This window comes from Triturus cristatus, chromosome 3_1 (genome assembly GCF_964204655.1).
Source record: "Triturus cristatus chromosome 3_1, aTriCri1.1, whole genome shotgun sequence".
In the NCBI taxonomy this organism is placed as follows: Eukaryota; Metazoa; Chordata; class Amphibia; order Caudata; family Salamandridae; genus Triturus; species Triturus cristatus.
The window spans coordinates 644,884,079-645,460,794 of record NC_140583.1 but is presented as its reverse complement, the minus strand read 5'-3'; the positions used below and the strand labels follow the sequence as shown (position 1 = coordinate 645,460,794).

The 576,716-nt window shown below is 46.1% G+C and overlaps 1 protein-coding gene across 5 annotated transcripts; it reads right to left on the bottom strand.

Moving 5' to 3' along the window:
• Positions 1-99,488: 99,488 nt before the first annotated feature.
• On the bottom strand, positions 99,489-428,345 carry CORO2B (coronin 2B). Of its 5 annotated transcripts, none has more exons than XM_085644639.1 (13): positions 427,286-427,601; positions 417,239-417,313; positions 245,246-245,446; positions 217,441-217,557; positions 161,088-161,237; positions 144,831-144,995; positions 144,407-144,523; positions 143,710-143,814; positions 137,232-137,328; positions 113,451-113,563; positions 109,942-110,032; positions 102,927-103,066; positions 99,489-101,022 (listed from the first exon to the last, which is right to left on the bottom strand). In XM_085644639.1, the coding sequence occupies exons 1-13, from the start codon at positions 427,313-427,315 to the stop codon at positions 100,891-100,893; spliced, it is 1,533 nt and encodes a 510-aa protein (XP_085500765.1). In that variant the 5' UTR covers positions 427,316-427,601; the 3' UTR covers positions 99,489-100,890. The 5 variants fall into 5 exon arrangements, with proteins under 5 accessions (XP_085500765.1, XP_085500764.1, XP_085500769.1 ...); XM_085644638.1 differs by having other exon boundaries at positions 113,451-113,567; positions 137,236-137,328; positions 427,286-427,599; XM_085644643.1 differs by lacking the exons at positions 417,239-417,313; positions 427,286-427,601 and adding an exon at positions 428,279-428,345 and having other exon boundaries at positions 113,451-113,567; positions 137,236-137,328.
• Between the last annotated feature and the right edge of the window lie 148,371 nt (positions 428,346-576,716).

Genomic DNA, 576,716 nt, shown 5'->3' with positions numbered 1-576,716 from the left:
CACCCCAAAGGCCACCAGGAGAGAAACCAAACAAAGTCTGTGGTTCTGCCCGCTACCGAGTCTCTTGAAGGTGATGGAAGCGCCCAACATGAAGATGATGGAAGCAACCGGACGTCCGAAGATCCACTACAGAAACCCAAAGACTGACCGAATGCACAGCTTAAAGACTATTGCACTTTTCATTACCCTTCTCTTTTGCCTTCTCCTCATGGTCGCCTTCTGGATCATGGAGGAGAGCACACCCGCTCATAAGACATTACTGGCCACCGTTCAACCTACCACCACGAAAGAACATCATCTGATCTCGCTTTCACCCCAACTCCGAGAAAGGCGTAAGGAGTTCTGGAATAACTCCTTTGTACAGTTGCTCCACCAACACAATCTTGCTACCAACGCCACTAATTGCTGGATCTGTGGACTGCTACCACATGCCACTGGACACTCTATCCCTTTCATCCCTTCACCTTTTTCTGTCCATGGCTCCTGCCTCGCCTGGCTAATCCTCCTGCAAGAAAGCTACAAGGACAATGCCACTTCCGGCAGAACCATGTCACACTTCTACCATGGGTTCTGGCTGAACAAAACTGGAAGAACTTCTGCCCTCTTCTGCCCTCTGAGATCGAACACTTCCTTTCACATGGACATCCCTGCCAAAGAACGAGTTGAAATGCAAGTGTTCAACAATCCAGCCAGACCCACCTTCTCTTACCTCCGGAAACGAACGGCCGCCACCCTAACAGTGGCCCTGTCCGTCATCAACATCACTGGGTCTGTATGCCTCGAAGGCCTGGGGGCACAGCTGGTGGGCCACAGCTCCTGCCTCATCACCCGAACATTGGACTCAGTTGACCCACCCTCCTTTGTTGCCTCCCCGAATATGTACTTCATCTGCGGTACTAAGGCCTACACCTGGCTTCCGAAAGGTTGGGGAGGCACCTGCTACATCGCCTTTGTCCTTCCTCCGACGTATGCGGCTCCAGCAAACCATCACCGACAGAAACGGGCCAAAGACATTGTTCAGGCCGACTCCACCGGAGCACAGTTCATGGACGCAGTCAAAGGCCTTGTTCCTCTCTGGGGTCCAATGGCAAACAGCCGTGCCATCCGCCACTTAACCCAGGCAGTCAAAACGGCAATGAACATTACAGCTGGCGCCCTCGCCAACAACACCGCTGAGCTTCAGGCCGTCCGCCTGGTGGCTCTCCAGAACCGCCTTGTTCTAGACGTGGTTCTAGCAGATCGTGGAGGAGCATGCCGCATCATTGGGTCCAGCTGTTGTACCTACGTACCGGATAACTCACCCTCAGTCTACAAAGCAATTGAACACCTCCACAGACTGTCCGCAGAGGTCCATCAAGAACAAGAAGAATGGTCGCTGGGGAGTTGGTTTTGGGACACTATTAAAGGTTGGGGATGGAGGCTGTTTTCATTTATCCTGATACCAATTGTGACACTATGTGGATGTTGCTTGGGGATTCAGTGTCTGCCACCTTTATGTTCGTTTTTTATGAACTGCATCTGCCCTAAGACTTTGGACTTTGAAACCGAGCGGATGAAAGCTCTGAACGAGGTGGAGGTACGGGGTATTATGGGGATAGATCCAAACTAGGCAAGCTGGCGAGATATGTTAAAAGGGAGGACTGTGGAAATTTAGCGTGCAAACTGAACATCATCTGCGCCATCTTGCCTCTCCCCAGCGCCACGCACAGCGAATGCACGGCCGCCATTTTAGGCACCCCACTCTCTCTCCCCGCTCACCCTCGACCGCCAGCGCTTTCCCCTGGCGCTGCAAGCATCCCCCGCGCGCCGGCCACCCCCGCTCTCTCATACAGGCCATAAACCCTCTCCCTCTGCGCGACCCTGCTACGGAACCACTTCCAACCGACAACCCATACATGGTCATGCCTCTCCTTTGATAAACCCCCTTCCTCTGCGCCCCATTGTCTGAACTGGTCCCAGGCCATCACCTAGCCCTGCGGATGCAGTTTACTGCCCCTACTGTAAGGGAAACACCCCACATCAAAGGGATTACAGTAGATCAAAGCCCCTACCCCCTGAGACCCGGCCAGTTGCACACACCCCGGGAATTAGCGGAATTCCCTGCTGCGCGATAGCCATCTCCCACTGCGGGTAGGGTGGGAACTTCTACTGTATCTATGTGTGGGATCGGATCTGAACCGGGGCTCCAGGGGATATTCCCCCGTACTTCAAAAGAATCTCAAGAATGTACTATGTGTAATAAAGCAATAAACCAGTGTATAAGAGACCAGGTCTCAGAGATGCAGTTAGAGCACCTCGTGACGATACCTTGCTGTCTGATCTGATGTGTTCTGCTCCGACGGAATAAAACCTTGTTTCCTGCCTTCCAGTCTCCGGCGCCTGCCTCTTTTATTGGTAAATTATCGAGTGGTATGAGAGGCGATTATCGCCGGGCAAATACTTGGAAGGTTATCGACTGAAACTGCCGCTACCATTTAACACTCAGACCTACCTCTAACCTTTTGTTCCTTGCCAAAACTATGGAAAAGTGCGCCTTACAACAACTTAATAATCATATAGATAAATTCAACCTCCATGACACCTTCCAATCAGGGTTTCAGGAAGGCTGTAGCACGGAAACTGCTGTGCTCAATATCTCAGATGACATCCACAGATCCTTAAATAAAAGGGAGGCATGCCTACTTATCCTACTTGACTTATCAGCAGCTTTTGATACCGTTAATCACCCTGCCGTACTTGAGTCACTTAAGATCCGCTCTGGTATCAATGGCACAGTATTAAATGGCTCACATCTTACCTGCAACACCGATCGCAACAAATTAAAATCAACTCTTGTCTCTCCACACCAGCTACTATTGGTGTGACCCAGGGCTTAATTCTCTCCCCTTCCCTTTTCAGTCTCTTCATGGAACCCCTTACAATCATCCTGAAGCAAGCAGGGATCAGATGTTAAGCGACTTTATTGTGTTTCGGTCACGGTCATGTAAAGCACTCTGATACCTTCGGGTCTAGCTAGCGCTATATAAAACCTATGAATAAATAAGAAGCGTTATAAAGAGAGAGAGTCAACTCCATCAAGGAAAAGGCATCTACTCTGTACTTCTGCTCCCCAAAAAGGATGCCTCCATCAGGCCTACCTTGGAACTAAAGCCTCCCCACAAGTATATCCTTTCAAAGCATGTCCACATGACAAACTGTTGTAATGATTCAAAGGTATATGAATGCGCTTGCCTGTTCTATTTCCATGGTAGCGTCTCAAGAGAGACAGTTGTACCAGGAGAGAGCTGGCAGCAGGAGTTGGTGGTTGAGCATTACTTCCAATAAAAGACTTGAAACATACCAGAGTGTCACTTCGTAACACTGGCGATGACAGAAGCTTGCGGGGGGCAAGCTTACCACCAACTTCCCCCTTTCTGCAGAACCCACGTATTGCCATCTTCTGCTCCACTTCTTGTACCGTCGAGTGACTGATGAGAAGGCGTCTGCCCATGGTTTCCGATGCACTGTCCTGCTTTTCCCAATTTTCTGTGAGTTTTGGGGCCAATTTGGAGCAATTTGGAAGACTTTGCCTTTCTCAACGTTTTTCAGCTCCTTGTGACGTTGCTCCTTCGCGCTCGTTCACACGCACCAAGCTTTTGCCAGTCACGTCATCACGTTACACGATCACCGCGTAACCTATCGTGACGTGCCGCCATTTTGGATGGTTGTCGCATATGTATGGCAACAATAACATCACCACGGAGCTCGATTTACTGCGGATTGCACCTTCTTCAACTCTTCCGATCTGCGATCCTCCGTCAGTTTCACAGGTCTTTGTTTTCCTGCAACTAACCAAGCGCTACAACTTTCCCTGTGCTTATAGACTTTCAAGACTGTGCCTACCAGTTTACAGTTTACTGTTGTGCTGCCTTGCTTGGAAATAATTGAGTAATTCCTTTTAGCCGTTTTGCCTTTTAGTACTTTGCCTTGAAGGAACTTTATTGAGACATATTCTGTCTTCCTTTCTCAATTTACCAAATAGCCTTTAAAATTACACTTAAGTTTCACCATGGCTGCCACTTCAATGAACCAGCTACCTCCATTTCTTTATGAAAAAGGTCAACCTCTGTTACCTTGGAAGAGAGGGAAATTATTATTCGACTCATATATGATTTCTATTGATAGCGAAAAACTTTCTGCTCATAGAAGATACGCGATTTTGCTTCACAACCTCGGAATAGAGGGATGCAACATTTATGAAAGCATTGACATAATCCCTGTTGGGGAAGGTGATGGCGAACCATCTGATGTTTTTGAAATGTCCATAAAAATGTTGGAAATGCATTTTGGGCCATGCATTAATGTCATTTTGGAGAGGCTCAAGTTTTTCATGAGAGTACAATAACCTAATGGTAAGGTTGGTAACTACATGACGTCCCTAAAGACACTTGCACACACCTGTGAGTTTTGTGACCTCACTGACTTGTTGATACGCGATCAACTGGTCAGGTGTACAAACAGCACTAGGGTGCAAGAAAAACTCTTATCTAGAAACCTGTCACTCAAGGAAGCTGTAGCCATTGTTGAAGGGATGGAAAACACCTCTGGTTGGGTCAAAGAGATGAAGGCTCACAAAACACCAACTGATGATGTTCCTACACCCAGTAGTATTCATGAATTGACCCAAAGAGAGGCACCCATCGACAATGTCTCCAAAGTTGTGCGTGGAACCAAGCCCAAGCCCTCCAGTGACTCTTCAAGGATAAAGTGTTACAGATGCAGTAGTAACAATCACTCTTCTAACTACCCTCAATGCTATGCAAGAATCAATACCTGCCACAAGTGTGGAATCAAGGGCCACTATGCTAGGGTATGCAAGTCTGGTGGCAGGGTACGCACAGTGGAGAATGTCTGCGAGAATGGTGAGACAAATGTCTCCCCTAGAACCACCATGTTGAGTGTGAGGGGTGACGGCATGGTGCAGACCTCATCAGTATGCCGGAATGCGAAGTGCTGATCGGAGATAAGTTGTTTGTGGTTCTACCTGACTCTGGTTCTCCTTTTAAAATGCTGGGCAATGAACTTTGGGACAAGACTTTACCTGAGATGCAGCTTTTTGCGCCAGATATCAACTCAGTCAGTTATGGTGGCTCACACATCGATGTACTAGGATATGCCATCATGAAGATTCATTTCAAAGGAAGAGAAACCATTGGAAAAATGTATGTTGCCAAGAGTGGTGACAACCTCCGTGGTTGGAGACATCAGAGAGACTTAGTGATAATTCTCAATCCTAATGCTCGTTATCTTTCTGAGCAAGTTATGTTGATTGATCACTGTACTACCTCTAACAAGTTCTTTGAGGAGTTTCCTCAAGTTTTTTCTGATAACTTGGGGCTGCTTAAAGATTTTGAACATCGCATTGTACTTAAGCAGAAGGCTGTAACGGTGGTGCACAAATTTAGGAAAGTTCCTAACATGATGTTAGAACCCCCGAGGAGTGAACTTAAGAGGCTATTAACTCTGGGTATAATTGAGGAAATGTAATCCTCCGAATGGTTGGCCCCAGTGGTTTTGGCCCCCAAGGATGGAGGAAAGAATATTAGGATGTGTGTGGACTTGAGAAGTTTAAACAAGTGAATATGGGTAGATGGCCGACCACTTCCTAATATCTCTGAGTCGATTAATATGCTTGGTGGTGCGAAGGTCTTCAGCGTATTATATTTATCTTCAGCCTATCATCCGGTCCCCCTCCACCCACATTCCAAACACCTTACATCTTTTGTGACACCACTGGGGGCTTTCTGCTTCATCAGAATGCCATTTGGGCTAGCCTCCGCAGCTGCCTGTTTTCAGCGCATTATGAAAGTGATCCTGGGAGATATCTCCAACATCATGTTCTTCCAGGATGATGTTTTAGTCTATGGCAAAGATGATTCGGGACATGACAATGTTTTGGGATTCACACTACACAGATTAGCTGAGAAAGGTTTAACTGTGAATCGTTTAAAATGCAGGAACAGTGTGTCCTCTGTTACTTATTTGGGACACGTTATATCTGGAGAGAGCATCCGACCAAAACTGGACCTAGCGAAAAGTATTGTTGATGCTCCTGCTCCAACTGACAAAGAGTAAGTGAGGTCTTTCCTAGCTGAGTTTTACTCCCAATTTATTCAAGGTTTTACCTCCACGGTTGAACCTATCAGAGCTCTTCTTAGGAAAGGAACACATTTTGTCTTGTCACCTGTGTGTGCTGCCGCTTTCAGTGCTATTAAGCAAGCTATAGGGAAGATGCCAACCTTGGGCCACTTTGACTCTAAGAAGAAAACTTTCCTAACAACTGATGCTAGCTTGTGTGGTCTTGGGGCTGTACTCTCTCAAGTGGATGGTGGTGAAGAACGAGTTGTTGCGTTCGCCTCCAGAGCGTTGAAGAAGCCTGAGCAACAGTACTCATGCATTGAGAGGGAGGCTTTGGCCATTGTGTGGGCAGTAAAGCATTTTAAGTTTTACTTATGGGGCATTCTTTTCTTGGTAAGGTTGGATCACCGCCCTTTAGTTCAAGTGTTTTCCTGTGCAGAATGTGAAAGACTTACTCCAAGACTCAAACGATGGAGCGAAGGGCTTGAAGAGTACAATTTTTGTGTTGGGTATCTTCCTGATTCTGCCAACAAGGCGGCAGATTGCCTATCAAGACTACCTTATGAATGTTGTGCAGATACACCAGACTTTGATACTGTAAATGTTTGTTGGGTCAAGGAACCTGCCATTCATGAGTGTGAGTGGAAACATGCTTTGGTAGAAGACTTGTTGCTTCCTGTTGTAACACGTTTTGTCATTGAAGGTTGGCCTGGCAACAAGATGACGGACCCTGACTTATTGCCCTTTTGGTCCATCAGAAATTAGCTTACCCATTGTGATGGTCAACTTATGCGGGGTGAAAGAGTGGTTCCACCTGATGCCCTTAAGTCGAAGCTTAGAAACTTGGCTCATGAAGGGCACCTAGGAAGAAACATCACTATGTCACGTCTCCGTGAAAGGTATTGGTGGCCAAAAATGGATGGCCAGGTTGAAAAAGTGGTTAAAGAGTGTTGCCAGTGTGCGTCCTGTGACAAGTCCCGAGTTATCAACACTCCTCCACTATCACCTGTAGAAGTCCCACGAGAACCTTGGGTAAAACTTGGGTTGGACCTCATGGGCCCTTTTAATCTATTAAATCCTGAATAGAGGTTTGTCATTCTTTTGGTGGATTATTCATCCAAGTGGGTCTCCACCAAATGTGTGAGTTCCGTCAGTACCAGAGTGGTTATTGACTTTCTTAAGGATGAATTTGCTAGTGAGGGCATTCCCAAATTCCTTGTCACAGATAATGGGGTGCAATTAGTTTCTCAGGAGAAGCATGAGTTTTTGACAGATTATGGCATTATTCATCAAAGGACTGCTCTTTATGCACCACAGGCCAATGGGCTTGCGGAGCGCATTAACAGGGTAGTCAAAGCATGTGTGCAGAGAGCAATTGAGATGGGAGTTTCCCTCAAAGGTGTTCCAAGGGACACTTGGTGGGCTCATCGCACTGCTGTCAATACTGTTCTGCAGAGATCTCCTTTTCAAGTGTTGCGAGGGAGGGTTGCGTTATCTAAACTCAATCCTGGGTGGTTACCCCTCATTGAAGGTCCTATCTTGCATGAGGAGGAGGTGAGTAGTAAAATTAGGTCCTACCAGAATAAGTACAAGGGAAGGTTTGATTTTAAGAAATCAACCAAGGTCATGACATGGAAGGTTGATGAATGGGTACTTATCAAGAAACCGCGGTGGCATAAAAAAGGTATCACTGAGTTTATGGGGCCGTTTGTCATTACTTCTGTATATAAGAATGTGGTTACAGTTCATAATGGTGGTAAGTGTAGTATGTCTCGTCTGGTGAGGTTCCATGGTGACAAGTCTAAATTTCCCTCATGCCCGGATGTCTCACCAGATTCAAGTTTACCCACCAAGTCTGGTTCTTTGCCTCTTCCTCCAAGGTCTCGCTGTCTTCCCAAGAGGTATGAAGACTATGAAATGTTTTGACTGTTCATGAGTTGTTTTCAACTATCTTAGTACATTGTTTTGTTTTGGCTTTATGAAGACTATGATATATATTGATACCTTTTGAGTTGTTTTTTAACTGTTTTTGTACCTTGTTCTGACTCTACTAATTTTCTTCTCTTCTTGCTTAGTCTCTTCTTTTCTACTATTCTCCTTTTCTTCTGTTTTCTTCTTTTTTCCCTGCAAGGGGGATGTGTTGTAATGATTCAAAGTTATATGCACGCGCCTGCCTGTTCTATCTCCATGGTAGTGTCTCAAGAGAGACAGTTGTACCAGGAGAGCTGGTTCGAGAGGAGGCTGCTCTTCACCCTACGGCCTGGAGAAATTTTACTAGGGGCATATCACAGCCCAAAATTTGGGACCCATTTAGTTTTGGATATCCCCATCACAATTATTATAAATTTTTTTGACATTTTGAGGAGTGGGCTCATCCAGACGCGAGATTTCTTGGGGACGAAGTCTGTTTTCGAAATAACCACGACATAGCCAGGAAAATGATGAATGAAAGTCTCCATGCATTTATCTAGACCTTGGGTAATATGGACATGGATCCGAATTTCTAACCTTTGAGAATCTGGTGATGAACATTTGATATTTAAGCTTGGCATCTCGTATTTGAATAAAAGCCTTGAGAAAGTCACTGTCGTGACGAAACACGTGTCGGCTGTAGTGCGCTTGAGATCAAGATTACGGAACCAATGTCACCAACCACAAACGAATTCCAAGATAACAATGTTTTGAATATGTAAAGGTGTTCCATTGGTTTCTGTCTTAGGAATATTATCTTAACGTCTTGTTCAGAATCACATACTAAACTTTTTTGATGAAATTAAAAATATCTATACTTTCGCATAAAAACCTCTCTGTGTTGAATTAGTACGAGATGAGAATGAAATTCTGTGCATAATACTGTTTTCTCACCATTTAAGAATATCACATATGAGTGCCGGGGTACGTGTATTGTTCATAGTACCAGGAGAGCTGTCAGGCTGGCAGCAGGAGTTGGTGGTTGAGCATTACTTCCAATAAAAGATTTGAAACATACCAGAGTGTCACTTCGTAACACAACCCTATAGGATGGTATCCCTCCAACAAGGCATGATGGTGCTCAAACTCAATGACTCCTACCTTCACATACCCATCCACCCTGCCCACTGCCTGAACCTTTGCTTTGTGGTAAGTGGACGTCACTTCCCAATTTAAAGTATTTCCTTTTAGGGTCACAACTTCTCCAAGGATGTTCACAAAGTGCCTTGCTGTGTTGGCTGCACATCTGCGAAGGGATGGGCGCAATCACATCAAACCCCTTGCCTCGACAATTAGCTGATCAAGAGTATCTTCAGGCAAGAATGCCTAACCCAAACTCAACATACAATATGCAACAATTTACCCACATTCAATAGTTTCCCTGCACCACAGTATGGGATTTATCACAAATTCCACCAAGTCCCACCTCCAACCTCAGCAGATCCAGTCCTTTCTAGGATCCCTGTTGAATGCAGTTACAGGGCAAGCATAACTCTACCAAGAGAGAACATTTGCATTCCAGGAGCTGATGCGCCTTTGTGGTGGATATTTCTAACAGCAGACTCAATAGCTTTAGAATATCTCCAGATACCAGACTGTATCCAGAAGATTTAAACAGCATTGCTCCTACATGCCAGTAGATGGCATTTTACGGCTCCGCGCTGACCTTGTTCCACTTCTGAAGTGATGAACACAGCAGCATATAAGAGTCACACCCACGCACAGATTTCAGTTCCTTTCTTTTTGCAACTTCATATTCGGATCCGCAGCTCACTCACAACTTTTTTCTTGTCAGTTGATAAACTTTTTCTTCAAAATTACTTTTTTCAGTGTGTGAGGGAACTATGTGCCCTCCTAAAACTGCAGGGCTTAGGCCTTGCAGGACTGTCACACATAGATGTCTGTCACAGATCTCCAGAGGTCTATCTCTAGTGTTTTAGTTCAGAGTACAGATCCAAGTCCTGCAAGGAGAGCACCAATCTGAACCCAAAGACGATCTGGGAAATGCGAGGCAAAGTTATACGTCGTCAAGCTCCACAAGAAGGCTCTCAAGTCTCGCTTCTTCTCCAAATCAAGGGTGCCAGTCTGTTCCTCCTCTTGAGGACATTCCAGCAACAGGTCTTTATCATGGCCCAAACCTTCCATTAAGTCGAATTCTAAGCAGAATCATAAGAAAACCAAGCAATATATGTCCCAGTCCCACCGCTCTCAGCCTGAGAAATCCCAAGGACGTCAGAGTGTCTGTGCAGCCTTGCTCTTGGCTCCCCTCAGAAGAGCCATTTCCGTAACTGACCCTAATGTACCCTGAGTATCTGGGTCCATCAACGATGTCACAACAGACTGAGGCCTTTAGAGAAGTCACGTTGCAAATTTTCTGCACTCTTTCGGCTCCCTATGGCATGCCTTTGGGCCCCAAAGATCCAGTGAGACCTCCAGTTAGGATACTGCCTGCAGGTCCGCCTTCGGCACCTGCTGTAGCTCTAGAACCCACTTAGGGTTCTGCTCTGATGTTGAAGTTGTCTTCCATTACAACGCGTAAATCCATGCAAAGACCTGCGACATTGACACAAGTGTGGGAGGTTGGCTCAGTTTCAATAGCCCTCTCCAACTTCAAGTAGAACAAGTCCTGCCACTACCAGGCGACAACATGTATTGCCCACAGAAATGGTGAGGAGCACTATCCCTGGCTTTCAGCACAAGCACAGGGGATCTGACATTGGATGATCTGCCAAAGCATTCAACCCTTAGCAGAAAATCTCCAGAGGCTTGACAATGAATTTGCAAACCTGCTCAGCAGGACACATTAACAAGTCCACATGTGGGAACTTCATGCTCAAGTCCAACACAGATACTTACAGTATTGGGCCAACCGCAAATCGACCTGTTTGCCATCCTTGAAAATGCAACATACCCAGACATTGTATCCAGGTACCCACAGTTCCTTAGGCAATATGCTCTTGATGAATTGGTCAGCGATAATTTAACAAACTTTTATTCCTCTTTTTCGCCCCCTCCCATATGTGGTGAGGAAGATGAGACACAAACCTCTGACACTGGTGGCTCCCACCTGGGCGAGGCAGCTCTGGTAAACCATGCTCCTGCAGATGTCTGTCAGCCCCCTTAAGAAGTTCCCCATTGCACACAGAGCCGAGGCCAGATCAGACCCCAGATCACAAACAGCTCAACCTAGCAATCTAGCGTCTGCCGCCCTAGGAATGCATGATCGTTCTGATGGAAGCGTCTTGGGCAACTACATGGGCACACTAGTGTATAAGGTTTATCTACTGTTACTTTCTTTAAAGACCTGGACCCCTTAAAGCCTAGAGTCCAGGACATCATCTGCTATGTTTTTTTACAGTTGCAGAATTCAGGCCTCACCTACACATCAATGTTTACAACTAGTTGCCTTGGCAGCTGTAGTGAAGATCGTTATCTATATATGTACAATGCTAAGTTGGCACAACCGCCTTAGATGTTAGAAAGCCATCTTGCCGCTTTTGCTGCTTTTGCACACGACACTGTAGTCACATGTTATTAAATTGAGAAATGCTTACTCGACTTTGCTTCACATGAGAACTGTCTGTTGTTCACATCCCAAACAGTGAGCTGCGACCTTGGTCTGTACACAGTGTAAAGAAACAGTCTGGGTCGCTAGACGGTGCATGTTGTTGAGTTCAGGTTGATCGGCCCACTAGTTTAGCCATAACACGCAAGCAGCTGCAAATACCTGAAAGTCGGGTGCTTTTAATATTGCAGTGTTACATGCTTTCATTACATTCGGAAGAAGAGCTTTCCCAGGAGCAGAGCATAGCTGATCCTGTGATGTGATCTCACTGAGCTGATCTTTACGGTATGGGGTTCCCCATTCAAGCCTAGAGACCTTTTACTAGTCTAATAATAATACTATTAGTTTGCTAGAGAAAGGAAGGTGGCTTAGATCCACTGTCATTTTAGTATGATTACTCCTTTCATTTTCTATGGTATTGTAACTATGCTGATGGTTTTGATTTTAATCGTTTGTCTGCTTATGTTAGCCAAACTGCTGCATCTTAGGACACGAGGTTTATAAAATAAATTCTTTAAACTTTTACCGTGTCTCTGTTTATTCTGTTGTGGACTGGTATGAGAATAATTACGAAAAGGTATTTCTGATTCCCACCATTTCTGAGAAATATACTAAGTCGCTTGTTCTGGGTTGTCTATACATTGGGACCGCCGAGCTATACCTCGGATAACGAATGGGACGCTGATGCTGGCCGGATAAGGGGTTCTGGGTTCTGAGGTGAGTTTTTGGTACACCACAATTCACTGAGGGCCTGGGTTCCTGCGCATAGTTCTGTGCATAAGCAGAATCCCTGCAACATGGCGCACCTAACGTTTGGTCTATTGATTTGAAACGCCTTAGTAGTGCTTGTATTAGTCCACAACACCCTCACTCTGGTTTCCGGATAACGGGAGTGACGGTTTAACCTCCCTGTGTTTCGACTAATAGGTTCTTTCAAGCTTGATCATTAAAAAGGTTATTTTTTTCTGAACCCCAGTGCTACTGTTGATATCGTTGATACTCTTTAGTGTGTCCCGATGGGGGTTGACATAGCCGCGCATAGCCGTGCACCTCTGCGCCGTCATTTGACGACGTATGGGGTGCCGGATGATGGGATGGCTGTAATTTTTGTGGTACCCGTATGAGTTGTTTTACTCATGGGTGACTTTACCGGCGTTAGATGACGATGATACGTTTCATACCTATACTGCCACACAGCTCCCTGCGGTCTATACCACATATAGGACACAAGAAATTCCAATCTCTGCCTGGCAGCATACTATTTGGTTTAATGGCGCCCTTCCCCATGCGGTTGCACCGGCGAGAATGGGCCCATTGTCTATTGCAGGGGCCACATGGCCGGTGCTGGCCGGCTTTACGCCTCATCCCCGCTATCTCACGGTGGCGGTGGCTGAGTTGCGTGTACTACACACAGCCCTGATTACGGTACATAGGGCTTTGGTGCAGTACGTGTCACGCAACGTGCAGGTGGGGGCACCTGCTGTTGCGGGACAACCTACGGACCACCACGCGGTGGTTATTAGTCCTGTTATGGTTAATTCGGTGGTCGGCAAGCGCCCCCAAAGTGAGGATGAATTTCCTTATTGGCTTGCTGAGAAATTTGACCAGTTGGAAGCGGTTTTTCCAAATACATCTCCTGTGGAGAAACACAGGATCCTCACCATTACTTTGCCTAAAGACCTGGTCCCGGATATGGCCGATTGTGACAACTGGGGTAAGGTCTTTGCCGCGACCTATTCGAAGTGCTATGGCACTCCGTCTATGTCTGTGCTACCATCCGTCATCAAAAAGGTTCCGGAGAATCATGGTGCGGAGGCTGCTATTGAATTGGGAATGAGGCTTGTCGACAGCTTCGATGTGGTATGCTCCATGGTAATGGGCAACCTCAAAGGAGATGCCATGCAGTTCCAAGTTGCAAATATGATGGACCGCTTGGATGACCTCGACAAACCCAAAGAGTTCGCTAAAGTAATTGCGAAGGCATATAGGACCGTGGGTCGTAGTGCCTTGGGTGTAAAACCGACTGTGATCATTCCTGATATAGTACAGCAAACTAAGGTGAGCTCGTCTCCAAAAGACGAACGCCCCAACTTTCCTAAGCAAAGTTGGAGAGCTAAGAAACAGGGGAAACAGCAACAGAAACAGGGGTCACGTCCTGCCTCACCAGTACAGTCGTCTACCGAACGCACATATGATCTGCGCGATCGATCTCGTATTAAGTCGCCTGATATATTTCAGGTTTCTGAACAACGCTCTCCTCATTCTTCACAGGACCCATCGGCTTCACAATCCGGTGGCGGAGACTGTGGGAAAGGAAGGGGTGCTCAAAGTCGTGAGCAACCCCGCCAGTCGGACGGCAAAGGCAAGCAGGATGAATCTGCGCGTCAAAGACCCCCGTTTCAAAAGAAGAAAGTTGCAGCGCTGACAGCGAGGTATGCCTCAGATGGTACGGACGCAGCTTCAGAACCTGACATGGGCGCTAACGCTGCTAGACAGCGCGGCGGAAGTTACAGTAGTGCGACAAGCACTGCGTCCATATCTGGTGGCGACAGCAACTGATATATTCGTGAATATTGAAACTGCTGATACTCGGGTGTCTCCCCCTGATAGACTGTATAATATAGTCATTCAAATTGAAGGTGACATACAACGTACAATTCGAGGTTTTTTGGGGGATAATCTGACCACTTCCTATGATATTCTGTTGGCGGAGGCAGATTGCCCCCCGGCTTTCATTTTAGATGCTCCTAGAGGGGAGGAAGTAATCCTTCCGTCTATTGCGCACACAGTGCCGAAGGTCCAAGCTAAAAAGTACGCCGAGGAATGGGCTCAGGTGCTAGCACCTGCGTTATATCGAAATCAGGTTGGCTGGGATAAAATGTCTCCCGGCCATGAGATTCCGTTACGGACTACGCCCCAACATCAACCCTAATACCCCATGCGTCGCGAAGCTAGACCTCACGTCGCGTCGATCCTTGAACAATTGGAATATCAAGGAGTACTCGAAACATGTGCGTCACCTAAGAATAATCCTTTGTTCACTGTGACGAAGCCTGACGGGTCGTACCGCCTAGTTTTGGATTACCGGCACCTAAACTCTCATTGCCGGACATGTGCAGTACAAAACACCCACAGTTCGGCTCTCGTCGATAGTCTCGTGAGAAAAAGGTTTAAAACCACACTTGACATTTCCAATGGCTTTTACAGCCATAACCTGTCCTCTCTTAGTAGTGAGTGGACGGCGTTCACCTCGGGTGGCAAACAAAAACAATTCAAAAGATTACCAATGGGCTATAAGAACAGCCCTGGAGTCTTTGCCGCTCGCGTGGTCTCTCTCTTAGAGGGTGTAGACCCTGATGCGTACTCGTATGTGGATGACATTTATCTCACAGATGACGAGTTGGACCCGCATCTCCGTCGCGTTGATCGCATTATTGTTTTGTTTGCAGACTTCGGTTACAAATTCAACTTTGCGAAGTCACACATTGCAGAATATACAGTGTTGTTTTTGGGGTACGAACTCAACAATGAAGGTCGAGGGTTGGCTCCGCACTTCCTAGAGAAATACGCATGCCTACGTGCTCCCACGACACTGAAGAAATTACAATCTCTGCTGGGTTTTCTGAATTTCGGTCGAACTTACATCCCGGATTATGCCCAGCGTATCAAGCCGCTTAATGCCTTGGTAAAACCTACTTTTTCCAAATCTTGTTGGCTGCCAGAGCATTCAGCTATATTGCAGTCATTGCAAGCTGATCTTCTTGCTTCTAAATACTTACTGACACATGATAACCACACTAACCTAGTCATAAGAATTGTGCCTGGCGCGGTGGGTTTCACATACTTAACGTTCAATGAGGGCGACACCGTCCCCATTGCTTACAAATCTCACTTGTACACTTCGGCTGAACTGCGATTTTCCGCTGTCGAGAAAGTTCTAACGGCAGTGCAGATGGCGATTCTGAAAGAACAAACGCTATCACAAGGTAAACGCATGTTGGTGGTAACACCATATCCTGCCCTTAAGGCGGTGACGAAAGCAAGTGTACCACATTCTAAGGCTTTGCATCCAAGGTGGATACAATGGGCCACTTCCTTGACATCGCCGGACGTCACATATATCTTTGACGCGGCACTTCAAACTCAGGAGTTTTTGCAGTATGAATTCGTTCATCCGGCTCCTCTGTCCTTGCGCCCGCTCGACGATTACCATTGTGTCATTTACACTGACGGTTCTGCGCAACCGGCAACTGGACCAAAGCACGCCTATTCAGCGGCTTGCGCAATTGTGGTCGGTACTTTTGTAAATGGGGACTTCCAGTCCGATGTTGTGCATACGCAGTCATTGGGTGATTGTACCGTGCAGTTGGCGGAGCTTCGTGCTCTAGTGCTAGCACTAGAGTTTGCTGATCCCCGAGTCACTACCCTTATAGTTAGTGACTCCTTTTATTGTGTTCAATCTTACAACGACAATCTACATTTTTGGTCTCAGAATGACTACCATGATTCCAAAGGTAGCACGATTAAGCATAAACTGCTTTGGGTTCGAGTGGCAGATCTTAAAGAACGTCTGCCTCTCGTGAATGTAATTCACACTCTTGGTCACCAACGAGTTGGTGTCCTTGCTGTCGGCAACAGCCTGGCTGACGAGGCAGCTAAAACAGCAGTGGCATCATACTTAGTAGCAGCAGTTACAAGATTCAAAAGTAAGATCGATGATGACATCATGGCAGCTATTGCTGCTACAGAGCTGGGAACAAAATTTCCGAGAGGGTTCCCTGCTTGTTACCATTATCGCTTAAGTACTGATAAAGTCCCATTAGTGAGGATTAATGACGTTGGTGACAGATTGATTCCCAACGCGGACTGCAGACCTTCTTTGATATTAGCGGCTCATGAGGGCATGGCATCCGCACATGCCGGCGTTGCAGCTACTGTATCTCTGCTACAACAACGTTACTGGTGGTGCGGTTTGTATAAACAAGCCAGAGCTTATGTTCTTAATTGTGACATTTGCCAGCAGATTAAACCTTCAACTGCGGCGCGCCCACCACAAACTCAGTTGTACATATCTAATAAGCCAATGGGTTGTGTTTATTTAGATCATTGCGGTCTGTTTACCTTTGATACTGCGTACAAATACATCTTGGTTGCAGTTGATTCGTGCACACGTTTTCTGTGGGTGTGGCCACAAAGGAGTGCTGATTCTCGCACTGTCATAAAAGATTTGCGTGTCTTTGTTGGAAGTTTTGCATGTGGTACCTTTCATTCTGATCAGGGCCCTGCGTTCGCCTCTAAGGCGTACAAAGAAGCCATGAGAAATTTGTGGGTCCAAGTCAAATTTTCCTCTCCATACCGGCCTGAGGGTAATAGTGTAGTGGAGCGAATGAAGCGTGACTTAAAGCAATCTTTGACAGCCAGAGTTTTAGGTACTGGCCGGAACTGGCTAGCCCACTTGTATGACGTGCAACGTGCACTAAATAATCTCCCTAGAAGGTCTCTGGGTGGGCGGACCCCATACATGATGCTCTTTGGTGTACGAATGTTTGTCCCAGATCTTGATGGTCTAGACATGGCGGCGTCAGCCGCACCCTTTGACGTAGATGAACACTGTGCTGTACTGCAGAATCTTCAAGAAGCCAGAGACAGTCTAGCGAAGGAACACATACCCTCTTCATCTGATGCTGCGCTTCAGGTTCCGGTAGTCGGCTGGCTACCTCGAGTTGGTGATCTGGTCCGTGAGAAGGTGGAGAACAAGAAGGAGTTCGGCCCCTCTTATCGTGCACCGGTTCCAGTGCTTGAAGTACAGGGTACTAGAACAGTCATTTTACCTCCACTTCCTGGTCGAAAGGATAACAGGTACATCTCAATTGACAATGTCAAGCTACAGCGAGTGGCCGATTCTTCTTAGTATGACTCCGGCAGTTTCTTGCCCTTCGATGCTGAGAAATTCTGTTGTGGCCCAAGCTTCTAACACAGTGAATGATGTTGCCATCGAGATGCATACCGTTACTGGTCCCTTATTGCCACCAACACCTAGTGGTCCGCCTGAAGATGTTGAGTATGCTTATCCTGCGGCTGTTACCTTGCCTGTTTTACAATCCACCACAGTTGCCCACTCACAAGACTCTTTTGTCTCTAATTCAATGACTTCCAGTGCCCCATCCAAAGTTTCGATTTTTGTGGCCTGGTTCTAAAGACATTTTTTAATTCCCCCTTGGACTTACGTTTGGCTGGTGCTCATATGTATTTTTTTGTTTATGTCCATTGGCTTTGTGGTAGTGTTTTTTAGGATTAAATCTGTTTTTATTAAAGAAAACACAGTATCGGACCGGCAGCAGCAGCTGGCGCCTACAACCCTGCGGGCCGGCGGATCACAGCTCCTGTAAGTCAACCCCCCGGAACCTAACCCGAACCCCATAGGCGGATCCCCTTTAAACACAGCATGTCGCCTACAACCCCATGGGGCCGGCCGCGTCTCAACTGCAAGGTTCAAGCGGGTCCCCGAATCCTCTGCGGGGCGTCTCTGACTGTTCACCCCCCCGTGCTATCCAATGGATCCCACCCGTGGGGAACCTCCCCGCCATATGCTCATCCGGGAGGGATAGGCCCCTGGGAGGCTAACATGCAGTCCAGGGCGTAGGCTTCGTGACCCTGATCCGTCCTAAGGGGGAGCCCCTGCTTCGATACTTCCTGAACCAAAACTACCGAATAACTAAAAACCTTCCCCCAAACTCCCCCCCTATCCAGCCCCCCCACCCCGAACTACCCCGTCCCTCTACCCCCCCCCCCCCCTGTTCGTCGTCCAGTGCGCGCCACCAGGCCCACCGTGAAATCACACGCAGTCCCTCTCAGGGGGCCATGCCAGTTGCCGTCAAGCGGCCTTCTCCTCCGGCGCGGCGAGCCGCAGAAGCCGAAGATAGCGTGGGCAGGTCAGTTCTCTAAATTCCGTGGCCAGTAACGACTGGAACGGCTGCCATATGTCCGCGAACCGTTCCGCCTCGCCCGCTGCCGCCAGCGACATCTTCTCCATGCCCAATACGTACCACAGTCTGTGGAGCTAGCCCGTGACCGTGGGAGGCGTAGCCGTGCGCCAATGTATCAGGATATTCTGAACCGCCGACCCCAATGCGATGGCCATCTGCCTCCCTCTGCGGGACTTCAAGGGGTACATCAGCTGATTCGGGAGGCCTAGTAAAACATAGACCGGCAGGCGCGGCAGCTCGACTTCAAAGTGGGAGTCCACGTCGTCCAGTACCTCCTGCCAGTAGGAGCCCAAGCGAGGGCAATCCCATAGGACATGCGTGAGCGTCCCCACCTGTCCGCATCCCCACCAGCACGTATCCTCTTTACTATGATCCATAGCGTGTATACGTTCTGTGGTATAATACCAGTAAATCGAGACCTTAGTGAGGGTCTCTGTGAGGCCTGTGTGGTACGCCGAGTGCCGAGCCCTGTAGGCTATCTGTCCCCATTCCTCATGGCTCAGGGCTCTGCCTAATTCCTTTTCCCAACGCTCCCTCCCTGGGCTATAAAAATGTGACGGGGCGGTTGAAGAAACCGGTAGAGGTCGCTTATGAGCTTCGAATCCGAGGTCCGCGACAGGAGCCAGCGCTCATAAGGAAGGAGTCGTCTGTCCGCCGACTCTCGGACCTGGGGGTGCATTGCCCAGTGACGCGCCTGCGTGTAGCGCATCCGCTCGGTCTCTCGGAATGCATATGTTTGTCGGAAGCTCCGAAAGGGAATCACCCCTTCCGCATCGTACAAATGGCATAAAGCCCTGCAGCCCGCTTCACGCCAATGAGCGAATGCACCCCGTTGCATCCCCGGGGTAAAATCAGGATTATCCACCAGGGGTGTCAGCGGCGAAGGAAAGGTCGTGAGGCCGTGTATGATGTTGGTGGCGTCCCAGATCCATAGCGGAACTCGGGTGATGAAGGAGGCGTAGAGGTTAGCGGGGCGGTGCGCCCTACGCAGGAACGGCACCTCCTGTAAAGGCCTGCCCGCCATCGCCTGGTCCTGGAAGAGCCAGTGCTTGTCGGACTCCCACTTGCTCCACTCTACTAAATAGCGCAACTGCGTCGCTTGAAAATATTTGCGGAGGTCCGGAATACCTAGACCTCCCGCCTCCGGTGCCAGCATCGAGAGCGCTCTCCTCAGTCGAGGTTTCTTGCCCTGCCATATAAAGCGGATGAGGTCAGTCTGCATTTTCTGTATCCATCCGGCCGGAGGTTGGAGCGGTAGCGCTCTGAACAGATACAAAATCTGGGGCAAAATCATCATCTTGATCGCTGCCACCCTGCCTAGTAGCGAGAGGGTGCCGCGGTCCCATCGGGTTAGTTCCCCCTGTATTTTCTTGCCCAAGGCGGCGTAGTTCGCCGTGACCATAGCGGGTAACGTGGGGGCCAACATAATTCCCAGATAGGGTACAGTGTCCGACGACCAGACTATCGGCACCCAATGCTGTAAAAGGGTTCTAGTTGTCCATGAGAGGGAAAGGTCTAGGGCAAGCGATTTCCCCATATTCATTTTGAATCCCGCGACCTGCGCAAAAACATTTAGCTCCGTTATGCACTCTGGTAAGGCCCGCAGCGGGTCTTCGAGGGACAGTATGACGTCATCAGCGTATAGGCTGATTGTGTGGCAAAAGCCGCCAAATTTCACCCCTCTCACTGCCGCATTATCCCGGATCCGCTGCGCAAAGGGTTCCATGTAGATAGCAAAGAGCAGGGGCGACAGTGGGCATCCCTGCCTCGTGCCTCTCTCGATGGCAAAGCTCTTGGAACTATGCCCGTTTACTCGCACCACGGCCGTCGGGGATCGGTAGCAATTGAAGATCATGCGGCGAAACCTGTCCCCCATCCCAATTCTCACCAGTACCTGCTCTAGATAAGGCCAGTGAACGCGGTCGAACGCTTTCTCAGCGTCTACCGCTAGTAACATCCTCTCCCCCGGGATCCGAGATGCCTTTTCAATGAGGTGGGTAATCCTCTTGGTATTGTCCACCGTCTGTCTTCCGGGAAAGAAACCCGCCTGATCCGGGTCGAGGAGGCCCGGCAGATGTGGAGCCAGGCGTGCCGCCAATATGCCGGTGTACAACTTGAGGTCAATGTTTAAGAGAGATATCGGCCTATATGACCCACACTGAATTCTGTCTTTCCCCGGCTTGGGGAGGACTACCAGGGACGCCTGCAGCAAATCCGCCGGGATGGCCCCCGGTTCCACGAAGGTGTTGAAAAGACGCGTTAGGACCGGTGCTAGCGCCGTACAAAATGTTTTGTAGAATAGGGACGAGTAGCCATCCGGTCCCGGGGACTTACCATGCTTGAGACGTGCGATGGCCGAAACCACCTCCTCTATCCTTATTTCTTTGTCTAGGGTCTCCGCTTGAGAGGGTGTCAGGGACGTCAAAGAGACCGAGTCCAAATATTCGTGTGTCGCGTGAGCGTCTGGGGCCTCCCCGGCGTAGAGGTCGGCATAGTACCGGCGAAAGAGTTCCGCTATTTCGGCCTCCTCCGTGACAGGCGAGCCCGTCGGGCTGGTGATCTCTTTCACCATCTGCCTCTGTCGCACCTCCCGGAGTTTACTCGCTAGTAGCCTGCCGCATTTGTCTCCCCCCGTGTAGTAGGCATGCTTTAAGCGTAGCGCCACATACTCCGCGCGATCCATGTCAAGCGCCGTCAGTGTCTTTCTCGCCTCTTTGAGCTACCGCCAAACCCGGGGGGCCCCCGTCCTGCAGTGCATTTGCTCCAGCTCGCGGACCCTCTGGGTGAGTTCCTCCCGCTTCTGCCGCCTGGCCTTATTTTCCGCCGCGGAGATCGCAATAAATTCCCCTCGCAGGACTGCTTTCAAAGCTGCCCATTGGGTCGCGCTAGATGTGTCGGAACCTCCGTTGTGTGAGAGGTAGTCCCGGATCGCTGCTGTGACTTGCGAGACCACCTCCTTCCTATAGAGTAAGGAGTCTCGGAGCCGCCAGATCCGTGGGGTGCTGAACACCGGTGGCAAGGCAAACGTCGCCATGACCGGAGCGTGGTCCGACATTGAGATCACCCCCATCTCCGCCGATGTGGCCAAGGAGTACATCGGTCTCGTGACCAAAAAGTGGTCAAGCCGCGCATACGTTTTGTGTGCGTGTGAGTAGTAGGAGTAGTCCCTAGCGGTGGGGTGCAATCGGCGCCATAGGTCTTGCAGATCCATCTCCGCTAACTGGGCCTTGAAGCCAGCCGAGAACTCCCCCGTCTGCGGGGAACGGTGTGCCGACCTGTCAAGGGTCGTGTCAAAGACCATATTATAATCCCCTCCGACAATGATATGCCTGTCAGGCGTCGCCATGACCTCCTCCAAGGCAGATCTAAGGAAGGGTTCCTGCCGGTCATTCGGGCCGTAGAGGGACCCTATCGTAACAGAGAGGCCTGCTATTCTGAACCTGTAGGCCAATAGCCTGCCCTTTTGTTCCGCCTGTTTATTGAGAACCTCTCCCCTAAAGCGTCGGGCCACCAGAATCGCCACCCCCGCCGTTTTCGTGCCGTTTGATGAGAAGAACTGCGAAGGGAATGCGCGGGACCGGAGTCTGAGGCAGTCGCGGGGCAGGAGGTGTGTCTCCTGAAGCAGACAGATATCTGCCTGGGTGTTCTCCAAGAGGGACAGAACCGCCCTCCGCTTGACTGGATTATTGAGGCCCCTAACGTTAAGCGTCACGATGTTAATAGTCGTGGCCATCTGAGGACGAGATTGCTGCCGCTATGTAGCCGTGCCTCCCTGCTGTAGTTCCTGGACTCGGGCCCCGACTGCGGCCGCCCGAAGCGGGACTGTGTGCGCGCACTGGACGACCCCCCCTCCTGTCGGTATCTCCCTCCCTCTCGCCCCACGAACCCCCTGTCCCCCCCTGCTCTACGCCTTCCTCCCCAACTACCCCCCGCCCGCCCTCCAGCCCCTTCCCCTGGCAACGTGCCATTAACGTAGGGCTGCCCCTCCCCAATCTCCCCCTGCCCGTCCCCCAACTCCAACTCCTCATTGTCCAAGTCCGGTTCCCCTGGGTACCAAACTGCGGTAAGTTATTCTAGTGGACGTCCAGCCACCCGCCCCTCCCCGTCCACCCCCCTCCCCCCGGGCCCCAAACCTGCAAATTGAAGATGGCGAAAGTTTCTCCCCCCGGAGTGATTCAGGCAGTTAGTGCCACGTCGGTAGCGCCGGTGCTCTCCGCTACCTCCATCACCGCGCTGTCCATGCTAGCTCTGATGGTGGGCGAGTCCGGTCTCTCGAGGCGTTCACGGGTCCGCCTCCTTGACACTCGCTGCCAGCCATCCCCCCCGGAGCGCCCCCTTCGCTGAGGCGTTGTGTCGTCTTCGTCCGTTGCGGTGATGCCCAGGACTCTGCACGTTTCCTGCAAGGAGCGAAGGTGATGCATAGTACCATTCCACCTGAAGATTATTCGAAAGGGATGACCCCAAGCATACGGCATTCCGTGTTCTCTGAGAAAGTCCGTAGCAATTTTAAAGGATTTCCGTTTTTGAAGAGTGATGGCCGATAGGTCTTGGTAAAGGGCCACCGGGTGCCCTCGGAAGGTCAGTGACTGCCGCTTCCATGCCTCTGCCAGAATGCGTTCCTTGAGCGGGAAGTCCGGGAGAAAGGTGAGAATGTCCGGGGGCGGCGCCGATGCTCTCCGTGGGGGCCCCACCCTGTGCGCCCTGTCGATGCGAATGGGGAAGGTCTCCTCTTCACCCAGAACCTCCCGGAACAGGTCCCGTAAATATCCCGCTACGTCTGCCCCTTCTTCTTTGGACGGCACTCCTCGGACCCGGACGTTGTTCCTCCGCGATCTGTTTTCGAGATCCTCCGCGTGTGCCTGGAGGTCAATTTGCTGGTCCCGGAGGTGCAACACTTCCTGCTGCAGGGAGTCAAACTCTTCGTACCGTCTCTGGCCCGCGTCTTCCACCGTTGCCACTCTTTCTCCCAAGCCATCCATCTCCCGGCGTAGCTCTCGCACCTCCCCTGCCACTTCGGTCTTTAGGGTTTGGAAGTCCTCCCTGAGGGAGCTAAAAAGGGACTCCATAAAGGACCTGGTGACTGGGGGTTCTCCGTCAGCAGCCCCCCCTAGGCCTCCGGAGGATCCAGGCGATGGCAGTCCTCTGTCGGTTCTGTGCTGTGTTCTGCCGAGGAGTTCGGGGAGTGTGCGCTCCCCCTTCCGTCCACCTCTACTGCCCGCCATTCCGAGGAGGAGGCAAGGCCCCCCGACCGTGCGGTCCCGCTGTCTCCTGCGATGGCCCCCTGTATTCCGCGGCTCCGCAAGGTTACCTCGGACCAATCCACACACCAGTCCCCTCAGCGGCTACTGCGCCCTGCTCCAGTGAACGGGAATGCCGGGCTCCTCCGCTCCTCCGGGCCGGGCCCCTGTCCCTTCCGCCGTCCAGGGCTCTGCGCACTGCCTGCTTCTTGCCTGTGTGAGCTTGGGACCTCTCCGTTGTCCACGACCCCGCAATTACCGAATCAGGCCCTTCAGCAGGTGCGGGTCCCGCCGCGTCTGTGCCGGCCGAGAGATCACGGCCTGGTCCCCTCCTCTGGGAACCTCACCTTCCTTCTGAGCCTGACTGGGGTCTCATTCGCTGCGCGCGATGCATCCCGGGGCCCGCAGCCCCGCGTGTAGTGGTCCCGGGCCGGTCACCTCCTCCAGTCCCAGGACGGCCTTTCCTCTCCCCGCCGCGTGCTGCCGCCGCCGCTCTCCACGCTCTTCCCTCTAGCGGCTTCCTCCTTACCGCTTTGCTCTGGTCCTGCGTGTCCGAGCTTCTTTCTGTCGTCCCTGTGTCCCCGTGGTCGCAGCTCTCGCCGGGGGGGGCCCCGTCCGCGTGGCCACTCGTATGTCGTCTCAGGGAGCCGGCCTCAGCTGTGCCCCTCTGCTCTGAGTCTGTCCTCCAGTCACCACCGCTGCTCCAGCGCCACGTGCACTCCCCAGGGCCTGCCTTAAGACAGGGCGCGCACCTTCCGGGGCCCGGTCACCCCCTCGCCCTCTGCCGCCTGTATCTTCGTTCTCCCTGGGCCTCTTCCGAGTCCCGCGATCAGGCGCCGAGTCTCGACTGCGCCGGGCGGCAGGCCTCGTCCCCCTGTTCGGCCCTTCCGAGGGAGCACGCCCGGGCACGATCTCTCTGCATCCGGCCCGTAGCTGCTGGTCCTCACCGGGAGTCCTCCTGCACGAACCGGCGGGCGCCTTCAGCGCGTCCGCGCGCCTCCGCTCCTGGCACACCCACCCCCCCGGTGCACCGCTGCCGCCACCGCTGCGGCCCGCACGTGGCCTCGTTGGGAGAGGGGGGGGGGGAAGAGGGGGGAAGCCCGCACCGGCTCCAAGTTCGGTGTCCCCGGGGCCCGACTACCGGTCGAGGGGGCGTCCCCCGTCCGGACCGCCGCCAGCCACCAGTCTGACCTTTCGCTTGTGTCGCCTCAGCTCCTCATGTCTGCCACCGCCGGTAGAGGCTCTCCGGCCTTCGTGGTGCAACGGCCCCTGTTCACCGGTCCGCACAGCCCGCAGGGCGGGTCCTTCCCTCTGCGGCCGCCGGTTTGCTGCTCCCCCATCGGAGAAGGCTCGTGGTCGCTGCTGCGGCCGTACCCTTCTCACCGCTGCCTTCTGCGAGGCCCTGCCAGCATGACCGGGCTCTCGTCACGACTCCTGGCCGTGGGCGCTCTCGCCCGTCCCAGCTCTAGTCTCCACTTCCTCCCGGCGCCGCAGCTTCGGCGGCGCCCTGCCTGCTGCCCCGGTTTCCTGGGGGCTCCGAGCTGCCTCACTGCTCCCGCCGAGGCTCCGCTATCTCCGCCGCCGCTTTTCAGCGCTGCTTAGGGGGAGATACAGCCTTTAAATCGGGGTCTGGGGCCCAGCAGAGCGGGAGCCGACAGGGAAAGCGTCCGTTCACGCCGCCATCTTGGCCACGCCCCCGGTAGTGTTTTTTAGACTAATCTGGACACTACCCGAAAGAAAGATCTACAATTCGACTTATTGATGGAACTTTGGCCCCACACTCCTCATCACATATTATGAAAAGGGACCAGACTTTTGTGAACATTACTGCCTGGCCTGTACGTGATGGGATCGCTTGGGATGCTGTAAAATTTCAAATTCATGGCTCCACTGAAGTGATTAATGTGCCAAATGTATTTCGTGTATCTATGGGTGATGTCGTTAAGCAGAACATTCGCTCGGACGACTGGGATGTTCAAGCCATAGAAGCACTGTTTTCTGATTTGAAATATTATGCTGCATTTGATGCTGAGGATTTGTATGTAGATACTGCTAATTATGATGAGAAATTTTGCTATCAACATTATGGCACGCATTTCCTACACAAAGCAAATGCGTTTAGAAATTTTGTAAATTATACACAATGGGAACACTGCCCCGCCCCTAGGATGGGCAGCTCTGCCACGTTAGTGGATAAATTCACCTATTTTTCTGATTTTAGTCTGTCGAATCCGGCCTCCTTTTATTTTAAGGTTGCGCCTGAGTCTGCTTCTAAAGTTAGACTGACACACACCAAATTGTTGTATTCCAAGTCCTTTATGGACGAGTTGGCAATTGGCGGGTTTGATCTGTGGAAAGCCACTGTTGATCTTAAATTGGTTTGGGGCTCCAAACCATGGCAAGTACAGGGAACAGAAGCTTTGCATTGTGCCTGTCTTATCCCGAATCACATGTTATTTTTAAATTCGTCCATTTTTCAGACCACCTGTTTTGGATTGGCTACTTCTAAAAGATTAAATTCTCCCTCCGTTCCGGGTCTGGGTGCTTATCCCAATTGGGGTAATCATACGGATCTATCCCTTGCTATGTTGCAGACGTATGTTTCCAACATATCCTTCAATATTTCTGAACTGAATCCGGAAGGGTGGTTGGTGTGGCAAACGAGTTCGGATTCCTGTCAACATCGGTTTCTGGATTTAAAGCAGGGGTATACACAGGTTCGTGTAGACCCCCGTTTTGAATCTTCTCACACTGTAACTACCTACTCGGTAGGGAAGTTATGCCAGTCTTGGCTGAAACATTCCACCTTAGCATCTGTTAAACTTCATTTAGCACGATTAAATGACAAAATAGATTTGAATGATTTTGTTAAGGGTCCTGCTGTTGGCAGGTCCAAAAGATGGTTTTATGCTGTTTACAACGAAGTTTGGAAGTTATCACAAATTGAGGCTGCATCCAGATTACATGCTATTGATCAAGCCAATATGGAAAAGGTGTTGGGTGTTATAGATAATAGTATTAACACCCTATCTTCTAGAATTTATACCTTAGATAATATTGTATCATCTGTGGTAGACATTGTGCAGGATGATTTGTCTGTATTGTATCATGGTCAAAATAAATTGCGTTCTATTATGCAGTTTGCATGGACGTTGAAAACGTTAAAGGCAGGGAAAGTCCCTTGGGATTACATGAACACTTCATCTTTGTTCCTTCCTTTTAATTTAACTGTGAAACAACAGTTCATGTCCATGAAAGATGCTGCATATTCATTACTACACATTGAAAAGTTAGAACCTTTGCCTTTCTCTGTTGCCGAATTGAATTCTGCTGTGTGGCTTATACATGGGTTAATCACGTTACCGTTCCCTCTGTTTAAGTTTAGTTCGTGCATGAAACATTATGCTCTAGGCAGGTATGAACAACTTGGTACTGCCTTCTTGCACGAAGTTTGGTCACTCTCATTCACGTATAGATGTGTGAGAGACGGCAAGGAGGTATACTTGAAAGGTGAAGAGTGCACTTCCGCTCCGGATCACTCTGTTGTGTGTAGGCACATTCAATTGCATGGTGCATGTAATGTGCACGCCCCTAATTTAGCTTGTGTCCTGAAAGGGATTTCTGTGCTAGTTATAACGCCGTCTTTTACGCTGCTAGCTAACAGTAGTTATTTGTTATTAAATAATGAGGCTTGCTGTGGGATGTTAGTGGGAATTCCCTACATAGTGACTGTAGCACGGAGAGTAGTTTGCTGTAATAACGTCCTTTACCCACCCCCGCATGGCCGGCTCGATGTATCCATCTGGCCTTCCATTCCAACCTTGAAAGCAGAGTTCAACAAGATGAGCAGAATAAGGGGTTTATTGTCTCAAAAAGAAGTCGCGTTGACTTCCTCCCGGGAAACATTTGTCCTTCACATAGCAAACACCCGCACTGAGGTGCAAGCGCTTTTGAATACTGATCTCCCACTTCATTTTGGGACCCTGATTCAAACTATCTTTAATGCCTCGTCAACAAGTGGCATAGCTCATTTTTTTAAAATTGTGGGCTCCGGCCTCGTGACCTCTTTTCAAACTATTTTTGGTTTGATCCCGGCCTTTTTTCATTCTATTTTTTCCAGCGTCTTCGGAGGTCTCCCTTTACTATTCGCCCTCATAGCTGGAATACTTTTGTTGGTCTGTGCCCTGCGCTATGGATGCACAACTTGCGTCACACGACAACATGTCCCGGCTGCTCCATCTTCGTAACCGGATGCTTGAATACTATGGCACTTTACCACTGGCAACTCTAAGCATAGCCTATGGATTGTCCTTCCGGTTTCCCTACTTTACTTGTGTGCAGCCCGTCTTTCATTGCCTAGATTGTCCGTTCCAATGGGCTCTGGATTTGTGTCTGTCGAACTCGGTGTCTCCTGCCCTGGATTATGATCGACTGATGAGCCCCTTAGTGGCTCATGAGTTGGACTGTTCTGGCGTCGGGATTATGGCCTGTGGAGCAGCACATAGAGTCCTTGGGAATTCGGACATCGGAACGGCCGCGATTGACTTCTTAGCGAGAAGTTATCTTGAAGAACACGCCAGTTGTCCTCGTCTGGTGCTGGAGGCTCCGGTGGTTGAGGAGCATGTATGTTCCTTCCCCGTCCTGAACTGAATGGCAGATAATTTTGCGGAACGTTCCAATTATTTCCTCTTGGAAGCTGTTGCAACTTATTGTGCTTATATATTGATGGATTGACTTTTGTACTTTCAGTTCGTCCTATGTCCTTCAATGATGTTTTTTTTATCCTTAACATGGTTTGTTTTTCACTCCTTTAAAATTATTTTCTTTATTTTTTCTTCGAAAATTTTCACTTACCTTATATGGACTTACAGTTCATGCCCTTGGTTCCGTTCTATCAAACTTGAACTCTGCGTTCTTGCAAGTGCGCCCCCACTGGTTAGTGATCCGATCAAGGGGGGGTATAGTGAAGATCGTTATCTATATATGTACAATGCTAAGTTGGCACAACCGCCTTAGATGTTAGAAAGCCATCTTGCCGCTTTTGCTGCTTTTGCACACGACACTGTAGTCACATGTTATTAAATTGAGAAATGCTTACTCGACTTTGCTTCACATGAGAACTGTCTGTTGTTCACATCCCAAACAGTGAGCTGCGACCTTGGTCTGTACACAGTGTAAAGAAACAGTCTGGGTCGCTAGACGGTGCATGTTGTTGAGTTCAGGTTGATCGGCCCACTAGTTTAGCCATAACACGCACGCAGCTGCAAATACCTGAAAGTCGGTGCTTTTAATATTGCATTGTTACATGTTTTCATTACATTCGGAAGAAGAGCTTTCCCAGGAGCAGAGCATAGCTGATCCTGTGATGTGATCTCACTGAGCTGATCTTTACGGTATGGGGTTCCCCATTCAAGCCTAGAGACCTTTTACTAGTCTAATAATAATACTATTAGTTTGCTAGAGAAAGGAAGGTGGCTTAGATCCACTGTCATTTTAGTATGATTACTCCTTTCATTTTCTATGGTATTGTAACTATGCTGATGGTTTTGATTTTAATCGTTTGTCTGCTTATGTTAGCCAAACTGCTGAATCTTAGGACACGAGGTTTATAAAATAAACTCTTTAAACTTTTACCGTGTCTCAGTTTATTCTGTTTTGGACTGGTATGAGAATAATTACGAAGAGAATAATTACGAAAAGGTATTTCTGATTCCCACCATTCCTGAGAAATATACTAAGTCGCTTGTTCTGGGTTGTCTATACATTGGGACCGCCGAGCTAAACCTCGGATAACGAATGGGACACTGATGCTGGCCAGATAAGGGGTTCTGGGTTCTGAGGTGAGTGTTTGGTACACCACAATTCACTGAGGGCCTGGGTTCCTGCGCATAGTTCTGTGCATAAGCAGAATCCCTGCAACACAGCCTTCATGCAAAAGAGGGATCATTCTTGCCCCAGTGTGTAATCTCAATGTAATCATACTAAGGCTCATAGGGTCAACGTTTGAACCTTCACCAGGAAGGTGGCCTTTACTTCCCTCAGATGCAGGAGTGGATTGCTACCACTCACCATCCAAGAACCTTACATCCAGGTTTGTGAAGATATGATTGTTCTCAGAAAGAAACCTAAATTCATCCACAAGGTGGTTCACCCTTCTACCTTAACCTGACCATAGAGCTTTCAATTTTCCACAGCCAGATGCCGTAGCAGAAAGAGCTCTACACATGTTAGATGTCAAAAGAACTCTTTTTCTGACAGGACCAAGCTCTTTGAAAGTCTGACCAGCTTGTTGCAACTTTTGGAGCCTAACAAGGGCCAACTTCATCTCTAAAGCCGTCATAGTGAGACAGATAGTAAAGTGCATCCAAACCTGCTGCCACAAAGCTAAGAGAGTCCTGCCTGTTTGGTCTAGGTGCACTCCACCTGTAAGAAATGGGCAACTACGTCTTTGTTAGGTAACATCCCACTAGCTGACATCTGCAAATTGACCATCTGGTCAACCCCACACACCTTTGCCAAGCACTACCGAGGACATTCTCATCTGCTAACAGGGTTTGGTAGACCAGGCAGGCTTGAGGACTTTGTTCCAGACATCTGCATCAGCCACACGCTAGCCATTGCTTAAGAAGGGTACCGCTTTACAGTCTATACAGAGCATGTGCATCTACAGCCACACATATTACAAACAGAAAATGTTACCCTGTAAGCATGTATTCATAGTATGTAGTGCTGTAGATTCACATGCACCCACCCTCCTCCACAGAAGCTTGTGTTGTTTGCAGATCTCCTCTTCTTTCATTACCGAGTTGACACTACACAATAACCATAGCGCATCATGCTTTGTTGAATCAACTCTATGTATTCTCACTCGCAGTGCTATATGCGATCTAAAATAGACGGGGGGCTCATGTGCATTGGCTACTAAGGGAGGAGTCACAGCACATCTTGAACTCAAAATACTTCTTTGAAGAAAAGCAGCTTGCAAACATCAACGCCCAACAGGAGACAGCAGGAATTTGCAGATCATGTGACTCTACAGCACTACATGCTACAAACCGGGTAAGTAATATTTTCCATACTTACGCTCCCAGAACACATCTGAGAGAGAGTCCTGCTTCAGGTACAGAAGATGCTGAATAGCCTGAAAATTGTCATCACCTCTGGAGCACCACCATAACCTCATGGCTGATTATGGTAAGAAGAAATCCTCCTTCACTCGTTTGAAAAGGCCAAGAGGTTTCTCTTGCATGTATTTAATGGGAGAACATGGGATATTTCAGACACTGCAGTATTGGTGTGATTCTGAGTTCACAGGGTTGTGGGATAACAACTGTTGTCCATGCAATAACGGTTTCTTGCTGGGGAAGGATGAGGAATGTGGAGATATGGGATGGCTCCCTTAGCAATGATGTGCTCGATTTACATAATCTTGTGTCACTCCTGCTGTCCCTCTGCTCCTGCATGGACCGCTTGCAATCTACAAAGGTTTCTTTCTCTATAGGCAGAGGTGTGAAAGGGGTAAATATAGTTCTCTGGGATTTTCCCGTTTACTGTTACGTGAAGAAGTGGTTTGTTTTACCCGTTTTGGCATGAGAACCTTCAATAAAACGTGTTTACAAAAACAGTGAATCTTGGAATGTGGATACGCTCTAAATTATAACTATTATAAATTTCCATGTTGAAAATCATGATTGGTGCATCTGTGATATTATTGTCTCATTGCCCTGGAACGAAAGAGAAGTCAGAAAAGGACTCGCTGGTAGAATAACCTGCTGATTTGTGTCCTCTTTCTCTGGGTGTTCTCCACCATCCCCATCTGCAGCTGGGCGTATAAAACCAGTTCTTACTCCGAAGTTGGCAAAGTTTAATAAACTTGATCCTACCTTCCAGCTTCTGACATATTATTGAGGCTTAAGTTTATAAGAATGAATCTTTGTGAGGCCTCCCCCTTGGAGGACAGAGTATTGGACGGTCATCTGCCGGTAAAAACCATCTCTCTTATATACAAGAAACTTATCAACCACATGGCAGATCCATTGCAAACCCTTAAGGGGAAATGGTGCAGCGACGGGCTGGAACTAGACGAAGCGGACTGGCAAGCGGCGGTTACATCCCCGCGAGAGGTCGCAATTCAGGCGAGGCTGCGTTTAGTGCAACTTAAAATACTTCACAGGACATATATAACGGGGCCCTGCCTGGTCCGGATGGGAAAGGCGGAGAGCGACGCGTGTAGATGAGGGTGCGGGGAGGTAGGAACATTTTTCCATATCCTGTGGGAATGTCCCCATATGCAATCGTACTGGAGAGACATACATCCGACGCTGCGGGAGGTATTAGGGGTAAACTTACAGCCGGAGGCCCGTCGATGTCTCCTGAATGTCTGGGAGCCCACAGACCTTAACACATATACAGCACAGTGGGCAACCCTCGCTTATATGATTGCTAAGCAGAACATAGCGCAGCTGTGGGGTGCAGTCCAACCGCCCCGGCTGAGGGGATGGGAAGAGGACCTGGACTTGTGCATGGTCAGGGAAAAATCAGTTTATGTGGCCAGAGGGTGTGGGGAGCTTGGAATCATTATAGAGGAGACATCTATACCCCGCCGGGTAGCCCGAGCGAAACTGGAACTTTTGACATCCCTTAACCTAGTCTGTTTAATAATCATGTGGTCTATTGATAGTCACTGTTTTTAATGTGTAAAAATATGGTCGCTCACCTGTATTGGATGGATGTGTTGTCATTGAAATGTTTAATAAAAAGAAATGAATCTTTGTCAGAAAGTCCCAACCGCAATCCTGCCCTTGCCAAACCCCGAACCAAAATCTTTTTGTAGACATTTCAGCCTTTACCAATGTGGGATAACAAGTGCAAAATAGGAAGACAACACGGAAAATCAAATGCAACACCAATAAAAGTTCACTACCAGAAACCTCAAGAAATACTCAAAAAGCAGTAATTGCCAAAAAACCCTTCCACCCGACATTCCAGGCAGAATCAGGAGGAACTAATAAATGGTCCTTTGCCAGAAAGGTAGATGGACTGGTTCTGGAGGCAGCCCTAAAAGCAACCAAGGTAGGAAGCCTAGAACCCAACACCAGGATGCCATTACCTCCTTGTGGACTGATCTTGAACAACAGTAGGGAGACCTATGGAAGTCACAGCATAAGCCAGAACTAAGAGTATAAACCAAATTGTTAAGAGTACCAAACGGTAAAACAGAATATCACAGAGCTTCAAACCTCTGTCTGCTGTAAATAGATCAGTACAGCCTTTGCAACAACCAAAACTTTGTGCAATTCCTGCTCGCCATCAGGAGCACCAGGCAACATACTATCCTGGTCCATATGAAAAGAAGAAAATACTTTCTATGTGAACCCTTAATGGTGAAATGAGTCGAAGATAAACCGAAAGCAATGGTATGAAACAAATAGTCTAAATCATCCAGACGCCACAGGGATGTTACTATCATTAAAACACCACTTTGTAAGATAACAGGTACAAAAGTATGTCTTGCTATGGTTCGATTGCATAATCCGGTGGAACCATTAACACTAATGGAAGATCCCCAATTCTTAATCCATTATGGCACTCACCAGCCTGCACGCAGCAGTGGCGAAGGGGAGCACCTGAATTCAATTTCCAGCAATAATGTTGGAACAAGGACCTTCCTGGTCATCAGATCTGCTCCTCAAGAAGGCTCGCCTACGCGCAAAGAAATGTTCTGCAGTCCTATTGAAAGGCATTCTTATGTCTAAATGGGTGCAAGTAGGATGAGCTACTTACAGCGATCTAACTGAAAATGAGAAGCTCTTAAGAATTCAAGATTTTCCACAAAGATACGATCTGCATTGGGTTAACTTTTTGACTTTTGTTCACTTGTTACCAGGAATTTGAACATCAGCACAGCTGCACACGTTGATAGGACTGGACAAAGGGGGTAGGCCAAATTCTGTTCTGTATCAGGCATTATTTCCACAACCTAAAGGAGAGACATGTATGTATGAATGAAATAGCGCACATTTTAATTTAAGGAGGGAAACCAACGTAAATAAATAAAGGCAGAAAGTAAAACAGAAGCAGTTGACCCAGGCGAGGAAAATGAAACTCTGTTGTCACCAAGCAGGAGGATTAGATTGTAGGACTACACTAATAAGAAATATTTCTCAAGTAGGAGGCCTTTCAGGTCTTTTATTGACTGGCACATGAAAAGTGGGTACCCGAAGCTCAGGTAAAAGTGTCAAATTCTAGAGGTACACCTTGGGTAAGATGCTTGGAGGATGTAGTACTTCTTAAAAGCTGATGCTAATTGTGGGTGGGGTCTCTCTGCAGATTCATGAGGCTTTTTCAACAATTGCAAACAAACAAATCAAACAATTTCAGTTCCTTTTCGAGGGTTTTAGGGCAATGGTGCTCTTTGAGATAACGTTTGGCTGCCTTCTTCTGGTAGTAAAGAAAAATAAGCATTAAAATAAAGATTAAAACATTAATACACGAGGAATAGTCAGTAGTCTTTTTTTAACATACATATATATATAAAGAGGGGAACAAAACTAATATCATAATAAAAAAGAGAAGAAAACAAGGAAGAATCAAAATAAACTTATACTCCCCGCAAAGGCCCCAAAAGTCCGTAAGCAAATTAATTCTAGACCCATTTCTCCTTCCACCTGTAAATTGGTGCCCAAATAAAAATACACCTGCCGAGCTTTCTTCCATTTCTACCCTTTCTCTCATATATTCCTTTTTCTAAGTTAAAGATAGAGAGAAGCCTATCAAGCCATTGTTGAAATGATGGGGCCATCTTGTCAAGCCAAGCAGAGGCAATACATATTCTCATTACTGCCATAGCCAAAAACATAAAGTAACAGGATCGGTCATGCAAATTCTCCTTATTAACCCACAAAAGAACAAGTTCCGGCGTTAATACTATTTTCAAATTTAAGTTTTGGTTCAAGAATTTCTCAATTGCCTTAACCAATGTATCTAGCTGTGGGCAGGTTGAAAACATATGAATTATGTCAGCTTCAACACTGTTACAGCGAGGGCATCTAATCCCTCTGTGCTATCTTAGCCGGCGTGTAGTACAATGAGAATATTGTTTTAAAATGTTGGGCTTGAAGTCCTGCAGAGCACAAAATAATCTGCCCTAGAGACAGCGATTCTACAAATATCTCATGATTTACGTCAAGTTTATCCGCCCATTTTTCCCCATGCTTCCCTAAATCATCTTGCTTTAAAAGAGCTAATTCTGAATAAATTCCGCTAATGGTGCATTTCTCCATATCTCTAACATCCTCATTCATTTTAACTTCGTTGAAGCCAACCAATCCCCCTTTTTTGCTTTCCAAAAAGCTCCGTACTTGAAGATATTTAAAGAAGTATCTAGTTTTCAACCCAAATTCCACCTGAATACCACCAAATGTTCGAATTCCATCAGTCCTAATAAAATCTCCTACTTTCTGTAGCCCATGCCTCTCCCATCCTAGCATTACACCATCTGACAAAATTCCAGGAAACATAGGGTTTCTAGACATTGGAGTATAAAAATGTATCCTGCCTTGGGCAATTTTCCTTTTAAATGTCGTCCAAATTTTAAACACTGCGTTTAGAGTCTTAAATCTTGTTTTTTTATAGTAACTTGGTTCACTATATTTCAATAAGCAGTTTTGTGCTTCCTCCCCTAATAATAGTTTATAAACATCTGGAGAACCTGTTTTAATCCAAGGGTCTTCAATAGTCCCACCCAGTAACCCATGCATATATTGAAAAGCAGCTGCCCAGTAATACATTCTAAAATCTGGCACTGCCCAGCCACCCCTTTCCCTTGGTAAAGTCATGTACCTTAAAGCTCTCCTTGTTTTTCCATGTGCCCAGATAAACCTATTCGTGAAATTCTCCAGAGTTAAAAACCACTGTTTCTCAAATTCCAACGGAATGGACCTGAATAAATAGAGCACTTTGGGTAAGAAAACCATCTTTATCATATTGCATCGCCCTACAATAGACAAATGGAGGTTGTGTATCCTATCAACATCTTTTTTAGCCTTCTGAGTCACAGGACTCATATTTATTTCTACAAGCTGTTTCAGGTTAGATGTAATAGAAATACCCAAATATGTTGCAGCATCAGTAACCCGGGAATCCTCAAATTCCACCTTCCCATTCTTTACTACCTGAGTCTTCTATTGATTCAATGCGTAACCCGAAATTAATCCGAATACCTGAGCTTCGTCCTCTATTGCAGCTAATGCAGTGTAGGGCTCGGGGGTGACCACCGCAACATCAACCGGGTAAGCCAGGATTTTTGTTTCTAACCCATGGAATTTCAGTGATTTAATTGCATTATTATCCTCTATTTTCCGAATCAGAGGGACAATATACAATGCAAATAGCAGAGGTGAGCATGGACAGCCCTGCCTAGTCCCCCGTATAATTGTTATCGGAGCAGTTAACCCCCCATTGAGTCTTAATTGGGCTATAGGTGTTTTATAAAGAGCCTGCATTGCCTGGAGAAAGGAGTTCCCGAAGCCGTACCACTTAAGAACCGTCCATAGATAGCCCCAGGAGACCCTATCAAAAACTTTTTCCGCGTCTAGCAATATTAAAGCCATAGAATCTCCTGAGGCCTCTGCAGCATCAAACAATGTTATGACCCTGCGTATATGATCAGTAGTTCCCCTCCCAGAAATGAGCCCAAGTTGTCACGGATGAACCACCTTTCCAATTACATAGTTTAAACGAGTCGCCAAGGCCTTAGATAATATTTTAGTATCACTATTCATTAATGTGATTGGCCTGTAAGAGCCCGGCTCTCTAGGTGGTTTCCCCCTTTTTTTTTAAAATGGTAATAACCGCCCCAGCCCAGGACTTAGGAATCGAGTTCCCTTTCTGAGCTTGTTGAACAGTATTTACTAAATCTGGCCTGATTACATTAAAAAAAGTTTTGTAAAATTCCAGTGGAATCAAGTCTGGGCCAACTGCCTTACCAGAGGGTTGGCTGCTAATTGCGCCATAAACCTCCTCCATAGTCAATAGGGTTTCAAGCATTTCCTTATCTTCAGATGGTATGCATTGTATAGGTATGTTTCCCAATTCGTTTAAAATCAGACTCTCCTCATCTTGCTGTTCCTTACAGTATAGTCTTTCATAATATTGTCAAAATACTTCATGTGTATCTGGTATATCCCTAGCTAGATTTCCACTAGCATCTAAAACTTAGAGGATCTCTCCTGCAGTACTTTTTTGTCTCAATCGCGCTGCCAAGACTGATCCAACTCGTTCACTATATTCGTAACTTACCTCCTTCTTGCTAAGAAATCTTTCAGCTGCCCTAGCTGCAGTGATTTCTCCAACCTCCGCCTTAGTGTTTGCTAGTTTTAGCTGTATATTGTCTGTGATGACGCCTAGTGTCAAAGCTGCTGCTAGCTCCTCTTCCACTTCGATTACATTTTGATAAAGTAGTCTTTCTCGCTGCGCCTCTTTCTTCTGCCGGTATAGACTAAACTCAGCATCTCCCCTCTCACCCCGGCCTTAAACGCATCCCATAAAAATCCCCAAACTTGTGCTCCCTCTATTAATATCCGAAAACTCCTTTATCCAATTACTCATATATACCACATATTCTTGTTCCTTTAAAAGTTTTCTTTCAAATGTCCACGTCCGTTCTGCTCTCTCTATCCGAGTAAAAGTTACTGTTAATATTAATGTGTAATGGTTATTATTGTGTTGCAAAGGTAAAATAAAAATAAAAAAATTTAAAAAACGAGGGCAACATTAAATGCTTGTGCTGGCCAGAAGGCAAAGTGCTAACTTGCTGAGCCATCAGAAGTCCTTACATCAGCCACAGACTGCAGTATCTCATCAGATGGTCTTCCGAAGAACTAAGAGTGCTTGCAACCCTGAAGAGACATTATAACAGAGTGACTGTATCCTTCAATACGTTGGGAAGTGTTAGCTACTGAATAGACTGATGTACTTCTGGCACATTTGTCCAACATTAATAAGGTAATAGTAGTTCCTAGTAATATTTATTTGGTCCCACTGGCTTATTGTTACCTGCCTACCTGGATGACAATTTAAAATGGAAGAGATCTCCGAGGCTAATAAGAGCATACCAAATAATAAAGCCCTGGGAGATGACGGTTTCCCGATCTATTTTAAAAGATAAATATAGAGTTGATGTTTCCGGTTCTGCATAGGCTTTAAAAGGGGCTAGAGGGTGATGCTGTTATTCAGCCAGAGTATGGAAGTGCAACCATCAGTCTAACCTTGACAATAGATTCTACAAATTGTGGGAGTTATATCGTATTTCTCTTATTAAGGCAGACATTACTTGAAAAGGTCTTTGCAAACTCGCCTCATGAATGTTATACCTAGCCTGATACATAGCACTCAAGTGAGTTTTTTTCTAGGTCATTCTTCTCAAAATCACATGCGTCGCATGTCCAATGTAATATGGTAAGTTTGGAATGACCCAGATGACACGCTGCTGCTTTCCATGGATGCCGAAAACGCTTTTGACCGTATTGCGTGGGTGTGTCTTTATCGTACCTTAAGCACGGTGGGGATAGGTCCTGGTTTTTTGTCCAAAATTCAGTGGCTATGTTCTGCCCCTTCAGCGCAGATGGATTATGGGGGTCATTTATCAAAGCCCTTTCAAATTATACGAGGCACGCATCAGGGCTGCCTGCTGTCACCTTTGTTGTTCCTTCTAGCACTTGAGCCATTGGCTGTGGCAATATGTCATTTTCCCCTTGGTCAGAGAGCGAAAACAACTGTTGATGCCTGCAAGATCTTATTATATGCGGAGGATATCTTGTTGACTTTGAGTGATCCTGCCTCTGTTCCCCAACTCATGGCTTGAATCAGAGACTTTTTCAATCTTTTAAGGATATAAGATAAATTGGTGTGAAGAAATGTCACTAACCTGTATGAATCCGAGAACCTTACAAGATGATATATGTCTCACATGGAAGGCCTCTGGTTTGAAGTATCTGGGTCTGCAGATCAACAGAGGATTGGATAATATGATGGTTGATAATTTCCAGCCATTTATGAATAAGATGGAACAGGACTTTTGTGAGATGGTCCGCCTGACAGCTCCCTTTCTGGGGTAGGGTACAGATGATTAAGATGGTGACGGCTCCTAGATACAACTATGTTTTTAGTATGTTGCCTTCGATTATTCCTTCTCATACCCTTCATGCAATAAATCGGAGTATTATGAGATTTATCTGGGCAGGCAGGAAACTGCAACTTAAATCATTATGGTTACATGCAGATTCCAGGTCAGGTGGTCTTCGGCTCCCTGACATGTGTCTTTACTATTCTGCTTAACATCTAATGCAACCGGATCTCTGTCCCCACTCTGTCTTCCGACCATAAGGATTATGTGGGCTGCTTGAAGGGATTTGCACCGACTTTTGAGAGTGGGTAGTACAGTTCATAAGGATGTACCACTTTGGAACAATGGGGGAATCTTTGTGGATTTGTATCACATACTTCCATCATGCCCCGCGTTACATACATCTTGGCGTGGTATATGGGAAACGCAAAGTTAAACTACTTTTATTACTGTTGAGGAGTCTGACAAAATGGCTCTGTTACATGACTTTGTTGATTTGGATAATACAATTTTCCCTTGGCATAGATAGATGTCAACCGCTCTTATGGTGGCCAAGATCTGCATTTTGAATCATTGACAAACTACACTGGGGCCCACATATCATGAGAGTATAGCTGAGCTTTGTATGTTGGCTATGGATGAATGCCGAATATACAGGGTTCAAAATCAAATACATATTTTGATGCAGGTATTGCTTAAACTATGCTGGTTAAACGTGGTGACTCTTCTGTTCCTTATTTTTTATTTTTCTCTCACTCTTCTTTCTTTCTTATCATCTTATTATTCCTTATTGGGTCCTTATTTCATTTAGTGTTTATGAGGTACGTTGTGTGGTAGTTTATACGTTGTTAATGTTGTTTTCGTGTATTATAAAAATCACAATAAAGAAATGTTTTTAAAAAAAAGACAATTTACCTTGTACATTTATGTATTTTTTGCATCTAGAGATAATGTGTAAGGTATTTGCAATCTTTCATAATAATGAGGTCCTCTCTGCAGATGAATGGGGCTTTGGGATTGAGTGTTAATTGCTGGTGTGTGTGATGTTTCTCTATTGTAACTGTTGAATAACTTTATAACAACTTTTTTTTTAGTAAACATGCCAATATCACACTACACCCTAAAAAATATTAAGAGATCACGTTTGGACTGTAGTGAGCCTCACTCTTCACAGCCTCCATGAAATTTGCCTGACGCTCAAACTTATTCAAAACAGACCACAAGTACACTCACTACATGGTCAAAGGCCTTCTATGCACCATTAAATACTACAGAGTGCAGAATATGCAGATGATTCCTGGTTTAAATGCGATATGACACAACTGATGTGACTTTCATCCTCCCATGTTATTTCACTGGCCAAGGGATGCAGGCCAAGTGGAGGGGCAGAGGGTAGGATCTGTGATTTGCTGTCCTAAGGACGCAGATGTTGGCCTGTTGCTATGCTTGGTATATCGTTATTTCAGCAAACACAGGCTGCATGATAAATACATCAAATGGAATTGTAAATATATTGAAACCTTGAAACCTGTAGAAAATTCATTTGGGATTCCATCATCTGCTTTATTATCAACAAATTTCAAATTGGGTTGCAATACTTCTAAATTCTTATTTAGAGCACCATTAGACTCTTATCTGACTGGGAGATGCATGGCTTTCAAATTCTTGAAGATCAATCTCTGAATCTTTTCCTTCCTCTTTGAAGAATAATTATCTAGTAAACAAGCTTTCAGGCAGTCCTTACTAGCCCTGACTGCCATACAAAAGGCATTTTGTTTAAGGTAGTGCAATGCTCCTTTCTTCAGTCAATAGTACTAGATTAGTTGGAAAGTGGATTATTAGTAGATGGTGGTATTGATCTTCAGCTAATAATAATGCCATAATCACTAATAGGACCAGTGAAGTCAGAATAAATTAATCTTTGCTCAACCCCAGGTAGCTTAGCACATGAGCAGTCAGGCTTAACTTAGGAGACAGGTATGTGTAAAGCATTTCATATCACCAAAAGCACAATAAAAATCCAACACAAATGTATAAAGATTAGAGAATACTTTTATCTTTAAAACAACACCAGAATGACACATATCTAATGTAGGGAACTGGAAATATGAATTTTTAAAGATTGATTAAAAAATTGTGTATTCTAGTGCAAAAAAGCTTAAAGTGCCACTCGCAGCTTTTTGGTTACGTTGGACCAAGGCAAAGTCAAAGTTTTAGGCCGACCAAGATGGCGCACAGGTTGAACAGGCTGAGAGCTAGGTCCCTGTCAAAGATTACCTTCGGACTTAGAGGCATATGTACAAGCCCCTATCGCTTATAACGACGTTGTGGTGGCGATAGGGGCTTAGACTTATTTACAAGGCAACGTTAAGCCACTTAATGTGACTTAGCGCTGCCTTGTAAATAAGGCCTCCTTTCACGCTATGCTAGGCGTGAAAGGGGTGGGAAGTGGGTGTTGTGGTTGGCGTTTCACCGCAACGCCCATAGATTTTGACGCTGCCCCCCATGTACAAGGGCAGCGTACACAGGAGGTAGCTCCCAAATTAGGACCAGGTAAAACCTGGTCTTAAGTTGGCGAAATGAGGAGAAATGCATTATTTCTCCTCGTTTTTGCTTTTTCCATGTGTGCTGCCTTGTGCAGCACACATGGAAAAAAGCAAAGTGCCTAAAAAAATTCCATTTTGTGACTTTCATGTGTGCTGCATTAAGTAGCACACGTAGAAGTGACAAAATGGCATTGAAAGATTGTTTATGTACAGGAAGGGGGACCTTCCAATATATAAACAATCTTTCCCCTGCACGCAGACACCCTTGCACTATGGTGTAAGGGTGCCTGCATTGGCGCTACACTGCTAAGTGTAGCACCAGCGCAGGAGAAAACACAGGGCTGCACCATATCCTTGTAAATATGGTACAGCTTGCGTTTCTGAAGTGGCAGAGTAAGGCATTAAGCCATGAGGGCTAACGCCTCACTCTGCCACTACTTTATACATTTGCCCCTTAGTCTTTTTCTTGGACCTTTTCTCTCGCCAACAGGTTCATCAGTGGGTCCTGGGTCTTCTCGGATTTGAAGTTCGATTTGCCGACAGAAGCCTGCTGCAGCACGATGCCTTGATGAGCCCCTGGAAGTTTTTGACCTTGATGGCGAGGAGCACCTGAGCTTTCAGAGGGACAAACCAGCGTGGTCAGGTCAATTCACGGGTCGACGAAGGCGGCTTGACTCTCGACGTCAAGCCGGTCTCCTCCTGGAGCTTTTCTGCAAAACTTTGCAGACAGTTTCTTGCTTTTCTGCAAACCTTTGCAGTTTCTTTTTCCACAGATCTTCCTTGTGGAGTGTTCTTGGGGGAATTTAAAGGTACACTAGCTCTGGCCAAGGGTTCAGAGACTCTGGATTGCCCCAATTTGCCACAGTGCACAAGCTCAGTCCAGGAAAAAACCAGTTGCAACTGGTCAGCTGGGGTAATCTCTTTGGCTTTGCAGGTGATTTGTTCCAGCTCTGTTTTACCTGTTGCTGATCAGTGATTCCACTCCTTTTTATTATTTTAGAAAGGCACAGTCATTTCTTTGTGGAGCCTTGTGAGTGCAGCAGGTGCAGCTCTGAGTGCAAATGTTCTGTGGTGCAGTCCGATGGTTCAGCAGGGCAGTCCTTCGTCTGTTGTTCAAGGCAGTGTTCTGAGGAGCTCCTGCAGCTCTCCAATATTTATCGTCCATTCTGGACTAGAAATAGTGGGAGACACCCCTATCACTAGGGAAAAAGTTACCTCCCTCTGCTATGACAGCTTCCTGCGAACTGTGACATATTTTTAACCCAGAATGCACTGTTCTCCAAAACTCAAAATGGCCAAAATCTGTCTTTAGTGTGTGTGTGTCTGTGTAACCCAGCCCAAAGGTGTGGCTAACATCTGCCTACACCTCCCTTCCAGGCCCTCTCATAATCTAATTAGGGTGGCTCCCATCTGGCTTGGAATCAAGGAAGTGGGGGCTGGCCTGTGTCCTATGACATCTGTTCTCCTGACTTCGAAGTCCAGCTTATCTCCCCAGACCCTTTCCTCTCACAGACTTCTCCAGAAAGCAAATCTCTCCCCACCAAATGGCCGTATGTTTCAGCCCTCAACCCTTTCACACCCACTCAGGGAGCAGCTTGGCTCATGCTGTCAAAGGCTAGCCAATCGGAAGAGGCTGCTACAGGGCTGCTTTAGGGAACTTTGCGAGAGTATGTTCTAAAACAACTTTCCTGTAATAGTTACAGTAAATCTAACCATGGAAAGTTGTTGGATTTAATGTGACCAGTAATATGATACTTTGAATGATATTGCAAGCTAGCTCCAAAGCAAAGATAGACATTATTACGTTTAATAAAGCCTTCCCTATTTTAGCCTTTGGGACTAGCAGCACTACAATAGGGAATAAGCATTGGCAATGCCAATAGGTCTCGCCTATATGAGAGCTATTGGATTTGGCAATGTGCTTAGCCATTATGTACACCAGTGTGCCTCCTGTTCAACATGACCAAATTGGGGTGGGGCGGGGTGGGTGGTGTGTATTAGATTGGTGTAGAGTGGAATGGGTTGGATTGGATTGCAGTAGCGTTGCATGGGGTAGAGTGGAGTGGGGCAGATTGGAGTGCTGTAGGGGCAGGGTGGGTGGTGTGTATTAGATTGGTGTAGAGTGGAATGGGTTGGATTGGATTGCAGTAGCGTTGCATGGGGTAGAGTGGAGTGGGGCAGATTGGAGTGCTGTAGCTTGCCGTAGAGGGGAGTGGGAATAGAGTAGGGTAGCTTGGAGCGGGTGGATTGAGGTAGATTGGAGTGGGGAGTTGGGTAGATCAGCATGGTAGCTTGGAGTGGGGTGGATTGGATTGGGCAAGATATGGGTAGAGTGGGGTAGATTGGAGTGGAGTAGATTGAGGTAGATTTGAGTGGGGTAGATAGGAGTAGGGTAGCTTGAATTAGATTGGGGAAGAGTGGTGTGGGATTAATTGGGGTGGATTGGAATGGAGTTGGGGTAGAGTGGAGTGGGCTGGATTGGGGGTAGAGTTGAGTGGGGTCGGGTAGAGTAGAGCGGGGTAGATTGGCTGGATTATTGTAGAGTAGAATAGAATGGAGTGGGGTAGATTGGGGTAGTTTAGAGTGGGGTAGATTGGAGAGTGGGGTAGATTGGAGTGGTGTGGGGTAGATTAGAGTGGAGTAGATTGTAGAGGGTCGATTGAATTGGGGTAGATTGGGGATGTAGAGTAGATTGGGATTGAGAGGGGCAGATTGGGGAAGGGTGGAGTGTAGTGAATTGGGGTAGGGCAGAGTGGGGTATATTAGAGTGGAGTGGGATATATTGGGGTAGATTGGAGTGGAATGGGTAGATTGGGGAGGAGTGGAGTGCAGTTGTTTGGAGTGGGGTAGATTGGAGTGGAGAGGAGTAGATTGGAGTGAAGTGAGGTAGATTAGGGTGGAGTGGGGGCAGAGTGGAGTGGTATATATTGGGTGTAATATGGTAGGGTAGATTACAGTGAAGTGGGATAGACTGGAGTGAGAGAGATAGGAGTGGAGTAGGTTAAGGTAGAGTGGAGTGGGGTAGGGTAGATTGGAGTGGAGCAGATTGAAGTGGAGTTGGATAGAGTGGTTTGGGCTAGACTGGAATATGGTGGGGTAGATTGGTTTACAGTTGGGTAGATTGGAGTGGGGTAGATTGCATGTGGTAGCTTGGAGTAGGGTAGTTAGAGGTGGAGTTGATTGGGGTAGATTGGAGTGGGGTGGAGTGGAGTGGGTTAGATTGGGCTGGAGTAGGTTAGATTTGGGTGTCATGTGGTAGGCTGAAATGAAGTTGAGTGGGGAAGATTGGGTAGAGTAGAATGGAGTGTGGTAGATTGAGGTACAGTGGAGTGGGTTGGATTGGGTAGATATAAATGTGTAGATTGGAGTGGGGTAGATTGAAGTGGAGTGGAGTTGGACAGATAGGAATGGAATCAAGATTGGAGTGGAGTGAGATAGATTGGGGAAGATTAGTGGGAACAGATTGGAGTGGGGTAAATTAGGGTGGAGTAGAATTAGATAGAATGGGTGGATTAGAGATTGGAGAGAGATGATTGGAATGAGGAAGTTTGTTGTGGGATAGTTTAGAGTGAGGTGGCGCATACTGGAGTGTAGTGGGGTAGGTTAGAGTGGGGTGGGGTAGATTGCAATAGGGTGGAGTGGGGTAGACAGGGGTATATCGGAGTGGAGAAGATTTGAGTGGAGTAGATTGGGGTGGGATAGATTGGAGTATGGTAGATTGGGGTGGGGTTGCATAAATGGAGTAGGGTGGATAGACTGGATTGGGTGGAGTTGGTTGGATTGGGGTGGAGTGGGTTAGATTGGAGTGGGGTAGATGTGAGTGGAATATGGTAGATTGGATGAAGTGGAGTGTGGTGTGGTAGAGTGCAGTGGGGTAGATTAAAGTGGAGTGGGGAAGATTGGGTGGGTTGGAATGTGGTAGATTGAAGTAGAGTGGAGTAGATTGTTGTATATTTGAGTGGGATAGATTGTGGTAGGTTGGAGTGGGGGTAGACTGCAGTAGAGTGGGGTAGATTGGAGTGGAGAGGAGTTGGATAGTTTGCAGTGGAGTTTGGAGTGGAGTGGGGTAAATTGGACTGGGGTAGAGTAGGCTAGATTGAGTGGAGTGGGGTAGATTGGGGTGGGTTGGATTGGGGTAAACTGGAGTGGGGTCGATTTCAGTTGGGTAGATTGGAGCAGAGTGGGGTAGATTTGAGTGAAGTGCAGTAGATTGGGGTGGAGTGGGGTATGATTGGTTGGGTTGGATAGGAGTGGGTAGATTGGATTGGAGTGGGTAGATTATAGTTGGAGTGGGGTAGATTAGATCCTAGCGGGGTAGATTGGGTAAGAGTGGGGTACACTGAAGTGAGGTAGATTAGAGTGGAGTGGGGTCGAGCTGAGTGTGGTACATTGGAGTGGAGTGGGATAGACTGAGTGTAATGGTTTAGATTGGAGTGGAGTAGATTGGGGTAGATTGTAGTGGAGTTGGGTGGGGTAGATAGGGGTACATTGGTGGAGTGGGATAGATTGGAGTGGAGTGGTGTCGTGTGTAGTTGAAGGGTGTAGAGTAGATTACTACGTCGTGGAGCGAGTGGTATAGATTGGAGTGGTGTGGAGTTGTGTGGCATGTCTTAGAGAGCCTTAGAGTGAAGGGGAGGGGAGGGGAGTGGCATGTCATAGAGTGGAGTGGAGTGTTGTAGAATGTAATGACGTGTCATGGAGTGAAGGGCATAGACTGGAATGGCCTAGTGTGGTGTATGCATGGCGTGGTAGCACACTACCATTACAGACATCACATTTTCAACTAAAATGACCTCTACATTTGACCTGAAATACGGTTTTACTGCACTCAAACGATATTGTGTACAAATGTCATCACCTAGTGTAGTGATGTGTTTTGATCATATTCAAATATTTGTTTCCACCACACTACAGAATTACAAAAAAAGTGCTTCATTTGTACTAATTCTGATATATTCTGAAACATCAGCACAGTTCATCTTTTTGCAGGAAATCTCATGGAAAGGGGATACCCCCCTTCGAAAACCAGGTGATCCGGATATTCCCAGACTACACATGAACAGTTAAACAACAACAGCAAACTTTTAATGGGTTCAAACCGTTGTTGAGGGTGATGGGCCTTCAGTATGTGCTGCTTTATCCAGCTAAACTCAAAGTACTGCACGGGGGCCGCTTACACTTCTTCATGCGACCAGAGGAGGTACGGGAGTGGTTAGAGGTCCAAGGTGATGACCGAATCCAGAAGCAGGACCACAAGGGTCCTCGAGAGGGGGTGGTTGCAGATGGGCCGCCGGGCAGGCTTGATGGCAAGGAAGAAGACTATGGCAGGGACCACTTCCGGCGCCAGGGTGCAGTTATGCGAGACGGCACTCTGGACTTGGAGCAGCAGGAACGGGAAAGGGCCAAGGCTCTGGGGGAGTTGGTCACTTCAGCGTCCTCTGCCGGGAGCAGTTCAGACTTAGTAGAAGAATCGCAGACCCCAGAAAGTAAGTCCACTCTGATTTGATGCCTCACCCTGCCAGGCGCACTTCACCTTTTGAGGGCCCACGGAGGAGCCCTTAATGTTGGCATATCCTTCCCTTGAGACAATCACCAGATGTCATTGTATCATATGAGACTTAAACATTCCCTTCTATTTTGTGGGTGAAAGTCTAACTCCTGCACCTGAGTAAGACATTTATGTATAGAGACATTCTTTTCGCAGTGGTTGTGAGCCCTACAGGGTAGGACCAATGGGTGGGCCAGAACCAGGTCAGGAGCTCATATCTCCACCCTCCCCACCTCTCCCACTCCCGTTTCTCTACTTGTATGTAGATTGCGACTGAGTGGTAGATAGTGAGTGAGTGAATTTCTGTATAGATGTTATAGGGACACCATAGAGGTTGGATTGTGACTCTGGTTGTTGACAGCCAGCCTTAGGACACACCCTACCCTTGGGATGCCTTACACGTTTGAGTAGTGTGTGGTAGATTTGTTACACATGTTACGAGTTATAGTGGATTCATATATTAGTGGGTGGGTTCACTGACAATGGGAAGACACATGTTTAGTTTAAGTGTGTTTACCCGGGGAGGTGGATGGGTTTGTGTTTGTTTTTGTATGGTTTTTAATGGGACAGTATCCAGAGTTTCACTTTGGGCGGGGGGGAGGTCACTGTGGGGGTGGGGAGGATTTAGCAGGGGAGTACCATATTCCTGGATGATTGTTAATGGTTGGCTCCACTTCTTTTCTCTCGTGAAATGTGAGGGGCCTGAACTCATTTGTGAAGCGCTACAGGACACACACTTATTTGAAGCAGAAGGGGATCAATATAGCGATGTTACAGTAGATGCACTTGATTGACAGATAAGCGCAAAAACTGCAGAAAAAGTGGAGAGGCCAACTTTACTCATAGACGTTCATACACAGGAGGGGGTGGCGCTCCATTTGGGTGGCTCCCGGATTCCCATTTCAACAGCGCAGTCATGTAGCAGATATAGAGGGGAGATATGTATTAGTGCACAGCCTGTTAGATGGTGTGGAGATGTGCCTTCTTAATGTCTACACCCCCAACACTGATGATGATGACTTTTTTGAATCCCTGGAAGCTGAACTTTTACCCTATTTTGGCATGCCCATAATTTGGGCCGAAGATTTCAGTTGTGTTCTCGATGGAACTTTGGAAAGATACCCCCCCCCCCCCACCCCCTGCCCCAAGGTAGGACCCATACCCAAATGACATTTAAGCTGTGTGAAACGATGAATAGACTGCAGTGTGTGGATATATGGCAAGAGCTCCACCCATCCGGTTGTGAATTTTCTTGCTATACCCCCACACACCATGCATATAGCTGGTTGGACCGGTTTCTAGTGTCCACTGATGGCCACTGAACGTTCAGGGAGGGGCCACTCAGGTGCACTCCCTATTGATCACGCTCCCCCCTGTTGAAGTACGGGCTGGGGAGCCACAGACCTAGTGTTCCACTGTAGAGGCTCCACCCGGAGTCACTAGGAGACCCAGAATCTAGGGTTGATATGCAGCTAGTGCAGCAGGGCTACTTTGACACTAATTGGAACTCGGTTGAGATGCAGAGTGGAGTGCTCTCAAGGTGGTCATGAGAGGGATAAACTTGGTAATAAATATGGCACCTGGAGTAAGCTGGAGCAGGAATAGCAGGAGAGGGAGGCCCACCTGACTTGGCTTCAGGGGTGAATGGTGGGACAGGCGTTGGGAGCGCTGGATCTCTCTGAAGCACAAAGATGTGTAGCCGGCATTTGTGACTGGTTGGACTGCCATGAGAGGCACGATTATCGTCCGAGATTACACAGAGAGTGTGATCATTCGGGCCGCATGTTGGCTTGGGTCTTAAAACGCAAAAGATCCACCTTGAACCTCTCCTTGACTAGAATAGATGGGACAATAGTAATGGGTCAAGCAGCCATCAATTTGACTCTGTGAACATCGCTATATTGATCCCCATCCACTTCAAATAAGTGTGTGTCCTGTAGCGCTTCACAAATGAGTTCAGGCCCCTCATATTCCACGTGAGAAAAGAAGTGGAGCCAACCATTAACAATCATCCAGGAATATGGTACTCCCCTGGTAAATCCTCCCCACCCTCACAGTGACCCCCCCTCCCGCCCGAAGTGAAACTCTGGATACTGCCCATTAAAAACCATACACAAACGAACACAAACCCATCCACCTCCCCGAGTAAACACACTTAAACTAAACCTGTGTCTTTCCATTGTCAGTGAACCCACCAACTGTGTGCATGTGTAACAAATCTACCACATTCTACTCAAACGTGGAATACATCCCAAGGGTTGGGTGTGTCCCAAGGCTGGCTGTCAGCGACCAGAGTCACAATCCAACCTCTATGGTGCCCCTATAACATCTATACAGACATTCACTCACTCACTATCTACCACTCAGTCGCAATCTACATACAAGTAGAGAAACGGGAGTGGGAGAGGTGGGAAGGGGGAGATATGAGCTCCTGACCTGGTTCTGGCCCACCCATTGGCCCTACCCTGTAGGGCTCACAACCACTGTGAAGACAATGTCTCTATACATACATTTCTTACTCAGGTGCAGGAGTTAGACTTTCACCCACAAAATAGAAGGGAATGTGTAAGTCTCATATGATACCATGACATCTGGTGATTGTCTCAAGGGAAGGATATGCCAACAGTCATGACTCCTCCGTGGGCCCTCAACAGGTGAAGAGCGCCTGGCAGGGTGAGGCATCAAATCAGAGTGGACTTACTTTCTGGGATCTGCGATTCTTCTACCAAGTCTGAACTGCTCCCGGCAGAGGAAGCTGAAGTGACCAACTCCCCCAGGGCCTTGGCCCTTTCCCGTTCCTGCTGCTCCAAGTCCAGAGTGCCGTCTCCCATACCATCACCATGGCGCCGGAAGTGGTCCCTGCCATAATCTTCTTCCTTGCCATCAAGCCTGCCCGGCGGCCCCTCCGCAACCACCCCCTCATGAGGACCCTTCTGGTCCTGCTTCTGGATTCGGTCATCACCTCGGACCTCTAACCACTCCCATACCTCCTCTGGTCGCATGAAGAAGTATAGGCGGCCCTCGTGCAGTACTTCCACATTCCATCCCACCTAATCTACCCCACTCCACTTTAATCTACACCAGTGCACTCTACCACACCCCACTCCACTTCATCCAATCGACCATATTCCACTCAAATCTACCCCACTCCACTCCAATCTAACCCACTCCACCCCAATCCAACCCACTCCACCCAATCCAGTCTATCCACCCTACTCCATTTATGCAACCCCACCCCAATCTACCATACTCCAATCTATCCCACCCAATCTACTCCACTCAAATCTTCTCCACTCCAATATACCCGTCTACCCCACTCCACCCCACTGCAATCTACCCCACCCCACTTTACCCTACCCCACTACACTCCAGTATGCACCACTTCACTCTAAACTATCCCACAACAAACTTCTCACTCCAATCATCGTTCTCCAATCTCTAATCCACCCAATCTACCTCATTCTACTCCACCCTACTTTACCCCACTCAAATCTGTTCCCACTAATCTTCCACAATTTATCTCCACTCCAATCTTGATTCTATTCCTATCTGTCCAACTCCACTCCACTTCAATCTACCACACTTCATTCCACTCTACCCAATCTTCCCCACTCAACTTCACTTCAGCCTAACACGACACCCAAATCTACCCTACTCCAGCCCAATCTAACCCACTCCACCCCACTCCAATCTACCCCAATCAACTCCACCTCCAACTACCCTACTCCAAGTTACCACATCCAATCTACCCCACTCCAATCTATCCAACTGTAACCCAATCTACCGACCCTATTCCAGTCTACCCCAAACCACTCTATCCAACTCCACTCCAATCTGATCCACTCCACTCTAATATACCCTACCCCACTCCACTCTACCTTAACCTACTCCACTCCTATCTCTCTCACTCCAGTCTATCCCACTTCACTACAATCTACCCTACCATAATACACCCAATATATACCACTCCACTCTACCCCCACTCCACCCTAATCTACCCCACTCCACTACAATCTACTCCTCTCCACTCCAATCAACTGCACTCCACTCCTCCCCAATCTACCCAGTCCACTCCAATCTACCCCAATATATCCCACTCCACTCTAATATACCCCACTCCGCCCTACCCCAATTCACTGCACTCCACTCTTTCCCAATCTACCCCACTCAAATCTACCCCCTCCAATCTACTCCACTCCAATCTACCCCACACCACTCCAATCTACCCCACTCTCCAATCTACCCCACTCTCCAATCTACCCCATTCTACCCCACTCCATTCTAGTCTACTCTATAATAATACAGCCAATCTATCATACTCCAATCTACTTGGCTCTACTCTACCCGACCCCACTCCACTCCACTCTACCCCAATCTAGCCCGCTCCACTCTACCCCAATCTACCCAATTCCATTCCAATCCACCCCAATAATCCCACACCACTCTTCCCCAATCTACCTCGAACTACCCTACTCCTATCTACCCCACTCAAATCTACCTCAATCTACTCCACTCCAGTCTATCCCACTCCACCCAAAACTAGCCCAATCTAATCCACCCCACTCCAATCTACCATGCTGATCTACCCAACTCCCCACTCCAATCTGCCTCAATCCACCTGCTCCAATCTACCCTACTCTATTCCCACTCCCCTCTACGGCAAGCTACAGCACTCCAATCTACCCCACTCCACTCTACCCCATCCACCCCATGCCACGCTACTCCAATCATTCATTCATGTCAGCTTTATTTCGGTCAGTAGAACCATAAAAGAGTAAAACAGATAAACATACAGAAAAGTACATACACTCTAAGTGAAAAATAAAATAAATCAAGTAAAATTAAACCGTAATTGTCAAAAAGAATGTTCAGTTACAGTGTTCAATTTTATACAACGGTTGCGGCTGAACCACATTGCTGTTAAAAATTTCGCAACTCCGAATACTGTAGAAGCTGATAAATCTGTTTTTAAAATTCTATAAGCTGGAAGGTGCTGCCTAAAACCCAGATTTTTTAATAGTGGAACCAGCCAATATTTCCTTGGTCTTTGGTAGGCTCGGCAAAAAAATATGATGTGCAGGTCAGACTCAGATGGATGACCACATGCCGGGCATTGTGCTGAAGGCTGCAATTCTGACCAACTGACCATATATGCCCTGAGGGGAAGGGTGCCATAGCGCCATTGCAAGTAAAGTTTCCTTGTTAATGGTGGTCCTATATCATCGAAGACGAGCTCTCGATGGTATGTGTCTTTACACCTCAGGAAGTAGTCGGTAAGAGACCCACCCGAACATTCATGAGTGAGACACGTAAGTTATGCTCGTAATAGGCCAATGAAATAGATTTGCGTGGGGTTCTGCGGCATGCATTGGCCGGATCTGACCACAAATCAGGTCTTCCTAGTGACTCACAGGTTTGTTTCACATACTTTAGCCATGGAACTTGGACAACTTTTACAAGCTCCATTCTATAATTCTGGAGCTCTGGTGTACACCAAATTTTGCGCCAAAAAATTATGGGTTTAAGTCCAAGCTCCTCAATAAAGGGTCTTAAACCCAGGTCCAATCTTAATGGAAGTAATGGCGTACTAGGCGGTAAGGCTGTCAAGAGTCTTAGGAGATTGTTTTCAATAACCTGTAGTTTCTGGTTAGCTGTATGACCCCAGATTTCACCCCCATATAGCCCTGCCGCCCTCGCCTGGGTTTTGTAGATGTGAAGACGTGGGCCTAGTGGCTTGTAAGTCAATCCTTGCATCATCCTACAAATGGCACCCGTCATCTGGGTCAACTTCAGTTTTACCTTAGTATGGTGTGAATCCCACATCATAAACTGATTGAATATAACCTCCAAATATTCAAACGTGTATACCCTCTCAAGTCTAGATGCCCCTATCCGCGGACTCAGTCGTGTTGAGGAGGGCGGGTTGAAGATTATATACTTAGTTTTTGAAGTGTTGATCTCCAAACCGTGTGTCTTACAAAAGTCCACGAATCATTCTAGGACTTTTTGTATGCCCATAGGAGATTTGGAGAGCAGCAGGGTGTCGTCTGCAAACATGATTGCTGGTACCCTGCTGCCAACCAACTTAGGGGCATCAATGTTGCTTAGGTCGTTTAGGTGGCTAAAAACCCCGTTGACAAAGAGGCAGAAAAGGGTCGGTGCAAGCACACAGCCCTGTCTAACCCCCCTGTCAACGGGAAAACCATCTGAGAGGTATCCTCCTCTACCACACCTTACCCTTGCGAAGTTGCCCTGGTGTAGTTTCCTCAAGATTATCAAAAGATCAGCGGGGACCCCTAGATCCGTCAAAACGGCCCATAGTTTGTCCCTAGGGACTAAATCAAAGGCCGCTCGCAGATCAACGAACACCGTGTATAGGCTACCCCCCTCAATTAGTACAGACTTCCAGTAGAGGAGGTTCAGGCGGAAAATTTGGTCCACCGTTGACACACCTCTCCTAAACCCTGCTTGAAAAGGGCTCAAAATTTGACAATCATCAAGCCAGACCTGAAGGCGATTCAATATCAGTCTACCGAAGATTTTTTGTGAAACATCGATGAGACTGATAGGTCTATAGTTGGCTGGGAGCAGAGGCGAACCCTTTTTATAGATGGGGATGATCTCTGCGCCCAGCCAAGTATCCGGGACCTCCATTCCCTCCAGGATAGAATTAAATAGTAGAGCTAAATAGGGTGCCCATACATCCGGTTCCTGTTTAAAAAGATCGCCCGCGAGGCCATCCAGGCCAGGAGCCTTGCCTGATGCCAACCCGGCGATGGCTGCTCTGACCTCCTTTATTGTAAGATGCACCACTTTCACAGTGTTATCAGCCGTCGATAGAGGAGAAACCACCAATTCCCCGTCGGGTAGGTGATATAACGATTGGAAGTGGTCTGACCAAACCCTAGCTGAAATATTTGGCTCCACTGCTGGGGCCAAATCCGCGGAGCCAGTATTCATGGTGCGCCAGAATCTGCGTGAGTCCCCCCTAGCAAGAGAAATGGAGAGAGTTTCCCATTTGGACAGTTCCCATTCGCTTTTTGCGTTGCTAGTTAAGGTTTTATAGGCAGATCTCTTAGCCCTAATTTCCTCGCTTCCCATACCCGCCTTGATGGAAGTCAATAAGTTTGTTTTTGCGTTGCGGCAAGCCTTGTTATACCAAACTGGTCCTGCAACACTTCCGTTGGTCCTTTTTGGTAAGCAGGTAAGGATTACAGATACTGATTTAGAGAGGTCTTTGTGAAACTGCCCTAATTGTTTTTGTGCACTCAGAGTTGTACCATGGGCCATGAGTGCCTGTATCCTTTCAAATATGGGAATGACCATCGCATAAAGCATGGGTAACTTCTCTGGGCTGGACACTAATCTCTCCCATTTTACTCTGCGTCTGTTGTGTGTAAGGCCAAGCCCCGCCTCAGATGTCACCCTCTGTCTCACCTTGGGGTCAAGACCAGGATGGTTGTATTCCAGTTCCAACGCATTGTGGTCGCTGTCTGCCCTAGGTGTCACCCGGAAGTCAGTAATGCGTGGCCACAAAGCTAGTGGGACGAGAATATAATCCAGTCTTGACTCCCTACCCACTCTATTGTAGGTATGTCTAGCTGGTATATCTGAGTTTGTCCTGCCATTACAGGCCCGAAGACCATATTTCAGAATTAGAGAGGTAATTTGTGTGGCTAGAGGTGTCCAGGCTCTTGGTGCCGATGCTCGCACGGGAGGTATAGACCACTCCAGGTCCTCCTCCTGAGCCAAGTCCACCAATAGGCCCGGGAGGGGCTCAAAATGGCAGTTAAAATCTCCTCCGATTACGATGGGAGTGCCCTGGGGAATTTCATCTAGAATGAGTGCCAACTCCTCTATCGTGCGTGAAACCTGCGAAATATTAGTTGGCCTGGAGTATACATTAATCAGCTGGAGACTATTTGCGTTTGGCCACTCGAGCCGAACAGCAAGAATGTCCTCCGATTTTTGTCGGTGAACGACAGCCCTACATCCCAGGTCATTAGCCACCCATATAGCCAAACCTCCCGAGGGGCGTCCTATACCTCCCCATTTTGCTTGCACGACGAATGTTGCAAAGCCTAAGTGGGAAAGTTGTTCTCTCGCCCAAGTTTCTTGAAACAGGCAAATGTCTTGGGCCTGGATGTAGGCACACCAGTCCGGGCAATTTACTTTATTTCCCAAGCCTGCCACATTCCAAGATAAAAACTTAAGGGAGGGGCAGTTACTTCTCTCCATTGCTAAATTTAAAGATGCATCCTCTCCTAGGGCATGCCCTGTAGATGGAATATTGACTAGACTGGCTATTTGAGGTGCAGTTTCCTCTTGTAAGCTGGGCATAGGTAGAAAGGTCCCCACACCTTTCTCCATATCTAAATAATCCCAGCTGGCTTTAACCTTCTCTGCTGGAACTATTTTCCGAGCTTGGGTTTCCTTGATCTTTTTGGGCACTGTAACCTCCTCGCCCGCTATCTTATTATGTCAATCCACCATGTCAAGGCTACTAAATCTATTGTGGGTAGGTACGCAGTCAAATCTTGATGGTCTGAGATGAGGGTTTATACTTGTGACCATTGGAGCCCGGGTACCTCCCCTCCTGGTTACTAGTTCCCATCGCTCTTCTTCCTGTGCTCGATTGACAAGTGGATAAAAAAAGGATAGGGGGAGTGGGTGTATTGATGTCCTGATGTGTCCAGCTACATATATGAGAGACGGTGAGGGGGTCCCTAAAATCAATCAGGACGCAGTCACCTTGGATTGACTCTCTGGTGTTTCCTATCCATGGGACTCGCCTCACCATTAGCACCTCGCTATGTATTCCAGCCGGAAGAGGCCTATAGGCGGAGAGCCAGTGAATTACCTTATTCTTCAAGGCCCCCTGAGGTTCTCGAGTGGAGGGGTTTAATTCTGGGATACCAGTTAAGATAACTGTATAAGGTATAGCCTCCGGTGGCAAGTCAATGGATCTGTAATTTGCATCTTTATCATAAGTGCCCGTTAAGGGTTCAGCTCTCTTCGCTTGCTGACCTATGCCTTGTGCATTCTTTGGGAGGTTAGAATTTAAAGACTCTAGGATAACGGGCAATGGCTGTTGCAAATGTGTGGCCTTTGATGTCCTACAGCCTTCCTCGGTTAGAGGCACAGATGTGGGGATCTCGTCAGTGTCGGTCAATCCACCACCTTGGGTCTGGTTATTTATGTTTGGTCCCTCTACTAATTGGGTGATGCCCTTCTGGAGGTGCGCTAAGCATGTTTCTATCTTTATTAAGCAGTTTTCAAGGGGATTAAGTAAGTCCCTCAAGAGAGCACCAATATTCAGCAGGGTAAGGCCCTCCTCCCTCAATGCGACATTGGACTAGGGTTTTTCTGGGGCAGAACATTAGAAGGTGATAACCCTTGTTCTTGGGATTTGCTCTGGCCCGTTTTAGCCGAACCCTCTAGGTTGTTCTCGCGGTTAGAGTTATGTTTAGGATTCTTGGGTTTTCGCCCTCCTGTTGTTTGAGCCCTTCTTTTACTTTTCGGGATGGCTCCTTCCCGCGCGTATTGAGGTGTTTGGTCGGGCTGGGTAACCCTAGTAGTGGATTGCTCTCTAATTGGTGTACTAGGTTTGGCATTTGTGGCAGGTGTGGGTAAAGTAGGTAGCGGATGGGGTAATGTGCTGAACTCTGTAGAGGCAGAGATGTCACAATCAGTTAATGGGACACTAAAATTGCTAAGTACAGAATGATCAGTTGTTACATTCGGTATTGCGTTTGGTCCCTCCCCTGCTACCAATATGCAACCAAGCAAAGAGTCTGGAGTTGTGGCATGTCGAAGAGGGCCCAAGGATGACCTTCTGACCCATTCTATTTCTTGCGATATACGCCTTTCAAGTGTAGTGATTTCGTCTATAAGGAGAGACCCCGCCTTGGCAAAATACGTGTCCAAAGTACCTTTAGGGGCCCCCAAGGCCGATGATGTTTTGCTCCTCGTTTCTCTAGCAGACATCTTCACCAGCTCGATTTCACAATTCGTGGCGCAATCCGGAGCCAAGGATACTGGCCCTAGCCCTTCCTCGACCGTTCTCGGACGGCCTCAAACGTCCCGCTCTTTGCCCGGTCTTCGCCCCGGGCTTTGTCCCGCTCGCGTTCCGCTACGCGAAAGGAGCGTACGTCTCTTAAATACAAAGTGTTGCACTGCTGGAAGAGGTGGGAGGAAAGAGGCACCAGCTGCGCTGAAGATCATCAATGCGCTAAGCAGGCTGGTCCTCGCAGTCCCGCCCGTCAATGGCAATGTCTGTAGTCTCCCCCTGCGGGATTCAATCCGGAGTAGAAGCGAAGCACCAGTGTTACAGCCGCAGATGAGCTATTTAAGGCGGCGAGCGGCACCCGCTACTCCAATCAAATCCAAACCATTTCACTCTACACCAATCTAATACACACCACCCCACCCCAAATAACTGACTTCAAAGTCAGGAGAACAGATGTCATAGGACACAGGCCAGCCCCCACTTCCTTGATTCCAAGCCAGATGGGAGCCACCCTAATTAGATTATGAGAGGGCCTGGAAGGGAAGTGTAGGCAGATGTTAGCCACACCTTTGGGCTGGGTTACAGAGACACACACACATACTAAAGACAGATTTTGGCCATTTTGATTTTTGGAGAACAGTGCATTCTGTCTTAAAAATATGTCACACTTCGCAGGAAGCTGTCATAGCAGAGGGAGGTAACTTTACCCCTAGTGATAAGGGTTTCTCCCACTCTTACCAGTCCAGAATGGACGATAAATATTGGAGAGCTGCAGGAGCTCTTCAGAACACTGCCTTGAACAACAGAAGGAGGACTGCCCTGTTGAACCATGGGACTGCACCACTGTACCTTTGCACTCAGAGCTGCACCTTCTGCACTCACAAAGCTCCACAAAGAAATGACTGTGCCTTTCTAAAATAATAAAAAGGAGTGGAATCCCTGATCAGCAACAGGTAAAACAGAGCTAGAACAAATCACCTGCAAAGCCAGAGAGGATTACCCCAGCTGACCAGTTGCAACTGGATTTTTCCTGGACTGTGCTTGTGCATTGTGGCAAATTGAGGCAATCCAGAGTCTCTGAACCCTCGGCCAGAGCTAGTGTACCTTTAAATTTCCCCAAGAACACTCCACTAGGAAGATCTGTGGAAAAGGAAACTGCAAAGGTTTACAGAAAAGCAAGACACTGTCTGCAAAGTTTTGCAGAAAAGCTCCAGGAGGAGACCGGCTTGATGTCGAGAGTCAAGCCGCCGTCGTCGACCCGTGAATTGACCTGACCATGCTGGTTTGTCCCTCTGAAAGCTCTGGTGCTCCTCGCCATCAAGGTCAAAAACTTCCAGGGACTCATCAAGGCATCGTGCTGCGGCAGGCTTCCGACGGCAAATCGAACTTCGAATCCGAGAAGCCTGAGGACCCACCGATGAGCCTGTTGGCGAGAGGAAAGGTCCAAGAAAAAGACTAAGGGGCAAATGTATGAATTAGTGGGGGGGGTAAGGTTTTAGCCCTCATGGCTTAATGCCTTCCTCCGCCACTTCAGAAACGCAAGCTGTACCATATTTACAAGGAAATGGTGCAGCTCTGTGTTTCCTCCTGCACTGGTGCAACACTTAGCAGTGTAGCGCCAATGCAGACACCCTTACACCATAGTGCAAGGGTGTCTGCGTGCAGGGGAATGATGGTTTATGTATAGGAAGGTCCCCCTTCCTGTACATAAACAATCTTTCAATGCCATTTTGTCATTTCTATGTGTGCTGCTTAATGCAGCACACATGAAAGTCACAAAATGGCATTTTTTTAAGGCACTTTTTTTTAGACACTTTGCTTTTTTCCATTTGTGCTGCACAAGGCAGCACACATGGAAAAAGCAAAAATGAGGAGAAATAATGCATTTCTCCTCGTTTCGCCAACTTAAGACCAGGTTTTACCTGGTCCTAATTTGGGCTCTGCCTCCTATGTACGATGCCCTTGTACATAGGGGGCAGCGTCAAAATCTATGGGTGTTGCCGTGAAATGCCAACCACAACACCCACTTCCGACCCCTTTTACGCTAAGCATAGCATGAAAGAGGGCCTTATTTACAAGGCGCGCTAAGTCACATTAAGTGGCTTAATGCTGCCTTGTAAATAAGGCTAAGCCCCTATCGCCACCACAACGTCGTTATAAGCGATAGGGGCTTGTACATATGCCCCTAAATCCGAAGGTAATCTTTGACTGGGACCTAGCTCTTAGCCTGTTCAACCTGTGCGCCATCTTGGTCGGCCTAAAACTTTGACTTTGCCTCGGTCCAACGTAACCAGAAAGCCACGAGTGGCACTTTCAGCTTTTTCTGCACTAGGATGCCCAGTGATCTTTAAAAATTCATATTTCCAGTTCCCTACCTTAGATATGTGTCATTCTGGTGTTGTTTTAAAGATAAAAGTATTCTCTCATCTTTATAAATTTGTGTTGGATTTTTATTGTGCTTTTGGTGATATTAAATGCTTTACACATACCTGTCTCCTAAGTTAAGCCTGACTGCTCATGTGCTAAGCTACCTGGGGTTGAGCAAAGATTAATTTATTCTGACTTCACTGGTCCTATTAGTGATTATGGTATTATTATTAGCTGAAGATCAATATCGCCATCTACTAATAATCCACTTTCCAACAAATCTAGTACTATTGACTGAAGAAAGGAGCATTGCACTACCTTAAAGCAAAATGCCTTTTGTATGGCAGTCAGGGCTAGTAAGGACTGCCTGAAAGCTAGTTTACTAGATAATTATTCTTCAAGGAGGAAGGAAAAGATTCAGAGATTGATCTTCAAGAATTTGAAAGCCTATCCATCTCCCAGTCAGATAATAGTCTTATGGTGCTCTAAATAAGAATTTAGAATTATTGCAAGCCAACTCGAAATTTGTTGATAATAAAGCAGATGATGGAATCCCAAATGAATTTTCTACAGGTTTGAATATATTTACAATTCCATTTGATGTATTTATCATGCAGCCTGTGTTTACTGAGATAAAGATATACCAAGCATAGCAACAGGTTAACATCTGCGTCCTTAGGACAGCAAATCACAGATCCTACCCTCTGCCCCTCCTCTTGGCCTACATCCCTTGGACAGTGAAATAACATGGGAGGATGGAAGTCACATCAGTTGTGTCCTATCGCATTTAAACCAGGAATCATCTGCATATTCTGCACTCTGTAGTATTTAATGGTGCATAGAAGGCCTTTGACCATGTAGTGAGAGTACTTGTGATCTGTTCTGAATTAGTTTGAGATTCAGGTAAATTTCATGGAGGCTGTGAAGAGTGAGGCTCACTACAGTCCAAACGTGATCTCTTAATATTTTTTAGTGTGTAGTGTGATATTGGCATGTTTACTAAAATAAAATCGTTATAGAGTTATTCAACAGTTACAATAGAGACACATCACACACACCAGCAATTAACACTCAATCCCAAAGCCCCATTCATCTGCAGAAAGGACCTCATTATTATGAAAGATTGCAATTACCTTACACATTATCTCTGGATGCCAAAATACATAACTGTACAAGGTAAATTGTCTTTTTTTTTAAAACATTTCTTTATTGTGATTTTTATAATACACGAAAACAACATTAACAATGTACAAACTACCACACAACGCACCTCATAAACACTAAATGAAATAAGGACCCAATAAGGAATAATAAGATCAGAAGAAAGAAAGAAGAGTGAGAGAAATTTAAAAAAATAAGGAACAGAAGAGTCACCACGTTTAACCAGCATAATTTAAGCAATACCTACATCAAAAGATGTATTTGATTTTGAACCATGTATAGTCGGCATTCATACATAGCCAACATACAAAGCTCAGCTATACTCTCATGATATGTGGGCACCAGCGTAGTTTATCAATGACTCAAAATGCAGACCTTGGTCACCATAAGAGCGGTTGACATCTATATATGCCAAGGGGAAATTGTATTTATTCAAATCAACAAAGTCATGTAACAGAGCCATTTTGTCAGACTCCTCAACAGTAATAAAAGTAGTTTAACTTTGCGTTTCCCATATACAACGCCAAGATGTATGTAATGCGGGGCATGACAGAAGTATGTGATACAAATCTACAATGATTCCCCCATTGTTCCAAAGTCCTGACCTGGAATCTGCATGTAACCATGATGATTTAGGTTGCAGTTTCCTGCCTGTCCAGATAAATCTCTTAATACTCTGATCTATAGCATGAAGGGTAGGAGAAGGAATATCCGGGGGCAGCATACTAAACACATAGTTGTATCTAGGAGCCGTCACCATCTTAATCATCTGTACCCTACCCCAGAAAGAGAGCTGTCAGGCGGACCATCTCACAAAGTCCTGTTCCATCTTATTCATCAATTGCTGGAAATTATCAACCACCATATTATCCAATCCTCTGTTTATCAGCAGACCCGGATACTTCAAACCAGAGGCCTTCCATGTGAGACATATATCATCTTGTAAGGTTCTCTGATTAATACAGGTGAGTGACATTGCTTCACACTTAGACCAATTTATCTTATATCCTTAAAAGATTGAAAAAGTCTCTGATTGAAGCCATGAGTTGGGGAACAGAGGAGGCAGGTTCATTCAAAGTCAACAAGATATCCACCACGTATAATAAGATCTTGCAGGCACCAACAGGTGTTTCCACTTCCTGACCAAGGGGAGGATGACATATTGCCACAGCCAATGGCTCAGTGCTAGAAGGAACAACAAAGGTGACAGCAGGCATCCCTGATGCGTGCCTCATATAATTTGAAAGGGCTTTGATAAATGACTCCCATAACCAATCTGCACTGAAGGGGCAGAACATAGCCACTGAATTTTGGACAAAAAACCAGGACCTATCCCCACCGTGCTTAAAGTACGATAAAGAAACACCCACGCAATCCGGTCCAAAGTGTGTTCAGCATCCAAAGAAAGCAGCAGCGTGTCATCTGGGTCATTCCAAACTTGCCATATTACATTGGACAAGAGACGCATGTGATTTTGAGAAGAATGACCTAGAAAAAAACTCACTTGAGTGCTATGTATCAGGCTAGGTGTAGCTTTCATGAGGCGAGTTTGCAAAGACCTTTGCAAGTAATGTCTGCATTAATAAGAGAAATAAGACGATAACTCCCACAATTTGTAGAATCTTAGTCAGGCTTCAAGGTTAGACTGATGGTTGCACTTCCATACTCTAGCTGAATGACCGCATCACCATCTAGCTCCTTGTAAAGCCTATGCAGAACCGGAAACATCAACTCTATATTTATCTTTTAAAATAGATCGGGAAACCGTCATCTCCCAGGGCTTTATTATTTGGTATGCTCTTATTAGCCTCGGAGATCTCTTCCATTTTAAATTGTCATCCAGGTAGGCAGGTAACAATAAGCCAGTGGGACCAAATAAATATTACTAAGAACTGCTATTACCTTATTAATGGTGAACAAATGTGCCAGGAGTACATCAGTCTATTCAGTAACAACACTTCCCAACGTATTGAAGGATACAGTCACTCTGTTATGTCTCTTCAGGGTTGCAAACACTCTTAGTTCTTCGGAAGACCATCTGATGAGATGCTGCAGTCTGTGACTGATGTAAGGGCTTCTGATGGCTCAGCAAGTTAGCATTTTGCCTTTTGGCCAGCACAAGCATTTAATGTTGCCCTCGTTTTTTAATCTTTATTTTAATGCTTCTTTTTCTTTACTACCAGAAGAAGGCAGCCAAATGTTATCTCACACCATTTCCCTAAAACCCTCGAGAAATAACTGAAATTCCAAAGACCAAAAAAGAATCATTATAGTCTACAAGTTCATATTTCAGTCACAATCTGGCTTTTGTCTTAACCAGCACATCTCCTTACCTGAGAATTGACCTATAGATACCCCTTGTCTACATGTGATTTGCCATTTTTCATTTATTACCACCAAACTGGACTAGTAAACATGTCTGGAGTGTATGTTTGATTTGTTTGTTTGTAATTGTTGAAAAAGCCTCATGAATCTGCCGAGAGACCCCACCCACAATTAGCATCAGCTTTTAAGAAGTACTACATCCTCCTAGCATCTTACCCAAAGTGTACCTCTAGAATTTAACACTCTTACCTGAGCTTCGGGTACCCACTTCTCATGCGCCAGTCAATAAGAGACCTGAAAGGCCTCCTATTTGAGAAATCTTTCTTATTAGTGTAGTCCTACAATCTAATCCTCCTGTTTGGTGACGACAGAGTTTCATTTCATTGCCTGGGTCATCAGCTTCTTTTTACTTTCTGCCTTTATTTATTTATATTGGTTTCCCGCCTTAAATTAAAATGTGTGCTACTTCATTCATACATACATGTCTCTCCTATCTTTAAATCTGCCTTTAGGTTGTGGAAATAATGCCTGATACAGAACAGAATTTGGCCTACCCCCTTTGTCCAGTCCGATCAACGTGTGCAGCTGTGCTGATGTTGAAATTCCTGGTAACAAGTGAACATAAGTCAAAAAGTTAACCCAATGCAGATCGCTGTAAGTAGCTCATCCTACCTGCACCCATTTAGACACAAGAAAGCCTTTCAATAGGACTGCAGAACTTTTCTTTGCCCGTAGGCGAGCCTTCTTGGGGAGCAGATCTGATGGCAGGAAGGTCATTTTTCCAACATTATTGCTGGAAATTGAATTCAGGTGCTCCCCTTCGCCACTGCTGCGTGCAGGCTGGTGAGTGCCATAATGGATTAAGAATTGGGGATCTTCCATTAGTGTTAATGGTTCCACCGGATTATGCAATCGAACCATAGCAAGACATACTTTTGTACCTGTTATCTTACAAAGTGGTGTTTTAATGATAGTAACATCCCTGTGGTGTCTGGATGATTTAGACTATTTGTTTCATACCATTGCTTTCGGTTTATCTTAGACTCATTTCACCACTAAGGGTTCACATAGAAAGTATTTTCTTCTTTTCATCTGGACCAAGATATTATGTTGCCTGGTGCTCCTGATGGCGAGCAGGAATTGCACAAAGGCTTGGTTGTTCCAAAGGCTGTACTGATCTATTTACAGCAGACAGAGGTTTGAAGCACTGTGATATTCTGTTTTACCGTTTGGTACTCTTAACAATTTCGTTTATACTCATAGTTCTGGCTTATGCTGTGACTTCCATAGGTCTCCCTACTGTTGTTCAAGATCAGTCCACAAGGAGGTAATGGCATCCTGGTGTTGGGTGCTAGGCTTCCTGCCTTGGTTTCTTTTAGGGCTGCCTCCAGAACCAGTCCATCTACCTTTCTGGCAAAGGACCATTTATTAGTTCCTCCTGATTCTGCCTGGAATGTCGGGTGGAAGGGTGGTTTGGCAATTACTGCTTTTTGAGTATTTCTTGAGGTTTCTGGTAGTGAACTTGTATTGGTGTTGCATTTGATTTTCCATGTTGTCTTCCTATTTTGCACTTGTTCTCCCGCATTGGTAAAGGCTGAAATGTCTACAAAAAGATTTTGGTTCGGGGTTTTGGCAAGGGCAGGATTGCGGTTGGGTCTTTCTGACAAAGATTCATTCTTAAGCCTCAATAATATGTCAGAATCTGGAAAGTAGGATCAAGTTTATTAAACTTTGCCAACTTCGGTGTAACAACTGTTTTTATACTCCCTGCAGCAGCTGGGGATGGTGGAGAACACCTAGAGAAAGAGGACACAAATCAGCTGGTAATCCTACCAGGGAGTCCTTTTCTGACTTCCCTTTCGTTCCAGAGCATGCAGGGGGCAGGAAAAGAAAGGATTTTTGTCGATTGGAAGATAATGAGTTTGGACAGAAAATGTCCACGGATTTCCAATAGAGCTTGTTTCTGTCCAGACGTGGAGAAAACCCTTCAGTAGCTATGTTTTCTAAAGATGAAATAGTTTGATTAAACAAGAACTTAACCAAAATATTACCACAAAGGTTGATGGAGGGTGTGTATACAAATACTCCAGGTGAAGAAAAAAAGGTTTTCAGGTAAAATGGCAATATCTCAACAGATTGGCATTTTATTATCGGTACAGTTTGGAGAGTATCGCCCTTTTGATACTCCTGTTGTGCCCCCGCCTCCCCGTATCAGGTGGTCAGACTAAATTTCAAACATGCTTAATTCTCAGTTCTCCTTTCATTTGACCCATTATAGGTATGTCTTATTTTTTTTTACCATAGAAGGCGATAACTTACCTACCTTTCTTGTCCGTTGCGTCATGTTACAAAGTCATTAACGCTTCTCGTTTCTATTTGAGTTTGCATGGAGTGTACATCCTTGTACTGAATCCAGGGTATTGGATGATATCTTGATAATGTTGCAGTAACTGAATTTATTACTGGATCATTTCAAAGTCTAGGTTTATTTAAAAAGTGTTTTTTTTTTGTTAATAAGTAAAAATGTGTGATTTTAACAACATCTGTAGACTTTTCAGATTGCCAGATATATACATTGACTTCTTTGCAAGTCTATGAGTGGAGATAATTATCTCAGGTAAAGAAGAAAATAAAAGGTTTATCCCAAATGCTTCTTGTTCCCTGAGTGAGTTAGAAAGATGTTTTACAGGTAATGGGTAATGTTAGGAATGAGGGGAGTCGTGGGTGGGACGGGGGGGGGGGGGAGCACTCTGTGTACAACTGTTCACGCTGCCACTGTTCTGAGTTTTTCTTTCGACTTGTTTGTGACTCATCTGTTCTCAATGCCTAAGTTGCCTGAGCGACATACATTTGCATGTACGGCTAAGTGGCTGGTATATGGTGGCTGCTGCCCCTCTTTAAGAGACAACACCAGAACTGATGAGGTAAATGCAGCCGGCTCCCGGGCGGGTGGCGGTAGGCACATTACTTGACTGCAGGGGATATTCAGCTGGCTAGGCCGGGCACGGATCAGCATCCTGCATATGTTCATGTACTTCTGTGTGTAATGTATCCTGCCGAACCATGTATTTTTCTTTACTATACCTAAAAACAGATTTGTAAAAAAAAAAAAATGGGTAATGTTAGGAATTCCGGCACTCACATACTATCCACTACATTTTCAAAATATTCACTTGATGCAGTGCTGAAAAGGGAGGATGCCCACCCAACACCCCCAAATAAACCCCAGGGTTTCAAAACAGTCATAAAGCCTTAAGCACGCGCCAATTATAAACACAATTATGAAAGAGTTCTGAAAAGAATCTTCGGATGTTGATTCTCCTTCTTAATCAATCTTCAATCTCTATTGGTCTTCTACCAACACGCGTTTCATCATTTTTGTGCATCTTGCCCTATGACTTCATCAGGGTTAAAATAAAACAAAAGCCTATATTTTATATAAGCCAAACATGTTTTAGCGTGAAACAATCACCCTGTGACATAATGGGCATGCTACTCATTTAGTGGAAACCCATGCACAAGTCTGATATATCACATACCATTACAACCGGATACATGTAATATGTCTATTATATACAATCAATAATACGTATACATCCATAGCCCCTTGTGCCACATAACGATTGCCCCTCCATCAGATCAATTGGCAAGTGCTTAAGGCTGTATGACTAGTTAGAAAGATTGGTCTTCTTTCTTTCAGCCGCCATTGAAGCCTTTTTTCTAGACCCACTTCATTCTCTGACAGAGTGCAGTCATTTTGTGACTGCAGATTATATAGGCCTGGAGGTGATATGCAACTTGTGGAACAAAACAAGAAATGTATTATGGAATCATATGCAAGCCTGAAATAGGGAGGGGCCTGGAATGGCAACTTGTCTCTCAGCTGCAAGTGGTACTTGGCAGCTACACATAAATGGCCTAGATTTCTCAGAAGTTTTGCTGTGAAGAATCTTCACATGCTGTGATATCTGCTGAATCCAGGTTGTATGTGCCACATCTTGTGGTCCAACTGAAAGATTTTTTCTTTTGGGTACTGATCCGAAGGTCCTTGCAATGGATTTTTTTCTCCAGGAGTAACCTCATTTTAAAAAAAAATATCTTTATTGCATTTTTTCATTTTGATTTCTTTGGTTGCTTTACAATGATACCTGGGTCATTTGGAATCACAAAATTACACACACTTTCCGGTAATATGTTAGAAATCACATGCTGTGGGTTTCCGGTACAATCATTGACAAAGCATGTTAGGGTTGTTGCTCATACATCATAGAAAGGTACATAGTTTTACATAACGACCATTATGTCTCCTTTCACTTTGTATGTCCTGAATGTGGGTGCCCCTGCAACTCGTGTTTGTACAAAGCATACTTGTAATCCAGGTAGCTATATGCAACGCTGGGTTCCTTATCCTGTAAAAAAAAGAAAATAAAGGGCCGGCGAGGGGTCACTCCCATGTTCAATCATGTGGACAATTAGAAATCCAAGCAAGATATATCTGTTTGTGTTTTTAATTTAAATGAACTAGTGAAAAGTGCAGTCATTAACTTATTACAGCTGGGTCAGGGTGTCTGTGACATGTGCATGGGTAACGGATAGCTCGTTGGGATGAGCCGTAAGCTCGCCTTCGCAACTAGGGACATAGTACAGCAGGTATTAGGTAACTGTCTAAGGTATGGTATTCATTCATGAGTGCAGATAGTGTGCCAGCAGGGACTTAAAAATTGGTTCTAGCTTTGGAGGTGTTTTGCGCCTATGCGTGTGCGGCCTCGTCACTCTCATGAACGTCCTGTGAGGAGGTGTCACTATCCCCCTCATTGCCATGATTGAATTTGGTGAGGATCGTGTCCCAGTATTGTGCTATTGGGTATTTGCGTAGCCCACCTGTTTCTTCCTTGTGTAATGTTGTGCGCTCTGCTTGTGCCCACATCAAGAGAGACTTTTTCCAACTGTCCGCTACAGGGGGCGGTGTATGCTTCCATCTTTTAGTTATAAGGCGCGTCGCGACAATCAGCCTTAGGTCTCTGAATCTAGAGGTGACTTTGTTTTTTTTCATTCTGGGATAAAGGCCTAGAAAACAGACTTCCCACGTACATGACAGCGACTCATCAGTGCAAGTTGTGAGTGTTGTGTGGACTGTGTGCCAGTAAGCGTGGAGAGAAGTGCAGGACCATAGCATATGCAGGAGGTCTGCGTCCACTTGTTGGCATCGCGGACATGCTGAAGTGGCAATGTTGAAGTATCTGTTTATTTTGTCAGGTGAGTGGTATGCGCTCTGTGTTATGTAGGTTTGTATAAGTTCGAATTTTGAGCTTCTCGGTATGTTTGTGGAGCTGCCTATTATCGCATCCGATTCTTTCTCCGTCCATGGATGTCCTCTGTCATGGGTGTTAACGTATGGGTGAGTAGTGCCTCTACTAACCAATGCACTATGTGTGATCCTCGCCCCATTATGTGTAGGTATTGCAGTAGAAGGTGTGTTTTTGGTTCCGTCGTTAGGTCACCCCATGCCGATGTTAGTGACCTCATAATGAAATTGTGGAGGAGAAATTTTCCTGCTGGTAGGTCGTATCCTGCTGTTAGTGACTCGAAAGATAGCAGGGCACCATCAGTGTATAGGTCACTTAGTGTATCTAATCCTGCCTCGTGCCAGCATCTAAGCGCCCTGTCTGAAGTGCCTGTTCCTCCTCTAGGCATCCAGGAGTAACCTCATAAGGGAGGTTATGTCATTCATACTCTTTTGATGATTCCCAGAGTGCATCTATAAGCGAGGAGGTGTCGAACCCTTCTTGCTGTCATTATATCATGTTGGATGGCAAAAACAATGGTACCCTTTGTTACTGGAGCTAACAAAAGAGAATCATATTTTTTTACTGGGTTTGTTTAATCTTTTTACCTGGAGCATTTCTGGCTAGCTTTTTAGTTTCTTTGATATAAGGATCAGCTTGAAGCTTCTCAGGAAAATTTATCTCCAGGCAAAGGAAGAAAAATAAATCAGACTGGAAAGGCTCGAATGCTGCATGATAGGATGTGTAGATCTCTTTCAAGGACCTTTGGTAAGTATTGTGGGCCCTGCGATGCTTGGTGAATCTGGAGTAGCGTAAAGCAGCACAAGTTGCTGCCTTGTGTAACTTGTTGTTGCCTTGTGTCACTTGTGTCCCCAGGGAGGTGTTCCCATGAATCCCCCCATGGATTCTGACACATTTCACAGATTTACCTTGAGTGGTTGACCTGGGAATTTGTCAAAATGCTACACCTTCCCAGGTGATGGTTAACAAGGAGAAATATCTGTATTCTCCTCGTTTTTTCTCTTTCTACATGTGCTGCATACTCAGCACACGTAGAAAGAGGAAAAAGCCTCAAAGGATTATTTTTGCGCAGAAAGGTGTCCGTTCTTGCACAAAAACAATCCTGACTGCAACACAGGTTTTCTTGCACCATAATGCAAGGGTGCCTGGGTTGGTGCTAAACAGCCAAAGGTGCACAGCACAACGAGAAAGCAGGAATGTGCCATATCTTTAAAGATGTGGCGCATTCCTGTCCTCTCCCTTTCACGCAGCGCAGTGCGTTTTGCTGCGTTGCATGAAAAAATTATAAATATGGCGCTGCATTCTTAACTTGCCTTTTCAGGACAGAAATGAGTTGTAGAACTGTTAATCTTTTCATACGAGCATTCGTAGCAGGACGCATAAAGGTCTTGTAGAGGCACTAGGGTCTGCGGGTTGTTGAAAAGCATCCGGTTCAAGCATCTTCTCAGTCAGATATTAACTCCTTTGCCACGGCGCTAATTCCACCGCGGCGCTGGGGGGGGGTGCGGGGTGAGCGCGGCGCCGCCATGCTCGTGACGGAACCACGCCATCATGAGTCACGAGCGAGCTGTGCTCATGACGGCGTGGTTCCGTCACGACTCCGCCCACTCGTTATTTCGCCTGCACAGGCGGGGGAATCAGTGCCGCGTGGGCGGAGCAGCCACAGTAGGACGGAACCACGCCGTCATGAGCACATGCCGCCCGTGGCACATGACGGCGTGGTTCCGTCATGCGCATGGAAGGGGTTAATAGAATAGGACTTTAATATTGTATTGAAGTATTAGTCCCCTGATCTGATAAAACAGCACATTGCCTGTAAGAGGGGCCGGTTACCCGATTGGATCTCGGACTGGGGGGTTTGTATTTTTCTGGTAATATTTACTCCAGATGTGTTGTTGCATATTTACTGAAGAACAAATAATTAACAGCATCTGTTGTTTATCTTTTATTTAAAGATCAGCCTAAATTGTGTGTTGATATTTTCCTGAACAAACTTGAGTCTTAAAAGTCGGATGTTAGGTCGCAGGAGATAATCAGTAACTGACTTCATATGTTAAGCTTTTCATTCCAGATTTGTAGGATAGAGCCAAGGAGAGCGATGCTTTTTGTGCAATATAAAAGCTGGGTCTTTATATCAGAGTAGCTTACGTCTAGAAGATTGAAGGTTTTATTGCCCAGTATCCATGTTTCCTTCCCTCTTATGCTGCTACATTGTAATGGTCCAAAGTCTCCTGCAGACCGCAGAAATATGTGCTCTGCTCCGGATTACCACTTACATACCTGGCGTAAAGCCATGCAGCGGATCCATGCAGTTCTTACATAGTGAAAGGCAGAATCTGAGTCTGTATAGAGTTGCGCCTAAGCACTCCAGTCCTTATTGTACGGTCTATGATGCCATGTTCTTGAGGTCTTCAGTGCTGCGTTTCATTCAGTTTCTAATGGCTTTGGAGCCAAGAAGATTTTATCACAAAAAAGTAAAAACTGAAGATTAGCATTCTTCTCCACCTCATAGATTTGTTATTTTCCATTCAAGTTGGGGGGTGTTACACCTCCCTAATAAATGTATTATCTAGTAAATAGTTTGGTACAGGTATGGTGAGGTGTCTGTCGGATTTCACCTAGAATGTTCACAAGCACACAGATTAAAACACACACTCTCTGTTTTGAATTTCTTGAAAATGTTGGTTATTTTACACAATATTTGATTTTAAGTACTGCTAACAATCCACACTGCTCTCCCTTTCCATTGCCCCTTAAGCTCCCCTCATGTCCTGTTTCTCAGATAATTTATTTTACCATGATGTGGCAGCGTTATTGAAATCCGAAGCTCACCCCCAAACTTACTGACCAAGCTACAAGCCTGGGGAAGATCTGAGTCGTGGTTGTTGATGCTGGGTCCTATTACACACCGCAAACCCTTGAAGTACTTCGAACGACCAACTATCTTTGGAGCTTGCTTAAGATCACAAAATGGTCCTACTGTATGCACATTTACTGGTCTAAGCCAGAGCTGCTTTGGCATGCATAAACTTCTAAACACTGCAATCGACCCTGGGGTGCCAGCCATGTCTGTTCCATCATGACGCTGTGGCCTAACACTGGGCACGGTCCAGGTTTATACCTGGCAGATGTTCAAAACAAGATTCTGAACCTCACCACCACTTGTACAGCAACATCTTTAAATCTCTTCATGCACACTGAATGTGCTCCTCAAGTTGAATTACCAACGAGAACCCAAGACGCCCCCTACTGACTTGCTGTTTTGTACCCTAATGTGTTTGGATCGCCCAGCCTTCCACAATGAGAGTCGAAGGCCAGAGCTGTGGCCTAGCAAAACATGTCCTTTGGTACCTCCCTAGTCTCAGATCTCAAATTCTGACAAACAGGGTATCGAGCAAGGAGGGAGGGAGTACACTGCCAGCAAATCAGTACCAGTCCCTTTGCATTATTGTCAATACCGTTCTTAGTGTTTTTTTAAATTACGGACAAGTAGAAAAGTGTTTGCCACCAGTGTGGGCGCAGCCAGTGCTTGCACTTCCAGACTGGTGTTTCTGGGTTCTTTTCCATCTTCAGCAGAAAATTAGCAGGTAGGGAATGGGGATGCGTGAAATGCTGCTTCTAGTATATCTGGTAAAATGCCACTCAAATGCATGCAGCTACATCCCATGGCTCCTCAACCAAATGACTCCTAGAAAAGCCTAACAATTAAGGGGGGACGGAGCAGCGGGTCCATCTTAAGGAACTATACTTTGTTTCTCCTATGATACTACCATTAAGCAAACACTGAGAGGTACAACTCCAACCTCCATTTCAGCTCACCCTCATTCTCACACTACTTCCACAATTGGTTAATTCCAATATGGTTCTGCACTTTAGCACTAACCTGTCAAATGCTGGAGGAGATGGCGGTCTCTGTCAAGAATACATACTTTGTCCCCGTCCTGTAAGACATCGTTGTCTGGATACGGGTTAAAACAAGAGAGCCTTCACCCTGAGATAGATGATTGGCTCTGGTCCTTTGTTTCAATGCTCAGAAAGGCCAAGCATTGAGATTCAGCATACTGAGCCTAAAATCTCCTTCAGAAATGTGGACAAAATCTCATTCAGCCATGCTCAATCGATAACAAGATAGACACAATTTACAAGATACAGGTCTCATGCTCCAAACAATAGTTTCTTCAGAGTTTCTTTCTCAGATCTAGATTCTGCAGCTTTTGTCGGAGGCAAAAATCCTTTTCCAGTGCATCACATGAAACTAGGCTGCAAAATTCCTTCAGCCTTTTAGCGAAAAGAGTTATGAGAGTAGTTCACAGCGCCATTGATCTGGCTAGTACAGGTATCATGTAGGCAGTCAAGTCAGGAATATGATTTTATTCAGCCGTGCTCATCTAAGTAAAGCAGACTTCCCTCTTCTCTTCAGCATTTAATTGTATCGACACAGCTACATATGAGTGCCTATACGAGCCTGGCTCTCAACCGAATATGGATCTGAGTTTCAAACAAGGTTTCTAGATTTCGTGGCTAATGGGAAAGGTGATTTTTTTTAGGATTTACTAACTACAGAAGCAGGTATGGCAGGTCGCCCACCAATCAATCAATAAGCTTTAGTAAAGCGCAACTACTCACCTGTGAGGGTCTTAAGGCGCTGGGTGGGAGGGGAGCAGCTCCTCTGAGTGCTGGTGTCTCCTAAAATGCCAGGTCTTGAGGTCCTTCTTGAACTGGGGCAATGTGGGACATTGTCAGAGGTGGAGGAGGAGCAGTGTTCAAAACAAAAGCAAGAGAAGGTAAAAAAAAAGCCTTGGCGGCTGGGCTATTTATTCTCCAAGCAAAAGTAAAATGAATGGATTATCACCTGATCAGGCAATTCCATTATGGGACACTGAGGATGGAAGCTATTTGTGCAAATGTCCTGTAGAAACAGTAAACATCAACATTGTGTGCCATTGATGAGAGGCAGAATCAGGACTGGAGTGGTGCTCACTTCCTTGCAATTCTCAATTAAAATTTCAGCACATTGTTCATTAGTAAATCCTTTAAGGTCGTCTTTATGGTCCATGTTCTTCTGACTTTCCAGAAGGGTGATTTGCTTAGCAATGTCAACATAAGCAATGCCTACATTAATATCCTCTTTGGTAACCTCTTAGGAAGTTCTTTCGGTTTGTGTCCAGGAAACACAGTATCAATACAGCTGTATCCCTCTTGACCTGTGCATGGCTCACTGAGTTTGTACCAGTGGTATGAAGCAATCAGTTAAATTACACATCCTTGAGGTGTGTACATGTAACCTTGTCTAAACTCTTTACATTGGATGTCCTAACTTGGCTATTCAGGGAATGAACCAAAGACCTCACTGAATTGAGTACAAATCAGATGTTTCGACTGAAGGACGGTCTTCTCCCCACTCAATTGCAGAGGAAGCATGGACCCAAGGATCCCTCGTGTCCATCAAGGACACCCAACAAGATGGATTTACAGTTGCTGATAGACCAAAGAACTCAGTTCTTCAGGAAACAATTGAGGAATGCCACACACAGGTTCTTCCTCGGCATCCGACTGGACTCTAACTACACTATTCCTATCACATTCTTTAGTCTTTCTCTTTCTGTTCTGGCCCTCTGAAATAGGAGTGGGGTGAAGTGCAGGATTTTACAAACTTCTCAATAAAAAAACAACTAAATAAATACCGCAAATCCAATTTCTGGCTGAAATTTGGACCGGTATTTGTAACATGGTTGTCCCTTCCAATGCCACTCAGGTGCTATTCTGCTTTTATTATGTTTTCGTTAGGGGAGAGCATAATTCACTAACCACCTACAACACAATCTCCCTACTGGGTTCATTTTTAGAATTGTGCAGAAATTGCTCCTGAGAAGATTGTAGGCGTGGGTCACCAAAAGCAACATCACCATCAACTTTGAAACAGACTTTAAGCTGGATCAGAGACCAACGTCTGATAATGGCCTGTAGCCCATACTGCCTTGACACGAAAATGGATTCTTTATGGATCTGAAAACAGATTTTGTTACAGTTAATCGTTTTGTGTTAGAGCAGTTCCATGTCTGAATAACTTTCTGGTAACAGAGCACATGTTTATTTTGGTCATAATGGAACTTAAGTTCCGTTACGTGTGATCCGACTTACTGTCTTAAGATCATGCTTGGGAGATTCCCTAGCTAGGGTCTGAAATCTGGAGGGGTTAACATTGGTGCATATTTCGCACATTCATAGTTCGGAAATAATAAGGCAGGGCTAATGATGAAGGAAATAAAAAATAAATAAAGGATTCTATGGGCATTGACTCAGCTTGATTGCACTGTTGCAGCATACGAGCTCCTTCTAGTAAGGTTCTGTTTCACTGTTCTTCCCAGTGGCTTCCTATGGCGATTAATAAGGTCTTGATGAGCAATGTCGATCACTGCACGATCTACTTCAGGGCCACGGTGGCACATATGTTATTGACTTGCCCCAGGTGTCTATAACTCACTCAGAATAGGTAAAACTATTATTATGGAAACTAAATGGTACTAGCCTCCGGGTGGGGTCTAAAACCTGCCTACATTGGAATTAATGCAGGAGTCTCAGACGTTATGTTTTCTGAATTCAGTAACAAGAAGCAACTAAGGGGACTTTTTTTAAACTAATGCTTCTTGAAATTAACATCAGAGCAATTGTTTTATTTACAACTGTTTTCTGATCGAACCACTGCTTACTGTTTGGACCCTGTGGTTGGTTCTAAGTGCAGGTTAGGCTTTATACCTGTGATTTCAGGCTGGTCTACATCACCTTATTGCTATGCACATTGTGTCATACCTATGCATGTATTTGTGCTGCTGCATAAGTGAGGGATTGGATTGTATGCAAATGACCCTTTAGACAGCAGATTCATTTTACACGCTTAGTAAGCTTGCATCTGATAGAGACTTCTAGACGCAGATTCCTTACTTTAGAATTCTCCCTAGGTGTCAGACTGGATCTGGACATTTTTCATGAGCAGTACCCCTGCGCGCTGGTAGGTGGCGTCGTTTGGCTCAATGTTTCTTTGTCTGCACCGTCCGTGCCAGAAGTAACATGCACGGTGCTTATATATGCTCCTCCCCATAACGCTGACGTCAGTTCTTTGCTTTCCATGCTAGTCAGGGCAGATCAAGAGAGAGCTGCCCTTAGTCAAATTTTGACTGGCTTGTTTGATTTTTTTGTCCAAGCCTTTTTGAGATTTCTCTCCTGGTGTGGCAGAATGTCACCTAGGAAGGCCGGCTGCAAGCACTGCGGCGCCTGTCACTGGCAGATGTCGGTGACGGACCTGTACCTGCGTCCAACGCTGCACCAGGCATCCCAAGGCCTAGAGGAAGATTCCTCAAGCTTTTTGCTGCCCATCGTGCAAAGCAGCAAAGGTCTTGATCCCAGTCAAGAGGAAGGGCCTGGGATCAGTCGTGGAGCCCAAGATCGTTATCGCACTCCAAGTTGTCATTGGGTACGTACCACAAGGCGAAGTCTTCGAAGAGGTCTTCTACTTCGCCCCATCAGTTGAAGTCATTGATGAGATGGTTGAGCCTGGGCGTCGACTGGCTCCACACCTCCCTGAGTTTCTGGGAGACGGAGCGATTCCAGCCAAACTTTGCAAGTTCCAAGAAGCCAAACACCTCCTATTTGGGCTGCCAATTCCGGCTGGCGGGCCTATAGGCCCGTGGGTTCGGGAGGACTGGACAGCTCTCCAGATGCTGCCATGCTCTCTCCTACCATGGCTAAGGAGGAAGGGGCTTCTTTTGCTATTGTGGTAAGGGAAAGAACTCGGGCATTACAAGAAGCGTGGCCGAAAAACACCAGTTAGGCCAGCAAAAAATACATTAAAGCACCCTAGCACATACTAATGAGAAGTATAAGGTTGTGTCAGATAGCAAGAAGTCAACATTTCGATCCCTTTTACACAGTACTGGGATCATCTTCAGGAGAAGACAATTAGTGCCTGAGACAGATGCCTGTTAGAGTATATACCTGCCTCTTTCCCCAGCACTCACAATGTCCTCACTATTAAACGTATTTTCCCCAGCACTCGTTAATTTGTTTAACTTCTCTCTACAGCGCTATTAATTTTCAATCTCTTTGTGAGCACTGCTCGTACCGGTAACGCGGATCTCTTCCTGAATGGATCCGCTCCAGACTGCTTCTAGTATTCCTTCTCCATTGAAGTTGAGCCACAGCCTTCATCATTTATACAGGCCCTCGGTAAATAAATCTACCACTGTATCTTAGTCACTAATTGCTAAGTCATGAATTCCCGCTATTCCACAAAAGTAGTGCATGTGTTCCTCAACTTAAGAGACAATTGCCGGTGGATACGATCATCACAAATGCCATTGCATGTTGGTGCCAACTCGACTCACAATATTCTGAATACACAACCGTCAATGAAATGCGCTTCCCATTTTTCAAGCATGCCTCACATTTCAATGTATGCTGAAGAATGAATATTGCTAAATTCATCGAGCTTTACTCTCACTATTAGCTAGCAAACACACATATTCCTTCCTCTAATAAATATATTCCCATTTTTACCCCCTTTTCTCCTTCCCTCCCCCTTCTTCCCACCCTTTCTTCTTTCAGACTCTAACAGGCATCTGTCTCAGGCACTAATTTTCTTGTCCTGAAAATAATCCCAGTACTGTGTTAAAGGGATCGAAATGCTGTCGATTTGTTCCCTATACTTCTCATTAGTATGTGCAAGGGTGCTTTAATGTATTTTTTAATGTTTTGTTTGCTGGCCTAACAGATGTATTGTTTTTTGGCCACGTTTCTTGTAATGCCAGAGTTCTTCCCCTTTTTAATGCTGTACATGTTCCCACTTGTATATTGTTATTTAATTCCTTATATTAAACAATCATGTCCAGTTGGACAGTAAATATAGACATCATTGTATTTCTATATAAAATATTTTCTGAAATTGTTTCCTTGTAAGGGACCGCTGTTCCTGTAAAACATTCTACACCTAAGGTCCCTGACCACAAATTGGGTTCCCTTGTCTTTGTAAAACATTGTGGTGAGAAGGGCAGCCCAGTTCCTGTACCTTAGCCTGCCCTCAGTGGCGGTCAAGAGTAACACCTTGGTCAACCAGAAGTGACCTCATCAGAACTGCTTCTACCATTTAATGAAGCCCTCACGGACTTCCTGCTTGGGACTTGGTCCAAACCCTGCAAAGGGGCTCCTGTGAACACGACAATTGTCTTCCACCACTGTCCCGCCGTAGGGGACCACAACTTCCTCATGCAGCACCCTACCCCGGAGAGCTTGGTGGTCCAAGCCTCCACCTCATGTGTAAACCCTGATGGATTCCCTACCCCTCCACTGGAGAGGGACTCCAAGAGGCTGGACACCTTAGGAAAGAAAAAGTTTTTTTCCACCAGCCTGGCACTTGGGTCCGTAAACTCAGATTGCCTTTTAGGCTGTTACTCCCATGCCCTGTGGGATTCGGTTGTGCGGTTGCCCCTCATGGCCCCAGAGGAGACCCGGGCCATACTCTTCCAAGCTATGTCTGATGGGAGAGATGCAGCAAAGTTCACAATTCGTGGTCTGGACACGACTGACTCGCCGGGCAGAGCGGTTTCTTCGTCAGCAGACTTACGTGCCACACTTTGCTGAGAACAACTGGCTTTTATGGGGATGCCCAAGCATCACTTATGGGTATGCCCTTTGATGGCTCCCGTCTCTTCAGAGACAAGGAGAACTCAGTGCTGGAGCGCTATAAAAATAGAAGAGCTACGACCAAGTCCTTTCGTCGTCCTTTGCCATCCCAGCCCCCTTCAGCTCTTTTCGTAGCCACAGAAGGAGTTTCCAGCCCCTTCTTTACCCCCCTCAGCCACCATAGTGCACAAGCTTCCCTGCCTCTGCATGGATGATAACGCAGCACCCACAGAACCCGTGGGTTGGACAGACAGAGGTTGAGCCAATCCACCACTCCCCCGGGAGCTGTAGCCTCCAAACTCCTTTAGTTTCTTTCTCAAAAAGTAGAAGTTTAAGATGCTCACGCTCATTCAAGTCCTGTCTGCCCTTGACCCAGGAAACTGGATGGCAGCATTGGACTTGCAGGACGCATACTTCTACAGTCCCTTCCAGCCTGCCCACAGGAGTTAACTGCGGCTCATGGTAGGCCACAAGCACTTTCAGTTCACCATGTTCCCTTTTTGGCCTTACCAGTACCCTTCAGGTGATCACAAAAGTGATAGCGGTGGTTGCAGCTTATCTGCGGAAATCAGGGGTGCCAGTCTTTCCCCTATCTAGACGACTGGTTGTTGCTATCGGACTCGCCCCAGGCTGTCGTCTCCCATCTCCAGACTACGGCGGACCTCCTGCACTCGCTGGGATTCATTATCAATGTGCCTGGAATCACACCCAACCCCCTCTCAGCAATCCCTTTCATCTGAGCACTTCTGGATACAGTGCAGTTTCGGGCCTATGCCCCTGAACGGTAAGCCCAGGATATTCAGGTTAAGATACTGATGTTTTAGCCTCTATCCTGTATTTCAGTAAGACTGACTCTGAGAGTGCTGGGCCTCATGGTCTCCTACATCCTGCTTGTGACACATGCCTGCTCACATATGCAGGCTCTGCAGTGGGACCTGAAGTTCCAGTGGGTATAGCATCATTGGAACCTCTCTGATATGGTCCAGACCTTGGAGGGAACTGCAAAAGATCTGCAGTGGTGGTTTAAAAAACACACGATTGGTTCAGTAGCAGAACCCTCTCCCTTCCCCAACCCGATCTGACAGTGCTGACAGATGCTTCACTCCTGAAATAGGGCGGCCATCTGGGAGAGGTGGAGATCAGAGGACTCAGGTCTCTCTGGCGGAATCCACACTCCACATCAACCTGCTGGAGCTCAGGGCTATCCAGCTGGCATTGAAAGCCTTTCTTCCCTCCATCAAGGGAAGGCCAGTGCAGGTGTTCACAGACAACACCCCCACCATGTGGTACTGCAACAAAAGGGGGGGGGGGGTCGTGGACCATTTGCCAAGAGGCCCTGTGTCTCTGGACATGTCTGGACTATCAGGGCATATCCATGGTGGTTCAACTCCTGGTGAGCTCTCTGAACGCCATGGTGGACAAAGTCAGCCGACGATGCCTAGTGGATTGCGAATGGCATCTCCATCCAGAGGTGGTGCAAGGTCTCCATCAGCACTGGAGAGAGCCTTGGTTAGATCTGCTCGCCACCGCCGAGAATGCACAAAGTCAGCAGTTTTGCACGCTGGAGTTTCCAAGGTGGCTCTCGTTCGGAGAAGCTTTTCGCCTCCAGTGGAGCTCAGGCCTCCTCTATGCCTTTCTGCCCATACCACTCCTGCTCAGTGCTCTCAAGAAGATCAGGGACGACTGGGCCCAAGTCATCCTTATGGCTCCGAGTTAGGTATCCCGAGCTGTTGAGCATGGCCATCGGTTCTCCGATTAGAATGCCCCTTTGGGAGGATCTTCTGTCGCAACAGCACAGGAGGGTTCTCCACCCGAACCTGTCAATGCTCTGCCTTCATACGTAGAGATTGAGCGGCGACAGTGGACAACTTTCGACCTTCCGCCTGAAGTCTGAAATGTTATCTTGGCAGCCAGGTATTCCTCTACCAAAATAGTTTACGCCTGCCATTAGGGCAAGATTGTGGCATGGTGTGCAGAGAAACAGGTTGACCCCTCTTTTTGCTCCCCTCTCTCCAGTCCTTCTCTTCATCCTTTCTCTTGCCCAGTAGGGCTCTTGTTTGGGCACCTTAAAGGGCTATCTTTCTGCCACCTCTGCCTTTCTGTGGTTGCCAGATCAGCCATTCGTGTTAAAATCTTCTATTGTAAATATGTTCTTGATGGATCATGATCTGCATTAAGATATGCTACATACTGGCCACAAAGCAACCCCCTGAGAGTTTACGTGCTCATTCCACCAGATGTAAGGCTGCAACCACTGTATTGGAATGTGGCATTCTGGTCCTAGATATCCGCCAGGTAGCAATGAGGGATCCTCTACACATGTTCATGAAGCATTACGGCCTGGACAGTCAGATAGCGGCAGCAGCTCCATTTGGGCAAAGGAGCGTTGCCTCCCCTGTTGTGGGCACAGCAATAGTGAAAAAAAAGTAATAAAGTGACTTTAATACCATTTTATTTTTTGTGCTGCCAGCCGCCGGAGTGGAGTCAAGTGAGGGCATTGAGGGGCAGGGCCATTGCTCCAGTGCAGAGTGGGAGCAGGGGTGCCTGGCTACACCAGTTTAAACTGTGCATGTCACTTTGACTGGCTGCCTTGTGGCGGCCAGCCTGACATGCACAGTTTAAACTTCTCTAGCCTGAGCAGCGTTAAACAGCTGGGTGGATAGACAGCACAGGCCCCTAGTGTCATTATGAGTGTTGAGCCAGAACGCTCCAACCAATCCTGGCGTTGCTTTCATGCTGGTCAACATCATAAAGCAGCATTGCGATTGGTTAGGGTAGTTGGCTCTGGGGACATCACCCAGGCCATGCTGGCGCCACTACAAACTCTAAACCAACCAGAGAATGACTTGGTGATCCACTAGACTTTTTATGTCTGCAGCATTTGTAGCTGGTACATGGCTACCGGGCACCTTTCACCGTCTGCCTCCAGCCCTTTCACCCTGTGCAGTGCTTTGACTGCAGAGCTACAAGGCAGTCATATCTAGCTGTATAGCCGCAGCGCTTACACAGACCAGGCTTGCTGGCCTGACAGATCATCTGAATGGGCATCTTTTTATTAGAACGGGTGGCGAGAAGTGGAAACGGAAGGCTGTCTGGGCAGCAAAGTGAAAAGAGTATGACTTCACCACTGCCAGCACCACTTGGATGCCCCACAGTCCACGACAGTGGCTATAAGCAGGCACGCAATGCCCATTGAGCTCAAAGGGCTTTAGCCCCCCCCCCCCAACCCCTTTGAATCGGCTTCCTGGGTGCACACACAGACAGTTTTTGAGCTGTTGTGGTCTAGTGTCCGTCTTACTGCAGCCGCACCCGAGTACTTCACAGGTCTTCAAAAGACCATTAACATGTTAATGAGGCTTTGTTGATTTTTCACCCCTTCTTAGAGCCCCTGCATCTTCACTCTGCCGATTGCTGGAAGAATTAGCCCCCCCCCCCGAAATGCTTATTAGCCCCATCCTAACCCCCCCAAAATTTGACTCTAGTTGCACCTCTGGCTATAAGGCAGAGTGCAGTTGTGTGTGCTTCTAAGTCCAGCACAGCCGCTGGAAAGTCAGGCTGCAGAAGACTGAAGGCCCGAGTGGCTGACTGCTGCGCCTGCTTGCATAACAGGAGGAGACGGTCTGCGTAGTATGTGGCTGCCCACTGCCCACGCAGAAGGCCCCTATAAGAGGGCGGCCGCCTTAGTGCCACAGGATGGCACATCATTAACCCCAGAGTGTTTGGGACCCTCTAGGGGTCACCACACCTCGTGTCATTTCCGGAGCGACGGTGGGCGGGGGGACCAGGTATATCTACCTCCCCCGCCCACCTGGCGGTCTCTTTGCAATAAGCTTCCACGCCATTAGGGTGCTCGTGGTGTCCATCTCCGGGGTTCGGTGCTATGTCGAGGACAGAGCAGGATTGCCAGGTGAGTGCAGTTACCCACCCCTCATCCCCGGCCCCGTATTCCCTTGTGCGCGTGCCTGTCCCGGGGGCGTCTGTATGGCATCCAAGCCCGGAGTTGGTCCGCAGTTGCAGATGGGCTGGTTTGCGCATGGGGCACCGGTCAGCCCGCCGGGCCTGCTGCGGAGGTTTCAGGGGTGGGGAGGGCCATAGCGACCCAATTGTGACTCCCAACATCTGTGCCGGTCCCGGTTTTTATAGCCAGAGTGTTCCGTACACATGGTGCAAGTCATTGGCAGAGATGATGGCCTGCGGGGCTGTGGTCGCGTACTCTCGCAGCTGCCGTATTAAGCTCAACAGGCCCCTTGAAGTACCCACATGAACATGGGAGCCTGGGGGGGGATCCTTATCGCCTTATGCACCACTACAACTAGCAATCAAACGGTGCTGCAAGCGCCTATTTGCCTCGCCGCTGCTGTGTTTGGATTGCCCAGCACTGCGATTGCGCGCGCACGGTTACAACCACCCTTTGTTCTGCACGTATGGTGCAAGTCATTGGCAGAGATGATGGCCTACGGGGCTGTGGTTGCGTACTCCCGCGGGGATCCTTATCGCCTTAGACACTGCTACAACTAGCAATCAACCGGTGCTGTACACACCTATTTTCCTCGCCGCTGTTGTGCTTGGGAGGATTGCCCAACAATGCGATCGCGCGCGCGCGGTCGAAACCGATCTGAAGTGAGAGAATTGCCCGGGACTGCGTGCAAGTGTACCCGGTCAGAGCCCCTCACATCAACGACAATTGAGTCCCGGCCTGCACTGCGCGCACGGGGACAGGGTTGGTGCCCCTGCCTTCCCGCACGGTGTGCTTCGCCCTTGCGGGTGGTGCCGGGGTCCCGTGCTCGCTCCTCGGGCCTAGCAGCCAGTGGACTAATGCACTGATGGTGACAGGTTCGAATCCCAGCATGTCCATTCGCCCTTCAGAGGCATATAAAATGAGCACTACTAAGTGGGGTTATCAACAAATTTACCGGGGAGTGTGCGCAGGCTGCCAGGTCTGGGCGAGCCCCCCTAAACATGTGGAGTATTAGATTAACCCCTTCGATGCTCATGACGGAACGGTTCCGTCATGAGCATCGGTTGAGCTGTGCTCATGACGGAACCGTTCCGTCATGGCCCCGCCCGCGCTAGAATCCTTCAGCACCGCGGGGGAATCCACGCAGCGCTGAAGGGGTTAAGAAGAATGGACCATTGATACGAACACATACGGGCGGTGGGGGGAGGGGGAAGCATGGTCACCAAAGGTGCTTTCTGGGTTGCTTGCGTGGCGGGTTGGCCTATAATGCTTTGATTTCCATGCATGCACTGCATGATTTAATTGGTTACAGTGGGAATATAGTTAGATCGCAGAATGAAACTACTCAACATAATGTTGGAAGAGACTGATGGGTAAGTGTTTTGTGAGGGGCTGGTTTAAGAGTGAAGCAAACAGTTATTTTTCTAAGTTAGCCTGTTGAAGACAGGCACCAGGGAGGCGGCATAGAGTGCACTGGGGTAAGGGTAGGCAGTTGAGACTAAGATTCGGGGTGCGCATGCAAGGGCACAAACAGCAGCTGCCATGGTTCAGGGATATGTGGTGTTGAACTTGTGATGTAATGCAGTGCTTTGCGCTCCTTGGGACACAATACGGGCACAGCTGGTGTCCGAGCTTGGGAGCACTGCTGGGCTTTTAATTCCTGTTTTGTCAGTTGTGTGTGCACATCGAGCTGAGCACCAGAGCTAACAAATAAAGCTGGTTAACTAGTAAATCAGGTACCGTCTAAAAGAAAGGCCTCTGGCTAGGAGGAGGGCGCGGTACAGGCTTACACCTGGTACATTTGTTGGTATAGTGCATTAACGTTTGCTTTGTGTCTCCAACTAACGGAGCAGAGTATCTCTTCTGGAACGCCAACCTGGTGAGAAGGCACGTGCTGTCCGGCGTGGCCTAGCAGGTACAAGGTATATGGGCACACACCCAGCGTCACCAGTGGCAGCGTAAAGAGGGTCAACAAGGGGTGGGTTGAAAAATCGAGTGAGGTTTGTAACAAATTATCTATTACAGAAGCTACGCCTAATTAAAGAGGAGCAGATAAAGACCAGCGGCAATCACCCAAGAGTGAGACTTACAGTGTAACAGGTTTGACTAATAATGGCGCGTGGGAACAGTGATGGGGCTTGGGTTAGTCAAGGACCTGAACGCCCGGGGAGTGGGAGCCCGTCAAATCCATGCACATTGGGTGGCAGGGGAGCAGGGGCTCTGAGGCTAACGTTTTTCCCTTTTCATCTTCGCACACAGAGTTATGGAACTCGGTAGGGCAAATGCTGGCATCAGGTCGTGGAAAGTCTATTCACTTAAGAAGTAAGTGCAGGGTGGAGGGGTGTGGAGCAAGGACTGGACGAAAGCAATGAGGGCCAGTCAAGGCAGCATGTGGCGACAGAAGGTGAATTCTTATATGCAATTTCTCTCCTCAGATTGAGGTATCCCCGTTTTACAAAAGAACGACATGGATAGCCAGAGCTCCCCCCCAATTTTCGCAGATGTTCCAGGTGGAGGATTCGCTGCCAAACACATCGCAGGATGCGCAATGGGCGACGTTCATACAGTTGGCCAAGACCAAAGGTTTGGCTTGGGCACAAGGGATCTTGAACTCGAACGAGCCAGTTGATTCCGGGGTCGTCACCAACGGTCCTGTCCCTGCCCCTGAGCAGCAACTGGGTTCAGATGCAGGTCCGTCCAGGCTGAAACGGGCTCGCAGGCCAACCCGCAGAGTTAGAGGGCAATCAACCCCCCCGGGAGGTCGCACCCCTGACATCCACCCCCCCTCGGAAGGCACTGGTACCACCTGCCATGACAGACAGTAGTGTGGATGCAGCAGCTAACGCTACCATGGACAAGATGGTTAAGCTTATGGACACAATGATGACTTTCATGGTGGATGTTAAATCCAGTATTGCAGGGAACGGACCCCCACCGATTCACAGTAGTCCAAACACTGGTGGGGAGGTGGGACAAGCATTGACAAAAGTGTGGCCTAACCAGTCAAGCGAGCCACAAATACAGAGTGTGGTCCCGGTAGCAGCAGCGCAGGCAAGTAATATGGTCATAGTCGGGCAAACGGGGACAGGGTTGACAACACGGGCGTTGGGAGGGCAAAGCCGTGCACCAACTCCTGCCACCGCGCCTACCCCCACAACACCCCTGGCACTGTCGGCGGCTACGGCAGTTATGCCAGGACCCCCTCCAGCACCTTCGGCGGCTCCAGCGCTAAGCTCTGCAGCACCTGCCGTCCCTAACCCCCCCGCAGCCCATCTCGATCCCACCTGCGGTGTCAGGTCGGCTACCAGCCAACCTCCAGCCCATCACTGTTGCCCCGCTACTGTCAGGTAGCTGCTCTTTAGTGTGGGAGGTCACCCTGCAGCCAAGGAAGGGATTTGGCGGCGCGACTTCATCGATATCTTTACCCTATTAATGCATGGGCAAGATGGGCTGGACATGAGGAAAATGGGGGGGAAAGACAATCGTAAGAAGGTTAAGTACCAAACCCTGGATGGAAAAAACAATAGAGAACTGGCTTGAGGCATTCTCAATACTGTTGGCAGTCCTATTCGAGAAGAACCCTGAATTGGGCCAGGGTTTGATCCAGTATTCGAGGACCATTCACAAAGAAGCCATTAAGTGGGGAGTACTGGGTTGGTACCACTATGACCGGGAGTTCCGCAAAAAGATGAACATATGCCCTGAGATCGGCTGAGACCAGAAAGAGGTACAATTATGGATGGAACACATGGATAAACATACTCAGCAGAGCAAGGAATATAGCACCAAATACAAGGATGGGAACTCATTTGGAAGAGGTTCATTTCAGGCAGGGAGGCGCAACTTCAAGCAGCCCTTTCGGGGGTGTACAGGGGAGGAAGCCAGAGGGGAGGGTTCAGACACACGCTCCCAGGGACTTGCAGGTTGTTCAATGCCGGCTCCTGCTCCTGGGGCAAAACATGTAAGTTCACACACACCTGCAACAAGTGTGGGGCTTCTCACCCAGCAGCGCCCTGTTATAGCAAGCAGGAGCAGCAACCACCTGGCAAGAACAAGCAGGACAATCGAGGGTTATCCGGTCAGGGAAAACTTACCCGCCCCCCCTGCCACTACACAGCTCTGCCCCTGACCTTCCCTTTCCCTTTAATCTGGCTTGTTCCCAATTCAATTTAGACAGCATCCCAGCAGCCAGGAGTACAGTCAGGGGTCCTTCTCCGGTAGAACTGCAAAACCTCACGCCATTACTCAAGCGGTATCCTAACAGGCGGGATGGTCAGCTGCTGCTGGGTTTCTCTGAAGGTTTTAAAATCCCCTATGTCAGCCCCCTGGTAAGCAGGGAAGCTGGCAACCTCAAATCTGCAAAGGAGCGCCCGGCGGTAGTGCAGGCCAAGGTTGAAAAAAAACGGGCCCTAGGTAGGGTGGCTGGCCCCTTTCCCCTAACCCCTTCTAGACAACTTCGTTGTCTCCTCCCTTGGGGTAGTTCCTAAGAAGGACCCAGGGTCATTCTGGTTGATACACCACCTGTAATACCCGGAAGAGGAATCTGTGAACCATGGGCTAGAGGAGGGCACCTGCTCTGTGACTTGTTGCATCTTGGATGTAGCATTAGATTTGGTCAGGAGGGCGGGGAAGTGGGCATGGCTAGCCAAAGCTGATATCAAATCTGCTTTCCGCTTGTTACCGGTCAAACGGAGCAGTCACCACCTACTATGTTTCAAACTTGAGGGCATGTACTATTATGACAAGTGCATGCTCATGGGTTGTGCAGTCTCCTGTGCATATTTCGAGGCCTTCAGTTGCTTCCTGCAGTGGGCACTCCAGGTGACTTACAATATGAAGGGAGTGACCCACTACGTGGATGATTTTCTTTTTGTTGGGGGTGAGGACACGCAGGACTGAAGGAATGCTCTCAGAGATTTTGAAAAACTATCCTATCACTTGGGGGTTCCACTTGCACCAGGGAAGACTGAGGGTCCGGCACAGGTCCTGACATTCCTAGGGATAGAATTGGATACCATTGCAAGTGAATCCAGGCTGCCAGCAGAAAAGGTCCAGGAGTTAGCTCAGCACATTCGGGCCGCCATGGGACAGGACAAGGTTACACTGGGTTTCATTCAGAGCTTGCGGCTAGAGCAATACCAGCGGGCAGGGTTTTTGCAAGGAGGTTAGCCAAAGTCAGGAAGAAGCATCATATGGTCAAATTGAGCAAAGGCATGAAGAAATATCTCAGCATGTGGGCAGAATTCTTAGACAATTTCAATGGCTCAGTCATTTGGAGGGCCCCCTGGGCGGGCAGTCCTGATCTCTCCCTCTTTACAGATGCAGCAGGGAGGGAGGGCTTTGGTGCAATTCTGGGGAGCGAGTGATGCGGTGAAAGATGGCCGAACTCGTGGCACAAAAGAAGATCACGGCCAATGTAACGGTCCTGGAATTGTTTCCAATGGTGGTCACTTTTCATCTACGGCCCAAGGTACTGTAAGCAAAAAGGGTTCTTTTTTTGGTCAGACAACATGGCGGTGGCGCAGGCCATTAATTCACAAATGGCGATTTGTCCCTGGGTTCTGTGTTTGTTGAGGGAACTGGTGCGGGCTTGTTTATACAACAATGTGGAATGCAGGGCAAGGCATCTCCAAGGGGTTCAGAATGTAGCAGCTGATGCTCTCTCTCGTTTTCAGTGGTGCCGTTTCCAGGAGGCGTCGCCGAGAGCGAGAGAGGAGATGACCCCTTTCCTACCGCACCTCTGGTTCCTTCTCAAGTGGAACAACGACTAAGGAACTTAGGTGAACTTTCCCTAGCACCCAGGACCAGTAAGCATTACGAGGCTTGTGTGGGGAGATTCTGCACGGTGGTGGGTGCCTGGGAGGAAGGGTCGACATCCTTAGAGCACAGGGTACAAATCTTCATTGTGTGGGCTAAAGAACAGGGCAAGAGACACTCTTGGATCTCGGGTGACTTGACTGCGGTGAGCCATTTTGCTAAATTGAGGGGTCAGGCTGATCCGACTAAGTCTTTTTTTATCAGAGCGGCACTTAAAGGCTGGGCAAAGGAAGATCCCCAGCCCCCAGATACCAGGTCCCCCATTGACTTCAAGACACTGCAGAACATGATTGACACTATAAGCAGGGCAACCTCCTCCGCTTTTGAAGCTGCCCTTTTCTCGGCAGCATTCAGCCTGGCATTTTTCGGGGCGATGAGAATTTTGAATTGTTGGCTAGGGACAAAACAGATACATCGGGAGCAGCATAACGGGTACAGGATGCGGTGCTATCAGGTTCAGCTGTCAGAATCCTAGTGAGAAGATCAAAAACGGACCAGGCGGGGAAAGGGAGGATGATCTGGTTACACCAACTGGGGGATGAGAAGTATTGCCCAGTGGGTTTGGTTACTTTCTACCTGGCCTTACGCCCTTCTGGAGAGGGCTATTTACTGATCCATGCTGACAGCACGCCTCTGACTAAATTTCAGTTTGAGCAGGTAATGAAGTCGTGCTTAATAATTTCAGGCAATGCGGTCCCGGGCAAGCGCTTTTGCAGCCACTCTTTTAGTATAGGAGAAGTGATTTCAGCTTTTAAAGCAGGCATGTCAGCTGACAGCATCATGCAGGTGGGGCGATGGGAGTCCCAATGTTTCAAATGGTACATCCGTCCTTAAGCCATCAAAGTGAAGGGCAGATATAATTATTTGGGGTGCAATGAGAACTTTGAGTGCCCCAAAGGGAAACCTTGGAACTCAACAGAGGTTGGTTGGGTACAGTGAGTATTGCTGTGAACTGAGTGCAATCTGGAGTAGTTGTATAGATTTATGTGCAGTGTTTCAATAAATGTGTTTTGCAACCCTGCATTTCTTGTATTTTGCCAGGATCAAAGGTCTGGGTGACTGGCCATTCTTACATCTCGAGACTGTCATGATGGGCGGAAAGCAGGAAATGGAGGCATGGGTTTACCTCCACTGAGATAATTTGGTTGGGTTTCCCAGGCATGCGTTGGCACAGCTTGCTGAATAAGCTGCGCCATAGACTAGGGGGAGGGGATTCCCCTCCTAAAATTTTGGTCATACACTTGGGAGGCAATGACTTGACTTTCCTGGGTAGGAAGGCCCTACTGCAAGAGATGAAATCCTCTATGTGTAAGTTAAGTAACCAACTGGGGACATGCGAATTATGGTAGTCAGAGATTACCCCATGTTTAGTGTGGCAGGGGGCCAGGTCTGGGGAGGCCGTGGAAACCTCACGCAGGAGAGTTAACAGTGGCATGTGGAAATTCACCAAACAGAGGGGTTCTGGTTTCATTTGGCACAGGCTGTTACATGCCAAGCCCACGGGGTGCTAAGAGGAGGATGGGGTCTACCTGTCTAGAGTGGGCATTGACTTGTTCATTTTGGACCTGGGCGATGCCCTGGAATCAGCAGGGTGCAAGTAGGAATGCCTGCCTTGGTGGGGGGCCCTGGGTGTGACAGAGGCCACACCCAGAGCTGTGGTGGAGTTACAGGGCGATTCAGAGGCTGAATGGTGCACTGGGGTAACCTGTTCAGGAGCACAACAAGGGTGCAAATGCCAAATAGCCCCAGGAAGTCCTTACGGCAGGACCCTGGAGGAACGACAGCGCCCCGTTAGTCCTATGGGCAGTTGAAACCTGAGCAACCCGGGGGCTTGCCTGGATACGCTCCGCCCCCTCAAAGGGTGTGAGTAAATAGGTGGACTGGCATTCCACATGTGATATGGGGTAACCCCCCAAAATTGGTGAGCACCGATTGGTTAGGGCCACGGTGCTACTTGGCTCTTCAGGTGGGCAGGGCAGCTTAGGCATGTGTCCGCTGCCTGCCCTTGGATCACCAGTAAGTTGACCCACCATGTTGGCATATTTCAGTATGCAAATAAACCTGCAGCAATGTTTCTCCACAAACAATGTGTCTGGTGTGTTTATTTATTTGGGAGATTGCTGTATGTATGGAGGGAGATTGTTGCCAATATTGGCACAATGTGGCTGCCCGCGGCCCACCCAGGAGGCCCCTATATGAGGGTGGCCGCCTTAGTGCCACAGGATGGCACATCATTACCCCCCTCATCCCCCCGAGTGTTTGGGACCCTCTAGGGGTCGCTGCGCCTCACGTCATTTCCAGGGCGACAGTGGGTGGGGGGACCAGGTATATCTACCTCCCCCGCCCACCTGGCAGTCTCTTTGCGATAAGCTCCCACTCCGTTACCCTCCCTACCGCTTACCCGGCGTGTCGATGGGAGGTGGGTTGCGGGGGGGAAAAGCATTTAAATTGTTATTTTGTGTTGCAGGCGGAGTTACAGGATGAGCCAGAGGCTGAATGGTACACAGGGGTACCCTCTTCAGGAGCACAACAAGGGTGCAAATGCCAAATAGCCCCAGGAAGTCCTTACGGTAGGACCCTGGAGGAACGAGGGAGCCCCGTAAGTCCTACTGGCGGTAGACACCTGAGCAACCGGGGGCTTGCCTGGATAGGCTCCGCCCCCTCAAGGGGCGTGAGTTAATAGGTGGACTGGAGGTTCACAGGTGATGGGGGTAACCCCCCAAAATTGGTGAGCACCGATTGGTTAGGGCCACAATGCAACTTGGCTCTTCAGGTGGGCAGGGCAGCTTAGGTGTGTGTCCGCTACCTGCCCTTGGGTCGCCCGTAAGTTGACCCGCCATGTAAACTTGCAGCAATGTTTCTCCACAAACAATGTGTCTGGTGTGTTTATTTATTTGGGAGATTGCTGTATGTATGGGGGGGGTGTGTTGCCGATATTGATACTAAGCCTCAGGATAAGCAGCTGTACAGATGTGTGGAAGCGGTCTGTGGGGAGAACTGCAAGTTCAGGTCCTGGGTCACTAGTTGCTACCTGTTCGACATAGACAGTTGGTAGAGCTTTCTGGTACTAATTTGGGCGCTAGTGAAGGCACTGGTGTTATGTGGTAGTTGCGTCTGAGAACGATCTACATTGCTGCTCCAGTTATGTAAGATACTCCGCATCTGTTGTCATGCTGAGTTCCACTGTGGTGGAAAGGCCATAAAGCGGTTATGTATTTGTTTTCACTGCTATTAAGCTTTCACCAGAATCTGACTAGGTGAGCCACACTTAAGGGAATTAACTTTCAGGAAACTGAATCAAGGCTTGAAGTGTAGACCGGGTGAAAGGCCTCTTTAGATCCAGCCCAGAGCACCTTTCTCCAGCAGCTGGACTCGTAGCCTGCGTGAGCGTCGTTACACAGTTCACATTACTTTCACTCGGGGTTCTTACAAAGAAAGCAGGGTCCACTTCCGTATACAGCACCAAGCATCAGTGCTGCTCAAGGGCAGAATCCGCCACAACTTTCTGACATACATACGTTGTGTGTGCCAAACTGAGACGATCTGCTCCTGTTTATAGAGTGGTGCCCGGGAGCACCCCGAGTACGTCAGAGCACCTCATTTCTCTCTGGTGCGGTAAAGAGGTTGGCAAATGCAGAATACCTACGGAGAGTTTCACATTAACGCTACTGTTAGAAACCACAGCGATATGAAGCCTCCTTGCCGCATACGCTAGGTGGCCGGCAGCGCCATTTGATGCTTTTAACTTGGTAGCGTGAAACGCAGCGCAGCGCGTGCCACAGATTCTGCCGACGGAAGGCGGGAGGAGAGGGTAACTGGGAACCCTTCTGTCAGCTGACTCCTGAGGCCGAGCCAAGTCATCACTCACACAGCGAGGTAACGTTTAATAATGGAAAGAAGGAGCTGCTTTGTCTAATGTTCGTGCATCTGGTTTATGGTCTGCAGGGCCGGTTTTACTGTTTATTTCTCTACTTGCTGCAGACAGTGTTCGTGGTGCATGCAATCTCCCATACATTGCAATACACCTGTAGGTTCTGGTACTCTGATGTTTATGGGGGGGCAGGGCTAGCCTTGGGTGGCTGTCCAATATGCAGGTAATTCTACTGATAATACATCAGTGATGCACTGGTGTGCATTGTTATGATTTTTAAATATTTTTTCATCAGCTCTTATTATTTTCAACTTAGTTAACATTACTATTTCTTACAACTGTTGGCGTTTATCTTTTTATACAGCAACAGCATTGAAAATTGATGCATATGACTGATGTTTCGTTGTGAGAAATAGGTAAAGAATGTTTTTAAGAGATGATGTATTCCAACTAGTGTCTTTATTTTTAATAAAAGCCACAATTCCGAGGCAGGACAGGACTGTCGTTGTGTATGGCTTATTTATTACATAATAAAGTGCGTTTTCACAGTAAAGCTTTCATGTTGGGGTGTTGGACGTTACACCATCCACTGTTGTTTATGTTAGATTTGTGACAAATAAAAATACAAGTCAAGTTTAGTCCAACGCGATGTTCCTAGAACTGCTTACTGGGGTGCAAGCATACTTAATTAGAAATGTTCAGCCTCCCCAACTTACAATAATACCATCAATGAACTGAGAGGTAACTTAATTGTCATGTGCACCCTATATGTGGCCTTGATTCTTATTGCTTTTTCACATTTTTTTTTTACAAAATTAGCTTAAAATGCACTATTGGCCCCTTTTTTAATTCAAACTTTTCTTAGGGGGAGAACCCCACCCCCCCTCATCCTGACTTATGTTGGTCAGGCTCACTTGTGAAGTTAAACTTGCCCCTAACATTTAAGTCACCAGCCGCCACTGTTCAGCATCCCACCCCCTTCACAATAGTGCCATTAGTGAACTAAGAGGCAACTCGGTTGTCCGGTGCACCCTATATGTGGTCTGGATTGTTATCGTTTTTTCAGTTTTTGGGGGTATAAAATTAGCTTAAAATCCACTATTTGCCCCTTTTTTTTCCAAAATGTTTTCAGAGAAAGAAGCCCCTCACCCGAACCCGACTTATGTCAGTTGGGCTCACTTGTGAAGTCAAACTTGTCCTTAACTTTTACGCTCACCACTTTGACAAAGTCACCAGCCATCACTGCAGTCAGAACCGTCGGGACAGCCACTCTCTGTTCATCTGGTCCTGAAGGACTTTCTAGTGTGAAACAGTTTCGCAGACCCACCTCCAGGGAGGTATTGCTTGGGTATCTATTCTAAGGTAAAGAATCTGCAGCTAGAAGTCTCTATTAGATAAACAAGTTATTTACATTCGGTAACACCTTATCTGGTAGAGATTCTATCAAGCTGCAGATTGCTTATCGGCCCATCCATCCTTTCCGTTCTGCGAACAGATTAATAGGGACAGGGCTGTTTCCCTTTCAGGGCCATAGTTTTCCACACGAGTGGTCAGCATTCTCTGTAGCTCTGCGTTCTTGGTGTGGAAAGTCGCAAAAAGAAACTGACATCAGCGCGATAGTGTGGTGCCTATTTAGGCACCTCATACTTCACTCTGCGCGGATGACACTGATGATGCAACACGGAGCAAAACAATGCCACCTACCGGCGCCAAGTGGTACTGCTCACAAAAGTTTTTTGATCCAGTTTGAAGCCTGCGAAGAATTCTAAAGTAAGAAATCTGCATCTAGATACAGTCTTGTTGAGTTTGGATTCTGGTATCGGAATCAGAATGTGGGGATGAGAATGTTATATTGCGAAAACAGACCAGCAGTTGGAGCTGTTTCCTCTGCATGGTCGGTCGTTTTACCTTTACTTGCTGCAACCCGCATTAAACTTATCTTGGAACTCACCTTCCTGGCTTGTGTGATACACCCTCATATTGGCAACGAGGATGGGATGGTGACAGGGATAGTGAGGGGGGGAAACCGCTGCTACAATGAACCAAGGCATTCCTGGACCTTGAGGACGACACCGGCCGAACAAAACTGACAATTTTGTTTGCTATTGCTGATGGCACAGTGGAGAAAGGATTGTGCCTGAATCTAAGTGATTCCCCCCATCTTCTGGAGGCATTTGAGGCATTTTGAGGCACTTTTGGGGGCACTTCAGCATGGTTGCTCTGCGCGAGCCTTGATCAGCTCTTGCGTCCCATGCTGCAGGCATGTTCACTGCCTATCCAAGCTCTCGCGGGTGCACATGCAGCCATCATGCGATTAGCGAGCTCTGTTTATGATGCCAGGAAATTAGCCTTCCAGTTTCCTCTACGGTGGCCACACCGGTGCTGGTGTGGGGAGGCGAAGCAACGCAGAAACACTTCAGGTATTACATGTAGAGGATCACTGTGATTCGCATAACATATGACTGAGTGTACAAGTAGCGAATGGCTGGTATTTATATGTAAACTGCGGATCGCAGTGGTTCGCACCCCACATGACTGTATATATATGTAATGGATGTTGTGGATCTAGCAATAAGCAGTGATTCGCAAACCCCAAGTAGCGAGATTTCAACCTAGTAAGGTAAATCCAAGCATCATTACAGCAGCAGTGATTCACACACCTATATCCAATAACTAGGGGGGCATATCATTGGCTTTAGTGTGTTCAATAACAGTATGGGTTTTTGTGTTCAATAACAGTGTGTATTATGGTGTTTCATTTTCAGTACCAGTCTGTATATTAAGGGAATAATAAGTGTGTTGTATTAACCTTCAGTACAAAATGCAAGAGAGTATTTTTCCTCCTCCTTCCCCTTTTTGGCAACCCCTGGTTTTCCCCAAATTGAAAAGGAACAGTGGAAGGAGGGCTCTGAGGCCTATTTGGAAGCCATAGAAGGAGAGGTTTTTAAATTTAAAAAACAAATATGCAATTTTAAAGCACTCGTTGGATCCTGAGGGAAGGAAAGTGTTAAAACATCTACTAACTGTAAATGTGATGTGGGAGGGGGATGTTTTAGACAAATATGCCACGGCCATCAAGACTTTGGATACATGTTTCAAGAAAAAGAAAAATATCATCACGGAGAGACAAATTTTATGCCACACAACAACTGTCTGAGGAGTCCATCTAGTCCTATGTTTGAACTTTAAGAATTTTAGCAGCTGTTTGTGGTTACGGGGTGTTTGAGGAGGAGATGATTAGGGATCAGGTTGAGGAGAAAAGGAACAACAAAAAGATTCAAGAAAAGCTGTTGACTATGGAAAAATTAACTTTGGAGAGAGCCACTGAAATCGCTAGTATCATTGAAGCAACAAAGTTTTACATGGAGCAGATGTCTCGTAGCTCTTATGTACATGCTGTCCAAGGGGCGGATCTAATAAAACATAAGGAGGTGAGATTTTGACATGAAAAAAAGTTATGGAATGTTATAGATGTGGGAATAGAAATAATTTGGGCAATTCTCCATGTCCTGCTGTGGATAAGAAGTGTGCATAGTGCACGAAAAAGGGACACTTTGCCAAAGCATGTTAACGTGGTTGACTTTTCTTTTAGCCAAATCGGAGTCTTGTGAGGACAATGTGGTATTCTGTGTAAAAAAACAGAGGAGGATGATGAAGGGGGAATGAACAATGACATGATGCAGATGGAGTCTGAAAAGGTTAAAAGACCATTTTGTCCTATTAATGTGTCAGGTGTTCCCCTCAACATGATGGCTGATTTGGGGTCCGTTTTAACCCTAATTAGCATGAAATAGTGGGAACATTTTAAATATATAAGTTTGAGGGAGTCATGTGTGCGACCAGTTCCCAATGGAGTGAAGTCCATAGATGTAGTCGGGGAGTTTGATACTGTGTTTGACTTCAAATGGAATAAGGTACAGGCTACTGTATCCGTGGCCAAGGATGGATCATGTCTTTTAGGATGGTTGGAAGAAAGGAAGTTGAAAATAATCTTGGACCCCAATAGCAGGTGTTACTGAAGAATAGTGGTGTGCTGAGAGTACCTATTCCGTCATGGAGCATGAACCTCTGGCCTGTTGGTGGGGGGTTAACCATTTTAGCAACTACATGTGGGGTGTGGTATTAACCATTAGAGTAGACCACAGACCCTTAATCAGTCTCTTCACAACTAAGGGAGCTTATAATGTGTCATGGTTGGTACTGTGGATGTAGGTCTGTGCGAGAAAGCATTTCTGGAAATATTCCAGGTGATGTTGGGAAAGCTGAAGGGTTTTTCCCATCAGATTATACTAAAGTCTGGGACTGTTCCCTGTGGTGCATAAAGTGAGACATGTACCTGTGACCATGAGGGAAGAGCTCAGGAGGGAATTAAAAAATCTGTGTGATCAAGGCATTATTAAAACCATTGAAAGTTCCAAGTGGCTGTCCCCGATTGTGTTGGCAAGGAAGGCCAACAGGTCATTGAGGATGTGTATCAATCTGAGGGACCTCAACAAGAGAATTGAGGTGGACAGACATCCCCTACCAACCAATGTTGGCCTCGCTCAAGGATGCTAAACTGTTCACAACCTTAGACATGACAGCTGCATATCATCAGACTGCATTGAAACACGAGTCGAGAAATTTAACATCGGTCATCACCCCTGAAGGACTGTTCAGGTTTAAGTACATCAATGTGATTGGACTCTGCCTCCTCTGTTTTTAAACAGGTTGTGGAGGCATACCAAATGTCAGACGCTTTTAAAACGGCATCCTAGTGTTTGGCCAAAATATGTCATCCCATGATAAATCCCTTGCTAGGGTCCTGACAGCATTGACAGAGAATAGCATGACATTGAGGGCTGATCAGTGCATGTTTGCAGGAGAGTGAAAGCTTACTGAGGGCAATTGCACAGTTTGACTCCTATGAATAAGGATCAAGTAAGGTCATTTTTGGGCATTTTGTCATTTTATTCCTGATTCATTCCTACATGGGCTGAAAGAACTTGTAATCTTAGGACTCTGCTCAAAAACAATGAAAAGTTTGTGTGGGTTAAGTATGTGGACCAAGAGTTTGAGGTGATCAAGAAGGAAGTGCCATTTCTTTGAAACCATATGGCACACATGACCCTACTAACTGATGCCATCCAATATGGATTGTGGGCTGTATTGTTGCAAACTCATGATGGGAAGGATGGGGTGGTGGCTTTCGCATCTCATGCCTTGAGGGGTGCTGAGAGTACATATTCCATCATTGAGCGTGAAGCTCTGGCCTGTTGGTGGGGGGTTAACCATTTTAGCAACTACATGTGGGGTGTGGAATTCACCATTAGAGTAGACCACAAGCCCTTAATCAGTCTCTGCACAACTAAGGGAGCTTATAAGGGGACAAAACGTATCGTCAAACGACAATTTAGACTGCAAGAATTTCAGTATTGAGTGGAATACATTCTGGGTGTGAGGAACAGATTTGAAGACTGTCCGGTTTGCAGTTGAGTGATGGTGAGGGGGCAGTTAATTTAGAAGGAGAAGATTTCAGTATGGTGGGTGCGATTGTCAGTTTTACGAATTAGTGCTTTTCAATGGATGAATGGAGGTCTGCTCTGGGTACAAAAATGTACAGGATGTCAGGAGTCTGATTTACAAAGACTGGCCCAGGAACACGTCTTTTGTGCATGTTGATTTCCACAAGCATGTGTTTTCGGAGTTAAATGTTTCAGATGGAAAAGTTAGAAGGGGAGATACTGTGATCTTACCCAGTAGGATCCGCGGCAAGGTGTTGGAGCTGGCACATGAAGGCCATGTAGGGATGAGGGCTATAAAAAGGAGGATTAGGGATACGTTTTGGTGGCCGGACTTGGAAAAGGTGGTGGAGCATTTATTGAGGGAGTGTGTGACATGTGCCATTAGTGACAAACCGCAAGTGACTGTACCCAGTCCTGTGGAAGCTGTGTCTGTTCTAGACAGAGCTTGGTCCAAATTGGGAATGGATATCATAGGGCCTATCAATGTTGTGAAAGAGAACTGTAGATATGGAGTTGTACTTACTGATTATTTTTCACTGTGGCCTGAGGTGCAATTAGTATGATAATCAAATACCTCAGAAGTCATTGGATTTCTGCAAACGGTTTTTAAGAGAGGAGGGGCTCCGGGTGAGGTGGTGACAGACAATGGGTATCAATTTTTGTCTTTTGAATTTGAAGAAATGTTGTCCCACTGGGGTGTGAAACAAACCAAAACGTCTTTATACCATACTCACAGCAATGGCCTTGTAGAAAGATGTAAGAGGGTCATCAAGGACAACATCCAGTTGTCCATTGCCAGCGAGTTGGATCGGAGCAAAGAAATTAAAGACTTACTATGGGTGATTCACAGCACTCCCAACGCGGTCACAGGGGTATCTCCATTCACCCTTTCTTAAATGCCATAAACCAGTGACCATGTTGGCTTGGCCATGGATGGAAGACTCCATGGTGGAGCGGAATTTATCATCTGTAAAGTTGAAGTGTGAAATGTCACAAAGGAGATATGCTGGCTGGAGGGCGCATACCTTGTTTATTAAACCAGGTGATATGATCAGGATTCGACTGCCTAGTATTTGGATCAAAGGTCGGTCCAGGTTCTCCCAATCAAAGAAAGTCATTAGAATCAAGGACTGAGTAGCCTCGTTGGAGGATAACAGGTAGTGGGACAAGGAGAGGTTGTCTCTTCAGTAGGGTAGTAATGCACATGTGGAATGCAATGGTGTTGGTGCAGCCTGTGCGGAACAGAGTTCAAGCAGTGCGCGTGTATTAAGGCCTCCCTGTGAGAAGAGGAGACACAGGTTTCATGACTATGTGGCTATGTGTAACACACTTTTATTTTTATAGCTAGATGTGGGATATGCGTCACAATGTTTCTGGCATATATCTTTGGGAAATAAAGTTTTAATTTATGCTTTATTTTGTTTATTCTTGGTTAGGGAAAACATTGTAAGAGTGGATATGTGTTGCGTTTGGATTCTGACACCAGGATAAGAAAGTGGGGTTGAGAATGTGTTGTTAAGAAAACGGGCCGACAGTTGGAGCTGTTAAGGCGTTACCAAAGGTAAGTAACTTGTTCATCAAATTGTGCGTTTTCCTATGAATGTTAAACCCTCTAGCCTGTTGGATGAATTGCACTATGGAATATACTGGAAGAGGGGTATTTTGTTAGAAGCGAGTGGTGTTTTTTTTTGTTTTCCAGCGGTCTTCCTGGAGTCCCTTTAGAATCAGGGAAAAGGTCATGATATCTACTGCCAAGTTGGATGAGGAATAGTGTTGAAGAGAGGCTGGATAGTTATGGTAATTAGAAGGCAGTATTAAGCAATTAACAGTGGTCAACATGTATATTTTATCTTCTGGGAGGATTTGGTATTTTACTGTTTGTATCATTATATTTTACTTGTATTTAAAATTATAAAATGGCAATGTATATTAAAATGAAGTAATCTAGAATGAGAAGGTTGTAAAACTGTTTCAATGTTCATATTAATTGAGCTGATTTTTTTTTACAAATTAAGCAAATGTAATAGGATTAAGTCCCAAGCTGAAATCTCTATTTTAGACTGAAAACTATCGTTTAGTTAATTGTTCCCTTATTTTCTTTTGTTTATCCCCAAATAAATGCTTTTAATATTTCAGATGCAAGCTTTTTTTTAGCTTTTGTAAATGTATTTGTAAATGTATTAACTATAATTTTAAACCAACAAATACATTTTTATTTACAATAAAAATGCGCAGTGAATGTTTTTTGAACCCTAAGTCATTTTGGTTAATATTTCATACAAAATATAATTATTTTTTAATCCAAACAACATGTTAAAATGTTAATAATCCTCGGTGCAACTGTTATTTGATGAACCAGACTGGCAGTCATGCAAAACAGAAAATCTTAGCCAATTAGACATTTTTATTTACCATTTTATTCTTTATTTTGTAAAAAAACGAGGTTTTATACGTTCACACTTTTTTTTAGTAAATTTTCTCTGTCAAACACTTTTCACCTTATTGAACAAACTGTTTAGCCTGCTTAGAAGTATGATAGATGGAGCATATTAGTGCATTAAGCCCTTACTTGACGGACATGCAGATAACTGAATTAGAATTCCCAATATTTAGCAGCTAATGACGAGTCTTACTTTGCATAGGACAAGAATCTTACACTCATTGCTCACACGCTGCATCACAACATTTTTAAATATCACTTTATAAAAGAATAAGGTTCTGAACAAGTCAGAAGGTGGGGCATGTGTGGTCAAAGGAAATAGCTCCAAATGTTTGGTGTTTTCAGCATTAGCGACCAGTTCCCCATACAAATTACTAATTCACCACATTTTCAGAGATTACCAAGAAGCAGTGGGGAAGTTGAGAACCAGAATGCATAAAGGTGCTCACACGTGAAAAAGATGGGAGATAGAGAGAAAAATGAAGAGAAAAAAGAGATGATGGGATGCAGGTGAGGGAAGGACGCTGCAGGAATAAAGGAAGTAAATAGAAATAAACAGAATGAAAGAGAAAAGGAGACAGCGAGAGAGAGAGAATGAAGGAGAAAAAGAGAGCTAGGGAGAAAGAGTGAGAAAAAAGAGAGAGTGAGGGAGAGAGACCCTTTTATGGAGGTGCAGTAATGGTGAAAAAGTGGCTAAGGTGTCCCTCAAAGAAGAGAGGGCGAGAGATATGGGGATTGATTCGGTGTAGAAGTTGGCTCGACTGCTGTGAAATCCAAAACGTCTCCAATTGACCTGTGTCCCTGAAATGCCATTAGATCCTAGGCAGAGTCAGACACATGCTGGGCTTTGCCCAGCCCATCAGAACTCGCACAGCTACCAGCTCTTACTTTAGAATTGTTCTCCTAGCCATTGACTTGAAATTCAGTGACACACATTAATTATGAAGCGAAGCACTGCGTTATGATAAATGGGCATTCTAGCTCTTGAGCCCGCTCGTGGCTGTCCAAAACACATCCAGATTCCCTCGTCAGAGGCTATTTCAGGGATTGGCTGGCACATGCCCCATATGGCTTGAATAGGATCCATAGCATCTCGATCCCCAACGCCGCTCCTTTTCCTGTGCTTGGAGCTACGATCCATATTGCCCTTGACACAAATGTATCCATCATACTGCAGGCACAGGCGCTTATCGATGCTTTGGAGTGCTACAGAAGCCCAGTCTGGACTTCGCACCCAACGAGTATCCTGACTCTTGGCCAGGTCGCACAACTTCTGGCTCCTACTCTGGGGTCAGTGCATACAGTTAAATTAATTGGCGAGTAAGAGTGCAGAAGGCTTATTTACAAAAAGACCTATTGAGACTCAGCTACTTTTGGGGCAGTTCCGTAGGTTTTTCATCTCCAACTCCAGTTGTCGAATTCGCACATCTTTCTGGTTGAGGTCTTCTTTTAGCCGTCGGATCTCATCCTGCTGCCGGAAGAACATTCTGAGAAGCTAAAATAGAAAATGGGAACTGTGCGTCAGCGATGCTCAGGGTTTCTTGGACATTATGACATAAATGCATCTTCACTCATTGGCCATGCTTCCAACTGGTATTTAGAGAGGTTTGAGATTCAGTGTTAGTAAATTTAGAGAACAGAACCTTTTGATCATCAAGATATATCTGTTGAAACGTATGTATAAATTTATAGACATGTATAGGGTGAAATTAACAAGAAAAACTGCTCAGTCAAGCTTGTGAAACCAATTGATTTTCTAGTAGTGCTTGGCATGTGTTATTGACTTGCTAATAATGGTCCAACACTAGCTGCGGTGGAACACATTTTGCCATATTGCCATGTTCCTCTTATACCCTGGCCGACTATATATTGGTTACTTTTGTAAACTTTTGACTATCAGGATAAGAAATCTGATACCTTTTCAAGACTAATAATTATCAAGAGGAGGAAGTGGATAATAACACAATAGACCCAAACGATTCCTGTATCCGAGTGTTCTTCATTCACTAATCAAATGAGAGAAAGCCGTGGTGATAGAGGTTATCCAGTTGTCATAAGGGTGTTCGTATTTTTAAGAGAGGTATAAGGTCATATTGGTAACTTTATACCTATTAATGTAATAAAACTATAATGGTACTGGGGTTATCTAGGAGTGTTAATGGTTTAGGTCTGTGCATCCTGAGGTTACCCACTGTGTATTAATCAATGAATTCAATGATCATCTCAGATGATGTGCTTACTGACGCTACTGAGCTCCAGGGGTGGCAAAGTAATTTCACGAGCACGGATACCATAGAGGTCTTAGGATACGGAGGTTGGCAGTGAACACTGATGTCCTGCAGATACTGAGATGATGCATACCCACTGTAGCCACAGAGGTATTTGGGAACTGTTATCCTGCGAGTACTGACGTCACATAGGTTTTTTATTTCTGAGGTTATCAAGTGAGAAGTTAGATTAGGGGTCGCAGAATTCTGCGATGATGGGTACTCCCTGATGCCACAGAGGTCTACAGGTACTGAGGTTAACACGAACAGTAGTCGCAGAGTTTTTTTTTGCATATTAAGGGTATCCACTAACCAATACCATCAGAAGGATAGGTGTACTGAGAAGAGTCAGTGTTCACAATTCTCAAAGACATTTGTGGGGGATGCACGGATCACTAACATCGGTTGGCTATGGTTCCTGGGTCTAGGGACCTTTCAGTTACCCAACAAACTAACAAAAAAAAGAAACCTCTGATGCTGTCAATGTGTTCTTTAACTATTATTCTGAAGTCTAGCCTCCAGCAGCAATATTAATGTTAACATCTGAAGGAGACTAAGTTTTTAGCTTTGTAAGCAAGAGGCCAGACTTCCAATTCAAAATTATGTAACCAAATTGAATTATTTTGTGCTATTTGCTCCATTTCCTTGGGCATTAGTTTCTTTCTCTGATGAAACCGTGAGGGTTTTTAAATGGGCTAAATAGCAGAATTAAGTGCTTTTTTTTTTAAACTACACATCTTCAAACTGACTTCTAAGCACTCTTGACATCAATCTGTGGCCCAGTTCCCCTCTGCATCTTAGCCTCACGCACCCAAAAATTACCGCAAGTGGTTTAATGTTTTTTTTTGTTTTGTTTTTAACTCTGACTACCTTTGCAGCGCATATATTTAGTGCTGATGTTTACATGGGCTAGCTACTTAGTTCTATCTGGTCCTAGCAAATATATTGCTGTTTTAGAAATAATAAAATTGTTTGAAACTGCAGTCGCTTATATCATCTTCATTCGTAATAAATCTATTCCTTTGCATGAGCTATCGATACATCAAAAAATATATGTAAGATGCTTCTAATAAAAACAGTGAATTTGGGAGAGGACTCTCTTGTAGAGTCATCGCCGACATGGAGTGCTCACCTCATTTTCTGTCCTCGGTGGTACATTTTCTAATAGATCAATTCCATTCACCACAACACTCTTCTTGTCTTTAATAGGTGCCTTAAAAATCACTTTCACATCCTTCTTGTAACCTTCTTTTAAAGACATCAGAACGGGATCTGGTGAGTAAAAAGAAACTATTAGAATATGCCTGTTCAGCAGTCCTTCAGGAGAACACCAGGAATGCTGTCGCATGAAGAGCATTGAGTAGTCAAAGATGGTTCAAGAGTACAAGCGGTAGCAATAAAACTTAGCAAATACGTGATGGACATGCAGTCAATGGGCCATTCACTGGTGGGACCCCTCTCTGAACTAAATCTCATCACCATAAAATTCTCAAGGTTTGCAGTTCAATTCCACAGTGATCCTAAGCTGAGTGCAAGTTTCTAGGTGTCAAATGCGTATTATGTAGTCTGCTCAAACGCTTTGTTTGTTGTCTGTCAGCATTGCTCTAGGCCCCTCCATTAGGTTTGTGTCTGATACATTCCCACCCTCTAAGAATGATTCTGACACTCGCTTAGCATTTTAGAAGCTATTTGGAATGAGCCTAACATGTCTTCCCAGGCCGAAAATAGGTAATCAATGCATGTGATGACAGCAATATCCACAATGTAGATCCATCATTAGGCTGATTATGAATTATCATCAACTCCTACAGTCACTGCACTATGTCTAAGGGTTCAGATATAGAATATACATGTCATGCAGCACCCAGCCATCTCAAGGCACTTGAGTTTAATTGTCCATAAACAGTATTGGAAGAGCACATACTACATGTCAGTGCTAACTTCCAACCCAGTTTAAGACTTCACACAGTGTCTGCTGAAAGCGCCCCATACCACCTATTTATGTGCCCTAGATGCCCCACCCTGTCTACTCACTTACCCCAACTACTCACACTCTTCTGTTCATATACCCAGAGTCCCTTGCAGTGCGTGTTTATGGGTTCCAAGCTTCTTAAACTGTTTTCGCACTGAAGCTCCTCACACTGCTCTCTGTGTAACCCATACTGCCTGCTTATGTGAGCCGGGAAACCCATCAGACTGTTTCTTCATGTGTGCCAACTCTGTTCAGGCAGGTGGAGGGCAGTTGAGCTGAAAGCTTAGCAACAAGAGGGTAGGAGACGGAGTAGGTTTTTTCCCCAGGTCTGCAACTGTGGCAAACCACTTTACATGTGAACCTTAACTGTGGAAAACAGAATTCTATTAAATAAAAGACTGTCAGAGTGTGCCATTGTGCTTATGGGTGCTTTGCAGCTCCTGAGTGCTGCTAGAAGCCTTGTGTGAATATCCTAAAGGCTTAGGTGACAAAATAATTTCCATCCCATAAGCCTACCTATGGGACTACATGAAATATATTAATTAATTTGCATGTGCAGGCATATCACAGTTACAGTGTATGTGATATTTTCCGTTCATAGCATGTGTGGCTGTGTATACACATGTTCTGCATAGACAGTAAAACAGTTTGTTTCCAAAGAAGTGGCTTGTGAGGAGACGATGCAGATGTCTGAAACAGATTTATTACCATAGTTTGCACAACTAAAGCCTGCTGATGGGCTTGGATGTGTACACAGTAGTGCTTTATGAACACACACAGAGTTTACCATGTGACAGCTTTGCAAATGTCTGCTAAACAGATGTTTAAAAAGGCCATGTGGCACCCTTTTTGCATATGCAATGCACTCTAGGGGCCCTCTAGTGTGTGTGTGTGTGGTCTTCGCAGTACAGGTGTGTATGCATTTGACAATCCATCTTGTTATGCCTGCTGTCGAGAGGGTTGCCCCTGGTGAGGCTTAGCAAATGCTACCACCAGTTGTTTTGTCTTACTCAAGGACTTGGTCCTGTCGATGTAATACATGAGCGCTCTTTTAACATCTACTGTGTGTAAAGCCCTTTCCACAAATGGGCCAGAGTGTGGAAAGAACAGGGACAGCTCAATGGTTTGAATAATGTGAAAGGGTGACACTACTCTGGATAGGGATTGGTCCTAAAAAACACTATCTTGTGAACCTCAATAAAAGGTTACTTTATTGTTAAAGCTTGAAGTTCACTGGTGCGTCAGAGAGGTGATTGCTATTAAGAAACCCACCTTCCATGGAAAGAAATGGAGAGCACAGGAGTGTAGTGGTTCAAATGGTGGACTACGTGAGAACTATGTTTAAGTTGCAGACATCCGCTGGGGGCATTTTGGGAGGTATAAGTCTTCTAAGGACCTCCATAAAAGCTTTAACCCCAGGGATTTTTAAAAAAGGGACATGCTGTCTATTTTGCATGCATGCTGTGAGTGACATCAAGTGAAGACAGATGAAAGTGCATGGTAGCACAGCCTTTTAAGGATGAAGCAGTTACCAAAAGTTATTCTGAACTGAGACCTTGAGTGGGAGGTCTATGCAATAGCGGAAAAACCTTTTTGACATTGCGAATAACAGGCACGTGTAGTGGGACTACGTAGGTTGCGTGCGAAGAATGAGCATGTATTCCTTTGGGAGATTGAGGCACTGCAATTCTAGTTCCACCGATGCCAGATTGCTAGGTTAGAACTGTTTGGCATCTGGGTAATTTAGTTGGTCCTGATGTTGGACTAGGAGGTCCAGCCTCAGGGGCAACATCTTGTGAAGGCCAACTGACATCTCCAGGACCTTGGGGCCCTAGGGTTGCCTGCCTCAAGTTGGCATCACTCGGATGAGGGTCATGGATAATAGGCAAATTTTCCTGACTACCTACAGAATGGTGGAAAAGCGAAAGCAAATATTCCAGACCAATTTATCCATAGTACATTGCCCAAGAACTGTGGACACTTTGAGGCAAAGCTTTGACATTTGGCATTTTCAGGCGTGGCGAACAGGTTGATGGCACAGTGCCCCACTGGCTGGAGTGCTTGTGAAGTACTTTGGGCTTAGTTCCCATTTGTGCACTTGTTGATGTGTCCTGTTTAGCAGCTCCCTAAAGTCAGTGTTCACACCTGGCAAGTGTTTTCAGCTAACAAATGCATGAAGCTTAGAATTGCTCAATGCTAAATCTCCAGTGCCAGTGAAGATAGCTGGGGAGATTCACCCTCCACTTGTGACCATTGCCTCACAAAGCGTTCTTGGAATGGTCCCTTATGCAATGTGGCATGCAGCCCAGTGGTGATGCATAATACCATCATTCCCTGCAACTTCAGTATTGTTCTTACAGCAGGAGGACATCCTGTCTGAAAGCAACCTTTGGAATGCCATCACCCTCTCTTGGTTGGGGTATGCTTTCCTTGTATCAGAATTGAGGGTTCCAGCATTGGGGGTGGACCCTCGAAAGGGTTGAATCTGCTAGGGTTGGAGATGGGATTTTTATCACAGTGAAGGTGAATACTAGACTGTGGAGTAGGGATACCGCTGTTTAAGTGTGTGCTAGGCACTGTTGTTTGCTGCTGCATTTAATCAGCCAGCCATCTAGATAGGGAAAGACGTGAATGGTGTTCCCGTGCAGCTGCACAGCAAGCAACATTTTTGTGAAAAGCCTTGGGGCAGTAGTGACTTCAGAGGGCAGTACTTTGAGCTGGTTACCACAAAGTGAAGAGATGAGCTGGATGAATGGGGAAGTAGGTGTCTTTCAGGTGCAACGCAGACAAAGTCGCCCTAGCAGAGCAGTGGGAAGCTGTACTGTGGGATAATCATATGGAAATGTTCTGACAGGATGTACTAGTTGAAGGGCCTTAAGTCAAGGATCAGTCTGAAGTAGCCATCCTTTTTTGGGGTCAGGAAGAGTATGAAGTTCACTCCTTTGTCACACTGTTGTGGGGGCACCAGCTCAATGACACATTTGCCTTAGAGCAACACAACCCTTCTTTGAGCAGCTGAAGGTGCTCATCACTGAGTACGCGGTGGTGGGGTGGGTTGTTGTGGCGTGGCATGGAATTTGAGGCCTTTGCCCCCTGTGAATGAAAGAGCACCCACTGGTCTGAGGTACAGCATGCAACATCATAGTCGTAAAATGTTTACATCATGTGGCAAATAATGCACTTCAAAGAAATTCATATTTACAGAATGAGCACAGTGATGGGTGTCCCATTCAACATACCCTCAATCTTTTCCTACAAAACGTGAACATGACACAACAATACATTAACCACACATATACCCTCGTATACAGACCACCAAGACTCCACAACAATTTCACCGGTGACGTCATGGACTTCGTCACACCGCTTATTATCCAGCCAGCACCTTCATCCTCTTCAGAGACCTTGACTTTTACCTGGGCAACAGCACCGATCCAAACTTTGCGGCCCTTATAGAAAACTTCAGAAACCTTGGCCTCATACAGAAAACCCACCCACACCGCCAGACATCTACTGGGCCTGATTGTTTCTCTTTGATCAACAACATCAAAGTCGACAAGCCAGCAACTATGACCTGGACAAACCACACCATCTTTGATTTCAGCATAACCAACCTGCACCACCACAGATCTACCACCACCTGAAACTTCTGCTGTAGCTAGAAAAGCATCACAGAAGAGGAGTGGGCTTCTGCCCTCTCCGCATAGTGGTCCGAGCACACCATTAACTTGACGAAAGCCATTAGGCACCTCAACAGCTGGATCACAGCATGAGGCAACAGCCTGGCTCCCCTAAAGCGCAACCCAAGGGCAAAAGCCAACTGGTACACAGAGGCACTACAAGCAACTGGAGCGCAAATGGAGAGCAAGTCAAGGCATTACAAATAAAGACATCTTCAAATCAGCCCTAAGGTGCTCCTACCAGCAGATTTGGAATACCAAGTTTACAGCTTTTGCAGATCATATTGACGCCAGCGCTAACAGCAGCAAGGAAATATTCGCTATCCTCAAAGATTTCACAGTGCCTCCTGCTGCATCCAGCTACATCACACCCTCACAAGACCTTTGCACAAGCCCTCGTAATTCTTCTGTAATAATATCTGTAGCAAACAACTTCGACCCTCAACCATACGTCGTCACTGTTACAACTCAACTTCCCATCATGGCCAAAGAACAAACCCTGACCTGACCTCTTGGCCATCTGTCACTAGTCGAAATCACAGCTACCACAAAGACACTTCACTTGGGGAGCCATCTGATCCTTGCCACAGTAAAACATCGAAGCACTAAAACCGATCCTCAATGCCCCCATCGACTCAGTCACATTGTCGGACAGCTGGAAACATGCCACAGTCATGCCAAGAAACCATTCTCTGACCCAACCACGCTCCTACAATTCCCAGCAAAGGTGTTAGAGAAAGTAACCAACGATGCCACACTGACCACCTCAGCCACAACCAGCTGACGCCAAGCAGTCCGGATTCAGGGCCAACCACAGTATAGCACTCATTGCCACCACAGACAACATCTGCATGATCCTGGACAGAAGGGACACAGCAACTTCTTTCTGCAGCATTTGACATGGTATCACACCCCATCCTCATAAGGCGCCTCCAGAAGATTGGCATCCAAGGACAAGTTTTCCGCTGGATCTGCTCCTTCTTAATGAATAAAACACAAGCTCTCAGCCTGGCATCTTACTCCTCAGAAGCCCACAAACACAGTTGTGTAGTGCCTCAAGGTTCATCGCTCATCCCAACTCTCTTCAAAGCATACATGGTCCCTCTGGCCAACGTCATCTGCGCACATCAACACCCTCTCCTATACCAATGGCACACAACTCATACTCTCCCTCTCTGACAAGACCCCCAACACAAGAAACAAGTTCAACACCTGCATAACTGAAGTTGCAAACTGGATGTAAGCCAAGTGTCTCAAGGACACTTCACCATGTAACTTTACGCTATATTATGTTATGTGTATTTGTAAAGCGCACTATCACACGCAAGGATATTCTGATAACAAGTAGGTGTAATTACCTAGCCCAACCTATGACAGGCCTTCAGCTTCTTGCAGAATTAGCTGGCTGAACTCGTGTGTGTGTGTTCTCTCTCGTTCGTTCTCTCTCTCTCTCTCTCTCTCTCCCCCTCTCTCCCTCTCCCTCTATCTCTCTCCCTCTCCCTCTCTCCCTCTCTCTCTCTCCCTCTCCCTCTCCATCTCTATCTCTCTCAGAGCTCCACTGGTTCCTGATTCACAAATGCGCTCATTTCAAACTCCTCACACACACACATACAAAGCACAACACAACTTAGGCCCCGCCTATCTGAAAACGTTGCACCTCCTTCCACCAACCACCCAAACACCTCCGCTCCACAGAACTCCTACTGGCACACATCCCATGCATACACAGAACCAGATCAGGATGGGCGTTCTCTTACAACACTACTAAAGCATGGAACGGCCTCCCACTCCACATCAGAGCATCCTCTTCTCTTTTTGAATTTCGCCAGAAGCTGAATACCTGGCTTTTCAATTAACCAATCTACTACAGGCAGGGCTAGGCACACACACCTGCTCAGTGCCAGGGTACTCTCGTGGGTGATAGGGCGCCTAACAAATACACATAATATAACATTATATTACACATGACTCTACCACAAAAGTATGGAAAACTAACTTGATGAATGCTGGAGAAAAACTGACAAATATACTTATTTGGTGTATGACTTAATTCATGAATGATCAATCATTTAAACTTGACGAACAAATCCCAGGGCATGTAGTATTATATAAAAATCCAAAGGGGAAACATGAAAAACGTTATCACAATTTCGCAATACCAGGAATTTGGAAGGGACAGTAGTTTACGTTTTTATTTTAACTAGAACTGTCAACACAAAAATGAAAATAAAAAGTAAAGAGGGTAAGAGATGAGTGGGGAAAATGTTAAAGCAGGTTAGGGCACAACAATAAAGCATTTTTTCCAGAAAGTGCATTAGTAAGTTTGGATCCCCTAAATCTGTCTGAAAATGTAAGGTTATATTGGTCAATATCGGTTTTCATTAAAAGGCATCACACGCACCAACACACACATCACCTCCGACCCCTCCCAATGCTCTGATAGTAGCTGGGCCAATAACGAGCATCACATTTCATAAGCAGAATATCCCCTTTACCTTTGTTGATGCCGCTCAGCCATTCATCAGGATTGAGGGCTGGCTCAAGACCAGGAGTCATGGGGTAGATATCTTCTTGGTAGGTTTCTGACTGAGGGGAAAGAAATTTAATTAGAGTTCTACACACTGACATTAAACCAAAAAAGTATCAAGATATGGGTATTTATGGTGAATGACAGCATGTAACACCATTGAGGGCACCCTTGCCTACCGGCCAACCAGGACCATGCTTCAGCTTCTGCAACGCCATCCCTGACCTCTTCTTCCTGATTGGCATGGACTTCGAACACTACATCTTTCTAGAGGATCTTCACTTCCACATCGATGACCCCAGCGACATCAACACAACCGACCACCTGGAAAGCTTGAGCAACATCGGCCTCAAGCAACTTGTCACCGACCCCACCCACATCGCAGGACACACACTCAACCCCATTTTTATGCCCAGTAACAGAATCAAGTACAACCACGTCTCACAGCTCACTTGGACCGACCACTACAGTGTCCACTTCACCATCTCAGGACCTACTAACATCGGCACCACGACCACCAGCATCACACGTAGAAATTGGAAAAAGATATCAGAAGACCAGTGGAACAACACTCTCAGCTCCCACCTCCCAGACGTAACATCCAACCCAGACCAGGTGGCAAAGAACTTCTGCCAGAGGATCACAGAATGTGCCAACACAATCGCCCCAGTCAAGCAAGCCAAATCCAAAGGATCTTCCAGAAGAACCAGCTGGTTCACTGTGGAGCTGAAATCCACCAAATATTACTGTTGGTAACTTGAAAGGAAATGGCACACCAGCAAAGAGACAGGAAACCATACCACCTTCAAAATGGCACTCAACAATTACCATCGCCTCTTGAAAGAAACAAAAAAGAACGCCCTAGCAGACCACATAGAAGCCAGCACAAACAACAGCAAGGAGATCTTCACCATCGTGAAGGAGTTCTTGAACCCCGCAACAGGCAAGAAGGACATCACCCCTCCCAAGAACTGTGTGACACCTTGGCAGACTTCTTCGACTACAAGATCTCAGTCATCTACAAAAACTCCAACCCCTAACCCCCCACCGCTGACAGCATTAGCCTGCTCACATCCACGAACACTAACCCGAACACCTGCTCACCCATTGGGACCCTCTCACAACTCAAGCCACAATCTCCATCATGAACTCCTTGCACTCAGCAACACCATGTATTTAACCTCAAGAACAAGGCGATTGGTGGCGAGATAAAGAAGGTCGTGAACACCGCCGTCACCTTGGCCTCCTTCCCTGAGGACTGGAAATATGCTGAAGTGATGCCCCATCCTGAAGAAACCATCCGCCGACCCAGCAGAACCAAAGAACTACTGGCTCATGCCCTTGCTCTCCTTTTCAGGGACCAGCAGCTCGCCAACACCTGGAAAATACTAACCTTTTGGACCCCTCCCAATGCGGATTTCGAGCCAACCACAGCACCAAGGCAGCCCTGATCGCAGCCACTGATGACATCAGGACCTTTGTGAACCGCGATGACACAGCAGCCCTCATCACTCTGGACCTCTCAGCCGCCTTCAACACTGTGTCTTATCACCTCTTGACGTCATCACATCGGAATACAGGAAGACATCCTAAAAAAGATCACCTCATACCTCATTGGAAGTACCCAGGTGTCCCCCACCCACTACCCAAGAATCATCGCTCAGCCCCACCCTCTTCAACACGTGCATAACCCAGCTGGCTGACACCATCAGATCACCTACAACACCCAGCTCCTCTTCTCGCGGTCAGAAGACCCTTCCAACACAAGAACCAACTTCCACAGCTGCAAGATGAACATCGCCGACTAGATGAAAGACAACTGCTTCAAGCTCAACTCGGACAAGCCAGAAGTCCTCATCTTTGGGGACAACACCTCGCAAAGGAACAACCGATGGTGGCCCGCTGAACTCGGCCTATCCCCCGCCCTGACAGACCGCACCATCAACCTTGGCATCATCTAGGTACTTTCTCCCCTTTGGTCCCGGCCAGTACGGTCCGTAATTTGGGAGTTCTGTTTGGTGCTAATTTGACCCTGGAGGCACAGGTGAATAAAACGGCGGGGTGTTGTTTTGGGTTGATAAGAGCCTTGAGAAAGATTCTTCCATTGCTGCCAGCCTCGGTCAGAGCATTAGTAGTGCAGGGCGCGATCTTAAGTCGCCTTGACTATTGTAATGCCCTGCTGCTGGGCTCTCCTAAATATCTGATCCAACGTTTGCAATGGGTTCAAAACATGGCGGCAAGATTGGCTCTGGCTAAACCGCGAGACTCTTCTGCCTCAAACTGCTTGGCCGAGCTACACTGGCTGCCAGTGTTGCAGAGAGTACAGTTTAAGTCCTTATGTATAGTGTTCAAGGCCTTGCATGGCTTTGGACCGAAACCTCTGCAAGAAAAATTATCTTGGTACATCCCCACTCGACATCTCCGCTCTTCTTCGGCCTGTTTGGCGAAAGTTCCTAGGTTTTATAGGGTCAGAATGGGTGGATGTGCTTTCAGCATTGCTGCAGCAAGGCTCTGGAACGAGCTGCCACCTGATATCAGACAATGTAATTCCCTGCTGCTGTTCAGAAAAAGGATTAAGACATGGTTATTTCCTAGAATTTGACTCTGTCCTTTGAGTACTGCTCATTCCCTTTGTTGCCTCTCTGATTAAGATTAGTGCTCTAAATTACGTATTGCAGCGCCAGGGTACCCGTGGGGTATTTGTTGCGCTTAATAAATATTATATACATGCATACATACATCTTGGATAGGAAGATATCTATGAAGAAACAGATAAACACAGTATCATCTGCCTGCTTCCACACCCTATGCATACTCTGCAAGATCTTTAGGTGGCTCCCAGTCAACACCAGGACTGCAGGCCCTCATAACCAGCAGGCTGGATTACAGGAATACACTATGTAGGAATCACCGCACGCCTCCTGAGGAGACTACAGACAATGCAAATCTCAGCTGCAAGACTCATTCTCGACCTTTCCAGATGGACCCACATCACAACCCACGTCAAGAAGATACACTGGCTCCCGATCCAGAAGAGGTGTGAGTTCAAGCTGTTGACCCACACATACAAATCCGGGCACAATGAAGGATCAGCATACATCAACAAACACATGACTTTCCACCAACCGACCAGATAATTATGATCCACAGAAGCAACAGTGGAGGACGCTCCTTCTCACACCAGGCGGCCAAAGCATGGAACAACCATCCTAACTGACACGCTCCTTGCTCATAAATGATCCAGCTAAGCTCTTCACGAATCCGCTGCAGTCAACAGACCCCAGAATCACCACAGGCATTACATGTGACAGAGATCAGAATCATCTCGCCAAGCCACCTTTAGATGTAACAAAGGCAGAGGACCTGGCCACTTCATGCTCCTCAATGAATTCAGCACCCCAAGTTCCTAGGTACTCGCTCTCCTTGGCACAATCAATGGCATGTTTATAGGACTTTGAAAGATTACAGGTTACTCACCCTCCTTGGCACGATCATGGAGATAGGCTCGATAATTCCTCGCAAGGTGATGAGCTTGTAGAATCGGAATACCTCACATGCGGATACGTCCAGTCCATGCTTGGGCATGACCCCTAGGTAGATAGAGACACGGAATGCCACAGAACCCATGAGCAACTAAAGGGAAGAGTGTTAATTCTGCAAAAGCAAGGAAGCTTTCCCCAACAATCTCATCTCAACAGCGACTAGATACCAAGACTTATTAAACAATCACTGGATACTCGCAGGAAAGCAACTGAAGGACATCTGGCCTTCTCACACCCCAATGTATTAAACTATATCTTGCTGCTACAAACATACAATTGACTAGAACCTACACCAGTGCTTTAATTGCAAAAAAACCCAAATAAGCAGCAAGTCTCTCGTCAAGAGGCCACTGCAGCTTGCACCATACTTTGCCCCTGCTATGCTGCCAACGATCGCTACTACACTCCTACAATTGTGACAATTTGGACTATTTCATTCCCCAAAAGCTTTACAAATGGCCTGTGTGGCAGGCAATAGCCATTTTTATGTATATTGAATTAATCATTAACTGTTGCTGTGGTCATCTCTAAATTAGCCAGACAGTGCCGCCTTGTGGCAGAATGTCACAAGCGCCGGTGTTGACAATTAAGTGCTTGTGCCAGCACCGGAAACCACCGGCTCAAATTAAGAACTGATCCTACATAAAACAACAAATAACCCCACTTGAATCAAATTGTACACAAATCTGCCCAGTAACAAGAATATGCCAGAACGTGCTCGAAGGTATTTATGGAGCTGCTAAACTAATCGGGGACATGAAAGGTGGAGTGTCCTAAAAGCCAGTGACTTTAAAAGACTAAGGAATGCTATGGACTGCTAGTGACAGGAGTGTCGTGAAAGCTTTCCATTTTCGCATAGGCTGGTCCAATGCAGAGATGGTGTTTTGAGGAAAGAACTTCTGGCTGTTTGGAGGGAAACAATGGCTTTAATAAAACACCTATGTGCCAAGGTTGTATAGCTGACCAATGCTAGAGAATTAAAACGATCCCAGTCAAGAACAGAATACAATCAAAGACGGTGAAATACAACCGACCAGCAATAGAGGACAGATTCAGTCCAAAATAACGAGATACATAGGCTACCAACAGAGCACTGAAACAGTTCACGACTCTTTAGTTTGAAAGCAATTTATGAGCTTTCTGAGAAATAAAATGGAAAAATATCCCGGATGAGGAAAAACCACAGACCTACAGCAGAGAGGAAAAACAAACCAAGATAGGAAGAGGGCCCTTACCCACAGCAAAGCACAGAAATACAAGAAGATAGTGAGGGAATCTGACTCAATAAAGCAAGAACATAAATCCACGATGACAAATGAAACCCATTTGGTTTAAGAAGATTTCAATATTTGCCTAGATCAGACCAAGTGCCACTCAAGCCACTTTATATTCATATCAACATGAACCAGGATATAAATGGCACCACTCACAACTGGATTATAACCACAGGATTAGACTCATAAAAATGAAAATTTAGATCTAAACTGGTGAAGCCATATTTCAATCACAGTTTGGTTTCATTTTAGCGCGTCTGTGGAGATGGAATTACTCCTATTGCCCACTTGTGACCAATGTCAATTTACAGATAGTATTTTACTGCTTAAACTGGGCTTGACATAAAAAACTACAGTCATTTTCCAATGTCTTCAAATGATAGAGTAAACTCTAACATCACATATTGTGGCTGCACAATAGAAATATTTACCTAATGAAAGCGGTTTAAATATATATCACAAGGAATACAAATATCGCCAGTGCTTAGTTTGTAAAAAGTGTAAGTGCCAGGGCCAGAGGTGTTTCTCTTAAGGCTACAGTAGTTGGCACTGCAACATGCCCCTGCCCTTCCTGCACTGCCAAACACTAACCATAACACAATACAGTGGTGACACTTAGGACTATTCCCGTTCACCTCAACGTTGTATTACATTTTTAAAGTATATAAACATCTTGGTGATGAGAACTGCTCAGAGATAGACCAACAGCGCCACCATTTGGTAGACTGCCATAAATTAATGGATGTGTTTAAACAGGCACACATTAAGACAGGATAGAAGTCACTTTGAACGCTTGGTAACAGTATAATTAGTAAGGGTGGGCGTAGTTCGCGAAGTAGCACTTCGCGAAGCTACGCAAAGTGAAGTTCGCACTACGCGAGCTACGCGTAGCACTTCGCGAACTGCGAAGTAACATGTTCGCACTGTGCAAGATGTTGTTTTCAATGATTGCACAGTGCGGACAAGCAACCGGCACTGTGCAATCATTGAAAATGGCATCTTGCACAGTGCGAGCTGTAGTTTTCTGCTGCTCGAGTAGATTTTTACTCGAGCTGCAGCTTTCTCAACGCGAACTGGTAGTTTCTCATCGCGAGCGGTCGCGAGCATACGCGACCCCTCGCAATGAGAAACCTGACCTTCTCGCGTTGGGAATCTCGCCGGGAGGTTTATTTTCCATGCTCGCGATCGCGAACAAGGAAAAAGTCTCGCCAGGATGTCATTTTGCTTGCTCGCGGTCGCCAACTTGACGTTGAGGACCGCGAGCAAGCAAAAAATGACCGCAGCACTACGCAACACTACGCTACGCGTGTTCGCACTGTGCTACGTGCAGTTCGCGTAGCGCGAAGTAGCGCGAACTTCGCAAACTACGCGAGCGTAGCGTAGTGCTTCGCCCAGGCCTAATAATTAGCTGCATCGTTTACATGAATATATCACATTGATCCTGAGCCCTGTTCTGTGACCATATCCGAATATTGTAATGTAAAAGGAGGTGACTGCGAGGGGCCTCAGAGCAAGATCGCCTGGTAATGTCTGGGCCCTTATTTCTACCTCTATATACTCAGTGCATTGGATCGGTCAGTCATGTGCAAGCTGATTATAAAAGGGTGATTATAGTTTCAACAGCATTACACCTTCACAAAGCAAACATGTGAAAGCTCACAGACATCTTAACAACAAAGTAAATAAATTGCCTTACTAAGACCAGAGCTTTGTGATAAGCAGCAGCATTAAGCCCTTAAATCACATGAGGATTTTCGATGCTAAACGAGCGTATAAATTAATATTCAGTGCCATATCGTTTTACTATTACAAGGCGACCAGTGATGCACTATACTTAAAATCTTTCAGACTATAACACATCTATAACAGCTCAGTGAGAAACTAGTTGCTTATCTGTAACAGCAGAATAACAGCTTGAAACTGCAGTAGGTTCACACGCTGTGCATTATTTCGCCACCTAGTGGTTTGGTCTGGAAAATATGCTCAAATAAATTGTGAGTGTTGACCATAAGGAACATGTTGTCCATGTCTTGAATTGACACTTTACCAGCTGAAACTTAACAATGTCCCTTTCTTCTTGTTGAATGTGCTTTACGTTTTCTCAATAAGGTTTCACCGGAAAAGGAGTGACATTACTGCATGGCTTCTACACTCCACCATGCCAAAGTTCGCTACAAAAAATTTAAGGGGGGGGGGGGGGGGTAATTCTTCCAGCAATAGGCAGAGTGTAGATGAAGGGGTGAAAAAACAACAAAGCTTCGTTAGCACGTAAACGGTCTTTTAAAGACCTGTGAAGTACTCGGGTGCGGCTGCGATAAGCTCAAAAACTGTCTGTATGTCAGCCTGGGAAGCTGTCTCAGCCCGGGCTGACACACACGACGTGGGGGGCTGAAGCCCTTCGAGCCCTATGGGCGTTGCGCGCCTGGTGGGTGGTATAGGTGGAATACTGCATTAAAGTATCCGATACCAATGTACATTGTATTCATCTGTGAAGGGGGAGTTGCATACATGGTTCCTAAATTGTGTGTTTGCAGCAAACAAGTCTATTGACGCTTGTTTGGCCTTGCGAAAATTCTACATAATGAGCTATTTATTTTCCATTCAAGTGAAATGACGATTGGTCTGCTTAACGTATCTCCATGTCCATTTTCTTCCCCTAGTAGGCAGTGCTACACCAGACTCGGCTTGTTTTCCCAGTGACAAATCTCCTAAGCTAACTGCGACATTGTGTAGGACTTTGATCCCACAACTGACATTGTGACTATGAAATGGTGGTGTCCATTTAAAAATTTACCATATACTTCTTTACTTTGCATGGGAAGGCCTTCAGTTCTTAGTCATTAATTCTACAAAACGTATGTGTTGACTGAGTGATCCGAGCGCCAGTTTCTTGTATGTTCCCCACCCTGTATGTAAAACATCGAAATAACATCTAATGGCAGAACAACAATTCGAAGATGGCGACAGTGCCTGGTGCTTTGTGGGTTTCAGACGAGGTATTATGGGTAATCTCAAAACCTAAACTACTCCTTTGAAAAAAAACCTGCCTGCAACATTCAAGCTCAACACTAGAGGGCAGGAGTGTGCACAACATGTGATCAACAGCAGTGCATCCTGCGAACAGTGTTTTTTTTGCTATTAATGAATTAGCTCCATGGTTGGTTCCATCATTAGATAAAATATGGTTAAATAAGGAATCAAAAACATAATATGGTTCACATTTTCACGGAGAGACGAGCGACCACTTCTGGAGAGCGCAACTGCTGATGCACAGCAGAGCACCGCCCACCTACAGATACGGAGAGAAGAGTGACCACTTATAGAGAGCACAACAGCTGACACACAGCACAGTACCGGCCACCCGGAGAGAAGAGTGACCACTTCTAGAGAGCACAACAGCAGAGCACCGCAGACATGGAGAGAAGGGTGACCACTTCTAGAGAGCACAACAGCTAAGGCACAGCAGAGCACCGCCCAGCTACAGACACGGAGAGAAGAGTGACCACTTCTAGAGAGCACAACAGCTGAAGCACAGCACCGCCCACCTACAGACACGGAGAGAAGAGTGACCACTTCTAGAGAGCACAACAGCGGACACACAGCACAGCACCGCCCACCCGGAGAGAAGAGTGACCACTTCTAGAGAGCACAACAGCTGACGCACAGCACCGCCCACCTACAGACACGGAGAGAAGAGTGACCACTTCTAGAGAGCACAACAGCTGATGCACAGCAGAGCACCGCCCAGCTACAGACACGGAGAGAAGAGTGACCACTTCTAGAGAGCACAACAGCTGACGCACAGCAGAGCACCGCCCAGCTACAGACACGGAGAGAAGAGTGACCACCTCTAGAGAGCACAATAGCTGAAGCACAGCACCGCCCACCTACAGATATGGAGAGAAGAGTGACCACTTCTGAGAGCACAACAGCTGAAGCACAGCACCGCCCACCTACAGACACAGAGAGAAGAGTGACCACTTCTAGAGAACACAACAGCTGACGCACAGCAGAGCACCGCCCACCTGCAGACACGGAGAGAAGAGAGACCACTTCTAGAGCACACAACAGCTGACACACAGCACCGCCCACTCGGAGAGAAGAGTGACCACTTCTAGAGAGCACAACATCTGACGCACAGCAGAGCACCGCAGACATGGAGAGAAGAGTGACCATTTCTAGAGAGCACAATAGCTGACGCACAGCAGAGCACCGCCCACCTGCAAATACGGAGAGAAGAGTGACCATTTCTAGAGAGCACAACAGCTGACGCACAGCAGAGCACCGCAGACATGGAGAGAAGGGTGACCACTTCTAGAGAGCACAACAGCTGATGCACAGCAGAGCACCGCCCACCTGCAGACACGGGAGAAGAGTGACCACTTCTAGAGAGCACAACAGTTGAAGCACAGCACCGCCCACCTACAGACACAGAGAGAAGAGTGACCTCTCCTAGAGAGCACAACAGCTGATGCACAGCAGAGCACCACCCACCCACAGAGCGCACAACAGCTGACACACAGCACCCCCCACCCGGAGAGAAGAGTGACCACTTCTAGAGAGCACAACAGCACTGCCCACCTACAGATACGGAGAGAAGATTGACCACTTCTAGAGAGCACAACAGCTGACGCACAGCAGAGCACCGCCCACCTACAGACACGGGAGAAGAGGGACCACTTCTAGAGAGCACAACAGTTGAAGCACAGCAGCGCCCACCTACAGACACGGAGAGAAGAGTGACCACTTCTAGAGAGCACAATAGCTGACGCACAGCAGAGCACCGCCCAGCTACAGACACGGAGAGAAGAGTGACCACTTCTAGAGAGCACAATAGCTGACGCACAGCAGAGCACCGCCAAGCTACAGACACGGAGAGAAGAGTGACCACTTCTAGAGAGCACAATAGCTGAAGCACAGCACCGCCCACCTACAGATATGGAGAGAAGAGTGACCACTTCTGAGAGCACAACAGCTGACGCACAGCAGAGCACCGCCCACCTGCAGACACGGAGAGAAGAGAGACCACTTCTAGAGCACACAACAGCTGACACACAGCACCGCCCACTCGGAGAGAAGAGTGACCACTTCTAGAGAGTACAACATCTGACGCACAGCAGAGCACCGCAGACATGGAGAGAAGAGTGACCATTTCTAGAGAGCACAACAGCTGACGCACAGCAGAGCACCGCCCACCTGCAAATACGGAGAGAAGAGTGACCATTTCTAGAGAGCACAACAGCTGATGACCAGCAGAGCACCACCCACCCACAGAGCGCACAACAGCTGACACACAGCACCCCCCACCCGGAGAGAAGAGTGACCACTTCTAGAGAGCACAACAGCACTGCCCACCTACAGATACGGAGAGAAGATTGACCACTTCTAGAGAGCACAACAGCTGACGCACAGCAGAGCACCGCCCACCTACAGACACGGGAGAAGAGTGACCACTTCTAGAGAGCACAACAGTTGAAGCACAGCAGCGCCCACCTACAGACACGGAGAGAAGAGTGACCACTTCTAGAGAGCACAACAGCTGACGCACAGCAGAGCACCGCCCAGCTACAGACACGGAGAGAAGAGAGACCACTTCTAGAGAGCACAATAGCTGAAGCACAGCACCGCCCACCTACAGATATGGAGAGAAGAGTGACCACTTCTAGAGATCACAACAGCTGACGCACAGCAGAGCACAGCCCACCTACAGACACGGAGAGAAGAGTAACCACTTCTGAGAGCACAACAGCTGACGCACAGCAGAGCACCGCCCAGCTACAGACACGGAGAGAAGAGAGACCACTTCTAGAGATCACAACAGCTGACGCACAGCAGAGCACAGCCCACCTACAGACACGGAGAGAAGAGTGACCACTTCTAGAGAACACAACAGCAGACGCACAACAGAGCACCGCCCACCTGCAGACACGGAGAGAAGAGAGACCACTTCTAGAGCACACAACAGCTGACACACAGCACCGCCCACCCGGAGAGAAGAGTGACCACTTCTAGAGAGCACAACATCTGACGCACAGCAGAGCACCGCAGACATGGAGAGAAGAGTGACCATTTCTAGAGAGCACAACAGCGGACGCACAGCAGAGCACGGCAGACATGGAGAGAAGGGTGACCACTTCTAGAGAGCACAACAGCTAAGGCACAGCAGAGCACCGACCACCTACAGATACGGGAGAAGAGTGACCACTTCTAGAGAGCACAACAGTTGAAGCACAGCACCGCCCACCTACAGACACAGAGAGAACAGTGACCTCTCCTAGAGAGCACAACAGCTGATGCACAGCAGAGCACCGCCCACCCACAGAGCGCACAACAGCTGACACACAGCACCCCCCACCCGGAGAGAAGAGTGACCACTTCTAGAGAGCACAACAGCACTGCCCAACTACAGATACGGAGAGACGATTGACCACTTCTAGAGAGCACAAAAGCTGACGCACAGCAGAGCACCGCCCACCTACAGACACGGGAGAAGAGTGACCACTTCTAGAGAGCACAACAGTTGAAGCATAGCACCGCCCACCTACAGACACAGAGAGAAGAGTGACCACTTCTAGAGAGCACAACAGCTGATGCACAGCAGAGCACCGCCCACCCACAGAGCGCACAACAGCTGACACACAGCACCCCCCACCCGGAGAGAAGAGTGACAACTTCTAGAGAGCACAACAGCACTGCACACCTAAAGATAGGGAGAGAAGATTGACCACTTCTAGAGAGCACAACAGCTAACGCACAGCAGAGCACCGCAGACATGGAGAGAAGAGTGACCACTTCTAGAGAGCACAACAGCTGATGCACAGCAGAGCACCGCCCACCTGCAAATACGGAGAGAAGAGTGACCACTTCTTGACGCACAGCAGAGCACCGGCCACCTACAGATACAGGCACACCATTTGTGAACAGGAGAGACCACTGACCCAACAGAGCACAGAAACAATCTCGAATAAGGAGAGACCATTTATGAAAAACGATGTCACATAAGTTCGAGATGAAAAAGTATTTCATATAAGTAGACTTCACTGTTATATGCCGTTGTGCACAGGAAACTCACTAAAAGGGGGAAAAGTGACCCACACAAAGTGCTGAAATAATCCACAATAAAAAGGCAACATATCAGTGGTGGAGCGCTAAAACAATCCTAGATAAGGGGACGCCATTAACCCTTCACATAAACAATGCCAAATAACAAGATACCACAGAGACACAGTTGAGCATGGAAACGATCAACCATAATGAGAAGTCAACAACAGAAAATGAGAACAATCCCAAAAATAGATAAAGAGAGAGCAATAACACACAGAGCACAAAACATGCATCCAGACAGAAAAAAACACTTACAATGAAGAGCAAAAATAACCACTGATAAATAGACCATGCCCACCCATAACAGAGAACAGAAACTATTCAATCAATCAATCGGGGGTTTATATAGCGCACTACTCACCCGTGAGGGTCTCAAGGCGCTGAGGGGGGGCAGCTCCGGATCAGTCTAAGAGCCAGGTCTTGAGGTCCTTCCTGAAAGCGTGCAGGGTTGGGGAGCGTCGGATGTTCACGGGGAGCTTGTTCCAGGTCTTGGCTGCGATGTAGGAGAAGGCTCTCCCACCTGTCCTGTTTCTGCAGATGTCCTCTGCCAGGGCGAGGTCGGCAGAGCAGAGGTTCCTCTTGGGTACGTGGAAGGATACTCTCTCGTTGAGGTATTTGGGTCCGATGTTGTTAAGGGATTTGTAGGCGTGGGTGAGGAGTTTGAAGGTGACCCTCTTCTCGACGGGGAGCCAGTGGATGTCTCGTAGGTGTTGGGTCATGTGTTTGTGATGTGAAGTCCCGAGGACGAGTCTGGCAGCGGCGTTCTGGATGGTCTGGAGCCTGTGTAGTAGAGCTCTGTTGATTCCGGTGTATAGGGCATTGCCGTAGTCCAGTCTGCTGGTTATAAGCGCGTGGTTGACTATCTTTCTGCAGTCGGGGGGATCCATTTGAAGGTCTTGCGGAGGATGTGCAGGCAGTTGAAGCTGGTGGAGGCGACGGCGTTGACCTGGCAGTTCAAGGAGAGGGAGGAGTCGAGGATGATGCCGAGGTTTCTTGCGTGGTCAGTAGGGGTGGGAGTGTGCAGAGGGCAGAGGGCCACCAGGTGTTGTCCCAGGCGGGGTTGCAGGGTCCGAGGATGAGGACCTCGGTCTTCTCGGAGTTGAGCTTCAAACAGCTGTCTTTCATCCAGGCTGCCACGTTCTTCATTCCTTCCTGAAAGCACAGTCAGGTGTCTTCGGGATTCTTTGTGAGTGAGAGGATGAGCTGGGTGACGTCGGCATAGGATACAATGCTGAGCCCATGCTGTCTGACGATGGCAACGAGGGGGGCCATGTAGATGTTGAAGAGCGTGGGGCTGAGCGATGAGCCTTGGGGGACTCCACAGTTGATATCGCTGGGTTCGGAGAGGAAAGAGGGGTGTGTGGGGAGGGAGTCTGATCCTCTGGGTTCTGCCGGAGAGAAAGGATCGGATCCTTGTATCCCTGGGTCATGAAGTCTGGCTGCCAGCGTGCGATGAGAAACGGTGTCGAAGGCAGCGGAGAGGTCTAGAAGGATGAGGGCCGCGGTGTGTCCCGGGTCGAGTAGCATGCGGATGTCATCAGTGGCCGCGAGGAGCGCGATCTCGGTGCTATGGTTGCTGCAGAATCCAGACTGGGAGGCGTCTTGGTTGGAGTTCTCTTCGATGAAGGTGGTCAGCTGGGCGTTCACGAGTCGCTCGGTGACTTTGGCCGCGAAAGGGAGGAGAGAGATGGGTCGGTAGTTTTTCAGGTCCGTTGGGTCGGCCGTAGGTTTCTTGAGGAGGGGTTTTACCTCTGCCCGCTTCCAGTCGTCTGGAAAGATGCCGGACATGAAGGAGGCATTGATGGTCAGTCCCAGTTCAGGTGCAATGGCGGCCCTGTGGAATATGTGCGGAGCGCAGGGGTCCGTTGGGGCTCCTGAGTGGGTTTTCTTCATGGTAGCGGTGATGTGTTAGATGGTAGCGGGATTCCAGGTTATGTTGGTTGGTTTATCGGCAGCGTTGGGGGGGGGTGGTGATGTCCAGCGTCGGTTCGCTGAAATTGTTGCAGAGGGCCTTTATCTTCAGATGGAAGTATGAGCTGAGTTTGTCGCAGAGTTGCTGGGAAGGTGTGACGTCCGTGGCTTCGCTGGCGGGTTTTGTGAACTGTTGAATGACGTTGAACAGTTCCTTGGCGTTGGTCGCATTGGTCTGGACTTTGTCTCTTCTGAAGGTCCGTTTTGTGTCCCAAGATATGGAGAGCCCATAGACCAGCAGCACAACCCAAAGAAAAACACGATAAGGAGAGATCATGGACTGACACAGGGTACTAGCATGCCCTGATAAGGACATCTCACAGATCCACCACAGAGCATTAAAACAAATCATGAAAATGAAAGGTGCTGACTCACAGTGCAGCACAGAAATTGTATCAGACAAGCGAAGACCACAGATCCACAGCAGAGCCCCGGACACTGTGACATAAGGAGAAACAACTGACCAAACAGAGGCAAAAGATCCCATGTAAGATGTCAAAGAGAGGGGGAAAAATCCAGAACAAGGAGAACCCACTGACCCCACAGACCCCACAGAGTACAGGAACAAACCAAGGCAAGGCAAGGAGAGGTGATTAACCCACAGCAGCTGGAGCAACTGGAGCTCAGAAAAAATCCAGAAAGGGCACACAACTGGTCACAACAGATTAGAGAAACCAAAAGGAAAACCAGTGGGTCTAAAGATTTCTCTGTCCCAATCCTTTTGCCCAAACACGCATTCACTGGTCCGCGCCAGAATTGTTAAAAGGGCAGCATTTGAACCAACCACAAACGCCGCACCAATCTATGTGTCTTTCATTTCCTTGCAAACCTTTCTAGGATGGGTGTACATTTTACTACACAGTAATTTTAGATACTGTGAAAGCAGGTGCTAGTGCCAGGATATTTCAGTGGTGTGTACGCGTACACAAACACGTGCACACACACACACATGTACACACACGAGATCCCATAGGCTGTTGTTAAAATGTCTGCAGCTCAAAAACTGATATCAGAAAGACAGGACTGTGGGGCTTTCTGAACCAAAAAAACAACACCTACAGCTTAAGCAGCAACGAAGCAGTCACTATTTAAAGTTGAACAAACATGACCTATAGTAAAAAGACAACTGGCGCAGACTAACTGTAAATACAGCACTGTACTGCATTATTGCATAGTGTTATAGTATTTGAACAGTGCCTACTATCCTATGTGAAGTGCAGAAGTGTTTCTCTACCCTACACTACACTGGGTGTGTGCGTGAAGTTGGTTGTCTTTGCTGTGAGCCTATGTAGGAAGTGCTTGCATGTCACGTGTGATGACTCCACGGTGCAGTTATTGTGCTTCGGGACACAGCGCCAGGAGTGTGGCGGCTGCGGAAGCATTCGCTATAGATGCACATTGATTAACTCTGCAGTCCCCGTATTGTTTTGGTAGGTTATCTTGGATGTTCTTAATCTGATTCCCTGTGCTGGCTGTGACAGGAGCCTCCACGCTGATCTTATGGATCCGGTAGAAGTAACAGGTGTAGATAAGTGGGAGTCGTTTCAGATCAGTGATGTGTCTGCGAGGACACTGGCAGTACAGGGCACTATCCGAAGCAGACCCAGTTATTGTAATGGCCTTTTATTAGCAGAACCAGAATTTCTACTTAAAAGACTGCACGGAGTACAAGAAGGAGCTGCGAAGCTGGCACTGAACAAGCCGAGATTTTCAACATCCTCTGGAGCTCTGAGCTCCGCTGGCTTCCAGTGAAGGAAAGGATTGCATTCAAATCCCTATATGTAGCTTTCAGGGCAATTCATAAAAAAGGCAACATTTTCCTCCAAGAGATCTTAGCTCTTCAACTGCAAACCCTTCAATATATCCCTAGATTTCAGTAAGTTAGATAGGGGACAGGGGAGGGGGGGGGGTGTTTAAGTTGGGAGGATGGGGGTTGGTCGAGCATTCTCAGTTAGGGCCGCTCAACTCAGTACCAATCTACTGGGCTCTTTGAGAGCTTGTCGTGACCTGCCTCCATTTACTCGGCCCCTCGGGTGAGAACCCTATGATGAAGCATATCACCAACTAGGTTGGTGAGTGAGGGTTCTTTTAAAAAGGAATTTTCTTTCCTTTTTTCTCAACAGTATTTTCACAACAGTAATCCCTTTCTGGAAATGCTCCTTTTTTGTTATTAATATAAATTATTGGGGGACCAAGAGCGGTTCCTTCCTCCCTCACTCTCTTCTTGTTTTCTGCTATTATAATTACATGCAATATTTAATTTACTTTTAAAATGTTTCTAGCAAACCTACAGCAACCAGATTTATTGGGGCAGAATGTCTTATTTTTATTTGTGTGCTATGCTTGAAATAAAAAATAAAAAGTAACCTTTACACCAATGGAGCCTGCCAGACCTGTTGGCTTTGGCAATGCTTTTTCTATTGTTCGCTTATCATAAGGGATGGATGGGATCAGTGACAAGATCAGGAAGAAAGTGAAAATGGATTGCAGGCATGGAGATCCTGAAAATTAGAAATTGCCAGAATTCTGGGTTGCCTTATGTGTGTTCAAATATTAAAATATGGGTACGGTTAGGGTCTAATCACAAACGGCATTTTGTAGTACGTTTAGTAGAACTACAATGGTACTACTTAAGAACTACGAAGAGCTATTGAAACACCCAAGACTATAAAGCCCCAGCTCTCTGTTCTTTTCTATGGGGAAACATGTAAGTTTACTACTTAGTGCTAAATGTGGGAAGGACCAGCCAATTGCTGTTCCCAAGCCACACTTCTAAAGTTGCTACAGCCAAAAAGGGAACCAGTGCTGAAGTAAAATACTCCAGCCCAGAACTGGAGTAAGTCCAGCACCATACATGGCCAAACATTGGTACTGCAACACCATCCCACAGGAAATAATGGCTGCGTTAGACTAGAAATGAAACCACTCAGGAAATTATGTTCAATTAAACTATTTAAAATAGTTACAAATATAAATAAATATAATTTAATGTTTACAAAAAATCTAAAAATAATGCATATATATATTAATTAGAAAATATTTTAACAACCTTTTCAGAATTTATAAATTAGTGTAAAACTATTCAAAATATAATTTAACTACTGTTAATTTGGCAGATAGCTTTCAATAATTGATGCACAATAAAAAATAATCTTTTTACTTTAGGTGGGAATTTATTTTTCAATTTAAACTTCAAAAAATATTTAATACAATACAGTTAAGTTAATTAAAGATTAATTATATAAGTTAATAGTCTTCTAGAATTTTTTATTTTGTTCTACATTTAAAATAAACATATAAAATGAATTTACATTAATGTTCAACGTAAAAATATTTTACTAATTGCTTTGAGTTGAATTATCTTTTTTACTTTTCCCTATACTTTACCACGGAGGACCCCACATTCAGGATAGAAATCTCCATAGCGTAAAGTATATGGAAAGGAATATGCTATTTACCAGTATGCATCTGTTCTTGGCATGTAGAGCTGCAGAGTTGTACACTTAGCATAGGTCGCCATCTGGTGTTGGGCCCGGATGTTTGCAGTTTGTTTTTCTTCTTGGACAGTCTTTGGAAGTCACGAGTTTGGTGACTCCTCCTTCGGTCCGTACTGCGCATGGGCTTCGGCTCCATCCTCAGATTGTTTTTCGCCAACAGGGAAATGATGGAGCGTAGTAATAACAGTGAGAAACCCATGTGTTGTATCTAAATAAGATGTACTGGAACGGATACAGGTAGCCGGGGAGGCGGGTGGGCGTGTACAACTCTGCAGCTCTACATGCCAAGAACAGATGCATACTGGTAAGTAGCATATTCCGTTCGAGGCATATGAGCTGCAGATTGTACACTTAGCATAGATTATATAGCAGTACCCCACCTTAGCGGCGACCACCGGTATCCGTTGCAGCTGTTTGAAAAAGTGTCTTTAGTACAGCCTGGCCCACCCTAGCTTGCTGCTTGGAATGCACATCTACACAGTAGTGTTTTGTGAAGGTGTGCGGTGTAGACCATGTGGCTGCCTTGCAGATGTCATCTAAGGGTATATTCCCTAGAAAAGCCATAGAAGCCCCTAACTTTCTTGTAGAGTGGGCTTTAGGGGGAACAGATAATGTTCTCTTTGCCTTTTGATAGCAAATTTGTATGCATTTTACAATCCACCTAGCTATCCCTGATTTTGAAATGGGGTTGCCTTTATGTGGTGGAGAGAAGGAAACGAACAATTGTTTAGTCTTCCTGAAGGGTTGCGTTCTTTGTATGTAGTATAGTAACGCCCTTTTTACATCAAGTGTGTGTAAGGCCCTTTCTGCAACAGATTGGGGTTGCGAGAAGAAGACAGGTAATTCCACTGATTGATTGAGGTGGAAGGGGGAAATGACTTTGGGCAGAAACTTCGGATTTGTGCGAAGTATGACCTTGCTGTGATGCATTTGTATGTAGGGTTCCTGTATGGTGAACGCTTGTATTTCACCAACCCTTCTAAGGGAAGTGATAGCTACAAGGAAAGCTGTTTTCCAGGTGAGAAACTGTAGCTCACATTTGTGCATTGGTTCGAAGGGCGGACCCATTAGTCGTGTAAGAACTAAATTTAGATTCCATACAGGGGAAGGTGGTGCCCTGGGAGGAATTACTCGTTTAAGGCCTTCCATGAAGGCTTTAATAGCGGGCACTCTGAAGAGTGATAAATGCTGCCTGTTTTGTAGATAAGCAGCGATCGCTGCTAGGTGTAGGCGTATGGATGAATATGCCAGGTTACACCTGTGAAGATGGAGCAGATAGCATATGATGTGCTGTATGGATGCATCTAGAGGGTTGATTGTATTGTTACGGCAGTAAATTACAAATCTTTTCCACTTTGCGGCATAGCATGCTCTAGTGGTAGGACGTCTGGCTTCCATGATGATGTTCATACAATCAGGGGGAAGGTTAAGGTATCCAAATTCTAGGATTTCAGGAGCCAGATCGCCAGGTTGAGCTGAGCTGGGTCCGGGTGCCTGATTTCTCCATGGTTCTGGGTTAGGAGGCATGGGGATAGATGCAGTTTTTGATGTGGTACCACTGACAGTTGTAGTAGCGTGGTGTACCACGGCTGCCTGGCCCACGTCGGAGCTACCAGAATGAGTGTGAGGGAGTGCTGTTGTAGCTTCCTGACCACTAATGGAATTAGTGGGAGAGGTGGAAAGGCGTATGCAAATCTGCCTGACCAGTTCATCCATATCGCATTGCCCTTGGACAATGGGTGTGGGTATCTGGCGGCGAAGCTTGGGCATTTTTTGTTTTCGTGGGTGGCGAAGAGGTCTATCTGAGGATGCCCCCACTGTTGGAAGAATGGGTGAAGAACTTGTGGATGCAGTTCCCATTCGTGTATTTGTTGCGTTTGTCTGCTGAGCAGATCTGCCATGGTGTTTTGTACGCCTGGAACGTGCTGTGCCAGGAGAAAGATGTTTTGAGGAATTGCCCATCTCCATATGCTCTGGGCTAAGCGGGAGAGCTGGGGAGAGTGTGTCCCCCCCTGTTTTTGGATATAATACATTGCAGTCATATTGTCTGTGCGAATGAGGACTGCTTTGCCCGAAATCTGTTTTTGGAAAGATTTTAGGGCTAGAAAGATCGCCAAGAGCTCCAGATGGTTGATGTGGAGCGATTTTTGCTGTGGCGTCCATAGACCTTGCATGGTGAGGTGTAGAAGGTGCGCTCCCCAGCCGGAGAGCGATGCGTCCGCTGTTAGAGTCACTTGAGGAACCGGGTCCAGGAACGGCCGCCCTTTGGAAAGGTTTGTGGTGTTCCACCACTGCAGAGAGTGATGTGTGCGGCCGTCCACCAACACCAGATCCGTCAGCTGACCCTGGGCCTGGTTCCACTGTTGTGCTAGGCACTCCTGAAGTGGACGCATGTGGAGTCTTGCATGGGGCACTATGAAAATGCAAGACGCCATCATTCCTATGAGCTTCATAAACACTCTTGCTGGAAGAGAGTGCTGAGGAAGGAATGTTTTGCGTAAGGCTTGAATGCTTGTGATTCTGGCTGAGTTTGGATAGGCAATACCCTTGGAGGTGTCTATAGTGGCCCCGAGGTATTGCTTTGTGTGAGATGGTATGAGGTGGGACTTTTGGTAGTTCACCGTGAAGCCTAGCTGGTGGAGCAGTTGGATGGTGCTGTTTGTATGCTGCACACATTGGTCGTAGGACGCGGCTTTTATCAGCCAGTCGTCTAGGTAAGGGAAGACGTGAATATGTTGACGTCTGAGGTGTGCTGCTACTACTGCTAGGCATTTGGTAAACACCCGTGGTGCGGTGGTGACCCCGAAGGGGAGAACCGTGAATTGGTAATGTTGCCCGTCCACCACGAACCTGAGGTATTTCCTGTGAGAGGGGTGTATTGGAATGTGAAAGTATGCGTCTTTCAGATCCAAGGTTGTGAGAAAGTCTCCCTGGCAGAGGAGTGGGAGGACTTGTTGTAGAGTGACCATGTGAAAATGGTCTGAGTGTATGTAGGCATTTAGAGGCCGGAGGTCCAGAATGGGTCTGAGGGTCTCGTCTCTCTTTGGTATTAAGAAATATAGAGAGTAGACCCCTAGATTTCGTTGGTTGACGGGGACCTGCTCTATAGCATGTTTTTGCAGGAGTGAAAGTACCTCTTGTTTGAGCAGTGTGGAATGTTCTTGAGACATTGGACGGTGCCTTGGTGGGATATTGGGTGGGGTAGATGTTAGCTCTAGACAGTACCCTGACCGAATAATTTGGGTCACCCATTTGTCCGATGTTATGGACTCCCATACGTGGATAAAGTTTTGTAGTCTGCCCCCGACCGGAGTGGAATGGTCTGGGGGGAGCGGAGGGGAGTCATTGTGCGGGGGGGGTGGCAGAACGGGTGTTGTTGGTTTTGCCCCTGCCCTTATTGTTGTTACCCCTGTAACCACCTCTCTGATTGCCCTTTGAAAAGGTATTTTGAGGAGGGGACTTGTAGGAGGTAGAGGCGTTATCGGTGGAGGAGCCTCTACCTGTGCCACGAAAGGACGAGCGTCGAAAGGAACGTTTGGAGGTTTGTGTTTGGAGTGCCCCCATAGACTTTGCTGTGTCTGTGTCTTTCTTCATCTTTTCGAGCGCTTCGTCTACCTTTGGCCCAAAGAGTGTTTCCTGGTCAAAGGGGTGATTGAGTATGGATGCCTGGACTTCAGGTTTGAACCCTGAGATCCTGAGCCAGGCGTGTCGACGAAGCAGGACACTGGTATTTATGGCCCTAGAAGCAGTGTCGGCTGCATCGAGGGCACACTTAATGGAGGTGTTTGTGATTAGTTTACCCTCCTGTATGAGGTCATGAGCCTTGTGCTTGTATTTTTCTGGAAGGTGCTGCATAAGAGCCTCTAGTTCGTCATAGTGTGCTCTATCATATTGCGCAAGCAGTGCTTGTGTGTTTGCAATGCGCCACATGTTTGCAGCTTGGGAGGTGGTGCGTTTACCAGACGCGTCCAGAAGTTTAGATTCTTTGTCTGGCGGTGGGGCATCTCCTGAGGATTGGGAGTTAGCCCGCTTTCTAGCTGTGGAGACAACTAGGGAATCTAGGGGAGCAGGGCCCTTGATGTAAGCAGGGTCTGTGGGTGCCGCCTTGTACTTCTTCTCTATTCTAGGGTTCAGTACTCTGGCTCTGACAGGGTCTTTGAACACCTCTGTAGCGTGCTTGGTGACACCCTTAAGCATGGGTAAAATGGAAGTAGATTTGTCTTGTATATCAAATGTATCCAGTAGGAAGTCTTCTTCTACTGGTTCACTGTGCATGTCCACCCCATGGTAGTGTGCTGCTCTCTGCACTAAATGATGAAACCCTAAGGAGTCCTCTGGAGGAGACGGCCTTGATGGGTATAGGTCGTCCTGAGGTACATTGGGTATATCAGGGTTATTGTAATCCTCCCATGGATCTGGGGTCCCTGGTGGAGTGGGATCCATTGGGGCGTCCGCCGGGTAATTGTCCGGATCCCCATCATCCGGATCTGGGGATGGGGCCGGATCGTAGTGAGGTAAAGGTGGCGGAGACCTGTGAGGTGGAGGCGGTGGAGGAGGTGGAGTGGGTAGGGGAGGCGGTGGTGGGGAGGGCACTCTGAGGGGAGAAGTAGCAGAGTCCTTCCTTTTGGGTGGAGGAGGAGGAGCCGGAGCATCAAGGCGTCTTTTCTTGGTAGTTAAAGTCAAAAGCCCAGTCTTTGGATCTTTGGACAAAGTCTTTTGTAAAGGGTCTGGTGTAAACAGAGCCAACGGTGTCGAGTCGTCTGTCGGCACCGGTGATTTCGGAACCGGGGGTTTCGATGGTTTGTGTGCGCCATGCTTTTTTGAGGTCTCCGGGTGTTTCGGCGTCGAATGATGTTTCGGCGCCGGAGCGTCGGTGCCGACAGATTTGTGTTTGTGTTTGGTCGGCACCGGGTGTCCAGGCTTCGGCACCGGTGGTTTCGGAGTCGAGCTGGATTTTGCAGTCTTCGGTGCCGGATGCTGTTTTTCGGCACCGGGTGTCGGCTGGCTCGATCCCGAGCTGCCATGAGACTTTGGGTGCTTCGACACCGGGCCCGAAGGTGGGGTGATCGAAGTTTTGGTTTTGGTTTTGCCCAGGCCGGCAGGCGAGGGAGTAACCTGAGTCTCTTTGGTTTTCGGCGCGGGGGTGGGAGGGGGCATAGTACTCACGGCCCGCTGCGCTGGTGTAACGTCCTCCACGTCGGAGTCGTCGGCCTCGGAAGCGCTGACGACGTCTTCCTCCTGCTCGGTGTGTGTTTGCCCCGAAGCTTCGGCGTCGTCTCCGAAGATGTCCGGTGGAGCTGCCGAGGATGAGTGCGCCATGGTGCGTCGAGCTCTTCGATCTCGGATGGTCTTCTTCGATCGAAAAGACTTGCAGGCGGGGCAGTCTCTAGCCTCGTGTTCCGGAGAGAGGCAAAGGTTACACACCTGATGGAGGTCGGTGTGGGGAAATTTAGACCCACATTTTGGGCACTTTTTGAACGGAGTCCTTTCCATCGGCCGGGACCGGAGTCGCGGAGGGCCCGAAGGCCGGTGTCGATGTACGGGATGGAGAAAAGTGCCGCTTCGAGAGATGAAGATGATGAAGGAACTCGAAGAATCGAGGATTTTCCGTCGAGGCTGGAACCGTTGAAGTTCGAAGCCGGAGCACGAAGTATCACATCCGAGCCCGATGGCGGAAAAAAACAATCTGAGGATGGAGCCAAAGCCCATGCGCAGTACGGACCGAAGGAGGAGTCACCAAACTCGTGACTTCCAAAGACTGTCCAAGAAGAAAAACAAACTGCAAACATCCGGGCCCAACACCAGATGGCGACCTATGCTAAGTGTACAATCTGCAGCTCATATGCCTCGAACATAAATTTTAAAAAAGCTTATAAAACCATATAATAAATTAGTAAAAAGAAATTATTTTTTCAACATTACATTTATTTCTATTTATAACAATTTCAAATTAGTTAATTTAACATTATTTCCTATGTGGTTTATATTAATCATCTCGATTATTTTCTATGGGAGGGTTTTGCAGTATCAGTGGTTGGTCATCAAAGCTGCCAAGGTTCAGATTGTATATGTGTGACATTTTCATAATTTCAGTGCAATTATGAGTGACATTCCACGACTATGAGTGACACTTTCTGCGAACAGTGTAATGTCACCCACACTTAGTAGTATAACGGCACAGCCCAAAGCCTAGATCGGCCACCTGTTGCCGGGCGGGTGGCAAAGGGAACAATACATTAAACAGAGATTCCCTGCCTTAGCCAGCCTGCACCGACCTCTTGGCTCCTCCATGGCTGGCAATCAATCAAATAAATGGCATACATAGCTGCCATAGTTTCAGCGAGTGACATTCAATGACTAAATGTGTAACATACATTTTCCTGCAACCAAAATCATGCAATGAAGTCCATGAAAACAGACGAACATCATAAATAACACCCATTTGAGCAACAAGAAACTCGAACTCTGCAGCAGGCAGTGCTTTAAATGGGCCGGTACTCACCGGTACGGCGTACCGCCACTTTTAATTTTTCGCCCTTTGAGTACCGGAACTTTTCCGTCGCCAAGGACAGTACCGGTACTCAGGGGAAAGTCAGGCAGTGCAGGCTCCATGGCACTGGAGACTGTGCTGCGCAGAAAGTGCTCTGCTCGGCTGCTGCCGAAAAAGAGAAGGCAGAATGGAGGGAGGGGCAGTGTATGCCTCTGAATGGAGCCGCTGCTGAGCAATCCAGCAGCGGCTCATTAGCATCACTTAAGGGCTGTTTAGGGTTGTGAATGCCCTGCGGCCCTCTGTGAATAAAAGTGAAGGGTCCAATCAGACCCTGCCCAGTCAATCACACTGTAGGTGTGGGACTCTGAGCCTATCCCCTACCCCACAAATCTAATAACAGCGTGACTCCCGAGATGAATGCACCTCTCAGCACGAGTCTGGGGAGGGGGGGAACGGTATTACACGCTACCCAGCATCAGATTGGTAAGGCGGACATTGGGCGATGGGATGGTGCCTAAGGGTCTCTCTGCTTTTCTTCCTTGCTCCCTGTCCAGGCTAGCGCTCTGAGGCTATAATTTGCTGGGAAAGGGGGAGAGTTAGTGAATTGGACTTGCTGTGTGCCTGTTGTTAGCACCTTCGCTCCAGTGTCTTTCAGGCCTTGGTGGGGGGTTTATGTTTGCATAGGCTGTGAGACATCTTTCCCAGATAGGAAAATTGAGAGGATGTAATGTTAGGGCCGGTCAGAGCTGCCTAACAAGGATCTATGAAAATAGGTTTGAGTCCAAGCTTCAGCTCAACATCCTGTGATTCTGAGCAAATGACTTAATTGTCCTAGGCCTAAAACAAAAATTAATGTGACTTTCTGTAATGTAACTGGTGCTCATGTAATCTCTGCCCTTGTGTGTCTGCTATGTTTGTGTGTTTGCCTGCATTTGTATGCCTGTTTTTGTAAGAAAAAAGTGAGAGAGAGAGAGAGAGAGAATCAAGACACTCTCAGGAGGTATTTTAAAGAAAATGGGTGGCACTTTGTGTGTACATGTCTGCTCGGCGACAAAGATTCATAAATAACGAAAAAAAGGTAGGTGGGTGGGTGAGTGAGCAAGGGTGGATGTATGGATGGATGAATAGATGGATGGATGAGTGAAAGCATGAATGAGTGAAAGCGTGAATGGGTGAAAGAGGGTGGATGATTGGCTAAAAGGGCGGATGATGGGTGGATAAGTGAAAGACTGGATGGATGAATGAAAGGGTGGATGATGGATGAGTGAAAGGAGGGACTGAGTGAAAGGGTGGATGATATGAAAAGGTGGATGGAATAAGAGTGAAAGGGTTGATGGATGGATGAGCGAATGGATTGATGGATGAGGGAAAAGGTGGATAAAGTGATGGATGAGTGAAAGGATGAATGGATAGGTTTGGAGATGGATGGATAGGTTTGGATATGAAGGGTGGATAGACGGAATGGTGAAAAGCTGAATGATTGATGAAAGACTGAATAGACAATAGAATGTAAAGGTTAAATGGTGGACATCAGCAGGTAAATGGTAGGATGAAAGGATGAAAGGATAGATCGATGGAAGAGACAAGAGATTTCTTCTGGGGAGGGTCATGATTGTTTGCTTCATTTACTTGGTGCCATAAGATCTTTTGTTCGAAGTGGGGGTATTTTCAGTTTCTTCCTACTCGCATTCTCAAAAATATATAGTATTGTGCCAAACAGAAATTAACAGTATGACATTAAAAAGGTGCAACTATTGCAACAACAAAAAAAAAGGAAATGTTAACATATTTTGGCATTTCTCTTTCATTTTGTGTAATAAGTCAACTTGCTTTGTTTATATAAACACATTTCTCATGTGTTTTGGTATGTGCTGCAACTACTATAGAAGTCGTTAAGTATCATCATGTCTGGCCTTAAGCCCCGCCCCTAGCCCCGCCCCCTCACTACACCTGTAGCTCATTTTAATGAGTACCTGCACTTATTTTTTCCCATTTAAAGCACTGGCAGCAGGTGCTTTTAAACTTATTTCTAGATAATCAGCACCTTATACCCCAACCTCAGCTCCAGGTGCAGCTGAATCACAAGTAGCAAAGGGATCTCTATGACAAAAGCAGCAACCCACTGAGCTATCCACACAAAAGGCAGTTCTGGAATATGCTGGTATTCTTTCTTTGCAACAGCTGTCTTGAGAACAGTGCGTTTTGTAGACAGTAAACGCCTTCTCCCTCCATGACCCGATTATTAGGCTCGCTGACGAGGAAAACTAAGTGCTAGCACAAATCAATATTAATGAATTGTATGGTAGAAAAGGGGTGAGATGTTCTTGGAATGCTTCAACATACATAATGTGCACGACGATGCCACAAATGCTGTGATGTGCGCCTGCTCCTGCGAAGGTACCTTGCTGGTAGATAGTGATTTGAAACAGTGACAGGCAAATGTAAGGGGGTGGGGAGTTTCTGACACACCACAATATGCCCCCAAAGTGACTTGTAGTGACTGCCTAAGACGACGATTGTTAAAGAAAAATTAACAATCGTTGTGTCACGTCGTTGGTGAGACATTACAATGTAATCATAGTTACATTAAACATTATATTATAAAGTCTAACAGTGCCTTCTGGGTATTCTCTGTATACAAGCGAAGGTAACCCTATGCATGGGAGCAACACATCCGAATACCACCAATGCATGGACAACTCAAGACCGGGAAAGTTGTGACCCAGTAATAGGGTGAAGAAAAGCAATATTTCTCACCAATTAAACTATGCAGCAATCCTATTATCCCATCCCTGACGGTCTGTTGAACAATTTACACAAATGTGTATTGTTAATTACTATTCCTGGTTACAAGCAGAGAGAACATCTCTAATCCGCCTAAACTGAGACGGACCAACCATTCTGGGTAGAGAAACAAAGCAATCAACAGTAGAAACCGTGAGACTCCATCCCAAAAAATGAGTTAAACAGAAGCTTGCAATCTTCAGTTCAGGTGAGCAAGCCTCTAGGAAGAAAAAGATTTGTGACAAGCCTGTGTCTCTGAGCCCCCAGTGTGCTTTGTCTGGCAAGTGGGAGATTCTGCCCCAGTTCTACTAGCAATTCAGCGACACAGGCTAGAGGGTAAAATCCATATTGTCAACACGCACTCTCCCATATTATCACATCAGCCTCTTCTCTTTCACCTCCGTGGGATGACGCCTGGAGTAATGGGTGCAGGGGATTCGGTGCCTTAATGTTACTGGCGTGAGTGAAGGTTAAGGTGAATTCATTCAAATAGATGGATAAAAGGTTTGCCAACTACAAAATCTCCCCCGAAAAACATTTGCTTCTATTAATGTTGTAAACAGTAAGAAAAGGGCAAAACCCAGAGGGATCCTTACCTAGTCCTTTCTGAGGTGCAGGTGACCTGAATTCCATGAGGTAATTCAAATATGGCTTTTCACCCATGATCTCATAGTAACGGATGTTCCCGTCGCCCTGAAATATCAGACACAACAAAAAAATTATAATTAGGAATGAGGCAAAGAACTGTCATTTTAGAAAATTCTCAATAAACCTTAAAGTATGCAGCAAACAAATACAGAACTTAGGCAAGAAATGGAATAGCTTCTGAGCTAAGAGATGGAACACACAGACTTAAAGGTCAGAACCCACACCGCGAGCGAAGAATAAGACATGCAGGGCTAAGAGGAGGAACATATGTCGAGCTAAGGCGTGGTACCCATGCTGGGTAAACTGTTAGGACACATACTGAGGCAATAGAAGGCACACACTGAGCTAAAACATGGAGCGTATGCTGAGCTATGCGATGGAGCATGCACTGAGCTAAGAGTTGGAATATATGCTCGGCTAAGAGGTAGAACATGGCGGTGCATACTGTGAACCAAGGGGTGAAGGTATGAACCAGGAGATGGCATACTGAGCTTTGAGACAGACCACACTAAGGTAAGAGATAGTACATAATAAATATTCATGGTTGGAAAACCTTTTGAGCTAAGAAGTGGATCAGACATACGAGCTTAGGGGCTGAACAAGAGCAGAGCTAATTGTCGGAGCATGCACCGAGCAGAAGGTACTATTAGGAACTCTGCCTGCCCATAAGCATGGCATATCTGCGGACATTCCTGCAGGAATGCTGTCACGAACTCAACACTCTGCTAAGACATGACTGTGCTACTGCCCACAATGTCCAAGTTCTTTAAATCTGTATTGTTTAAACCTCCTAGGGACTTGTACCCACTTGTTATCAATTCTTCTTTCTATTCCAGTGGTTTGGTCCTTGTTTGCACCATCAGGAGCCTGGCGAAATATGACAAGCAGCAGGGAAGGGAACGGAAGAACCCAGACCCGGTCATCTGGTCCATTAAGCAGCCTTTGCACAATACCCAGGCACAGCAACCCACATGAACCTGGCACTTGAAGATGTGCCTAACCAAACATGTTCTCATTTGATTGATGTCTTGCCCGTGTACAACTACTATTGGAGGCACGCATGACACAGGGCCAGTGATTGGGCTAGTAGGATGTGGCTCAGGGAACTGTTGATCTTGAGGTACATTTTAATCATCAGTGGTTATTACCCGATGTCTAACGTTTCTCCTGACCTTTCAATAAGTTGGGAAACTGGACTTTAATGGTGTAAAAGTACACACGTAGATTCGCGGTAATGAGTTGTGACATTATATAGGAGGCATGTAGGTATTACTTCTTTGATTGCGTTAGTATCTATTCTATAGATTTATGGTTGCTAACTTCATTAAATGTCCCAGGTTTCATAAAGGCAACTTTGTGCCTCACTTGAAAAAGAAGGGAAAAAAGCATGAAGTAACTCTTTCACATTCCTTGCTTCATAGCATGAGCAGGATGCTCTGATCTCTGTTAAGAATCTTATGTGGCGCTCTACTGCAAAGTGATGACTGCTGAGATATCTTTCACACCTTAGCAAGGTTATCATCCCAGTAGCAAGCACCAGAGGTCTGCATATGACTTTCAAGAGCTGGTCACAGAGACACAAAGGAAAGACACCTTTTCTTTATTGAACTCTAAAGTTCAAATATTATGGCATTGTTTTTAATCTTTTAGAGGAGCAAACAATGTGTAGGATGACTACTATCATAGGGCCCACTTGTTTAGAACAAAATACTCCTTCTAAATGGGGATCCCTCTCAGTGTCTCTTACCAGTCCATTATAGCGCCATAATTATTGAACATATGAATCCAGTACAGAAAAAGGATTGTTACTTACCCTATAAGCATATGTTTGTTGCATGTAGTGCTGTAGATTCACATGCTCTGCATACTCTTGCCATTTCATGTTGGGCTCAAACGATTGCAAATTGTTTTTCCTCAAAGAAGTCTTTTTCGAGTCATGGGGTTTCAGTGGCTCTTCCTTTGGTCGTAGATGCACATAGGCCACAGCTCCAGTGTTAGACTGTTTTTCACCCGGCAGGTGAGAGTAGGTTTGGAGTAGTGAGTATAAAAGAATAGCGACAATTTATGAAGGGCGAGAATCATGTAAAGTGAAATATATCTGTACCAAACACTGGCTTCCGGGGAGGAGCGGGGGGGGGGGGCACATGTGAATCTACAGCACTACTTGAAACGAACAGATGCATACAGGGTAAAGAACATAATCCGTTCATAGCAATAAATAAAATATTCTGTTTGGATGGTACAGAGGATCTGAAATATGGTACGGAGGACAATGTGAACTAAGTTAGCTTGCTGAAAAGGTCTTTATACTGTTGAATATTTGGTTTGCATTGTCAGATGTGGCTATCTGTTTTATACAGAAAAGAATGTCAAAACAATGATTAGTAGATACAGACTGATGTTAGGAATAGGTCCAAACATTAGCATTGAAAATACTCCCGCACTTTTTGGCTGATTGTGGCACCTCTACTCATGTACTTGCCTGCACAATGTGGTCTAGGTAAGGCCTAGTTAGGGGTTAGAACAACTTATACCTGCAGTTGATTTAATCAAACTTTGGCAAGGCGTTCATCATTACGGTCCATTCACTGTATCCTAAACACATGTTTCAAAACATTGTTTTGAATTTCCTTACTTGGTTCCATGCTCACAGTGTGGGAATTGGTCAGGGCCTCTGTGGGGGCAAATGTCAGCATCTTTTTTAAAGACCTTGAAACTTTTATTAGTTTCATTCTGAACCCTGTGGTGTAACAACATTCACTAATTCTGAGTAGTATCACATCTTCATTGGACAGTATAAGAAAGTTGCAGATTGCAACCACCTTTCTCAACCTCATGGCAAAGTTATCCATTAATTCATTGGTGCCTGTCATGTGTGGGTGAAAATGCATCATTCATAATTAATGTTCCTCTGAGGGTCAAACCATTTAGCAGGCCTTTGAAGGCATTACTGATATTGGGATGAAATTTCACCAGCAAACCCTCAAAATCGGCTTTCACCAGTTCAAGTGCAGATCTCTGGTCTGTTATCAGTGGGATCCCTGTATTTGGGTCAAAGGTCCACTTGGATGTTCACCATCTGAAAAGGGTGGGAGTAGGCAAAGCAGTCGCTGGGGGCCTTTCATTTTCAGACATGCTCACCACCAAAGGTATCTAAGACACACTCAGGTGAGTGCACGAAGTCTTGTGGCATACTTCTACTGTTCACTAGCTACCTTAATTGCCCATTAGCCGTCTGCTACAAGATGATAAACCTGCTACAAAATGGCAGCCAACCATGTGCCTTGTTGAGGAGGTCTTTAAATACACATCTACATCAGCCGACGATGTCTCCCTGTACCCAGCCAATACAAGATTAATGGCAGCATGACTTTGGTCTGGCCATCAGGCAAAGAGGTGTAAATATTTTCTTCTAAAGAAGGGGAACAATTATTTAACCCTTATTCAAAGTCCATAAATCCACACAAATTAGATTCCTACTTCTTTTTAGTTCCTTATTATATCTTAAGGACTCAATTTTTCACAAAGTTCGTATAAAAATGAATACCCAGTTCTTGAAGTTACATGAACACATTGTCTACAGCTCCAGTGTTTCATCAAACTACTATTGATGTAGTCATTGTAGCTTCTGTATTTAGTGATGAATCTAATACTGCCAGTATCAGTTTCTTTCTTTCAGGTTTATCTTTCAATAGCTCTAATCTGGATGACCTACTAAAGTTTTAGCATTTAACAGTGTATTTCCATAAAAGTAGGCCTATTTCCTTAAATCTCTTTGTCATGTTCGGTTTCTAAGCTGCAATTCCTTTTGGCCTTTATTAGTTCCCCATAAAGGATATCCTCCCTCTGTTTTCTTGGGTGTCTAGATTGTGCATTGACAACCATATTCACATAGATATGTGTTCAAAAGATCTTTGACAATAACGTCTTACTGTCTACATACAGTTCCACATTTAAAAAGACAATCCTTTTTGTAGTCAAACTCAAAACTCAGTCTCACATTATAGGTGTAACATATTTGTGATATATTTTCAATTCCATAATAGTATCATTCCCTATTATTAGGATATCATCTATATAGTCACCCCAATAGACTACTGTACTGGAGCGGTACGGAGGACCGGCCAAGGAACGTTCCCTCTCATACAAGCCAGTGAAGAGATTAGAATAATTGGGAGCAAACTTGGAACCCGTGGCAGTCCTACATATTTGGTGGTACAAATAATTTTGTCACAGAAATTAATCCAGCACAAACTTAGTCAGATCTAATATCATTGAGTGTTTTAGGTAAGATGCTGCTCTCATAACAGGCCCAATTTAATTGGCTACATACCCTTCTTCTCATGATCAATACTTGTGTACAGACTTGCAACATCCATGGTTACCAACATATAATCATCTTTGACATTTTTTTTATACCAGATGATGCCTCTATCTCTACTCTGATTGATGACTAACCTTAGATATAGTCTCCAAATTGTTTTTAGTTTCATCTTATGAGTATGTCTGCTTTAGTTTCAAGGTCATCCATATGCCTAGAAGGTGTTAAGCTCAATCCCTTGCTAGGCAAGCTAGTGTCTGCCGTAGATAATACCCAGTTGGAAAGATTAGGAATTATAGTATTATTTATCTCATTATTTCCTTCTTGCTTTGAGACAGAATTTTACTCTATTCTTCTGTGTGACATCTTGTTGTGAACAGATTGGCCCCTCCTCTTTTTCCTCTCTGTATCTAATCCTCCAAACCAGTCTCTTTTTCTTTTTCGGTGGTTCTCGATTCCCACAATCCCATCATCCTTAACTCATCTAAAAAATGCACAGGGTTTCTCCCTTTTGCTTGTCTGGTTTTTGTAGTACCTTCTGAATCAAAGACTTTGTTGCATGTTTCAATATTTGAAGCTTTACTGGTGCTATTTGTTACACCCATCTGTGCCAAATTTGCGCTATTGGCACCTATCACTTTCTTGACAGTAGTGTCATAATTTTTAGAATATCTGTAGACCCTCCCTGACTGATGGGTTCTTTTGCACACCCCAGCCCAGCCTCCCAAGAACGTTTGATTTCTTTCTATTACTCATTTCTTGTTGGTATTTATACATTATGCTGTCTAAAGTCTAAATGTTCTCATTAGTTTTCTTGGGTCAATTTAGGTGTTCAATTTCTTTTTTAATCACCTCAATCTCCATATTTAACATGTTTCTTTGAGATGCTGCTAGATGTACTAAAACACTTAGCTTTATTACTCATTCAATTTGTGTTTTTCAGCCCTCTTCTAGTCTAGATCTTCCACATCCAGGAATATGTTAATTCTTATCCCCTTGAAATGCGGTTTACTTCCAGGTATTTTTTAAGTGCCACAGAGGTGTAGTGAATCCCGCATCCCCACAGGCAAAATATTAAGCATTTGTGGGAATCGGCAGACCAGCATTCTTCTTTCATTACTCATCATGCAACTTTACCTCCGTTGAAACATACATTTAGAAACGTGGTAGCAATGGGTCTGTCGCTGTATTAAAAAACACAATTTACCAGTATTTAACTGGCTTTTAAGTAAATTTCCCTTTAAATTCCAAAACTGCCTAATTATAACAGAACTGGTCTCTCAAAATGTATTTTTGTAGGTAGTCAAGCAGAAGCTAAAGTACCTCCCCAGTGCGCCTCCTGTTCCTTCTCTTTCTTTACAACCATTTGTAATCGAATGAGGGGCAACAGGAAACTTAGAGGAAAACGACTAAAGAGGGAGTAAGGTTCAGCATGTGTGCTGTACAATGCGACTGATGCAATCTTTTCAAAGCCCCACCACATAGCTTGCCAATCAATCTGGGAGCCCCAATTGGAAGGTAGCAATCGGCTTGATTTCAAAACTTCTTTTTTATGTCTATCCAACTCCTTACTTTCTGTTGTGATTGTAAATCTTCCGTGATATACAGTCTCCTTTTTGTGTTGTTTGCCACAGACAGGGAAAATTGTTAGGTAGATAGTCGGGGACTTACTTTATGCCCTAGACTCCAGCTCAGTCTTGCATCTTCTGGGATTTCATAACCCAACAAGTAGTCAGTCACTCAGTCAAAATGAGAAACACAACCTTCTTCTTGAATGGGTCTGACACAGGAGAAGAGATTTTCTTATGCACATATGTGGGGATGGAAAGGTCGCTCAGTGGGTTCTGACACCATCACAGAAGTAGTGCATGCACAGTAATTGCTTAAGTAGGACACTGCTGTGAAGCTCATTCCATGATCCAGTCATTTGTTCAATTTTAACTGGTCTATTAGATGGAATCGCAAATATATTTTGTCTCACCCTCCATTCTCTGTTAGAGCTGCTCAGGGAACCAAAGGACATCTTAAAGATTAGGATCCAAACAGCTTCTATAAGCAAAGCTAAAGATGTTTAAACTTCTCAAGTCCAAGTCAGTGCACCTTACCTTTCCAGCGAGGTACAGCATGTGAGTGTCTGCATCATAGAAGGGAAACAGGAGGCCAGACAGCCCATCGATCTCCTCCTCAACCAGTGGCATGGACAGATCTTCCTGCAGATAAAGAGATGGGTCAGCCAGCTAGGCGCACGGACTTGGATTACCAGGTTTAAAAAAAAAAGGTACACTGGAATACAACCTGAGTTAAGAGGTGAAATGGACGGTGAGGTAACACTTCCCTTCTAACAAAAGTACACCGGGTACCATCATAAACTGCTTCTCAATGCACACTGCCTTAACAATGCCCATGGCATCCTAAGCCCCCCACAGCCTCCAGACCTGGAATTCTCTTGTTCAGAATATGAAGATTTGTACACAAGAACTTTTAAAGCTTTACAATTTTACTTCTTACTGTAATTCCTATCCTTGTACACCAGGTGAGCAACCATATTGTTGACCAAATGTGTCATTATGGGGTCCCTAAATGTTACATTGTTGACCTCTATTCTTTATGAAGTGTGATCCTCTTCTCTATACATCATTTCCCAGAGTTTAGCAGAAAAATTGGTTTTCCTAAGAGCATTACTCTACCAACCTCAAACAGAGCTCTTAGGCCCTCTGTCACATATTTTAAATCTATTTCAACCCTACATCCCGGCACATCAGCGATACCAGTAGAAGGTGGTGTATGGTTTATCAAGCTTACCTGATCCCATAATGCAATTTGCCTGGTGTTCCACCTTGAGACACCGGTCGTCAGTAGGCGCTTCATGTTACCTAGGAAAACCACACGGTTCACTTTATGATTCTTGCAGCTGGCTTCCTGTGGAGAAGAGAGAAGACATTATAAACTAGGAAGGACTAGCAGAATATCCTAACGCACTGAGTCAGATTTCCAGGCAGCTGGTGCCCCTATGCCAGGGGAAGGATTAAAGAGGAGGGGCTTGTGTAGAGTTTGCCACAAATCAGACTGGTGTGTGTTCATGCCAAATCTTCAGTCTCAATGGTCTTTCAGAAACACCTGTCTGCTGGGAGATCTACTGAACAACCTGAAAGCCAGTCCCTCTCTGGTCATGGCTGCTAGTCATGGTTGTGCTATGCAATTAGACATTGTCTTGTGCTCTATTCACCTGCAGTACTTTGCCTGAGCGTGGTTCGAAGACTCGCAGTTTCCTATCCTTGCATGTGGTGGTGAGCAGACTGCCATCCGTGTTGAAGGACATGCATAGTATGACATCTGTGTGACAGTCAATCATCTTCACAGGGTCACCTTTCTCCAGGTTCCAGATGAGAATCTGCAGAAATTAGACTAGTGTTACCAAGCATACAGCAGCCGCCCGTGGCAAAGCGTCACAGTCTCCAGCCAAAAGTAGCTAACAGTGGCAGGTAGCAGCCAGCACTCAAACGCCAAGAGCAAGCAGCAAAAGCAACCAACAATGAACAGCTAGCAGTAACAGCAACAAGAGTGAACAGCAGCAGACTGCTGCAGCCAGCAAGTGTCCAGAACACACTGCGAGGAACATCGCTGAGGGACAGAGACAACCACTCGCAGCAGTACATTCTAGTTCAAGGTCTCTGGGTTTGAGAGTTCAGGCACCGGTCTCAAACCAGTCAATCGGGGGGGCCTTCGTACATCAGTCAGCCTTACCAAGTACATTCTGTGACACTGACAGTAAGTGAGGCAGATTGTACATTATAGTGAGCAGTGAAAGTGTGAGGAAAAGCACTAGATAAATATTGCAGTGCAGACTTGCCACTTACACTGCATGCCAGGGCATATTTCCCAGCACTGATTTTCCCTCTTCATCTGTTCAGGTAAATCCCAAAAAACAGAAATTATTACTTCACTCCATAAATTAGAACATCCACTTTCTAAAGTTACTCATATCAAAACGGTGCTTACCATGCTTTCATTCAATAAGTCCCAGTATACCCCTTGTCCAGTTTACAATCAAGTTTATTTTCAAATTCAAAGTTAATGCATTTTCCTTGTGTATAAGGCTTTTAATTTGAACCCTTGCTTGATGTAATCTTTGGAACTCCTAGTTGTAGCAGAGTTATAGGTGCTTGTGTTTTGCTCAGTTCGGTTTCTGGCATGGCCAATAAAGAGAGAACAAGGTTATGTGACCTAGCAGATATGAGGCAAGTGGACTGCGGCTACAGGGGATGCTCCACTTGTCCTTCACACAGAAACAACAAGCATTTGCAATGCAATAGGTCTCGCAATTGCAAAAGTTTCAGCTATTGTCATTGTTCATGACAATGCCTTTTTTATCTATTTTATAAAACAAACACATAAATAAATGGCATCATTTACAATGCCAATAGCTAGTGTTGCATTATGATTAGCAATGCCAACTGCTCACACTTTTATAATGCGAGACCTATTGCATTGCAAATGCTTGTTACTTTATTACTACATGATCAGATATAATTATGTCAACTATAGTGACTGGGACAGATTGTCCATAAGGGTTGTTCAGTATGCAGTATGGTTTGTTTTTCTTGGCCATGTCCTGTCCAGTCACATTTGTTGTTTCACCTTGCTTCCAGGTTGGTGAGTATAATGATTCCAAAAATCCTAACTGCGGCTAGATCTCTGCTACTTAGCAGTGAACAGTCAAACCCGCGTATTGTGGTATGCCACCACACGATCATATTAAAGTGCAAGGGGGGAGAGGCTGTGGAGATGGAGAGATGCAAAGATGGAGCAGGAGATGGGAAAGTTGGGGACAAGATAGGGACTATGAAAGGAGCCAGGTGGTCACTGTGCTCAAGTAAAAACCTACTATCACCCAGGTTACACCGACAGGATGCTGGGAATTACCCCCTCTTTAAGGGCAGTGATGGAGAAAGAACATGAAAGAGACCATATAAATAAACAACTATTTCACTGCATGCTAATAAGTTTACTCACAAAAGTAGGTAATTAGCCATCATCAACGAGAGAGATGCATTTTTTTTATTTGCAAAGTGCTCAAACAAATAAAACAATAGCAATGTTAATCTTTGAAACTATTGATGTTTCTAGGAATTATCATTTAATCCAATAAAAAAACAAAATGGTGTAGGAGACCGGAGTCATTCAATAATAAACCCGCACAGCAATGTTTTATGTCTGGGCTCTCTGATGGAGTGGCTGCTGCCTCTCCCACTCTTTTTATGAAGGTCACTAACGAGGTATTTTAATTTAGTATCCAATTCACAATTTAAATGAGGTTTTTGTTGTGCATGGATGATATATTTCAAGACAATCACAGCAACAACAAATGAGAGGCACCTATGAACTCTTCTGAATTGGAAACTTTAATGTGATCCCAAATGTGATGTGAACAAAATGAGCCGAGCTTATTGCCCACAGCACCATGTAGCATCCATCGTCAAACAAGCACTGCTAGATGTCTGCTCATTACTCGCCTATTTGCATCAGACACAAAGAGGAATGCAAATGGGCTGAATTAGAGAGCAAGGGAGACAAAGTCTAAATGTGAAACAAACCAGCACATATGCAAAGGAATCTACATTTTAATGTGACTGAGCTGACTATTAAATAAGGTATCTTCCAGTTTCATTAAATGGTGGCCAGGTTCCACTCTCTTCTTGGTTCACTGGACGGTGCAACGTTTATTCACCTTTTGATGTATGGCACTTTCCAGCACTTCAGCACTGCCAGACAGTTCTACCACTGCTAAAACCCTGCACGCTATTCAAACGCAGGGATATCATTTATACCAGGTAGTGAGTAGTCTCGAGGGCAGAGGAGTTTTTAATATCCTTAACAAGCCCGCTATATAAACTTCTCCTAAGAAAAAAGACAAAAGTAACAGACAGACCTCTGCCCACGGAGATTAGTGATATCAAAAATCATACTTCAGACCTGAAAATGGACTTTAAGGTGAAAAATATGTATTTTCATTTCCATGAATATTCAGCTACCCAAAATATACATCTGTGTTTTATAATTTGAAACATATATATTTTTTTATCTGCTTAAAAATACTTCCTGAAAAAAAACCTGTTTTTTTTTACTCCTTAAGAAATGACTTCACTACCAACTTCCACAAGCAAGGTCTAAAATACTCACACTTCAAAACATTAGAAGCTATCCTGCGATAGTTTGCACAATCAAAGGGCCATGACTTGTGGGATAAAGTACCCGCTGTCATATATTATAAGGAGAATGAATGCAAGTCACCAAGGAGTTCCGTAACTATATAAAGGGAAAAAGCTGAAGGCGAAGTTCCTTCATAAAGCAATGGATCTCTGAGATGACTTTCAATATCCATAAAGTGTACAGCAAAGGGTATTGTATTCCGTACAACACATAATCACACACTCACCCTTCCTGGAAACCACTTAAATACTTGGTGTCTTGCACTATCATAAGAGACAGACATGAATAATAAAAGCGAAATCTAATGCAAAATTGAACACATCAGAAAGTAGTTAGTAATTTGGTGCAAAAATATGATAGAATCGGTTTAATATAAGCCAGATGACAAAATTGGAAAACTCACACTGTTTAGATAATTGCAGAACGATTCTGTTTTTCTTAGGTGTACAACAAAAATAATCCGGTTGCCTTAAATACCTCCTTACTGCTCATCCCAGATCCTTTTAGAACAAACAAAACAGAAAGCAGCTCCACATACGGGCCGGGGAGGAGGGCGAGGGCTGCCCGCGCATGTGCGGTACCTGTAACTTTTGCGTGCCCAGTGGTGGCGCGTGCGGCCGGTGCAGGCAGCGCCTGTCCCCTTCCGGGGCTCCCGTGGTGAAGAGGGAGCCCCGGCGCCAGAGAGGAAGTGCGGGAGCTGAAGTCCCAGGTCCCAGGAGGAGGCCCGGGTGAAGAGCGGCAGATAGCAGTGCGGGGCTCCCATGCCTAAGGAGAGAGCCCCGCGTCGTGCTGGCAGAAGTATAGTGGAGCTGGAGTGCTTCGGAAGCGCGCCGCAGCCAGCCGCCTCTCAGGAGGATTCCCCCCGCAGATCGGGTGAGTGGGGGATTCTCCATTTGTCCAGTGGTTGTGCCGATGAAGGCACAGTGTCAATGTTTGTTTCCTGAGCGGACCCGCCGTTGCGGGCCGCTCCAACGATGGGGCGAGGTTTAAAAAAAAAAAGGGAAAGTGAAACTGCATGCTGGCTTGCGAGGACGGAAGGGTGACAGGAGATGTGCACGCCGCGTGGCTGTAAGTGCGTACACAGGCTCCAATCCACCAAAAGAAGCCTGCGCGTGCCCATCTCCTGTCCCACTTCCCAGGCAAGTTAGCAACAATAGATCTTGCTGGCGACAGTGCTTCGCGCTGCTTTCGCCAGGCGAGACCAAAAAATGGCTATATCCTAGAATAAAACCAGATCACAGCATCAAGGATCATCGTGGATGGAATGGGTGATAACTGTAGAAATAGTGACCTCAGAGCTATGGGAAATCCCAAGGAGTTTCTCTGATTAAAGAGGGTGGGGAGTATTTGATAGGAGTCACTGGCTAAAATGCAATCTGGCCATATCCCAACTCAAGATAATTAGAATACTAGGGGGTGTAAATGGATGAAAGATCCTCGTCACAATGTAAGAACATCATAAATCTGCTACGGAAACCCTAATCCCTATGTCAGATCTCTTTGAAATTCAGAAGTAGAATGGATTATTAGAACTAAGACAAAGTGACGTATAAGGATGAACTCAAATAAATTAATGTTTACCATCCATACATGTCCAAACAATAGCTGTTTGATAACAGGGACCATACTTAAAATTCTAAAAACTGCACCAAGCTTGACTTATATCCAATCACAAAGTATAAAGAGAGTAGAATTTATTAATGATAAACAAGGTGCCCAGGATGAAAGTATCACAGTTCGATCAATGAGAGTAAAGGTAGAGGTATACCTAAAACTACCATATCCAGATTTTTAAGAGCAAATAATGTAAAGGAGCAGACTATTGAAGAAAAACCTTAAAATGACATCATATAAATAGGGTTTGTTCTCCGGAATACGAACACCGAGGAAGCTACCATTAGAAAGAACGCTCCCCAAGTACACGTGTGATCAGCAGGTAGACTGTTCAGAACAGTTGGGTCTATAACTCAACACAACGATAAACCAAATCATTCACGGGACTGGCTGGTGCCCTTTTTTTTTAAGCCGAAACTCGTTTTCATAAAAAAATATTTAAGCGAGATGAACAATCCACTGGGGAGGGTGCCTCTAAGTGCCTTTTTATGACTTCTTGAACGTAGCAGGCTTGGAAAGATGGATGGAAGACCATGAAGGAGGCTGGTCACCTTTTTACAGCTTTGGAAAGTTTGAAATAAAAACTAAACTGTCTCAAAGAGGGATTTCCAAAGGTGTCTTATAGCATTGTGTAAAGTAGCTAGAGGTTGCATAGGCAAGGTCAAAGTAGGACATAGTGACTTAGCAGTGATGGGCCAAATTAATATAAAAACAAAGTCAGGAGTAAGAAAACTGATTGTTGGATGTAATCTTTCAAAAGGGTAAAAATGGTTGACCTGCTGCCAAATTAGTTGATATGATACACAGTGTAAAGGATGCTTACTAAAGGGAGCCGATAATAATTACAGGAGACATTAATTGTTATTTGTTTGGACAAGCATAAACTGAAGTGGAAACATGTGGGGGATAACCCCAATGCAATATAACAAACAAAAGGAAGTCATAGGGTATAATGGTTCTCATGATCCTGCAGCCTTGCTCTTTAAATGGGAGATGTCCAGCATCACACTTAACCCTCTAGTTGCCAGAATGCAGTCCTTGACTACTCTTGGAGGAATACCTGTTATTGTCTTTAAAATTATCCATGTATTTAGCAGTGACCATTTACCTTTGCAAATGTCTTTAAATACTGAACACGAGGAACCACATAAAGCCTTGCTTGTAGCCTCGCTTCTGGAAATATGATATGGTCATCTTCAAATCTGGAGTTTCTGAATTCATGGTATGAAAGTAGGGAAATTAGATTAATATTTGACACATTGGTGTGACATTTGCAGTATCAATGGCTTTAGACATTAAAGCGCATTTATATCAGGAACAAAAATGGAATGAGTTCCTGTACACATCCAAAAGGAAAGATATACAAACCAGGGAAAATGGGTGGCAGATATCCTCTAAATCCAAGTATGGCAGTGAAATTAATAAACAGTTGTATGGTCTTATCACCGGGCATTATAGTGGAGGGCAGATTCGTATGTTGTTGCAAGTCCCCAGTTTGTTGGTGCCAGGAGGGAGATAACTGCAGCTCAGCTTCTGAAACTAATTTCATCTTTACAAATTTCTCGGGCTCCAGGAACCAATGTCTTACCAATAGCCTTGCTAAAAAATAACCTGATATTTTGAACACACTTATTACACGCAGTATTTAACGGCGTTTGAACAAAGGACAGCTGCCAAAAAGGATTGTAGAATGTCTCCTAAAACGATTTGCTCCTGGCTTAATATAGAGGAAATGTTTTTGCACAATATGTAAATCACCAGTTGGACGGGGATCTTTGCAACTCCTAAATGTTATTAAGGGAACAGAGGAGCCTTAGATCACACCTTTTCCATGTGACAGCCTGATGGCGTAAACAACATAATGGGCTACAAAAGGAAACCCCAAGTTTTGCCATATTCAAGTTGGACACAGTGAAAAAAATGCAGCAATGGAATACAATGAATGACCTTGAATGATATTAATTCCTTTTACACTTCAGACAGCGAGTGAGTTTTTTTTTTAATAATAAGAATTATAATTTCAAATGCTCTAATGCAAGGCTGCGTACTTGCGCGTGCTCGGTTTTATGTTTATGTGGCTGATCTTTTCTCCCTTTCTAAACAATTTCTTTTCTTTCTCCAAAATTGGGGGCGAGGAGGAAATTAGTATTTTTCTGATGGCTTAAGCTATTTGTTAGTGATAGACAAGTCACCCATTGACCTTCAACAGTTATTACGTTTCCTCACTGAACACAGCAAATGGAATGCCTAAAAATAGATTCAAGTAGAAGAAAAATCATGACCTTTGGCAAATCAGTCGGTGCTTATGTGTGGACAGGGAAATGGAATGCTGATAGAGGCTGTACGAGAATAGGACTATTTTATTATGAAAAAATCATTAAACTCATCTTGTGCTCCTCAAATTAGCCATTTAAGTAAAAAATGCCGAGACCAAGTCAAGGCGTGAGACTATTTTATAAAAAATCTGGAGCAATATCGTATTCTTGAGTTCTGAAGGATTTTAACACCAACGCATGTTTGTTTGCATTATTGCTCACTACTTTATAATGGAACAACAATTCCAAGCAAGGCGGGATTGAATGGAATCAAGTGAATAAAATATGTAAATGAAGTTGAAGAATCCCAAAAGAAATTGCGCATTTGGAATTTGGTGCAATGGCAGTTGGAATGTAATGTGACAAAACTGTGTTGTATTTTTTTTAATTTACGTGGTGTTAAAAGCAGTGGTAATACATCGCCTTTGTTTCTATTATAGGATTAGGTACAGATTCCTAACAAAATATAATGTTTTCAACAGAGCACGTGAAGGAATATGGAATGTTGAATATATGGGACGAAAACTCTATCATCACACAATTTGCTGAATACAGTAGTGGGCGAATGCAGTTTTGAGGCCAATTATAGGCATAGAAGGTCCAGAAATTGAGACCAAGTTCTCCTATTTACCTATGCATCACCAGCCCTCAAAGGTATTAGGTAAAATGTATGAATTTAAGATAGAGACTTCACTACAATGAAATATCAAATTGGGGGCTGGAGGGTTACTTTCAGTCATCATATCATTAATTAATATAGTCTTGGCCATGAAACGCAAAGGACTGGGTCAGGGCCATTGTCGGAAAGCACTACCCGTGATCCAATGGGAGCAATGCACTCCCCCCTTTAATCCAGGGTACCGCGTTAGTGCTTTCTGAGATGGCTTAGCCCACGTTACAATCCAACTGAAGTGATGGAGTCTGACACTGCACACTCTCAGATTTTCGATCTCTTAACAAAGCTGCAGTAGGAAGTCAATTTTGTTTATTCAGAATTAATTACAGTTCAAGAAGAGATATGTACCATGAAAAGAACTAAAAGGAAAGATGCTAATCAGGAGCTTTTCCTTTCGGAAACAAAAGACATATCACTAGCCATTAATTACCACCTCTGTTACTAGACACAAAGGCTCTTCCACATTCTTATTCTCTAGTTACTCCCTTCAGACCCTTGGCACCCCTGAAAGATTCTCTAGAGATCCAAAGAAGTTAGTGTACTAACTTTGTACTCTGTAACCAAATGCAGTGATGTACTTTTCATCCCCCACCGAAACCCCTACGCACCACACACAGAATAATATCTGAGACGAGAAGTAGAAGTAGAGGAAGGGGACTGGGATAAGAGAAAACAGAGGGCATGGATGTCTGCAGATTGAAATTATATTTAAAAATACAATAAGAAATACTTAATAATCTGGCATGAGCATTCAGTATCCCACAGTGAAAATGCTATACCTTGAAGTTACCACTGTTTAATCAAAGTTCTCTGTTCTTGATGTGAGGCTGACTTTCCTGAACTGAAATGTAGGGACCTAGACGTGATCACTGAAATGCTCAGCAATCTCCCTCCATATTGACAAGATAACCACCTCCAACTATGCGTATGAGCCTTCATATACTATTGGCCTAGGTTCGGTTTTGCCTTTAACGCCACTGGAAATTAATTAACCTTTTTAACACTCTGTGTTGGGATGCAAATGTCCCTGCATTCCAAAAAGGTGTGCATTCGTGCCCTGAGTTACCTAACTGTATGTGAATCTGGTATTCTGATTTTCACCAGCCCAGTCATTACGCTAATCTAGCATGTGCACTGAAGCCTAGGCCGGTCCCTAGGATTGCCAAGATCGCGAAAAGGTTCTGTGCCCTGGGGCTACTTTCCATGTCCTGGGTTGTTGGCCTGAACTAGAAGCGGCATTTAACCCATTTTCTTTTTTTACTTAGTAGTCCTGATGAGACCTTTTTTTGTGTCAGAATGGATCGTGGCCCACTGGCCCCACTAGATAAAAATGTCCACTTCAGCATAACACCCAGACCCTTGCACACACATACAGTGTGCAGTCAAATGCATGTGTACAGTGTACATGCGAGGGACATATATGACAGTGTGCCATGTGGATATGCTTGCTGGGACCAGTAGTATTCCTTTTGGATGGCCCTGGTGTGTATGACACAAGATTGGGAAGGCTAAAGCTTCCGCCAGACAGTGGAAAGTTATTGTTTGTATCCCTGATGCCAAAGGGTGGAGACCCAGACACTGAAGTGAGGGAGGATGGTGATCTTAGAAATTGTACAAGCATGTTTTACCAGGGGATTGTGGATTAGATTTGCCAAGCAATGCCATTTGGTAGATGGTTTGGGACATGGTGCAAGTGAGACAATTCTGTTGTTTAAGGTGGGGAAGTTCCTAGGCAGGGCCTATCCTTTTGTGTATCCAGGATTGTCACTTCGGGAAGGCTGATGATATTTAGAAGTAGAGTCTTCTCGCAGTCCCCATGTTTTAGATTGTTCTGCTTTGAGTCAGCCTCATCAAAACTCACTGCAAGAGTCATCACCTTGCATAAAGGCTGTGTGGTTGTAGCTGTCTGCAGTGCAGCCGGATGATATTTGAAAGGGAACCACCTCAAACCAGTTCCTGGACCATGAATTGTTTCTGCTCAGCTTTCAAATATATTTCAGACTCATAATCCCCTATTCAATCTGGTGCCCGCCCTGGGAATTCTACAGAAACAGCACTATTAGGGCCTTATCTAGAGTGCAGAGTATAGTATTTAGGCTGTCAGGGCAATGGAGTAAAATACTCCGTTGCCCTGATGGAGTACCCATACTCTGCATTTTTGAAATGTCCGATATCCCAGCGGACATCTCTACTCATTGGGATGAACTGCTATCACAGCGGCTCCTGTCAACATGTTAGAAGTTTGAAGGGTGGCTTCGTCAAACTTTTAATAATGTGAGATTTTGTTTTCGAAAAGCAAAAACAAATGGCACCCCACATCATAGGAGTTGTCTCCTAATGCGAGAGGGTCATTTTTTTAACGGTCTCTCACAGCCAGGTTTTACCTAAAAGTGATGAACAAAAAAAAACCCACAGCACCGTCCACTCCTAATTGGATAGATATTATATGCAAACCCCCGATGGCCATAGTCCGTCGGGCATAGGAGGAGTATGTCAGTGACTGAGCCAGAGTAGGCGCTGTCACTGACAAACTTAAGGTCTGCACGCCTGTAAATCGGGCAGGCGGACCAAGGATTTGGCAGAGAGGGTACTCCGACACAGCTGCACCAGAGTCCACTCAGCAACAAACTCTAAATCGGGCCCCAACTCTCAAATTTTCTTCTTCATTCGCACCATCACAAGAACTTACCTCTCTTTCGGTCTTCTATCTCTTTCTGGGATGTTAAGGGTGCTGTTACTTAGTTTTCTTCCTATGTTTTTGGAATTTCCTTCTCAATCTCTTGCAAAAATTGGTCATCAGTTCAATTTGGACCCAGAACCATGTGGGAATCCAATCCTTTTCTCTCTTTAGGCTATTCCTTTGTTCCCTGTTATCTGTGAATAAAGACACAGATGTGTGGATGGGACAGCAGTCTTTCTTTTTTTAAGGCAACGGGTGTCTATCCACCTTTAAAGCATGCCGTCTGTCTTCTTTAGAGTGCTGTGACCCTTACATTGATTTGGGGAGCCTTGCTATCAATGTTTAGATCCTTAACGTTTTTGAAGTAAGGCTGAGCCCTTCCGGAAGACTGGGTGTCTGTCCAGGAAAACAGGTTAATTAAGAATACTCCCTACAAAGTGAGGATGGCAATAGTACTACAGAAAAGACCACAGAGGCAAGCAAAAAGCCTTATGTATGAAAGCAAAACACTTTACAGGACCTGTCCTTTTGGTGGACTCTTCAAGCTTGCAAACACGCAGTGAAGTTGCAGGGTAAAGTTTGATCTTACAGTTTAAAAATAATGGACTTGAATGATGGCTAGAAGCTTGCAGATATGCAGTTATCCAGACCAGAGCGTTGTCAAAGGGCTAGAAAGTGATATGAAAATAGTAGCACACGTAGACTGGAATAGCAACAAGCATTTGCAATGCAATAGGTCTCGCATTTACACGAGTTTAAGCTATTGGCATTATAAATGACAATGCCTTTTATTTATGTTTTAAAACACAAAACAAATAAAATGCATTGTAAATTACAATGCCAATAGCTCAACTCGCGTAAATGCGCGACCTATTGCATTGCAAATGCTTGTTTAATATGATAGCTGACTTTTTGATCGTTTCTTTTGCGTTAAAAAATGGTAAAGGGGCAATGTTGCAGAAAATAACAGAAAATATATCAAGAGTCAGTGAGATAATATGTGATGAAAGGTATTTTAGTGAAAACACATAAGGCATAGAACTTTAATCATGACTGTTGTAAAAACCATACACTCAGTTGAATAAACATAATGCAAAATAAAAGAAAGGAAGGCGGGAGGGGGGGAGCCAAGAACGGAGGGTGGGAGGGAGTAAGAGAGGGGAAGAGGAAGGGAAAGGAAATGATGGCGGAAGGGAGTGTGGAAAAGGATGGAAGGGCACGTTAGACAGAAAGAATGAAGTGAAGCAAAGAAAAGAAAACAGGAAATTTGAAGGAGGGGGAAGAGAACGAAAGAAAGAGAAGAGACGAAGAAAGCTGCAGGAACAACAAACGGTGAGAAAAAAACCAGCATGAATGGGAGGAAGGAATAAAGGACCGATGGAGGAAATGAAGGGGAGTCAAGGAGTTCCTGGGTATAAAGGGTGGTGATCTAAAAGTATAAAGGAATAAAAGACGGGAAAAGGGAATGTGCAAGTCAACGGGTGGTTAAAACTGTTCCTAGTTACACCTAGCGTGTGGCAGATATAGGTGAGGCACCTTAAGCTTGGATGAACCAGGGCCATAATATGGAAGAGGCACGTTCAGTGTGATTTGCCCAGGGTCATAATGTGGTTAAGTGGTGGAGCTAGGATTAGATTTTTTTTCGGGTTCTATTACAGGTGACTTACCCTTTAAACCAATCGCCTTGAAACTAAATGAGAGGTATGAACGTAAAGAGAGAGAAAGAGAGAGAGAGCGTTAAACAGTGACTATGAGAGAGAAAGAGACACAGGGGGACGAACGATAGAAAAACAAGAAGCAAAGCCTGACACGGACAAGAAAGGATATGTTGTCAGTGTTTTTTTTGCAAGTGAAAGAGTGAAAAGTCAACAGGCGAGACTGCATAACATTGTAAAAAGAGTGACAACCCTTTCCACGAGGTACTGGAAAATGAAAACCACACGAAGTGACTGGCAGATGACTCAGCCAAATTCTATACAAGGAGGAATTACAGCACAAAGAAAACAAGATGAAAGAAAGAAACACAGGAAGCACGCAAGAGATTTATGCACCACTGATCAGAATAGCACGTTTACATACAGGAAGAACAACTCAAGCTCGCTTCCGGATCGTGACCACCCATAGACCAGCTATACAGAAAAACACGCTCTATATTATTTAGAAAGAACGTCAATACTAGGGACAACCTACTCAGCGACAAAACTGAGTTGCAAAATACAACGAACAAACTGCGTACCTAACAAGGAGGGAGATTAGTATTGAAGTGTCGGAGGCACACACGGCAGCGAGCATAAGCTGCGCTCGTGAAAACTCCTCGAAATAAAAGAAGCAGCAACAGGCAGAAAAAGAACACGTGGGTAGAAAGCTACAATTTAAACAAGGGGGGAAATTAGCATTGATGTCTCTGAGGCGTTCACGGCAGCGAGCATGAACAGAACGCACGGGTTGAAAGGTACAATTTTATAAAGTAGTCCCAAAAGGAAAACAGAAGCACGAATGCGGACGGGAACTGTAGTTAGGCGGTGCTGCTTCCGGAATGAACGGAAGTGACGCATCGTATCTACAGCAATTATAAGCCCTTTAAGAAAAACAATGCCAGCGTTTACAAATGGCAAGCGGCAGGAGAAATTCCCCGGCAAAAGGCGGAGTTTCACCGCTTTAACAGATTACTTGATATTTCGGAGAGACAGTGCATGCGCGCTGCCTAGGCGAGACCTAAAAACTGCAACAAGAAAAAGGGTACAGAAGTGAAGAACATGGTGGTTCATGGGAGCAGAATGAAAGTATTGCGATGCAATGTGGCACAACCTGATAACTGCTTATGCAGGTCTGATACAGAAAACAGGAAAGCAACAAAGATGCATTCGTCTAGGCACTATTTGCTGTTAGACAGATTGGCATACTGTGGAAATCGAGAAATGGCTGCTACACCTACTCTCTAAATGAAACCGTCTCCTTGAGGAACAATATGCAGTTCCCCACTGTCCTGACAAAGGGACAGGAACTCTAGTGAGAATCTCTCCTCACCACTCAAAGACCTCTTATGTCAGTAGCTTGTGGCAAGGCACTGGAGTGCGACATGAACGCTTTGACTGTCAGTGAGTGCCCTTTGTATAAACAGATATATGCTCTCAGTAGTATAGTGCTCCGACTTTCAGCCAAGTACTCTGTAAGTGAGAGCTTGCAATACAGGGTTAAAAGGGAAGATGACGGTTGACAACGGAGACCTTGGCTGCACAAAATTAGACACTTTTTAAAGGACAAATCTGTTCTCCAATACAGCTGCACTACCAGAAGGACAAAACCAACCAACAACTGAACCCTAATTGGACATAATCAATGTTGAAGTTCAATAGTTCAATCCCAAAAAATCGAACTTGAATCCCTTAGCTGGTTGCTGGACCAAAGACAGATGGCCTCAGACTCAGCTCACAGGCAAGTGGGCTCATCCTTGGCAGTTGTTCAGGGCGAGCTGGGGATGATGCAGGATGGCGCAGTGAGCATCCGAAATGTATCCTCCGTGCAGAAACCAAGCAGGACTGGTGGGGAGTCAGGGGAAGATTTCAGAAGCAAATGAGCCATAGTCGCCTCCAGCTTCTGTTGGAGCGGTGTGCTTTTCACCCCTCTAGAGACATGGCGAGCTCTACTTTGTGCTTTTAACTTCAACTTGCATCAGAACCAAGCATAGTAAAAGGTCAAGAGCGCCTCAGTGGAATTTGCAAGTCTATCCACAATATCAGGTCAGAGTCCTAAAATGCATTTATTACTGATGAGAGATTAATTGTTGAACATTTCTAAAATAATGTCATTCTTCACCTCATTAGTACGTCTTGATGAGACCAGGCAAGGGGCCTCAAAGTGGAAGGTCAGGTGGGTCGGCCAATTCACTTTTCCAGAACTGGCACAATGGCATCTGTGATGTCTTCTTTCGCTGGCCTACTCTACGACAGCTTGGGCAACAGGCAAACCAGTTGGGTTGCCTCTTTCTCAGGTCCTTCCATTGTGTGCCAGCTTCCTCAGTCCCTCCCTGATGGTTTGTTTTCAGCTCAAACCAACATGCACGCTGGTATCATAAAAGCGCCCACCATCCAAATAGCAACAAGCTTTTTGGGAAATTTTGGAAGTTTCTAACACGGACTTCTTGAGAATCGTATGAACTGGAACATGCAATACAATCACGCCTATCGCCATGGTCTTAGATCTGTGAATGTGGGTGCTTCGCTAATCCGTCCCAAACCTCATATTACTTCCTCAGATAAACACGTCGACGTTATTATGGGATATTCTCTTAACTGCAGGAAACTTATGAGCATGTAGATCTTTCACAGGCAACAGCATGTATGCTTAAGAATGCTACTCACCAATACCCACACAACTGGAACACAGGGGTACATCAGCATAACAAAACCACCTCCTCCCTTCACATATAAGAAGTAGAAGACTTTACCCTGTAAAACACAGACTTGGTAGTCGATAGAACCCAGCAAGAGGGTTAAACCTATAACTGGCATTATATTACACATTTTTCTCATAAAATTGAGTGGGTAGCGACGACAGTAACTTAGTCTGCGATTTCTATTTACAAGCGCACCTCATTTATAAGCGATTATATGTTTACAAATTACTTACAATTCCCACATTCCACTCTTAAATGCCCTATGGTCCACCCAAGACTGCTTTAGAAGTCCCATTTTACATGATTGTCTTTATTACAAGGTCCACTATATTCTTGCCTAGTATGGAACTATATGACTTCCGGTGCCAAAAGTATATCCATCAGTGCAGTTCAGCAGCGGTGCCAGCGCTGCCCGCTTGGTGATGTGCCCTCTACGGTTGTACCCAGCGCTTGCATTTAGCAACAGCCCCGGAGCTTCAGAAGCACCCTGAGCCCGCACATACCAGGAGCACCCTGCCGCCTGCCCTCGCACGTGCTCTCTGGGAAATAGGCGGAGCATGCATTTATCACATGTACCACTGAGGAGCTTTCTCAGATACCGCCTGTGCCTGCGTTTAACGCAAGAGCAGCCGGCTGCTCTTTGATGGCCTCCTTCTGATGTACTCGGAGCCTGTCTGTTCAAGCGGTGTCCCTCTGATTCTGGACGCGCTACACCAGGGCTCGAATTATGTGATGGGCATTTTGTAGCTGTTTGCGCCACCGCACACTTTTAAACAGGCACACTGGGCGCAAACAGGGGCAGTCTGCCCAATTATAATCAATGCGCTGCCCCCGGGAGCTGCAAACTTGTGCTGCCCTGGGGAAGGCGAATTAGTGAAAGACATAGCCGCTGCCTTAGAGCAGCTGCTCTGTCTTTCACTGTGCAGGCAGCAGCGGGCTGCATTTCAAAGGAAGGGTGTACAGACCCCCTCTATGCAGTTGTAGTGAGTGACTGCACAGTCCAGCAGGGGGATGTCAGGGAAGGGGGTCCTTTGGACCCTATTTCCTCCCTCCTGATGGTCACCCTCTGGAGATGCACAGTCATTGCACCACCTGACAGGCTTTATGTCTCTACACCCTCAATCCATTAAATGGCAGATGCAGAAGAGACAAAGTGTTTCCTTCATTTACATGTATTCTTGTCCCCATGCAAATGAGGACTCGCCCCATTCGGTAGAACCAGCGGTGTATGTGCATCAGCGCTATCTGTATTACAGAGGGAGCTGCTCAAGCGTCTGTGGCCGCTTCTGTAAGACTATAATACCTTGGGGATACAAAAATCAGGCGTGCACATCTATTGTGTATTTATACAGCCCTGATATACCCAACACCTGCAATTAAGCAGCACAGTCCCTTGTTGCACATCATGTTCTCCTTCAGATGTAGTAGGAGCCTGCGTTACGTAGCAGTGTCTCTAGTTGCTCCTTGATGCTCTACCTCAAATAGACCCAAACATTCACACTGGTGCTGTTGGTTTTCCATTGATGTGCTCTTTCTCAGATACACCACGGTTGCCCCAAGAGGCCCGCCACAGCCCAGAGTTGCTTGCTCACCTTGTAATCGTAGCCCGCACTAAAGAGGATGTTGTTGGCGGTTGGGTGCCATTCAATAAGGCCAACTCTTCGACTGTGTCCATATAACTCCAGGAGGGCTTCACTCATGTTCCTCCGCAGTCCACCATCCGGAATCTCCCAGATTCTCACCTGTACAGGGCAATAAACAAGAAATCTCACACATTTTCATAAAAGCACAGGCTGGAAAACTGCTTACCAAAGTCCTCACCAAGAGGAGACAAAGTGGTTTGCAAATGAACAGCACTCAACAATCCCTAAGACATCACTGGATCACAGAACCTGGAAAGAACCAAAACACTCAGAAATCAGAGAAGCAGAATTTAGATGAGGGCACTCTGCAGAAGTTGTGCATAATTGAACATAACTCTGGTGCATTTGAGCAGCATCTCTGAAGAGCTGGCACACTGAGTCTCATATTAGCCACACTCAGTGCTTAATTTGTAAACATTTAAATGCCAGGGCCCTTCTGAGAAGGTCACTGCAGCCTGCACCATCAATACCCTGCCAGTGCTGGCAATGGCAGTACCAACTTAACACCTAACCATCACATTCCTACAACTGTGGCAATTCACACTATTTCAGGCCATACAAAGCTATAATAATGGCATGAGAGGCTGGTATTACTAATTTTCAAAGTATATGCACTTAATAAACACATTTGTTGTGCTCATCTCCAAATTAAAAAGACAGCTTTATCATGTGATGCGCTGTCACTAAAGCCGATGCTGACAATTAAGTGCTGGTGCCAAGCACAGGAAACCAATGGCACAAATTAAGCACTGGCCACACCATGGAAGTTTAGCCAAACACAGATATATGAGACCTGCACTGGCATGTGACATTGACAACCAAAACTATAATAGCTGTACTTTCAATCACACCATACCCGTGGTATAGCAGCCATGGCAGGATCATAAACTACTCAGAAGCTGATATTTTCCCCAGTACTGCATGGTAATCCACCTACTGTGAACACCTGACGGCGAGGGACGAGGTGTGTAGAGACCGCATAGCCACAGACAGATCTAGTGGAGGTGGGATGACCAGAGGACTCTCCAGAGTTACACAGAAGGTGCAATCACTGATTATTCACCAGTCCCCAAATTAGTTAATATCCCATTTATATTTTTAATATGAGGTATTAATTCTCCAACGTTCCTTGATGTGATGGTTAATTTTACTGAAATGATTATATATATATATATATATATATATATATATATATATATATATATATATATATATATATATATATATATATCCATTCACAAGGTGCCTGCAGAGGAAGAGGCCCACAGCGGGTGAGTAATGTCCATAATGGTTTATTCAAGGCAGCACAGCAAACGTCAGCAGACAAGCCCACAAAGTTCATTTCAGGCCCAACCCAACGCGTTTCGTGGTCATCACTTCATCAGGGGTGCTGGGCATAGAAGTCAAGCCATGGTGATTTTGGCGGCGACTTAAATATCAAACTACCCGCCTCAGTGGGCGTGGCCACAACTGCGGCCCTCTGGTAGTTGTAGTGCCACCATGTTGCTGCAGTGAGCTGATATATATATATATATAAAAATAAGATTCGGTATCCCGTGTCTCCCCCTCATTTACTTCACCGCTATATCCGAGGAACACAAAGGCAGCACTCCATAGACAGAGAGCTCTTCAGGTTGGAACTTATTCAAATAGTCTTTATAAAGCCGTGAGAAAAAATAATGAAAAAAGAACAATAAAGTGCAAAGTGCAAACAGTGCATTAGGAGAAAAGACGACCAACGTGTTTCGGCCAGAGGTCTTCGCTCGGGTCATAGAGTGTAAAGTGCAGAGTGTATTTAAGGGAGGCTTAAACGGCCCCTCCCTTCACAAGAAAGCATTTTTTGTTTATTAGAGGAACTGTTACCCATTTTTTGAACACCACTCCAATACGTTTAGCATTGAAGGGGTGACTTCCCCAGCACACAGATGAGTTTGTAAAAATGTATGTTGAATCTATCTTGAAGACCAAGTATATTATATAACTCATTTGTAGGATGAATATGTGATAAAGTACCCATTCTTCTTATGGCGTGGATATTATCACATGTCTGCATTTCTCACTATGCACAAACTAGGTAAAGTGATAGTGCCTTTACTCTCCACTCTATCACAGTTTCACTTGTAAAGTAACTATTGTTCTAGCAGAATGCAAGTATTACACATTAACAATACTCACTATACACAGATTTTATAAAATGCAAACCCCTCCTCTCACTGATATATCATAACTTCTCTAATCAGCATTGACAGTAACATGCCAATGTAATCAATAAGAATTTGTGTACCCATATAGACACCTTCGTTGGTTCAAGGTGCCAAACATTTCTTTCACCGCTTTCATGTATAAATCTATATACAGTGCAGGTGATTCTTTTCATCCATATATCCTATTTTCTCTGTCTATCATGGAAGTAAATTGCAAATGCAATAGATGTCATGCACTGATTGCTAAAACCATATAAATCTATCTAAAAGAGATCAAAATAGAAAAGTTCAGATATCAGGAATTACTTAATATTTGAGATCCCTTATAGTTATATTTCCTTATTGTAAAGTATCGATCTAGTGAGGTAAAAATTAACATATCTTTCCTTACTACATCTATCAACTTGCCTTCATCAGAGATAAATAATCCAATATACTCCAGCTTAAAGAGGTGGTGCCTAGTACAGATTCTGAAAACATGATCAAAACCATACTGTGAGCTAAATAGAATTCTAAAATAAACAATACCCTTATCAAGTAAATGTATGTATAACTCAGGAACGGCACATGATTTCGAGATCTTTCTTACTGATACTTCAAAACAGTACAAGTAAGAGCTAAGTGACCAACGTATCGATATTATTAAAAAGTGTGAGACATTCAACTTTACATGATTACACCCTATTGATAAAGATATGGGATACAAAATATGAGTTACAGAAATGTATGTAGTTCAGCATCAGTGTTAAGTCCCCATGGGTTCTCTGTTACCATCATGATAATCCATTTGGACTCAGCCTTTCGTAATACAAGCTCACAATGCCCTCCTCTTTAGTTCCAAGGGATATGTTCAATGCCATAGAAGGTGACTTTCTATAAAATACCCTCGTGATCTTTCGAAAGATGTTTTGATATGGTATAGGAGAACTCTTTAATAGTAATTTCTCTGAGATGCTGTAGAATTCGCAACTTGAGTTTGTTTACAGTGCTTCCATGTAGTGTTTTCCACAATGACACTCTAGAGCATATATAACGTGTGTTGTCTCACATGCTATTCTTCCCTTGATTTTGATTTTTCTCCTGTTAGCGTTACTACTTCTTGATGATTTTGTCAATATTTGCATGCCTTGCATCTAGGACATTTGAAAAATCCATTTGCTCTCAGCCACTGCATTTTGCGGTCTCCTTTGTCTGGTTTTTGGTAATAACTGTGTGTTAGTAAATCCCACAATGACGATGCCTTCCTATAAGTAATACTTAGATGGTCTGAGGATTAGGTCTTTAGATCTTCATCTTTGTGGAGTAATTTCCAATGATCTTGTAGTGCATTTTGAATCGCTTTACTTGAGAAATTGAACTGTGTAATGACTCTCACATTTTCTTCTGAGTTTCTTATGTGATTTTATTCTCAACTTTTAGGGTATAACAAAGATTCCCTTTTCTTCTTCACAGCTCTGGATTTAGCATTTTCTAGGACCACTGTTGGTTATCCGCTTCTCAAGAATCTCACGAACATTTCAACTATCTGTGATAGACATTCATAGTCTTCCGAACAATTTCTATGAGCCCCTAAAAATTCCCCATATGGGACGCTCCATTTGAGAGATTTTGGATGGGTACTGTTAGCTGAAAGATTACTGTTACCTGCTGTTGGTTTATGATAAAGAGTCATACATATTCTTTGGTCCTTTATATAGATGTGTATATCCAAATAATCTATCTCCTGTTGACTCATGGTATGGGTGAATTTTAATTGGAATGTGTTATCATTTAAGGAATTTAAAAAGGAATTCAACTCTTCTGTAGCCGCTTCCCAGATTAGAAACAAGTCATCTATTTAATGCACCCAAAATACCACTGGGTCAGTTAACATCTTATTGTTTTCAGACCAGATATGTTCTGCTTCCCAGAAGCCCATTGTAAGATTAGCATAAGTGGGTGCAAAAGATATACCCATTGCGGTCTCCTTCTCGGTCTGTAGAATTTCTTGTAAAAAACAAAGACATTATTTATGAGACAAAAACGCATCATGTCTAAAATCATGAGTCTGACCAAGTACATTCAAGGATCGTGATCTCAGATAGATTTCACAGGCCCTTATGCCATCATCATGTCTGATCGATGTATAAAGGGAGACCACATCAATGGCCACTATTGTGTAGTCCTCTTCTAAGGGAATCCCTCCAATTCGATGAAAAAATCAATTGTGTCATGAATGTATGAGGGTAAGCTTTCCACATAAGGAAAAAGGAAGCTGTCTAAGAACCAGGAAGTGTTTTCCAAAAGGGAACCACAAGAACTTAGGATCGGACGTCCAGGGGGATTTTCTAAGTTCTTATGAACTTTTGGTAAAATATAGATGGTTGGAGTGGTAGGTCGAGATGTTGAGAGATATTCAAGTTTATCATCATCTAACAGACCTTTCGAATGCCAGTGATGTAACATACTGCGAAATCTTTTCATGTTCGATGGTATTGTGTGTGTATATATATATATATATATATATATATATATATATATATATTTATTATCTACTGGCGATTGCCAGTAGATAGTTATAGTTAGGACCGTGTTTCCATAGGAAATCCGCAACATTCTATTTGGAATAACTTTGGCGCCGGTTGACGATTCCTTGTGAAATTTTCAAAATAGGTGGGGCGCTCCGCTCCGCTCCTACCCTGAAAGTCTCGGGGGGATTCGTCAAGCGGGGGCTGAGAAAAAAGGGGGGTCCCAAAACGCGTTTTCCCCATGCAATTTTCCATAGGGACCTTTAGTCCAAGGTACAGCCCGAACGGCTGAACAGATTTACTTGAAATTTGGCAGAGAGGTAGTCCTCAGGTCAGGGATGTGCCTTTTGCAGGTCTGGTGTCAATCTGTTTAGTAGTTCCTGAGAAAATCAAAAGTAAAATCATATATATATGTGGGCGGAGCCTAACCACACATCTCATCCTGAGATCTGATTGGCTGTCAGCACATTAAAAAGCATTGCAGTTAATAGAAGGTTTTAAGACTTTAGTTACATTATAAATCATTTGTTGATGGTACCATACTCATTTTAGGAATTGTGGTATGTTCTAAGGTGATTTCACCATGTGAAAAAGCCTTCTGCTGGGATATCATGATTGAGAGAAAAATATTTTCTCATGCTTTCCCCACAGAGGTTTGGAAGGTGATCTATAAGCTAAACTGAGAGCTTATTTTCTGTAAATTCACATTATCTTTCTCAGTCATGTGAGAATGAAGTCTGACATTCTCAGTAAAACATGTACATCCAACAAGGGCAGAGACTGTCAGTTGATTCCTTTGTGTTCTACTGCAGCTTCCCAGAGTGTTCCAAAGAACAACTAGAGCGCTAACAGTCCTACTTATGATAAACGTATGGCATACCTGAAGCCATCTTGCTTGGATTAAAGTGGTAACTCTTAAAACATTTAATTTAAAAAGGAACAAAATGAGGGGGTTCATTTTTCCATAAAAAGTATGATTATGTTATGTTATGTTATGTTACATACATTTGTAATGCGCACTGCTGCCCCAGCAAAGGGGCGTCCAGGCGCACGGCAGGTAAAAATGCAACACCACAGAAAACACAACAGAACAGAGGAAAGAAAAATTTATTAAAACAGAAAAGTTTTTAGGGCTTTACGGAAAACTAAAAGATCATCTAGTAGGCGCAACTCTGGGGGAAGGGAGTTCCAGAGCTCAGCTGCTCTGACCCGGAAAGAGCGGCCGCCAACCCGACACAGCCTGTATCTGGGGATCACAGTAAGTGCCTGACCCAAGGATCTCAGGGGCCGAGTGGGCACATACCAGGACAGAAGATCCGCAAGAATAGAAGGGCCTACCCCCCTCAAAATCTTGAACGCCATACACAGCACTTTAAACTGGATTCTGGCCCGAATAGGCAGCCAGTGCAGTGATCTCAATGTGCTGGAGGCAGAACAAGAACGGGGTAGGCCAACAATAGCTCTCGCCGCAGAGTTCTGGACACGTTGGAGGCGGGTGACCTCGGCCACATTGGACCCAACCAGAAGAGAGCTGGCATAGTCCAGGCGCGATAACACTGTCGCCTGGACGATAAGCTGCCTGGTGCGATGGTCGAAGAACTTCAAAACGGGGCGAAGCGACCGTAAGATACCAAAGCAACAGGCCGCAATTTTCTTCGTATGGCCAACGTAGCTGAGGGAGGGATCCATCCATACTCCTAAGTTCTTTAATTCCGTGACCGGAAGGGGGGCCGGCCCCAGCTCCATAGGCCACCACCTGTCCCCCCATAGCTCCGATCTCTTACCCACGATCATGATCTCTGTTTTCTTGGCGTTGAGCTGGAGACAGTTGTTCCTCATCCAGCTCGCCACCGCCCTAAGTCCACTCTGAAACCTGGGGGCATCCCGGTCGGCATCCCCGCTGATCGTAACCGCTAGCTGGGTGTCGTCAGCATATGAGACCATGGTCATGCCCCAATGCTTGACGACCTCAGCCAGCGGTCTCACGTATAGATTAAACAACGTGGGGCTCAGCGAGGATCCTTGCGGCACCCCCTGTTTCAAAGGATGGAATTGGGACTGGAACGGTGGGACGGCAACGCTAAAGAACCGATCGTCAAGAAAAGACCGGAACCACTGGAGGGCAGGTCCACCCAGCCCGATCTCCTCCAGGCGATGCAACAGGATAGGATGCGAAACAGTATCAAACGCGGCGCTCAAGTCCAATAAGACGAGCGCTGCTGTCTGTCCCGCATCCATCACCGTGCGAAGATGTTCAGCCATGGAGAGGAGGGCGGTCTCCGTGCTGTGACCAGCACGGAACCCATTCTGGGTGGGATCCAAGATGTTAGCATGGATAAGGTGGGCAGAAAGAACTTTGTTGACATGGGCCTCCAACACTATAGTCGGCCACGGAAGTAAAGAGATGGGCCTATAGTTTTCAGGTTTATCTGGATCCAGGGACGGCTTCTTCAGGATGGGAGAAAGCACTGCCCGCTTCCAGCTAGCGGGTACCGTGCTCGATTCTAACGAGATGTTAATAAGGGAATGAACCACGGCCCGCCCCACAAACGACTGCTCTCTAAAAAGCGTCGCTGTAAGGGGATCAGCGGGGGACCCTGATTTAACCTGCAGGGCCAGGAGGTCAAACTCCTCTGATGTCAGCGAGGGCAAAACGTGCAAGGTGGTACCGCCATAGATGTTGGTCGGAGGCTCTGCCGGAGGCCCTGTACAGGGGAACGTCCTATAAATGTTTTCGACCTTTCCCAGGAAAAATCGAGCAAGAGCCTCACAGTGATTAGTGCTGCAGAAAGAAAAATGAGGTCACATTTTGAGTGACTTCTCAAATCCTCTTCTATTTCATTAAAAAATTCTGACATGCAGACTGAAACATGCACTTTCAATACCAGCAGCAGTTTTCCCTGGTGAGCAGTAGCTTTACTACAGTGATCTAATGAGCAAAAAGAGTGCGAACATTCTGAATTTATGGCAAATGTGTGACACATCTGAATGCCTTTGGAATCAAAGTAAAAAACTGAAAGTATTTCCTACTGAGGAGACTGCAGTAAATGAGGAAATTAGGAAACTTCATAACAAATAAGTCTGCCAAGATGGCCACCAAAGACAAAAGAGCCCAAATGTAGCCCAAATATCACCCAGATGTAGCCCAAGTATAGCCCAATGACAGAATGTCCCAGAGTCTTCTTAAAAACAACTAGAGCGCTTACTGTCTTCATTATGACAAAAGTATGGCACACCTGAAGCCATCTTGATTGGAATAAACTGGTAACACTTAAAACATTTAATTTAAAAAGGAACACAATGAGGGGGTTCATTTTGCCATAGAAATTATGATTAATGCTGAAGAAAGAAAATGAGGGCACATTTTGAGTGACTTCTCAAATCCTCTTCTATTTCATTAAAACATTCTGACATGCAGACTGAAACATGCACTTTTAATACCAGGAGCAGACTTCCATGGTGAACAGTAGTTTTACTACAGTGATCTCATGAGCAACTAGAGTGCCAACATTCAGAATTTATGGCAAATGTGTGACATATCTGAATACCTTCATGATGGAATCAAAGTAAAAAAATGAAAGCATTTCCTACTGTGGAGACTGCAGTACATGAGGAAATTAGGAAACTTCATAACAAATACATCTCCCAAGATGGCCACCGGAGACAAAAGAGCCCAAATGTAGCCCAAAATCACCCAGATGTAGCCCAAATATAGCCCAATGACAGAAGTGTGCAAAACACTTATTATTTTGTGTTTTTGCAGTGTCATATAGTGCAGACTTGTCAGGTATTGGAGTGCTTTACATTAGCATTGGTTACATCACATAAGAACAAATTCATTTTGGTTGTAGACATGGGGAGACTAAGTGATTTGACCATAATCACAGAATGTCGAGCTGAAGCAGAAACTCCAACCTGGTTCCCCAGTTGCAAAGTCTGCAGTTCTGGAAGTAACACCACATCCTCTCCCCTAAGTGCAACATTTAATCAAGTGGTCAACTGGATAAAAAAACATAAAGGTAACAAATAATTTAAAAGTGCTTTCTCGCTATTTGAAAACTCAGAAAATATGTCCTTATTTTAGTCTATTAGAGCACTAACCATAATTTTGATGCTAATAAGACCCTCTCATATATGTAATTTCTAAAGGAAATGCTCTAGGTATTACAGTTTTGATTACATCACGATGACGTCAGGCGTGCCACACTTTTGTAATAAATATAGAATGTTAGCAATCTAGTTGTTCATTAGGATACTGTTGAGAGGCAGAGGCCAGGGCTACGGACTCTGAAAATTGAAGGCAGGTAGGAGGGTGCAAAGGCAACAATTTAACCACACTGAGCAGGCAGGAAGGGCCGTGGCAGCACAACAGACTATGGAGGGCAGTGGAAAGGGGGGCAGGGGCAACAAACCAACAATACAGGACTTGCAAGAGAGGCTGTGGCAATGTAATAGACCATTGTGGGCAGAAGGAAGAGGCAATGGTAGTACAACCATACATGCCAACAGACCCGATTCAGCCAGGAAACGTCCAATGTTTTTAAGCTCAAATGGGCTTTATTTTATCTGTCTCCTGTCTACAATCTCCTCTTTTTCAATGTAACTCAAAGGGGAAAATCAATACCCCAGTTTTTTTTCAAAATCTCCCTCTTACCAAGTTCAAAATGTTCGCAAGTATGGTACATTGGATCATGGAAGGAAATGGGGTAGGGACATGGACTTGGATAACAGAGGACAGGAGGGACATGGAGAGGTACACCAAACTGACCCTGCAGGGCAGGCATCAGGGTTTGCAGCAGCACAATACACCACACAGGGCATGCGGGATGGGAGTGCAGCACAACAATCCATAGAAAGCAAGAGGGAGGGGACAGAACCATGCACATGGACAACAGAGAACAGAGGGGCAAGAGGCAGGATCATAATGGACAGACAGGAGAGAAAGCTGCAGCATAACAGACCATAAGGGCAGGAGGGATGGATCAGGGGCATTACAATGTAACAGACAAGCCAGGAGGGAGGGAGTAGGGGTCTGCACATGTAAACAGAGGGCTGGAGGCTAGGGGGCAGGGCAGGAGCAGCAAGATAGCCATGGAGGTCAGGCTAGGATGGGCACTAGAAGCAAGACACACCATGAAGAGCAACAGTGAGACTGTGATGGCATACACACAGACCAGGGAGGGAAGGTGGGAGGGGTTCAGGGGCAGCTAACTGACCACACAGGGAAGGTGGGAGGGGCCATGGCAGCACAGAAGACCATGCATGGCAAGTGGGAGGGTTAGTGGTAGCACAATGGCTATGATGGGCAAGAAGGAGGGTGCAGGGGCATGCACAAAGGACGATGGAGGATAGAAGGGAGGGTCAGGACCTGTGCACAGACAAGAAAGTTCAGGGGAAGGGGCCTCACAACAGACCGCACGGGGCAGGCAGGAGGAGCAGTTGCAGCACAACTGACCAGGGAGGGCAGAAGGGTGTGGCAGTACAATGGACCATGTAGACAGGAGGAAGAGGATAGGGGCATGGCATGTGGACAGGCAGGGTGGAGGTGGCAGGGACAGGTTACAGTCATCTGACAATGCTAGGCAGGTGGGAGGGGAGTGGCTGCTCAACAGAACACTCAGAGTAGATAGGAGTGGCAGGTCCATGGAACATGGTGGGCAAAAAGGATGGAGCAGGGGCATACACAAAGACATCGGAGGGCAGGGGGAAGGAGAATAGGGGCAGCAAGCTAAGCACAGAGTTTAAGCAGGAGGTCAATGATGGGGCATAGAATTGGGCAATGGAGGGCAGGAGGAGTGGACTGGTACATCATACTAAATTGAGGGCAGTGGCAGCACATCAGATCATGCATGGCAGGAGGGAGGAGGCTAGTCCATGGATTCAGACAACAGAGGATAGGGAGGAGGGGGCTAACTGTTCAGAGAAGGCGGGTATTAGGAACTTTGTTTTTAAAACGTGTGTCTGTGCGAACTACTTAAAATATGAACAAGTATGCAGCATAATCTCACTTTTATTCAGGAAGAAGAGGACGTTTGTGACTGAGACTCCGGGCTCACTTGGCAGAAACACCCTCTGACCCTCCACCCCCTATCGCAAAATGTAATGCCCGTGAAAAGGGTAGGTGAACACAGTGTTATATAGAACATAGTCCTGAGAGCACGATTGAAAATGAAAACTAGATATAGTGTATGGTATAAACTATGCACCAAAAAGTGTGATGTAAGTTGAACCGGGCGTGAAATATAATATGCAATACATTGTGCGCAATGACAGATTCATTGGAGAGCGCGAGATAGCACAGGCACTAGCGCGTGCTATGCGGTATTCGCCTTGGAGTGTAATATGCACAGGGCAGTGTTGTGTAACCTAACTAGTCTCTAAAGTTGTAATATAAAATATGTGCTGGGGAGTGTAACGTTGCATATGCACTGTGACAAAGATATGGATCCCAGATTGTAATATGTATGGCATAGCACTGTGCGTTATAACATAGGCATCGAGGAAGGCACGTTAGATGGGGCAATATAACCCGTGCGAAGACAAGTGTGGCATGACATATTCACGGGGTGGTGTTACAGTGCACATGGGCTAGAGCGTGTCATAGCATATGCACTAGCTAGTGGAATACAACACAGAGGTGTGTGGCACTCAGCAGGCAATGGTGGGTGTAACACAGCATTGGGCTCTGCCAGGAGCGCGCTGTGACTCTCAAGTGATGTTCGTCCCCTTTCCAGAGAGTAAAATAAAAAGTATTACACATCCGGCAGTGGATGTGTGTTTTATTAACCGTGAGGGGGGTTTCTTGCATAGTTTTGGTCGAATTTTTGTTGAATCCCCTTTGAATGGCTTGGTGTGCATGTGTATTAAATGTGCCCGTCAATAGCTACCCATGTTTGTATAAATAAACGACAAGGGTGTCTACCGGGATTAGGCACGGTAGGGCATCAGAAATGTCAGAGCTTCACTAGTGGTGTAAATACATTCCACGTGGATTCATTGTATGCATAGTCGCCTTTTAATGAATATCACGCAAATCGTCATGGTGATAGGTACGTACGGTTTGTCCAGCATGTCCTAGGTGTGTCTATAAATATATATTTTTTAAAAATAATAAAAAACAGTGGCCGGCCCTGGGGATTGGGGTCAAAAAAATATAATTAGGAGACATGCCCTGGGGGATGGGGTCATCAGGGCCAATAAATTAGAATAAGAAGGGGAACCACACAGCCCCCCTTCTTAAAAAATTAAAATAAATAAAAGACTGGCATCGTGCCGGAGGCCACGCCCCCTCCTTGCAGCACTCTGCAAACGCGCCCCCTGGCGAGTTGTAAGTTGGGGAATTAATTCCTCTTCAATACTGAGGGTCCCTGAGGGCCAACTAGCCCAACAGGCATCTCCAGTATGCACCAGGGAGCTGCGCTGCAGACAGGTGTTCTGAGGCCAAGCCCCTTTTTACACCTCTCTGCAACGCAGCTCTGTGGCCCTTACTGGAGGTACCTAGTGGTCTAGTTTGACCCTAGGGACCCTTAGGATTCAAGGGGACTTAACCTCTCAACTTAGAACAGCCACAGGGCGCGTTTACACAGTGGTGAAGGGAGGGGACGGGGCCTGAGGTGACGTGTGCAAACACGCACTATGGCACGTTTTAAATTGGGGATATAATTTTCCTTTAATACTGAGGGCCCCTGGGGGCTAACTAGCCCACCAAGTGCTTCCAGTAAGCGCCACTGAGCTGCATTGCAGAGAGGTGGTCCAGGCCGTACCACTTTTTACACCTCTCTGCAACGCAGCTCTGTGGCACTTACTGGAGGTACCTAGTGGGCTAGTTGGACCCTAGGGACCCTCAGGATTCAAATGAACTTAATCTCCGAACTAAAAACGGACACAGGGCGTGTTTACACAGTGGTGAAGGGAGGGGACGGGGCCTGAGTTAACGTGTGCAAAAACGCCCTGTGGCCTGTTTTAAGAGGTAGTTTTAATCCCCCTGCCCTATTATATACTAGGGGCTTACAGAGGAGGTCATGCTAATCACAGGGCGACCCCAACGCATAATGTTCCCTAGTGTATGTAGGTGTTTTCACTGTATTCTAAGTGTCTTTTAACATAGCCCTGGCTCTAGGACTGGTTAGTCAGACTCAGTTACCACCAGTATCCGTCTGAAAAAGTTGAGGGTACACAGGATGATTTTGCAACAAGGCTTCTTTCTGCTCTTCTTTTTGTTCTTTCTGCACGTTATCCTTCTTCCTGCACTTTTCTTCGTCTTTGAGGACTTCTGTTGCTTCTTTCTGCACTTCTTTTTTTTCTTTCTGTGCATTTTTCCTTCTTTCTTCACATGTCCTAAATCTCTGTAGGTATAGTTAGAAATTAGCATTTAAAAAACCTTTGAAGTTCACAGAAAAAAACATAGGTTTCAGGCACGTTATAGTTAGGAATTAGCATTTAAAAAACCTCAGAAATGCACTGAAAAAACCATAGGTTTCAAGGGTGTTATAGTTAGCTGGACTTTTCACTTGTACAAAACCATTGAAATTTCCCCGTTATAGTTAGTTCAGCTAACTATAACTCGTGCACCCGCAATGCACTGCTGATGACGTCACATATTACATCACTCATGACCTGGTCAGTGACATCACTCATGACATCACTGATGACATCTCAAATGACATCACTGATGACATCACTGATGACATCATCCTTGTGAGAGAGTGGCAGACCTCCTAATATAACCTTTGATACACACATTCAAAAATAGAGACTAAACTTTTCAAAACAATGGACATACCAATACCAGTTACAACAACCTCTTCAGTAATTCTAAGATCCACATACACATCCACTCATTCACCAACAGTCCTATACAGTCACTCATACATGTATTCACTCATCATATGTACTCATACACCTATACATCCTGTTACACAATGCCACTCATCCATAGAGTTACTCACACACATAGTCACTCATGCTAATAAAGAATCAAACATACATTTATTTGCATATACAGTTATACACACACCACCACACTTACTTCTACGGAAACTTACACATACTTAGTCTTTTAAACAATCACTTATAGAAACACATACTTATTCATACAGGAACTCTTTCAATCTCTCACTCTCACATATACTCACTTATATACGCCAATAGTCACATATACTAGTTTAAAACATATGTAGTTACTCATAAAGACACTATTGAGACAGTCATTCACTCACTAACACACCCATACACACACTCATCCACCCATACAGTCCTGCACACATGCTGTCTTCAACACATACAAAGAGTGAGTCACTCATTCATGCACTTATGCACTACGTAATACCCCCCACCGAACCATGCAGACACTCAGACTGATACTCAAAAAACCAACTAATAACCTATATAGACACCCATGTAGCTACTCACCAACCCATGCAGCCACTTATACACAAAGTGAGAGACTGATACAGATATTTACATATTTAAACATTACTCACTAAGCCATGTATTCACTATGATACACTTAATCAGTCAGTTACACAATCAATTTTTCAAAAACAAATCATCCATTTAGACACTTATATACCCATTTATTCTTCCATCCACCTTGAGATATACATATATAAAACATATTTAATTTTCAGAAAAACACACATTCACTGGATGATGTCATCAGTGATGTCATTTGAGATGTCATCAGTGATGTCATGAGTGATGTAATATGTGACGTCATCAGCAGTGCATTGCGGGCGCGCGAGTTATAGTTAGCTGAACTAACTATAACGGGGGAATTTCAATGGTTTTGTACAAGTGAAAAGTCCAGCTAACTAGAACACCCCTGAAACCTATGGTTTTTTCAGTGAATATATATATACACACACACGCACTTTGGAGCAACATAGGCACTCAAGGCATCATCATACAGGCTTAGATTATACTTGGCTCTACCAGGTTCTGGTTGGCTTCCTTTCCGTCTTCCTGGGTCTGCCATTTGTACAACGTGCCCATTCAGCCCCATGGGCTGGCAAACAAGTCTAGCTTAGCCCCACTCCATTTTGCTCCAATCTATCCCAATCTACACCAATCCATTTCACTACAATCCAATCTAGCCCAATCCACGCCAATCTACTCTACTCAATCTAACTCAATCATCCCCACCCCATTCTACCACACTCCACTCAAATCTACACTGCTCTGCTCTAAATCTACCCCAGTCTACCACACTCCTTTATACCCCAATCCAACACACTTCAATCTACATCAAAACTCTACCTGAATCCAATTTACCCCACTACATTACAATTTACTCGACTTCACTCCAAGCTCTACTGAAATCTATCCAACTCCTCTCCACTCTAATTTACACAAATCCACCCCAATCTACTGCACTCCAATATACCACAATCTACCCTACTCCAATCACCCAAATATACCCCACTCCACTCTAATGTACCCCAATCCAACCAACTCCACTCCAATCTACCCAACTTCACTCTACTCCCATCCACTCCAATCTACCCAGCACCCAATTTACCCCACTCCTTTACAATTTACCCCGCTCCACTCCAAACTACACTGCAATCTATCCAACACCTTTTCATTCTAATCTACATCACTCCACCCCATCTGCTCCTCCCCACCCTACCCTACCCCACTCTACCCCCAATTTACCCCACCCCACTCTACCACACCCTAATCCACCCACTCTTCCCTAATCTACCTCACCGCACTCCATTCTTGACTCTACCCAACTCCACACCAATCTACCCCACTCAACTTTACCCTAATCTTACCCACTCCAATCCGTCCAAACTACCGCACACCACTCTACCCAAATCTACCACACTCCATTCCCCTCTACCCAATATACCTCACTCCACTAAACTCCAATCTACCCTACCCTACCTGAAAATAGCCTGCTCCAATCTACACCATCCAATCTGCCCAACTCCAATCTACCCCAATTCACCCCACCCTAACCCAATCTATCCCACTCAAATCTAGCCCACACCATCCCAATCTACTCAACACAACTCTATCCAACTCCACTATACCCCAGTCTACCCCACATCACTCCAAACTACCTTACCATAATCCACCCAATCTATCCCACTCTAGTCTACCCCACTCCAATTTACCTTGATCTACTCCACTCTAATCCACTCCACCCCAATCTACCCTGCTCCACCCCATTCCAATCTACCCCTTCTATCCCAATCCACCCCACTCCCCCAATCTATCCAACTCCACTCTGCCCCACCCAAACTACCCCTATCTACCTGCGCTCCATTCAATTCTACCCTACAGTAATCCACCCAATCCACCCCACTTGTGCCTAATCTCCCCCACCCACTCCAATCTACTCCAGTATATTCCACTACACCCCGACCTACCCCACCCCACCCACCCCACTCCAATTCAATCTACCCCAGTATTTCCCACTCCACCACAATCTACCCAATGCATCCCACTCCATTCTACCCTACTCTACACCAATCTACCCCATTCCAATATACCCTAATTAACTCTACACACTACTCCACACCACTAACTTTTAGCCATGCTGAAAAGTAGCCACAATGGTGTACATAATGGCTAACACAAATTGGCAATACCTCTTGCATAGGCGAGACCTATTGACTTTGCCAATGCTTGTTGTTTTTATTTCTAACCAACTCACTTCTCGTTCCACCGTGTTGTATAACGGAGGCTGCAACAGACTTTTTGCTGTAATGGCAAGCAAATCATAGCGTGGCGAATTACCCAAATCCACAAATGGCGATGAGAGAAAAAGCTACTTGATGCAACGGCGTGCCTTTATTTTTTATTATAAATTGGATTTGCAAATCCATGAAGAATCCACAAATAAATGTCCCAGACAGGTCTATCTTTTCTAGGTTTAATTGACAGGTTGTTCTAAATTTGAGACCCGCAAATAGAATTTTTCTAAAAATACATTTTCAAACATTATTGAACGGATTAAAACCAAACCAAGCGAAGGAACTTCTCGAAGTAAAGTGCTACCTTCATGCAAAATTTGCTATCATCCTGTTCAGCTGTTTTTATGTGGCTTCACCCAACGTTTCCTATGCCAATGAAAATGCCACTTTTTTTTGCCCCCACTACCCAACACCTTTTCTTGCTCCCTAAATCATGTGGGCATTTTTTTAACCTTTTGTGCAGATTTGTTGAATAGTACCAACGTTATTAGAAAAATATAAAATGCCTTTTCAACCATACCCACAGAGGAGTTTCAACTTCCACTGTGACATATATATATTGGGGAGAGGAGCTGGCCTAACGGCTAGGGCGGTCGACCTTGAATCTGGGTTCGAGTCTCAGCAATGAAGCTGAACATCCTGTGATTCTGGGAAAATCACTTAATCTCCCGTGTTTACCAAAAATGAATGTGTCCTCATGTACTACAACTGGTGCTATGTAAAGCTCTCTGATACCCGATTCGGGTCAAGTTCGCGCTATATAAAACTCAGTAAAAAAAAAAATATATATATATATATATACGTATATGAGAGACACAGGGAGATAGAAAGAGCAAGAGATGGGGAGAAAATAAGAAAGTAAGAGTGAGGGCAAGTGAGAAGGCAGAGGGGCAAACGGAAAGTGAGAGAATAGGGTAGGAGGAAAAGAGAAGAGGGCAGACCAAGGAGAAGAAGGGAACAAGAGGGGGAGAGGCTTTGGATATTGTGGAGGATGGGTCAGGGGAAGAGATGGGTCAGGGGAAGAGAGGGGCAGGAGGAGGGCGCAATTCACAAAACCAATTGGCACATAATTTTTACTTAAGTATACATATGGCAGACAAGTGTATATTTGTGTTTTAAATTCACAAAATGTGCATTTATACTTGAATATTTGTTTACTCACATATAAAAAAAGAATACACCGGCATGCCAGAAATGTATATAAAACGAATTCTACTTCCGTGGGTGGGAGAGAGAGCACACCAAGGTTGTGTGACATAAGATAACAAGCATTTGCAATGCAATAGGTCTCGCATTTGCGAGAGTTTGAGCTATTGGCATTGTAAATGACCATATCTTTTATTTATGTTTTTAAAAAACCTGCAAGCAGTGTGTAAACACACACATTGTACTTATAGTCTTTGCTTACGAGAAGCAAGGCAGGCTGTAAAAAAGGTGCAGTTACTGCCACCCTTGCTTCTTGGAAGCAACGACTGTAAGCAGTGCATGTTTTCTGCACCGCTTGCAGGTTCTAAAAAACATAAATAAAATGCATTGCCATTTACAATGCCAATAGCTCAAACTCTGGCAAATGCTTGTTTTATTTCAAGTTACTTTCGTTGGTATGAGGTGTACCAATGCTTATGCTGCGGTCTTCTAGGCAGTGCTCCGTGCACTAGCCCTTTTTAGGTCTCGCCTGGCGAACGCAGCGCGAAGCGCTGTCGCCAGCGAGATCTATTGTTGCTGACTTGCCTCGGAAGTGGGACACGAGATGGGCACGCGCATGGTCTCGGCGGATTTGAGTTGGTGTACGCGCCTACAGCCACGCGGCGTGCACATTTCCTGTCCCCCTTCCCTCGCAAGCCAGCATGCAGTTTCACTTTCGTTAACACGCACGTCCTAGGCAGCCTCATGCTATTTCATTTTTTTTTTTAAATGCGCACGCGCGCTCCAAGCACTTACCGGCTCTTGTTGGGACTTTGCGCTGCTCCTCTGCTTTTCCTGCCGGTCACTGCAGCAACACCCGGGGCTCCGTTTTGCTCACAGGAGCCCCGCCTGAAATCCTGCTTTGTCCACACCATGCACCATTCACGAAGGCGGGGTGGGCTCCCGCCGGACTTCCTGTACTGTTTGGCGGCCCCCTCCCTGGGCCGCACGAGCTCCGCAGCACTTATTAAAAGTCCAGCGGTGTTGAAGTCCGCACACGCCGACACTGGGCAGGAGCTGCAGAACACGCAAAAGTTACATGTACTGCGCATGCGCGGGCAGCCCTCGCAGGTCTTCTCCCCGGCTTGCATGTGTGGAGCTGCTTTCTCTTTTGCTTGTTCTTCCTGGTACCAGCGCTCGCAGGTTCTTGCTGCTTTCCGAAGAACTGGTTAGTGTCCCTGGCTGCGGCTAAGCCCTCTTTGCATTTTTTATTTTCTTTGCAGCAGTGTGTTCTAGTTTAGCTCTGGTGCCAATTAGTTTTTCGTACTTTGCAACCACCTATGAGAAGTCGATGCCCATATGCCAGCTGTAATCTCTGCAGCAGAGCCGCGCCGGCCATGGTGGAGAACGCGAGCACCGCCCATGGAGCCCTGGTGAGAAGGGGGGGTAAGCAGGTGGGAGAACCCGTACCTAAGGAAGGGTGACTCGGATCCTAGCGGACGGGGCACAGAGCTTTGGGTATAGCATACAGTTTTCGGGGGCAAAGAGATAAATTTAAAAAATGTATTACCCGCCTTTTGCTCCGCGTTTCCTTCTTTTTATATTTATTCATCGCAATTACGCTGGCTGTGAGCACACTCTAACAGATATATAACGTGTTTTTTCCTTTCCGCTTTAGGGAAGTGGTGGCAGCTATAAAATGATCACGTGTCTCCCTTGTCGGTTCTCACGCTAGCACCTATTGTTCACTTCAGTCTGTTTACCAGGAAAGGTGCAGGGTTGAGAGAGGCCAGGGTGTGTGATAACACGCACTGTCCAAAGTCTGCTTTCTGTGTTTTTCTGACACACAGATTACTTCACATAATGCTGACTGACATCTCGGTTCCCTTAACCTACACCTGCTCTCACACCAAGCTACGCTGGACAAAAAAAGCCAGACTGTTGGTGTGCACTGTAGCTCGTCGTTTCTTTTATTACAAGCACAATTTCCCTTTTTTTTCTGATGGACACTGTTTCTGTATCCCAAGGGCTGTGTACATCCCGATGTGCTGAAAAAAGAAGTTTGCATCCAAAACGGAATCCCGGCTGTGGGGCAAATTGTGCACTAAGGGTTTCTACTTGTTGAGTTTGGAATGGATTGTTTCTCGCAGCCTCGCAGACGGAAACATGAATGTATGTGTGTGTGTTTGGGGTGTGCGTGCCTGGGCGTGTGTGCGTATCTGTGTATGCGTGCATGACGGTGTGTGTTTGCCTGTGTATGTGAATGCATCTGTGTGTGTATGTGTGCGTGCCTATGTGTGTGTGCCTGGGCGTGTGTGCGCATCTGTGTGTTTGCCTGTGTAGATGAAAGCATCTGTGTCTGGAGATGTGTGCGTGCGTGCGTGCCTATGTGTGTGCCGGTATATGCATCTGTGTGTGTGTGCGCGTGCGTACCTGGGCCTGTGTGTGCATGCCTGGGCATCTGTGCGCATCTGTGTGTGTGTGCCTGCCTGGGCGTGTGTGCATCTGTGTGTGTGTGCATGCCTGTGTGCATGTGCATGCCTGTGTATGTTTGCCTGTGTATGTGAAAGCATCTGTGTGTGTGTGTGTTTGCCTGTGTATGTCGAAGCATGTGTGTATGTGCATGCCTCTGTTTGTGTGTGTGCGTGCGTGTCCAGGGCAATGCAATCCTGCACTTCTGTCAAGATTAACATAACAATCATTTGCAATGCAATAGGTCTTGCATTATTAAAGTTTGAGCTATTGGTGTTGCATTATTTAGCAATGCCAATATCTCAAACTTTAATAATGCGAGACCTATTGCATTGCAAATGCTTGTTTATTTTTTTTATTACCAAGTTAGCACTGACCCTATCCCTGGTTTTATCCCGAATGTCTCAAGGCATGGATTTCAAAGCCAACTGCAGCGATGACCCTTTCACTCAGATGAGTAGCGATGTCATGGTGTACAAGCACTAGACACAGAGACATCGGTCCAGCACACACCCAGCATGCATCTGGGGTGTGATTCAAGCAGAATAAAATAGTTTTCCTGTGCACGAGCAGGACCTGCCAACTATTGATGAGTGTGTTGGGTGTTTTACTGCTGCGACTGTAAAGCACGCACTCCCTTCGCAAAACACTGGCTTTTTAAGATGTACAGGGCTGATCCACCAGGGGAAGGAAGGAGTAGTTTCTTTTCTGTAACTCCAGTTCTGTAGTAGGGGTATCTCTGTTATAGTCATAATCTAGTGAATAGTCCCGCCCATGTGCGTGGACCCCGGAGCAATAAAAAATAATCTCTAAAAGGTGACAAATCATGCAGACCTGCATACACCTTTAAGAGAGAATTTAATTTAAAGACAGATAATGCAGCCTATACCCACAGGCTACACTGTCCAGTACTTCAACTAGAATTCCACCAACATCCACAAACAGCACTGCCTGTCTAGTTTTTCTCCACATAGGAAAAAACCCTGCCTCTACCAGCAAAAGCCTCTGGAATGATAGAGAGGAAGGAGTGGACAGACAAGCCCCATAGGCTGCCATTATGTGGCTTGGAACAGGATACTGTGCCTTTAAGAAAACTTTCCTGTTTTCCAGAACTTTCCCCAGTATCCCAGAATGCCCAGCAGGTCCCATTTACTTTCAGTTCTTTTTGAAGGCGTAGCACGCCAGACCTGTAGCATTCTACATATGAATAAGTATCTCTCCACCGGGGAGGAGGGCGGGCGCTTATGACTATAACAGAGATACCCCTACTACAGAACTGGAGTTACAGAAAAGAAACTACTCCTTCTGTAGTAGGGGATCTCTGTGTATAGTCATAATCTAGTGAATAGAATGGCAAGCCCATCCCCACACAACAAAAGCGGTGGAGAGCACACAAGACACTACCACTACTGTGCGAACAAATTTTGCAGCGAAGCCTGCCCAAACTGAGCATCTGCCCTGGCATCCGTGTCCAGACAGTAATGCGCAGCAAAGGTATGGACCGACTTCCAAGTGGCCGCCTTACAGATTTCCGCAATCGGAACATTACGCAGCAAAGCCGTCGTGGCAGCTTTGCCCCTGGTGGAATGAGCCTTAGGTTTACCCCCTAAGGTCTTATTAGCCTTTTGATAACACAATTGTATTCAGGACACAATCCACCGAGAAATGGACTGCTTAGAGGTCGCAAGACCAGTCCTGACTGAGCCATAATTAACAAACAATTGGTCAAACCTACGAATATCCTTGGTCTTATCCAGATAAAATTTCAACACCCTCCGAACATCCAGGGAATGGAGAGACCTTTTTGCTGGCGAAGAGGGATTCTGAAAGAACGTAGGTAAAGTTATGGTCTGGTTAACATGAAAATCAGAGATAACCTTAGGAAGAAATTTAGGGTGAGTACGCATCATAACCTTAGCAGCATGAAATACAGTATAAGGTTCTTGACAACATAATGCCTGAAGTTCACTCACCCTGCGGGCCGATGTAATGGCCACTAGGAACGCCGCCTTCCAGGATAGGTGCTGCAATGAAGCCTTGTGAATGGGTTCAAAAGGCTCCTTCATCAGTCTGGACAGCACCACATTCAAGTCCCAGGAAGGCGAGGGAAGTCTGACGGGAGGAAACACTTTCTTCAAGCCTTCCAAAAAATCCTTGACCACAGGGATCTGAAAGAAGGAAGTCTGTGAAGGGCATTTCCTGTAAGCAGTCAAAGCAGCCAGATGAACCTTAATGGAATGGAAATTAAGGCCAGACTGCGCCAGATGTAAAAGGTATGGAAGGATGACCTCTTCCTTACATGTTGTCGGATCAAAGTTCTTAGACTTACACCAGATACAGAACCTCTTCCACTTGTAAGCATAGGATGTTCTAGTGGAAGGTCGCTTAGACTCCTTCAGAATGTCCATACAATCGTCTGGTAGATTCAGATGGCCATATTGCATTATTTCAGGAGCCATGCCGCCAAACTCAAAGACGAGAGGTTGGGGTGCACCATCCGCCCCCCGAACTTCGTGAGAAGGTCCGGCCTGCACGGCAACCGCATGTGAGGAAGGAGAGACCGGTGAAGAAGGTCCGTGAACCACCACTGCCTGGGCCACTCCGGGGCGATCAGGATCATCCGCGCCCTGGACTGGGACAACTTGATGAGCACCGCCGGAATCAGGGAAATGGGTGGAAAAGCGTACAGAAAGCTGTTCGACCAATCGATCCATAGCGCATTCCCCAGCGTCCCCCGCTGGTAGTACCTGGATGCGAAGTCTCGGCATTTGCTGTTTTCGGCGGTGGCGAACAGATCTACGTCTGGAGTCCCCCACCTTGCGAAGACTTCTCCTAGTACTTCGTCGTTTATGACCCATTCGTGGTTTTCCTGAATCAGCCTGCTCAAGGCGTCCGCCTGAGCATTCTGCACTCCTGGCAGATGCGTGGCCGTAATCGTCAGTCCTCTGGCCAGCAGCCAGCGCCAGATCGCCTGCGCCTCCTGCGACAGAGTGCGCGATCTCGACCCCCCCTGCTTGTTGAGATAATACATCGTGGTTGTATTGTCCGTCTGTATCAGCAGCGAGTTGGTCTGGAAGGACGGAAGGAAGGCCTTCAGTGCCAGGAAGACAGATCTGAGTTCCAGGAAATTGATGTGGTACGTCGCTTCCAAAGCAGACCACTTCCCCTGAATCTGCAAGTCCCCGGAATTCGCTCCCCAGCCCTGGAGAGACGCATCCGTCACGACACTCGTCGTGGGAATGTCCTTGTGGAAGGGAACCCCTTTGAGGAGGTTTTCCGCCGAACACCACCACTTCAGAGACTGAAGAGCATGCAGCGACAGGCGTATCTTGTCGTCCCAAGAGCCCGTCCTCTGATCCCACTGATCCTCCAAACACTCCTGCAGTGGTCTCATGTGCAGCCGAGCGTGAGGCGTGAGGAAGATACAGGAGGCCATCGACCCCAGTAGAGACGACACCTTCCGCACTGTTGTCGATGGAGCAGTCCTGAGGTCCCGAGCCTTCCGAAGGAGTGATAACCGTCTCTCCTCCGAAGGAGACACGCTTGCTGACCGCGTATCGATGGAGGCCCCCAGGTACTGTATGCACTGGACCGGAGTCGTGACCGACTTGGACATGTTGACGTGTAACCCCAGCTTGTGCAAGAGCTCGCACGTCCATCGGAAGTGTTCTTGCGCTTCCGCGAAGGATGATGCCTTGATCAGCCAATCGTCCAGATACGGGTAGACAAACACCTTGTTCTTCCGCAGGTGTGCCGCCACCACCGCCATGCACTTTGAAAAAGTCCTGGGCGCAGATTTTAGCCCGAATGGCAGTACTGTGTATTGATAGTGATTGGCGCCGACTTGGAATCGCAGGAACTTCCTGTGCTTCCTCGCTATGGGCACATGGAAGTACGCATCCTGTAGATCTATGGCACAAAGCCAGTCTCCCCGTTGCAGCTGAGGGTAAATCTGGTGCAACGAAAGCATACGGAACTTCTCTCTGCGAATCCATTTGTTTGCCTGCCTCAAATCCAGAATGGGCCTGAACTCGTTCTTGTCCTTCTTGCGAACGAGGAAGAACCGAGAGTACAGACCTCCTCCCCTTTGAGACAGAGGTACCTCTTCTACTGCCTTTTTTCTCAACAAGATGTCTGCCTCCGCCTGGAGCTCTCTCAGCTGGAATCGAGAGCTGACCGGCGGAATCGCTGGAGGCGGGCTGATAAACCGAAGACTGTATCCATTGCAAACAATATTCAGCACCCACTTGTCCTGAGTAATTTTTCTCCACTCTGCCGGAAAAAATTGAATGCTTCCCCCCACTGGAGTGGGTAACGGTTGAGGGGGAAGTAACCGCTCAGGGCCGAGACCCGGCCGGGCCCTTGGTTGTGGTAGTAGCCTGCTGGCCTCCTCTACCCCTCTGGCGTTTCTGGAAGGGCTTGCGGAACTGCTGCTGTTGTGGCTGCTGCTGTCCCGAGCCCTGCCCTCGCCCTCTGCCCGACGATCCGAACCTCCTTTGGAACGGGCGCTTCTTTTTCTCGGCCTTCTCCAACCCGACGGCCGTCAGGGTTTCCGCTTCAGCCTTCATGCGGGCCATCTCATCATCCGCATGTTTCCCGAACAGGGTTTCCCCCGAGAAGGGCAGGTTGGCCACTCTGTGCTGCGCCTCAGGCTTGAGTGACGTCAGGCGCAACCACGAATGACGCCGCTGGTGGACGCCGTGACAGTAGGCGTGGGCGGCCAATAAAGCTACGTCCGCCGCTGCGCTGATCGTTTGATTCGACACGAGCATGCCTTCGCGCACCGTCTCCAAGAAGTCCTCCTTCTTGTCCCGTGGCAGGAGGTCTGCATATTGCTGCAGGGACTCCCACAGGGCCCAGTCGTAACGGCCCAACAAAGCCCCTGCACTCGCCGCCTTCATGGTGGTGGCGGCGGTGCCACACACCTTCCTGCCCGCAGAATCCAGCCAGCGGCTTTCTTTGTCGGGCGGAACAGTGGAGGCCGGGGCGGTCGCATGTTGTTTTCTTGCCGCCGTCACGATCACCGAATCCGGCTTCGGGTCCACTCTCAGAAATGACGGATCCGACTCCGGGGCCCTGTACTTTTTCATGAGCCTGAAAGGAGCGGCCTTCGTCGTCGCGGGAGTAAGGAACAGTTCCAAGGCGGGTTCCACCAGTCCTGGTACCAAAGGCAGTAGGGGGCGAGACAGGTGTTTTTTATGAAGCGTCTCAAATATCACGGACGTCGTGGGTGTTGGAACCGTCACCGTGATACCCAACTTTGCAGCCCCTCGCAACAGCACCTCTTGGAAAGACACCAGGTCGTCCACCGGAGACACCCTCGTCCCCGGGGAGTCCGACAGCGTCGGGGAAAGACCTCTGTCCGAGGAGCGCGTGCGCGACCTGGACCTATACCTCCTACGGCGTCGTCTTGAGTCCGACGAAGACCGTCCACGGCTCCGTGATCTTCTCCTCCTATGAGAGCGGGAGCGCGACCTCTTCGGCTTCGGCCTGTCCACCGGCCTCGGTGGTCCAGGCGACCGTGGGCGTCGTGGTTTCGGGGTCCCCTGCGGCGGAGTCGGGTACCGTGGAAGGGAAACCGACCGCGGAGGAACCACCGGCGGCGGCCCCACAGGGGTGCGTGGCAGCGACAGAGGCTGGGGCGGCGGAGGCAGCGCCCGCGGCCGAGGTGGCGGTGGCGGCGGTGGAGGTGTTTGTGGAGGTGGCGGTGGAGGTGGAGGTGGTGGAGGTGGTGGTGGTGGCAGTGGAGGCGGCGTCGGCGGGAGAGGAGGAGGCGACGGAGGCATCCGCGGCGGCGTATACACCACCGAGTACACCGATCCCGGTGACTCTCTCTTCCTCGACGTCGATCTACTCCTCGACGTCGATCTTCTCCTCGACGTCGATCTGCGCCTCGACGCCGACCTGCGCCTCGACGGCGATCTGCGCCTCGACGGCGACCTGTGCCTCGACGCCGATCTTCTCCTCGGCGTCGATCTTCGCCTCGACGGCGACCTTCGCCTCGACGGCGACCTTCGCCTCGACGGCGACCTTCGCCTCGACGGCGACCTCAAGCGTCTCGACGTCGATCTCCTTCTCCTCTTCATCGACGGCGAGCTGCGATCCCTCGACGGCGAATGCCGACGCCGGGTCCCATCTCGACGACGACCGCTGGACGGGGCCGACGACGGCGTCGTCGCCGACGACGCCGATGTAGTCGACGGCGGCCTATGCACGTCCCTCGACGGCGATCGTCGACGCCGCTTCTCCCCAGAGCCCTGGGGGGACGGCGAACAGACGGTGGTCATCCTCCTCGACGTCGCCGTCGACGCCCTCGACGTCGACGGGGAGTGGAAGCGTTTACTGGTCTTCCTGCCCCCGGGGAGCCCCCCAGAGGCCTCAGTATGGGCCAAATCAGCCCCTCCAGACCCACCTGGTGCCTTCAGTCTTCGTTCCTCCAGAACTTGAAGCCTGATCTTCATTCTGTCCCTCAGGGTCCTTGCAGAGAACGAGTGGCAGATGGTACAGCTTTCAGGCACGTGGGACTGGGGAAGGCAACCTATGCACACCTCGTGTGGATCAGTTTTAGCCTTCTTTCGACCACATTCCGGGCACTTGTCGAACAAGCCAGGCATGTTGACAGTACCAGCTATTAAACACAAGAAAAAATGACTAAAATTGCCAAAATCTCAATTAAACCCTTGAAAGGGGAGAGCTCAATGCTCCAGGGTCCTGCTAGCAGGAGCCGGAAAAAAGAACTGAAAGTAAATGGGACCTGCTGGGCATTCTGGGATACTGGGGAAAGTTCTGGAAAACTGGAAAGTTTTCTTAAAGGCACAGTATCCTGTTCCAAGTCACATAATGGCAGCCTATGGGGCTTGTCTGTCCACTCCTTCCTCTCTATCATTCCAGAGGCTTTTGCTGGTAGAGGCAGGGTTTTTTCCTATGTGGAGAAAAACTAGACAGGCAGTGCTGTTTGTGGATGTTGGTGGAATTCTAGTTGAAGTACTGGACAGTGTAGCCTGTGGGTATAGGCTGCATTATCTGTCTTTAAATTAAATTCTCTCTTAAAGGTGTATGCAGGTCTGCATGATTTGTCACCTTTTAGAGATTATTTTGTATTGCTCCGGGGTCCACGCACATGGGCGGGACTATTCACTAGATTATGACTATACACAGAGATCCCCTACTACAGAAGTGTGTATATTGGACAGCAAGGATTACTGACTAGGTTGTGGTTCACACATGCAATTTGCAAACAATGTAAATTCATCCCAGGAAATGCAGAATTAAGTCAAAAGGAAGTCGCTCACCACAGAAGAATATTTACGATGAACTGGGCTCCAAAACATCTGTAATAAAACACTAGGTTAGGCAGCAGCGATGTTTCTCTGGCTGGTGAAAGATTAAGCAAAATCCTAACTGGGAGTGTTAAAAGGAAAGCCTTTTATTGCAGCTGGATACTCGTGAAACGCTTTATAGGTAAAAGCGAGAAACTGCTTAATAGGATGCTGCTGCGCAAGACACCACTAGTTATTCACACACGGAAGTTAGGAGAATGAGCCGGACAAATAAGAAATCACCTGCCAGAACCAGTCCTGTAGTCATCACACCGGTAAAGAGCAAGCAATGCTAAGCAGCAAGCAAGATTAGGTTCAAGAGACCTCCCACCACACTCTTGCTGATGTCACACAAACATCCTTTAACAAGTTCTCAACTAATCACGGTGCGAGAAGTTCACAGCGCATCTTACACTGCATAGCTGTGGAAGCAGTCTGGACACGCAACTCTTAGGTGACGTACAATCCTATTGGCTGCTGACACGAGGCTCCTTTCTCTGCCAAGATAGCGACTAGTTGAGTAGCGTCCTCTGCACCCAGGATCAGCGCCTGACACTGACCGGCGTAGGCCTGGCCTGGTTTCTGTTCCAAGCCGGGGTGAGATGCAAAGAGGTAACGGCACCGAAGGGCGAAGACACGAGCTTCTGTTCCAAAGGTAAAGGCCAAGATACACTGCTCTGTGATTGCAGCGGCAGAGGGAAGCACTAAATGGTGGGTAAGTGAAGGGGGACGGAAGTCATGGGTTGTCGGGCAGTAGGAATCTACGATGGCCGTGTGGGAGGATCAGAGGTGTTTGTGGATGAGAGGACAGGCACTTTGGAGCAGCAGGTGTATTAAGTAGCTTAGTGGAGGAGTGCGAGTGAAAGAGGAGTAAAAGGTTTGTTGGTCATGTGTTTTGGCAGAATGTGTTGGGGTGGTGTGTGAATATGTATAATTAAGAGCACTGTGGATGAGATGATTGTTGAGGGTAATCTAGAGCTCCGACGACGAGAGGATAGACTGAAATGAAGGTAGAAACGATAAAACAATCTGTGAAAGTGCATGAGGGCGGAAGGGGGACAGGAGATGTGCACGCCGTGTGGCTGTACACATCATTGCAAGCGCGTCTTCACAAGCGCGTACACCGGCTCCAATCCGCCAAAAGCCTGCGCGTGCCCATCTCCTGTCCCACTTCCGAGGCAAGCCAGCAACAATAGATCTCGCTGGCGACAGCGCTTCGCGCTGTGTTCGCCAGGCGAGACCTAAAGACCGACAAACCTTGGAGCCTGTTGGTTTTCACAACCACTTTCATAGCCAATTGTTACCCTGGATGTAGTTGGAGGGTTGCTTTTGCCAAGAGAAGGTCTAAAATACTATCCATACTTGGGACATCCACCCAATAAGATAGGGGTCTGGAGGAAGGAGTTTTTGTACAGGAAAAGAAATATCTTCCTTGTGTAGACAAAATTAGAAAGTGCAAATGCATTTTTGCTAAGCCCTGATACATGTCTAGAGGTACACCTTGTAATATAGGCATGTGTGTGTGATGAATTTGAAAAGAAATACTGATGTGTATTCCAACTATCTATAGGTTACTATCACGGTCAGCTGAATAATAGTGTCTCTAATACCTGCAATAAGTGAGATAGCACATCGTTCTGGAGAATTGTCATAATAGGCTAATAAACATAAATATTGCACCATTGACTGTCACTGGTTTGTGTATGGTGAAGTCTCAGTTGTGTTTAAAAACGCGATTTTAATCTAGCACTGCTTCATAAACCTGCATGAAATGTTGCTCAGCTGTATGTTGGAACAACGAGTTCCTCAACAACGACTACATTAACGTGGTTAAGACGCGGTCTCTACAACGACCGCGTCTTAACCACAGTTTTTTTTACCACGCATTCCTTTACCACAAATTGTCGTGGTAAAGGCATGCATAGTAAGTGGCCTCCCGTGGCTAATGTTACGATCACCCTCCCTCTCCCCCTGAGCCCTAAATACACCCCCCAACCACTTAAAAACTACCCCGATCACCCAAAACCCTAAAAACTATCCCATACCCCCACCACCTTAAAACTACCCCACACACCCTGACCCCCTAAAAACTACCCAGAGCCCCCTACCCCCGAAAAACTAATCCAAACCCATCCCACCCCCTAAAAACTAACCCGAATCCCTCCCACCCCTTAAAAACTATCCGATATCCCCACCACTCCTAAAATTACCCAGAAACTTCCCACCCCCTAAAAACTAACCCAAATCCCTCCCACCCCCCTAAAAACTAACCTGAACCCCTCCCACCCCTAACAAGTACCCCGTACCCCCACCCCCTAAATAACTAACCCTCACCCCTTAAATCTACCCCAAACCCCATCACTTCCTAAAAACTAACCCATATCCCTCCCACCCCCTAAAAACTACCCTGAACCCCCTAAAAACTACCCTGAACCCCTCCCACCCCTAAAAACTACCCCGTACCCCCACCTCCTAATAACTAACCCTCACCCCTTAAAACTACCCCAAACCCCATCACTTCCTAAAAACTATCCCATATCCCTCCCACCCCCTAAAAACTACCCCTCACCCTCTAAAAACTACCCTGAACCCCTCCCACATCTAAAATCTACCCTGAACCCCTCTTACCTGTCCTTTTCCTGTCCTTTGCTCCTCTCTCCCCACCCATCCCGAACACTAGACTGACTTAGCATTCACCACACACATGCATGGTTAAGGCTAAGTCATTGTTTGGCTTGCATGAGTCCGGAACTCGTTGTTCTGGAGTCGTCGTTCCGTATGTTTCCCATGTGGCACTCTCTTTGCGTGTCTGAGTACATTTCAGCGTCTTGCGTTTATGCATAAGTATCCAAGGGGTGGGGGTGTTAGAGGAAGGGGAACAAAGGCTGTGTTCCCCATTCGCATTCAACCACCCATGGGAACCAAAAACTGATTACACAAAACTTGGCATGGAAAAACTTAATACGGAATAGGGCCTTTTTTGGTTTGATTGTTTGATGTAAATTTGTTCAGTATTATTGACGTATTACATACAAAAAAAGTGTTGGGCAGGCTTTGAAGGGTTAATCTGGGTAAGGCTTTTCTTGGCCATTCGTTCACAGATTGTTCGCGGAAGAAGTTTTGAAACATGAATGGGTCACATTGGACAAGGAGTATTTTCTCCAGTTGTCCAATGGAGGTTGGCCAACCCTAGTTGGGGTCGGAGGACTGGCGATCTTTAATCGGCTGAGCGCTACAGGAAAATGTCTGTTGCCACCTGAAAATGAGTCGGGAAGCCGATTTGGTGAGTACATTCATTTATTTTTAAGCCTCTGCAATAAGCAGCAGGTAAGTGACGGCCAGCTCCTCCACTCTTCTCCCAGCCCCCAATCCAACCACCTTCCATGGAGTCTCCAATTCCATGAAAGACGGTGAGACAACATATATTGAACTTTATAATGAATAGCACTGAAAAGCATTACCCTGTAGTAACAGCACAATGGTTAGAAAATCTACGTAACTAAAACAAAAATCACAAAGCTGACAGTAACACAAACAAAAGAGAGAAAATTCTGCACATATATCACATTAATAAAAAATCCATATACCATGTAAGCGTGCGATCATTAACTAGGGATAAAATCATCGAATCGACCAGGCAATCGCTTAGCACCAGAAGAAAATTTAGGACGATTGATTGATGCATCCTCATATTTCTTATCATCAACCTCACCCAAGCATCTATGTACCACATCCACTTTGTCATATGGAATTACAATAAGTCTGTCCTTGTTCCATACACGACCATCACCAGTATGTATAGCATGTCATCATACATGAAACACGTGCACTGGAGGAAAATACCTTGATCCACCTTTGGACACATTACCTGTTTTCTTTACCTGCACCCAACAACCCACTCTCACTTCCACCACCTTGTTGATTGCACCACATTGCCTACCCATTACTTTTTTTTCCTTCAAATTAAATTTTATTTGTGCCTACAGCCACATATGGACCTTTGGGCCTAGTACATGCATATACAGGTCAATGTACATATATACAGCAGTAGTATCTACGTCAATATGTATCAAAAACAAAATAACATTCAATAAAACAACTAAATGTGCTTTGTCTCTGCTGTGCTCCCCAGCTTTCACACGCCCGTGCCGCAATATCCCCAATGCAATGAAATCCTACAGTATTGTACAAGCCAGCATCCCTATCTACCTTCATTCTATAAAACTAATGCCACAGGGGTCGGCGGCTCCAAATGAAGGCCATGGAAATCTGCCCATCTCTGCAAGATCTTAGGGTGTTTCTGTGAGCATCCCCTTGCTTTAAATATAGGCAACTGCATGCCCCTGTCAATGACTTTTTAACTGACCACTGTCTCTAATTTAGAAGAATCAATATTGACATGCCCTATCCATTCTCTGTTCAACTTAGATCCTGGAACATGTCCTCGAAGTGAGACAAAAGGAGAGACATCGCTAGTCTCTTTGGGTGTTGACGTTTACTCCATAACATTTCACTTATGGCACATTTCCAATTTAACTTATTGACCAACGCTAACTGTATTTGATCATTCAGTGTACAATTAAATCGTTCCACTAAACCTTCTAGGAAGATCCAAAGGTGTATGAGTATTAAGTATGCCATACTCAGCCAGAAGTTCCTTCATCTCCTCTTGAGTTCTATTAGCCGTAGCTAACTCAGTTGGATACTCTTCTCTGCTAAAAAAATTTTGCAAAAAGTCAGTAATAGTGCAGGTCCAACATTGCTCACAAATGTGACCTCTGGCCATTTAGACACAAAATCAATAATTACCACTGCATATTTGGGACCTTCCCTAGGAACTTTAAATGGACCAGAAATGTCCAAACCCATCTTGGACCAAGGAGAAATGTCCGCCTGTATTGGAACAAATGGGGACGGTTTGGTAGAATGGCTCATCACTAATTACTTTCAGAATTGCACACAACATTCTCCACTGCTCTATCAATTTCTGGCAACCAAAATTATTCTCTAACTCTACGTTTCATTGCATAGAAGCCCAAATGCCCCTCATGGGCCATCTCAAGTACTCTCTTTCTCATGCTGGCTGGCACCACTACCTGTTCAATCCTTCGTACCAACCCTTCAGCACTTGTCAATTCCGATGCCACATACATACAAGGAATAAATTCCATTCTCAATTTTTTTGTGTTAGGCCAATCCTTTTCACTCAAGATTCTGACTTGGGAAAAAACAGCTTCTTGATCCAAGGCACCCTCCATTCCTGTTCTGAAGTTGCACAATTGGATAAAACCAACATCTTATCTGTAGTACACACAACAATCTCATCACTGATTACTTCATGATCAACACTCAATGGCAACCTGGTTAAAAAGACAGTGACTACATTTTTTCTACCTGTAACATACTCTATCCGGTAACGATATCCCTTAAACCGATACTGCCATTTGGCAATTGTGTGTGTTCCTACCACCCCTCTTTGTACTGATTATGTCTACCAATGGTTTATGGTTAATATGAAAAATGATGGGACTACCCCACACACAAGTTCTAAAATGTTGTGTATCCCACCACAAATTTCCTCCTTCTCGATGGTGGACTATGCCAAATCTGACACTCGCAAAGCTCTAGAAGCAAATGCAGTTGAGTCTTCCCTTCCATCTTTCCTCAACTAAAGTAATACAGCCCCCAAACCATCATTACAGGCATCAGTTTTACTAATGCTGATAGTAGTAGGATCAAAAGATTTCAAAGGCATAGTGATCACTATATCTGCCCTAATCCGTTCTACATCTTCACTCCAAGTAAATGCACATTCTTTCTTCAACAACTCTCTCAAAGGTGCAGTTTTTTTTTTTTTTTTTTTTTAAAACCTTTATTGAGCATGAAGAAATAGTACACAGCTGTACGCCTACATCCTGAGTGATCAGGCCGGCAGCGACAACATGCAGTGGGGGGGGCATCATTGAACACATTTTGAAAAGCAATCTCTGGTTTACACAGCATGTCGCCTACAACCCAGACGGGCCGGCCGCGTAGCATAGGAACTAGAACTGTGTGGGCGTGTAGTAGTGGACAATCAGAGCTGCCTGAGGTGATCCAATAGGAGGAACATGAGGTTTCATTCAACTTTAATAACGGAACCAAACAAGTGCTACTGTGCAAAATGTGGAACAAATTTAGAATAGTATTCTTCTAAACCCAGGTATTTTTTTCAACTGCATCTTGTTATTACAAAATGGTGCATTTTCAATAGCCTTGATCATCTTTTCCTTAGGATCTATGCATTTAACTAATGTGATGGCCTAAATAATCAATACCAGTGGCTTCAAACTTGCATCGGTTTGCATGTAATGTTAAACCTTTTTCTTTCAATACTGACAAAACTTTATACAATCTCTCATCATGCTCAACTTTGTCTTCACCAGACACCAGTATATCATCTTGGAAATATAAAACTCCTGTTTGACCATGAAACATTATTGAAAACTGAGAAAGTCGACGTCTGACCAAAAGGCATATGTTTGTAACGAAAGGCCAGCTCAGGAGTAATGAAAGATGTGGGGTGCTTGGAATGCTCAGTTAAGACCATATGCTGATCTGCTTCAGACATATCAAGGGTAGTGAAAACCTTCCCTACTTTCAATGTGCAGAGCATCTTGTTAATGTTGGGAAGAGTTTCGCAATCAACCCAGATGTTGTGATATAAATCACGCAAACCCACATGTAAGTTTAATGTATGGTCAAGTTTGTGTGCTGGTACAATTGGTGCCAACCACTAGGAGCTTTCAATTGGTTCAAGGATATCAAGCTCACACAAATTAACATGCCTCATTACAACGCGTAAGAATACCACACGTGCCATTACAATACGGGTATTACTACGCGTTGTAAATTACAACGACATGCCATTACAGCGCATACTTTTACCATGCATATAACTTTACAACGCAGGCCATTACAAAGCAAAGGCATGCGTGGTGAAGGTACAAACGCGGTAAAAGTATGAAATGTAAGTGACACTACCCTGCCCTATCATATTCCCTAATGTAGTACCCCTGTAAGACCCTCCCCGAACCTCAGTCCTCTCCCTACATTAACACTACCCAGCATGACCCCCCAACCCTACCCTAAACCCTAAAACACTACACACATACCCCGACACTACCCTAAAACACTACCTTGCACTACACACACACCTCGAGACTACCCTAAATGCTAAAACACTACACACACACCACAACACTAACCTAAACCCTAAAACACTACCCTACACACACACACACACCGACACTACCATAAAACCCCAAAACACTACCCTGCACTACACACACACCACAACACTACCCTAAACCCTAAAACACTACCGTGCACTAGACACACACCCCAACACTACCCTAAACCCTAAAACACTACCCTGCACTACACACACACACCCAACACTACCCTAAACACTACAAAATTAACTCCCACCCCAGGCCCAATCACCCATACCTCTTTCTCCTTGTGGTTCCACACTACTCCTCTCACGTCGGCTGAGGGGCGCTGCACGGTGCAAATTTTCCTCACAATGAGGTGGCTACACTCCTGATACAAGCGCGAGACTGTTGAATTCACATCCCACAAGACCTGATTTTGGATACCAGCAGGCCCCTATCGTTGATTCATTCTCCTATAGCAAGTCCATCTGGTGGGCACTTGTGGAACTTTGGCAGTATCGATTTACCGGTACCCGGGAGCCGGCTGACCCCGATTGCGAGGCCCCCCACCAGTCCTCGACTGGTTTTTCTAGGTTGCTTGTTAATATGTCCTGATGAAGACCCCCCATCAAGGAGTTAATTGGCCTACCTTCCACTTGGGGTCGAAACGTCGACACATGTTTTTCACCTGTATCGGAGTTACGATTCTGGTCTCACTCTTGTTTTAAACACACAGTGTATTAAGGAAGACGGTACGAATCACTAGGATAAGGAAGTTCCCGGACAGGCTGATTTTGTATTAACTTATATATATTGATTGTGTATAAATCCCTTGGCTTTCACTTTTCCACGAGCACTCTTTTCAATCACCTTTCCCTCTTTTGAGCAACTTTACAACAATTATAATCGTAGAAATGTATTCATGATCAAAGGTATGATGTAAAAAGTAAATCTGCATCTATAATCAATTTTAAGTTAAAATTCAAAAAAAAATTCATTTCCTTGAGTGTCTGTGTTCGGAAATTTTGGGTACTATCAATGTTCAATAATTCCATTGGGACCAATTGCTTTTGTACTATTCCATACCCAGGTCCTTCGTGTTTTTTTGTCTGGGTTCCCCCATTGTTTAGTAATGGTGTTCTCAATTAACTGGTCACAAATAATTTCATCACACATATCACAATAATCACGTGAGTGCTCAGGTTTTGAGTGCCGAAAAGAAATAACCCATAGATTCACCTTGCATTTGTGACCTTTGCAAGAACTTGTGCCAATCTAATACTACATTGTTGTTTGGAAAAAGCACTAGTCTAAAGCTTGAATTGTGGCTGCATATTCATCAATTACATCCATTGGACCTTGTTCACTAGCATCACTTAGATGAGCTTGTACTCTCCCCTCAACTAAAGGTAACGTTTTTCAAATAGTCCTCCATTCAGCATCCAAATTGTGTATCAAAAGGGCTTTCTTTTTTTTATTGGTGAACGTATCACCATCCACTGCATCTAGATTAGGGCTGGGCGGACTTTGCGTAGCACCACTACGCAGAATTTTGAAAAAAACTGTGGAAAACGAGAGCACATCCTGAGTAGGGCTGGGAGGACTTTGCCTAGCGCAACTACGCACTATTCTGAAAAAATTGTGGAAAACGAGCGCACAACCTGATGGACCGTGTGCCCGGGACTGGGGTCCCTCGTGCTTGAGCAGGCTCCCCGATCTCCCCGGCCTGGCTGCGTTGAGAAGTAGGGACCGGCCCCGGGCCTCTTGATTTTTGGTCAGGGCCTGGGATCCCACGTCCTGCGGCCTGCCAAGTGTCCATCTGCCCGGGACAAGAGACCCTGGTGCAGAGCCCTGCAAGGGCAGGCGGGAGCCCTACCGCTATGGCTCGGTCTGGGCAGCTGAGAGGCCTTTCGGTCCCGGCCATCTGGTCGCACCTTTCCCTCGGCTATCTGGTCGCACGCAATGCTTTCCAATGGGGCGACCAGATGGCCGGGCCAGCCTGGAAGTCCAGATGAGGGCTCATTTGACTCCTGGATCCCAGTCAGGGCGCCAGGAGGTCGGGCGCATCCGTGCCTAGGATCCCCGTCACTCGTAGCGCGAGGGTTACAAGAAAGGTGGGTAGCCTTCCTCCGGATTAGTAGGGGCAGGGTATGCCGGGACACCCCTCCTGGGGATGGCGGTTCTCAGGCTGGGACCAGATGGGCCAAGCCCAGACGACACTTCCCCGGGGCGTCCGGTGCTCCCTCCTCCAGCCCGCGGCGAGGCAAAGTGCCCAGGACAGGCTCCATGGGGCCCCCGGGCGTCTGGGCACCGGGAGCTCCGCCGGGCCTCCCATGCCTGAGGCCCAGCGTGGGGTCTACGAGCCCTCCCCCCCCCCCCCCCCCGAGGACTGCAGCCCCAAAGCCCTGGAGCTCTTCAGCCCGGAGCCCTGGAGCCCTGCAGGCCCGGAGCCCTGCAGCCCCGGAGCCCTGCAGCCCTGCAGCCCTGGAGCCCTGCAGCCCTGGAGCCCTGCAGCCCCGGAGCCCTGCAGCCCCGGAGCACTGCAGCCCCGGAGCCCTGGAGCCCTGCAGCCCCGGAGCCCTGCAGCCCCGGAGCCCTGCAGCCACGGAGCCCTGCAGCCCTGCAGCCCCGGAGCCCTGCAGCCCCGGAGCCCTGCAGCCCCGGAGCCCTGCAGCCCTGGAGCCCTGCAGCCACGGAGCCCTGCTTGGGCAGGCGGGAACCCTAGCGCGAAGGCTCGGGGTTGGACAGATGGGAGTCCTTTCAGTCCCGGCCATCTGGTCGCACCTTTCCCTCGGCCATCTGGTCGCACGCAATGCTTTCCAATGGGGCGAACAGATGGCCGGGCCAGCCTGGAAGTCCCGATGAGGGCTTATTTGACTCCCGGAACCCAGTCAGGGCTCCAGGAGGTCGGGCGCATCCGTGCCTAGGATCCCCTCCATAACTCGGAGGGCGAGGGTTACAAGAAAGGTGGGTAGCCTTCCTCCGGATTAGTAGGGGCAGAGTATGCCGGGACACCCCTCCTGGGGATGGTGGTTCTCAGGCGGGGACCAGATGGGCCAAGCCCGGAAGACACTTCCCCGGGGCGTCCGGTGCTCCCTCCTCCAGCCCGCGGCGAGGCAAAGTGCCCAGGACGGGCTCCATGGGTCAACCGGGCCCCGGGAGCTCCGCCGGGCCTCCCATGCCTGAGGCCCAGCGTGGGGTCTATGAGCCCCCCCTCCACCCTGAGGCCTGCAGCCCCAAAGCCCTGCAGCCCCAAAGCCCTGCAGGCCCGGAGCCCTGCAGCCCTGGAGCCCTGCAGCCCCAGAGCCCTGCAGCCCCGGAGCCCTGCAGCCCCGGAGCCCTGCAGCCCCGGAGCCCTGCAGCCCCGGAGCCCTGCAGCCCCGGAGCCCTGCAGCCCCGGAGCCCTGCAGCCCTGGAGCCCTGCAGCCAAGGAGCCCTGCAGCCAAGGAGCCCTGCGTGGGCAGACGGGAACCCTAGCGCGAAGGCTCGGGGTTGGACAGATGGGAGTCCTTTCAGTCCCAGCCATCTGGTTGCACCTCTCCCCTCGGCCATCTGGTCGCGCGTGCAATGCTTTCCAATGCGGCGACCAGATGGCCGGGCCAGCCTGGAAGTCCCGATGAGGGCTCATTTGACTCCCGGATCCCAGTCAGGGCTCCAGGAGGTCGGGCGCATCCGCGCCTAGGATCCCCTCCGTCACTCGGAGCGCGAGGGTTACAAGAAAGGTGGGTAGCCTTCCTCCGGATTAGTAGGGGCAGGGTATGCCGGGACACCCCTCCGGGGCTGGTGGTTCTTTGCCGGGGACCAGATGGACTACGCCCGGGCAACATCCTCCCAGGCGTCCGGGGCTCCCTCCTCCGGCCCACGGCGTGGCAAAGTGCCCAGGGACGGGCTCCACGGGTCCTGGGCAGTCCTCCCCCGGTGCGCCCGGGCCGAGAGCTCCGTCGGTCCTCCCCGTGCCTGAGGCCCAGCCGCTGTCCCCGAGCCCCCCCGGGAAGCAGAGCCCACCGAGTCCTTGGATCAGGTGGGAGCCCTACCGCTATGGCCCGGCTCTGGGCGGGTAGATGGGAGTCCTTTCAGTTGCCGGCCATCTGGTCGCTCCTTTCCCCTCGGCCATCTGGTCGCGCGCAATGCTTTCCTATAAGGGGGGCCAGATGGCTGGGCTGGCCTGGAGGTCCCGATGAGGGTCCATTCGCCTACCGTATCCCAACCAGGGCGCCAGGAGGCCGGGTGCGTTCGCCCCAAGGGTCCCCTCCGTCACTCGGAGCGCGCAGGTTTCAAGAAAGGGGGGTAGCCTTCCTCCGGATTACTAGGGACAGGGTACTCTGGGACCCCTCTCGGTCCTCAGCCGGCCGCTGGACGGGCCCGGATGCTGCCCTGGTTCTGTCCCGGGGCCTGCCGCGTGGCAGGGTGCCCGGGACAAGGGGTCCGGAGGGTCCGGGGAGGCTTCCCCTGCGCCTGTGGTCCTGGGAGCCCTGGCTGGGTCCAGGGGCCCGGCTGGGCCCCGGGTCAGGGGCTCCGGCCCCGGGCCCCGTCCCCCAGCCTGCGGCACTCCCAAAGGCCCGGGACAGGGTTCCGTTGTGGCCGGGGAGCCTCCCCTCGCTCAGCTGGGTTCAGGAGCTCCGGCCGGGCCCCTGAGGGCCCCGGGGAGTTGCGGCCTCCCTGCCGCGGGCTCCGTCCTGGGTCCTGCCGCGTGGCAGGGTGCCCGGGACGGGGTCCAGAGAGCCCTGGGAGGCTTCCCCTGCGCCTGCAGACCTGGGGGCCCCGGCTGGGTCCAGGGGCCCCGGCTGGGTCCAGGGGCGGGGTCTCCGGCCCCGGGCCCCGTCTCCCGGCCTGCGGCACTCCCAAAGGCCCGGGACGGGGTTCCATTGTGTCCGGAGAGCCTCCTCTAAGGTGGTGCCCAGGTAAAGGGGTACGTTGACAGTTACGGGAAGATGCCCAAGGTGCCAGTGAGTCCTGGAAGTGGCCCTATGTACATGTGCTGGGCCCTGATGGAATCAGGCCGTGGATGAGGTGTGTACATAAGGCGTGCACCTTATAAATGTGGTACTATGGTGTATTGCTGGGTATGTCTAGTAATTCCCCTAATGAGTGCACTCTGCCAGTGTTAATGTGCAGTAATAATATGGATGCCCAATATGTTCTACATATGCTTAGTGTTGTGATAGGATGGTTATGCCTAAATGCTGATGCCAGTAGTGACTGGTTGTTTTATATTCACTACTTGCATTCTGATAGTTCTAACAGTGGCCCGGTCATGTATATAATCCTCAGTGAAGTATTGTCTAGTGCCAGTTGGCACAGTTCATATTTGTGATTATGATCTAATGTGTTTATGAGTAATACAAAGGTTATTTTTATATAACCTTGTGTGGAGTTTCTTTTGTGGTGTGCCTAGTGTGTCGCTGATGTGTGTGTGTGTTGCACAGACGATTTACACATTTCCTCTGGGAAAAGCCTGACTGCTCGTGCCAAGCTACCAAGGGGCTGAGCAGGGGTTATATTCAGCATGTAACTTCCTTGCCCTGACTAGAGTAGTGGTTTCTGCCTGGCTTAGGCGCATGCCCCAGTCAATCAGAAATCCCATTTCTAACAACTACCATTAGCATAAAAAGTATCAAATACATGTTGCTTCTAGGAAGATTGTGAACTCCCACTCTCGCACCTTCGACCTGCTGTTACTTTACGGTTCTCAGGTGTAGGAAACAGCACAGATGTGGCCGCCTTTTGGTTATCTGTCCCTTGGGCTGTAATAGCACTCGGTCTCTCAACCGTTCTCTTGGTTTGTAATAGGCTTGGACTAGCCTCCTGCGCTCAATTTGTGCTCCGCCTTCACTAAAGCTGAGCCAGCCATGCTAGAGTTACATGGCTACACTGCCTGGATCCGGCAGGCGCAGCCCACATTTAAGTGTCCTGGAGGCAGCTGTGGCATGAGGCTGCCTTAAGCAATCACCCATCTTCCGGGCTTGTCGACAAAAGGTGGGCCTTATGGTGCGCCTCCTTAGAGACAGGTGAGTCTTGATGGTAGTCGCTTGGGCCTTCCTGAGGCAAGGCGATATTGCAGTCATCATTCCAGACACAGGTCCTTGGGTGGTGAATTAGAAGCTTCGAGGTGCTTCAGGCAAACATGATTGAATCTGATTGGGTGCGCTGGTAGTCAGCACGACAGGCAGCAAATCTTTGCTTCAGCACACAATAACAAATTCCTCAAAGCCGCAGATTCCTTTAGCAGGATAGTCTGCATGGCAAACGGTTGGCCACTGCCAGAGCTAGCCACATATTCTGTCTGTTTGAGGTACAATACGGCTGGCACCACTGGTTCACAAAGTTCTTCCTCATGGTACGGACAGTTCGTGCACCTATTGACCAGTGCCAAAGCCACATCGGCAAACAGTAACTTTGGGGAAGACGAACGTGTCTCGCCAGTGAATGTGGATCCACTCGTCAGCAGTGCAGGCTTCTCGGGCACACACAGGCAAGTGCCATGCAGGCCATAACAATAAGGTTTAGTGACTAGCTCTGAATCGGTAGCACACCAGTCACGCCCTTCTCAAGTATTTGGTGGATGGACTTACAGCATTAGGGTCATCTGTTGCTGTCCACCCGGTCAACTTCTCCTGTAGAGTTGACTTGCTGCTTCTGACTTCTTTCAGGCAGGGCGCTTTAGGTATTCCGGGACAAGGAAAGCAGTTCTTCCTCCAGAGGATGTTTGCTCACCTTTAGGAAGCTGACCATCAGGCTGATACTAGCTTTGATTGAGCCACGTCCTGTGGGTACTCTCCAGAGAATCCCCTCTTAGTTCAGAGAATTTGGAACTGGACAAGTGGGACCCACAGCTTCCACTCTCATGCACGGTCAGCAGACAGGGTATGTATATTCTCTGTCTGCGCTTTCAGAACAGATTTGGTTTGCTTTGCCTTTCAAGTGTTTTTGTCAATCTCTCTTCCAGTTTCAGTTTTTGTCTTTAGTGATGCTCCTCAGAGAAGGGTCATCTCCACTCGGCAGCAATCAAAACAGCGGCACAAAGAGGTGTCTGCGCCTGGCTCTCAACAGCAACACCGAACAGTGAAGAGAAACAAAAACCTGATCATCTTCTAAAGATCTTTCATACTCCGATAACAGGAACTGCTGTACCACACTTAACTCCTACCATCTACCAAATGGCACTCTTCAAGGAGAACAGTCAGCAGCCCTCTACATCAAAAGACCTACATGAAATTCTGAGATCGAGCCTGCCTCCTCTTTCCCAACTTCAGTGTCGAGGTTCCCTCCCTCCAATCTCAGGAATGTCAGCAATAGACTTTGACTATCTGGGAAAGCAACCTCACCTTCATCTTCTGTGCATGAGCAGAACAGAACATCCGCAATGGAACCCAAAGGCCTGAGTCGCTTCGGCTCACTCACACAATCACAGTGTGTCACCCACTCAACGCACAGAACACATACTTCCATGAGCTCTGTATCTCAGTGCTAGTATCTCTTAGCAACTGAGCGTTTATGTGAATGGGACAGCAACCCACCACAGATAAGGACTGGTCACGCCATGGTTGCTACAAAACATGGTATTCGGTCACTACCGCACTGCATTCATGGACCTGTCACAGGGACAGACGTCCTCTGCCACAATCCAGGCCACAATTGGGGTGACCTTCCCGGGTCAGGACAAGTCCAGGGTAGGACTCTTGTAAAAGGCATGCCTAGGCCTTCGGGCACCTACTTAACTATTGTGAGGCAGGGGCCAAAAATCCCAAACCGAGATATCAAATTCTTGTAATGTGACACACAGGGCAGGACCTGTACATCATTCTGGGGACATTCCCATCCAAACAAAAATACTGTCTTTAATTTCGACATCTTATACATTCAGGCAATATGAGTGACACAGAAATAGCTTGGGCAATGATGACAATCACTGTGTGCATGGATGCAACTATAATGTGACATTAACGTTGCTATGGTGAGCAATAAGGGACAGTATTCCCAGTAAATGGACAAATGTATTTCCCACAATAAACAGCATTATCTAGGTCTAATGGGCTACACAACATGGTGCTGACGTGCAATGGGCACTGAAGGACCGTATTCCATAGCTCTGACCATCATGAACACGGAATGGCAGCATACAGTAGCACTGATGGGCAACACCACGTCCACAGCAGGGCATATTATATAACACTGATGGGCGTTACTCCATAGCAGCGAATGACAACACCGTTTACACGGAAGGGCAGTGGTCAGTAGAAATGACGAGTCAATGCCATGTGCACTGACGGGCAGTATTCCGTACCACTGATGGGCAGTGCCAAGTGCACGGAGGGGTAGCATGAGCATCCCAATCCAGTGATGGGCAGTGCCACGTGCACTGAGGGGCATTATTCAACAGCACTGATGGGCATTAGCCACTTTGTAAAATGAAACGTGCCGTCTTGGGGCTGGCTGGAGAGGTTGGACTTGTTCTCTGTTCTCAGGTACAAACTTCGAGTACCCCCGGGGCTAGTCCACATTTCTTGTGAGAAAAGGGGGGCGCACGGTAAATTATGCCGAGGGCCCACATCCCCCAATCAGAGAGCATTCTGCGTAATCCCGAATTTATCCGAACGGAGCGCCATCTGGCTATGGGCGGATGACGCGGATAAGAGGCTTTCGTTCTCGGCGCTCAAATCCTGGGCAGAGGCGCGGAGTGGGACGGCCCAGGGCCGCGGCGGGGCTGGGGTCGAGATGTTGCCTGGGGCAAAGGCTGGACGGAGGAGCGAGGCTACGGCACTGGACTGCAGAGATGGGGAGTTCAAGAGTAGGAGAATCATAGAAGAGAATGATCGTGGAAATGAGGGGGGAGATGCAACAAGCAGGAAAGAGGGCTTTACTGTATTTACACGGCCCTAGTACTGTCTCTACAGTGAGGGAAATCAACAGGAGGGATGGGATGGGGATGTGGGGGGGGGGGGGGGGGGGGGGGGAGGGGAAGAGGGGGGGTTGGAAAGGGAGACCAAAAGAAAATAGGAAAGAGACCTGGGGGAGGGTAATGAGTGCTTCAGTGAAGCAATTTAGAAGTTCTAACTCTAACAAAGGGCAAAAACTCCATCAATGTGGGTCATGAAGCCAATAGAACGGATTGTTTTTAAAATATGACTTCTTACTATGAATAAATATACCCGTTCGTTTCTCCCTTTGACATCTCGCCGTGTCCCCGCTTCCTCCATCCATTCTGGTTGAACTGTGACTTTCCTAATCCATCCGCCTTACGTTTTAATCCAAGAACTGGAAAATATAAGGCATGGCGGCTATTCCGCCGGCAGCTCATCTAACCAGTGACGTCTATTATGAACGTCAGTACGTCACGGGACTCATCTACCTCTGAATAGTTAGGCAGTGACACTTCCCAAACAGTGAAATGACTTCCAAATTTTAGGAAGGGAAATTAATTTATGAGGGTGAAGGAGAAAGGGAAGCGGTAGCTGGGTGTCAGAATGGAATGTGACAGGGTCGGACATAAGTGTCTGGATTCAAGAGGGCCCCTTTAATATTAGGGCTTCCACGACTTCTTTTTAGCTGGGGGTCATGAGTAGAGAGAAATGACACCTGCCAGATCCCGTGAGGCTAGGGGTTTACCTTAGAAGGTCTCCGTGGAGCATTTTTTTTTGTTGCGGTTTTATATAGTATGAGAGCGCTTTACATGAGACCTAGTTACGTTACAAACGGATACAATCATTTTTGTTGGACACACGGAGATTAACTTATTTGCCCAGAATCACAGGCACTCGTACCCGGTTTCCCAGCTTGGAGGTCGACCGCTCTAGCGGTTTACCTGTCGCCGTCAGGACCCGTGGTAGGGTGCATGGTTTTCCTCAATGTGGCCTGTAGTAAGGCTGGAAGTGGGTGCTCTTCGGTTTGGGGCCCCTCTCTTTCCTCGGCATAATTTATGGGGTGGTTGAGCGTAATTTACAAAAATTTTATGTGCCCGGGCCCAGAGTATCTCACAGAGGTCCGTTGCACCTGAAACCACCCACAGCTCCTGCCACTGCTGTCGAATACCTGTACCAGCATTACTACTGATGACACTCAAACAAGGGGAGATTTTGGACTTTTACCGGTCACCTCAAACTGTAGGGATGAAATAGCAGAGCTCGTTTTATAATTTTACAAATATATATTAAAGAACAAGTTACTTACCTTCGGTAACGATGTATCTGTAAGAAACATTAGTTAGTTAGATTCCTCACCTTAGAATATCCCCAGGCGTCAGACTGGATCCGGAAGATTTTTCGTCAGCAATACCCCTTGCGCGTCGCTAGGCGTCGTCTGCGGCTCCGCGTCCGTCGTCGGCGTCGTGCGCCGGAATGACGTCGGAGTACTTAGACGCCGCCCTCGCGCGCTGACGTCAGTTCTTGTACATAGCCTTCCGCGCCAGGAACGCAGAGCCATGCAAGATACCAACACTGGTGCCAAAAAATTCTAGGGCCCTGAAAGGGATAGCCTTGACCCTAGATGTCAGTTCGCAGAACGGGTAGGATGGGTGGATCGGTGAGGAATCTAACTAACTAATGTTTCTTACAGATACATCGTTACCGAAGGTAAGTAACTTGTTCATCTGAAAGAAACACGTTAGTTAGATTCCTCACCTTAGAATAGATACCCAAGCAATACCAACCCCGGTGGTGGGACTGCGAACCAAGATCACACCAGAAAGTCCTGGAGGACAGAACGGCCAAAGAAGCCATCCCTCCGGACTTGGCTGTCCAGGCAATAATGCCTGGCAAACGTGTGCAGCGAAGCCCACGTTGCCGCCTGACAGATGTCCTGCAAAGGGACCCCCCGTCCCAAAGCAGTAGTAGCCGCTGTGGCCCGAGTAGAATGGGCGCGCAGCCCAACAGGCGGTTCCTTTTTTGCCAAGGAATAACAGATTTTTATACACAAAACGACCCACCGGGAGATGGTCCGTTTGTGTACAGCTTTTCCCTTCTTTGCACCCACGTAGCCAACGAAAAGCTGGTCGTCCATCCGGAACTGTTTCGTGCGGTCCAAATAAAAGGAGAGCGCACGTTTTGGGTCCAGACGGTGGAGCCGCTCTTCCTCTTTGGAAGGATGCGGAGGCGGAAAGAAGGTGGGCAAGGTGACAGATTGCCCAAGATGAAAGGGGGTCACCACTTTCGGTAGAAAGGAAGGACGAGGCCGAAGGACAACCTTGTCCGGATGAACAGATAGAAAAGGAGGCTTGGACGATAGAGCCTGGAGCTCACTCACCCGTCTAGCCGAGGTGATGGCTACCAGGAAAGCAGTCTTAAGAGTTAGAAGACGAAGAGGACAATTGTGAAGAGGCTCAAAGGGAGCGCACATCAGGAATGTCAAGACAAGATTCAAGTCCCACTGAGGCATTACGAAAGGGACAGGAGGGAACGTGTGAGTAATGCCTTTAAGAAAGCGTGACACTACAGGGGACTTGAAAAGAGAGGGCTGATCTGGAAGCCGTAAGAAGGCAGAGAGAGCAGCAAGATAACCTTTCAAGGTGCCCAGGGCAGAGCCCTGCCGGGCCAAAGAAAGAAGAAAGAGGAGAACCTCAGAAAGAGGGGCGGAAAGGGGATCCACAGCCTTTGCTGTGCACCATGCCACAAATTTGTTCCACCGGCAGGCGTATACCGTCTTTGTGGAGGGACGCCTGGCTGCCAGAATGATATCACAGACTTCAGGAGGCAAGTCAAATGGCATTAACTGCCGCCGCTCAATCTCCACGCATGGAGGTGGAGGCTGTACAGGTTCGGGTGGAGGACCGTCCCCTGCTGCTGCGACAGAAGATCCTCCCAAAGGGGCAGACGTATCGGAGGATCGGTCAACATACTGAGTAGCTCGGGATACCAGTACCTTCGTGCCCAATCCGGAGCCACCGAGATGACTTGGGCCCGGTCGCGCTTGATCTTCTTCAGCACTCTGGGCAGAAGTGGTATAGGGGGAAAGGCGTACAACAGACCGCAACTCCACTCACGACGAAAAGCGTCGCCGAGCGAGTGCCGCCTTGGAAATTCCAACGCGCAGAACTGCTGACATTGCGCGTTCTCGTCGGTGACGAATAGATATAACCAAGGCTCTCCCCACTGCTGAAAGAGACCTTGCGCCACCTCGGAGTTCAGACGTCATTCGTGATCCATCATGCACCGGCGGCTGAGTTAGTCTGCTCTGGCGTTCAGAGAGCCCGCCAGATGTTGAACCACCAGGGTGATGCCCTGGTGTTCCAGCCATGTCCAAAGGCGCAGAGCCTCCTGACAAGGATCCACGACCCCACCCCGCCCTGTTTGTTGCAGTACCACATGGCGGTGGTGTTGTCCGTGAACACCTGCACGACACTTCACCGGACAGAGGGAAGGAAGGCTTTCAGTGCAAGTCGGATCGCTCTCAGCTCCAACAAGTTGATGTGGAGGCGAGACTCCGCCGGAGACCAGAGGCCTCTGATCTCCGCCTCTCCCATATGGCCACCCCATCCCAGGAGGGACGCATCCGTCACTACGACATGCTCCGGTAGGGGTAGGGAGAGGCTCTTGCCTGTGACCCAATCGCGGTCCGTGAGCCACCACTGCAACTGCTGTGCAGTGCCCTCCGAGATCAAGACATGGTTGGACAGGTTGCCGTGATGCTGGGCCCACTGAAACTTCAGGTCCCACTGCAGAGCCCGCATGCGCCGCCTGGCGTGATGCACTAGTAGGATGCAGGAGGCCATCAGCCCCAGAAGCCGCAACACTAGCCTGACCGAAACCCAGGATAGATGCCGAAAGATGGGAATCAGGGCCTGAATATACCGGACCCGCTGTTCCGGTGGATGAACCCGGAACTGCGCAGAATCGAGAACCGCTCCGATGAAAAGGAGCTTCTGAGAGGGGCTCAGGTGTGACTTCGGCACGTTGATGGAAAACCTCAGCAAATGCAGGAGATCCGCCGTAGTCTGGAGGTGGGAGACGACTGTCTGGGGCGAGCCCGCCTTCAACAACCAGTCGTCGAGATAGGGGAAGACTGGAACCCCTGATCTGCGCAGATGAGCTGCGACCACCGCCATCACTTTCGTGAACACCATAGGGGAACTGGTAAGGCCGAAGGGGAGCACGGTGAACTGAAAGTGCTCCTGACCCACCGTGAACCGCAGGTAACGCCGGTGGGCCGGCAGGACGGGGATGTGGAAATATGCGTCCTGCAAGTCCAACGCTACCATCCAGTCTCCAGGGTCGAGGGCAGCTAGAACCTGAGCCAAAGTTAACATTTTGAACCGTTCCTTCCGGAGGAAGGCATTGAAGTTCCGGAGGTCCAAGATAGGGCGTAGGCCCCCTTTGCCCTTCTTGGGAACCAGAAAGTAGTGGGAATAACAACCACGACCTACTTCTGGGCTCGGAACGCGCTCGACGGCCCCCTTGGCCAAGAGGGCCGAAACTTCCTCGTGGAGAAGATTCAAATGATCCCCCGAGATACAGTGGTGCTGCGGTGGTATGGCTGGAGGGGTCGTCTCGAAGGGGAGGGAGTAGCCCCTTCGGACGATTTGCAGCACCCACCTGTCCGATGTGATGGACCGCCAGTGGAGCAGGTGATGGCGAACTCTGCCGCCCACTGGCGTGGAATGGGCCTGAAAGCTCGGACTAGGAAGGCTTTGAGGCGGATGCTGCCGGAGTGGATGTGGACTGACCGCGTCGTCCTTCAGTACCGCCTCGGCGGAAACCACGTCCGCGTGCAGGTTGGTTCTGCGGCGGGTGGCTAGGCGGACGTGAGGAGGAGCCCCTTCCTTGGCCACGAAAGGAGCGAAAAGCGGAAGTTTGTGGCCGCGGGGCCGAGAGGCCCAAGGACGTGGCCGTAGCCCGGGAGTCCTTGAAGCGAGCCAGCGCACAGTCCGCTTTGTCACCAAAAAGGCGAGCGTCATCAAAAGGCATGTCCATGAGGGTGCTCTGGACATCCCCTGAAAAGGACGTGGACGGCAGCCAGGCGTGACGTCGAAGCGCCACCGTGGTAGAAATTGCCCTACCCAGCGAGTCCGTAGTGTCAAGCCCACATCGGATTGCATGGCGCACTGCGTCTCTCCCATCGGCCAGGGCCGAGGAAAGCCGCGCCCGGGCCTCCTCCGGGCACAGTGGCAGCACGTCCTCCACCGCATCCCACAGAGAGTGGGAATAATGGTCCAAGAGACAGGCGGTGTTCAAAGACCGCAGGCCCAAACTGAGCGAAGAGAACAGCTTCTTACTAAACTGTTCCAGTCTCTTGGAATCCCGGTCTGGAGGAGCAGACAGGAAGGAGGATTGGGAGGTAGAGGCCTGGATAACCAGACTCTCGGGGGTGGGGTGTTGGGACAGAAAACTGGGGTTGCCCGGAGCAGGGCGGTGGCGCCTGGCAACGTTCCCATCCACAGGAGGGACTGTGGAGGGCTTAGACCAGGTGCCCTGCAGAACGTCAGTGAGGGCCTCATTGAGTGGCAGCAGAGGCTCAGTGGAGCATGCGGCAGACTGAAGCACCTCAGTGAGGATGTTAGTCCTCACAGCCACGGCAGGCAGCTTGAGCCCAAGGGCTTCGGCCGCCTTGCGCAGCACCACAGAAAAGGCTGCACCCTCCTCCGAAGCCACAGTCGGAGGAGAGATGAATCCAGTGTCTGGTGAGGTATCCAACTCACTGGCCTCCCCCAGTTCATCCGCCCAGTCCTGTGCAAGTTGGCTCTGAAGGGCCATAGGGTCATCAGACCCCTCCCAGTCGCCCACGTCATCCGATTCCTGGTAAACAGGAGGAATGATCGGAACCGGTCGATAGACAATATGTGTCTCTAGCGGCGTGGGATGCGGCGTCGGGCGGCGCCGCATCGGCGTCGGGACCGGACAGGGGCTGAACCGGGGATAGACGTCGACCGGAGCCGGCGTCGGGGGTGGTATCGGCGCCGGCGGAGGAGGCGTAACGAAGTCGACCGGTGTCGACGGGGGACCAGGCTCGGGCCCCTCGGGGACCTGTGGCGTCGGGGCCGGAGCCGCCGGCATGCGAGGTCGCCCAGTCGAGTCCGCGGGGCTCGAAGGCGCGCCAGCGGGCGTCGACGACGGGGCCAGGTTCCTCATGGCCGAGAGGAAGGCACAAACCTCCGCCGGCGTCGCGTCAGTCCCAGGGACGGTCGGGTATGGGGACTTGCGCAGCTCCTGCGGAGCCGCGGGGGTGGAACCACCCGGACCCTCGGCCGAGTCGCGCGACCGGCGAGGGGAGTCCGAAGAGCGGTGTCGCTTCTTGGACGTCTTGGAGTGCCTCGACTTACCCGAAGACTTCGAGCCAGACGAGTGACGATGTCGAGTGCGGCTCCGCGACCGATCCTTGGACCTCCTCCTGGACCGGGATCGAGAGCGACGCGGAGCCGAGTGGCGAAGCTCGAGAAGCTTGCGGGACCGCTCCCGCCTAGCTTTCGAGGTCAGGGCCGTACAGTCGGAGCACGACGCCGCGTCGTGGTCGAGGCCCAAGCAGTACAGGCACTGATGATCGGTCACCGACATCAGTCAGTGACAGTCGTCGCAGGCCTTGAAACCAGGCATCCTACCGGCACCAGAGTCGAGAACAAAAAGAGTCAAAAAAGTTAGTCAAAAATTGAGTGAAGGGGTAGCTCTCCCGGATCTGCGCTTACCGGCGCGGAAAAAAGAAGAACTGACGTCAGCGCGCGAGGGCGGCGTCTAAGTACTCCGACGACGTCATTCCGGCGCACGACGCCGACGACGGACGCGGAGCCGCAGACGACGCCTAGCGACGCGCAAGGGGTATTGCTGACGAAAAATTTTCCGGATCCAGTCTGACGCCTGGGGTATATTATAAGGTGAGGAATCTAACTAACGTGTTTCTTTCCGATAGTTAAATTATACACAGATATGCTCTGCTAAAAATAGAAACACAGTGCACCATGTGGTGGGCTCTTATAAATACGTTCTGGGGCCGTATTACAGAAGGTGTACCGGGGGCGCAACGGGGGTTTGTGCCCACTTTGTGCACCCCTGGGGCACTTTAGAATTATAGACGGGGGCACAGACGCTTGTGCGTCCCCTTCTATAATACTGATAACACTGGTGCACTTAAAGCGCCAGTGCTATCTTCAGAGGGTGTTACCTCATTTGCATAGGGGCGTGCCCTATTCAAATGAGGCAATTCCTTTGACTCTGCACCTGTGCCATATTACAGATGCGGGCGCAAAGTCAAATACGCCCTCAGGAGGCACACTGACAGTGCGCAATTTAAAAGGTGGCGCACTATCAGTGCGCCCCCTGAGAGAAGCCCTCTGCAGAGGGTAAAGGGGGTCCCATGTACCCCCCAGACATCCCCTGGCAGGCGGGTGCAGTCACTGACTGCACCCGTCTGAAAGGGGATCTCTAAATCTAAAAAGTGCGAGTTCGCTGCTGCCCTGGGGGTAGCGCATACATCACAATAGGGCGCATTGTCATTGTTTGCGCCCGGCGCATCTTTTGAAAGGTGTAATATGGCCCCTGGTGTTTAGAAATTAGTGCCAGTGTTGTGCAAACACAGGAACGAATTAAGAACTGTGGTGTGGGATCCTTCACTGGGGTCTGTGCTGTGTGATTCAGGTTCCCTTAGGTATGGCCTAAGGCGAGGATGGCCCAAGTCATGTCCCATTTTGTGAGGAGACCGTCTAGCAGGGCCCGGGTGAGAGGTCCTGTCTGGTGGGTCGTGTGTCGTGAGAGGCCGCCTCCGGCAGGGTCTATACTGAGGGGATGAACCGGAGAGGGCATGTCTTGTGAGTTGCTTCTTCTGTCCGTGTCCGTTTTGACAGGTCCACCAGTAAGTGCTGTCTATGAATGTCTTCTGAGGGAGTGACAGTGGTGTGAAGACCCCAGATGGAAGTGCAAGTGGTATATGGGGTCCCGTTGGCGAACACCTGTGTGGTGTTGCGAGGAGTCCTCCACCTACTTTAGCGCTTTTGTAAATGTTACAATTGCGGACTGTAAAGTGCTAGTCTCAATGGACCTGCAGCCGTGTTAATCTAAGGATTCTGGTGCTCAACACCGGAGACTAGTCAACAAATCAATAAAATTCATTATTATGTGAAGAACATTAGTGTTTACAAAAAGGACAGAGAATGTTTTAGTATCAAACCATAAAGGTTTATTAAAAGTTAATGATTTACAGAAAGCAAAAATCAGATTAGTGGCCATCTATAATCAGAATGTGTATGTTTCAATTAATATGTAAATCAGTTAAATCAAATCCTATAGACCAGAGGACGAACCAGCATGGGGTCTCCTCACAAGGAGGGCAAAGGAACGCCAGTCCTTTCTCTGAGAGAGCGTACTACAAGTTCTCCCGCTCTGCTATGCTCTATTCTTCATCTGCCCTAGAGACACACAAAACTTTAACATTTTACACACCTACACACAGTTCTCATAAGACTATTCAATTAAGTTTAAGTGAATACAACGACATGCTTGGTAGGTTCTCCAGGTTTCTCACAAAACAAGCTCCTCTCCGCCTCCTTCATACTTACACTATCTGTAACTAGAGAAGATAAACGGATTAGACTGTACACTGCAGGTGCTTCGTAAATGTGCTATTCATTAAAACATTCCACGAAAATCACAAAGAAAAGAAACCCTTTCTTCGCATGGGATTCAACAATTAGAACTCCAGTTTGCCTAGAAATAAAAATGTTTATGTGTCACAAAACAAAGATGGCAACCAACGTTTGACATTTTGCAATTCAGGCCTACTTAGCTACAGTAAATCCAAGCATGAATAAACATCATTTTTCTTTACAAATAGCATTAGCTTGTCAATGCATTAATGCAATATTAATGCAACATTGATAATACATAAACAGACTTCTCCACCTGTGACACAGCCTGTGGTGAGAGATGCCACACTTCCTTCCCTGGCATGGTCACTTTTGTGAAGCACCTCCCCTGGCAGTTGTAAGCTCCCCGAACATGCAGTGAGAAGTCTCCATTGGAAGGGCCAGAACTGACAACTCAAACGGAGCCACTGTGCATCACACACTATTGTCTCCCTTCACACTGCTACACAGTGAGGGGCTGAGATCACACTTTGGCAGGGGAAACGGACTGGAAACCACTGCAAAGAGTGAATTTATAGATAGTCATTTAAGGCTTTGAACAGCCAATGTCCTTTAAGGGGTGCGAAAACACCCCAGGATATTGGCACCAGCCTCTGCAAGATTTTTTTTTTTTTTTTTTTTAGGAGGGCGTTTGGTGGAGGGTGGGCCAAAAGTGGCTCTAGGCTAATTTTCAGCACTAGGCCCAGCCCGTCCACGGTCTGGGCTGCCACCTCTGATTTTTTCAGGGCCTAGGTGTCTTACAATCCAATAACCCAATTACCCAGGTGATTCATCGGAGTCTTGCTTACTTATGCCTCCACAGCCAGAACCGAACCATGCATTTTTATTGGATGATTCCCAAATAAATCTCCATGTTTTCCCGACAATTACAGCTCTACACAAAAGGAGGGCATTACCCTAAAAACACGGTTCTTCCACCTTATCACTTTAAATAATTAGGACGCTCCTTCCTTATTTTACTTATTCTTTATGTTACAGCAATGCTGTCCTCAAAGAGGTGTCCCCCCGCCACCCAACTCTGCTGCTTCATTCCTCAGAAACACTCAGCACGAGAATCCAATGACAGAGAGTTCACAAGGGTTAGTAGGAAGGCCACAAGTTCCATATTCAACTAAGCACCAATGTAGGGAAGATCGTGTCACCCACATTTACTTGTGAGGGAACATCGAATGACAACCCTCTCTGGGGCCTCACTGTGCCCCTCCAGAGACCCTTCATTGGAAAATTCACAGATTGCAGGCCTTCGTCTGTCCCAAGAACCTAAAGCACCATGGGCCAGATGTACGACCGTTTTTAGGTCTCGCCTGACCCAGCGCATGCGCTGGTCTGGCGAGACTTATTGAGAGGGCTCCAAAAAGTGCTACCAGGCCAGCCTGGAGCTACAGTGCATGTTGTGGGCGCGCGCGCCGCGCTTTACCGCGGTTACTTTCACTTTAGCGGCCGCATGGCCGCTGTGATGTTTGATCGTGATCACTTTTACTTTCGCGGCCACTTTGGATAGCCAATAGGTCTCGCTTTTGAGACCTTATAAGTATTTAGTTATGCAACTGTTGCATGGCTAAACACTTATAAGGTCCCAAAGGCGAGACCTATTGGCTATGCCAATGCTTGTTTGCAGCTCTTAGAAGCAATCTCTTAGTCTTTATAACAACAGTCCGACCTGCCAGAGCCTATGTAATCTATCTATGCATCACTGATCCTCCACACGTCCATCCCGTTCACACAAACTCTGCCATTCAAATCCTGCATCACTTAACCACGATGCTCCCCTCAGAATATACCTGAAACGCGGGGACGCGTTGCACCTCTACCATCCCGAAGACTCTATAATCTTTTAAATGGTTGCCCTACAAAGTTCAAATTCAGTTACAAATTGCTTTTCTGGCGCACAAAGCCCCTCATTTCAAAACTCCCAGGTATCTAGCGCAAAAGCTTGAATTATCCTGTGGTGGAAGAGCCTCAAGAAGCGCTAACACTTTCCTCTTGAAACCACTCATCCTTAGCAAAAAGAGAACTTGTCACCGAGCCTTCTCCGGCGCTGCCCCAAAGATATGGAACCCTCTTCCAGCGGAAGTACGCTGAATCTCCTCAACGACTGCTTTCAAACTGGAAGCCAAAAGATTCCTAATGAATAAATTATTTCCTTAATTGAGCTAGGTTCACCTGCTCAAAGTCATTGATCCTGCAACCATTGTATCATCATTTGATACTGCTCTTCATTACCGTATGCTCCCCTTCGTAAGCCGCTATATACCTTGTTACTGTATTTCTCTCCTTGACTCAATTGTCCTGTAATTATGCGATCATTCTGGTTTCTTATTCTTACGTGTTGTCAATATTGCATTTATGTCCTTCCTTCCATCCTATTGTAAAGCGCTCTGACATCCCTCAGGATCTTGTTCATGCTATATAAAACTTTATAAATATAAAATAAAATATAAAAATATAAACTATGTCATTATCATTTTATTTTTCCTGCTTGAAGAGCAGTGGGTGACGCTCCTCCGCCTTAGTGGAGGAGCCACCCCTGTGGTTAGCATAATTCATGTAGCTCTGTAGCATCTAGCCTTCAAAAGTCGGTATATGCTACACATGCGAGTAAACTAAAAGGCTCTTCCCAAAATAGGCACACAGTTATCCAGTGCACACAGTAAGATTTGGCTGAAAAAAAAGCAAAGGATTAGAAATTTTGTGCCAGCGGAGTGACTGTGTATCTTGATGGGTATACTTGCTTATTTGTTCTTGGAGCACCAAAGATATATTCTGTGCACAGATTGGCTTCTATAATGAGACCTTACACATATGCACCTACCAGGATCAGCCTTTGAATAATGGTTATGCTAATATGAGTCAGCAATGGCATACTGGGTTTTGTATGGATATCTACTGTTTTGCCTGGTCACGTGGAGAGTTTTCCTGGGCTTTCGAGGCTCTATTTTGGTCTTTGATGCTATGTCTAGGCTTGTTATGGGTGTGTCTAGGCAAATTATGGTTGACATACGATGGCTAAGCCCAGGGTACGAGTCTGTGCCTGTGAGTTTGAGGCTATGTTTAAGAGAATGGTGGCTATAGCTGGTCTTTGGTGGCTGTTCTCCTGGTCTATGATGTCTGGTCTCCTTGGCTACGCTAATGATTTTTTGTGGTTAAGCGTCTTGAACATCATCACAACAGCCTAGTGAAAATTTATGGCTGATAACTTAAGAACACTTTAATCTACTTTAATACATGCTTGCAGTTTTTCAATATCGCCAATTGTAGGTTGTATTTTTATCAATATCAGCAATGTTACTCTTGGTAAAGCCCCAAGGGTCAATGATTGGGTAACATCAATTTCTGGGGAATCACCAGAGTCAAAAAGGCCAAATGATGGCACTTCCTGAAATGTCACTAGGGTCAAGTGGCATGTGATGCCACTTCTGCTACCCCTGTCATTTTAGTGAATTGATGCCCATGCTCTACCCATAGGGATATTTTCCCCTTTTAACAAAAGTTCTCCCTAAAGGTGTCTCATTTCCTTTACCAACAGCGCCTTCTGTGACAATCCCAGCCAGACATAGGTCAGCCCACCTCACACCCTGGTGCCTTAAAGTTAGAGGACTGGCAACCCAAATTCTCAGGCTGCAGTGACACCCACCACTTCTGGTTTTAGGATCCCACCTAGGGCAAGCCATGCCTAGCTTCTGACTTGTTTCCTCAAACTAATAGTCACTGAGAGGTGATGCTCCAGTCCTCTACTCCGAATGATGCTGGCACCACTGGTCTCTGGATCCCGTCCAGTGTCAGGCCTGCAACACTCCTACTCTGGTCTCTCAGTGATAGTCACTCAAAGCTTGGTGCTCCAACCCCCTGCTTGCACAGTCCCCAACACTCTTAGTCTCAGGATCCCACCAATTGCCAGCCATGGTTAGCTCCTACCTCAGGTTCTCATATTGATAGTTACTGAGATGTGGATGCTCCTCTTCATAATGATACTAGAACCCTAGGTCTCACAGTCCTACCAGTGCAAAGCCTGTGCAGCTCTTGCCTTGGCCTCGCACTCTGTTCGCCATGTAGCAGGATGCCCACCCTCTAACACAGAATTCCACCTAGTGCAGCCATGCCCAGCTCCTACCTTGGTCTCTCACATGGTTCAGGGCCAGTCTGGCCTTTGACACAGAGCTGGGTGAAGAGGCCCTCTAGTCCCCCGTTGGTGGAATCAGAGTGGGGTTTAGACTTACCGAGGTGTCTTCAGAGCACGAAGCGATGATGTTCTCCATGAAGGGGCTCCACTTGATGTCCAGCACATTGCCCTGGTGACCGCACACCTTGGGGAAATTGGGTTCAATGCGCCCAGTCTGAGGAAAAAGACACAATAGAGCAGAGTCAATGAGGGGTGCAAAGTGTGTGTCAGAAGTGCCTGAGGCACTGGATCACTGCTCCATCCACACCAGGCATGTGAGGCAGAGGCCAGTGGCCTATGCAGAAGCTCGGACACAGGCTGTGCATCAGAACGGGTCAAAATAAAAGGATATGGGCATCCAGTTAGATGTCGCCCCCCGACAGAATACCCAAAGAACTGGCAAAGGCTTCTGCGGGTGTAATTGTTCCAGGATCGAAAGATGTCTAGAGTGACTGTGAGTGAGTGAGGGCATGGGCTCCTGGTGCTCTGAAAGCAGGGGATGGCCACCAGTATCTACCATCATCCTCACAATTTCAGAGTATCGTCCTATCTGGAGCGGGACCGAATCCGTGCGAGGGTTTCTCAGAGAGGACTTTGTATAAGTTTGAGAAGCCTGAGAGAGCATGGGTGCAAGTTGGTGACAGAGAGTACTACGACTGCAAGGGCTTAACGAGTTGTACTACACATATACTGTGGTGACCAGCCAGCACTTGTAAGAGCTGGCAGGGTAAAACTGAAGACTCACAAGCATAGGCAAAGCCAATAGGTCTTGCCTATGTGAGAGCCATTGGCATTGGCAATTTGTTTTAGCCATGTTGTACACCAGTGTGACTGCTGTTCAGCATGGCAAAAAGTTAGCGGCGTGCGGTGGGGTGGATTGGAGTGGAGTTGATTGGTGAAGAGGTGAGTGGAGTTGGTAAGAGTAGGGTGGATTGGAGTGGGGAAGATTGGAGTAGAGTAATTTAAAGTGGAGTGGGGTATATTGGGGTAGACTATAGTGGGGCTGAGTGGGCTACATTGGAGTGGAGTAGGGTATATTGTATTGGCATAGATTGGAGTGGTGAGTGGGGTAGACCGGCGTGGTAGATTGAATTGAGGTGGATTGAGATGGAGGGGGGTATAGTGGATTGGGGTAGACTGGAGTGGGTAGAGTGTAGTGGGGTAGATTGGAGGTGGATTGGGTTAGATAGACATAGGGTAGATTGGCATAAAATGGGGTACAGTGGAGTTGGGTTTTTTGGGGTGGGTTGGAGATAGTGGGGTAGATTGGGGAAGAGTGGAACGGTGCGTATTAGGGTAGAGTAGATTTGGAGTTGAGTGGGGTAGATTAGGGTGGAGCAGATTGGTGTGGGGTAGAATGGAGTAGGGTGGAGTGGGATAGAGTGGAGTAGACTGGGGTCCATTTGAGTGGGGTGCGGTAGATTGAATTAGAGTAGATTGGGGTAGAGTTTAATTGGAGTGGGGTAGAGCGGTGGAGTGGGATGGACTGGAGAGGGGTGGAGTGGAGTTGGATAGATAGGAATGGATTGGGGTAGAATGGAGTGGGATGGACTGGTGTGGATTGGGGTAGATTGGAGTTGAGTGGGTAGATTGTAGTGCAGTGGGGTAGATTAGGGTGAAGTGAAGTGGGGTAGATTAGCATGGGTAGAATGGGTGAATTTGAGGAGGGTAGATTTGAATGGAGTGGGTTGATTGGGGAAGACTGCAGTGGGGTAGATTGGAATGGGATAGATTGGGATAGAGTGGAGTGGGATAGATTGGAGTGGCAGACTGGAGTAGAATAGATTGGGGTGGGGAAAACTGGAGTGGAGTGGTTTAGATTGGATTGGAGTGGGGGCAGATTTGAGTGGTGTGTGGTAGATTGGAGTGGGGGTAGATTGAGTGTACTGGAGAGGGGTAGACTGGAGTGGAATTAGATAGATTGGATCAGAGTGAAGATTGGAGTAGGGTGGAGTGGAGTGGATAGGGGTAGACTGGAGTAGGGTAGGATGTAGTTGAGTGGAGTAGGATGTGGTGGAGTGGGCTAAATTAGGGTGGAGTAGATTGGGTGATTACAGTAGGGTAGATTTGAACTGAGTGGGATAGATACGGGTGGAGTGGGATAGACTGGTATGGAGTAGATTGGAGTGGGTAGAGTGCAATGGGGCGAGTGGGGTAGAGGGATGTGGGGTGGATTTAGTTGGGCTGGGGTAGATTGGAATGGGGTTGAGTAGGGTAGATTGTAGTAGGGTAGATTGGGGTGGGGAAGATTGACATGGGGTGGGGAAGATTGACATGGGGTGAAGAGGATTGGATTAGAGTGTGGTAGGTTTGAGAGGAGTGGGGTAGATTGGAGTGAAATGGAGTGGGGTAGATTGAGTTAGATTGTATTGGAGTAGAGTGGAATGGGGTAGAGTGGAGTGTGATATACTGGGTTAAAGTGGAGTGTGATAGACTGTGTAGACTGGAGTGCAGTGGGTTTGACTGGAGTGGGGTGGGTTAGTGCAGTAGTTTGGGTAGATTGTAGTGAAGGATGTGGTCTGGGGTAGGTTGTGGAGTGGGATAAATTAGGCTAGATTGAAGTGAGTGAGCTAGATTGGAGTGGAGTGGGGTACATTGGAGTGGGTTAAGTGGTGTGAAGTAGAGGGGCATATAGTATAGTGAAGGGTGTGTCAAAGAGTGGAGGGGCGTAGAGTGGAGTTACATGTTGCAGAGAGGAGAGTTGCAGAATGGAGTGGCGAGGCATAGAGTTGAAGGGCGTGAAGTAGAGTGTAGTAGTTAGGAGTGGGGTGTCGTAGTGTGGAGAATGCATGTTGTGGTAGCGCACCTTTCCATTACAGACAATATATTTTCAATTGAAATGACCATTACATTTTCACCAACATACATACAGTTCTACGGTGCGCAAACGATAATGTGTGGAAATGTCAGCACCTAGTGTATTGATGTGTTTTGGTCGAATTCAAATATTTGTTTCCACCAGACTTCAGAATTACAATAAAAATGTGCTTCATTTGTACTTTCCTAATTCTGAAACATCAGCACAGTTAATTTTTGTGGTGTGCTAGAAAAAATAACATTCTATGCCTTCTCCTTTCACATGGGTACTCAGCAGGGTTGACACATTAATTCTCTCACTTTGAAGTCAGAGAAAGAAAAGTAAACACCAAGCTTCCTGTAAGACACAGCCTGACATTTGACCTCTGTCTTTGAAGGTGACAAGAACAAGATTTAAAGGCCTGTTTACAGAAAGTGAGAACTTGGAAAGATACAGTAAATAAGGGATGTTCATGGGAGGGGCGAACTCAAGCTGGACAGCCAAAAGCCAATAAAGCCAGCAAATAGAAAGGAAGCAACTATGAGTTACAAACCACAAAGCTAATAGTAAGATATAGGTGAAAGCTTTCAGAATTCCTACAAGACGTTGTAGGTGTGATAAAGTAAGACTCCAAATATAGATTTAAGTAGGTTATTTATTGGAGAGAATCCCATCATTAGGTCATGCAACATCCAGGTCCAGCTGCAACTGAACTCTTTGAATCGCATAACCTGTTATGCAGAGCTGAGCATTTTAACCTCCCCTCCTTTGCAAGAAAACATTGTAGGATACCATACACCTCATTATCAGATACCACACACCTCCCTCCTTTACAAATATAACAAAGGAAGAAACAAAAGAAATACTAGACCAAAAAAGCTGAACAGAAACTTAAGTGACAAAAAACATAAGAACAATATAAAAGTAAGAGAAATTATTACTTAACATTTCAGAACACCATACAAAGAAATCTATAACTCACACTAGATCATTTCCTTTGTACGCTAATCTTCTATTAAGGTTCCAGATCCTCCCATCTTCCACCTTTGCATTGTCAAAGAGTTTGACGATTCTCTGAGGACCCATGAATTTGGACCCACCTTCTGACAACACTGGTTTTTTAATCAATATAAGATCACCAACCGACACATTCAATTTCTTCACATCTTTCTACACATCATAATTTATCTTATGATTCTCCACACACATCTTTTTCTTTTCACTAGCATCCTTCATAAATTCCCATGACACGCTTTCAACTATTCCCCAATATAACCAGCCAGGGGACAATTCTGTATTGGCTTTATTTCCCTAAACAATTCAAAGGGAACCTCGCCTGGGGTTGTGACTGGAGCAAATCTATGTTGATACAAAAACCTCTGCAACCCTTCCTTCCAATTCTTTCTTGCACACACTTCCAGTGAATACATTCCTTAATTGCTCTATTAAATTTATCAACAGAGCTATTTCCTACAGGAAGATAAAGTGAACACCTTCTGTGATTAATACCTTTCACGTGCAATAATTCCTCCATTTCAGCTGACACACGTTGAGGACCATTGTCAGTCAAGATGGCATTGGGCAAACTTTTGTGGTTAAAAATCTCTCAAGAATTCAGTAATCCTTTTGGGATCAATACTTTTGACAAATCCAGTCTCTGCCCAACGAAAGAACTGATCAATCAGAACAAGAAAATAGCTAGAAGCTCCCCTAGAGTGCAAAGGTCCAACGGTATCCACAGCCACCATGTCCCATGGCTTGGACGGATCCTTACACTTCATAGGAGGATTCCAGGCTTTATACACTTTATCACTACTTTCCAGACATTCTCTGACCAATCTCTCTATCATTAAATACATTCCTGGCCACCAGTAATCAAAGCACACTCTTGCCTTGGTTTTGCTCATTGTCCAATGCCCTTTATCTCCCAGACTCATTATCTTTTCCCTCAATACTGTGAGCACCACAAGCCTCAAACCACATAAGACTACGCCACCATCAGATGCTAGTTCATCCTTCACTTTCCAGTAACTTATCAGGTACAGTGTTAAATTGGTTTATCTCGTTCCTTCAAGGTAGAACTCAAAGATTCAAAGTCAACAATTACCTTTCCTTTTTTTAAATAGTCTTTATTTGATTTGTTTTTAAATGCATATCAATCCACCCCAGCCCCCCTCACCCACCACCCCCGCCTCACAAAGGTAAAAATTAAATACATCAAACATAATTAATCAAGTGTAGTAGAAAATGTCATCACCGGAAAAAATTACTACTCCCAACCGTGCACTTTTAAAAGCCCAACAATGGCAATCTCACAACCACCTGTTGCTAAATTCACTCAAAACTGAATTCCTCTTGCTCGCCCCCACAATCATACTGCTCCCATTCATTGGCTCAAACAGCTAACAGCCCTCAACTGCACCCCACATGTTGTTAGCTCAACTAGATCACTAGGCCTAATCCTGGACAAATGCCTAAACATACCGGACCATATTAGTGCTACAACTAGACATTACATTAAGGTAAATCAAAAAGCTCCTGCCGCCCTCTGATCTGCAACAAGCTGTCCAATCCCTCATGATCTCCTGTTTAGACTACGGAATTGCGACCATGGCTGGTCTGACCCTCTGAACTCTGCTGCCAGACTCATCACTGGATCAAGAAAGCATGATGACATCACACCTGATCGAATCCAACTTAACTGGCTTTCCATTGATGCAAGGATCAAGTTTAAGATAGCTTGCTTGAACTATCGGGTGGGAATCGGGCACTAAGAATCTCAAACACTCTACTACTGAAACCCCCAAAGTTCAAAAAGAAGAGAACTTACAATTACGCCTTCTTGGGTCTTCCTCCAAGAGTATGGAACCCTCTCCCGCCAGAAATCAGAACAATCCCTTCATCCTCTGCTTTTAAAAAAGAAGTCAAAGGCTTGCTCATGAAAAGCCACTGGAGTCAATACTACAGTAACCTCAAACTAATTGGAATGACCCTACAACCTTGACCTTTCCTACATACGATGCAATCTGCTTAGTGTTCAAGGTGTTTATTTCCATTTTCTTTGGTCCTTATTATGCTTCTACTGTTTTGCGCAGTTTTTGTTTGTGTTTTCCTGCTCAAGATTAACCAGTAGGCGACGCTATACAGTGCTCAGTTACCCTGCCGGGTCAGAAGTCAAAGGCCTGATCATTAGACACTTGAGACAATAGTACTGTAACCTCACATACTACTTGAAATGACCTCACAACTTTGACCTACCCAACCAACACCTTGAGCAATAGGTAGATTGTATCGTAGATGTCTATTTTCGTTTGTCTCTAATATGCTTCTACTGTTTATGCGTAGATATCGATTAGGTTTCCTGCTCAAGCTTAAACCAGCTGGCAAAACTGTACGGCGCTCCGATCCCCTGCCGGGTCATGTTCGTGCTTTAGAAAACTTTTTAAATAAATGAACTGGGTTCTTCCTCATCTCCGACTTCCAGTCATTGCACATGGCATCAACCAACTGTTGCAGAACAGAATCACCAGTAACTGCACCAATCCACTCCTCCTGTGACACACTACCCTCAGTAACACTACATACTTTCACTCATTCATTTTCATCTTGAACTTCCTCTAACTGCAGAATTGAGTCTTGAAAGACGATCTGCAATTTTGTTCTGCAGTCCTGGACATAGCATACTTCAAAGCAAAACTCTTGCAGGCCCACAATCTATTTGCAGATATGCATGGAAATCATGTCACAACCCTTTTTGGTGAGCACTGCGACCACCATTTTATGATCTGTATAAATGGTAAATTGCCTTATCCAAACAAAGTTTTAAAATGTCTTAAATGACCAATAGTCGTTTGTTTCTCATAGGGCCCATTGTCGTTTTCCCTACGTTAGTCTAATTATGCACGTTGTAGGCCGCTTTGGTTTTTCACCAGTCCTAAATAACACGCCTTTGTGCCACATTATATTTTCACACAGAACCGGCACATGTTTTTGTATTTTATTATTTTCCTGGGATTTAGTCTGAACAGCCTAGGCAAGGTCAAACAACATTGCCCCTTGTTATTCTCTCTGGTCAGACACTAGCACCTAGACTTAATAAAGTAAAGCAGCTGCTGGTTTTGAATACACATATCTTGTCATATAACTGAGGATAGGGGTGGGTTCTGTAAAAACACACACAGAGTGAAGGTTCTGCGACGAAATTGCAGTGTCAGCTGGGATGTAGAACAACCACCTATGTATGCCAAGGTATGGGGTCCGCCACTAAACCCAGAGATCTATAATATATAACTGCTTAGCTTCAGTAGTATGGGAGAGGTTCGACAGATCTGTCAGATAACATGACAGGGCTTTTCGTGGTACCATACCCAAGAACGACAACAGTTCATCGATTTTCTCTGGTTATGCAGACTCACTATGTTAGAAATTAGTTCCTTCTTTGGGTACACATCACTTCCTTCACCCTTCCATTGTGTACTTCCTTAGTATCAGCGGAAATTATGATGTCATCTTGGAAGCATTTGACACCAAGCACACTACCAAATAAATGGTACATCACATACTGAAAAACAGCAGCTGCTGATATTAAGCCAAATGGCACACACACAAAGCAGAAGGTTTCATACAGAGTCATAAAAGTGGTGGTCTTTGGAGTCTGCGTGCAGCTTTATTTAGTGAGATACCACATTTAAATCTAAGGTGGTGAAGGACTTAGCACCATGTAACAAATGAGGCCATCTCTGTGATGTTGGAAAGTGGGAAATGATTCCTTATTACACACTTGTTGAGAGATATCAAGCCTACACATAGCCATAAGGACACCTGAATGCTTCCAAGCCACTGCAATGGGTGCAAATCATTCTGAGCTCCCAACAGGTTCAATTATCCCCTCGTCACACGACCTCTGAACGTCACTTTCAAACACTTTCCTCAAGGAGATAGGAATGGAGCGTACCTTTGCAACAACTGATGTTGTCCCTTGCTTCAGCTTTATTTGGTGCACGTAGCCCTTTAAGAAACCTATCTTCTCAGAGAAAACTTCAAGAATCTCATCACAGGATTTAGCAGTATTTTTTCCTTGCTGAACTTTGACTTCCTGCACTGTGCATGATCTTAACTCCAGTTATGATCAGAGAGGATTATATAAAGGAGTTGCAGAGTTGGGATCCAGTATGACACCTACATCTCTCTGATGCGGCTAACTCAAAACACTATCCTCCTTCCCTGGGACATAGACCTTCCGCCGGATTGTCCCAGTTTTAAACCTGATGTCAGATTCAAAATAAACTCTGAGATCAATAGGCTGCCCTCCGTAAGCCCCAGGAATCACATCTGGATCCTTCAGTTTGATCTTAGCAAACAACTCATTAGATATCAGTGATAGCCACGCAACAGAATCAAACAAAGTTTCAGCATCCAAATCCCCAATCACAACCCAATCCTTGGGATACTTCTTCAACCCTTCTTTGGAGTGCACAGACAAAATGCAGTCATGTATAACTCTACAGATTCCGGAGTAGTGTTTTTGGATGAGCGACAACACTTCGCAAAATGCCCTTTTTGTTGCAGGTCTAACATATGGCATTCCAAACAGGACATTTTATAAATGAGGCAATATGTCCTGGATTACCACATCGATAACACACACCCTTATATTTAGCTGGTTGGGGTTGGGGATGTGAGATTTCGTTTTTACTCTCCTCTTTCACATTCACCTTGCTCAGAGCAATGGTCTTACCCTGATCTAGCTCTTCCATACGGACTAAGATGTGTTCTACACGTTTCGCTATGTAGATCACCTCGTGAAGCGCAGGATCATCCTTCACCCACAGTTCACGTCTGATTTTGCAACAACAGCCCCTCAGCATAAACTGATCCCTGGTGCATTCCTCTAATGCAGCCCCAGACTTGCAGGTGGAAGCTAACTTCCTTAGACACGTCACATACTCGTCTGCACTCATTATCCCTCTGTTCCCTCATGCCGATATGAGACGTCTCGAGTATAGTACTAACCCTCGACAGATAGTGTAGATCCAACTTTTTCATACACAAATAAAAATTCATTGCGTTCATCATTCTCATCTCCCAAATCTGGAAGATTCTCAAACACTTCTTGTCCCTCGCACCCCAGTGTAACAATGGGGAGCTTTTTCACTCACTCGAGAGGTTCAACCCAACATTCTGGTATAATGCAGAAATGCTTTCTTCCCCTGGACCATATCACTGGTGGCTCACAAGGGGAGGGAAAACAAGCGCAAGTACCGATGAACGCACGTGACGTGGCAATGGAACCTGCTCTTGCTGTCGTTTCTTGCGTGGTTGCATAACAGTGTAAAAACACACACCTCCTCCAACACAGTATGGAAGTGTTGTGGTGCATAAAGACTACCTCTAGCCACACCAAACGTAGTGCGGTGCAAAACGCTCAACAAAACTGCCAAATCCATACTTGTACTCCTTTGATGAGACACAATCCTCTCCAGTTGCTACAGAAATGTCTCAGAATAGGACATGTAGAATTAAAAGACCGAATATAGTTGCAAAATGTTCAAGGCAAAGAACACTTTAAAAATTGTGATTCTTGAATGAAAGAAGCATGAAGAAAAAAATCCGGAATAGTTGTTTGCAGATGCTGAGATGCCCTCCTTTCCGCTCGTCGCCAGTGAAATAAAGTAAGAATCCAAATATAGATTTAAGTAGGTACTCTATAGGAGAGCATCCCATCCATAGGTCATGTAACATCCAGTCCAGCTGCAACTAAACCCCTGGAATCCCATAACTTGTCAAAGGAGAACTGGACATTCCTACATTCTGCATTCCCTCCTTTGCAAGATAACATTGTAGGATACCTTACATATCATTATCAGATACCACAGTAGGCAAACCAGACGCTGAGCTGTCGTCTAGGCTTCCACCTAAAAAGGTGTCTGGGGCCTACAGCGAAAACGAGAGATGCAGGCAGACAAAGACAAGGAGACTGTAGAGAGGTAGGGAGAGCAGAAGGTTGGGGAGGGGAAACAGAAGAGAAGAAAGTGCGTGGGTTATGGCGATGGAAGAGGAATAGAGACCAAATGGAAGCGGAGATGTGGAGGGAATGTGAAATATGCGTCAAAGGGGAGGAGGTAACCTAAACAAGAGAATAGGAAATGGCGTCAGGGAAGGGAATACGAGATGAGATTGTGACATGAGAAAGAGACAATGTGTACAAACGGGGGATAAAGAGAGATGGAGTAAAAGAAGACATAACAACTATGGTATGACAGTGCATAAGGACAAGGGAAAGGTAAGGAGAGTGAGGATAAGAGAGGAGGATCAGAGAGAAGAGGAGACCCAGGAAGACAACGAGACAAAAGCAGACAGGAAGGGAAGTGTGTGAAAGAATAATAAAGGTGGGGCTGCGAGAAGTCTAATAAAGTACTGGCTGAGTATGAGACAAGGAGGAAGGTAGATGTACGGAAAAGGGAAAGAAAAGTGATACTAGAGAAGAGTAAACAAAGAGGAGAGAAAAGGAGGGGAGAGGAGCAAGAGGGCATGGAAGAGGAGGTGGAAGGTGGGTTGGGGCGAGGGAGTGCATGAAGAAGAACAGAGAGGAAAGGGCGAGAGAGTGGAAGAAGAGGGTGGGAGGACAGAGGTAGAAGAGGAAAGATTTAAAGGAGAGAAAAAAATCACAAGGTGTAGAGGTGAAAAAGGAAATGACAGCTGGAGAAGGCAGCCTGGAATCTCTATGGAAACCGGGCTTTTGGGGGCGTAACTGCAGATTATATGTTTTTAACAATTCTATTTATTATTGGTAAAAAAAAGTAATAATGCCTTTTATGCCAGTCACGAGATGACAGCTAACACTAGCTCGATCTGAAAGAACCTGCCTTCCCTGTAGGTGTACACGAGAGGCTAGTGAAAGAATTAGTGCATTACCTTGAAGCCCCTCTACATGAGTGCTTGCCTTGAAGCGCAAGAAGACACCATCAACACTGAGAGGTGCCCAGAGTCTGCCACTGGACAATTGAAGATGTTCAGCTAAGTATTCAATGCTGTATACGGCGACCGCACAGAGGGGTCTGATGCAGAGGGAGTTCTCGAAAAGTGGGAAAGCTCTGAAGGGCTGGTAGGGTGGGGGCAGAGTCAGTCAAATATAAGATGAAGGCCTTGGCCCCAGCAGCATTCCAGAGGCCCTTACTCGACATATGGCAAACTCCCCCACAGCCCTAGTGGTCTGGCAGAAGCACCTGCCTCTCATCCGGGCTGACACTACTCGGCCTCACCTCTTACTGCCTTTCCGTCACTAGTCTAACACTCCCGACACTGCCCCGGCGTGACCCTCTTACACATCACTGGCCCTCACCAACCCTTCCGGCTTTACAGCGGCGCTGAGATCTAACTCACGAACATATCCTTGTGGCACCATCCTCCGAGGCACGGGCCCTCATACCCACCTGCCCTGCCCTAGGCCTCTGGTCTTCAGAAGCACCCCAAGGACGTAGGCTTCTGTGGTGAAGGTTGCAGTTTGTTACCCTTACTTCATGCGCATATTTCATCGCGAATGAGGGTATAACATTTGTATAATCTTCAACATCCACTATTCACCCGTCCTACTCAAAAACAAGAGGGGCTAAGCCTAGTAGTGGCGAGGGGTTTACAAGCAGCTTCAGAATACTTACTGGGGCATGAGCTGCGCTCAACCGCTCTTCAAGGACAGAGGGGGCGCTGGGGGGAGGGGGTGGAGGGGGGATAGGATTAGCTGTAGGAGACGCAGCCGAGTATTTTATTTGAGTTAGTCGTGCGCTCTTCCGGAAACCATCCCGTGCATTGGCTTTTGTTGCTATGCGTTAGATTAATGTGATTAGCAACGCAGGTGAAACAAGAAACTCACGTTCTAATATTCATGGCTACTTCACATGATCACATTGTAACCCTCTGTAAATACCATATTCGGGGCTTTAGGTGGGCGGGTCCTATACAGCAGGTGCTGAGACGGGTCTCTATAGGGGTCTCCATTTTGCCCTCACCCTGAGGATGTAAAAAAAATAATCTCTGCGCTGCAGCAGTGCCACCCTTCACTGCTTTTGATGCGACTTCATATAGTTATTGCAGCCTCATCATTTAAGAAATGAAGCATTTTCAATATTCTATACAACGAAGCAATACTTATAACTTATTTATCTTATGCAAAATAACAAACATTGGCAAAGCCAATAGTCATGGCTTGTTATATGTGCAATGTTACTTGTTGTATTATATATCTGGATGGAATGACAGAACCAGCAAATTACCAGTCCGACTACACACTATGCTATACAGAGATTTTTAGCTCACCTGTTTTAGGCCACGCCTTAATTACAGCGAAATCGCATCTTTGAGAGACCCCCCTCCCCCGTTTCTTCATCCCACTTAAAGCCCTGACCATATTCCTTGCCCCTCCGCCCCTTATCTTCCTTCTCAAGGGGTAGGATCCGACAATACGCACATATTAAGCACTGACTATACACAGGCCCCATCGCCCAGTCAGGAGACAGGGCACTCGCTTCAGTTCCAATAAAGGAGGGCGGCATATGTTGTTCCCCAGTTGCCCTCACATTTAATTTCAGGGTTATGGAAACAGTCTGGGATCGAGTGCTCCCCGGGGGCTGGAGAGTGCTGAAAGAATGTTGAACCTCTGCTTAGTGCGCATGTGTAGAACCCAAAGAGCACTTTGCTGACCCGAAGCTGCGGCACGGATCGTCAAGCCGGAAGTAAGTGGAATCGACAACTAGCACTTAGCACAGTTTCCGCGGCCTGTCTCAGACCACGCGCCACTCCCCACACTCCACTCTGAGCGTGCAGCCAGGCCATCTATCCATCCATCCGCAGACTGCAAGGCCTTAAAATTTGATGAGCGCGTATTTTTCCGGCGTGGCCTGGCATATGCGAAGACCCCGGAGGATATGCAGGGAAAGTGCAAGGCTTAAAATACTAGAGGGGGTCGGGGGAATCCGTTTGCAGCTCGGAGGTGCTGGGGGTGGGTGGTGGGCAAGGGAACGCTGCACTGCATGGTGACCACTGGCCCTCCATTATGTTAGGCGGTTTTTGCAAAGCACAAGGTCTGCCAAGGCCTGCTCACTTTGGCGCTGTATTTACACATTTCCATAAATATTCGTGCTCAAAGCAGGTAAGAGCTCTGAACTCATCCAGAGTATCCACAGCGAATCTATTTCTCTCTGCGGCAGTGCGGCAATCAGGTATGCATGTATATGGTATTTCTATAGCATTGAACTGTCAAAAATGGTGAGCCTGTCTGCAAGATAAGCAGGGGTTCGATGCATTTATAAATGATGCAGCTGGTTTTGAAGATGGTGTGAGCCGTTGGGGGGGAGGCAATGGAGTTCCATCAGGGTGGGGGTAATGTGTTCATATTTCTTCCGGCCATTGATTAGTTGCGGTGTGGCGGATGCCCCTAAGGGGTTCCACTGTGGAGCCTGGGAGGCCATGGAGTAGGGTATTACCACCATCCAGATGTGGGAGTAGAAGGTTTTGAACAACAACAGTTCTGATTTTATTTTTTTCTATTTTATTGCACAAACTAGACCCAAAAGTACTGGAGCGCTTTACATGAGCACTGGTTACAATACACAAGGTCACAACCATTCTTTTCAAGCACAGGGAGCTTTAGTGATGTGCCCAGAATCATAGGATGTTGAGCCGATGCCCAGATTAAAACCTGGTTCCCCTTTTCTAAAGTTAGCAGTTCTGACCATAATGCCACATCTCAAACTCTCAGAAGTCACTTTCTGGAAGAAACTGTGTGACTTTTTTAGAAGAGAGAATTGTGGTAAATAATTTAATTACCGGGACTTAATTTGATACAGAAACATAATAAAATAGCTCAGTAAATAAGAGGCAGAATCCGTGGTATTAGAGGTTCGGAATGGGCTTTATTCCAGTGGTCGATTATAATCGGTTGCTCCAGGTTCCATCACCACGAAGGTTCAGGAAGTGAAGTACATACATTATTAACAATCAATTACTTTTATACAATAGGCATTACAGTGAGGTAAATACAAGAGGCGTAACAATTGATAGTGGTGATAATATATTCGTACGTAGCAAAAATAGGCGTAACTGGGAGTGATTTAAAGAACGTCATCAGATGTGATGTCATAAGAGGGTGGTTACATGAAAGAATTTCGCAATGTCAGCAGAAATACTTGGCAGATATGCGCGCGCAGCAGCATGACGTGTAATTGACGTGAAATTAGGGGGTGAAGGGGACTTGACATTTAGCTCTACATGTGGCGACAGAAGTCTGGAGGGTCAAGTCAACCTAATCCCAAATCATATCTAACATCCTATGTTTAAAGAACTAAGTTATCCAAAAGAGAGGTCTCTTCGAGTAGAATCTTATTCTATACTGACTATACTGACTGTTAGTGCGTGTACAAGCGTCTAAGTGTCTATACTAGATGCGAGGGCGGAATCTTCCATAGTAATAGGGCTATGAATTACTTGCATGAAGACAGAGAAACCGGGCCTTTGCTCGGTAGCTGGAAGAATGTTTACTTAAACTACTAGACAGGAATGCATCGGGCAGGGAACGGAGCAGATAACTTCGAAGGTGAAATACAGTTTTTGGCAGGCAGCAGGCTGATGTCAGGCTTCGTGAGCCGCGCAGAGAATGAGACAAAGTTCATGGTCACAGATGCAGGCTCAGACTGGAGCTTTCAGAGGCAGAAGGCAAGAAGAGTTTGATGACAGAATCAGGGCCTACTTGCCTGGACTGTAAAATGGCATAAGTGAACCATATAAAGCCGGTGGCCTTTCATACTTAGGAATGGAATATCCGGCCTATTCATGGCGGATCTGACAGAGGACATGTTAACGGTGGACGCACATGTATTTGCGTCTTCATAACTGGAACTGGAGGGAACATACAGGTACTTGTAACATGTACATAGAACCGTTGGGGTCCAAGATAGGGGACATAACTGACCAGAAAAATCCATATTTCCACATTCCCTCCTTGTCCCCTACTTGCCCGTCAAGAGATATCAATCTTCATTAATCCATTGATCTGTTCATATAGCATCATTTGTTCTTCTTTCTTCTTCCGGGATCTTGAATGAAAATCTTGATGTGGAATGCACGATGTGGCACACAGACCACAAATCGCTGGTCCACATTGTAGACATAGACAGCAACTGAATAGTATGAGAAGGCCAATACCTAGGAAAGATAGGACCTTCCATCCAAAGGTAGATAATACACTCCAAAACCAACCGGACCAAGTCCAGGTGCCTGGATTCTGGTGTATCTGGCTTACAATCTTATGAAGACGAGTTATGGCTTTATATACAGATGGCGAATTTTCTGGTATGAAAATGCAACAGCTTGATCCGATGACCCTACAAGCTCCGCCCCTATCGGCCAGGATGACGTCAAGGACAAGACGATTTTGAAGCACAACAATCCGCATAGCAGACTGCTCTTCTGTTAAATTGCCTAAGGCGGAAATAGTTTCGTTCACTACTGCTTCAAGGGTTCTAGTTAATCTACGTATCAGCTTACTATTAGTAACGGTACCTATATAGGGAAAGAGACCTTTATTGAAATCTGTGTATTTTTCCCATGCTGTTTCAGTGTAATCGACTATCGGGAGATCTCTCCTTACTCTATTATATACTAAATGAATATTTCTGTGATAATCAGCAGGAGCTAGAAAAACAGGTGGCAAAAGGAATCCAATATAGCAAGTACCATCCCAATCTAGAGGTAAACGTACATATGCCGTCTGACCACATATGAAATAGGAATGGCGGGAAGCTCTAAATGTAGACTTGCCTTGATCACTAAATTCTACTACAGTGGTGCATTTACTATGGCCCATGTGTATGGAACCATTCTTTCTTATACATAATTCACCTTTTACTGGAAATATTGACATAGCGGGCAAAATTGAAGTAGATTCTGATTCGACATTTAGGATCATAAGATTGAGCGTAAAATTACCTAATCCATACACTTCATTTTCTAGATCAGTTCCTGTTCTCTGGGGAAGTCCCTCCTTGTTAGGGTGGCAGACTTTAAGCAAAACTAAGTTCAAATTTCCCCATACCCAGTTATCTTGATAAACTGCAGAATTCGAATCTAGAGAATTAATTAAACTAAACCATGCTCCACAGGAGCCGTTGTGTGTGAACGGGTATGGAAAGAGAGGTAGAATTCCTTTATAATTGTGATAGGGAGGGAGTCGGCCACATATCCAACAATTTGTAGCATTGCTAACCTGATGGGAATGATGCAACATACTAATAAACGTGTTATTGCGCAGTGCAAATCTATAAGACAACTCAAGCGGAGGTAATTCACTAAAAGAATGTTCAGCAGTAACATTGTAAACATGTCTAGAAATAGGATAATATATGTGCAACAATATATTTGCAGTAATTATTAAAAGACTTGAGAAAAACAAAATTAATAACGTCACTATGCAATGACTACGCAGTGATTTACAGTACGCCTGTCGTTTCAACATTTTTCGGGTGCTTTCTCTATTCAGGTCCAAGGGATACATGTCAGAGACAATTCAACCGCTTCACCTTGGAGAGGACTTAAACAATCAAATTGCTCGACTGATTGGGCCTGAGCTTTAATTTATAATGTTCGGAATCACTTTTTTCCACAAAAGGAAGTTTTGAGTCAATGGGTGAAGACACACAAGGTGTGGTATTCACATCTGATTTTAGTCCATGAAATTTCTTGATATGACTTGAATGAATCCATCCTTTTCTGCCTTCGATCTTTACGGCTGTTTTTGTGGTAAGCAACACCAGCTGAGGTGACCTCCACCTAGGTTCCAGCTGAGTCTTTCGATCAAAGTTCCTCACGAGGACCAAGTCTCCCGGAACCACGTCATGGGGTTTCACCTCAGTGTTGTCAGGAAAAGCTGCAGCTACCTGTGAACGACAAGATTGTAGTGCAGACATCAAGGAAGCCAAGTAATCTGTCAGCATGTTACAGTCAATATCAGTTATTTTGCGTGGTATAGGCGTCCCCCACATATTTGGTGGTCTGCCGAAGATCACTTCATACGGGGATAGCCCTGTTCGAGAGTGCGCTACCATTCTCATGTAAAAGAGTGCAACTGGTAAGGCTACTACCCAGTCGACACCTTTCTCTCTGCATATTTTGGATAATCTTATTTTCAGAGTCTGATTATGTCTTTCTACGAGACCTGCTGCTTCGGGGTGTCGGACACAGTGGAATTTCCACTGATAGCCTAACAAAAGTGAAACGTGTTTCATTAATTCGGATGAGAACGGCTGGCCGTTATCTGAGTGAACAACACGTGGTAAACCGTATCGTGGGAAGAATTCTCGAACCAACTGTTTGACAGTAGTCGGGGCAGTGTAATCTGAAACCGGGTATGCCTCCGTCCAACGGGAAAGAGCACACACAACTACGAGAACATATTTGAATCCTCTACATCGTTCCATCTGGATATAATCCATCTGGAGGACTTCAAAAGGATGATCAGGAGGATGAAATCCACCCTGTTCTACGGGAACGCTTTTTCCTGGGTTGAACTGGCAACAGATCATACAGGTACGAACTTTTTGTTTGGCTGCAGCTCGTAAATGTTTATTAAACCAAATGTGTTGAATGCTATCTAGCATAGCTTTTTCTCCTAGATGTGCTGGACTATGTACAGTGTTAATTATAACTTGGACCATTGAATCAGGAAGGAACCACACAGACTTTTCCTTCATCATCCATCCTTGATCGGTTTGGATCCCTCCTAATTCAGTCCATTTCTTTATTTCGTCTGGTGTAGCATGTGTCTGTATGTCAATTACGTCAAGAGTAGGATCTTTAACCGTCATACAATGTGTTGGCGTCGGGACTATTGTCTTTGTCATGTCGGATGTTTGAGTTTGAGCAGTCTGTTTAGCTGTTCTATCAGCTAAATTATTGCCTTGAGAAATGATATCAGTAACTTTCGTATGAGCTTTACATTTCATAATTGATATTGCAGTGGGTAGATGTATTGCATCTAATAAAGCATGAATGAGGGGTCCGTGCTGAATGTGGGCACCGTGAGAAGTTAAATAACCTCTCTCTCGCCACAGCACGCCGAAGTCATGTACGACTCCGAATGCATAACGTGAATCAGTGTATATGTTGACTTTTTTATTTGTGGCTTGAATACAGGCTTGTGTCAGAGCGACGAGCTCTGCGGCTTGAGCGGACAAGGTATTTATGCAATTTGTTTCAATAATTTCAGTGTCTGTTGTGACTGCGTAAGCGGCCACTAGTTCTCCTGTACCTTTTCTCATACATGAACCATCTACATACAACGTCAGGTCTGGGTCTGATAATGGGACATCCGTTAAATCTTGTCTGGGTTTCGTCGTGATTGTAATAACTTCAATACAGTCATGGGCTAGTGGGTCTGTTCCATTTACAGGTAAAAGTGTGGCAGGATTCAATGTGTTACAACGTCTGATTTCTATATGTGGCTGAAACAGTGTTAGTTCATACCCTGTAAGTCTTGCTATAGTCAAATGTTGTGTTTGCGTTCGATTCACAAGAACCTCCACTGCATGTGGTACTTGTACTGTCAATGGATGTCCTAACACTATGGCATCGCTTTGTCTGATTGCTAAAGCTGTCGCTGCCACTGATTTCAGGCACGCAGGCAGAGCCTGAGCTACGGGATCTAATGTACTAGAAAAATAAGCACATGGTTTGTGTGCTCCTGCTTGTTCCTGTGTGAGTACTGACAAGGCAGTACCTTCGCGTTCTGTAATAAAGAGTGTAAACTGTTTACTGTAACATGGTGTTGCTAAAACAGGTGCTTGACATAAAGCTTTCTTTAAGCTTTCAAAAGCTAGTGTGTGTTCCTGAGTCCAAGGGAGGACAGTCGATGTGGCTGCCTCCTGTGTTGTCAATTGAATGAGTGGTTTTGCTAGAAATGCATACTGAGGGATCCACTGTCTACAATATGAAGTGAGGCCTATGAAAGCCCGCACCTCCTTTTGTGTCTTGGGTATTGGCATGTTAGCTATTAACTGAATGCGATCTGGTGTAAGCTGCCTTCCCTCCTTGGACAGCGAGTGACCAAGGTAAATAACTCGCTGGACACAGAATTGCAGCTTAGAAGGAGACACCTTGTGCCCTTTTTCGGCTAGAAATTGTAAAACCGTCAGTGATGCTTTTTCACATTCAGGTTCGCTTCGGGCGGTGATCAGCAGATCATCGACATATTGAAGCAAGGCAGTGTTAACTGGCATGTGGATACTGTCGAGTTCTCGTTTCAGTGCTTGGCTATAGATGCTGGGGCTTTCTGTAAATCCTTGAGGTGCGCGTGAGAATTTGAAGCTACGTCCATTTAAACTAAATCCGAACAAATATTGGCTTTCCGGATCTATTGGGACGCTGAAAAAGGCATTTTTGAGATCAATTACAGTAAAGAATGTTGCTTCGGAATCAATAGCTGTCAGTAATGATGAGATATCGGGGACCACAGGGAATTGTGGCACAATACACTTGTTTAATTCGCGCAGATCAATAACCAATCGATATACTGGCGGGGCCTTCGGATCTGTTCGTTTGAGAATCGGAATTATCGGTGAATTACATACATTGGAGTCTGTTTCTACAACCACTCCTTGGGCAATGAGCTCGTCAATGATTTGTAGTAAAGCCACTACAGCATCTGGTGGTAACTTGTATTGTCGCATTCGTGGTAGTACCACTCCTGCCTTTAGTGTAACTCGATATGGTGTAATATTCATGCAACCAACATCAGTAGGGCCTTGTGCCCATAGATGTGTAGGTAAAGTCTGCAATCGGGGATCCATGTCTCTAGACACATAATGACCTTTAAAATCACGTAAAAACAATCTTACTCCTTCCGGAGAACAACATATTATAGCTCCTAGAGCTTTCAATGTCTTTATTCCTAACAGGTTTTCTGGACATGATTTAGTAAGCAATAAATCTGTAGTTCGGGTCAAAGGTCCTATCGTAAGTGGAAGAGGTTGTGACACTTCATTAACAATAGGTTTTCCTGAAAAACCAAGGGAAATATTCTGTGTGCCTGAGAGGGGTGCCCCTGGAACTTCATTACGTTTTATAGTTGTTCGACTTGCCCCTGTATCGAGTAAAAATTTTCTGTCTTGGCCTAATAATTCACTATGTACATAAGGTCCTTCTTGATCTACAGGGATCTCGATAAGGGGTAAGTCAACTTCCCTCTCTAGGCTGGTTCATGCATATCGTTGATAATCAGGATAGTCATACTGTGCGGTCTGGTACAGTTGTCGTGTCGTGGTTTGCGTGGCAGCAACAGGCAGCGCTGGTGCAGCTGGCACAAACTGTATAGTCTGTTGTGGAGCTGGCATGGACTGTGCATGCTGCAAGGCTCCTTGTTCATTCTGATCCTGTCTAAGTGGCCGTGGTCTTTCTTTTGTAATACCCGTGGCGATATTACGCTTCAGGACTGGACAATCGTGTACATGATGACCTAGTTGTTTACAATAGTTGCATGTCCCTTTTACAGGTCCTGCTAAATCGCCAGAATGTGTCGTACCCTTTTTATGTCCTTCAGCTGGAACTGTCTGGGAGACTAGCATTTTCATTTTCGTGTCTTTCATGCGTCTTTGTTCATGATCTTGTTCCTCTCTAATTCTATTGTGATGATACTGTAACATTTGTAACATTTGTGATGGAGTGTTACCTTGCCAGGTACTCTCGAATTTTAATACTCTATTCTTCACTTGGGGCAAGGAATTTTCAACTAATTTTGTCACAAACAGATGTGGGTATGATTCGCTACTTGCTTTTATGCCACTATTTATACCGAAACATTTTTCAAATCGTGCATAGAAATCACTAGTGTCTTCATCTTGCTTTTGTTTACAGGCTGAAATTGCACCCCAGTCTTCCTTTTTCGTGGTTAATAAACGTGGCAGTACCTGTACTAGTAAACCTGGTAGTGCTTTAGTTTTGTCCCCAAGCCCCGAACCTGGACCTCGGGCCTTTTCTTCATTTTCTAATGCTGTCCAATCTATCTTTTGGTCTCCCACCTCCCACTCTTTTTCCTTGAGTTTTTCATAAATGCCAGCAGGCATTAATACCTTTAATATTGTCATAATGTCGGGATAGGTATACTCTCCCATGAGTAACATGTCTTTAATTTCTCGGTGGAAACCCGCTGGGTCTTTGTCATGACTGGGTACCACTTTCTTCATTTCTAACAATTCTATTTTCGATATGGGTGTATATACAAATACACGTTTAAACTCATTGTCCTCGCCTTTTATTGGGTGTACTTCTCGTAAGGGATTCTGTCTGTCCATGTAATATGTGGTTCTTTCCTTAATGGGCAGTGAGACATGTCCTGGACATACAAAAAGAATGTACTGCTTTCTTGATTCTAGTATTTCTTTAATTAGCTTAGTACCTGAACCTCTCCATTTATTCGTGAGTAATTCAGTCAATATATCAGGTAAGGGACCAGGATCTGAATGTTGGCTTTTATATAGTATAAGAAGTTGTTGAATCATATAAATCCCAGCTAAACGCTGTTCATCTGGGGTGAGATTCAAAAATGTGTGTGCTACTGTATTATCACCATACATTCCGGGACTGTCAACCCAATGGACAGCTGACCTGGCTAATTCTTGTTCATCCATAGAATCGAGAAAATGATAACCCCTTCGTTCTCGCAGTAATTTGTCAGCGGCTTGGAATGAATGCTCGTAAGACCTTATATTTATTATTGGTGTTTGAGAATTCCTGTTATTTTCTAGACATATCGGACGTATCGGATCAGTAAGACATCTAGTACTATTACAAGATCTTCCTCTACCTACATAGGCTATAGTTTCTGACTGTCCTGTGGGCAGTCCTGATGCTTCTTCCTCGCTTTGTTCGAACTGGTCTACCGCTAATCTTTCTTCGTGTAGGCGTTCTATTTCTTTACGGATCTTTCGGCACATGGCTATTATACAGTTTTGCTTATCATGTCTCCCTTCTGGTATATTCTGGCTCCATCTGGTAAGAATTTGCATTGCTTCCGGGTCTACCCCCGGTCGGTCTTGATTTCTGATCACACAATTTATGAGGAAACGTAACAGTTCCCCCTGTATTTCCACTTTCTGGTATTCCATAGCTCTGTTAATACATTCAGAATCTCGCCCTGTTTGGACAAAATGGTATATATTATCTAGATGCGCAGTCATTCCTGGTAACTTCCCTAAATACACCGCGGCTCGTCTGATACGTAATGATGCTAGGGTCATTTAGTCCTCTTTTCCGGGCACAGGGTCATATCTACAATCTATAAGAAGTTCCTTAAGCGTACGGGCATTTATGAGTTTGGGGGTACGTGAATGTGCTGACTCTTGAAAAGTAAGTTTATTTATTCTAGGTGGCGTAGAAAAGATATTGGTAGCACCTCCGGTAGCCCCGTCTGGGGTATCGGGTGTGAAAGGATTCGTTGAACGTGATACAGCAACTATAGGTGTGGATACAGCTATAGAAGTAGCTGTAGGAACAGATGCAGAAACAGATGTGCTTGCCGGAACTTGTGTCAGAACTTGTTGCTGTAGGGATACGGGTACTGGATCTTGGCGTTGAACCTCCCTGGCAGGCGGTCTATGTGGGGCGGGATTAGCATACTCGGGAGCTGCGTCATCTAAATATGAGGAAAGAGAAACATCTTCTGCGGTTCTAGGATGCCCCTTAGGATGTACCTTTATTGGAAATAATGGGGTTGGCAAGTCTTTTGGTATCCCTGGAGTAGCCTTAGGTAATCCTTCAGCCAGAAGGGGATACATACCATTCATAAGGGCATTTCTTTGTCTGTCTACTTGTTCTGATTTCACTCGTGCACCTTCTTCAATTAATAGATTTTCTCGGACTTCATTTGAATTCTCTTTACTCTTCTCTTCCTGTCTACGTGCTTTTTCTGTACGTCTATACGATTCTTTACGCCATAATTCAATGGCGTCTTTCTGTGATTGTCTAGCTTTCTTTTTCCATAATTCTTCCTCTACTTTCACGATGCACTCTGCATCCCAGGTCCCAGCTGCGGGCCACCTCTGACTTTCTGGTAATTCCTTAGTGTAGTCTACCCATAAATCAAGAAATAATATAGCATCTAGGCCATGTTTATGATACATGAAGTACCCTGGAGTGTCCCTAGGAGGAATAGGAACAGCTTCTTCGAGTACCCCTTTTCTTGTTGTGATCTGTCTTAATTTCGAAAAGAGCGGCATATTGAAAACTGATCTGATACTTGATTTTGAACAAACTTAATACATTAAACACAATAATGAACAGTCATTCACACCACAATATGCAGAACGTTATTAAAACATTTAACATTTAACATTTAACTGAGCAACGATGATGATGACGATCTAAGAAAAACTTAATCACTAAACATAATACTCGACTTGAACTGAATTATTCTGAATTTATATACTTGATATACTAGATATACTGCTAAACAGTACAGATACACTGCTGAAACAGTGCAGACCGGATTTGTGTACCCAAACCCGTCTGGACCGGCACAACTTATGTGCACGCCAGAACGCCTCCCCAGTAATGGTACTCACCGGGTAGCTCGGAACGGAAGGCCTCGGAAACTGAACTGAACTTGAACCGGACTGGACTCGACTCGAACACTTCGGACACTGGACTCGACTTGGGACTTCGGAAACTGGTGGGCCTCTGTATACCTCGGATCTTGCTCTCTCAGCTAGGCTCTGGTCGGGATACTTCGCACTTCTCACCGCCTCGTCTGGGTGTTGATCGCAGCCTCAGTCGCCCCCGCTTGACCGGAGGGAGATACAGGAAATCCTGCTGGTACGCGTTATTGTCCGTCCAGCTGTGGCAGGAGACCGGGCCTGCAACGCACCGCCGGCGCGTGAGATGAGAAAGTGTCCCTGTTCGGGCGCCATTCATGTGGTAAATAATTTAATTACCGGGACTTAATTTGATACAGAAACATAATAAAATAGCTCAGTAAATAAGAGGCAGAATCCGTGGTATTAGAGGTTCGGAATGGGCTTTATTCCAGTGGTCGATTATAATCGGTTGCTCCAGGTTCCATCACCACGAAGGTTCAGGAAGTGAAGTACATACATTATTAACAATCAATTACTTTTATGCAATAGGCATTACAGTGAGGTAAATACAAGAGGCGTAACAATTGATAGTGGTGATAATATATTCGTACGTAGCAAAAATAGGCGTAACTGGGAGTGATTTAAAGAACGTCATCAGATGTGATGTCATAAGAGGGTGGTTACATGAAAGAATTTCGCAATGTCAGCAGAAATACTTGGCAGATATGCGCGCGCAGCAGCATGACGTGTAATTGACGTGAAATTAGGGGGTGAAGGGGACTTGACATTTAGCTCTACATGTGGCGACAGAAGTCTGGAGGGTCAAGTCAACCTAATCCCAAATCATATCTAACATCCTATGTTTAAAGAACTAAGTTATCCAAAAGAGAGGTCTCTTCGAGTAGAATCTTATTCTATACTGACTATACTGACTGTTAGTGCGTGTACAAGCGTCTAAGTGTCTATACTAGATGCGAGGGCGGAATCTTCCATAGTAATAGGGCTATGAATTACTTGCATGAAGACAGAGAAACCGGGCCTTTGCTCGGTAGCTGGAAGAATGTTTACTTAAACTACTAGACAGGAATGCATCGGGCAGGGAACGGAGCAGATAACTTCGAAGGTGAAATACAGTTTTTGGCAGGCAGCAGGCTGATGTCAGGCTTCGTGAGCCGCGCAGAGAATGAGACAAAGTTCATGGTCACAGATGCAGGCTCAGACTGGAGCTTTCAGAGGCAGAAGGCAAGAAGAGTTTGATGACAGAATCAGGGCCTACTTGCCTGGACTGTAAAATGGCATAAGTGAACCATATAAAGCCGGTGGCCTTTCATACTTAGGAATGGAATATCCGGCCTATTCATGGCGGATCTGACAGAGGACATGTTAACGGTGGACGCACATGTATTTGCGTCTTCATAACTGGAACTGGAGGGAACATACATGTACTTGTAACATGTACATAGAACCGTTGGGGTCCAAGATAGGGGACATAACTGACCAGAAAAATCCATATTTCCACAGAATGGGTACCAGGCCATCTGTGTTTTCTGGCAATTTGTTCCTTGAGGATGAGGTTGATATCTGCTGTAGCGGCCTGTCCCCAGCCAAAATGGCATGGTTGTCCAGAGGAGGGGGGAGGGTTGAGGCAAAAGGTGGAGGGAGGGGGGGAATAAAAAATAAAAAAAACGTATCTGAACGTCACCACCAACGCCACTGTCTCCCGCCGCATCGTGCTCTTACTGCTTCTGCGCACAGGCTCCCAGGCTGCACTGCGGCCAATCCCGACACTAAATGAAAGCAGCATCGAGACTGGCCTGAGCGCTGGCTACGTGCGCTCCCAGCCAAACTGGGAGCCTGTGCCTGCTCTCGCCAGCCTCAGCACAGCAGCTGGGGCTGGAGAGAGCTTCGCTGCGCATGGGGTTTTGGCTGGCCTGAGACGGCCGGCCAAACCCTCGTGCACAGTGAAGGAGTGCACTACCACCCCCCCACCAGCGGGGTCATCCCCTGGAATCGCCCCCACGACTCATCAGAGTCCTGGGGGCGGGTCCAGGGATTAAAATAAAACGATAATAAAATGGATTTAAAACCCATTTGATTATCATTTTATTTGAGAGTGGGGGCAGGTAGGGTGGCACTCCTCCGCCCTAATGGAGGGGCCGCCGCTGGATATCTTTGTGTTTTCTTTCTTCCAAGCGGAGTACCATTACTTGGACACATTGCAGGGTTGTATCCTGGGAGATTGCTTCTGACTTGTCATCCATTAAAATCCTAGTTTTGTCATTAAAGAGGGTTAGGAATTGGCGTGAGCAACATTCACTCTGCAGTGAGCGGCTTTCAGAGCTTTTTAAGTCACCTTCGAGAGGATTAGATGGTTTAAGGATTCCGAAGGGTTTTATGGTAATAATCCTGTGGGGAAAGTACTTTGGCCTCCTTTGTACTTTCATTTAGTATCAAACAAATTATAGAGCCCTCCTTTTACTCTCATTAAGGAGAGATCATTTGACATTTTGACCTTGCCTCTGGTGGCCATGACTTTCTGATGGCGATTGAGCGCATTTGTCTACTACGAACCTTTCATTAGGGCACTGACATTATTTGACCCTGAATATGGTGCTGTTGCTTTTAATCAAAGTTCACGTCGTACAAATACCACATATATTGTATTGTATTATATTGCAGTATTTACATAGCACATAGTACCTCTATCTGGGGCATTGAATTGCTTGCCTACCTCGGCATCAAGCTACACTGTGTAGGGTGTGTGGTTTGGAGGTTGTTGTCTTTATATTTTTGTTTCTATGTGGGAAGTGTTTCCATGGCAAGCATAGTGATCATTGAGGTGCAGTTATTGTGTTATGTGCAGTGCTTTAAATGGCAGACTCTCCCACAGCCCTGGTGGCCTGCCAGAAGCCGGCACTGTCCAGTACCGAGTACTGGCACTTTTTTATTTTGCAAGGGAGAGTACCAGCACTTCTCAAGAGAGAGGTAATACTTTTAATTGTAGAGTAGCAGCACTTCTTACCTGCACTTCTGTTTCTCCATTTCAAGCACTGGTTACGTGTTATGGGATGCAGCGCTCAGAAGTGTGGTGGATGAAGAGGTGTGAGAGACAAACACACAGTTTATGGTTTTCAGGTAGCTGGTAGCTCCACATATATTATTATGAAGCGGAGACCACCCACCTTCTTAGAGTTCTTCCTGAATTTCAAATGGAGAAGGAGGATGTCCACCCAAGTTGTTCGAACTGTCTGAGAGCAGTAGAACTGATGGTCCTGCTGGTGTTTTTATCATGGACAGCGGAATTCAAAGAGAATGAGGCATTAATAATCAATATTGGTCTAGTTAGGAAGGGTGACTGCCTCTAGTATGTGCTCAGAGTTCTGATCATGAAAGCCTGCTCTCTGTCAGTGTGGGTATGCTCCTCTCGGGCACAGGGCATCTTGGTAGCCAGGCTTTCTTTGTTAAACACACGTAGAGCAGCAACATTGACGTCTGAGTACACTTTCATGGAACATTACTGATTGCAGGCAATGCCCAATTACTTAGAGGCCAACCTCTCACACTAAGACTAAACTTCCTAAAACACTCTTCACGGCCTCCTCTCCTGTCCAGGAAGTGCACATAGGACGTGGTAGGCGCTCAGGAAGAGGAAGATGGCTGTCCTGACTTATAGGGTAATCAGAGTAGTAGTTTCAGAGTGCCTTGGAAAAGTAAAAAAAGAATCATCACATACCTGTCTTCAGGCAAGGACATAATACCTCCAAGTTAAGGGCTGGGACGAGGAAGAGAAGACTTGGTGTAATATGGATTACCAGTAAGTACATTTTGCATTTAATGAAATGCAATATCGCGCGGATGCAACAACAGGTCGGAGACAGTCACTACTTGCATGGACAGACCAGGTAAAACAGTGTTTCATGTTTGAAATGCAACAGCTGTCGCAAAATTTGAACCCAAAAGAAAAAGTGTAATGAAGCTAGGGAAAAAACATAATTTCGCTGCCGATTCTCAGCAGTTTGCTTAAGAGATTGGTATTGATTCTGAGACACCAAAGAAATGAGGGGGCTTGGAATGAAAGTTGTCCTGTTTGACGGCCTCCAATACCCCAAGTTTCTCTGCCCAATCAATGAGTTTTCACTTCGATTACCCCCAGCTAAAGGGACAAAATTATTCTGTCTCTTTAGGTTCAAGAAATGCCGCATCCATATATCCAAGTTTCAATTAAACGTGTCATCCTCATTTCCGAATAAGCCCTTGCAGAATCTGTCCTCCCATTCATTCTATGCAGTTCCCATTGTGAGTGCCATGGAACCTAAACCTCTCAGCAATGGGCAACTGAGGAGTGAAGGTCAGAATTAGGCACAAGTTTATATGTTGTGTAGTTCACTCATCGATTTGAAGAGTTTGTTTTGGGCCTGGTGGGCTGTCAAGAGGAGCAAGATGGCGATTCTTACCTGCTGAAGTGGAATGACCAGGAAGGCGCCACCGCCCGCACTCTCGGTGACAACAGCGAGGAATTTGGCATTGACGGCACAGAAGTGGTTGTCGTGGACATTCTTGGTGATCGGGACACAGTCGAAGCAGTGCTCCCTGCAAGCCGCCTTCCCGTAGACATTCCGGAACTTGGAGGTGCGATACTGCGACCGCCATGACATCTGGGGACAAAACATAAAAGACAGCGCCGGATTAACCAGGATGTAGGATGTGGGGGCCCCCGTCACCCCTGAGCCCAGGGCACAAGTCCTAAAAAGAAGTTGGGGAACTAACCTAGTTAATCAGTATGCAAGTGACATCACGGCGTGTGACATCACAAGAAGTGACATCAGATCTTAAGCCCTCACATATATGTTTAACATGTCTATGAGTTCATTTGAGCACATTTCCAGTATACAGGAAAACCCTCCTGAAGATTCACACTTTTGTAAGCTACAAATAAAACAATGTTGCCTTTTGTCAGCGTAAACTTCCTCTACCCATAGTGCTTTACAAGAAAAAATAGTGATATTTAAATTATTACAACACCTTCTAAAGGGTAGTAAGCACTATATAAATGCTATTTATTTTGTGTAAATACAGGTAAAGACCTACACATCTGACATTCTTACAGCGCATGCATAGCTCCTAAACAGAGCTTGAACAAAGTGAAAAGCTGCATCTCTTAAGTATGTGTGAAGTGCTAACAAGGTGTGTGCCTTTGTTTCCCCTCTGCTGCATTTGCTTCTAGGTGTGAGGAGACTCGAACAAAAGGCCTGATGACCCCCTCAGATTCGGCCTTTGTTATGGGCCCAGCAGGAGTTTGAAATAAGAAAGCCCCCTCCCCGCCTGCATGTTGTTGCAGATCGAAAGCAGACAACGTGCAGGCACTGCAGAATGTGTCCCGGTGTTTGCAAATTACACTGGGACAAATTCAGTGTAGTTTTCAGTGGGGCCTAACTTCTTGGCAGGGCCATTCTGGCTGTAGCAGGCACCGGGTGTTTTACCGGTGTGCCGTCAGGGTGGGGGCTGGTTTTCGGCCCCTGGGGGACCGTTTTTGTTACAGGAATGTTTTTGCAGCATAGCTGCAATGTCAGCCACTGTAATAAAATCGTCCGAAACCGACCCTGGCAAAGTGCTCGGCCCGACCCCTAATCCCCGGGGGGAGCCGAGCACTTTGCCAGGCTGGTTTTGGCTCCCAGTCCGGCCCTGCTTCTTGGCTGCGTGGACGGCGTCCACTCTGTGAAAAGAGTGGGTGGACGCCGTGAGCCCGCGTGTACCCCCGACTTGTGCCCTGCCTGAGCCCTTCCCACATCGCAACAGGGACACTGGGGGATTATTGGACCGGTCAGTTAGAATCAGTCGCTGGGGATTCATAGTCACATATTGGACTTACGGGTGGCCTACAACTGGCTATGCATTCATTGTCATAGTCTTTCAGAGGTACCATTAACTCCTGAGTACGACTGTTTCCTCTTAGGCTGGTCTACCTCTGAAAAAGGAAATTGCATGCACCTTCGGAAACAGGCATCTGCATTCTGGAACTTGTTACGTAAATATTCTAGAATTTTCCAAATTTTCCAGGCAAGCAATGGCCTTGTACAAAACCGAAATCCCACTGCATTTTCCTCTTGCGCGCACCTCGCTATACTATTACTAAAACATGAGCAGCATGCCCTGGAACTGGAGGTCTGCCCACACCCCCCAATTTTTTTTTTTTTTTTTAAATAATAATATATATACATATATATATATATATTCACTTAAAAAACCATAGGTTTCACACATGTTATAGTTAGGTGGATATTTCACTCGTAAAAAACCAATGAAATTGCCCCGTTATAGTTAGTTCAGATAACTATAACTCGCGCGCCCGCAATCCACTGCTCATGACGTCACATATTACATCACTCATGACATGGTCAGTGGCATCACTCATGACATCACTGATGACATCATCCTTGTGATAGAGTGGCGGTCGCGCGAGTTATAGTTATCTGAACTAACTATAACAGGGCAATTTCATTGGTTTTTTACGAGTGAAATATCCACCTAACTATAACGTGTGTGAAACCTATGGTTTTTTAAGTGAATTTGCAAGGTTTTTTAAATGCTAATTCCTAACTATAACGTGTGTGAAACCTATGGGTTTTTCAGTGAATTTGTACGGTTTTTTAAATGCTAATTTATTTATGTATTATTATTTTTTTTATATATTTATTTTACAATAAACTACGTATTAAAAAATGTATTTTTTTTTTTTTGGTTTTCACCGTGCGTGCACGGTGCGCGCACCCCCGCGATTTAAAAAAAAAAAAAAAAAAAAAAAAAAAATTCTGCCTTCGGGGTCCTTCAGGGACCCCCTGACAAAGGCTAGGGGGTCAGGAACTCTCTACCCTGCCCCCTTTTCACGTTCTCCACCTTCCTTTTTCACTCTCGCACTGAAAACAAACAAAATGGCGGCCGACACTTCCTGATTTCGACCGATTCGAACGTTGACTAACATGTAACCACCAATCAGAATTACGCTCGCGCCCGTTAGGGTGCTCGCACGGTGCGCGCACCGTGCGCGCACGGTGCGCGCGTATAGATATTGATATGCTTTTAAATGCTATTTTCTCAGGAAATACTTAACAGATTTACACCAGACCTGCAAAAGGCACTTCCTTGACCTTATGGCTACCTCTCTGCCAAATTTCAAGTAATTCTGTTCAGCCGTTCGGGCTGTAGCTGTGTCTAAAGGTCCTATGGGAAAATGCATGGGGAAAACGCGTTTTGGGACCCCCCTTTTTTCTCGGCCCCTACTTGACGAATCACCCCGAGACTTTCAGGGTAGGAGCTGAACGGAGCGCCCCATTAGTTTTGAAAATTTCGCGAGGATTCGTCAACCGGCGCAAAAGTTATTCAAAATAGAATTTTCAGATTTCCTATGGAAACACGATCCTAACTATAACTATCTATATATATATATATATATATATATATATATATATAATTATTTAACAGATGGCACTAATGAATAGGACGTGTACATCCACATGAGCTTGAGGATACTACCATCTTGGTGGCTCTCGAGTGCCAACTGCGAACAGAACAGGTGAGGTGGGAAAAATCAGGAACAAGAAAAGACCGGCCGAAGTAAGTCTACTATTAAACAAGCATTTGCAATGCAATAGGTCTCGCATTCACGCAAGTTTTAGCTATTCCCATTGTAAATTACAATGTCTTTTATTTATGTTTTGGTTTTTAAAACAAATAAAAGGCATTGTCATTTGCAATGCAAGTAGCTTAAACTCTCGCAAATGCGAGACCTATTGCATTGCAAATGCTTGTTTTTTTATGCACTTCAACCGCTGGGTGGCCCATCGACAAAGTCTGGTCTTAATCTCCATTGGCACAACAGTAAGCGGGTGACACCCTCTCGGTAGGTTATCGCATTTGGTTTTGGTTTGCGGTGGGTGTTGGCTGCAGAGATTGGTAGCAGGCCAGGCCAAAAGTACCCCCTTCCCCCCAGTCATGACACCGCAGTATTCCATGCCCTGCTGATATTCACTACTGTTGTTTAGGTCATAAGTTCTATTAAACTTTTTTTTTAAGTTGAGTTCTATCTACAAACAAAACCTCTGGCTGAATATTGATCCTTAGTAAGTGCATTGGTTTATGCAATATATTGTAGCTGTGTCCAGACTTTACTGTTCGACACAGGGGATTTAAGAGCCTTGGCAAACATTTGCAAACAACAGCATCCCGGAGGAGGGCTGGAAGCGGCCAGGCTCGCCTCTGACACTGGTCGGTACTCCCTGCTAAGCCCAGACCCTGCAGAGGACACCGGAGAGCACACTTTACCACAAGTGGACACCGAGCCCAGCCCTATCGAGCCGGCAGCAAGCATTCTGTGACACCGAGCCGTAAAACATGAGCAAACACCATGTAAAAGAGGGAGGGCACGGACACTTCACAAGAACCTCTGACAGATGGCGTTTCCAGAATTCTAACCGATCGCAATGATTTTCACCGGGGGAGGACAAACAGGAAATGTGTCCCCCCACATCTCTTGGCTGACACAACTTCAAAACAAAGCTCGATGCCTGCACTCTCTGTGTGCCGAAAGGAAAGTTAGGGCTGAGAAAACCCCGTTCTCCACTTCAAAACAATGCAGCTGGGGCCAGGAGCTCGATGCCTGCGCTCTCTGCGCGCCGAAGGGAAAGTTAGGGCTGAGAAAGCTCCGTTCTCCACTTCAAAACAATGCAGCTGGGGCCAGGAGCTCGATGCCTGCGCTCTCTGAGCGCCGAAGGGAAAGTTAGGGCTGAGAAAGCCCCGTTCTCCTCCAAACATCTGCTCGCCAAACGCAACGTGTGCTCTGCTGGGTTTACGTATAAAATTGTCTCGCAGCTAATTAAAAGACACCGTGTCACGCCGCGAGTAAAAGATCCAGCCCGGGTGGGCGGGGCTAAAAGGAGACAGGGCGGTAACAAGGGTGGACTAAAAAGCCTCACTCTCAATGGAAAGCCAGGGTTTATCATGCACGATGACGCAAGCCAATGGAAAGAAGGGGCGGAGCCTAGACTCCATTTCTGAAATTGGCTTGATTACAAGAAGCCTCGCAGAGCGAGCAACGCATGAGCGCTGCAATGCTAGGCGAGACCAAAAAAGGGGAGGCATAGTGTCCAAAGTAGGTTCAGGAGGCCATAAGTTCCTGGTAACGACCGATTCAATACGGAACTCATTTTGGATCCATTGTGTGTAAACGTATATTTTGCGGTTAGCTTGACAACCTGACATGGACCTGGCACTCCTAGGCCTGGGAGCAGGGACGTCTTGTCGGTGGCCCTTTCCTGCAATCGCTATATACGTTTCCATGCATGTCCGACCTTTTATCATTGTGGAATTTGCGAGCACTGAGAAAAAACAGTAGAGACAGTCTGCATATAAACAAGTCTAAAAACCGTAGAACATATTAATAAAATACGAATATGAAAGACGAAAAATAAAGTGATAAAAGCAAATGCAAATTATCGAAACAACAAAAAATACATAAGCACAGATTGATATGTACAGCTTCAAATTGAAAGAGCTCATTTTTTGCACAATCACTCACAACCAATTATTACAAAAACCTTTGGGAATGTTGCTGCTATGTGGCTGACTTAGCGAGTTTACGGATGTCCTTGGGCGAGAGAGACTGGAGCAGTATGTCAAAAGTATATATGTGTACCTCCTTCAGAGTGCACACTTGGGTTCCAGGTGCAGGTCAGCATAACAAGCCTTTATTGAAAGTCTTAACCTCACTTATCTGAACGTACTTATTTAACCAATTCTTCAGTCTATTAGTCATCACATTGTCATTTTAATATTTCCTCCTTATATGATCATGTTCCCTCTCTGTAATTATTGTCTGTATACTTTGCTGTTGCCCTTTATATGCTCATTCACATTGTACAGCGCTCTGTCGTCTTCCCAGGGCTTGTTCCCATTTTATAAAACCTGACAAACAATAAACAAATAAATAAACGAACGAGTTAGGTCGGGTGTGACTGACAGAATTAATATTTTTTTTCTGTAAAAAAAAACGAGTGCAGTAATCCTGGGTAACCAGTTGGTGGTGACAGAGGGCTATGTTACGTGTGAAAACAGGTGTAATGGAGCCATTGTCAGGGCTTTCTGGAGTTACCAAATTCACACGAAAGAACTGGAGGGAGAGAGGCCGTTCAAGCAGTCGAGGAAGCGTAGTCCTGCCCTCCGCTGTGTCAGAGCTTCACGCCCTTGGCGCCCTCGGCCCTCAGCGATAACCGAAGCTTCACTGGGGTCCATGAGAGATCAGGTGGTGCCTCGGCGAGAGGCAAGTGAGGCGCAGAGCAGGAAGCCCAGGGCGGATTCTGCGAGCACGTGGTTGTGGGTTATTTATTAAGAGATTAAGAGGAAAAGGTTCTCACAAGTTCTTTTCGTGTAATACAGGACACGATCATTCCCGCATGTGACGATTCTGTCAGCACCGGAAGTCCTAATGCAAGGGGCAGTAGGGTGACCAACTGGCGTGGGTGCAAATTCAGGACGGTGAGTGTAAAAATGCGGGTCAAAATTCAGGACAAAAATTCAGGACAGGATTTCAAAATTCAGGACAAAAATTCAGGGCAAAAGGTAAGTTTTACAGACACATCAGAGGAGGTCGCAGAATACTATACAAGTAAGCCCATCCATATCCGAACATTCAAACAGTTGCAAACCTATCTATCATTTATCCTTCCATCCATCATTTCACTCATCCATCCCATCAACTACCCTATCACTCATCCATCCACCCTTTCACCCTATCCATCCGTCCACTCATCCATCCACCCTTTCACCCATCCTTTCACTTAATCATTCATCCACCCAGTCACTCATCCTTCCACCCATTCACCCTTTAAGTCAACCATCCATCCTCCCTTTATCTCTCCAATGATTCTTTCACTTAGCCATCCTTCCTTCCACCCACCCAACCGATCCACTCATGAATCCATCCATTAACCCTATCACTCATCCGTCCTTTCCCTCATCCAGCCACTCTTTCACTCATTTATCCATCCTTTTGTCCATCTACCCTCCCTTTCACTCACTTATCCATCCTTACATCCACCCTTTCACTTATCCGCCCATCTACTCACCCTTTCACTTATCAATTCATTAATCCATCCATCAATTCACTAATCCATTCACTCGCCTATCATCCACCCTTTCACTCATCCATACATCCTTTCACTTATCCATCCTCCCTCTTACCCATCCATCTACCCTTCCACCCATACATCCATCTATTTACCTTTTCTCTTATCCATACTTCCACTCACTCATCCATTCATTTATCCTTTCTCTCATTATTCATCCATTCACCCTTTGATTCATCCCTTAACCCTTTCACTAATCCATTCAGCCATCCACCCATCGCTTCACTTACTCACTCGCGCACCTTTTCATATTAATTATGAGCTGAGCCTTTGTCTGCAGAGTCACAGACAGAAGAGGCCCATCAAGAATTTCACCCCTGCTGTAGTTCCTAAAGCAAGGGGTGGGGTGGGGGAGGGTTCACTATGCCCCTGCACATAGGCAATCCGAAAAAGTGGAAGTCATGAGTCATGCATGATGCACAGTGCCAGGCCATGAGGTGACTGTGACATGGTGTTGTTTCCAGGGCTTTAAGTGGGATGAAAAAACTGGGGGGTATCTCCAAAGGGGGTGTTCGATGCAATTAAGGGCGTGGCTGAAAACACCTAAGCTAAAAATCTGTGCTTAGCATAGTGCACCGTTTGACTGGTATTTTGCCTCTTCTGCCATTGTTTCCAGATATATAACACAACAAGTAATGTTACACCTACAACAAGCCAGAACTATTGGCTTTTTGTCAAAGGTTGTTAGTTGCATAAAACAGAAAAGCAGCAACCATAGCTTCGTTGAATATAATTTTGAAAATGCATCAGTTCTAAAATGATGAGACTGCGAAAGAACTCTAGCCCCTTCTTTTTAACTTGTTTCACCGTCTTCCATCTATCGGACAGAATGCCCTGCCCTAGACCGAGGCAGGAGGAGGCCCCCACAGGCTTTGCAGCCCAGGCTGGCCCCCATTGTCATTCTGTATGTGGCAATCATCACCCACACACAGATTGACAATGGGCGGGTGGGGCTGCTCTTGTGCTCCGAGGAGGAGTGCGAGGCGGCCCCATCAGCGAGCTGAGGCTTCATGAAGGGGAACAGTGCTGTTCCCTGCAATGCCCAAAATTACGGACAAAAGGCGTCCTTAAAAGGGATCATCACGGACAACGGACGTGCGATCCAAATTATGGACGGTCCGTGAAATTTATGGACGGTTGGTCACCCTAAAGGGCAGCCGCAGGGGTGAGACCCTCGGATTGCCCCGAGGCTGGCGTGGGCCTCACATGTCACACTGCTGTAATAAGAAATGTACCGACACTTCGCAGGAGTTAATAGGTACTCTAAACAGAGACCATCTCCCCATCTGTATTCCCATTTTGAGCACTGCTTAGCAACAGATTGAAAGGTTGACACTAGCGCGCGTGCCTGAAAAGCGTGGGCGACACGAGACCAGGGTGCAAATTTACAGTTTTTCTCTAGCGTGATCCAATAAGGGTCCGAGAGAGCCCCTCATGGGTGGGGCAGACTGTTCAATCCGAGAGGACGCGGGAGAATCAAAAGGAGTTAACGAAGGTTCTAAGGCAGGGATAGTTCCTCAGTGAGTTGGAGACATTGACACCCTGCTAGGGTAAGAGTGATCAATAACAAGGGGAAAGAGAGAGACTCTTTAAGGGAGATTATACACATGAAGGAGGGGTAAGGGCAGCTAGCTTCCATGAGCAAGGAGGCTGGAGTAATGGAGGACACGCGGAGTGAAAGGTCAGAAAGGCTCATGGGGCTCTTATGAGGAGGTCAGACCAGCAGGTATTTTCCTAAAGACCGCTAAAGATCCCAAAAAGACTCTTTTGTTTAGGAGTTTCAAGAGCAGGTGGGCTTTTGTTAAAGAACATTTTATCGATTTTGATACTCAGCTGAAAAATACCTGATGCTCTCTGAGTTGCAAAAGTACGATGCAGAGTAATTATACCTCGGGTACCATCCTTCCATTAACCACCACCCGCTAGGACTAGAGGAGAAAAAACAAATTCCAATCTCTTCATACACATATTCAGCTAGACTGTGTAAACTCGTATATTACTCCGCCAGCCTTATGATGTTACATTGTTATATCTGAAGTGAGCGGGCCTTCTCCAACACTTCCTGTTGCTGTCGGAGATCCTATTGGTCGTCAGCAGCCTCGGTATGCTGGGGTAGGACCATGGTGGCTCTTCGTTTAGTCGGTGGTCTACCTAAGGTTTCCTTACTACACTAAACATATGTCTCGTTTCTCAGGTCACAGGGTAGCATTTCTAGAACTATAATCTCCCTAAATCTTCTCGACTTCTAACTCTCAAACAGTGGGAATATCTGTTTCCATTTGGCGTCTGTTTCCTATTTTGCTCTCAGTACCATGTGAACAATTAAAGACCGATCTTTTCTCCATATCTCAACATCATGGCAGGTCGAACTCACCATAATCTAAGCAAGGATCGTTTGGTGTTGGGTAGCCTACCCTACTCTAGTTGTACGACATTACAGTGCATGACTTTTGCACCCAGCTCTTACTACAATGGTAAGTATATTTAAGGTAAGTAAAACTCATATATAAATATATTTTCAATGAAAAAACCAAAGGTTAAAGTAATGTTATAGTTAGGTGAAAATTTCACTGACAATGTAACATTTTAAACTACAGAAAACACTGAAATCCACCAGTTCTAGTTATCTCAAGTAACAATAATTCCCGCTCCGCCATGCACAGTGTTGTCATCAATGATACCAGTTCAGTTGTCATCGGTAACGCTATCAGTCATGTCACTGAACACATCATGAGTGTTGCAATATGTGCAGTCATAAGCAGTGCATGGCGAGGGCGGGAGTTATAGTTATTTTAGGGCACTTCAAGCAGTACCGCTGGAGTCATCCAGGGTGCAGGTGTGGAAGCCGGGTTTTTAACGCAGCCACGACCTACAACCCGTCTGACACAACACAGTCCCCTTTTTCAACTGTTGCAATCTATGGCCTCACACTTGGGAGGGAGGTGCCTAGGGTCATGCAAGCATGCCTGGACTATTGGATGTCTCTCTTCTGCAACTGCGCCAGCGCCTAGCATGCTCATGAAGGCCAGAGACCCTGCCACAAATAGGCCATGGGCACACTGTGCAAGGCCTGGTAGCAGCCATGGATGCTTGTTTCCGGTCCAGAGAGGACATGGCTTGGCAGTTCAGGCTGGACTGTTCCCATGAGGCACAAGGTCAAGACTGATTTGCATATGGCTGGGTCTAATCTGGGGTGGCATGGTGAGCAAAGAACAATGGATTTAACCCAGATCTATTGACTGGGGGTGAATGTTTGATTTGCTCTGAATTCCGTCTATCATCTATGTGTCTTTAGATTGTCTTATAGGCCAGTCCGATCCAGAGCATAAGAGACATCTGCAACTCAAATGCTCCACATCCAGCATGATGTAGGAAAAGAGCCACTTACATGGGCATTCCAAGGCACACAATTGCACATAGCATGGACACAGCAACATTAAACGATCCGCCATTCAAAAGCTTAAAAATAATATACCCCATACACTCATCATACATGGCAACAAAATCACACTGAGCAATCAAAGGCTCGCCAGCAATCAATCTACACAGGATGCAAGGTGGCAAAATCACTCTAAGCATTCTAAGGCTTGCAACTATCCCGTCCATACAGAATGCAAAACAGCAAAATCAAAGTGAGCATTCCAAATCTCTCATATAGCTCATGCAGAGAGCATGTCAGCCAGCATAAGCATATTGAGCATTCCAAGGCTTGCACACTGCACAGGTCGCAGGATAGCAAATATCACAATGGGCATTCCAAACCTCAACAACAAAGAAGAGAAGATACAGGAAAACAACAGCACCCAAAGCATTCCAAGGCTAGCAAATACCAAAACCTCAAGGGATGTATGGCAGCAAAACTATACTGAGCATTCCAAGCCTCTGAAACAATCAATCTACATAGTGTGCAGAGTAGCTACAATCATATTACAAATGTAAAGTCCTACCTATCCAGCCCATACACACGGCATGCAGGCCAGCATTATCAGAATGATCATTCCAAAGCCTACCTACACCCCATACAAGTGGCATGCAAGCCACCATTATCAGAGTGATCATTCCAAGGCCGACCTATACCCCATACATGCGGCATGCAGGCCAGCATTATCAGAATCATCATTCCAAGGCCTACCTATACCCCATACACGCGGCATGCAGGCCAGCATTATCAGAATCATCATTCCAAGGCCTACCTATACCCCATACACGCGGCATGCAGGCCAGCATTATCAGAATGATCATTCCAAGGCCTAAGTATACCCTTCAGGCAGCATGCAGGCCAGCATTATCAGAATGATCACTCCAAGGCCTACGTATACCCCATTAACGCGGCATGCAGGCCAGCATTATCAGAATGATCACTCCAAGGCCTACGTATACCCCATACACGCGGCATGCAAGCCACCATTATCAGAGTGATCATTCCAAGGCCTACGTATACCCCATACACGTGGCATGCAGGCCAGCATTATCAGAATGATCATTCCAAGGCCTACGTATACCCCCTACACACGGCATGCAGGCCAGCATTATCAGAATGATCATTCCAAGGCCTACGTATACCCCCTACACGCGGCATGCAAGCCAGCATTATCAGAATGATCATTCCAAGGCCGACGTATACCCCATACAGGCGGCATGCAGGCCAGCATTATCAGAATGATCATTCCAAGGCCTACGTATACCCCATACAGGTGGCATGCAGGCCAGCATTATCAGAATGATCACTCCAAGGCCTAGGTATACCCCATACACGCGGCATGCAGGGCAGCATTATCGGAATGATCACTCCAAGGCCTACGTATACCCCATACACGCGGCATGCAAGCCAGCATTATCAGAATGATCATTCCAAGGCCTACCTATACCCCATACAAGTGGCATGCAGACCAGCATTATCAGAATGATCATTCCAAGGCCTACGTATACCCCATTCAGGTGGCATGCAGGGCAGCATTATCGGAATGATCACTCCAAGGCCTACGTATACCCCATACACGCGGCATGCAAGCCAGCATTATCAGAATGATCATTCCAAGGCCTACCTATACCCCATACAAGTGGCATGCAGACCAGCATTATCAGAATGATCATTCCAAGGCCTACCTATACCCCATTCAGGCGGCATGCAGGCCAGCATTATCAGAATGATCATTCAAAAGCAGAAAATCCTGGAAACAATAGACAGTAGAACACCCGGGAAGACTACAGCACAGGCATCCAATACAATAAGAAAATACCTAACGGCAGCACCACAAAGATATGGAGAAAACCAAGTTAGTTGCAAAACCCATCACTGATACCAACATATCCCATAGCCTGGCCGCACTCCCAAGCCTTCTGGATGATTGTCAGAAGTGCTGGAGCAAGCGTGCCGAGTTTCAGATACACATATAATAAATGTGCATACTGTGAATCTAAATTGAACTTGTATATGGAAATCAGGCAAGGATCGGGCCGTCATGGATCTACTTTGGACCCCCCTGCACGGGCACAGCCAGAATGGCTTTCAGCATACAGAAAGACAGATGTTGTTGCGGTACTATAGCCTGGAGAGTGGCTTAGATCACAGTGTGAAGTACTCCAAAGAGTCCGCACTGCTCTCTCAGCAGGAACCGAATCCAAGAAGTGAGCCAAAGGATTGCTCTTTCAATGCATGCACAATAGCTACCTCACCCCTGGTAAATCTAAGGAAGTGAGGGTGGGCAAAGGGCTAATTCTCGCCACTGGTTTGGGCTTCACACGTCTTTTCTCCAGATATTTTCTGGTGCTAAAGCCCAGTATTTACCCTCAGACGCTGACTACAGCAGATTACCAATGGTTAGTTCACCATTCTCTCCCACGTCACCCCCTCACACAACCCAACACGCACCATCTGACACGAGCTCTCACACATGGCACACGCGTCACAATCCATGCACAAGCACCAGACACACTGCACACTCGCAGTACCACACAACATGGTAATCCATATTCCCGAGACTAAACCGCAGCAAATGGCACATGCTGAACATAGTGCTTTAAATGGAAACATAGAAGTGCAAGCACTCACTATTTAGAGTATGTGTTTGCGCATGAGAATTGCCGGTACTCTCCCATTAAATGTATTGCAGAAGTGCTGAGGAGTGCAGGTACCTCCCTTACTGGCCCATTTAAAAGTACTGACTAAGGCTCAACATTGTATAATTACAACCCCGAAACCGGTTCTAGGATGCTTGTTTCCAGTCCAGGGAGGACCTGGCCTGGCAGTTCGGGCTGGACTGTTCCCATGAGGCACAGGGTCAAGACTGATTTGCATATGGCTGGGTTCAAACTGGAACGGCATGCTGAGCAAAAGAACGATGGATTCAGGCCCAGATCTCTGTACTGGGGTGAATGAATGTATGACATTGTTCTGCATTCTGTCCATCAACTGTTGTTTTTGCATTTTAGGTAATCTATGCCACTAGATCTCTCTCGACGAGACTGGTCAGTGCGGAAAGCAATATGTGCATCTAAAATTACGATTCTGTGGTGTTTGCGTAGCAGGGGCTATTATTTAACTGTTTATTCACTCTGAGTCCCTCGGGGTAACTCTATTAAAACCCAACTCCCCGTGATATTAGTCAAGTAAGTGTCATGTGGAAGCTCTGCCACTCACAGGCCCCTCATCCTAGCTCATGTGCAGCAGACACTAGTGTAAGGGGTGGAGGGTCGGGGGAGGGCGGGCTAGGGGTGCATTCTCTCCAGGTACCAAAAGATATCCCAAACTTCTAACTCTCCCCGAGATCAAGTAGCTTTAAGCTAGCCGGTCACCCCTGCAATGGACTGGCTGCCGGTGCCAGCTCTGAATAATGGAAGTGTGGGAGGGGGAAACATACGCCCTCATGTATCAAAGCATTTCTCCATTGACACAGAATGGGTAAAACCCTTTAATACATCAGGCCCTAAATCAGTAAGTTATCTGATCTACGGCACCCCACCGGCGGATGGTACATGACGTACCATACAAAAAGGGCTCCTCATGTAACTAAGCTGCATTCTCATCACACGTACAAGCACTTGCCCCACACCCAGGGGCATCTTAAGGATTTGGGGGGCCCTGGGCCAAACATATTTTGGGGGCCCCTGTTCAAGACACCTTTGAATTTATGATCTAATTTGAGCCCCTGTTTCCCACGCAGTTTCCGCTTCCTCAGCTGCGCTAGCGATTCAGTTTGCATCATAGGCATTAGCCTATATATTCCCGATGTAAATGGACATGTGCAGCTTACAGGTGTAGGATTCAGGTTTTCCTGCCCTGCTACTACATTTTTAATACTTTTTAAATTGTATATGTGTGGCTGAATTACTCTGTGCTTTTTAATAATTTCTCCTACCTATGCGCCCTTGCACTTTACTTGATTCTGCTTGCCAACATCTCCTTAGCTGCTCCGATTCGCATTTCGGTTTTCCTCCAGTCCTGGTCCGCTGCTGCTGATATGCCGATTGTGTGGAGGGCTGGGGCTACTATCGGGCTACTCACTTCCGCCCACGCAGTTTCCACTTCCTCAGCTGTGCTAGCGATCGAGTTTGCATCATAGGCATCAGCCTATATATTCCCGATGCAAACGGATACGCGCAGCTGATAGCTGTAGGATTTGGTGTTTCCAGCCCTGCTACTAGGTTTTTATTACTTTTTAAATTGTATATGTCTGGCTGAATTACTCTGTGCTTTTTAACAATTTCTCCTACCTATGCGCACTTGCACTTTACTTGATTCTGCTTGCCTACACCTCCTTAGCTGCTTCGATTCGCATCTCGCTTTTCCTCCAGTCCTTGTCCGCCGCGGCTGATACGCCGATTGTGCGGAGGGCTGGGGCTACTATCGGGTTCCTCACTTATGCCTATGCAGTTTCCGCTTCCTCAGCTGCGTTGGCGATCCTGTTTGCATCATAGGCATTAGCCTATATATTCCCGATGCAAACGGACGCGCTAAGTGGACGTGCACAGCTGGCGCGCTGCTGGCGCCAAAGGTAAGCCTGTCTGCGCCCGGAGGCGTTCAGCGCCGGCCATGCTGCCCAGTTCCCCTCCGGTGAGTTTCTTCCACTATATTGCAATAGGGAAAAACTGCTTAGCCTTAGGCGGCTACCATTATGTCACTGTACAGCCGCTGATCCGAGGTTGGAGGTAGAATTTCGATGCAATAAGTGCAACTGGACTCTCCTCCAGCCCAGGAAACTCACACCCAATATCCTCCCACGCAACAATAAGTGTAAAAATAATAAGAAAACAGAGGACTTAAAGGCCACCCTTTTAAATTGTCACTCTATACAAAAGCATGAACCATAAATTTATGGCCTACTTTTAGACTAACAGTCTGATCTTTTATTTCTCACTGAGACCTGGCTGTCTGAAGCCTCCAACCCTACTATCACCTCGGCCATCCCTACGGGTTATAACATTCTTAGGAGGGACCGATTGAATGGGAAGCAGGGAGGTGTTGCCATAATTTACAATAAAAAACTAGACTGCTTAGGCTTCTGCTGTACCTTATCCCCCCACCATAGCATAGCTGGATTTCTGATTTACAGACCTCCCAGTGCTATTGGAAATGTTATTACTACGCTTAATACAGCCACCACCTCCCTGGCCTTAAAATACAACAACTGCCTCATTCTGGGATATTTCAATATACATATGGACAATGGAAGAGACGCTCAAACAATTTCCTTGTTGGAGGCGCTGCAGGCCTGCAACATGTTTCCATCTGTTTCTTTGGCCACCCATGAGAAGGGCCATACCCTAGACCAAATCGTTCACAACTTTGACATATCAGTAAGCCTACCTCTTCCCATTACCTGGTCTGACCACCTCCTATTAAAATTCGTCATTCCCAACTCTGCCACAGCCCCTTGAGCTAACACAGGGCAGAGGGTCTCTAATTACAGGACGTTCCATAAAATATCCATCCCGATGTTAGCAGACGCCCTCGGTCGTTCCTCACCAGAGCTGTCTGGCTGCCCCGACTCGGACGCCCTCTCAATAGATTCATGGCTCCGAACCAACATTGATGCAGTGGTACTGGTTGTTTGCTGCTCCTCAAAGAGGTCAGCCCCACCAGCTTCATGGTTTAACGATTCCCTTAGATGTCGCAACAGAAATTGTGGAACAATTGAACGGGAATGGCGTAAATCCTATCTACCTGAGGACAGGAAGGTGACACCTTAAATGCTCATTACATTCTCGTGAAGGCAGCCAAGAAAAACCTCTTTCAAACCAAGATAGAAAATGCCCAAAATAAGAGGAAGGAAATCTTTAGCATAGTTAAATCCTTTACTGCCTTGAGAGCCGGCACAAAGGAAGGGCTATGAACTGAAGAATGGTCTAAGTAAATAGTTGAATTCTTCCACAAAAACATCTCCATGATCCAACAAGCCTTCACTAACATCTCAGAGGAAGAACTGACCTTCTACCTTAGTTCTAATAGCAAATTTCACCTCTTGGATCCTCCATCTTTACTAGCTTTCCCTGAGTTTCAGCTTGAAGAGTCACTGACCCCTCTCCAAAGCATTAAGTCTGGCTCTCCTACTGACCCATGTCCAGGGAATATCTTGAACCTATTAGCTCCCACCATAAACCCCACAGTAAACCAGCTCTTTAATGCTTCTCTCTCCTCGGGCAACATGCAGAAATTATGGAAGAATGCTAAGATTCTTCAACTGATAAAAAAGGCTAACGCCAAACCGACGGACCCTGCCAACTACAGGCCAATCTCCCTTCTTCCGACCCTCTCCAGAGTACTAGAGAAGCATGTAAACAAGGCCCTCCAAAAACACATTGAAGATGGGAAGCTCCTTCATGAGTCCCAATCCGGTTTCAGGGCTAACTACAGTATGAAGTCCGCTCTGCTGGAAGTGACTGAATTTCTCAAGGGTAAGCTGGACCAGGGAGGCAAGACTGTTCTGATATTGCTCGATACGTCGGCGGCCTTCGATATGGTCCCACATGAGAGGCTCCTGGAGAGACTTGCTAACATCGGTCTGGGGGGGACTGGCTTAACATGGATGTCTTCCTTCTAGGCAAATAGATCTCAAGACATCTGGCTCCCCCTTTCTCATCCCCAGTTCTGGCCATGAATGTAGGTGTCCCTCAGGGCTCCATTCTCAGTCCTACCCTTTTTAATATATATCTATCCCCCTTGCATTCCTGGTAGAGGAAGAGGGCGCCAAAATTGTTTCCTATGCTGATGACACTCAGCTGATTTTTACGTGTGAAAAAGGAACCGACTTTGACGGGGCAATGATTAGGTCTTGCCTCACAAAGGTTTTTAACTGGCTTAAAATCAATCAGCTGAAGTGCAATCTTGACAAAACCGAAGTTGTTTTCTTTGATAATCCATAAACGCCTGACTGTAGCGCTTGGTGGCCAAAAGATCTGCCGCCCCCGCCCGCTGAAAAGGAGAAAGTCAAAAACGTAGAAATTGTCATAGACAAGACACTCTCCATGTGCTTTCAAATTCAAAATCTAAATGGCACTTGCTTTGGCATACTCTGGATGCTATTCAATACTCCTGCCACTGTTACCGCTGGAGAGCAGAAAGATCGTGGTGCAGACTCTGGTGACATCAAAGCTTGACTATGTCAACAGCTTGTACCTCTGTCTTCCCAAATCCCTTATCCAGCGCCTACAAGTGGTACAATACGAGGCGGCCAGAGCCATCCTGAGACCTAAACCCAGATCTAGTATGACCCCTATTCTTAAGTCTCTCCGCATAAAAGAACGGATCGGCTTCAAAGCGATGACCATCTTCTTTATAGCTTTCCATGGCTTAGGAGCCGGCTACATAAATAAGCGCGTTAATCGCTACACAACAGCTTGAACCCTAAATTCTTTCAATGCCAACCTGGCCATCATGGCTAAAATATGCAGTGCCCGTATTGGAGGCAGATCCCACGGCTTTCTAGGCCCAAAATTGTGAAATAGCCTTCCTGAGTCTCTGAGACTAACCACAGACCTACTCTCTTTCATGAAAGAACTTAAAAACCTGGCTTTTTGATAACTGATGGATCTTTTACGCATGTTTTCCTCCCACTGTCACGCGCCAGCACTCTCTAGTCTGAGTAGCTGTGCGCTTTATTAAATACACTATTTCATTAGGCCCCTGACAGTGCAAAGGAACACTCGTCCAAATTCTAAGGGCCTTATTTATGAGACCTTGCTTCACTTTTATGCCGCCAATGCGTCACTTTTTGTGTCGCACCGGCAGCGAAAAAAATGTGCCATGATGCGCCCTATTTACAAAGTGACGCATCTAGGCAGATGCTTCACTTTGTAAACCCCTGCACCGTATTATACCTGCGCCAGGCATAATGTATGCAGGGTGGGTGTTGCCCCGCAAAATGCCTCGTAGAAGTGGCGCATTGAAATCTATGAGAACTCAGTGCGCCCCTTCTAGGACGCCATTGCGTCAATATCTTACACCTGCCACACAGCAGGCATAAGACTGATGCAGGCCCTTTCACATGGGGCTTGCCCCATGTGAAAGGACACATTGCTGGAGTTGCGTCTATTTTCAGACACACCCCAGCAATGCATCACTTTTGTGCATACAGATTCATCAGAAATACTGACATATCTGTAACTCCTTGCGACATGATGCGTCATACAGTAAATATGACACATCCGTCATGTCGCAACGAGGGCGCACTAAGAATTGACGCATCCCTGTTTTCACACAGCGATGCATCACTTCTCATAAAGAAGGCCCTGAATGTGTTTACATCTAATATTCAGGGATAGTTATGTGTGTTTTCAATATTGTAACACAGCAGCAGCTCACCAATATTACTGCAAATAATCTCTGTGACGCCCTCCCATTTCTTATATGTTGGCCTTGTTTTGATCTAAAATAAACGTTTTTTATGTATATTGCATGAAACATAAACACAAAATTTCTCTGCAAAATGGCTGTACTAGACAATCACACATCAGGTACATAAGAAATAAATGAATGGAAAACAGAATTTAAAACAAACTGTTTAGGAAATATTCAAGGTCATTAGGGAAACACTCTGGAGAATGGAGCTGACTGTCAGGGGGCCCCCTGAAAGGCTGGGGCCCTGGGCCAGAGCCCACTTTGCCCCTGCATTAAAACGTCTCTGCCCACACCCCCTTCAGCGCTTTGTATCTAGGTTTGTACTTTATATATACACATACATACTTACCCAAGATCTAGATATGCTTGGAACGGTGAAGAAGCTGATACCCTCTTTTGGTCACTCTGGGAATTCATGCCATAACAGCAATGTTTCTGGTCTTTGCGGACCTCGTGAAGGTGATGGGTGAACAACGAATCCTGGATAGAGGAGGGCTGCAGATTGGGGATTTGAGCAAAGGTATTGTGCTTTGGACAATCTTATTTGCTAAGACTGGCAGGAAATGGGGCCTTAGTATCTGCTCCTAAGCAGATGATACACAACTACTAGTTGCCATCGAAGAAAAGCACGAGGACACCAGAAATAACCTAGTCAACTGCCTCTCAGAAACAGCAACTTGGATGACGGAAGACTGCCTGAAGCTAAATGCCGAGAAGTCTGAACCATGCTCTTCGGAAGGGCTCACCTACTCTGGAATGACACCGGGTGGCCCCAGTCACTGGGTGCCACCCCGGAACCTAAACATGTTGCAAAAAATCTGAGCATACTTATTGACAATGCACTAACTATGCAAGACCAAGCGCGAGCGCTGTGCAGAAAAAGTTTTGCTACGCTAAAACTATTAAGAAGACTCTTCTCATGGATCCCCTTAAGCTGCAGAAAGACTATTACTCAGGCACTACTTTCTGGTAAACTAGACAATGGGAATGCGCTCTATGTGGGCATGCCCGAGTATCTTTTCTCCCGACTGCAAGTGATCCAAAATGCTGCTGCCAAGCTGGTTTGTAATAAAAGCAAACACAGCCCAGCATCAGAATGTTGGAGGGATCTCCATTGGCTAGCAGTGCATCAAAGGGCCAAGTTTAAGCTACTGTGTTATGCACACAAAGCGCTACATAAGTGTGGTCCTCGAATTCTGCAGGACAAAATCGAATTCTATATTCCCGCATGAAAATTAAGGTCCTGCCATCATGCCCTGGCCAAAATCAAATGCATTAAGAAAGCTAGGGCAGGGGGGTCTTTCTTTTTCCAGCCTGGCAGCTGTCCATTGGAATGAACTTCCCTAAGATCTTCGCCTTAGAAACGAGTACACGTCGTTCAGGAAGATACTGAAAACATGGCTGTTCCCCAGAATACAGGTGTTAGCACCTGCAGCCCCTTAACATAGCTCCCTGCTCCCAGATGCTCGGGCCTTTACTACCTCTTTCTAAGGAAAACGCTTCCTAAGCGCCGTGATATCCCATGGGATGAATGGTGCGCTCAATAAATACAAATACAAAGGATTGACATTTGTAGTGATTCATTTTAATTCAAACCTCTTCACCAATTTATTAAGCAGACTCACTGCCCCCCAATACTGTCGGGGAGTACTGCGGACCACTGGCATGTGGGTAAACCTAGGCATTGTCTGTATGGGAGTGAACTATTGGAGTTTGAAGAAGCAAAGATTTTTTGCTCCTCAAATTTGAGACTTTTTAATTAAAAATAAAAGCTTAGAAGTTTTTGCAGAAAAGTTTGTAAACATTTAAAAAACAAATAGAGGATTCAACAAAAATTCAGTGTATGACCATTACCATAAAGAAATGTTAAATCTAACCTCTTTGTTTAACTAGACTTAGTCCAATCTAATTATGCATACATTCTCCCCACAGTACTTTATTGAATGAATTTTTTATGGCAGTCAAGGAGTCTATCACATTACAAGTAATTAAAAATCGACTTCTGGTCGACATGTTCTGTTGGAGAGGCACTACCTTAGTCTACCAGAGATGCCGTGTAAAGGGAGAATTCCTTCAAACGCAGGTAAGGAAATAATGTGTGAAGAATTATTGTTTTATATTTTATACAGAGTTTTATATAGCGCGAACTTGACCCGAAGGTATCGGGTATCAGAGCGCTTTACATAGCACCAGTTGTGTTACATGAGGACACATTCATTTTTGTTAGGCATGGGGAGATTAAGTGATGAATATTTTGTCCCCAGCCGTCTCTGCAAGAGACCATAACAACATGAACTTGTAATACAAAAGTTCATATCAGTTACTAAAAGTATGCAACAAAGACCACCTCATTCACATTAAAGAAAACAGGCACTGGTATAGCCAGTAGGCCTAGATTGCATTTTCAAACCATACTAAAACATGAAAAATAGCTTATTAATGTGAAAACAAAAAACGGTTGATTTCCGCAATGCATAATTTTGAGATATAACATAAAAATCCCTCGTGCATTGCAATGCAAGTACCCCACAAGAGGTGGACTGTGGACATGCCAATAGCATTAGGTGAAAGAGACACTCCACTGGGCTGAGCCAACGCCCTCTGTATATTTATGCATTGTTAACAATAGGTCGAACAGACAGCTGCACAGTCTAGCCAGACCGAGAAAATAATAGCTGGATGATTACGTCTAGAAAGCTGGTTGGGCTGGGGCTGAGTGAACCAGTCATAGCCTCTGGAAGGCTGCTAGGGTGGGCTGAGTGAGTCATTCATGGGCATCTGGAAAACTGGTGAGGAACAGTCCTGGTGAGGAACAGTCATTGTCAGCCATTCTGATGGTCGCTGGGGCTGGGACAAAGTAAGCCACGTTTAAGCGCCTGCCTGCGAGAGCTTCTTCAGCCGAAACAGAGCCTCACATTCCTGGGAAAGGGCAGGCGGAGCTTGGCTTTTCGTTTGTTTTCACGTCTAACAAATACATCTCCAGCAAGAATTCAGGCAAAGACAACATTGATGACCCCTCCCCCTTCCGAGCAGAGGATGCCTCATGCGGAGGCCTTGGCGCGGAAGGTATGAGGTCTGGTGATAGCACGCCCCGCAAGACGAGCGGCCTTGGAAGGGTGACTGTTCCCTCTCGGAGATATGGACCACGACGGACGGGGCACCCCCCCCCCCCCCCCCCCCGCCCTCATGCCGCCTGTGGCCCCGCTAGAGAATGTCCGAAACATAAGTAGTCGAGTGTGCCGTGTGAAAACTGGCAGAGGCGGCCGGAGGGAGACGTTTGCACACAGTCAGTCAGATTCTGGAGAGGATTTGTTGCAAAATCTGCAAAGTATGTGAGGTTTTTCACTTTGCTAATTCCCCTGAAAATGATCACTTTTGAGACAATTTATGTTGCACGCATCTTTGAGCCTAACTCAATGGTCGTCCATCAGATACATTTCACAGAACAAGTCCTAGGCTCTTTCTGAATCCGGCAGGAAATACAACAAACATTGGTAATGTATCGGTTTCGCCTATGTGATGAATAAGGTACTGTTTTTTTTTTTATAATTTATCGTCTGGGAGAAGGAAAGAGCGCCCTGTCAACATGGGAGTGGAGAGGATGTGGCACAGTGGCCAGAGATCTTGACTTGAGAGCTGCGGATCCGGGTTAGAGTCTCGGTAGCAACATCCTGTGATTCTATGCAAATCACTTACCCCCGTGATAAATTGTTACATAAATATGCTGCAAGAGTAAAAAGCAAAAAAAGGCAAAACTTTATGAAAAAATAGTTCTATAAAAACGACGGCGATAGGAAACTGCCAAGAGAAGCAGACATGGAACAAGCATTGGTAAATGCAGTAAAATCTGCTACAGCCAATAGAAGTGGAGGAAAAGTAAGTAGCACGTACAGGAACCAATGAGAAGCCAGGAAAGAGAGTTTATATTAAAAACAATAGATTTCTCAAGAACAGCGCAAGCGCTGTACAGGCGAAACCTAAAATTTGGGTACAAATTGCCCTTTGATCTATGGTTTTCACAGCACAAACTCCCCTATGCTGCACCTGCAGGAATTTGCACAAGAAAACTGCGGAAAGGGAGACAAGTGCACAATTTTACCAGTCTGTTAGACCAGGGTCGGACGAACACAAAAATTAGACCTGGACACCAAAATAAAAGTGGCTCCCATTAGTGAAGCAGATAGCTAAATAAGATGTTTTATCAGGGAAACCAACAGTCAGAACCGACCCGCTTGGCCATAAAACCTGTCCCAACTGCTAAGAAATCAGCCCTCATAATGATATGTCAGACCAGCCCAACAAGCCCTGCCTGAGTGCCCTGAGGTGAGAGTAACTCCTTTGTCTGTCAACCTCAACTCCCAGAAGCAACGCCAACAGAACCCTCAAACAGAACCCATACAGTGCTGCACGCAGGGAGCTCCCTCAGCAATCCAATCCCCACCATTCTGTGCGCGCGTTCCCTGCCCCAGCTCCCATCTCATCAGGCCTATGGGCCTGTTAAAGACAAACTGCAACTTATCCCGCAAAGCGGCCAGGAGGACTCTGTAATTTGCTGGTTAGGAGTGGTAAGTCCATTTGCGCGGATGATAAACCAGGCAACTTAAAGGCAAATAGCGGGAACTCTACAAATCTTCACCAGAGAAAAAACATATTGCGCATGCCCAGAGCTAAATCTGAGAAGGAGAGAACGTCATGGCAAGAAGGCTCACAGGTATGCAGAACACAACCTAAAATGCACTTCTAGAGGCAAAAAGATAGAAAGAGACTACAGAAGACAAAGCTGGATGCCAGCATTGCCTTACATATTTCACCGGGCAACCTGACACATCGTTTTAAGTCATTGTAAATGTGTTTACATAGCGCTTACAACCCATGACGAGGCGCTTTTCAGAGAGTAACACGCTACTCCGGAACCCAAGATTAGTTGACTTTTGCAGACCAAAGAATAAGAAGACAACAAGGACACTGTAGAAAGGCGCTTCCAACAGCTAACGAGCAGAGGTATTTTTATCCCGCCAAAAGAAGCAGCAAAGCACGGAATCCATAGCAACGATCACATGAACATATGTTAGAAAGAAGGAATTTAGCAAGAACAAAAAATCCCACTGAAAAGGGTTCATTCGGTGCTACTTTTCCAATAACCAGCCACAGTTACCCTGCTGACAGCAGGGTGGTCGAGTTAGCCAGAATGAATCTTTTACAAACCAGATTGCCTGTTAAAAAAAATAAAGAAAAAGGATATAAAAGTGTTGTAAATTATGGTCAGGCAGAAGACGCCTGTGTGATGTTACTACTGCTTATAAGCAGAGATACGTCTACAGTTTTCTGAACTCCACAGAGGGTACTACTGAGTGGATGAGTGCGAGGAAACATTGTCGGAGGAGGCAGTTTCTGAGGGCGGCTGATCCCGGTGAAGTCTAGGGGCCATTTTATTTGCTTGTAGGGTGCAGAGAAGCCCAGGGATGGTGTAGTCCTCCTACTAAGGGTACATTTATAAGTATGCAGTGTGTGTTGATATTGTGTCAGCTTATGTGTTGACCAGAGACGGAGTCAGAGTGTCTTCCGAGATGCATACGATGGGGGCTGGGAGTGGAAACTGCAAGAGTGGGTCTACCCTCTAGAGCGGGGTCAAGAAATAAGGATGGTTGGGGTACATGTAGTGGGTTGTGTGGCACGAATATAAACTGAGACAAGATATCACAAAACGATGTCTGTTTGTGTATATGAAGCTGAGTCTGCCCAAAAGAGTTTCCTTCCATGACTGAGTGTATAAAGAGCCATGGACAGCACGATGCTGGATTTCACTTCTGCAGCAGCTCTCTTTTGAATAGAAGGCTTATGAGGGCTCGAAGCGCTGCATTTTAATTGCAAAATGTCCCGTCTTTAGTTAGAGACCAATGACAGGCTTCATTGCCCTCTAGTTGCCAGATAACTTGATCCTTCTATCGAGACATCGCAGGTTCATGGAAGCTTCAAGAGACTATACAGGCATTCCCTCGCTCGTGGCCATAGCTCATGGTTTCTGCTGTATGTTTGGTGAGGGACTCCACCTTAGTAATTCTGTATTATGTGCGTTGTGGGAATTGTCCTCGGGAGGGTGTGGAACCAAACACTCCAAAACAATTTCTCTTCTCAGTGGCATGTCTTGCCTGGGTTGCCAACTGTTCCATCAGCTTATGTGTGCCCAAGACGTTTGCACATCCTTGCAGAAGTGCCCTCTAAAAACAAGTGAGAGGTGTTTTCTATTTCCATTGTAGCCTCTGTGAAGAAAGATCCCCAGTGACAAGAGGTTACAGATGTTATTGCTAGGCAAGACAAGAGCCTTAGCCGTATCATGGTTTTCTATCATATTAAACCTTGATTCATATTTCGGAATAGACATGCCAGGAAGAGCAAACAACTCTGGAAAGCATGCCAGATCATTCGTGTGTGAAGGCAGAATATTAGGGGGCTCACTATAGTCGATCCCATGAATTATCCTTACCCAGAATTCCCTGGGTTCTTGCTTTTTTTTTTTAACAAACTTTCTTTCACATTGAAACAGGTTGAAATTCTTGATCCAATATATGTCATTCCGTACAGTCCCATTTTTCTCCAGGTAAGAAAGTATCTCATAGTTGGCAGTGTCATATATTGTATGAAAAGCAGGGCCGATCCACGCTCTTACATGAAGTGGATTTCTAGTTACAAGCTTTCAAAATGATATGGCTGGTAAACAGAAACAGAAAATACTTTGGAAGGTCGGACATCATCAGAAATCTCGAGCGAGTAGGCGTATGTTGACGTGACAAGGTTTTCAAAGCTATAAATCTAAAGATGCCCTAAAGTGATGTATACATGTCCTCAATCATATGTCTTAAGCCAAAAACATTCAAATCCGCCCCTAAAAGCAAACAGAACCTCATTCTACTCTTCCCTACTTCTCGTTAACAGTACATCGATGGGTGTGTTTATACCGATGTGTGGGTTTACATAGAGGGGTCATGTCAATATGGAAGCAATCAGAAAACCAAAAGGGGGAGTGAAGAGGTGGTGCTCCAAGAGCATAAGAGGTGGATACGTCCTCCTCTAGTCAATGTATGTTTAAACAAAGAGATCCACCCTCATACAGATGAGAAAGGATGTCCTTCGAGAAATCGTGTGTCTCCTACGTTCAAGGAAAGCACACAGCTTTGTTAAAATACCCCTCACCCACCAAAAGGGCCCTTGGTGGCATGCTTAATCATCGGGGTCTTCCCGCCCGCTACGGGACGGGGCGTTCTGCGACCTACGACTACGCGGGAGCACTGATTTTGAACAATACAATGTGTGGTGTAGGAGTGAGTGGAAGGGTCAGGAGTGGTTGAGTGAAAGTGATAAATGATTAAAAAATACCTGGCTATGTGGAAAAATAAACTTTAATATTCCTATAAGCTGGTATTATTAAAAGTGGGGAAAGAAGTGGAGGTACTATGCTTTAAAGGGCAGTACTTCGACAAAGGAAGTGGGATGGCTTTGGGTAGAATAGAGGATGATACAATTGAGTGTAGTGCAGTAGATTGGAATGGGGTACATTGGAGTGGAGTGGGGTAGAGTGGAGTATGGTAAATAGGGATAGAATGGAGTGGGGTCGTTTGGAGTGGAATGGTGCAGATTGGAGTAGAGTGGGGCATATTGGGGTGGAGTGGGGTAGATTGTGGTAGATTGGAGCAGTATAGATGGGAGTGGGGTAGAGTGTGGTAGATTGGAGTGGGGTATACTATGGTAGATTGGAGTGGGGGTACAGTGGAGGGGGTAGAGTGAAGTGGGGTAGATTGCAATGGAGTTGAGAGGGATAGTTTGGAGAGGAGACTGGTGTGGCGTGTGGAAAACTGGGAATGGAGTGGGGTAGATTTGAGTGGGCTGGGATGAGGAAGGTTGGAGTGGGGTAGACTGGGGTGGAGTGGGGTAGATTGCAGTAGGTTAGAATGGGGTAAAGTGTGGTATATCTGAGCAGAGAGGGATAGATTTGAGTGGAGTGCAGGGGTAAAGTAGGGTGGGGTAGATTGGAGTGCAGTAGTTTGGGCAGATTGGATCATAGTTACGTGCATTGGGGTAGAGTGGAGTAGACTGGGGCAGATTGGAGTGAAGTGTGGCAGACTGAAGTCACGTTGAATAGACTGGAGTGGGGTGGGCAGAGTGGGGTGGGATAGACAGGAGATGGGTACATTGGGATGTGGTAGATTGGAGTGGGGTGGATTGGAGCAGATTGGGGCAGATCGGGTTAGATTGGAGTGAAGTGGCGTAAATCAGGGTAGAGTGCAATGGAGCTGGGTAGATTGCGGTAGAGTGCAGCGGAGTGGAGTGGGGTAGATTGAAGTGGAGTCGATTTTGTCAGAGTGGAGTGGGGTAGACTGGAGTTTTGTAGATTTGAGTGGAGTGGATTGGGGTAGGTTGGAGTGGAATGAGATAGATTGGAGTAGTGTACATTGGGGTGTAGTGGGGTAGATTGCAGTTGAGCGAGTTAGACTGGGATGGATTGGGATGAATTGGAGTGGGGTGGATTAGGATAGGTTGGAGTGGAGTGTGCTAGATTGGAATGGAGTAGGTAGATTAGGGTAGATGGTGTGGAGTAAGGCAGATTGGAGTGGATCAAGTCAGATTGGAATGGAGTGGGGTAGATTGGGATGAAATGGGTTTTGGTAGATTGTAGTGCAGTGAAGTTGGGTAGATTGGAATGGAATGCATTGGGGTAGACTGGAGTGGAGTGGGTTAGACTGGAGTGGGGTCAATCAATCAATCAGGTGGCTTGTAAAGCGCGACTACTCACCCGTAAGGGCCTCAAGGCATGGGCGGGGACTGTTGGTCCGTTGTAGGCCCTGTGGTTCAGTTGAAGAGCCAGGTCATGAGGTCCTTCCTGAATGGAGGCAGTGACAGGGATTGCCTGAGGTGGAGGGAGGGTTTTCCAGGTCTCCAGGAGTGGGGTATGTGGAGTGGCAGATTGGAAAGTGGAGTGTTGTAGAGTGGAGTGTTGTAGAGTGGAGTGATGTAAAGTAGAGTGGTGGGGTGGGGTGGGGTGGCGTAGAGAGAGGAAGGGCATAGAGTTGAGTGGTGTAAAGTGGAGTTGTGCATAGTGGAGTATGCATAGTGTGGTAGTACTGCCATGACAGATGACACATTTTCAATTTAAATGACCAAATACCTGTATTATCCATGAATGTGATTTGAATTATGTATTGCTGCTATATCCATTTATGGAATGGTTTTATCATCTGTACTTTAATGGCCTTAACTGGCCAAATAAAGTTTTTGTGACTGATTGTTTATTACATTGGTGCAGACATACAGTTTAACAGCACACAAACAAAAATGTGCGGACATGTCATCACCTAATGTATTGATGTGTTTTGATTGTATTCAAATATTATATGTTTACACCCCTCTTCAGAATTGAAAAAAAGTGTTTCATTCGCACCAATTCTGATAAATGAAGTAATATCAGCACAGTTAATTTTTATTGTGTGCTTGAAAAAATTAAATTGTACAGCCTCTCCTCTCACATGGGAATCCAGCAGGATTGCCACAATCAATCAATCAATAGGACATTTATTCAGTGCATGGCTACCTCCAACGGAGGTGTCCTGGCGCTAGCAGCGGATTCGACAGTTGGAGAAAAAAAGGGGAGAGCTTAAGGTCGGCTGAAAAGCCAAGTTTTCAGTGCTTTCCTAAATGTTTGTTCTGTCTCTGACTTACGAAGGTGGTCAGGTGTAGAGTTCCGGAGGGACCCAGTTCTCACTGAGAAAGCTCGGCCACCAATCCTGGCTTTAGCGAAACTAGGCATTCTGAGTAGTTCCTGGTGATTAGATCTTAGAGCCCTAGTCTGGTGATATTTCTGGAGTCTCTGTCTCGGGTAGTCCGGGCCCCTGTCCCTGGTAGCTCTATAGTCAATGGACAGTGCCTTAAACTCAATCCTCCTTTGGACATGTGACCAATGGAGGCTCTGCAAGTGGGGAGAAATGTGGTGACGGAATGGCACATTCCTAATGAGTCTGGCTGCAGCGTTTTGAATGATTTGCAGTCCTCGAAACAGATATGCTGGAAGACCCATATATAGACTATTGGCCTAGTCTAGTTGCGATGTGACCATACCATGGACCACAGTCTTCCTACAGTCCATAGGCAGGAGATGAAGAAATCTCCGCAAGTCTTTTAGTTTCCAGAAACAGGATGAAGAGACTTGGCAGATCTGGGCCTTACAAGAAAGGTGCGTGTCAAACTAAAAACCGAGATTCCTAGCTGAATCAACTGGGATCTGTTGAGGGTTTAGCTCCAATGGCCACCAAAGATCGGATAGCAGAGGAGAGGATTGATTGAAAAACAATACCTCCTGTTTTATCGGTATTTAATTTCATGCAGCTATCCGTCATCCAAATCGAGATGTTGATCAGACAGTGCTTAAAGTTGTCGAAAGCTGCCTTAGAGTGTTCTCTAAAAGAGGTACCATCTGAGTATCATCAGCATAGGAGACAACTTTTACTCCCCATTGCTCAACTAGCGATGCAAGGGGGGTAAGATATACATTAAATATAGTAGGGCTCAGTGCTGAACCCTGGGGGGACCCCGCAAATAAAGGGGCTTTGGTGTGGAAACATGAGGGCGGAGAAATACTTGCTGAGACCGGCCCTCTAAAAACGAGCAGAACCAGGCCAGCGTAGTTCCCGTCACTCCCAGGTGTTCAAGTCTTTCCAACAGGATTCAATGAGATACAGTGTCGAATGCTGCGGATAAATCCAGCAGCACAAGCATTGCCGAGTTGCCATGGTACAAGGCTTCACGTACAGTTTCTGCCACTTCCAGATAAGCTGTCTCTGTACTATAGCCTGATCTAAAACCTGACTGGGAGTCGTGGAGACAGTTGTTAGCCTCCAGGAAGTTGAATAGTTGTTTCTGGACTTCCTTCTCAAGAATTTTGGCCTGTGCAGGTAGAAGGGAAATAGGCCTAAAATTCTTGAGCTCTGCTGGATCAGCATCCGCTTTCTTCAGGATCAGCAGGACATAGGCCCTTTTCTAAGTGGTTGGGTAAATGCCTGTTATCAGGGAGGAGTTCCAAATAGGGTTCAGTTGCAGATTGAGCTGAAGAGCCAGCAAATTAATGGATGGATGGATCGCCGTGTGAGCCTGATTTACATTTGTTCAATTCTAACAGCGACGCTTCTGGGCCAAACGGGCAAAATTTGGACCACCTGCCAGGTGGGTCTAAAATAGAGTTTTGCGTAGTTGATAACCCTGCCGGGAAGAAAGAGGGATGGATATATTGTATTTTCTACTGAAAGAAAACAGAGAAGTCCTCACATAGGGTAGCTGAGGGAGCAATGGTACTATCCAGAGCCTTCGGCTTGATAAAGCCTTGAAAAATCTTAAAGACTTCTTTCACAGAATTATCAGAGGACTTCATTTGGTTGGCAATATGGTCCCTAATGGTATTGCATTTTAGCCCATAAATTGTTTTTAAAGCTGTTCTCTACGTGCACTTGGCATCTGGATTGTAGGCTTTATGCCAAGCACGCTCCAGCTTCTTACATATGCTTTTCTCCAAGCGCAGTTCCGTAGTGAACCAGGGGGCAGGGTTTTTTTTCCTGGCCAGTATAATTGTTATAAATGGGGCTACTCTGTCCAGGGCTGAGGTGACCAAACCGTTGAAAGTAGAAACATCCCTGCTAGGGTCTCCCGTCAGCTCCAGTGGGGCAGTTTGTAGCACGGGACCCAAAGTCTCAGGGAAGACCTTCCTCCAGTTTCTCCTTTTCTCATACATTGGTCTGGCACTATTGTTTAAGAGAGTGCCAGTCAAGCTGAAAGGAACTAACCGGTGGTCAGACCATGTTAGAGGTATTGGGACCTCTACTTTGAGGGTGGGATCATTAGTGAAAATGAGATCCAGCAGATGGCCAGCATTATGGGTGGGTGCGCACACCTTTAGCACCAAATTCAGACCCTTGAGCATGTCTGCCAGCTGGGAGGCCAAGGAACAGTTGCCATTGTCCATAATTACATTAAAAACCCTCCGAAGACTATGAAGCTGGCATGCCTCAACGACAAGTCTGCAATAATGTCCCATATCTCCAGCAGATGGCCAGATAGAGTGTCAGCTGGTCTCTAAACCAGCAATCCAGCAATGGGTGTTGCAGGGGAGGTTTTGATACAGAAAGACAGAGCCTCAGTCATCCCAGTGCTCTCAATTCTCCTGTACGAGATTTCCTAGTCATCTCGCAGAATAACAGCAAGCCCGCACCACCATCGTGTTGCAAACTCAGTTAACAGTGACGAGCCGAAAACCCTCAGGTATCGCCAGCAGTATGTCAGGATTAGTGCTTTCTTTTAACCAAGTTTCGGTTAAGAACATAAGGTCCCAGGTTGGAGCTAGTGGCCTTATAGTGTGCTGTAGGTGGCTTTCCAGTGATAGCGTCAACGTTTTCCCTCCCAACTTTCTTCCCCGAAGTCAAGGTGCATGCGTTGCAATACAACTCCTGACCGTGCCACTCCAGACCTGTCATGCAGAGATCAAAACTGGATGGTCTCAGATAAGCCGCTTTGTTCATGCCTTGTAGCTGCTCCCTGGACCAGGCAAATCTGGCTATGGGTGCAAAATGTGCAGCTGGCCACAGTCCAGGCGCAGACTGGTTTGCCTTTGGCGCGCCCACTGCGTACGTCCGTTTCACGGCTCTCATTAAGTAGGGAATATTGAGGTCGGGTGGTAACAACTAGACCGCCGACCCAAGATGGCGCCTGACAGTGTCCTACTCTGGAGACTGAAAATGGCAGCATTGTCGGAGGCACTATACTGCAGATCGCAGAGCCGGGGGGCGTAAGAGAACCCACCGCCCAACGATGTCCCAGGTATGAGATGAAGAGGACAGAGAATGGCCTACTGCACCCGGCAACACGCAGCAGTGCAATACAAATAAAATGGGATTAAAATAATGACATAGCAGCAAACAGTAAGCAACACACAATAAAAACAATTTCCCACTGGTCGTGCGTTAAAGCCTACTGTACCCTGCAACTTGCAGCAGTGCAGAGAAGATTAAAACAGTTAAAAATGTTTTTGTAGAAATAGTAAGCAGTTTAACACTCATAGCGATAATAGCCTAACGATCTCTACTGGAGTCCGCTGCAAGACCGCGTCATGGCTCCCATTAAGTAGGGAATCTTGAGGTTGGGCGGTAACAACTAGACCGCCGACCCAAGACGGCGCCTGACGGTGTCCTACTCGGGAGACTTAAAATGGCCGCTTTGTCGGAGGCGCTATGCTGCAGGAGATCGCAGTCTCGGGCCGGAAGAGAACCCACCGCCCAACTATGTCCCAGGTATGAGGGGAAGAGGACAGAGAATGGCCTACTGCACCCTGCAACACACAGCAGTGCAAAACAAATAAAAATTGATTAAAATAATAATATAGCAGCAAACAGTAAGCAACACACAATAAAAAGAATTTCCCACTGGTCGTGCGTTAAAGCCTACTGCCCCCTGCAACTCGTAGCAGTGCAGAGAAGATTAAAATAGTTAATAACGTTTTCGTAGAAACAGTAAGCAGTTTAACACTCGTAGTGATAATAGCCCACCCATCTGTACTGGAGTCCACAGAAAAGCTCTCACTTTCAAGCCAGAGAAAGAAAAGTAAACACCACTCTCTCAGAAACCAGATCCCAACATTTGACCTCTGTCTTTGAATGCATAGCACACATGACAAGAACAGAACAAGAGTTAAAGGCCTGTTTACAGAAAGCGGGTACTCGGAAAGATACAGTAAACAAGGGATGCCCCACCAAAGGGGCGAACTGAAGCTGGACAGCCTAAAACAAATAAAGCCAGCAAATAAGAAGCAATAAACTGTTAGTTACAAACCACAAAACCAACAGCAAAGGGTGAAATGCATTCCCGGAGAAGCTTTCAGAATGCCCACAAGTCGTTAGCAAACCAGACAGCCGTGCTATATGGTAGGCTTCGATCTAAAAAAGAATGAAGTGATTGCATTATTCTGTTCCTGCATGCTAAGACTGAAGTCCAATGTGACCCCTCCTAAGTGTTTAACTGCACGGGCAAGCACTTGGCAGGTTCCCTTTTCTAGAGGCCAGAAATCTAATTGCAATTATATTTGGGGCCTACAATATGGTTACTAGGCACTAGCCTAGCAAAGGTGTCATGGACCCTAACGCAAGACAGGAACATGGGGCTCCCATCTCCTGTTTTGGTAGAAAAAACAACAATGTTTGGGATCCAGTCGGTCTATTACACGACTGGGCCCCTGCGCCACTTCACCTGCTGCACTAGTCATGGCTACGCCCCTGTTGCCAGGTGACTTTGAGCAAGCCTGGAGGTTGAACACCTTGCGGTCATTAGGGAATCATGTCATGCTCGTTGCTCAGGGACGAGGATGTTCCAGGACTCTACCTCCGTGCAGTGGCAAGCTGGGATTCTCTCAGTGGCGAGCATCTCTGCGGGTTCTTGAGTGCTGTAGGTAAAGTCGGTGGAGGGTGAGAGCACTGATGCCCAGAGCACCTGGAGTGTGTGGAAGAGCTCCTCTGGTCTCTGCAGGGCCAAGGCAGACCACAAGGGTCACATTTCTTTGGCCCTTAATTAGTTGTGTGCCCTGAATTATTTGCCTTTTTTTCTCTTAGAGGAGGCACGCATAGCCAACTTTCCAGTGGTTGATTAGCCCAGGTCTAGTGATCTTAACATGGCTGTCTTGTGTTATTTGTGTGCCAGTTTAGGTTCTCCTAGTGTTTGAGGCAGGCTGACCTGCTAATCTATCCATGCAAAGGTTGACTAAAGGGAACCCTGCAATGTCCCGGCTGGTGCATGTACCAGTGTCATCAGACTCCCAAAAACCGTTGTCAAAGTTTGGCTCTGACCAAACTGGGGCCAGACAAAGTACAATGGGGACCAGAAAGAAAAACCCCAACAGCATGCTCTAAAAGGTGTATTTAGTCTAAATGTTCAACAACCTACCATGTTCGCTAACGAATTCTATGTGCGCACGGGTTTTTGTTGTGCCTTGTTTCCTCATATTGCTTCAAAGGAGGGAGGTGTGTTAGCTGCTTGTGTGTGTCTATGCTCTCCTGCTCAGTCCGGAATGGTGCTGATGCTGTTGGCATGTTTGCAGTGGCAAAGCAGGGATAACGGGCAGTGAGGCAGGAGGGCAGGGAGGCTCAGCAGGAAGGTATTCAGGCGCCTGGTGGGGCACCCTTTGAACTCCATTATTGGTGTATCCGCTAAATAAAATGCACCACATGTGTAACATGCCAATGTCTGTAAAAGGGGTGAGCTTTAACCTTCGTGTAATGTGTCAAGATGGAATTTAAAAATATCAGTGGAGACTGCCCTGTGGTTTATGCTGGTTGTTGCGGCACATTAACTGAATGGCAAAACTATATTTGTGTGTTACCCTGCACTAAATATGTGGGTGGCTTGCCACCCTCTACCCAGGGTTCACAAGATGGTTGATAAGCTCAAGGGAGCGCAGGAGGGTGTTTTTCACCCTTGTAACAGCAAGTGGAGCTCTTACATTATGTTCTTGGCATTTGTTGTGCAGCACATTGTCTGGCATTAGAATATTGTTGATTAGAATATTTCCTGCCATTTGCCTGGGTGCCTACTAGCACAGTTCTGTGGTTTTCATCACAAAACCTAAGTCTGAGAGGTCCAGTGATGATAATTTTGGGATATTGGATGGTTGTTCGTCTGTAGGGTGGATGTGACCAGTATTTTTAAATGAGCAATGGGTGTACAGTTTTAATACCACGATGTGTGACCGGCGGCATTAATATTTCCTTACAGCATTTTGTCCCCATAGGGTCCATTCTGCTTCTTGAACACTCTGTTTGGGCTGGGGTCAGTCTCGGCCGTGCTCCAGGAGTTCATGTACCCCTTGTTCTGTGGGATGAATGGGGAGGCCACTTGGAGTCTACAGCCTATTATACGGGGCAGGTGAACGTAATGTTCCCATATTCAAAGTTTTGTACATGTCACAGAACAGGAATTCGACTTTGAAACACGAAAGCCCCATATTAAAGCAAAACCAAATGAACCCCTTGGCATGACGTTGTGTGCTTCGAGTTCTGTGACTAAGTAAACAAGCATTGGCATAGCCAATAGGTCTCGCCTTTGGGACCTTATAAGGGTTTAGCCATGCAACAGTTGATGTTGCACCAAGGATATCGTGCTGCATAATTAAATACTTTTCAGGTCCCAAAGGCGAGACCTATTGGCTATGGCAATGCTTGTTTAAGTGCTGCAGGCGATTCAGGATGTGCAGCAGCACCCCAGGACTGATTTAGGAAATTAAACCTACATCTCTTAGGTCATAGACTGCATGATAGGATACAAGACCTGGTGAGACGGTTTAGCTACTTTCAAGCATTCCTGGAGCTGGAACTTGATATTGTTGGACTTGGGAGTACAAGGACCCCAGGCGGTTGGTCCTATTCATGTATCATGTGGTCTGAAGTGGTAAAGAAAGACTAACATATGTATAATGCGTTTTTAAATACAAATGCTTCATTGACAACTGTGTGGATGAACAATGTAATACTTATTGATAGGGAATATATTTAAATGTGATTACTGAATCCATTGGTTTCAATGGTGAATCTTGGCATGTGATTATGACATGGCATTTTAATGTGGTGACCCCTTGGCAAAGCCAAGTATGTGACTTGACTTACGGTCGAGTAAATTAGTGTAGTTAAAGGTGCTTTTCAGAAAGGGGGCCATTAGGGAGGGGAGTAGAGTGAGGTGAGAGGGCTCCATGCAGCATAGAAAGGCTCTCATTCAAATAGACATGGATACTAAACAGGTAGATATTAATATCACTAATGCACCCTGTAAGCAGCTGCAATTTACGGTCCCTTTGTCATCTAGCCCTTCCTTATAGGAATAAAGAGACTAGTGGATTATACGTAGAGGGTGCAGCCACTGCATACTGCAGTAAGAGCCCAGCAAGAGGGTGATGTCCTGAGTAAGACCTCGATGAAGAAGCATTGCCTGTGGGAGGGAAAGGGTTAGTGGGGAGGTGAATAACACGCTGGGTCGAAATGCGGGCAGAGATGGGAAGCCAGGGCTCACTTCAAGATGGCTGCCTCCTTTGTGGCTTTCAGGCAGAGGAGAGTCCGCTTTCAGTTTCTGACTTTGGGAAGGATGGGCTCCAATGTTGCTTTCTAATTTCTGACCATCATCATTGTAGAGGGAAAGGTGGGCTTTCTTCCAATGCGAGCAGGCGAGTTAAGTCAGAATCCTTTTTCACTTTTTGCAGTCAGGCACCCAAAATGAAAGACTAGTGAAGATGTCATCCATTTTATGGGAGGAAAGGTTTAACGTGGGCGAGAACCGGGCCAAGATGGAGGGGGGGGGGGTGGGGGTATGTGCTAAGGTAGGCCAGGCAATGAGAAGTATCAATCTACTTCAGCACAAGTGGTTACCAAAAGTCATAACATGTCATCCCAAGGGCTCCTCAGGATGAAATATCGCTCAGAGATCCGAGCACTCAGGGAGACGGCCTGCCCAAGCAGGAGTTACAACAGCAGTGGGGAAGGAAGAGCACGTTTTCAACCAAGTAGGTGCAGTTGTTTGGGAGCAGCCCTCGAAGTGAGGTCATGGGGCACTACAGCCAAGGCACAGAGTAATCCAGGGAGATATAACTGACTGTTCAACAGTGCCGGAGAGAGCAAGTTGTTCCCAGTATTTCAAGGAGAGGGGAGTGCAGCTATGGTGGCTGCATTTGTATAGCACTGCAGCGTGGGCAGAGAAAGCTGGCGTCAGCTATGCAGGCAATGATACTGTCATGTTGCAGCATAGGCAGAAAGAGCAGCGAGTGCACAGAAGTTCATTAAAATAAAAGCGTACCATGGGAGATGAGTTGTCATCATACCAAGTCCGGGCGGAAGGCAGCTCCAAGCCGCTGCAGCGTCGGGGGAGCAGGAGGTGAGCTTGCGAGTGGTGCGCGCGCGCGCGCTTGGGAGAGCAGTTATCATTTTTCAAGCACTGCACTCGTGCTTGTGGCGCGCCGCTGCTCGCTCCCGCAAGGTGGATGCCGCCACAAGCATGAATGCAGTGCTTGAAAAGTGAAGATCAATGGCTAAAGGTCCTCCTAGTGCAGCGCATGCGCGCTGCCTAGGCAAGACCTAAAAATGTACGGCAAACTGTCCCTTTTCTATCTGGTCAATGTAAAAATTGGCATGTAAATGCAATTTTGCATGTTATGGCGATGTACATACTGACAGAACAATGGGGGAGCTGTCACAGTTCGATCTTACCACATACCCTGGGGATGGAAGATGGGCATGCCAGTTGGGCTTAACATACAGGGGCATTGAGGAAATTGACTCTGCCTACTGCGTCAGATTAGAAACATGCACAGCATTGTGTTCTACACATAATGGCACAAGGGGAACACTGGCATCACAGCAGTATCTGAGGCCTAAGCAACAACTCTGCCTCACGGGGTCTGCAGGAGCAGTGCATTAAGGCTGATAAGTAGCTGGTACTGGCTCTAGCACAGCCTGGGCACCCTCATCCCCAGGGAACACTAACTAATGCCTTGGCACGTGGAGCAGCCATCTTACATTCTAGCAGCACCAGTGGATGCTGAAAATCTATGCCATGCTCCAGTACAATCGTGGACACTTTAGCAGTTTATTGTATGATGTGCAGTATTAATGGCCTCTTTACTATTTGTGTATGTTGTCACACTTCACAGGTTGACATAACGTCTACATTATCATCAGCAGCACCCTGAAACCATTGGGCAGCACTCTGGTCTACACTGGTACTCTAGTATACCATGTCAGCATTACGCAGTGCGATAACATACATTCTAATGGCATTTAATATTTAAACATAATTGTTGATGGGATATTCACAGGAACAGCAATAAGCAATATGTAGCCATGCAACATATGTATACTTGGTGTTATTTCTCTTCCTATATGATTTCTTTCCGATTTTTTCCAGTGTAGCACCAATTCTCTTAAGGCATACTCTTTGCCTGCAGTGGATCCATGGCGTGGCTTTGGTCAAGCCATCTACTTGCAGGCACACACACCATCCATCTGCTCTGATGGGAATATTTATCATAGATTTGAAGCAGACCATGACCTACTGACTATTTCATTAACACCCTTTTTAATTCACCCCCTAAAATTAATGAAAATAGAGCACATAATCTGAACTGTTACAATTTTTGGTGTAAGTGTCCTTTTTGTTCCCCAAACCACGTGCAACAGGTTGCAGCCTCGTTCAGAGGTGTGTGGATCTGCTCAAGCATGTTTTCAAAGGCTGCTCTTGCGCCTGGTCTGGGTCTGTTAGAAGGCACACTAGACCTAGCCTAGCCCGGAGGGCCACAATGGGGCGACGCTCCTCCGCCTTAGCGGAGGAGCCGTCACTGCTCAAGGGTCTGTCTTTAGGCCCCTCTCAGTATAGGATACAAGCTTCATTCCGGTCTCCATTTCTGACCTCAGCGTCTGCCTCCAGGCCAGCTTTCTGTTTTCACAGGCCACAGGCTCAATTTCTGTCCGCAGAGGCGGCATGTGGGCCTCTCTCTGGAAGCATAAGCTGCAGACTTCATTTTGTCTGTAGGGTTGCCTCGTTCCCCAGAGAAAATTACCGGCCATTTGTTCACATTTTAAAATTCTGCAAAGGCTCAGATATGATACTTAAATAGAACTTTAAATAAGATTTTCTATATTCATTTTCGACAAGGCTTTTCTATCTTTGTCGGCTTTCATTGTCAGCCAGGGATCTTCAAGGCAGCCCTAGAAAACATTCTGAAGTACCTTCTTCTTATACTTAGTGTTTAAAGTTTGTAACGATAAGGGGACAAAATACAGCCTTTAAGTTGCGTCGGCTCCTCTGCAATGGCGGAGGAGCGTCGCCCCACTGGCGCAGAGCCAGCAGCTAACAAATAAAACAATATTTTATTATCGTTTTATTTTTCAGCTGCTGGCTGAGCCAGCTTGTGCAGGGGGGAGCGTGGCCGGGCCGAGTGGGGGCAGAGGAGTGAAAGGTGCACTTTTAAGTTTGCATGTCAGTTTGGTCGGCCGTCTTATGTCAGCCGAACTGACATAAGCACTTCGTTTTCTCGAACCCAGCTGTACTGCATAACAGGGTTGGAGAAACAGCACAGACTCCCTGTGCCTGAGCGAGCGTTAATCCAGCCGGCTGAGGCCAATCCCCACGCTGCTCTCATGCTTGAGAAACGCACGGGGATTGGATGGGGAGTCAGTGATGATCTCCCAGGGACCGCTGGGCCACAGGAAATGGAAGGAGTGTGAGGCAGTCACCAGTACCAGGTAAGTCTTTTGATTTTTTTATTCCATTTTATTATTAATCCCCCCTCCGTGTGCTTCCCCTGCCCCCCACCTCCCCCCGCACCTCCTCCTTCTGCCTCACCACCACTCTTTATCTGGATGGGCCGCCGCTGCCTTTTAGTTATTTTCTTAATTCTTTACTAGACGGGACTATAAAATAATACAGTCAAGCTGGTTAAGAAAAATTAAAAAACAGACAGGTGGAAACCCTGGCTGCAGGTCGAATCTCTTCTATGATTGTGGAGTCTGCGTCTCTGGGTCCGGTGTATAATTTGCAGTTTGTGTGTGCAGAGTCTGCCTCTGGGTCATACTCAGTTCCAACCCAGAATTCACAGGTTAAAGGCTTCATTTGTAGCTACAGAGGCTGCAGGCCCCATCACTCATCAGTCTGTCTCTCTTGATCCACTCTCTGTGAGTATACGCTGTAGGCTCTGGTCATTCTATAGAGTCTGGAGCGTCAGTTCCATCCCTGTCTGCACTGGTTAAGCGCTCCAACTTTAGCTACAGATGCTGCAGGACCAGTGACTAAGGCAGTTTTTTGTGCCAGACAGAGTTAAGGTTTCCTTTTTTTTAATACATGTACGGCTTACAATTACCAGCCCCCGTACATGGGGATCCAATCCCAGTACTTACTCAAACTGCAGCGATTGCAGAATACTGCAGCCAGGTTAATACTGGATATCCCCAGATATGAGCCAGTCTCCCACAGATTAAAAGCCCTCAACTGGCTTCCAGTGGACAAAAGGATTACATTCAGATCACAATGCTTGGCCTTTAAAGCTCTACATGGTATAGGGCCACAGTTTCTGATGCCAGCCAGAAGTTTAAGATCAGCCCACACAAAACCCGTACAATCACCCAAGTTCAAGCAGGTCCGCTGGGGTGGGAGGAGTTTCTTATTAGGGACAGTTAAAATTTGGAACCTTCTTCCAATCTCGATAAAGAGCAGCACATTGCCTATGTCTTTTAGAAAAGCGCTGAAAACTTGTCTCTTCTCCAACTGATTCAGCCTGTATTCCACACCAGCATCACTCTGTCCTACCAACTCTAGCGCCAAGACGCCCCTGGGCATTCGTGCGCTGTACAAATGTATCAATCAAATCAATCAATCAATCAAATCAGTGCATCCTACATTCGCCTGTATCCAACCATGGATTAGATGGGGTACCCTTTTTTGTTTCATCAAAACCCACAAACTTCCGTAAGGTCACGATTTCTTTAAATTACTGGGCTTTTTTGCCAGAATTGTACTCGTGTTCTGAATTTGATTAGATCCTATGGATTTTTTATGCATGGCGTACGCAGACGATACCCAGATTGTTATTTCCATCTCCAACAATCTGGAAGAAATTCAGAGTCGCTGCATGCTGGCCATTATTGAATGGATGCAGCAAAGCTAAATGCTGGAAAAACTGACATTTTCATTTTCTAAGTCAAATGTCCTGAGCGGAGTTTTAAGTAATGGTCGAACGAATTTGGGCCCATACCATCTCCCACTTCCTGTGCCAAAATACAATTTGACATTGATCTTTCATTCACGCCTCCTATTACTTCTGTCGCTTCCAAGAGTTTTGTAATGATTCGAGCTATTCTCAAAATCTTGCCTTATTAGCCTCCTCCTGCTTGGAAAACTATGGTCAAGGCCTTTTTTTACTCACGTCTGGACTATGAGAATGTCCTTTACCTAGCTCTGCCAGCCTACCCTTTGGATACGCTCCAGTAGGTACTGAATGTGGCTGCACGGGTAGTTCTAAACCTCTCTCGTAGGGCTTCCGTGAAGTATGTCTTAGCTTCGCTTTATTGGCTTACCATCTGGCAAAGAAGCTTTTTCAAGACTCCCTGCCTGGCTTTTAAAGCCATAAATGGCAAGGGTCCATCATATCTATCCAGAAAGATCTGTCTCTACTCAACAGCACGCACCCTTTGAGCATCAGGTGCCCGGGTCCTACGAGTACCCAATTTCAGATACTGTCATAAAGGGGCGGGGGCATTCTTCTACCATACTGCAAAGATGTGGAGCTCCCCGACCAATTTATTGAGGCTTGCTTCTGGATATTCTTCTTTCAGAAAATGTTTAAAGACCTGGCTGTTTCAACAACTATAATGTGCTTTTTTTGAAAAGTGTAGCTCAGCACCAGTACACCCCTTGTCTGGGGTAACATATCTTCCAAATTCAATGGCAGACGTGCATGCAGTTTAATGTTTCGAATATTATTTAATTAAATTGAATAATAAAAAAATAAAAATTAAAAATCTTGCAACTTTTCCACGACTCTGTTCATGTTTATGAACTCTGGCGCTCAGAGCCGATCATCAAACTGTCACTTCTCTCTCTGAAAAATATTACAAGATGGCAGAAAATTGTTTTGGGTCCCCTTCATCAACTAATCGGGTCTTGAAAAATGTAACTGTGATTGACAGAATTTGCAGGTTTTTGAATTTGTTAATTTAACGGACAGATATTTACAAAACTGTTAACCCATTCAAACCTACCTGATCTATTTTTGTAATTCTATTTTATCAAACAATACTGGATGAATGTTCACGTACACACCCAAAGCACCCTACGTGATTAAGTTCTAAATTCATGACAGGTTTGGCGTAATTCTGTTCAGCCGCCTATACGACAGCTCTAAACAAAGTTTACTATGGGATCTAAAATAGAAAAATTGAGTTTTTGACGGTTTCCTGTAACTTTTTTTCCCTGCGTGAAACTCAATGAAAATTGGCATGCCGGGCTTTGGCTGCCTGTGTCAAGTGAGTACCACATTTTGTGCAGATTCGTCCATGAAGGACAGATTTATACACAATTCAAACATGCCTTTTCGTTCAAAGATTATCCTGAATCATAACCAAAAAGTGGTCACTGCCTCTAAGTAACCATTTTGTAGATCTGGTTCAGGATTTATGCTAAAATGGCATGAATGTAGGCACCATTTTCCTAAATTTGTGATTTTAGGAGAATTTGTGGTTTATGTGAATATTAATAATGCTTTTTTTTTTTTTTTAAATGAAGGCTGCGGTTGGGTACCAGCCCTGGTAGGTTGCATGAGTGGGTGGCTGCGTGGTCTCACCGCAGGTCAGGCCTCTAGCAAACCCAATTGTTCACAGCCAAAGGACTTGTGCACAGTGCTTAATTTGAGCCGGGGCTTTCCGGTGCACAGCACCCCCACTTAATTGGTGTTTGGTGCTCGGCACCGGCACCTAATTGTTAACACCATACTTATAACAGTCCACCACATGGTGGCGCTGCTCATCTTATTTAGAGATGAGCAGAACAACCTAGATGAGGACTACAATATACATTAAAATTGCTAATACCTGCCTCCCCAGCCATTCCTTTAGCTTTGGGGACCTGGTGTAATCTAAACTGTCACATTTACATATGAAAGAGATGGTTAGTAGTTGTTTTAGCAGCGATGACGAGGGCAATGGGTGGTGCAAGCTGTCGTGGCCTCCTTGTCAGAGCCCTGGCACTTAACATTTTACAAATTAAGCACTGCTTGCACAGCAGGGGTTGGATATATGCCAGTAGAAAGCTGCATGTCATTAAAAAACAGCAAGTCAATAAAAAGGGAGCCATCTCTGACAGTTCTTTGTATAGGCTCAGCCCAGACCCGTGCTGCTGCATAGAAGCCTCCCTTACCGCAGGATTATGTTCACAGTTTGACCCTGCTTCCTCCGTCAGCTAATTCCTTTAAATTGAGCTAAGCACACACTGTTAAAAGAGCAAATGGTAGCTTTTAATTAAAGGCAAAAACAACAATTGATGGACAGAATGCAGAACAATTTCATACATTCACCCCAGTACTGAGATCTGGACCTAAATCCATCGTTTTTTTGCTCACCATGCCTTTCCAGTTTGAACCCAGCCATATGCAAATCAGTCTTGACCCTGTGCCTCATGGGAACAGTCCAGCCCGAACTGCCAAGCCAGGTCCTTCCTGGACTGGAAACAAGCATCCTAGGACCGTTTTGGGGTTTCACCCCTCTTCAGCTAGGATAGCTTGATTCCAGTGGCATGGAGAGCACGGGACCCACGTCTGGGCATACCCTTCCCACTCGGGGTGACAAATGCAAAAACAACAATTGATGGTCAGAATGCAGAACAATGTCATACATTCACCCCAGTACAGAGATCTGGGCCTAAATCCATAGTTTTTTTGCTCACCATGCCTTTCCAGTTTGACCCAGATCTGTTGACTGGGTGTGAGTGTTTGATTGGTTCTGATGCTCCGTCCATCACCACCCCCTTTTGTACCGCTTTGTTCGCCATAAGTTGGCAGGGTATGCTGAGACGTGAGTCCCTTGCTCACTTTGCCACTGGATTCAAGCAAACCTGGCTGAAGACGGCTGAAATGCCAGAAACCGGTCCTAGGAAGCTTGTTTCCGGTCCAGGGAAGGCATGGCTTGGCAGTTCGGGCTGGACTATTCCCATGAGGCACAGGGTCAGACTGATTTGCATATGGCCATGTCTGAACTGGGGTGGCAGAGAGGGCTAAAGAACGGTGATGGATCAAACCCAGATCTGTTGACTGGGTGTGAGTGTTTGATTGGTTCTGATGCTCCGTCCATCACCACTCCCTTTTGTACAGCTTTTAATCAAACCCTGTGTATATATAAAAAGAAAAAAAACTCTTGGCGATTTCCGTTTCACATCAGCACGTTGGGGAGCTGAGCTCGAATGCAGCCGAGTAATTGGCTGAGAGGTCCGGCAACCATCTTAAGGAGAAGGCGGACACGTGCAGGACGTGCACGGTTCCTGCAGACTGCACACACTTAATACGTGGACTGAAAAAACAGTAGTGCTGGCTATTATATAGTGAAAACGTGTAGGTTTTGCGCTAGTGATGACTTAGTTTGGCACTATGAACCTTATGTCTTCAGTGCTTCGTCTTTAAGGGCATTTGCTCTCAACCTTTGAAAGTTTTTAGAGTTCCCCGATGAGGAAAAGCTGGTGCAACACTATCTAAGGCTAAGCTGATCAGCTTGGCTAGATGAACACTCAAAGGAGGGGGTCCATGCTTTAAATAAAAGTGTGGGTAAAAAGAGTTCGAAACGCACACGAGGAACACATTAGAGCTGCCTAGCTCTGAGAGCGACTCGCGCACAGGCCCCTGGACCAGAGGCGCAGGTGGCAGTGCCAAAGCACCATCATGCCAACTCACCTCATCCCTCAGTACTGCGCTGCTCTAACACCTCACCAGCGGCGAAGGCAGCCCTCAGTTAAATGCGAGGCACAGCATGGAAGAGGAGGGCGCAGGACGGGGAGCAGTGCCGGGAGATGTACAGCAGGACAGGAAGGAAAGCAGAAAGACTGGAAGAGGGGGCACCAGAAACGGAGTTCGAAGTGGGCATGATCTGTTGGGAACGACATGTACCTAATGCGACCCTGAGTTTCCTCAGGCTTAAAGGGAAGGCGGCGGCCTGTTTTACTTTGAAGGGACAGACCGCTAAAGCAGAAACAAGCCTGGTCTCCAGGGTGCCTGCTAATGTAAACGTGTACAACTAGTTAAGCAGCAAATCTAAAAGCTTCTAGGGAGTGATTACAGGACTTAATTGTTTGAACCATTTGAAGCTTCATGGTAACAGAGTGTTACCTTTTTGAGAGGTACTGTAAGGTTGTTAGCAGGTTTTAATAGAAACTTATAAAAAATAGTTTGTACTAGTTACAGCCTGATTGCACATTACTCAAAATATAACTTTTAATTGCACTGTAAGCACCTAATTATGACTTTGTTGGTGTGGTAGCAGGGCCGCCACGCCACCGCCATGCAGCCACATCGCCAAAGACGTGTGAACACTGCCTGCCAGATTAAGAGTTTCCTTGTGTCTGGCAGGTGGTGCTTTGGCGGTCATACGGCGGTGCCTAATAAAAAGCCACCGCAATGAGAGCGCCCAAGGCCTTTCCTGCATGGCATGGACTCTGCAGTCCATGCCGTGCAGGAAAGGGGGTGCATGCGTACAGGGTGTCACAACATGTGCCCCTCTGTATGCATCCCATAGCCCTGAGGACACAAGGAGCCCTGTAGGGCCACTTTTGTTTCCTCACCGCCATTTTTCATGGCGGGTTCACCATCATGAAAACTGTGGGAGAGGAAACTCAAAATTTGCTTGGCGGTGCTGCAGCGGCACCGCCAGCATATTTGTGGGTCAGACCGCTACGCCAACACAGAAGCATTGCGGATCCTCGACTGTTGCGGAAGTCTTGGGGAGGTGAGACCACCACACTCAAAAGGCAGTAGTCAGACCACTAGTGCGGCAGTTCCCGCCACTCTACAGCGAGTACAGCGGGCCTATGGACTGCCGTAGTCATAATCAGGCCCTTGGACACTGAATCTTTTTGCACATTATTCAGCAAAGTATCAACATTTTTAGGTCGTGCCTGGCCAGCGCATGCGCTGCTCTGCGATACATGCTGTATTACAGTATGAACTTGAAGCTCGCCCACTCTCCGCCAATATTTTTCATTGGCATCTGTCAATGTCCTTTGTAAATGCTGGCTTCTGATTCGTTAATAGGCTTGTTAGGCCCTCCATAGTACCACCTTGTCTGCATTTGTAACCTCCCATAAGGACTGGCCCTTTTACTTCTGTTGTTACACAGTATATCATATTTAGTCTGTAAGCACTAGTTTTTTAATGGTTTTCTACTACTGCAGGCACAACATGCTTTCCTGCAACATTCAGCTTGCCATGCACGCTTTCACTTTCCAAGAAGCCTGGGACAATGGTGGCCGCTTCTTTGAAATGAAAAAGGTCTCACATTTACAAGAATTTGAGCTATTGGCATTGTAAATGACAATGCCTTTTATTTTTGTGTAAATTATCAAAACAGATAAATAAAAGGCATTGTCATTTACAATGCCAAGAGCTTAAACTCTCGCAAAAGCGAGGCCTCTTACATTGCAAATGCTTGCTTAAACTAATGACTTTTATTCACAGTACTTTCTGTCACCTGCTGGGGTCTCACGGTACTCTTGCAGGTGTCACTATTCCTCAGTGCATCAACCTGGATTCAAATCAGTGACCCTCTGTTTATACACATAGACATCTGAAGCAAATTGCACGAACCAACTGAGCTTTCCTACCAGAACAATGCGTTTCCCACAGAATAGTTTAACTTGCATTTATTTTTTATTTAAGGTGTGCCCATTATATTTTATATGTAGTTGCCTGTAGGTGAAAGGGCCGACATAATCGCAGGACTACTATAATTATTTGACAAGAGAGGATAAAATTATGTGACAAGAAAAGACAAATTAAGCAGTATAATACAGCCCTTTTTGGGACAGTACTGCATAATTGTTTTCTAATTTTTACTAAAGGTATCACGGTCTGGGCAAATGTCATCTCATTAGTAACAGTTTAACTCACAAATACTGCACTAAGCATCAGAAAGAGGACTAGACAACTTTTGCAAATGGCCTCTTACCTCTCAGCCACCTGTATCGCCACATTTTAGTGATTTTTGTTCCGTATAGGCAAGAAAAACATTATTTTCTTTGTTAAAATCTGCAAATTATGCAGCATATGATGGACTACTTGACTAATGAATAATTATGCAGGTAACGCAAGAGACGCAGAATAGCATAATCCCAGAGGGCCTCCAAATTACTAATTTGGTCATTTTAGCTAAAAAAAAAAAAAACCGCTACCCAAATTCACTGAAATGGGTGATGGAGTAAGGAAAATGTTATTGGAAGAGAGAAGGGAGGACAGAGAAGGGCGAATGCGAGAGGGAATTAAAAAGGCTGTTGGGGTAAATGGAGTGGGTGAAGCAGGACAGATGGATCACGAATAGGGAACGTTTTAAGGACAGATGAAAAGAAAGGGAACGCGAGGAGCAGACAGAAATAAGCCCTGAGGAGGGGGCGATACCTCCCAATGACCCCGCAGGCCTGTCTAGTGCGGGTGTCTAGGGAGATGCTCCGCGTCTTCGACATCCCTCTGCAGTTTAGCAGTTTTATAAATAATTTGCATTATTTCCCAGTCCGGCGTCCGGGGGGCCTGTGCCGGCGGCAGACCCGCAGCCGATTGTTTAATTGCGCTATGATGGAGACCCCGCTTAACAAAGGCGCCGTGCACGGGCTGCAGACAGCTGCTCTCTGACCCACAGCCCATCGCTTTCTCATCTGTGGCAATCCGTGACAGGCGTAGGGGGGGGGGGGGGGGGGGGGGAAGGGGAGAGAGGCAGTGTGCAGAGTCCGCCAAGATCAAACTGGGAGTCAGCAGAGAACAAACAGACCATCTCAGCAGTCCCAGAATCAAGCAGTTTCTCTGCTCTGGCAGGAAGGCAGGTAGGACTAGCGGGCAGGCTCGACTTCTGGGGTCCTAGCCGCAGGACCATTAGCCCCCATCATACAGCCTGTGGATGGCCAGGTCGCCAAGTAACTTAAAGTTTCATGTATAATAGATATAGGTTCATGGAAGCTTCAATGCGCACTCACAATAGGTTGACTAGAAAGCAGGGTCAAAAGGCTAAACATGAAATCCTATTTGCATAGTTAGTATAGATGCATCATTGGGGCACTCAAGCACTCCTTGGCATAATTCTAGTATAATGCATAGCTGAAGCGGTGTTTCTGATGAAAGAGCCTCAATAAGCAGCCATTATACCATTCAACGAGCCACTTGAACCAGGAGTGGCCCAACATCTGTGGGTTCATCTGGCGCCGCTCCTCCTGAAAGAAACAGGTCACAGCGCTTCCAGGGGACATGGACTCCCAGCTCCTTCCTGCTGCTGCCGATAAACCACTGGATGGCGCCAATAAGTCCCCCGCTGCACTTCACTCTGGATTTTTACCACTTGGTCTGGATTGGTCCACCATAGTAGGGTGACAGACTCCACAGGGTCAGGATTCGGCGTGTGTCTGCGTTCTCGTGGCGTTTGACTGGCTTCCAGGGGCGTACAGAATCACATTGAAGGTTGCAGGCCCTGCGTAGGGAGCCTTGGCCCACCACTGCACCCCAGCCAGGAGCCCCCTACCAGGAAATGCAGGCTTCAGGAGGAGGTACCAGAGTGCTGGGTGTAGGTATCAGGAACTGCCTGGACCCAGACCTACAGCAGATTCTCATCCTGGCTGGTTCTATCATATGAAGCACATCTGAGAATAAAAAGACCAGAAACGACGATTTGCAAATGCTTTTTATTGATGTGCTCTTGTGTACTAAATTGCTTGTATTTATATATTGCCTCTCATCCATTTAATTCACAGATTCTCATCCTACTGGACTTGGAGAGAACCAAAACTTCACCAAGGAGCCTTTTGATTCCTGGCCCGGTGCGAAAATCACCCCTCCTGAACCCCACAGAACAAGTCTAAAGTAATGCCATAACCACCCTATTTTTAATTGCATCATATTTTTGATAGCTTCACTTTTGGTGTTGGGATTTCTAGGACATTGCTTTTAATGGGAACAACAAAGCTACTTAGTCCCAAAATGCAAAATTTAGTTGGGCGACAATCAATGATAGCTTGATATGGTTATAGGACATAGGGCTCCTCGTCATCTTTAATTTCATACGACAGACTTGACCTGCAACAGTCAGGAATGTGGGATGGTAGAAAACAACTCAAGGAGGGCTACAGATCACCCCACAAGAATCAGCGAACTTCAGGGCAGAGCTGCTTGCCGGCAGCCATCCGTCCACAGCACCAGAAACAAAAAGATGGAGACCAATGCAAGGAACGTTCTCACAATGGCGTCAGTGTTCCACAGCGCTACACGGACTGTGCTCTGAGAAAGAGTCCCAGTCAGAAAGAACCGGCTCAGATGTTACCAAGGAGAAGAGTGGCTGTGCCAAGCGCCGCGGGCTGTGTTGGCCACTGCGGCGTGTGACAGCACCGCATGCCAAGCATCAGCACGGACCTCACGCACAAATGGTCCAACCCATGACTTGATGGAATGTAGCACAAAGTCTTTTACAGGGGAGACTCAAGCTGCTAACTGGAAGGATAATATGCATATTCCATTTGTTAACCTTTCCAGGAAGAACTTTCTCATGCTACTTTTAAGTCACCACTGGGCAAACTTCACCCGAGACCTTTTTACTTTCACTGAAATATGCTTTTTACTTTTACTTCATTCACATTCGTGGGGTCCTCTAGACTGTACAGATCTAGATTGTTACAGGATTTCTCACGCAACTGTAGGCCCAAAAGTGGGACGCGCATCTTGCTGCTATCCCTTTCTGCTGCTTCTTTTAATTTTCCATCAAATTTCCTTTATTTTTGGCATATTTGGTGATTGGTAACTCTGAGATCCACATGGATGCCAGCTCTATTGCACCTCCAGTAAAGACTTAGACTGCTGGTGGTAGGAGGAGGACCCCAAAAGAGCCTTCTGTTTGAAATCAAGCGAGGTACTTCCTCCATTGATCCATTAGCAGAGGCTGCTGTGTTGGTGATGGCCCTTGGTGCGTTTGTGGGTGCAGCACTTTTCTGCTGGGCAACTTCTACAGATCACTCCAAAACAAAATCCATGCAGCCCCTATCACCCACTGGAGGGTCGCAAGCGGATTTTTTTAGTAGGGTGTGAAACTTCAATACCTGTAAATGAACTGTACACATTCAGCAGTTAGGAAAAAATTAAGCACCCTTTTATGTAATTCTGTAGTGTGGTGCAAACAAAGGTTTTAGTTACATAAAAAGAAACAATGTACCCACCTCATGTCCATTAAAGCTAAGTGGGTCGCAAAAGTTTGTCATTCTAAAAATTGGGTCGTGGCTCTAGAAGGTTTGGGAAGCACTGACGTAGACCATCAATTACTCCACCTTGCATGTGCAGTATGTGAGATAATGCGGTTTATGACATGGTGTGGTTATGTAACCTCCCGCGTAATAAACTCACAAACCTGTCTTGGGTCCATTCAGATTCGTTTGTAAAACCTTAGCCAACCCTGGGGAGCTGTGGCTTCAAGCAGTCAGGCTTTAACAAAAGAGCTAGTGTAACAAATTTAGAAGTATCAAAACAATTGAATAAGAAAGAAACACAACACAAAGGAAATCCAACACCAATTATATAAATAGATCTTATTTTTAGAAACCAAAAATAACAAAATCTACCAGACGGTTTCGAAGATATACATTTTTAAGGAAGTCATAAATTATAGCTTTTCACTCAAATTGTAAACAAGCATTGGCAACTATCGTAGTTAGTGGTTACTTTGGAAACTTTTCAAAACTTTTTAAGATGTGGCAAGTCACAATGGCCAGTAAGGCTCAGCAGGACAGTTACCTTGCAGCCAAAGCAGTCTCCATTCCAGTGCCAGGCTCTATGTCCGAATCACCATAGGCATCAATGGAGTGGTCCTGATGCAAGGGATACAGGATGCTGATCCATTCAACGGGGGTCTTCTAGGGGTCACCCCTCAGTCCATGAACATGGTGGGGACAACTCTTGCAACCAAGATCATTGCCCCTCGAAGTCCAGGTGTAGTCCAGCCAAAAAACTGTTGTCACTGGTTTACTGGTCTCTAGTCACAGTGAAACCAGTGGTTACCCTTAACAGCAGCTAGTGTCCAACCTGCCCATTGATGATTTATGGCCCTGGCCCTGGAGCTGTAACAGGAAGTCAACCAACTGACTCTTTGCAGTTCACCTCTTCTTTGGGCTGGGGCTTTGAAATGACTTTTTCTCAAGCAGGGTATCACAAGCACAGTCCTCTCTTTACTAGCCCAGGAGCAGCAAGTACAGCCTTTTCTTTTCCAGGTCCAAGGAACAGAAATGCAGTCCTTCTTCGGTCCTATCTCTAGTGCATACGTGATCTGAGGTCTGGGCGCCAGGGGTGCCTCTCTAAAGCCCACAACGTTCCATTGTGTTTGCTGTGACTACTAGGTAATGGGCTGCCATGACCCCTCCCGCCTGATGACTTCCTGCAAAGTGTAACATTTAGCTATCCCAGAGTGCACCATACTGCCTACTCCCAAGATGGCAGGACCCATCTTCCAGTGAGTGGAGCTTTGTAGCCCAACATACTGGTGTGGCTACCAGAGGACTACACGCCCACAGGAAAACAGATTTGGCAACTGTTTTTCCCCTACCTGTCCCCGACGCCAACATGTGTACCAGAACAATAGAGCAGCCCCTCTTGTGTGTGTCCACCATTTGCCCTTCATAAAGGCAGCTTCCCATCTGAAGCTGGTCTTTTGGGCTTGCATCCTATGTTGCTTCCTGCCAGGGAGAGGTAACACCTATTTTAACAGCAGGCATCTTTTGTGTCCTTTCCTGGGAGTCTTAAACACATCTCCCCAGGAGGGCAGAAGGCTGTCTGGTGACTTGCATCTCCATTTGGCCACTAGAAAACTTGGGCAACAGACTGGCAACTCTCTAAAGTTGTCTTTTACTCAAAAGTTACATTACATTAGACATGCAAGTTGGGTTTATGCACAGTTATCTGATACCTTGAAGTACAAGTGTTATTACTACCATTCAGAAGTTAGCACAGCTGAGTGGTCAGTGTGTAACCCTGCACTCGCTGATGGGGCTACTAGCCTTTCCACTGTAAAAACTACAAGTTGGGGTTTTTACTGTCAGGACATATGATAGGCCTTTCCTACCTTTTAATATGCAGCACCCTGCCTTAGGACGCCATAAGCCTACCTCAGGGGTGACTTATATACATATTAAAAAGGGAGATGTGGAATAGGTATAGGCCAGTTAAACATACACTTTAAATGGTCAGACCACTGGCACGGAGGTCTGGTTCGTAGGAGTCAGTGCACTCTCAGACTCATTACAGAAGTACCTCACAGTCAAAAAGTGGGGCATGAAGTGGAGATGAACCAGCAAAAAGCCATTTCCTCATATAGTAAAACATGGGAAGTGAAATAAATGTATTGTCAAGCTCCCTGCCTGAAGAAGTGCAAGTCCCTTAAAGCACTGGTTATTAACAGCCAAACTGCAGCTCTGTTCCGCTCTTTTAACTGTGAAATCTCTTTATTCAAGACTATTATCTCCATCCATTCAATGTATTCAAATCACATTGAAAACTAAAGTTCACATTACACGTGAAAGTTCCTTTGTAACAATGTGTAGAACATTCAAATAATCCATGTCCTTCACATCAGTGCGAGTTCTTCCTCAAGGATTCACATTATATTCTGTATTAAAGTAATCAATCACCTCAAATCATCCACTGGAACGTGGTGCTTAGACCGTAACATGGCAATCGCCATAGTGACCTGTTCCAGCGGGTGGTTACCTGCATTAAAGGGTTTACCTTTCGTTAGACAGGGAGCTCGACAACATTGTTACAGACACTCGCGGACAGAGAGCGCACCTTAATAGCACGTTAAACTGAAGAAAACAATGAGTGGTTAGATGCAAACATGGAGTGCAATAAGAGAATGTATTCCCATAGGTAAAGTGAAATAAATGTATCATTTAGGAATGAGTGTGTGCTTGTGAAAAGAGTTAAGAATCTGACAGGAGATTACCCCACCTTCTCGCTGAGCCAGACGTTTGTGCCTATCCTGTCTGGCTTGGGTCGAGTGATCAACTTTATGTTTCACCTCTCATTGCAATACCGCGTCTGGATTGTAACCTGGAATCCATCCCAGCTCCGGTTCTAGCCAGTTTCAGGAGCTCATCCTGGTAGAAAGCCAATGAATCAGCTCTAGATCCTCCACCAATTAGACGGCAGCCCAAATGTTGAAGAAGCTTGTGATTTGCTTAGAGCTGGCTCCTGCCACCCCCTCAAAAAAACGGAATATGTAATAGGTCCTTTGAGTCTACACCCTAAATCCATGCTGCCTCAACAAGGCTCTGTGTAGACCATTACAGGCCCTTGCTGGATCCTCGATCTCTGAATTGCCCATCTCCAGTAACCTGGCATGAAGCCAGAAGGGATCAGCCACAGACCCCACGGCATCTGCCTGCTAAAGGCGATTGTCAGAGGACTAGAGAGTGCTGCTGAAAGTGAAAGGGACCCACGGGAGATCTTCTTGACTGCCCTTCTCCTTATGTGATATTTATAGTATGCCAAAGAGAAGCCATGCCGGGCACCAACGTGATTGTCAAAACGTCTAGGTGAGCAATGCCTGCAGTGCTAACCCATCTGAGGAGCACTTTTACATGCACCAATGTGAAGCGTTTGTCCACTGGAGCGGTTACAAGCCCACACCTTCTACCAGGCGTGGCACAGAGAGCGGGCAGACCCCCTCCTGCTGCAGGCAGAGCTTTGCTAGTCTTTTCAATAACCTGCCAGAGGGTGCGGAGGCCCGAAACTGGAGAGCCCATGCGCCCCCACCCCCCAGTCCCAATTGTTGTTGACGCCCTCAGGGTAGGCTCCATGCACCCATCAGCACCCAGGGAAGTCCTTGTGCACCCTGGGGACATTGGAGACAAAGAGATCATCTGTGCCAACCTCTCAATGTTCAGAAACTTCCCAACCCTAAATAAAGGAAATCTAGATTTCTAGTTTTTTTAGAATATTTCTAAGGCGACCAGCAGTTCGGAAGCTATAGCCATTTTACTTCTCGGATAACCCTAACCGAGGGCTAGCCTAGCCCCTACTACGGAAGGGTCCTAGAATTTTTCAACTCCAACTAATACATTTTGAATAGTTCATCTTTCCTAACGGACTACTTTATCTTATACCAAATCCTGTACTGCTCCCGAGGGTTTCTCCTCTCTAAATTAATAACTTTGCACTTAATTGTCACCTCTATATCTCAACGTTGTGTTTTCTTAGAACCTTCCTTGTGACTTCCATTGCCTCTAGGGTTCAGCGTTTTAACAGGGTTTGCTTTCACCTGGAAAGAGCCACATCTTTTCTTCCAATCGTTCTGTAGCGTCACTGATGAGGGTTAACAAATTGTCACTTGAGGTGTCCGGACAGTCCACACCTCTCCCCAGAGTGAGTCCCCCTCTTCCCAGTTCTTAATGCGCTCCGTATCCTAGTTCAGCTCGCTGCGGAGGGGCTTGGGCAGAGTGCTTTGTTTACATGCGAGCCTTCTGCATCACACCAGTGCGGAGGACCGGGTGCAAGCCTTGCAGACCACATCCATCACTCTTCCTTCATCTAAAGAACACCTCACATTCAAGTATTTAAATCATCTACGCATTGTATACATAAAGCAATCGTTTTTTGTTCCTTCCTTTTAGCAGTTTTTTTTATGTTCTAGACAGGACTCAAAAGGTAAGCCAGACCCATTGGCTTTGTCAGCGGTTTACGTCACTCTCCCACCGTCTGAGGCCAGGTGTACAGGCCCGGCCTGTGGTTTCTAGACTCCCGCCTCCTCGCTCGGAAGTCCGCGATTATAGGTGATCGACTGCGGCATTATGAAGGTCACTGCGGGCGGCTATTATGTCTTAGTGATCCGAGTAGCACTCAATCCATCGCTCTAAAAGTCCTAACAGAGATGTACAAAGACAGGCAGTGGGCGGCGCGCGCAGGCGGAGCGGTGAGGGGGAGGATGCACAATCACGCGCACGCTCATTAAGAAAAGCAGACCTGCAAAACTGTTCACAGATTAACGAAACATGTTTCTCCTGCCTGGGATCACTACCACCTCCTCACAGAACTATGTTTGACCCTTTGCTGCACACTCTGGCCGGAAATGAAGGCACCGGCAATGCTTCGGCACAGCCTTCCCCATCCCTGGTTTTAGAGATTAATATTTCACTTCCCAGGTCATCCCTGTGCTTCATGACCTGTTCGCATTTTGGGTGTCACAGGTGGAAATAAACAGGGATTATGCTAACTAAAATAGTTCCGCAACATTAAAAAGTACAAAGAAGTGGGCAGGTGGCTACACTGTATCTGATAGTCGAAATGCAATGAAGACTGCAGAAGACAGGGACTACACTATGGGTACTCACAAATATTTTCCTGGGGGCCGCAAAGTTTGGTCTTTGGTGTGACCGAGGGCCACACTGCTGTCAGCCGGGGGAGGAGGGGGGTGTAAAGTGGGTGTTGGGAAGCAAAGCATGTCTATCTAGTGGCTGAACTCAATTGCGCAATGTGAAACCAGAAAACCTGGGATGAATCCCAGCGTTTCCACTTGACCAAATTGTGTGATCCTGGGCAATTGTTTTAATCAAATGTCCCTCCTTTTTCTTCATTATCATATATAGGAGGACCTCAAAATACATGACTTCAGGATGCGTGCTGTACAAAACCATCTCCTGTGCTTGGATGTAATCACTAATGGCATTGTTGTCACAGGAGGAGGGTGGGAAGCATGAACGTTCTAAAATCATGTTTGAAAACCGTCACTTTAAAAAAAAACTTCTTAATGCACTGCTATAATTTGATTTACCACGGTTAAATGGTTCTACAGGTCAATGAAATACACTTTTTGAATTTTGAAAAGACTATCCTATTTTTACACGTTTGCCGTCTTTAAAAATGAAGGTGTTTCTAAAGTTAAGGGCCTAGTTACTTAGTTTACCTAACTGTAAATAACCTTTAAATAAGTGCTTGCTGTATATTTAATTTTTGTTAATTATATTACTGAGTCAAGTAAACAGCAGCCCAGTGGGCCGCAGGTGAAAGTCAGGAAGGCCGCATGCGGCTCCCGGGCCGTACTTTGAGTATCACTGGACTATACCAAATAACGGGGGTTGCTAGGAGGCGGAAGGTGCCAAGAGAAACGGAAGAGGCAGTGGCCATAGTTGGAGTGAAAGAAGCAGGGTGCACTTTAAGATCATTCCAAAAGGAACATGGCCATGAAGAAGCAATAGACCAGGAAAGGAGCAACAGACCACTCGAATGACCAGCGAGATATTATATAAAAACATTCAGGTAAAAATAAACAGTAATGCAACTACCGAACATGTTCTTCTTTGCATATATTTTACTATTGTGGTAATGCAGCCATGAGTCATGCAGTTTAACTGCATCAGCGCAACGGTGAACCTGCATCACGCATGCAAAAGATGTATGTCGTTAACACAGTCAAATTATAGGCGATAATGGGAAGGAAAAAATGCATATAAATGAACCATAAAGTTTTTATTGGTTTTTACTGCTCAGTTTGCCAACCCTCTTCCCAAAAATATGCAAATATGCATATTTATATATTTCTGGGAATATTACATTTTCTGAAACATTGAGCAGCAATTAAATAATTTGTGTACAATATTAACCATCAGATTTTGAGAGCTGAGAATAAAGCCTTAAGAAGATCAGTTTGGGAGGCGTACTGTACCAGAAACAAGACTGTCAGCAGAAGTAGTCAATGGTCTAAACCAACAAGAACATGTGTAGGGGAAGCTAACGAGTCCATACCTAAAGGAACACGAGCACAGGAAGTGTACTGGTGTGTACCAAGAAGGACATGAGCAGGGGAATCCAACAGTCCATAATAACAGGAGCTGGAAGCCAACAGAACGTTGCAAAAAGAAAACATTGATCGATGTCCACAGAAAAGACAGTTCCGTTTGGACGGCTGCCCCTGTGGGCTCGGTTGGACCACTGCAGGACCGAGTTGACGTCCATATTGGGAGAGATGGGGGGGGGGCGGAAGTGGCATATGAAGCAGAGGTGTTCGAATGGTTGGGGAGACCCCACCGTCACAGCAGACGGCATCTTTTCCAGATTTTTGCTCTTGCTCATTACTTGAGCAACAAATGCACTTGGGGAAAAATGGCTGCAAACTACTTTGGTAACCTACCTTTATGTACCTTAAGGGTCTCTTCACTAAGGCCCTATATAATAAAATAATAAAAGGCCTGGTAAATTTCAGGAAGGAAGGGAACAAAATACGTCTGGAGGTTTCCTTTAATTGAGTTAGAGTAGATACTGGTCCTGCCTAACAGTGGTGCTGTAAAAATACTCAGAGTGGGGGTGCTGGGCTTTGGCAACACCACAAAAATATCACAGGAGTTTGCAAAACCCGGTATCACTAAGTGAGCATAGCAAGGTATCAAAGCCTTTACAGGGGGGCCTCAGTGGATCGTCAGGATCTGAGAAATAATAGTGAACTAGATCTTCAAAGTATATACGAGTCCATTAGACACAGTGTGTGATCTTCTGAAATGTTCCATAACTTTCAACGCACGCCTGGTTGCGCCCTGTATGTTTTTGCACAGTCTACTCACTACACAAGCATGGAGAAAGAAAGCAGTTAGTTACTTGAAGGTCAGGAGAAGGTGAGGCTGGACAAGCTAGTCCACAGGCTAGAGCTGCTATCGGAGGTTAGAGTCCAATGTGGCTCGTAATTTGACATAATGGCCAGCATTTCTATGTTAAGTCAGATACAGCAAAAATGAAAAATAGGAAAAAATCAGAAAAGGTAGTATTTTCACTTTGATATGTAAACTTAAAATATAAGCTAGAATCAGAAGTATTTTAGAGATGTTTACAATAATCCTAAATGATTACTAATGCAAACGGAAGCACAACATGATAGCTAAGAATGAGTATAGAGAATTTTACATAAAATCAGGTCATAAAACTTCTAGCTTCTGGTAGCTCCAGGATTTCAAACATATACAAATGCCCCTTGTTTTTTTCAAAAGAAGATGGCATCACTACTTCTAAAGCACAGGGACTTGTATACCAGCCCTTTCAATTTCAAACAATCATCAGCAAAGAAAGAACAGGGACGTTTGATTTTTGGAGTATTCCGTTTAATCTATATATATCAATGAAAGATGTTTGTAGCTTGAAGGAACCGAGAAGAACAAATCGGAAGAAAAGAAATGTGATAAAAAGTATCTGCCATTTTTACATGCTCCACGCCCTTGTTTTGCTTAATTATACAGCTACTTAACAGAACAAAATAATACAGCTGGCCATAAATAACTATTCATCCCCTGCCATGATCAGATATAGGACACTGCGCTGTCTTCTAACAGATGACAATTAACCAAATGGGAGAGGACGAAATTTGATTATTATGAACGCTTTCCTCGAGACCAGGCCACCCAGAGCTCCAAAGTAAAAGAGTCACCCTGGAAGCAGAAGAAAAGATGCACAAAATAAACACCTCAAGAAGTCCCAGAGCTAAAGGATTCCATGCTGGTTCTGCGAAGGGCGTAGCTTGGTCAGTAAGTTTGGGGGGGGACGGGGGTGGGCTAATTTCCCAACAATAACGCTGGCAAGTCATGGTAAAATACATTATTTAAGAAGCAGAGCATGAGGAGGCTTAAGGGGCAGTGGGAAGAGATTGTTAGGGTTACTTAAAAGACAATACGGTGAGGAAGGAAGGGAGAGAGAGAGAGAGAGAGAGAGAGAGAGAGAGAGAGAGAGAGAGAGAGAGAGAGGGAGAATGAATATTGGAATTACTGAAGTTTCCTTTACAAAGTGTTGGCGCATTCATTACAGTATGGAAAGGCCAATTGTATATAAATATTACCTACTGGCAGTTGCCAATAATAGTTAAGACCTAGGTTCCATAAGAAAAGCGTTTTTTGATTTACCTATATCTTTGGTGGCATTTGACAAATCTTCACAAAAGTTTACCCCAAAAAAGTGCAGCTGAGTCTCGTTGTGCATGGAACATTTTGAGGCGATTCGTCAAGTGGGGGGGATAGGGGAGGGGCAAAAAAAAGGGGGTGGGGTGGGTCAAAAAAGTGTTTACATGTTAATTTCTATAGAGATTTTGGACACAACTATAGCCCTAACCGCTGGACGGAATTGCATCCAATTTGGCAGAAAGGTAGCCCTAATCCAGAAAGAGCCCTTTTTAGGTCTTGCCTGAGCCAGCGCATGCGCTGCTCTGCGAGACATTTAGTAAGCAGGTTTTGAAAGTGCTACCACAGGCTTTTGGTGGCCTCAAGCTTGCGTTCACGTGAGCGTGCATGCGCGCAGCCACCATCTGTCTTTCACGGGTCATTAAGTGCATCGCGATCGCTATCACTTTCACTTTCGCAGCGGCGCCATCTGGCTTTCCTCTCACTCTCCCTGTGCACGTGCGCACCACTCGTGGTTTTTTATTTTATTTTTGCCACACGCACAACTCCCGTCGCGGCCACACATTTTCTTTTTGCTCGCGGCCAATGCTTGTTGTTGAGGTCAACAAGCAAGGTGGATAAAATGCCCAAGTCGGTCTCTCGCTGCATGTTCTGCACATTCGATTCCTGGACACTATTGAGTGCTTTGCGGGGAGAGGAGGCTCGCTCCCCAGGCTGTGAGAGCAGGATCTTCCCAGTTCCAGCATGTATTCAGAGGCAGCTAGAGGGCTGGGTCTGCCGTCATTTCAGCTCTCCTCCCTCCTTCAACATCCCTTCGCCTCCACCCTCCCCTCAGCTTCCTCCCCTCGCCTTCTCTGTCTCACTTTTCCTCTCTTCCTGTGCTGACTCAACCCGCTGGTGTTGCAGAAGTTGTGACTGTCCTGCCACACATTTGGAGCGCAACTCTACAAACTCAACCCAAAGGTATTGTAGAACGTTTAACCGTTCCGCCACACATTAGGAGAGCTGCTTGCTCTGCAATTTTTTTCTTTGTTGCATTTTTATTTTTACAAGTTTTTAAATAGTGCGAATTCACCCCGAAGGTATTTCACCTCTTTTCACCGTCCCGGCACACATTAGGAGCGCTGCAGCTCACTCTGCGGGCTCGTATAGCGCAAACTCAACCCAAAGGTATTACTGTGCATTACACTGAGCTTAATCGCTCTGCAGGCTCTTTTTGCTTAATTTTTATTGACATGTTTTTCTTCTTTTAACAATGCGCAACAGGCCATTGTTTGGTAGATTCGGGACTAGTGTAATGTATGCTAGCCTCTCCCTTTGGATAGATATGCTGTTTGACGGAATGCACAGCACCACCACCCAGTCAAAAATCTTGGGATCAGGAGGCTCTTCCTGCCCGACTCACTTTATGACACCCTCTAGTATCATTTGAACAGCACTGAACACACAAATAATTTTCTATTGCAGGATAGTTGTAGAAACGCACGCAAGGTTTTGTGTGTTGTAGTGATTGCAATAAGTATGAGCTTGGGTAAACAGAATAATTTTGTGAGTTCACAATCTTCATCATACAGAATATTTTTTATGAAAAAAACAAATCAAAGCGCTTCATTTTTCAACCTGTTTACTATTGTAATTGCAAAGCACAGTTTAGTCAGTCAACCATTTAAAAATATTGTTTATTCCGAAACCTTCAAGCAACAGAAGTTCTCCACAAGCCGTCTACACTGAAACTGCACCAGCAGTAGTCTGTTTTTGTTTTTAGGTCCAGTCTAGATAGTGCATGCACCGTCTGGCAAACACACCACATACATCCAATCCTCAACACAAAATTCCTTATCATGCCACAAAATACCACAGCACACAACATAATTAAACTCCAGTACAAACTACTCCACAGCACAAAATACCATTCCACATAATTATGCTCCATAGCACCCAATCCCACTCCACATAATTCCAATACACTCAATACCACATAATTACTATCCACATAATATCACTGCACACCACGCCACTTAATTCCACTGCGCAAATCCTCTCCACACCAAACTAACAAATCCAATGCAACCCACTTTATTACACTCCACACCACATACATTCATCCCACCACCATTCATAGGAGCAGCATGAACCATGGGGCTGAAACACATGCAATGTTGCAAAAATAATTGTAATACTGCTTTGAAGTTCACATTTTCGTGTACTCATAAAAGTAGTGCCTATCAGCAGAATTCATCGCCTCCCATGCACCCGTTGCTTTTATACTGTCGTCAAGGAGTGAATGTTTTGTCGGTCCCGATCTTTGTGTTTCTTAATGTTGCCTGTTGAGCCCTGGTGTCCCTCTCTTCATACATGTTCTCCTCAAAGGCAGTTTCATGGTTTTAATGGCATCTTTAGTGAAGATACTGTGATGTATTCACAATACTAAAGGTGCTACTTTGAAAAGAATCATCTCGGCACTTGAATTCTGAATGTGTAAAATGAAGTGACAACAGATATGTTATGTTGTCTGCATTTAACGGGTTCACCATCCTGTCCTCGTGCAACTTCTTTACTTTCGGACGTCTCATAGAGTACATGGCAGCCGGTGAGTGCTTTCCCACAAAGGTGGCATGCATTTACAGACGTCTCATAGAGGACATGACATTTACCACCAATACCATTCTTGTAGGCACTGATTGGATGTCGCTTTAGGACTAGTACTGAGTCCAGAGTCAGTGGCACAGCAGAGGGAGCCATCATATGAGTGACTCTCTCCAGCTCCACCAGCCCTGCGAGTGACCAGCCTTTAGTGCATTCTCCGTAGCCTGCTCTGGATTGGGAGTGTGTACAATTCAGGCTATTGGGGATATTCAAGTGTATATACATATCTCTCATCGTCGTCTGAAGCAGATCGCAGGACAGTGCCAGCCAATCGCTAAATGAGGTAACATTTAATATGTGACACTTAGAAATTAAAACATATACTGGTCACAATGAGGGGTGTGTTCTACCCCACACAAGTTTTTTTGAGGTGAAAAGGGGACAAATATAAACAAGCATTGGCATAGCCAATAGGTCTCACCTTGGGGACCTTATAAGTGTTTAGCCATGCAACGGTTGATGTTGTTGCACCAAGGATATTGTGCTGCATAACTAAATACTTATAAGGTCCCAAAAGCGAGACCTATTGGCTATGCCAATGCTTGTTGTGTTTGGTGTAAATCCTTTCAGTAGTTTGAGATATTAACTTAAATCCAAATTTGTGCAACTAGGGACGCAGAGCCTCCTAGGATTCGCAAGTCCACGCAGCAACAGCAATGCTGTTTATTGGCTGGCCGCAACCTGAGAGGAAAGTTGCGGCCGCCATTTTGTTCATCGGGACTCAGTTCCCAGCGTGGAAAATAAAGTTAAAAAGTGATGGAAGGGGTCAGGGTAGAGGTACTCTGACTCCATAGGACTAATGGAGGAGTCTGTGAGGGACCCCTCGTGGGCATGAAATTGTCCCCAACCCTTTTTTTTTTTTCTTTTAAAACCACATGAGGACTTGCGGAACCTCCCCTGATCCAGAAACCAATTACACACTTACACACACTTACACACACACACACACACACACCCTCAATACCACACCCACTCACAGACCCACACAGCTTTCACACACCCACACAACTACTCACACCCCCACACCCTTATAGCCACTCCCACACCGACTCACAGACCATCAAAACCACTCACACACCTACACAGCCACTCACACACCCACTCCCACTCAGCCACTCCCACTCAGCCAGTCACACACACACCCACTTACACACCCACTCACAGACCCAGGTTGCAGGGGCATTATAGTTAGGAAATAGCATAAAAAACATAGAAATTCACTGGGAAAAAACAAAGTGTACAGGGCTGTTATAGTGTGGGAATCATTTTTTTTTTTTCAACTTAGAAATTGACTGGAAAAAAACAAGTGTTACAGGGCTGTTATATTTAGGTTCGGATTTTACACACACAAAACCATAGAAATTTACAGTTATCTCAAAGAACTATACCTTGTGGCGTAAGGTACATTATAACTCACTCCCTCGCCATGCACTGCTAATTACCCCACATATTACATCATTCATGAAATCTTCTATGACATCATTGATAATATCACTGCAACATTTGCTGTAAAATTATTGATGAGAAAACTGTGCATGGTAGGGCGCGAGTTATAGTTACCTGAGGGCATGAGTTATAGTTATTTAAGATACATATAATTGGTGAATTTCTATGGTTTTGTGATTGTAAAATCTGAATCTAACTATAACGCTGAAAATAAATTAAAGGTTACAGGGAGGTTATAGTTATATATATAAATATATATATATATATATATATATAAGTCCAACAAATTGTCCCTGCGGGAGGAGCACTGTATAGCTGGTGCCGGCGGCGAGGTAAGGACAGCCTCGCATATGTATCCAAAAGCAAGCTTTGATGAGACAAAGACGCCGCACTCTTCCTGAATCTTTGAAGTTTAAAGTTTTATTTTCTCTTCACCTACGCGTTTCGAACTATGGCAGTTCTTGGTCACGGTAGTATACTACCGTGACCAAGAACTGCCATAGTTCGAAACGCGTAGGTGAAGAGAAAATAAAACTTTAAACTTCAAAGATTCAGGAAGAGTGCGGCGTCTTTGTCTCATCAAAGCTTGCTTTTGGATATATATATATATATATATATATATATATATATATATATATATATATATATATATATATATATATATAAAGACATATAGCAGGGAACTCAGGGCAGTTCCGAAGTTAAGGTAAAGAGCAGCTCCTTTATATGGAGCTCTCTGATAAGCTCTAATTAGAGCAAAACACATGTGTCAGGGGTTGCTTTTATTCATTCCAGGTTGTCTTGGATAGTATTATATCAATACAAAGCTGTAATACTGTGCCTGGAGGGAGTGGTAAAAGGCTTTTGTCATTTTTCAGCTCAACGTGGATGGCAGTAGCTAATCCTGTGCTTAAAGACTTTACTGTGAAAATGCCAAAAGGCTTTATCACTTTCTATCTACGCATGGGTGGCACTGTGCTAATCCTATGCTTAGAAACTCTGCTAGAAAATCAGTCATTTGAGGTGATACCAAACATACAGAAAGTACAACACAAAAAGGACAGCAAAAACAGGATGCCTGGAGACAAAAAGTTAGGAGGAAACCTCACCAAGGATGCCAGGTCAAACAGTCGCCCTGGAGCCATTTGCTTTTTGTGTTGTACTTTGTCTCTTTGTTATTTACTGCTTGATTTTTGCTTCTCTCTAAGAGGCTGAGAGTGAGGATGGACCCTGTTTTTTGGCGTGGTTTCCACAGATCTGCAGATCCATCCTAGGGGCCCAATATGACACCTCTGGGAATTCGCTCCGGATTATGCATGTACGCATAATGCAAAAAAGAAAGGGGGAACTCTGGGTAGTTCACTAGTTTAGGTAGAGAGCAGCTGCTTCAACGGAGGAACACCCTACAACATTACCGGCACTCTTAATCTGCTCACCTATGACGACTGATTTTCGACATGGATCCACTCAACACTCCGCAACGCAGATTTTCAGGTACTTTGTCCAGCGGGCCTTACTGGGTCCCTGTACAGGGCATGCACTCCATCACAGTCAGCCTGAACTTGTGACTTTGTTTCTGACCGGCGCAACCAGATATCCACAGTTTAAGCTTTGTGCTTTTTGGCGCTTATTCTACCCCAAACTTTAAAAGTCAATATCTCTGGCTCTACTAATTTGATTTTGTTATTTTGGTCTTGTTTTATTTATTAAATTAAGCTCTATTTGTCTAACTTGGTGTGGGATTCTTTTTGTGTGGCATTTTTACAGTGTTACTGTTTGAAGGGTTGCACAAATACTTTATACACTGGCTCTAAATTATGCTGACTGCTCTGTTCCAAGCTACTACCAGGGCCGGACTGGGAACCCAAAGCAGCCCAGGGTATTTGGTTGGACCAGCCCCGGGAGGAGGTGGGGGGGGGACAGGATCCCGCAAGCTACAGAACATCCAGAACGCCGCCGCAAGACATGTCCTCAACCTGCCAAGACACTGCCACATCTCCCAGCACCTGCGCACACTCCACTGGCTCCCCATCGAAGCTAGAGTCACCTTCAAGATGCTAACCCATGCTCACAAGGCCCTCCACGACACCGGACCAGCATACCTGAATAGCCGACTCAAATTCCACGCACCCCAAAGGACCCTACGATCAGCCCAACTCTCCTACACCGTGGTCCCCCGCACCAGAAAGACCAGATCGGGGGCCGCTCCTTCTCCTTCCGCGCGGCCAGAGCCTGGAACAACCTTCCACTCCACCTCAGACAGATAACATCTCTCCCCATCTTCGCAAGAAACCTCGAAACATGGCTCTTCGACAGACCCCCTCCTTGATGGACTGGAACCTGCGAATCCCCCCACCCCCACAACTCCAAGCGCCTTGAGACCCTTACGGGTGAGTAGTCGCGCTTAACAAACACCTGATTTGATTTGAGGATGCAGGTTTGAAGCACTGCTGGTCTAGTTACTGGGGGCAGATATTGCAGCACTGCTGCAAAACCACCCCCCATTAACAAAACTGGTCCCACCTGCAAAACCGTCCCCCACCCCTTCAAACTCCTGGGAAAATGCCCGATGCCCGGCTTGCTCAGTCCGGCTCTGGCTACTAGGGGCTAAACACAGGCTAATTTGGTGTTTGCTTGTGCCTTACCTTAACTAGGATTGTGGTTGCAGCTTGACCAGGGCTCACACCCCAGTCAACCAGCAACCCAATTTCTAACAGTTGCCTTCCAGCATGTATGGGGTGTTTGATGGCAGTACAAGGTAGAGGTAGGACAGAAAGTAGTACATTGTGGAAGTTTATATGAGGAAACTCCACGGCCTGTATTACTAAAAGGAAGTACTTTACCTGATTGCACCATAGCGCACCTTTAAGCAGGTGCAAACAGGGAAAGTGGGCCTTATTTTGAAGAATGCCCTGTCCTCAGGGCAATACAAAAAACAGTGGTCCTGGACCTTATTTGTACAAGAAACAAATCAATTCCCTGTATGGTCTGTTTAGCAAATTATTTCCTGAGCTAGCTTGAGAACAGTGTGACAGCTCATAGTACTCAATATGTTATTCACAACAGAAGGATGTGCAACAACCTTTAGTTCAGTTCACCATGCATTTTATTCTTATGTCAATTGGTAAAACAGTTATTTATACATATATTATTCTTATAGGGGTGGTTGCTCCAGAGAGAACGTGCGTAAAAAGAAAGGTGCTCAGGTGTATAGTAGTGAGGAAGAATAGTCAAGGTAGTGACATAAGGAAAACAAAAACCTTCATTGATTTAAACAGGTGGACTGGTTGTGATTTACCGTCCTATATGGCCTGACCACATTCATATAACATTCAATTTTTGTTACAATTCCAATTTACATATAAATGTATCCTTGTGTGGCACGTTGGGGGTGGGTCCAGGGCAGTTAGGGGGGCGTCGACGTTTCGACCCGTCTTATGGCCATATGGGTGATTTAAACCTTGGCTTTGCGGATCTTCCTCAGGACAGGGTGGCACAACCTGTGAAGGTATGGGGCCTAATCACATACCTAAGGGACAAATAGGGCGAGCGGAGGTCAGGCTGTTGCACATAGGGGTTAAAAAAGTCAAAGTAATCGAAATAAATCCGAAATGGCTTACCCGCCGAATGTTGCGGGATGCGGGATCCTAATCACGGTGAGAGTGTCATGGTACACCAAGTTCTATGGACGTATATGATCCCCCTGTTGATCACGTTAACAGGCAGTGACTGTACACTAAAAAGAAAGGATTGGGACAGTAAGACTCCCAATTATCTTAACTTAATTGTATCCAACAAAGGCTTTAGGCACTTCTGTATCTACATCGTCCCATTACCTTAAAAGTGGTTTATGCCAGTCAAAATCCAATAATGGGAGACAATCCTCGCATTTAAACGATCGTCATTGAAAAAGATTCCTCAGGATGTCCTCAGGGCAGCTGCGATAGGGTAGTGCATTCAAAAGAAATATTGAGCAGCTGTTTAAAAGCTGCTCCATGTTTCTCTGTGCCGAAGGTAACCCACCTGCACTGTCAAAAGGCATTAGAGATCGCCTTTTAGGTGGGTGGAGTAAGTGACTATACCCACCTGCAAGGGGATGTTTGGGGGGGTCCATGGGACCCTATTTCACCCTGCGAGAGGGCTACCTTTAGGGGCGCAGACAGTGCGCCACCTTTTTGCGGCACACTTTCAATGAGCCCCCTAAGGGCATGCTTGCCTATGAAGTAGGCACTGAGGCAAAGTGACCCGCTCATTTGCATGGAACCAAGCAATATCAGCCCCAGTAACCAAAAAAGCCCCACCCAAACCCCGTGCCGGGGGAGGGGAGGGGAAGGCTGGTGTGATAAAAATGCCAGGGCTGCTTTGGGGTCCCAGTTCAGCCCTTACTTTAAGGCGAGAAATAGCCCCCTTTTCAGGTGTGACATTCGTCCCATTTGGGAGACTGCTACTCCCTCCTAGGCTTTGGGTGCGTTTCTCCTCAGTGATGCATGTGTGCATGTCTCCTCTCTCGCCTCACTTCCCCTCCTCCACACACTGCTGACTCCTCTATCCAACTTCCTAGAGCTAGGGGGAAGGCATTATGTTACTTCCGGCCTTGGCTCGTCTGCCACTGGGGGCATCTTATTTTGAAAGACAAGTAGATCCTCTGTGGCTCTGCCAGATGACTCGTTCAAGCTCGTCTGTTCTGGTTCTTAGAAGATGGGCCCTGTCCAAGACGCATGTGACAGCCTGGCTCACAGTCGGTTCAAAGATTTCCAGCCCTTGGCGACATGCGTCCTCTATTGACTGGGAGCCCTTTGCTGTCAGCGAGAGCGAGCTGAGGAAACGTCTTCTTTTCGACACAAGTACATTTACAGTGTCCGCTGCGCACACGACAAATAATATACACATGAAAATGTGGTACAGATACAAACACAAGTACCTTTACAGTCTACCCCTGCGTACAAAATGAATAACACGCCTGCATGTGTAGTACAGACAAGGACAACCATTAGGATACGTTCGTATGTAAATCAGAGGCATCCCTTTAGAAACACACTTACATTGATACAGGCACAAGGATTCACGTACACCCACATGTAAATGCGTACAGATACAAGTACTCCCCTGAACAAATAAACAACCTCTTCACAAGCACAAATGCAAAAACCCAAAAACACGTGGACATAAATGAACCTAGAAACCCTGCAGAACACACCTACAGAGACATTCAGGAATATTCACTGAGAAAAAAAAACAAAGGTTAAAGTAAGGTCATAGGTGTTGAAATGAAATAAAAACTAACATTTAAACTTTTTTTAAAACACTGAAATTCGCCAGATATACTTCACATAGCTAAGTAGAACTTGTGCCCCTGCCATGCACTCCTTATCGCCTCACATATTGTCACTCATGCCATGTAAAAGGACATAAGTGATCTTATCACTGATGACATCTCAAATTAAATCATTGGTAGCATTACAGTGTGCCACAGGGGGCTGGCTGTGCCAACCCACATTTGTGAAAATGCTTTGCAGACAAGCGATACTTTCGTGGTACTGTTGTGCAAGCTCCACCGTTATGGATCTGCAGTACAGTGCAAGCTTCACATGATGATGGTACCACTGTACCCATAAGAGGGGAAGCTTGAGCAGCAGCTCCTACACCATGGGAGTTCTACCCTGGGTACTGGCAGACCAAAAATGTTTCTGGTTTACTTTTGGCCCCTACCCCTAATACTATTTATTAAATTTTGTTCCCAGATATAGGGCCCGAGTACCTGAGTTCTCTAATGGCTGTCACAACATTTTTCTCCAAGCTGTGGTTCCAAGCAGATCACGCTGTGATGGGCGAGAATGATACCAGCCCGCAGTACCGAAAATGCCAACGGGAGAAAAAGGTCCCTTTGCCAATCAGCAGGCCTGATTTCATTTTTACATTTTCGGTAACGCAAGGCTCCCGAGAGCCCTACTGTCCAGAAATCTCTATTTTGTAGCTCCTTCATGACCACCAGAGCACCTCTTTGAACACAAATTTCTCAAAAACGGCTGAACGGCTTTAAGCCAAGTATTGAGAAGAACACATTCTGAGTAAAGATCCACCGTTCTGCCAAATTTCTGTGCAAGTCCATTTAGCCGTTTTTTCTATAGTTGTGACAGAATTTTCCTATTAGAATTAACGTGGGAAATCAATGTTTTGGAACCCCTCCTTCTTCTGCACTCCCGCTTGACGGCTCACCCTGAAACTTTCCAGGAAGGAGCTGAGGTGAATTAACTTTTTTCAGAACGTTTCATGAAGGATTCATCAAAAGGCACCAAAGTTATTAGCAAAACAAAAAGTTCTCCCAATGGAAACTCTGATCAAAATATATCCAGGGCAACTGGAATGGTGAGATTGCTGCATAGTTATTGGTTTATCACATAATGCATTGTCTGCTACATAATTTGCAGATTTAAACAAAAACAAAATTGTGCCTAGCACAAACGGATCAAGAGTTGCTAAAATGACAACATATGTTCCTGCGCACTGGAAGACCGTTGGCAAAGGTTGCCTGGTCATCTTTTAGTTGCCCATTGGTGTTAAATTTGTAATAATAAGGTGAAATATTTTCCTACAGTGTTACCATGTGTAAAAGAATAAAATTATGAAGTAACACTAACTGAGAACGTGCTGCATCATGCTGCATAATTTGCCTTTTCTTGAAGCATAATTTAGTCAACCTTGCTGCATAATTTAGTTCTCCTCTGAGGCATACTTCCAGTGGCCCTGACTATAACTGTACATTGGTGACCGCCACTATGTAATATATAGCTCTTACTAAGCACTCACAAAACACGCTAATTTATATAGTAAGGATCCACATTCCTACCTAGGGACACGTTTCACTCTCCAAGAGCACAAAACATGCCAAATACACCATAAGACCTACCACTATTACACAGAAAGCACCACACAGTGTCTCACCAATGAGCATAGCTGGCACAGCTCAGCACAACAGTGTACCAACACTGAATTAAAAGACTACCAACATAGCGCCAAGACTATAAAAATATGGTAACATGTAGTTGCCTATCAAAGCCAGAACAACTCATGCAGTAACACGAAACTATGGTAACACAGAATCAAAATGCAACACATAAAGATAATGGACGGAATTTTGAACATTGTCAAACATTCACCCCAGTCACAGATCTGGGTTTAATCCATCAATATTTTGCTCGCCACGCCATTCCACTTTGGACCCAGCAATATGCAAATCAGTCTTGACCATGTTCCTCATGGGAACAGTCCAGCCCCAACGTCCAGGCCAGGTCATCCCTAAACCGGAAACAAGCATCCTGGGACCCGTTTCGTGGAATCACCACTCATCAGCCAGGCTAGCTTGAACCCAGTGGCAAAATGAGCAAGAGACCCACGTCAGGACATACCCTTCCCACTTAGGGTGAAAATGCAACACAAAAAGATGATGGAAGAAATGTTGAACATTGTCAAACATTCACCCCCAGTCCCAGATCTGGGTTTAACTCATTGTTATTTTGCATGCCAAGCCATTCCAGTTTGGACCCAGCCAGAATGCAAATCAGCCTTGACCTTGTTATTCATGGGACCAGCCCAGCCGAACTGCCAGAATCACAAGCAACACAAGACAATGTGCAACTTTCCAAAAGCACTAAAACACAACCATAATACCTACACCAATTGGAATGTAATTTAAGACACTTAAATGAATTGATGGGAAAACCCTACTTCTTAATGCACCAGACACATTCAATATATAAAAATCTAATAGATGCACCTGCACCACGCTCCCATGAAACCCACACCACTGCAAGGTTGTAGGACAAGGAACAAACAGATGCCAACAAACTGCTTGTTGTTCAGCTCACTTCTCATCCAGAGCGACTAAATAATCTACTAAACAATTCAAAGATGTTAAATACACCTCTAAACCCATGCTTCAGCACCCAATACAGCAAGCACAACTGAACGCTCCTGAGGCACCAGCCCAACAAGCAACTGTCACAGGTGGCATCGTTTCGCTTAAAACCGCACTACACACTGTTCTGTGCCACTTTGCAGAAGTGACTTTTTGACAAATTTGAAACAAATACTTTTCCATCTCAACAACTAAACACCACCATCAATTTAACTGAACCCACAAAATGCAACACAATCCCTCACTCAACAGAAACTTACATTTACAGATGACTTAGTGTAACTTTCCAACAGCATAAAGCACACCCAAAAGGTCGAGCACCTTCAACAGATCTTGGAAACAGGCCATTGGTCTCGAACTGAAGCACAGCAGAGAAAGCACTTTATCAACACCTAGTATCGAAAGCCACGCAGCCAGCAACCTGCTCTGAATTGCATCACTACACACAAAACAGAATGCAATAAACAGACAACCAAAACCTGTCAACCAACTTTTACCCTATGCACCAACAATTTATTCATGCAACAAACCTTGTGAGTGAAGCATGTGTCACCCGTCTGAGGTGCAATACTGGGAGTCATGTTGATCAGACCTTGTGCAAGCAACAAAGTCCATTATGCCAGCCTGATTGGGCTAGTAACACACTGACCCCATGTACACTCTGGCTGGTGAGGTTAAAGCTTAAAAGTGCCTCATATCTGCGTTATTATTATTATTATATTTAAATTTATATGGCGCGACAGCTACCCGGAGGTTTCCCGGCGCCTACAGACACATGAATAAAAGGGGAGCAGCGGGGTCAAAGCTCAGACATTGAATAACCACGTTTTGATGCGTTTCTGAAATGTAACATAATTTTGTTCAAAACGAAGTGAGGGTGGAAGCGAATTCCATAGAGACGGGGCCAAGTAGGCAAAAGACCGCCCGTCCATGCGGGCAAGTCTGAACCTAGGGACTACAAACTTTGCTTGACTTGATGATCTGAGAAGGCGAGAAGGGGTGTACGGTTGAACTAGTGCATTAAGGTAGCTGGGGGCAGTACCGGCAATGATTCTGTGCATATAACAAAGGGCTTTGAATTTGGACCGGTTTTCAATCTTTAGCCAGTGTAAATCCCTGAGAGACCCTGTGATGGGAGCCATTCGAGGTACCTGACAAAGGAGTCTGGTCGCTGAGTTTTGGACCACTTGAAGCCTCCTGATTACATCCTTGTTGGCACCTAGATATAAAACATTACCGTAGTCCAATCTGGATACGATTAAGGCTTGAACCACTGTTTTTGAGTCATAAGTGGCAGCATCCATAGGATTTTTTTAAGCCACTTCAAAATTCCAAAGCAAGTAGAGGCAACCTTGACCGCTTATTGACAAATGGAAAATTGTTCATCAATAATAATACCAAGGTTGAGAACAGATTGCGAAGGTAGGGGAAGGGCACCCATTTCCAGAGGGCTTTGTTTCCACCGAAAATTAAAAGCTCTGTTTTTCCTCCATTCAGCTTTAACTTATTAGTATGCATCCATCCAGCAATTTCTTGTAAACCTGATTGAAGAGAAGATACCTTCGAGGAGTCTTTTGTAGATAAAGAAAAGATAAGCTGGGTGTCATCAGCATAGGAATAAATAGTTAGCCCAGCCTCTTCAGCTAGGGACGCTAGAGGGCTGATGTAAATATTGAAGAGCAACGGGCTTAAGATAGAGCCCTGGGGAACTCTATAGGGGGAGTTATGGGATTTGGAGCTGGCTGTTGGGGAAAAAACCTGAAACGTTTGGTTAGTGAGGAAACTCGCCAGCCAGTTCAAAGCAGAGCCAACAATGCCCTTAGATTGTAAAACTTGAAGAAGGGTCTCATGGGATACAGTGTCAAAAGCGGCACTCAAATCTAATAATATGAGGGCCACTGTATCACTCTTATCCAGTCGTTGGGGGATAGTTTCGGTGACTCCTAAGAGCGTTGATTCAGTGGGAAAAGCCTTTTCTAAAGCCAACTTGGGATGGGTGCAGAATGTTTTGGGAGTCCACAAATAGTGTCAATTGGCGGTTAATGTGTTTTTCTAGAACTTTGGAAAATGCGGGGAGCAATGAAATAGAACGGAAGTTCGAGAGGACATCTGGATCAGCATTAGCTTTCTTTAACAAAGGGAGGATCATAGCATGTTTCCAGGTGGCTGGCACTGCTGCTTCCAAAAGTGATACCAAAGGGGATGATGGACGGAGCGTTAGAGCAAATCAAACACTCACCCCCAGTCAACTGATCTGGGTTTAATCCATCATCATTCTTTAGCTCACTCCACCACCCCAGTTCAGACATGGCCATATGCAAATCAGTCTGACCCTGTGCCTCATGGGAACAGTCCAGCCCGAACTGCCAAGCCATGTCTTCCCTGGACCGGAAACAAGCATCCTGGGACCGGTTTCGGGTTCATAACCCTCGTCAGCCAGGCTATCTTGAATCCAGTGGCAAAGTGAGCAAGGGACTTACGTCTGAGCATACCCTGCCAACTTATGGCGAACAAAGCGGTACAAAAGGGGGTGGTGATGGACGGAGCATCAGAACCAATGAAACACTCACACCCAGTCAACAGATCTGGGTTTGATCCATCACCGTTCTTTAGCCCACTCTGCCACCCCAGTTCAGACATGGCCATATGCAAATCAGTCTGACCCTGTGCCTCATGGGAACAGTCCAGCCCGAACTGCCAAGCCATGCCTTCCCTGGACCGGAAACAAGCTTCCTAGGACCGGTTTCGGGGTTTCACCCCTTTTCAGCAAGGATAGCTTGATTCCAATGCACAGTGAGCCCAGGACTCACGTCTGACCACTGGATTCAAGATAGCCTGGCTGACGAGGGTTATGAACCCGAAACCGGTCCCAGGATGCTTGCTTCCGGTCCAGGGAAGACATGGCTTGGCAGTTCGGGCTGGACTGTTCCCATGAGGCACAGGGTCAGACTGATTTGCAAATGGCCATGTCTGAACTGGGGTGGCAGAGTGGGCTAAAGAACGGTGATGGATCAAACCCAGATCTGTTGACTGGGTGTGAGTGTTTGATTGGTTCTGATGCTCCGTCCATCACCACCCCCTTTTGTACCGCTTTGTTTCCCATAAGTTGGGAGGGTATGCTCAGACGTGAGTCCCTTGCTCACTTTGCCACTGGATTCAAGCAAGCCTGGCTGAAGACGGCTAAAATGCCAGAAACCGGTCCTAGGAAGCTTGTTTCCGGTCCAGGGAAGGCATGGCTTGGCAGTTCGGGCTGGACTGTTCCCATGAGGCACAGGGTCAGACTGATTTGCATATGGCCATGTCTGAACTGGGGTGGCAGGGTGGGCCAAAGAACGATGATGGATCAAACCCAGATCTGTTGACTGGGTGTGCGTGTTTGATTGGTTCTGATGCTCCGTCCATCACCACCCCCTTTTGTACCGCATTAAGAAGTTCCATAATAAGACTAAGAATATGGGGGTCCAATTTTTTTTAAACGGAGATAGGAAAAGGGTCTGCTATAATGTGCAAGGTACGCCCTGCCCATAAACTTGTACTTCTATCCTTTCCGGACTACTACTGTGTTTTCACCACATACACCATAGCTGAAAAGGCAATCCCTTATTCTCAAAGCAACACTCATTTTACCCTTACTGCCTCCATCCATACATGCAAGACACTCCTAGATCACATCCTACCTGCATGTACATCCACAACAGTGTAAAAGGTTGTCCTTCAGCAGGGTAATGCTCCCAACATAGTATCAGCCTGACAAATGTCCCCCAACCCACTGCTTTTAGGTCTCGCCTACACAGCGCATGCACTGTGCTGCAAGACATATTGCTCACAACTCAGTGGGTTTGCAACCCGCCCACAGCATACCATTCATTGTTTTTGTTGTCACTCTCATTTGCAATCTTTCGATTGTTCCTTCCTTTCGTTTGTTCACCCCTCCCTGGAGTGTGGACCATGTAGTTGTTTTCTTCCTTGTGTTTGTTCTTCCTTGTATTTTTGCAACGCACAATTTTTTTGATTTTTTTTAAGCTTTTTTTTTTACAACACACTTCCATCACACATGTATAGCCATGTTTTCTCATCTTCACATCCAGTTCAGTGCCAAAGGCAACATATTACAGGCAACACAAGATGTACATATCTCTCTACCCTCCTAATTGTCAAGCCCTCTTCTTCAGCCACCTTTATATTTGCATGTATGCAACCACCACAGCCCTCAAAGACCATCATCTTACAAGAAATCTGCACTCTCAGCAAAACATTTATATGCCCCGCTTCACTGTGCCTGTCCCTTTCCTCTTACTGTTGCTTGTATGTCCACCACAACACTCCCCTAGGTGTTGTGTGTTTTCCTGCACATGTGCTAACTAACTGTGCTGAACTGTGCACTGGAGCCTTGTATCAGCCCATCTGCATTCAGCTCAAACCATGCAGCCATGCACATTCAAGTCCACCTAGAAGGCTGCAGCAATGCACAATCTCAAGGGCCCACAAGTACTAAAGAGCCAACTAGTGGCAAACTTGAGGCAAACATGTAAGCAGGCGTGGCCGGTGCAGTTAAGAGGGGTGGCGCGGGGGCGGAGCTGGGGTTGGGGAGAGTCGACAGACAACGGAATAAGGAAAATAAAAAAATTTAAAAAGCACTTACCTTGCCTCACTGATTCGGCGATTTGGCGAGCGCAAGGTAAGTGGGTTTCTTTTTTCTTTTCCTTTCTTTTACCTATTCCGTCGTCTGTCGACTTCCCGGGCTCTGCCCCGCCCTGCCACTCTTACCTGCAGTGGCCGCAACTGCATGTAAGAGTAATATCACGCAGGTGTACATGCATTGGGTGCACACTCCAAAACATGCACATTTAGCTCATACACACATTTATGGCATGGTATGTACATTCTACCACCAGGATGCCCACCTACTAGCCATTACTTTCAAAGCACAAACTACAAGCCTCCGCATTCTACATTCTAGTGTGCATGGAACCCAGAGCATCTAAGTTTACAAAGGCATAAGGCCTTCCCAATGGCAGGTGTGGCTATGCAAAAACCAATAAAACAACACAGCCCCAGGGACACATGTATTTATATATAAATATAAACACTCAAGGAGGACCAATCATATTCAGAGTACACACACCCCAAGGGAGATGTACAGAAGCATGTACATATGTGGCATACATAAATGCACCCAGGGAGAGAGAGACACACACACAATGTACATTGTATTTGTAATTATATAGCCCTTACAATGCAATGAAGCGCTTTCCAATGAGTAGTGGTGGATTAGGAGAGGGAAATATAATTTGTTATTGGGAGTGGTGGAAACAGTTATAACTACAATGCAAAGGTCAAATTCCAGGTCATTACCGAAAATTCAGAGAAATTGACAGGACAAAAACAACATCTTCTGCCTCACAGATTTCATGTTACAATGACTTTGCATATGGAACCATTTGTCGAATAGTCAGGAGGCCTTTCCAATTTGATTATTCCTTAATATGCAAATTTCACCCCTTGCATCCCACTATTGATTAAATACATTAAAAAAATACATATAAAAATCAACTGTATAAAGCAGGGGTATCATGCCATACTCAAGGCTTTGCCTCTCGACAGTCAAGGTCCCGTCCCACATTTAACAATTTTAATAAACAACATGTACAATCTGCATGTGTTCATCTCTCTCTGTATATTCATATATATATATCTGTAGATGGAGAGCAGGAGACAGAGGGTCGTTGACCAGGGTCAAAACGGACTTGATAATTCTCGCCTCGGTACCTACTCTAACCAGGAACACACTCGGCAACTCTGGGCATTAAGCTTGCCTCATCTCTACAACGGCCCCCCACAGACGCCGGGGATGCCTGGTTTCACCTTGGAGATACCCAGGAAGGGACCATCTCACAAGGAAAACCAGGACGGGTTCCCCAGCGGTCTTCAGCGCCAGGATACTCCATGGAGTCACAGTGCGCTTTACAAGTACACCCACATTTACATTTACATTTACATTTACTTATGACAGGCACACATTATGCTGCGCACATGCAATCAATGGCCCTTCAATACATATATAGACGGCATATAATCATACACGCAACCACACACATATATAGAAAACATACAACACACACACTCACAGGGACTAAGTCCATTTAAAGTTTTTAAGCGCGTGTAGATCATTGGCCAAATCATCGTTCATAGACTTTTCTACTTTTCGTATGCCTACGTACTTTTGTAGTTGTGTCTCCAGAGTTTGTTGGCACCTGTAACTTGTGCATAATTTATATGCGAGTGCACAGCTTGCTTCTGTGTTTCTGGAGAGTACTCTGAATCCAGTTGTGCTGGCAACTTGTGAAGCAATTTAGGTTAAAGGCAACCAGAGAGCACAGCTGTGAGGTTTGCAAAGACGTCTTTGGGACATTCGGAAAGCTTCCTTGGGATTGTATTCAGTGCATTGCTTACCATTGGCTTTGTGTTTTGTAACTCACAGTTGATTGGGCTCTATTTGTAAGCTTTATTTGCTTTTCGGTTGTCCAGCATGTCTATGTCCCTCCTGTGAAGCATGGCTAGTTTACTGTATGATTTCACAAGTGCTCACTTTCTGCAAACAGGCCTTCAACTTTTGTTCTTATTTTGTAACATTTGCTGTGCATTCAAAGGCAGAGGTCAAATGTCGGGTTCTGTCTTCTGTGGGAGCTTGATGTTTACTTTTCTTTCACGGACTTCAAAACAAGAATATTTATGTGACACTCTTGCTGGGTACTGGGGCAGTCCTGGAGGCAGACTGTACAAGGTTATGTGTTTCTAGCACACAACTAAATTTAAATATCTGTAAATGAACTGTGCAAATATTTCAGATTATATCAGAATTAGGAAAGCAATAATGAAGCACATTTTTTTTGTAATGCTGAAGGGTGGTGGAAACAAATAATTTAATGTGATCAAAACAAATCAGTATACTAGGTGATGCCATTTCCACATATAAATTGTTTGATCGCTGTGTAGTTTTAGCTGTAAAACGGGTTGCCTGCCCAAATGTAAAGGTCATTTCAATTGTAAATGTGTTAATTGCAATGGCAGAACGCTACCACACCATACATACTCCACTCTACAACACTCTATTCCCCTCTAGTCTACACTACTCCAGTCCACTCTACGCCCCTCCACTCCACTCTCTGACACTCTACGCCACCCAATATCCCTCCACTCCATTCTAGACTACTACACTTTACACCACAACACTCCACTCCATGGCACTCTAGTATATTCAATCTACAACACTCAACTCTAAGACACTCACGCCACTCCACTCCACTCTAAGACACTCACGCCACTCCACTCTATGCCACTCCACACCACTTTACTTGTCTACACCTCTCCAGTCTATGCCACTCCACAGCACTCCGCTTTACAACACTCTACATCCTTGCACTTTACATTGCTCCACTCTACACCCCTTCACTCTATTCTACAACACGTTACTCTATGCCACTCCACACTACGCCACTAGTTTGAGCCGATGCTGAGACTCGAACCAGGCTCCAGAACTCTAAAGTCAGCAGCTCTGCTTATTTGCAGCATAGTTCAGACAAGTTCACCCTCCGCCCCCGCACACCCTATTTCTGCCGCTAAAAGCAGCCCTTGAGGAACAAAGATCTGTGGCTCTCATTTCTTCATAGATACCCGTCCATTAATGGTATATAGCTTCTCTATACCACAAAAGGCCACGTCAGATTAAAGACGAATTTGTCAGACTGGCAGCCTGCGACAGGCATCTCTTAAAAGTGTTCAACAACCACAGACACAGAATGAAGACCAGGTCCCTGGGGGGATGAAGACAGAAGAACAGGACCGTGGAACTGGTGCTTCGCATGCCCGAGAGGGGACACCACTGGCCCTCCATGTGAATCACTTTAAAACCTGATGGCGGTCAGTGCCCCTGGGATCAATCCATCACACTGAATTAGAGCTTAGCATCTCCGCACGCCCCCCAGGGGCGCGGAGCGATTAAATCACCCGCCTAATGGAGTCATCTCGGTGGAAAAGGTGCCAGGCTGCACCGAGAGTGGCAGGAAGCGCCGGGAGGAGCGTCAGAGACTGCGGTCCGGTCCAGCCCCGTCCCCCTCCTCATCCCCCCCCCCCCGCCTCCTCATCCCCCCCCCCCCTCCGCCCCCAGCATCTGAACATGTAATTCAATCATTGCAATGTCATTATCCTAGGCGTGTCGGTGCCCTACATTTACGATCTGTCAATAAATGTTTACACGCTTTGAGGTGATACGACCGCATACCTTCAGCTCATGTGCTAACATCACCGCTTCAAAGCACTAGACCTGGTCTGACAGACGAGGACAGAGAGTCCGGTGCTCTGCATAGAGATGCCAGCGGCCCAGGTCGGTGTAGGCAGTCCGGGTCCTCGCTTCCACTGCATGCTGGTGCGTGCACTTCTGTTTGTATACAGCAACATGAAATACTGCAAGGGCAGGACTGCCAAGGGAAAACAACCCCTTATGGAATGTGCACACCCGGGTGTAGGACAAGAGAGATATTGGCACTGCAGGAGGATGAATGCAAGCTGGACAGTAGTGTTATGGTAGGGCCTCACTGCTGAAATCTTGTTTGCTTTCCTGCAGAGGTCAGCTGAAGGTCGGATTGGATTCAGGGGGAAGAGCGTTTTGTCACACAGAGGGCATGCAAGACGTGTCCAAGGCCGGAGGCCCCAGAACGACCAACATTCGGCTCCAGGTGAGGACTGGCATGCCAAAATAAGAACTTATTCCTAACGAGTCTCTGCCACGACATCCCAATAATAAAGGAGCAGCCCCGCCCCCAGCCCTACCGGCCTGTACGTATTTAATCTGTACAGATCAGTGAATTCCTCTCTGCCCTTCCTTCCTCCACGTGTATAGCAGGTATACTTGCCAGTTCGGTTTTTCGATGTGCCCCATTTTAGTTTCTAAAATATCTGGCTCCTTTCCACCCCATGAACCCCCCCCCCCCTTCCCCCACTCCACTGAAGGCGAGAGGGAGATTTGCAAGTGTCGCTGGGTGAAGTGTTCAGATGGTGGGGGCTGGCACGAGCACGCCCCCGCCCTCGCCTGCAAGGCTTCATGTTTCCCATGAGTGCCAGCTTCCCACTGTCTCATTATGTCGATCTCTGCAGTTCGAGAAAATGGGCAGAGCATTGATCTGCAATAGGAACACGCTGACTGTACAGGGTAATTGTTCCGGAAAAGTACTTACAAAGGCAGGATTAGCAGCGAGGCACTTTTCACTGCAGAAAACGCAGGATCGACCCGAGATGTCAGCGCCTGGCCTGCCCAGGAGATCGACTGAGCTTCTTCCAGACCCCACTGCCCCCTGGACCAGGGGCATCATCTTAAAAAAAATCATATATAATAATAATAATGTCCATTAACTGATCAGGAACCGCAAAGACATCGTCTCTTGTTAATCAAGGCATGAATTCCAAACTGTGTTGTGCTTTACAGAGTATCTGTGCATTGAACGTTGTTGGGGCTGGAGCAGAGTCAGTCAAATGTCAAACTCTATCCAGGCCCTTCTCTCTAACTCTGGTCATTTGGCAAATATTCCGGGCCTTTCAAAAGCTCACACACGCCTCAGAATGATGTGAGTGGCTCTGCCCCAGCCCTCTAGGCCTTACAGAGGCCCCTCCCTTTCAGAATCTCTCGCTCATACCCTATGAATGTACTCGCCTAATCTGTATGGTTAACCAAAGGCCCGACATCTGGGTGTAAGTAGCTTGGCTCTAATCCAGTTAGCCGGATATAAACGGAAATAGTTATAGTTAGTTTCTGAAGACCATTTATCCAGACAGATATAATTGCATCACTGATAAACCCGATCTTTAAATAGCCCCCACTCCGAACGCAGGAAAAGAGTCATACTTTGTAAGATTGATATCCATTTGACACAAGAAAGCTCCTTTCACTCGAATCCACCGGTCACTCCCATCTCCCTCAGCTATCAGTTGGCAGGGCCTGCAGGCCTGCCTGGACAAAGGCCTCTCTCTGTCCTGCATGAACAGAGCCTCTCTCTGGCAGGGCTGAGGTCACAGGCCCCGCCCAGCTTATCTTCTAATGCGAAATACTTCCTCTGGCGTCTACCAAGACCCGGTTGTCTGACTCGGACATGGCCTAGGGTAGGCAGTGACCTCAAGCAGCAGCCGGACCCGGTGTTTGTGTGCCTCGGTGTTTGTGTGCCTCGGACGGTCATATGAAGCTCTCGGCCTGTGGTTTGTGGGACTACGGACAATGCTTGTGATAGTGAACATCGGGAACCTAGTATCACCATTGGCATCCTTTCCCACCCCTCCAACAGAACATATATGCAAATAAATAAACCCACAACACATTTTGTTTTTGTTTGAGTAAAGTTGCTGCAGGTTTATTACATACACCGTTATGTAATAGGTGGGTTATCTTACGAGCGATCCAAGGGCAGGCAACCAACTGGGCCGCCTGCCCGCCTGATGAGCCAGGCAGCACTGGGGCGAACCCCACCTGTGCTGCCCTTACTGGTGATCCTCTTCCCGGATCACGTGACACTTGGTCCCATATTACTCACGCCCCTTTCAAGGCGGAGCGTAGCATAGCAAACCCCCGGTTGTTCAGGCCCCCAACCGCCTGAAGGACTAACAATGCGCCAACACGGTTTTCCAGGAACCTCACATGAGGCTCATAGGATTTGGCACTGGCACCCCTATGGTGCTGCGCAGAAGTACCTTTCTGTAACGCCCTGCTTCCAGATCGCCTTGTAACTCTGCCACAGCTCTGGAGGTGGCCACCGCCGCCGCCAGAGCCCCCCACCAAACAGTTATGGTCTTACCTGCAACCTCTCATCTCTAGCGCCTAGAAGTCTAGAAGAAAGAGATCCATCAGTACTGTTGATAGATGAACCCCATCTATATCACAATAGCCCTTGACGTTAACCTGGATCAGCTAGTGTCTGATGAAACAAAAGGCCATTTTGGCCTATGAACTTGTGCCAAGACTATTCACCCCAGGCGGGAAAGTTTCACTGCATCACATGACACAGCCCCGGGCCAACTCTGGGCGGGATTGTTTCAGACACTATGGCTCACATTGCCTCATCTATTTGCTGATCTTACCTCGCTGCCGTACTTTTAGCACCGTGTGTGCCTGGACACATGTGTCCAGGGCCGGACTGGGAACCAAAACCGGCCCTGGCAAAGTGCTCGGCCGCCCCCCCGGGGCTTGGGGGTGCCGCCGAGCTCTTTGCCAGGGCCGGTTTTCAGCCGATTTTGTTACAGGGCCGATTTTGCAGCTATGCTGCAAAAACGGCCCTGTAACAAAAACGGCCCCCAGGGGCCCAAAACCGGACCCCACCCGTGCGGCGCACCAGGGGATTGCCCGGTGCCCGCTACGGCCAGTCCGGGCCTGCATGTGTCCCTCATCTATGGGACAGCAGCCCACTTGCTAGGTGACTACTCCCCCAACCATTAACATTTGAACAGTCCCTTTGCCTTCTAAATCATGACGCACAGGAATGTTTATAACTAGAAGTATGTGACAATGAGCAAGGGTGCCATCCCGCCCTTGCCAAGCATCCCTTATTCCTTATGGGAATTTCGCCCGCTCAGCTCCCTCAGTGGTGGAACCTCCTAGGCATACCAGCTAGAGATTCTGTCTGATCTAATACAGTGCGCACTGTCTGAAATAAGGTGCCTAACACTATGGATTGACTAAGTCCTACTTACCCCCATCCTAGAATACTCCCAGATTGGGGGTGGGGGTGGTTCACGCAGCCCACCCTGAGCAACCCCAGCGGTGGAAAATGACCTTCTCCGTTGAATTAAAATTTTTGTTGAACACTGGATGTGCCAAATTTTCTTTTTGCATAGTAGCCTTTTGTGCTTGACACTTTGTTTTCCCCTTTTCTTGGGACAGCAGCACACTATTTTGACTGACAGCGTCCCCACACAGCGAGGCGAATATAGCTAACCAGGCGGGGGATTAGAGCTTAACTGCAAGAACATGTCACCTACCCTTGGTTCTGGGGTGCCCTTACTTCGCCCCGTTGACCAGACGATTGCACGAACCCCTTTGATTGCTAAACCCTGGTGAACTCTTTAATGGTGTCCAATCAGGTTTGAAACAATATAGGTCTTGTGCCCACTATTGGCGACACCTCACCCTATCGTGCAGTGAAAACTTACGCAGCGCACCAAGCTTGCTTAACTGCCGTCGGATCACAGATGCACAGTACCTACTGTCCATCTCTGACCCTGGATGCTTTAAACCCGCAAAAGTGTCGGAATCTCAGATCCCCAGTTACTGTTTAGCTGCAGTACACTTTCAGTGGATCCGCTAGAAGATACCACAAACCGCATTGGTCATGCGACATTACGAAGAACTGCTCCACCCAATTTGACTTTGGGACGACTTTAGTAAGAACACGCCCTTAATGGTACGTGACTTTCTAAAGCACTGCGCAGGAATCCCCCTTTGACCTGCTCGAGCTTGCGGCCATTCTGCTGTAAGCCGGAGGGGGGTTAACTTGGGGTGGAGTGCTACTACACCTCAAGTCCTAGGCACTCAGGAAGCCTCCCTCACTGCTGCAGGTTCCCCAAAGCATTTGTTATAAAACATTTGTTGGGTAACAACCCGGTTTGCACCCGCCTTAATGTGCCATGCTGTGAGCCATTAAATACCCCACATATCTCTTCCCTACGAAGAGATGAAACAAAACGGCCAAAGCACAATGCATGGGCAGTGAGTGTGACCACTGAGACACCGCCAGCTCTGTGTCGCACAAACTTTAACGCCCTTATGTGCCCCTATCCCTGGATGATCACCAGAACAAGGGAACAGACTGATGGCCAGGTGCTGCGCCAGCCAATAAACATGTAGACATGTGTGTAAAATCCAGCTGCAGCCAAAACGAAACCACTGGAAGCAGTTTATCACCCATACTTCCGCAACAGCCAGACAGGTCACCTGCGCATATGCCAGGTGCCAAAACCAGAAAGCGGCAGCCCTTTTGAAAATGGAATGGCGGCGCACAATCCCCGCATTGGAGACAAAATTGACCTCTTTATACTGCGAACGAGGCACGTGCGGCACTCGAATGAGACGATAACTATTCTTTGCAAAAAAGAGTCTGCCCGTAACTATCACTATAACTATAACCTCCCATCACGTTAGGTTGCACAATAAATATTAAGGGAGCAGTGGGCTTGTTACTCTCCTGAGGCCCCCATGCCCCTGCACTTGCGGCACTAATGAAAACTTTGTCGTTTTGGCTGTCAACGTTGTTGCCTGCGCCACCCTTCAGCCCCATGGAAATAGTGCGGAGCTCTTGCTTACTACACTGCGGAGTGAGCCCACTGTCTTCACCAAATTCCTTCACCACTTCTGCTTCTGACTGAAACTGGGAACACGTTCGCCCCATGGTAACTTGGGGCTGCATAACATGTTTATTGTTATTTAACTCCAAGGTACTCGTTTTATTGACCTCAAAAGGATGAAATGCTGAGTGGACCTACCAGGACTGAGCCTATGGCCGAGAGGTTGAAACAAGCCACATTCTGCTCTGGTGCTCCACAGTCCTGTGAAATAGTATCCCAGGGCTGACATCTGGCACTTGAACCCTTACTTGGACAGGCCCGAGCTGGGAACCCAGATCTAGACGGCCTGCCAATCGGCTGACAACATCCAACACCAGATGCCATGCAGCCACTCCGTGGCCTGGATACTAAGCCATGTATAGGTGCATAGGAAGACCCATCTCTTGTTGCCTGACTGCCACAAGTTTCGCTGCATGTCCTAGTCGGTTAGAAACACGGCCACAGGGTAGAAATCGCACGACACCTCCAGCCAACGCCTGGCCAAGCAAACACTACCGGCCAACTCAGCCCTGTTAACGTACCTCCCGTTGCAGTCGTTGCGTGAACCCAAGTCCACCAACATGCCAACACCGGTTTGCCCAAAATGGCAGTACAATTCACGATGAAAAAATGAAAATGGTGATAAGAGAAAGAACACCACGTCCCCCCGCAACACTTACTTCCATGTAATGCCCAACGCGATGGGGAGCACAAAACCCCTGAAAACACCAGAGGACATTTGTCAACACTGAAAGCCAGAAGCACCCAGCAAAGCCGGAAAACTTCAAACAAGTCCACAAATCTCCCGGCCTTGGGACTAGTCAGCGGCGGAGCCCGGGCAGTGATATTAATGGTGCTTGCTACTTGCACCGGTGAAAAGAGACAATATTATAAGCAAGGTGTGGACTTGTTACTGAACATCTGGCCCCCGGAGCACCCTTAAAGAGGTGCACAAAATTTCACATTTGTGAGTTGAAAACCTACTAGAATTCGAACGGGTTGCTGAACAATTGAACAGAGCCACCTTGTGGCCTAAACAGAGTATGCCCTTAGGGGTGAACGTGAACTAACTTCTCTTATGGCAATTCGACCTATTGTGCCATCAACCAACCCTGTAAATTATTTACATCACTCCAGTTGGGGTACAACATGTATGCAATGTTACAATCAGTTGTGTATTTCGGCACACATTTCATGGTGTCCTTAACATGCCTGTACTCTGGAGTAACATTTACGCTGAAAATATTTCAACCATACCATGGTTTCATACTACTTATAATGTTTACAAAATATTACACGAAACGCTACCAAGGCTCTTTGCCACAGTTGGCTAATGGGCATAAATAATTGCAAACTAAGGCCCTGCGAGAGTCCAAACACATGGGAAATGACGAAAGCGTATATGCTACCCGGTTGTATAAACCTTGTGCGGCGCACTATGAAGGTAGTCGCCTTAACCGGACGGATATAAAACTGTTACAAGCATCCGTCTTACTCGCTGGCTTCCAGAACCCAAATATTGCCTCGGTGAAGTAAGAGCAGATAACACTTGCACTGCGAGAAAGTTCTTGCCTAAAACATGGGCCGCCGAGACAGGACGTCTAGCTCGCATAAAGAATGCTTTGCAGTAACAGCAGTATAGTGCAATGGACCGCACACGCCTATCAAGGCAGCCATGAGCCCCCCAGAAACAATCTACTGGATGCGCATGCCCCCAGCAGCAACACCCCCGGCGCCGACCAGGACAGGCGGAGGTTCAAACCGGGCATCCAGAATCCAAAAGCACAGCACAACAAACAACCACGAGCCGCGCAATCACTCGCAAAGGCCCAAACATAATGACCCAACCTTAATCATACTGCCACCTCCATGAAATTTGAGTGCCCCCTATAAAACGTAGGCTGTGGTTTGCCAGACACACCGCTTGCAGACCAGATTAGGCAGAATCGCTGATGCTGCCCCTATCCCACTCACGTCCCAGCAGTGAAGTTGTTAAGCTGGACGGGCAATTCAGTGAAAACTGTTCCGGTTTGGAGAGGGGCCAGGGGATGACCTGGGTGGGAGACCCGCTTGCAGCGCTTTTTCTAATCAAAGGCGCAGCACCCTACCAGGAGCGTCAGTCACAGGCTACACTTAGGCCCAACTGCATGATTACCTAATGTGGTGGAAGCAGGTCAGAGTGACTTAGGGACTGTGTCATGCTCCTTCTGCAAACTGAGATTAGAACGCAATGGGAAACAGCTGGGGCTATATAGTAGATAGTGACATCAAGAGAGGTTGTACAATCTAGCGTGACATTCCAGAGACGCTGCTTCCTAGAACCCTCCCTACAACTAGCATTCTTTTAAGATTCATTATACACTATAACGTTGTGCACCAAACTATTCATATATATTGGACTCCATTCATGGGAATAGTTGGTTATCTGTGGGATAACATCACAATCCAAGTGTTGTAAGCAGGGAACTGAGAAGTCACGTTTCAGTACATTAAACACCCAGAAATGTCACATAAAACAATTGAACTTTGCAGTTCTGTTCGATATACGTCAGTCTCCTCATTACCTGGCAATATCCAGGTTCCTGGGATATCCACTAGGACGGTGAGACCCCTCATCTAATCAAACTGTCGAACAGCTTCCTGAGGAATGAGGCCTGGTCAACGTGCGAAATCTGAGCCCACCTCAGCCTGCATCGACCGAGGAAGGTCTGCTACCACCCGTGCATGACTCACTTCTGAGCTGGCAGCATGGACCGGACTGAGGGGGCCCTGCTGATTTCCTGCCTCCAGCTACCGGGCACCGGCTCCGTCCCTAAAGGCAACTGAGCCTGGGCTATGCACCTGAATTTAGAAAGGCGCCCAGCACCACTGCTACCACTTGCAATTCACAGAGCCCACCGCACACCCAACGGTATGCCTAGTACTCCGGCACCGACCGACAACGCTTAGCACAGACTCCAAACTTCTCAGATTTCAGCCCGCACAAAATGAAAGGCACTCTGCACTTCAACCCACAGAGGAACGCCCTTCTACCCAGTGGACGCCGAACACTGCTCATCATCGAAATATGTCAGCAACAAATAAGGCGGCATATACAAAATTTTACAGATGCGGGACGGGTCAACCAACTCTTCCAGACACACTTGTGAAACTCAAATCTCAAACCGATTGATCTGGCAGGCATCGCATGCTGTCAGGGCGCCAGGCCACAGCAGTTTGAAAGCAGTGAAGGTCACGGACTCAATTGCAGGGACCCGCGACCAGCACACAACACAACTCACCCCAAACCCCCTGCAAGGATGACAGCCACACCGGCCCGTAAGCGACGTGCACACCGCGTGTCCCGCCTGACACACCTGGACCACACACACTGCCTCCGTCCCTCAACCACGCAGGCATGGCTGCCTTGCTAAAGGCCCCTCCCGGCGTTGGACTAAACACTCAAGCACTCAAACATTACTCCCCAGGGGTGGAATTGGCCGGCTGTGCGTGAAGATGCGCTAATTACTCACATGACCGAGCCCATGACCTACACACAACTCTGCTTGGATGCCCAACTGACTAAAACCAAGCCAATATTTGTCCACGATCACACAATTTAGAGGGGTGGGAACAGGAACCCGGCCCCGACCAAGGACCCCCCCCTGGCCTCTCCAGGCCCGCACTCACCACACACTTCGACAACGCGACGAGGACAACCACGACAACACTTGAGATAAAACATCACCGTTATGCAGCGTTGTCTACAAACACGCATTGATAAGGGCCATGGATCTACAGCGCATAAATGACTCCAATAGGTGGGACATCAGTTTCACCAGAATGTATACACGGGCCAAACAGTAAGCGTGTATCCATGAGCTGTGCCCGTTCACATCAGACCACACTATTATGGCCTCGAGCCGGCAGCAGAGTGAGCCATGTGCCCATGGGTAGCTTAGTCGGTCCATGCGCAGCACTAGGGTTTATGGGCCATCGGCGGGCACCAGGCTGAGAACACCCTCGTCTGCAAGGTATACCACTTGCGCGTCCCAGCGGTGGGCCAACCGTGGTCATTATCAACAACACAAATGCGACTGCACTCTCCACTACAATCAGGGTTCAACTATTGACATCCCACTACCAAGCCAGGCACGGTATGAACGAGTTGGGGTGTGGGGGAGGAGAGGAGCACGGCTTTAATAAGCTGGGCACAATTAAACTGAACACTTGTTTCTCCGTGACAACTGAGCCTGACCTCGCGTGTACAAGAATTTCACTCCACATCTCTCGGCAATCCTTATTTTGTAAATATGCGTGTGCCGCTATCGGGAAGCGGGGGCACGGCAGGCTGCTCGCTCGCCACCCATCCGCCCCACTGGTGCCTCTTTTGCCGACCGTGCCCCGCGCTGCTCAGGCGCCACGAGCGGGACACAGTAAAGGATAAAAGAAAGGCAGGGGCATACAGGAGTGACCAGTGCTCGCACGCAGGGACACACTTTAAAAGTGACATGCCGCTTCAATGTTACCCTAGCTGAAGACATTGCTCAGCCAATGCATGGTAATGCACGAACACGGAGACCTCTGCAACGCCGATCGACCGATTGGCGTAAGCAAATGTGGCCAACAATCAGACAATCAAACCATCCCCCATGGTTAGCGCGACCCCCTGACAATGCATCCTGGGTGACTTTCGTGCGGATTGGACTCAGCCCTGGAACGTAACGCCCACCAGCACCTCACTCACAACCCGGTGGCGGACTTTTGCCGCGTAACTCGGCAGAAGTCCGAGGAATCAGGAGCTCGGACTTGCTGCCCACCCCGTTTCACCGGCCCGAGTACCAGCTGCAATTCAGAACGAAGGGCGGAAGGCGGCACAAACCCGCTGCAAACACACCGCTCCTTAAGCCCAACACACCAGACCGAGCCACCAGGATTGCAACGGGCTCCCCGACCGGTAAATGCTTGCCGTGCTGTTGTGCCCTCACCCTGGGTGCTGCAACATCAGGAGGTCGGAGTCACAGGGCCCCACACGGGGGCAAATAGGAGGAGGCTGTTTAAAACTGGCAATGGCCCCTCCTGGCACGCACTCACCGCAATCAACTTAAAGCTGAAAACGGACGACGTCGATTCCAGCGGGGCAGGACAGCATGTCCCGCAAAGCACCCTGATGTTGTGCCCAAAGACGGCGTGTTGGGCGCGCAAAAGAGGGTGCTAAAATGGTGGGGAAGACATATATACCCTCCCCCAAGTCCTGGCGCCCAGGAAGTGGCGCCCCTAGCGCGCCGTGACCAGGCTTGGGGGGACTCCACCCAGGATCCCTGCCCCTGATGGGGGCGGGGGGTGTGGGGTGCCCAGGTGACACTAGAGTGCTGACCTCTCTAGTGGTCAGCACTGCGGTGGCCTCGGCCAGCTGCATATTTCGGACAGTGGCCCACGTTTGAAGTCGTGTGGCTTCACAATGATTCCTGAACCCTGGTTACGGTATAAGATTATGATCCTTGGGCTGGGTTTCTCTGCCTTGCAGACCCCGTTGAAGTCCTTAGACTCTTTTTGCAGCTTAAGTCTATTGTAGAACCATGGAAACAAAGTTGTGGGGCTTTGCCCCTCTGTAAGCCTTAGGCCCATGTGTTGGTCTAGACACATTTTGAGAATCACGACCACATGAAAATACTTCAGAGCCTTCTTTCTAGGCCTCGAATCCCTGCTTGCATAGCCTGGAACCCATTTGTAGTCCAGGCCCAACCAGAAGGTCCTGGATGCAATTGGTAGTTTTGAAATTCATTTAGCAGAAGATCTAATTTTTAGGTTCTTGGTCCAATTTAAAGGCCTCAAACACATATTCCATGTGTGTTATACTAGAGGCCTTTGCTAAAGTGCAACATACCTTTATTAGGCATCTTCTCAGCACTTTTGGTGACATTGAAACCCACGCCTAGGCTTTGAAACCCAGGTTCAAGACCCTATTGTGGGCAATTAGAGGCAAGACTCGTCTTAGAATGCACTAACAGAATCTCGGGAACAGATCTGACGCTTCAGTTTATCTGGTCTTGCCTTCTTCCTCTTAACACGCAGACTTCATGTGAACGCAGCTCCACTGCAGCTATAGTTCTTCTAAAGGTCAGTCACACAAGAATGGATGTGGTAAGTGCATGTGCGCCCAGGCGGTTACCCCAAATGATACGTTTTTTTCCTTCTTTTTGGGTTGGCGAGGCAGAAAAAGATGAGGGGACTGGAGAGGGGGTGAGTGCAGGGTAGGAGGGGCAGGTGTATGGTGGTGGTGACCACATGAGTCAGTGGGTTCAGTATTGGCCTGGTGGGCGCGGGGATGGACGGGCAGGCAGATGGGTGGGTGGGTGGGTGGATGGGCTCCTACTACCAACAGTGGACACAGGGGAGGAGGGATGTGGAAGGCAAAGCATTTTTTGCACAACTCTCGTGAAGACACCAACTCCTGAAACATAACTTTTGCTGCTAAATTGTTCTTTTCCACCCATGTTCTCAGATTCTATTTAATTCCTGCAATGCTTGGCGTCTGTATAGCAGTGCACACAATAAAGGCAGTTAATGTATTTATTTGAACTGATAACAGGAATACAAAGATGCTGGGAAATGCCCTTGAGCGGTCAAACACAAACCTTCCTCCTTGAAAGGCTTTTGTGAGTCCAGGTCTCGCCCTGGCCAGTAATGCTGGCACACTGATTGGATGGAAGGGGGCGCTGTCCTGACGTAATAGGCATCCCCGTGGGGGCGGTTTGAGGCACCGTCCCGTAGGAAAGTACATTTATTTCTCTGTTGTGAACGAAATGAGCCCTGACAGTGACGGATGGAAATCAATTTTCGGCAACCTCTCACGGCCTTGAAAGCCGCCCCTTGCCCTATTCTCTAGCCCCCCCCCTCCCCCCCCCAAAAAAAACACACACACGCACACACTCTCCTTCGCTCTTTGGAGAGCTGGAAAACATGCACACGGGTCAGTGCGGGCCACTGAAGCACGCTCCCATGTTAAGTGCAGCCATTATCTGCTCCCTTCCAAGGACACAAACATGTCCGACAGGCGATGTAGACAGCACCCACCCACGCGGTGGTCCCTGGTTCCGAGGCATCCCAGATACAGGACAGACCGAATCCCATCCAATGGTCAGTCGGGGCACGGCTGGTAGGGCAGAGGAGGTGCACGTGCACCCATGTGCCGTGCCTATTCCAAGGAGAACACTTTACAGTACATTCATGTGTGTGTAGCCGGACATGAGAAGCCACGCCCCATAGTACCCCCAGGGGCACCCCGCTTTCCCCCCTCCCCCAAATTAGGTTACCCAATGAAGACACAAGAAACAGTTGTAAGTGGGTAACAAATGCTGCAGGTTTATTACATAATTCCAGTATATGTAATAGGTGGGTTATCTTACGGGCTATCCAAGGGCAGGTGGCCATCTACTTCACCTGCCCGCCTGATGAGCCGGGCAGCACGGGAACGACCCGCAAGTGCTGCCCCCCAAGTGATTCTTTTTTACGATCACGTGCCGTTGAAATTCTACTCACACCCCCCCTCTCGGGGCGGAGCGTCGCATAGCAAGCCCCCGGTTGTTCAGGCCCACAACCGCCCGCAGGCCTAGCGGGGCGCCGACCGGCTTCCGGGACCTCTCTGGAGGCTCCTCGTTTTGGCTCAGGCACCACGTGGTGCCGCGCAGAGGTACCCTTTGTACCGGCCTGCTTCCAGATCGCCCTGTAACTCCGCCACAGCCCTGGAGGCGGCTAACCGTCGCAGCCAGGGCCCCCCACCAACCCGCTACAGTCTTACCTGCACCTCTCCTATCTAGGGCTTCCTGCAACTAGCTGGAAGGGAACCATCCCTGCAGACAGAAGAGTTTGACATTCTGCCACCTCATGACAGTTTGACAGTGCTCGCGGGACTCAACCCTGTGAGATCCCTTATAACCACAGGCCCAAGACTTACCAGTGAGCTATAGCTCCTGGAGTTGTAGGTGGCCCCATCTATGTCCCCAATCCCTAGACGCTATCCTAATCGGATAGGGTCTGTTGAAATAGATGGGCCTGTGAAGATGTGCGATAACTATTGGCCCCCCAGCGGGAAGGTTACACCTATTCACAATCCTGGGCCTGCCCGCTTTGACTATTATGACGAGAAGGGTTACTTAACATTTGTACGGTCCCCTCAGATAGTTAACCTGGGGCACGGGAGTGCACCTAACTGCCAGCGCGTGACCATGGGCAAGGGGCGACTCTTGCCCCTGCCCACCATCCCTTATACGGATCCCTCAGTGATGATCCCTTAGGCATACCAGCTTCGGGAATCTGTTTGGCTTAAGCGTTGCGCGCTGTCATAATGTCCCCTTTTGTTTGCCCCGCTGACACCCCAGATATTGGGACAGCAGCACCCATAGCGCGGTAAAAGTGTCCGTAAACCAGGATCCCAGTCTCCCGCAGCTGCCGTACGCGACCAGTGATTCCGGTGGGGAGTGCCACCAACCGCAATGGTCCTCCAAGCATTACGGAAAGCTCATTTTTACCTGGGCCTCTCTCCAATTGATGGTGATTACACCCAGCTGAAGGCCAGAGGCCCGCCTAAGGAGCCTATTCACTTGTTTTGCTACCTGTGGCCCTCCCTTGTGGGAGGGCCACAGAGTTAGGGCAACGCGTGTGCTCCCAGGGCACGGTGCTGCTGGAAAGCAGATATCTGATACTCACACGCTGGTACCTTATCTGTTGCTAAATGCCCTACTGCAGGAAGTTTCCCAAGAACCGTAGACTTCGCGGTCCCACCTAACTTGATCCCATCACCTGGGGGGAACCCAGTGGTGGCAGGACCTGCATGGTAACTCCATCCTGGCGTAGCTATCGCTTATTTGTGCCGCCGAAGCAGGCAATGCCCCCTTAGTCTCAAGTTCTACCCCTAGAGGATAACCTTGGGAGCAGACAAGTCTGTGGGAACCAACCGGAAACTTTGGTGCAAATACCGGCCCTATTCTGAACGTAGCGAATGCTGCACGGTCAATAATGCCCTGATGCCCTGGGGCTCTACGTGGTCTTTACCAAACTTTGAACGACCGCACGCTTGCTATATAACAACCATACCACCCACCAGCCGGGTGGAAGGTCTTCATTGAAGCAACCCGAAATCTGTCTTTGGTTGCAGGGGAATGCCCCCCAAAGTACATCTGGACCAATTCCTATATGGTTCCTTCAGCTACTCCTCCTGCAGGCCTAACTCTTGGTTATGGTGCCCAGCTCAGTGTTCTGCAGGCCAATCGGCTTAACCATGAACTATCGCTCGATTTGAGACAGAGGTAAACCCCGGGTTGCAATCCGCTCGCGAGCGGCGCACCCGCAACCACTTGGACAATCACGCCGGTAACCTTGTGCCGTGATTTAGGCCCTAGTGATGCGCTATGTGGTGACCACTTATTCTTTTGCCGCTATGTCAGTGCGTCCCCGAATTCAATGCGATTGGGGCGCTGAGCTGCACCCATATCTAACCCATCTAGTGGCTCAATCCAGACTTCCTTTAGCATTAGATAATAACTACCATTCTATCTCGGTTGCGTTGCCCTGCCCGACTAGGCACCCACCCGGGTGTCTAGGTTACAGTTAGATATGTGTGAGTTCCCCATATCAGTGACCGTTGAAGGCGGCCCACATAAGCATGTTGGCGGGGCCAAGTTGCGGGCTTAAGCATACCTCTTTTAGACTGTCGGCAGCGACCCGTGTTTAACTGTTACTAACATGGCAATGACAGTTCTACGTTAGGACTATCCCCACACTGGTCCGCCCTGCCCAAGGACTGATGCACCTGGGAGGGCGAGGCCGTAAGCAATGGGGGTGGGTAACGAGACAACAACAATGACAAGCGACCCAAGCCCCCTTTCAGCAAAAGGTTGGAGACGAGCGACACGTGGTCACGTGTGGTCAGGATCGGGCTGCGCGACCCTTACTGTAATTAGCACTTATATGTCGCGCGAACTCGACCCGAAGGTAATGGCGCGCTGTTCATGAGCACCGTATATATATACATCATCAGGCACGTGGATAATAATTATCTGGCCAGAATCACCGCGTGACCCGCCCGAAGGTGTTGGGAGTGCAGAACATGAGCCCCGTATTTACATACCTTATTCGGGCACGGTCGATTAGTGATTAGCTCAAACCGTACTGCGCACCAAATAATTAGAGCGCCGGACACAAGCACCGACCAAATAACCCGTTCAGGTGCAGGAGGAGTCGTAATGCCCGGGATCACCTAATGCGCGCGAATGTGGGCACGAGCAACTTCTTGTGAGTAATACATGTACCTGTATCATGTGTCTGCATCATAGGAAGCCAGCCACCACATGTTGCCTATTTATCTAGCGCGCGCTCGACCGGAAGGTATTGGTGCAAATTTTGTGAACAATGCCTGCACTTGTATCAAGTATCTGCCTTATAGGAAGCCAGCACATACATGTTGCATATTTGTGTCGCGCAACTCGACGCCAAAGGTATTGAAGCGCTGTATATGAGCACCGTACTTACACAAGCCGGCACGGGGAGAATAGGGGATTCGTACCATATAAAACGATCGCCGTGCCCGGCCACACGAGCACCGCACCAGATTAACCCTTGAGGAGCGGGGGGGGATTAGTAATACCCGTAATCACGTGATGTGGACAGTGCATGTCTTGGTATCATGTGTCCGCCTTATAGGAAGCCTGCAATTACATGATGAATAGTTATATCGCGCGAACTTGACCGGAAGGCATTGGAGCACTTTAACATGAGCACCGTATTTATATTACCTCTTCAGGCAGGGGGTGTTTACGACATTCATACCATATTACCCGCTCCCCGACCGAACCGCGCGAGTACCGCACCAGATTCTCCATTGAGGTGCGGGGGGGTTTATTAATGCCCGTAATCGCGTATGTGAAAATTGCATGCACTTGTATTATTTATCTGCCTTATAGGAAGCCAGCAATACATGTTGCATAATTATATAGCGCAAGCTGAAGGTGTTGGAGCGCATTACCTGAGCACCTTATTTACATTACACATTCAAGCACGGGGAGCTTACAAGATTCGTATCATACTAAACGATCCCCGTGCCAGGTCCATTGCGCCTGCCGCACGCAGCCCACTGCATGCCCCCCCACCCTCAACGGCAGCGTAGCCGACGGGAGGGGGGGCGATAACCTTAACCAGGGAGCGCCACATGTGTTGCACCTCCCGCGATCAGCGGGGACCCAGGCAGCTCCCAGCCGTGCAGTGCTGGTGTTTTGGGGCCGTGAACCCACGCTAGTCTCCTACGTGCTCGAGTATATGGGAGCAAAATCTTGCGAGCAATGCATGCACTGGTATCATGGATCTGCCTATATAGGCAGCCCGCATTTACATGTTGCATATTTATATAGCGCGAGATCGACCTGAAGGTATTGGAGCGCTTTACATGAGTGCCCTATTTACGTTACACATCCAGGCACTGGGCGCGTAATTCAAAATACAATATTACGTGATCGAGTGCGCAACCCCGCGGGCCGGGACTGGTTACCCTAAACCAACAGCCAACTCACAGGTTACAACGCCTACCCCTTGCCCCCGCTCGCCCCATCCGCGTGGAATACCGAAATTCCTTCAAACCTGTACTGTGCGCGAAAAACCCTAAAGCGCCGGGCACTATCACCGCCCATTCCGGAGCAGGGGGTGTCATACTGGCCGAAATCACCGAGGATGGGGCGCACCACGAATGCAGATGGAGCTGGAGCTCCCCACCGTGTCACACAATTGCCTGCATTGTCACCGTCTGTACATTAATCATTCAGGGACGTGGTAACAGGTGCTAGACGCGCCACTATGCTCAACTAGTAATTATTTGCTTTGGTAATCATCACGCGAGGTCGCCCGAGTGTATGGGACACCTTACCAGGGGAAAATAAGTGATTTGCCCCTGATCACAGGATGTGGACGCAGCCACGAAGCTCCCACCTGCGTTCGCGCCCCCTGGGCGGCCGCGCTGCCACCAGTCCGCAATCCACGTTGTGGTTAGTTAGTGACTGCAACGAAGGCGATCCACTTTAATATTGGGAGCATGCGGGCACCGATCCCGCTACCTGCCGCCTGCTAAGCAGATGTTCTGCCATTGGAGCTACAGTCCCTACACCCAGTGCCAACTCGACTCCCAGGGATAATTAAATGATTTGCCCACGAACACAGGAAGGTGATGCGCCAAATTCTCGTGCCCGACGGCAGCCAGCCACTACAGGCTACCTGATTATACAGCGCGAGACCGACCTGGAGGTGTTGGAGCGCTTTAAATGAGCGCCGTATTCAAAACACGCATTCCGACACTGGGGGCTTAGTCCGCTATCTCCCGCTCGAATGTCCCCGATCCTAATTACCGTTTAAATGACACATCGGGGCACGTGAATAGTCCCCGATCTCGCGAGCCCCGCCCCCGTGTGTAGCATAGCATGCCGCCTGTTATATTTACATAGCGCGACCCCGACCCACAGTTATTGTAGCGCTTTAACATAGCCCGTATTCACATTACACATTCAGGCACGGTGCGCGGTGCGGTTGAGAGAGTTGCCCGAATCACCGGACGCAGACTTATATAGCGCAAACCCGACCCGAAGTTATTGGGGCGTTTTAACATAGCCGTGTTCACATTACACATTCAGGCACGGTGCGGTTGAGACAGTTGCCCAGAATCACAGGATGCGGACGCGTGCTCGAACCCAAGGTTTCCTGCACCAGAGGTGGCAGTGAAGCCGCTGGACCCCGCCCACTCCTGACTTTGCACCTCGGAACCTGCGCAGCCCATCGGTACAGAGGCGTAAGCCCTCCATGCTCATACAACCGTGCCCGGTCCGGTACTTCCCATGACCCTACACAGGAAGACTGGCCAGCCAAAGCAGAGACTTGCATTACATCTAATGCTCTGCCGGCAGAGCTACATCGAGCATGGCGGGCCGCCAGTTGGAAAATCGAGCCGGGCGCGGTTCCCCCGGACCAGGGCGCCGGGTGCACGACCCAGTGGTCAGCCGCCGGAGCCCTGAAAGCACCCCAAACATACATCCATCAACCCAGGACTCCGAGGTTCGACCCCGGTTCCAGAAGCTCCAGAGACGGGCGCGGGTCCCCACGGACCAGCCGTGAGCACCAGGTGAGGCGGGGTGTCCGCGCGAAACCGCGCGTTAGGCCCCGAGACGCGAAAACACAACCAGATTCGGAATTTGCGGACACGATGTTCGGTCCTAGTACACGTTATGCTTTTATGCGTTTTTTATATAGCGCGAACTCGACCCGTAGGTATTGGAGCGCCTTACATAGCACCCCCTCCGCAAGGCGCATTGCCCGCTCAGAGAAGGTCGCACTACCCCTCCCCAGATGGTAAACCCCGCACAATCACGCCATAGAGCCACTGCCCCAGCCGAAGCCGGTCACGCGGCCACGCATCTAAGGGGGGGACGACAAGTGGAACGCGACACTCACGCTGGAGACAGACCCGAGCGCCGAAGGGGGGGAGCTAACTGTCCGACCCAAACCCGCGTGGGCCTCCGTGACGCACCCCCCAGTGCCACCGTACGCCAGAGGGGGGCTTGCAGACACCAGCATGCAGTCACCGGCCTCGCGGGGGCTTTAGAGTCGTCACACGGGGCCGGACCGAGGAGATTACGTGGGTCTAAATTATGTGGCAATTTCAGGGTGTAGAGTGCGGGCATCGACCCCGCTACCTCTCGCGCTCTAGACAAGTGCTAGGTACCAATCAGCGCCGCAAATCGGCAACACTGCAAACGCAGCATAAGCAAACTATCGCCCAGAGTCAAGGTGCTGGGTTGATCGACAATGCAGCGTATGCGAACCCCCCCTCAGGGCCTATCTCGAGGCGCAGGGAGGGCGAAGAATCGAACCTCGGACCCTAGGTTGATGCGCGAGGGGGAAGACGATTAGCCCGGGCTTGCCAGGAAGCGCGTGGCGGGTGAATGATTGCAGAAGCTTGCGCCCCCGGTTAACTATTAGGAACGGGGGGGGTGCGGGCAGTGATCCCGCTACGATTCCGCCACTGCACTGCTCATAGCCGCCCACTCAAGACGCCAATCGTGACTCCATCTTGCGCCCCCTCCGCCCGTGGCTATCCGTGCCACAAGGCCCCGTCACCTGGTACTGCCCAGGGACAGGGCCGGGGCGGAGTGGGAACAGCAAGACTCACCGTGGATCCGGACGAGACGATGACCGATGCGGCGTGGATCCGGGGGACACAGCAACGAGACGAGACACGACCGATGCTGCGTGGCGATCACAAAGGCGAGGTGGGCGACAAAAGAGGTCGCCAGTGAGGGTGGGGGAAGGCTAAATAGCCTCCCCCTCACACCTGGGCCCGGAAGTGACGCGCATTGCGCGTCACTTCCGGCCCTGACACGGAGGGGGGCACCAGTCTGTGTCCCTGCCCCCCCCCCCGAAGGAGGGAGTGGGGAGGGGTGACCGGGGCCCCGGGGCCACTAAGGCGGTCAGCGGCAGATTACGAAATCACTTTGATGCTATATTAACGGTAGAAGGAGCTATAGAACTGCTGATACACGAGTGCCAGTTTGTTAGTCCAAGAGCGGGGTTGTAGGCTGCACACATAAGCGATGCGGGTTTATGAGGCTGCCCCCTTGCGGTGGCACCATGCCTGTGCTCTTTTGGAAGGCGCATTGTATCACTTCGTGACGTTTTCGTCCACTGATCGTGGGGGGTGTCTGGTCGCTATGTTCCTAATTTGCCTACTTGAATGAACCAAAATCTTGTTTTTTGTGATATTTTTGAAGCAGAATAAACACAGAGTTGCGATTGGCTGAGATCCTGGAATGCCCACTCCAGACGCTGCTATGAGGACAGTAAGAGTGGGAAACCCCCTCCACTGCAACCTGCACCAGCCAATGCACCTGCGAGCAGGCTGCAGCCAAGGCCGAGATTCCAATTTAAAAAATAAAGAGACGCCTTTATAGACAAATTCTTGCTATGCAGTTGCTAAGAGACCTAATGTTATGCTTTACACCTTCCACACTTAGCATGGTGTTACATATAGGCTCCTAGTCACAACGGAAACCCCCAACCACAAGTTTCAGAATAAAAGGCACATATGTCTTAATAACCATGACGGGCTGAAGGTGTCTCACATGGTGACATGTTAACATTTGTCATCTAGACTTTTTATACAGGGAACCTCAGCCCCAGCTCCTGGCTGTCTGCATACTTTCATGTATGTTAAAATATCAGCTAGAGTTACTTCTATCACGGGTCTGCTCAGTGCATGCTTTTGTCTGCAACACCACATCACGTATGTGCCTAGAAGTACCCTATGCTCTGCTCCCTCAGACTGTGGTGGCTCTGCCCACCCAACTCTAAAAGCAACCCTGTGTCCCCAAGACGACAAAAGTGTCTCCACTATGTCGAATGCGATGCCTACTCCCTTGTATTGTTTGCACACCCGAGGCATCCCTTTAGCTCAACTCTTGCAGGAGAAAAAAGAAGCGGCAACATATATTGCCGCACTCTGGTCTCCAATCTTCTTCCACATCATGACAAATAGACTGTTCACAGGCCTGGGCTTTCCTGAAAAACCTATTGCAACCTGGTAATTCTGACTTGGTTGGCATTCCTTCACTTAATTAGACTAATACGCCAGTGCCCCCATTACGTACAGTGCCCCGAGGGTCCCATGGGTATGTGCACCCATGTTTTTGCGTCCCATGACACTAGTATTACAGAAGGGGCCCCAGACACTTTTATGACCTCTAATGTGATACAGATACTGCACATACAGCACCGGCGCCATCTTAAGAGGACGCTGCCGTGTGGCACCATGTAAGTGGGGGAAACGCTTTGCCTCTGTGCTATATTATGCAGGTGGGTGCATAGGCAAAGGGCGCCTCCTTAAGGAGGCCCTCTGGAGCAAGGTATCGAGACCCAAGGACCCCTCAGACATGCCCTGTAGACCCTTGCACGCACCCACTACACCTGCCTCTCATCTCAGTCTCCCCCTCTTAAGTGCAGACAGGAGCCGCCTGCACAGTGAAACCCAGAGCGGCTGCTTCAATCAGCTGCTCCTCTTTACCTAATATGCTGCCCCCAGGGCAGCAGTGAAGTCGTATCTGCCCTGGGGACAGCACATTATCAGTAATCGGGTGCATTCTCTCCACTGGCGCCAATTTGAAGGTGCGCGTTGACCAGAACAGGGACAGTGCACTCTCTTTGTAATACGGTTTTAGGGGCCGTATTACAGATAGGCTTACTTAGTTGTTTGCGCCGCACTAATCTTTCAAATGTATTTACAGAGAGAAAACTGCAGTGCACCTTCAAATTGGTGGTCTGGCTGCAAACAAGTACAGTGGGCCCTACCACCCTCAATGTGCAGCCCCCAGTGAAGCACATTAGTGAGGTGGCACTCGCCTGCAGTACAAAGGGGGCGGGTGACGGAGATCTCTCTGAGGGTGGTGGGGGCAGCAGCAAGTGACTGCACCCAGCTGTACGGGAGTGTCTGTGGCCAATGGGATCCTCTCCCCCTGCCCCTTTGAGATGCCTGCCCTCAGAGAACACATTAACTGTGCGCCACCTTTTTGTGGCATGGTCAGTGTGCCTCCTGATGGCTTCTTTGCCTATGCACCTGCGTCCATAATACAGTGCAGGGGAAGAAGCAAGGTATTTTCCTTACTTGCATGGGGCTATGGCCTCTTAAGGGCCCTCTTATGGGGAACGCCCTCTTCAGCACTGGTGCTGTATATGCACCTGTGCCATCTGTACTACAGAATGGGCCGCAAAAACATCCGCAGCTCTTCTGTAATACTACAATGTCCAGGGGCAGAAAAAGCACACGTCTGTTGTAATATAGCATCAGATATCAAGGATGTGCAGGGAGAAAACACAGGACTGGGAACACGGCATCCATGTTGCCAGGGAGTGAAGTGGCAGACTGAACCCAAAATTTAATTCCAACGAATCTTGTGTTTAACCAGATAGGTTTGCACAACAAATACAGGGCAGATCCACAGAGGAGTAATCCACAGAGAGCGCGTGCACGCACAATGCTGTCCAAGAGGGATTAGAGGAGAGACGAAGGAAGACGAAGGGAGTTAGGATTTCTTTCCTTTCAATCTATTTTTGACAGATCTGCATCTGACGATGCATGCCATGAATATCAAGTGCTTCCTTCCCCATTATTAACCCCTGGGATGATCGCTTCAGTCTGTGCAAATGGTGCAGCTGCGCTCCACCCAGCGCCTACAGGGCGGGAGAGGTCGGCAAAAACAATGGGAAGAATATTTTGCCAAGGACCATATCGCGATACATGAAAACAGCACATATCAATTTGTGAAAGAGCACCATGTGCTTCTTTTTATAAATACTCTGGGGCTGATTTCAGACCAAACAGGATCACTATGGCATGGAAGTGATGCTTGTTCCCTGCAAATTCAAGAAAACTCTGATGAATAGGAAAATGGGGACATGGAGATATGCATCTTGTAGATCCAGGATAATCAGGACATCTCTTGGTGGGGCACTGGAAATACTTTATGCAGACAGGTCATCCTGAATTGGGTGTTCTTTATGCAAGAGATGGCTCATGTTGAGTAGAGAACTTCTAAAATCTGCTGACACTTTCTCTTCTAGGAAGAGAATTGAATTTTAAAAAAACGAACCTGCTCTGAAAAAGGATCTGGTGTTGTGGCCTGTTTCATTAATAACAATGCAAATCTTACCATAAGGCCTGCATCATGTCTTTTTTTCTGGGGAAAGGTGCAACGATTCACCTTGTACTTAGATGCATTGAGTGAAACTCAATGACATTTCCTCCCAGCCCTGGCCCGTGCAGTTAAGAGTTATGGCTGTCTGTTGAATCTCCCCACCACCCCCACCGCTCTTACCTGCACAGGCCGCAGCGGTTTCCTCCTATGTACGGTGTACGATATTCAGCATATACCGATCCATGAAATCTGCTTCTTAGAGTTTCAAATAATGGTGAATATGACTTTCCACAAGACAACCACCATCTCTTTACCATTGATATTCAGGACCTCTGGTACTTGTGTCCTGACAACTGAAAATGTTTGGAGAAGTTTACAGCTATTTCTGGGCTGCGGACGTGCTGAAAATGTCTCCGTTGAGAAGAACTTGAGTACGAATATATACTGGAATCACTGTAAGAGTGAGATAAAGATGTGGCTTTCTCCTTGCAAGGAAGGAAATGCTTTCTGTCCTTCACAGTTTTAGACACCATTTAGTTAAGCTGCTCACCAGGCAGTCTTCTCCAGAAAAAGAACATTAAGGATAGAAGATTCATCAGTCTTATTTATTTATTTTATTTATTTATAGGTTCTATGTAGCGCTATCTAGACCCGAAGCTATCAGAGCGCTTTCCATATAATGCAGGATCGTTCCATAGAAGTACATACATATATACAGACCAAGAAAAATGGTGTGCAGTCAAGGTAGTTACAATACGAGGACATTAGAACACCACAAGTTAATGGCATGAATGACATAGAAGAAGCTTAAACAATCAAATGCTCGCCTTAAAGGGTCTAAAAGGACTGGGTGTGATCATTGGGAACATAACTTAGTTTGAGTATTAAAGTATTTGTTGAGCAGCAGGTATTTAAGGTCCCGTTTGAAGCATGAAAAGGATGGGTTACAGCGGAAATCTCTAGAGAGTGAGTGCCGGATCCTAGGAGCATTTCCAGTGAATGAGCGAGTCTGTGAGGGTTTCTTTTTCAGTTTGGGAGGTATGAAAGGAAGTGAGTTGGAGCTTCTGAGAGCCCTGGTTCTTCCTCCTTCCGAAAGTTTTGAACCTAGGTAGTTTGGGCTGTGAGTGTGAAGGGCTTTGTGGGTGATACAAGCAGTCTTGTAGATACATCTTCCTACGATGGGAAGCCATTTGTGGGTCTTGAGGGTTCGTGAGATGTGCTCAAATAGTTTTAAACCTGTTAGTAGCCGGGCAGCCGTGTTGTAAGGGGGACAAGGTTGGTTTTCGGAGTTCATGTGAGGATGATGTTACCTTAATTTAGTTTTGTGAGGACTAGAGACTGCACTACCGTCTTATAGTCATCAGGCGAAATAAAAGGTTTGATTTTCTTGAGATTTTTAAGGGTGTACAGCGCTCCTTTTGCTGAGTGGTTGATGTGGTCCTAAAGTGACAAGTTTTTGTCCAGAGTGATGCCCAAGGACTTTACGGAGTTGGATAATGTAAGACAACAGTTAAGGGGGTCTTCCCGTCTCTTCACCATATGTGACGTCTGGCTAAAGCAGAGACACCAGAATCCAGAGCTGACATGTTAGTGGTGTCACGTGACACAGTAAAAAGAAATCTGGCTTGTTTTTCCATTTGTAACAATAATTCAGAACAGTTTTCTCCTTCCTGTGTGCCATTGGCTAAGCACTCAAAAGTCCTATTCAAGAGATCACGGTGTATGATTTCTTCAGTGCACTCTTTATCTTCTTATCCTCAGGATCAGAAGATGTGGGCTCTTCAGGATTGATAGATGTACACCCGGTGAATGCAGTCAGAACTGAGAAGACTTTGACTGACTGCGAAATAACCTCCTCAGTTTTGTGCAAAATATACAACCATTCCAAAAGACGTGGCGTGTTACAGTGCTCCCAGTCTCTCAATTCCCTGAACATTTATTTATTTGGTGTTTTATAGAGCACGAACATGACCCTAAGTAGGGTGTCAGAGCGCACTACATTTACATATCTTTAAACTTAGCACAAAACGAATGCCATGCCAATTTAGTAAAAATAATCCGTGTACATCCAGTTGCTAGATACAGTTATGCTACAAGGTCATAAGCAATTGTATAATGGTTTGAGAGGAAACATTTGAGCTATAACATTCATATATACAAGAATACACGCGACGTTAACGGTCGAAGCGTAGTCGCAAGTGTCTAAACAAGAAGGTCATCTGATAAAGTCAAGTCTACAGTAATTATGGAAGGAATTAAGTCCTTTATTTTCTCATCCAGGGAAGAGACAAATCTGAAGATCTGTCCCATTGTGGAAAAGGCCCTTGTGATTCCTCCAAATGCAGCACCTCCGAAAATCCAGATTGTCACGGACATGATTCAGTATACGGCTGGCCTCCTTTCTCCTAATGCACATGCCTGAACTGGAAGTACTGGGCTTAGGGTCTGAAGGAGTGTAAGAGAAACCAAATCATCGTGCCATTTAGGACAACAGCGTCTCCTCTTTTTCTTCTCTCTCTCTCTTTAGCCAGGGCATCAGTGATAGCCTTCAGAATCAACTTCTGAATATCTGATGCTCATATAATTTGTGGAGGCTTAGGGACATGCTATCTCGAGGATTGCCTTGAATTGCTCCTACTACCCCTCCCTACACCTTCATGCGAAGAAGTGTGAAGGAAGCGGTTTATGCTACAAGGTTCTTTTTCCCTAGTTATCTAAAACAGAACGAAGTAGACTGCAAGCTTAGCGTTCTGCATATATACATTCTATAACCTAGTAAATAACTAATGAGGATATGCACAGGAAGTACTTAATAAGAGCCAAGGGCACCATTGTCATCCCCTCTTTTTATTCCTCCCATCCAAATACAATTAAGAGTAACACACCCTTTTTTAGTTCCATTTCACCTCCTGCCTGTTTTTAAATTAAACTAGACATAAAGGAACATATATATCAGAATAGAAGCAGGGGGAATCAAACCCTTAAGCTTCTCTCACTGCTAGCACGGACCATAGACCGCTTACCTTTATTTGAATAAAAAGTATGACATCAAACATATCCTTAGGAGCACATTTTCCTTCAGACAACCCATGCTTCACTAAACCAATACCACTTTAGTAAGTTCTAACTGTTTCTGTCTTCTAAAAATAAATGCTGCCACTATTACCCTCCGACATACACTGTTACCTTATGTACGCATAAAGCCCCAGGCTGCATCGGGTAACATTCGTCGTCCACATGGGACAACAACTCAACATCATCGAGGTAGACTGCCTCCACCATGCTTTATAATTAAAGACTCAGACCCACCCCGCCCGGAGCGTATCGGAGGCCACAACTTTGTTGAAGCCAGTGTCGAGCACTCGGCTGAGCTTACCAATATCACTCCGAGAGGCAAAAACAAACAGGATATGCATAAGGGGGCGGACATGTTGTCATGGTACAAAGTTGGGTTTGTTGATAACGTGATAGTTTGGGGGGTTTAGCTTCTCAAGTTTTGTCTGCTAGGAGGCACTGAAGCTTAATGCCACAAGGAGCAGAATAGGGAAGAGGATCAAGGGGTAACCGCCTCTTCCAGCCGAATGATGCGTGAGCACAGAAAAGCAAGCACACGATCTCTGCATTCTACTGGAGCTCACTGTGATGTGCATATTCTTCACAGAACTCATAATAGTAATTGTAATTTCATTTATATAGCGCTTACTACCCCTGATGAGGCGTTGAAGCACTTTACGTCGGGCAGCACGCTGTTCCGGAACCCAAGGTAAGTGGTTGGTCCAGTGTTGCTGGTTACTGTTATTTATTGGGATTAGACTTGTGCGTTCAAGAAAACCATTCCATAGGGGACTAAATAAACAGTGGTTACCATCATTAGGAAGGGTGTGAGCTTATGCACATGGCTGCTGGGATCAAGAGAGGAGTTAGAGGAGATTGGGTACAAGTGTCCCAATTCCATGCTAGAGTCATCCATTTAGTCCAGTATTGTCCTTGCACTCTTGATTTGGTACTAGTATAAGCAGGATCAGAATGTAAAGAAAACAAATGAGACTGATCAAGTCACTCACGTATAAAATTGGGAAATGCGAGAGCATTGCCTTCACTGCTGATCCACACATGTATGTACGTATATGCATGTGGCATCTAGCGTGCAGATGGCACCACTGGCCATGTGGACTGCAGAGAACATCAGAAGGAGCAGTGCTAAGGGCAGAAGGCATCCTCCATCCTGCAGGGACTTCTATTGCCATTTTCTTTTACACTACAGGTTTCTGAAAACATTTGTAACATACTTGATTTAAAAACTGCTTCATGAGAACATGCTGGGTGCATGGATTACATCCACCCTTCATAGGAGAAATGTATACATTGACAACTCACATGGGAAATGAAGATCTACTCCGCTACACCCTCCCCCAGGTTCATTCAGTCTATGTGAACAGCAGAACCGTCCAGGAAGTTGCATGATGCCTCGGCTATGATCTGTTGCTAGGAAACCAACCCTAAACCACTTAACACAAAGTATGGTAAATCAAATTGGTTGAAGTAGCAAATGTTTGTGATTGAACTGCAAGGCTGTCAAATCAATCCCTGCACAATGGAGATGTAGGAGGTGGAAAAATAAATCAAAGTTGTATTTGAAGATTTAGACTCAAATAGCTCCCCCACCCCCCAATTAACAGCCATCAAAAAATGAAGTTATCTCACAGGAAGGTCTGAAGCTACAGGATCTGGCTAGGCCAGAGTTCAGAAGTGACACTGCAGTGTGTTGGCAGGTGGTAGGTATACAAAATTGACCCTGTATGCCAGTAAGCAGAAGTAAGTCGAGAGACCTGCACAGCCGAGAAGGTTAACACAAGCTCCATGCCATTACTTATGACAGGCAGGAGGCCAGTATGAACTATGTCTCGAAACTAATAGAGAGGACTATATGTAACAAAATTGGGATACAGCGAAATGTACAAATAAGTATGGGATGCAATCATGCACGCTACTCACTTATGGCAAGGTCCTCGCCAACAGAATACAGGAAAGTAGATGATATTTCTGGTTACGACTCTATCATATTACGGTATAATTGTATGTTTAGAATTTTAGATTTGGCATCTAGCCGCACTGATTACTGTTTAGATAACATTAAACCCGTGGAATGTATAATGTATAAATCGCTGAAATGCATGTTTTTTGAGTCATGTTTGTTATTCACTGTGCAAAATGAGAAATAAAGTTAACAAAAAAAATTATGGGATGCAATCATTCAACTGTGTGACTACTTCTCAAGGTAATATAATCGGGACATGAACAGTAGAAATGCAATGTGGAAAAATCATGTGCTTCAAAGGGAGTACATAGGAAGTGACAGATCCCCAAGATATTGTGACTTTGTGTTTTGCAATTTTTATGCAAATCATTTGAAAAGCACGGGGGAACGCTAGGTGGCGCACTGGTGAATGGCGGCTGCCGAGTAGGGCTCCCGCTGGACGGCGCTTCTTATCCGTCTACTTATCCTTAATTGACCCACCCGGGGGCTGCAACTGAGCGAGGGGCAGCAGCGAGGTGTCCAGCGAGTACTGGCCAAGTCTGACTGAAAACGGGCGGCCGGCGCCGGAGAACGACGCGCCGTTAGCAGAGACGCGCGGACGGCGTGGCAGAGCTGGGACGCCCTGCCGGATCGCGCTGGTAGGAAACACCGCGGCTGAATTAACGGCTGCAGGCCGTGGGAGCTGGGACCGGGCCTGACCAACTGTGGGACGCAAAGGCTTAGCAGTGGCTGCGGAGCGAGGTGGATCTGTCAGCGGAGGACGTCGCTGGGGGTGCACTCCCCCCCCCCCCCTCCGAAGCTTAGAAGAGCGCCTATTTCGACGTCCCCGGCTTGGGATTGGAGGCGAGGCGCTGCGGGGGAGCCAAGTGATATCGGGGCTCCATCGTGGTGAGAGGTGTTGGCCCCCCTGCCCCCCCCCCTCCTGCCCCCTCTGCCTTGGGAATATTGACTGAACTGGAGCGGAGGCGCCCCCCCCCCCCCCGGGACACCGCGTATATCCGGACCAGATTGCGAGTGAAGGAGTGAGGAGACACCGGGCTGGGACACTGGAACTGGGGGACCTGGATGCTCCGTGAGTACGGCCGCGAACCCAGGAGGAGCTGCGAAGTGCGAACTGCTTCACCAGGGGCTGAAGAGGAGATCGGGGGTGTAGCACTGGACGGAGGCCTAATCCCCACTTGGTTGGCGGCTCCGGTATGCTGCCGGATGGCCGTGAAGATTGATAGGAGTAAGAGGACGGTGTAGCTGGTGTATGCTGGACTGCCATAAGGCGCTTGAATATATGGTCAGCCTGGGATTGTGGAGTGCAGGGAGCTAGCAGCTCCTGGGAAGTGCGAAGAGAGTGTTGACGCTGCTACTGGCCCGAGGGGGTTGTCTGCTGCTGCGGCCAGGTAGGACGGTCCGGAGGCCAGCATGGGCAGGACAGATGCGAAACAGCCCAAACTTTCATTTGAGGCTAGCAAGAAGCCGCCCAAGGCAGTGGAGGAGACACGTGAATCGCCGGTAACAGCAGGAGGGTCAGCAGATGCGGCGCCCAATTTACAAGATGTCTTGCGCGAAATGCGTCAGGGGTTTGCGACGATTGCTGACAAAATGGACAGAATGTCGTCCCGAATGGATGCGGTAGTACAAAAATTGGACGCCCAAGAAGAACGGATCACGGGGGCGGAACAGCGTATATCGGACACTGAAGATACTGTGACACGGCACACCTCACAGCTATCCAGAATGGACAATCTGCTGCGCCTCATTGCTGCTAAGAATGAGGATTTGGAAGCGAGGAGTAGGCGTAACAACGTACGCATTGTAGGTATTCCTGAATCGACGAATGTGGGCAAAATGGAGGAATACGTGGAGAAGATGCTAGTGGCGGCGATCGGTTCGGAAATTTTTTCCCCCCAATTTATTGTGGAGAGGGCACACCGGGCCCTGGGCCCCAGACCTAAGCCGGGAGCGGCGCCCAGGCCGATCATCGCCAGGATGCTCAATTATCGCGACCGTGACGCCGCTTTGAGAGCCGCACGCGGCACGCGTACATTATCCTACGAGGGCAACTCCTTCACGCTGTACCCGGACTTCACACCAATGGTGCAAGCGGAACGGCGAAAATTTGTGGCAGTCAAAGCGAAATTACGAGACCTACAACTGGACTATGCACTGCTTTACCCGGCGCGCCTGCGGATCACGTATCAGGGGAGGCAGAAGTTCTTCACGAATCCTCAGATGGTGGAGGATTTCATCAAACAGTACAAGCGTTCCCGCAGGTCGGAGGATGGAGCTGAGAACGATGAGGACCCTGTGCGTGAGGAGCTGGTGGACGGTGAACCGTGAGTGGGGTGCCTATAGATGGCATATTGGACTACATGTGCGGATGGGGGAGTACCCTGCGAACTGATGCTGGGGTAGTTGGCTATGAGACAATGCGATAGGGGATGGTTGGGTCGTATGGATGCAAGCACGGAGGGATGTTGTTAGGGGTGTGGGGCGCTCACACTGCAGGAGATTCCGCCACAGATTGCACAAGGTGTGACACAGTACTGGCTACTTTTAAAGGAGGCAGGGATCTGCTTGTTGTCAGACCCGGGTGACATAAGAACTAGCGCCGGACACCTCCTCGTCTCGTTGCGCTGGACTGCACGTTGTGTGGTCCGGCTGGCGTTTCTGGGGGAGGAACTGGTGGTGCCACCTGGACTCGTTTCCTAACGGGAAATACCCTAGTATATGTTGGGGGTTTGGGGAACGTTCTTGCCTTGCTGTTTGGGGCAATTGTGGGTGGGCAGGGGGGGGTACAGAACTGGCAGGTTGGGGTTTGCTTCAGTGGGAGGGGGGTGGGCGCGAGGGGTGTTGCAATGGTTTGTATGTTGGAAGTTCCAAAACGGGTAAGAGCGCGTAGGACCAGGAGAGTGTGGGTGGATTATGGGGGAGTGCATAGGCTGGATTCCAATACACTGTGGAACGGGTCATTTTTGAATATTCGATCTGCGGGGGTGGAAGGGGTGCTGATATTGGGTGGCACATACCCGAGGTGTGATTGGTGGAAGGATCTTGAGGAATGCTTTGGTAATCGGGAAGTTGACGACGCATGGCGGGTAGGATGAGTAAGTCACGTGTCACTGTAGCCTCCTGGAATGTTCGGGGGTTAAACGATGCCAGGAAATGTAGGAGGGTGGTGGCTTATTTGGAACAACATAAGGTGCAAATTGCATTACTACAGGAAACGCATCTTAGTCCCCGGGCCACTTACACCTTTGCAGGCAGATGGGCGGCAGTCCGGAGTTTCTCCTCGTATTCAGGGTATGCCAGGGGTACGGCGATACTGATCAAGAAGGCGGTACCGTTTGTTCCGCTGGGCGATCTTACGGATAAGGAAGGGAGGTTTGTCTTGTTGTGGGGCAGACTCGGTACGGATACGGTCACAATTGTGAACTGCTATGGGCCAAATGTGGATTCGCCTGCCTTCTTTACCATGCTCTGGGGCAAAATACTGAACATTGGTTCCATGCATGTCATATGGGGGGGGGATTTCAATCTCACAATGTCCTCAGGGCTCGACCGATCGGGTGGCAGCCCGCAATACCATAAGGGAGCGAGGGACGTCATGGAAGGTATAGTTGTAGAAGGAGGACTTGTGGACAGTTGGAGGTTTGTGCATCCTGGGGTCCGGGAAGGAACACACTTCACGACATACGCTAACTCTTGGGCCAGGCTGGATTACTGCTTTCTGTCTACAGGATTGGCGGTTGATTTGGGTCGAGTGGCTCACTTACCACGGACGTACTCGGATCACTGTCCGGTACTCGTGGAGGTGGCGATCCCGGGGTTCAGTGGGTCAGCACCTAGGTGGCGTATGCAACCCACGGCATTGTTGGATCCGGTGTTTCAGGCGGAATTAGGGGACGAGATAGCGGAGTTTTTTCCCCGCAATAAGGGGTCAGTGGACAATGTTGAGACCATTTGGGAGTCGTTTAAGGTGACGGTCCGGGGGTACTACATCTCTAAGAGCTTCGGTGTCCTGAAAACAATACGCGGTTCGCTCTCCAAGTTAGAGGCTGAACTAGCGGAGCTGGAAACCAGGATGGCCCAGGAACCAATGGGTCCGGTCCATAAGGAATTCCGAGAACGGCTTACTCAGTACGAGCAGGAAGCGGATAGGGAGTCCAAATTCAGGGGCAAATATTGGCAGGCCCGTCGTTACTGTGAAGGAGAAAGACCAGGGCGTGCCTTAGCGGAAATTACTAGACATGCCCGGGGACCCACGCACGTTTTAGAGATCAGAGGGCAGGGTGGGACCTTACAACACGATACGAAGGGCATACTAGCTCAATTTACTGCGCATTATGAGGAATTATATGAAGCCCGCAGCGGTGGGGAGGTGGTGTTTGGGGACTTTCTGGATGATGTGGCGTTATGTTGGTTAAGTGATGACCATCGGGAATTCCTTGGGGCCCCATTTGAACTTGATGAAATACGGGAAGCGATCATGTCCTTGAGTAATGGTAAGGCGGCCGGGATTGATGGCCTACCGGCGGAATTCTATAAAAGTTATATAGAGGTCATGGCGCCGGTGCTACGGGAGGTGTATGAGGAGTCACTGGAGGTGGGTGTGCTGCCTGGGACAATGCGGGAGGTACTGATCACCTCGCTGTTGAAACCAGGCAAAGACCCGGTAGAGTGTGATTCATATAGGCCGCTATCCCTAATTAATTGTGATGCGAAGATACTGGCGAAGGTACTGGCCACTAGACTTTCCCTGCTTATGACCAAAATTACACTCCCAGATCAATCTGGGTTTGTCCCGGGTCGCTCAACTGCTTGTAACTTGCGTACGCTCTTCTCCTTGATAAACACGATAGCGCCGGAACTGCCTGTTGCGGCGGTGTTTCTTGACGCCACCAAGGCATTTGATTCGGTTGAGTGGAATTACTTGTTTGCCATTTTGTACAGGATGGGCTTTCCCAAAATATTCGTCGCATGGATCAAATTGCTCTATACGGACCCGAAAGCGAGAGTGCTCATCAATGGTGAAGTGTCCGAGTCGTTTCTGCTCACTAGAGGTACCAGGCAGGGGTGCCCGCTCTCCCCATTGCTCTTCGCTATCGCGATTGAGCCTCTGGCATGCCGTATCCGGCAATTGCATAAACAAAGTGCTTTCAAATGTCACCAACGGCAGATTGATGTCTCTCTCTATGCTGACGACTTAACGTTGTACGTGGTAGATCCACAGGTTAACCTCAATCCGTTACTCCGAGAATTTTTAGTGTTTGGGCGTCTGTCGGGCATTCAAATAAACTGGAAGAAGTCGCAATTTTTTCCCCTGACGCCTGCAGTGGGTCGCTTTCCTCTGGACTACCCACTAGAATGGTGTGAATCGGATCTTAGATATTTAGGGGTCCAGATTTCGAAGGATCGAGAGGAGACGTTGAGGCTGAATTATGGTACGGCCATGACTCGGCTGACAGAGGATGTGACTCGCTGGGTGTCTCTTCCGCTCACCATGGCGGGCAGGGCCTCGCTTATCAAGATGGTGGTATTACCCCGTTTTTTATATTTTTTCCAGAATATCCCGTATTACCCGGGGGCGTACTTCTTTCGAGCATTGCGTACAGAATTGCTGCGGTTGTTCTGGGCTGGTAAGCAGCCTAGATTGGCATGGTCGGTTATCACTCGGCCATACGAATCTGGAGGGTTTGATGTTCCCGATTTTCTAACGTATTATCTGAGCGCGCAGGCTCAATTTGCATATCATTGGTTTTCACCTGCGCCATTCCTACCGCAGCTGGCGGTGGAGGACTGGCTATCACGGCCTCTGCCATTGATGGGGGTCCTTCAGGGCTCCAGTCGCGCCTTTGATACACTATACACTACGGTGCCGTGCACGGTGGATGCGTGGCAGCGTATACTACGTCGCCTGGCGCTCAGTTTCATGTATGCTCCGACGCTGCCGCTGGTTTATCACCCGGACCTGTCGTTATTGCAGGAAGGAGGGTTTCAGGGGATGTGTGCCAGAATAAAAATACGGCACTGGGGTGATCTCTTCGCTAATGGACGGCTCAAGACGGAAGAACAATTGTTTGAGGGCTATCAGCCTACCCCGTTGGATGTTTTTTACTATCTCCGGCTGCGGCGAGGGCTGAGGAAGATACTACCAGGTTTCCCGGGGGAACCAGAAGTAGTGCGGCCTTTACAATTACTGCTTACGTCTTCGGATGGTAGGCACTTAGTCTCCCAATTATACAGCAGTATTCGGGCACACAGTGGCAGCACGGATTGTAGGGCACTCCAGCAATGGAGACTTGAGCTAGGCAGAGATATCACAGAGAGGCAGTGGACGTATTGTTGCGAGCTCACCTCCCAGATCTCCTCCAGTAGCAGACTGCGTATTATCCATTACAAGTTTTTACAACGTATGTATTACACGCCAGTTAAGAAGTTTAAATTTCATCTATCAGACAGTGACAGATGTGAGAGGTGTCAGGCGGAAGGGGCTGACTTCCTGCACTTGGCATGGCAGTGTCCGAGAGTGGCGGATTACTGGCTGCAGGTGCATTCGGCACTGAAGGCCATGCTGGGAGATGTGGTGGAATTAGATCCGCTGGTGATGCTGCTGGGCTACACGGTATCAATACCTAAGTTGATGCGCAAACTGGGGAACATTGCTCTATTATTAGCGAAGCGGAGAGTTGCATGTCGCTGGGGCAGAGGGAGAGCACCGAAATTCAAAGAATGGATAGGGGATCTGTTACACTGTCAGGAGCAGAGTGCTATCTACGCTGAGACGCAACCATTAACTAGCAGAGCCAGGGACATTTGGGACCCGTTCAAGGAGTATTTGGCGGCGTATACTGCCTCCGCGGAGGGAGAGAGCCAGGTATCGGCTGAGGGAGGACTTGGAGCTGGTGAGGTTACCTAGTAGGGGTCTGAGTGATTGTCCTTACTGAATGTCATGGTGGTGGAGTGCATTAGTGGGTTGTGCTCCGGGACGTTTGCACCTAGGAAATCCAGGTAGTGCACCTAGGGGATTCGTCAGAAGGTTGGGGGGCACCGCGGCTTGCCCAGGGTCCATAGTACAGTGTATAATACTACTGATGTGTTGGAACAACAGGGATTTGCCGCCGGACCTCCGGGTTGTCGGCCACATGGCTGTGTACAGGGTGATGAAACGTAATGAGAAATGTCATCTGGAGCCGGCCCGTGAGGTTGTAGGCGAGTAATGTATTACTGTGTCAAACGCTAATAAAGGTTTTGGAACTTAAAAAAAAAAAAAAAAAAAAAAAAAAAAAATCATTTGAAAAGCACTGTTCCATGATTTCTAAAACAACGACCGTGCAGCTCCTCATGCGTGCCTGGTTTGCGTGCTGCCTTCCTAGTAGGTGTCACCAGGAGCACAACTTGGAAAGACTGCCTACGGACAGGCAGATTGCTATATGAGGGCACGCCGAGGTACATCCGTATGCTGGCCTCGCCGTGCCACAGCAACGTCGTCTTCTCTTGCCGCTCGGCTCCCAACTCCCGACAGAGTGTAAAGCGGGATGTCTCTTTTTTTCACCTGAGAATCTTATCTCGGAAGCTGGACAGGTTCAAGCAGCAGTGCAGCTTAGAGTAAACTTGTAAGGACCCCCGCTAGAATCCAGAATTTATTAAACAAATTCCAAGATTCTTGTAATTTATGGGGGTTTAAGATTAATGCTCAGAAAACAAAATGTATGACCGTACAGCCACATAGATAGTTTCGTAAGTACTTGTCACTCTGGGTATGCATCTTGAAGAAGTGAACCTTTTTGATTACCTGGAAGTTAGGCAAGCAGGTCTTTAACATGATCTGCCCGTATTGAGAAGAGCAAGTAACTATGGTCCATAAAACAGCTGCTATTGGCAGGATGTATTGGTCCACCTCTCAGAGGGCAGTCTCCCCAGCTACTGAAGTGTGCAGGGCTGCAGCCCATTTGGCTGTACGCAATGGGGCTGACGTTTGGGTTACAGCTTTATAGATGCTCTTATTGCCAGGGAAAATAATTTCATAAGATCCTTATTTTCTATACCCCAATCGAGTATACTTTGATCTGGCCTTAAACCAGAGGGGTGGCCTAGCAGGACTGAGACCCTTGGTCTATTGGATAAGGATCGGGTCTACGCCAGAACTGGAAACCTTCAGAAAGGGCTTCACGGAACTGGTGCAGTTGGACAGGAACCTGACTGTCCCATGGTTGTTAGATGTCAAAAAATTGCTTCCTATTCTGGGGTAGGATGCCATGTGGTCCAACGCTTCTTCTATTAACTATTCATCTAAAATACTTCTGAATAAACTATTCTGGGGGGCTATCAATGTTGAATATGACTGGGTTTCGGAAAGCCATAGCCTTACTGGTAGGTTTTTGACTAAGAAACCCTACTCGCAATTTGATTCTATTTATTATCTGTTCAAGAGAGCTACTGGTACAGGGGAAAAAAGCCCCCATCAAGTTTTCGCTTTTCAACATTGGAGAAGAATGCATTCATCGTACACTAGATATGCTTAATGATTGCTGGTTTTGTTAAATAAATTCCTGAAAAACGTGTGTCTAGTACCAATAGAATAGGGGCATACCAATAAGATTTATTTAATTGTTTGAACATTTCATTTATAAAATTAGATGGTTTCTTCGTTCCTCCAGGTGAATTCTGGCTCAGGCAACTTTAAAGTCTGCATGGAAAGATTTGGGCCAACTAAAATAGCTTGCAGGTCCTACTAATAACATATGGTCGTCATTCTGTCCGATACATTTTATGCTTCTTGGGTGTGGAATGGGCCGGCATTGCTCATACACTGCTGTCTAAGAGAACATTCAATTCTCTGCTGGACAATAAATAATGACTTCATCATCTTTTACATACAAGCTTGATTTGTTGACAGTTCCCAGCATAGTTTGTTAGTGAATGCTCAATTCATAAGCTTCTGTCCATAGTGCAGCAGGTGCAGTGTCACAGGGGTACGAGCGGCCTATTTTGTCCCAGTTAGTGTATGTTTTTCCCTATCAAACGATACGAGGGGCTCAATCTACAATGGCACCCTTGCTACGCCTCTAATCAGGGTGCACAGATAGTGACTCCCAGAACAAAAGTAGTCATGAAATACGATGGACCAGAGGAGGGGGCTCAGAAGCATGAAAAAGAAGATTTTGTTAAGAACAAGTTTGGTAAATTCACTAAAGTTCAGTAGTGGCTGCTAGTGGGTGGGGGAGAGGGGTTTAAAAAAAATAAAAGGAAAAAAAAATGTAACTTACCCGCCAGCTGTCGCTTCTCCTCCGTCCTCTTCTTTCGTCGACGCAGGAACAGGTAGCACCCAGGTTTCCAGACTCCCCTAGCGAATCACGACACTGCTGACAGCAGAGTCGTGATTGGTCTGAGCGCCGTAGTTCAGCGCTCAGATAGGGACTGGGATCTTGGCCATGTTCTCCACCCAAGCTGTGCAACACAGCCTGCATGATGAACATGCCAAGTGCGCATGATGGTTTGGCCGGTTCAAGACAGCCGGCCAAACCGTCAAGCGCACTCAGTGCTTTAAATGGGCCGTACTGAGTACCAGCACTTCTTTTTTTTCCCTCCAAGAGTACCGGCACTTTTTCCTTACAAAAGTGAGTACCGGTACTCAGTCAAGCAGGTCGGCGTTTCAAGTCTAGTGAGCATGCGTCACATTTTTAGACTGTGACACATGCTCACACGATGGCCATTTCACACCAGTTTCACACCGGTAGTGACGTGGCACAGCCAAACAACGTCTGACGTCACCCGCCAGGTAGTTGTTCGGCTGGAAGGTTAGGAAGCCCTTTGAAAAGGCCAGTTTAGGCTGGTTTTCCCATTTCGGTTTCCCAGCGCAGGACGGAAAGCAGAGCCACAGGATTACCACTTGCCAGCACAGAAGAAGAGCACTATCGTGAAGGGTCTTGCCATCGCCAGTCAGACCCAGCGAGGAACCCTCTTCATCAACTCTTTGCGCCTTTTATGTTGTTCCTGCCTCTGCTGGAACGCAGGATTTGATGGGCCCCTTGGAGAGATGTAATGCAGGGCACCGGTGTGAAGCGCTGCAGCCGCCCCTGCATTACACAAGCACACTAATGTGTTTAATTAGTGTGCTTGTGTAATGCAGGGGCGGCTGCAGCGCTTCACACCGGTGCCCTGCATTACATCTCTCCAAGGGGCCCATCGAATCCTGCGTTCCAGCAGAGGCAGGAACAAAACAAAAGGAATCTAATGAATTCCTTTCCTGCTGTTTCTGCCTCTCCTGCTGTGTTTCACTCCGGTCCTCTCTGCTGGCCCGGCTCCTCTCTCCAAGGGCGGATATTCAGGTGAGTTTATTTGGGGTGACCCCCCCCCCCCAATTATACTTTGTATGTGGTCCAGTTCTATGGCATTTATTTAGGCCAGTTAGTTGGTACAATTAAAATGTCTGGGCAGCAGCAACTGGTATCTGGGCTAGCAGGCCTTTAAAAAATCACAGACGTGGAGTTTTCCTTTTTGATGGTCCCTGGAGTGCTATACATTGTTTTGGTCTTCAGTATTTTGCCGTTTTTATGGCTGTTGTCCTTTATACAAATCTCCAATTTACACCAGAAGTGGTGTTTAGATTTGTACCTAACAAGCGGATTAGTGAATTTCCTGGATTCTCACCAACATTGTTTGCCTAGGATCACACAATTTGGTAAAGTGGGGAAGCCAGGCATAATCACAGGTTTTCTGGTTTCACATTGTACAGTTGACCAGAAATCAGAAAATCTGGGCTTAATCCTGGCTTCCCCATTTTAACAAATTGTGTGATCCTATGCAATTGTTTATACTTTCCCTCCTTTTACTTCATTATCACATATGGGAGTACCTTGCAATATTACTTCAGGATATGCGCTTTGCAAAATGCTCCCCGGTGTTTGATTGATAAATTATGGTGATCATGTATAATAGGAATCCAGGCTGCTCAAGAGGATAAACATAACTTCAATATTGGCATTGTTGTCAGGGTGGAGGGATGAATTCATGTTTTTAAATTCACGTTTGAAAACTATCACTTTAAATGAAAAAATGCTGATCAACACACTTGTATAATCTGATGTAATAAGGATAATCTGTTCTGCATGTTGATAATATAACACTTTTTTAAATTGGGGAGAGACTTTATATATTGTTTACACTCTTGCTGCAAGATGTGTTTGAAAACGAGTGTTGGTAAAGTTAAGAGGTGCAGGACACCCTAGTTACTTTCTTTCTTTAACGTCATAACCTTTAAATAAATTATTGCATGTTTAATTAACATCTTTTTGATGTCAGTTCTTAGTCGAGTAGGCTGCAGCCTAGTGCTGCTGTTGATCAGGGGCTGCACTTCAAGGTCAGTGCTGTATAGCATTCTGTTAGTCCATAACCAGAAAGATAAAACATACTAAAGACGGTGATATTGGTGGCCTTAAACATGGAATGTTTAGCCTACAGCAAACTCTTTTGTGGGTCAGTCATGTGCCGTAGGCCCTTGCCTCACTGTTAGAGCTGTGCAGGCAGCAGACTCTTTTCACAGTGGTGTTTCTCGTGTCGGAACTCGGGAAAGACACTGATGCAGGCAGAGATAGGGTCAAACAAGTTAGGTTAAATGTGCTTCATAGATACACTGATTCTCCTCTACCCGCCCCCACCACCCGAATGGGCAACTGTTGCTATTAAAGCAGCACTGTTAGAAGCAAGGCAGAACAATGAAAGCAGGCCTGCCCCAGGTTTAGCTGGTACTTGGTAGATGTTCATGGAGTAGGGTGGGGGTTAGTGTTGTGGTTACTCAGTGGCCTAATGCATCCACTTAAAAAATGTGTGTTTGACCTCTTGGTCTCAGTTTTAAATCATAGGAGGTTCACTCAGCCTTTCATCCTTCTGAAGTCGATAACATGAGTAACATTGACTTGGGTAATATACATCTTTCAGAAAGCACCAATATACCTCAAGGGATAAATGTACACTTTACTAATTAGTTCTCATCCAACATTTTCTCCTTTTGTGTGTATGTGTGGTCCTACTGCCAATTGCCACTGATCATATTGGAACCCCTTTCTTTAATTCAGACCTCCTCCACTTGCTTTGCTACTACGCAAGGGTCCATTTACTATAGTGCTAGGAATGGGGTTTCTTGACTTGGGATTGGCATCTTCAACCAGTTCGTCACGCCTCACCCCACCCTGGTTTCATCTGTACGCCCTTTAAATTAATACCTTTGGCCACCGCCTCTCCTTTTTTGTTGGATACTCAATGGTGATTGTCGCTGAATCTGTGCATAATAAATGTGATTCATGTGCCATTTGTGCACCGGCAATTTCATATGCAACATTTGAAAGAGAATGTTAAAAGTATCTTTAATACATGCAAGAGTATCAAAATATATTACAGATTGAAGCAATTTGTCATTATTCGCACCCCAAAAAATGTGTGCACCCTTTAAAATTTCATTAGCCCCGCCCATGGTCCCGCCTCCTAGCCCCGCCTTCTTGCCACGGCCCTCCCCCCGTCACAGCTCAATTTGATGAGTACCTGCACTTTTTTTTCCCATTTAAAGCACAGCGCGCACTTAGAGAGTGCCCAACACTCCTCCTCCTGCTATGTGGCCAGCCCAGCCCGCCCCACTTCTACAGAGGAGTACTGAAAAATAAAATAATAATAACATGCTGTTATTATCATTTTATTTTTCCTGTGGGCTGTGGGGCGCTGCTCTTCGCCTTAGCGGAGGAGCCGACCCTGCTTAAGCTGCTTCCAGTAGTTACTGCATGGGGCAGGGTCCTTAAGTAACAATATAAAGGTGAGATTGTGAGCAGATGGGAGTACACACTTTGTAAAAACAAAAAAACAAAAACAAAGCTGAAGACTAGAGCCCCAATTACAATTACGACACCACCTCTCCCTGGTGACATTGCTTAGACTTTTGCCTGGATCAGCCCCTCCTCTCCCTCGGTTATCTTTGGTGCTGCAGCTGCGTGGCCTGCAGTTTCATCTTGGCATCTCTTTTGCAGCTGTCAGCATTCCTCTCTCCTTCCTCCCACGAGATGATCAGAGCCCTGTGCCCCATTGCTTTTACCTTGGCAATTACCTGATGCGTCGCATCACTTCTGCCAGCACCGGAAGAGGCAGGTCCATATCATGTACCTGACTTCCTTCCTGTGACTTTTCAGAAGGAGAGGCATTTGGGGGCTCTCCATTGGCATCGGAATTATGCGGCTGCAGAGGGCAGACACCCTGCCGCAGAGAGTTTCTGAGGTTTATTCAGTAACTACTAGGATCTTCAATACCACTCTTCAGGACTAGGAAACATGGGTTCCTTGGTGCCGGATCCTGCCTGACCAAACTCGAGCAGCTACGGATGAACCTGTATTGAAGGGAGGGATCGCTAAATCCTTCCACATTACTTTACTAATGCTTGCTTTCAATGTACAATATTCATATGGAATATGTTGCATCTTTTTGGAATGGGAAATACATTAACTTAATAAATGTGAATAACATAAAGGTGGTCAGAAAGGCCGCAAAAAACGCACAATTGTGGGCCACAAAATGACCTTTTTTGTGCCCCCAAAATGTACTACTCCATGCCACAATTTTCTGGGGGTCTGCAGTGAAAATTTGAAATACATAGCTGCCAAGCAGCCCCAGGATATGACAACTTCATTCGGGCTCAATCTTTTGACTAACAATACTATGTAGCTTGCCATGGTTTTACTGGCCTAAGGGGCATACTGTTGACTAAAAAGGCAGGCTAGAGGAAGGTGTCAGAAATAGTATGGTTCAGTCACTTAAGAAAATTCTGCACACAAAAAAAAGAATGGCAAACTAGAATGGAGTGAGGGAAGTTTCATAGCAATACCACACTGGGTACTCTTAAACCTGGATTCAGTTTTCAGAGTGCCCATCACCGTTTTCAAACGCACATCCTGATCCATCCCGAGAGCGGTGTATTCCCATCTGCTGGAAGTATGTCTAACGCCTGATCTAGGGAGCATGTGCCACCATGACCAGCATGAGCGGTGTCAGCTCAGTCTCCAACTCGGCTCCCAGCAGGGCGAGTTCAAAGTGGGATTCCTTCAGGTGCTACATCACAACACATTGAGAGATATCAATAGCCCCTGGCTTCGACTCATTGCGGTCCTGGGACTGAGAGCACCTGGAGTTGGGTGGTAGTGAATGATCGGTTCCCTTGGACCGAGAACACCAGGATGTGTGTGATAATCAGGACCGGACTGGGAACACAAATCAGACTTGGCAACTCTGCTGGACCTGCCCAGGTAGGGGGCAAAGGGGGCTAGTGAGAAGCGGCACTGTTGCTGATTTTGTTACAGGGGGCCTAGATTGAAGCACTGCTGCAAAACCGGCACCCACTCTTCCGGCCCACCGGGAAAACGCCCGGTGCCCACTACGGCCAGTCCGGCCCTGGTAGTAATAAACTGGCATTGGCCGTGATTGGTCCGGTCCCTTGGAGTGAGAGGACGTTTAGGTGTGTGTGGTAATAAAGCTGCCACATGCAGGAATTGCCCACATTCATTAACTTTAAATGGAAGCTCATGGGATTTTCAGAGAACTCAGGCTACCGTGAAAAAGGCTCCAGGTATCTAACATCATGAGAGTTCAAAAGAGACATTTCACAAACAAAACAGGAAGGAATTACAACCGAACTGCAACGGGCAGAACTACTTTATCTTACAGATATTAAACATGTGAAAAGCATTAAATTTAGGGAAAGTAATCACCAAATAATAAGTTGTTCCTCGTACACAGCATAAGAGTGGTAGCAGGTGGGTGTCTGGGTCTTAAGCATACGGTGTGTTCCAAAACAGGAATCAAGTTTGTTCAGTACAAGTGCACCAAGACTACAACTACCAGTAGTAATGTACGTTTATTGTATTAATCAAAAGATGACAAAAAATACCTTTGTATTGTAATCTTTTGATAAATACAATAAACTTATATTACTACTACCAGAACACAGGATACCAAATTAAAACGGGGGACTGGAATCGGGAATCATGGTGCCTTGTTGGATATGGAGCAAATGGCTACATTTTCACAAAACATGGAAAACTTTCTACAGCGCATAGAACTGAGAGAACAGAAGATGGTGCAGAAGGCAGTACCTTCCGGTCAGCACAAGGTAGTGCGGCTCCCAGCGTTGCCAGTGTAAGGGCTGGGGAACTTAGGAGACTCCGAGTGGGAACACTGAACAGGTGCCCAGGCTACGTGTGCTCACAGGGGACCCAGAATAAAGGGTGCTTGAAAAACACTCCCACATTCTCACAAGAATCTACGATTTTCTAACCCCACAAATCAAACGGCAGAGGTCCGGATGACACTGGGCCAGGGATCAGCTGTGGAAACCTGTGGTATATGGAAGGGACCAAGAAGTGAACAGTGGACTACCCAGAGTAAAGACTGTTCGATGTCCTACGCTACACATTGCAAGATTCTGTCTGGACACATCTGGAGAAACTGGCATTGGGTACACCTACATTAATTATCCCAGAATGCACTTTTCCAAAACTAAGCACGGGTCTTGTAGAAGCATATCTGGAAACCTCCCTATGATATTCATGGTAGGTGGGAACATAAACATATGTGCTGTGGACCCATTCAGAGCAAAAACCAAAGGAAATGATGGACGGAGTGTTGAACATTGCAAGCACTCACCCCCAGTCAACTGATCTGGGTTTAATCCATCACCGTTCTTTAGCCCACCCTGCCACCCCAGTTCAGACATGGCCATATGCAAATCAGTCTGACCCTGTGCCTCATGGGAACAGTCCAGCCCGAACTGCCAAGCCATGTCTTCCCTGGACCGGAAACAAGCTTCCTAGGAGCGGTTTCTGGCATTTCAGCCGTCTTCAGCCAGGCTTGCTTGAATCCAGTGGCAAAGCGAGCAAGGGACTCACGTCTGAGCATACCCTGCCAACTTATGGCGAACAAAGCAAAAACCAAAGGAAATGATGGACGGAGTGTTGAACATTGCAAGCACTCACCCCCAGTCAACTGATCTGGGTTTAATCCATCACCGTTCTTTAGCCCACCCTGCCACCCCAGTTCAGACATGGCCATATGCAAATCAGTCTGACCCTGTGCCTCATGGGAACAGTCCAGCCCGAACTGCCAAGCCATGTCTTCCCTGGACCGGAAACAAGCTTCCTAGGAGCGGTTTCTGGCATTTCAGCCGTCTTCAGCCAGGCTTGCTTGAATCCAGTGGCAAAGTGAGCAAGGGACTCACGTCTGAGCATACCCTGCCAACTTATGGCGAACAAAGCAAAAACCAAAAGGAAATGATGGACGGAGTGTTGAACATTGCAAGCACTCACCGCCAGTCAACTGATCTGGGTTTAATCCATCACCGTTCTTTAGCCCACTCTGCCACCTCAGTTCAGACATGGCCATATGCAAATCAGTCTGACCCTGTGCCTCATGGGAACAGTCCAGCCCGAACTGCCAAGCCATGTCTTCCCTGGACCGGGTACAAGCTTCCTAGGACCGGTTTCTGGCATTTCAGCCGTCTTCAGCCAGGCTTGCTTGAATCCAGTGGCAAAGTGAGCAAGGGACTCACGTCTGAGCATACCCTGCCAACTTATGGCGAACAAAGCAAAAACCAAAAGGAAATGATGGACGGAGTGTTGAACATTGCAAGCACTCACCGCCAGTCAACTGATCTGGGTTTAATCCATCACCGTTCTTTAGCCCACTCTGCCACCTCAGTTCAGACATGGCCATATGCAAATCCGTCTGACCCTGTGCCTCATGGGAACAGTCCAGCCCGAACTGCCAAGCCATGCCTTCCCTGGACCGGAAACAAGCTTCCTAGGACCGGTTTCTGGCATTTCAGCCGTCTTCAGCCAGGCTTGCTTGAATCCAGTGGCAAAGTGAGCAAGGGACTCACGTCTGAGCATACCCTGCTAACTTATGGCGAACAAAGCAAAAACCAAAAGGAAATGATGGACGGAGTGTTGAACATTGCAAGCACTCACCGCCAGTCAACTGATCTGGGTTTAATCCATCACCGTTCTTTAGCCCACTCTGCCACCTCAGTTCAGACATGGCCATATGCAAATCCGTCTGACCCTGTGCCTCATGGGAACAGTCCAGCCCGAACTGCCAAGCCATGCCTTCCCTGGACCGGAAACAAGCTTCCTAGGACCGGTTTCTGGCATTTCAGCCGTCTTCAGCCAGGCTTGCTTGAATCCAGTGGCAAAGTGAGCAAGGGACTCACGTCTGAGCATACCCTGCTAACTTATGGCGAACAAAGCAAAAACCAAAAGGAAATGATGGACAGAGTGTTGAACATTGCAAGCACTCACCGCCAGTCAACTGATCTGGGTTTAATCCATCACCGTTCTTTAGCCCACTCTGCCACCCCAGTTCAGACATGGCCATATGCAAATCAGTCTGACCCTGTGCCTCATGGGAACAGTCCAGCCCGAACTGCCAAGCCATGTCTTCCCTGGACCATTCAGGGCATCCTTTACTTAATCATATTTCAGAGCTCGAAAGCTTCCGTAGTCCATGTGTAACTCATCCTGTCCACGTATTTTCTTTCTGTTTTGGTACTTGTGCTCCTCAATTCGTAATTACATTAAAAACTGCAAGTAACAGAATGTACAGAAAAAAAGCTGGACTGAATGATCTACTAATACGTAAAATCAGGAAACATAAGAGCCGCCATATACACGGCATTCGAATCACAAGGTGACTAATGTACTATGCATATATTTCTCTTCTTTCTCAATGGTTCTCACTACAAAAGTTTCAAACCGGTAAAACCTGAAATCTTACTGCACAAAGTCTCACTACTGCAACACTCACTGAAATAGTTTTGTTGCTGAGGAAAAGCCTGGAATAATTTCAGCTGGGGAAACAATGCTCCTGCTACCACCATTTTCAAGAAAATAACTGCACCCCGACAAAATCTACATTAAATCTCCCCAATACTGCTGCAAGTTGCAACTCGTCTTGAAATAGTTCAAATGAAATCAATGCATACATTTTTGAAACTCTGAAGAATGGAGCAGTATAGGGCCAAGCACCTGGGAATCAGCGTGGCTAGCCTGAGATATATCGACTAAATTACGGGGAAGTCTACTTTTTTCCCTGCAATGTGCCTGGATTGTCCACAACCAAAGTCCTTGAATAAACAAGCAGGCTAAGGCGCTGCTCTCCCAGGTTTGACCAGGCAGGCTAAGGCTCTGCTCTCCCAGACCTGACCAGGCAGGCTAAGGCACTGCTCTCCCAGGTTTGACCAGGCAGGATAAGGCTCTGCTCTCCCAGATCTGACCAGGCAGGATAAGGCTCTGCTCTCCCAGATCTGACCAGGCAGGCTAAGGCGCTGCTCTCCCTGATCTGACCAGGCAGGCTAAGGCACTGGTCTCCCTGATCTGACCAGGCAGGCTAAGGCTCTGCTCTCCCAGATCTGACCAGGCAGGCTAAGGTGCTGCTCTCCCAGGTTTGACCAGGCAGGCTAAGGCTCTGCTCTCCCAGACCTGACTAGCCAGGCTAAGGCACTGCTCTCCCAGACCTGACCAGGCAGGATAAGGCTCTGCTCTCCCAGATCTGACCAGGCAGGCTAAGGCGCTGCTCTCCCAGATCTGACCAGGCAGGCTAATGCACTGCTCTCCCAGATCTGACCAGGCAGGCTAAGGCGCTGCTCTCCCTGATCTGACCGGGCAGGCTAAGGCACTGCTCTCCCTGATCTGACCGGGCAGGCTAAGGCACTGCTCTCCCAGATCTGACCAGGCAGGCTAAGGCGCTGCTCTCCCTGATCTGACCGGGCAGGCTAAGGCACTGCTCTCCCTGATCTGACCGGGCAGGCTAAGGCACTGCTCTCCCAGATCTGACCAGGCAGGCTAAGGCTCTGCTCTCCCAGATCTGACCAGGCAGGCTAAGGCACTGGTCTCCCAGATCTGACCAGGCAGGCTAAGGCGCTGCTCTCCCACATCTGACCGGGCAGGATAAGGCGCTGCTTTCCTAGATCAGACCGAAGCTGCATTATCAAAAGGCTCAGTCAACGCACTGTGCTGGCTGGAGCTACTGGAAGGGTTAAATTAGGAGTTGTTCAGGACAGGAAATGACACCTACTGGTTACTATTGTTTTAGCTCAAAGGCCTCTGGCTAGAGGAGAGACCAGAGTTAATGTGGTGGGAGAGGTAGCGTGGGAATAGACTATGGAGCTTGGAAATGAAGTTAACTTGTGGGGGCCTATATAACAAGCATTGGCAAAGCAAATAGGTCTCACCTATAAGAACTATAGGCTTAGGCAATGTTTTATAGCCGTGCTGTACAGCAGCACAAATGCTTTACAGAGTGGCTAAAATCAATTAAAAAGGCGATATGACGCAGCCAGGGCTAATACACTTTTTTTTTTTTTTTAAAGTGCACTATTGCTGGATGCATCATAGTTCTTTCTTTATTGTTTTTTAACCATGCTGCACAGCAGCCACACTGTTATACAACATAGCAAATACATTATTGCCATAGTCAGCAATGCCCATGCTGTAAAGCATGAACAAAAGACAATGGCAGAGCCAATAGTCTCAAAGGTGAGACTTACTGGCTTTGCCAATGCTCGTTAGGCCACCGCCCAACAACCCTGTGATTCTGAGCAAATCTGTTAATCTCCCCTTGCATGAAAAAAAAAATGACATTTAGCCAAACAAATACTATGGCATAAAGAAAAAAACTGCGCCATGTCTTAGTGAAAATATATTTGGAAGAAAAGAACATCTGTTGTGGCAATAAACATCCCTTTCAAAGAAGAAAAGGGATTATTTGAATTGCATGTGACTAGTAAAACATAGCTACAATTAGCAAGAGCAAGAAGTTCAACAGAAGAAGAAAAAATAAAAGTACTGCCTCTATCACAGTGCGATTAACGGAAAGACAGCAATCAAGCTGAAGCAATTAGTACTTGGTCCATGCTCCAGCTGAAAGAAGAGGAAGTGAAACCAGCATGTGCTAGCCAATTAGAAGGCAATAAATAAGAGTGACAATGAAGCCAACAAATGTTAAGCACTGGGCGGGCTGCAAGCCTCTTGCTGTATACAATATCTCTTGCAAGCGAAAGCGCATGCACTGTCTCAGGTGAAACCTAAAAAGTGTTTTTCAGAAGGCTAACAGGCCAGAGAAGAGTTCAACTAAAATTGAGCAAACTGAGAATTACCAAATCAATGCCATGCTGCTGTCCTAGTGGAAATTACGAAATAGGTGTATGTCTCCTTTCACCACATTGCCTCTTTTTTATACTCTGAAATGTCATTCATTACATAACCTAATATAAATTATATAAAAGTGGGAGTTGTTCTGGGAGGTTTTTCTAGAAGGTTTATGCCTCACCATGTAAATAAGAAAGAACAAGGCTCTCTGGAATCCACAGAAAGTATTGGGCGTGCATGGAGGGGTGAGGACTGGAGGGTAACACAAGGCAACAGATTCACTCTTGCTCTGTCAGGGCAGAAATCTCACTCGAACAGGTCTAGGGTGCCCCTCTAGCTGGGGTCGGAGCTACGACCCGACTAGGGCTCACCGACTGGTTCTCATTCTCCTTTGAGAGCCTGAGGGGGGAGTGGGGTACGTACCTCTGCTTACATTTGGTCTTCTTACAGTCTAGCATAAGTGGTGGTATCGGGACCTTTTAAAGCTTTGCAGTTTCTGCTCAGGTTGCTAGTCTTGCTAGCTCTTCCTCATCCTTCCTCCTTCACTGGATTTTTTTGTTAAGCGGAAGACAGTATAAAACAAACAAAATGGTGCACGGCAAGTACTTTTGCTACCAACTCCTATTTTCATTTTTTTTTTAAATCCTTTTACTGATTCACTTTCTGCCGGGCACATGATGTTGTACCCCCTCTGGCATGCATGCCGCTAAAACGAATCCCCCACTCTTGGCCATCTTCCCCCCGTGGGCCCTCCGTTTGTCTCGCGCGCTCCACCTCCCTTGGCGCCTTTTCTTCAGTTGTGAGAATCCCCGGCCCCTCTGAGAGCGCAGGAATGACCACGCTGAGCGCGTGCCCACGCGGCACGGAGGGAAGGGCCAAAAGGGGGCCTACGAGGCTTTGTTTTCATTTCTCAGTTTAGTGACATATTTTGAAAGGAAGCTGTGCTCGGGATGCGCCTGTAGAGCATCCGTCGAGCCCCCGCGCCACAGGAAGCACCCCTGCCCCCTGGGATTAGTGGACGAGGGATTAACATTTTTGTGCTGATTAAATGCAGATCGGAGGTTCTGGTTTATCCTTAAATGTAGAAATATCAGCCTGCAGACACCTCAGCAAGAGGATAGTGCGGGTGTTGGGGTGTCAAGGTGGGGGCGGCGATTAAAAGTTGTATGACTATTAATGTCAATTTACTCACAAATTTCACAAAACACCAACGCCCGAAACAAAAGTCCTATTGTAGCTAACCGTTCCTTCAGAGGTGTTTCTATTAAACCCCCTCTTTCCAAACTTGAAATGCAAAAGACTAAATGTAGCATTTCCTACTGCTAATTTCTAATAAGGGTTCTGAAGGCCCGACCCATCCTAGATTCATGCACTTGCATTATGTTGTCATTTGTAATCCAAAAAAACTACATGGATCTGGCCCTTCTGGGCTAAAACTGGGCACCCCTACTCCGTAGCGTCCCATTGGGAACCGCAGAAGGCAAAGTCTCCCTAAACTATGAGGTCTCCACAACAGCTGCCACTAAACGTTCTGAAATCTACATGGCATAAAATGGCTGCATCAAGATACAAAGTGACATATTTTTATAAACAAATTGTATGTCTCCAGAATGTACACCGAATTCCTCTTGTGTTTACGTTTTTGAATGCTCGAAACGTTTTTATAAATGTTCAGTAGGCATGACTGCAAACCATGGGAAACTGGGGGCGTGGAAGTTTCCTCTTGCTCTCTGTTTTATGGGATTCTGCACATTTTTGGGTTGGTTCTGATGGATAACATGACATCTAGAATCCTTAGTGTAATAAAGAAAGACTTTCCCATCTGCAAGTGTATTTTAAAACGAGTTAAAATTTTGAGTGTACATTAATATAATATTTGGAGTGTGTTTGGGGACATTGATTCTTTTATACCATTTTTATGTAATGCATTTTAAGAGATATTTTATACTAGTGGAGAGTTCTCCATTAGAAAAATGTATAATAGATTACATTTTTTGTGCTTATGTCTTTTACGAGTAACAATCAAAAGCTTCACCTATTACTTATCGATATTAAAGTTTTTAGGGCAGTGTGATGATCAAATTATGTTAGTTGTCGGTCGACCGCATGAATATTTATTGCTGTAGCTGTCCCAGTTACATACAGTATTTCCAAGGTGGCATTAGTTAAATTTGTTTGTACTGATGCTCAGTGACAGCATCTTGTTCTTTTCGTAGAGTCGCCTTCTACACTCCGAGCAGGCCTATTCTTGGGACCATCTTTTCAGCTGCAGTATCAGCTCCTCCTTATATCAGCAGACTCAGCAGAACCACTATAGGGACCACCTTCTGAGCTGTGGTATGAACAAGAGTTTATTTTCTCATGGTCACTATGATGCTCCTCTCCGAGCAGAACCCGTCCTGGGACCACCTTGACAGCAGCTAGCTCATTACCGTGCTGCTATGGCTACTGCTGCCTTGAACAACAGGACGGACTTGAGGTTAACTGCTGACAAGGCCCCACTTAGAGAAACATTGCTATTGTATGGAGTTTCTTTGATTGTTAAAGATTTTAAGCGAGTGAGAGGAGCAAAGAACGGGTTCAAGAGCTTATCCATTGTATTATGTTTGGTGGGTTGTAAAGGATTGCTAACCATTAAATCAAGGTATTAACGCGCTTTTTGGATGTGTGTGTATCCAAAGATTGAAGCAGGTAAGTAGGTTACTAGCCTGGTGAGTTAGAACTATGTACATAATGAGGTATGGATGTATAGTGCCTCAACACATGCCAATAAGACCTAATAAGATGACAGCCTAAAAACACAGATTCCTGAAACAAGGGTGAAGAAGGCATGCGGATCTTAGATGTCTAACCAGGCAGGACTGCGACGACAATCTCGAGAGGTAGGACTTGAAGAGGATAGCATTGCCCAAATGCCACGGACAATAGATAGGACTTCTAGGACTTCCTGAATTTGCTAAAGTCATTTTCCAATTTCAGATGTGATGGTATGACATCCCACAAAGTAGGACATGATCTTGAAAAACACATACTACTAAAGTTCTAGAGACATGTGTTGGCATATGTACGGCTTTTGGGTGGTACGGGAATTGAAAGCAATTTTGTAAGGTTGCTCTGAGCTTCTGTGAGGACTGTCTTATGTACCACACAGTGGTAGTTTTAAACTGAGCACTAATGGCGGGCTTTGAATGTTGGTATTGTGTAGGCGTCATTCTATAACTGTGAAGTGGTCACCCAGGGCTCTGAGGGTTATGGATGCTGTCTGTGATAACAGTGTGTTACCTGTGATAGTAAAGTGTGAAGCAAGAACCACCTAGTGAAGTGAGACAGGGCATTTTCTTAGTTGGATGTCATTTCACAGAAAAAAGTTTCATGGATTACTATTACTGAGAAACTGTTTCTCCCCAACTGTTTAATGTATATTTGCAAGATGTATGGAATTTATCTTTCATAGGAACCAACTCATAGAATGCCTTTTATAAAAAAATGTGCATGCTTATTTTTCAAGGTATACGTACAATTAATCTTGAAAAACAATTATCTTTGTTGGGTTTCTGCAAGCTACACCCCTCATCTATAACCCCCAAACCCCAATTTTTATGTATGTTGCTTTTTAGAGGGTTATCCAAAGTCCCGCCTTTTATAGCATATACATATATGTATGTACATATAGTTCAAATTTGTTCAAAGAAATTCATGTACCAACACCATTAGGTCAGCTCCCATGAAACAACAAAGACACAGAGAGTGTGGGAGAGTTGTGTTTTTCACATAGTAAAATGATTCAATTAAAAAGTTTACTAGGAAACCATGGGTTTTTTGTAATAGTAATAAAAAGTGGCCTGTTTGAAATTTTTAAAACGCTACTCCCTAGCTGGGATTTGATATTGGGTACACTACCGTTTACAATTGTTAGTATATATTCAGTTGCAGATTTACTTGTATTTCCTTAAAATTGGTTTTCCATGATTTTTTTTCCTTCAATGTGTTTTCTCAGTTTACGTTTTTCCGCTAATTCACATTATCTTATCTTGGTAACAAATTTGGGGCCATTGTAAAAAGCAAACATATCACATGCAGCAACATAAAAGCGGCTGATATTAACTACAGTGAGGAAGAGCCATGTGTGGCATCTCCATACTAGCTGTACTTTGCACATATGAAACGAGGAAATCGAACCTTGTTGCTGGGTTATAGCATATTAGGATTAAGGTCCGATCTAAAAACAACAGAGTATAGGTTGGTTTCTACCTTCTCCTGTCCCCAGCACAGTTTCTGCTCCTTGTTGCGGTTTCCCATGTGTTGCACTAGCTGCTGTCAGGTGATCATCATCAAGGTCGATCATTAACTAAACTCACTGCAGAGATAGCTCACATTTTTGTCACATGAAACACAAGGTCGCCACTGTTCTTCCACGTGCTTTCCCAAACCAGAATCCTAATAATGCAGCGCTGTGATACTCTCACACCAGAGGGAGTCTGAATGCACTTCAGGAGTCTCTCTGAACCAAGAAGTATTCCTTCTTCAAGTAACAAGGAGCCAAGCCAGCATGCAACCTTTCAAAAGACCAATTGCTCTCTTTTTTTATAATAATAATTGTTTCTTTTGCATATTAATCTGTTGGATTCCTCCCAGGTACATTGGCATGGCGGGAATTTACGTTCTAACCTTACTTTGATGACTTATGGGCACGTTCACCCTTGGGTATTAGTATAAATGGAATGTCCTCACATGTCTCTATGATGAGCTTTTTCTCTCTGGCAAATCAGTCTGACTCTTACTCCCTCTGTATTTAGCCCATTTGGCGTTTTCTCCCAGGCACATTACTGTGATGGTCATTTCTCCCCGGTCACATTGCTCTAATGAGAATTTACATTCTCGTATGATTAATCTGGTAGGCATGTCTATGGCAGTATGTGGTCTATAAGAAAATACTTTGACGTTCAGACTAATGGGAATTTCTTTTTTTTCCAAATCTTTTTATTAACAAAGCTCGAGAGACCATATCTTACAGAGACAGTATCATGAGTACATTGGTTGCCATATACATAGAATCAGTGGCATCATATTCTTGGATAGAGCAGGCACGCATGTTACCCCCTAACATCCCGCTTTTCTGCCACCCCCAGCCCTCTATGCCTCCTCCACGGCATCCACACCTTTTCCCATTTCTTAACACACCCCCTACTTTTGGAGAATTTCTACTTACTAGGTTAGTCTGATGGACATTTACTTCCTTGCAGGTTCATCTGGTTGGCATGCATTCTTTGTACTGTTTTCTGATAGGCATTGCTTCTCTCACAAAATTGGTCTAAGGGACATTCCAACCTAAGCACACCAGTCTCTTTGGGATATGTTCACTAGCACATTAGACGGATGTGAAATAACACCAGGCACCAGTTATGATGGACATTTCATCGCTAAGACATTGGTTTGAGGCCAATTATTCCGCAGCACCTGCATCAGAGCAGACTTTCACATGCGCAGTCTACCAAAAGGGTCTGACTTTCACATTCAAGCTCTACGAACCGAACCATGACTTTCACATACTCGCACTTCTTACATACCTGACTTTCCCACGTCTATGTCTACAACAGCCCTTACCGTAACACACCCTAGTACCACAGCCCATGCTTCGACAGACTCAACTGGATCTCTTCCAACCCTCCCGGAATCAAGAAAATGCAAGATGGTTCTCCCCAAACTCACCTGGGTCAATAGCCCAAATATATTCATGAAAGAAATAAAGACAAAATTGGCCCCCGCTTCACCTGAAACCCTAAGTAGTATGAGTGTCCAATACCTTGGAAGGCTCCTAGCTTCACAAAGAGCTTTATCGGGCCCTGCATGACTTCAGAAGCTGAAACGTGTGATTTAATACCTACCTCACAGTCTTCCCAAAGCCCATGCAGCCTCTTTGCACATCACTCAAAGACGGCCTATCTCATCCCCACTTAAAGGCCACGGAATCCCGCTGTACAACTGCTACCCCTTCAAGACTCTTCCAGCATATACAGTGACCACAACTCCAACACTAAGCGTCTTCCCTATCTTATCACATTCAAACTACTTACAGCTGGTAAGTAATACCAAGTGCCCTGCCTGGCTCTACTTGCCAGCGTTCTTAAAAAAAATTAATCACAACAACCCTTCTTGAAAAGCCTCTTCAGTGCGCCAACGAACAAGGCTCTGTCCCGAGCCTCAAGAAAGATCCCTCAAGTCCTTGTGACCCTGCAGGCCACATCCTGTCTGCAACAGACCATACTCATAAAAACTACCGGAAGCACAGTTTATAAAAAAAAATGCACACATATTTAATACAATTCATTCAATTCATTTTTTGACAATGCGTCAGTTCAGCCAGAGGTATTAATTTAATTCATGTTTCCATAGGAACGACCATAGGATGGAGACAAAAAAGGAGCAGGCGGCCCTGATCCTTCTGAACCTCTCTGCAGATGCCCACATGTTTCACCATGATATCATGGTACACTGCCTTTATCTCCTAGACATCAAAACTACTCCCCTCATTATCTGATCGCCTTCTTCCATAAAGACAGGGTTTAAACCGAATCCATGTCCTACATTCCTTTGGAGCCCTCAAGCTGCCTTCATCCATCAGGTCATCCTCTTCAATAACGTCCTCATTTCCATTATAACCCTGATTCTATCAAGTTGCACCTTCCAGAGTTATGCTGAGAACCCCCAAGTCATAATCATGACCTTCCATACTAGTTAGCAGTTTCCTAAAACTAGACCACTGAATTAGCTAGAACCATCTGAAGCTCAACCTGCGCATAACTATGATGATGATCCGTGGCTACCAATCCACTTCTTCAATGGGCAGATCCAGACCCGCCTACCCCATCCCCTTCGGGTGAAGCACTCCTTCCTTAGATCAACCTTAACATTCATTATCATTTACGCCGCCTTTTTCTGAAAGTGCCAGCGCTGCTGCACTTACTCAAAGTAACCTCATATTGAGCATAGATGATCCCCACTTATACTATATGCCACATACAACATCTGCACAATGCAAAACCTGAACTCCTGCTACACCTCCACCCCAGGAGGAAACAAAGTGATTTCTGCCTTGTTTTGGACAACTACTTCGATGTTGACACATATTGCCTTTCCTTTGAATTATGTCTTCGGGATTGGATCCATTATATAATCGCTTGCAATCTTTCGTATGATTCACCCAGTTATATTGTTGGCATTGGCTTAACATTTGTTAGCCTCATTTACCCACAGTGAAGACGACTAGTATTTCCTTTCTATGTAGGTCGAGTTATAGCCGAAGATGGCCCCCAGCTCTTTTGTTTGGGCTTGAGATTCGTGCCTATCTATATTGGTCCTGAGGAAGGTGGTTTTCCACCGAATCGCGCGTAGACCATAATTAAGTGCTATCCTTGTGGATTGGTCCTTGGAGATACAGTGTCACCAGAAACAGTTTATTCTTGTTTTCTCTCCTATCTATCAGTCTGGACCACCGACAGGATTGAATCGTCCGCCATATAGATATTTGTTTTAAAAAAGTATGGGGATGACTGATATTTGATTGTAGCAGTGTGTATGGTGTGTTAGCAATGCTTTTGTAGTTGTGGGGTCATTCTAATTAATGTATTTACAGTTTGTTACTATGCATAAGCTGTAATTCATGTTGGCTTTCTGTATTAATTGCAGATTCTGTTCACATGTACACAAAAACAGGCTTTTTCCAATAGATTGAATAAGAAATGTGTTACTAATATATGATTTTATATTATATAAAAAAATCTATAAAAAAGTATTTGAAATAAAGAATACAAAAGAGTTCAAATGATTTCTCTATAGTTTCTCTATGATTACATAGTCCAAGCTTTTCTTGGTGGTAGGATAGAACCTGAACAGGTCTATTTTAAAGAAATATAGGTCTTGAAAGAGGTTTGCTTTTGACTTTTTCTTTTCTTGCCCCTCCTCTTAGACTTTAAATTAACTGTAGGGGGGCCTTCACTCCATAACTGCTCAAGGCAACACAATGGCTATTCACTCAATGCACCTAGACATTCCACTACCGCTCCCCTACAGCACATCCAACATCGCCTCAAAGTGCACATAGGTGGGAAACTCTTCTTCCTCCATAAACATCTCATCTACGAAAACACCTGGCCTTCTGTAAACCATTATAAGGCCGACTCTTCCCAGTTCAGTACTAGATGCCCTGCTTCTATTGCAACAGAGTACCACAACCAGACCCTTTGTCCACCCATGAGCCACACCTACTAGATTTGACCTCTCCAGCTATTTCGTATAAACATCCCACATCTGTATATCTATGCCTTCCACACGGTCACACACATGCCCATCCTCATTACAGCATGCATGTGCCACTGTATGTTTAGTAGTCACGAAGTGACCACAACCCATTCATACTAAACACTCAACATGGATCACCTAAACCAGACATACACAGCGGCATCAGGCCACAAGAACAATGGAGAAGGCTGCACTTAACAAAAACATAACATCACATGCTAACCGGTCAGTCCATGTGCAATTCATTCAACTGAGTATACTGAGTACATATCACTGGGATGTTTCTTGACGAGTGTACCTCTTTCACACCCAAAATTAGCCTCTATCCCCCCCTTAATTTAAGAGGAACGGAGGGTGTAAGGACAGCGGGACAGGGAGTGAGACGCAGTCCTTCGCCTAGTGTGCTTTTATGATGCCCCCCTGATGATGAAGAGAAGACAGCCATGGTCGCCTGGGAGTGAAGGGAGACACCAAAAATTGCCCGGAGCCTCATCTTGACCCCAGATTCCTCCCTGGAAATTGTGTTAATGTTATGAGTTAAGGTATATAGCGAGGGTTCACTCCCTGGTCTGCTGTTTTTAGGCGAAAATACCATTGTCTCAAAGATTGCAATCTGGGATAGGAAGGTCAAAAAACTACTAACATATTTCAAGTGGATCCCCTCACTCTTCACAGAGAAACCGAAACTCTGGACTGCCGTTTTTCACAGCAGACCTTCTTCTTCAAGACACTATTTGTTTACCAATAGGCTGCTGGCGGGAGGAGACCACATGAAGAGAATCGCCCAAACCGTGTTTTTCTAACCTCTGTTTAAATTCCTGAGGATCAGTGGCAAGTTAGAGGATTCTGTGTTGGGCCTGGGAATTAAACGGCAATACGCCAGGCTGGACAGTAATACTCTAGGGTGGGCATAAACTGCCCCAGGAGGAATGTTATATCCCCTGGCAGACACAGTGCCCTGGCAGAAACAGCATAATCCCCCGTGGCTGGCTGCTATGCAACAGGGAAGACAGTAGAACCCCATGAGGAATGGCAATATCCTAGAACGGGCAGTAATATTTTCAGATTAGTAATGGGCTTCTCTTTAAACATGTTAACACGCACACAAGTGCTAGAATCCAATACCGCTGGCTGTTGTTGGTGTCATTGATTGCACAAAACATCTGAAGAATTACCTCGGAGACTAAGCTTAGGTTGTTATGTTACTTGGATCGATAATTTGTATAGCGTACAATGTACCATTAGTATGGCCTTGTACTGCTGTTGGCCGTGTGGATGTCGTCCATACCATTACGTTTCCATTATAAACCAGAGTCTGAAAGTTCATATGATATCGGTAGAGTGTTCTGGTCAATGGACAGGAGTATTGTGTGACCTGCTTGATTTGAAGTTAATCCATTGACTGGTATGTACAGGATCATCATCGGCCCTGTTGGATCATCATCGGCCCTGTTGGATCATCATCGGTCCTGTTGGATCATCATCGGCCCTGTTGGATCATCATCGGCCCTGTTGGATCATCATCGGCCCTGTTGGATCATCATTGGTCCTGTTGGATCATCATCGGTCCTGTTGGATCATCATCGGCCATCTGAAACCATTGACTGCAGGTGCATTGCATTGGAGCATTGGTGCAGGAGGGTCGAACACATGCTCCAAACACAGTGCGGTTTAGGCATGGAGTGCGGTTTATGTGGTTTTGGTGCTGTGCTTGCAGGCTCTTCTAATTGCTTAGGCGACTCTAAACCTAGATCGGCCTTGTGCCATACGACTAACAGTAGTGTAGTGGTATGGTAACTAGCCAGTGCTTTCGACACTAACTGTAGTGTAGTGGTAGTGCAACTAGCCAGTGCGTTCTAATTATCACTGAAAGAGGATTAGGAGTCGGTGAAGACACAGGAGACCGGGGAGACTGCCGCCAGAGGCAGGGTCCACCTTGGCCCCTCACAGTGCAGGTGACAGCGGCCCTTCACTATGGGCGATGGTTATTATCAGACATCGATTGTCAATTGGAGTACGTGGTTTCCTCACACACTTACGGCTTCGACGTTTTGCACCCAACGCACCTCTGCCCATGTTATCACCCTGTGAATAAAGAAAGGCTGACAAATCGAAGCCAGAGTTCAACTTGGAACAGCAGGTACATCAAGCCCCTGAGAATTTGTAGTATGCATGAACAATTAAAAAAAATCTTCTTGTGCGCTGGTGGGACATGTAGTTCTTTCAATTGTCCTTACATTGTTACGCTGGGCACAAAAGAGATAAATGCGCGCAGAGGCGCCTGCAGGGGCCTCGACAGGCGCTGCGTGCAGCCGCCTCGCAGCAGTTAGGAGCCCAGGACACACCCAAGACATCGCCTCAGACCTCCTCTCACAGGCACATCCCCGCTCCCTCCCACGACATCGCCCCTCCCCCTGCCCGGAGGTGGCATCGCGCTCCTTTGGATCAGTGCCACGCAGCAGCAGCTGCATGCGCCAACCAGGGGCACACCGGCCTGTATGGAGATGGACCTTATTGAACTAGGCAGAGTCCGGCGCGTGCCAGTCTGTGGCGCCAGCTCCCTACAAACTTTAACTTAGAATTGACCTGGTGGCAAGGAGACCCCACTCATGTCACTCCCGCTTCCAAACCAGTCACCATCTCACCTTTGGTCCCAAAGCGCTCCAGCACTTGGGCTCGTCGGTCCGGGGAAGGGACCAGCACCGAGGAGTTAAAACTGCAGCATGCCGGGCTGGGCATCTGTCTGGGGAGGTGGACAGACAACTTAGCTGGGGGAGAGGTGCCCCGAACTATTAATAGCATCTTGCCCACATACAGGGAACGGCCACTCCGAGTCTGGTGGACAAGGGGCCAAGGTCCGCGGGGTCGGCGCGACGCAGCTTGCTCGCTCTACCAGCCGCCGGGGTATGCCGCTAACGGAGCATCCTCAAACTAATCCGCTGCATAAGGCGCCAGCCACGCCGTCCTCACCCCCTCTCTCAGCAGAAAATGATGCCCTTGCACAGGGGGCTGAGATGGAATTTCCACCTGGAGACAACGGGCTACATCCTTGCAAACTCGGAAACTCTGCATGTGGTCCTGAGGCTGCGTAACTAGAATGGCTTAACATGACATAACGCACCTCTCTTGCCGAGCTGCGCAGACACACGGCACTTGGGCCGGTGCTGAGTAACACAGCGCAACATAACATTTACTACAGCGCCCTGCCAAGAGCGCAGCCAGACCCGCCGTTTCCCTTTAAGGCGCAGCGGGACCACGATCTGCAACTTGGCAGAGACGCATTAGGTCTCACCCGGACCCCGCTCCCATGACCCCGCACTTAGTTGGCATTTCTCGGGGCAGCGCTGCATGGCATATAACTTCCCTCGAGCCGTGTCCGGGGCGCCTCTGCAGCCCTGCCAAGGGAGACAGCGCCTCTCCCCTTCATCGTCCTTACCTTGGTGACAGTCATGCAGAAGCTCCACAGGAGAAGGGTGGCAGCGTGCCAAGATGCAGAAGAAGGCTGGCGAGGGAGGGCACCTGTGCGTCAAGATGCAGGAGGCTGAGCAGGGCTGACCGTGGGCTAGGATGCAAGAGCAGCCTGCGCGAGGAGGGTTGCCAGGATGCAGCAGGAGGCTGGGCACCGAGGGCGTGCCAAGGCGCTGCTGGCAGGAAGGGAGAACAGCGTGTCAGGAAGCGGAAAGATGCTGGCAGGGAGGAGTGCACGTGAACCGGCGTGGGGAGCAAAGCTGGGTACCCGCGTGTGAGGATGCCGGGGCAGAGAGGGCAGAAGGGCGGCTGCAGCGGGACTCCCTCTCTTCCTCCCTGCAGAGAGGACTGATCGTCAGTGGTTACTGGCAGAAGAAGGAACCTCCCCCCACTTCTGCCCGCCCCCTCTTCTCCCCGCCTCCTGCCTCCCCTCCTCCCTCCAGGCCGTGTACCACTCCTGCCTCCACTGGCAAACTAAGCCGGCCTTCGAGCTGAGCACTGGTGCTGGCGGCCTGGGATGGGCCAATGCCACCCTGCGTTTCAGACTGCACAGGCCCTCTTCTTCTGAGGGCATAGGGTTTAGGGGCAGCGACTGTAATCAGGATGCTGAGCCCCAGGGTAGGGATGTTTCCTTTTGACTGGGGATGCAGAGGAGGAATCGCAGCGTTCCGGAGGTGGAGTGGGCGCCTTGATACCAGGAAGAAGCTATAGGGCGCTTTCCTTATTGCCACCAGGACCAAGTGGCATCATGGCACTTTTCGTTGGCTGTGTTCGAGCTCATACTTCCAACTAAACGCAAGATTGTAAATCCCACAATTTATTGCCCTTGGCTAAAGCCGGACTACCTAGAAGGTCACGCATGACATAAGGCATCTTGGAAACTAGGACTATTGAGGGGAGTTAAGATGGCCTCTGGGGTGCGGATTGAGACCCAAGTTGGTCCCTTTGCTGTCAGTGAGGAGGCACTAGAATTCTTAAGTTTCCCAGTTTCAAGCGTGACTTGCTGACCCAGTCCAAGATTTCTTTTAATTCTGGGACATTTAGTCTTGTTTGCTAATTGGGTGAACGAGACTACAAATCCCAACATGCAATGACAAACACCGGGGTAGGACGATCTACTCATGCGTGGAACTAGGTAATTTGAGTGTAGTGAAGGTAGACAGGGTGCTCTGGAAATGACGTCAAGAGTTACTGGAGGGCGCGGTCAGGGTGGTGCCCTTACAGGGGCAAATACAGAACCATAGGGTGGAGAGGGTACTGAATTTACTTTGTGCTGGGAAGAGCATAGGGGCACTAGAGCGATGAAGTAATCACTGAGCATAGAGTGAGGCTGATAGGTCAAAAAAGTACCAACTAGCCCGTAGCAGAAGGCAGGGTAGGTGACAACGATGCACACCGCTATGACCTAAACATTAAACTTTTTCGCTGCAGCTTAGTTTTCTGCTCATGACCCAAGGTGCACGAAACTATCGCCCATAGGTACTTTTTTGACCTAACTGCCCTACTAAGAACGTTTTGATAATCACTTGATACAAAAACTCGTCCACACAACCATATTTAGGGTCGGGATATTCATTACCACCTATTTTGGTCCTAATAAAACGCCATGGATCTCTCCTGGACTGCTGAGGCATGAAACATGTCGACCTATACACGTTGCTGGATTGGTTTTCTTCATGATTAAGCAGAAAACAATCAACGCCGTTTTTATCCTTAACAAGGGGATCCCAGATTAAACATGTTTTGGTACCCCTTTGATATTTTTAAATTTACTACTTCACTTATCCCACACACCCGCAATCATCATCACGGCTATTTTTTATCAAAGGATCTCCTCTTAAGAGCCCTCCTGTGGGGTATTGCAGCTCCGACCCTACGAGGAGCTAAGCCCGATGATGAAGCATGACACCCTTATGGGTATGGGAGGGCACTACTTCTAATAAGGAAGATCCCCCTCACTACTTCCATCCGGGGACACCCCACTACAGGAACAGTTACCCTACCAGTATTTTTCATACTTCAAGGGTTCTGGACCTTTTATTAGCTCCCTGTCCCCCTCTTTTTGTGACTGATGGTGAGGACAGTGCCAGGGGGTATGAGAGATACCCTAGGAGCGAAGAGGTCAGGGACAACATGGCATGAAGGGAAAAAGTCTAGGGTGCTGAGGGTAGTGAACAGTGTCTGGATGGACTGAAGTGCCAGGGGAGGAGGGAGGCTACCATGCGGTTCAGGGGAGTCGCGGGATATTCATGTAAGTAAGGTTGTCAAAGGGGTCAAGAATAAAATACAATGCGCTGCCAAATAAAGAAGGGTGCTTTGCGGTGAGGAAAATCTCACACACAGTGACCTCAGGAGTGACTAGACTGTCACAGAACACTGCAGGCATAGAGTCTGCAATGGAACTTGAATGGGCATCGTGGGGTCAAGAAGAGAGTCTTAGGGTGCTCCAGGCAAATACTGCACTAAGTGTAAAAAGGCTGTTACGAAATAGTGGGGGAAAGTTGCACATCAATCTATTGCAATCTGTTTTATTTTGTGATGCAACCTGTGTACTAATACGGCATGTCACAAAACATCCAGTCACAGAGGATCTCAGAATGACCTGCTTAATGAATTAGACACGCCCCTATTTGTAGCACAAAGTTGTGGTTTACGTCATGCAAGGAACAGCATACCACCATCCCTGTGTTTGCATTCCCAAACAGAAAACTTTTTATTAAAGCAGGCCGTGTTCCTAAAAGGATCAGACACAATTTTAGAAATACTGTTTTCCTTTTCAGAAAACAGAGGGAGACAGGCAACAATTCTCTGGTACACTGGATATTGTCTGCTGCCCCCAAGGCTGCCTGACAGAAATCTGCACCCATGTCTAATTGCTTGCCTTCACTACCTGCCTGTGGCTTCCAGTTCCTATTTCTTCTACCCTGATACAGTAACACAGCCGCTGCCCAGGTTTTCCTGCTCACCGTTTTTCCCACCAACAGAAGCTTCGCCCAACCCAAGGCCTACTTAATGCAGGCCTCAGCAAACTGCACTAGTAGGGACCTGGGCACTTAGCCCGCCACTTGCCTGTGGCCTCCAGTGCCTACTTGTTCCAGTCTGATCCAGTGACAGTGCCGCTGACCAGGTTTTCCAGCTCGGATTTTCCTGGTCACCGTTCTTTCCGCCAACAGAAGCCCCACACACCAGCCCACCGACCAGCCCCACCCTAAATACACATCTGACACCACCTAAAGAAAAAAACAACTCCACTTCCGTGCTCAACATCGCCACTACAATTCCTTAAGGACAAGATCATACACCGTGACCGCATCAACATGCCTGGCAGAGAGATCGCCATCATACACAAGGAATCCATCCAATGCACCACCACAAATTACATCACCCCAGTCATGGAATACCTCCACTTCTGACTCCAGACAGACAGCAAAACAACTATCAGGGGCACCTTTGCCTACCTTCCTCCAGGACCACGTCCAGCCTTCAACTTGATCAACCAACTTCATCGCCCCCTTCCCCACAGACTTCAACACCTAAATTTTCCTCCACTACCTAACATCTATCTCGATGACCACAATGGCATCAACACTACCAACCTCCTCAACAGCATGACCATCAGCCTCACCCAACTCATCTACCATCCCCAAGCACACCGCAGGCCACATGCTAGACTCCCATCTTCACCTTCAGTGACCCCATCAGGTACAGCCACCCAATGAACTCACCTAGACTGACCACTCGATTGTCCACTACAACATCACCAGCTCACGAACCTCCGCTCCCAGTTTGCCCAACGCCCCCTAAAGCAGCTGAAGTAATGTCTTAAGACAACACCGCCTTGAGACCCTCGTGGGTGGGTAGCTGCGCTTTACAAACCCCTGATTGATTGAACACCACCCTCCCCATCTCCACCAACAATCGAGACCAGAACGTCAGAAAATTCAACAACTGGATCACGAACTGTGCCGACAGCGTCACTCACATCGACAACAACACCCACAGAAGGTCCACCAAGCAGACTGGCTGGTACACTGGCAACCTCAGAACCGCTAAACGACACTGTAAACAACTGGAAAGGAGATGGTGCACCAGCAAGGACATGTCCAACAAGACCGCCTTCAAGACAGCCTTCAACCTCTACCACAGACAGTTGAGAGAATCAAAGAAAAAGGACTTAACCTCACGCATCGAATTAAGCTTTAATAACAGCAAAGAACTCTTTAATTTCGTCAAAGAATTCTCCAACCCACTAGCTGCAACAAACATTACCCCCTCACAGGAACTCTGCAACAACCATGAAAATGTCTTCAACAACAAGATTATCAACATCTACAAAAACTTCAAACCCCAGCCCAAGACCACAAACTTCTTCAAGCAACACAACAACCCTGCTACCACCACAGACATCCAACTAACCAAATGGAGCCAGCTCGTCCCACAGAACACCGCCTTCAACATGAACTTGGTCCACTCAGGGTTCCCAACCGACCCATTCCCTCACCACATCTTCAACCTAGGCAAAGCCAGAATCAGCCACATACTCACCACCTTGTTCAACACCTCAATTGCTATGGCCACTTTCCCAAAGGACTGGAAAACACAGAAGTCAATGCCCTACAAAAGAAACCACTGGCAGATGCCAGTGAACTCAACTACTGACCGATCTCCCTGCTCCCGTTGCCGGCTGAAGTATTAGAAAACGCCATCAACCAACAACTCTCCTCAGATTTGGAATTGAACTTCCTATGCTACTTCTCCCAATCTGGATTTCGCAGTAACCAGATTCCACAGCAACTATAGCACAAAGACAGCCCTTATCGTGGCTACCGCCTACATCCGCGCCCTACTCGACAGAGAAGAGACTGGTCCTCTGATCCTCCTAGACCTCTCTGCAGCCTTCGATACAGTCTCACACCACACACTCATCACAAGGCTGCACAACATAGGCCTCAAAAGAGCCGGTAACAGATGGATCGCCTCCTTCCTCACAAGAAGAATGCAAAAAGTCCCACTCACCCCATTCAACTCCGAACCCAAGGAAATCATCAATGGAGTCCTTGGTCAGTCCCACCCTCTTCAATACTTATATGACACTTCTGGCCAGCATCGCCAAAATCCCACTGACTCAACATCATATCCTACATGGACGACAGAAAACTCATCCTTTCCCTCTCCGAAGACACCACCAAGACCAACTTCCACAACTGCTTGACAGAATTCAACAACTGGATGAAGGACAACTTCCCAAAGCGCAACACAATCAAAACAGAGTTACTGATTTTTGGAAACAAAAGCTCCCCATGGGACGCACACTGTTAGCCCTCAGAACTCGGACCTACTCCTACCTCCACTGACCACGCTAGGAGCCTAGGCATCATTCTGGACAAGCTAACCATGACGACTCAGACCAACTCCATCTCCTCCTCCTGCTACTTCATCCTTTGCATGCTTTGTAAGATATTCAAATGGCTATCCCAAAGCTTAAGATGCACCATCACCCAAGCCCTCATCTCCAGCTGACTGAACAACGACAATGCTCTCTAGCAGGGATCGCAGCTCATCTCCTCTGACTACAGACCATACAGAACGCGGCAGTCATACTTGTCCTGGATCTCCCTAGATGGCCACACCACCCCCTACCTCAGGAAACTCCGCCGGCACCCTATTCCGAAAAGATGCCAGTTCAAGCTCTTGACCCATGCATACAAGGCTCTACACAACTGCGGACCCGCCTACTTGAACCACTGCCTGCACTTTCATCAGCACACCAGACACTTCTACTTCGCCTTCCCTTCTATAACCCTCACCTGCCGCATTCAACGTAGCAGATGCAGAGGTTGCTCCTTCTCCTACATAGAAGCGAAGATATGGAACTTGCTACCTTTTCATCTATTGACCTCCCAATCTCTTCCAGAGTTCTGAAAGTCCCTGAAGACCTGGCTAATCGGTTAATCAACTGGACCCTGCCAGCGCCTGGATACCCTCACGGGTAACAAGAAGCACTCTACAAATCTTCTGATTGAAGAGTCAAACTCGTGAAGGGTTGTACTTGGCCAGGACGTACCTCAGGACACCAGTGGCAAACGATCTCAAGCACCATTGTTGGAGCCCAGTAGTTTCTGTGGGCCCCCCAGAGATGGTCTGACAACCTTCAGATTAACTTTTTGTATTAGAGTCATATTACAGGCACAACTAATATGGCGGCCTAGACAATGACAGGACTGGTTAAGTGCTAGAAGCTGAACTTTAGACAAGTGGGCCAGTAGGCCACCACTCCACTGACAGAGATAAAAAGGTCTGATCACACTATTAATTCTCAGAACACGGTATGTTGCCTCCACCACACAACATGCTAAACCCACAACACAAATAGTTGCCTAGTCAGTAAATAAGGGCACACTTGGTGCGTCCCAGGTCATAGAACTGGTCAAAGGCCTACTCATGCTCAGGGACAGGCCCGGGTTTCTGCGCACATTCTATATTAGTGTGACCGCAGTGCCAGAAACTAAGAAGTTAGGATACCAATACATGCAGTCAGGCAGAAAGCAATTTAGGATGCAGGGGGTTTTCTCATTCCCACAGTAATTTGTGTTTTCTTGCTCAGGGAAAACTCCTTCACGCACCTTGGTTCCAAGTACTGCCAGGGCAGTGACTTTATTATTGTAAAACACCAGGAGAGCACCATTGCGTTTTACACAGGGAGGGGGGGCCTTCTCTTTAAATAGCCAGTGCTCCAGCAACTTGTGTATCTGGGGCAGATAAAAGCAAAAATATCCTTATCGCATAGGGAGAAAACTCCCCAAGTGTCAGAGACATTTCGTTTTGATTTCTCAGAAAAAGTCTTCTTTTCTGGGTGGTTTTATTTCTGCGAAATAAAATCGTTGCTGAGCACGTTGCCAAGTGTGGTAGCCCACAAGGCAATGGATTTTCAACAAAAGAGTTTCTGCTCCACCAACCCAGCAGAGAACACTGTTTTTTGTGGACGTGCTGCAGCCAGGCTGGCAGCCCACCCACCAAATTCTAAATGACAAAATATGTTTCACAAATATTTTCAGGAAAGGAATTGCTGACTCTGACTCAAGGAGTTAATGACTGGATTATATACGCAGCACACATAGAAGGCATTCCGGTGGTTTGTTAATCAGATGTAGTTCAGTTACCTGTTTTTCATAAGGATGTGCATGGGGAAAAAAGACAGTATCCGTGGTGACAAGCGGCCTCTTTCGATGTTACAGGCGCATCAATATTTTTCTGGAAGGAGAACTAATTGGAAACTTCAGAAAATGCCATTTCGAAAGTCGGAGATAAAATGAATGACATTTCAGGTCTATGTGATAAGTAAGTACAGAGGGGCCCTTTATCGGCCAAGAAGACCTAAGCAGCAATAAATCGAGTCTGAAGAGACATTTTTGTAAGCTCAACTGATCACGCCTGTTTACTGTTGAGAGATGAATTAGTGGTCATTCATAAGAGGCTATTTGCTGTATGCTTTATGTTGGTATTTATACAGTGAGAAGCTAGCTGTGGACCGTTGGATCACTGTACAATCTGGGGATGTTAGGAGACCATACTCAATGTGGTACACCAAGAGGTGATTTACAACTTTGCATTGGCCAATTAAATTATATTTCACATATTTATTTGTTTAGGCACAACTAGACTAAGTGATTTACCAAGAATCACACGATTTTCAGTCAAGTTCTGGTGCTGGGATTCAAAGCAGAACCTCAGGTTCTAAAGTTGGCGTGTTTGCCACTAGACCACATCTCCTACCTGGCAGCCACATGAATAATTTGCTTGAACATGTTACTCACATCTCCTGAATGATTTTTATCCACATAGGATGGATCTGGATTTAATGATTGGTATAGGAAGCCAACTCTTGATATAGTATAGCAAAAAAAGTGGACAGGGGCTTAATCTAGCAATCCCAAGATGCTCCTTTAGGGGGTAGTGTGGTCGAGCAACCTTAGGCTTATCAGAGAGATGGGGTAAACATCTGTTGAATGATACACACGACTCAATAAGGAGATACACACCAATTTATAAAAATAACACCTATCTTTATATAACTTTAGGCACCATGCAATTTCTGAAGTGGTAATGTTATCCTATTGAAGAAAGACATTCAGTGCAGATCAGATAGCGAAACACCAAAAAATGATTAAATAGTGCATACAGGTACTTTACAGTAACTTGCGGGACCAATCTCCTGGACTTAAGGTGAGTATAAGAAAAAGGTCCAAGTCAGCACCAACCGGTCACCTCGGGCAGCACTGGGGCGGCCGGGTGCAAAGGTGCTTTTCAGCATCAGGGGCCTTGAGTAAGTCTATGGGGATCAGTCTGGTCACAAAGATGCTGCAAACTGGGATGGGGGGCCAGTCCGGCTGAACAAACAAGAGGGCTCAGGTCTCACGATGCTAGGGGACGTGGGGACACCTTTGGTGCCATTCTCCTTGGGCCAAAGCGGCCCGTTGCAGAGGTGTCCTGAGGCGTCGGGTTTTCACCCCCAGAGACCCTTGCGGTAGAAGGGACCTGCACAAAGAGGCTGCAGGCAGCGGAGAGTCCACTGTTGGCAAACCCAAGGTGGACTACATCTCTGGAGAGTCTAGGGACCACGCTGGTACTATTGGACCACTTCGGCTCGGGCTAGGAGGCACAGGTGCAGTGGTACTTTCTGGTGTCTGTTCTTTGGCAGTCCGGAGTCCTCGGAATTCTCCTGGGGTGCCTTCAGGAGAGCAGCTCCACTACTCCACAGGAGTTCCTGGATCTTGGGTGAAGGTCTGGTAGTCCTCCCAGGCTTTTGGAGGCACAGCAGCTGCAGAACGATTCCTCTTTGGTGCAATTGTCGAGGGCAGCAGGCAGGCCTGCAGGGTTGGTATCAAGTCAGTTGCTGTTCCTCTGTTCTTGCTTTTGCAGCTCTCCAGTGTCAGTCTTTTTCTTTCAGGTCGGTAGGATCGGATTTCCTGGTGCCTGGCGCTCCCCTAAATACTTGATTCAGGGGAGTGCAAGGTAGTAGCCAATAGCCTACTTATCTCTAGGGTCACTATGCCCCCTCAATAATCACTTCCTGTGGGAAGTGGGCATAACCCTGTCCCAGAGTTCTTAATCCTGCCATCGCCAATATGCCAGACTTAATTTTCATGTCCACATATGGGTGGAACTAGCCTGAGGGGGGTGGGGGGGGGAGGGGGGTGGAGGAGGGGGCATGACTATCGACTACTAATTTTCCTGCATGTCCTGGCGCCATATGGGTCCTAGTCAGGGGGGTTGGCATCTCTGAGGGAAGCCAGAATAGCACACCAAATGCAGTGGGCTCTTTGAAGCTCCCTGCCCTGGAATGCTAATTTATGGGTCATCTTGCCAGAGCAGGCTTTGTTCCTGGCCTCCTGAGAGTGTGGGCTCTCACCCCTGGGGGTCAAAAACTAGTCTGTGGTGGCAGGTTGGTCAGCCAGTAGTTGGTAGGTTTTCAGAGGGCACCTCGAAGGTGTCCTCTGGATGCATGTATTAATACATCCATAACTGGAATGAGTGTGGGTTTATTAATGCAAGATGTTTGATACCAAACAGCTTTGGTTTCAGTGAAGCCATCATGTAGCTGCAGAACTCCTTTTTGACCAGTGTCCAGCACATGTACCATAAATGACTACCCTGGTTACTTGTACTAGCAGTACTTGAACTGGTCAGCACAGGGGCATATCTGCTCATGCAAATATGTCCAAACACGTAATAATTGTGCACCCTGCATTAAGGCTGTAAGCCTGCTGTAGGGGTGACTTACCTATACTGTATGAAGTGTCTGCAGGCATCGCACACAGGGCTGTGTGACATGTTGTGTTTTCACTTTTGTCTGCTCCAAGACACACAGCCTGCAGTGACAGTCTGTACGAGTTTGGTGCTGGGCCTCTAGAGTGGCACAAGATATGTTGCAGCTCTTAGGGACCCTCTTTATTATCTATGCCCTAGGTACCACTTACTAGGGACTTACAGAGGTGCCAAAGGCCTGGTCACTTGGGCATCAAGTGACCAGTTACCTTATTTTGGAGAAAGAACACTGCCACTGGGGATAGGTTAGCAGGAACCCAGTGCACATCAGTCAAAGTTGCATTAAATACCAGGCAAAGAGTGAGGGGGGACTACTGCAACAAAAAACACAGTTTCCTACAAATATGAAGAGGAAACTGTTAGAAATTATTAGGTGAATAAAAGACACCAGAATTATTCCTTATAATTATGTGGCTCCCGAATAACATTAGGCTAAGAGAAATACCTGAATTATAAATGGACACACAACTTTACAACAACATGAAGTGTTCCCTACCTTGGAGGTAGTACAATCAACTGTGGAGAATCATCTGCCCTGCATGTCCTTCCTACATTGGACACAAACAAGGAACATCCCAATTATTTAATTCTTGAACTTTATTGGGAGTCCATATGAACTTCTATGAGAAATTCCAGATTTGTTTTTTAGGTCGTAAAGGGAAATGATCACCCTCTGCTATTTGGCATTGCACATGTGGTCATTTCCCATTCCAAGACCTTAGATCAGTCTGTACAGCCAAGTTTGTCACAAAAAGTAGGGTCAGAGCCTCTTCAATGCCGAAACAATAATAAACACACTCGTTGTTAATAACTACCTGACCAAGCTAATGAAAGCCACCAGGTGCTCTCGTGGTCTGAGGTATCAGTAAGAACGTTGATAGGCTGATGGAAGTCAGGCGCATTCACAACATCTCTCACAGGAGCTTTCTTCAGCTGATCAATGGCCCACTGATGCTCCTCAGCCCACATACATTTCTGGGGTTGTTCCCAGGAAATCAGTGTCATGAGCAGTGTGGTGATGGAACTATAGGACTCCATAACATTCCAAAGCTACATATTGATGTCAAAAGAATGCATGTGTGTTGGAAGTTTAGTAATAAATGATTTCTTGGATTTTGGCATTGAAAGACTGCAGTCTTCTACCCTTTCCTAATGCCCAAGACAAACCAATGAGCTTGACAAAGGTAATGGCATTTGTAAAGCGCGGAGGTGACCTGGAAGGGCAATTCCAGCACTAGGAACACAAAACAATATTACAGAAAGGAAAATTAATGATTCCATATCCTAAAGAAAAACGTGATTTCAATTATTTTCTGAATTTCAAATGGTCCTGTTGTGAACAAAGATACTGTAGTGTCCTGAGAGATGGGACACGAGGGCACTAGGACCTCGGAGGAGGTCAGAGTGCCGGACAGGTCACCGGACACCAGTTCCGGTCAGGGGGAAAAGTACAGTACACAGGAAGCAGGGGACGAGGCAGGACGTGCAGCATGCTGGCTGCAGATGACATGTAATAAAGAAACAACGACTTACTTGGTGTCGCTGTGATTATTGTGGCCGACGCGACGCGACAACTGGCGACGAGGCGGGATCGAAATCCATGCGTCGCGGCGACTGTCGGAGCCCACCCGGTCGCGGAAAGAAGATCGGAGCCAGGAGCCCACCCTGGTCCGAAGTGCCCAGCAAGGAAAGAACATCGTTGCGGGAGCCCACCCCGGCGCTGCTAAGAGAAGTAAGAGCAGCGCGAGACTGAAACTGATCAAGCAACTGAAGGAAAGATTAAAATCCCTCCCGCGCGTGAGTTTCAACGAACTCTCGCGAGAGGTGGCAGCCATTTTGAAGTCAGGCGAATTGAGCCAATCAGTGTTCAAGATAGACGGCGGCCATTTTGAAGGGTCAGGCAAAGTCCCGAACAGCGCGAAATCACGCGAGTGCGGCGGCCATTTTGAAGTCAGGCAATTTGGGCCAATAGCAGCACAGGAAGGCCGGGAGGCCATTTTAAGGTCAGGCAAAAAGGAAAATTGACAAAAAAAAAGGTCTAAATAAAAAGGAAACGACAAGAAAAAGGTGCCAAAGAAAGAAAATAGCACCAGAGGGACAAGAAGGAAGTAAAAAGGAACAAATAAATAAATTAACAAAATAACAGAAAGGAAGGATATGGGTGACGAAGAGACAAGGAGCACACAAGCTGTGTTCCGCAGGCCACTGCCATTCAACATATCGGAACCGCAAGCAGGCATCAGATGGGAGAGATGGCTACGACAATTTGAACGATACATGCGCGCAACGGACGTCGTAGAGAGCAAACAACTAGATTTGCTGGTCAACCTTGCGGGAGACGAAATAGAAGACCTAATGATGACACTACCGAGTGAAAAAACGGCAGATTACAAAGGCGCGAAAGCGTGCCTCACGGAGAAATTCGACCCCCAACGCAACATTGATTTCGAAAGATACACGTTCCACACAGCATGCCAGCAACCAGAAGAGAGCATGGACGACTTCGCAACAAGGTTGCGGAAGTTGGTGACGTACTGCGAATTTGATAAGTTCAACAATGAAGAAGCAATACGAACGCGCCTCATCGTAGGGTGTTTGTCAGTAGAGTTCAGAGCACGCATCCTAAAAGAACCAACAACACTTGAAAAAATACTGACGATGGCCCGCACAGAAGCACGGGCCACGGACCATGCCAAACAGATACAAATTGGCAAAGAAAAAGGAACAGCGATGGCGCATCGGATGACGGAATATTTCAAAAGGAACGACAACAGGGAGCAACAACATCCCAGGAAACAAGCGGTCACATGTTACAGATGCGGCCTTGACTTCCCACACGTTGGCACCTGCCCAGCAATGGGCCAGAAATGCAGAAAATGCAACGGGAACAACCACTTCGCAAGCACCTGCATGAGCCGGCAATTTAGGAATGAGAGGGGACGAACAGCTAGACCAAGGACAACAGGCACCAGGCATGCCAGACACATGGAGACAGAAGAGAGAGGATCGTCGGATGAGTCGGACGGACAGACGACGGCTGGGAGAGAAGCACGGCTATACCTCATGTCCGACACACCAAAGGAAGGAAGACAGCAGGAACACATCCAGCTGGTGGAGAAACAGCAAATAAAAAAGACGGCCACGGTAGACATCGACGTCGGGCGCCACAGAACAAAATTTGTGCTAGACAGTGGTGCCACATGCAACATAATGTGCATGTCAGATTACATGAATATGAGAACAAAGCCAAAGCTATCGCCATCAAAAGTAGATGTGTTCACGTGGGGCTCAAAGACACCCGTAGAAAACATGGGCAAGTTCACTGAAACATTAACATATCAGGACATGACATATCAAGAAGAAATACACATCCTGAAAGGGGACATTCCTGCACCCTGCCTGCTGAGCAACGTCACGGCACAAGTCATGGGGCTGTTGGCTATGACATATCACATGACAGAAAAAGAGAACATACTGCAAGAATATCCAGAAATACTGCAAGGACTGGGGAAGCTAAAAGACAAACAGGTTACCCTACACATAAACGAAGCAGTGAGACCAGTGGCACAGCATCACAGGAGAGTGCCGATTCACCTACAACCGCAAGTGGAAGAAGAAATAAACAACTTACTGCAGCAAGACATCATTGAGCCTGCAGATGGGCCGACACCGTGGGTATCACCGATTGTGGCAGTCCCGAAGAAAAATACGGCCAAAATACGGATCTGTGTGGACATGAGAATACCGAACACTGCAATATCGAGGGAACGTCATCCAGGACTTCATCTGAACGACATGATCAGCCGGTTGACAGGGGCGTGCCGATTCTCAAAGCTAGATCTGTGCAAAGGGTATTACCAACTAGAGCTGGACCCACAGTCAAGGTACATAACGACATTCTCCACCCACCTAGGACTATTCAGGTACAAACGGCTCAGTTTTGGTATCTCGTCAGCGGCCGAAATATTTCAGGAGACAATAAGACAGGTGATACGACCAGTACATAACAGTTTCAACTACAGCGACGACATCCTAGTGTTTGGGAAGTCGGACAGAGAACATGATAGTGCCCTAAGGCAAGTGTGCAAACAACTAAAGCAGGCTGGATTAACACTGAATGGAGAAAAGTGCGAGCTAGGGAGGAGAGAACTGATCTTCTTCGGACACATATTCTCGGAAAAAGGGATGAGGCCTGATCCCAGCAAAGTGGAGACGCTGAAGAATACAAAGCCACCGTCAGATGTGGCAGAAATAAGATCATTCCTAGGCCTGGCAAGCTACTGTGCCCGATACATACAAGACTTTGCCACGGTGAGCACGCCGCTGAGAGAACTCACGAAACAAGGCCAGAAATTTGTCTGGTCTCAACAATGCAATGAATCGTTCAAAGAGATCAGGAAGGCCGTGATGACTGTGGAGCACCTCGCATACTTCGACCCGCTGCTTTGCACCGAGCTGACGGTCGATGCCAGCCCAGTGGGTTTAGGTGCAATATTAGCACAACACCTGCCGGGAAAGGAGTCACCAAGGAAGATTGTCTCATACGCCAGCAAAAGCCTGACAGACATTGAGAAGGCGTATTCTCAGCCGGAAAAAGAAAGCTTGGCGGTGGTATGGGCATGCGAGCATTACCACATGTTTGTGTACGGGAAGCCGTTCACCATCATCACAGACCACCAAGAACTAGTAACAATTTACGGCAACCCAGCAGCAAAGATGCCGCCCCGCATCGAGCGCTGGGGCATCCGATTAATGGATTACGATTTCAAAATTGTCCACAAACCAGGGAATTAACATAATCCAGCAGACTACATGTCGCGACATCCACTGCCGCACGCTGAAAACAAGGCCTCAATGACAGAAGAATACTTGAACTTCGTGTTAAAGCAAAGCACGTCGGCACCGGTAACTAACAGAAATAGAGAGAGAAACGGGAAAAGATGACACTCTTCGAGCGGCCAGAGAAACGATGAGACAGCAAAGGTGGAGGCACGTAAACAACAACTGCACTTGGAAGGCAGGAGTAAAGAAGGAGGAGATGCTGGCTCTACAGAAAATAAGCGGAGAACTGTCGGAGACCAACAGTGGAATTGTAATGCGGGGCACCAGGATAGTCATTCCAAGCTCACTACGACGACAAGTGGTCAACATTGCACACGAGTCACACAGAGGCATAGTAGCGACAAAGAAGTTGCTGAGAGAAAAAGTGTGGTTCCCTGGATTAGACCGTCTAGTAGAAGATACTATTGCGGCATGTCACCTCTGTCAAACGACAGGTCCACCTGCAAGACAAGAACCATTACAGATGTCGGAACTGCCAAGGGCTGTATGGACAACAATGGCGGCCGATTTCTATGGACCTCTAGACGCGGGAACGTACCTACTGGTCATCATAGACGAATACTCCAGATTCCCCATTGTGAGATCGGTCTCCTCAACGTCAGCAGCCGCAACATTACCGGTTCTGGACGACATATTCGCAGCATGGGGCTCGCCAGAGACACTGAAAACGGATAATGGTCCTCCGTTCTCAGGAGAGGAATTTCGAAGGTTCATGGCCTACCTTGGAATACAGCACAGAAAGATAACACCACTATGGCCGCAAGCAAATGGCATGGTCGAAAGGTTCATGGGAAATATCAAGAAGGCAGTTCAGAGGGCGAAGTTGTCACAGATTTCCCTGGGCCAAGCACTATGCCAAATACTGAGAGACTACAGAAACACGCCTCATGGGTCTACAGGGAAATGCCCGGCGGAACTAGTACTAGGGAGGACAAGCAGAACGAGGCTGCCGCAGGTAGAAGGACTGACAGCACCAGGGCACGACAGCGTGGCAGCAAAAGATGAGGCGGCTAAGAAAAAAATGAAGGAATATGCTGACGGAAGACGACATGCCATCAAATAACATCTCCATGAAGGAGATACTGTTGTGGTACGACAGAGACAACAACGGAAGTCGGACAGTACATTCGCCCAAGACCCGCTGACGATAACAAAGGTGAAAGGAACAATGGTAACAGCAGAGTCAGACAGCCGACGAATAACAAGGAACAGCTCCCATTTCAAAGGCCTAAAAGAAGAAAAGGACGAAGAGCAAGTGACAGGCATCGAAGAGAGAACAAAAATGGAGAGCCAAGAAGCAGGTGCAGAAGAAGCCGCCAGGCCAAAGGAGGGCCAAGGACTTGGGACGAGGCCGAGGAGAGACATTGTGAGACCAAAGAGACTAATAGAAGAAATGTGAGCTGCCACCCTAGGCAGCATCTCGCGAATAACATCTATCGACATTTCACATTTGCAACAGACTATGCGAAAGAAACTGTCCCATTTCTGATTACCAACAAATGCCACTGTCGTAATGTTTTGTGACAAAAGGGGGAGATGTAGTGTCCTGAGAGATGGGACACGAGGGCACTAGGACCTCGGAGGAGGTCAGAGTGCCGGACAGGTCACCGGACACCAGTTCCGGTCAGGGGGAAAAGTACAGTACACAGGAAGCAGGGGACGAGGCAGGACGTGCAGCATGCTGGCTGCAGATGACATGTAATAAAGAAACAACGACTTACTTGGTGTCGCTGTGATTATTGTGGCCGACGCGACGCGACAGAATTTAACTGTTGCAAAAGAAAATGCACATAATCTAGAAGTAACAGGAACAGAGACCAGTAAAAGATAGGCAGATCTTAGAGCCCAAGATGGTTTTAAACAAGAGGAAGCTACGAAATGTAGGTCTCACATTATGAATAGCGCTACCCAAATGTACATGTGTTGAATTTAGCTCACTTCCCCACTGGCAACCAGGTGAAGGAAATAAGATGCATGCCAACAGATTCCTTCCCCAGAACATTTAAGAATCATTTAAAGTGATGTATTCTGTTTAACCTGGAGTTGGGACAACAGGAATTCCAGAGGGAGGAATAGGAAATCTTTTTAAGACGTTTTAACAAAATAACAAAATAAAATAGATGGACTTAACCTTAAAGATGTGAATTTGGAAAAATAGTACAGAATCTAACATAAAGCACTGATTCTGAAGTGAAATACTGGGAGTATAAGTCAGACCACCAGACCTTAACAGGTTTTTAGAAAAGGTCACAAACTTGAAGAAACAAAACATTGGGTTTAACACCCTTCAACTTCAAGCATGAAATAGACAATAGGCAAGATTACAACTGGATCAGAGCAGCCTGGATGCCATGGTCAAGACTCAGAAGCTCAGTGTTACCACCATTAGTAAAACAGAATTTCAAGCAATCAGGTCAAAGTTGACAGAGTTGGGCACAAATGCTAAAAAGAGTCATACTAAGCCTCTTTCCCGTGGAGGTCCACAGTCTTTGATTTGGCCCAGATATTCCGGGATTAACACCAGGCCGCGCTGAAAGGCAGCTGGGATGGTCTCGCTTAATTCATGGTGACCCTCCCAATGGCGCTGATGTAAACAAAGATGTCTCAAACACACTGGAGCTTTCCTTTACTTCAGGTAGGTTTATTGGAGAGGAACAGATGAAGCGTACACCACTCCAGCTGACTGAACACCAACTGCCTAGCTTAGAACACCGCTTGCCACCCGCACGTAATTAGAACCCCACAGATGTTCTACATAAAGAACACCAGCAAAGCATAGAGAAAAGACTAGAACATGTGATAACTATTTACAACACATCTTCTTCCCTAAACATTGAACAATTAAACCACCCTACAGATGTTACACATACAAAAAGCATGAGCATAAATAATAAATCAAATACATTAACATAAATAATCATTCAGATAGACAGGAGGTCTGCGGGACCTAACATCTCTAATCACAACAGATTGTTGAGCAGATGGTTGAGAATCATGACTATGAGAAACCCCCACCTGTGAATTATCAGCCATGGTAGCATCTCCACCACCCTTCTCCCTACAATGAATTACCTCTGAAGAAACCGAAGACTCAGAAGTAGCCAACAAGTACCCACTACTGGGTAGAACATGTTCCACCAACTTACTAGAGCCACTAGATGATGTTGACCTACAATAAAGTGCTACCCTGCGAAGATTCCACTTTTCACCATTATCCAATACAACATAATGTGGAAAAACTTCCTTGACAACATATGGCCCTCTAAATTTTGTAAGGCCCCTTATTACTCTCCCAGGTTTCACCTTAACCAAATCACCAACAGAGATTGTTTTAGAGATACACCCCTTCAACTCAGAAACCGTGCCTTCAACAATATAATTTTTGATCCAAGAGGGAGTAAGCTTAGTACCTGGACGTCTACCACGCATGAGCTCAAATGGAGATTTGCCATCCTCCTTATGAACCGTGGTTCGATAGGCCCACACCATATCTTTAACCATTTCATCAGCAAAACCACCTGAGGCACACGCCATTTGAATAATCCCTTTCACAACTCTGTTAGCTCTCTCACACACACCATTAGCCTGTGGATTATAGAGCGAAGTACGATGATGAGTCACTCCACACCCAGACAGAAATACCCGCATTTTCTGCGAGGTAAGCTGAGTTCCATTATCCGTGACCAACACTGAAGGATAACCTTCATTAAGAAATATATTCTTAAGAAATTGTATAGTACAGTCCGTGGTAATATCCTTAACAAATTCCACAGCAAGCCATTTGGAATACACATCAACAATAACTATGGCAAAGCGTTGAGTGCACGGTAATTCATCCATAGGACCAATAAAATCCAAACATACACTATGCCATGGTAAATCCGGCGTGGTGATGTGGCTCCCTGAACTGGAGCCAACTCTGAGTCTCTTTTCACAATCCCTACAAGCTGAACAATTTTCTACACAAGACGCTACCTGCGCATCCATGCCTGGCCACCAAAAATCTGCCTTTAGTCTACGCTGTGTAAGTGTTTGCCCTAGATGGCCTTCATGAGCCAATAATAACAGCTTGCATCTTAAACTGAAAGGTGGAATATACTTGTCCCCCCTCATTAAAATACTGTCGCCACAAGTCGACAATTCATCCAATACTTTGAGAAATGGCCGTACAGAAGGCTGAACACAACTTTCTCTTCTGGATCCTAATTTTACTAACTCCATCACTTTGACGAGAACTACATCATTTCTCATTGCTGTAAGCCATTCATCTTTAGTAAAACTACCCCCACTCAACGCTACTACATCATGAATGACAGCTACATCCCCATCCACATGCACATCAGAAAACTCATTCTCCGAGCCCTCTACTTTGACAGGGAGCCTTGAAAGGCAATCAGCTTGTATGTTACGCCAACCTTGAATATATACAATGTCATACTGATACTCTTGTAATTTTGAGGCCAGCCTTGCCAATCTTGGTGAACCCTTCCCGGCACCTCCTGGTGACAAAATTTTTACTAAGGGTTTGTGGTCAGTTTTGAGCTGAAATTTTGTACCCCACAAATATGTTCTAAAGTACTGTACTCCCCAAGCAGCAGCTAACGCCTCCTTCTCAATTACTGAGTAATTCAATTCAGAAGCAGACAACGTACGTGACGCAAAAGCAATGGTTTTCTCCCCTTCATGACATTTCTGTAACAAAACTGCCCCTAAGCCTGTAGCACTGGCATCCACCATCAATATAGACATGCGCTTGATATCAAAGGGAGTTAACACCCTGGCCTCGCACAATTCCTTTTTTATCATATCAAAACACTCTTGGTGCTCAACATTCCAATAAAATTTTACTCCTTTTTTTAACAAGGACCTCAACACCAACGTCTTGTCCGAGAAATTCTTCACAAATCTAGCATAAAATTCAATAAGTCCCATGAATGACCTAAGTTGATCTTTTTCAGTGGGAGGTGGAGCTAGATTAATGGCTTCTAAAAGGTTCCTCTTTGGTTTAACACCTTGAGCTGAAATCTCGTAGCCCAAATACTCTATGTGTTGAACCAAGAAACAACATTTCTCTTTGCGTAACGTCAAACCAGCATCATCTATTCTTTGTAATACATTTCTAAGCACTGAATTATGTTCTGAAACAGTGTCCCCAAACACCAATATATCGTCTTGAAAAAACACTGCTTTCTTAATGCCAGTAAAAATCTCTGTGACTAACCGTTGAAATACACTGGCAGCTGAAATTAACCCAAACGGAAGTCTGGTGAACTGAAATGTGCCCTCAGTGGTTATAAACGCTGTTAATTCTTTAGATTCATCATGAAGTCTAATCTGATGATAAGCGCTCTTCAAATCTAGTTTTGTGAAGAACTTTGCCCCTTGTAGAGTAGACACTAACTCCCCTATATTAGGAAGAGGAAACGTGTCTGCTACCACATGCTTATTTAATGACCTTAAGTCCACACAGAACCTAATTTTGCCGTCCGCCTTCTGCGTGATAACCACCGGAGACACCCATGCAGATGCCTCCACCGGTTCAATGACACCCCCTTGCAACATTTCTTCAATTACTTTTCTAACTTCGTCTTTGACTGATATCGGTACTCTTCTTGCTTTATGCTGTACTGGAATTGTGCCCTTCTTAATCACAATCTTGTGAACATACCCCTTTAGTTCGCCCAACTGCTCTCTAAAAACGTTCTTCGCACCATCAAGTATGTCACTAACAGTGTTATCATCTATAACCATTACCTGGTTGGGTGCTCTTGGATTCACTATGATGTGCAGATCATATTGATGAATCCATCCAAGAATTGGTGGACCATCCACAGCCACATATACTTTTCCTTTGATAGACCTGTTCTCAAAATGTATGTCAGCATCAAAATACCCCAACAAGTCTATTCTCTCACCCTGGTAGCCCGTTGGAGAAATATCACTTTCCTTCAATTTCGTTTCACCCCACTTGTCTTTGAATATATCCTGGGGAATAATTGTGTGTCTCGAACCAGTGTCGACCATCAAGATTACTGGGCACCCATTAACTGTAAATTCAGCTTTAGGTCTTCTTTCCCTCTTCTCATTGTCAATACTACTAACATCATCACTCAGACTCAAAATCTTATCTTTCTCACGTCTTATTTCAATAGGTTTGTCCTCAATGACAGCTACATTAACGCTGCCTTTACTTCTGCACATCCTAGAGAAATGACCCAATCTTCCACACTTGAGACATTCCTTATTATTCGCAAAACAGAATTTTGCTTCTGAGCTGTGACTCATACTACCACATCTTGAGCAACATCTACTATTGGAATATCTCACTAAACTATTCTTTTTTAAAGGATTTTTCCCTTTAAACCTGACTACCCCAATAGCCTCTTCACTTTCTAACTCACACTCACTCTTAAGTTTTTCTGACACCACCGAGACCTGCTGTGAACTATATTTATCTAGTTCCTTCATACATTTCTCCGACTCTTCCACAACTTTCGCCAAATCAATAGCTAATTTCAAGGACGGATTCTTGGCCGCCCACAACCTCTCCTGAATTTTCCTATTGTTGCACTGTACTATGAGCTGATCACGTATCAACTCATCACTCATTGCACCAAAATTACATTTCACTGAGAGTTCTCTGAGTCGTGCTACAAAGTCATCAATAGATTCCTCTGTACGTTGTTTGTGAGTGTAGAACTTGTATCTGTTCATAACAAGGTTTTCTTCCTTGCCAAACCTCACTTCTAGTCTGGTTAACGCCTCTTTATATTCATTTGGAATGGGTTGTCCACTTGCTTGTAAAGCTTGAGGAAGATATTGAAATTCACGTTGGCCCTCTTTTCCTAAGGCACTTAATAGTAACGCCTTTTTCCGCTTTGCAGAAAACTCTTGTCCATCTAGGGCATCTAGGTAGTTGTCAAACATGCGTATCCAGTCTTCCCAAGAAATTGACGGAGTGCCTGGTTCACTGAGGAATTGAGGAGGTAGTGTGACGGTGACCTGTTGATTAGACTGTTGTGCCATGGTTCACCTAACTCACTGGAGCAAGATAAATTCCCTCTGAACCTTAAAAATAAAAAATAAGTAAATAAATAGTACAACTCCTTTTCCAATGAAACTGTTCAAAAACCAGATTATCCTTCTTTTTTTTTTTATATTCACTGCTACTTGTTATTCTATTCACCAAAGAAGCGTGCGAAAACTACTCCATAGGCATTAATTCGTAAATGCCGTCTTTGCAGACTAGTCTCGTTGAATTTCGCTTCACTTTCGTTTCCCAATCCAAAATGGCGCTTTCTGGCGTGTGACGTCACGCCGTCACGGCTGCGCAGAACGTTGATGTGCGAGCATACAGGGACCGACGTTGAGTCAGGATTGTTGCTTAGCAACACGCGATCTCAACGCGCGCTGAGGAGCGAGCGCACTGCTGCCTAGCAACTCCTTCGCCGAAAAAAAAAAAATGCCGATAAACTCGGTTAACTCACTGTTCGCTGCCCCGAGTCCATTTAAGCTGCGCCAGTCCTTACGCCGTTTCCAGGATTAGAGACCTTGTGAAGTCGTCTTTGGTGTCTCCGCACCGCGTGAATTCTTGTGGAGGGTGTCGCTTAAGGGATCTGTTCGGTAGGAAGCTCTCGTCCAGTCAGCTACGATCGTCGCCAAAATGATGTAAACAAAGATGTCTCAAACACACTGGAGCTTTCCTTTACTTCAGGTAGGTTTATTGGAGAGGAACAGATGAAGCGTACACCACTCCAGCTGACTGAACACCAACTGCCTAGCTTAGAACACCGCTTGCCACCCGCACGTAATTAGAACCCCACAGATGTTCTACATAAAGAACACCAGCAAAGCATAGAGAAAAGACTAGAACATGTGATAACTATTTACAACAGGCGCTATGTCCCAATGAATCGGATATACACCCAAAGGGTGTCTTGGCATCTTCTGAACCTGTACAGGGGTATCCTTCTCCACCCTACCTATGTCCTGCGTTGTCCAGGTTGTCTCTTGTTCCTGCTGGGTAGACTTCTCCTTACTCCTATAATGCATCATACTATTAAAGGGCATGTACCCTTCATTCTTCTTGGTTTCTCATCTCAAATACTCCTTACCCAGCCTCACCAGCAGGTCCATACTTCCAGGTCCATGGTAATTGCCACACTAATATAGCCATTGCTTGGGTTCATTAGGTTCTCCTACCCTTCCCCTCCTGATTTACCCCACCTAGTTCACAACATTCTGTTCAATTTTTTTCTGTAGCTGTCCACAAAATTGATACAATGTTTTTGGTAGTTTTGTCATTTTCTTACCGGTTCATTCCTGCATGATCGACACCAATAAAAACATTCTTAATACCATTTCCCAGGGAACACCATGGTGCTAAGGTTAACATTTTTTTTTAAAAAGTAGCAGATACCATTTGGGTGCAGTTTGAAAAAAAGGACATTATCCAAGCATAAGCACTGTCCTTCACACCGACCTCAGCCAGAGGAAAAACAGTATCGAAAGCTGCAGGCAAATGAAGCAGGATGAAGACACCAGTTCCACCATATCCAAAATCATTTGTTGATTCTTCGGCGCTATGACTAGCACTGATAGCGTCCCTTAAGTGGGGCGGACAACTGCTCTAAACAGAGCCAATAAATGGTTATGTCAAGATATTGAAAATATTCCTTGTTAAAGGCACTCTCTAGAATTGTAGTAGAGGACAGCAGGAGAGAGACTGGCCTATATTCTCTTAAAGTACATGGATCTAGATTAGGATTTTTCTTTTTTATTAAGTGGTTGTACGACTGTTTGTTTCCAGAAAAGCAGCAAGGTAGCTTCAGAAATAGAGGAATTGTTAAAATAGGAGAGAACTGGTGAAATTGTAGGAGTAATTTTAGGAGTAAAGTCTTTTATACTTTAATTGGGCATGAGTCAAGAAGGGAACAAGAATAGGCTTGAATTTCACAGTAAAATTCTTCCGTTACGTGGAAAATGTTTCTAAAGTAGGTAACGTGGAGCTAACCTAAACAAAAATGCTATAGATTCAGAATTGTAGAATGAAAAGATAGCCTAATGTTTTCATTTTTTTAAAATACCAAGAAAAATGTTGATCATCAGACTGGGATAGAAAAACCGACAAGTGACAACAATTAGGTATCAAAAGATTTTCTTTAGTAATCCTAGATATATTAGAAGTAGGATTTGGATTGATAGTGAGTCTCTTGTGCCTGCTTGATGGTCTTTTAAAGGTCTCCAAAACAAAGGGTTGTAGGCGATAGCTAGAAATCCTTGTGCCAAATGTGCACTGCCTTTTTACAAAGTTTTTCGAAAGCTCATCTGTGTGCCAAGAAGCATTGGGGTGAGACTGCTCAGGAGTAAATGTTAGCGGGAGTGATCCGAACAAACAATGCAGTGATCCAAGTAATGAACACATTTTTATTTCCAGAGACGCTTGTGTCCAAAGCTGGAAAACTTTGAGCAAGAGCATTACAAAAAGTAGTGCTTGAAATTTTGGGAAAAGATGGGTCTTGCGAGAAAGCAAAGAGCCATATTGACAGCTAGCCTCCACAGAGACAAGAAAACTACAAAGAAGACATTCTAAGCAAGGAAGAGAACTTAATTATGCTAAAGACAAATAATGATTGCAAAAGTTAAATCTAGAAGACAGCCTGGTTTACGAATGGGGCAACAATCAAGATGCTCAAGATTTAAAGATGCATGCATGTTAGGGTGGTCTGCCCAAATATTGAAGTCACCAATTAAAAGAGAATGGGAAGCTTGCTGCACATATGGAGCTTCAGTATCCTTCATGTATACAAGAAGCAAACTAAACTTGGCCCCATCTATCACTTGGTTGTCTTCACAATGAGTTCAACTTTTTCATTACTTGCAATGATTTTTTGAGATAAATCAAAGGATCCTCTCAGTTATCACTGAACACCAAAGTGTCATCTTCATAGGCAATATGGAAAGTGTGAAGCATCAATCGCTCAAAGTTGGTAAGAGCATTTTTTTCTCCAAAAGGCATGATCTGGAATGGATTTAGAATAGGCCTCTAGGGGTCAAGAACACAGATTTCTCTTTTGCACCAGACATAAAGGCAGTCCACTGGCCAGGTGATAAAACATAGACCATCCACCAAATTGTTAATGAGTTTGTTAGCTCTGGGGATGGGGTTTGCATCTGTCTTGTTGACCAACTGGAGTCTTATATAATTAACCCAGAAATAGAAGTCTATAGATCCCAGCTTTGAAACTGGCACTGCCCTTCTAGGCAAAGAGATATGTGATGGATCAATAACCACTACATCCATCACCTCGATGATCTCAATTTTAATGGAGTCTTGAAGTTTACCAATGGTTTGAACCGCTGTCAATTTCATAGACAAACTACCGAGTCATATGTGGGGTCAAAGGGAAAAGTAATGATAATTGGCTTAGCATGGCATTAGACCCTGTGTGTTTGTGAACACAGGAGGAAGTTGGGTGCCATAACTGTGCAGTCCGTAGCTTTTTCTAGCAGGTTGGGGAGAGAATAACATTTTTGTTCATCCTTGTCTCATGCAGAAAGGAATGTTGTCATATCTACTGCAATAGAATACTTCCTAAAGATTTTTCATTATTTACAACTCACAGAAGTACGCTCCTCTTTGGCTCTAATTCTTTTTAGATCACTATATACTGCTTGTGCTCAATGTGTACCACACAATGATGAAACAATGCAACCATCTGTTCTCTATTCATAATACTGGAAATTTGCAAAATAGTGTTCAAAACAGTGGTGTGTCTTTACTGATATTTGATGTATAAAAAAACCTTAAAAATTAGAGTTTGATAGCCTACAGACACCCCTCACGCCAATTGAGGTGTCCAATCTACATGCAATAGCTAAAAAAACCTTTTTTTTTTAATCAAGTAACAAGAATGGTTATTATAATTTTCTATAAAGCATTCAAGTAACAAGTATGGTTATTCTCAATGATAATACACTGTTCGATGTCATTATGTTGCTCCTGGAATAAATTTATTATTACTGTTGGATAGTCTCAGAGCAGCCCTCACAGCAGTGATCTACCCGGCCTTTGCACTGATTTCAGTCACCATTTCATGCATTGACAAATGTAACAGACTCTGCGGGTACTCACTTCCAAAATAATGTGCAGGCTCCAAAGACTGCAGAACCTTACTGCCCACCTTATTCTTGAGGCAATCCAAAATCACCACACCAATTTGCTCATCCATTAGACCATGGTCAGTGGTTACTGTCTCAATACCACCCAATAAGCCACCTAAGGTCGGTCATCCAGAACTGTGGCTCTATGCTTCTTACAAGATACAATCAGTTTAGGGGAAGATACCTGCTCAGTAAAGGCTAACCATCGAACGCCTCGCTTTTGCATCTTGAGTTCTGTCAAGCTTGCGAATAATAGATTCAACCAGGTAAGTTATCTGTTTGTTCCTCCTTTCCATCTGCTTACCCACGCCCCATATGCGTTCTGAAGTTAATGTCTTGTTGCACTAGTACTATACAACTCTGGAACGTTGTATTCAGAAAGACATGGCAACCTAGTTCTCCACCTAATGTGTACACACAAACTAGACAAAGGGCCTGATTTAGAGTTATTCTGTCAGTGCACCTGTAATGCTTGTAATAAGGCAGTAGGATGTCCCTCACATTTGTGATGGAGTAACCCTTCCGCCAAATCTAAATCAGGCCCAAAATTCTCAATGAAATTATTTGCTGGCTGTTTCAACAAATTCACAAATAGGCCTCTGTACGGAGATGCAGCACCGTACGTAATGTTTTGGAGTTTACAGTACTTTGTTATGCATACATGCCAACCCTCCGGATTCAAGCAGGAGACGACAGATTTCAAGGCTAGTCTCCCGCCTCCCAATTCCTGCATGCAGAAACCCGACTCAGAGTTTTGTAAAATTGCCAAAAATAAAGTCTTGATACCTGTCACGCACGCTCCAATCTCCCCTTCCAAGAATAGCCTCTGCCTTCAAAGGTTAACGCTTTGTCCTTAATTCTTGTAGGGGGAAATTAGACCATGTGACTGGCCTCAATGTTTTAGTTTGGGCAGTTTTACATAGCTTAAACAAAAACAGTTTAGAAAGTTACAGGAAGGTGCTGTGCTGGTCAAGAATTGCCTCTCAGAAAATGGGAAAAGATTTGGCCCCCGTGGCGATTGTACCGAGGAATGGCAGAGGAGACCTTTGGGAGTCATAGACTCCATAACAGGAGCACTCCTTGAATCGTGATCTGTGAGTTTGTGTCTGGGAATTGTTGCTGTGTCGCTCTTTTTGACGAGATACATGACTGAATTATTGCTGTATTGCCCCTTGAAGACAAATATCTTTTCTGCACCGCTTGTCATATGTGCTGGTTCATAAAACTAAATAAAAAGCTCAATAAAAAAAAATTAAAATAAGAACTGCCTCTCATTCAGAGCAATGAATAAAGCTGGCTAAGCCTCAATTGAGCAAATGCGTAGATCGTGCTACTAGGCCATGGTGGCTACAAGGTGCATCTCTGTTCGATTGCCTACACACACCTCCCAGGGGCGGCTCCTCCGTTTGAGCGGAGGAGCGTCGCCCAACAAGCCAGAGCTGAAAAATAATAAGGTTATAAAGTTTATTTATTACCATTTTATTTTTCAGCAACTGACCTGTCCTGAGTGACAGGACTGGGTGGATCCAGTGCTGCGGAGTGGCAGTAGTAGGGAATTGTGTGCTTTAAAATGCACATGTCTTGGGACGGACAGCCAGACATGCGCATTTTAAAGTTCTCGACAGCTGAGTTAGAGAAAGCGCAGGCCTCCAGTGCCCTTAGAAGCACTGAGAGAGGCAGCTCTATCCAATCCTGGCGCAGCTCTCATGCTGTGTGCGCAGCTCCTGGATTGGTTAGTGCAGTTTCCTGGTACCGTGTTGGAGTCTGCCTGGAAGGAAGACTATCGGCGGAGGAGGACGTTGGAGGGAAGTGTTTTGTATCTTCCACGCCCATCGGTACAAGGCAGTCAGTCACCACTGCCTCTCACGCCAGTTTAGGTGTCCAATCCAGATGCAATTTTTCAAATTAACAATATATATTATCTACTGGCGGTCGCCAGTAGATAGTTATAGTTACAACCTAGTTTTCATAGGAAATATCAAAATTCTATTTTGAATAACTTTGGCGCCGATTGACGAATCCTCACGAAATTTTCAAAACTAATGGGGCGCTCCGTTCAGCTCCTACCCTGAAAGTCTCGGGGTGATTCGTCAAGCGGGGGCCGAGAAAAAGGGGGGTCCCAAAACACGTTTTCCCCATGCATTTTTCCATAGGACCTTTAGTCGCAGCTACAGCCCGAACGGCTGAACAGAATTACGTGAAATTTGGCAGAGAGGTAGCCATAAGGTCAAGGAAGTGCCTTTTGCAGGTCTGGTGTAAATCTGTTCAGTATTTCCTGAGAAAATAGCATTTAAAAGCATATCAATATCTATACATGCGCACCGTGCGCGCACTGTTCGCGCACCCTGCCGTGCGAATTCTGATTGGTTGTTAGATGTCGGTAAACATTTGAATCGGTCGAAACCAGGAAGTGTCGGCCGCCATTTTGTCTGTCGGAGTCTGAGGGGGTGAAAAAAAAAGGTGGGGAACGTGAAAAGGGGGCAGAGTGGACAGTTCCTGACCCCCTAGCCTTGGTCAGGGGGTCACAGAAGGACCCCCAAGGGCGAAAAAAACATTTTTTATGTTTTTTTTTAAATCGCGAGGTGCGTGCACGTTGCGCGCACGGCAAACCGTGGGTGCTCGGTGCGCGAAGCGCAGCGAGTGCCCACAGCGTGCGCACGGTGCGCGCACGGTGAAAAACCTGAAAAAAGAAAAAAATAATAAATACATAACTTAGCATTTAAAAAAACGTACAAATTCACTGAAAAAACCATAGGTTTCACACACGTTATAGTTACGAATTAGCATTTAAAAAACCTTGCAAATTCACTTAAAAAACCATAGGTTTCACACGTTATAGTTAGCTGGACATTTCACTCGAAAAAAACCAATGAAATTCCCCCGTTATAGTTAGTGCAGGCAACTATAACTCACGCGACCGCAATCCTCTGCTGATGACGTCAGATATTACATCACTGATGACATATGTGTCTTTATGAAAAATAAATATTTGTAATATATGTATAGCTAAAGATTAATGGAAGAAGACATGGGTAAATAAGTGTCTAAATACAGTGATGTAATATCTGACGTCATCAGCAGAGGATTGCGGTCGCGTGAGTTATAGTTGCCTGCACTAACTATAACGGGGGAATTTCATTGGTTTTTTACGAGTGAAATGTCCAGCTAACTAGAACATGTGTGAAACCTATGGTTTTTTAAGTGAATATATATATATATATATATATATATATATATATATATATATATATATATATATATATATATATATATATATCCACACGAAAAAACAAGTTTGAGTGGTGCGCTCTCAGTAAGAAACAGGTAAACAGCGAGGTAGGTAATCCAAGTGTTTAATTCACACTACGCGTTTCGGCGACAAGCCTTGATCACGTGTGAAAGTGTGCGTTCCAAGCAGTCTTAATAATAAAATCCTGGTGTTTAAAATCTACATTTTGGGATTTGACCATTCCAAGATGGCCGCAACCTGTTTATGCATGTAGTCCCTCCTTGATTGTGATGACCTCGAACTTTCAATGCTTTATTAAAGACTGCTTGGAACGCACACTTTCACACGTGATCAAGGCTTGTCGCCGAAACGCGTAGTGTGAATTAAACACTTGGATTACCTACCTCGCTGTTTACCTGTTTCTTACTGAGAGCGCACCACTCAAACTTGTTTTTTCGTGTGGATATTATCTTCACCGGCGTGCTCCGCCGGCGTGTGCGCCACCTCTCTTGGGTCCCAGCAATTCCGGAAGGAGCATCTTACTTTGTGGATTTTACGTGAGGATTGCATTTTGGACCGGCTGTGTGGCTACTACTGGGATTGAAGTCAGTGACTCTGTGGATGGGAATTGGCACTTGCTGGATCACCCGCATGAAGGTAAGCCTGCTTGCTGTTTTTGTTCGTCCCTAGTGGGGGGTTATTTTCTCGCATCGGAGGGTGCGGGGCAGTATTTCGTCCCTCGGGGCAGCGACAATCAGCACGGGTGGGCTGTTCATCTACGCTGTATCCGCATTTAATCCACATCCCTGGTATAAAGTGTTTAACGGACATTGTCGTATCGGAACGAAGCCTGATTCTACATCGGGAGCGAACTGTTACGAGCCTTTATTCGCTCGAGTTTACATTCAACATACTGACTATTATAACAGTTGGCTCCGGATACTGTCCAACAACCAAAATCACTTTCAGCAGACAGCAGGAGGAACTCCCCATTGCATGGGGGGGGGTAAAACAGGTATTGATCAGCGGGGGAAGAGTCCAAGTGACATTTGAGCATGGAAGAAGAAGCGGAAAGACGAGCAGCAGCAGTGACCCTCTTCAGTAGAAAAACAGGGGCTCACAACAAAGGGGACAGTACTCACAAAGGGGATTCCTCTATACAACCGTTGGAGGATAAAATAAGGAAGTTGGAAAAACTTAAAAGAAATGAAGTTTCCAAATGGTGGGAGGCGATCTCTCTACAGAATTATGTAGATCATAACATGGCGCCTAGAGGATTAAGAATCTTTATTACTCCCACCTATGAAGCGCCCAACCCCAAAATGCTGGAGGAATGGTCGGAACACTCAGCTGCAAGCTCAAAAGGTATGATGGGCATATTGATCAAATATGCTTGGCAGGACAGGGAAGAGCTCCTGAAACAGATCAAGGCCCTCAGTGCAGACTTGATGCAGATGGTGGACAATGATGCCCTTAAGAAAATCCTGGACCCCATGAAGGATCGACTCACCAAGTATGAAGAAGAGATTAAGGCCAGAAAACAAAGAAAGATGAACAGAGATTACTCAGACTATGAGAAGGGAAGAATCCTGACGTTCAGTAAGAAATATGATCACCTATACTCCACGCAGGAAACTTCCATGAAAACCACTCCTACCACAAGCGACACCATAGTGGTTGATACCCCTACTGTAAGTGACATTGAATCAGATGTGTCCGAAGGCAATACATCGGGTGAAGATTGCAACATCAGACAGGTCAATTTTTTAGAAGAGTTTCGGGTCCTGCAGAGGGATCGACAAACAACGCGGGACATTCCACAACCGAGAACCCGGGGACGGGGAAGAGGACGAGGCAGGGGAAGCGCCGCAACAGAAAAAAGAGATTACAACAACGCTGGGAACACAGACAAAGGAAGGGGAGCCATGGGAAACAGAAAAACGCGCTCCAACAGAAATCACTGATGGATATGAACATGGTAAATTTAACTGTAGTCAATTTATCCAAAAGACCCATGTCGGACATAGAAAAGAGAACCCTATGCCTAGGTCTTTCCTTCTGTCCGTCTTCCCCATTTAATTACACTGAAACTCGTATCGATTTGTTTAAATATGTGAGGAAATTAAAACTCAAAAAGTGGTTTACATTGAAAGGACAAGAACTCGAACCTGGCAGAGACATTGCTAATAATGATGTTACGGAGAATCTTATGATCAATGATATTGACAATCTTCTTGTCTTAGCTGAGTTAGCACAAGACAATGAATCTAATGGTAGTGAAATCCACACCACTCAGATTTTGAATGATATGGATATCACTCAGGGGGCAGCAGCATGTACTGATTTCAGAGTTAAATCTACGTTTGTGCCTCCTCTTCCCCATGATAGCATTGATACTTTCCAGGACTGTATTTCTAAATCTTTGGTAGATCTTAGATTCAGCAAAAAACACTCAGGCAGTTTCTCCAACAACTTATCTTACACTCAAAGACAGGCACTTAAAACACTAGCCAATGACACCACTTTAGTTATACGCCCGGCTGACAAGGGGGGCAATGTGGTTATTTTAGACAAAGACTACTACATTAGTGAAGCCTTACGACAACTCCAAGACACGAACTTCTACATAACCATATCTTGGGACATTTATAATCTGAGTATCACTGACATCTGGGATAAACTCACAAATTGGAAGGACAAGGGCCTTTTATTGTGGGAAGAATTTTGCTATCTCAAGAGGGACCACCCCAAACTTCCCATTTTGTACTTACTGCCAAAATTGCACAAGGATAAAATCAGACCTCCGGGTCGCCCCATTGTCTCTTCCATAGGGAGTGTAAGTGAACACATCTCTAAATATGTGGACCATTTTCTGAGGGAATTTGTCATATCCCTTCCCAGCTACTTGAGAGATACCAAAGATTTTCTTTGTAAAATTGAAGAATTGATCTGGGAGCCTACCTACCTCTTTATTGTGCTGGATGTCCAGTCCCTGTACACAATAATCAATCATCAACAGGGGTTGGAAGCCTGTGAGCACTTTCTGATGCAGAGACCGATCAGATATAGGGAACACAGCCAAATGATAATGGAAATGATTGATTTCTGTCTCAGAAACAATATCTTCTCTTTCAATGGCGCCCTCTACAGGCAGGTGAACGGTACTGCCATGGGTTCCTGCTTTGCTCCCAGTTTCGCCAATCTGTTCATGGGCTACTGGGAGCAAGAAATAACATCTAGCAGTACCCTGGAAACCGATCTCCGCAAAGTTGTCATGTGGCGTCGCTACATTGATGATTTGTTCATCGTCTGGAATGGTTCCAGAGGTGATGCAGAGGAGTTTATCATGAAACTTAATACCAACAGCTACAACATTGTTCTGTCTGGGAGTATTAATGCCACCAAAATTGACTTTTTAGACGTAGGACTGGAAGTAATACAGAATAAGATATGTACCACTCTTTTTCGGAAAGCGACAGCAGGGAACAGCATTCTGCATGCCCTAAGCAGCCACCCTGATATGCTCAAATGGAGCATACCTTACGGGGAGCTGCTGAGGGCAAAGAGAAACTGTAACAATTCCGATGCCTACTTAGTTGAGAGGGATAACATCGTTAGTCGATTCCAAACTAGAGGCTACCCTAACTGGGTTCTCAAGAAAGCAAAGGAACGCGCCGAAGGGATCAGTAGGGCTGATACCCTTAAAGACAAAGTAGAGAAAAAGACTGAAGACAACACCAATGAGGTCCGCGTGATTCTCACGTACAATTCAGATGCGCACAGAATCCAACGCATCTTTGCCAAACATTGGGACATTTTAAAATCTGATGGGGTGGTTGGCAACTTGGTTCCTGACAGGCCCAGTATAACCTACAGAAGAGATAGGAATATACGGGACATAGTAGTAAGAAATGACATCACTGATCGTACTACTAACACTGGTCATGGCCTCATGGGATTTTTCCCATGCGGCCATTGTAAAGCTTGCAGAAATAGCACATTCAAAGACAGTCTGGCGTATGGAGGGGTTTCTAAGAAAATTACTCAATTCCTCACGTGTAGCACTTGCTTTGTGATCTATGCCATCGAGCGTACGTGCAAACTCTGGTATATTGGGAGCACTACATGTCCAGCCAAAAAGAGGGTGATGGAGCATCTGAGAGCTATTACCAACAATGACCATAAATACCCTGTTGCACGTCATTTTTATGAAAAACATGGTTCCAACACTAATGACATGAGCTATTTCATTCTTGAACACATACCTAGGAATCCCAGGGGTGGGGACAGAACTCTTAACCTCAGACAGCGGGAATCTAGGTACATTATAGATTTTCAAACGAAAAGCCCGGGTGGGTTAAACATGGACGAAGAAATGTCAATCCACCTCAAAGAGGGATTGTAGTATGCATTTGTTATTTCCCAGTTGCTACCAGCATTTCTTTGTACGACTACATAAATGTACTTTCCAGCCCTATGGAATTTAAGCAATATTTTACAATTCTGCATTTTAGCTTTTCCGTTTCTTATTCCATGAGATTGTATTGCACTTCACTTCTTTGCATATTTTCATGAGCTATGTTATTTGCTTGTACTGATATATATATCTTTTTTGTATTTCTTACAGGAGAGAAGGAAGGAGCCCTTCACTTATACTCACCAGCACGGGCATCCTACCCTTTTCCTCCATGGTATCACTCTTCACTAGCTCATCATCTTCTCCACCGGCAGTTCCCTGTTAAAGCATACGAGCACGTTATTTGATTTAAGATAAGTCCTTTTGACCCATGGTCACTACATGTAATTCATGATTGAGGTCTGGGAGTAGTTCTATTTTAGTATTAATTTGACCGCTTTCACTACATTGACCTAGCCTGAGACTTAAGCATACTAGTAGGTTGTCTGGGCACTTGCCCGTAGATTTTAAACACCAGGATTTTTAACACCAGGACCAGTTCGTAAGTTCACGTATTTTCGTGATATTTACCTTGTGGCATCTTTACCTTTTGCAGAATATGCACTTGCCGATTATTTTGCACATTCACTATGGATGCTAGCCTAGTATGTCTCACTTGTAATCTCAGAGGCACTACTCACTTGCCTAGTAATATACGCTGTGTACTCCAAGGGATCTCACCCTCACTTGTCTTAGGTTGGCGGCGTACATTGCGATATTTCGTTATAACATGTATCCATATTTGTATACGCAATGTTTACGTTCCAAATGATGCATTTTCTTTACATTTTCTTTACATTTTGGGATTTGACCATTCCAAGATGGCCGCAACCTGTTTATGCATGTAGTCCCTCCTTGATTGTGATGACCTCGAACTTTCAATGCTTTATTAAAGACTGCTTGGAACGCACACTTCACACGTGATCAAGGCTTGTCGCCGAAACGCGTACTGTGAATTAAACACTTGGATTACCTACCTCGCTGTTTACCTGTTTCTTACTGAGAGCGCACCACTCAAACTTGTTTTTTCGTGTGGATATTATCTTCACCGGCGTGCTCCGCCGGCGTGTGCGCCACCTCTCTTGGGTCCCAGCAATTCCGGAAGGAGCATCTTACTTTGTGGATATATATATATATATATATATGTATGTATATCTCAAGTAACAAGTATGGTTATTATAAACAAAAACAGAGTTTAGAACTAGTTATTTTGTTTGCGCTATGTTATGAAAGTGCAAAAAAACGAAATGCCGATTGTCTGTCATCATACACAGCAATTAACCGGATTCAGGCAGGTTGCCTCTGCTTCAATGAAAGTCAGTGGGGACAACACATTCTCCGGACTATGTTTTTTAAAATCTCCTTCTTGCCTGCTCCAAATCGTTGGCATGTATAGTTATGTTTAAACATGATTGCAAGAAATGCTTACATAATGTATATAGTAAGTGTCAACGGTGCAGTGAAACAGTGATACAAATGATAATACAGGTAATGCTGAACACCAGGGCTCCCTATCATTCATTGCATCTTTCTTCCCCCACCCTACAGTCATGTCTCTTTATCTCACTCCAGCAGGCTCCCTTTCAAACCTTTCTCCCTTTGTTGCCGTTATCTTATCTTTTCCTTTCTCCTTTCTTCATTTTCTGCCTAACCCGATTTTTCTCGAGGTCAAAGCCTGAGGATGAAAAAGCTCTTGTTCCCTAAAATGAGTCCGTGTTTTGTTTGTTTAAGCTCTCCATCTGTCATAGCTCTTCGGCCTCTAGTGCTCACGCAAATATATTCCACACATAGTGTGCCTGTTTACCCACAGTAACTGCAAAGTTCACAAACACTTTCCACAAATATTCAAGGCCTGAAATTAGAATAGTAAATCATCCTCTATATGGATATTTGAGGGGATTTGATGCCCATCCCCCGACTTTGAGTGGAAGCAGAAATATAAGCACTTTCAGGAAACATCTACAGACAGGGGACCTTAGATGGATGGAACGTTGGTACATACCATCTGCAGCCCATGCAGTAATTAATAATAAAAAGTTGTTTGAATAACTCTCCTGCCATCTATAAGCCTTCGAAATAAGATACACTACTGCTACCCAATTAAATGACTTCGGAAGTCGGTGTTTGCCCTGTTGGGACTCTAAATCTAGACAAGCAGATCTCTGCCCTGAGTGTTTCATTCACTAAGCCATCATGTTATCTTCTTGTATTGTTCTTTAGCACTATTAAACCAAGATGTTCCAAACTGCTGTATTTTCACTGAGACATCTTAAGGATTTTGGGGGCCCAGGCAAACATATTTTGGATCCCCCAGTACAGAACAATTTTAAACATATTACCTATGTTCAGCTAATTAAAGTGCTTATGACGTGAACCATACTGAATTATATATTATACTTTTGGAAGCGGGGCACACAAAAAAGCCAAAACCTCAAGCTGTCTGGCATCCCCAAACCAAGTACCAAAACAGAACTTGAACAAGCACTGATAAAACATTTTCTTTTCTGCTTGGATATAGATGTTTTGTCTTGCGACAACATTTTATGTTGACTTCAGTGTCTAACCAACCTATTCCTCCCAATGTAGGAAAGACATACGAAGGTGATTTGGTGGTGGATGTTTAGTGGACTGCAGCATAATATAAAAGTATGACCTACTCACATAGCCTTTGATGTTGTAGCTTCAATTGGCAGCTATTCATAATCACTTATAAATTGTCCCTTACAACTAGCAGTCTCACTGCAGCAATGAAAATCAAAGTGCTACTCCAAGGATGTTCAGCATTCCATCTGGTGAAATATGTTTTTTTTGTTCATAATTCTCTTCCCTTACCTTGTCCCTCCTTTCCTCTTTCTTTGTGCACACTTCTCTGTCTAGACAGTGACTTCTGGCTGTCTTGAGTAAGAGAAATGGGATGGGTGGAAGACAGAAGAAGGAAAGAGGCTAAAAGAATGGTATTCCGAGAGAGGATGAAGGGTGGTAGATATAGAGATGAGGTAGAACGATAGGTACTGTTGAGATTGGCATGTGGTAAAGAGAGAAAGATGAGGTGGCCAGAAATAAAGGTATAGAAACATAAAAAAGATGATGAGGTAGGAAGAGAATAAGCGGCACACAGATAGGAAGGGTTTTAGAATGTGGCAGAGAGAGAATTAAATGTAGAGCGGTGGAGGGGGTAAGGTAGGGACAGAGATAATGTAGAAAGAAAGGAGAGTTAGAGAGAGAGACAGAGTGAGCTGTAAACAGGTAGAGAAGTGAGGCACTAAGAGAAGTATGGACAGAGGCAAGGTAGAGAGGGCAGAGCAATAGAGATACAGGAAAAATATGAAGATCTATAGAAAGACAGGCCAGGTAAAGAGAGTGGTTACACGAAGAGTAAGGCAAAGAGAAAGGGGTAAAGGGCAGAAATAGAAAGGAGGCGAGGTAGAGAAATAGAGGTGAGCTTGATACAAAGGCAGAGAGTGAGGTAGAGAAACAGTAGTGAGGTAGAAAAAGAGGTAGTGAGAAAGAAGCGCTATAGTAAGAGGGAGACGGGGAAGGTGGAGAGGTGAGGTAGCAAACGATTGGTTAGGTAAATTGAGAGGTCATGTAGTGAGAGAGGGGGGTGTCTGGTACAGAGAGGTGAAGTAATATGAGGTAGAGTAGCTGCCAAGTAGTCTGGTTGCTTATGTGGGACATTTCTTTGTTTCCGGTATGCTTGTGTGTGACATTTCAATGCCATTTGCGTGACACTTTATATCAAGCGGAAAATGGCAGTAATGTCCATTCAATGACATGAGCTACAGAAAGTGTCCCTTTTTGTAGTTTTTCATGGCCTGGAGTCAGCTGTATCACTCCTGAATAATTAATGCAAGCTCTCTAACCTACTTTTACTGTATGTGTCCCTCTCAGAATACCAAAACTTGAGTGTGTATCCTTGGCTAAGATCAGGAAATATAGATTGAAATTGCACGCTACCCTTGCACTAGTAGATGGTAGATATTTCTCAAAACACCCATTTTACTTGGGGCGAACATACTCATGAAAGCAGCTCACCACACTGACTTTGGCTAACTCAATCCCCATTAGCAGAAATGTGCCCGTGGCTACAGACATGTCAAAATGGCCAAACTTGCCTTTGAAAAGGAATCAAGGAGTACCCTTCATGTCTAACATGTTCTCTAAAACGCTCTTTTTATTCAACAGTGTGAAATGCATTCTGGGATTTACAGTTTCGCTTTCCATGTGGGCTGTTGGCTACAAAGATGCAGCTCATTGAAGGTTTATCAAGTCTCAGGCTCTTTGATTTACGACCATGCTAAGCAAGAAAGGGGGTGGGGAGTCCGTGAGACAGCAGAATTGCAAGGGGTGCTGCTCCTGCTGACGGTATTTCACGAGTATTAGCTACTTTGCTCATATCACCCACAATGATCTGAAATGCAGTTGCTAGCTTTGGTTGCAAAATGCCAAGAAAATCATGCAGAATAAATTCTGTGATGCACGGTTATTGACAGGACTAGTTATTGGCAGGACTAGTTAGAGACTCGATTAGCTGCCTAGCCCAGTCCTCACACGGACTGCCGGCTAGCCACATCATGCAGCCTTCTACAGACAGTGCTTTATTGTCTCAGTGATCAGACGCAGCATATGCATAAACGGCCCTAGGAAATGACGACCATACACCCAAGACCAGCTGCATCAGTGTCCCTACCATGGGCCTGCTGTATCAGTATCCCAATCTGGACCGCTTGAACTACTACAAGAGATACATAAGTGGTACTACGCCATACAAGTATTAGTGCCCCTTGCCTCACAGGCATCAGTAGCTGCTCACATTACATGCATACATGGCCGCAAGAAGAGATCCTCTCAGGACCTGCTGCAAGAGCGTTCCAATTCTGGACCGGATGCATCCGTAGTACCACCTAGGACTACTGTAGTACATGCAATATTGGTGCTTCACAGTACAGGCAATCGTTACTGGCTCTTGCAGCACATGCATTAGTAGTTTTTAGGAGTACATGCATCAGTAGCTCCTCATATTACATGCATCCATGGTTCCAAACTGTAGTCCAGAAGTACAGATGATCCATGAACACTACTGTTACACTCCTGCGAAATAAAAGCAAAGTGGCGAGCCACACAATAAGAATTAAACATCTTCCTAAATAAGACAACTAAAGTGGGGCACATAATTATCAGAAATGAAATGACCAAAAAAGCACTATTGGACAAAACATAATTTTGAAAATGTTGTAGATCTGTAAGAGTGACCCAAGACTGCATGGAAAGGCCCCCATATGGCATAACACTGATATTAGAATAGGTAAACAGACTATATCCTGGGATATATGGGAGAGAGCAGGTATTCTAACGTTGGATCACTTACTTACTTTAGAAGGTGAGCTTAAAACCTTTGAAATGCTTAAGATAGAATATCAACTCCCTGCCTCCCAAGAGGAGAAATACTTACAACTAAAACAAGCCCTATTTCGTAGACTAGGACCATTTCCTTGGATAGTTGAGGATTCCCCAGTATTACAATACTTACAAATTTGGGGGAAATTCAAAGGCGCAGTCTCTGGATTTTATAATCTCATAGTGCATAAATTACACTCATACCCATTACTTGCACAGCTTCATGTCAAATGGCAAGGGTTAATTATTGTAGCTTATTCCGATGAGGAATGGGAGGATGTTATTATGAACATGGATAATGGAATCAGAGAGGCCAGAATGAAATTTACTATTTTCAAAATTCTTCATAACTGGTACTGGTCACCACAAAAACTCAAGTCAGCAGGTTTACTACACCGATCTACCTGTTGGAGGTGCCCAGAGGAGGACTGCGATATACTACACATTTTATTCCGATGCCCAATTTTGAAGGAATATTGGTCTTCCATAACTGCCTCTCTACACAGAGCTATACAAGTGTCCATTCCTTTAACGGAAAAATTAGTTCTATTACATGATGTTACGGATCTCCCAAATCTCACAAACCATACAAGACGATTGATAGCTATTGCACTCACTGTAGGAAAAATTTGTATATTAAGACATTGGAGAACACCACAATGCCCTACATATGACGAATGGCTTATTGAAATGTATAAAATAGCATCATATGAAAAACTCATTTATAGATTGCAGGACAATGTTGGAACTTTCATCCAAATTTGGAACCCCTTTCTAGCTAATAAATGTTCCATTTCTGGTAATATTTCAGATTTTTCTTCTAGTTAAGAACTACAATAAGTGAATTATTTCTGTTTTCATTTCCTTATTAATTCATTACCATCATTATTGATATTCATGCAGTTGATGTTATCATTAGGACTGTTGATGCTGTAGCCAGTAACATTGTTATTTGAATTAGGACTTACTGTTCACCTATTTGAAATTGTTGAATTAGTGGGAATATCTTCACTTGAAATAATATATTTGTATGATATTATCGCTACTATCTTCCAACTATCTATGATACATGGTTTACTACATACTGTATACTATCTTTATCATCTCCTCCCTAGTCCACCTTTCCTATTTCTTCCTTTCCAGGTTTTATGAGTACCTCAACTATTGTATCTTTTGATGTCTGTATTATCCTTTTTATATTTAAAAATCTGAGAAGGTAACATTTCATAGTAATTTATTGTGTGGGCATATTTTGATTTGTTTATACTCCCTTTTTTATGTATTGTTTATAAACTGACATGTACTTCTCAATAAACATATACCAAAAAAAAGAAAAAAAAAAAATTGTTGTAGATCTGGCATGACACATACTTATTGGAACCACAATAAATTACAGAATAGCACTTGGACTGTATCATACCTACCTAAGCAAAATGCTAATTTTACAGTGAAACTATGGGCAATGCAAAGTTCTCTTCAGTTAATAAGTTTCAGGTGGCACAAAACATCTGCTCAAATTAATGACCCTTGGTATGGCGTATTAGTGCACATTTTACCATGAATGTCCCAGGAACTGCACCATGTCCCATAGTTCATATTTTAGTGAGGGGCAACGAGGACCACTGCAGCTCTTAGGTGCCTACAAATGAGTTTGAGGCGCTCGCTTTATGAAATTGTAATTTACTAGCTCGCTCAAATTCTTTCGTCCTCTCATTCCTCCTCCACTAACTTCCAGTTGTGTATATCTAACTCCCTCCAGTTTCCTTTTAGATTCTATTTCTTCTCCTATTTCCTTCCTCGTTGATTTTTAGGTCGAGCCTAGCGCAGCGCACTTGCGCTGCTCTATGGGGAGGCCTCTTGGAATCACTCCAGACTTTCTCTAAACTGGTCTGTGTGGTTTTTCAACTTCCACACATTCTATTGGCCTTTGTGTGTGGCTTTCAAAAATCAAAGCACACAATTGGCCAAAAGGTGGGTGCATGTCCCACCTTTTCTGTAAATGTTCACTCCCACGGCCTCCAGCTGTCGGGAGCAAGCAGCGGGGCGCACGGTGCCAGCTGCATTCCTTGCCATGAATCATTAAACACAGTTTAGCGGCTGCGCTTGTTCTTCTATGAGGCGTAGTTTCCCGCAGTTAGGATAAGGGGCAGTTAAAGTGCCTAGTATGCTTCCTAGTTTATGACCCGACCATACAAACATTTAGCGCATGTTGTACATTTGTATTAGATTCCACAAGCACCTTTAGATTTTTTTTACTGTTCTCACACACTTGTGAGTGCACACAAGTGTGGGACAGCATGAACTTCAAGGCCAGCAATTGATTCCTGGCTTTTGTTTACCACGTCACCGTTTTTATTTTCGTGTGCATTAAGTTTAGTTCATTATAAACGTGCTCTAATTTGATTGCACGTATGCGTTTTGTCTTTTCACAACTACAGTTTTAAATAAGAGCAATACATGAGGCGGCGTTTCCCCTCACAGGCTCTCGGGGCAAAATTTGGTCTAGAGCGGGGAGAACATTGCATTCCCAGTCTGTGAAGATGAAATGCTTTTCCCGCTACCTGCCTCTTCTCTTCCAGCTGCCACACAGAAAGTAGGAGTCTGAGGGCGTGCCCGCGAGGGAGGGAGGTTGCAGAGTAAGTTGGGCAGCAGCATGACTTCCCAAAAAGCTTTGCTGACCCAGCTGCTTGCAGCAGTTAGACGGACAGCTATTGCTAGCCAGTGCCTGTCACTGTCATACATAGACAGAATTACAGCTCATTTAATTGGAATTGTATTGGTTTTAGAGGCAGACGCGAGCCCTGTCTAGCCAGTCAGCCACCTTCGATTAATCAAGATGACTAGTCGCCTAATCGTCATACCAGGCACCAGAACGGGCGCTCTCTTCACATGCTTATTAATCTGATGCTGAATTTGCACTAATTTATAATTATTGTGAATTGAAAGTAACACTTAAGCGGCTGAAGTGAAAATTACCCTGGTAATGTGAATTGTCGCTCTCGGCTGTATGCAGGAGTAGGTTTTTTGGCCCCGAGTTTTCCGATATCACAGGCTTTTTTTTTCATGTGGAGGTTGTGTGTTATTGTTTGCTTTCTGCAAGTTGACTTTATCATCTACAGGTGACCAGGGCTCCAAAAATAGCACCTGGGCAGTGTTTCCATGTTTCAAATGCTTTATGGTCTGAAGGCAGTGCTCTGACCTTTACACAGCGAACAGTGAAAGAAACGGGAAGGTGGCATGGAAGAAATGCCATTTTTTGGAGCATGTTATGCATGGTTCACACTTAAAAGAACACTGCTATTGTACTAGGTACGACCTTGTAAAGATAGTGTATGACGTGCTGCTGTGACGTGTGTGTTTTGCAGTACTATATGTAATGCAATACATAGTAACATACTTTTATTTCAATAAACTAGGGTAAAATTGAGGGTAATATTAGTAGCCTGGCTTGTTCTATAGAATAATATTGAGCTTGCTCACTACCTGAAAAGTATTTAGCACATAACATAACAATGTGCCCACTTGAAAATGCGTTTTATACTAAATTCTGTACAATAATTATCCATCAGATTCTCGAACAACACTAAAAATGATCCTATGATAAAGCGATGTTATCCGTAGTCTGTCTACAGTCTTTAATATGGCCAATTTTGCATTTTACAATAGACTGATGTTTAATAGAGAACTTGGCATGCAGCCAGCACCTTTGAAGACATGTTTCATTGTGACTACCATGCTTACATACTCATCTCTGCTTCTTCATAAATAATGTATGTGCTATTTATCTGTCTTTTATAGTTCAGTCTTGTTCTTCGATATTGCGTATGAAAGCATTTCCTGATATGCAAGTTCAGACTACCAGTTATACAAAAATAACTCTTTAAATATGTACTTCGCAATGAAGTGCTATAATGTCCCCATTAGTGTCAAAGCTTACAAGTTAAAGAACAGTAGATGTTGTAGCACACAGGATAATATGCTGCATGGCTAAATACTTCTAAGATCCCAAAGGCGAGACCTATTGGCTATGCCAGTGCTTGTTTACAATCCTTTTGCCATCTTTTTCATTAGACTTTGCAAACTTCATTGCCTTTTTTCTTTCCTCCGCGTTTTCTCTGTCCTCGTCTGTCTGTCATGCTTTCCTAATTAATTCACCAGGGAGGGCTGTTTATTGCGCTCTTGACCCGGCGGTGGTATAATCGGGGTCGAGGTGCCTGTAGGTTGTCACTGTGCAGACAGGTACTCACCCACAGCTTTAAGTCTGGGCATGATTACCACTGATGTTAATAGCTATGGCCACGGTTGGATGTGAGGAGCAGGGGTGTGTTGAATGGTGCAAGTCTCAAGCAGGCCTGACATAACTTCGACCTTTGACCTCGATAGTGCTCAAACACAGAAGCACCAGAAGTCCGTGCAAGAGATGAGAAAAGACAGGCCTCCACATTTCGTTGGGATAGTAATTCCACCTGTCTCCCTTTCTGTAAAGTTGTCCTTAAACCGCATCTCGTCCTGCCCGGTGAGTAATAAAATTAACAATTACCCAAAAAAGCTTCTTTAAAGAGAACCCCACACGGCAGTAGAAAAATATATATTTGCTTTAAACCGCATCTCGTCCTGCCCGGTAAGTGATAGAATGTACAATTACCAAACAAAGCTTTTGATTTGCTTTAAACCCAATTCTTTTTACAACAGTTACAAAAATTGGCCCGAGGGCTGCTTTTAAGCTTGCACCACCTTTTGTAGCGGTCTTTAAGACCAAATCAATGTCAACTCAACCAGGCCAATATTACTGAGGCAGCGTTTGAAAGGTTAATCACCCATGTCATTACACAAGGAATCTCCCCAGAAGTGTACCTCAGAGTCCTGCCGATCTTGTTTCTCCATTACTCGTTGGTAGCAAGGGACGGCGCGGGCCCGCAGGAAGCCTCCGGCTGCTCTGAGAGGGGCAGTGAGAACTTAAGGGCGAACGTTTTCGGGAGCCGGTGGAAGGGGAAACTAGCCGGGAACTAGAGTGCGCGCCTGGACTGCAGGAAGCGGCAGGGGCTGGAACATGGAAGCTGGAGCCCGCACCCCCGAACAGGCAGTGGCACTAGCTGAGATCCAATCAGTAACTCAGGCCCACTCGGGGGCAGGGCCATCAGCAGAGTATCCTGAACACCTCTCCATTGGCTGAATGAGGCAGCAATGGGCAGGACCAAGAATACGGTGAGAGAGGTTGCGATCGGAATTCAAGACATGCTGTCGGCTCAACAGCTGATAAGCTTGCAGGTTCTGAGACCTCGCGGTAAAGCCAGGAAATTCACAAAATGCTTTAGTCTACTAATTTATTCCCGATTAGTGACACTTGTCAGGGCTAAAATACGTGGTAGAGGTGCGAGGTAGAGAGTAGTCAGAGAGACAGGGAGGTGGAGAGGTGCATTTGAGACAAGTGAATTAGATGGAGCAGATATATAAATGTAAACATCTGTAGAGAGTTGTAAGGTAGAGGGAGAGTTGAGGTAAAGCTAGACAAATAGGCACAAAAAGTGGTAAAGACTGAGTTGAGGTCTAATGACAGTCAAGTATGCTAGAGAGAGGGGTATTGAGAGAGATGACATAGCCATAAGTGAGGTAAAGAGAGCTGAGATAGATGTTATAGGTAAATGAAGATGCAGGTAGAGAAAAAAGTAAAGAAAGATGGGTGAGGTAGAGAGCTGAAGGGAAGTAAGGATAGACAGACTAAAAAATCACTGTACTATCTAACTGGATTGCTATTAACAATTTGAAAACGCAAGAGTACCCAGACACAATTTTACCCACGCACTCAACTGCACTCTATATTGTGAGGCAGGGCACTTGTTTACATACACTCGCCGTCTAGTCTGCGCCCTCCTCCGCTCTGTGATCATTCCATCCAGTCTGATGCGTTGGAAACCTTTCAGCCCCGCCCCCTCCATAATATGCTGACAGGGGCCTCACAGCCATTAATATTACAGCAGGATTCCCCGGGCCAATTAGAGAGTAGTGCAGTGCGGAGGAAAAGGTGTAACTGGATCCCGTGACTGCGAAGAGACCTTCCAAGAGACGATGAGGCTTCGCGGTTACCCTAGGGGGCAGTGCCCTAAGTGCTGCGGGCCCATAAGCAACATCCCAGGTTTTCATCCCAGAGTAACGATGCAAGCAGCAGCAACTTCAGCACGCATCTACACCCAGGGACGCGCGCCTGCCCCTTACAAAGGAAAGGATCTGTGGCAGGGTTTGTTCAATGTCGCCCCGGGTTCGACAATGGTAGTTTGGAAATGCAGATTTTTTTTGTTTTCTTTCAGAATGGGTCCTTCCGCGCTGTGAGTCAAGGAATGTTAATGTGGCTATTGTTTGGTAGCGTATTTGACGCTTGAGGCTAATGTCATTGGTAAAACAATGTAAGAGAACGCATAATAATGCCCATCTTTGAAATTTAGCCTATAAGTAGGTGGGCTCCACAGGGCTAAGGCAAATGGCCTGGACAGAAAGGCACCCTACCTCTAAACTGCCAACCGCCTCCTTATGTACTGCGTAGAAACTTCCTCTTCTGCATGCACTGCACTCGATATGCCATGTTTAAGGTTACCACAGGGCCCCATTTCTCGAGTGACGCGATGCTCCACGCCTGGACGAATCTGTTCAACTGAATGAACTTGGACCACAGCTCCCAGAAAGCATTACATTCTTAAGCAAAAATCCAGATCTTGAGGTAACTGCATTCTCGGTGACATGGAGTAATCTGGCAACCGTAGGTATTTGTGCCCCATTACCCAATGCACTAAACCTTTAAACTGCCCCACCTGTTTCACTTCTCCTCTGAAAGCACTTTTGTAAAGTACCACATACCTCACCTCCAAACCGCCGTGCTGCTGTTCCATACATTTAATTTTTCGTAGCATAAAACAATAAAATACCGTTTATCTGTACACAGCCATTTCTGCTTGCTTCCAGTCCATCTTGAGTTTATTTCTATACCAGCGAATGCAATTGTGGGATGCTGTGGCATTTATCTAGTGATTAAGTATTTAACATAATCCACCATCTATTGCATAATTTGCGCTGTTAAAATAAAATAATGTATCTTTATAGCACAAAATTATCAAAAGTTAATAAAAACAAATTGCCACTTGTAGTGCTGCGCAGTGGCAGACTCCTTCCAAAGTTAACTGGTCGCCATTCAGTTGCTAATTGTTGCATTCAGGTTTTACACTGCTACTAATGAGATGAAGCCATTGCTCACACAGCATTAATGTATATTACAATGCCAAAGATGAAAAATAATGCTTCCACAGTATGTGCTGGCACTCATATGCATCATTCCAGCATAATTTGCTTTTTCACTCTGCATAATTTAGTCAATATACCAGAAAAGCTCCCCCATGCATATAATTATCTTACTACCAAACAGACCTGGCTCTCTTGTTTCCAGTCAAACCAGTTACTTTTTAAGGCACTACACATTACAATGTTATCTCTAAACTGCCCTTCTTACAGTACACTTTGAGTTAATTTTAATGGTACTTTATAGTACAACCACTTTCAGTCCTCTCAGACTGCATCTCTATCTACACAGCACAATAAACCTTCCCTCCAAACTATGCCCCCCTTACACCAAGAGTTAATTTCTACAACACTGTGCAATATACTCTATAACTAAACTGCCCTCCAATCTGCTTCTCGTACACCCACAAAGTTAATTCCCACAGTAAGCTACAATAATTAACCTACCCCCAAACTGGCTGCTACTTTCAGTCCACTCAGTAAGTTCATTCTAGCAGGATACAATAATATATCTATCCCCACCTGCCGCTTCCAGTCCACTCAGGAAGTTCATTCCCACACCAGAAGCAATAATCGATCAGCATTTGTATAGCGCAGCACTGTCACCCCTAGGGTTATCTGCACACTGTGCGTGTAACGTCTCAGTCGAAGAGCCTGGTCTTGATTTTCTTCCTGAAGTCCGCCAGCAAAGGTGCTGTTCAAAGATGATGGGGTAGGTCGTTCCAGGTCTTGACGACGATGTAGGAGAATTAGCGCCCCCGCTACGGCTGTGACTGATGCGGGGGGTGTACGCAGGGGCTAGTGAGAAGGAGTGCAGGTGTCTTGTGGGTAGGTGGAAGTTCAGTCATTGGTTGAGATAGGCCAGTCCTTGATCGTGCAGAGATTTGTAGACATACCTGAGGATCTTGAACTGGTATCTCTTCTGGATAGGAGCCAGTGGAGGTTTAGGATGTGGGGGTGATGTGGGTCTGTTTGGGGAGGTCCAGGATGAGTCTGGCCGCAGCATTCTGTATGGTCTGGACTCTTTAGAGGAGCTGGGTGGAGATGCTGGCTTAAAGAGTGTTACCATAGTTGAGGCGGCTGGTGACGAGGGTCTGAGTGTTGGTCTTTCTGGTGTTGACTGGGATCTATCTGAAGATTCTGTGAAGGGTGTGCAAGCAGAAGGCGACTGCTTTGACATGTCGTTTCATGGTCAGATCGCTGTTGATGATGATGCCTAGGTTGCGTGCATGATTTGTAGGTGTGAGTGTTTGTCCGAGTTCTGCCGGCCACCAGCTGTGGTCCTATATGGTTGATCAGTACTTCTGTCTTGTCGGAGTTTAGTTTAAGGCAGTTGTCTCTCATTCGGTTGGCTACATTGGTCATGACGTCGCAGAAGTTGATTGTGGTGGTGAAGGGTCTTCGGTGAGCAAGAGGATGAGTTGAGTGTCGTCTACATAGGAAATTATGTTGAGGCCTTGGGATCAGACGATGTCTGCGAGGGGGGGTCACGTGGGTGTTAAACAAGGTGGAGCTGATGGATGATCCTTGGGGTACGCTAGATAAGATGTCCTTGGGTTCGGAGGTGAAGGGTGACAGCCAGATGCTCTGTGTGCATCCTGTGAGGAAAGAGGCGAGCCACTTGAGGACGTTTTGCTGAATGCCGATGTAGATTCTGTTGATGAGGTTGTGGTGGGAAACCGTGTCAAAAGCTGTAGAGAGGTCGAGGTGGATCAGGGACACAGTCTCTCTGGGGTCAAGGAGGGTTCTGATGTAATCTGTGGCAGCGATCAGGGCGTTCTCAGTGCTGTGGTTGGCACGGACTCCTGATTTGGAGGCGTCAAAAAGGTGGTTTTGTTCCAGGTATTCGGTAAGCTGTTTGCTGATGGCCTTTTTGAGTACTTTGGCCTGGGAGAGGAGCAGGGAGATCGGTCGATAATATTTGAATTTGCTGGTTAAGGAGCCGGGTTCCTTGTTCTAAACTTACTCTGGAACCTCTGGCCGATGTCTCTTTTTTTGTCTGCTTGAAAGTGTTGAGGGGAGGGAAATTATCGCTAGCATTATAGTTCCAATGAACCATGACTCCAAAGGATCACAGACTCCCGAATCAGTTTAGTTAGTTTATTACAGAGCCAAGAACAGCTGGACATACAAACCCCTCAAGATGAGGGTGTAGAAATACATTGGAACTAATACAAAGCGAAACCAACGGGTTAAGTTAAGACGATGCAGCATACACAAAATGACCAGTTTGAGAATAAGGACACAGAATATCACTGCACCTATATCCAGAGTCCATCATCGGAGGTTCGTAGGTAAAAAGCATTAGTCTGTCCCTACACTATCATTAGCATGACATTCCTACTTAGCATTCCCAAAGGCAAGTTCTGAAAAGGTGTCCGCTCGTGAAGGCTTCCTAAAAAGACCATTCACGTTAAATGGGTCAAGCAGCATAAAGCTACAGAGCTCGTTCTAAGATGTTCTCTCCTCTCAAGGCAAGGCAGAAGTCCCAGAACTCTGTCCCTAACTCCAGTTTAAGAATTGGTGTGAGACTTCCCACAATGCCACGTAACATCACCCCATCCATGCAAGGCACCTCCTCATAGGTAACTTTCCATGCAGCAGCAATGCTCCCAGGCTTTGGCTCTATGACCTTGATTCCCAGGCTCTCGATAGGTGACAAAGAACATCATCCCACATTATCAGCATCACCGTTCAATGTACCTTCTCCCTAAGCCTAACTCCTAAAACTAAGACATTATTCTAATTAACAAAGATGCATTTCTCCACTTGCAACAGAAAACGTTAGAAAGAACAAGTTCTGCATACACATGAATTCTACTATCTGACCCAACTCGCGAACTGCAGGGAGAAATACACATCAGGCCTACAGAATTCGGCCAACAGAAGAAACAGCACATCATTTCATAAAGTACACATATCTATAATCATTGTTACTGAGTACACCTAAATCAATGTGTTACATAAGCATACACATTCTAACATTCATTTGTCACATGTAATATTCTTCATTTTAAGGTTTTCATCTAATCATACACAATTGCCATATTGATTTCTCCACGTTATACGAAAAAAATGCCTATCACTTCACCTTCCACGTTATTACAATACACAATCTAATGGCAGAAATGTTAACACAATGAAGATTATATGCGGGTGCAGACTACCCATAATTATAATGTACCCCTACAAATGCCAGAGCAGATTTGCGCTCTTATCAGTCACCCCCCCCCCTTCTGATGACTAGTGCCATCACACTCACTTTACTTCCTGTAGAAAGAACAGGCCTAAACAGAAGTCGTAGCCAGTCTTTCCTGGCAAAACGTCTCCAAACTCTTGAGATTCTGATAGTGATTGTCCTGCAGTCTCTTCAGTCTCTTCTCTCACTGTCTAAGAGAATTCTCAACTTGTCTGGACCTATGCCACTTGAAAGCTTTCACTTATCCCATCAAAAGAACAACACAAACACCAACAATGAGTATTGGCTTCAGGATATAACCATAAATTCCCTTTCCAATGTTTGCAAACCAACTTCCGATCTTTCCAAATCCTTTACCAACCGTGCTCCAAACTCCCTCTGTTGCCAAGTCATGTATCTCATGATGTATCTCAGTGATGTTACTTATATACTTCCTCAGATCCTTACTATGGTCTAGGATAAAAGTTCCGCACTGTTGAACCCTCAGCATTTTACAGACTCCACCTTCTTTTGCTAATAACACATCTAAAGCATCACCATAGCTCTTATCGAGACCATCTCTCCATCCATGAGTAGTAATGACTGAGCTGTATTGACTGACACCTTATCTACTATCGTTGACAACTTTCTAATCTTAACATCATTCAATACCACTCCCAAACTTGGTATCAAGGTTCCAAACACATCTCCTACAATCTCTCCTACACTTGTACCACTTCTGTCTCTAAGCTGAGACTTCTCCTCCAACGACTTCAAATCCTCCACATGGTATATCTTCGGAAACACAACAGCCACATAACGTGCCATACCATTTAAGTGGCATTCGGACATATGCATTCTTCCCACACACAAAATACACATTCGTCACCACTTTGACCTCTTCTTGCAAGAATTTCTTTGCAGTGGCTTCAATCGTAAAAATGTGATCACATACACTTTGTCCCACAAAGATCTTGTCATAGTATGTCTGTACCTGCCTAATGCAGAGCTTTTCTTGTTTTTCCCAATCTAAAGCTATTGGACCATAACTTCCCTTAGCCTTGTAAGCTAACTCCTTCTTGGTCCATTCAGAACTTCCTTTTGTACTATTGAGTTTCACTGCTAGTGACCTATGTCTATCCTCTACTTGATCTACAAACTTCTTTTCTATGTCAGTTATTATACAAGTCAAATTATGTCTATGTGCGTAAGCCTCGTCTAATGTAACAGTAGGTACAAAGTACTTTCCTATTCTCTCTTCTTGCTTGTAATATTCATATTTATTCCGGTCCTTTTAAGCTGGAACCTCTGAAAGCACCACATCACAATTGGAGAAATAATACTCATAATGACCTTTACCATAGAACATGCTAAACAACAGACTACAAGTAATCCCATATGTCAAAGGCAAATGATGGTACCTAATATCCTCCTTTACTGATGCAGGTATCTGTATACACACAAAAATCTCTCACAGCCATCGTATTCACATTCTCCTGCAACAGCATGGTGTAAGCATTCAACGTATAATCACCTTTAGACACATCTACGTGCAACAAACGACTAGCCTTATCTATCATAGCACTGTCTGCTCTGAATGTACCCTCTTTTGTACTAGAAGTGGTAGGTGTGGCAGTCCCATGTATTCTCACCCCATCAACTTCTGCCTCATTTGAACCTATAACAGACATGGTAATGACTATTGCTATAACTATGATTACTCCTACTATAAGTGTACCTATCACACATTCATTTCTACAGTTCAAAATTCCAGACTCCATCTTCAAATGAGTTCAGGTAGCTACAGCAAGAGGATCAATGCAAAGTCTCCTTCTCTGCCTCTCCTTGCTGGACACCAAAGTTCACACACAGTTCCTTGAAGTCGTGGAAACAACTTTCACAGTGCATTGCATAATTATTTAAACTCAAAGACTTCCCTAGCCCTTTTTCATCTTCTACGGAAATTCCCTAATTTTGTCCTTCCACTCTGGCCTAGGTTATCTTCTTTTGAACAAGGTTTTTTTATTTACAGTTCTCAGTTCAATTCACATCTTTTATTAGACCGGAGCCAATTTCCTCAATGACACGCTGTGAAAGTTCAAGACGAACCGTTGCAATCTCCTGAGCCGGTGGCCGATATCCAAAAGTCGGGAACATATGATCTTCCAGAATCAAGCTCCGCAAGCCACTCCGTCTCGGAGGTTCTTGCACAGTCAGAGTCAAAACTCCATTGGCTTCTACTCCAGGGACCAACAGTTCAATTTCAATTTTCAGCAATGCTGCTCCGCGCCTCATTCGTCCGGACCTCACTCTCCCGGACCTCACTGTTCCCGGACCTCACTGTTCCCGGCATCTGTAACCAGATAAGTTCACTCCGGGGCAGTGTATCTCCGGCAGGGTACTCTTGCTCTCCTGGATCTCCTTAAGCTCCACTGTGCTTGTTCTGTATCACTTTGCTCTGATTCAGACATTTCAGATACAGGAGCAAGATCTCAGGTGCAAGTCTCAAGTTCTGCCTCCTATGTCTCACAGGCCACGATTCTCTAGCAATCTCTGGTTTTTTTTGCAGCCCCAACCACCTTCCACGCTAGTCTCTTCAGCTGAGTCTGACTCTATACCACTCGCAATGTTACCATCTCCCTCAGAGTCAATACCTGGTTCTTGTGTATCGTGACCCCCCCTCAGCTCGACCAGGTGGGTATCAAGCCTAGTCAGCACCCCACTGCTTGGCTTGCCCTCTCCTGTGGCCTCGCAACCACAGCTGGATTCTCTTCAGGGGTGAGGAGCTATTTCTTCAGAGGGTCCTGAAACTCTGCTGGTAGGGGAGGCGTGAATCCAGTTCGGCAAGCCTCCGCACTTCATAGCAGTGTTCGTTACTAAAATCACCTGATACGGACCTCGCCAGTGTGCATCCATCAAGACAATTCTTCCTCACATGTTTTCGGACTAGGATCGAGTCCCCTGGACACAAATCAGGACAGAGGTCCTTTGAGGTCGGTGCAGTTGAAGCTTCAACCTGGTGAGACACAGACGGACAACGTCAGCCAGTTTTTTGCAATAGTCAAGGATAAAATCATCGGTGATGTTTATCAACGCTGTAGACTGCACTGCAGGCAAGCGCATCACCCTCCCCATCAACATCTTATGCAGGGATAATCCAGTCCTCCTATCTGGAATGCTGCGCAAACTCACCAGTACCAAAGGCAACGCCTCAGGCAAACTTAATGAAGTCGAGGAGCACACTTTTGCGTTTCTCATCTTTAGAGTTCCATTGATCTGCTCCACAATGCATGAGGCCGCGGGGCCTTTAGCTGCAGTGCAATCTCTGATCAACTTGCAAGGCAGTACATATACAACAGCTTCCTGATCTCACTATGGAAGTGTGTTCCTCTATCTGATTCCAATGAAGTTGGAAAACCCAACCGCGGAATCGATTGCCTAAGTAACAGCTTGGCTACGGTAAGACTGTCACACCTTCTGTTCGGGTATGCTTCCACCCACCATAAAAAGACGCACACCACAACAAAAATGTACTTCAGCCCATTGTACCTAGGCATCTCAAAGAAATCGAGCTGTATCCTATTAAAGGGACCTCCCGACTTTCCAATGTGACTTAAGACAACCACAGTTTTCTTTCTAGCATTAATATGTTGGCACGTAACACATCTGTGGCACACTGCTTTTGCAAACACACAAAACCTCGGGTTAAACCATGTTTGTCTGAACACTCGCACCATTTCATCTCTCCCAATGTGAACTGCTCCATAAATTTGTCTCGCCATAGGCCTCAGCAGACAATCTGGCAACACTGCTCTACAATCTGTTGAAGCCCAAATACCATCATCACTCTTTTCACAACCTGCTTTATTCCAACCAGCTTTTTCTTGATCAGACAATTCTCCCTGCAGACGCTTTACCTCACCCCTAGTGTCTGCTTTGGCTTACATCATGCTGAACTCTGTTCTTTCTGTGCTCTTGCCTGAATAAGCCCCATTAAAAATACAAGCATGAATAGCACAAAAGCATGCAACTTCTTCCGCTTATTTGTTACCAACGGTGACAAAATCCTCCCCCTTTTCATGGGCAGCACACTTCACAACGGCCACTTTCTTGGGCCGCTGAAACGCTTCCCATAGTCATCTTACATATTCCCCATTTCTAATATGAAATCCTGATGACGTTAAGAACCCCCTCTGTGACCATAGCGTTGGTATCTCCTGAGGCTTGAGCCAGGAAACTACACTAACGTGATTTTGCACAATCAAATTGTTTGGATTTCTCTGATTAATTAAGCCAGAATTTGAATTGTTTTAATAAGTTGCTGTTTTTAAAATACCTTGTATTCTGAAGTTTTGCCGCTGCACTGTTTACTGAGGACTTGGGATCACAGCCGAGAGACGCTTAGACTTTGGTGGACCCCGTAATTGTAGAACGGGACCGCCAACTTGGGGGGCATTGTAGGTCAGCGGGCTAGCTTTTTTCCCCTGCCTGACTACATATGCACGCTCTGACGCGAAAGCTCCACCGGCGCGCCAAATGCAAGCCCGTCTGCGCCCGTCCGCGCTCGGGTCACACTCTGTGCCAGCACCCCTGTGCATTTCAAACTAGTCGATACCTCTATCGTGAGTTACTCAAGATTGCAGCTATCGGATCTGAAGCCGACTGGTAAGACCACTGGTTGTGTATGTCTCACGTTTGATACAAGTCCCTCATCTCCTCTGGTCACCTGCTCCAATTGTAACTGCACTTTGCCCAGTCTCGTATATCAGACTGTTATTCCCATAAACCACAAAAAAGTAAAAAGTGTGGAGTTGGAGAAAACAGTGATAAAATGTATGTTGCTCAAAGCCAGATCCCTAGTGAAGCACAGCAAAGAGTGTGCAGCACTGATTGAGGGAGGAGATATTAAACTGGCGTTTATTACAGAGGCATGGACTGACGAAGCCTCAGGCTCTGACATTGTTAAAGCTACCCCTCCTGGGTTTCTCTGTCACACTTTAAACAGACCACTCAGGAAAGGGGGGTGTAGCTATAATTTATCACAACTCACTGAAGGGTGGCTTTTATGCAGCCTCAAACTCAGCCTTTGAAGCACACTCCTTTAGCTTCAGTCTATCCTATCACCACACGTTTAAGGGCATTCTACTATATCGACCTCCAGGGCCCAGGAGCATCTTCTTAGCCTCTATTGGCCATTTGCTGGAAGAGGGGCTCCGTACTGACTCTTTTACGATCATGGGAGATTTTAACTATCATTTGGAAGCACTCATGCAACCAGATACAGTGGCTCTTTTAGACATGATGTTAGTCAACAGGTGACAGGCCCCACACACATAGCAGGGCACAATCTGGACGGTGTTTTTTCAAACCATCCACAACTCACCTGTACGGGGTTGCTGCCTCTAACATGGACTGATCATGCAGCTGTACTATTTGAACTGACCCTTCCCGTTCACTGTGTTGTCAGGGGGGGAACCAAGAGTCAGATTGAAAGCAGGGCATGGAACAAAATTGAGGACGCAGAATTAGAAGATGCACTTCCAGTAACTGCTGGTCAGTTACCCACAGGAATAGCAGAGGTGGCCACCTATTACACTAATTGGGTGGAAACAGCCTGTAATAAATTAGCCCCAGTAAAAGTCCGGTTTCCCAAAAGATCTCACCCAACGACTCCCTGGTATACGGAAGAACTGAGGAAACATAAACTCACCTGCAAATCCCTGGAGCGGAATTGGAGGAAAAAATACGAGGAAGCAGATAAAAAGATCTATAAACAAAGTTTTGCTTCTTATAAGCTACTGTTATTTAATGCTAAGAAAACATTCTTCGCAAATCGAATTAACTTGGCAAAAAACTCTGCCAAATAATTTTTTTAAACAGTATCAAGTTTGGCATCCCCCCCAATCAGTAAACATTTTGTCAAGTCAGGAACTATGCGAGGATTCAGGTTCTTCCTGAATAAGGTGGAGGTTATCTTTTCAGCTTTTAATCTCCCACGTTCTGCAGAGACTGCAGTTTTATTGGAGGGAAGGAGGCCAGTCATGGACCCTCCCCCTGTCTTTGACAAATATGCCGCACTATCTTTAACTGATACCGAGAAGCTCCTCATGTCAGCAAGATCAGGCTCCCCCTTTGATCCCTGTCCTGTCTCGGTGATCAAACGCGCCCCGGCACCCGTCGCCCTTCCACTTACCTCCCCATTCATAGCATTTTTTGAAGCAGGGCACTTCCCTAGACTGTGGAAGGTCGCCTCAATACTACCTTTGCTAAAGAAGCCTAGTCTAGACCCCAAGGACCCCAACAATTTCCAACCAATTTCTCGCTTCTCGCTACCAGCAAAAATGATCGAGAAGACAATGAATCTGCAACTCAGTGCCTTTCTACGTGAAAACCAAGTTTTAGACCCTACTCAATACGGGCTCAGAGAAGGTCACAGTACTGAGTCTGCCCTTATAAAATCTACAGAAGATACCAGGGAAGTCCTGGATAGGGCAGGTAAGGCCGCCCTAGTTCTGATGGACCTGTCGGCGGCCTTTGATACGGTCCATCATGATTTATTGATGAACCGTCTGCTGTCATGCGGGGTTCTGGGTAAAGCGTGGAAGCCACTAAAATCCTTCTTATCTGGTAGATCACAAATTGTGGAACTGGACGAATTTCACTCTAAACCTTTCACCTTGCCCTGTGGAGTACCACAGGTGTGCTCGCTTAGCCCCATACTTTTTAATGTGTACGTATCATCCCTAGCTTCCCTAATCGGCTCCTTTGGTTTTAACCTGACCTGCTACGCAGACGACACACAAATTGTTGTGGCTCTGCGGCCTGGACAGGGAGTTGGAATAGACAATCAGTTCCATGACTGTAAGGAAGCTGTTGGGATGTGGATGTCACAAAACCGCCTAAAATTAAATTCAGGCAAGACGGAGGTCATCCTTTTCGGAAATGATGCCAATTTTTGGACCCCAACTGGTGGCCAGTAGCAATGGGCACTCTTCCTACACCCTCGAGGAAATAAAAAAACGTAAGAGTTATGGTTGATGATAAACTTAACTTTGGCAACCAGATTAATGCAGTGTCATCAACCACCTCCTATGTTCTTAGAATGATTAAGAAAATTCTTCCCTTTTTGCCGGTTGACAGTCAGCGGACAGTGGTCGCGGCGCTTATCCTGTCTAAGCTTGATTATTGCAACAGCCTTTACCTTAGCTTGCAGGAAGGTTTTATGAACAAACTCCAATTGTTGCAAAATGCGGCAGCAAGATTGCTTTCTGGCATACCTAAATTTGCTTCTATCTCCAAGGAAATTAAAAAACTTCACTGATTGCCTGTTAGGAAACAAGTGCGCTTTAAAGCCCTTTGCATCGTTTAGAAGGCTCTCCAAGGCACAGGCCCAGATTAACTGAAACAGCATCTGCAGTGGTACTTGCCTAAAAGAACCCTGCATTCCTTGGGAGCCAAGTTGGTGGTAGTACCACCCACAAAAAAAAAGCCTCATGGGGTGGAAGAAGCTTTATTGTGTGTGCTGCAAAGGCCTGGAATGACCTTCCTTTTCACCTGAGAAACACCACGGACCTCCTGATATTTAGGAAGGGATTAAAAAGCTGGCTCTTTAAGCTGTAATTGTTGTCTACCACTTAATTGCCCAGTGAATAGTAGCTAGCGCCAGGACACCTTCGGGTAGCCGTCGCGCTTTAGAGATACAACATAACATAACATAGCTGTACGAAGTCATGAACCACATCGAAAACGTACTGGCTGTCGGTATAGATGGTAACTCAGATTTGATCAGAAACAAGGCATGCACGGGTCAAGGCGATGATTTCAGCCACTTTTGCGGAGTGTACTCCCTGCTAAGAAGCAACTTCCAAAACTCCAGAAATGGTACAGACAGCAAAGGCTGCTCTCAAGTAACCCTTATTGTCTCTCAGACATGAACCATCAACAATCAGGACTTTGGTCTGATTCAGGTAGAGGTTCATCAACAATTTTGGGTCTTGGTTTGGTACAGAGTTCAGTCACATCCAGACAGTCATGGTCCTCACAATCTTCTCCCTCAATACTTGGAATAGGCATCAAAGTAGCAGGATTTGACACAGACACAGAACATCTTTTCAAGGTGACATTTTCAGAGGCCAATAAGATCTGCTCATAGCATATAAGCCTGTTATTAGTCAAGCACTGTGTTTTGGTTCTCTTCATCAGGAGCTCAACTGAGAGTTGAACATAAGCAGTAAGAGGATGACCCATCACAATACTTTCACACCTTTCAATACTGACACCTGTTGCAGCAACATATTTGCGACATCCAGGCAACACTGAAGCTACAGGATCTAATGTAGCGGAGAAGTACGCCATTGGTCTACAGACACCCCCATGTACCTGGGCGAGTGCAGATAGTGCACAACCCTCCCTTTCACAACAAAACAGTGAGAATGCTTTGTTGTAATGGGGCATTCCCAGAGCTGGAGCGCGACACAGGCTTTCCCTCAGCTCTAAGAAGGCCACCAAGCAGTCGTTATCCCACAGTACAAGATCACTCACATCCTTGTGTGTCAATCTCTGGAAGGGCATCGCCTTCAGTGAAAAATTGGTAGCCCACTGTCGGTAGTAACCAACCATTCCCAAGAACATTCGAACTTCCTTCTGCGTGGTAGGCAGATACATTTTCCTGATCGCCTCGATGCGGTCTGGTGACACCTTTCTCTTGCCTTTGCCTTGCCTTTCTCAATGCGATGACCCAAATACTGAACCTCAGGCAGACAATACTGAAATTTGCTTGGGGACACCTTATGTCCATTCTCTGCCAAATGATTCAAAAGTGCAATGGTATCATTCCCTACAAGCCACCTCGGTCCCCGAAGCAATCAGGAGGCCATCGATACTGCACAAGCACTGAGCTTTTCGGCAGCACCCAGCTCTTGAGATTCTATTTAAGATCTGGATAAAGATTGATGGACTCTCAGCATACCCTTGTGGAATACGACACCATGTTAACACACGGTTTTCCAGCCGGAAAGCAAATAAAAATTGGCTTTCCTCATGTAAGGGTATCGAAAAGAATGCTTGGCACAAATCAATCACAGTAAACCATTCAGCTTCGCAAGGAATTTGGAATCAGATCACAGATGGATTCATTACCACAGGACAACACGGAATCACAATCGAGTTGACCCTTCTCAGGTCCTGCACAATCCTGTACTTTCCACTCTGTTTCTGTAACCTCATTATAGGTGAATTGCAAGGACTCCCCATAATCTCCTTTAGGAGGCCGTGTGCAATCATTGACTCGATTACTGGTATAATTCCTGCCACCGTTTCCAGGGTCAGGTTGTACTGCGGCGTTCTTGGTAATTCAGCATCTAGCTTGATCTGTATGCGGACCGGCTCAACCCCTCGAATTAGTCCTATCTCTTTCCCCGTTAAATCCCACACCACAGGAGAGACGGTATCTCTCAGATCATATGGTATATCATCCACAGTTAGTATGGGAAACATGTCTACACAGGGATTCTGACTAGACAATTTAAATGCAATGTCATCATTAGTCTGCAATTCCACGTTGGGCGTGCAATAGATGGTGCAATTCAGCTTACACAAAAGATCACGTCCCAACAAACTGGTTCTTATTCTCATGGGTATGTTGTCTGTTAATGGGCTTGTCATCCTCCTTATGCAACTCCTACAACTTGGGTTGATTGTCCTCGGCGGGGTCGGTTTGGGACCACTGCAGATCTCACAGTAGTATGGGTAGCACCAGTGTCAATCAAGAACGTGATGGGATGACCGTCTACGTCTGTCTCCACATACGGTCCACGCTGGTCTACCTCTAAGACTGCTCCAAGGGTGCAGTCTTCCTCCCCCCCCCTCAGACACAGTCATTGCAACGGGTCTGGATCAAATTCGTCCAGTCTCCATGAAGGGCATTTGATTAGACGCTCGGTTACCCTGCGACATTCTCGGAGGTTGGGGGACTTGCACTAGCTGATTCAGCCCCACCCCATTCATGGATCTAGGTGTTGTTATGGTGCTGATGACATCAGGCACCTGTATACTTTCCTAATCCTGAAACTGATTTGCTTAATTTGCTCGAAACTCGCGTTTCCAAATCCTGGTTTTGTGACCGTAATGACGGGCAGTGGTTCTCTTTAATGTACCGATGTCTACCCCCAGCTTCAGTTCTGTTCTTTCCCCATTCCCTGTCCTGTAGTGTTCGGTGCATTCAGAGTCCCTCCTTGATTGTTCTCCTGATCCTGAAAGTCCCTCCATTTGTCTGCACCTGTTCTACCCTGTTTGCGTTCCTCATCTGGACCAGCATTAGTTTGTCCTTCATTTTCCTGTGCTTAGAATCCACCTCATCGCTGCAATACCTGGCATCCCGTAGGATCTCATCCACTGACTTATTCTGCCAGCAGATTACGTGTTGCTGAATCATGACATTAATCTCTGGTCCCAATCCTAGCACAAACTTAGACACAAACTGTCCCATATCCTTCGGATCTACTGTGTCCAACCCACTATACTGTTAGAAGGCTTGCAAAAGTCATTCATAATAGACATATACTGATTCCTTAGGCTCTTGGGTGGTTCAATCTATCTTAACCCAATCAATATCTTGTGGGGGCAATCGTAGTCTGTAACCATGTAATTACCTTTCGAACTTATTCATGACCTAAGGTGAAGGACCATGAGTTATGGGGTCTCTAGCTGGTTCAGTAGAAGGCCTATCAATTTTACAAGCAGACTACAAGTCTCTAGGAACCACAGTGTCAAACAATGTATTCAAATCAATCCACAAGACCTTAGAAATCTTTACAAAGCGATCGACTTGCTTGTACCATTCAGCAGAATTCTCCCTCAGCTCAGGAAAGTCATTTGTGAACGTTTTCCAAATCATCCATGCTCCAGGGCACATGCACACTCCTGGTATACCTCTTCCTGGCGGAGGCGCCATCTTTCTTCCCATTTGTCAAGCATGCTCCATGTGCGTATCTCTATGACTAGCTCTCGAATGTGTGTCTTTAACCCTATGACTCTTTTCTCTTCTTGTTTATGATCAGTGTAAGTCAGCCTATGGTTTCCCTGCATCTTTTTCGTCTTGGACAAATCCACATCATACCTTTGAGCCAATTCTGTCTGTTTCTCGTGTGCTCGCCTTTCTTTACGAATGACATCCTTTGCTACAAACAACAATTCATCCTGTTCATAAAGTTCTTTCCTTGCCAAAGACAAACTTCCGCTGATTATTTCATCCACTTCTGCTTTCAGCCTCACTACATCTAACAATTTCGCCTTCACTGCAGCCTTAATTGTTTCCTAACTGGACGCACTACTCTGTCCTTCCTTTTCACCACTCTGCTTCCTTTATCGACTTTCTGAAGTTGTAGTCGGCAAAGCATGCTGATCTCCAGAAGCTCCCTCATCTGTACCTACTTCTGATATCCATTTCATGGATCCTCTAACTGGAGCTTCCCACATTCTCAAATCTGAATTTGAGTTTGCCAGTGACGCTGATCGTATTGTACTAGACCCAACACGCACTCTCGAAGAGTCGGCGGTTGCTGGCAATAGTGTACTAGCTTCTACAGGCACCAAATATGGGCTGTTCCCATTCATCGTCACATTTCCTAATGGCACAAATGTTAAAACGATGAAGATTATATGCGGGTGCGGCCTACCCATGATTATGATGCACCCCTACAAATGCCAGAGCAGATTTGCATTCTATCACTGGAGTTGGCAAAGGGTTTCTTTAGGAGGGGTTTCATCTCTGTGTGTTTCCATCTGTCCAGGAAGGCTGCTGTGGTCATATAGGTGTTGATGCTGGTAAGTTCTGTGCTTATAGGGTCGGTTCTAAGGTTGAAAAGACTGTGGGGCACGGTTTGGTGGGTGCTCTGGAGTGAATGGGAAAAATGATGGCCGTGGTGGTCTGAGAGGTGAACAGCGACCAAGTGGTGATCAGTCCGTTAGTGTGTGCTGGTTGGGTGAGGCTGTTGAGGTTGAGAGCAGTGGGTTGGGGGTCAAAGTTGGGGCAGATGGTGGCAGTCTTGCTGTGGAAGTAGACCTAGAGGGTGTCCCAGTGTTCTTGAGAGGGGTGGATTGCGTTCCATGTGGCTGCTGGGTTGGAGAATCCCTTGACTATTTTGAAGAGTTCTTTCGTGTGGTTGACTGCTGTATGGATGTGGGATATGAGGGCTGATCTATTGTTATACTTGATGCGCTAGTGGTGGTTGCTGAGGGTTGCGTTACGAGCAGCTCTGTCAGAGGAGTTCCTTGTGGGCACCACTGTTTCTCGAGTCTGTAACAGTTGTGCTTAGTGGTTCTGAGCGTACCACATGGTTTGTTTTCAGGTTGTGTTAGTTTTTGCTGGCTTAATCAGGGCGACTCTGTTAGCTCATTTGGTGATCCATGGGAGAAACTCTGGAAAGCCTGCTCAAGGTCTGATGAAGCGTCGGGTTGGGTGGTGCTGAGGTCTATGTCCACTGTGTCTCCGTTACCTTGCCCCAGCTACGTTGGCAGGAGCTGTGATGCTTGGGGATGGTGTGCTGCATATCGGAGATGGTGAAGTGAACAATGGTGTGGTCGGTCTAGGTGAGTTCTGTGGTGTGGCTGAATTTGATTCTGTGGCTGGAGGTGAAAATGAAGTCTAGTGTATCCGGCTTTGGATTTGGGTTCGGTAAGAAGTTGAGTGAGGCGGATGTTGTTCTGGTTCTCCAAGAGCGATGTGGAGTTGGCATTGCTGGGGTCATTGATATGGAAATTGAGGTTGCCAAGTAGTGCGTAGTGGTAGGAGTCGATGGTTGGGGGAGTGATGAGGTTGGAGGTGGCGTCACAGAAAGCCGGTTGGGGACCTGGGGGTCTGTATATAAGAGTGCCTCTTATCATGGTCTTGGCATCAGTCTGTAGTTGGAAGTTGAGGTGTTCCCTGAGGGGTGTTGGGTCGTCTTTTTGTGGGTTGCATTGAAACGTTTCCTTGAAGATGATGGTGATGCCCCAGCTCTTTTTTTTGGTGCGGTCTCGGTGTGTCATGTTGTAGCTGTCGGGTGCTGCAGTGGCGATGTATGGGTTCGTAGAGGGGTTGAGCCATGTTTTGCTGATGAAGGCATCGTCCGGGGAGAGGCTGGTGATGATGTTCCAGATTTCTGTGGTATGCTTGCAGAGTGAAGAGACTTTGAGCAGGATGCATTGGAGTGGTTCCAATGGCCCCGTGAGCAAGGAGTAGGAGCTCCGAAGCGCATTGGGGGAAAGGAAATGAAATTTCAAATGTCATGCCGACTCATGCCTGAATAAAGGATTCTGCAATGCTGGATTCGCCTGCTGTTGGTTGCGTCTTCGCTTTTTGGGCACTTTTGAATTAGATATTCCGGCCTGTCTAGGTCGGGAAGACAGCACCACCTCCTGGACTGAATGACGGGCTGCTGATTGGGGATTCCCACAATCGGATAGCAGAATGGCAGGTCTGTGCATATATATGAACTGGCTGTGCACTGGAGGCTCTATTGAGAGTTTTGACAATAATGTTGTGTGAGGCAGAACCCATGCAGGGTAATATTTTAGCGCTAGAACCTCAAGTCATATAAAGCCTTTGATTATAAAAGCCCATTGAAGGGCGAGATATGCTAAACACGAGACTTGTTTTTCGTGCGCATCTGCCCATCCATTGCCGGCCCCGTGAGCAAGGAGCAGGAGTTCCGAAACGTGTTGGTGGAAAGGAAATGAAATTTCAAGTGTCATGCCGGCTCATGCCTGAATAAAGGATTCTGCAATGCTGGATTCGCCTACTGTTGGTTGCGTCTTTGCTTTTTGGGCACTTTTGAAATATATATATATATATATATATATATATATATATATATATATATATATATATAAAAACATAGGTTTCAAAGCATATTATAGTTAGGAATTAGCATTTAAAAAACCTTAGAAATTCACTGAAAAAACCATAGGTTTCAGGGGCATTATAGTTAGCTGGACTTTTCACTTGTACAAAACCATTGAAATTCCTCCATTATAGTTAGTTCAGCTAACTATAACTTGCGCACCCGCAATACACTGCTGATGACATCACATATTACATCACTCATGACATGGTCAGTGACATCACTCATGACATCACTGATGACATCTCAAATGACATCACTGATGACATCATCCTTGTGATAGAGTGGCAGACCTCCTCTCACCCTAATGTAACCTTTGATACGCACATTCAAAAATAGAAACTAAAATTTTCAAAACAATGGACATACCAATACCAGTTACAACAACCTATTCAGTAATTCTAAGATCCACATACACATCCACTCATTCACCTACAGTCCTATACAGTCACTCATACATGTACTCACTCATCATATGTACTCATACACCTATACATCCTGTTACACAACGCCACTCATCCATAGAGTTACTCACACACATAGTCACTCATGCTTAGAATCAAACATCCATTTACTTGCATATACAGTTATACACACACCACCACACTTACTTCTACAGAAACTTACACATACTTAGTCTTTTAAACAATCACTTATAGAAACACATACTACTTCATACAGGAATTCTTCCAATCTCTCACTCTCACATATACTGACTTATATACACCAATAGTCACATATACTAGTTTAAAACATATGTAGTTACTCATATAGACACTATTGAGACAGTCATTCACTCACTAACACACCCATGCACACACTCATCCACACTTACAGTCCTGCACACATGCTGTCTTCAACACATACAAACAGTGAGTCACTCATTCATGCACCTATGCACTACGTAATACCCCCCACCAAACCATACAGACACTCAGACACTCATACTGATACTCAAAAAACCAACTAATAACCTGTATAGACACTCATGTAGCTACTCACCAACCCATGCAGCCACTTATACACAAAGTGAGAGACTGATACAGATATTCTAGGAGACCTGGGCCAGGGAGGTGGTTCATAGAGCCGGGTTTGCTTCCTTTAACATCGCAGCTCGGTGGGGAGGCAAGGGCCGCCCTTCTGGTGGCCTGACAACATGGATAGGTGTACACCTGGGTTGCAGTGTGGATTTGATCCAGACCAATTCGGATGACATCCTTTGTGTCCAACTGTCCTGGCCCAACTCATATAAATTGGCAGTTGTGAATGTATATTCACGCCCTACTGCTATGGCTAAAGAATCAAACACCGTAGGGGAACTATCATCTTTCCTGGAATCCTTGGACCATGATATTAACTGTGTGATTGCAGGAGATTTTAATTGCCACTTTGAGCCCCTTCCAGGGCTGGGTGAGGGGGCATTGCAGGAAGAAGATGAGTTTTGGGGTATCCCACAGTGCAGGTCCACCTATGCAAAGGCATGGACCCCATTGGCTATCCAGGTCATGACTTTAACCTTGCAGTTTTCAGTTAGGGCGGTTAATGGCCGAATGCCTTCGGACATTCCATCCAAATGCACCTATAACAAAAAAGACCATGAATCCCATCTGGACTACTTCTTGGTCCAGACTAGGTTATGGTCTAAAATTATGGATTTGGAGGTCGTGAATAGATCGGACAGCGATCATAACGCCCTACTGTTGAGAATGGAAATGCCAAACTCTGCTAAAGCCCATACGGAACCAACTGTTGAACTAGGATTGGTTCTTACCAACAATAGGAGGAGGGTTAAGTGGGAAACCCTATGTGAAAGGCGGGATGTATTGCCAAGCTTATACTCATCTATTCTCCCCCTGCTCAAGATGGCAAGTGATATCTGGGACAAAGGGCAGTCCGAGGATAACTCTGCACGCTTCCTCAATGTCCACAGGGAATTAGTTGATACCCTTGCAGGCTTTTTAAACCCTATAGTTCCTGCTAGGCAACCAAGGACTATCCCGCCATCCTGGTATAATGCCGCATGCAGGAGTGCTAAAACTGCCTTGATTAATGCCATCAAAACCGGCAGTGACAAGCTAACAATCTGTTCACTTAGGGTTGCCCACAAACAAGTTTTAAAACAGGCTAAGATAGATTGGGATTGGGAGAGATGGGAAAGTGTATCATCAGCCCTTGCAAATAAGGAATTGAGCAGATTCTGGGCCATTGTGAATTCTGGGTGCGCGGAACCCCGCAATGCCATCGAAGCTAATCTTGACCCGGGGGTGTGGGAATCCCATTTTAAAACTCTTTACGCTGCCACTTCTGATCTAGATCTCTTGCCTTTTCGGCTTGCGTCTGTGGGGGATGCAGAAGCCCTGGAATTCACCGTAGATGATGTTACGACTGCCATAGGGAAACTGGCAATGGGTAAAGCACCGGGCATAGATAAGATACCCGGGGATTTGCTCAAAGATCAGCCTAAGATATGGGCACCGTACCTTTGTGCACTCTTCAACTCAATTTTGCACGGTACGGAGGTCCCGGACTCTTGGTTGGGAGCGGAAATCGTACCGATATACAAGAAGGGTTCTCCCCTGCTCCCCGTTAATTATAGGCCTATCAGCCTCATTGACGTCCCCCAAAAAATAATGGCAAGACTTATTTTAGATCGCTTGCAGGACTGGATCAATGAGAATGATATCCTTTCTCCCTATCAGGCTGGTTTCAGAAGTAAAACATCTACCATGGACCAGATCTTCCGCCTAGTAATGTTATACTGGAAGACTGTGTCGTTGGAGGGTGGCAGTCTCCACATGGTATTTGTTGATTTACGCTCTGCGTTTGACACTGTTCCTAGGGGCAAACTTTGGGCTGTTTTACGCGATCTGGGTGTACCCATCTCCTTACTGGGTATATTGGTGAGGCTACATACTGAGAATTTTGCCCAGGTCAGGTGTGCAAGAGGAGGTGTATTGTCTGACAGGTTTGCTGTAAACAAGGGAGTTAGGCAAGGGTGTGTCTTGGCCCCTACTCTGTTCTGTATCTATGTGAATGGATTGATTGCCAGCCTGGATGCAGTCCCTAACAACGATGCACCCAGGTTGGCAGGTAGGAAAGTAGCAGCCATAATGTTTGCGGATGACACCCTGCTCCTTTCCAAGACACCAATGGGCATCCAACGTATATTGGAGGGTTTTAGCAACTTCTGTAGGGAGCACGGACTACAGATCAATGTAGATAAGACCAAATACATGATTTTTAATCCCCCAATACACACTAGGCCACCACCTACCCTTGATTCAGTTGCACTCGAGAGAGTTCACACCTTTCAATATCTTGGTGTTACCCTAGGTGAAAAACTTTCCTGGGGCCCACATCTTGCAAAATCCCAACTTAAACTGACCCAAATAGCTGGGGGAATCTTAAAGATGACAAATGCCTCTACTCTTAAACCCATCAGCCCTAGTCTTGAAATCTACAAGATGAGGGCCAGAGCGGCTGCACTATACGGAGGGGAACTATGGGGGCACGTTACTAGACCAGGACTGACTAAGGTTGAGAACAACTTCCTGAGACAACTGCTCGCGCTCCCCCAAAGTACACCCCTACTACCGCTGAGGCTTGACTCAGGTATACTCCCCATCCAGGAGGAACTAGCCATCAAACCTCTCAGGTTTTGGAGGAGGATCTGGCTGACCCCCGAGCTGGAGCAGTACAAAACAGAGCTTCAAGAAATACTGAGATTAGGCAGGGCAGCACATATCCCCTGGCTTTCCTATATCAAAGATGAATTTACGAATCTGGGTCTTGCAGATATGTGGGTGAATCCAGCAATAGCTTGCAGAGAGATCTCTGGGAAAACATTCACTGAGTTATACCGATTTCGATGTTCTAATGCGTGGCTCCATGATTCAAAGAATGGTACCATGGTGAAAGCATTCATAGAGATCAAATCTGTTTATTCATTTGAAGATTTTTTGGATGTAATCTTCCCTGTTATGGCTAGGAAGCTATACATACAATGGAGGTTTGGTGCACTCCCCCTAGCGTGTTTAACAAGCAAATGGTACCCGACTAGGTCCTCACACTGTATTGGCTGTGACATGATCAAAGAGGATGAAAGTCACATTCTTTTTTTCTGTCCACTCTATAGTAGAGCAAGGCAGAATTGGATCGTACCTATTTGTAGGAACCTTGGATTTAGGAAATGCTCGGACGCACTAAGGGTTTTTAAGACTGAAACTGCAGGTCACATTGTATTTGCCTTAGCCAAGTATCTGCATGCTTTCTGGATTAAAAGGAGTTTTATACTATCTAATACTGCCTAGTAGCCGGGCATGTTTTTTGCTTGTGCAACGCTAGTTACAGATACAATGTGTGTCCTAAAATTAATATTAATACTGACATTGATTTACACTCCTGATTTGCATTTGCCTATGTCATTTTAGATGCTCTTTTAACACTGTAATTTTAATGTGTATAATATGTTGTGTACTCTTTTATGGCTGAAATATTGCCGAAATAAAGATTTAAAGAAAGATACAGATATTCACATATTTAAACATTACTCACTAAGCCATGTATTCACTAAGATACACTTAATCAGTTATACAATCAATTTTTCAAAAACAAATCATCCATTTAGACACGTATACCCATTTATACCTCCATCGACCTTGAGATATACATATATAAAACATATTTAATTTTCAGAACAACACACATTCACGGGATGATGTCATCAGTGATGTCATGAGTGATGTCACTGACCATGTCATGAGTGATGTAATATGTGACGTCATCAGCAGTGCATTGTAGGCACGCGATTTATAGTTAGCTGAACTAACTATAACGGGGGAATTTCAATGGTTTTGTACGAGTGAAAAGTCCAACTAACTATAACGCCCCTGAAACCTATGGTTTTTTCAGTGAATTTCTAAGGTTTTTTAAATGCTAAACCCTAACTATAACGTGCCTAGAACCTAAGGTTTTTTCAGTGAATTTCTAAGGTTTTTTAAATGCTAATTTCTAATTATGCCTACAGTGATAGGACATGTAAAGAAAGAAGAAAAAACGCACAGAAAGAAATGCAGAAAGAAGCAACAGAAGTCCTCAAAGACGAAGAAAAGTGCAGGAAGAAGGATAACGTGCAGAAAGAACAAACAGAAGAGCAGAAAGAAGCCTTGTTACAAAATCATCCTGTACCCTCAACTTTTTCAGACGGATACTGGTGGTAACTGAGTCTGACTAACCAGTCCTAGAGCCAGTGCTATGTTAAAAGACACTCAGAATACAGTGAAAACTCCTACATACACTAGGCGTTGGGGTCCCCCTGTGATTAGCATGACCTCCTCTGTAAGCCCCTAGTATATAATAGGGCAGGGGATTAAAACTACCTCTTAAAACGCTCCATAGTGCGTGTTTTCACTCGTCACCTCAGGCCCCGTCCCCTCCCTTCCCCACTGTGTAAACACGCCCTGTGGCCGTTTTAAGTTGGGAAATTAAGTCCCCTTGAATCCTGAGGGTCCCTAGGGGCAAAATAGACCACTAGGTACGTCCAGTAAGCGTCATTGCAGAGAGGTGTAAAAAGGGGCACGGCATGCACCACCTCTCCTCAACGCAGAGCAGTGGCACTTACTGGAAGCACCTGGTGGGCTAGTTGGCCCCCAGGGTCCCTCAGGATTGAAAGGGAATTATTTCCCCAACTTAAAACGCGCCACAGGGCGTGTTTGCACACGTCACCTCAGGCCCCGTCCCCTCCCTTCACCACTGTGTAAACGCGCCCTGTGGCCGTGCAAGGAGGGGGCGTGGCCTCCGGCACGATGCCGGTCTTTTATTTATTTTATTTTTTTCAGAAGGAGGGCTGTGTGGCCCCCCTTCTTTTTCTAATTTATTGGCCCTGGGGACCCTATCCCCCAGGGCCTGCCCCCTAATTGTTTTTTAAAATTTGGAAGGAGGTCTCGTGGCTCCCCTCCCAAGGCCTTAATCGGCCCTGGGGACCCCAACCCCCAGGGCATGGCCTTTTTTTTTTTTTTACAATTCTTTAGGAGGGGGGCTGCGTTGCCCCCCTCCACAGGCCACTTATGGTCCCGGGGACCCCATCCCTCGGGCCGGCCTTTGTTTTTTATTATTTTCTTTTTTAATATATTTATAGAAACACCTAGGACATGCTGGACAAACCGTATGTACCTATCACAATGACTATTTGCGTGATATTCATTAAAAGGCGACTATGCATACAATGAATCCACGTGTGATGTATTTACACCGCTAGTGAAGCTCTGACATGTCTGACGCCCTACCGTGCCTAATCCCGGTGCCCCCGCCGGTGGGTACTCTCCAAGTAGACACCCTTGTCGTTTATTTATACAAACATGGGTAGCTGTAGACGGGCACATTTAATACACACGCACACCAAGCCATTCAAAGGGGATTCGACAAAAATTCGACCAAAACTATGCAATAAACCCCCCTCACGGTTAATAAAACACACATCCACCGCCGGATGTGTAATACTTTGTTATTTTACTCTCTGGAAAGGAGACAAACCTCACTTGAGAGTCACAGCGCGCTCCTGGCTGAGCCCAATGCTGTGTTACACCCACCAGTGCCCACCGAGTGCCACACACCTCTTTGTTGTATTCCACCAGCTAGTGCGTATGCTATGACACTCTCTAGCCCATGTGCACTGTAACACCACCCCGTGAATATGTCATGCCACACTTGCCTTCGCACGGGTTATATTGCCCCATCTAATGTGCCTTCCTCGATGCCTATGTTATAACGCACAGCGCTATGCCATACATATTACAATCTGGGATCCATATCTTTGTCACAGTGCATATGCAACGTTACACTCCCCAGCACATATTTTATATTACAACTTTAGAGACTAGTTAGGTTACACAACACTGCCCTGTGCATATTACACTTCAAGGCGCACATCGCATAGCACGCGCTAGGGCCTGTGCTATCTCGCGCTCTCCAATGAATCTGTCATTGCGCACAATGTATTGCATATTATATTTCACGCCCCGGTTCATCTTATATCACACTTTTTGGTGCATAGTTTATACCATACACTATATCTAGTTTTCAGTTTCAATCGTGCTCTCAGGACTAAGTTCTATATAACACTTCGTTCACCTACCCTTTTCACGGGCATTACATTTTGCGATGGGGGGGTGGAGGGTCAGGGGGTGTTTCTGCCAAGTGAGCCCGGAGTCACAGTCACAAACGTCCTCTTCTTCCTGAATAAAAGTGAGATTATGCTACATACTTGTTCATATTTTAAGTAGTTCGCACAGACACACATTTTAAAAACAATAAAGTTCCTAATACCCACCTTCTCTGAGCAGTTGGCTTGCTGCCCCATCCACCTCCTCCCTATCCTCTGTTGTCTGAATCCATGGACTAGCCTCCTCCCTCCTGCCATGCATGGTCTGATGTGCTGCCATTGCCCTCCATTTAGCACGATGTACCAGTCCACTCCTCCTGCCCTCCATTGCCCAATTCTATGCCCCATCATTGACCTCCTGCTTAGCCTCTGTGCTTAGCTTGCTGCCCCTATTCTCCTTCCCCCTGCCCTCCTATGTCTTTGTGCATGCCCCTGCTCCATCCTTTTTGACCACCATGTTCCATGGACCTGCCACTCCTATCTACTCTGAGTGTTCTGTTGAGCTGCCACTCCCTTCCCACCTGCCTAGCATTGTCAGATGACTGTTACCTGTCCCTGCCACCTCCACCATGCCTGTCCACATGCCATGCCCCTATCCCCTTCCTCCTGTCCTCCATGGTCCATTTTACTGCCACACCCTCCTGCCCTCCCTGGTCTGTTGTGCTGCAACTGCTCCTCCTGCCTGCCCCGCGCGGTCTGTTGTGAGGCCCCTTCCCCTGAACTCTCTTGTCTGTGCCCAGGTCCTGACCCTCCCTTCTATCCTCCATGGTCCTTTGTGCATGCCCCTGCACCCTCCTTCTTGCCCATCATAGCCATTGTGCTGCCACTAACCCTCCCGCTTGCCATGCATGGTTTTCTGTGCTGCCACGGCCCCTCCCACATTCCCTGTGTAGTCAGCTAGCTGCCCCTGACCCCCTCCCACCTTCCCTCCATGGTCTGTGTGTATGCCATCATAGTCTCACTGTTGCTCTCCATGGTGTGTCTTGTTTCTAGTGCCCATCCTGCCTGACCTCCATGGTCATCTTGCTGCTCCTGCCCTGCCCCCTTGCCCCCAGCCCTCTGTTTCCATGTGCAGACCCCTATTTCCTCCCTCCTGGCTTGTCTGTTCCATTGTAATGCCCCTGATCCGTCCCTCCTGCCCTTTATGGTCTGTTATGCTGCAGCTTTCTCTCCTGTCTGTCCATTATGGTCAGCTAGCTACCATTGCCTCTTCCCCCTCTGTTCTCTGTTGTCCATGTGCATGGTCCTGTCCCCTCCCTATTGCTTTCTATGGATTGTTGTGCTGCACTCCCGTCCCGCATGCCCTGTGTGGTGTATTGTGCTGCTGCAAACCCTGATGTCTGCCCTGTAGGGGCAGTTTGGTGCACCTCTCCATGTCCTCTGTTATCCTAGTCTATGTCCCTACCCCAATTCCTCCTGCCTTCCATGATCCAATGTACTATACTTGCGAACATTTTGAACTTGGTAAGAGGGAGATTTTGAATACAGAACTGGGGTATTGATTTTCCCCTTTGAGTTGCATTGAAAAAGAGGAGATTGTAGACAGGAGACAGATCAAATAAAGCCCATTTGAGCTTAAAAACATTGGACGTTTCCTGGCTGAATCGGGTCTGTTGGCATGTATGGTTGTACTACCACTGCCTCTTCCTTCTGCCCACAATGGTCTATTATATTGCCACAGCCTCTCTTGCCAGTCCTGTATTGTTGGTTTGTTGCCCCTGCCCCCCTTTCCACTGCCCTCCATAGTCTGTTGTGCTGCCACTGCCCTTCCTGCCTGCCCAGTGTGGTCAAATTGATGCCTCTGCACCCTCCTACCTGCCTTCAAATTTCAGAGTCCGTGCCCCTGGCCTCTGCCTCTCAAAAGTATCCTAATGAACAACTAGATTGCTAACATTCTATATCTATTACAGAAGTGTTGGACGCCTGACGTCATCTTGATGTAATCAAAACTGTAATACCTAGATCATTTCCTTTAGAAATTACATATATGAGAGGGTCTTATTTGCATCAAAATTATGGTTAGTGCTCTAAAAAACTAAAATGAGGACATGTTTTCTGAGTTTTCAAATAGCGACAAAGCACTTTTAACCCCTTCCCCGCTCATGACGGAACCGCTCCGTCATGAGCCACGGTTGCCGTGTGCTCATGACGGAGCGGTTCCGTCATGTCACGACCGTTGGCGGCCGCTCCGCCTACGCGGCGCTGTTTCCCCGCCTGTGCGGGGGGACAACGCAACTGGGCGGAGTCATGACGGAACCGCTCCGTCTTGAGCACAGCTCAACCGTGGCTGATGACGGAGTGGCTCCGTCATGAGCACAGCGCCACCGCACTGCCCCCCGCACCCCCCAGCGCTGCGGCGGAATTCCCGCCGCAGCGAAGGGGTTAAATTATTTGTTATCTTTATGTTTTTTTTATCCAGTTGACCACTTGATTAAATGTTGCACTTAGGGGAGAGGATGTGGTGTTACTTCCAGAGCTGTAGACTTTGCAACTGGGGAACCATGTTGGAGTTTCTGCTTCAGCTTAACATTCTGGGATTCTGGTCAAATCACTTAATCTCCCCATGTCTACAACCAAAATGAATTTGATCTTGTGTGATGTAACCAATGCACATGTAAAGCACTCCAATACCTGACAAGTCTGCACTATATAAAACTGCAATAACACAAAAAATAAGTGTTTTGCACACTTCTGTCATTGGGCTACATCTGGGTGATATCTGTGCTGCATTTGGGCTCTTTTGTCTCTGGTGGCCATCTGGGGAGATTTATTTGTTATAGAGTTTCCTAAGTTCCTCATTTACTGCAGTCTCCTCAGTAGGAAATGCTTTCAGTTTTTTACTTTGATTCCATCAAGAAGGTATTCAGATATGTCACACATTTGCCATAAATTCTGAATGTTAGCACTCTAGTTGCTCATTAGATCACTGTAGTAAAGCTATTGCTCACCACGGAAGTCTGCTGCTGGTATTAAAAGTGCATGTTCCAGTCTGCATGTCAGAATTTTTTAATGAAATAGAAGAGGATTTTAGAAGTCACTCAAAATGTGCCCTAATTTTTCTTTCTTCAGCACTAATCATGATTTCTATGGCAAAATGAACCCACTCATTGTGTTCCTTTCTAAATTAAATGTTTTAAGTGTTACCAGTTTATTCCAATCAAGATGGCTTCAGGTGTGCCATACTTTTGTCATAAGTAAGACAGTAAGCACTCTAGTTATTCTTAAGAACTCTCTGGGACATTCTGTCATAGGGCTATACTTGGGCTACATCTGGGTGATATTTGTGCTACATTTGGGTTCTTTTGTCTCTGGTGGCTATTTTGGGAGACTTATTTGTTATAAAGTTTCCTAATTTCCTCATTTACTACAGTCTCCTCAGTAGGAAATACTTTCAGTTTTTTACTTTGATTCTATCAAGAAGGCATTCAGATGTGTGACACATTTGCCATACATTCAGAATGTTATCACTCTAGTTGCTCATTAGACCACTGTAGTAAAGCTACTGCTCACCAGGGAAGTCTGCTGCTGGTATTGAAAGTTCATGTTTCAGTCTGCATGTCAGAATTTGTTAATGAAATAGAAGAGGATTTGAGAAGTCACTCAAAATGTGCCCTAATTCTTCTTTCTGCAGCACTAATCCTACTTTCTATGGCACAATGAACCCCCTCATGTTGTTCCTTTATAAATTAAATGTTTTAAGAGTTACCACTTTATTCCAATCAAGATGGCTTCAGGTGTGCAATACGTTTGTCATAAGTAGGACTGTTAGCGCTCTAGTTGTTCTTTAGAACACTCTGGGAAGCTGCAGTAGAACACAAAGGAATCAACTGACAGTCTCTGCACTTGTTGGATGTACATGTTTTACAGAGAATGTCAGACTTCATTCTCACATGACTGAGAAAGATAATGTGAATTTACAGAAAATATGCTCTCAGTAGCTTATAGATCACCTTCCAAACCTCTGTAGGAAAAGCATGAGAAAATAGTTTTCTCTCAAACATGATTCATGTTATCAAAGCAGAAGGCTTTTTCACATGGTAAAATCACCTTAGAACACACCACAATTCCTAAAATGAGTATGGTACCAGCAATAAATGATTAATAATGTAACTAACGTCTTAAAACCTTCTATTAACTGCAATGCTTTTTAATGAGGTGCTATCCTGTATATTGGTCCCAATATGGCTGCCAACACTTCTTGGATGAAGTACTGACAGCCAATCAGATCTCACAATGAGATGTGTGGTTAGACTCCGCCCAGATATATATGTGATTTTGATTTTTATTTTCTCAGGAACTACTGAACGGATTTACACCATTTAAGCAAAAGGCATGACTCTGAACCAAGGTCTACCTTTCTGCCAAATTTGGTGTAATTCCGTTCAGCAGTTCGGGCTGTAGCTGCGGCTAAAGGTTCCCTATCCCGCCACACAATAAAAAGGTCATCTATGTACCTAGCCCACAATGCCACTTTGGCAATCCAGTTCTTGTAGTTTTTCACCCCAGGCCACATGCTTCTCCCACCAGCCCTCGAAGAGATTTGTGTAGCTGGGGGCATGTGCCCATCGCGGTTCCCCGTTGCTGCCTGTACAGTTGCCCTGAGAATGTAAAGATGTTGTTTTCTAGGCAGAACCTAATCGTGTAGGAGAATCAGGCTGAGGAAAAGGCAGACAAAGTAAGCAGGTCTGAACTCCTGACAACGAAACCCACAGCCACTCCCAAAAGGTCAACACAGGGAGGACCAGTAAGGTCAGGGGATATGGTCCAGATCTTCAAAAAGAATTGGCATATCCTCTAAACTGATAATGTACTAAAGAATCGTATTCCCACATGACCCCAGAAAACTTACAGATAATGCCAATCACTGAGTGACTATTAGGTACACAGTCGATATGATGCCACCCCTCCTAAAACAGACAAAGTTACAGGCTTCTATCCTTGCATGAGTTGCAAGGCGTGCAAATACAGTCATAAAGTGGTCAATTGCAAAGGTAGACAACTGGACTCTAGACCAACTAAAAGCATTAAACAACTTATGAACTGTAACTCAGAGCACACAGTGTACTGCCTAGAATGTCCCTGCCCTAAACGCTACATAGGAAGCACCATACACCCTACAAAAAAACGCATTCTCGATCACCAAGAAGGATGTAGCTTATCCGGTGGCTCGCCATTTTGAAATGTTCCACCAAAGTAATCGAGACCTCCTCAAATTCTTTTGTATAGATCAAGTTAAAAAGAATGAAAGAGGGGGTGACAGAATCAAAAAACTGTGTATACTACAATCGAGGTACACAATACATCTCCAAACAAAGGACACACTGGGTCTTAACAATGATGAAGAAATGTGGGTACACCTCGAATCACAGGGGACAATTATGTGCTCTGGACCATATCACATTCCTCTCATTATGGGCAAAACCTAACATAGGGATGGGACTGGCCACAACAATCCAGCCTTTGGCTTTAGAAACCACCATGGGCTAAGAACTGTTTTAAGTAGGTCCCCTGACCTTGGGGTTTAACCAAATGAATTACCCCCCTCTTTTTCTGAGATTTGCACCCACACTCCGTGACATGATTGCCCATTCAGGACACAATTATGAACGGACATGGGAGACTTTTTCCTAAATACATTTTTCAATAGGCAAGCATTTTCAATAGGGAATATCATTATAAATAATTATGAATTTTCTGAATCGATTACTATTATTTTTATTCCCTGTGCCTCATTAACGTCTATTAATAGTCTCCCATATTATCCGACTCAGTCCAATACATTTTTATTTGATTCACTTATAGTTTTGGTTTATATTGTTTGCACATGTTTATGTTGAGAACCACGTTATAAGATGGTCGCCATTGAATTTGGTAATCTACTGTGATCAATAGACCATCTTCTCTTCTCTAAATTCTGCCCTCATGTATCCCTCCTTTGACTCATCCCAAATACTCTTCCCTTCTCCATCTCTCCTTTCGCTCATCCCAAACCTCATCTTACTACTATGATCTCCAAAATAATACTTTCTAGGCTCTTCCCTCTTCTACCCCTCCATTATCCTATTCAAGTCTAACAGACTTGAATTTGGTAATCTACTGTGATCAATAGACCATCTTCTCTTTTTATGATCAACATGTGATTCACTGTTTGATTAAAACGGCTCAGTGGAAAAACAGAAACTAACATAGAAGAAGGCATAAACATGAAACGCGTCTGTCAGTGCAGGAGGCCTGCACATTAAAAGCACTTTGATGAGAATTTCCGTGTGTGCTCTTGTTTTTGACGTTTGGAAGGAATTGCTTTCGTGTGTGTGTGTATATATATATATATATATATATATATATATATATATTAATATAAAACGCACTACCCCGAGGATTGCAGGGGGCCGACAGACTTGGAATTTGCCGAGTTTGACTGAGGAGCAGAAATTGACTTTGGGCCGGAATGGAAGCAGTTACCAGCAGAGAGTTGGGAATGTGTAGCGCACTATAAGTCCCAGGATTCCAAGGGACTCACTCACCTGGGTGGCCTATCAGAGGGCGGATGATGAAATAATGCGCTCACAGTCTGCATGGTTTCAATGAGAGCCTAAGAAGAAGAGCGGTATGCCCAAAACAAGTCGGCGATAAAAGACATTGGAACGTGGCTTTAATTGCAAATGCCATGTGTCTTGTAAAAAAACTCTTGGGAGTAATTTCTGCTTGAGTGCGTTCTCGTGTGTGGGTACACTTTGGAGATGTATGTATCTATGTATCCAGTTTTGCAAAAGCTAAGTAAGGGTCGCACACACTCCGGTTTCAGATTCAGTGGCAATTTATTGCAAAGAGAATTCTGCCATACCCAATGCGTTTCGGTCTTGCTGCTCGGACCTTGTTCACGGGATGAAGATACAATTGTTTTAGGGCATCATTTATTTCCATAACTAACAGTTACTTCCTGTTATGTTTTGCAATGCATTGTAGTGAATGTAGTTTTTAGTGATTAATAAAGTGTCAGTGCTTATAATTATGTGCAATGGGCGAGCCCTGTGTATTATGATAAAAAACAGTGTTTTAAACATTGTAAAAACCAATATTTTGTGAGGCCAATATATTGGATGCATAGCCAACACTTTTTTGTGTAAAGCTATTTAATCCTATTGTTGTTCTCTCCTGTGAGTTATTTCATCTCAGAATTCATTGAAAGTTCCACTAGTGGAGTTATTTCATCTCTGAATTCATTAAAAGTTCCACTGGTGGATAATTTCTCTATAGGATAAGATGAATATATCTTCGCATTTATTGGCTATTTCAATTAGCTTTTTCTTTGACTTTTTCAGCTTTATTTGTTTTTCTTTTTATTCCTTTTCTTTCTTTTTTTTCCAATCTCCGAATTATCCTTTTTATGTTTAGTTGTATTTCTCTTTTTTTGTGTTTTATATTTATTATTTGATCTTAATATTCAGATTTCTCCTTAGTGTTTCTCAGAAATGCTGTGGGGGACTGCTTCACTTTGCTCATTAGGCCTGTAGCCGATCGTGAGGCAGCAGATTCCAAATAAAGGTGTGGCGCGTAAGCAGTGAGTCATTTGTTACCTAGCCTATGAATAAGGAAGTTGTTCCGAACCACGTCAGACTACACTTGTTAGCAGCAGAGCCTGTGGGGGATTAGCTGCGACTGGAGTGCATTCTCGCCAACTGGGGCGACCTTAGAGCTTTCATTTATACGCGGCAGGCTCTGCCGCGGAGAGTGCACCACCACGAAGGAGTGGGTCGTGGAGCTGGAAATTTGGTAATCTACTGTGATCAATAGACTATCTTCTCTTTTTACGATCAACACGTGATACAGTGTTTGATTAAAACGGCTCAGTGGAAAAATAGAAACTGACATAGAAGAAGGCGTAAAGCTGAAACGCGTCTGTCAGTGCAGGAGGCCTGCACATTGAAAGCACTTTGACGAGAATTTCCGTGTGTGCTCTCGTTTTTGGCATTTGGAAGGAATCGCGTTCGTGGATATATATATATATATATATATATATATATATATATATATATATATATATATTCACTGAAAAAACCATAGGTTTCTGGGGTGTTATAGTTAGCTGGACATTTCCCTCGTACAAAACCCTAGAAATTCCCCCGTTATAGTTAGTTCAGCTAACTAAAACTCGCGCGCCCCCGCAATGCACTGCTGATGACGTCGCATATTACATCACTCATGACATGGTCAGTGACATCACTGATGACATCTCAAATGACATCACTGATGACGTCATCCAGTGAGTCTGTGTTTCTGTAGAGTTTTAATATGTTTAATATATATAGGGAAAGACCTATGGAAGAATGAGTGGGTGTATAAGTGTGTGAATGGATGATTTTCTAGGTGTGTGCCTGACTCTAAAAGTGAGTCATTAAATGTGTCTTACTGCAGACTAGTGACTAAACTGTGAATGTCTGTATCTGTCTGTCTGTTGGTGTATAAGTGGCTGCATGGTTTTGTGAATAGCTATATGAGTGTCTATATGGGTTATTGATTGGTTGTCTGAGTATCTGTATGGGTGCCTGAGTGTTTGTGTGGGTAGGGTGTGTGTGACTCTGTGCATAGATGTGTGAGTGGGTGATTCTATGGGTGCATGGTTTTAAGAGTGCATCTGTGATGGACTGTATGGTTGGGTGAGTGTATGTATGGGTGTGTTAGTGATTGAATGTATATCTCAGTGGTACATGTGTGAGTAACTACATATGTGAAAGGCAGGGTATATGTGTGTAAGAGTATATAACTGGGTATATGTGAGAGTGTGTGATTGTGAGAGTGGCTGTATGAATGAGTGTGTGCTTGTATCAGTAATTGTATAAGAGCGTAAGAATGTGGTAGTATTTTTATGAGTATGTGAACTTCTGTGTGTGTAACTGTATAGGTGAGTAAATTGGAGTGTGATTAATTATTTGCATGATTGACTAGGTGTGTGAATATGTCAATGGATGATTGGCGGTGTCTGAGTGTCTATATAGGTGTATAAATGCATATGATAGTCCTGTACTGAGTGACTGTAAGTATGAGTGACTCTAGAGGTGAGTGAGTGGAGGTGTGTGTAGACCTAAGAGTCAATGAGTGGGTATGTAGTTATTGGTATTGGAGTATCTATGGTTTTGAGAATGGCCGTCTGAAATTTTGAGTCGGTGTATCAAAGGTTATATTAGGGTGTGAGAAGATGCACTAATTTATTACATGGATGATGTCATCAGTGATGTCATCAGTGATGTAATTTGAGATGCCATCAGTGATGTCACTGACCATGTCATGAGTGATGTAATATGTGACGTCATCAGCAGTGCATTGCGGGGGCGCGCGAGTTATAGTTAGCTGAACTAACTATAACGGGGGAATTTCTAGGGTTTTGTACGAGGAAAATGTCCAGCTAACTATAACACCCCTGAAAATTTCTGTGAATTTCAAAGGTTTTTTAAATGCTAATTCCTATCTATAATGTATCTCTAAAGCTATGATGTTTATTCAATTCTTTTGAAAATCAAAAAATATTATTTGTTTTATTGGGTTTAAAAATTTTTTTTTAATGTTTTAAAATATAGTTTTTATATTTTTGTAAATATTTTGTAAACTATATTTTCAAAACTTTATTTTGTAATTTTTTCCCCATTTTTTTTGGGATCCGTACACCCAACGCGTTAGGAACCGCGCACCCTGCGTGCATTTTGCCGTTTAAAAAAAAAAAAAAGGGGGGGTCCCAGGGGGTCCTTCTAGGACCCCTAAGCAACACTAGAAGGTCAGAGTATTTCTACCCTGCCCCCTTTACATCTTTCACACACTTATTTACCTTACTTAATCAGCCTCGCTTCCACCGAGGCACAAAATAGCTGCCAACAGTTCCTTGTTTCGAATGTAGACAGACACTTGACAGCCAATTAGCATTCAGAGCGTGATCGGGAGGGTGCGCGCTCGGTTCGGGGAGGGTGCGCTTAGGGTGCGCGGATCCTCCGAGGCCATAGATATATCTATCTTTTTTACTCTAATTTTCTCAGGAACTACTGAACGGATTTACACCATTTATGCAAAAGGCACGAGTCTGAACTGAGGACTACCTCTTTGCCAAATTTGGTGTAATTCCTTTCAGCAGTTCGGGCTGTAGCTGCGTCAACAGGTCCTATGGGAAATTGCTTGGGGAAAATGCGTTTTGGGACCCCTCTTTTTTCTCGCCTCCCACTTGACGAATCACCACGAAACTGTCAGGATAGGAGCGGACCGGAGATGGCCAAAGTTTGGAAAATTTCACGGAGATTCGTCAACCGGCGCCAGACTTATTGGGAATAGAATGTTGCGGATTTCCTATGGAAAATAGGTCCTAACTATAACTACCTACTGGCGACCGCCAGTAGGTAAAATAACGCACCACCCCGAGGATTGCAGGGGGCCGAAGGACTCGGAATTTGCTGAGTTTGACTTCGGAGCAGAAATTGGAACATTGCCAATTCACATAGCAATGTTCCCCCCTCATATTAACTCATATTTCCCAATACAAATCACCCACTAATCCTTTTTGGGTTTCGGAGTAGCGGCCTCGTCCGGGGCAGTAAGCACTATATAAGTACAGTTATAATTTCCACAACAAAATACAATATTAAACCTTCCTCCACCACCCCACTATTTCCAGTGTACCCAAGAAGTTAATTCCTGCAACAAGATACAATAATAATTTGTCACAACATGATACAGTAAATAAACCTACTTCCAAACCGGCATCTGCTTCCAGTTCACCCAGGAAGTTAATTCCCACAAGATCCAATAATAAAACTAATCCACCCGCCTGCTTCTTTCAGTCCACCCAGACAGTTCATCCCCACAAGAAAATACAATAATTAACCTACTTCTAAACTGCCTCCTGCTTCCAGTCCACCAAGGAAGTTCATTCCCACAAGATGCAATAATAATTTGCCACAACATGATAGAGTAAATAAACCTACTTCCAAACTGGCAGCTGCTTCGAGTCCACCCAGGAAGTTTTTTCCCACATGATACAATAATAAAATTAAGCCACCCCTCCTGCTGCTTTGAGTCCACCCAGACAGTTCATCCTCACAAGAAAATACAATAATTAACCTACTTCTAAACTGCCCACTGCTTCCAGCCCACCAATGAAGTTCATCCCCACAACAAGATACAATAATAAACCTATTCCTGCTGCTTCCAGCCAACCCAGATAATTAATCCTATCTCAAAACTTCCCCCTGCTTCATTCCACCATGATAGTTATTCCTATAGCCCCATACAATAAAGCTACCTCCAAACTGCCCCCTTATATCGGTCTAAGTTTGGAGGTAATTCTCTGGATGGAACGCAAGCACGGGCGAGTTTAGGCATAAATTGAACTGTTTGGTGCAAAGAGATTAACTCAGGAACAGAGTGTGAAGGGCTAGAGAGGAACTTTGTGCCAGGAGACTGAGACAGACTATACAGAATCACTTCACCGACTTTTGCAGAAGACTAATAGAGGTGCATTCACGCTTTACTTGCTGGTGGCTGGAGGGCATATCAAGTCTTCCTTCATGCAGAGACCAAAATAGCAGACTGAGCTAATATGTGGAACAATAACTTCATTGTTCAAAGCAAGTATGAGAGTGTGAACCATCTTAGAAACTCTATTTAAACTTTTCTTTTGGTTCAGACTTTAACTCAGTGAGCCAAAGCTATGAGGGTGGGATTGATCTTAAGTTAAACCGCCAATATGTTGTAATATTTTCTGCTGTTCTCATTATTCGTAAACGTTGCTGTTACTAAACTGTTTGGGTTTAATAGTTACTGTTCATATTGTGTGCACAATGATAGGATTTTAATTTAAAAATATATATATATATATTTCCATTGTTTCCGGGTTTTCTTGAGTGTACCTTTCCATCATGAACAAGGGCTTAGGCTCTACTAATAATCCCTGTGATATTTCACTAGATTGATCGTTACATCAAATGCATCTTACTCAACTACTGCTGAGTGGGTGGTGGGGTGTTTGCATGCCAACTGCATTTCTGCCTCAGGTTGGCACATTGACAAAGTCCTTAATGCCAGGTGGCCATGAAAGTTCTATTTTCCACGCCGTTTTCTAGAGGATCTGTAAAACGTATCAGGAAGAACCCCTCGCTCTATGTGAAATAAGTAAGACAATTTACAAACTGGCTGGGGGAATACACTGAGTCTCGAAGGGCTACTTTTGGAATTTTTTGTCATGTATAAAGTGTATTTGGCTCCTAGATTACTAACAATGTACACATAGGCATTCGAAAATAGGATTTCACCTTTAACAACAAAGGAGTCCACAATAGTGGTGTTCCTAAATAAGGAAGAGACCCCATGGATGTGAAGTTGTATAGGGCTTTGCTGAATACAAAGTTTAAAATGTTGGGGAAACTGATAGCTAATAGACAGCTACCACTTATTGGTTGACTTGGTGTGTACGAGTCCAGACTTCTCTGATAAGTAGCTTGTGAGCTACTGCTAGCTCTCAAGCACCTTGCAAGTAGCTCACCTGTGTGCAGCGCAGCCCAATACATTAGAGGCTTTTGCTTGGTGAATTAATGGATGTATATCAAAAGTGAAAGGTTTGTATTCAAGACGAACATCTGAGTATTTTCAGAACTCATAGGCTCACATTTGGAGAAAAATGGTCCAATTTCCATAATCTATTTAAATCTGATATTTAAGTAATACATCATACAGTGTTCCGGAGACCTATTACGTGGTGCCAGTGGCATTGCAACTTTGGCTGTTAATAATTACCCAGGTAGAGACATAGGCACTGAGGTGATCACTGCTGGCAGTCTTGCATTGGGTGGCCACTAATGCAATCTTCTCTTATGTGGTCACTATACAACAGTAATAATATTAGCAGCATAGCATGATTTTCACTAAACATAAGTAGCTCTTGTTACAGAAAAGGCTGGGGACTCCTGGGTTTGAAAAAATGGTAGTTGCACTCAAGTGGGAACTGAACACGTTTTGCTTCTCAAGTTTCCAGATTTACCACAAGGGAGATAGGCTGATGGACGGAAATGTTGGGAAAGCTGCCACAGTGATGAAGCAGCTGATTCCATTCTGGTGTAGACTGACCCTCTCACTGTGTGGAAGGATTGCTATAACTAAATGATACTCCCTAGATTACGGTATCACTTCATGGCATTACCCATCATAAAAAGTAGTCATTTTTAAAGGAATTCAACACATTGCTAGCAGATATTGGGAAATGCCAGGAGGAGAATTGCTAAAGGGAAAGCCATGCGACTGTCAGATGGGGGAGCTCTGGGTCCCATACATTTGAAATTATCTCTCAGCCCAACTACAATGTCTAATGGGATGGATAGATAGTGATATAAACCCGGAAGGTATGGAGATAAATGGAGTTCTCTGCAGAGATATTATACAGGAAGTGATTATGAGGGGGGGGATGCAAAACTGACCCAAACGCAACCCAGAGTACTACGTACAGCCAGGTATTGCTAGCAAGATACCAGAAGAGGAAGAACACAACCATGCTATACACATCAGAGATCCTGCTCTCGTGTCCACTGTAATTGCAAGACGCAGCTAATGACAATGACAAGCAACCATGGCTGGAGGTGGGGATCAACACAGTGGGGGGCGCAAGCACAAATGAGAAGATGCACACTTTTGAGTCTATCAGAGCTGTTTATTTGCTAGGAATGGGCTAATTCATGACATACAATGCTGTTGTCGAGCGCTGCTAGATTGATCTGGAGGAAGAAGAAAATGAGCCGGCTAAAGCCGATTTGCTAGCCATAATACATATGGAGTACATAGATACAACTTGCCTGTTATATAAGGTGCTGGCATCTGCTTTTCACACGTATACTGTAGTGTTGAATCAGAGTTGGAAAGACAAAGTGTGCATGGAACTAACTGATGAATAGTCCAATAGCCTTAAATACACTCAGAGAGCTTTTCAAATTTACCCAGTTTAAGATCTACATCATCCTTACATACCACCACTGAAAGTACCAAAAGGCACCCTGGAGAGTCCGAAATATGTCCCCAATGTGACAGTACAAAAGCAGGTCTTTCCATATGGTGTAGGAATGTGCTCTGATCAAGCAAATATGGGTGAAAATGTTGTCTCATATCTGAAAGGACAGGGATAAACTGGAAGCCACCCATGCAGTATGCCTGCTGGGCCTTCTGCGCAGATCGAAGGTCACAAGACATTCTTGTATGAATTATTACTATGCGAAAGGAACATAAGCTTGAACTGGGAGGCTAATAGAGCCCCAAATGTTTAACTGTGCTTACACGAGGGTAAGAAATGGACTACAGAGGAAATAGCGGCCATCGCAACACAGCAAAAGCAACAAGTTGAGGAGTTGGCTACCAAAGATTGGCACGCTGCTTGGATGGTTAATACAGCTAAAACTTTGAATAATCACCATAAGCTTATCCACCCCCCAATATGAACAATTGTAGACAGTCCATGTAGCGAGGTCTGGCCCGTAGGAGCCCTCACAGACCTGATAATGCTGCTAGACAAGCCCTGGCGGCAAGACAGATATGCAATGAGAATGTGTAATGTGAATGTGTAATGCGAACGAGAGAATACGAGGGACTGATGCTGTGTTTTCTCCAGGCTCCTACTGTTCGAAGGGAAACAAGAATTCTGTGGTTGTGTGCTCCCCCCGCCCCCCTCCAGCGCCTTGAGACCCGTATGGGTGAGTAGCTCGCTTTATAAACCCCCAATTGATTGATTGATTGATTGCCAGTGCACAAGCCGGCCGACTGGGGTATGGTTAATGTTTCTAGTTCAGTATGGGTAATGGTATCTCTCTTTTCCTCACCTTCAGTAATTATGGTGCAGTCCAGCTGTTTGGTTGAAGCTGGCTTTAGAATGTTGACAGGTGAATCCAACCTGTGAGGTTTGTCGTGATGGCGTTCGTGAGACGGCGAGTAGAGACTGAGGCAAAGTCTTCCTTACCTACCTTGTGCTTCCAGTGACTTCTTAAGAGTTATCAGTCCAAAAGAAAAATGCTCTGTTGTATTCGGATGCTGCTGGAATGTATCCGCACATGGGCCGGGATATAAGAATGTTATACAACAACGCTATAACTCCATAAAGAGCAATATAAAACAAATATGTTTTAACATATATGAAGCAAAAGTAACTGTGCTGTGCAGTCTTGTCGCAAATGCATGTCATCTGCCCATCACCTTCGGGTTTCTGTAATGTGGTTTCGGACACCACACAGAACCACCGCGATCACACACTGCACGGCATCGGTTCGAGATGCTTCGCCTTCAACAAAACTGTTCTATGTATACCACTCTGCTGCTCCTTAGAGCTAGCGTCACACAACACCATGTAGCTACAAATAAACATAAAATAAATATACAATTAAAAGAATGCGAAAATTTCAAGATCCAAACATTTTAATTATTTTGAATCCACAAATTAAACTAATTTGTTGGTCTTAAATTGCCAATTTCGACCCAAAAGACACTAAACAACAATTCACCGCACATTTAGCCTTTTCTGCATCAAACAAACTATATTTATTGTGTCTTAGATTGTTTTTGGACCCTGTTCTCACAGCCTGCCAGCACGAAGATGCAAATGCCCAATTAAAAAAAAAAACATTTTAAAATATTAAACTGTACAGAGAAAGCCAGCAAATTGTTTTTGCATCTGTGAGGGTTAGGATTCTTTGACACAGCTTCCTTCTTTCACCCTTCCCGTAAAGTAGCCTGGGTGTAATTTAGTGATTGGTCATTGTTATTTTATGCTAGAAGTAATTTAAAAAGCGCACGACTACCAAAGTTTTATGGGGTTAAATAACTGGGGCCAACAAGATAATGCCGCTTCTACTTATAAAACAAGACTATGGGGTTCGGTGCTTCAGAAGGTGTCTAGTTAATTTTTAAAAATACTTTATTTATCATTTTACAGACAACAAATTAGGATTGTAAACGAGTCTCACTGAGACAGCTATGGCAGTACAGTCTTACACTCCGGATACATGAACACAAAGATAGTACAGTAGCATCAATGTGGACATCGAACAGGGTACAACACCCAACCAACATGGTCTACCCAGTATGCTCCCAGTCATCTCCAACAGATAGACAATTCACTGTCAGCAGCAATATCTTCTGAAGCACCCCCTCCCGTCACCTAGAAATCTGTGGCAAAGATACCCCAAACCTCCAGGTCGGCTTGCAATTTTGCATCTGTTTGTGCATGACGGTGCTGCAGTTCCTCAGCCATCAAACACTCCAAAACATCCCGGACCCACTGGTCCACCATGGGGGGCCTCTCACGCATCCAAGGTTATGGCAACCCTCCTCCTAACCAGCACCAGGGCCAGTTGTAAGAAGCAGTATGGCATCTTGTGCTTCTTGGGCCAAGTTAAATTTCCCAACAAGCAATGCTGAGGGACTAATTCACACTCCAGGGCAGCAGCACGCTGCAGCTGACCACCACATCCGACCAGAAGGCCCCCACTCGTGGACAGACCCACACCAGATGCATGAAGTCTGCGTTCACGAAACCACACCACGGACAAGCAGGCGACCATTCCAAGCTAAATCTATGCATTTTCACCGCAGTCATGTTGGTACGGTGCACAAAATTGAAGTGGATCAACTTAAAGCCTACATTTCCAGACACAGACCACAATTGCCCGAAGATCCTAGCCCCGTCCTCATCTAGCAATGGGGCTCCCACTTCTGCCACCCAGTGTAACGAATCTGTAACTGCCGGTGTACCACCTCAGTCTGCAGTGCCTGATACATCAGGGAGATGAGGTGACACCCAGAACCCAAGATCAACAGTGCCCCTACTGCTGCCTAGTCCGGCGATGCTTAAGGAAAGAACACCCAAATCGCCTAGGCCACCTTCGTCAGACCTGAATATTGCAGAAAATGTCCAGAGTCCAAACAGCACTGCAGATGCGCATCCTTAAAGGAGATTAACATATTATTAGGATACGAATCCCCACCCTGTTGGCAGCCCTCCTCATGCCAAGCCTCAAACCAGATGGGTTTCTCCAATTGACTGGAAAGGACCAACACCCTAAGTGACAATTCCCTGTGAAAGGGAGCCAATTTGATCACCACCTTGACTCTGCCACACAGCAGCAGTCTGACAAACAATGAAAGGGCCCCTTCCCGCACCCCGGAACCTGCCATCAACAACTCCAGGAGCTTACCATCCTGCACCATACCTGCCACCAAGGCCTTCTCCCAGTTATCCCTTTCTGCCATCCATTGCACTGCTGTAGGCAAAACTTATAGTGATAAGACTCAAGAAAGGGCACCGCAAACCCAACATCCTCGTACTCCCACATCAATGTCATTTGAGTCACTCTACTCCATCTATCAGCCCAAAAGAGCGAGGTGAGAAGCACACTTATACAGTCGAAAACTCCCACTGATAAGGGGCACAGCAGGTTCTGAATAGAGTACAGACAACGGGGTAGCAGCACCATCTTGGACATCGCTATTCTGCCCATGAGAGATAGCAGCAAATTATTCCAGAACCATACAGAAGCTTGGAAGTAATCAAGAACCCTCACCACATTGTATCGCAATTGCTTTTCCCCAGTGTCGGTCGCCATCAACCCCAGGTCTCAGAAACAATCAATTTCCCATCCCAAGCCCAACTCTGGGAGAATGCTCCGGAGAAACCCCCACCAGCGCCGTGAAAGGGAATAGCAGTGACTTTTTCCTATTGACTCTGAACCTGGAAGCCGCCCAAAGACCTCCAATAACCATGATAATACAGCTATGGATTCTCTCAGGGCTCGTAGATAAAAAAAGGTGTCCTTAGCATAAAGGCGAGACAATGTGTCTTTGCTGCCCAAGTTCTATTCCCCAGTCATACATAACCTGCAGCACCTGGATAGCCTGTGGCTTCATTGCCAAAGCAGACTAAAGGGGTGACAGTGGACAGCCCTGCCTGGTACGTCGCTTGATCACCCATCATGTAGAACAATACTGCTCCTGGTAGACTGTGCGCATGGACCGGTATACAGGCCCGAAACCGAAGACCAAACCCCATAGCCTGCATCATGTCCAAAAGATAACCCCAGTTCACCGTATCAAAGGACTTATCGATGTCCGTAGAGACCAATGCCATTTCCTCTCTGCCATCCTCCACCTCATGCGTCAGGCTCCGCAAGTTCATGGTCGTACTATGCCAGTGGACCAAACAACAATGATCGGCATGCGCAAGACCAGTCATGACCAGACCCATCCGATTGGCCAACAACTTACATAGGACCCTCCCATCGGAGTTGATAATCGTAAGTGGGCGGCACGATGCCAGATCTGACCCCTCCCTTTGCTGTTTTTGCATCCTAAAGATAAAATCCTCTCTCATACTTGGAGGAAGGACACCGTCTCACCGGCCTCCAGAAAAACCATAAGCAGTTTCTCTATCAAATCCACTGAAAAACTTTGATAAAATTCGGCGGGGAACCCCTCCCCACTGGTTCTTTATTTATTAATAACATTCACAACGTGGCCCTTAATTCCTCCAGTGTGATGTCCGCCTCAAGGTCTTCCAACATTGCCACCCTCACCCTGGGTAGATGTAAGGTTGCCAGATAAGCATTAACAGAGTCTGATGTACTACGGCTACCTACGCAATACATTCCCTCCAGTTGGTGCTGAAAGGTTGCAACCACCGCCTCCCATGTCGCGGCCACAGTCCCAGTCTCATCAATCAGGTAAAGCATTGCATTGAACAAGATTCCTGTTGCAACAACGAGGCCAAAAGCCTACCCGATTTATCCCTACCAACAACACCCTTCATCACGTTTGCCTTGGAAATGCCAGTTGCGCCCCCCTCCCCCTTAAAGCCACTTCACACAATACTGGGGAGTGATCTGATTGGAAACGAGCTAAGTGTGTCACCTGCAACATACCCCCGGGCGGAACACCCACCAGCAGTATCCTATCCAGTCCACTGTAGGTGTTATGCGTGGATGAATGACAAGTGAACACCCTGTCTAATGGCTGGAGAATCCTCTAGGCATCCCAGAGTCCTAAGTTATCCATCACCTTCCGCAAGGCCATAGTCATCTGTGGTTTCATATTTAGCTTCTGGGCAAGCGGTCCGCCTCACCGTCTAAGACACAGTTATGATCCCCTAACCACAATATAGGCTCGTCAAGGTCAGACCCCAGCTTTTCCTGAATCCTGAAGAAACACTGGGGATCGTCCACAATGGGGGCATATAAATTGATCAAAGATCTATTCCTCCCATCCAGATGATCCTGTAGAACAACATACTGCCCCTCTATGTCTGCCTCCAGATATGTGAGTGCAAAGGGGGTCTTTGCACCATCACACCCCTAGCGTAGGTTGAATAAAAAGCATGGTACACCTGGCCGTTCCATTTCTTTCTGACTCTTTCGACCTCTGTGTCACTAAGGTGCGTCTCGTGGAGACATGTGATATCCACTTTATGGCGCTCCAAGAAGAATAAATCCCTAAACTGTTTGATATACGTACCCAATCCCTGAACATTTCAGGTCAAGAACTTGAATTTGCTACCCATGTGTAGACAGTAATGTTCTGTGTCAAGCATCCCTGATCCCCTCAAAGCTCCCTAATCCCCCTCAGACAAACACATTACAACCATTTTCCTACATAAGTCCACCATACATGTTCCTGGGCAACACATGAACCCCCAACCTGCCAAACTGGAACAGCAACCCCAGCCCAGCCAAGCTATATGCCATTATTGGTACTACAGCTGGGAAACAAACCAGCCACAGCATATGACGTACCACTTCATGCCTTGAAAAGAAACTATAAGACCAACACAAGCTAGCTAAGGTGCATCAAGTAGACTCTCTGAGGAGAGTGGCAAACCCACCAACCAAGAACCCATCCAACTCAGGACGAGGCTTCCATCCATAAAAGTCTCATCCTCCTTACCCCCTCACATACATTTTAAGAGTCACTTGGGAACATAACAGGACCCCACAGATGGCAGCATCACTCAGCAATAGCATTGGTTTCCAGGACAAAAGCTACAGAGGTAGCTTGAGTGACTAGTGTGTTTTTGGGGGGTCAGGTTGGCCCATTCCTGGCAGCTGTGATGCTCCTGGCTCAGCCACTAGCATAGTTCCATTATCCTGTATTGTAACTCTATGCAATTCCAGTGCATTACCTCCAGATCTGCGCTGTCCAGAGTGATTCCTCCATGCTGCAGAGGCTGCCCAGGGCAGCCACCAGTCTCCAAACTCCAAACTGAGACCTTCTTCCACATCTCCAACCAGTCCCAGACTTTCTCCGGGTGCTCAAAGATATGCACCTTCCTACCAGAAAGTTCCTCAAGTTTGGAGGGATAGAGTAACATATACTTAAGCTTCATTGCTCGCAATTTGTGCTTCACTTTGAGGAATGACTTTTGCTGTTCCTGAACTTTCTTGGTATAGTCAGGGGAAAAAGCAATAGCATGATTCTCATAAGTATGGCGCACTCTCTAGCTGGTGGAAGAATGCAGTCACTGTCTCTGCGGTTCCGAATTTTTGCAATAACAGCCCACGGGGGAGTCGGCTGTGTGTCGCTAAAGCACGATGCACTCTCCCAATCACAAAGATGTCCGATAGCCCCAGTGGTCTTAAGTTCTGTCGCATCCACTGTTCCAGAAAGCCCTTGGTCGAGGTGCCCTCCACTTGCTCCGGACAACCCAGGAGACAAATGTTACTGCAGCGGAAGTGGCCCTCCACATCTTCAAACTTAGCCTCCAGATCCCTGGTTACAGTGGTCATTCTAGCCATCTGCAACTTTAAAGTTGTTTCCTCACCCCTGAGCCTTTCAATATTCCCCTTCACAGTTGTCACCTTCTCTGCTGCCTTACAGAGGTCTGTCCAGAGCAGGTTAATATCAATGGACACTGTCTCTATCTGTTGCTCCAGGGTGACATGTGACCCCTGGAAAACTGATAGAAGATCAGCACGAGATGGCTCCAAGTCACGCTCCGTGGAAGCTGCAGCTGATACCGCATCACCCTGTTGGACAAGACGCTGGGAGGGCTGTCAGGGAGTAGTGTACTGGGTGATGGTGTCGGTTACCTCAGCTCTCGACTGCATGTCTTTGCCCATCGTGGATGGACCAAGGTGTCCCACATCCCACCTTCACTCGGGGGTCCCCCAATTCTGGATATCAACCCACAACCATGGTGTTACGTTTAAAATTCTTAGTTTGTGCTTCTCCAGACCAAGCACTCTTAAACTATCCTGCCTACCAGTATGGATGACATGTGACTCCTACACCTTGTAATCCTCTGTCTTCTGTAACATTTCCTATACACTGACCACGGACCACTCCCATAACCTCTGCATCGTACTCGACTCCTCCCTCTCCATGACCCGACAGGTCAACGCTGTCGCCTCCAGCTGTTTCAACATCCTCCGAAAGACCTTCAAATGGATCCCCTCCGAATCAAGGAAGACCATCACCGACGCACTCATAACAAGCAGACTTGACTACAGAAATGCCCTTTATGCCGGGATCAACAAGTCCCTGCTCCGCAAACTCTAGACCATACAGAACACCCGAGCCAGGCTCGTCCTCGGCATCCCTCGACACAAGCGCATTACCAAATACCTGCAAAACCTCCACTGGCTCCCCATAGAAAAGAAAATCACCTTCAAGATACTCACCCATGCCTACAAATACCTTCAGAACACCGAACCCAAATACCTCAACGAGAGAATCTCTTTCCACGCACCCAAGCGAAACCTCCGATCCACCTACCTCGCCGTAATCCCGGGGATCCGCAGAGCCAGAACAGGGGTAGAGCTTTGTCCTACACCGCGGCCAAGACCTGGTACGAACTCCCAATCGCCATCAGACGTGTCCCCTCCCTGAACATCTTCAGGAAGACACTCAAGACCTGGCTCTTCGACTGAACAAAGCTGCTTAACCCCCTCCCTCCCCCCAGCGCCTTGAGACCATCACGGGTGAGTAGTGCGATTACAATTCCCTTGATTGATTGATTTACATCCCCTATGATTGATTGTCTCTGTGTAGTGTGTGTGATGTAAAGTGCTTTGACACCCTACACTGGTATGAGTGGTGGCGGCGCTATAAAACTAATTAAATGCATCTGCGAGAGAGAGGTTATGGAGACTTGAGGGGTACTGATAAAGGGTGGTAGTGAGGAAATCCGTGGCAGAGGTGGTAATTGGGGGCGCCAACAAACTTTGTCACAGTAGGCGCCACCAGTCTAAAGCCGGCCCTGCCTGGGGGTTCCCATAGCGGCAGAAGGGGCACCCCCGTTACAGAGCCACAATAATTGAGTGACCCCTGGGGGTCAAAGTGGTTCCAATAGATTCTTTAGGATGTAGGCCAGGCCAGCTGGGAGTAACATGGATCTACATCCTGTCAGCCATCTTGCTTGGCCACGCCCCTCTCTAGTTTCATCCTTGAAGCAAGTGAGGGATATTATCCTTCAAATTACTTGCCCCAAATAAGAAAAGATACAACCCCACACACCCACGATGTGCAATAAATAAGGAACTAACAATTTTGTTCACAAGAAAACTGAAACATGAGGCTTACGTAGCAACTACTGCTTTATGTAAGCGTTCTATAAATACAATTTACAATTAAATGTTGGAATTCTTCTGAAATACCTTTTTGTTTACCACATTATATGGCTGTTTGCGCTTTTTCTTGGATAGCAAGTATTTTTCGCCAATGGATGCCAATGAGAGGTCTTGAGGATGTGCAGTCTAAATCTCTCTGTTTGGGGTTATCATTTCTGAAGAAATTATGATATAACATTATTGGAAAGAAACAGAATATTTCAGCAAACTCAAAATTGATAGGTTAAGTGGTTATACCTTTTTCAGTTTATGGCTGGTCTCCCGACCACCTGGTCATGAACCAAACCCTTATGCCTGACTGCATCAGTTCCATATGAAGTTCATTGAATGCATCCCATCGCGAATTCTAAACACAATCAATGTCATTGATTTGGCAACCCCTAGCATGACTAGGCTCTTTTGAGGTAGTCCACGCATCACCATGACTAGGCCATGCATACAGCACTCACTCAGCTACAATGTTTGACAGTGTACCAAAGGACCCATGCCACGTCTATACTCAAAGAAGTCAACATGTTCTTCTAAATAGCTTACAGAAATTTGGCATCAAACTATTGTAGTTGCTTTTGTATACTGCTTCACATCCCTGACTGAGCAGCTTTCGTTGGAAGACATATGCGCGGATACCGAATTTAGGTTCCAGTTACTGCTCTTTCTTCCAGCAGTAACAAAATGGAAGTTGCTTCACTGGTTTGATGTTGCGGGGTGAAGTGTTGACTTCCTATGACTGCTCTAGAACTGTGCTGCAGATCACAGCAGGATACGAGGATTTGGTGGGGGCCTACATAACATACATTTTAGATCTGTATCTGGGAATAAAAGGGATGATTTCCAGCTGCGAGCTCTGAGTCACTTCATAAACAACTTGAGCTTTGCTCTCTATAATCTAACACCACTAAGAATTCCTATTAAAACCCTCCATATTATCCACAACTACGCATCTATAATTTGATGTATTCTGTCTATCCAATTGGGTTCCTCCCTATCATTTTCATTCCCTCCTAGCAACCCATCTTCTGAGGTACCTATTGCCTGCCTCTTTACCCACACTTTCAATATTTTTCTCTACCCTAGTCAGGATGCACAAGATAAATGTACCTCTGTGCTCCTGTCTTGTGTGTAGATGCACAACTTCAAACCCCCTGACCATGCATGTTGTCAGGAGCAGAAGAGGATGGCAAGGTGTATAGAGTGTGTGTACCACCTTAAAAGGCTATGCCTCTTTGATGGACGTACTATGCAAAGAGTACGTGTCACATTGAACCACTAGACTCGCAAGAGACTTGAAATTGGTGGCGGCCATCTTGAATGGTCAGGCTATAAGTTCCTCATGGTCCATAACATACTTGATAGGCAATCGTGATACGTTGTAGCTGAAGCCAAGATCTGTTGTTCTGAAGTTTAGAATTGGTTATCCTTGAAAATCGACTAAAGACATATCTGGAGTCATAGATCTATCCTAGCAAAGCATTTACATAAAAGGAAATAGACCGTGCTCTTGACTATTATGTGAGTAGTCATCCATTAGGATTACTAACTCTTCCTTGCTCTTGTTTGTTACTCAGGAAGTCATCCTTCAAGATTATGAACTCTATATTGCACTTACATTATTTCTACAAGAGTTAGTTACTTTATCTAGCGCAGACTTTATATCCTTATAACAACACAAACAGTAGTAATGTATTGCTGTGGATTAGCATATGAGTGTTGGTTGTTAGGGGAATTATAAGAAATTAATGAATGCTCTTCATGTTAAACTTTCAGAGAGTTAAGTTGAACATAAACAGAACCACAGACTGTTGTCACATAATCTTAAAAGTAGACATTTTTTATCAAACAACGTATAATGGCCCATGGTGGGATTCGCTTTTTTAATATCAACTCTAATTGTGTTTCAGCTCTGAGGGAAAATCAAGTTTAATTTCACCATAGAGACCTGGAAATACAAAGAATGTCAGCATGTATATCATATGTAACACCCGACGTTAGATTCCAGAACCGATATCATAGCAATAGTCAATGTTTTCCCTTCAGATAATAGTGATCCTGCTGAGTAGATCCAGTCTGGCGGTGTAAACACGCAGTGTGACCATATCCAGTGTCACTTTTTCTCTCTCCTGTGTGATTCCGCTTTCCTTGCACACATCATTTTTGTTGGATCAGGATTGCCAGGTTAGTGCATACTGACAGGTTGTCTAGACCACCTGAGTGATAGATTCCATTGGTAATCAATCTCAAATTTCAGAAGTGGTAACCAAGTTATAAGAGGAGATAATTTTGGTAAGGTCTGCAAATGGGGACTCGCATTCAGATTTATATCCAGTTAAAAAGAAATTGGTGCCATGCAACAAGAATTTAAGATTGTTCGTATACATATTCATTAGCAGTACCCATTATTCCCAGTGCTTCAAATGGGCAGGTACTTTCCGGTACTGGGTCACCGTATTTCTTTAATTTGAAAGGTAGAGTACATGCACTTCTCATCACTGCTGCAATACATTTAATGGGAACATACCAGCACTTCTCAGAAGCAAACAACTATTCTAAATTGTGAGTACCTGCACTTCTATATTTCCATTTAAAGCACTTATTATACCACTAGTAATTCCTGGAAGATTGATAGGGGAAACAAAGGAGTTTGCATTATTCCTTAATCAATGTCATTTATGCTTTCGTGTAAACCAATGGCATTCCCAAATGAACACGCTAAAGTGGCTTTTGTTTCGTGTTACTTAAGGGGGAATTCTGTTAATTGGAGTACCTATTAGGGAAATGTGATGACCAATTGCTGTATAATTGTTCACCCTTCTGCGAACAAATGCAGAAGTCAATTTATAGGAAGTCGAATACTCTATCAAGATAATGAGTTGTTGAATTTGAAACCAGGCCATCACGATTTAGCAAGCTATATAATAGTAATTGTTTAATGGTTGAGAGGAGTTTGTCTGTAGAGAAAAGACCCACATTAATCTACAAGGGTTAAGAAGATGTACTGGCACAGGATGTTAACAGTTTATGTTGTGATCATAGATTGGACAGTACAGTTTTATCATCACTTAGGTAAACACTACAAGAGAAAAATAATACTGAGAATAAAGTGTTAGTCGTACATCTGAAATTATAAGGGAGCAAAGATTTAGGTCCCTCTGTGTTATGTTTTGTAATGTACCCCAATATAGGCCGGGGTAGTCACCTAACCTTTTACCTACATTTTCCCTGCCATTGTACTACATAACGGTTTTTGGTATTGACCTTTTACCTAGTTCCGTCCAGTCTGAATTTCGACGTTTTATTTGGTCTGCACAAAAACCGAGAATAAAATTACAGATTCCTCAATTAGAAGTAGTGGACGGGGGCTTAACTTTACCAGATGTACGGCTATATTATTATGCCTCAATCTTTAACTGGCTTAATTACAACAACACAGAGGAGCTGCTCGATGCTAATTTCTTCCTTTCAACTATGCTTAAGGAATCAGAGATAGACCTTGCGCCCTTTTTACTTTTACCCAAACTTAAAAAAAAACAACGCTATAAAACCCCAGGGGTGATTAATCTGCTTTTCCAGAAACTATGGGGATTTTATGATATTCCGTGGGTTCACCCCCAGATTACATTAAAGGAATGTATTCCTTTGGGGCGGCAGTGGTCACGTCAAAATTGTGTTCAGTGGACAAATTAGTTTTTTTTTTTTACTCTTCATGATTTTTATAGAAACGAAGGGTTTCTTTCCTGGCAACAGGTACAAAATAGTAAGACCAATATAAGCAGTCACCTGACATTTAGCTACGCACAGGTTAAGCAGTTCTGTGCAGGCCAAACTTTCAAAAAAGATTGTCCAGGCGCTCTCCTGGGGAAGGCACATTTTATATCTAAAATTAAGGGTATACGCAACTCGTTTAAATTACCCAAATCAGTGGAGAATACACAGGTAATCTTTGATCACCTGGAGAAGATTAATTTGACTACTGGTTGCACTTTTACCCTGCAACTATGACAGATCTATAATAATATGAGCTATAAAATAGTCAGGGCTGCTAATCTGAGAAGGATGGCATGGTTCAGCAAATGGATGATCTATTACACTCCAGATCGGCTCCATAAAATATTCCCCTCTGTTAATCCCAGGTGCTTTAGCTGTGGGCTGGTAGTGGGGGACTGGCTTCATGTCGGGTTTACATGCTGCCATCTAAGACATTTTTGGCAGGATATTTTCTATGAAATTTGTAAGAAACTGGAAACCAATCATTCTCCCAGCCCTTCTACCGCCCTTTTTGGCAGAGTAGAGACGAGTGAAAACTTGAATTTAGGTCAACTTCAACTTATCTTTATTGCAACATTAATTGCAAGATCACTTATCTTAGCAAAGTGGAAGTCTAAGGTGGTCCCAACGATCTCTCAATGGATTTAAAAAATGCAGAGTCTTTAATCGAGAATCTATTTATGCTAAAAGGGTAGGTTCCTTTACCAAACTGGAAAGAATCTGGTGGTTTTGGAATTGAATTGTTTTTCTGTCTAATATATTATCAAGTACTATTCTATTATAAGTCATGAGTTTTTCTATACTTATTAGGTCTTGAGCTTTTTAGTATATTATGAGTTTTCTTTTTTGGTGCACCTGCAGCGCTAAAACCGAAATACATCTGATCTTGTTTCTTTTACTTTGTCTTTCCATCAAGTTTTTCCTTGTGCAATAATTGTGGTCCTTGCTGTTTATTCTGTGTATCTCTCTGAGACAAATGGCGCACGAGTGACTGAGTGAAAAGTACTGTACAGTTTCCACGATCCCTGATGGGACAGGGTTGTCATGTTTGATAATTGCCAAGAACTATTCTCTCCTCGGTAAGAGGAATTTACAGTGACACTGTAAGCTAGCTGGTATACAGGCGAACATACTCTGTGGGGGTGTCTGGAATCAGTCTGGACACCAATCCCACAGTCTAAGTTGTCTAAACGCATTTATAGGAACTACATGACACCTGAATTTATGCAATTAGGCAGATTCGAAGAAAACATTTAAAAAGAAGAAATAGAAGATCCACACACAAATTATGTATGTAGTATGGAAGTCAGAGCATTTTGTGAAAGACTATTGGAGTAAATCTCAGAAAACTAGAAATCAAGCTTTGGTAACACAAAAAAGCAACATGTGGTGGATAAAGTTGACTGAACAATCAAAGGAGATGCCTTGATGATTGTATAGCTCTAGTCAGCTCTATTTGAGGCAATGAACACCACGTAGTCTTCAGTGGTTCATACAATAGTTCTTATGAAATTGACTTTGACAGATAGTGGGAAGGTTGTTTAAGGGCTATTACATTAAGGAACGTCAGGTAATTAAAAGTACATTACATTTGCTCAAACGTTACTGATACCAGTGATTAAGAAAATAGTCTGGAAGAAGTTAGGGCAATAGATGGGCCCAAGGTTTATTAAAGGCCTGAATTTTTTATACACGCATGATTTTCATATATTTTTGAAGTCATCATGAAAATATTTGTTTCGATTTGATTATGTACCTCAGTTTGAAGTGATTCTGGTCTTGCCAGGGCTGATGCAGCATAATCCCAGTGAATCATTCCATAGTCCCGGCCCAAAGGCATTATCAGGAATAATGCTACCTTGTGTTATTGATTGTGTAATTACTATGCCTCGTTGGTTTAAAAATTTCCTTGATCTGTTTGAAAAGCAGAAAGCAACCATATTACCTCCACTCACAGATTATGACTGTAAAACCACTAAGGATCCCTCCCTTGATAGTAATGTAGGTGAGGAAACATGGGTAACCCATTTTGGAGACATCTTTGCCCCTAGTACATCTTCACGAATACCTTCCCCAACCATAGAAGAGTGTACCCCTAGTGCCCTTTCCTTCTCACTAAATGAAGTGAAGGAAGGACTGAGCTCATGCATCCCAGGCAAAGCTCCAGGCCCAGACGGAGTTCCAATCGACTTTTTCCAAGAAATACCAGATTTATGGGCCCCCTTGCTCACAAATGTTTTAAACACTATAGCTAAAATAGGCCCCCCTCCCTCGTGGTCCACAGGTGTCATTATCCCGATATTTAAAAAAGGGGACAGGGCAGACCCTAAAAATTATGGACCAATTTCCCTGCTAGATACTACCTCCAAATTGATGAGACGGCTTTTTACTCTCCAAACTAGAGGGCTGGGCACAGGAGAATAATATACTACTGCAGGCTCACTATGGTTTCCAGCAAGGAAGGGGTACTGTGGACCAGTGTTTTAATTTAGAAACGACCATAGAAAAATATGTCAGAATAAAGGGAGGAAAAATCTACATGGCTTTCATGGATTTGTCGGCGGCGTTCGACTGCGTTGCCCATGAAAAGCTATGGAAGATATTGGAGGAGACAGGGGCTGATCATGCCATAATACATTTTATCAGACAAATGTATACAAATGCAACGGCAATGATCCGAAACACCAAAAATGGCGACTGCACACGCCCTTTTTGAGTTGTTAGAGGAGTAAGGCAAGGCTGTGTTTTTGCGCCTTTTCTCTTCTCTATTTACACAAATGGTGTTGAAAAAGCACTTATTAAGGCTTCTCGTGATGTCCCTATATTTGGTTCCCAAGCCCTTCCTATCTTGGCATACGAGGATGACACGGTATTGATAGCCAGGACAGGGCGCGGCCTTCAAAGCCTGATAAACACGTATATATCATTTATGGACTCCCGGGATTTAAGGGTCAACCACACCAAGTCCTTTGCCATCATAGCCGGGGCCAGGAAAAGCGATAAAACCCCCTACTTACATGTAGATGGGGAGAAAATGGAGGTGGCTGACACTTTTTCCGATTTGGGGGTCCTTTTTGATAAGGACTCATCATGGTGGAAGGTAGGAAGAGGGGAATGGAGAGAAGCCTCTCAGCAATAACAACCCTTGCACAGAAAATGGGTGTAAGACCCCTGATCCCCCTAAAAAACATCTATCAAGCCAAGGTTAAGGTGGTGGCAAACCTATGGGGCGGGAGTATGGGGCCGGGTAACAACAAATATCCTCTAAACTACTGAAAATAATTATTCCAAGTCCCTGGTAGGCCTTCCCTCCTCTTCATCAAACTATACCTTACATCAGGAATTGGGCCTCCCGTATATACAAGATGCAATCCAATTGGCCCCAATCCTTTTGTGGCACTCAATTTGGCGCAGGGAAACAGTGCCACTCACACAACTTATACTAAGGGATTGTCTGAGCATGGAAAAAAGCAGAAATTCGCAGTGGCTCGCCTATGTGGAATCAGTCTTGAAGGAGCTTGGCCTCCATGGTCTATTTAAGGAACACTTAACTTGCAGAAGGGTCTCAAAGACAAAGGTCTCCCGTATCTTTATTGCACAGGCGGACTAAAAGAGGAAGGAGCACTACAAAGGAAAAGCTGCAGTCGTCACCTACTGCCTGAACCCGTCATTGTCAGAGAGAGGGTTTTACTGTCTAGCAGATGTCACCATTCCTCAGCACAGATTTATACTGTTGAGGTTCCGTATGAACGCGATTCCTTTGATGTTAGGATACCCTGAGAAAAAGTATAACCATGTGGAGCTCAGCCTATGTCCATGTGACTCCCTCTCAAGACAAACTAAACTGCATGTGGTTTTATTTTGTAGGCTCTACAAGAAAGAGAGGTATCACTTTCTGAGGCTCCTTTTAAAGCAGAAGAACATTAGGCAGTGTCGAGTTGCACTCTTCTTTTTAAAATCATTACCCGACTTTTTAACATGTTTTTCGCTAGCTCCTTTTCTTTGGGCCTGTATGAGAAAAAGGAAGAGGGGGACGGCTTGTGTCTAAGGGCCAAGCAAATGTTATCCACTACTGCATCTTAGAGAGTGGCTCACATAAGGTCGTAGTTAAACGGGCACCTATATTTTATTATTATCTTCTTATTTTTTTCTTCTTATACAAGGGACATGAAGTATTTTATGGACATGAAATTGTTACTTTGTATTTATTCTGTGCTTTTATGATCTTTTTAAACTGATCGAATAAAGAATGAATGAATGAATGACTGTAAAATTGATTTGCAACCTGGAAGAGCTATACATTGTAACTCAACATTTTTACTCACAGAATTTGAGACAGAGCACCATCCTTTTGCTAGGATAGATATGTATGTATTTCAATTCACCTCTGTAGAACTGTTTTGTCAATCTTTTTTTTGAGTTTTCCATTTCATAAGATTCTAGAAAACCGTGCAAAACACTTAGAACAATATGGTGTACCCCAACACATCTTATGTCATATGCGATAAAGTAGACAACTGGTAATACATGGAGAACACTCCTTATCCAGTGACACCGAATCCCCTCAGACGGTGCCTTAGTATATACATAGTGGAGCATTGTACTAGGACATTTCCCATGTGTTCCATATTTTAGCATATTTTTTGGGGCAGCCCCTCCCCTAGTATATCCTCCCCTCCGCTGCGGCACAAAAGTTCATTGATCTGGTCCGGTCAGACACAGGAGCAGCCGAAGGCCTCCAAGTATGGGCGAGTTCTCATTTGGAAATCAGTAGTCCTAATTAAGGGTGGGCGTCAAATTCCGTTCCGCTCGTGGAATTTGCGATATTTTGACATTTCCGCGTTCCGCTGAGAGTGCGAAAATGCAAAAATTTCCGCGATTTGCAGCATTGCGAATTTTTTATTCATGTTCGCGCTTTGAAAATGCGTTCTCGCGCGTGCGATCGCCTTATCGGGATCCCCGCATTTGCCGACGAGTTTTCCACTCCGTTTGCGTGCTCCACGAGATGTTGATAGCCGGTCGCGCTATCCCGCGAGAGTTCGCAATCTCGATCACGTCATTCGCCTCGCCATCAGACACCGTGAGAGTCTGAGATCGCGAACACGTCATTTTCCACCGCGAGAGAGAGCGTGAGGTCGCAAACCCGTCAATCTCCACCGCGACAGAGAGGATGAGATTGCGAACACGTCATTTTGGACGCGCCATTGACATCCGGAGAAAGTGTGGTGAAGCTCGTGAACACGCCAAATTTTCAATCTGGAGAAGAATATTAACTCTAGCAGCATAAAACCTTCTGTAAATGATGACTTGGATGAAAAAAACTCCTCAGATTGACATTTGGCTGTCCTTATTTGTGCAAGGAGTCCTTTTTAAAAAAAGATCTTTTTGGTGGGAGAGGGAGGAAGTGCCACAGAGTCTGCAACTTCCTGTTCCTTTCCAGCAGGCTCCTCCCAGTGCTTTGTCCATCTCCTGTTCATTCTGCCATTGGATTTGATCTGGAAGGATTTCTGTCTGCTGCATCATTATCATTGGATTTGAGGACTTTTGAATTTGATATTTTACAAGTAAGTTGTGTCTGTTTGATTGGCATTGCAGTTGCTGCAACTACAATTTTGGTACTTATCATTCTTTTTTTTTAAATATTTGGGGGTAGCCAGTAGGCCCAGAGCTAGTCATGGGTGGGTGCATGATGAAGCAACTATTCTTTTGGTGTGTGTTGAATGTTTTTCAAACATCATTTAGGGCATGGATGGCATTGGATTGAGTTGGAAAATGTGTTTTTTGGGGGTATTTCTGTTTTTGGGTGTGTGTTAAAGAAATGCCTTTGTTGTGTGTGCCTGGTGTGTTGGTGTGCACCCTGCAGACCTTGTTTTGCCCTGTGGATTTTCGTTTTTGCATTTTATTGCATTAAAAAGGCAAATCAGTGTGGTTTAGCATGCATCTTTTGCCTGGCTTCTTTTATAGGCCTTTTGTCAGTTCATTGTTTCCCAGGCCTCCTGCTTGTTGCTTGTGATTTGTGAGTGTCCATGTGGCTGGTGGCCTTTTCTGGTGGGAGTTATTAGTGTGCTGCTTTTGCCACATATAGGCCTGCATGGTATTCCTTTGTGGCCTTGGCTTCTTGTTGTGGGCCTGGCCATGAGGCTGGCGGCCGTTTTGAAGGCAGACAGTGGGTTTTTTGCAACAGGCCTGCATTGTTTGTCTTCTGTTTCTTGTAGTTGGGTGGGCCTGGCCATGTGGCTGGTGGCCATTTTGAAACCTAGGCCTGCAAGCTTGTGTGGCCTTGTCTGCCCACGGGCCTGCTTTCATCCAGTAGGCTCAGAGTAGGTAGCCACAGGTGCATTAAACACGCGTTTCTGTGTGTTCTGTTGAATTTAAACATCATTTGGGGCATGGATGGCATTGGATTGAGTTGGAAAATGTGTTTTTGGGGGTATTTCTGTTTTTGGGTGTTTGTTAAAGAAATGCCTTTGTTGTGTGTGCCTGGTGTGTTGGTGTGCACCCTGCAGACCTTGTTTTGCCCTGTGGATTTTCGTTTTTGCATTTTATTGCATTAAAAAGGCAAAGCAGTGTGGTTTAGCATGCATCCTTTGCCTGGCTTCTTTTATAGGCCTTTTGTCAGTTCATTGTTTCCCAGGCCTCCTGCTTGTTGCTTGTGATTTCTGAGTGTCCATGTGGCTGGTGGCCTTTTCTGGTGGGAGTTATTAGTGTGCTGCTTTTGCCACATATAGGCCTGCATGGTATTCCTTTGTGGCCTTGGCTTCTTGTTGTGGGCCTGGCCATGAGGCTGGCGGCCATTTTGAAGGCAGGCAGTGTGTTTTTTTGCAACAGGCCTGCATTGCCTGTCTTCTGTTTCTTGTAGTTGGGTGGGCCTGGCCATGTGGCTGGTGGCCATTTTGAAACCTAGGCCTGCAAGCTTGTGTGGCCTTGTCTGCCCACGGGCCTGCTTTCATCCAGTAGGCTCAGAGTAGGTAGCCACAGGTGCATTAAACACGTGTTTCTGTGTGTTCTGTTGAATTTAAACATCATTTAGGGCATGGATGGCATTGGATTGAGTTGGAAAATGTGTTTTTGGGGGGTATTTCTGTTTTTGGGTGTTTGTTAAAGAAATGCCTTTGTTGTGTGTGCCTGGTGTGTTGGTGTGCACCCTGCAGACCTTGTTTTGCCCTGTGGATTTTTGTTTTTGCATTTTATTGCATTAAAAAGGCAAAGCAGTGTGGTTTAGCATGCATCTTTTGCCTGGCTTCTTTTATAGGCCTTTTGTCAGTTCATTGTTTCCCAGGCCTCCTGCTTGTTGCTTGTGATTTCTGAGTGTCCATGTGGCTGGTGGCCTTTTCTGGTGGGAGTTATTATTAGTGTGCTGCTATTGCCATATAGGCCTGCATGGTTTTCCTATTGGCTTACTGCTTCCATCCATCCCCTTTGCCAGCAGCAGCTCTCTTCCATTACATTTGTATTTTGGTTGTTGTTCTTATTCTTTCCTATCCTTCCTGAGAGTGTAGTGTGTACTAAGCACTGTACACAGTAAGTAGTATACCATAGCCCTTGTTGCCAAAGTCTCACAAATGGCTACACTATATGTTTTATTTGTTTGTTTGTACTAGTAGTAATTGAACCACAACAACAAATTCAACATTTCACTGATGTTCTTCTCCTGGCTTATTTGCTTTTAGGTGCACAAAAAGACAGAGGAGGAGGTAACTATCAACATCATCCGTTGTACTGCCAGATAGAAGTCCTGCTGCGTACCGCATCACGTCCACGTGTGACCACAGACATCTCTGCAACTTGTGCACCTGCGTCCTATCTGACATCTGAAGAAGATGGCCCCAAAGAAAGGTACCAGGTCCTCCAGTACCAAGAAAGTTGCCGGTGAGAAGACGAAGGAACAGAGAAAGGAAGATGCACTAACCACGACTGGTGTGCCGGCAAATGTGTTTTTGGGACCAGCAGCAGCGCTGTCCAGAAACCAAGCTGGGAGCAGCACCTCCGCACCAGCGGGCCAACCCCACCAACCTAGGCCCAAGCCCATGAGTGGCGCAGAGGTAGCCAGTTTACTAACGAGCAGCGATGTTGAAATGTCATTATTGCAAAGTAGTACACAAACAAGGCAGTCGGAAACTCAGCAGATAAGTATGCAGCAGCAGGCGCAGCCGCAAGAACAGCAGCAGCCGCAAGAACAGCAGCAGCCGCAAGAACAGCCGCAAGAACAGCAGCAGCCGCAAGAACAGCAGCCGCCACAACAACAGCAGCAGCCACAAGAACAGCCACAACAACAGCCCACAATAGTAGTTGTTCCTCCTTAAGTAGGGGCATTTCAGGAAATCGAGCTTCCTGCAGACAAAGTGGAGCAAACCACTGTTTCAGAAGATCCATTGTCTTCGAGACCCCCAGCAAGGAAAATGAGGGTTAGTCTATCATCTTCTTCTTCAAGCCCCGCTTCTGATGATCTTGATGCCACTTGGAAGCCACCAGCTCAGTCTGAGAGTGATGCACGCCACAAGACAAGGCTAGTGAAAAGGAAGGTTCCAGAAAGCCTTAGAGTTATGGAGGTAGATGAACAAGAGGGGGATGATGATGATGACGAGCCAGTCATCACGGACATCACTCCCGGCCCAAAGGATATTGAGATCAACATTATTACCCTATCCAAAATGGCTGCAAGGGATGTAGCATGTATACCACCAACACAGGTAACACCACCACGACCTCCAGCTTCCATATTTTCATTTGCAAAGGAAAGGCAGGGACCTACATCCAGCTCAACCACCACCTCAGTAGGTAGTGGTAGAAGTCACAGTGTAGCTGCACAGAGTCACATTCCAAGCACACCCTCCAGTTCATCTGGTATTGAAAGTGGCACATCCAGCAGCACCAGAAAGTTCTCCTCCCCAGTTTGGGACTGCTTTTCGGTTAGCAGTAAGGAGGAGAACATTGCTATATGCTCAATTTGTCGACATGCTGTTAGGCGGGGTAAGCTTGGTACAAACTATGGTACCTGGAGGCCAAACTAGTCATCTCAAAATACACCACACTATCGTGTGGGAGGCTCACCTACTTCGCTTAGAACAAAGTAAAACTCAACCCATTGTTGTTGGGCATGAAGAATCAGGGGACGATATTATCGCGGTGGAAGGTGAACAAGAGGGAGACATTTCTAGCCCTGTCCCCAGTAGTGTAGTGGTACCGACCACATCCTCCTCAGCAACATCTCAGTGGCACCGCAGTAAGAGTCAGAGTCAGGCTGAGACACCAAGTCGACTGAGTAGTACTGCAATGAAACAAAGTGCGTCGTTGAGCCTAACTGGGTTAAAGAAAACAACTGCACCACAAAGGAAAATAATCCAGCCTACCATTGACAGCATGCTTAGCTTAGAGGGGCAGTACCAACGCAACCTCCCAACGGCACGGTTAGCTGGCTAAAATGTTAGCGCTGGACCTTCTCCCTTTTTCATTTGTGGAAGGGGTGGGTTTCCTTGAATTTGTGTCAACCATCTGCCCTAAGCACTACATCATGATGTGCTGGAATTGGTTGGACAAGCTTTGCAGCAGAGTGCTGTTCACAATATCCATCTGACAACAGACATGTGGACCAGTTGCCAAGCCACTGATTACATGTGCATCACTGCACACTGGGTCTCTTTTGTGGGGGTTAGAGATAAGCTATCTGAAGTAGGTGCTGTTGACACAACTGAGATTTTTAAAGCTACTCGGAAACATGCAACTGAATCCATGTTCGCCATGGAGAAATCTCATACTGCTGTAAACAGATTGGAAGAGTTTCACAGTAAGGTTTTTGAATGGCTGAGCCCAAGAGGGCTTAAGATTGGTTTTGTTTCCACAGATAATGGCAATAATGTACTTAAGGCCATGGAGCTTGGTTCCTATTTCAGGGTTCCGTGTTTGGCGCACTGCATTAACATTATTGTTCAAGAATTTCTGAAAAAGAAGCCATAGTCAGCAACTTACTGACCACCTGCCGAAGAAAATGCACTCATTTCAGCCATTCTTTTAAAGCTCGGAAGCAGCTGAGGATCATTCAACGTGACTATAGAATGCCAGTCAAAGCACTCATCCAGGAGGTGGCAACACGTTGGAACTCAACGTATTACATGCTTGACCGTCTGTTTGAGCAGTACAGGCCAATCAATGAATATGTCATGCGAAGAGGGGATGCTGCTGTGAAAGGCATGACCCTTCAGATGGACCAATGGTGCCTAGTTAAATGCCTGACTGAGATGCTTCTTCCTTTCGAGGTCTTCACACGTGAAGTCAGCAAGGAGGACTGTACTATGGGCCAAGCTATCCCATTGTTGCAAATGCTAGAGGATCAGCTGAAGGAGGTGTCTGAAGTATCCAAAGTTGTAGAGGAAAAAAGAAGAAGCATATGAGTTGGTGGAGAGCTTAGCCCGTCGCTTAGCTAAGAATACAAGGGTGCAAAATAAGATTTTGTCACAAAAACATTACATTTGTGCCACAATTCTGGATCCACTGACAAAATGGGCACTGAAGACATTAATTCCTGTTTCAGAAATGGATGTTGCCCGGTTCAAAACTTGGATAGCTGAGTCAGCGAGTAAGTTGGAAAATGAACGGCTGCTAATTAAAAGCCCGCTAGATAAACCCACAACAAGTACTGCAGCAGGGCATCTGGCGTCAAGTTCAACTTCGGAGCCTGAGGGCAGTGCGTTTGGCTCAGAACACTCACCAACACTATCGACAACAGCAAGAACTGGATCATTGGACCCAGTGAAATCGTTACAGGATTGGTATTTACAGCAAGGCATTGGTAAGTCCAGTGCTGATGCAATGAGAAAAGAGCCAGAAAAAAGTTTAGCACTCCTGAACATTGAGCGGATGGTCCAGGCCTATCTGGACGATCCAACAGAGGTGTACATTGGTCAAAACCCATTGCGGTATTGGTATGGGAAAAGGGGCCAATGGCCACTGCTCAGCAGGCTGGCAATAAACTATCTGGCTTGCCCTTTCGCAAGTGTCTCTTCTGAACGTGTTTTCAGTGCTGCTGGATCCATTGTAACAGTGAGAAGGGCCAGTCTCTCGCCCCAAAACGTGGAGAGGTTAACCATGATCAAATGAATCAGCACTTTATGCCACCGAATTACACAATACATGAATCAAGGGAGGAAGATGAGGACAGCGGCTCAGGTGACGGAAGTGGTGTGTTAGATGATGATTACCTACTTCTGGTTGAACCCCCAGAGTTTGAGGACGAGCTAAACTTCCCTGACAATTAGGCTTGTACTTCTTACTGTCTTCCTCCCTTATTTTCTTTTATTTGTGTGTCTGTCTTTCTGGTTAGATACTTCGAATCACAACAAATCACCACTGTCTTCTAATCGTTTTATTGCCATATACAAGTTTCAGCTGTCTGCATTTCACAGTACACTCCTCCAAATCCTGCTCTTCCATCCTCCTGAATCTCCCTAAATCCATTGCCCTCAAGAAGACAGATGATAATTGGATGATGTAAAATAGAAGAAAGAAGAAAATCATTCCTAGTCCCTCAAAAAGAAGTGGAACATGATTGATGATGACTATTATAGCTATCCTCCTCTCTGATCCGAGCGAGACTGCCCATTAACTGAAGATGAGAAGGAACAGGTAATGAATGATGCAATGCATTGGACGCTGACTGGGTGATTTTGTTGTTGTTGTGCATGAAGTTACTTCATTGTGTACTTTATGTAATAATCTACACACTAAAAGTAACTCAAGTCACTTTTTCCATTCTTGTATTTTTAATACCAAATTTGTACTTCTACTGCAGGCCGATACATTGCATTTTGAATATAGGAAGGGGACTCAATCTGTACACTGCACACTGAGTAGGACAACACCATGATGATGATGATGGTGAGAGAGACGGCCCCTTCACTGATGAGAAGGAACAGGTAATGAATGGCATGCATTGGACACCGACTCTGAATGATTGGTGTTTGTGTTTTTGTTGTTTGTTGTGCATGAAGTGAAGTCAAAGTGTACTAGTATTTACTCTACTCACTAACAGTGACTCAAGTAAATACTTCCAACCTTGTTGTTAACAAAATTGTTCTTCTACTGCAGGCCAATCCATTGCATTTTTGAATATGGATTCTGGACTCACTCGGTTCACTGCAGACTGAGTTGAACAACACCATCATGATGACCACAGTGACATAGTATCTTCACAGTCACTCAGTACACGGATCGGAGATGATTGATGGAATAAGTCAGAGCGTTTCATGAGTGGCATAAAAGGTAAACAAGTAAACAACAACTACAGCAAACCTAAATGTCTGTGTAGCGGTGGAGTCAAGTGTAGCGGTGGTATGACCGCAGCGCATTGATTTAGTCACTTAAATTGTAAAATGCTATGTTGCTGGATATGTGCTTTGTCCAACTCTTTCAAAAAATATCCGCTAAACGGAGGATGTGTAAAGGGTGTCGTCACCGTGGGCCTGCTCTGTCCTGTTGGTGTTGTAGTAGGTTAATGCTGGAAACAGACTAGAGTAGAAATGATGCATCCATTCCACCTCGGAAAGAGTTCTTGTTGCACCACACCATAACTTGTGCATTTTTTTCAACTTTGTTTCTCAATATCCCTTTTATTTTTCCATCTACAATTACAGGCCGGGCCTTACCCCGTGCTATACTTGGGAAAACAATGCACACTTACCTTACCAATAAATCTACATCTGCCAGGCAGGCAGTGGCGTCACCCAAGATTGATGGACGGAGCATCAGTGTGTTCTTGTTGTTATTATTATCATTAGGTTTGCTCTCTGTTTATAATTCATCCCTACAGATATTTTAAAATGTTCTTTGTTATATGTAAAATTAAGCCCGGTAATACTGAACACAAACTGTATGTAATCCGGGTCTCCTTATCATCATCATGCATGCATTTCCTTTTTCTCCCTTAACATATTGATATGGATATGGTAGTCTACAAATATTCTGTCGTTTGTTGTTTGTCCATGCATACTGTTTCTCTTTCTCAAACCTTTCCCCAAACCCCCCTTCCCAACCATTCAACAAACCCTAACCCTCTTCCCCTGGGCTGTGTGACTTATTGAGGTATGACTAAATTAAATGTACAACAATAATTTATCACACGCTTGCTGGGGCGGATGTGGCAACAGCAACAGTATTTCAATTTCAAGGCATGGCGGGGATTTTCTTCTGCTTGCCCACCCATGAGCAGTATATTTGTGAGGTAATTTTTTTACCAAAGGAACCTAATACATCAGCATTAATTGCTGGCATTGATCGGATTAATGGATTTGTTGTCATCCTCCTACACAGCACTAACAGTTACGCTTGTGTCCAGTGTACTGTAGGCCTAGTCAAGTGACTCGACAACTTTGTGTACTACTAGGCTATCCCCACCACCATTATGTTTTGTTGTATTTTTGCATATTATTGTTTGGCAGTAAGTTCTGTACTGTACTTCATTCTACTACTCCTCGAAGAGTCTCTCTCAGGCTACTGACGGTCTCATTTTCTTTTTTTTACAAATGTTGCTGCCAGTGTCTACTACTACTACTACTACCACCACAACCATGGTATGTTAGGAAAGAAAACCATCATCACTATGCAGCCATCCCTGTGCCTAAGTTAAACATCAAGCAAAGGTAAGAGAAGTTTGGGGGAGGCATAATTAATAATGGGCATGTTTTCATTAATTCAATTTCACACACCCCTTTGAGTCCAGTTGCAGAATGCCTAGAGTAGAAGAGACTGACAGTACTAGTAGGACAAGTCACTCAGTGAGGGGTGCCGCATCTATCTGTTTGTGTCTTACAAAGTCAGACAATTATTAAAATCAAACACAGGCTGTGGGCGGCCCTGCACCAGCAAGGAAACAGTGTGTTGTAAAACAGTAACCCCACCCAGAAAACATTAACAACATCGTATGTAAAGTAGAAATATATTATTTAATACCCTAACAAAAATAAACTATGTAAAAAAATCCCACAACACCTGACCTACCCCTCTCCCTAACCCCAACCAATGTCTGTAAAGAAAAAGTCCAACATAATGTCCAATTGTCCAATGAAAAGAGAAAACCCAATGCCCGATTCCCACCCACCAAAAGAATAAATAAAAAAGGGGCAATGAACAGGGTCTTATGTTCGGAGGACTTGACTCTGGAGGACACGGACTTGCTCCTCTAGGCGGGCAACACGGCGCTTCAATGCACGGCAGTTGCATCCATGGGGGGCAGCACTGATGGAGGGGCGGCGGTGGGCGGCTGCCAGATGGTGGTGCCATACCACTGTAGGGCGGTGGCTGGGGCCCGGGGCATTGGAGGAGGCTGCAGCTGCTGCCGCCTCCTCCTCCTCCTCTTCCAGAACCACCAGCCGACGGTATTCACTCTGTATGGCCTCCAGTTTCCAGCGCCGGGCCTTGGCTGCCAACTCCTTCCTATCAGGTTTCCCCTTGGAAGGAGTAGCTATATATCAAGAAGAAAAAACAAGACTATTGTAAAATATACTCTTAGCAAAGCAGTAAGACAAATTAATTCTACACATAGTGGCACGGTAGCACTAGCAAGCACAGTACATAACATTTGTGGTATGTATCTATCTTCCCACTTTCTTGGACTTTAACATTTGTGGGAGTTTTAGTCATTCAACCAACCATCCATCTGATTCCTATCAGCCTCCTATGCATGCATGCATCCCACGTATCCTTCTCTCAGGGATGTGGAATTCCTATCGCCCGACACCCGGGACATATTGTTTGAGGTCATGGACAACAAGTTTTCATGTGTTTTTTGTCCTTGGGACAAGCAGGCCAAACCCCCTGCAGCAAAAACCCTTTGGCTGTCAGTTTGCAGTACCACATTATGGATTGGGGAAGGGCACTGTCTGCAGTTGAGGTAATGTGTGTGTCTTTGTGTTCATTCTGTTCAAACTTGTATTTTTGGTTCATTAATGCAAAGCCTTTATTATTAGGGTGTGCACTAAAAGTAAATGTTGTAAGCTCGGCCTGCACTACTGACGGTGGTTCCAGTATAAATGTGTACACACATTTTCAAAGTTTATTAATAGGAGGCTATGTATAATGTTCCCAGAATGCTCTCTGATTATATGCAAATATTTGCAAAAGCTTGAAAGCAAGAGTGATGATTCTTTGCTTCCAAAATGAAATGTTCACAAAAAAATGAAAGCAGGAAAAAAAACATTTTGCCAACTACTATAAGATTTTAGGTAATATATCTTTGCAGTATCATTTAGTAACATTTTGATGTATGCTTGTATTTCCCAAAAATATTCATAACGGAAAATCAGTGTAACCAGTTTAAATAGAATATGAGACGTTATTATGCATGCCATTACTTCGCATGCTATTACTACGCGGTTATTACTTAGCAATAACCGTTACTACGCAACTTTTTACTTCAGATACCATTACAATGAAAGTGTTAATATATGCAAAGTAAAAACGTACCTAGTAATAAGAATGGTATGCGGAATAACGTGTCATACTACCTTACACCTCTAAAACACTAAAATACTACCAATACATTAAAACACTACACTACCCTATACTACTGAAACACCACTACACTTCCCTAAACCCTAAAGCACTACCCCCTGCACGAACATACACATTCCCCTACTCCTGTCCCTACACTCATTCATTACCCATCACAACCCCCGACACTCCACTAAACCCTAAAACACTACCCTACACTTCACTAACCCCACAACACTACCCTAAACCCTAAAACACTAACCCCAGCACTACCCTGCCCCTACCCCCAGTCCGTTCCCTACTCCCAAACACTACCATTTCCGACCCCATACAATACACTACACCCAAATACACTACTTTACACTACACCTACACAACCGTACATACAGCTTCACTTACCTCTCTCTCCTCGTGGATCACCTTCCACTGCTCCAGCTTCCTGCGTCCTCAGAGCTGTACTACGTTTTTAGAAACGGAAGCGCCTAAATAAACACAATGATGTGGATATCCTGCAAAGTAACGGTCATGCGCAGTAAAACCATGCGAAGTAATGGTTTCTGCGCACTAACTATCCGAAGTAAAGGCAATCCGAAGTAGTGGCCGCATAGAAAAGGTCACCCACCGTTTAAATACGATTATGGGGAAACAAAAATAAACAAGCATTGGCAAGGCCAGTAGGTCTGAAATTGGTGGTCAACCTTTTGATTTTGTCAAAGCGTGACTTGTTTAGGCATGGTTTTTGTAAAACCTTATCGGTGTGGGAGCTGCTGGGCCCTCACCATTCTAACTAGCATTGGCAAAAGCAAAAATAGTTTTTGGTCTCAAAAATCACACATTGCCACAGCAGTTCCGGGCACTGAACAAAACTACTTTGTGTGCCAATATCCTCCTTGTAAAAGAGCAGAATACTGTCACTCACAGTGAAGCCAGCTGATAGACCGAGAGAGAGAGAGAGACACACAGAATTTTCTTAAACACAAAAGGTCATGATTAACGCCAAGGCTCATTTGAGGCCCAATTATTAAAGAAAGTCTCAAAAGTGCATCAATGGTATATATACTTGCATTAAGTACATATATACAGTTTCTGTGAATTCACAAGAATTTATAGAAGTAGGCCTAGCAATAGTACTCCTAGAAAATATTTGTGAACTGCATTTTAGTACGAGCAAATGTGCATGTGTAGATTTGCTCATGTGAAAATCTGAATGTTTTAAGTTCACTTCTACTCCAACCACTTTTTTCCCAATCCTGGAAAAAGTTTTATGTCTGCCACTGTCAGGAGTTGGTGAAAACCCCTAAAACATGCAAATAAGAAGGTTTGCACGGACTCAAAAGAGCATTCCGACCCTTTAACTATTGCTTACCACTACCTTCAGCCCCAGTATGTAGACCTGCAGAAACATAGCAACATAAGGGAATTGCTAGTATTCAAGCCCCACTATGGTACGAGCCCTGGCATAATTGGAGAGGCTATATCAGAACTCTTATATGAGTTTGCTGCCGTAATTTGTTGCCGCACTACATGGCACAAAAGGGACAAGTGGATTTTGTTACAGGACAAGTAGATTTATGAGGCAACCTGCCCCATGGACAAGTAGATATATTATTAAATTCCACACCCCTGCTTCTCTGCCAGTCATATATATTAAATCTCGCCCGTCCTTCTTCCTTCCACTCTTCTTTCCCTTTTCGTTCAACCCATCCATCAAGGTCATCTGATCTGACTATTAGTTTTCTCCATAAAACTTTCACAGCTGAGTTGAAATCAGATAGAAGAGGCCATTGGTTACTCAACACTCCCGCCGCTAATGCTTTTACTAATGCTAAGTAAAGGGTGTCTTCAAGCATTCACAACAACTTCTTACTTAGTAAGTCTCAACTGTACAGTAATATACAGTACACCCTCGCAGTGAGTGTAATGTCAATAAGTAAGGATTAGGATTCTAACTTACCACCAACCGCCACTGCTGCTGGCTCACCCCTGCAGCTCCTCCTGCAACTGCTGCATCCTCTCCTCCGTCAGCAGCCGCGTTGCCTTCGCCACTGGCCCTGGCACTGGTGGTTGGTAGTGCGCCTTGAAAAAACATACACATTTTTTAGGTGTCATATACACCTTCCCCTATTTTTCACTAGCAAGATTGAAAAATGAGTTAATAGTAATACATACATATACAACATACATCACTAGTACAAATCAGGTAGTAGTAGAGTAGACACTAGTAGTTATATGGTCCCTAGGATCATTCTAGTCTTTGCTTAGTTAGCCCAAGCCATGCAACCATTTTACCTTTGTGTCTTTTATTTTTGCACATGCGTCGTTACCTCGCAGCTTGTTGTATAAAGAGTGACGCCTTTGAGCCCACATGAGCTTATAGTACTGCTACTGTCTAAGCGCTGCGTACAAGGTCAAACAAAACAAGCCACTTTGTAATGGAGTTCTGGTGTTAGTCCATATTGCTTATCCAAAATGCTACACTTTTTGGCACGACTGAGAAATGCTCACAATATACTAACGCGCACCATTTTTCTCATAACAGACGGAAGATTCCCTTCTACGAACCAGAGCTTTGCAGAGCTTATGATGTAACCAGTACTAGGTTCTTCTAAGGTGAGGGGTCCACAGAATTCGCTCAGAGATCTTCATTTATAATTTTATGTAAACTATATTCCTACAAAGGGGATGGTGGTGCTTCCACCACTGTTCAGTTATCATGATTTCGCATTTTGTAGTTGTTGTAAGTGTAACTAAGTGTAACAATGTTTATAGTTTTAATCTTATGCATTTTGCTGTTGGTGCTGCATTATAGAACAACGTACAGAGCTTGGAAGGGTGTGCATGTGCATTGCTTCCACGACTGAGAGGTCGGGAGTGTTATGTTCTGGTTTGTCTACTCATTGGGTATCTTGGGGGGGGGGGGTTCGGAGAGCTAATAGTAATGAAACACTACTATAACTAGTCGGGCAGGGGATTGTGGTGGGTTCTGTTCTGATTGAGGTGTGAGGAAGGTCCAACCTCCCATCACCAACCAACATCCTATTTTCTTGTGCAAAGTTCTGTATGTGCAAAATCCCTACAACAGTAGTAGTTTGTCCTATCCTATCAAAATAATAACATCTGGTTGGGCATTTTGTTGGTGGGAATTGTCGAAAAATATCAAGATTAATAAAGCCTCAAAGATTAAGAAGACTAGAAGGAGTACAAGAGGACAATCCAAAGGACTGGGCTCAATGGCTAGAGCTACTGGTGAATCTGAGTTTTATTTAAAACCTTTTAAATAAAGAGTGGCCAACTGGGCAAGCTTAGCTACAGACAGACTAATAGTAGTAGTACAGAGAGTCATAGCAGAGGGAGTTAGAGGCAGGGATAATTGTTGGTAAAAAATAGCATTAGGGAACGGAAACAATAGTTCGGAAAAAATAGGGTGCAGCGAAAGTTAGTGAATAAGAATTATTAATATTAAAAACAGGAAGACTTACTGGGGCCAGCAGAAGAGCCCTCGTTCTGGTCCTCCTGTCCTTGGTGTTGTTGAACTGCTCCCTCCGACTCTGACCCCGTCTTCTTGCCCCTGGGAGATGATCATGAAAGATATAAGAAAGAAAGAAACAAACATTGATGATTGGTGTGAAACAAATAAAATATTTTTTAAAGACTGTTAAAAAAACAATAAAATTGACCTATCTAATCTGGTCGACAAGTAGTATTGGGGGATTCGCGGACCGACTAGTTATTATTTATCAACACTAATCCAGTGTTCTATTCTGATTCCAGAATACTAACTAAGCCTAAGTAGTACGTACCACCTGACCTAGCCCACCTATTCCAGATGTGCCAATTGTACATTAAGTAAGCATTTCCACTTCTTTTAGTCCTCAAAAATGCATAAATGGAGGATACATGCCTGCATTTTTGCATACACCAAATTGTTGGTTGGTTGATGCTGATATTCTGCTAGTGCTAAGCCTATTACCACTCACTGAACAAACTACAAAAGGTTCTACTAAGGTCTGGGGTAAGCACTAGCAGCACTCAGCAGCACGTGACATAACAAAGGGGGCGTCATGCAGACCACTAAAAAATTACAAACTCATAATAAGTAACTAAACCTAAGTATCAATCCACCCCTATATCTTAGTGATAGGACAAAGGAAGGACTAGAGTCACTCTAGCATTACCTAACTTAAGTTTTCTAAAATAAACTCTTACATAATCACGCAAAACGAGCACAAACGCAAAGTTGCAAATAACAAGATTAGTAGCGCAGAGCACCTGTGTCATAACAATCACAGAAGACTTTTAAACGTAAATTACCTGTGATGTAAGCAGCAGCATACTAGCTGGACGGAAAAAAAATATATTCGCATTATATAACACAGAGCAGAAGAACAGACACAAAGTAGTAATAATTAAATAGCTAATCACCAAGACCCGGGATCTCCACTCCTAGCAGGTCCAGCAGGTCCTGCTCCAGGTCCAGGATATCGGACCACCGGTGCGTCAACTGGTTCGGGCTGCGCCGGTCACCAGAACAGCGAAACACTGCCCGGCGCACCTTTCCCCACCGCTGCCGACGCTCCCGGAGCCCGTACCCGGACCCAGGCCTGCCGCCTGCTGCCAGGGTTAAGGGGAGGTGGCGCTGCACAAAAAAAAACCAGTGCGGCCAACTCCACCTCCCCAAATAAGGCCCGTGACTGCACCCCTTGTGGGCGCCTCCTTCCGCAAGGAAGGCGGTCGCGGCTCTGGCTGCGAGGCGCCCTGTGGCCCTTTGCCATGGTTCTGGGGTAGGCGGGGGGCAGAAAAGAAAAGGTAAAAATTTAAAAAGTAAGTAAAAGAAATGAAAAAAGCAGGTAATAGAAAAAGAGTGAAAAAGTATTTAAAACACACAAAAAGTAGACAAAAACAAAAAATATAGAAACAGGAAAATAGAGAGAGAGATAATAAATAAAAAAGATCAAGAATTGTTTTCAGAAACAAAGGATTGAAAAGATAGAGGGAGGATTGAAAAGCAGGCCCCAGAACACTAGCAATAGAGTGAAAAACAAGATAGCCGAGCCCATTGTGCGACCACATGGGCAGGTTTGCGAGATATTTTCCCCCCGAGCACGCAAAAAGCGTCGCAAACACGTATTACGCGTTCCCGAACAGGAAATACCTATCGCGAACGGGCGCGAGCATGCATTGCGCGACCCGGAACAGGAAATAGTATCGCCAGTGGGCGGGACAAGTGAGAACAAGATGGCCGCGCCCATTAGCGACCGCATGGGCAAGTTGGCGACACATTTTCAACGCAATCACGCAAAAAACATCGCGAACAGGCGGGAAAAGCACTTCCGCGCCTTCGCGATATTTCCACGTGTTCGCGGAGATTTATGACGTTTTTGCGAAGATTTGCGTAACGTGATTACGCAAATTCCGCCCAACCCTGGTTCTAATGACACAAGTTTCTTCCCCATCCAGTTACCATCCCACTCTGACATAATCCCGAATGAAGCAAACTTAGGGTCCATCTTGAGGCCCACACCAGTTACCAATGCCATGGTGGAGTGAATTTGTAACCAATATCTTTAAACTACCGGATATTTCCAGGTCATGTGAAGAAATGTACCCACCTCCTCCCCATATCATGTGCAGGTTGGGATCAACTATGCCTCATTCTCTCGAGACGGGCAGGTGCATAATAAACCCTTTAGAAGTATCTGAATTGAATAAGGCAAAGCCTCACCAGGATCATCAGTTCCCAAGCCGATATCTTTGCCTCCGCCCCTTCGTTGTTGTCCAGAGAACCCAGGACCAAATCCCATTGATGGCTAAGGATCTGCGTTGGGTTTTGCAAGTTAAGAATTAAGGCTCGATATAATCTTGAAATCACGATTTTGTCTTGCGGTTTACAGAGCAGTTTGGCCTCTAAGGGGTTGAAGTCAGGAACACCCAGCAGGCGCTCTTGAGCTTTCAAGTGCATGCCTGACTTGAAGATAGTTGAAGAATTGTGACTTGTGTAAGTTGAGATGTGCTCTGATCTGACCAAATGTCTTTACATTGGAAGTTTCCCATATGTCACCCACTTTAGCATGTTGTCCCATCCAGAAAAGCAACACAGCTGGGGTACTCCTTGTAGCAATCTGCCAAATCAGAGGTGGGTTTCTTTCTTTATTCGACTGTGCCACTTGATGTTCCTAAGCGCCCGATGCCAGCACTCGAGCAAACCTGGTGATCGTGGGCAATTCCCTGAGGAATTTAATAGCTGTATTGCTGGGACCGGACTAGTGGCACACCCATTGCCACAACCACACTCCAGTTATACTGCAGAGTCGGCTGTATTTGTGAACAACCAGTCGTTTATTGGGAGCAAGGTAGTACCACCTGATGTCTGTGAGCCCCAATCCCCATCATATAGCGAATGTATACATTTATTAACCCTTGGTGGTTTTACCCCCACCCCCTATATGTGAGCAATTACAGTGGATTCGAGAGAGCTGGAAAACTCTCTTGGAAGAAGATGAGGGTAATTTTGGAGTGTGTACAATAGCTGGGGCAGGGCTATCATTTTAAATATTGCTCCATAGCTCCTCTTCAATATCAGCAGTGTGTTCCAGACATCAAAGTGAGATTTCCTTTGATGGATTAAGAGGGCACTATTGAGCTCCAAACATCTCTTCGGGTCCAGTGCAACATAGAATCCCAAGTATATGAAATGGTGGACACCTGTACCCGTTGCCCATATCAGCAGAGTTTGGGAATCCCACGGATTTCACCCAGTTCACTCTGAGACCCAAACGTTCTCCATAAACCTTAAGGATTTTCGTAAGCTAAGGGATAGAAGTCTTGGGGTGTCGCACTTCAAATAGGGCATCATCCGCATACAGCGCTATGTGATCTTCATGAAACTGATGCCCCAGTAGTCCCCACACTTGAGAATCAGAGCTCACCCATTTGGCTAATGGTTCCATCACAAGGGCAAATAAGAGGGGAAGCCTTGCCTGGTGCCTCCATGCATATGGAAGGGAGCCAACGAAACCCCATTGAACACTGCCATTGCCCACTGGAGATTGTATACCAGGTGGACATAGGACCTAAACAGCAGGCCAATATTAATCTTTTCTAGGGTTGCATACAAGATAGGCAAATCCACTAAATCAAGCACTTTCTCAAAATCAATCAAGACCAGTGCTTGTGAGGTGTGAGATGATTGTGTCAATTCTAGTGCCACCTGTAGCCTTCTAAGGCAGGTCTGGTCCCCCGGCTAGGCATGTATCCATTTTGATCCTAGTGCAAATTACCCACACCAGTCGATTTCCCAGCCCTTTGAGCAAAATCTTCATCTGAGTGTTTCTCAAAGAAAATAGGCTATGAGAGGCGCATTCCAGTGGGGTCTTCCCTGTTTATGCAGGTCGTATGGCAGAATCTTCATCTGAAGGGCATCTTTGAACATCAATTTCAATTGGGGGATGAGGGGAGAGGCATAATGTTTGAAGAATTAATTGGGATTCTATTGGGACCAGGAGCCAGTTCCCCCGGGCATATCCCTGATGGCCCCCATGATTTCCTCCTCTGAAATAGGAGGGTCTACAACATGAGAAAATGAGTTTGTGGAGTCCAGTCTGGCATCAATGAGTGAGTTGACCCCTCGAGTATTAAATGTCCTATTAGATCTGTCCGTAACAGTACCAAGAACACTTGGTGGGCATCTCCTAGCAGAAAAGACGGTCCGTAAATACTGGCAATGGTCCATGGTCTATCCTCCACCATACCAGAGACCACCACCCAGTGGCCTAGAGGGTAAGTAGTGACAATCCTCAGTTTGAATGGAAGATTTCTATGGACTAGGACTGCCACCCCCAGAGTCCCCGGCGAAGACGGAGTGGAACACTTTGAATACTGAAAAACGGGTGCCTGCTGAGGAATTGGCAGTTTGTACCCAGTCGGCGTGTCTTCTGCAGTAGCAGACTTGCTGGAACCCATTTCTTGGCCTGCAGCAACACATCACCCCTCTTAATCTTATTGTTCAGCCCATTTACATTCTAGGATATAACCTAATAGGATGATTAGGTTATACCAGCTGATATATACAGATGTAGAGTCAGCGGCAGTGAGAATCAAAAACAGGCGATGAGCCGCATAATAACCCTTGAGCAAAACCACATAAACATTCCCACCTACCCCCGCCGCATGCATAAAGAAATAAAGCATCTGTTGCCCAAGAAACAAAGCATAAAAGCTAACAATATGGACTGGCTAACAGATGGTGTATGTGTGCATAATACAAGAAAAAGAAAGTTGTCTGATGTTGGTTGATCAAGAAGAAATGGTGCAGTGTGACCCCAGCAGCAGTACAAGGATAAATTCAATACACCCCAAGGCTTGCACCCCCGGTCCCACTCTGAGGACTTTATATCCCGCCTAGGAAAACAAAATGTCTGAAGCAGTCATACCGTCATCCTTCTTGGGCTGCCTCAGTTGCTCATCTCCAATGTGGAGATCCCCTTCACCTTATCTGATGGTGCCTTTTTGTCACGATGCCAGCAGCTCGTAAACTAGGATAGGCACTAACCTCGGTAGATCAGCAGCAGGAGCGAGGATCGATGGATAATTCCCCAAATTCCCCAGGGCGCAGCACCACACAGGGTAATGAAAACACCGCTATGGGAACTGCCCTCTCGGGAAGAAAAGGAAAGGGGACAAAGGATAAACACCACAGCGTCTCTCTTGCCTTCCAGGTTTCCAGATAGTCCGGCCAGGCCAACAGGGGAAACTGCACAGGGAAAGAGACAGAAGGTCAGAGAATGCGGACCCACTCCAGTTTCCCCCCCCCCTGCTTCTGTAGCTATCACTGGGGTTTTCCGTACCTGCAAGAGGCGACTGGCACTCGGGGAATTTGGAAGGAGAATAGGTGAGACGAAGAATCGTGGAAAAGTTATCCCAGATGCATTCTGGGGGTTGTAGGAGTAGGATCACAATAGGGGACGCTTGTGTAGTTGTAGGAATCGCGACTCAAAATCAGCAAATGGGCGATTGTACAAACCAGAAGTAGAACACGTGGCAGTGGCCCGTGAATACTCCGAAAACAAAACAAACTACCAAGCACAAAAAGCAAAATCATCAAAGAGAAGCCGGGACTGCCGACAGCAATCCCCTTGCATTGGCAGGACCCTCTAGCTCGAGTCTGAGCTCAAATACCTGACCGTTGCTGGTGTTCGGCGGGATAGTTCTGGAGTGCGTTTCCTCTTCGGTTACTTCACCGTGGAAACGCGACGATCGGCTGAGGGAGGGAACGCATCTACGAACGCTTCCCCGTGAGATGGGTTCAACGGTGGGTGTGAGACACGGTCGTCCCGCGCGGGGACAACACCTTCCGCCGACCGAGTCTCGTGGGCGTCGGAAATCCTTTGGAATGTTGAGCTCGGGGAAGGAAGATACGCGGGTGACTGCAGCGCAGCTCTGGGCAGGACGCCTACGGCGAAGTTCACAGGAGTACAAGCTCTCGCTCTCGGGTCTGGAACTCAGCGGATTGACAAGCCCCCTCCTGTGGGAGCGGCGAGTATTTGTACTTCCGGAGGTCGGGGAGCGCCTTCCTGCTTCCGGTTGGGAATTGCGTGGGGAGTCTGGGTAGTGTAGTTCCATGTCTCGGCCGTGGACCGATAATCGCGACACTTTTTCTGTTGCACACAATGGTTGTACCCACCGCTGTCCGGAACTGAGCGGTCGTAGGCGGTCCTCATGAGGCCCTCCCGGCTCCAGGTCAAGTTTGGATTGTCCCTGTGCCAGCTGCAGTCTCCTCTCCTCCATCCACTCCCAAGCCAAATTGGGAATCTCAATAAACAGTGACCTTCTGACAAAGGGCACCTTCAGTTTATCAGGGAGCAGCAGAATGTAGACACCTTACGTTTCTGTTGTACTCAGTTGGCATAGTCATGGAAAAGGAGAAACCTTACATGAGGTCCTGCTTCTGTCTAGCCATGCAGAGGAATGGTGCACCTGTCAACATAATTAAGCAGTCTCATGATATAGGGTGCAGGGCAGTCCCGGTGAGAGGCCTGGGAGAGGCAGCAAATGGTGGGCCTGTTCCAGCACTAAGCATGATGACAAGTGTCCAGTATTTGAACTAAGTATTGAAGAATGTGTACGTGTTTATGCCTTCCAGACTCGCCAAGAATCACACCAGGTGCAGGTTGTTCCTCCTGGAGTGTCCTCTAAATTCTCTGCCCCCTGTTCCAGGACATCTGTGTCGGGCTTCATGTGTATCAGTTCTTTTTTTTGTGTGGTAGTATCATCCTCCATCGTGGAGACCCTGGTCTCAACCTCCTTGTATGGTTAGCTGATGACCGTAGGTCTTAGTGCTGGAGTGACACAGCCAGCCGACCCCACCAATCATGTCCTCCAATGCCAATTTAGTGTCCTTGATGGCATGAAGGATAAGGGTTGATGTGACCGCACCCTTCTGATCTTCAGGGATCCCAATCAATCCCCAGCCCCACGTCTTTATTGGCGCTATGGATCTTCGCATGTTTATCGATTTTCTCCTATATAGTAGGGACATGGGTTTTTTTCCTTACCCATGCAGGCCTGGGGTCTGTGGAGAAGCAAGAGGATGAGGAGGGATCCCACCTGGTGTGCTACCAGCACCAGATGCACTCCACTCCATCACACAGGACCTGGATCGTCAGGTTGAGGGTTGCGTCTCTTGATCTAGTGCAACAAGGATCAAGTGAATGGGAGCTGCCCAGCCTGCGGGCCGCACAGTGAAAGCCATCAGGCACGGCCCTGGCCTTCCAAACCCCTCCAGCTCCAGGCTCCAACAGTCACAGCCTTCCACATTGCTCCTTTCACTAGAGGGCCATCTCTGTCTTTGGTTGAACGGGGGGACAAGAAGCTACGCGCTCCACCGCTCAGGTCGCACCAGTCTCTTCACCGCTTAGCTCGTCTCGGCAAACGTGGCTGCCGAATGGGACTGCATCTACAGGCATGGCTCAAGGCACCTCACCATTCGATCCTGAAGGGCAGCTGTGTGGGGGTATTGAAATTTGACTTGTCAACAGGATCACAAAGCATTTAGGGCCTCATGTAGGTAAATAAATTTTACCGGTTCTTAAATACCGAGCCGTACCGAATCGGTAAATTAGAATCGGTAAGTTATATGTAGGTAAAAATTCGGTAACAGTTACCGATTCGGTAACATTCGGTAATCACGAATCGGAATTCACCGAATCGGAAAATACCGAGGTGGTATTTACCGAATCGGTAATTACCGAGGTGGTATTTACCGAATCGGAAAATACCGAATCGGTATGTACGGATTCGATAAATAAAATCACATGACTTGACGAAACAGCTAATCCTGTGCAACGACAGCCCACCCAACCGGGAAGTGCCCACACCCAGGCAGGTGTACATAATTAGCCGAAGTGGCCACACCCATGCAGGTGTACATAATTAGCCGACCCTGGAGAGGCTTGGAGTGCAGAGGAGAGGCAGGGAGCCGTTGCATGTGCGAGCGGGTAAACGAACAGCATGTCCAGCCAGAGAACACAGAAAGACGGAGGGGAAAGGAGGAGGAAGCTGAAATTTAGCCCCAAGGAACTCCAGGTGCTGGTGGAGGAGGTGGTGAAGCAGCACCAGAAGCTGTTTGGAAGGCAATCCCTGCAAGTGCCTGAGGCGGAAAAGCGCAACATATGGCTGGCCATCCAGGCGCAGGTCAATGCTGTGGGAGTGACCCACAGGGACATTGAGGTCCTCAAAAAGCGCTGGTATGACCTGAGGATTGTAACCAAGAGGAAGATGGGCGACATCCAGAAGGAGGCCAGCCAGACCGGAGGTGGAACCAACAGGGCACCTGCCCTCACCGAACTGGAGGAGCTGGTGGCGGCCACAATCGAGCAAGAGAGCGTCGTGGGTCTTGGGGACGCCGACAGCTCTGCCAGAGCCGCAACACACCAAGGTAAGACGAAAGCACAGCAATGTAGCCCCCCCTACCCCTATCCCACATCCCCCATTGTGAAACGAGAATCACACTGCAGTCCACACGTGTCAGTGCAGACAGGCAATGCATTCCGGGAGATGTAGTCAGGGCAACACTAACCATGACGTAAATGTTACAGGGCAACAAGGCATGTCACGCACTCGAGGCACAAGGAGACAGAGGACATATTGGAATGTGAAATGATTGATTGTGACGCTTGCAATGCAGCCCTTCGGGGACACTGAGCCAATGTTGTATTTCTGTCCACAGATGTGACATCATGCAGGACAGGGCATGCTGCAGGAGAGACGGCACACCGGCCACAAGTATCACCTCTAGCCAGCACAAGTTCAGACCAGGGAGCAGGCCCACTGGCAGCCGCACCACCAACACAGCCAGCCTCGCCGCACCCAGAGCCAGCATCACCTCACCGAGAGCCGGCTGCACCACAACCAGAGCCAGCATCGCCACTCATGTTCGAATCACCGGCCACATCTCCGCTTGCAGGTGTGAGAATGAGGAGGCGTCCAGCAGCCAGGCTACGAGCCTTAGACACCTCGTCAGACGACAGCATGGGCCCAGAAGACCGCACCGGGCCCCAGGAAGGGAGCCATGCCACTGTGCCCCACACCTCACAGGCAGCACAGACGGGAGCAAGAGGGCGCCGCAGGTCGCGTGTCCAGAGTCCACCAGCACCCACTGACGGCCATGGTGTCTTCTTGGGGCTCGAGGGCCAAATGTTGAAGCAACAGCGCCTGCAATCAAAGGCAGTTATGTCAGTCCAGAGGCACATGCGGGTGATGAAGACAACATTAGTCAACATGGACAATAACATTAGCGGCATGGCTGCGGGCATTCGGGACATGTCCCAGTCAATCCAGCAGTTGTGCAGCAAATTAGATGCTGACATCGAAGCACGGCGCCGGGAACGCCAGAGAAGGGACACTACCAGCAGGGCACTCAACCGTCTGGCAACTGCGACTTCTCTACTGTGCCGGCGCTCTGTGACGATGCAGGAGGGCCTAACACAGTGCTGCAGCGACCTGTCTCGGGGGATGGTGCAGGTGACAAGTGCACTAGGGGTGCTATTGACTAGTCAGGCGTCGACAACTGCTGCAGGGGATGCTGCGGAGAGCATCGACACCAGCAGCAGCATCACACCCCCCGTCCCAGAAGCACGCAGGAGCAGCAGGCGGCTTGGGGTTGGCTCTAGTGAGGATGCACAGGCCGTGCAATCCACCACTGCAGCGCGTATGCGCAAACATTGATGTAGCCCTGCTTAGCCACTTCCCATTGGGTGACGTAACCCTGGACATACTCCTTGTATAGATGGTATATTGCCAGATTGGCCTGTTCATGTGTTCATGGCGTGGTGCCACATTAAAACTACGTCATGACTTCTCACAACTCGCTGTGTCCCCTCACTTACTCAGAAATAGTTGCATGTGATCTCTGCCCGTCTCTCTCTCCCATCGATTGCAGTTGGCACTCTAGCTGCGTTGCCCTCTGGCTGGCCTGACTCATCCTCGTTGTCCTCAAAATATGTCAGTTCCACATCTGTCCCTTTTTTCGTGGCAAGGTTGTGCAGCATTGCACAAGTGGCAATAATCTTGCAGCAGGTGATGGGTTTGTACTGGCGTGCGCCTCCGCTCTTGTGCAGGCAGCGGAACCTGCTCTTCAGTAGTCCAAACGTGCGCTCCACCACATTGCGTGTTGTTTTGTGTGCCACGTTGTATCGTCTCTCACTCTGGGTTGCTGGGTGTAGGTAGGGAGTGAGGATGAATGAACGGCATGCATATGCACTGTCGCCTGGATGAGTAAAAGGGAACCATCAGTAACATGCCTCTACACACTATGATTTGCAGGTTTCAAGGGGCGTCACTGTTACTTACCTAGCAGGTATCCCTCTCCGAATTCTCCGGCACTCAGTCGTGTGTAGATCCCACTATTCTGGAAGATGTAAGAGTCGTGGGTGCTCCCAGGAAACTTTGCAACAATATCTGTGATGATGTTCCCTGCATCACAGATCACCTGCACATTGATGGAGTGGGTGGACTTCCTGTTCCTGTAGATGTGCTCTGTGTCAGCTGGTGGACAGATTGGGATGTGTGTACCATCAATACAGCCGATGACATGGGGGAACTGTGCCATGTGATAAAAGTCTGTTTTTGTTTTCTGCAGTGCAGCCTGTGTGTTTGGGAAGCTTATGTAGTGGTGCATTCTCTGCATCATGGCATCCAGGAACTTCCTGAAGAAACGTGACAGGCAACTCTGGGATACCCCACCCACCGCAGCTATCACCACCTGATAACTGCCGGATGCCAACAGATGTAGGCTGCAGAGCACCTGCACATGTGGGGGTATGGCGTGCGCCCTTCTTATTGGATGGTCCAGGAGTGGGTGTAGGTCCCTGATTAAGTCCATGATGGTTTCGGGGTGTAGCCTGTACCTCTCATGTATCTCTGCATCAGTCAGCTGGAATAGTGTGATGCGCTGTCTGTGGATTTGTTCCTCCCGTCGCCACACCCTCAGTCCTGCTGCCTGTAGACGTAGGCGCCTTGCAATGACGTACATAGCGGCCATGTTGTCCACGCTGTTGCATTTTGGGATTGCTTATGTGCACTGTTGATGGTTACCACCTGCTTTCAATCCGTGTTAATTACCGACTCTTATTTACCGATTTTCCTGGATTTCTTAATTACCGAGTGCTCCTACATGTCATTTTAATTTTTACCACTTCATATTTACCACTTCATATTTACCGATTCGTTAAGTATGTATTCGGTAAATCTGATTCGGTATTTTAGAATTCGGTAAATATGAATCGGTATTTACCGCCTCATATTTACCGAAAAGTGGTTTTTGGACTCCTACATCTCACTTGTCTGAATACCGGTCGGTAACGGCATATTTACCGAAAATCGGCCGTTACCGACCGGTATTTGGCTACCTACATGAGGCCCCTAGTGTATAACGCGTCTCAGAGCTCTAGAGCCTTGCATCCGCATCTTGGGCTGCCAAGCCCTGCCTCTCACTTCTTTAGAGTTCTAGGAGCATATCCTCAGGATATTCAGTTGTATGAGAAGAAAGGTTTCAGCAATAATCAAATGATTCACAACCTCCTATGTAAATGCTGTGCAAAGTTTCCAATGCTTTGATAATTTTTTATGCAAGACTAATTCATCAATTCTCTCAAATTGTAAGACCCATTCATAAACCTCTCTGTAAAGGAGCTACCTTTGTATGTTGCGAGGATGCTGGACAAGATTTTTGTTTATTTAAGAAAGGTTTTCCTTGTACCTGTATTTTGCAGGACCAAAATGTTGAACCTCTGTTTATTGTGGAAACGTATGACTCAAACCATGCAACTGAAGGAATTTTGTCCAAGAGGATTCTCACAACTGGCCAGATGTGTCCAGTGACCTACTTTTCCAAGAAGTATTCCTGAGCAGAATTAAATTACACTATCACAGATAGATAACTCTTGGCTATAATTAGATTTTTTGAAGAATGGAGACATTATTTATTATGAGCACACCACACCGTAGAAGTTTACACTGATCACTGAAAACTAGAGTTTATACAATAAGTCAAGGCATTAACTCCCAGCAACTCAGGTGGACACTAGTCTTTTCTGATTATGATTTTGTGATTAACTATAAACGTTGTCCAAATAGTGGAAAGGTGGATGCCTTATCTCACAGAAACAACCTAAAAATGAAAATACAGCATTTAGCAAATGTCCCTTGATTCTACCAAATAGAATGCAAAATAGTAACTCTATACGACTGATCAGTGTTGATACTTTCCTAACACAAGTTCAAACAGAGTTAAAGTCCATTCATAAGGAGGCCTGATATTTAGAAAAAAAGACAGAACTGTGAAAGACAAATTATTGACCAAGGGAAGATTTTGTATTTACTTTCAGCTCAGGTAGGATAACAGGCTATGAGCTGTCTTCATTATTTTAAAAGTGCTAAACTTTCTGGAATTGCTAAAACCTTAACTGCAATTAAAATATATTTTTAGACCTTTCTACAGGTGCTCAAATTAAAGGTTTGCATACTTTTCCTGTAGGTCTTTTGAGATAATTGCCTGTTTCACCTAAGCCCTGCCAAACAATATCCATGGATAATATTGTAGGACTAGTCAAAAGCCAAAACTGTACTGTTACTCTACTAGATCTTGCCCTAGTTATTGTAGCATCATATTGTTATTTATTTGCATGGTGTACCGTACGTATTTATAACTCAAAGGAGGTTCTCAATTGTCTTCAAAGTTCTGATCTGCAGTATGTAAATAATTAGACATGGAAGTCCGTTCTGAGTTATCATTCCCAGACAGACGAGCAGACAGAAAGATTGAATAATGTGTTGAACAGTATTTGAAATATGAAACATTGTTGGAAGACAGATCAAATGTTTTGATTTATTTTTTGTGTAAATTTATTTATTGGGATTTTGCATTTCATGTTACAAGTTTATACATCATCATTAACACATGTTGACAGGTGTCTGCAGGCGTAGAAGAAATCCACAATCCTATCACATATTGTACGCAACGGATAAGGTACAGTGAGATATTCTGGGGATTACCCTTCAACAGATCAAATGTTTTGATGAAAATAATTTACTTGTAAGAATATTAAAAAGAGAATACAAAAGCGATCTTTATGTAGCAATTGCTTCAACTCAGGGACCAATGTGGTTGAAATTATTTGACGTTATTAAAAATCAGGTTTATAGACAGTTCTGGTTGCTGATTTGTTATGGCACATAGTGTTATAAATATAGACCTAATATCTTGATCATATTGGTTTACATCATGCATGTTCTAATAAAGTGGATTCCAAAATGCCATACAGTAAAGTCTTACTATGCTAAAATCTTTAGGCCCCTCCTATCCTAAGGGCCCCAATTTATTACCAATTAACTTTATTAAGAATACCCCAGAGCGTTTGATATTGGTTCTAACTCCAACAAGCTAAAGGCTAGGGCATACATTCAAGCTCAATTCGTTATTATTATACTGAATCATGGCTTAAATACTCCAGCATGGTTAAGTTCTGCTTTACAACTTAATCATAAGAGAAGCCCTTACAGTTGATCGCATTACGTTACACTGAAGGTAAAGCTTTCCCAGGTATTGCTAGAGAATCTTTACATCCGGATCCAATAGAACAATCCAATTTCCCTAATTCAAATCCTAAATCTTATGGATACCGTAAAAAATATTATCTTTGTTTTGCCTACTTTTCTCTCCAATTATTGAATTGGCGGTTGCATGGCATGGTCACTCTTTCACGAATGGAATGTGTAGAGAGTGCGGAATTGGCAAGAGTAACACTCAGTCATATAATTTGCATACATCCGTAATTACATTACTATGGTGGAGTCTATCTGCTTCATACCACACTTAATTCAGTGGATATTCAGTTTGTCTCTACCAATATGATTATTGTTTACTATAAGCAGGGTGGCAAAATGAAAGAGTGAGTTTTAGAACCATAATCAGAATGATCAAACTTTTCACAAATAACCCCAATCTCCCTCTTTAGTTCATGTGGTAGAGGATGCTACATGTTCAGGTGTCAATAGGTAAGTACTGGGGGAATATGGGACTTTAAATTCGGAGTGCAATGGTAATTGGCTGTCTTTTTTTAGCTTCTGTGGGATGATAGGGCCTGACAATACACGAGCTGCTCTTCCTGGCTCTTTCTTAGTTCCCACACAGATTCCTCATTTTATAAACGGATTTGTTTTACTGTAGGTGACTTATATTGTCTTGCACACTCTTGTTTTTATTGTCATTGATTTTTTTGTATATAAAGTGAATACGTTAAATTTTCTTGCTTCCTTTTAACAAACCTCTCTTTTCTGAACAGGTAGCTTTCATGGCTTGACAAGAATCTGGTTCCCAAATGAAAAATTATTTTCACAGTCAAAAAGAGTGTGAGATAGAAAAAACAATGACATGTTTCTGATTTTCATCATCGTATACTTTCAAACACTATTGCACCAATAACCCTATCGGAAGTATCCATTTGATTAATTATATTGTTTTTAAGATCAGGACAACTATGAATAGAAGTGGCCACAAAGGCACTTTTCAGGTTCTGAAAGACATACTTGCCCATTAGTTGCAGGAAACAATGTTCTCAAGGAAATGCGATAATTAAGGGTGCGTTTCAGGGTTTGAGTGTGATCGGTCTTCCAAGGATAGATGCCAACCTCAGATTTCCAACGGGCCCTCCAGGATTGGTAATCCTGGGGGAAGAAGAGATCTGCTCAATGAATGACACAGCACTGTAGCTTACAAATGCCACATTCTTCAGACTAAAATGGGAACTGCAGATGGCATACATATGATTAATGACATCCCAGGTCCTCTAATGGTGTATTTGAACATGGCTCTAGCGATGTCTTGGAGGGTATTCTAGACCTTGGTTTAGGCACTGGCTTTCTTGTGCTTGAGGCAATAATCATCATAAGCACAGACACAGTACATGACAACGCATGGCTTTCTATCAATCTTGCTGTGTTGTAGAAAAGACCTTAATTGTGCTGTTATTATTCGTGAAGCTCCTACCCTCTAAACATGACATTGTGTGATATAGGTTAGAGTTATTCTCTATAGGATCAACGCGTCTTGAATCTCATCATGACAGTGCAACAGAACAGGTGGCAGCACCCAGTGTCTATAAAATGGTTCAAAGACTATTGACACTAAAAACATGCATTCATTAAAGGGGCTGATATCATATCCTGAATCTTCTGTGTAGGTTGCAGATAATTCTTCAATATAGAAACTTTGTAAGTGCAGATCAAACGTCCCATCCGTTTCAAATTAGTATTGATGGTGCTGAGTATGTCACCTAGATGGAGGATATGGGGAAAGTTGCACTTTGCATGATTGGTGCAGGAAGGAATTGTCCAGTATAGACCAATGTACAACATGCAGATTTGGTCTTAAAAATGTTTAGATCCAGTGGCGAAGAAGAAGCATAAAATGATAAAATCGTGCCTGTTTGTGGGCGGGTGAGTGGGCGGGGCTGCTCTGCTCTCAGAGCAGGGGAGGAGTGGTTTGCTCACTCCTAAGTGCGCAATTGCTGTTTGGTTGGCCTTCTCTGGCTGCCCAAACTAGTCATGCGCACTTTCCCCATTCTCCATGCAGGCTGCATTACAGCATACGTAGAGAACAAGCCCAGGCCTCCATTCCCTTGTTGAGAGTCGAACCAGGACGCTCAAAACCAATCACAATGCTGCATTGCAGCGTTGTGATTGGTCAGTGGAGCCTGGCTGTGCTTCCATCCGAGATGGAGGAGAGCAGGAGTGGGGACTTAGGCCCCCACGCAAAGGTACCTTAATTTTTATTTATTTTTTATAATATGTGCCAGGGAGGGAGAAGCTGCAGCACAGAAGGAGACCTGCACAATACAACTTCAGCAGCATGTTCCACTATAGAGATGCAAATCAAGCCACCTGCTGTAAGCAGCCCAGCATATTTGAAAGAGAACCATGCTGGACCCTCTATTGTAGGTAGGCCTGTTTCTAAGTACTGACATACTTTCATATTGGAAGATGGGGGCAAAGTGAGAGTGTGATTCACCCCTGATCAAACAGTCTAAGTAGGGGACCTAAGACACCCTGCTACTTGCTTCAATGGCTATACATCTACCACTATATTGCATTTTGGTGAATATACTCACCCAGATATATCCCTTCCAGTTCTTTTACCCATACACTTACCAACAGCTTTTACATTGATTTTAAATATTCCCAATCTTGCCAAAAAGGTAGCAGAGGAATATGTTCAAAATGTAAATGACCAAGAACTTACAATTTGGCCAAATGGTAAGGCAAAGATTAAAAACCAGGTCTACAGTGAATTTCAAAGGTTTTTTAAATGCTAATTCCTAACTATATAGCCGGAAACCTATGTTTTTTTCAGTGAATTTCAGAGGTTTTGTAAATGACAATTTTTAATGTATTAATTGTTATACTGATTTTTTTATAATGATTTACTACATTTTTTAAACTATTTATTTTTAGATTTTTTTTTAAATTACATTATACATTACAATACAAAATATACTTTCTCAGAATGAATTACTTTAGTTTAAATACTTTGCAAATAGGCAATAGACTTTTAAGTACAGTAGTTACAGTTGTTGCAATGGGCAACACAATTTCAAACACAATGCAACATTGAGCTAAATGTGAATTTCTAGTCAAATGCAATTAGTTACTTTATGGATTACTTTTCTAACCACTGGACTGGATCCTAGATTCAGTCCTTGGACATCTCCTGTAAACAGTTGAGTAAAAGCGTTTCGGTTACAGTAGTGATTTTTAAGGAATATTATTGTATTTTAAAAGTTGACACTTAAAAATGTTTTCACATAGAATCACCAATGTTATCCTATGGCAGAAAATTCAATTAGCAGGTAAGTAGTGTTATCGTTACTTTTTCTTACTCGGTGATGGATCCTGAATCCAGCATAGGTGAATCTCCTGTAAACAGTTGAAAGAATGTGTTTAACTCATACAGACGATTTTTAGGAATATTTTTAGTTTGTGAAAATAGACACTTAGAAACTTTTCTGCTGAAAACCACACAATAGATTCCTATGGAAGGAAATACAGGTTACTGGTAAGTACGCTTAGAATTACTTTTCAGGGTCAGTGCTGGGCTAAAAGATGCAACACTGGGTTCTCTCTTGATAGCAGGTGAGTAAATCGGAATTCGTAGTTTGGCTGATTTTAGAGGAATATTTGTACAATGGTGAAGGAAGGGGGCGGGGCCTGAGGTGACGTGTGCAAACACGCTCTGTGGCGTGTTTTAAGTTGGGGAATTAATTCCTCTTCAATCCTGCGGTCCCCTGGGGGCCAACTAGCCCACCAGGTACCTCCAGTATGCGCCAGGGAGCTGCATTGCAGAGAGGTGTTCATAGGCCACGCCCCTTTTTACAACACTCTGCAACGCAGCTCCGTGGCGCTTACTGGAAGTACCTGGTGGGCTAGTTGGCCCCTAGGGGACCTCTGGATTGAAGAGGAATTAATTCCCCAACTTAAAACGCGCCACAGGTTTCCCTGCTCTCGCTTCAATGAAGCAAAGCAGTTTGCAATGGCAGGGTGGGAGCTGCGAGTCTCGTGAACAAGGTCTCCGTAGCGACCGAAACGCGTAGAGTTGTATAACTGGCATGCTGAAATGAAATAAAAATCGAATTGCATTCATCGCTGTATAATCGCTTCCTTATTCGTGAGTGCGCGAGGAAGCCCTGTGAGGAAAAAGTACGAATAGTCAAACGGCTTGGCTCTGCCGTACCTCTGACGCACCGCCCAAGAGCGCCCAGGAGCCGAAAAGTGGGCCGTTTTGAAAGCATACAGATATCTATATACATATATCACTTTCTTCCGTTCTTTTCCAGAAATTCCGAACACCAAAAACAGACATGGACCCAAAGTACGTGCGAAATTAGATTTTTAATCCGTGGTCATCATGACGCGTTTCGGCTCTTTCAAGCCTTGTTCACATGACATGATGCGGTATTTTCTGTGCTCTTTTAAAGTGACAGTGCAATGATTAAAAACGTCACATGACCAGCAAAACGATAGACATAAAGAAAATCCATTACAAATATAAACTGTATAAAGGTCAAATACCTATACATTGACATTAAAGATTGAAATTAACACGTAGGTATAGATACTATTTACCTGTGTTTAACAATAATTCAAATTACTAACGTGTATTGTATGTATTTGATGTCAAAGTAACATATATATGGTAAATGGAAATGGGACTTCGTGATCCACCTCTAGTCTATCGAATTACATTTTGACAAGGAACTTGAATAGACAATAAATTCAATGAAGGGAAAATTCCCCCAGAAATTTCTAGTGTGCCAATATTTTTCCAAGCTGGTATTGTGAGAGTGAATAATAGTGCTGGAAAAAGTGCCTAGGTGCTAGTGACTAATTTATTAACAGCTGGTTTTTGTTGCAAACGAACTGGTATTTTTAAATCTTAACTGATGATGGCCTGGATTACTAGACGATTTCATATCGAATACATCACATTAGTGAAATAAAATGTATAGCTTAGTCTGTCATAAATAATGCTAAAATAGTGAGTGGCATGTACTGTCCAAATGGTTCAAAGGTAAATATATATATATATATATATATATATATATATATATATATATATATATATATATATATATATATATGTAAAACAGCTGCTACCCCAACGTATTTCGGCCTTAGCCTTGATCACGGCTCAACAGTCAGCCTGCTGAACATACCAATTTAAATCTAAACTTGTGTGACAAAATAAAGGATGCATTTTGTGTACTTCTCATAAAGAAATATATAAATATACATATATATGTACATACGTTACATATATATGTGTTTATAAATATTTATTTCGGTTGTCTTATGAGTATTAGAATTGTTATACAAGTCTATAATAAATGTAGTAAATTATTTAAACCTAATTGACTTTCATATTAAATATGTTTATATATTTACATTTTTACATTAAAGTGTTAAAATAATGTTATTTAATTAATAAAACTTAATTTGTAATTTATTAATAAATTTAAATACATAAAACTACATGAAAAAATTCAAAATGTTATTGAATATTTAAGGCCTTTTTAAAAAAAAAAAAGAATTGTGTGTAAAAAAAGTTAATTTACATGTATTGTGGAAGTGAGCCTTTTCAGGGGCCTACCAGTGCAAGGGTTCGCCCTTCTTTGTCCTTTAGTCCCCAGACCAACAAAATAGAGATTGGCACGGAAGCTGTAATATCAAAACAACAGTTTATTATCATTCATGAGTGGAACTACATCTATACAGAACCCTCAGGCAATGTATGAGGTAGTACAAGGAATACAGAAACCAGGGTGCTAATATACACCGTTTTGTTGCAGTGTAAGCATTGAGACTCAAAAAGAGGCGGTACAAGTATACACAAGGATAACTATTCCACATATATGGACATACAGAAATCTCTTAGTCAACAGAGAGGGAGGGGAGACTAAACCGCTTACATCAGTTGGAATAGCCTGACAATTATACTTTCAAACAGGTGCATTTTAACAGCTACAGGCCTTGCTGAGCATGCGCAGTGCTCTGGCCCAGTACTGAAGGAGTTAACTAGAGTTGATGGCTCAGGCAGAATAGCAAAGCAGGCGACAGTGAAGACGGGAGAAGCACATGGCGAGCACATGGCTAACTAAAATGGCTGCCATAACCAAAATGGCTTCAGCTCATGCTAACAGCGATCTCTGTCGGTTTCCACAGTATTATATATGAATACATGTATATGTACATATTTGGATCCAGTCTTTAAACAAATATACTTTATAAATATATGTGTGTGTATAGTAATAGTACCCAACAACATAAATATATATATTTTTAGGCTCTTGTGCGCATTTATAACTTTCCACACCTCTTTGGGATAAAAAGAACAGTTGCCGACACACTTTGAGTGCTACGTCTAGTATATTAAGAGGCTTCCACGCAAAGCTTTTCAGCCATAGCCTTTCTTGCGACTTATAGTAATGTCAATGAGGTGCGTAAATGAAACATTTAAGGTACAAGTAACACTGTGCATGGAGGTGCTCTACTGAGATCACCTTAAATGTGCTGCATAATTTATACATTTAAGTTATAACTGTAACTTCTGAATTTCTAATGTTTGTGTTGTTTATGTTGGGTTTGTATGGAAAGAATAAATAAAGGTTTCCTAACTATAACTTATCCCTAACCTTTGTTTTTCCATGGAACATCAAGAGTTTTTATTTTTTAATTAACATGTGTTTCAAATCGTAGTGTAGAGCATTATTTATTAAGGTGTCATTAATTTTAGTGTCTAGCACAACCGGTTGGAGCATGAAGTCCCCTTGAATGCTGAGGTTCTTGAAGGGGTGAAGAACCCCTCCTGTTACCTCCAGTGAGACCCGCATGGAGGGATTGCTGAGAGCTGTTTGGAGGCCATATCCCCTTTCTCCACCTCTCTGCAAACGCGCCTCCTGGCACACTACTGGTTGAGGGATGAAGTTCCATTAGATGCTGAGGGTCTTTTGGAGACAAGAACCCCTCCTATTACCTCCAGTAAGTCTCACACAGCGGGATTGCTTAGAGCTGGTCGGAGGCCCTGCCCCCTTTGTCCACCACTCTGCAAACGCGCGTCCTGGTGCACTACTAGTTGGGGGATGATGTCCTCTTGGATGCTAAGGATCCTTGGGGGCTAAGAACCCCTCCTGTTACTTCCCGTGAGTCCTACAAAGCGGGATTGCTGAGAGCTGGTCAGCGGTCCTGCCCCTTTCTCCACCAGTCTGCAAACACAACTACCAGTTAAAAAACCATAGAAAATCACTTAAAAAAAAAAGTTTACAGGGACGTTATAGTTAGGAAATAAAATGTTAAAAACCTTAGAAATTCACTTCAAAGCAATGGTTACAGGGACGTTATTTTTTTTTTTGTCCTCATATCACCAGTGTTTGCAAAGCCAAACCTGGTACCTGACCTGTTCTGCCTCAGGCTACTTGCAATTAAACATCTAGCCCTGCGATCCAGTCCATCCAGTTACCTGGTTACTGGTTTTACACAGGTGTAATCATAGTCTCCATTAAGTTCTTACTGTTCCGTACCTACTCAAATAATCATCCCAAATCATATTACGAGGGCCACCCTCGACTCCAGTGCCCATTTTACAGGTAGTTTTAACCACCTGAGCCCGTCAAAACCCTGAGGGGGGAGGGGGTCTGTCCATCTCTTGCAGATCTCTCTCCTGGCAAGAAGCATCATGTAAAAAAGGCCGAAAAGGGCTGAATAGGCTGATCCTCCAACCCCATCAATATCAAAGTTGAACTCATTGTTATATCGACCTGGAAAATATAATTGACTACTTTCTCGACAGTATGCCAATAATCCTGTAGTTTTGGGCACTCAAAAAACATATGTAAATCATCGACGCTTAGCATACCGCATCTATGACATCTTGGAGTTGGAACTAATACAAACTTTACAAGTTTCTGAGGGGTCCAGTACAACCTGTTTATTGTGAAGAAATGGTTCCTTTTCAGGTTAGCAGGTTTAACCACCCTGTTAAGTATTTTTAAAGAAAGTTGCCAAGTTTTCTGCGGCTCCGTCATCTGAATTACTCCTTCCCAGATCTCATACGTGGCTTTAAGATTCTAATCTTCAGAATCCAACAGAGTCCAATACCAATCGACAAATTCCTTTCTTCTGGTGGCCTCATTCTGTAATTTTAATTCAAATTCTCATGACCCACCAATCTCCTGTCCATTAGCCTCCACCCATGATAATAGCTGCAGGTACTTGAATCTTGAGAGGGACTCACCCGTTTTGCCACCAGTACTTCCCATGGCACCATACCCTGCATCGTCAGGAGATCCCCCACACTTCAATTACCGTCCTCCTTAGTGGGAGCCTTAACCCATCTTGAAGGCACTCCACTGTACTAGGTGAATCCCACATTGGTGAGAAATCTGAGAAATAGCCCATTCCAAGTATCTTTCTTACCCCCAACCAAAGAGTAAGTGCTATCTTTAAAATCTTCAGCCTAACTTTTTTTAAAGAATTTCCTTGCCCCAAACTTATAAAGGAAACCTTAAGAACCCCACTCCTTTCCCATTTCGTCCAACAGGCCGCCCCATACCAAGGCCCCCGGTTTGCTTAGGAGGATTCTGCAGTTTTTAAACTGGAAAGCCATACAATATCGTCTTAAATCAGGGAGGGCCAAACCGCCCTTCTCCAGCTTGCACCTCAGTTTCTTCCAGGCGAGCCTGGCTCCCTTGGATGCCCAAACAAAACTGACTAATTGCCCCTGTAACTTATCAATCATAACTTTAGGAAGCGTCAGAGGGATACAATTAAAAAGATATGTCAATTTAGGCAATATCACCATTTTAATTAAATTCACTCTCCCATACAGGGTCAAGATGAGATTCTTCCACCTGGCGAGTGATTTATCAATTTATTTTGCTGTCCTCTCCAGATTGAGCTGGGGAATTTCCTCTAGTGATTTGATAATACTAATTTCAAGGTATCTAAGCTCGCTCTGACACATTTCCCTTCCAATTTAGGACATTCCAACACATTATCCCGGTTTTCGCATTGTTTACCAAATAGCCGGATAGAGCCCCAAACTCTTTAAATAAGACTTCCACTCTGGGAATAGTTAAAACTGGATCTGCAGTAAAGATTACAAGATCATCTGCATATAATCCGATTTTATTTTTATAGGTGCCTTAACTGAAAGCAATAACCTGATCATCCTGACGCAGCATCTGAGTGAGTGGTTCGATATAAATATCGAACAGTAATGGCGAGATAGGGCAACCCTGCCGCGTTCCCCTGGAAATCGGGACGCTTTAGTAAGAGAGCCATTAAGAAGAATCCTAGCTGTTGTACGTTCATATAAGGCTTTCAGTGATGTTATAAAGCATGGGCCAAACCCCATAGCCACCAAAACTTCCCATAAATAGGCCCAACAAACACGATCAAAAGCCTTGGCGGCATCCAATGTAACTACCGTCAAGGGTATCAACCTCGATGTAGCCAGGTCTATACTACCAATTAATTGCTGGGTAAGTTTATGGATCTGCCTCCCAGGAATAAATCCTTTTTGGTCGAGATGCATGAGTTAGGGAGCCAATTTAGCCAGCCTCCCCACCAAAATGCCGACAAAGATCTTATAGTCAGCATTCAGCAGGATTATAGGGCGATATGACTCTGCCTTCCTAGGATCTTCATCTGGTTTTAGGATCAGGACCATGGTGGCTTCTTTCCATGATTCTGGGACGCGCGTCTTCCCCATATATACCAAATTAAACAGGTTCTCCCAAACTGGGAGAACTTACTCTATTAGTAATTTATAAACCTCTGAGGGGATGGTATCCAAGCCAGTGGCCTTCCCATTCTTAGTTTTCTTCATGGCCTCCCTGATCTCTTCCGGAGTAATTTATGCATCCATACTCTCTTTCCCTTCGCTATTCAATTTAGGGAGACCAATCATCCCCAACCAGTCTTTAAGCAGTCGGGGTTCGGGAACGATATCTTCACTGTAAAGCTGAGAAAAGAGTGATACCACATGATTCTACCTTCCTTCCCAATTATCGAACACCTCACCCGAAGGTCCCCTCAGCTCATTAATCGTGTTTCTAGTTGTTTCAACCCCGGCCTTCCAAGCCAATAACTCCCCTGCTATCTCCCCGTATTCAAACACCCTCATATTCCCTGCCTGCTATCACCTTCCAACTTAGATCACTGCGGGGTAAGCAAATGGCACTGGCATTGGGAGCGGCCTTACAAAATATCCTATCACACTGGGGGAAGATGATAACACCTACACATGTCGGATGTCTACACGGATTGTGGGGATTTCTTGGGATGGAAAAAATCTTGTTAAAACTTACTAGCTCAGGGGCCTCTTTCCAGAATATGTGGGAGCCCTTTTTATCGCTGTTAACCTCGGGAATTCAGGGAACTCTCTTGTCCTAAATGCTTAAGTCTGTTGCGTTTGTCTGATCCACCTCAGAATATACCCATGGATGGCGAGACAACTCAAGACTCCCAGGAACAGATATCCCGGACCGGGGTGTAAATTGGAAATTCTAATTGTATTTTTCGTGAGTTTTTTCAGTAAAGGAGGGGGAGACTGTGGGAGGGGGTGTTTTTTGGTTTTTTTTATGTGAGTGATTTCATCCATTGTGAAGCCCTCGTTAGCTCATTGGCAGGTAGCACATACAGGGGGGATTGTTAAATATATTCCTTCTGCATGTTATATGTTTAACTTGAAAACTAATAAAGAAATATAAAACAAGATATTCCCTGCCTGCCACCTTGCCTGACACTTTGAGTCCAATTTGATCTTATAATTTAATTGGGCATCTACTAGTCTTCTTGCCAACCCCATCCCTTTCTTCCCCCTCACTTACAGATTGTAGAGCGGCATCGAGTTTGCCCACTTCTCTTTCCATGCCTGCTAGTTCAGCCCACTCTTCTCTTCCTTTAGAGCATCTGAGATTTTTTAAAAAAAACCCGTGTGTATGCTTTAAAAGCATCCCACTCTTCTCCAGGGGTGGTGGTGTCTTTATTAATCAAAAAGTACTCTGATGTGGCCTTTTTTAAAGCAAGCATCACCTCCTCTTCTAAGAGAAGAGCAGGTTTTAGTGCCCACCTAATATTGGGCTTTGTTCCTAGGGCCTTAAGTGTCATATTGACTGCTGAGTGATCCGAAATGTGAGATGGGTGGTGTAAGATCTGTTTAATATTGGCTGCTAAGCATCTTTCAACCAAAAAATAATCCAATCTAGAATAGTGGCAATATTTTTTACTATGATAGGTATAGCCTCTCGACTGTCCTCTCAGTTGTCTCCAAACGTCCACTAGCCATAGATCCTGCATCACGTTTTTCAGAGCATGTCTCCTTCTAGGCACCGGGCCACTATCCCTTCGTGTGGATCAATCCAGTATGGAATCCAACAGAATATTAAATTCCCCTGCCCCACGATCACTGGGACCGAAACGTCAACTAATCTTAGTTCCAGCTCTACAATGTGCTGTGGGTCGTCCTCATTAGGGCCATAGAAGCCAACACAAATAAATTCACAGTCTGCCCATTTCATACTGGCTAAGACCCATCTACCGGAGTTATCAGTGCTTCAAAACTTAAGCACTATCCCTCCACTCCTTCTTATTAAAATTGCAACCCCCTTACAACATTGTGCTTGATCGGAGACTAACATATTCTGGACCCAGCCATACCTGCGAAATAATTCCTTACTCTCGCTTGCTACCAAATGTGTCTCCTATAACACCATAATTTGCACCTGGCTTTCTTCCAGATATCTCAGCACTGCCCTCTGCCTAGATCTTGACCTAAGACCATTCAAATTCCATGTAAGATGATCTGTGTTGGCCATCATGCTTCCTCTCTAATTCCACCTCCTGCTTCATCGCTATCTCACAGAAACTTTCCTGACTGAGTGATGAGGACTTCTTTTTGTTTTTATCCCACTGCTCCCCACCCGTGCACACCCCCCCCCCTCCACCACCCTACCCCACCCCTGGGGAACCCTCCCTATCTTTATAGGCATGAAAATGCCTAATGGAATAACCATTTGGGGGAAAATCAATAGACGCTGAGATAAAAAGAGAGCCTACTGCCGCGCTTAACACGCTCCAAATTGCATTGACACAAATTTCTGACACAGCCTGTCTATAATCAGCTGTTTATCACTTAGTCAATTCTTGCTTCTTTTTTATTGTATCAATTAGTGTCTCTACATCTCCTACTGAGCGGTACTTAAGCATTTAGTTATCCCACATTACCCGTAGCATTGCGGGAATTTTAATTGGACCTTGGCCCTAAACTTCCGTAGCTCCTCCATCTTGTTTTCCTAACTCCCATTGCCTCTGTTCCGTAGATTTACAAATACCTGACCTGATTGCTATCAAGTAGCCATTGACTGAATACAGACCCTTTTTTAGAGCCCCGCTGAGGATTTCCTCTTTGATGGTATATGAGAGGAAATTCACCAAAATCTTCCTGGGATTGACCCTTTGGGGGTTGCGGCGGAAAGGCTCTCTATGTGCTCTTTGAATTTCTTGCTCAAGATTTATATCTTTGTTATCCTTCAAGACCATATTCCGATGTATCTTAATTATGAAGGCCTTCATAGCCCGCCCTCCTCAGCGTCTGGGATATTCAAAAATCTTAAATTATTCCTTCTGGAATGATTTTCCAATCTCTCGAGATCGTCCCTTGGGCTGTGATTTTGCTTGGCTAACTTGGAGAGGCATTTTTTGAGACATATCTTGTTTTACTGTTCCCACCTCTTCTTCCAGAATTTTAGTATGGAGGGTAACCTTGTCTAGTTTTTGTGTTAGCTCTGAGCCGGAGGCTTGTATGCCAACCTGGTTAGCTTCCGATACTTCAAAACGATTCTTGATTTCATCCTTCAGCCCCAGTAGAATACTTGCCAGTGAGTCATCTGCATTCTCCAGTGTCCCTTCACCTCTTTCGACATTCTTGTTTCTCCGAATATGACTATTTTCAGATTCTTCAGACTCTTCTGGTGTGCCCATCGCTGCCAGAGCTTCGAACCTATTGCTGGTGGGAATTGTAACTACTTACTCTTGAGCTATTACAGAATCAGTTTCGGGTTTGTTTTGGTGCAGTCTCTGCCTGTACTACTTGTACTACTTTCAGCAAACATTAACACCCATATTAAGTGCCTCTGCTCCTATGTTGCTTCCCCTGAGCTTCCCTTCTGCATACTTGGTAAGACGCAAAAAAAGGATATAAGTGAGGGGGTTATTTTGATGGGTATACTAGTTGCCTTTTATTCCTACCCCCTATGTTTTTTAATGGGGATTTTCCTGCTTTCCTATTTTGGAGGCTCCCTCCGCCTTGCTGACCTCACCTTCCCTTGGCAGTGTCTTTTATTTCCTGCACTGCACCCAAAAGGGGGTCTGATGTTGAAGAAACTGGTAAAAAGCCAGCCTTACCCCCACCCCAATGTTCCTGGTTCTCAAGGTGTACCTGGAGGGTTTATCTCTGACCTCACCTTCTTTTAAAATGCCTTTCTCCATATGCAGGGGATAGGAAATTCTTACCCGCACCTCTTTGGTATAGCTCACTCTCTCACCCGGCTCCCTCATCTTCTGATCTCTCAATGGGGGTTAACCGATCTCCAGAGACTGCCTCAGGGGATTGTGGGCAGCCTCGACCTGTGCTGACTTTGCCCCCAGCCCACACGCCGGCTTCCCTGCAACGTCTGAGCTCCGCAGCTGCCTTCTTCCACCGAGACCCCGAAGACCTGCACCGCAGCAACGAGCTGTCAGCTCCCCCATGCCAGCAGCCGATGGAGGGGCCCGCACCGCCAGCATTTTTCAAGTTTTCAGCCCGGTACGTTATAGTTGCGGCTTCTCACAAAAATCGCTTTCACAGCACTTTCCCCCTAATGGCGCCCACAGCCGTCTAGCACACGGCCGCCATGTTTCCCGCTGCACTGGCAGGGACGTTATGGTTAGGCTGGATTCTATGGCTTTGTATGAGTAAAATATGAGCCTAACAGGGACGTTATGGTTAGGCTCAGATTTTACTCATACAAAGCCTTAGAATCCAGCAGTTATATTTACCTGAGCCAACTATAACTTATGCCCCAGCAATGCACTGCTTATGACCTTACATATTACATCACTCATGACATAATCAGTGACTCCACGGATGACATTTCAAATGACATCACTGCTGACATCACTGCTGACATCACTGATGACATCACTGATAACATTATCCACAGAACCGCTCACAGACCCACTCACACCCCATACAACCTCTTGTATGCCCACTCACACAACCAGTCACATACCCATCCAAAGACCCATACAACTACTCATACATACATTTACTCATCCATAGAGCCACTCGCACACCCACTCACTCACTCACTCACTCACTCACTCATACAGCCTCCCACAAAACCACTCACTCATACAGCTACTCATACAACTAGTCAGTCACCTATACAGCCACTCACACAGCCACACAATCACCCGTACAGCTACTACATACCCGCTTATTCACCTATACATTCTCTCACACACCCAATCACTCGCCCATACACCCTCTCAACTAAGCCACTCAATTCACCCATACAACCAATCACACACTCACACACCCACACAACCACTTACTTACCCATTCACACATCCATACAAGTACTCACACATTTGCTCACTCACCCATACAGCCATTTAGACAGATACATACTCTCCAATGCAACCACTCACACACCAACTCACTTAACCAAACTTCTACTCAAAGAGCCACTCACTCACCCATACAGCACGCTTACACACCCACTCACTCACTCATACAGTCACTCACACATCTGTACAGCCACTGACACACCCACTCCTTCCCTGCTCCTCTGTTCTCGAAGCAGCCCCGCCCCACCCAGAATGCTGCCGTAGCAGAAGGAAACATAAAATGACAATGACGCGAGTTAATATCATTTTTTGTTTCTTGCTACAGAGCTGTCGGGCGACGCTCCCCCACCTTAGCGGAGGAGCTGCCACTGACCACAGTCATGGTCTAGTAGGTTAGTTGCAAACTAGAGAACCTGGTGACAAGGCTTTAAATGGTGGCTAAATTGTGTTCTTCAGGGCATTCACTTTTTTAATTTAGTCCTCTACTTCTTTTTAGGCAAGATTGGGATCAGTGAAGGAAAACAGTGGTTGGTGGCTTACAGCTAAGCTCCTTTGTTAATTTAGAGCCAATCTAAAAGCTGCATTGTTTGCTTTGTTGTCGCCTCCTTTGAGTATTTCGAATCAGTTTTCTTTATATATTGGCAACCAGCATGCGTCACATCTCCAGGTATTGTGTCGCTCTGAGACGTGCCCTTTTATTGAAGTGAGCTCATTAGAGATGTAAAGTGGGATTTGTTTCCTGCCTACATAACATCAGGGTTCCATCAGTGCTGAGGGGTTGAGTTGAAGTTGCTTTTGTGCATAATTTGAGCTGGAGGATAGAGCATATGGAATGTTAGAGCTGACTAGTTAATGGCTCTATGTGAGAGCCTGTTTTTTTTTTATTTTGTTGTAAAATGGAAAGGGAAGTCAAGTATTTTTCCATATTCAAGCACTAGAAATTTTCAATGGGCAAATTTCCTTGACGGATAAAAATCATCCTGAAGGAGAGAATTTTGAAAAGCAGAGGATTACAATGACATCAAACACCCTAAGCCACTTAATTCCACTCAAACTCCCAAGTAGCAGCAATGCACTTCCTATAAATGAAATAATCAGTTCCAAATGGATGTATTAGGTGCCACGTAGGTACCAGCCTTATGATGCTATTATGCTACTTACTCGGTCCCAGCTCTACTTTCATTTTAAAAGCATAAGCATCATGTCCTTATTTATCTCTGCCCCAGCTCTTCTGACGTTTCATACGAACCTGCATTACTTGTGACTGACTCTGCCCCTGACCTCCAGACTCCCTCACAGTCATTTGCCCGTACCCTAGCACCAGTTTAGCGCCAGTTACCCACTGTAGGGCCTCCATGCTGTAAGTTGCATGGCAGCCAACCATTGGGCTTCGGCCCCCTAAACATATCGCATCAAGGACAATACGCTGTGCTGAGAACTTTAATTAGCAGCCAGGCATGCAAGGGGTTAATTTCAGATTATGTACAGTGACTCCCAAGTTATTGCCAGTTGCCCGGGTTACCTTTTTAGACTGCGACATGCGAATTGGCAGAAATCAGCAGTGAATAGAAGGGATTTCATTGTGCAATGACAGATGGGGGCGGTGGAAAATGTTACCTTGGAAATTAACTCTCGCCAGGAAGCTGCAATATTTCAGAAAACAAAGTAGCCCTCTCAAACACAGTACTTCCGCGTCCCCCCTCAAATACAACAGAGACACTCCACTTCCTCCCCACCCCATCCCCCAGATACAGTAGTCCCCTCTCGGCACCCTAAACACTTTTCAGTGCGTGAAGGGATAAAGGGTGAGTGGGGAGAGACACGCGCGCGCCGTGGCCCCTGCTCTGTTGAGGTTGCTATGTAAACTCCACTGTTCCTATTTAATCATTTACTTAGCCCGAGCGTCACATGGTGTCTGTAACTGCTGCTGCGTGACAGGACGTGACCGGCGCCTGACGAGGCCTCTCGGACTTTAGGGAAATTAAGAGGTTTGCAGACAGGGCGGTGCCTGTTAAAGGCCAGTAGGGCTGTGGCCAGCGAGAAACATCTCAAGGTCACCTCTATAGTGCCAACATTGGCAACACACCCCACCCACATAAACACATAACATGCATGCTACATAAATAAATACACAACACAACTTTTGTTTGGGTAAATATTGCTGCTGGTTTATTACATACAACGGTATGCAATATGGTGGGTTATCTCACAGGCGATCCAAGGGCAGGCAGCCAACCGGGCCGCCTACCTGCCTGATGAGCCAAGCAGCACTGGGGCGAACCCCATCTGTGCTGCTCCTTCTGGTGATCCTCTTCCCAGATCACGTGACACCGTGGTTCCATATTACTCATGTCCCTTTCAGGGCGGAGCGTAGCAAGGCAAGCCCCCGGTTGTTCTGGCCCACAACCGCCCGAAGGAATTACTGGGCGCCGACACGGTTTTCCAGGAACCTCCCATGAGGCTCCTGGGATTTGGCTCTGGCACCCCTATTGTGCCACGCAGAGGTACCCTTCTGTACCCATTTGCTTCCAGATCGCCTTGTAACTCCGCCACAGCTCTGGAGGTGGCCACCGTCGCCGCCAGAGCCTCCCACCAAAACAGCTATAGTTGTACCTGCAACCTCTCATCTCTAGTGCCTCTCATAAATCTAAAAGGAAGAGGTCCATCCCTACTGGCGATAAGTGAACCCCGTCAGCCTCAAAGTACCCTTCAATCATCTCATGTCTGATGAAACCCAAACCCCTCTGGTCTGTGAACTTGCGCATTGAACCGTTCACTCACTTCCTGGAATGCTCAACGGCCTCCTCTGACTTAGCCCCCTGCCACACTCTGCGTGGAATGATCTCCGACCACCTGACCTCACATTGCCCAATGCATTTGCTGATTTCACCCAAGCCAGCTTTCATGGCCTGCAAGAGTGACCTCCTCCCCGTGGCGATTAGGCCGTTGCCCCCAAAGTGGATCACTAAAAAATTAGGGGGGCCCCCCGTTCGGCTAGTCTCTGTTCCAATCTGTTTCTGAGGCTGCTCCATCTCATTCCGTGGAAATACAGCCACTCAAACTGAGTATGTGGGAATCCCTGCTTCCAATTCCGGCGCGCCGCCCACTGCGCCACCCTTGAGATGAATGAATGCCCGATCACCCATACCTGGACTCCTGGTAAAGTAAAGGACACCCTTTTTACACTCTGCTTTTTTAATATTCATTTCCATCACGCATAATATCACATGTAGTACACTCAAACTCACTGCACACTATAATTACAAAGCACAAATTACCCTTCAAGGGCGGATGTAACGCTTGTAGCATTCAGACTCCCAACGCCCACCTTTTTTACTCCCTCTAGCTCCATGCCTGCCTTGAATGCGGCCATGGCCGACCCTATTCTGAAGGAGTGGCTGGAGTATTTTTTGTCTGGCTGAGCAAGACCTGCCCGTGTTAAGCAAGCCCTCATTAACCGTTCTATCTGGTATTTAGTCAGGGTCCCCTGGTCAGCATGAATCAAGGATAGCCGGGGACGTTGGGGCAAAGCGCCAAGTACTCTTTTACCTTGGCGACTGGGCAGTATCTTTGGTCCCCAAGCGGCCTTAGCACCACATCGGACCCCCGCCCTGCCTGATCCGTTTTGGACCTTTTGACGTGGATGGACAGGGTACCCCCAAGGACGACGTCCTGAATGCTTAAGGCATCACCTGACCTGTCCGTCTTGGACCTCGCTACTAATTCACTGATTCGAAACGCGTCAAAGAACGCCAGGCAGAAGGCCGCTGCGAAGAGTGAGGCCTCAAAATGCGAATAGGTGACCCCCTCTAACACGTCCAGAATGCCCTGGAGGGTAGGAAAATCGATGGGAGTCCTGTTGTCTGGGACCCTGGGCTCCTCCCTGGCCCAACCCTTGAGGGCCGCCCTGATGAGGAAGGACTTGGTTGGGCCATGCCCCCCCATTAGCTTAGCGTCGTGGCTCACCGCCGCCAAGTGGCCACATACCAAAGAATGGCTCCTCCCCTGTTCTTTAGCCCATATTACGAATGCCTGCACTCTGTGATCCACTGGTAGTAAGGGGAGTCCCTGCGTTTTTGAAACTTTCTTGAAGGTGGCCAGTTGTGCCCTATAACGCTTCCTGGTACCTGGGGCCAGCGAGCGCTCTCCCAGTGCTCTCAGTCGTTACTCCACTGCTAGATTGTCCAGAGGTGTGCCAGGAAGGGGGGTCATCTCCACTCTCGCTCACGGCCAGGCCTCTCAGAAACGGAGCCACTGAAAATGAGAAAGAGCGTCAGCTGCCACATTCTTGACCCCCTCAGTATGCCTCGCCCTAAACTCAACATTACAGCACAGGCATGCCCTGACTAACTCTCTTAGCAAGCACAGCACCAAAGGGCACTTGGCTGTCTGCCCATTTATGGCCTGCACTACCGCCATGTTATCAGACCAGAATAGGACCTTTCTGTCTGACAGCGTCTCCGGCCACAGGTGTAATGCAATGACAATTGGGAACAATTCAAGGACAGTGATGTACGTCGTCACATTGCGCTTGCGCCATGCGTTCGGCCATTCCTGGGCACATCATTCGGCACCCAAAATTGCACCAAAGCCCTCTCTACCCGATGCATCCATAAAGAGGCATAGCTCCGGACTGTCTGCCCAAGGTGCCCTCCAAATCACCATCCCATTAAAATGCGTGAGGAACCAGGTGATGTTTCTTTGTGACTTTTGCTGTTGCCCTAGCTAATCTTCTGGCGAGCACCCTACCTGCCGGGATCACTTTAGCTGCAAAATTGGGCTTTCCCAAGAGGCATTGGATGGCATCCAGGGGGGCTTTGTCCTTCCCTAGCAATGCCTGAATGTCCTGACGCAGCGCCTGCACCTTGTCAGCAGGGAGTCTGGACTCGCCCTTAATCGTGTCCAGCTCAATGCCTAAAAAAGTCGGAACTTTCGCCGGACCCTCAGTCTTACCAGGTGCTAATGGGACGCCTAGGTGCCTGGCCATGTCTTGAAAGCACTGCAAGACCCTGCTGCACTCCTGCGTACCTGCGCCCCCGATGAGCAGAAAGTCGTCCAGGTAGTGAGTCACCCCCTCATCGTTGAACGTCCTAGAGAGCACCCACTGCAGGAAAGAGCTGAAGGCCTCGAAGTATGCACAAGACACGGCGCACCCCATGGGCATACATTTATCAAAGAAGAATTCAACCTGCCACTTGAAACCCAGGAGATGCTGGCTGTCCGGGTGGACCGGCAGCAGGCGGAATGCCGACTCAATGTCTGCCTTTGCCAACCATGCTCCCCTGCCTGCCCTCCTGACCATATCCACTGCCATGTCCAGTGAGCAGTAAGAGACCGAGCAAGTCCCCTCCTCTGACCAGTAGTTCACTGAGTTGCCTTCTGGGTAGGACAGGTGCTGGATCTACCTACAGGCCCCTGGCTCTTTCTTGGGGACCACCCCCAGCGGGAGATGACAAAATTCTGAAGGGGGGGCTGCTTAAAGTGGCCCGCCTCCCTCCCCAGGGCCGCTTACTTTTGAATCTTCACCAATACCACATCGGGTAGCTCCCTGGCCGATTTAAGGTTCTCTGCAAACTCATGGGTCCCGGTAAGGAATTTTGAATCCTTCCATCAACCCCTCTGCTAGAAGCAGTCTGTCCTTGGGATTCAGATACTCGCGGATCAGGGGGATGAGGTTGGAGATGATAATGGGGGACGGACTCTTTGCCATGGGCATCCTGGGAAACCCCACCCGGGAGGGTAGGCCGGGAATGTCAACGCTGAGTGGGGGTGGGGGTGCCTGAGGAGGAATTTGGGGGGGCAGAACAATACAGCTGAACTATTTATCTTGCCGTCCGGGCAGCGATGGGGGACCCTCTCGCTTGTTGTTACAGGAGGCGGCTGGATGAGTGGACCCACACTTGCTTCAAGTATGGGCGAACATTCAGGCTTTGCCCCAGGAGCAGGACCCTGCGTTGTACAACCTGCAGGTGCCATTGTAAAATTTCCTTGCTCCCTGCTTCTGACCACCTCCCCGAAAGGACTGTCTGAACTGGCCCTTCCTCTCCTGCTTCTGACTCTTGGGATTGTCCCCCCCATTGTTGTTCGTGCCTATCTTATCCTTACTTTTCAGCCGTGCCTTCCCCATATGCTGGACCCAGAGCCGCACCTCTATTTGGTCCCACCCAAGTTCAGGACACATGGCCATTTTTTTCCAGAATTCACAATCATAGCGGTACCATCCCATCCCACCGTTTGCTTCAGCCTCATTCGTTATGGTGCGGGCATACTGAAACAACTCCGGCCCCTGTTCTGGGTATTTTTAAATTTATTATTACTGCCGCCAGGGTGGCGAAAGCTTGCCCCCATGTTGCAATAGTCTTCCCGTGCCAGACTTGGAATCGCACCTTCTTGTCCTCTTCCTCACCGCCCATCTTTCTTGTGTCCATTCCCTTCAACCCCATACAAAAGCAGGATGAGAATGTCGCTGTACTCTGGCCTCCAAATCCCATCCTTGGCTGCTAACGGCATCTCCCACGCCAAGGAGCAACGTCCAGAAACCATTGGTGCCATCGTGACGAGTGGCTTGGTCGCCACGGCTGCTTTGGGCAGTTCAGTAAGGGGTGTGGGAGAGCTTACTACCTGTGGTGCGATAGGCAGAATCACCACAGTGGGTGGAACCAGGGAGGTGGGGACACTTGCAGTGGATGGGGGAGCCTCAACCGCCCGCTGCTGCCCCCCCAGCTCTGGGGGCTGCCACTTGACACATTGCCGCCCTGGGTGAGGGCTGCTGCTTCCCCCGCCCAGAATCGCTGAGGTCCCTGGTTCCCTACATTGGCAGCTCCCTCAGAAGCTCCCTCCCTGCCTGCCTGCCATGCTAGTGAGCTCACCCAGACATGCGTAACAGACGGTACCCCCAGCGCGCCCCCAACAGGAGCAGCCGCAGCCCCTCCATCACCAGTGTTAACGCTGGTTCCCTTGGCGAGAGTGCTTGCCCCAGCGAAGCCTGATCTGACTTCTGCCATGAAGCTCCTCAAAGTGTCTGTGAGCTTACCCAAGTCCTCTGTTGTGGCGTAGCTCGCTGGGGGCGTGCTGCTGGCCGGGGGTGTTACTGGTCCTGGTGCCTGGGGCAGGGGAACGGACAATGGTGTGGCTGCAATTCGGGGGGTTGCCATGGCCCGACTCTTGATTGGCAGCGGGTCTGCCGGGAAGTCCTTGACTGTGGGCCTCCGTATCCTCTGGGACCTAGTTAGGCCTGCCTACTCACTGGGTTCCTGCTCTGTGGTCGGGACCACACTGGGGAAACCAGAGTTCTTCGGTTTATTGGCCTTCAAGAGTTTCGTGGCCCAAGCCAATCCCTTGGTCTTAGCCATCTCGATGAAGGCTGCAAGCTGAGCATCCTGGGAGGTGCATGGCTGAGTTTCCTCCACTTGGGACCTCTGCGAGAATAGAGGAGGGAATCCCTGACTATCCATGCTGCTTCCCATATTTGCCGGCTCAATCTGGAAGAAAAATACAACTGTAAGCTACTCCGGCCTAACCGGTGAGCCAGGCACGACCCTGCTCTGTCCCGGCGCCCCGCTGCAGCGTCCCACCCCTGGCTCTGTACTTACTTTACTGACTGTGGCTATTGAGCTTAAGCTGACGACGCACAGTGGGTGCTTCGATGAACTCTGCGTGCGGAGATGAAAAAGTAAGCTCTCCCCATACCTCCCCTTGCACCATGCCTTCATCACCCCCCCCAGGCTCCGCGGAGTGGCGAAAAGCGCCCCCGTTCTTTCGATCGTCACCCCTGCCGTGTGATCCGTAACCCTTCGAAAAGGGGAGAGGACTTCTCCCTCTCCCTGCCTACTAGGCCTTGCTTATGCTGCGGCTTGTGCCTCCGGGATTCACCCGTGCACCCGTACCTGTTGCGGGTTCGTGTACCGCTAGACAATCCGGCGACAGCTACTCTGAACGTCCAACGACCTGCCCCAGGGAGACAAAACAAGAATAAGTAACGTTCCGGTTCACTACAGCTCCCTCAACATGACCCAAAAGGCAGGGCCGCGCAGCCGTGTGTGTTGGGAGGGGGTTAGGTGGAGGGGGACGGGGGATGGTATCCATGTAGGCGATGTGCGAGATAGCACCCAGCTGGCTCCGTGATAGGCCTAAATCCCGACACGCGTGGCATGAGGAGACTCCTGTAGTATAAAACAGACATCATTCTACCAACTCAGATGCACAAGAATCAAGCGGTCTTACACGGCAATGCAAACAGAGAAAAAGGGCCGACCTGCCCACATGTGTATATGATAATTACAGGCACATCAACAGCAAAGGACTGTGTGCCGTGGTTGAGTCCCAAGTCCCCGATGGCGGCTCCCCCCTGCTGCTCTCCACTTTGAGAAAATTGTACAACAGGGGTTTAGCGAAGTCTTAAAGGTGATTAGATCAGACATGGCATGAACCTTTACCCCCATGGAATTCTTTGAATGCATAGGCGGGATCGAACCCTTGTCCTGCGTGACCCTATGGCACCCGAGGTACCAGACTTACCCTTGAGTAGTGGTGGCTGGTGACATTTGAAAGAGGTGGGGGTATAAAATAATTGTCATACTGCACCGCAGTGAGCGAGCGCAGCGAGCGAGCACAAACAACTTAAGGGGGGTTCGAGAGGGTTCTCCCCCGAGAAATGTTTGAAAAAAGAGTGGACAAATGGTGCATTTTCAAGCAAATTTGAGAAAGCAGGAAGGTTAATAAAGCAATTGTGAAAGTGCAGTTATTACATTAAGAAAGAGATGTCATATAACATAGGTAGCTGCTTATTCAAGCTTTCTTTCACCCCATAGTCCAGCAGGGTCTTGATACAAGACAGATAAGAGAAAAAGCAGTGTGGTCCTCGACCTGGAAGACAATCGTATTTCGTTGGTAAGAAGTCAAAAGATTGGTCAAATTGAAAACCTGAAATGCAATACGCAATCCAACAATTTGCAAGTACATCTCATCTATGTTCAACAAGCCATGTTTTACCCATGATTGGAATTGTGAATCACCAAATAAACTGAGCCACTGCAATCAAAATCAACCTAAACTGTGGCTTAAGGTTACATATTGGCAGACACAGTATAAAACAGAAACACAGTCTAAATAACTATGAAAGTGATACATAAATATTGACCATGCAACTCAAACTCAAATTCGAAATCCAATTCACTGCCAAAGCAGGCCTCCCACGTGTCACTTCATATGGGGTAAGATACATTTCGGCGGAAAGATACATTGCAGTGCATCGAAACTGCACTTAAACAGCGTTACATTGCTGCCGGCCACGAAGCACGTACTGAAAACATCCATACAGAGCATCCGCAGTGCACATACAGGACACAGAGCTGCACTGCAATACTCCATTCCCAAATAAGCAGACGTCAGATCTGCTTGAAAAAGAAATCCACACACAAAGACCTTGCAATAACCCCGAATCAGTAAGAAAACGGCAGTACTCACACTAGTGCATGCAGTGGAAATCCTAGAACGCCGAAATCCAGGATGATAATACTGTGCAGCAGGTCAGTGCAACAAGAGACATGACAACGCAACAAGAGAAAGGACAGTCCATCGAGAGTCAGGGCAGCACAACAGACAGTAGCGCAACGAGACAAGGCAAAGCAACAGTAGTCAAGGCAGTGCAATGAGAGATATGGAAGCGAAAAAAGAGACAGGGAAGGGCAGCACAACAAAGGAAAGGAGAGCAGAGCACAACACGAAGCAATGCAGCACAACGAGAGACAAGGAAGTGCAATAGGGGAAGGGCAGTCCAACAGGCAGGACAGATTAGTAAGAGACAGGAAAGTGCAAAGACAGGGCAGACCAACAAGATGGGTGACAGTCTAACAGCCAGTGCAGAGATGCAAGAAGCAGAGCAGTGTAAGAGGCAGGACAGCGTCACAACAGACATGGCAGTACAACGGACAGAGTAGCACAACAACAGACAGGGAAGTGCAGCAGGCAGGGCAGCGCAACGAACAGGGCAGGGCACATGAGGAGACAGATAAGCAGAACCAGAGAGCGGGCAGTGCAACAGCCAGTGCAACGCAAGACCTCACAGGGCAGGGTAACACAAAGGCAGTGTGACATTCAGGGCTGTGTGCAACAACTCAGTGCAGCAGAAACCGAGGCTAGCGCAACAGACTAGATATCGCAACAGATGACACCACAACAACGCATGTGGCAGCGCAGCAACTGACAGTTCAGGGCAAAAACCAGGGGGCGCAACAATATATAGTGCAGTGCAACATACAGTGTGGCAAAATAAACAAGAGGTCAATGCCACAGAAACACAAGAAACAGGTCAGTGCAAGAGAAAGGGGAGTGCAAACAGAGTCAGGGCCGACTAAACACAGACCGCACACTGCAACAACCAGATCATTACAACAATATGCAGGCTAGCACCTTACACATTAGAACGGAATACACAGTTCCACAATGCAAGCACTGGTTCAAAGGTAATTTTTCCTTGACAGCAGAAGGTAATTGATCAATGCACTGAGATGATAATGCAGTGGACCTTTCCAACAGTCATGCAAGGGTGCAAGTATCGGTCACCGTACCTTACAGATTCTTAGCAAATATGTCCAATACATCAGATATTGGAAATAGTTATCAGCTTGGAATTAGATCCATTTCAATTGAAAAAGTATTGAAAAAGGCAAAAAGATTTAGATGCCAATTTCTTGCATCAAACTACTCTTCTACATAACGTTGAGATATCACTCACAATAAAAGCTGCAACCGATTTGATGCATTGAAACAAATATATATAACCTACTAAGCCACTTAGCTAATCATTGTTCAAAGGTACTGAAAAGAGAACAGCCAACAGTACCTCATAGCAATACATTTGATATCAAAACTATGCCTGTCTGCCAAAATGGAGGCTCAGCCTCGTTCTGTCACAGCTGAATTTTCGCACAATAATGTTGTTTTGCCTTTATTCCTTAGTGCAAAAACAGACAGGAGAAGCCAGGTTCAAGGCACCAACCAAACAGCCACTTTGGTAGTACAAAATAGAAATCAAGCAATAAAATAGGTAAACTCTACCTCCTTCAGATAATAAGCCCTATCCAATCCTGAGTTAGAAAACCGGGTTCCCATAGAGATCCGGATTTATCTCAAGCTTGAAAGGGCGTTGTCATTTTGCCTTTTGAACATATGTAATAATTCATTCTATTCTAATTGGTAATGGAATAAGAGTGCTGAGGAACAAAAGCCAACAAGTCGCTAATAGGCCTGCATGCATACTTTGCAGGGCACACATTAAAGATATGTTGCTGCAGGATGCGTTCAAACGAATGGCCAACTGGCAGGCGAAAACCACTGGAAGCCTCCAGACCCTCTAGAAATGGAGTATGTTTTCGAATATTCAAGGGCCTCTGCGTGGACTGCTATATAATTCACGAAAAGGTGGCTGCTCTGTGTTTTCCTTTCCATTTTTGGTGGGAAGTGAGTTCCTCTGCCCTCACCTCAGAAAAGAAACTGGTAGGCGGACAAGTGCCTAGCATTCAATAAGCCTCTGAGATGAAACTGCGCTCTGATCTTATGTCACCCGCTTTAGCAACCTCCATGCCCCTGCTTGTTTATGTCCACGATCTGCTCAATCTAGGAGCGCTTAGAAGCAGGTTATTCGCCTTATAAAGTAATGTGTAGAATTTGGCTTTTGCTACAGTCCATCACTTTTTTCAGTTATTGAATGTATTACCACGTAAATTTAGAGGTTTGGCCGTATGATTGCTTTACAAGTCTGTTCGCTATTTTATGTTTTGTAGTAAGTTTGGCATTATGTTTCTACCATTAGGCAAGACTAGGCGGCCGCCTAGGGCGGCAAAAGGGGGAGGGCGGCAAAAAGAATGAGTTTGGGAATATCTAATGCATTCATTCTTCTAGCCTGGATGGCAGGGGGAGAGAGTGATGGTAGTAAAAGGGAGGGGGGTGGCATTTTTCAATTCTCGCCTAGGGCGGCAAAACACCTAGCAACGGCCCTGTCTACTTCAATAAAAAATATCCTCTGTAAAGCGCCTTGCTTCTCCTCATAATAGATCTGCGCTATATAAAATACCTGGGAGAAATAAGCTGATATGCTGCAGTCCATTTATGTCATGCTGCTAGTTCCAGATTGCTTTCCGCGCTGTATGCGATATTAGGTCGTGTTCTAGGTAGTGGTATGTTCTGCTATGAGTGCAGCCAGGGTGTAGGTGCCGCCCTCCCTAGAAGGCTTCACTTAATGTCCAGAAGCAGAGTGATTAAAGGAGAACGGGAGCACTTCCCTGAAGCCCCTGTGCTACGGGCTCTGTGAGCTGAAGGTGGTCCTGGAAATGTCCTTTCAGAATAGGGAGTGAACCATTCTGTATGAAGCTTTGGATCTGTCTAGAACCATACACTTTAACGCTTAATATTTCAGTTGTAGATCCCATTCACATGCCCTGGCACTGTGAACGGGGCCATCCAGAACCACGTCATGATAACTGAGCAGTTGCAGGTTTTAGAGCCCACATGGGCTCGGGCAGTAAGTTGATTGTTCTAGAACCTTGCACTGTAGCATAACATACATGTTCGAGCTCTCCAGCCACCTAATGTGTCTTGGCACAGTGTGGTACTCTTCCAGAACCGTGCAGTGTAATGCGGAGTATTCGCGCTCAGGAACCCAGTGTTGTGTATTGGCCCAGTAAGTCAACCCTTCCCGAGCGATGTAGTATAATAAAAAATATTTGAGGTCTAGAACCCAATGCTCAGTTGTGGCTCGCGGGGGGTTCAAGGGGGTCGCACGGGGGTCGGGCCAGGGGGGAGTTTTAAAATAAAGAAAAAAATCCTACCTGAGCAGGTCCGCGCCACCTCGGGTCCGTTGGCCCCTACAGGAACGGAGCAGCCGCATCACTGCTGGCAAGTGGATGGCAACCCCTCTCAGCCAATCCTGGCGCTGCCAGCAGCGCCAGGATTGACTTAGGGCACGGTTACTCTCCGCCCGCCTGCCCATTAGGAGACCGAGGTTTGAGCCTTTGCTCAACCCTCGCTCTCCTAATGGGCATGCGCCAGCCTGTGCAGACACTAGTGCACATGACTGGGCACGGGGAAAAATTCGCCGACCTTCCCCAGTCATGCGCACTTGTGGTGCTGCCTGCTGCCCCTGGTCTGACAATCATGTCAGTCAACATGACGTTGGACCGCCCACCCCCTTCAGACTCTGAAGGGGGTGGGCAGTCCGACGTCATGCTGACTGACATGATTGTCAGTTCTCCCTCGGCGTCTCTAAACTTAAGTAAACTGAGAGTTTACTTAAGTTCAGAGACGCCGAGGGAGCTGTGGGCGCGGCAGGCTTGTGAGGCAACGTCCCTGCGCCCTAATGGACGCACCGCCCCTGGCCACAGGTCCGTGTCAGCAGGGCAGTTGGGAAGGCAACTGGGGGACAATCACATGAGGACACTGAAACAGAAGCCCTGGCCACTGTCACAAGAGTCCTTGGTGCATATCAACAGAACCAGGGACAGATGGGCCAGGTTGTAGAAGAACTGCGTGAGCTCCACCTGCTGCAGAGTTCCATGAACACACAAATGGGACAACTTGTGGATCTCATGGGCCAGCTTGTGGGTGTTCTGAGGGACATACATGCTGCTCAAATGACGGCTCAATCCCCCTCCAGTGGCCAGCCTGCTGAAACACACACCACCTCAGCTGCGGCCACAGAAATGGGTGAGTTGCAAGACAATGACTCCTCAGACACCTCTGAGCCTGCAGCAGAGGCCCCCTGCCAAACGCAAGAGGGGCCGTCCGAGAAACACCACAGGAGGATCACGTGGCAAAGCACCAACCAAAGCCAAGTCGCTGAGCCAGCCATGATGGCACATGTGCTGCACTGAACATTGACTTTGTTGATTATCCAATCCCACATTGCCATGTTGGTGGCAGGAGTTTGTAGGACTGTGTAATTCCATTAATGTAGGGACTACTCTATTTATCTCCTTTACCATCACTGACAACTCATACACTCACTATGCACAAATTACCTTACATCCACTTTAATTTGAACACAATCTAATCGAAAATAATCACTATTTGCACACTTATGCCTTTGTGTCAGTTACATGTTTATCACAGTATGTACAATGTCAACTCTGATTCCAATGTATCACAAGCTATGATTGTGACAAGACATTGATGGGGCGAAGGAACCTAGAAAGACACAAGAGGATGACATTTAGTTGACAGGTGATGCCATTACAGCAACAACACACCACTAGTCAACACCGTACAAGATTCATCACACATAACAATGACCAACACCATCACCATCACCATAGACATGAGGTAAGTGGAAACCAATACACTGTGCCACACACATCAGCCATTAGCTGTGAGCCAACAATAGCCAGGATCCAAACACCTCATCTATGCTTCGCCACTAACAGCAAAGCCAACAGACAATGTCCTAGTTGTTCAATGGTAACTGACACTCAAGGGAAGTAGTTGTCGATGAGCTGTTGATGCAGGTCAACACCTTCCTCTTCTCCACTATCATCGTCACTGGGCATGTGTGGATTTGCAACAGAGGGCATCTGCTGCTCATCATCGTCCAGAATCAGGGGGATCTCTTTGCGCAAGGCCAGGTTGTGGAGCATGCAGCATGCAACTATGAGCTGACACACATTTTGGGGAGTAGAGTAGTGCACCACCGCTCTTGTCCAGACACCAAAATCTAGCCTTCCGAAGTCCAAAAGCACACTCCACTACACAACGTGTCTTCCCATGTGCATCATTGAAGCGGACTTCCCCATGGGTCCTTGGATTCCTCAGTGGGCTCAGCAACCAAGGTCGGTTGGGATACGCACAGTCACCTAGTTGTGCGAAACACAGACCATGTTTGTAATACAAAGAGTTGAGGAGAACAGCATGTCACACATCAGCACACTACTTGACACAGCTTACTCATAAACAAGCCACGCACGCTCCGGATGCAGCATTTTCGATCAATTGTGGTATGATGCTGTTACGCAGTATGTAGGAGTCATGTGCAGAACCCGGATATTTGGCACATACATACGAGATAATCATATCCGCTTGGCATACCACTTGCACATTAATGGAATGGTAATGCTTCCTGTTACGGTTGATGTGTCCACGTGCCTGTGGTGGAACTAGGCCAACGTGTGTGCAGTCAATGACTCCAACAACATTAGGTATGTGACCAAAGTCATAAAATTCCCCCTTCATATCTGCCAATTCATGTCTCCTTGGAAAGTTGATGTAGCGGTCCTTGTAGGTCAACAATGCGGAAAGGACATCACGCAGCACTATGTTGAACATAGGTTGAGACAAGCCACCTGCGATGGCCACCATGTACTAAAATGACCCAGTGGCAAAGAAATGGAGTGCGGCCATCACCTTTACTGTTATTGTCAAAGCTGTTGGATAGATTCTCTGAGGCCTTAGATGGGGCTCCAACTGAGCACATAGCTCTTTAACCCCTTCAGTGCCCCGCCCTGTGCCGGGCGTTACATTAGCGGGCGGGGTTCATGACGAGATAGTCTCGTCATGGGCACAGCGCAACCGTGCTCCATGACGAGACTATCTCGTCATAGGCACTGAAGAGGTTAAGGGTAAGGCGATTCAGACGGAATTTCCTTATGATGTCCTCATCCTCCATGTTCCCCAGCACTGGGAAAGGCTGATGCACAGTTGGTCGTCTCCTACATATTCTGAAAGAGGAAACATGTAAATATGAGTCAGAGATGAGATGTGGCAAACATCTTACACAATGACTAACACAGCCCCAACATTGACAGGTCTGTGACATCAGCTTAATGCACAAGCCACATGCACAGACACCTTGATATCATGTAGTCATTCATGTGGGCAGAATGTACATACTAACTACTGTCAAATCAGAATCAGACTATGTGAATGGTATATGGTACACTCCTACATCTTGTGTCACCAGCCCTTGGTGTAGCTGACACAGCACATGTGGCAAACAGCAACAATTCGGGGTTGTACGTAGCTGCTGTCACTGCACAACCTTCTTGCTTGAGTCTCACTAAGCACAACATCATTACAAAATGAGCACAGTGAGTGTAAGCTGGACAACTATCAATATAAATACAGCACTGTCTACAGTGATAGAGGCACATTTTGTGGTCAGTCCATCATGACTGTGGGATGAGTTACCATTTCACACATTGGCATGTCCAGAAAGATGAGACTCAATTACACCTCAAATCTGTATACATGCCCACAAGGATCAAATTTGACATATGAGTAAGTACATACCAATGCATTTAATCATGTGTACTGACATGACATGTGTGGGCATCATTGAGTTAAATGTCACACTCTCATTTCACTTTATAACCAGGTGCAAAAATATAGTGTAAATGTATAGTGATCAGTGATGCAATTTGCAAAGTGACAATGCTATAGCACACGGTATCCATAGGTGCGGTAGGTGTGCACCGCGACTACGGTCACAGGCATTGAACACAATTGAAAGATGCCAAATTGCGGTAGACACCACCTGGCCCCTGCGGTGTGACACCGCCTATGCGAATGCCACTGCAGCCAATAGGAGCTGCCATCACGGTAGTGCAAAACATTTTTTAAACTCACAGTAGGCGTGCACCGCCACTGCGGTCACAGGCATTGGACACAATTGAAAGATGCCAGATTGCGGTATACACTACCTGGCCCCCGCAGTGTGACACCGCCTATGCGAATGTCATTGCAGCCAATGGGAGCCGCCATCGCGGTAGAGCAAAACATTTTTTAGTTTGCGGTAGGCATGCACCGCCACTGCGTTCACAGGCATTGGACACAATTGAAAGCTGCCGGATTGCGGTAGACACCACCTGGCTCCTGTGGTGTGACACTGCCTATGCAAATGTCATTGCAGCAAATGGGAGCCACCATCGCGGTAGTGCAAAAAATCTTTGAAACTCGCGGTAGACGTGCATCGCCACTGCGGTCACAGGCATTGGACACAATTGAAAGATGCCAGATTGTGGTAGACACCACCTGGCCCCCTTGGTGTGACACCGCCTATGCGTATGTCATTGCAGCCAATGGGAGCCACCATCGCAGTAGTGCAAAACATTTTTGAAACTCGCGGTAGGCGTGCACCGCCACTGCGGTCACAGGCATTGGACACAATTGAAAGATGCGAACCAGGCAGACCAATTGCATCAGCAGAGTACCACTGAAACAACCCTAGGGGCCTATAAATGTCTGTGAGATAGCTGCACCTGTCACTTGCATTTAGACACTGCAGCCTGCAATTCATCAACACCATCTGCTGCTGTAACTCTACTCTGGACCCAGTCATGGCTCGTACAGAGAATATCAGGGCCCGTCCCTTCACCACAGAGGAGCTGGAGGTCCTGGTGGACGAGGTCCTTGGCCAGTACGGGCGGCTATATGGTGCTCCAGAGGTACTAGTAAGTGTATGAGTAAAAGTTTGTGAGTGCTCAGAATGCTCACATGATGTTACTGTACAGTAGTATGTGCCTGTGAGTGCCAGCCAGTGTTCATGCATTAATATTTTGCCAACAGCATGGTCCATACATGATCTAGAACTTATTGCACTTGAGTATGTGGAGAGGATGGCAACATAGACACTGGTGCAGCTCATTTGAAGCCAAAAATCACAAATGTTGTTCTGAGACTGGGTAATGTAAATGTGTGTGACACTGCCTAGCATGATGACTTCACGTCAATGGGGTGTATAGCCTTATTTCGACAGATCCCTGACTGCATGCAATGATGTAAAGGACATACTGTGGTTTAGCAGCTATACAGTTACACTGCTGATTTGAGACACTCGAACTCTGAACACACATTCCCTGTGCCATGTAATGTCATAGTTCATTAAGTGTTCATATGCTCATTTGTGACATGTCAAATGTAGATTGGCCAGAGGGTAGTGCATAATGTGTGTACTGCTTTCAAATTCACCCTATGGAGATGTGGATATCCTGCACAGGAGTACAAATCCTGGATCTATCACTATTTGTGCTAAATCACCTCTGACACCTCTTCCAAATGTACGAGGAACATGTCATCCTTCTTTTGATTTCATAATGTGTAGAGTCTTGCATGTGCATGCACTGTTCCACCATTATGATTGTACATGCATGTAATTTCTGTGGCGGTCCACGTTTTTCAGCAGTGATAGGCCCTCATGCCTGCCCAGTAAAAGCACAATGTTTCAAGGCCACATCACTAAAATTACTTTGATAAACATATGTGTTGTCCACCTTCCTATTTTCGAAGGAGATATCATAGGCCTGAGGAATACACAAGACAGGCCTACACCTTGTGACAAGAGTGTGTGAATGTAAGATCAGTTGCCTAATTGTGACCTCCATGTCACGTGTAGATATGCAATGGTCAAGGATATTAAGTGGTGTGTAGTGTAAGACAAGGTGAGTCTGACCACTACCCATCATTCACAGTGTATTGTATGTCATGCTCACTCACATAGTGCATCACAGATGAGGCACATTTTCACATTGCTTTCTGTGCTGGCACTCTGCATGATATGAGATGGGCATGTAGTGCGTCTAGCATCATATATGTATACATTGCAATTATATGGCTTGCTCAAAGTGTACTATGAGACATGGTGTATGGGCTCTGCTGTCCATTGATGTTTCTGTGTGGTATGTGTTTACATGCTCCTGTACTGTCACACAGTGGTACACAACACAGTGTTACAAATATTCCACTTCTTGTCTCCAATGCGTACAGCTCAAGGTCCATCAGCGTAAGGCCATATGGAGGGACATTGCCCGCAAGGTGCGGTCCCTGGGCATTTCAAACCAATGCCATACACACTGCCACAAGAGGTGGGATGACATCTGCCGGCTCAGCAAAAATGTATCAGGAATGACACTGAAGCTGGTCCCTCGATGTGGCAGGTTGGCCAGCAGGATCATAACACCACTAATGGCCCGCACACTGGCAGTAACACAGCCAGAGCTGGATGGACATTTAAAGGCCCACCAGCAGCAAGTTGGGGGTGAATATTGTGCTAAGTGTGACTTTGCGTTTGAGTGACTGCCTGAATCCCAGCCTAGAGCAAGTGTGCACCTCTGTGATGTCTCTGGTGTGATGCAATGGCTCCTAAGTATCCTCAGTGTTGTGTGCAGAGGTTCTGCATTTGTACAACATTTTGTTGCTCATCTGTTAAATCCATGAACGTTGTCATAGCAAGTCAGCTTGACATATTTTCATCTCACATTTTGTGAATGTTGTCTAAAATTATGCCTTCCTACACAGGAAAAATCTTTTTTGAGAAGTGTGTAGCACAGTACACTTTTCAGGCTTGTGTGTGCTGTGTGGCTACCGCAATAGTGTGCTTATGTGATGATGTGTAAGTGGCTACATTAATGCACAAATGTGGACTCAGGGAGCAGTGAGTTGGTAGAGGTCACACCTGTCCCATGGGTTGTGTTTTTCGCAATGATTGAGATAACAGCATCATTGCAAAAAATATTAGCCAAATATCAGCAGCATGGCACCACAAGATGTAATTTCCTGCCACAGTGACAGCAAGTGCACACAGGTGCTGATGAGGTAGGTGGTGATGATTGCAGTGATGCATTGGCTGATTTGCATTTGCCAATTGTGCACATGGCAACATGACTGGGATGGTTAGACTCTGGAATTTAAATGCAATGTTGCAGAACCAGGCTATTGTGAGATTGGTTGGGCACTAGGGCTTAACATGGTTGGATGTGATCAGTGGGTAGGTCAAATTGTGATGTGAATGAGGTGTTGTACTGTAATTTGATAGATGAACAGAAGCAAATGTTACCCAGAGTGTCAGTCCTCAGTATGTGTGCATTGTGGAGGGGTGTCCATGTGCATCAGTGCATGGGGAAGGTGTGGCTACTGCTTTTAACCAGTGAGTGTTTTTTTGGCACATTAATGTGTCATCAATGTCATCAGTCAGCACACCGTAGGGATGTCATATGCCAGACCCTAGGTATTGTCACACATTAGCTGTCCTAATGGAGGCCACTCACAACTTCATCTACAGAAGGCACTATCATGCCTTCAATCAATGAAGGCCTGCCAGGGAATTGAAGATGTTGGTATGTGACATGTCACAACGCATGAAGGCCTTGCATTATATTGCCATTCTCATGCTATTGTGCATTGTCTATGTGACTACATTGTTACATGGGGCTTATTTGCACTTCATTACCAAAGGCCAAAAAACATGCATCCACATTGCATTCCTCAGATTCATCACTATCCAAGGGCACTCCCATCCCCACACCTGATCCCAAAGACACACAAACACTTGCCCTGTCTGCAGTGAACCTGGTGCCTGCCACAACTAAGCCCTAACACATTCAGAAGGCAGTTACACCCAAAACCTTGACTTCCACCCACACCCCTGTGAAGCGTGGACAAGAGAGCAAAGTGGGGAGTGTACGTCCGCAACAGGGGATGCAGGGGAATAGGCAACCCCACCCCCAGTGTACCACCAGGTCCAGCAAATCCCCACGGGAAGATCCAATACCACCTGCTACACTTTCGGGGAAGAGGGAGGCTGCTGGGGTCACCTCACTCCTCACTTGTAGCAAGACACTTGTGGGATATCAGACCCTAAGACAATTGAAACCCAGCCCTCCTCATTCACCATCAGCCACTGAGCCTCCACACAGCATGTATAGACCTTCCCGTGCCACCACTCCACCCGGTCCAACCAGCCCTCAAGGTCCCACATCCACGGATCCCTCTACCTCAGCCAGTTCTCTCCCTCCCAGGTCCACTCCTCCGACTAGCCCAGACAATCAGACCCCTCCCAGTTCAACTTCGACCCAATTTTAAAGCCAAGTCCCCCTTCCCACCCCATTCCTCCCTGAGCGGTGCCTGGCCTGCCCATTCGAAGCCCCTATCCTGTGGTGATTCCCATGGCAGTGGACTGTGTTACATGTTTGTTGTGCAAGTTTTCATGCACACATGTGCGGACTTGAAATTTGGACTGGCCAATGGCCTTGATGTTTTGCACTTTTGATGCCGATACAGAGTTTATGTGATAAAGACTGTTATTTATGTTCTGAGCTTTGTCGCTGCCCTTGCTTATGATTTAGTGCAATGTATGTGTATATGTTCATCTGTTACATGCTCTGTATGCCGCATTCAAATTGACATCTGCTTGATTTTCTTTTGCAGAGGTTGCCAGAGGTCCCAGCCACTTTTGTGCTTCTTGACTCAGAGGCTTGAGGGTGCAATGATGCTGGTCTGTGATGGTCTACTCTTGTCCTAATCATTCTATTGTCAGGTCTCTAGTTTTGTACACATGTCATATTTGGATGCTGCACCACAACAGCAGAGAATTCTATTCACATGATAACTTGTGGGGTGGACAGGATCCGTCATATCTGTGGAATCTATTGTGATGTGTACAAAGCAGTGTAGATGTGTAGTCATTTTGTGCAGGCCTGGCTTCATAGTCACATGGGTACATTAGAATGTGTGCACTTGAGTACTCATACAGTGTGATAGTCCTGTCATTAGCTGAAGTGTTGATGTGTAGGTGCCCTTGAGCATGACACTTACACACATGTATGATCCAGTTGATGAGTGCCTGTTTGTTCATATGATCAGACACCTGCTGTAGATTGTGGGGACATGAAGGAGTTGTTTATTGAGCAACGTGTAGTGTGTCGGTATGACCTTGCAGTCCTGGGGTACACCTACTTGTTGTCAATGTCATTTGTGAGTATGCAGAGTGTGTCACTGCAATGTCTGTGTTGTGGTTTTATGATCAGCCATGGCTCTTGCTTACGTTTGTGCTCACTGTGCTGACTGACTCAGGCAAACAAACATTATAAGTGACTTTTCACATAATTTGAAGTCATTTTACACTTTATTTTGACCACTATGTGGTATTCAGAGTCATACCAGCCCCAAGAGGAGCTTTTGATGCCTACACATTATGAGTTACTCCTCTATGTGTTTTTGCTCTGTACACTCCTCACCTGCCCAATACTAATGTACACACCACTTCAGTCTAATATCTTCCACCCGTGCCTTGCCAGCGTTTGACCCTCCTCGCCACTTCATAGTGTGACACTATACTGTGGGAGGATGATCTGTGTCCAGAACCAATGTGCACCTCCGTACTGTTTCACAATTTGTTATGTGCTATTTTCTTCTACTTGATTGCAGTCATAGTTGCTCATGTACAGTGCAGATGATCTTCCAGCAGAGTCCTCTAGTCAGGTTCCATGCACCTGTGTTTTCCTGAGTTGTGCAGCAGTAGGTGATGGCTAAAGTGTGTATCTGTTTGATGAGGTACTGCTACCCATCCTGAGTGTCATGAGATCTGTGTGCTGTGATGATTTGTGATGTTGAAGTTCATGGTGGAGCACTCAGATATGTGTGATACTGATTTTGGTGGTGTTCACACACTGCTTACTGTGCGTGCACTGCTGTCAGTGGATGTTGCATTGTTCTTGCCAGGTGTGAGTCCCTCTGATGTCCAGCTGAGTTTGTCATGTAATGTTTTTGTATGTGCATATGTTATGTATTTGTTGTTGAGGGATGCAGTCTTTATCCTGTGTTGGCTCTTTCTATTGACAGGTCCATGTGTGTCTAATGTTTTTTTAGCATGACATTGTGTATGAGGAGTGTATTTGAATACATTCAGATGTGTGTTGAAGTTGTAATGTGCATTTCTTGTGTGAATGTCACATACGGCAATGTGGAGTCTTGTTCATTAGCATGTTTTGATTGCACAATTGTGCTATGGCCTCCTATATATGAAGAGTCACTTGTCAGGATTGTGCCTGTGAATGCTTGTGCTACACATTGACACCATGGTCACTTTATAACTCGTGGAGTGTCTATGTCTGTGTTTGCAGATTTGTCTGGTTGCACACAGTTTGTGTTTATGATTGACATTTGTTCATGGAAATTTTGATTAATTTGGATGATGGTGTCTGTGCAGTTGGCCAGTGTAGACATGTTCTCTATTCCAGTGTTGTCTAAGATCACATTGCCTATCCACTCTTTGGCTGCACATGGCTAAGCTTGTTGGACTTTTTTTTATGTGGTTTGTGATACATGTGTTAGGCAATTGGTTTGGGATCAGCATTGGTTCAGACATCCCTGAGTCATCCCTGGGACTCAGACATTTGTAGATACACACCAGGGTGTGGCATTGGTTATCAGGGAACTCATAGGACAATATTTTCAACTTTATCTGTGCTTCTAACAGGTGTTGAGTAGTGAAGGTGAAGTGGAGAAGTGTGGCTCACTGGTTAGAGGAGGCATACCCTGAAACAGAGGTCAGACCCGGGACCAGGGTTCAATTCCCGACGCGGCAGGGTCTGAGCCCAAGTGTCCACGGACTCGATAATTCTCACTTCGGTGCCTACTCGAATCATGGGTTCACACTCTGCAACTCTGGGCAATAGCTTGCTTAATCTCCACTACGGCCCCCCCCCCCCCGCGGCGGGATGCCTGGCTTTCACCTTGGGGATGCCCAGTACGGGTTATCTCACAGGGAAAAGCCAGGACGGGTTCCCAATGCAAGCGCCGAGATGCCCAAGGGTAAGTCGAGCGCTATATAAGAACACACATACATACATACAAGGTGGGAGTTGGGTAGATGAGGGGTATGTGTGAAGGTCATACTTGGGTTTGACAGTCAGGGACTGTCACCATGAGTGTTGTGCTGGTGGCATACACATGTCAAGATAATTGACACAGATGAGGGGCTGGTCACTGTATGGCTTATGACAGTTCATATCATTCTGGACCAATGCATTGCTTGCATTGCTGTATCACAGGGATATTGCACAGATGTTAATTTCGTTCAATTTTAATCTCTGTGCCACCCATGTATGATTTGATGGCCTAAGTGTAGTGTGATATGTGGTACCTCTTGCATGTCATGTGCAAATGGTACTAGTCATTTCTACATGCTTTTCCTGCACTGTGCACTCCACTTTAGGATAGTGTACTTATTATGATACAGTGCTGCTGACTTATGGTATGTGTATGAGGCTGAGATTAAGTGTGTGAGCTGTCTGAAAGACTTGACATGCAGTGTGAACAGTTCCAAGGTTGTTAATCTGCACCTTGACTCTTCATTTCTTCAATTACTCACTTTAATGCACATGAGTGGAAGGCAGGCGTGAGGAGGAGAAGGGTTATCATGAGTCTCAGGTCACAGTTTCCTGCTATCAAGGTGGACTCTTCCTGAAACATTGGCATTCATTCACTACTTTGTAGTTGTTGCTACCTTTGTTGAGGTGGAGTAATGGTGTGTAGGTGTTCTGTGAGTTGGCAGAGTAGTCAGTGTTGTTGATGTACTGGATAAACTCACATGGTGTCATTTATTGCAGCACTACACTTTCGAGCCAAAATGCACAGTGGTGCTTACTTTGAGTTTGCTGTTTGAGTCAGGAATTTCTTACTGTGTTGCATGTTATGGGCTGTCACTTTGTGATATGGTCTGCCATTTTATGTGATGAGCCTATAAACTCAGAGCTGGGGGTTTGAAAAAAAAAAAAAGGGGAAAGGCCGGGAAAGTAAAAGCAAAGGTTGCCTGGGAGCGGTGGCAGCATTATACATAAATTAAAAACGAGGAGGCAGTGTATTTTTCTTTGTGCAGCTGAGATGGGAGTTGGTATTCAGGATTTTCCATCTGCTACATCTGTCTTATCTGCCTCATTGGCTTTTTCCAGGACTGGAGCAGTGATTAATACTGCTTCGATATTGGTGTGTGTGTCCATAATTTTATCTGGCATTTCGGATAAGAGAAAGCTACAGGGGGAGGTCGGTGGGGTGCACCGACGTCAGTAATCTGTCAGATTTATCGGAAACGGATTGTGACGCCCCCTAAGCCCTCTAAAGCCTATATACCCTCAGATATGGAAAAGAATATCGGAGAGAACCGGAACAGAGGTGACAGAGGGGAAGGGCCCACCCTGGAAAAAGAACAAAGAGGCCAGAAAACACAAACAGGGATAGTAAATAACGCCACCCTTAACAAGGAAAAAGGGGACGAAGCAGTTGAACTCGTACGGGGAGAGACCTCGAACTCATCGAACCTTGAGAACGTAGAAATTGAGCTGACACTTGCTCAACATACAATTAACAGACATAAAGGCCCGGAAACCAGAGGAATCAGAGCAAAAGAGAAAGATCTGGAAAAAGACTCGGTTAATGACCTGGTAAGAAATGAGGCTCAGGAAAAAAGTAAAATGAAAGATAAAAATATGGAAAAAAAACTGGAAAAAGAAAGAGAAAAGACCAGACGAAAGGAGAGAGAGAAAGAAAAAGAGAAAGAGAAAGAGAAAGAAGCTGGTAACATGAAAGAGAAAGGGTTGGCAACAGAGGAAGATGCCAAACTGGAACTAATGGCTAAAAAAGCGCAGAGACTGCAGACGATAAAAAACTTAAAAGCAGCTGCAAAGAACACCTGCTTAATAGAACCATCGCAACCAAGAATCTCTAATATATTTAGCCCTCTGCATAAGGATTGTCAGAGTGATACAATTATGAATGCTGACTCAAATATAAACCAGGAAGAGGCAAGGACATCTATAGAGATACACGCAGAAAAACAGAGAGAGCAAATGGAGCAATGGGACCCAAAAAAAATTTTGAATCAGGAAATGAAGGAGTTAATCCCCTTTCCCAATTCTCTCAATTCACAAGATCCTCCAGTGGGGGAAGAAGTACACTCTCTCTTGGATGAAGACTCTGATTCAGAACTATATGAAACAGGGATGTCTATCTCTAGTGACTCTAGTCAACTAAGCAATTCACGAGAATCAAGCCCAAGTGTGCGAAGGGGAGCCGTATCTCTGGAGATCTCTGGCCCTAATGATTCAAGAGCACCTAGCGAAATCAACATAAGGAAAAAAAAAAGTGGGGGGGGGGGGGAAAAGGTCAAAACACAAAAGAGAACGAAACGTGTTGAACGAGGAAACTACAGATCCTGGTAATAACACGGACTATGCCCGTGGTAGACCTAATCCCCCTTGAAGAAGTCCAAGGATTAAATCACCAGAAGAAACACCATGTCAAAACTCTGGTGTACAGGGAAATCAAGAAATACATCAAACTAAAATCCCTGAACCCTCGCTGAGCCAGGTGCTTTGTTCAATAAAAAACTTCCATGAGGATGTGAAAAAAGAAAGTCAAAAGAATCGCATGGCCATTGAAAAACTACAAGGCGCAGTGAAGAAAGTGGGCAGTATTTGCTCTGAGATCTCAGAAAGAATGGTCAGGGTAGAAACTCGTACTGAGAATCTTGAAACTGATGTTGCGACGCTCCAAAAAAAGGAAACAGAACAAGATGGAATAATAAGGGATCTCATGGCCAAAGTGGAGGATCATGAAAATAGATCCAGAAGAAACAATTTAAGGTTTCTCGGAATTTCGGAGAATTTTGAGGGAAACGATGCCAGAGGGGCAATGATTGACATACTCAAAACATCATTTCCAGAACTGGATGCCTGGGACATTGAAAGGGAAGTCCAGCGGGCCCATCGTTTTCCCTTAATGTCATCAAAAAACTTTAACAAACAAAATAAATTTCCAAGGGCAATGCTGGTCTGCTTTGGGAACTTTCTCCTTCGTGAAAAAATCTATGATCTTGCAAGACCTACCACCCAAAGAGAGCATAAGGGGTTTAAATTTTTTGCCAGGCCAGACTTCGCTCATGCCACTGTGGAGCGAAGATGGAAAATGCATCAGCTATTTGAACCATTTGAAAAAGCTGGAGCAAAAATATTCCTTCAAAATCCGGCACGCTTGAAAATTATATTCAAAGGTGCAACAAGAAACTTTAATAGTGAAATACAGGCGGAGAACTATCTTCGGGAAATCTCAGAGACAGCCTCTCGAAATTCAGGGAAATAATTTAAATCAGATATATCTCGTAGTAAAAAAGAAGATATATAAGATTAATTAATTATTATAATTTGTATTTTGTAGAAGGTATACCTTGGGGAACCTGTGGAATTTAGCCTGATTGGCTCGGGGAATTTAAATGTTTTAGGCTTTGGATCAACTATAAAAAATAAGCATATTATTTATATCAAATTAGCCTAGTTCACAGGACCCGCTTGCGCAGATGTCACACCCCTGGACCAGACTGGCCCAGGTAACCTTCAAAGGTGGTGGTGGGTGGGGGGGGGGAAAGGGGAGGGGGGGAAACCGGACAGGTTAGACATAAAGGGTAGCAAATCTATGTTAAAAAGGAATAGGGAAATGTTAACAGGGATCACAGGAAACCAGAACGTCTGGGATATAAAATATGGCATTTTTGCTTTATCAGCATGGCTGGGATAAAAGTATTATCTCTGAACATTGGTGGGTTAAACGATCTCAAGAAAAGGCAAATGGTTGCTATTGGGCTACAAAACTGGGGAGCTAATGTTGTATGCATGCAGGAGACGCACATTGAAGGATCCCAGAGCCTGTTGTTAAATACACTAGGGTACCCACATGAAAGACTGGATACCCAAGTTCTTAACAGAAAACATTAATAGTACATCAATAGAGGTTGTCTGGGATACGTTGAAAGCAGGGGTCCGGGGTGAGACTATGTCATATTCACTCAGAGCAAACAAACGAGAGAAAGAGGAATTACGGAGGCTACAGGATGAACTTATGTTAGCAGAAGAAGGACTCATTAGTGCTACTAGCAATATAGACATAACCAGGGATATCTCTAGTACCTTAGCCCAAGTAGCAGTCGCCAAGGCAGCAATTACTAATATCTTCACAGATAAGGCAATTCGGAAAGCCACGGTACGAAAAGAATTAGTTTATGAAGTTAATGAGTTAGTGGGACATCAATTGGCAATGCGATTACGACAACAGGTCAATGCTAATTCAATAAGGGAGATTGTAGATCCTGTGGAAGGCCTGTTAAAAGACCCAGAGCTGATCAAGCAAGCATTTTGGAGGTTCTATAAAGAACTATATACGGACAACGGCAATGGAGACACCATAGAAATAGAAAGATACCTAGAGAATTGCGAAGCCGTAAAGCTCGAGGTAAACATACAGCTGGCTCTAGAGGAAACTCCGAACATGGAAGAGGTTTTGACTGCAGTTAAGAGCCTCCCTAAAGGAAAGGCAACAGGGCTGGTCTGTATCCCTTCAGAGTTTTACAGTATATTCTTAGACGAAATTAAACATATATTTAGTGATTTAATTACACATATTTTCTCCGGGGGGGAACCTCCCGGCTCTTGGTCCAAGGCCAAAATTGTTATTTTTGCTAAAAAGGGGAAACCCCCAGAACAGCTAGGATCATACCGTCCAATAACCCTTATAAACGCTGATTCTAAACTATATTCGAAAATCTTGGCAAATCGAATCGCACCTATAATACATAAAGTTATCGTTAAAAGCCAACACGGTTTTGTTCCTGGAAGGTCAACGATAAATCATATTCAGAGGGTTATTACACTCTTTGACGGAACAGAAATTACCGGAGACCCTATGTCCCTGATACTCTTGGACGCAGAGAAGGCCTTTGATAGGGTCTCCTGGCTGTTTCTCTGGAAAGCAATGGCGACGATGGGATTTCGAATCAAGTTTATTCAGGCGATACAAAAAATGTATAATAATCCTAGGGCCGTCGTATCTGTTAATGGAAGTCTAACTAAGGAAATCGCTGTTTCCAGAGGAACTCGGCAGGGATGCCCTTGTTCGCCATTGCTTTTTGCAATATATATAGATTTTTTCATTCGCTACTTGGAGAAAAACAATCATATAATCCCCATTATATCACAGGGATATGCAACAAAAACACTAGTATATGCTGACGATATTGCTATAGTTACTGCAGACCCTAGGGTAGCAATGCTGACCATTGAGACCGAGGCCAGGAAATTTGGGCTGGTCTCTGGCTATGCGCTAAATCAAGGAAAGACACAAATTGTCTTAAATCAAAAAATTTTGATGGACGTCCCTAGGGTGGTGCAGGGAGCGACATACCTGGGGGTCACAATCTCTTCCAAACTAGAGGAAGTTGTGGATTTAAATCTTAAACCACTACTAAATACGATACAAAAAGATCTACGACGGTTAAATAATCTCCACCTTTCCATTATTGGAAGAACTAATGCAATTAAAATGGTGTACTTTCCAAAGATCTTGTATTTATTCAGGGCAGTCTGCCTAGAAATTTCAAATCAGTGATTTACAGTAATGGAACATACCTTTTCTAGATTTATATGGTCATACGCTCAACCCCGGCGGGCATATAAATATCTTACTCTTCCTAAGGATAGAGGTGGGTTAGCACTCCCTAATCTACAGAGATATTACTGGTCATGTGTACTGATATACAGTAAGGAATTGTTACAAGGATGCAATAACACAGAGGAACATACCGCTTCAATCTTTCAGCTATTGGTGGGGAATTCCTGTTATGGCTATTTTTGGATACACATACATGATAGTTACCATAAAAAAGTTAAATTTAAGACTCTTTATAGTTGCTTTAAAGTATGGAAGGCTGTAAAAAAAAGTGTTAGGAATAGGACGATTTTCATACTACACCCCAGTATTAAATAACCCAATCCTTCCACCAACTATCTTCAAAGATAACTGCGTTAAGAAATGATATAATTTGGGAATAACACAACTAGGAGATTTTTATACTAATCAGGGGATTAAATCTTTTGAAGTCTTGAAAGGAGAATTTGGCTTAGATTGGCGGGATTTTTTAAAATATCTTCAGATTAGGGCCTTCCTAACTCATAAATCTGGACTAAGAAACATCTGGGAAGAATCTACTGTTGTAGAGACAATTATACATTCTAAGAAACATTCGATTGGTGGAGTTTATGAGTCATTGTTGGACAAGCTTCCTGATGATCTAGATAAAATGGCAATGAGGTGGCAAAGTAAACTCGATATTTCTAAAGAAGGATTTTTAGGCTCCTATCAGCTAGCGCAAACGCTTCTTATCTCCACCAAGCTTCAGACACAATTTTATAAAACCTGTTTTTTTCTCTATTATACACCGGATAAGATTGCAAAATGGGGAGCTGGTAATGGGACCTGCTGCCCGAGATGTAATTTATTTAAAGCAGACTCCATCCATATCTTTGCCTGTTGCCCAGTGTTAATACCTCTGATACAAAATATAGAGAGGTTCTTAACTTCTGTTCTTCATAGAAAGGTAGTTTTTCCCCCAGAGGCAATGGTACTTGGGGTGGTTGATTCAGATAAACTTGGGGACGGCCATGATCTTATATTTGTTGCCATGGCCGTTTGGCGGCTATGTCTAGCCTCGGCTTGGCTAGACCCGCTACCACCCACTTTTCAACAGTGGCTAGCTAGGCTTTTAGCGGTGCATAATATCGAGATAGCTATTTATAAGCGGAAAGGCATAAGGCGACGGGAAAGGGGTATGAATATCTGGACTCCTCTTACACTTTGGCGAGATTTACAAACTTGATTTATTACCAATGCTGCAATATAATTATGTTATTGTCTTAGTTGGTTTTTTTGTGAAGCATGGAGTATATTTTGCAAGATCTCCTATAATGATTATTTAAATACGATAAACATAAAGTTCATGATGTTAATGTACAGAATGTTTAACTGTCCGGGGGGGGGGGAATAAATATGCTAAAATCATTAAAAGTATTTTAAAAAAGAAAAAAAAAGGGTACAAGGCTGCTGATAAATCCTTGATATGCCATAATCTATGGCGACCCAGTGCAAGCCTCACTTGGTCTGCATGAATTGTACTTGGTAATTCTGGTAATAACCAGTAATTGTCAAGATTTTATAGTCAGTATTTAATGTAGATAATGGATCATAAGACCCCAAATCCATTTGGTCTTTGCGTGGTTTCAATATTGTGGAAATTAGGGCTTCAGTGAGGGTCAGATTTAAGGATCCAGCGGTAAAGACGGCCTCATACAATTTAGCCAGTTTGGGCGCTAAGGGAATTGGGTATAACATTCCGCTGTTAAGCCGTCTGTGCTTGGGATCTTCCCTCGGGGCAAGACCATTAGAAACTATGTAATCTCTTGTTCCGCAAGGGGATATCCAAGGTCATCTGGGCTTCTAAGGAAAAATGCTTGAGTTGTATAGGAGCCACAAAAAAAAGGTAATCAGTAAACAGAAGGTCCGTTATTGGTGGCAGGGCTTTGTACAGGTCCCTATAATAGGTGTAGAAGCATTTTTAATGGCCACCTGGGTGTGGGCTGTCTCTCCCATGGATAGAGTAATAGTAAGCGTGCCGGACTGGCCTGTACCATTCATGCTAGGAGACGGCTGGACTTATCTCCTTCATAATGCACTCTGCTTAGGTATGTAGAGAAGTCATGACAGCAGAGCAATTCTATTTTATCAAAAGGAGTAGCTTGGGCCGCTTGGAGAACATCCAGTTTATGAGGGGAGGACTGTACGGCTCGCTCTAGCTCGAGTAGGAAGGATTCCGTGTTTACAAGGTCTTTTGACAACAATTTTTGGATCCCCACTGTATTTTTTAATACATAAGCCCCTTGTTCCTACCTTAGAGGACTCCCACTTTAGTATAGGAGAGGAGAAGGTCCCTGCGTTTTATTTGAAGAAGGTTTCTATGTGATTGTCAGAAGATGATATCCTCCAACATCATGGGTGGCAGTCTCCACATGGGGATGTAGGAAAGCAATCTGCTGCAGGTCATTTTCATGACTAAGGGGTTGTGGTCTGATAACGTCCAGGGCCGGTAATTCACAGAAGTTGCAGTCGTATGAAGAGACCTGGAGCAATCCAAGCCTTCCTGGTAAAAAAGGGCCCAACCGCGTTGCATCGTAATAGGCATCTGATCAATTAGTTAATCCTTTGAACATACTCTGTCAATTCTGGAATAGTCAGTAACAGGCCCCCAAAGGATCAGCCCAATTTACTTAATGTGTGCGTCTCACTTCAATGAGTCGCGGATTGCATTTAAAATGGCGAAGAGTTGCCTTGCATGAGCTTGAGTCAATTCTAGCTTGCCTATCATTCACGGAAAGGGATGGTTGTGGCAGATAACCAATACACGGCCTCACTAGAAATATATAAAAGATATTGAATTAATTTTGACAGAACTATGTGTGATAATACTGATTACCTTCAAGACAAGCTACATCATATGAAAAACACTTCAAATCAAGACCCTCTTGTTCCGGCCTGAAGATTAACATCTCTGTTGGCACCAAAAACTCCAGAATTGCAACACTGCAAGATTCTAAACCAAGATGAGAGAACCAGACCGCAAGCCTTTTGCTGTGCCGTGAAAACCTGGGATAAGATTCCTGTCTGAACCCAACAACACTCCTCCTCTTTTTCCACGAGCAAATGATGACACATCTTTGTGCACATCATCTCCCCATACCGTATCTCTCCATTGACTACCCCATCTACTCCCACACATTTAAGAATCTCCTTCCCCCATGTACCCTTTTTTCTGTTGTTAAGGCCATCTGTAATTGTGACCCTCTTTTTGTACAGCACTCTGTAGCCTAATCTGTGCTCTGTAAATTGTACAAGTACATATAAACAAACTATTTTATTTCCCATAATAATGAGATATGGAGTTTTACTGGCTTGTTGACTTTATGGTACCTTTTTCTTCTACCAGGCAGAGAGGCACGCCCTGTTAAGCTGAAGCAGATGGCCAGGGTCTTCCAATCTTCCATGTGGGAATCTGATTGACTCTTATCACTTGGCTCCTTCCAATATGTTTCTCTGCTGGACTTTAGGGCTCTTTTGTCCTGGAAGAAAATCTCCTGAGGAGAACCACATCTATTTAACAAGCCTTTGCAATTTAATAGGTCTTGCATTTGTGAAATTTTGAGCTCTTGGCGTTGCAAATGCTTATGATTTTTTGGGGTTGTTTAAAAATATTTTAGCAGTAGCATAAGTAATAGTAAATGAAATTTTACTTATTAAGGAAAGGATGTAGTACCAGAGGCTGCTACTACTTTTAGTCCCACCGGTGTTGTAAAGGGACCAGGGGCGGCTACTCCACTAGGGCGGAGGCACGTCACCCCACTGCTTTCTCGCAGTGCGAGAAGCAGTAACATAAAATGGTAATAACTTTCAGTTATTACCATTTCATGTTTGGTTGCGGGCGGGCGAGTGGGCGGGGCTGCTCTGTGAGCAGGGCAGGGAAGGAGTGATGTGCCTGCCCACTTCCAAGTGCGCAAAGACTGTTTGGTGGATCCCCAGGAGCGGCCCAAACCAGTCATGTGCACTCTGACCTTCTCCATGCAGGCTGCATGGAGGACATGGCCTCCCCATAGGCCGCTGGCTGTGAAGCGTCCTGATCAATGACAATGCTGCTTGCAGTGTTGCGATTGGCTTAGGGGAGGGAGCCTGGCTGCCTGCTCCTGCTTCCTGTGAACACCCACTCGCACACGACCGCACATGATACCTGTATACAGCTAAAGCGTGGCGTGCCGCGAATGGTAATAAAGTATTTAGCCCATATCTATGTGCCGTTAATGGTACAAAAGTAAATGAATAGAAAGGAAAAGAGGCGGCGGGTAACAGCCGTTTTAAAGGGAAAGTCGACAATTATGTAAATGCGACCGAGCGGCTTTTATTTTATTTACTTTATTACCATGTGTGGCATGCTGCACTTTAGCATCATACATTTAAAGCTAATGCGCGGTGTGTCGTAATTGCTACAAAAGTAAATAAATTGAAAACAAAAGTCAGCGGCTGCCCGTATTTTCTATTTATTCACTTTTGTAGCAATTGCAGCACACTGCGCTTTAGATTTAACTTGTGAAGCTAAGACGCAGTGTGTCACGAATGGAAATAAAGTAAATACATAAAAAAAATCAAAGCACATATCCATAAGTAAATAATAAGAAGCAGGAGTGAGTCGGAGAAGGTAGCTGCAGCACAAAGAGAGAGCATGTCGGGGAAGTGCAGTGGGGGAAGGGGCTATTGTGCCTACAACTCCAGCTACGTTTAACAAGTCATTAAGAAAAGAGTGCTTTGAAACTGTAAATAAAAAGTTCTAAATAAAGAAGGAGGTATTAAAGGGGTAGAAGGAGGGACTATTAAAGAAATAAACCAATGAAAAACAAACAATTGTAAAAGACACTGAAAGGAGCCAATAAAATACATGGGGGGAATAGAGGCAGAGGTTAAAGCCCATATCCTAAATACAGCATGTCTAGAAGAGACAGTGCAAACGCTGCCTAGGCATAACCTAAAAAGGAATAGGATGAGCGGGAGTGTGGTGTGAAGAAATGAGAAAACTCTGCCTGGATGGCTGAAAAATATAACATAATTTTTCTGGTGTAAGTCACTTTGAAAAAACAATTTGCTGCCATGCCACTTTGATTGCAGGATCTGTGGTACAGGAAAGTGGAAGGGAGAGGGTAGATCAGGGGTACTCTGAAAGGATTAGGGTACGTCACCCTCCAATGGCAGCCTAGTGGGTACTGCCCTTACTGCAGCCATTTGCTACTGAACATGAATTATGAACCAAATGGAGGGGAACAATTCCAGGGATTATTGCAATTTGTCTGTCTACTCTTTTCTCACTACCCGTGGACTAACACTAGAAATCCCTAGAGCTGGACCCATGCAGTGCTGGAAAGTACTTTTTATGAACTGGTTCACAGGAACAATTGTGTTCACTTCTGCTAAGGGCAGGGGCTGTCTGCTAGGGTAGCTTGCTGCCTGAAGAGGCTTGAGTGGATTTGGTGCCTGCGGCGGTCCAAAACCATTGCCCCTGCTGACCAGAGTGAACCTGCATCGAGAGGTCTCTGTGGATTTGGTTTCAGTAGAGAGAACCGCTCCTACAACTTCTCTCTTAAACATGTAGCAGCCAGGGATCACAAAGGTGCTGTTAGCAAATACTGGGCAAGGAAGCCGATATTTGGCCAGATGTACAAAATTGCATGTTTGCGATTTCCTAATAGCGAATTATAGCGATTCGCTATTACGAAATCGCAATCTGCGATGTACAACAGTGTTTGACACTGTTGACGATCTGCAATAGGTCGCAAATGGACCTGCGTCATCAATATTAATGATGCAAGTCACAATTTGCGACTCATTGTGAATGCCTACAATCACAGGGACGGTGGCCTGCTGGGGACAGCAGATCACCATGTCGGTGTTTGCTTTTTCAATAAAGCAACTTTTTTTTCCAAATGCAGCCTGTTTTCCTTAAAGGAAAACGGAATGTGTTTTTAAAAAAAAATTACAAGTTTTCTTCTCATGTTTTAAGGGCACGCAGTGGTCTGTGGGACCACTGCCTGTTCTGAAAAAATGTTGGCACCCCATTCACAAAGGGGAAGGGATGCCTCGCGGACCCCTTTCTGTTTGCAAATAGCTTACCACCAACTTGAAGTTGGAGGTAACTGCGAATGTTTTGCAACTGCATTTTCAGTCGCAAAACAGTCCTACATACCAGTGGAACTTGCTCTTAGGAAGGGATGCCCTTGGCACGCCCCTTCTAAATAGTGACACGCAAACCGATGGGCTATTTGAGAGTGGTAAAATGCTTGGTACATCTGGCTCTTGTCCTTGAAATTTAAATCGGCTTGGTGTTCCGGGTTAATTCTAGTTCTCCCCTTCAGACCAATTTCCCATACTCCATCACTAGTAGCGGCTACTACTAGGTAGTAGTAATGAGCTGGGGGATGTAAAAAAAAGAAAAGTGGGTAAAAAATAAAGAAAAACCCACTAGCCTTCCCGGCGGCCGGCACTTCTCTGTCCTCTTCATCTACGCTGCACGCAGGAACAGGAAGCACCCAGACTCCCTCCCCTATGCCAATCACAACGCTGCAATGCAGCATTGTGATTGGTCTGAGCGCCGTGGTTCGGCACTCAGACGAGGAATGGGAGCCTGGAATGTTCCTCACCAGGCTGTATAATGCAGCCTGGTGGGGAACATGCAAAGTGCGCATGACTGTTTGGCCGGCCCAAGACGGCAGACCAAACAGTCATGCACAGTTTAGAATGTGCTCTCCACTCCTCCCTCTGCTCTGCGGCTGGCACAGCTCTGCCCCGCCCACACTTTTACAGCGCATGAATATAGTGAAAAATAAAACGATAATAACATTGTTATTATCCTTTTATTCTTTTTGTGGCGCGACGCTCCTCAGCCTTAGGGGAGGAGCCGCCGCTGTCCATCACGACTTCTTGCTTTTGCATACCACATCCTTTCCTCAGTTCGGTTCTTTTCTACTTCCCTTGCTACTCTAGTTCTCCAGGAAGTTTTCTTGGATCCTCTCCCCAACAGGGTTTCAAAATTTGACCTACACAGCCAAGCCATTTGCCCCTCCAGGTGCTCTGTGTAGTGGTGGTCTGTGCATGAATGAACCGCTCTTAACACTTTTTAATTTTCCTGAATGGGACTTCCCTCTGAATACCCATATTGAGAATGACATTCGTTCGGGGTTGAATATATTTAATGAATCAAACCCAAATGGAAGTTACCCTCAACTCACTGACGTTGGCACGTTCACCTACAGTCGAAACATATCCATTCACAATACTCTGAAGCTGAATCGGATTCCGGTCTGAGATGGAAACCTCAGAATCGTTTGTAAAGCCTCGCCTGGACTGCCAGAACTGCTGTGAAGCCATATCAGAGGCAAATTGAGAGATGAGCAAATGAACACAGCTCATAGCATAACATATGATGTCAGTAGCAGATTGAGAGATATTCAAATGGACACGACATGACATACCATCAGTGGCAGAGTGAGAGATAAGCAAGTGAACATAACGCATAACAACATATTATATTTTGCATAGTCTCCATGAAGTATATTTTCCAAACTTGGGCTGAGTGCATGAGACAAACAAGCCTCAGAATGGAATAACAATTTCAAACATAGTTGCAAGGGGAGGAATGCAAACTTGATTATAAAGTCCCGGGTTTCGTGAAGCATCAGAAACAGAGAAATCTCTACTAACAAAGTCTGTTTTATTTTGGCCGCACACAATGCTCCTCTGTTTGAGATGTACAGTAGCTCTCTATCCTGGCAGACACGAGAACCGTCCACAGCCGACTGCTGTCACATATTCAGAAGCCCCTGGCAAGAAACTAGGCCTCGCTGTACCTAGTGTCTTAAAAAGAAACCTTCACCGAAGCTCTGTGAAACAGAAGCAGCTCTATTACCACTCCCTGAAACAGCAACATCCATACCAAACAGCAACATCCTTACCGAACAGCAACTGCCTTACCCAACTGCAACTGTCACTGTCTTACCGAACAGCAACAGCGTTACCAAACTGCAACTGCCTTACCAAACTGCAACTGCCTTACCGAACTGCAACTGCCTTACCCAACTGCAACTGCCTTACCGAACAGCAACAGCCTTACCGATCTGCAACTGCCTTACCAAACTGCAACTGCCTTACCGAACTGCAACTGCCTTACCCAACTGCAACTGTTTACCGAACAGCAACAGCCTTACCGATCTGCAACTGCCTTACCAAACTGCAACTGCCTTACCGAACTGCAACTGCCTTACCGAACTGCAACTGCCTTACCGAACTGCCTTACCAAACAGCAACTGCCTTACCGAACTGCAACTGCCTTACTGAACAGCAACTGCCTCCCCTAACTGCAACTGCCTTACCGAACTGCAACTGCCTTATTGAAGAGTAACTGCCTTACCAAACTGCAATTGCCTCACCGAACTGCAACTGCCTTACCGAACTGCAACTGCCTTACCGAACAGCAACTGCCTTACTGAACAGCAACTGCATTACCAAACTGCAACTGCCCTGCAGCTGCCTTACCGAACAGTAACTGCCTTACCAAACTGCAAGTGCCTTACTGAACAGCAACTGCCTTACCGAACTGCAAGTGCCTTACTGAATTGCAACTGCTTTACCTTGGTGTGAACAGAAACTGCTGTACCAAACAACTACTGCCTTACCTCACTGTTAAACAATGACTGCGCAACCAAACAACTGCCATACCTCGCTGTGAAACAACTGTCAGAGCAAACAACTGCCTTACCTCATTGTGAAACTGTAACTGCGATACCAAACAACTGCTGCCATGCCACTCAGTTAAACAAAACTGCCTGACAAAACAACTGTCTTACTTTGCTAAAAACCAACTGCCTGACAAAATAACACCTCATTCATACTAAAACAACAAGTCCCCAAACTCATTATGTAAAAGCAACTGCCTAACCTTGCTGCAAAACAGCAACTCCTTTTAGTCACTTTGTAACAGCACGTAGTCAAAGAGCAACTGCCTTACCTCAGTGTTATTTGTCTCTTATATAACACACAGTCTGCCATTAGTGTGGCCTCACTATACATTCAGCTTTTGAGCGATAACTTTCTCAACAGTTCCGAGGTTTCCATCACATACCAGAATCCAAGTAATCTGTGGAGATGTGGTGTCAGTGGGGGTAGGAAGGAAGGAATGCTTGTGGTTACTGTTCTATGTGACATTAAGTGCTTTACCAGCCTACAAACGAGCAACTGCCTTAGCTCACTAGGTAACTGCGCCTGCTTCACAAGCATCCGACACAGCAACTGTTCTTGCTGTGTAAGACAACAATTTGTTGAAACAGCACTGACCCAGTCACTGTGTGAAACAGTTCTTCCCGCTATGAAGTGCCAGATTTCGACTCCTGTATCTCCCTAACGACCTTATGTACAAGCCATGCACATGAAGTTATTTTGGTGCATGAAAAATGTGTATTGAGATGTGTTTGAGAACAGGCACATGTGGAGTGTGTTGCGTTGGCAGTGGCACACAGAAAACATGGCAAGAGTGTTGGGACCTATTTAGAAGGAAATGACGAGTAGAGCTGCTGCACATTTTGCAGCACCATGGGCCGCCATTTCCAAAACACAGGGATGTGCCGTATTTACAACAATACAGCGCACCCGTGTGTTTTCCTTAGCGCAGGTGCTAAAAATTGCTTCCTAGCACCAACACAGACACCCTTGCGCCATAGTGCCAGCGTGCCTGCATTGCAGGGAATTATTTTTTATGTGCAGAAAGGTGGCCCTTCCTGCACATAAACAATCATTAATGGCATTTTTCTCTTAGAAGAAACAAAGACAAGGAGAATTAAAAGTATTTCTCCTTGTTGCGCCATTCTAACGCCTGCTCTTGAGTGGTGTTAGTTTTTGGAGCTGCCTAAGATTTACAGATCCTTGTAAATCTGGAGCAGCATCAAAAAGCAATTAGTGTTGCGGTGGAAAGCCCCCAGCAACACCCATTGCATGCCACTTTTGCGCAGATACCTGCGTGAAAGGGTACCATATTAACAAAGCTGCGTTAAGTCACAAAAAGTGGCTGAAGGCCACTTTGTAAATATGGTGCATGGCATTGCGACACCAGACCATTGCTAAAAGTAACGCCTCGGTGGCAGAATCCCCTTGTAAATATGCCTGTTGTGTTGATGTCTGGGGCATGTGGTGCCAGATGTGTTGGTGTACAGGGGCACAGTTGAAGAGTTGTGTTGGTGTCTAGATGGACATCTGATTGTACAGAGTTCAATTGGTTCACAGATAAAATGTGCAAAGCATTGTATTGGTGTACAGAGGTGGTTCCTCCTTGGAAGCTTCCCCACTCCCCATCCAGCTGCAGAAAGCTGGAAATATAAAATGGTAATAAAAGGATTTTATTATCATTTTATTTTTCCGTCTTTCTGCTGAACGGAGAGGGCAGGGTGGGGCCGATGCGCCATTGCTGCTGATTGACAGCAATGGCGAGTGGCCCTTTCATTGTGAACTGCGCATGTCGGTTTGGCCAGCTACATTATTACGGCCAAACAGACATGCACTATTCAAGCTCTCTGCGTTGAATAGCAGGCACAGGCCTTCGGTGCTCTTCAGAGCGCTGAAGCAGCCTGCTCCAGCCAATCCAGACACTTCTCTCATGGAGCATGAGAGCAGTGTCTGGATTGGATATGGGGCTGAGAGACCTCTGCTGGAGGAGTCTGGAACTGGCCAGAGAATACCGAGGACGTGCTGCAGGCTAAGAAGGTAAGTTAAAAAAAAAAATCATTTTAAAATGTAAATGTTTATTTGTATGTTTAATTTCATTTATGTCGACCCACCTATTTTGTGGTTCACCAACGGCCACTGTTGATGTATATGGAACATGTGTAGCAAGCTCTGTTGTTATGCAGTGTGCATGTCTGCAGGCCATCGGTTTACCAGGACATGTGCAGATGTGTGTAAAAGATACATGCATGAGTATACAGTGGTCATTTCATTGGTGAGGCTCATATCACTCACATATCAAAGTGACAGATGGCCATTCCCTTCCCCTCAAAGTCCCATTCTTAGCACCAGCTCCACCCTAGCCTCTTTTCTAAGGCAATCCATGCCCAGCGCACTACTCCGCACGCAAAATTAGGCCACACAACTCACCCAGACATTCCCTTTGGGAATGGAAATTCTGCTGCAACAAGAACTTAAAAGAGTCAAAACCTGGTCTAAAGAAGCCATCTTGTGACAAAGCGTGCAGTGACGGGTGTGCCTGTTAGCAATTTTGAAGTACACAACAAAAGTGATGGGTGGAATGCTTGAGTCAATCTCAGCCACTGGAAATGTTTTGGGCCGCGTCTCAGTCCATCATTATTTTGCACACTGTGCCATCTCGGGTTGGACCCAGCCATACGCCAAGAAGTCTTGTCCTTGCTCCAATAGGTACAGCCAGCCTGACCTGCGGGGACAAGTCCTTCCTGAACCGGAAGACAAGCAACCCAAGACTGGGTTTCCCCATTATTCAGGCTCATCAATCGGGAGCAGCTGGGCACTGGTGGCACAGTGTGCACAGGGCGCACACCTGGGCACACCCATCCCACTCAGGGCTTTGCACTGAGGCATAGACAAACGTGATGGATGGAATGCTTGAATCAATCTCAGACTCCGCTGATTACTCAGCGCCACATCCCAGTTCATCATTGTTTTGCACACCCTGCCAGCTCAGGTTGGACTGAGTCCAACATGTTAATTGAGTGAGGTTTTAATTGAGCAGCGCGTCTCACTGATATCACCCTGAATGACGCTTTACCATTGAATAGTTTTGCTGCTACAATTCAGCATAGGAACAAAACATAATATGTTTCCTGTCTGAAACCCTGACACCCGCTGAACTTCATTGTCCAAACAAGCGTGGAGACGTCCAGTGACATGACACCCTGTTCACTGTGCACCGATCCTGGGATCTGAAACCCGACCTCTACCCGTCTTAAGATCCAGGCCCCAGGAGGCTCGGGCCATGTCTAGCATTTCCCCCCAAGCAGGCTGGTAACGCACAGAGACATGCCCTGCAGGTCCAAGCAGGGTAACAGCCTGCCTTGAACAGGCTCGGGTGTGTGATGCTATCGAACAGAGCACACCGGCTACTCACCAGCAGAGGCCTAGATGTCTATTGACAATTTCATGACAAAAAGTCTGTCTACCTTTGAATTATTTACTTAATATGTTTCTTGTTCTTTATCCAATGGGGGCTCGAGTTTCTACTCAATAAATTATTTTGACCCTTGAGTTCGTTCAACCTTTTTACAATCAAAATGCCACCTTGACACTTCCAGTTTTATTTGTATAGAGAGTGTGTGTGCTTAGTGGTGTTCATGGGCATAGGGGCTATGCAGAGATCTGTGTTGGTATACAGCTGGGTGCATAGAGGCCATGTGCAAAGCTTGCTTGTACAGAGAGGGGCATTTGCAGAGTTCTGTTGGGGGGTGGAGGTGCAGAGGGCACGTATTTTGTGTGAGGTTGGCACGTGCATGGGTTATGTTGTTGTGCAGATGGTATGAACATGGAGGGCAGCAGTAGAGAGTTACATTGGTGAAAAGAAGTGTGTCACTTTATACCTACCATGTGCATGTCTTTTTTTACAGATGAAATGTGCAGGACACTAACACAAGCGAGGAAGATATACTCCCCCCAATCTCTAGTGTGGCATTAACAATAGCAGTTATGGGGTGCAATGCCCCCCTCAGACACGTGGGCACTGGTGCCACTGCACCCGTTGCACTTGCAGTATTGACAGGGAGGCCCCCTGAGCCTGCGAACAGGGCCTAGTAGCTGTTCAATGGGGTTGCGCCTATGACTGTTGTTTGGGAGTCTGGGAGGATATACGCTGGGAGACGTTTTGTACAGTGCTGTGGTACAGAGTTGTCTTGGTGTGGAGCCTGGAGGCGGTGCTTGCGGAGCGCTAGATGTGTGTACAGAGAGCATATGCAACGAATTGTGTTTATGGACCTCATCTTGTGCAGAGGGTTTTGTGAATGAGAACATCGCCGTACAAGTGCAATCAATTTTATGAGGTGGTTGTCTGGCTCCATCTTGTGGTCGTCAGTTACATCTCTTTCGAAGAAGTTGGCCCAGTGGCAGAACTGTCCGAGTAATAGTGACATTGAAGCGATTCAGGGACAGATAGATGTGCGCAGCTTTTACTAGTCTCAGATTCTCCGACTGGGAGTCGGAAAACGGGGTTAGAAAACGCTTCATTATTTTGAAGGGGCGTGTTTTAGTTTTCCCTTCCAAATACCGAATCAAAACCCTATGTTTCAATGGCTTGAGACTGCTATTACGGTTACAAACTTACGTTTTCGAATCCCAAGTAGGTGTGGTAACTGATTTGTAAAGGGAAAGGAGGCCTTTTTGGACTCCTACCCCTGAGGGGAACCAGGTAGTAATTTCAGGGTGGGTAGGCAGCAGGGCCGGCTTTAGCACTGGTGGCGCCAGGTGCAACAATCACTTTTGGCGCCCCCACGTCCCATGACCCCTACTCGGATTCTCTCACTACTACCTGCAAAATTGCCCCTCATCTCTCATATCATAAGATATTGCTAAACACAGCACCCCCGTGAAGTCACAGTGCCCCCCTCCACAGGTCAGCTCCCAGTTCGGCTGAACCAGTTGCACTGCCCTAAAGCTGGCCCTGTTAGGCAGTAACTATTGAAATTTTCACTTTAAAAGCCGCCCGTTCCCTTTCAGGAAATTGGGCTGGTTTTGTTTGTTTTACTTTTCAATTCTTAAAAATGCAAACAACAAGATAGTAGACTGCTGTTCGTTGCAGGCCACCATCCATATGAAGTCAATCATAAGGAGGTCATACAATGCAACTTGCACATGTATTATTTATTAAGCAGGTCGTTCTCCGACCTCCTTACGATTCCAGATTTTGCAAATGGATCTATAAAAACACAAGTTGCTCGTAACAATAGACACCAGTCGCAAAAAGCTGCGTTTCAATTTGCAACCACTTTTTGCGACCAGTATCTTAGAACATCTGGTCGGAAGTGTCATAAATCACATGACCTGCACATAGGTGGAGTGGAATACCCAAATGGGAGCGAACTATGATTACCACTTGAACAAGCATTTACAATGCGACGGTCTCGGCATTGTTAAAGTTAGAGCTATTGGCATTGCTCATGACAATGCCGTTTCTTTAAATGTTTTAAAACAAAAAACATAAGCAAAAATAATGTCATGAGCAATGCCAATAGCTCTAACTTTACCAATGCCGAGACCATTGCATTGTAAATGCTTGTTAAGAGAAGAAATGGGTTAGATGAGTCTTGATGGACAGCAAGTATCAGACCTACAGGCCTGGAATTTCGGTGACACCAGGAGGGAAGCAGGGGACGGGTCCAGCCCTCCCCGAAATCAGCAGGAGATGCAGCCCAGTTCAATGCCGGGATCCAACGCGGCAGTAGGCTCAGGGACCAGGGCCAGCATGTAGTCCTTCCCAGTTATTTATGCTAAGTAGCTGAGCCAGTCCTTCTCGGATCTGCACCGCGAAAGGTGGGTCGGACGGTGTCCTTCCTTGACCTCCTCAGAGGGTGGGTCCTGTACTTCACCGGACTCTGAGGGGCAGCCGGATGTCCCGCGTGGGGCACTCTGAGGTTACAGAGATTGCCACGAAAGCCGGCCTTGGGCACCACTTGCGAGAAGCCCAAAGTTCTGGACACAGCCGTGCGTGTGTGCTTGGCTGGAGCCGAGGCTGCAGTGTGAGGTGAAGTGACTGGAAGCTCTCTCTCCTTTATAACAGCGCTGTGCTTGAGGAGGGCGCGGCAAGCGCAGCCTTCGAGCCGATACCTAAAAAGGCCCCGTGCCATAATACAAAGGCGATAAATGTGATAAATTTAGTGGTTGTGAATTTTACCTCACTGCTCCACTGTATAAGCAAAGAGCGAATGTTACACAAAACACGAAAAATAACCACAACCAAACCCCTCAAAGAAAAATGAAACAGACCACCACCAACACTCAACCCACCAGGTCTGAATATTCCACATCAGCTGAAATCCGCCATTAGTGCGGCTCTGCAGCAGAGCCTATTCCAACCTCCTGAGCTGGTTATCTACCACCGGCGCTCAACCCACCATGCTATCTTAAAGTCCAAAGCGGTCTGAGAGACGATCGGAGGCCTGCGTAGTTCCGCCCTGGGTCGCCCCGCCCCACGCAGCACAGACACTGCCCTGGCTGGTGTGCGCGGCGGCAGCTGCTCTGGAAAGCCCCGCTGGCCTCAGTCCACACAGGACTCCGCCTGGCACCGCGCCCGCTCACAACAAAGCAAACATGCACAGCTCTGCCCTTCCAGGCGGCAGATGGAGACCGGTAACACTGGCGAAAAAGGCCGCGTTGTCAGTTTGAAAATCAACACGTCGCGCGGTCCAAAAGTGCGAAAAATAAAAAGGGACGCGAGTCTTCTAGCGAACTGCGAAATTTGCGCAGGCGGACGCTGCGCCACGTGCTCCCCGAGTAAGACACATGCACGCTTCCAGAGAGTGGAAAGCAAGCGTTAAATACAATCCTGCACAAATACCATTGTCAGAGATATTTTTGTGTTGTAGTTAAGTGCCTGCCATTGATTGCTACCGTAGAGCACTGGAACCCCAACTGGAGGCGGATGGGTTCCACGGTGAAGCAGCAGGGAAACACATTTCAAGGTTCAGCTGGAAAACACAGCCATAAGTATCTGACAAGGCACAGGGCCCCTCCCCAAACCCTGAAAGTGTGGGGGTCTGACTGCCACTGCATTTGAATGTGTCGCATTGAACCGGAGCAGTGGTCATGTACTGGGCTCGCGCACACGAGAAGGAAAACATTAAAACCTTCCTTACACCAGAAACAACAAAAGGCTCGAAAAGTTACAAACATGTACTCTCCGGTATATACAATTCTCGCACCAGCTCCCACGTGATTTAGAGTTCGACCAGCAAAGTCTTTCTGGACTTGGTTGGGATACACTAAAGGAAGTGACCCGATTAGGGTCACCCGGCTCACTCGCAACCACCTCTCAGCCTTCCATACAAATGAAGAGTCGGTCAGACTGCAGAGAATACAAAACAAAGTTATTTATTAGTCACACACTTGAGTGGAGTCCAGTCTGACCAGCCTCCTTAGAATGCTGTAGAGGGACTGACCCCCTGCCAGCAAGGTAATACAAGATATACAATTCCAGCACCCCTAAAGACCCACCTAGACTGGAATTTTCCAGTTGGGGAGCTGATGAACAAAGGAGGTTCAGAAGGACGAGCTACCATCCTGATACCGGGAAGAGGTGTGGCGCCGCGGCCAGGGTGACTGCCTCTGGAATCTGGGGATCACGGTTCTATCCCCGGCATCGGCGGCAGATTAGCTCAGCACCATGTGACTCTGGGCAATAGCTTGCTCAATCTTCCCGACGGCCCCCAGCGCCTAGAGACCCTTACGGGTAATTGTTTGCGCTTTACAAATGTGGATTATTATTATTATTACATGGTATCTTAGTTTCAAGGTTACTCTGCCCATCTCTCTGAGAGTGGGAGCAGGGCTACCTACTGGGAAAGGCATGCAAAGACAGAACAATCTATTCATTAGTGCAATGAAGCTCAACCTTGAATAATGAAGAGAAACAATCGAGACTGCTTTCTGCTGAGGCAGACAGTATGGGACAGAAGCTTAATTTCGATCCTAGTACAAAATGGCAGGTGAATACAAAATTGTGCCGCAAATGCTGACTTAACTCGCACAATGCTAGAAGGCGTCAGCTAGATGCATTCTCAGTCCAACAGACCCTCATTTTAGCATTTGCTAACAATTTTGTCTAGTGCTAATAAGCCAATAACTACTTGCATATTAAGAAAAAAATACCTTCATAAATGGACATTAAGTCGTGGACAGCCTGCATCATCATAGCCGAAGACTTCGCATCATGTATTGGGGCCTTCGGTGTGGGTGTCAACTTTCCAACACAGTAAGCACAGCAAGCAGAAATGCAATGTACACATAGGCAACGTGAAAATGACTCCTGCAATTGCTATCAGAAAGATACGAATCTTCCACTCCCAGGACGTTATTAAACCCCAGAACCAACCAGAAAGACTCCAGGTACCATTCTCCTGGTGGATGCCAGATGCAAGCCTATGCAACTTCTGTATAGCAGTGTATACATTAGGGGTGTGGTCCAGTATGTAAATGCAGCAACTGCTGCCAATGATGCGACAGGCCCCTCCAAGATCAGCAAGGATGACATCTAATACCATCCTGTTTTGAAGAGCAACAAGCCTCGTAGCCTGGAGCTCAGCTGTAATATTTGTCAAAATCCCTGCTGTAGTATTAATGACCCCTTCCACAACTCTGGTGAGCCGATGAATGTTAAGGCTGTTGGACATAGGGCCATAAAAGCGTAAAATACCCTTCATAGCATCTGTGAACTGCTGCAGAGTGGTGTCTGTCTTGTCTATGTCGTCTGTGTTAATAACCCTTCTAAGTCGGGACAGATGGGCACTCCTACGCTGAAATCGATGGTCCTTAGAATAATTGGATGGTGCTATGTACACTGGGGGAAGGAGGAAAGAGAGGTAACATACACCTGACCATCCTCTAGGAAGCCAAATATAAGCTTTAGATCCACAAACAAAGTAGATATTATGCAGTGGAAGCAAATGCGGGCTGCTACTAGTGCTCAATGTATATTTATAGTTGCAATTACTCTCACCCACTTTTACCTTCCCAAACCCACGAATACAAAACCCAACTGTTGTGTTGACTACTGGCACCGGTATCGCCTCATCCTGAGTAATATTTTTTTGTTTAAATATCTTTATTTTTTTCTTACATGTTATAACAATCCAGAATTATCTGAGGCATCATGCCTGTACATATGCGAATCGACATTTTAAGAATAATTGACATATCTGTGACTTATTACATGAATATAAGTACAATACATGGTAATGCATACTTGTCACTACAGGAGGCCTATGCTTACAAAACGGTAGATGCTACTTCCTGTTCGCACTGTTGCACTTCGGTTCCCAAACTGCAAATAATAATGCCTGTATAAATGCAAATATGGCTAGTTAAACCAGTCAGTTGTTACATGGGGTGCATAGCATTAGCGTACATGGGAGGTAGGAATGCGTATCGATTTCAGTATGTCACTGGGAGGTTGTGCAGAGAAAAAAAGAATGGGCCAATAAGACATGTTATCTAAACTTCAAAACCAATAATAAAACAAAGAAACTGCCATCGAATAAGAACAAAGAGAATATGTATAGCATGACAGGGCACGTAAATATGTATCTTGTACATGTCATTATGGTGGCTTGCCAGGGTGGCACTAAGACTCATGAGGGTTTCAGACTTCAGAAATCGCTGCCGTCTAGTCGATTGGTTAGGGGCTAGGGGAGACTCCCAACTGCGGATTCGGGCCACAGGTGCGCTACATCATAGGTCGCAGTGCTGACTATGGATATCCCGCGTCTCATGGCTCGGGACCTTCAGTGGTTGTGTTATGTACTGGTGGGTGGGGTAACAACGTCATCCCCGCCTCTTCTACTCTTAAAGGCTGTGAGTATGGTATCCCAGTACTGTGATATGGGATATTTGCGGAGCCCCGCTGTTTCCTCCCAGTGTAGTGTTGTACTTTCTGCCTGCGCCCATATCGTGAGTGATCTTTCCCAACTGACTGTCTCTGAGGGGGCATTGTGTTTCCACCTCTTTGTGATTAATCGCTTCGCTACTATCAACCCCTGGTCTTGAAATCGTGACGTGACTTTTGTTCTTCTTGGACCTGGCATAGAGCCCCAATATGTAAACTTCCCATGTATGTGGCAGGGATGTGTCAGTGCAGAGTGCAAGTGCTGTGGCTATGTCTTGCCAATAAAGTTGTAAGGAGGTGCAGGACCATAGCATGTGGAGCAGGTTCGCATTAAGTTGCTGGCAGCGTGGGCACACGGAGGTGGCAATGTTAAAGTATCTGTTCATGTTGTCGGGTGAAAGGTACGCTGTCTGTATAATGTATGTTTGTATTAGTTTGAATTTGAAGCTTCTCGGTATATACGAAGAGCTGGCCAGGACAGCGCTCCATTCCTTTTCCGTCCAAGGTTGGCCCTTGTCCGTTTCCCAGCGCGTGCGGAGACTTAGCATCGGTTTCAGTGTATGTGTGAGTAGAGCTGCCACTAGCCAGTATACTATGTGTGATCCCGCACCCATTACATGTAAGTATTGTAGTAGCAGATGTGTTGATGGCTTAGTCGTCAGATCCCCCCGGGAGGCTGAAAGGGCCCTTGTTAGGGAAGTGTGCAATAAAAATTGCGCTACCGGCAAGCCACTGTCTCCCGCCGGTGCCTCAAAAGTGAGTAGTGCACCATCCGAATATAAGTCACCCAGGATGTCTATGCCCACTGCATGCCAATGTGTAAGAGCCTCCTTGAATGTACCTGCCCTCCCTCTGGGCGTCCCCAAGAGCAGCAGTATTGGAGCATATGGGATTACTGTACGAGTAAGGTGCAGGCTCCTTCTATAGCACTTATGCGCCATTTCTATATGTAATTGGGATGGATGTGGGGACTTGGCGGCAGGATGGAAAAGGTGATAGAGCTGGTATTGGGTCCAGGACTGTTGCAGGGTCGCCGTGTCTTCCAGACTCTTGCCACTTAGCCACTTTGTCACCCATTGTAGCTGAGCTGCTATATAGTACAGCTCCTTATTAGGGACTGCCAATCCACCCTGGCTGGCGGGGGCATATAGTTTCCACAAAGCAACTCGGGCCTGCCTTTGTTCCAGATTAGGTCACGAAACATATGTTCTAGCAGGCGGAAGATCATGGTCGGGACATAGATGGGAGATTTGAAAAATAGTATAGCAATTTTGGAAGGACAATCATCTTAATCAAGGTGATGCAGCACATAACATTTAGTGGGAGTGACTTCCAAAATTGTACTTAGGCCCTAACAGCTGAAATTGCTCTCGTTAAATTGCC

What these genes read in the sequence shown, in the direction of transcription:
- CORO2B (XM_085644639.1), bottom strand. Translation starts at nt 427,315, where the DNA reads ATGGAGAAACAAGATCGGCAGGACTCTGAG. An exon ending in AAGATCGGCAGGACTCTGAG is followed by an intron (nt 417,314 to 427,285) that starts GTACACTTCTGG and finishes ATGCTTTAACAG; the next exon opens with GGAACTGCCGGTGGAGAAGA. An exon ending in AGGGTAGGATGCCCGTGCTG is followed by an intron (nt 245,447 to 417,238) that starts GTGAGTATAAGT and finishes TTTTGTCCCCAG; the next exon opens with ATGTCATGGCGGTCGCAGTA.